The following is a 576,716-nucleotide window of genomic DNA, read 5'->3' as shown; positions in this document are numbered from 1 at the left end:
TTTCAGACATTAAAAATGCCAATTACACAATTGTTAGATATCACTGGACAAGACTATATAACATCACAGTAATTAAAGTAGGAAACCAAGGTACCATACCTTGCCTCTTAGCTGTGTGTTGTTGCATTCAATTGCAAAGTCAAGCATTAGATTTTAACTTTCATATCAGAGATCTATTACTAAGCCTGCATATCTGCCGGTTTCCTTGATCTCGAGAGGTTTCTGACTCGGGTTGTATACACACTTCTGTTTATTCTGCATCCAGTGTGCTCCTACTGCTGGTTTGCGAAGTGATGCACATACGATAATAGCCAAGATCCATATCTATCCTGTCATTTCAGAGAATATACTGCATTTTGGTCATTTTCTCACAAACCAGTTTTGATCCAAATTGAGAAAACAGAATGTCCTAGCAGCATTTTAAGCCATAACATGTGCACAGCCTTAGACAATGAGCAGCAGTCTTCTGATGTACTCTGTGTTCTCTATCACAATTTTATTCCTATATTAAAATCACTTCATAGTGCAGATGAGGGGGGACTTGATTAGGTAAGTTTGCATTTAAAGCTGAATCTACCTAATTCAAACTTTTCAAAACAAAATGAAAACCGAAACATATCAGTCCTTTGAAATTCCTACCACTCTGAATTTTGCAATGCAGTTCTCCAGCTGAATAAATTTATTTCACGGAATTTATATACCACATGAGTGTAGTAAAACCTCTAAGTAGTTCACAAGAAACATTAAAATTATCAATAGAAACCATTTCAAAACATCAAAAAAATGATTAAAATTAAGAAGAAGAAGAAGAGTTTGGATTTGATATCCCGCCTTTCACTCCCTTTAAGGAGTCTCAAAGCGGCTAACATTCTCCTTTCCCTTCCTCCCCCCAAACAAACACTCTGTGAGGTGAGTGGGGCTGAGAGACTTCAGAGAAGCGTGACTGGCCCAAGGACACCCAGCAGCTGCAAGTGGAGGAGCGGGGAATCGAACCCAGTTCACCAGATTACGAATCTACCGCTCTTAACCACTACACCACACTGGCTGTAAAAGAGATTAAAACACCACTACATCTATGTGTCTAGATAGACTTGCCTAAACAAAAACGTAGAAAAATGCATACGGTACAGCAAAATGTGTATCTATTGATGAAACTAGCATACAGAAATACATTATATTGGGGAAAATTGCTTTAGGGAATAACAAAATTAAGTGAAGCTGCTATCCTTCCACAGTGGAGTTTACTTCTTAAAAAACATGCACAGGGGATTCCAGAAAACTCCCTATTTATCTAGGGATGAGAAAAAGATCAAGTCAGGGCAAGGGGCAAAGTTTGAATTCTTCCTATAATATGGAAAAATACCCACATGCTCCACAATAGAAAGGAAGGCCCACACAGTTATCAGTAGTGACGTCACAGTGCAGAAAGTTTTGAAAGGCATCTTAACCATACAGGTTGGGAGCCAGGCAACAAAAGAAAACTGGAAGACAAATTGAACTGAATCATCTTTTTCATAAAGCTACTTGTGAAAGGCTCCCTGTTCATATTTCAGAGCAACGATTGAAAGCTTAAATGGCAACTCTCACAGGCCTAATACGACATTCAAAAAGCTGTACTTAAGCACTTGATACCATTAATCTACAGTGCCAAAATATTGTTTCTTCTATCCCCTACACACCCTCAACATCTTTTCTCTTTTCTTTTTTCACTTCTGTGCTCTGACAGCACAAATGCTTCATTGCAGGATATAAGTGCCCGTACTTAGAAGAACATAAGACAGGAGCCGCATATCAAACGGCAAATTGCAACAGTACAAAATGAAGTTCAAATAAGCTGAAGTAGGTCATAGTTTTTCTCTCAGAATTCTACCCACCACAAACCAGCGCTTAATATATATATATTGTGGTGGGGAAACCTCACTTAATATTACCTGGATCAATTTCTTTATTCCTATTGTCACAGACTAGACTTTTTTTTTCAGCCGGAACTTACCAGAACTCAATTCCAGCACCTCTCAGGTGGGCACCATTGCCGTTCTAAGAGAACAAGGGAGGCATTCATGATGAGTTCCAGCACCTATTTTTCTAGGGAAAATAGCACTGGTCACAGACAAAATTTATGATCCTTGCCTGTGATCCCTTTGCACCACAACAATCTTGCTGCTACTTCACCTCTTCCCTTTTACCTTTCAGTACTGCTCCCCCCAACTGTGCTCTTCAGATAAGGTATTTATTGCTTGTACCAAACAATAAATAGGTTGCATTTGGTTTATTAGGCCAAACAAAGCAGGCTCGATCTTCAAACTGCACATATTCTGCACTAAAAAATTAGTCTTGCACATCAGGCTCCTCAAACATGTAGACTTTTAGAGGGTTAACTTCATTAAAATCCACCCCTTGCTATATGTTTCTTGAGCAGTTGCATGTATTTCCTGCCCCTGGTCTGATTTCACACAAGCAAGTGTCTGTTTCACTGACTTTCTACGTGGTAAAAAGGAATGTAAACATAACAGGCAAACATGCTAAAGCTGATGAAGTGGCTGTTAATTCTTTAGATCTGCAATACCGAGTGGACAGTAGTTCTGTTGAAAAGACTCATTCAGAATAACGTTCCTTATGATGTACACAAATTTCAATTGCATTCATCATTAAGGCAACATGATGCTTAAGCAAGAGAAAAGTGCAATCTTTACTTTTCAAAAATCCAACATAAAAGTTTGCCTTACTTTAAGGATGAAAGGTTTGGCGTGGCAAGGTCCCAAACCCTCCTGAGATGTTAAGGAATAAAGACACATGAGACCAGTATTTTAGGTTAATGGGCTAAAAAGGCCACAACTTTATTGGTTACAGAATGTGAGTGGTATTGGCTTAGGGCCTTAGGCACTGGAAACTAACTGACTATATCTAACTCCTGCCCATCTGCAGGAAGTCTCATAAGGGTTAACCACCAGTAGGCGGAGCCCTGCTAATGCACATCAACTAGGAACTCCCCCAGGGTCACTGCTAGGGGTCGTGCCATTGCCCTAGCCCCCACCTGGGCTTCGGACGGGGCTACATCCCTCGGATTCCTTTAACGGAATACCTTTGAATTAGGAGGGGTAGTGTCAGGGAACTGCCATCGGAGAGTCAGGTGGTGCAAGGGCTCAAGGAGGCTAGGAGACCCTCAGATGCTGAGGAAGGAACCAGCAGGGGGAGAGAGAGAGCTCCCGCAGAAACTCAGTCGGAGGGATGGCTCCAAGATACTTCCAGTGAGAACAGCGGAGAGGTTTCAGGACCTCCGCTGGGGACACCCACTCCGCGCAGGAAACTGTCACACAGAAAATCCAGAAGGAGGGTTTCCGTTAAGGAACTCTCATGTTGGCGTAAATTCCGGAAGCGCCCACTGACGGATTCTGCCAGCGATTGAGGTAGCCATGCACCCATGGCTCCGTGGACTGGGAGAGTTTAGAAACTGATTGCATGAGTTGAGAACTCAACCATGTACGCACAAGCAGCCCCTTAACCCATCACAGGTAGGTACTAGCCACTATCTGCCCTCACCTCCAACTGACTACTCCAATGCCTAACCGCCAAACCTTACAAAGTTACAAAGTCATTAAGGCAACATGATGATTAAGCAAGGGAAAAGTGCAATCTTTACTTTTAAAAAATCCAACATAAAAGTTTGCCTTACTTTAAGGATGAGAGGTTTTGTAAATTTTCTTAACTTTTAACAGTGCTGAGAGAAGATATGTGTTTAAATTCCAGTGCACCAACCTGACAGTTTGATTCATTTTAAACATTATTTCAGGATGCTTGCATTTTATGCATCTTAATGGTAATTATTAATGGCAATTATTATTATTTTAAAAGCTGTTCTATAGCTGACAGCCTGTCTATATTCAGCACACTGTGAATAGTTGTTTTGTGATGAACCATTAGTTTTCAGAAATGCCAGTCATGTAAAAGCCTTCATTATCTTACTGTAATATGTTGCCATTTTGCAAATTGTATCCTATGTTACATTCAGATGTGCTTGTAAAGAGCATGGCAGCAATAACTTTCTGGCGGTAAGAGCTGCTTGACAGTGGAACCGACTCCTTCAAAAGGTGGTAGACTCTCCTTCATTGGAGGTTTTTAAGCAGAGATTGGATGGTCATCTGTCATGGATGCTTTAGTTGAGATTCCTGCATTGCAATTGTTGGAATCTATGATTCTATGTATATAAAGTCTCTAAAACATGGTGTGTGGTGGTTGCAACCTGCTTTTGGGGATAAAATAAGCCGATGCTCATTGTGATTATTGATATTTCTCTGCCTCGTTGATTGAAATGGCCTCGGTACAGTATATCTGAAGGAGTGTCTCCACCCTCATCGTTCTACTCGGACACTGAGGTCCAGCGCCGAGGGCCTTCTGACGGTTCCCTCACTGCAAGAAGCCAGGTTACAGGGCACCAGGCAGAGGGCCTTCTCGGTAGTGGCGCCCGCCCTGTGGAATGCCCTCCCACCAGATGTCAAAGAGAACAACAACTACCAGACTTTTAGAAGACATCTGAAGGCAGCCCTGTTTAGGGAAGCTTTTAATGTTTGATGCATTACTGTATTTTAATATTTTGCTGGAAGCTGCCCAGAGTGGCTGGGGTATTATTATTATTATTATTATTATTATGCCACCCTGGAGGTGGAAATACCTGCTTGCCTACTCAAACAAATAATAAATCAATGTGTAGACTGAACTCTGTTCCCCTGAATTAGTCTACCTACTAGCCATTTATAGCATATCAGCAGGTCTAGTCTAGACAGCTACGCAGGGACTATATTATAGACTAAACCCACACCTGTATTTTCAGGTACTTTAGGACTCAGTCAAGAACTTTCCTCTGCTTCAGTTAAAATGTATGATTACCACTGTTGACAAATTATGCTTTAAATGTCACCAAGTTAGTTAGAGGGATAAGGTACAAGACACCCACCCACTTGCCTATGCTGGATGCTGCCCATTGGAAAGATTTGTATACATTCCCATCATTGTGTGGAAGTTAACATGCACACAGAAAAACATAATCTTCAGGACCCATTTCTGATGTAAGATCACTGTCTCAAAGCACCTAGAAAAAGGCAGAGACAGATAGAGAGCTGTCAGCAAAAAGTTATCTTGAGAATGCAAAAGCGTCTCCCTGGAGATCTGATGTGATGTTGGATAGCAGGTTTGCTGCATTCAAGGAGGGCAGCTTGCTGTTTGATTTTACCTATGCTCTCCTTTCCCTGCAGCCCCCAATCTGTTCTAGGTTCCCCCCCACAAACCCTCTGGAGCAGATTTTTTTTTGGCGGGGGGGGGGCACAGCATGCTCAGGAAGAGGAGAAGGAAATGGAAGAGGAAAGCACGAGTCCTTGACTGAATGGGGCAACTTGGTTGGAAATAAATATTATTAAGTAAGTATCTCTCCTCTAAAAGGAAGCCAAACCTGGGTATCACTGGTCATGTTACCTCTCACCAGCTGCAGGAGTGGGAAGCATATAACAAATTATGCTTGCAACATTTAAGAGATCCGAGCATGTGAAGGATAGAGAACAGCAGGGATCATTCATAAGATATTCACATGCCCAACACTAGACCGGATTCTGGGGTACCCATCTAAGGTGAGGGAAGGAACATTCTCCAGCATATTCATGAGAAGAAAAGAGTTAACTGCCCATCATTATTAGAATGGCAAAACAAATTCTGCAAGTTCATAGAAATGGCAAAATTGACGGCAATTATTAGAGGCCACTCAAATCAGAGAATAATCAAAGAGTGGGATGGAGTGAAGGAATACATGGAAGAATATGATTTTGGAATTGAAATATTAATAGATAATGAGTATGTAGGGGTAAGCAAGAAAATAACAATAGAATCAATTGAATAATTATTATATTATAACAACACAACAAGATGGCAGAAGTAAAATATTGAGATCACACATGGGTGAAGGGGAGTGGGGGGCATGCGGGAATCTATCATATCTATAATATAAATTTCCTAACTGCATTGTATTTACATACAGCAAAGGGAAGCCTAGAGTAATTATGTATATTTTAATTTAGGTAATCTATGTAATAGGCTTGGGACGCGGGTGGCGCTGTGGGTTAAACCACAGAGCCTAGGACTTGCTGGTCAGAAGGTCGGCGATTCGAATCCCCGCAACGGGGTGAGCTCCCGTTGCTCGGTCCCTGCTCCTGCCAACCTAGCAGTTCGAAAGCACGTCAAAATGCAAGTAGATAAATAGGTACCGCTCCGGTGGGAAGGTAAACGGCGTTTCCGTGTGCTGCTCTGGTTCGCCAGAAGCAGCTTAGTCATGCTGGCCACATGACTTGGAAGCTGTACCCCGGCTCCCTTGGCCAATAAAGCGAGATGAGCACCGCAACCCCAGTCAGCCACAACTGGACCTAATGGTCAGGGGTCCCTTTACCTTTACCTTTATGTAATAGGCTTATGTTAGAAAACAAATATGGATTTTGAATTTGATGCTTGTAATTTTTTTCTTTTTTGGTTTTGAAATAAAAATTATTGAATATGAAAAGAAAGAAAGAAAAGAGTTAACTGAAAACAGGAAAATGGGAGATCTGTCTCGAGAAATGCCACCATAAATGAAACACGATCTATTGAACCCTATCAGCATTGACTGTCTGTTACCAGCCACGTATCTGCAGAAAGACAGCAGAGCAGGAAGGAAATGAACAAGTATCTGGAAAGAGCATTAGGAGCTGGTTAGCCATGAAAACAGATACAGTAAGGGAGACGTTGAGTACATTTTATTATATTAAAACAGAATACAAGGGCGACTGAACTTTGGATGAGCATATTGTGACTATACTGAAATAAAATTAGACAGCCCTGAAAGTCTAAGACAGACAGTTTTGCTGCCAAGAAAGCTATTAACTGCATCTTATATGCTTAACAGTAGCAAAAGTTGTTGATTGCCTCACCGTGCTTTTAAATCTTTTATTTGTCTGCTGCAGTTTGCATATTTATAGAAAAACCTATGTGAAATTTGTAGCCCTAAAAAGACCATATTGAAAACAGCTGTTTTCAAACATTTATTTAGAATTCAAGAAGGAATGTGAAATTTGAAAGCACAACTATTTGTGTCTTCTGGCTTAAGCAAATACACTACATTTCACCAAGTGATAATTCATGGAGGCGAAGGCTATCAGTGACTACTAGGCATGATGGCTATGCTCTCCCCTCCATGGGTAGAGGCAGTAATGCTTATGAATACTGGTTGCTGGAAAACACAGGAAGGGAGAGTCCTCTTGTGTTCAGGTTCTAGTTGGCCACTGTGAGAACAGGATGTTAAACTAGTTGGGCCATTGGCCTGATCCAGCAGGCTCTTCTTGCGGAATAACCAGCCTCATATAACCAACACACTCAACTCTAATTGATGCATGAAGGAGTTAAGACCATAGACTTAGCTGTCCTGCCAAGCCTACCTAGGTCACTCTCTCTCACCTTAGCAGGAAGGGTTATCAAGCTTTCCCGTCTCTCATTCCACCATATGAACCTTATGAGTAAGAAGGGCTAACCTGAATGCCATCTCTGTGTTTCTATACAAATAATGTGGAAACGGTTACCATTTCACTGCATGTGTTATTCTGAATGCTGTATGGGAAATCACATGAATCTGACCTTTGAAGAGTTTGTAAGTAAACCATTTTTAATTTACCAACCGTAGTCTTTTTCTGTGCTATGCGAAAAGGGGAACTTTGGAAGCAACTAAGAATAGGATAAAGGTCTAATTGCTTGTATTTCCACACTTTACAGTACTTTGCTGCATATTTTGTGATTTTACGATCTCTGCTGGGATTCTCTTACCAAAGCATACTTGCCCTCAAACCTGAATCTAGGTATCTAAAGAATTTTTTTATTATACCAGAAATGTTTTTATTTTAATTAAACACAAAAACCAACACTTCTTATGTTCTTTATTCCCAAATATTGATATTTTATATAGGTGTTGCTTGAAGTTATTTCTCATGATAAGAAGTAGTTAAAAATTAAAGTTGTCCTCCTTCATTTGCTTTGCCCATGCAAATTACTCTGTTTGCCTATATATGTCTAGTTTGTGAAACTATGCAGAAAACATTTTTTAAAATAGTTTTGAGTTCAGAGTCTTCTTGTGCCACATACATGGGATTAGCCATCCCACAAGTAGAAAAGCCAGCAAAACCAAACCAAACAAATACCTTTAAATTGCACTGACAATCTTAGGGTTCCCCCCTCCTTTCCAAATGGTGCTTTTAAAAAGGCTCTTCTGGGAACAGGGCCATGGCATGATGCCTACAATTATTCAGATCTGCATTGCCATACTGCATTGCCTTGTATCTCTCTCCTGCACTCCTAGGATTTTGTAAAAAATATATGTCTAGGGCTTTTATTTACTTACTTATTTTACATCCGAGGACATGACTGGCATCCTATTGCTTATTAACCACTGCCCACAGCTGTGAACTCATCAGAGCCTAGGTAATGCTAACTTCTGCAAAACATTTTCCTTTTTTAAAAATGTGCATGTTCCCCCTCTGCTTCTGCTTCTCTACTGTGAGCTGGCAAGACGTGTGACGACAAGGCCAGGCCAGGCTCCGGGGCCCAGAGACTCACAGCAGCAGGCAGGGCAGGGATCCTTGCATGGGGGTGCCTGACTTGCACCCCCTCAAAATCATGCACTTGGGGCTACGGTCCCCCTGGCCCTCCCCACCTCTGGTTCTGAGATGACAAGTGTTAGCAATGGGTCTCACCCAGTTTGTTGTGAGCCTTGGCTGTTTCTTGTTTGCATAAAGTGTCCTTTCACCAGTTGTGGGCTCTATGGAAATTATGACAGAGTGAGGTGCTTCCATACAGATTCCTTATAAGCTCCATTCCTTCGTCTCTATCTGCTATTGGGCCCTTAAATTAGTTGTGCTCCACCAATGCAGTAGCATTCTGCCCATGCAGCAATGTTGGAGCAAAAGTCTTCCCCCAGTCTAGGGGCTCAATAAACTGATTACCTGTTTATAGAGCACTCATCAGGATTTATGTTAAGTTGTGTGTGAACATATCAGACGACACAGTGATTCTTCAAACAGCTCTTGTATATTCACAGGCCAGAGCAGAACTGAATTGAAGGGTTCAGCCAGCCTGTTTATATAGAGCTCCACTAGAACGCAACAGTAACCATTTTCTGTAACTATCCAATCACTGAACGTCACTTTTGATCCCTTATTTGCATATGTGGACCTGAACTATCTACAGTATCCCCCTGCTGGCCCAGGGTGAGAACTTCAGTACATAACTATTTGCTTGCATAGGTTAGAGGCAGAGGTTAGATTGAATGTTGAAGACTGGAGACGTTCTCATTTGTTTGCGGGGAGGCTATATGACAATGAGCATCCATCGTGATTTGTTTGCACTGTGTTTCTATGTCTTCCTGTTAATCATGTGTCCTCCTCACACTTCCCAGTGCCTTTCACTGTCACTTTCCTATCAGCAAAATGCCCTTTAAAATTATTTGTTGCAAAAGGGCAACACAGCACTATAATCTGCCCATTAGGGATTATTTTGTGAGCAAATATGGGCTAAAAATGAATGCAGATGATAGGTTGTTTGACTTGCCAACATATATTTATATAGATGCTCTATGTGCCAGTAAAAGGGAAACACTTCCTATCATTGCTTTGCTTTGTGCTATCAACCTTTGAAAATAACATCTGATTAGCTCCCATATTGTACAAATTAAAGCTTGGGTGATGGGAAAGTTCCCAGCACATAATATTTATCATCCCAGCTGCCATCCAAACAACCTTATGGAATACAATGTCACTTTTCATTAAATTGTATCGTTTATATGCCATGAAAGACTAGGATGAAATGTATAAATCTAGAAGCTCTTTTGTACTTATCCCTAGGTGTCCCTCCCACCATCTAAATTACACAGAGGCACCTTTCCCAATGTTTTGGAACAGAGCTTAATCCTCTGATATGAAACTAGTTTCACAGAAATAGCTGGAATAGTGCTGATCTATATCGGCGAACGATGAGCTCTTTAAAAGGAAGAGCTACGAGGTGGTCTCTTTATATTACAAAGGTTGTAATAAGAAGTGGGAGTATATAATAAAAAATAATCTCTCCTTACCACAGTATTTACTGTGTCTAATAAGAATATATACTGTCACTCCATCCATATTATCCCCAGTAGCGGCACACCTCTGTTCCAATTAAGCCTGGTGTTTATGTTTCTAGAAAGTTGCTCGCACAGGAAATTAGAAAACTCAAAGTATATTAAATATTCCATATACCTTAAGTAATTTTGCACGCACGCCAACATTTGGTGATATGCTTTGGTTTCCATGCAACCAGTTTATGAATACAATTGTTATTTATTTATTTATTGGCTCCTTGAACAGATACATATATAGTGCTTCACAACAGTTATAATTTGAAAGGTTGTGTTTACTCTCTTTTTATTGTTTTCTTCAGAGTGGCTTCAAGCTGGCTGCACGCTAATTGAATTTATTTCTAATTTTTATGTGTGTGTTTTTTAATGCAGCAGTCCATAATAAGTAGTTTCTGGAGAACATTCAAAATCTAATTTTCAAAACTCAAAACCATTTAGTTCAGATTTCATAAATTGCATGGTATTGATGGGTACCAAAATTGACTTTTTACAATGTTTATAATTAAGAGGAGCTTGAAGGCCATGTTCCCCGAAACAATAATATTTGTACTTGAATTGGTTTAGGTTTTAGCTGGAATTGAGTTGGGATGTGTGTGGGTACCTGTTCACAGTATCTTATTTGCTAATTCCTATGCCAATCATGCACATAGTACATGATTCCTATGCACTGATGTCTAGATGTACATTGCCAATTTTATTGGGAGATTACTCATGACATGAGTAGATCTGCTAATTCTGCTTGTAATCTCCCACTGCACATCCAGGCTTGGTAAAGTCATGGGCAGTGACGTGGGGAAGCTGCCATAAACACAGGACAAGCACTTGGGATTTAAACAAGCCAGAACTTTATTGATTACAGATGTCAGCAGGATTTGGCGCAGACATTGAGTGTGTATCCTGAACCAACCAAACCATCTGCTGGTAGATTATTTGGCAGGGTTAACCAAGGTTAAGGATCACTCTATAACTGACATGTCTAACTTCCAAGAGACTGCAATCTACTCCCACTAAAAAAAATTGGCAGTGATCTACCCATTGTTTTGACCAAAGTTGTTGAGCCTTTTTGGGGGAGATTTGACCAGTTGTTCAGCTTTTTGGGGTGGAGGAAGACCTAAAGTTGTTGAGCCTTTTTTGTGGGCAAACCAGGATTGACCAGGGATGTCCTACGATCGACTGGTAGATTGCGATAGACCAGTTGGACAGCACTGCTCTATAACATATATTGTATTGTGGCAAGATCACCATTTGGGGGTGTGCTATGGCCCATCAGCCCCCATTTGAGTGTCCAGACAGAAACACTTCTCTCCTGGATTCCTTTAACAGGATCCCCTGATTCCTTAGACCGGCGGTGGTGGGTCTCCTGACTTGCCACCACCTAGACCTAGAATAAGGATCCAACCCAATGCCTTACCCACCATGCGAGTCAGCCCCTCTGCCAACTCACCGCCAAACCAGTCACATCTGCAACCCAATGCCCAATGCCATTGCACATGATGAGTAACCAGACTTAATTGCCCACTGGCAAAAAATACACCCCACACATTGTCAAATCTGAACAGAGAGAGTATGCTGGTGCAATTGAACTAGGCCTTGTTGTTTGAGATACAAGAAATATTTGTGCTCCTCTATGTGACGTGCTCACTGGAAGGACAGATCATGAACCTGAGGCTCCAATACTTTGGCCACCTCATGAGAAGAGAAGACTCCCTGGAAAAGACCCTGATGTTGGGAAAGATGGAGGGCACAAGGAGAAGGGGACGACAGAGGACAAGATGGTTGGATAGTGTTCTCGAAGCTACCAGCATGATTTTGACCAAACTGCAGGAGGCAGTGGAAGACAGAAGTGCCTAGCGTGCTCTGGTCCATGGGGTCATGAAGAGTCGGACACGACTAAATGACTAAACAACAACAATGTGACATCCTCTCTCAAGAACTATCAATCACAAAATGGTGCAAACCACCATTAAAGACATTCTCAGACCCTCCAAGTGTCCCTATTTTCCAGGAACAATCCTGAATTTACAAAAGCCATCCCAGTTTCTGATTTGGTCCCTGTTTTCATTGGAGAATGTTGGAGGATATGCATTCTCATCTCGCATTTGTGAGTCAGTGCCCTGATCTTTTGGATGGAGAGAGGCTTCACTTTGTTTCAGATGTGCTAGCATTTGCGCTTCCTGTTCATTCCACAATGCTGTCGTGTATGAACCTGCTCACAAGATGAAGAGACAGGTGGAAATTGCCTTCCAACCTGACTGCACCTTTTTGCTCATATGGACGGTTCAGTCAGTTGAGCATGACCTTTTCTTATTGTGTAGGAGGATGACAATTTATGGAAACAGAACTTGCCCAGTGAATTTTATAAAAAGCAAACTTATCTTTGGGAGCATATTGAGGAAATGAATTTCAGAAAGCCTTTCCCCAGTCGCATTACATTTTGAAAAGGCAGGCAAAGGGGCATTAAAGAGTGCAGAATGACCCTGTTGGTATTTTAGTCTAGATTGCCTTTTCATTGCTATTGCATACACTGACAAAATACCTGTTCTGCCAGTCATAATATTTGGCCTCATATCTTTACAATATCTATTTTCTTTGTTTCTTTAAAAAATGCATTTAATATGACGTGTTTCCATTAAAAAGCATATTGTTGTTACCAAAAGGCTTAGACAAGCTGAGTGCATCACATTAATATTTTCCGGTAATACGTTCTGCATTTTTGTATTTCAGGTGATGAAAAAAGCTTGATGCAGATTCCAGGGATTCCAATGGATGACAAAAGTGTACTTGGAAGGGATTAGATGGGATGGCACCACTTATGCATATATAGAATGCCAACCAGCATTTCACATACTAGAAACAGTAATACTGTAGAAGGCTGGCTGGGTGGGACCTGTGGCTCTCTACTTGTTATTGGAATCCAACACGCATCAAATATGAAAGTGTCCCTATATTCCAGGGACATCCCTGATTTAGATAAGCCATTCCAGTTTCCTGGAATGTCCCACTTTGCTTAGGATATCCCTACTTTCACTGGAAAAATGTTGGAGGGTAGGGAGTTATCCGACCCCTAAGCCGTCCAAAGGCAATCCTGTATAGGGAAGTGTTTTTTTTCTAATGTTTCATGTTTTATTATGTTTATTTATATGTTGGAAGCTGCCCAGAGTAGCTGGGGCAACCCAGTAAGATGTGTCGGGCATGAATAGTAGAATTATCACTATGGAATGGGATATCCCTATTTTCACTGGAGAAATGTTAAGGGGTATGCTATTGACCATACTGACTGGGGCTGTCGATGGAGTCAGCAACATATGGTGGAAATCCAACATCAAGCAATGGGTTCATGCAGTAAATGCACAAACTTTTCATTTGTCACAGCCGTGTCAGACTGCGTAATTAAGATGGCTTGATTCTAAATGCTGGGCAGTAATGATAAACCATGCTCTTTGAAAACTCACAAATTAATAATAATAATAGTAATAGTAACAACAACAACAACAACAGTATGGGTAAATGGATGTTCTTTTTTTAGCAATCAAACTAACCAATCCTCCACTTTAGGAAAAATATATTTTTTTTATTTAACATATTTTGAGCCTCCAGCACAAGTTATTGTCCCAGCCCTTGGTATACAGCAGCCATGAACGGAGTCCCCTCGCCACTACTGATGTTCTCAGAAAACAGACGGCATTCAGATGGCATTTTGTTCCATTTTCTCAACATTTCCTTGACTGATAATTTCTGTGTTTCATGTGACCATTCACATGATATAAAAGCCGATTTTAGAAATCTCGTAGACTCTGCCAGAAGTTTAGCACCCACTTCAGAAAACAACAACAACATTTACAACCCTGCTAACTTTGAATATTGTGGGAGTTTGTGCTTTAATTCCACCCCCCCCCCACCATTTTTATGGATAATGTCAGGTGACAACATTTGGGATGGTATTCCGGCATACAGTTATTTCCTGCCATTTCCATGGGTGAATCATGTAGGAACAAAAGCATGCACGTACATAAAAGGTGCCTTTTTGTTCCAGATAATATGACGTGTGAGGTTAAAAAAAATGACGAAACATGATAGGGGAACAGCCTTAATGCTATGGCCTGAATAGAGTCCACAGATAAGAGCTCTGTAAAATTTTTTGTTTATAAATAGCCCAATAAGTCTGATAATTCCTTCCCAGTCATACGTTTAAATTACTTCGTTCTTTAAAGTAAAAACAAAACGGGGGGGGGGGGGTGTTGAGGATCACAGAATAAGATTCTGTGTAATTCACCCTGCCATTGGACATAAAATAATGGCTTCAATTTATTTTAAACTACTCTGCCCCGGAAATATGGGATCGTTTTCTCCCACTATAATCTCCACTATGTAACACATCATTATTAAATGCAAGCAGAATCATTATTATTGAGAACTCCCTGTTGTGTTTGGTATTTATCAGCTGCAAAGCTGGCTTAATATAAGAAACAGGACGTTTTGTGTGTCTCCTTAATGAAAAGTTGAATATATTGTTAAGATGCTTCCTGTTGTTTGGGTCTGTCAATAAAGCTGCAGAACATGTAATCAGAAGGAGCCAGGCACTATAAATTTAAATATAAAACCAAAAACTCTTCTAGAAGCTCTCTAAAATGGGCAAAGGGATAATTCTAAAAGACCACTTTCTCCCAAGTATAATTCCGGAATAATATATTGTTTAAAGACATCGGTAGGCATATCACCTGTTTATCGTAATATGTGACTTATTCCCAGCATATGTGACTTATTCCCAGCATAAGACTTATTCCCAGCATATGTGACTTATTCCAAGCATAAGCCAAATCTGAGTTTACTCCAAAGATTTCAAACTAGCCTGTGTGTGTTATTTCCAGCTTCTGTTGCTCAAACGTTTGACTAACCATGTTCAACAGATGTTGTTGGACTACAACTCACACCATCTCTGGCTTAGAGGCTGGGACTGATGGGAATCGGAGACCAAAACATCTGGAGGGTGCCAGGTTGAGGAAGATGAATGTGCCTACAAGTCCCTTGCCACTAGTCACTACTACACACATATGGTATCCAAACACAATCCATCCTACAACTATGGCAAAACTGGAATGTGGTATGTGTCTCCCTCCTCCCTCCCTCTGGACTATGAGCAGATCATAGACGCCAGCTCCTAGAGGCCAAGGCAGTTTCAGCCACGCCCCCTCAATGTTCAGAGGGAGTTTGGCTCCGCCCCCTGGTTCCTCATGACCTCACACACATGATGTCAGGACGTTGTATCGGACCACCCCAGTCAACTAGAGAAGATGGTGTCTCTGGAGCATGTACCTTCAGAAAGTTAATCAAACCACACATATGTATTATATGATCAAGGAATTAAATATGTAGACAACTTTCCAGAGAAGAAGAAGAGCTGCCAGTGCAGGTAGACAATACCATTAGATGGACCAGTGTAAGACAGCTGTCTGTATCCTACACTGGGGGCACTATATAAATCAAACAAAACAAAACAAAAAGTAACTCAGTGCAGTATCTGAATTCAGACAGATTAATTGCCAGACCATTATTTTAGAAGTCGGAATACTAAATAGTTTATAAAGAGATGAAAATCAGCCTTAGCAGTTAGATACATATGAATAAAGATTATGTCTTAATGACTTAAAAGTATGGAAAACAAATGTAAGGTAAAGTGAAAAGGCTGACAGAAAAAGGTTCTGTGTTTCAACTGAACTTTCAACTGAAATTTTACATTACTGTAGTATTATTTTTAATTACAGGAAAAGCTGTACCTTATCAGTATCTTGTTATACCCCATATCCTTGGAGAAACTCAAGAGAACAGTTAGAAAGCCCACGTAGCCCAGAGCGAAGAAAAAACCTGAGCATTCGTCGTAGGTTACAAGTGGCAGGAATGACAATTCTTTGTTCGGGTGAATGACAAGTTTAATTCCTCTGCCCACCACACTGAAAAAAAATGTTCATACTTCTAATTCACTGGGAATAGCAAACATTATTTTTCAGAACAGATTTCTGTGGCACTCCCACTGAACAGCCAGATATTGGAGCAAAGGGAATTGCATGGCATTTGTGGTTACGCTGTTCTCTTCTGGTAATGCCTCAGGGCATTGCTGAACAACTTTGAGATTGGGCAAAAAACAAAAATGCACCAAGTACAAAGCAAACAAATTTATTTTCAACTTTTCTTTTAAAACACACTTCTCATTGCTGGGTCATTATTGCCAACAGCTGCTTCCCATCAGGAGCTCAAACATTCTCACTAGGCATCAGAACTCATTTAAAGACATCCAATATTTGAAGTGCAGCACATTCAAGACCCCCTAGCTATTTCACCATAGGCAAGCTAAGGGCTTGTTCAGGTTTGTCAATGGCTGCTGTAGCCCTGTATTACTGAAATATAATAATGAACAGGAAGCAAGGCAAGAAAGTTCCCTAGGAAAGAGATGGTGCCATAAGAGAGAGAGATAGAAGCTAGCATGGGGTGTTTGTGTCAGATTTCCTGCTTTGTACTATGCCACAAATCCCATTCTCCAGTCTGCTTTCTGGACTTTGCCATTGGTTAAAATGGAGACTGGCACATTCCCTGTGTCCCTTGAAAATATCAGATGCACAAATTCTTCAGTATTCATTATAAAACCCACCAAGTTTCCATCTGGTCAGTGTTGCAGGAGGTCTGCTGGTGGAGTTCAAAAGGAGAATTGGCAGGCTGGAGGTGCCCAAAGTGTGTACAATGACCACTCACCAGTCCCGACGATGGGTGGTGTTTGCAACCTGGCATGGGCTTCCCAGGCCTCCGGAGACACGCCATAGCCAGCTGGCCATTGCTCTGTCCCGTGGGTTGGCTGCCGAGGCTGCAGGGCTCCCGCCTGGCCCTGGTTCAAATCAGCCAATCAGCTGCGGCCTGGGGGCAGAGCAGGGGCCAGGTAAGGAGGTTTACATCGACCCAGGCCATGTCAGGAGTTCAGCCTACACTTGAGTAGGACCCTGGCAGAGACATATGCCCTACTGGCATATTCTCTCCCTCCTGGTCTTTCGTTCGGGAGCTTCATAAGCAAAAACATAAATACAAGCATCCTGTCTCCGTCACTTCCCACACTGTGGAGTCAAAACATATCACGTCATGTGAAAAACAACAATACCGTGAATGCAATCACAGAGCAGGAATTCTAGCAGGCCATTCAGTCATTGGGTGGCAGTTTTAGGCCTTGAGCAGAATCCTTTAGTCTGTCAACAGAATGGAAGGGTAGCATGGTAACGCACCCCTCACATGGCGGCCTTAGCAGGGACCTGTTAGAGGGGTTTATGGTGGGAGTCACTGACCATGAGCACTCGGTGTATGGTCAAACTCCCAGAACTGCAGGGGTGGAGGGCAGGCTGCGTAAACACACGTTTTGCAGTGTCCCCCATAATTCCTGTCTGCCCCTGCTTAGCCTCAGACCCCAGCTGAGAGGGATGGCTAGATGAAGAAGAAGAAGAGTTTGGATTTTATATCCCACTTTATCCCTACCCGAAGGAGTCTCAAAGTGGCTAACATTCTCCTTTCCCTTCCTCCCCCACAACAAACACTCTGTGAGGTGAGTGGGGCTGAGAGACTTCATAGAAGTGTGACTAGCCCAAGGTCACCCAGCAGCTGCATGTGGAGGAGCGGAGACACGAACCCGGTTCACCAGATTATGGGTCTACCGCTCTTAACCACTTCACCACACTAGCTCTCTATGCCCAATGCCTAAGCTAAGGTTTCCTATATCTGAAGTTAACAAAGTTGTGGTCTTTTTTAATCCCATAATTACGCTGTGTTTGTGTCTTATTTATCTGGGCCTGGATCCCGGGGACGAGGGGTCTGTGCCTGGGCACGCAAATGTTGAAGGCATCTAAATAATTGTTCTCGGCGGCTGCTCCCTGGCAGCAAGCCTAATATATTAGGCTGATTTGGGTTTGATAACAATCTGACATGACAGTGTATGCATTGTAGGAGGCCATCATTGCATCACTGTCTAAGTATTGGTAACTACAGTATCACTGCACTATGCAAATTATAGCCATGGCCTGATTTTTCTTATGCATTTGAATCTTATTTTGAATCTTAAAAGCCTGTCTCTGAACTAAAGTTTAGCCCATTATGGCAATATAATCAAGCCCAAGTAAACTCTTGTCTGAAGACGCTTCCATTTTCCCAGACCTTCTTTCACATTCATATTTCCGTTGCCCGCTCCTCTCGTTTGCTTTCTGCAGTTTCCATGTTTAATACTACATCTACATATAGCATAAGGTGCTTCAAGGGAGCCAATTTTTTCCGGTCTTCAATTCACTTTCATTTTTCTGTTTCACACCATTTGCATCTTTACACAGATGCTGTAATTCTTCTTTTGGGGGCATCCCAAGTTGTGGTAAGTGCTCCGATTGCTCTGCCTAAGATGTGTTCAATTGCACAAGTCATTACAAGAGTCCTGATGGTTCTTTGTGGAGCTGTCATTAAAACTGCAAAAACTCTGTGCGGAAGCTCTCTCGACTCTGGCAACTATTGTCATCAAGAACATTTATGTAATTATCTCGGAAAGGGAAATATCAAAACTGACAGTAATTTGATAATAGGCTGTAATCTCTCTCTCTCTCTCATTTCTCTCTCATAGCACTTGGATGCCAATTAAAATTTAACTATACCTAACAGCTCATTCACTTCATGAGCAGAACTGTTCAGTAGGGATGGTGGGCCTCTAGAGTGAATACCACAGATGTTTTAAGTGGTAGCACATATATACTGCTATTTGCTTAGTACTGGTGGTACAAGAGCACCTAGGAGAATGCCTATTAGTTAAATGTCCACCTGCCCAGGCTCTAAAGTGAGGCAAGGGGACATCTGTGACCTTCTAGATGTTGTTGGACTCCAACTCCCATCAGCCCTAGCAAGTGAGAACTGCAGTCCAGCCACATATTCCCCATTCCTGACCTAAGGTCATCTGCTGACGACCTTCCTTATGCACCTTCTCTGCTTGAACTGAAGTAGTTTGTTGGTTTCTTGGTTTTGCTACAATGCCCTGGTTATGGAATGCCCTTCCCAGAGAGGCTTGTCAGGGGCTGAATGTTTACTTTCTTTTGGGCATCAGACAAAATCCTTCTTATGTGATCTGGCTTTTAAAAGCTTCTGGACTGGAAGGTATGCAAATACTAACCCTCTCGTCTTCTCACCTCTGACATGTATTTGAGAGTTTTCATGGAGAAGCACAATCTTGGCAAGAGTTTGAAGTGGGACTGGAGAAGAAGAGGCACACTTATTTATTTAAAATATTTATATCCCACCTTTCCCCATATAATCAAAGGCAGCATACAAAAAACTCAGTAAACTACACACAGTTGCTCACACCAGCATAATTTCAATTTGTTTCTGCTTGTGTACACACCAGAGGACATGAACAGGGCACGCCACTTTTTGGGCACAGTTGCATTTGTTGTTGTTTAGCCATTTAGTCATGTCCAACTCTTCGTGACCCCATGGGCCAGAGCACGCCAGGCACTCCTGTCTTCCACTGCCTCCTGCAGTTTGGTCAAACTCATATTGGTAGCTTCAAGAACATCTCGTCCTCTGTCGTCCCCTTCTCCTTGTGCCCTCCATCTTTCCCAACATCAGGGTCTTTTCCAGGGAGTCTTCTCTTCTCATGAGGTGGCCAAAGTATTGGAGCCTCAGCTTCACGATCTGTCCTTCCAGTGAGCACTCAGGGCTGATTTCCTTAAGTATGGATAGGTTTGATCTTCTTGCAGTCCATGGGACTCTCAAGAGTCTCCTCCAGCACCATAATTCAAAAGCATCACTTCTTTGGCGACCAGCCTTCTTTATGGTCCAGCTCTCACTTCCATACATCACTACTGGGAAAACCATAACTTTAACTATACGGACCTTTGTTGGCAAGGTGATGTCTCTGCTTTTTAAGATGCTGTCTAGGTTTGTCATTGCTTTTCTCCCAAGAAGCAGGTGTCTTTTAATTTCGTGACTGCTGTCACCATCTGCAGTGATCATGAAACCCAAGAAAGTAAAATATCTCACTGCCTCCATTTCTTCCCCTTCTTTTTGCCAGGAGGTGATGGGACCAGTGGCCATGATCTTAGTTTTTTTGATGTTGAGCTTCACACCATATTATGCAATCTCCTCTTTCACCCTCATTAAAAGGTTCTTTAATTCCTCCTCACTTGTTGAATTAGGAATTGCTTAAGGAGTCCAATCAGCTAGAAGCTGATTTGAGAAACAACACTCCCGATTCAAACCTCCCGATTGTCTTCTTCCTATATGCATCTGCTGTAGCTAGGGAGGAATTTGATTCAGGTCTCAATTAAAGGGGAAATTGGCAAATGCAATTTCCAAAACAATATGAGAACCGAGATACAGCCATCCATCAAACCTTGCACTTACATGCATTTTGTGACGCAGCCCATGTTACCAGTTTCTCTGCAATAATATCATGTAATTTTGTTAGGTAACTTTGTGCCGAGCCCTAGTTTCAGAGGCAAAATAGCATTGGTAGTATTTACATAGGAAGCTATCTCACATCAAGTCAAATCACTTGTCTATCCAGCTCAATATTGTCTGAACTGATTGGCAGCTGCCTCCAGGTTTTTCAGTCACAGATTTATCTGCCAGTCGTACCTGGAGATGCTGAGCCTTGTCCTAGCACTAAGCTACATACCTTCTGATAACCGCACCTACACCACCAAACCAAGGTAAAGGTAAAGGGACCCCTGACCATTAGGTCCAGTTGTGGCCAACTCTGGGGTTGCAGCGCTCATCTCGCTTTATTGGCCGAGGGAGCCGGCGTACAGCTTCCAGGTCATGTGGCCAGCATCACTAAGCCGCTTCTGGTGAACCAGAGCAGCGCACGGAAACGCCGTTTACCTTCCCGCCGGAGCGGTACCTATTTATCTACTTGCACTTTGATGTACGACTTTCAAACTGCTAGGTTGGCAGGAGCAGGGACCGAGCAACAGGAGCTCAACTCGTCGCGGGGATTCGAACCACCGACCTTCTGATCAGCAAGTCCTAGGCTCTGTGGTTTAACCCACAGCGCCACCTGCCAAACTACCTGTAGTAATGATAAATAAAGTCTTTTCAGAGCTGCTCCACTTAGGGCTGTTCTTCTTCAAAAACAATTCCTCTGGCAGTTTTAGAGAGGCATCCAGGTAGGCACATCACACAGTTTACATCTGAGACGTCATATTACAAACGGTGGCAATCAAAAAGCTTTTTTACCTGCAGGATATTGAATATGCATACGAAACTGCTCCCCTGGAGGTGTGACTCATTAGCTCATTTCCCAATTAAATCAGTTTCAGCTACAAAACACGCTCATAAAAAAGAGTAAAACTCGCTGACCGTGGGAGGGGGAGCATTAATTGTGTACAGGAAACAGCTTTAAGTATGACAGCTATATCTTTGGGGAAATGCATTTTAGAGCAATGATAGCCCATCTTAAATATATAAGCAGTCATTAGAGTTCTGCTATTATTGACACAAGGACAATAATTTGATAGGAAGGTACTGTGACATAGACATATCTTAGCAATAGTCGCATTAAGTATTTCTCAGCTATCATTTCGACTGTCATTACAGTAGGGATTATGAACGCAATATAAACTCTGTGATCTGCTTCCTAATGCCTTGAATCATGGTCTATTATGACGCCAAAGAACAAAAGTTCAGATGTGTCTCTCCTCTGCTTTCTTCACCATTGCCTTTATTATTATATAGACACTCCGGGAACTCTTACACGCTTAATGCTAAAGAATAAAACTTTACTGTGGAGCATTAATCCCCGAACATGGATTGCCCATAAAAATATATCATGCAGGAAAAGAAAATTGGTTTAACTTCACACAGTCATCACAACATGGGTGAAAAACAAAATTGTATAAGAGGGATAGAGTCTGAACTCATCCTATCATTTGGACAGTTAAATAGTGGGTAGACATAGCAGACGATGCAGCGATTTCTCCAAAGCAGCTCTTTATTTGTAAGCTGGAACAGAACTGAACAGCAAATACCTCAGCTGGCCTGTTTTTATAGGCAGCCGGCTGTCAACATTGTAGCAACAACAACCCAGGGTTTCCCACCTAAAGTATCGGTAACTGACGTGGACCTGAGTGAAAACTATATACACGACACTCCTGGTGGCCAGGGTGAGAACTTCAATACATAACATGGACAGTACAAAACTAATGTTGCAACCCAACGATACCAGACATACGCATGCAGTGATGGCATGGCCCTAACCTAACAAACAGATGGTCAGTGTTAACACCAGTCACCTGTTTGGGAAGGGGTCAGAGCCCGAATGCAATATTTCTGTACCCCATGTCACGAAAGGAGGAGCTGGACCCCAGTCTTCCCAGCTCCCTCAAGTAAATGACTCATGCTAAAAATATCTTCTAGTGTCACCTAATTGTTTTATGTAGGCTAACCAGTCTGACATAGCCACAATGCATGTCTAGTTAATGCATGAAGGGGTTAATGCCATAGAGTAAGCTGTCCTGTCTGGCTTAGCTCATATCACTTGCCCTTATCTTGGGAGGAAATGAGCAACTAAGCTCATGTAAATTCGGTATGTGAAGAGGTCTGAGCTGCTTCCTCCAGCCACATGGTTTTAACCAGCCTCTTTTGTTTCAGACAATAATGGAGTCTGAAACTAGTGTTTTTGTGTACCAGTAGTTTAGGAACTTTTACCTTCCTGTAAGCAAACAATGTTTTACCACCTATGCAACTTTTTCTGACTGCTACATGGAAAAGCACAAGAATGACATTTGAAGGGTTTTGTAAGTAAACCGTTTTAGTGTAATGAGTGGTCCATACAGAATACAGTGATTTTTAGGGCTTTTTTTCAGCTGGAACTCACCGGAACTTTGTTCCAGCACCTCTCAGGTGGGTGCCATTGCCATTATAAGAGAACAAGGGAGGCGTTCACCCGGCATCCCTCTCTTTCTAGAAAAATAGCACTGGTGATTTTCAAATTTTTATTGTTGTTGTTATCTGATGAATATGGGTACATACTTTACCAAGTGCTGCTATTTGAAAATGCAGCCAAGAAAATCTGAATGAGTACTTTGAATCACAGGGCATTAGACTGTAAAGGCAATTCATTAATTTGAGTAAGCTGAAGTTAAGTGTAACTCCAGAATGCTTCAAGAGTTTGCTCTTATCTTAAAGAGGAAGTATATTTTCTCATGATTTATGTTTGCAATGGCCTATGGCTACAAGCAATAAGCATTTACAGTGGTACCTTGGTTTGCATACGTCTTGGTTTGCATACGTTTTGGATTACAAACACGTCAAACATGGAAGTGCGTGTCCTGGTTTGCAACCTTTTTTTGGATTGCAAACAAAAAAAAATTGGAGGCCCCATTGGCGAAAGCGCGCCTTGAGTTACAACCTGTTTTGGTTTACAAACGGACCTACGGAACGGATTATGGATGTAAACCAAGGTACCACTCTATCATATTATATTGTCTCTAAAAGGAAGTCATGGATATTGACCACACATATTACATTTCAGTGGTTATAAAGGGTCTGAAGCATCATTTGAAGAAGAAAAAAAGCAGTGGGGAAAATTAAATACAATTACCCTGACCAAATGGCTACTTCATTTTATTTCTAAATTATCAGGCACTATGTTATCAAAATATATGATGGGTATATCTTATTATGTATTCTATCCTTGAAAAGAGTCTAGATCAAATGGTAAATCTTTCTGTCTGGTAATGTCTCCAATGAGTGATTCCTATATCTAGCCTGCCATAAAATCAAAATGTACGGTTCAATGCATATTATAGGAAAAAATGTTGCATGCATTCCAAATATATTTTCATGGGTTCTTAGACTCTGAAATTATTTATGGTGGGTCCTGAAAACTGGTAAAATCTAAAATGTTAATAAGCGGCCCTCATACATTAACATAGGCTGGCGCAAACGCACAGAGTTTTATAGTGACACTTATCTTCCAAATATTTAAACTCGGGTCCTGCAGAGATTTGGCTCAGATCTCCTTTTTGAACTGTCAACTTCCATTTTAACTCTATTCAGTATTTGTAGAGCCAATGGTAACCCTGCCCTGGCCTAAATCAAGTAAATGAAGCACTGAAATTAATATAAGAATGTATATGAGAAAGAAGCTACAATATCATGCGCCCTTCAGCAAATCCACTGAATAGGAAGTAATCCTTATTAGAGTTGCATAATCTTTGTGAGTGTTTAAGGAAACTAAACAGCATTTGTATTGAGGAGCATTACAGAACAATCCTACACATGTCTGCTTAGAAATAAATCCTATGGACCTGAATAGAATGTACTCACAGGTAAGTTTCCAAAAGATTGCAACGTTTATGTATGTTTTAAATCAAAGTCTAAAGCTGCAGTCCCATGGACGCTTACCTGGGAGTAAGCCCCATTGAACATAATGTGAGTTTCCTCCAAGTAAACAGGCAGCAATCCTAAACATACTGTATTTACCAAGGGATAGGTCTCATCACATAATGAATAAACATGCATAAGTTTGTGCTGCACAGAATACATGTTATCAATACATTTTTAGGTTGTAAATATGTATGTAACCTCTCAGGCACTTTGCTTCAAATTGTGCTTGTAATCGGCAACATCTAGCCAGTGCTGGACTTGGGCTCTCGAACCTCAGTGGTGCCTGCTAAAATTTGGTCCTCCCCCGCCTCTCGCGCTCCATTCTACAGCATTGTTGTGGCGCCCCCTGCAGGGCGGCGCCCAGTGCAGCAGAACCAGTCACGCTACCCTAAAACCATCTCTGATATATCAGCAGTGACTTGGCCCAGGGTCTCATGAGAACGGGGCATCACTAGATGAAGGTGGACAGGCTACCTTAGACAAGGAGTTAGGAATATCTGGACCTCCAAATGGTCTGAATTACAACTCCCATCACCTTGGAAGACTGACTACGCCGGCGGGGGCTGATGGGAGCTGGTGTCCCGTAACATCTTCTCAACCCTGCCTTAAACCAGTTTTATAAGTAATAAGGGTCTAAAGGGGATGGGGAAAGGAAAACTCAAAGATTTTACCTCAGAATACGTGAAACAGCACTGTTGCTCTATGAACGCTTGCCTCTCCTCGTTGCGGAAAAGGCAGCAGCTGTCTAAGTGGTTTTTCTGTAATCCTCCGTCGAGATAATACACTCTTAATCCCACCCTTTAACGTTTTGATTCCTGAAAAAAAGAACACTATGTCCACTTTCTTATTATTGCATTTTCTAGTAGCTCTAAAAGAGGTGAAACCTTTCTTTCGTGCCTCATCGTGACTCCCTTGGCACGGAATAAGCCTCACACTGATGGAGCTGATCTCATTTTTACAAATGTGCACATATGTTTTAAAAGAGAGTCAAGTGTGCTGTGTACTCTCACGCAATGCTCAATTTGAAAAATAAAAAGCATTTGAAGTGATACTTGTCAGGAAGTGACATCCTTGGTTCTGGTGTGTGTTGCAGCTGTCTGTGATTACTTATGGAGAACACCACACACATATTCAGCTGCATGGGTTTCTGCTAAGGCTAAGCCTTAACAATGAAGATGGATTCTGAGGGGGAAACCTGGCAAGCAAGCTCTGACTCAAACTAAGCCTGGTTTATATAGCACGGTACAGTAGTCTATATAGACCCTAAGGCGGTAGGGTTTACACCCCCAGAAGCTGAGCATGCCCTCAATTGCTTATTTCTAAAACAAAGCAGATTTATCATGGAACAATTTATCTTTCTCTCTCTATCTTTCTTTTCAGTGGGATATTAAAATGCTTGAAAACATATACTCCAGGGAATTTGTGGACATCTTTCCATAAATATAGATATTGCTTTTGGTAATGATGTGCTTGTCTTCTGAGTTCTGTTGATTATAGTATTGTTTTCTGTTCCTGCCCTGCATTTTATTGATTTTATGTGTTACTGATCTGAATATGTCTCTTCGTTAGCTGTAGAAGCAGAAAAGCAGGATGTCAATGATTGGAAATAAATAAAATATAGTATTTATTTCCGCTACTAAGGTATTTCCGCTACTATAGTATTTATTTCCGCTACTAAGGTACCAATGTGCATCGAGGTATCTAATGGCTATTCATATACAGAGGCATCTGTCATATTGCTAACTATTCCACAGCATAGCTTTTCCACTTCTTTTTCCTACCTGAAAACAAAGTAAATCAACCTTTCAGGAAGGAGTGGAACCACTGTTACTTTATGCTCATGGACAATGTGCTTGAGTGTGTGGTCATGGTGGCCTCTGAGATTTAGGTTTCTCTGGACCAAATGGGTTTCAAGTTGTTCAACGATTGATTCCTTAGGCTGTTGAATGACCAAGGCTGGGAAGTAGACTGTAATGAGTGTGTCAGCTACATTAGTAAAGAAACAGCGATTTGGATGTGCTATAAAAATGCAACACCAGATGGCACCAGAGAGCAGGAAATTTTTAAATGCAATTTTCCATAGAGATTTTTTTCTTTTGCTCTAATTTACACACTTATAGCATGTTTTCCACTCTGTGTCTAGATCCACCCCTTGCTGTTTCTTCTTCGTCTCTCAGAGGCTTTTAGTCCTATCAAACACAGTATCCTTCTGGCCTGCTTGGGTGTGATGTAAAAGCGGCGCCTGAGATTGCCTAGAAATCATTCCATAAAGTGGAACATGATTTGTTTGTTTGTTTTTAAAAATCCACTGTTTTAAATTCCTTGAAAAGAATATCCACCACTCTTATTATCCAGTCAGCAAGCAGTCTACGCCTGACAGCTTGTAGAAGTCAAGAAGGATAAGTGCATGAGTGGCAGGTCTCACCTCTTTGAGAATACTGCCCATATCCTTGAGCAGAACAAATGGACAGGTTTCTATTGTTACACTCCAACCATTCTCTGAGCAGTGCGAAATTCCAGGGGTTCCAGCTGCTGACCCATGGTTTGTGTTTCCTTTGGAAATGAGGCACAGTGGAGACTGTGGTGTCTTTATGGGCTATAATTTCCATTATTCCTGACTGGCCATGGTGGCTGGAGATGATGGCAGATGTATCCCATTAGTAGCCAGAGAGCCATAGGTCTCCCACTCTGGTCTAAGGCATATTTTTAGAAATTTCATTTAAATTTACTTCCGCCAACTGTGTGTAATCAAAGGACCAATAAGTACTGTGTAACCATAATGTATTTTAAAGATGCGTTCAAACTATTTTAGGAATATTTTTTATTTAAAAAACCAAACTGAACTTCCTCCTTTCCCCTTGAAACAAAATCAACAGAGGGGAAAGAGTGCTTTTCTTTATCAGTACATGTCAGAGAGTGAGACTGTTTGCATAATAATTACAATGCAATGAGTTGGTACTATAATTAAGTGCTGCTATTTTTATTTTTATGTATTGATGAGATACACAAGCACTTTCTTAAATGCTTGATGACTAGAAAATACAGGATTTCAATGGTATATTAAAACCCAGAAGAGCTAATAATAGAAGCAACAGCTGGAGCAGAGAGATAGTTTCAAAAGGGAACAATTGCTTTAAAAACTGGATGATATATCATCATATGAAGCCCTACCCACAGCATGTTTATAAGAGGGGAATGCAAGACAGATTTAAATATAAAATTGAACCCCCCCCCCCCCAGTTTTTAAGAGCCAGTTGCCACTGACACAAATGGTCAAAACACAGGTGACATTTTGGACTGTTATTTGCCTTGATTATGGATTATTATATTCCTCCTTGCCTGAATTATGATATCCCTCTTTGTCTTGCAAGAAATATTTCATCTTACTATGTTGAAAGAAGTAGTTTGAATATTTTGTTATCCAAATGTTTTGTGTACAATAAAATATTGGTTTGTTTGTTTGTTTTTATAGTTCCAAAGCTTATATTTTGTTGAAGGTTGCAGACACCCCTGCTATTCACCTTAAAAGTTCTCTTATAACTGAGCTAGGAAAAAACCTTTTCTGAGAGTCAGCTCCAGTTGGGATAGATTGTACAATTGTCAGTTAGTATGCAGCGATGGGGGGAAGATACATCATGCGGTGATGTGGACAAGGGCCTTTGTGGTTGTGGCACCCTTGTGTATGGAAGGCTCTACTCTGTGATGTATGGCTTACTTTTTCACACCTGAAGGAAATGTATCTCTTTGCCAAAAAGTTAATCAGGTCAGAGAGAAGAGCATAAACAAGAGTGATACAACAGAGAAGACATTTTTCATTCTCTCCTTAAAGTATTATTATAATTATATTATTACTATTTTCCATTATAAAATCAATATATTGTTTTCAAACAATTGGGATTCTAATAACTGAGTCATGTGAAACTCCGCAGGAGAATATGATGATTTATACAGTGTTTTATGTGTTTTGAAGGAAGATACATTACAATAGGCAATGACAAACCTAGACAGCATCCTAAAAAGCAGAGACATCACCTTGCCAACAAAGGTCCATATAGTTAAAGCTATGGTTTTCCCAGTAGTGTTGTATGGAAGTGAGAGCTGGACCATAAAGAAGGCTGATCGCCGAAGAATTGATGGTTTTGAATTATGGTGCTGGAGGAGACTCTTGAGAGTCCCATGGACTGCAAGAAGATCAAACCTATCCATTCTTAAGGAAATCAGCCCTGAGTGCTCACTGGAAGGACAGATCCTGAAGCTGAGGCTCCAATACTTTGGCCACCTCAAAGACCCTGGAAAAGACCCTGATATTGGGAAAGATGGAGGGCACAAGGAGAAGGGGACGACAGAGGACGAGATGGTTGGACAGTGTTCTCGAAGCTACCAGCATGAGTTTGACCAAACTGCGGGAGGCAGTGGAAGAAGACAGGAGTGCCTGTCTTGCTTATGGTCCATGGGGTCACGAAGAGTCGGACACGACTAAACGGCTAAACAACAACAACACATTAAAATAGAATAGATCAGTGGTTCCTAGTTAGCTAAGTGCTGCAGTTTTTCCAAAGCCAAGCCACACTCCCTCTACTTTTGAAAATGTCGATATCTCTCTGGTAGTTTTTGTTATGTGAATGGTGCCACTATAGCCTGTAATATCCCAGTACAAAACTGGAATGGGTGTCTTCTGGGCTCCCGCACGACTCACATAACCTGTGCGAGAGCACAGCCCCCCAAATGGGGTCTCCTGGACAGTTGACAGTATGTGCCATGGACCCTCTGGGTGGGTTATACGGATCCGCTGGGGTGTGTGGACCACCAATTGGGATTCACTGGAATACAAGATACAGTCTTTACTGCATAATACAGTAGCTTTTAATGTTAAAGTCAGTATTGGTTACTGTCTGCTTCTTAGAAGATGAAAATAGAACCTGCTTATTCTTGGAACTCCTTAAACTGGTTTATTTCTCCAAAAGTACACACATCCATCTTGAAGAAGCTAGGCTTTAGCTGTGCAAGTAGTATAATGAAAATGAGCAATACTTGTCAAGCAGATGTGAGGTGTGCTCATCAGATGTTCTAAGCTCCTTATGTTAGCACAAAACTGAGCATTCAGTCTCCAAGCAACAGAGTGAACACTGATACAGAATATTGCTCATCTTAAAGATGACATTCAGGCATTTGAGAATCCTCCACTGTGAGGGTTACATTTCATAAAACATACGCACAAGGCTAAACGAAGTGGTGCTCTGACTTATCTAGAAGAACTCAAATAATAAATGAACTGAACTGATGTCATCTTTAAATGGGTCCTTGACAACACAGCTGCAGAAGTCTGGAGGATCTAAGGATGTCTAAACATGCTTGTTAAGTATGAAACATAGAGCAGCAAAAAGCCAGGATCTACCATACATATGAGCAGTAAATGAAAAGTGGAAGAGAGTGTTTAGCAGACATGACGATGGAGTCAAGGAAGAGGTTAGAAGCAAGAAGCCTCTTCAGAATTTTCCTTCCGAAAAGGGAAGTCTTGGGGCAATAAGGAGAACAAAAAATAACACCAACTGTGGAAAAGAAATGCAAGCAGAAAATAAGGGATGCAAAAAAGAAATTTGAAGAGCACATTGCTAAAAGCATTTGTTGTTGTTTAGCCATTTAGTCGTGTCCGACTCTTCGTGACCCCATGGAGCAGAGCACGCCAGGCACTCCTGTCTTCCACTGCCTCCCGCAGTTTGGTCAAACTCATGCTGGTAGCTTCGAGAACACTGTCCAACCACCTCGTCCTCTGTCATCCCCTTCTCCTTGTGCCCTCCATCTTTCCCAACATCAGGGTCTTTTCCAGGGAGTCTTCTCTTCTCATGAGGTGGCCAAAGTATTGGAGCCTCAGCTTCAGGATCTGTCCTTCCAGTGAGCACTCAGGGCTGATTTCCTTAAGAATGGAGAGGTGTGATCTTCTTGCAGTCCATGGGACTCTCAAGAGTAAAAGCATAGAGGCCAACAACAACCTTAACAAAGCATCTAAATACAGAAGCAACACGTTGCCAACATAGCTGTTATCCCCGATTTCCCACCAGAGGACGTGAAATCCTCTTGGTTCCAGCATTTACCGGTTCCTGGATTTTAAATGGCCGGAGTTTTTCATGCCATTGTTTGCTATGCTGAATTGTTACTGTTTCAAATTGCATTTATTTTATTGTAAGCTGCTCCATGAAGACTTTCTTGCTGTGAAAAGTGGTGGGTAAGTACCAAATAAAAAAGAAGTACCGAGTAAATAAGAAGTCCCCCCCCCCCCCGGGATTCACCACTTGCCCTTCCCTGCTTTTGAGGAGTCTACTTGGCAAAAGGAAGAACAAACTGGGTTGTACTGACCTCTAGTGGCAACAGAAAAATCTGCTGCGGAAAGTGCTTTGCATTTTGAGCAAAACAATGTAAGTGTAACTAACAAGTTATGAACAGGGGAATGCATGGCAATTGCCGACCTCTGACCACCCCCCACTCCTCATCTGGGTGATATTTTACTATTTATTTTATTGCAATGTCGTCTTCATTTATTTATTAATGTATCTATAACCCTTTATGAGGGACATGGGTGGCGCTGTGGGTTAAACCACAGAGCCTAGGACTTGCAGATCAGAAGGTCGGTGGTTTGAATCCCTGCGACAGGGTGAGCTACCGTCGCTCGGTCCCTGCTCCTGCCAACCTAGCAGTTCGAAAGCACATCAAAGTGCAAGTACATAAATAGGTACCATTCCGGTGGGAAGGTAAACGGCGTTTCCATGCGCTGTTCTGGTTCGCCAGAAGCAGCTTAGTCAGGCTGGCCACATGACCCGGAAGCTGTACGCCGGCTCCCTCGGCCAATAAAGCGAGATGAGCGCCGCAACCCCAGAGTCGGTCACGACTGGACCTAATGGTCAGGGGTCCCTTTACCTTTAACGCTTTATTTAGCTTGATCTCAAGGTGGGGTGCATAATTCATTTAAAGCAATTAATCATGTCAAACAGCACTTTTTAAAACACACACAGGCACACCCCCCCAAGCAAAGCATAATATTTGGCAGGCAGCTTAACAGAACGCAGATGGCTGAGTGAAAAACAAGTCACTAAGATGAGTCCAGAGTTGATACCAGGCAGAGGGGCAGCTTTTCCATAGCCAAGGCCCTCTCCCACATCTCCCCATAATGCACCCATGTGGAGCCTGTGACCCTCCAAATATTGCTGGACTCCAACTCCCATCAGCCCCCATGAACATAGTCAATGGTCAGGGGTGATGTCACTGAGCAACATCTGGGGGGCAACAGGTGAGCCACACACACCCTTGCCCCAATATGTAGCTTCTAACAGGAGACACGGAAAGATTCTTGCAGCAAATCACAAAGCTCAGACACAGAGGAGAGATGTGTTATGTACTGAAGTTCTCACCCTGGGCCAGCAGGGTGATACTGTAGATAGTTTTCACTCAGGTCCACATATGCAAATAAGGGATTGAAAGTGACGTTCAGTGATTGGGTAGTTACAGAAAATGGTTACTGTTGCATTCTAGTGGAGCTCTATATAAGCAGGCTGGCTGAACCCTTCAATTCAATTTTGTTCTGGCCTGTGAATAAACAAGACCTGTTTGAAGAATTGCTGTGTCATCTGATATGTTCACCCACAACTTAACAAGACGCTTTTGTTATCACTTGCCCCTTGAAACCTGGATCAGCAACAAATTGGCAGCCAGCACGATTCCTTTTGAAACTAGTGTTATATGGCTACTGCAAGCTGTTCCGCTGAGCAGCGTATCTCCCACGTTCTGCCCTAGTTACAGCCATTGCGTCAGCTTCTACAACAGCCCCATATAGAGCACTTTACAGCGATCTAATTTTGAAGTTACCAGAGCATGCATTCCAGTGGGGAGGCAGACCCTGTCCAGGAACAGCCATAACTGGCAGACCAGCCAAAGTTACTTTGAGTGACTGATGGCACTTAAGCCTCAAGCTGCAAGGCTAGATCTAAGAGTACGGCCAAACTACATGCTTGCTGCTTCAGGAATATAGCACAGTCCTGTTTAGATCAGCTTATCTACCTGGATAAAGGTAAAGGGAAACCTGACCGTTAGGTCCAGTTGTGGCCGACTCTGGAGTTGTGGCGCTCATCTCACTTTATTGGCCGAGGGAGCCGGCGTACAGCTTCCGGGTCATATGGCCAGCATGACTAAGTCGCTTCTGGTGAACCAAAGCAGCGCACGGAAACGCCATTTACCTTCCTGCTGGAGCGGTACCTATTTTTCTACTTGCACTTTTGACGTGCTTTCGAACTGCTAGGTTGGCAGGAGCAGGGACCGAGCAATGGGAGCTCACCCCGTCGCAGGGATTCGAACCGCCGACCTTTAACCCACAGTGCCACCCGCGTCCCTGGATAGCCACGTCTACCTGGATAGCCACATATAAAAAGGCACAGTAGGACAATGACATACTTTCATTAGGACCAAACAGAATGTCAAAAACAAGGCCAGATTAAGACCTTTTAGAGGTCCAAAGCACTTAAAAGATTCTGGTGCCCCCATAAATATATCTATATCTATATCTAATCTATATCTATATATCTAATTCAAAATATAAACAATAATAAACCATAAAATAAAATTTTATTTTTCAGAATGAAACAAAACCTGGAAAATAATGTTTATTTTTGTATACTTTCACTTTATTTATATTTGGGGGGAAATTCTACTACTGGTGCACCATATGGTTCATGGTAAATCCGGCAATCAAAAATTTCTGTGGTGGCCCCCCTTCCCCGATGCCCTAACTACGTGCTTATTTTGCTTAATGTTTCATCCCACCCTGGTCATATAAAAGGAAGAGCTTGTTTTGTGAAGAAATGTTAGCAAAGTCTCTTCTTAAAGTGTCTGGCTGAAAAACATATATCATATTAAAGATATTCTCATAGAGTTGGTCCCACTGACTGTAATATGACTTATTTCCTAAATCAAGGTACTTCTAATAATAGCCTCAACAGTTGTGGGTGGGTTTTTTGGGGGGGAGGGGAGTTTCACAATAATATTGTTACAAAAGTGGGGTGCCTCCCCCTCTCTTTGCCAACCAATAGCAAGAATCTATGACGCTCCAGGCACTTATTCAGGGTCTGTGTTCCTTTGGAGACTACAGACACAAAGGAGGCTGTTGTAGCTTTAAGAAATATGGTTTCTTCACCTACTTACACCTTCAGTCTGCATGGGGGATTCCAGATATTACAACATGGTCTTTTCAAGAGGGGCTTGTCCCCCACAGCTGTGCAGCCAGCCTGCTCAAGATGGCTCCCAGTCTCTCTTCTTTATTCTTCTTCCCAGAACACCCGACTAAAAGTTCTTTATCCCCTGTCACCTCACACCCAGTTATGCTGGCAACATCTGTCATCCCAGGCCAAAGGATTCCTGTCATGTTAACTGATCTGCTCTCCACTAGGTCAGCCAGGCTGGTTTGCATAAACCAGCCCAGGGATTCTGTATCTGGCACAGTTTATACTTTCATCCCTATCCCAATTAATCAAAATCCTACAATTTATTAATTTCTAGGATTTAGGGCCACCCCCAAAAAAACCATCCATAACAATATTATCCACAAGGCGGTGCTAGTGTGTTGTTTTCTGGGTACTGTAATTGCTTGCATTCACCAAAGGAAAATAAGAAAGAAATAAGTAATGACTAACATTAAGGTGCGCGAGCATTGAACTCGCACATTCACGGCATCTGACCCTTGGGGCAATGGATCCTGACTCATGCCTAGGGACTGATTCAGTTTGCATTTAAAGGTGAATTTATCGTAACTGCACGTTCTTTTTCTTTTTTTATTGGGTTTTATAAACAGGAATAATGTTATATGGATAAGTATACCAAGTTTTCTCACGTCATTTGTATATCACAAAAATAGCATAATAAATGTGTAAAAATATCTACAACATATGTTTCATTATTAGTGATCAATATATAGATTATTGGTTTATGAATTGGTTTAAACAAATAGGAAGAAGAAGAAGAAGAAGAAGAGGGAAGAGGGGGAGTGGGAGTTGCAAGTGGGGTGGTTATGCTTCTATTATTCTACAGTGGTACCTCGGGTTACAAACATCTCGGGTTATAAACACTTTGGGTTACAGACTCCGCTAACCCAAAAATAGTACCTCATGTTAAGAACTTTGCCTCAGGATGAGAACAGAAATCATGCACTGGCGGCACAGCGGCAGCGGGAGGCCCCATTAGCTAAAGTGGTGCTTCAGGTTAAGAACGGTTTCAAGTTAAGAACGGACCTCTGGAACAAATTAAGTTCGTAACAGGGGTACCGCTGTACTTAGTGTGTGAGAGGGGTTGTGTCAGCGTTACTTGTATGGGTTCTCTTACTATTCACTTGTTGCATTTTCTTGGTGGTGAGAGAGATTGGGTGTGGCTTAGGATGTGGTTGGTTGCCTTTGGTTGGCTGTAGTGAGAATTGTTTTTGTCTGTGAGCAGGGTGTGTATGTGTATTTTTGGATCAGGTTAGCCAGATTTATTCCTCCACAAATTAGACCTCCACAACTACAAAGCGTGTTCTCCTTCAGGGACAGCACGTGTTGCGGTGGGGTCTACTGAGCCACCCCTTTGTTGCTGGGTAAGTTCTCCAAGATGGCCAGGGGGAATTGATTGGATTGCCGAGTTGCTGGGGCAAAAGTTATGTTGCAATTTTGGTGGGAGGGGTAAAAGGTTTAAATACTCTGCACGCAGCCTTGTACTTTCTCTTTTGCTGCGTGCAACGGATCAACGGATCATTGTGGTGACAAATCAACAAAGACCTGAAGAGACGGAACAATACCAACTTTGCTCTCTCAGACAAAATAGCCATGACCAAAATGATCACCCCACCCCCACAAAAATTAACCTACCTATTCCAAACCCTCCCAATCTGGATTCCCGTAGCTGCACTTTCTGATGCAAACCAAAGCTCAGCCATCCTGTGGCATTCACATTTCCACAGATTTTGGAATGCAGTTCCCCCAGCTAAATAATGTGTACAAAAAGGCATGTGCATTTGTGAAGTGCACAAATACAAACATATTAGTGAAAATTACCTGGAAACAATGTATTCTATAGTAGAAGGGGTACAACTGTTGGTGGCAATACAATTTGCAGTAATGTGTATATTAGGCAAGTTTGCATACAACAATGTGTATATCGGGGGAGGGGGGATGCACCATAAAGATGGTGAATTTTCATTTGAACTTTTATTTGAAAAAGAAATAAATCACAAGCTTATGCAGAAATGTGGAGAATTGATGCTAAGATTGGGGAAAAATTAGAAACTGACAGAATATGAAACTGACAGGTTCAAGCATTCCTTATCTAGGGAAGTAGACAGTTACTACACTCTCACATTCTTAAAATATTATATGTACTTATAATGGTGCTGTTGCAAGAGGTTATGAAAACATTTACCCTTCTTTTTGGAGTTGTTCCCTTAGGAAAGTTTCTGGCTTAAAAAACCCCCCAAACCCTTGCCTTTCTTTTAAACATTTGAAATCCTCTACTGCATTGCTTTTAAGCCCTTGAAGCCACATAGTGTGTGTGTTGCTATAAATTATCCACACATGTTTCGATGTGTGTACAATTATGCACACATTTCCAAGGTGTGAATTCTGTTGGTACCCAGGCTAAAGGCTTTTCCTACCAGCTGCTACCAATCAGTGCGGAAAATACTGTGGCTTCCCATGTTTCGGAAACGCAACTCTAACCATGAGACTCTATTGCTCAAGGCAGTGCCTTCTCTGCTACTTGGCTGTGTACACACTGATCAATTTAAAGCAACTCTCCCAAAGAATCCAGGGAACTGTAGTGGGTGCTGGCAATTATAGCTCTGTGAGGAGTAAACAACAGTTCCCATATTATTATTGGGCTTTAAATGTATGGTGTGTATGCAGCCACGCATCACAGACTATGAATACAGATGATGGCCATTTTAGCAAGTAATGTGCAGGAAAGCATCACCGCTTGATAAGCTCCACCCCCAAAACTTAACCACACACAGAATTTATGGCGGAAAGTATAATACCATATTATCATTAATATAGATGTCCAAACAAAACTTACCATTTGGCCAGCTGCTCATGTAGTTTACTGTCCTATGTGAATGCAGGGTGGGCACAAAACCAAGTTGAAATTGTCCAGCATCTCTGGAGCATGCCTGCGAAAAGAGGCTCTATAAGGCAATGTTGCTGTTTTACGATGAATATACCAAGGCAGAAGGCTGAGGAAGGGAAAGCTGATCAAGTGATAAGTTGAAGGTCTTGCATTCAATAAACAAGCTAATCCCATAAAAGAGAGAGAGAGAAATACAAGCCGTGGGGGCTGCAGCTACTTTGAGTTTTGACATTTTCAAGTAATAGTGGCCTTATTACTTGACAAGAGCAAAACTATGTTGGAGTTTCTGTGACCTGGGCTTGGCCCTACATTCATAAAATCATTCAGTTTGTATCCTGCCCTTGCTCCCAAAAGAGCTGAGAGCAACAAACACATCAATAAATAAAATAATGATAATAATAATGATAATGATTTAAGCATTGTAAAATCTAGGACTGAGTACTGGGTTCAGCTGTGGGCCAAGGCAAATTGGGCATATTTTGAGGGAGTTGGGTATAGGACACATGGATCATTGCAAGCTCAGTCTACATGTGTTGTAATGTGCAGGCAGCTTAGGCTTGCCATACTTCAGGGAAATTCCTGACATGTCCTGTTTTTCAGGTGTAAAAATGGCGTCAGGGGGGAATTTTGCAGAATCGGCAAAATGTCAGGGAAAACCTGGGTGCATGGCAATGCGATGGAAAAAGCACTGGAAACAGGTCAAAAACTTAAAAATCACAGTTTTGGGGTTAGGTCCCCCCCCCAGAAAGCTTAACAATTTTGGTGGGTTTCCTAAAAAGAAGGTCAACTTTGCGAGTGTTAGGAATTTTACTTTTTGAAATATGGCAACCCTAATTCAGCTGAGTCAAATGCTACTCGGATACCTCTGTCCCCTTATTTCCTTTCTTTTTTCCCTGTGGGAATCACATTGATTCCCATCCTGTTGCTGAGGAAGAGTGCCAGGATTTAACTCCTGACATGCTGAAATCAATGTGGTTGACTAGAAATGCTTCCCTTCCGCTCTCTAAAATCATGAATATGGTTTTGCTTATATAAGGTGATGCTTGGTGATAGCTGTGTGTTTTAAAATCTTTATAAAAGATGTTTCTAACTATATTCTCTCTCTCTTTCTCTCTTTTTAATGTGGCATAAAACTTCCCATGTCCAGGCACGTCCCATGAGTATTGTTAGCAAGATTTCTCCCTTGTGAAAGTTTTGAAAATGTACACTGCGTCCCTTTCTTTTTATAGGACAAGCTCGATATTCATACACACTTTCATTACGGAGACATTTGTTTACGATCCATGCCTGCTAGTTTTTTTTAAAAAACCTTTCCTTATCCAACTGTTTAAATTGGTGTTTATGGAATAAGGGATTTTTAAAGTTGTCCTGGGACATCTGTGCTTTATCATGCCTGCGGCTCAAAGCAGTGCTATTACTGGCATTAAAAACCCCACTTTTCACAAACACCGCGAGTAAAATTCTGCTTGAGATTTTATAGGCATGCAAGCCCACTGAATCAGATTTTTGTCTTCAAACGTGTGGAGATTTTAGTGGTAAACAGAGATGGTTCATGTATGATGATTACGACTCCCTCCTTCATTATCCATAGCATGCAGACCTTCTGGTTTTTGTTTTTGTTTTATTAAGCACTTTATCGAGAAAACACTTTGTGATAAGCACTGCACAGCATATGTTTACATTACTGTACAAACACTGTATGCTTATGCACCAAACTCAAGAGTTTGTAGGGTTTTTCCTAGTTACATGTCACCTTGCACCTGACAATGGTTCAGACAGCAAAGGTGAGCAAGACGGGCCATTAATTCTATACTAGTTTTAACTCACAGTTTATTATAGCTTATTAAACATCATTAAGTTCAGAAGAGGAACAGATACTTCCACAGTAAAAGGAGAACACCACAGCCCTGGTGTGTGCTTATACTGTTACTGCTTGACTAATTAATTGCTACCTGCAGGACCCTGCACATTGTAACTCAGAAATAGCTGCTTCTGATTGAGCCCTCTGCACAATAGTTCCAGGGCTTATTTCTCTTGGGATTCAATCTATTCTATGTTGAACTTTAAGAATTAGAATAACTACTGTTTCTACAAAGTGACAGGCTGGTGTGTATTCAAGTGTGCTATTTATTTATTTACCGGTTTGGGTTCTTTTTCTTCTTCTTTTTTAGAAACAACATCCAACATTGATCCACCAAAATAATAATAATAATAACAATATCTTCTACATGGTATATACGCTCATAGAAACACCTACATAGACACAGTCAAATGCAGAAGAAACTAATGCACTGCTAAATCCGGGGGGGGGGGGGGGGGGCAGGGAAAAGGAAAGGGAGGGAGAGAGAAAACATTAAAGCAAAGAAAAGAGAGATATTGTCCATTTACTGCTCTGAAATGCTGCAAATAAAACACAACACAGTTATATGTTGTTCATTAATCAGCCTTCTGTAACCACTTAAAAACCATATGCCTCAAGTAAACGTGTGTGTGTGTGTGTGTGTGTGTGTGTACACACACTGTTTATATATTTAATTCAGATAAGTTTGCAGTGTTCCATATCCTACCATACGCAAAAATCAGTAATGCCAGTTTTCTTCCGGTTTGCTGCTATCCACATTTTTGCAGCAATGGATAAAGAAAATTTGCGGCCACTTCAGGATTAGTATCACTAATGAAGTTCTTAAGATAACGCAAATTTGCACCACACTAAAGTTATCATCTTGGAACCTCTCTGCACAGTCTTAAGAGGTGTGTTAGAAATACAAAATACCAAAGAAAAACTGATGAGCTATGCGGAGATGGCGAAGCTGACACACAGACTTCGGGAAAAGGACAAAAGGGATTTTGAAAAAGAGTGGGAACCTTTTATATTATATTTGCAGAAACAAAGAAAGACTACTGACCTGATGGTAGGATTTAAATAAACACTCACAACTTTTTGGATAGGGAATAGATATTGTAATAAAAGGGAAAATATGATATTTGTAGAAAACAGCAGAATATACTAATGAGGTTAATAAATCAGAAATGGAAGTTGAGGGAAGTCCAAAAGGGTGGAGGGAGAGATGTTTATGTAAGCTGTATGTTATAAGTACATTTGTAAGGAGAGAAAAGAAAATTAAAAAGGGGGGAAAAAATACAAAATACTGTACAGGTAAGATGTTGCCTTTCACTGGTTTTCAAAAGGCACAATAGCAAACACCTTGATATATTCTGTGTGTTCCAAAAATACAAGATGCTCTCTTATGTACAGTACTCTGTATTTTTTACTTTATTTAATTCAACAGGATTTGTCTCATGCTTCATCATCCATAACCTCTCAACTTTTCAGCTAACATCTTATACACCAAGAGACGATTATAGTTTTGCCTAATTGATATGGGACGCTTTTTCTTGCAACTGCAGATGACATTGCAAACAAGAAAAATAAGTTTTAGTAAACTATTTCTGGATGATTAGGCTATAGAGAACCACAAAGTACCTTTGGGTTATGCAATAACGTACATAGTGAAAACCTTTGCCATTTTATATACAAAATTTTAATCAGGTAACATCTGTGCTGGGATCTGAAGATGATCCCATATTACATGTTAACTGGGAAGAATGTGAAGTATTGAGATTATTTTTGAGACCGCCTTCAGGAAAAGGGACAACTACAGTGGTACCTCAGGTTACATACGCTTCAGGTTACATATGCTTCAGGTTACAGACTTTGCTAACCCAAAAATATTACCTCGGGTTAAGTACTTTGCTTCAGGATGAGAACAGAAATCGTGCTCCAGAGGTGCAGCAGCAGCAGGAGGCCCCATTAGCTAAAGTGGTGCTTCAGGTTAAGAACAGTTTCAGGTTAAGAACACACCTCCGGAACGAATTAAGTACTTAACCCGAGGTACCACTGTACTTTGAATCTAAAGGCTAGTGAGCTTCATTAGTAGATAGAGATGAAAGTTGGGAAGAACACTCCCTTCTTCTTCTTCCATACCACTTATACATCAAAATGGCTGCAAACCCATGACAGAAAGAATGCATCTAACCTCTTTGTTGAACATCCATTCTAATTTGTTTGCATGGAGGTTAGACATCACTGGCTATTTAATGAGCATTCATCATGATTTATCTGCTTGGAATATGACCTTGCATTAAAGTGCCGTATTTTTCTGTCTATAAGACACCCCCATGTATAAGACGCCCCCTATTTTTGGAGGCTCAGATTTAAGAAAATGGGGAGAGATGGCCCAGAGTATAAGACGCCCCCTAATTTTTGACATTATTTTTTAGGAGAAAAACCTAGTCTTATACACAGTAAGTGTTACCACACATTTTCCGGTGCATTTTCTCATCACTTTTCTTATAAAGGTCTGATCTTTTCAAGAAGTGGGTCTGTTGCGCAAGACCTGGTGTAACTCTCTTTTCCGGAGTTGGAATAGCACTTAAACAGCTTCCTAAGACCACTCAGCCAACGTACCTGAAGCAAAGGGTTGCACCGTGTTATTTCAGAGGGTGATTAGTTTCAGTAGTTTAGTTGTCTCTATTGTCCTTCTGCCTTTGCTGTGCTTTTTTATTTTTACTGCTCTTTTTTATGCTCTAGTGTTTTATGATTTTCTTTATTGTATTGTTTTCAGAGTGCTGTAAAGCAACCTTATGTATCTGACTCGAGTGGAAAGGCCGGATATAAATGTTTCTACTAACTAAATCATAAATATCTCCATAATGAGAGTCAATTAAACGAGCGAGCTGACGTTATGATGTGAGAACCGCTGCTTCTGAACATGAGGTGTTGTGAAATGCCCTGGAACCCTGAGGAGAAAGCTGCAATATGGAGATTAATTCCATTGCTCTGCTGTGGTAAAAGGTTTAGAAAAGAGCTCATCTGTCAAGTAGTGGATAAGTGAAATGCCATGTCACGTAATGAGACGTCACATATTATCAAAGCCAGTTTTGGCAGAGGCAATATATCTCACAAAGGGTTTGTGACAAATGAGTGCAAAAGACTATAGACACTTTAAAAAGGTCCATGAAGTGATCACTTATGATTTAGAGTATCACTGTGAGGAACCATCAAACACAATATATGGCCATGTGGCTCCTACTCCCACAGGTCACAGGGAGCAGACACATTGGCACAGTCTTTGTTGGTGGGCGAACAGGGCAGAGAAACCAAAGCAGCAGCTGCAAGGGCTGAGGGGGGTTTGTGGTGTACCTGTTGATGTGGCAGCAAGTGGAGGCCACACTCTGGGTTCTTAGGCACCAGGGATGCAGCCAAATTCTTAGCTCTTTTTTTTTAAAGCCAGAGGCTTACCACAGTATTGAGGAACTGCCAAGGATGAAATGCCTCCAAAGCTGGATCTAGAAACATCAAAGAAGCGTTCCAGCTAAATGTAAACAGGGAAATCAGGTAGGGAAAAACGGGACTCCACAATGCCATCTGGTGGCACAGTGTTATATTGCAAATACAACACATATAAATGAGTCCATATTCTTCTCTGTGAGCAGAAGGGGCAGGGCAGGGCCATAAGAGAAGGAGTTGGGTGGCATTAAACTCTTTCCCCTCCAACGACTGAAGCAGCCATAAGAGGGGAGCTCTATCTCTCTCCCCCCTCCATTCCAGAAGGGGGCACTGAAGGAGCTGACCAGGGCCCCTTCCAGGCTGGTGTTTTATTGAGAAAGTATTCTGCAAAATGTTCCTGATGCAATAACAGTGCATTAGTGGTGGATGTATTCTGCTTTATTAGTTCTGTGAGGCTTCTCCAGCGCGACATTATTGCTGCCTGGAGGGCCTACAGTGCCACAAAAGTGGGACAAAAATCCCAGAACATTTGTGGTATGAAAAGGTCTAGGATTTCAGCAGGAAGTTATGGGCTGTACATTCATTGGAAACGAAGCACTATTAAGACCCAGCATGCGTTTCTCAAAAAGAGGTCATGCAAGATGAATCTCATTTCTTTCTTTTTCTAATAGTGCTACAGGCTTGGTGGATCGGGGGAATGCTGTAAATGTAGCCTACCCAATGAGAAGATGCTCTCCCATCTTCTCACTGGGCCAGATGTGATAGAATTATAGAATTCCATCTTGTCAGATTCTGACATCTTCACCCTAAAGCAGGAAAGGGCAGATACACAGCTTGCAGCTCTCATTTGTTTTGCTAGCTGCTGAACTAGTTGCTGCTTGCCAGGATCGAAACACAGAAAGAGAAAGTTGAAACACTGCAGAAAAATAATATGCTGGATACAGAGCTATTAGCGCATTGCATTTGAACAAGGCACCATTCTGCGGCAAAGACTGGCGGTACCTGCCTGAGGAAACAGCAAATGATATGCACACAAGCAATCTGTCAGCACTATTTATTTATTTATTTCAGCAAATATGAGGTTTTCCTCTCCACTTGAGGATGGTAGCATTGAAATGATGATGATGCTAGCATTGAAATGATGTTTAAAAAAATTAGGAACAAGAACATTAAAAAACCAGTTAAAGAACAGAGAGCAGTAGATAAATACCAGAAATACTCTGCCGGAAATTATGTTAAGTTGTTCTGGCTTTGTTTTATTTGCAAGGTCTCCACTGAGGCATTTTTTGAAGTCACTTGTCATTCTCAGGATTGCTGAGATAAGAATTGCTGCTTCTGAAAAGAAGCACCAGCTGTGGGTTGTAAAGAAAAGTTAGGTTTCCCCTTCCCCATCTTCACATTTTACTTCTTCGTTTTATGAGAGGACTTTAAGTGGAAGAGCATTCAAAGCCATTTAGTTAGCCAAATAATCCAGCGCGAGCTGTTTGCTGCCTTCCTCAGTCTGGTGCCCTCCATATGTTTGGGACCACAACTGTGGCACATCTGTGGGGCTGATGATGGTCAAAATATACTGAGGAGACACCAGGTTAGAAAAAGGTGACCTATTACCTCATGAAGTGATTGGACCAGCAGCAAGCAGGGTCACACAAGTCCCCTGACTCTTTTTGGTGATCCTAGGCCTAGGGGAAACCTACAATTTGGTTAGTGTTGAACCTCCACTGAAAAACAGTTTGCTGCCTTCCTGGGATCCTATATTTTCTCCCAATTTAAGAAACATTGCTCTAAAGGCAGCCAATATGATGAAAGACTAAGAGAACTACATGTGTTTAAAAGATAAATATTGTACAATACTGATGAGCACACACCAATCAGGGATAAAGGTTAAAGGAGTCTTAGGATATACTGTTTTATTTACACATTATACAGCCTGAGTGTAAGATGGAAGATATCAGGTTTCCAAGGAGGACACCAAAGTCATAGCATTACTTTTGGCACAGAAAAGCAAAACTCTCCACCTCCAGCCTCAGCCCTCCTCACACACAGATTTTCAGTAGAAGATAGGACAAGAAGTAATGAATTGAATTGACATAAATGCTGACAGGGATGAAATATTAGGAATACACATAAAAATATATTGCAGCACTATAAAATTATATGTTAAAATGCTGCAGAATTGTTTTGATTATTTTCAGTAAAGAGGTACTAAGAGATGTTTCGTAAATGTGACTTAAAGCCTTCCTTTAGCATTAGGCTGACTAAATGATGTGCTATCTCTTCTGAATCAAAGACGATACAGTAAATCAAAATTTCATCTGTTTAGTGAATAATATAAGCCACAGCATACACATTTCCAGCTGCATAAAATGTAAAACCAGCAAATCACGTTCAGAAATCAGTGGCCACACTTTCAAGTGATGAGTTGTATTTGCAAAACAGCCAACAAAGAACTTTTACCACAGACTTATCACCTCAAGCACAGTCTCTCCAGCACAATACTTTTCAGGGGTTTTATTCATTTATTCAACCCCCCCCCCTTTTAAAATAAAAACCACTCTCTCCAGCCAGAAAAAGCTTCTGAGAGACAAATAATTAGTCTCTGGTGTTTTTTTAAAAAAAAAAGTGTGCAGAACTGTGCATGTGAAGCCAGTCCACAACCACAAAGATGATTGTCTAAGTGCCTCTTGAATCCTCAGACGCTTTCACATTGCCAATCTCCTCAGTTGTTTGGCAGGTTGACTGTTGGGAAAAGGACGATAGCTGCCATAAATCTGAACACCCTTTCTTCTAAAAATAATGAGTAGTTTCAGTTCAAATATAGTGAGGTGTGTTCTGAAATTCAGGTCTCCCTGAAACTAGGGTCAAAATTATTCTAAAATTTCAGGGGGCATACAATTCATTCTACAATGGATCTTCCTTCTTTTCCTTCTTCCTTCCGCCAATAGAACAAGGCAGAACTTCTCTTAAGAGATCAACAGCTAGGAGTTGCCATTTTTCACCCACAGAATCTTCTATCATTTCAGGGCATTTTGGAGGGGGATGCCATTGACTGTGGCAGACACCCTTTTTGTCCCAGAATGCAATGCGTCCCCCCTACCTTTCGGAATGATGATGGCTTCAGAGGATGGGAGAAGCAGGTGCCTAAGATGGCTCCTTCGCTGAGGTAGCAGAGCTGATTGCCATACAATTAAAGGACAGGATAGAAAGAACAGAAGCCTCTCCCACAACAATTACCCTGTGAAAATACCTCAGCGCCTGTTCTAGCTGGGGCTTACATGCACACCCCCACTGACAGGGCCATCTACCACCAACTGATAACTTGTTCTGTTTTTATATTGTTTATAGTACTGTAATTTTCTCAAAGTATTTCAATGTTACTTGTAAGTTGCCTTGGAAAGGATTTGAATCCTGAAAGGATTCCCAAAACACATTTAGGGGGATACGTGGAGAGAGGAGCGGAAGTCCCACTGTAGTCTCTGTGCTAGTGGAGCTATTTTGCTGCATACCACTCATGGCTACTTTAAACAGCCTTTCCTTGCTGTTGCATCACATCCCTGCAGCCCACAATGGTATCAAATTGTATTACTGGCTGTTCTGAAAATGGAAACTCCCCTCTTTGTGCCTACATTTTAACTCCCATCTGTTTTACATGGCAGTATGACATTCAGTCAGAAAAAAACCTATAAATCCAAATGCTGAGGTCATAGTGGTAATTCCTTGAAGGAATATATGAATAGATAAATGATATAGATAGATGATAGATAGATGATAGATAGATAGATAGATAGATGATAGAAAGATAGATGATAGATATGATTAGATATAGATGGAACCTCTGAATACAGAAGGAATACTCTAAAAACCAAATTAAATGAAGATCCTGTAATACACCCATATCTGGGACATAGGCAATTTAATATATATGTCCCAGAGGTACCTTAAAAAAAACCCCACTAACCCTCTCTGGTTAGTTATTTCAAAGAAATTACAAGCAATGCAAAAGGACAACAGAAGTAGCACGACATAATCATGGACGTCACAAGCTGTACATTAAGGGCAAACAAGGTTTAACAAGCTGTAAATTAAGGCCAAACAAATTATAACAGCTCAATCGAGCTAGAAGAGAGAAAAAGCATTGCTGATTGTTGCATATATGTCTATAATTCATAGTAGGAGAGTCTCTGCTGGGGTGATAATCTGATATGCTCCAAGTCAGGACAAGGAAACGGAAATAAAATGAAACCATCCTTTTCATTTGAGTGTTCACGTATATCACTAGAAAAATGACGCAGCTCCACTGCATTCCATAGCAGTGTAGTAATGTGAGAAAATACCACAAAAGTCAGAGTTAGACTTTTAATCCTGCACCGTTCCTTGAAAACGTCATTTTATTTTTTTCTTTCTGTAAATTATTTTCAACCTTGTGCCGCAGAGCATTCTTAGAATGGTGCATGCTTGGAAATTTGTACAAAGTCATTGCTGGGATATTATGTTTTAAAACCAACCAGAAGCAATTTTGGGGAAGACAACATATGGTGCTACCATAGATAATAAAATTAAATGAAAAGAAATGCACAGTGAGATAATTACATAGGCAGTGGTATTGCTGAGAAAGGCCTGGGGTTTGTTTTGTGATCCACTAACTAAATATAAGCCAGCAGAGTGATTTTGTTGCAAAGGCAGGGCATATTGCTTTTCTGCTCTTACAAACAGAAGATGTAGCGAGAACCAATAAACAACAAATTAACAAAAATCACTTGATATAAAGATGGCTTGTGACATATGGTACACTGGGTGGATTATGGTAATTTTTTACAGATTATGAAATCCAAGGATGGCATTCAACTAAACCAGAACAGAGCCACTGAAATGAATGAATGTGACTAAGTTGTCTATTGATTTCAACACGTCTACCCAGAGTCAAACTTAGCTGAACAGTCCCACCTGATAATAATTCAATCTTCCAGGCCTCAGCTGCTTTCCTAAATAAAACTGTGTTCCACACTAAAATCTAAAAAAAGGGATCAGAGGGCACCGCCATCTTATGAGTGCCTTCAAGCCAACTACATGATCAGGCCCTTTTATCAGGCCCTCTGAATGGACTACCTGTGTATAGTCTGTTCAGGGGTGCAAGAAGCAAATCAGCATTAGCAACGTTGACTTGAAACTTTTTGAAGAAGATATTGCCATTCTTTTGTGGACCCTGTTGCCATTTTGAGTTCTTTAAGAACATTTCCAAAGCCCATTATAAGCAAGGATTGAATCCTACACACACCTACACACACCCACACAGAGCGCCTATAGGCTTCTTGAAAGAGAAGGAATTCTGATGCTCACAGTGGATGCAATACACGCAACCGTTTCCCAGTACACACCCTATATTACCACTCTTTCCCCGTCTCACCACTACAAAGTGTTTCCCCTGACACTTCACTAAATGAGAAAGCATGTATTAGCTGGAGGTTCCATGTGCATCCGATTGTATCATCTAGAAAATTCCAATTCACTTAGATCTCATTGTTTCCCACAGGATTTGGGTAAAAAGGCAGCCATAGATTTAGTCTACACTTAGTCAAATGTCCTTACTTTTGTGGGGCTACACTGGCATAGTATCAGGATGTTCCTCAACCAAGAACTATTAATCTTGTCTACAGATTTCCAGTTCAGGACTTCACTTGCATTGTTTTGCAAATGCTACCATTCAACGGCACCAACCATGAAGCTATACCTAATGCACCAACATTGCAGTCCTGTGCTCAGGTTACATATGTCAGGCTCACTTGTTTCTCTGAGAGCTACATGTAAACAGTGCCCAGGACTGCATTCCAGCTGAGGATCTAGGCAATTATTTTGACTGTTTTGAAGTACCAACTGCATTTACAGTTACATTGCATTAATTTGTACTAATTGAGTCTGAGAACAAACAAACAAACAAACAAACAAACAAACAAACAAACGTGAAGTTAATACTGCAGCTTTGTAGAAAAATATTTACACGCATTACTGTTTCCCTTCTTTTTCATTGAACATGTATATATTCCCATACTTTTTAATAGATTGATTTACAAACTTTATTTACATTGATGCAAAACCATCATATTTGGGTTGTTGTTGTTGTTTTCAAAAAAGTTACTCTCATCTTGTTCGTTCATGGGTCACATGGTAACGAATGGCTAAAGTGCTAAAAGTGCTGTTCTGGAACGCAATGGGACGCCAGTTTTTAAATATACTCTTCAGGAGGTAATGGGGATGGACCTAATGGACTGTGCTAAATCTGGAGATTTTCTGCACATGTCCAAACTGTTTGTCGGGCTTCTGTTGTTGGTGAAAGTAGTATGTCTTCTGCTGATGCTCTCGGAATCTTCTTTATTCAGCCTCTGCCCAGTTTTGTGACAGCACAGGAGGCTTCGTATGAAGTCGTGCAGGAGGTGCCCACTAAAGAACATGTAGATCCATGGGTTGCAGCAACTGTTCAAGCAGGCCAAAAGGGCAGTGACAGTAATTAAAATGTCTTCTGACTCTGTCAATACAAAGCAGAGAATTACTTAGCATATATCTGTGCCATTAACCCATTGCTTCTGTGATTTTTTTAAAAAAAGCTTAATATTTTTATATGTAGATAATGACACAAGGCCAATGCATTGCCTTGTTTTATTCCTTCAAATGAAACAGAAAACTTCCATTTCATATTTCATATACCATACCAAGACTAGCTGATTCAGTGGTTAACCATTTCATTAACAGAGAAAATCACTAAATAAGACTGGATATGAAGATGCTCACCATAGCAGATGAATACACATTATGTTCTTCAACTGTAGCTCCTTGTTTATGCATTTATTCTGTTTCATAAAGATATATCCTGCATAGATACTATGGGATTAGGCTGCTCTGATTTATTGTAATAAATATTCTTACAAATATAATTAGTTTTTTACATGCATGATGCCTATCTGAGGCTCTTTTGAGACACTGTGAAGTTTGTGTAATTTAGGGAGTTATATAAATAATATTAAACAACAAGAATGCTCCTTTCACAAGCTCCTTTTGTTAAAAGGATTTTTCCCTGATTATAGAACATATAAACACACACACACACAGTGCCCTTCAATTAAAAATGTACAAGGCAGTTTGCCATCAATGTAATTTAAATCCAGGGGTGGATCTACACACGGGGGGGGGGGGGGGGCGGCGGCGAAACCAATATAAATAAGTCCAAAATTAAATTGTTATAACTTAAGAAGAAGAAAAACACTATGGAAAATCCTAAAGAAATTTTGTTTTGTTCTCCAGCACCATCTGGTGTTGCATTTTTATAATACATTCAAAACACTGTTTTTTGACTAATGTAGCCTAGTCCCAGGATTAACTTGCTAAAGCAAACTAGGCACTGCATAGCAATAAAAAGTATTATACATGCTTAAAATAAAGGAATGTAAAATTATCTAGAATGCAACTCCTTCAAAATGGAAGGTGTGTGATCATGGTATCTCTCCTGCCAGGAAAGTATTAGTATAATGCACCCCCCTCTCTCATGCAAACGTGAGATGCTGGTTAACTACATCTAACACTGCTGGCTGCTCATGATGTTGCAGAGGCAACCCAGCCTGATTCACCAGTAAGGTGTTCCCAGTTGACCCTCAACACCAGTTTGGTCCCACAGGTCAGCAATGTTTTTACTAACACAACCATTATTACACACCAGCCTGAAAACTTACTTGCTGGAACAGAGGCTCTGGTGCTTTGTTAAATGCCTCTTAAAATCTTGTTTGTACAGTATATTCTCTGTCTCTACTTAATCCAGACAGCTACTTGTAAACTCAATTCTGCTTTAGTTATACTCTGGTACAAACAACCTCAAACATTCTGCAGTGGACTGAACACACAGCTCATTAATTCCTTGTAATGCCATCCCTACGCTTAGGCTGTGGACATTAAGAGAAATTTTGTTCAAGGGTCGTATTTTGTCTTTTTCTACAAATAACTAATTATGCACCTGTCCCCAAAAGAGTATGTCTGCAACTGTGACACAGATATAAACTTGGTAAGGACTTGGCGCAGAGTCAGTTAACTGGTGGGTCCCAACATTTTTGAAAAGAACAGGGATATCCTCCTAGTCTCACTCTGGTATTATTTTACCACAGTTTCATGGAGCCCACTCCAATTGCTCTACAGAGGCCAGGTGTAAAAGACACCAGACTCCTGCACCTTTAATCAGTGGTGGAGGAAGCCATTCGGGCACCTGGGATGGCGCACCCAGGGGCGGGGCAAGCCACCCATAGGAGCAGGGTGCACTACGGGGCCTCTGGAGTCTGCCTGCCTCCTCCCACTCAGCTGCCGTACAGAGTGTTTGGGCAGCGTGCAGCCTGCAAGACCCTAAGCCACTGTGTTTCTCCCAGGAGAGACGTGTGACTTGGGCATGCTGAAGGCCCCACAGTGAGTGCTACCTGGCATTTTGTCACACACCCCCAGTGGTGACGCCCGGGCCGGCCGCACTCCCCTTCCTCTGCCCCTGCCTTTAATAGCTGTGCAGAAGGGGGGCGGATTTCAGCAGGTGTGGTTTACCTGCAAGCTATTACCTACTGAAATTCCTCTTCTACCCAACTATTAAAGACACAGGACTCCATCAGCTATTGCATCTTCCCAACACAAATTGCCTTCAGATAAAAGATAATTTCATGATACCGATAACAGATTTTGTGCATGTGCAATCGTCTTTTCCTCACAGTGCATTTTCTTCTTATGAATTTTTATAAACTTGGTTCGCATTTATGCACCAGCAGTTCAGAATATATATCTGGTAGACCCATGAACTCCAGCATTTAATCAGTGTGGCTCCTATTTAAAAATTTCCAGTAATTCAGAAACCCTCAAATTAAGGAGAAATTCAGCAGTATAATATTTACACCTAGAGTAGCTGATGAGATGCCCTGCAGAGGTTCTCTGACTATATATCCCACCATCCCTGTCCTTTGGACATACTGGCTGGAACTAATAGGAGCTGTAGTCCTACAACTTCAGATCATTCTATTGGCTAGCCTTGATATATGCAAATAATACAACCCCTTTGATCTCCCACCTATATGCATTACATTTAAAAAAATGTAACTTATTTTAGTGCTTGATCTCCTTAATGTTAATATGGGGGGCATATCTGTGATGACAAGTCTTTTCTTTTATGATTTATTGGTTTTCATAAGATCTGGTTTTATGATGGATTTTTCTTGTTTATTGTATTGTCTTGGTACATTGTGATTATGCAAATGTTTCCTTAAGCGTCACTGCAGGTAAATGAGGTATAAATTCTCAACACAATTTAAAATTAAAATCAACCTTGCGGTGTACTTTGCTATATAAAGTGTGTTCGGACATAGCAACTGTCGTTTTAAAAGGGCAACAATCTATTTTAGGAGCCAGCAGGACAAAGCAAGTGGTCTTATTTGATATGCATGCGTGTATTTCCTTCGTTTAATCTGGAAGCAAGTTTGTTCGTTATAATCAGGCTGCTTCTTCCCTCCCTGAAGCCACTAAAATTTCATTTGCCTCTGATTCTATTGAAATGGTGTCAAATGGTGACCTTCCGGTGATTTCAAATCAACCTTTATTAGCACAGGCAATGGAAACCTCTCAGAAAATCCTCTTCAGGGGTTTTCTGACAAGCCCTGCCTCCAGCAACCTCTCATCAGCCTCACCCATTGACCTGATATTGCACAAAAATAAAATTATGGAGCTGAGGCTATTCAGGATCCCATATTACATATGGCAGAAGCCATATTGAACTGTTTGCAACAGCCTGAATCAAAGGACTTCAGATTATGGGTGGTGGTGTTGTTGTTTTTGAAAAGCTCTGCTTGGTAGAAGAAGAAGAAGAAGAAGAAGAAGAAGAAGAAGAAGAAGAAGAAGAAGAGTTTGGATTTGATATCCCACCTTTCACTCCCTTTAAGGAGTCCCAAAGCAGCTAACATTCTCCTTTCCCTTCCTCCCCCACAACAAACACTCTGTGAGGTGAGTGGGGTTGAGAGACTTCAAAGAAGTGTGACTGGCCAAGGTCACCCAGCAGCTGCATGTGGAGAAGCGGGGAAGCGAACCTGGTTCCCCAGATTACGAGACTACCGCTCTTAACCACTACACCACACTGGTACTGCTCAACCAAGAAGTGAGGAAAGAAAACTGCCTAAGGAAATCTGAAATCTGTATTCTTTTATGTTTTGAATTTCAGGTGATCTGATTTAACAGTCATTAACACACACACACATCTATCTATCTGTCACACATACCTGTTACTGGATTTAAACATGCTGTGCTTACCTGTGCTGAAATTTTGGGGTGTCCTGGTTTTTTACTTTTTGAAATATGGCAAACCTAGGTTAATATGGCTCATTGGGGCACTGCAATGTCCAATGAGCAGAAAGCAAGGTATTGTTCCCATAACTGCTATTTGTGTATGTAAGTATAGGTTTGCATGTATTGTTAACCTGAAACGAATATCAAAATAGGAGGTTGGTAAAAAAAAATAATACTCTTCTTTAAAAAAAATATTTTATTGAGTTTTCATTTTTCTACATTTCAAAATAAACATTTTGCAAGCTTGTTTTAAAAAAAACTCTTCTTGGTCATGAGTGTCTCACACAATCTGACAAGTTAATGGCCTTATCGTGGTTCTAATGGATAAGGCTTAAATTTTATGCATTATTCTTTTCAATATGTATGCAATAGCAAACATGGCTTAGGAGAACCTTTTGGACAGCTTCTAGAGGTATGATTACAAATTCATCCATTATAACTGTCTGGTGCTATACTTTGATATTTAGCTTCTGCAAAAGGAAACAAAACTCTGCAGATACATTTTGAGTCCCTTGTGAAGTTAAGTGCAAAGTTTGGCTTGTGTTGTCTGTTGTTCATCAGACCAATTAACCGCAAACAACCCTAGCTATCACAGAGCCTTAAAAAAAAATTAGAGAAAGCTGCGGGGCTTAGAGATCATGAACGTATCAAATGATTATTTACATAATTATGTGATTTTAAAATTACATTGCAAGCAAGATTTCCCCCTAAATATTTTACGTTCTGTACTTTCCACTAGAACCGGACGTTATTTGTGTTTACTTCAGACTCTTTTAAACATTTTTTTTTATAATGTAGCAGACAAACCGTCATCAACTCCTCACAGCTGCACAAAAGAAAATAAAGGCAGAGAAGACCAAATCACATAACCAATGTTTTAAAGAACCTCTTCAAGCCTATGATTGATGGGGAAGTCCTGTGTGGAACAGTTGACTTGACACAAGCAAATGAATTGTTATAGCTATGTCAGGTCATACCAATAGAATAAGCTCAATAATCACATGATACGATCTAATTAATCATCACTCAGCCATTAAGCTCACTACACTGATTGTTCTCTGTAAGTCTAAACTACCTCATAGTGACTTGGGGGAGGGGGGGCATAACCTGCAGAGAATGATTTAAAAAAATAGTAATATTTTACTTTGGTGGACCTTCAGACACGCCTTTAGAATAAATGCAATTGAAATATGTTGCCTTAGGCTTGGGGTGCAAAGCTGAGAAACGGGTTCAGAGATTGCTGCCAAAGCAAAATTCAACTCTGATCGCTTAGAGAAAGCAACAGGTTGTGTGCCTAGAAGCCAGCAGCAACGCTAGTAGAGTGGGAATCCGGAGTCACTCTGGATTCCTACTAGAGGAGGAAGACTCCAGGGACAAGGATGGAGAGGGAGAGAGAGACTCAGCGCAGCAGGTAGTACCTACCATGCCAATTGGAGTGGTCTTCCCAGACGGAGCGCATCTGGACGGTGAAGAAAGGCGCCCAGCAGACGATGTAAGCCGAGACGATCACGAAGGTCATTTTGACCGTGCGGATCTTGGCGCGGGAGACGTTCTTGATGCTGCTGACACAGGGCGTGAGGAGCAGCCCCTTGCGCAGGGCGCCCCCTCGCGGAGGAGCCGCCTCCCGCCTCTGCCGCCGTCGGGTCTTGTCGCGGACGTTGCTCCAGATGTGGTAGCAGATGAAGCCGTAGCAGGTGACCAGGATGACGACGGGCGCCACGAAGATGCTGCCGGTGATCCAGGTGATGTAGGCGCGCGGCCCCCAGGGCATGACGAACTGCGCCCAGCAGTCGTAGACCTGCGAGCCGCTCTCCACCTCGCGCAGCGAGAAGATGAAGTACTGCGGCAGGCTGAGCACGAAGCTGAGCGCCCAGGCGGCCGCGATCATGCAGCGGGAGCGCTTGCTGGGCTGCTGCAGCGTCTTGAGCGGGTGGCACACGGCGATGTAGCGGTCGGCCGTCATCACCACCAGCATGTAGGCCGACGCGAACATGCCGAAGACCTGCAGGTGCTTCACCACGCGGCACAGCCCGTCGGGCCCGTGGAAGCGGTGCGTCACGTCCCAGCACAGCTGCGGCAGGATCTGGAAGAAAGCCACCGCCAGGTCGGCCAGGCTCAGGTGGCGGATGAAGAGGTGCATGCGCGACGCCTTCTGGCGAGGGGTCCGGTGCAGCGCCAGCAGCACGAAGGAGTTGCCCAGAACCGCCAAGGCGAACGTCAAGGCCAGCACGGCCACCTCCAGCTTGGCCAGCTCCTCGTCCCGCCCGTAGCGGTTGCTGCTGCTCCCGTTGGCGCCGCCGCCGGATCGGGGAGGCTCTGCGCTGCCGCCCGGTTCCTCCGCCTCGCTCGCGTTCCAGGCGGACGACGGCGCTCCCCAGGCGGGGGAACCGCCGGCACCTTCTCCGAAGTGCATGGCGACGCTTCCCGCTCGCGCTCTCTCAGCTTTCCCGCCTTTCCGACGCGCTCCTTTCCCGCTCACTTTTTCCTTCTGGAGGCAGTCAGAGAGGAGCTGCGAGAAGGGTGGCGCCTCTTTCTCCAGCACGGTTGCCGTCGGTCAAGCGCGCCAAGTTGCCAGCCTCTTTCGCCTGCTCCTCGCGCTCCTTTTCCCCTGAGTTCCCGCTCGGGACGCCTCGCTTGCAGACCTGCCGCGCGCTTCTGCTTCCCCGCTTGCCGCTCTCCAAGCTTTTCCTTCGCGCTCCTCTGGAATTAGCCCTAACTCCGCCCCCTCGCTGTCCCTGCGCGCCCCCTTGCTCTCCCGTCGAAGTTAGCCCGTCCGTAGCTTTGGCGCCCAGCCCGGCCGCCTGGGACTCCCGTCTGGACCTCGCTCTGCGGACGCAGGCCACGAACTCGTTCCGTTTGACGCCGTCACACTGGGTGTTTGTTTCTTTTCAAACCTTTTTCTTTGTGTGTATACGATTATAGGAGCCCACCCCTCGGGGCTGCGGTCTTTTCGGGCAGCCCCCCTCCCCAGTAGATGGCCAATCAACTAGTGGGCGTGCACGACATCTTCTCGATTACGCAGGGTGGGGCTTATCTGCCCCCCACCCCCGTCAATATTCCAAGTTGGCACCCCTGCTGTGAGCTCTGACAAAGGCAGCTCCCCATCTTAAAACCTCGCTGTGTGTACTCATCGCTCTAAATGTTGAAATGCCCCTTCCATTGAAAAGCCCCACTACACGTGAAAGTTGCTACCACCTGCTGCTGAGAATGGATGGGGGGGGGGTCCCCCCTACCCTCTTTCCTCACTATGCAGGGCTACTTCCTTTGGGTAGAAAGGTTTCTATATCTTCTAACTGCAAAAAACTCAGCTCCACTGCTTTATCTGTTGAACTTCATGCACCTATTAAAAACATAGGAGCCCTGGCAGTGAGTGAAGGCTGGCAGCAGGGATGTTAACTTGAATAAAATACTGAAGGGACCCAGGTAAGCCCCACCCTATATAACTGATCACAAGACACAGTGCATACACAGTATTTGAATGGCAATGCCCATCAACTGGGGGGTGGTACAAATATTTTATTGGGGGCCTGAAGGGACCTCAGCCCCTAGGAGTTGGCTCCTATGGCTGGCAATCTTAATGCTCCTCCTATCTTCCACTTGGATCCCAACTTTGTGCATCTCTTTCCACCAGCCTTTTTATAGTTTTTAGAACAGAGCTGTTTCCGTAGAAGTGAAAGCAGGGTTCTTGTCAAGCTTTGAATGGCGGGGGGGGGGGGGGAGAGAGAGAGAGAATGTATATCTGAATATGCTGTATACACATTACCAGTTTAAAACATAGCTAGATCCATTCTTTTTCTCAATTCGATTCAAAGCTGGTTTTGGGAGGAAATGCATCAAAATGCAGAATTTCCTAAGAAACAACGGGATAGATATGGATGGTGTGTGGCTCACATTGCATGCTCCTCAGACCAGCGGTGGAAGAGAACCGGATGCAGTGTAAAAGAAAGTGTGTACATGGCTGTAGAGATAGAGGAAGATGGCGGCCAATACTTGAAGGAAGGATTGAAAGGAAGAAGAGAATAAACAAGGTAGAAGAAAGCAGGATGGACTTGCCTTGGTTTTGGGGGCCATGAGCATTTGGAGATCAAAGGTAAGTGACAATGACACTCATTTCCTCAGACGCCTACTGGCTCAAATAATTTACATAATAAGGACCATTGTCAAGTTCTGCAGTCATCCTCCTCAACATGAATTTGAAACAGCTCATTACACAGAAACAGAAATGGTAAGGATGAGGAAAACCGGTAACTCTGTGGTTACCTGGATTAAGCCTCATTGAACACTGAGGTGTGGGATTTTATTAATTGTTAAAATCATGGAAAGCGCATTGTAGTGAGACTTTAAATACAGTAATCTGATATTAGAAACTAACGAGAGCTCTATACTATAACATTTCTACTTCTATAGTTTTGCGACGTTGCGTTAAATAGTCTGGTTCATCTAAGCTGGAATCCCCTAGAACCACATTTGGCACATATTTGCACAGTGATTAACTGCATTCTCTGTCTTCAGATCACATCAAAAGTTGCATACAAATTAAAACAAAAACAATATAAAATCATAGTTCATGAAGCATCTTTTTTTTTTTTTTTTTTTGCAGAGATGTAAATATTACACATGTATTGTCAGGGAAATATTTTGCTTCTGACAAAATACACAGTGTAAAAAATGCATTTAAGAAATGCCAACACTCTGGATCCAGTACAGGGTTTAGACATATCCACATTTGGCCACAGATAAATATAGAGCACAACAAGAACCACAGATGGTGAATTAAGTGCCCTGTTCATTTTAAACAGGTTGCATCCCCATTTTTGAATCCCTCTGTGTGTTAATATATGCAGTTTCAAAAATCCATAGAGCCCGCTTTTAATGCAAGCAAGCTGTCTAAATGCGCTGCAGAACATCTAATAAAATTCAGATTCAGTGCCTAATTTAGGAAGCTATTAGGACTTTGTATTTACTACCAAAATGGCTTCAGCAAAGGTGTATTTTAAGTTTCCTCTAGTTTGCCTATCAAGATTTTTTCCATATGCGTTCCAGAGCACATGAAGGACACGACAATACTGTACTATGGATTGTAAAGAATTTGTATGTTTTCCATTCCAATAGACTGCAAAAAGACCATATCCTTTTACTCTGTTACAGACTAGACCTTTCTTTCTCACAGGAAAAACTCTCTTGGGGTGCTGCTGCTGACCAAACCTGATGGCCAATTTAGATGAAAGGGACATTTAATAAAAAACAGAGTGTGGTGCAAGGGTGATTGAATCCTTTTTCCATCTTTTCTTCCCACCTCATTTTTAAGTGCCTCTTTGGTAATCTCCCAGCACACTGGTCCTGATGCAATTCACACACATACACTGCCACAGCACAGTCCTATACCTGACTATTAAAAAGTAAGTCCTGTTGGGTTCATTGGGTAATACGACTACAGCCTTAAAAAGACAGGAGAACTGACCTGAGATTTCCAAAATCTCATAAAGTTTGACTTTGAGATTCAGTTTATGTAATTTGTACTCAATGTCTCTGTGTACAAAAATACTGTTGACATGTTTGGCGCTTTTGAAAACAAAGGTCTTTTTGTTACATACATTAATTCATATAACTATGTGCTAATACTGTTTTTAATACTTTCATGTGTAAGGCTATACTTTCTAGTCTAGATTTAATTCTAGGAATGAGCAATTTATTTTTTTAATGTCTTAATATTCTATCTTGAGTTGGATAGTTTTTTTGGGATTACCTTGGACCCAAAGTCCCCATTTTAGAAGCTTTATCCCCACCCCCCTTAAAACTGATAAATATCCAAATTACTTCTAATGTGTATTATTCTAACTGAGATACAGATTTTGGTCTGTTGGCTTTTGTGACCTCTTTTCATTAATACAGCAATTTAGACTGTTGCCTAATGATGAGATTACATATTAGAATCAGTTGAATTTAACAGAACACACAAAATCCATTATAAGACAAATAAGTCAATTTCCACACCAGAAAGTCATTATTATATATCTATCACAATATAATGACAGTAATAAGGGGTTCTAGAGAAAAAAATACATTTTGTCTGGTTGTATTAAAGAAAATTTTGTTTCGGTGGGTTAGCTAACAATGTTAGCTATACGTGTGTAGTCAGAAATAAGTAGGATACATTACGGAGGTTACTCAGATAAATTGATTTAGGATTGTAGCCTCATTGATTAAATCATTGTACATTTGTATAGGGGTAAAAATAACAGTTCTGAAGCGCATACACCCACCCACAAAAGCCCCACACCAACAACCAGCCAGGAAGAAGAAAAACTATGAACCCCAGGATTTTCTGATGATGCAATGGAAGCTTAAAAGCATCAATCACTGCCTTGAACGCAGAGATCAATATGTTTTAATTTCTCTTGGCACAATCCGTTGATACATGCTGACCTCCCATTTCTCCTAGCATCTGGCTTTGTGGTCTGCCAATATGCCCATAGACACGCATGGGCAGAGAAGGTTGTAAAACCAGAACCCTATGGAATCCAATCACCATCTTTCATGCATCGGTACTGTTCTCCAGGGCAAATGGATTTTGCCCATTGTGAGGCATAAAGGCTAATAGCCTTAATTCATGCTTCAAGCTCCAAGCCTCAAGTATTATAGCATTCTGCAATGGATGCTTGCTGAGTTTCCTCTGGTGAGCTAAATCAACGTTAATGAGTATCTTTTCAGAGATAATGACATATGTATTGACCCTGGTTGAACCTGGCTAGCTTACTTGAATTAATCCTAAAGATTCGAGATTTTGGAAAGTTTTGATCTAGATTCAATCAAGAAATTTAACAACATAATTTTGTTGAAGGTGCTTCTCTCTCAGATGAAGATAATAGTAATTTTGGAACTGGAACATCAAGATCAGCCTTGCACTTGCTCTACCAAATTCATCCCAGTTAAAGAGAGAGGCTATCTGATCAATTATCAAGAGTGTCCTCAGTGTGCTCTACTGCAAACAGAAACCTGTCCTGGTAAGAGAGAATAACTTTTTTATTAGCAAGCAGAAAACATATATAAGAATTGGAGCACTTTCAATAAAGCTGTTTGCAGAAGTTGGATAGCTTTACTGCAGATTTATTATTACATGTTTGTCTTTGCATGGATCAGGCTGCAGTCACACAACAGTCATAGGTGCCGACTCCATGGGGCCTGAGGGGGCCCGAGCCCCCTCAAAAATTCGTTTGGGGGGGCTCTGCCCCCCCAATAATTTAAGAAAATTATTAGTTATATTATGCTTTGTAAAATCACAAAATTATGTTGGTATTTTTTATTTTCCTTGTTTGACGATAGTTACCTTTTAAAATACATTCAGTAATGAGTTAAAACAAAGCCACTCCCGATCTAGAGAGGGGGTGGGGTTGCGGGCTCTCGACCAATCAACAATCTCGCGGGGCTGGCCTCAGCCCCGTGTGAAGCGGGGATTCCCCCTAGCTCATTAATATTCACCGCCCACGGCGGCAGCCAATCGTTTCATTCCCCCAGCAGCAGCGGTTTGGAGGTCTTGGGCCCCCCCAATATTTTTTATAAGTCGGTATGGGCCCCCGCCCCCCCAATATTTTTTATAAGTCGGCGCCCCTGACAACAGTTTATTCCATTTAACTGGTGTTTCCTTAACTGTTATTTTCCACAATACAGCACCAAACAGCACCAAACACTAAAAACTTCCCTGAACAGGGCTGCCTTCAGAGGGGGTTTTTTGTGACCAGATAGTAGCTGTCAAGTACCTCAGGGTCCAAGGACTTCTTTAGGAAGTTCTTTAGGCTGAACTACCATTTCCTTCTGAGTGCCAAGAATCCCTTTGTTGTTTAGTCGTTTAGCCGTGTCCAGCTCTTTGTGACCCCATGGACCAGAGCACACCAGGCACTCCTGTCTTCCACTGCCTCCCGGAGTTTGGTCAAACTCATGTTGGTAGCTTCGAGAACACTGTCCAACCATCTCGTCCTCTGTCGCCCCCTTCTCCTTGTGCCCTTAATCTTTCCCAACATCAGGGTCTTTTCCGGGGAGTCTTCTCTTCTCATGAGGTGACCAAAGTATTGGAGCCTCAGCTTCAGGATCTGACCTTCCAGGGCTGATTTCCTTCAGAATGGATAGATCTGATCTTCTTGCAGTCCATGGGACTCTCAAGAGTCTCCTCCAGCACAATTATTCAAAAGCATCAATTCTTCGGTGATCAGGCATCTTTATGGTCCAGCTCTCACTTTCATACATCACTACTGGGAAAACCATAGCTTTAACTATAAATATTCATTATCCACTCCCTGGACCCAATCTGGCCACTCCCCCTTGGCTAGCTTGAAGAAGCTGTAAAAGTCAAGAGAGCATGTTGTGGACTGAACCACTGCAAGCCCCTAGTCTACATCCTTAGGCCTCATCAAGGGAAACCAATCTCACAAGTTAGGGCAAGATGTGTCGGAAACCTCACCTGGCCCCATAGTAACAGAAGCATCCAACTCAACATGGAGATGAGTTGTTTTATCTTCAAATTGCCTGGCAAACGTGTTACAGCAGGTCTCCAGCGCTATGTCTCAGACTGAGACATGTGTCAACACTTCTCTCAACCACATGGGATAGCTCTGCCTCCGTTACATACTCAAGGATGTAATGGAGGTAGCAAAGTCAACGAATTTTGCTGCCTTCACCACCACACAACAGGCATGTCTATGTGCTGCAGATCATGTCTTATCAACTTCATATCAAGCCTCACCCTGCTCATACTCTAGCCTTCATGCAACCTACTTCATCGCTTGGAGTTCCCTGGAAAACCAGGGAACCTTTTGTGCTTCACAGTGTCAGAGAGAGATATCCACACACAAAACAATGCAATGTAATGGGCTCACAATTATGTCATTTACGTAGCTTCACCATATAAACTGGGGGAACAAAATACAGTTTCAGGCTAAACTGTATGCATGGAAACAACCTGAATTACAAACAAAGATTTTGGCAATTCACATAGCTTAATAAAATCAAAACCTATGAAAATGATTAGCTGACCACTGCACTGCAGTATTGCAGCTATTAAAGGAATAATCTAGTCCCACTTTTGATCCTAAACCTAGATTACTTTTCCTGAAGCATTCCCAATAAATGCTTGTCCAATTTGCCTTTTTTTCCTTCCAGTGAATGATACTGGCAGCTTGTTTCCTTGCTAAAACTTTTCTTAATGTTTTAACTGAAATCTACGCTCCTCTGCACTCCTCCAAAACACATTGCTGCTTCTTGTGCTTCCTTACATGGAAAAATGTTATAAAATGATTTATTCTGCTTTGCAACTTAGGAAATATTTCAAAATGGCCAACAATCCCTCAGTTACAGTTCAGCTCTGTACTCAGAAGGAAGTCTCATTAAATTCAAGGAGACTTGCTCCCAAGTAGTTCTTTATCAGATTAGAGACTTGATTATCTTTTCTGTATGTGTAACACAACTCTTACTCCAGCCTTTCTTCTTTAAAACTCCTGTCCTTTAAAGACCTCTTCTTTTGATCCTTTGAGTTTACCATCACGGAACTGTGGTGTTTCAGACACCCGATACCATTTTCTTCATCTAAGTATAAATACATTATTGCTTACCCAAGTCTTGGAAAGAACATAGCAGTTATTATCACCAAAAATGGCAGTAGTGTTTTGTGCTACAGCATCACAGCAACACTGCCAAGGATATTTGCTGAAAGAAACAAGAAAACAATCAGGTAAATCATGGGGTTGAATTTACTCCAACAGTTTAATGGCATAGCTGAAATATTTTCTGAAGTGAATTAATAGAGGATAGACATCCATTCCGCAGCTGCCTTTGCAGCACCCAGTCCCATTGATAACAGGCTATATCTGCCTTGTGTTAATACCGAGACTCTGTTTATCCTCGTCACCCTGCTGTTAGAATCCCACCAGGATCTGACATTTCCTGAATATCTGCCTGTATTTGTTCATGTACAATTTTATACAAGAAGAAATCAATTTCACACTAGCAACTCGTTTAGGTATGAACACCATGGCAAGTAGATTAAGACTAATGGGAACTGAAACAATCTGTTGCAGTGTCTCCTGTATCCTAGGGAACACCTGTTCAGAGTTCCACCCAAGAGATTCTGCAGATCTGGAATTTTATTTATGTTTCTTTTCTTGTACTCCTGCAAACCTGATAGATCTTTCTTATTTCTCTTATTTTTCAGGGGAAAGTAGTTGTAAGTTAACATTTTGGGGGGGGGGGAGCATTCATAGTATGCATAGTATTTTTTAAAACAAACCACTTTGAAACAAGTCAGCTCAATCCCCATGTAATGGGTAATATCATAGTACAAAATCATAATATATTATTTGCTAGTTGGTTTGTTTCTTGTGATCTGCTTTCTGGCCAGAGACACCACTGAGCCTGTTACAGAATTTGCATGTGGCTACCCCTGCCCCCCCCCCAAAGTATTTATTTGAGAACTAATTGCACACACAACTTTTAAAAATAAAAAACACCCTTCAAATTTTATACCACACTTCAACAATCTGATTAGCCTTAGCTAGATTTCAGAAATCTCTCAATATCACTTACTAAGCATTATTTCAATATAATTGAACTGAAACAATACGATCTATTCTCTAAATAAATATTTACTGTCATGTAAGCCACATAAAAGCTATAATATATGGAAATAGTTTGTATCAATAAGGAATTGTGCAGAAACACACGTGTTGTTCAGGATAAATCTTCACAATGCACATTATTCAACCAGTCTGCAGTTTTATTGAATAATGTCTAGTTGGAATGTGTATAATAAGAAAAGTTATTTATAATGAATGACCCTGTGATACAATGGAACCCTGGAAACGCTTTTCCCCTTATTAGAATGAAAGGAGGTACTGTAAGTATGAATGGGGGTACATTTACTTCTTTAAGAATAACTTTGAGTCTGGTCACCACTTCTAGCGCAGAAGCCAATCAATCAAGAGCTCGTTCCAAATATTTCAAATGAGTTTTGTAAGATTTCAAAGCCTATTGGACTACTTCATTATCTGCCCACATCACATGGATTGCAGATGGATTACACTTTAACACAAGACTTAAAGATACCACGTCAATCTCAATATTACGTTAATTATTTGAACACATCTGTTCAGTGCTGTCTCTGTGCTCATTTACATTTTGGTGGTCATTAAAACACATTTCGAATGCCTTTTAATTGTGAGTGCTGTTTCATTTACCTTAAATACTTTTAAATGGAGTGATCAGCCTTAGTAATTCCTGTAATAAAATAGATTACAGAAAAGTCACAAACAGGACGCCCAAATATCTGCAACCCAATCAAATGTGTGTATACTGAGAGTTAACTCCTACTCCATCCCAGTTGTTCAAGAGGAATGACTTACAAGCAAATTATAAATTACTGTACTGGTTAGCAGAGGAAGAAATGGGAAATTGGCAAGAGCTGGTAGAATGGATTCCTTCAATGTCAAAGAAGAATCTTATGCGCTTACTAATGCACTCTAAGGAACATGACGCCATTCGCCAACAGTGGACGAAAATGAACCAAGGAGACAATATTTCACATGGTGCTCATGTTGACTGCCACTGTAGTCTGGGGAAAACAGTATGTACACAAAATGAGCAGACTGAATTGTATGGGAAGGGACTTCTCTTTTTCAACCATTATAGATTAAATGGCAGCTAGTTGCCCATACAGATGGGTGGGCAAGTCTAATTCACAATGTAATCCTATTCGTGACTTTTCAGAAGTAAGTTCCATAAGTTTAGTTGGATTTATTTCCAGGTTCATAGAACTGCAGTTCAAACTGATTAAACCACAGAAAGGAAAACGACCATGAAGCATGGCTAGTATTTACATTTTGTTCATGTGTTTATTCAGCAAGATGTATATACTGAGAGACAGAAGAATATAGATGTTTAAAAAATATATAGAATCTAAGCTATATGAAACGTTTAAAAACATCTTCCATTCATAGGTGGAAGAATTTGTGAAGGAGTATTTTTATTCACTCTATGGTTAGTCCCCCCCCCCCCAGAAGCTTGACATGAAAAGTCAAATAAAACATATAACTTAAGCACTAATTAAACCTTTGAAAAATCTTGGGAGAGTGGAGCCAATAGCTGGCAAAACATCATAAAAGGAGAATGCATGGTTCCAGTAAATGTAAAAGTCAGAAGATAAAAGATGCATTTAACAGCAGTCCACGTTTCAGAAGCCCCATTAATATAAAAAAGCAGCTGTGAAGAGAAAAGGAAAAGAAGGATTCAAATTTGTTTTAGCTATTCCAACTCTTTGTTTTGATTTTAACCTGCTAGGGCTGCTTACTTTTCAGAGATGTATAACTTAGGGACTTTGCCAGAAGTTATAAATTTTACTTGATTAGAAATGTGGATAGTTTGCCAGGACACAACTCGGAGATTGCATCTGTTTCTGTGTTAGCTTTTCAGATGCAAAAAGAGGATGCAGCACATGGCTTCTCTGCCCCCCCCCCCTTCTACCTACTATAAAATACAGGACACTTGAGTTACCCCAGAACACTTGGGAAAGGTGTACTTGCACACACCAGGACATGGAAAGAGTAAATAAGAAGGCATGGTTTCACCTTCTTCCCCCATAGCTTCACATCTGTTAAAGAAACAACTTGGGGGGAGAAAACAACACAAGCACCTTTGGGTCTCCCATCCATACTAAGAGAAGCTTCAGGGATACAATTTGCATTGGGGAATTGTGGCAAAATGTTAAAATCACCCCATGATGTCCCCAAGGTCTCCTTACTAGGCCTAAGCCCCTAGAGGTCATTTGGAAAGTCATTCAGCTTATCCACTAGCACTGAGTCTTTACTATTCAATAAAATAACCTGCTGTTTGTTGCCACCACCTACTGATATACAGGGGTGGTGCTGTGGGTTAAACCACAGAGCCTAGGACTTGCCGATCAGAAGGTCGGCGGTTCGAATCCCCGCGACAGGGTGAGCTCCTGTTGCTCGGTCCCTGCTCCTGCCAACCTAGCAGTTCGAAAGCACGTCAGGGGTCCCTTTACCTTTACTGATATACAGAGAGCAGTAGAACTCTCATCTTATTTATTTTGCTGTGAAATTCAAAGCCAGCACATGGGGAGGAATCTTGCTAACCTACAACCCCTCGGACCAGAACACATTTAAAAACCAGTGCACATGCATAGTTAATGGAAAATAACTAGAGCAAGTAGTCATTTGGAAAGAAGAACAAATAATAATTTTGGCATCGAGCCTCAGCATACCTAACTCCCTTCTTTAATAGCTATCCTAATTCCCTGCTTCTTATTTCCATCCTCATTCTCTCTGATTCCTCTTGTTCTTTCCTTTCAAGTCTTCTCTCTGACATGACAGCGTGATCCGTGCACTTCCAGGCAAGTGGAGTTAAGATTAAAGTCTAATTTTCTCCAATTATCTAACCTTCTAGGCCTCCTTCTCAGCCAACTCTTTCCACCTTTCCTACACTCTTGACTCCACTTAATATTATGACAGAATTCCCCACTGTCAGTCATTCTTCCACTCATTATTTGGTTACTGTCTCCTATTCCTGTGCTGTGTCCCACATTCAAATTGTGGGGAGGATCGTGCCTAGTTATTTGAAAAGGAAAAGGACAAGGGGAAATCTAACAGTTGTCTAGTTTAGCTTTGAATCAGTAGGATTTAAGCCCATGGGCACATTTGCAAACAGAGAAACTGTTATGGGCAAAACACACACACACACTGCAACCAAGCATACCCCACAACCTATTCTACTGCAGCTTTCAAGCCTAATTTCAGTGGTGAATGGTTTGGGTAGCGAGGGTGCCCTGAGGGTGCCAGGAAAGACGTCTGAGAGTGCATGTCTGAGAGAGCCAGTGTGGTGTAGTGGTTAAGAGCGGTAGTCTCGTAATCTGGTGAACTGGGTTCGCTTCCCCGCTCCTCCACATGCAGCTGCTGGGTCACCTTGGGCTAGTCACACTTCTCTGAAGTCTCTCAGCCTCACCTCACAGAGTGTTTGTTGTTGGGGAGGAAGGGAAAGGAGATTGTTAGCCGCTTTGAGACACTTTAAGGGGAGTGAAAGGCAGGATATCAAGTCCAAACTCCTCCTCCTCCATGTTCTCCCACGGCACCACATTGGAGATCCTTGTGACTAATAGTACTAGAGGGCGTGGGATTTGGGGGTCACACTGGGTCACACAAATTTATCTACAAGGAAATAATATTCAGTCAACAATAAGATAATGGAATCATTGTGATTCTTATTGTTATTCTTTCCATTTGTATCTCACCCTTCCTCCAAGAGGAGCCCAGGGCAGCTGGTAAAATTAGTTTACCCTTAAAAAAAATTACGTTCACTTTTCACCACAACCTATCGTCCAGGAATATGCTGATATGAGGCACCACCAGCTGCTTAGAAAAGAAGAGCTCTTCCTCCAAAAGCTAGTATTTGTGTCCAGATGATACATTATGGGAGGTTTCTTTAGTTTCGCACACCTTTGAAGACATCTAGGAGCATGGCCTCTTTTAATGAGGCGTTTGCTACCTCCTGGTAGTCATGGGGCCTCAGCAAGGTGTTATAAGCCAAGAAGGGCAAGGATCAAATAGATGGAAGGTCATACTGTAAGGTCTGCATTTCTGCATCAGGAAGCAGAAAAGGAATTTAAACTGAAGGTTACTCGAAAAAGCATAAACATGCATTTTGAATAAATCCCTACCAAGAATGCTTATATTTTATATTGTTATAAGAATTCTAAGGTCTCAAATATAAAATAAATGTACAAGGCAAACACATACATAAGTATATAAACCGCGTGTCTGAAATAGTACAGGAGAGCAATCCTGAAGCCATTTTGACTCTCCCAAATTGACCGCAAATATTTCTCTGCAAGGAGGAAGGAAATGGGAAAAGCTTTCCAATTGTCTTTGGACCATAGGGGCTTACACCTCCCTTTTCAAATACAGTCTGGCAAGTATCTGTTAAGCTGAGCAACCAAGTAAGGCATTATCAGGTATCCTGGCAGACAGGAGAGAAGCAACACTCTCAAATTTCTGCTGGAGACCGCCTCCTTCTGTGATGAATGTATGATTTTTTTGGGGGGGGGTGGTCTTGGGCTACAGGGTGGGCAATTTCAAAAGTCTATATAGGGGCTTGTGCACCATTGTTTGGGGTTCTCCCTCATACCTGTGGTGAGTGGGGACCCTGTTGCCACAGTTCCTTGAATAAAGATCAGGCTTACTAGCCGCCTTGCTTCTCAATATACTCTGGTTGGCCTCTGTTATTTTCTCCTACTGATAGGGAACCCATTTAAGGACTCTATACAGGCTCTGGAATATCCCATAAGGGAAAGGGAACAGTTTTTCTTATAACAATATGCAGCACACAATGCACACATTTCCCAAACCCTCAACTTATTACTTTTAGAGTATTTGATGGCAATCTGCATAGAGAATTGATGAATGATGAGCTATTGGGTTTATTGGAGTTGCACATTAGCCTCTCACTCCCACTTCCAGATTAATATTTCCAGATAATTCCCCAAATATATTGCATGTCTCCTGTACCACAATGTACTGATAAGGAAGTGAAACCACGGCTGCAAAACATTCTGTTTTAACCCGCTCCCAGGCTTACCGTAGTTCTTATTTCATTAAAGATAGTTACATTGTGTTTTTGTAAGTTATGCAGCATTTACTAGCCTAAGTGTTTTATAAGATGATGTAGTGGGAAGCATAGAAAAGTGTGGAGTAGAGTTCAGACAGGTGTATTTGCAGCTTTGACCAAAGGAGGCAACTTCTGACCAAAATGAGAACCAGTGATTGGGTATTTTAATAGCCAGGTGCTATTTGAAGATTGTGGGACGCGTGTGGCGCTGTGGGTTAAACCACAGAGCCTAGGACTTGCCAATCAGAAAGTCGGCAGTTTGAATCCCCGTGATGGGGTGAGCTCCCACTGCTCGGTCCCTGCTTCTGCCATCCTAGCAGCTCGAAAGCACGTCAAAGTGCAAGTAGATAAAGTAGATACCTTCCAGTGGGAAGGTAAACGGCGTTTCCATGTGCTGCTTGCTCTGGTTCGCAAGAAGCGTCTTAGTCATGCTGGCCACATGACCCGGAAGCTGTCTGCGGACAAACGTTGGCTCCCTCAGCCAATAAAAAGAGATGAGCGCCGCAACCCCAGAGTCGGTCATGACTGGACCTAATGGTCAGGGGTCCCTTTAGCTTTTACTATTTGAAGATTGAAACTGGGTCCCATTGAAACCAGGGTGGCTCCTTAGTCCCATTGATTTAAATAGGAGTCAAGTTCACCTAGCTTAGTTTGGATCCAAATCATGACCTAGGTTTTTAATATTTGAGATTTTGCAACGTGAAAGGCTTCAGTCCTAAGTGGCAGGCTTAGAAGGAAATAAGCCCCACTAAGCTCATGTCTGAGAAAGCAGTGCAACACACAATCCCAAATAGATAAATCTTGAGCTCAGTCATGCTCTCTGCCCTGGAAACTCAGAACCACAAACATACATTTGGGTATTTAAAATGATAATTCTAAGAGGCTAGAAGGCAAAAGCAGAAGGCAAAGTCCCCTCGTGCTACGAAAATAATTGTAGCTGTTGATGTCAGACCAGCGCAAGTCATTATAGCATGTTGAGATTATACAGTAGTTGTTTATTCTGACCTTTCAGTAAGATCATCTAATAGGGAGCTCAGAAAATTGGGGACATGCTATGTTACCTAGTATAATTATCATTATTGCTGGCAGGACACGGTTATCTTCAGAAGTATTTCCAGAATGCTCTTCAAGGATGCTAAGTATAGCACCTCATCGCCAGAGTGATCGTTTTAAAGACCTTTTTATTTAAAATGAGGCACAGTGTTGGGTTAAACCACAGAGCCTAGGACTTGCTGATCAGGAGGTCGGCGATTCGGATCCCTGTGACGGGGTGCGCTCCCGTTGCTCGGTCCCAGCTCCTGCCAACCTAGCAGTTCAAAAGCACGTCAAAGTGCAAGTAGATAAATAGGTACCACTCCGGTGGGAAGGTAAATGGCGTTTCCGTGCGCTGCTCTGGTTCACCAGAAGCGGCTTAGTCATGCTGGCCACATGACCCGGAAGCTGTACGCCGGCTCCCTTCGCCAATAAAGCGAAATGAGCGCCGCGACCTCTGAGTCGGCCACGACTGGAGCTAATGGTCAGGGGTCCCTTTACCTTTACCTTTACAGGTTTCACTGTGCCTTGTAACAAGGAGTGATAGGAGGCCTCGTTGTGAACATGAGGAGTGAGGGCCAGAAGGAAACGAAGAATAAATATGTCCTGATTCATTGGCCCAGCCTATGACTCACGCCTGGGAATCTGTCAATTTCAGTATTTCTCCATTTCCTATTTCCCCCTCCTTAAGTGAAGTTCTCCACAATTCCACATCAGCTCCAGTGGTGTGTTTTTTTTAAGTCTGCATGAAAATGCACCAGCATTTTAGTGCACTTTTCTACCAATGTACACATGTTTCTGAGTGAACAGAGTGCTGCCTCACCAACCCCACTCTGCTGAAATTGTGCTAACTCTGGAAAGGAGGTCCGTGTTCTTTCAGAACTGGAACAACAGCTAGGCAACTTTATTTTGAACTAGTGGCAGTTTCACGGTACCAAAACGTGGATGGTTGTGATTTCCTATCTCTCCTTTCTTGTTAATCTTAATGACTCATCCTATTGCTGATGAACATATGACTGTGAGTTCCTATCTCTCCTTTCTTGTTAATCTTAATGACTCATCCTATTGCTGATGAACATATGACTCTTGCTCAGTGTGGTATCACAACAATTTCTCCACTTCTGTGCTAAGACTTACATTGGCTCCAGTACATTTCCGAGCACAGTTCAAAGTGTTGGTGCTGACCTTTAAAACCCTAAACGGCCTCGGTCCAGTATACCTGAAGGAGCGTCTCCACCTCCATCGTTCTGCCTGGACACTGAGGTCCAGCGCCGAGGGCCTTCTGGTGGTTCCCTCACTGCGAGGAGCCAAGTTACAGGGAACCAGACAGAGGGCCTTCTCGACAGTGGCACCCGCCCTGTGGAACGCCCTCCCACCAGATGCCAAAGAAAAAAATAACTACCAAACCTTTAGAAGACATCTGCAGGCAGCGCTTTTTAGGGAAGCTTTTAATGTTTAATAGGTTATTGTATTTTAGTGTTCTGTTGGAAGCCGCCTAGAGTGGCTGGGGAAACCCAGCCAGATGGGCAGGGTATAAATATTATTATTATTATTATTATTATTATTATTATTATTATTATTTGTGCACTGGTTTGCGATAATAGTACTAGGTTTAGTAAGCAGGACTAGGAGCCTAGATTCACACCTATCCTCTCTTACAAGTGCTCTGGTTCCTTCACCTTTTTCTTTCTTTCTTTCTTTCTTTTTTAAAAAAAGACTGTTCTAGTTTACATTCTATTATTCTGGCTTTAAGCGGGTCTTTAAGGTGGCTTATAATAAAAACCCGCAAAGACACAATTAAAGCATAAAAGCCACCCCCATTTCAAACAATAAAAATATCAAAACAAATAGTCTGCCGGACAAATGTTTTTGGAGCCACTGCCGTGCGTGTCAAGGCGCATTGTTTGGCATGTTACACATTGCTCTTTCATTCCATTTCTTCCCTGGGCTAGTTTTATAGCCTGTGTGCCTGCTACTAGTCTATTGACACTGACATTTAAGGCTGGTGAGTGGTAAACAGAAGAACAGCCTTTCTGGATCCTACCAAGGCTCCATCTGGCTCAGTATCCTGTTTCCAACTGCAGCCAGCAGGATGTTTCTCAGAAACCCATAGCAAGGCATGGAGTCAGTAGTCCTGCCCTATCGCTTGTCTCTTCGTAACCAGTAATCAGGGCAATGCCATCTTTGAACCTAACGGGTTTTGTTTTGCTGTCACATCTAATACCAGGTCCTCTATGGGTCCAGTCCTCAGTCTATAACATGGCCTGGTCCTCTTCTGCAGCTACCTGAAGATGTAAACAGGGAGGTTAGAAGGAAATGAACATACAGACAATTACATTAAAGCTTCAAATAAGGCATTCAAATAGCAGCTCAAGGCATAAAGAGTGTAGGGGGCATGGGTACAAACATGCTGCCCCCATCTCCAGTGTCCCCTTCCCTGTCTGCATTGAGCAGGAAGGTCTGAAGGGGACTTGTAGGCACATTCAACTGAATAGGCGTACAAGTGTCCTCACAATGGGGTACACACTGCATTATCAGGTCTCACTTGTAGAGTAGCTATCAGAATACATGGTACCTTGGGTTAAGAACTTAATTCGTTCTGGAGGTCCGTTCTTAACCTGAAACTGTTCTTAACCTGAGGTACCACTTTAGCTAATGGGGCCTCCCACTGCCATCGCGCCGCAGCCACACGATTTCTGTTCTCATTCTGAAGCAAAGTTCTTAACCCAAGGTACTATTTTGGGGTTAGTGGAGTCTGTAACCTGAAGCATCTGTAACCTGAAGCGTCTGTAACCCGAGGTACCACTGTACTGAATACTGGAACTGGTATTTATCATCTGTAGAAGATGAGTTTCATCTCAGTCTCTCAAGTTTTCCCATTATGAGAAAAAAACTAGTTCCATTAGTATTGCATGGTATAGGAAAAACATCTCCCATCCAGAGAATACAGATATGAGTGGAACTGACAGCTCCAATAATCTGTCCAGTTACTGAATTGCTCAACAATAAGTAGACTTCATTTGACTTCACCCCCCCACCCCCACCAATCTTGTAGAACAGGTATGGGAAGGGAAGTGCCTTCGAAGGGCAGCAGGAAAATGGCAGTGCCTGTTCTATTGGGACTTCAATCTCACATATCTATTTTCATTGCAAATGCATAGATGGAATGTTATGAGTACATAACATACAGCAGCCACCTTTAAGCAAAGCTCACTCAATAACGCACTTTTGAAACAGCACCATTAAGGTGGCTTAACAACCCTAATATGATTATACCAATAGTGGTACTGAAGTGACTTGGTCACAAATCAGAATAAGCCTGAACAAGTCTAGATTAAATCATCTACCATTACAACACGTGATCATCTGTTAAGGTGGAGAATAGAAGACACCTAACTAATGCAATCAACCCTAAACTATTATGCACACCTGTATTATTTACATTGCATATGTGTGGGATGTTTCTTGGGGGTGGGGGGGTCTATAGGGACTGCTTCTTGTATATATTTTCATATATTCTTTTAAAACTGACTTTTCCCCCTCAAAGCTCCTGACAAGGTGCACTTCTCTTAAGGGTAATTTCCATGCACTCTGGTGAATGTAAGTAACCTCTTGTTAATCTCTGCCATGCAGTGTGAGATTTCCAGTGGTCTTGGCACTTAACCAGAGTTTGTATAGGGACACAGTGTTTTTATGAAATATGGATTATTTACACATATTTACACCTGAGTCTGGATGGAGAGAGCGTTCTGAGCATCACATCCCAAGAGGAGCTTGCTCCCCACAGCATCACAGCAATGGATTCAAAAGCAGTCAAAACACCATCTTTATGTCTCCTCTACACAACTTGTCAATCCGTCAGCCTACATGGCATCTGCCCCCATCCTCCTCCTCCTCCTCCTCCTCCTCCTCCTTCTTCTTCCCAACCTCCTTGTTAAAACACAACCCAAGTCTTGTGCACAAAGGGCATTCCCCCCTCCCCCGGTCGTGACATCACGCCCCTGTAACCCTGGTAACTGCCCCCTCCCAACTCTGCTGTTGTCTTTTGTTAAGTAACACACAGCTGGGGTAGAGACCCAACCCCCTTCTTTTCTGACAGTGAATATCCCACCTTTTGTCAGCGTAATGACACTGACATCACCTGTTTTGTTTTTCAATGGCACCTCTTTCAGACAATCGACTGAGAGAGCTGGTTTGTCTTATCTTTTGGGGGCGTTGCTAAATCCCCACATGCAGTGGCGTAGCGTGGGGGGTGCAGGGGGGCCGGCCGCACCGGGCGTAACTTCTGGGGGTTAGGGTTAGGGGGCGCAAATTCATGGGTTAGGGGGCGCAAATTACTTGCCTTGCCCTGGGTGCTGACAACCCACACTACGCCACTGCCCACATTTACTAATTTCAGGAAGTATTGGGAAAACCTAGCACCCAGGAATGTTGGAGGATCCTTGCCCCCTGCAAATCCATAATAATACTATTGTTTCCACAGGTGCTGGGGTTTGAGATCTTATCTATAGAGAGCAACTGCAAGAAATCAATATGTGGCTAAACGGGGGCTTTCAGAGCTCATGAAGTTCCCCAGTAATTAATTGTCCAGGCTCGTGCCAACATACTGGATAATGGGAGACAGGTAATATTATTTATGTGTCCTTTTTTAATTTCAAATTAGACATAAAAGCTTTGGCAAGAGTTGAAAGTACATTTCCCTTTTGAGCATGATGATTGATAAGACTCAGTATTACTCCCTATTCTCTCCTACCCCTGAAAATTGGGCAGTTTACCCAACATTTAATTAAAAAGCTTAAACAAATAGCTTAAATCTTAATCTAATTATTTAAAAGTGAACTAACAAGAATGGCTTTTGCTTGGGCTATTAGGCATTAAGCCACTGGGCCACTGGCTTTTATCTTATGGTCATAGCTATGCAGGAACAGCTGGAATTCCTGATTCAGAGAGCATAAGTGGATGTGCACAAGGCCATTTTCGGGCCAAAAGGACTACTTCAAGGGGCGTTCTTAAAATCCTTTTGTTATAGCCGCCATTAGTGAAGGCACTGCATTTGCCCTGACTTGTTGCTTGTGGATAACTATTAATTGATTAATAATAATAAATACTTTAATTCCACTTTTCCAAAAACTCAAAGCATTGTACAACCAATCGCTGCTCCCACCTCCCCACCAAAAATAAAAATTAAAGTATGTTTAAAAATTGCTCAGAAAAACAAGCTTTCACTCAAAGTTTAACAAACCCCTAGGAATGAGCAATTAGGGATGGGAAAATCTGTCTATTTTGGTTTGTCTCAGTTTCTCATTTTTCCTGCCTTAAATTCAGTTATTTGCCACATCACTTAGCAATATTTTTTTTAAGTCCTCATATAAATGTATCAGCATTTTAGGACAATTTTCTCCTAACATACATTTTTTGTATGTAATTTTGCCTAATATACACATTCTTGTATAGTATCTGGAAGTATCATAAGGGAATCTGGATTGGTGACCTTCTGAGTGATAAATTACTCTGGATGAATTTGTACATATTTTTCAGCAGGAAGTTTTCCAGGCACTTAAAAAAAAATAAAAGATTCTACATTTAAAAGCCCTTTAGTGCCTACAGCTATCTTCTTATATGATGGTACTTAATCAAATTGCTTTTATTTCATTCATTGATCAGATTGAGCTCATTAAGCCTCTCTAATTTATTTTGGCTCTTTCCTGCAAAACCTTGTTTTTCAGACATAATTTTTTCCTGGGAACCAGAAGACAGAATGAATCATTGTGGCGAACAGAGGTAAAATCAGTTCCATCCTTCATTTTACACAAGATATCTGTGTATTCAGCATCCAGTTCAAATCTCATTTTGTTCTGGGGTGCAGGACTTCAAAGATGGAAAAACAGAATTTTCCACCAGTTAACACAGTTCAATCTAATAGACGTTTACTTGGAAGTATATCTCAATGAGTTGAATGGAATTTATTCCCAAGTAAGCATACACAGGATCTCAAGTTTAAGAGAAATAGTACTTGATGATCCTTTGGAAATTTTTATGGTGGTTATGAAGATAACCACCTTGCAAAAAAAAAAAAAAAGGATTGCAAGGATGAACATGATATTAAAATGATGGCTGTTCATCATGTTTATCTCCACCTTTGCATAACTAATGTTAGCACTACAGAAGGTAAGTGAGGCTTCCGTGGAGGTGGCACCTTCCCATTTCGCCTCTGGCGGCAGAACAGGCTGGGCTGCCCCTGGTGTTTGCTCATTGGGTACATCCCTGTGTGCAAGCTTATATCTGATTTATCGCAAGAGACTGAAAATGGACTCCAGAGGGACATGAATAAGTGATTGGATGCTGATCTTCCCCAGTCAAAGGATAACGTTGCAAAGTTCCTGCAGACCAGATACCGCTAAACAACTAAAGCAATACAATCAAGGCTACAGCAGAAAAATAACTTCTTCTGTACATCTACATCAGTGTGAATAATTTTTACTGTCGGTGGCCACACTCCAGGACACACCCAAATAGTCTGCATGTACCCAGTGGAACTTTTCACATTTGAGGTCCCCTCAACCTGTTAAATAGCAAAAGTATTTTAGGAATTCCTTCATCCTTCATGCAGAGTGACATGTCACAGGTTGTTTGAAAGTGTTAAAACCCTACTGACTCAGTGGGTGGCATTAGTTACATGGGTTTCTAAATTTTAGTTGATATTTCCAAAATAGCTCTTGGCACAAGATATTTGCCTTCCTCATAAAGCACTGCAAAAGTCAGCGGTAGAAGATGTAAGCAACGGAGGGATGTGTGCTGTAAATCTCATTCTTCTCTAATCGCATCTGTCCTCACTTCATCATTTCCCGTTTCTTACCTCATGTCTCCTTCTAGATCGCATAATGTCTTTCTCAATCTCCTGTGTCAATCTCCTAACAAATTCCATAATGCTATATAAAAACAACTATCAGTAAAACACCCCACAAATCCTTATTATTTAAGAGCCATGGCTCCGTCACTACATCACTTTACTTAGTAACTGTGGGATTTATGGGATTTATGGGAGGCTCATAAAACAGGGGCACATCTTTACTCTGGAAGGTAACAGAGTGGTCAGTATCTTGCCCTTAAAATGAACTTCAAATCTACTTTGCTGGGGATGTCCTCTGCATGTGAAGATGCCTGTGCGTGAATTTGTTTTATTGATCCAGAAAGGCTGCTGTTTCTGAGACACGGTCTTCCTTTGTTTGTGGCTAGGACAGACAAGGTAGAGCTGGTGGCAATTCACACTGTGATGGCCATCTTTCTAACTCCCCAAATGTGTCAAACCTCCACCTGATGAACCTGCTGTGAACTGTGATTGGCAGGAAACAGCCAGCTGTCAATTAGTTTCCACCCGAGTCCCCCTTAAAAGTGGACTGCTGCAAAATGGTCCCTTGTCCCTCACAGTGCTCCCAAGTTCATCAACATTGCCCAATTGACCATTCATGCATCTTTACTTTTGAGGAAACCAGAAGCCAGAAGTTTGTAAGTAGCTAAGAATTAGTGGACTTGAACTAAAAGGTTATTCGACTTCATTGAATCGCCCTTCTAACTCTTCCCTTTGTCCCCTTCTTTCTTTCTAAAATCCTTAATAAACTTTTAAATAGAATTGGCTGTTGTGATTTTGTGCTGGACTCTCAGGGAATTTCAACCCTCCTCTCACCTAATCACTCAGTTCATGTTACATGTATGACTAAGTGGGGCTGGACAGAAAAAAGATGGCTTTGCCCGTCTCTGGCAAGAGACAGGTAGGTTGGATAATCTCTCTGCTCCCCCTCATAAGTTGAGTGGTACTGGCCAGAGAAAGGCCAACCATGCTGATTCCTAGGGATGGATAAGTGAGTTGGATGCCATCTTGACTTCCATTTTAATAATCTGCTTTGCACGCCCAAAAACCACTCCTTCCTGCAGGTAGAGGGTGCTAAGGGCAGGTGTAGTCTTGGACATGACTGGCCCACCTTGAGAGGCAATTGTGGAAGGAAGGGAGCAAAAAGATCCTTTACCTTTCCTTCTCTTGTAGGCACTATGGTGGAGAGAGATACCCAAGAATGTGTGTGTAGGACTGAGGCCTTCCAGCACCATCCTATGCAAAATTATAGAGAAGTTCAAATGCCTTCAGTAGGGCTTGCTCCTTTGGATTGCAACTTGAAATAACACCACAGAGGAACTTTGCTGAATGGCAAAAAGTTCTCTAACAAACACTGCTGGATAATATAGTGCTGTTGTATGCCGTGTGGCATCTCCATTTTAAATTTTGTGTGCAGCTAATTGTAGGAAGCGAAAAAACAATGGTTCAGCATCAGTCAATGCTCAAGTGCAGAGGTAACTTAATGGGACTATATAGAAAAGAAATACTCTCCTTTGCCTCCAGGCAGAGATATAAGTAGCATCTTCTGGAGCCCAGAATGCAAAAGGAAGAACTTCCAATTGTTCTGCCGGCTTTCCTCAGCACACACATTGGTTAGTAAAACATTTATTCTAGCTTTATCTCTCGCAACAGCTTCATTAAATCACTCCAGAAGGAAAAGTTCTGTCACTGAAAGCCACTGTTAGGAATTTTAACATTTTGCAAAAAGTGTTTTTTTTTTTTTTCTGGCTTCCACAATCTTTTACAGGATTTCTCTCTGATGCTCATTCCTAGATGATGGCTTTGTGCTCTGAATCAGATTCAGATTGTTTTATGTTCTTTCTGGGAGATTAGAGAACATCATCTGGAAAATAGTAAGATAAAAACCATATATAGTTCAAGATTGCCTTCCCAGTTCCCACTGAGAATTTTTTTTAAAGGTGTTTAAAAAAGCTTAAACTAAAAACAATAAATACATCTGGTTCTGCTTGTATATATAAAAAAAGGTGTCGTTGTTTTAAATCTTTAGATATGTAAAAAAGAAACATACACTCCATCTGGAGCACATCTGATGACATCTATTTTTTTCTTAACTGATTTCTTACTCCTTGTAAATCTTTTGATATTCTGAGAACTCAAATCTACCTGACTCTTATCAACTGTTAGCAATCCTGTTAAATTGAAAATGTTAAGCAATAGTCATGCCTTTGGAGTGGAAGAAAATACATGGGCCTTGATCAAATTGTAATATTCTTTTCGAAATTAGGTTGTGCACAGAATATTTTTTTCTGTTTCTTGTACATGATACATTATTGTCACTCAGCAAATAGTTAGTGCTCAGCTGTTTAAATATGGAGGTTTCCTTATTTTAGCCCTACCATTAAGCAGAGTGGGGGAAACTGCCTCAGGCGGCAGATATTGAGGGGAAGAAAGTAATGCTGAGGGAGATTGAGGACAGAGCTATATGTCCTGTACTGTACTCTGTCTTGTGTCCCTTTTGCACCCCAGGCCCCTGCTGGTATGGTACAGGATGCTGATCAGACATCTGATTCAACTGTCCCTAGTTGGCTTCTGGTTGCTGACAAGATGGGTAGATGGCCCTTCGTCTCAGGCACCAAAATATCTTGGGCCATCACTACAAAAAGGTCACATTATATAAAAGATGTTATTCAGCTACAGACATTTAACAGGAGAGAGAAATGGATAATGAGTAAACAAACATATGCACCTTTCTTTTCTTTTTTCTTGAAAGCAGATAGCTTGCCTGAAGTCTGAGGTGCAGGACAAGTCTGATGGCAGAACCAGCATTCGTCTGCCATTTTGAACGTTATGTCATATAAGCTACAAAGCCAAGCTCGCACCATGGGTAAAGATCCCACTATTACCGCTGTTCAAAAACTGTGTATACTATAAGAGTTCAGTTTTGCTAGACTGGGCATCATGGTCTTGAATTCAGCAATGGCTCCTCCTGCAACTCCTGCAAGCCCCTTCAAAGGCCAAACCTGAAATGAGTTTTGTGAGATTTTGATGTTGTTATCTGGGATGGCTTTTAATGGACATGGTAAAATGGCAGCATGCAATTTGTTATTATTTTTCCACAGAATAAAATTTCAATAATGCTATTTATCACCACAACACTACTATAAAAGCAAAGTGTCATTCCTCTTGGTAGTTTGTGTGCCACTGCAGTACAATTCAAATCAAACTGTAAGAAGAGACTATTCATAATCCAAGGAGACAAATCAAGCAGGTGTGTTACTCACAACAGAAGTGTTTTAGCATCTCTCTGTATCCTGGCTTCCACTTTCTGAACTCTCATCTTGGTTGTTAGGTTTAAAGGTTTTATCCCAGAAACCAACACAGCATCCCAACATATGGCAGGTTACAAGGTTCTAAGGCACAAGAGCTCTGCAATATATCACAAGGAATAAGCTAACATGTTGTTCCAACAATTGACATGTCCTCTGGGCTCTCCTTTCGAAGAGCGAGGTGGACACATTCATGTGGTTGGCAAGAAAGTAAGCACTCTTCTGAGTAGGCCGAGGATGTAGCATCTGTTCATGCCAGTGCTGTCAGCTTCGCATACTTGGAGACAGGAGTGGAGCCAATTGAGCCTGCTCACTGCCAGATCTTTCCTTAAGGGCTTCCTCTGATGAGGATAGCTCTTGTGGACAGTGAGCAGCACTGGAGGTGGAGCAGGCATCGTGTCTGTCAGCTGAAAGGCAGAACTTGAGAGTATCTGATGGAGCTGAAGAGGGCCATTCTTCTAATGAGTAGCTCAGCTTTGCCCCAGGTCCAACTCTCAACCTGCTGGGCTGTTCCCTGTGGTCAGAGTCCTCCTGTGGATCTTGAGCACTGCCTCCCAGCCTGCTGGGACCCTCCCTTGAACTCTCCCAGCTCACTCTTCCCCCTCATCTGATGAATTCCACCAAGGTATCTCCATGGGACTCATGACGCTCTGCTCCCACCAATGGAGAAAGGCAGTTTTATGTTACCCTCTAAACAAGCACACGGTCAACTTGTTGAGTTAATGTCATTACAGATAATGATATAAGGAAACCATACAGCATTTCAAAGCACAGTTAGACAAATCTATTAGCAAAGAGCAGTGTATTGAATTATAATTAATGACACCACATGGGCTGATTTTTATTTGTCTTGGAATAATGGTTGGCAACACAACCTAACGAACAGCTATTAATTAATAACTTCCTTCCAACTCACTTCATCGCTCCTGGCTTATTTGATGTCGAAAGTGTTCTTTAATGGGAATAAAAAGAACAACCACTTCATTTTTGTTTGCCCTGTGCTGTAATTAATGTGTCAGTATTCGAATTGATTAAGAGCTGCACAGACGTAATCACATAATCTGCCCACTGAGTAAGCTGAATCCATGCAATAGGCCTCTGTGCACCCAAAAAATAGGCAACTCAGAGTCATTATTATTTTTGACAATGATGAATGTTATTCTTGATAAGGATAAAACACTTTTTGAAATCTACTACACTCAGCCAAGATACCTAAACAGGTGAAGTTTGGGACACTCACTTTATATACTGAGATTTTAAAGAAAGGAACAGTTTTTTAAATCATCCGTGTCAATGAATATGATATCACATGCTTCCAAAACGAATCAAAGTATAATTTCATACCCTGATTTTTTCTGTCAGTTTGGAACAAACATATAACTCTCTGTGCAATCCTTCTCTTTACTGTCATAGTTATGGGATAGTTGCTGTTGTCATCACATTCCCTCCCCCAGTCTGTAAGTACTGTTAACATTCATTTTCATCATAAACATCGTGAAAACAATGGCTTGATTTTGCAGTAGTCCTTTGTACAATTAGGTTAAGGAGGTAATAAGTCTGCTGCGGGTGGGAGGTGCAAGAAGCCCTTCTGTCCCCAGCATCTCTAGTTAAAGGGCCTCAGGTAGCTGGGATGGGGAAGATGTCTCTGCCACTCAGAGTAGATTGAAAACTGGGCATCTAACCCAGTTCTGGGATAAATTGTCTGACTCATCATAGGAGAGCTGTGTATGTTCAGAGACAGAAAATATTCGGAAGTATCAGTAAAATGCTTTTGTTCTGAGAACCTTAAGGGAGATTATCTATATCTATATCTATAGCTATAGCTATAAAGTGTGTCCTTGTTTCTCAATTTGATCCTTTTACATGTTTTTTAAGCTTTGTGGTATTTTATGCATTGTGACTTGTCGTTTTTATTGTTTATAGTTTAGTAATTCTTTATTGCAATTGTTAAGAGTAAACTCTCTAATTATTATTTGCTTATATTTAATTTCACTATTTATCATTACTCTAATGGATTGTTGAATATTGCTTTATTTGATAGAAGTTGTTTATTTTAGAGTTATGTTTTTATTATGACTTTTTTGTATTGGATCAGACTGTTATTAGTGTGTGATCTTTGCTGTCTATTTTGTTGTTCCTTTGGCTTGCAAACCGCCTTGTGTTTAGTAATATAGAAAGGCGGTATGCAAATTAAAAGTGAAACGAAATGAAATGAAACCTGAGGATCTCATACTTCTTGGGTTAGTGATGGAAGCTTTTTCTTGGCTCTACTTTTGCTCAACCTCCTGTGACTAAGAAGAAGCAGCTGGTTGGATTTTGGACCTTCTATCACCTTTTCATCCAGGTTTTCCCCTGACATTTTGCTGATTCGGCAAAATTCCTCCCTGATGCCATTTTTGCACCTGAAACCGGGACAGGTCAGCATTTTCCTGACATACGGCAAGCCGATTTTTACACCTGTTTTACAAAAGGTTGCTTGCATTTCCCCAGATATGCTTGCCTTTTTTCACTCCTGGAAGAATATGGGAGATTTACGGTAATTAAATAACAATCTCATGCTCTTCCACACTCCAGGTCAACAGCTGAGTCTCCTGCAGAATCCCTGAACTTCATTCCAGTTTTGAGTTGCCTTCCATCTTATGGTCACATGACTTCCAGTTGATGCTCCTCAGCTGCTGCTCCCCCACTCACAAATCATGCTTTGTAAAATATGCCGCAGGAGCATAGGAAGCTGATTTATGCAGAGTTAGACCAGCTATCCCTCTACTTTACTATTGTCTACACCAGTGTTTCCCAAGCTTGGGTCTCCAGCTGCTTTTGGACTACAGTTCCCATCATCTCTAACTACTGGTCTTGCTAGCTAGGGATGATGGGAGTTGTAGTCCAAAACACAGCTGGACATCCAAGTTTGGGAAACCCTGGTTTACACTGACTGGCAGGGTTTCAGATGGGGGACCCTCCCAGACCTGTCTGGCAATGTCAGTGACAGAACCTGGGACCTTCTGCCTCAAAGCAGATACTCTACCATTACCACTGAGCTATAGCCATTCCCAAATGTCATATAGCATTAAGGATAAGCTCAGCTCAGCTATAACTTCTTGCTTGAGAAATTTATACAACCTTCTTTTCTTCCTTTCCCAGTGTTATTGCTTATGAAAATAATTTTGATTCTCCATGAAATAGGAAGTGAAAATGGGATCTTTAACTTGTCCCTCTATTATTCAAGATGAATGTTAATGATTACAGTTCTATAGTCGTTGGTTTCACGAATTCATTCTCTGACAAAGGAGGCCAGCAATATAGTGATTCATTTAATATTCTGGGGGCTTCATTCCCCCCTTCTGTACCTTTTAGATGATAAAACTGCTTTCATCACTGGAAATAATGCTTTTCAAATTAGAAGCATGACAGCTGAGAACTAGGAAATATAGTGATTGTAAATGAATTGATTGAACCTTACAGCTTTGGATTCTTAACAGACTGCAGAACCAAGAAAGCCATTTTGCAATGTGTTATAAGTTACATTACACAATGTGATCAAAGCTAATATTACAGCAGTTTTCACAAATGCGTTTAAGAGCTGGCCGTCCATTTGTCTCTGATGTTGACAAAAGAGTTCCATAAAATATTCAAGTTGAGCACAAGTTGAGCATTGATCTATCCTTCATATCCATCTTGAAAGTGCTGAACTCTTTCCCCCTGATATATTAGATGCTGTGATCAGAATACATTTGCCTGCTCAATCTGAGCAACATGTAGGAGTCCGGCTACTATGGCTAAAAACGAAACTGAGAACCCTATTGAATAGGAAGGTTCTGAGCAGAGACCTTTAAAGACAAGTTTAAGAGCCAAAGCAAAAGTCATGAAGGAATTGTGAGGCCGACAAGGATTTTGACCTGGCAATCCTGCTCTAAATATGAGCAAAACACACTTATTTTATACAAGCAAATAACCACTACCCAGTGGTTGTGGCTTGAACTCATGAAAATATCCAGCACTTCACTTAACTGCTAGAGATTTTGGGGGTGCCCATTGAACCTTATCTATTAAATTCAGGTTCCATGCAGGTAGCAATAAGTAAACAGATTTGTTAGCAGGGTTCTATAAAATTGACCCATAATGCTGTCCCACAGGAAGGAGAAATGAGAGTCTGTAGGCTGGCTTGTACTGAAAAGAACATTAATTCACTCTGCCAGAATACAACACAAAACTTGTGTATAGTCAGCGCCTTCTTATCTTCCCCAGTTCTGGTGCTGAAAAGCTGCAGTGAGACAATTATGAATAGAAAAGGAAAGGGATGTTCATGTCAAACCAGTATGAAAAGAACTATCCCAAAGTATTGCACAGAATAGAAGAGACATCAGGTTGACATTGCAGACTAACCTCGTGATGCCAGAAAAAACCACCACTTTAAGAGTAGAGGGACACGGGTGGCGCTGTGGGTTAAACCACAGAGCCTAGGACTTGCCGATCAGAAGGTCGGCGGTTCAAATCCCCGCAACGGGGTGAGCTCCTGTTGCTTGGTCCCTGCTCCTGCCAACCTAGCAGTTCGAAAGCACGTCAAAGTGCAAGTAGATAAATAGGTACTGCTCCGGCAGGAAGGTAAACGGCGTTGCCGTGCGCTGCTCTGGTTCGCCAGAAGCGGCTTAGTCATGCTGGCCACATGACCCGGAAGCTGTACGCCGGCTCCCTCGGCTAATAAAGCGAGATGAGCGCCGCAACCCCAGAGTCAGCCACGACTGGACCTAATGGTCAGGGGTCCCTTTACCTTTATAACAAGAGTAACACCAAACAGGGCAGCACCGGTTACCAGGATTTGAAGTTTGCTTTATTCTATCGTGACACTACGGCATTCATATGATACCCCCACCACCTTATCATTGAATTTGTGATAGGTAACCTTGCCACTCCCTGCCCATGCCAATATGCTCACTTGCCATGCTCCTATCAGCCACACATTGGGTGTTAGTGAGAAAAACTCTTTACACCTAGGACACGACTGCCAGGGGATGTACCTAGCAGGTGCAATGGTGTGTGACAAACACAACCAGCAGACACAGTCACACTGTCCCTGGGACATCTCAGTTGGCAGGGCATGAAACTCTCAATTTTAGAGTTTTGTGTTTGAGCACCACACTGGGAAAACAATTCATGCATTGAATTAGATGACCCTCGTGGTCCCTTCCAACTCTACAATTCTATGATTCTATATTCGCAGAATGGAGAATGAAATGTGTATGAATGTTAGTTTCTGTTTCTCACTGTGCAGCTGCTGCGAGTCACAGGACTCTGTTTACATTCCAGAGACAGTCCAGACTCTTGGAAGTCTCACGGGAAGGGAGACGGGGTGTGACGTTAGTGGTTTCCTCTGTTCCTTTGTTCAGTTGCTCTCTGCTTTCATAGAGAGAGGATGTCTTTTCTGTTCTGCGTAGTTTACAATGTAGCCAAACCTCTCATCTCTTCCGTGTGTTGGGGACCCTGCTGGATAGAATGTGCTTGAGGCCTTATCAAAGGCTCAGGTCATTAAACACGTAGGAGACGATTTCAAAGGCTCGGCTCGGAAAAAGATGAGGCCTTATCGGCTTAGCTGAGCGGAGTTCCGACAATGAATACCTCTATAGCTACAGCCAAGCCAAGTTCTACGAAGATTTGCAACAGGGGCAGCAGAATAGGAGAGCCAGTGTGGAGAAGGGGTGAGAGTGTTCAGTTGGGACCTTGGAGACCAGAGTTCAAATCCCCACTCTGCCATAAGGCTCACTAGGTTGACTTGAGGGCTGCCACTCTCTTCCCAGCCTAACCTACCTCACAGGGTAGTTTTGAGGATAAAATGGGGAGGGGTGGAAATAATGTATGCCAACTTAAGATCTTTGGAGTAAACATGGGATATATGTTCATTTATTTTACAAAATTTCTGTTCTGCTTGATTGTAGTAAAACCTCTAAGCAGTTTACAAGAAACACAAGAGAGAGAGAGAAGAAAAGAGACACACCTGTAAAGTAGTATTAGATGTGTCTATTGGACGTGGGTGGTGCTGTGCTCTAAACCACTGAGCCTCTTAGGCTTGCTGATTGGAAGTTCGGCAGTTTGAATCCCCGTGATGGGGTGAACTCCCATTGCTCTGTTCTGGCTCCTGCCAATCTAGCAGTTCAAAAGCATACCAGTGCAAGTAGATAAATAGGTACCACCGAGGCAGAAAGGTAAACGGCGTTTCCGTGTGCTCTGGTTTCCATCACAGTGTTTCATTGCTCCAGAAGCAGTTTAGTCATGCTGGCCACATGACCCGGAAAGCTGTCTGTGGACAAACACCGTCTTCCTCGGCCTGAAAGCGAGATGAGTGCCACAACCCCATAGTCACCTTTGACTGGACTTAACCATCCAGGTTATTTACCTTATTCATTCATTTCTTTATCAGACAGGTCTAGTTTCTTGAAACAAGTTTGTTCTGCTTGAGATGTTAAGCCAACAAGAATTAATCTCCATTTTCAATGTTTTATTTGCTTTTGGCATGGCTGCACAAGTTTGAAATTCTGCATGAACAGAGAGCTGGAAGAATAATGTTTACCCTGCCTTGTTTTGTATTAGAAAAATACGCTCTCTGTTTAATGTCTACTCTCTGTCTCACACACCCCACACATTTTGTAAGTGGTAGGCAACACAAATATCCAGGTCGCTTTCAAAATAATAGTCCAAAACAAATGATAAACACTAAAGTTGGTAATTTTAAACACACCCACTCACTTAACAGGGGAAAGGGGCATAAAAACTACTTTAGTAGACTGCACTATTTGAACAGCAACAAACACAGCTGTCAGCCAAATGGCTCTTAAACTTTTAAAGTCCTGTATATAGTTACGCAGCTATTTCATAGCTTTTAAGATGTAGTTTATAGTCCTCTACACATGTTAGTGAAAGCTCAGCTGGCTTAAGTTCAGGTAACAACGTGGGGTAAGTTAAGGCCACAAAGAGAATCCGGCAGCTCCCAACAGAACCATGGCAAAGTCAAGTGATATATAGATGCTGTATCTGCATAGCAAGAAGCATGGGGAGAGAATCTTAGGGTTGATCCATATATATTTGCTAGTCGCAGGACTATTCCAGCAAGTGGTCTCCATACCTCAGAATACAGTATATGAAAAACTAATGCAATATAAGTGTTACATGCATGAGACCAAATTGTTCAGATCATTAGAAATTTATCTGTATAAGTGGAATATTGGCATGGATCTTCTGGAATCTTCACCACCAGAACATATACATAAAATGATTTCCTCACCAAATATAGTTGTGATTTTATTAAATGCATTGGGCAACGCAATGAACTTTAATTGATGCTTATTTAAGGTTATCACATTTTTAATTTTGTTTGTTTTGTCAATACAGTGGTACCTCGGGTTACATACGCTTCAGGTTACATAAGCTTCAGGTTACAGACTCCGCTAACCCAGAAATAATACCTCAGGTTAAGAACTTTGCTTCAGGATGAGAACAGAAATTGTGCTCCGGCGGCGCGGCAGCAGCAGGAGGCCCCAATAGTGGTGCTTCAGGTTAAGAACAGTTTCAGGTTAAGAACGGACCTCCGGAACGAATTAAGTACTTAACCCGAGGTGCCACTGTACACCATATTGACTTATCCCAAGGAGTCACCAGCCTTTTTAGGCCCATGGGAACGTTTGGATTTTTGAGCAAGCGCTGTGGGCTCCAAACCCTCTGGTCTCATCAAATGGAATAGTTGTGGGAACTCCATGGACATTTGGCGGGATTTTGTGTGTGTAATAGTGTTGGTCCTTTACTCTCTCTGTGAACTAATTTCCAGCTATATCACCAATAGCTTATAATTCAACTGGACTACATGTGAAAGTTTTAAAATCAGTTTGTGGCTACACATAGTGGTGGGTATGGCTATTTTTCAAAATGCTTAAGCATACCAAAAGGAGTTTCTCTTGGTTTGCCTTCCCTACTCTAGCACCAGGGCTGGCCAAAGGTATTTTGCTGCTTTGGTCAAAGGACAAGATTTACCTCCATCACCCGATTTCATGAACATAAACTGACTGGACTGCCAGTTGATTCAACAATGCATAACATCTTCCAGTGTACCTGAAGGCAGCAGGTGAGTTTAGGGGTGTGTGGGTGTGGCACATATAGCTCTGATCTCCAACAGAGGAAGACAGCCAGGTGCTTCAGGAGGAAAAGTCTGCCAGAGGTTGGGCTACAACCCAAGGTTACAGACACTTCAGGTTACAGACTCCGTTAACCCAGATATAGTACCTCAGGTTAAGAACTTTGCTTCAGGATGAGAACAGAAATCATGTGGTGGCGCGGCGGCAGCGGGAGGCCCCATTAGCTAAAGTGGTACCTCAGGCTAAGAACAGTTTCAGGTGAAGAATGGACCTCCGGAACGAATTAAGTTCTCAACCTGAGGTACCACTGTAATAAAATGGCTGAGAATGTTGTGTGCCCTCTTACTGACACCACTGAGATTACCTCCAGTTACTTCTCAATTGGTGAATTGTATTGGATAGTTGCAAAAAAAATAAATAAATGTGTAAGTGACTTACAGCACTTGGAAGCTAAGCCTTGGAAGGTCTATTTCATTGCAGATGACTTGGTATTAACACTTCAGGAACCAGTCTCCAGTACTAAAAGAGTGTTAGAATTAATTTCTGACTTTGGTCGGGTGGCGGGGTTTAAGTTAAATAAGCAAAAAACCAAGGTTTTAGCAAAAAATTTGATAGTTACAGAAACAGATGAGTTCTCTAAAGAAACGGAGTTGAATGTGGTTAAAAAAGTAAAATACCTAGGGGTGTACCTGACCTCCAAAAATTTGAATTTGTTTAAAGATAACTATGAGAAATGTTGGTCAGAAATCAAAAGAGATTTGGAAACATGGTCAAGATTGAAACTTTCCTTGTTAGGCCGAATAGCTGCTGTAAAGATGAATGTACTGCCGAAAATGTTATTTTTGTTTCAGGCCCCACAGATCGTGGACAAGGTGGAATGTTTTGGAAAGTGGCAGAAGGATATTTCTAAGTTTGTTTGGCAGGGCAAAAAGCCCCGAATAAAGTTTAAAATATTAACTGATGCGAAAGAAAGAGGGGGATTTGCCCTGCCAGACTTGAGGTTATATTATGAATCTGCAGCCTTCTGCTGGTTGAAAGATTGGATTTTATTGGAGAACACTGACGTCCTAGATCTGGAAGGGTTTGACAATGCGTTTGGGTGGCATGCATATTTGTGGTATGACAAGGTTAAAGTGCACAAATTGTTTAAAAACCATATTGTCAGAAGAGCAATTTGGAGGGTCTGGACAAAATATAAAGACTTATTGGAGAGTAAGACTCCGAGGTGGCTCTCACCGGTGGAGGCCAAGGCACGTAAGAGACTTAACATGGAGGCCCATTGGCCTAAATATTGGGAAATAATTGAAAAAATTGGAGACAATTGGAGGTTGCTAAGCTTGGAGAAATTGAAAACTAAGGTACGAGACTGGCTGCACTATGCGCAAATTCAAGAGGTATTTAAAATAGATAAAAAGGTTGGATTCCAGGTGGAAAAATCGAAACTAGAGACTGAATTGTTAGAGCCAAAAAGTAAACTACTTTCGAGAATGTATAACTTGCTGCTTAAGTGGAATACACAGGACGAGACAGTCAAATCCGCTATGATAAAATGGGCTCAGGATGTGGGGCATAACATTATGTTTGTAGACTGGGAAAGGTTATGGAACACCGGTTTGAAATTTACGGCATGCACTGCCTTGAAGGAAAATATTATGAAAATGGTATACCGGTGGTACATGACCCCAGTCAAGCTAGCTAAGATATATCATCTGTCTGACAATAAATGTTGGAAATGTGGAGAGGCGGAAGGGACATTCTTTCATCTCTGGTGGACCTGCCCGAAAGTGAAGGCCTTCTGGGAAATGATCCATAATGAACTAAAAAAGGTACTGAGATTTACCTTACCTAAGAAACCAGAGGCCTTCCTTCTGGGCATGGTGGACCAGAGAGTGCTTAAGAAGGACAGAACCTTTTTCATGTATGCTACCACAGCAGCAAGGATCCTGATTGCAAAATATTGGAAGACACAAGATTTACCCACGCTGGAGGAATGGCAATCGCAGTTGATGGACTATATGGAATTGGCTGAAATGACTGGCAGAATCCGAGACGTGGGAGAAGAAACAATTGAGGAGGACTGGGAAAAGTTTAAGGACTATTTGAAAAAACACTATAAGCTGTATGAATGTTAAAAAAATGCACCTTTCAGGAAACTCTAGCTTCAGCAAATGTAAGTTAATGAAATGAAAATTAAGACACAAGAATTTAGAGGTAAAATAATGAAACAACTTTATTGTGTTTAATACAAAGCATATAAGAATTGGGTTACAGTAAAATTGAAATTAGGGAACATGATAAAATGGAAGATACAATAAGTTTTGAAATAAGTTAACAAATTGCTGATGCCTTATAAGACAGGGAACGTAGGGTTTGGAGGATGTGGGGAAGTCCTTTAGATTGGATGGAAAAAGAACATGGAAATTTGTTATTCTTCTATTCTATTTTCTTATAACTATTCTTTATTCTTTTTTCTGTATTTCTCAAAAGCAATAAAAATATTTTTTTTTAAAAAAAAAGAAATGTGCCCCCCCCCCCAAAAAAAGGAAGGTCTATTTCAAAATACAATTTTAAAGCACTGGGAGCTTCTTCGGAGAGCATGCTTCGTGGTAATTTCAAACAATGAAGCAGTTCTGACTGCAATAAAACTAATAGTAGGGAAGATGTGATACGCATCATTTTTTTCTTTCACGGCACAGCATTTATTTAATTCTGGTAATGATGTTCCTTCTATTCTCCCTTTTATGCAAAAAGTCAAACTTGAGACCCGACACTTCAGACGTCTCATGACTAATGAGCAGAATAGCAGACTCTACTGAAGCAACTCTAAATACGCACTTCATGTGTCTTTTCTCCTCACCCAAAGAATATATTATCCATATCTAAAAGACATCATGAGGAAGAGAAGATAGTGATGGCCAACATGAAAACACCCTCTAGCCAGGATGGGGAATGAGGAATGAGACAGATTTCTCTGTTCATTGTTTGTTCAGCGTTGTCATGCTCACTATCTGTTGCTCAGCCATGTGCCCTATATTGCGGCATTAGATAGCCTTCCATTGCAAAGTATGACTCTGATACTACAAATAATACTACAAATGCTGCACTAAAAAGCCCATCTTGGATAGACTTGTGCTTAACCCTCTAGCCCAGTGGAGGCCAACATGGTGACCCCTAAATGTAAGGGCAACCCAAACATCCTAGACCAGAACAGGCTATGTGAAAGATCTCACCCTTATAAGTAGAATGTATTCTGCACCATAAGCAGGTCTTAGCCATATAGGACATCTGCTGATGCACAGAAAACTGATAGGAACAGATGAAATTATCCATGCAAAGTTGTTTTTAAGAAAGAGGAAGAAACTGGCAGTAATCAGCTTAGAAGCGGAAGATTGCTAACACACCAGATTACTATCAATTTATTGCCATTTGACAAAAGGGTTGTTTTAGACCCTTGAGACTCTTGTTTTGCTCCACAGTTCCACAAAAGACAAATTGAAGACCTTTTCGATAAATCAGGAACCTTAAGAAATGAGTTCTAAAAATATAACTTTCAGGAGGGCATGCAAACAAAATTACACTGTGTACTGCTACTTGATAGAAAAAGAATCAGAAACTTAAGAAACAGAACTGTGTTGCTTGATTACAGCTTAAATGGTGGAAGTTTGCAGTCTTTCCCAGCAGTCCTATTTCAATGGGCCTGTAATAGGACAAGAAGCAAAACTCAACAGATTTATCCTGTATCCCTGTATCTCTCACTGCTGTGTTTCCAAGCATTTTCTCCTTGTGGAAACAAGGATTTGATTTATACAATGTGACAAGAGTGGATGTCCTTGCACCTCATTTGAATCTTTGTGACATTAGACTTGGAACTCATCAGTACTGTCAACTATTTTGATCATGCTTAAGCCACTAGAGCATAGAAAATTACTGAATCACATATTTGGCAGTTATCTGAAGGATTCAAATCAGGAGCTTTGTAGCCCCAGGATATCCTGGAGGGCCCCAAACTTTACTGTCCACACAGAAGATTCTATTCCCATCATATGGTGGATTCACATGTAATGGGTAGATGGGTATTGAGGGAAGTCAGGAAGAGGCCCACTCTTCAGGTTCTTGTGATCAAGGTATGGCCTGATAGGAAAGTCGTCTCCTCCATTTTCTTCTTCTTCTTCTTCTTCTTCTTCTTCTTCTTCTTCTTCTTCTTCTTCTTCTTCTTCTTCTTCTTCCCCTTCTCCTCCTCCTCATTGAAAAATATCATTTCTCCATCTTATATGGTCTTCAGACACATGATCCTTCTCCTCTTGTTTTCTGCATAGTTTGAAGAGATGGTAGACTATATTTCTGTTTGGACATTATCCTTACCCAGCCTGCCCCAATCATTTAAGTGTTGGGGGTAGGGACATCTGTACAGAGGAACCTGCTCTGTGCATGTTGGCTTCTCCTCATGATGTGGAATGCTGATTGTGCATGGTTCTGAATCACAGAAGATATCTTATGCACATAGAACAGGAAGCCCTCTGTTCAGGCCCACCCAATGCAATGCCCATTGGGGGAATCCAGTGCCTACGGCTCTGCTCTATTTCTCCACATAAGATCATATGAAGGATAATGCCCCAACAGGACTTTAGGGCCACTCCTAAACTGCCTCTGAGTACTAAAATTATCTGCTTGCTCCTATACCACCTCACTCATTTCATTGGGAGGGAATTGCAGTTGAAAATAAATTTGTACGCTTGAAGCTCTACAGAAACGAATAATAATAATTTGGCAGATGTTCAGATCATAATGATTTTACAGTGGTACCTCGGGTTACATACGCTTCAGGTTACAGACTCCACTAACCCAGAAATATTACCTCAGGTTAAGAACTTTGCTTCAGGATAAGAACAGAAATCGTGCTCCGGCAGCACGGCAGCAGCAGGAGGCCCCATTAGCTAAAGTGGTGCTTCAGGTTAAGAACAGTGTCAGGTTAAGAAAGGACCTTCGGAACGAATGAAGTACTTAGCCCGAGGTACCACTGTACTGTTGCCCAATCATCTCCCAGTGCAATTTTCTTTTGCTCAGTATTATTCCGTCATGTCTTTGAACCTGAAGTAATGCATGATTTCTCACAACCGTTTCCACTTTAGGATGTTTTCTTTAAAAAACAAACAAACCTGTACCAAGACATGCAAAGTATTATTTTAGATTCATAACTAAGCCAAACTATTCTGGACTTTGCTTTGGGCACAGCCTAATCTACCTCACTGCTAAGTGAGTGGAGTCGCTGCCAATGCAATGTTGGGCCAGCGGTGGAGATGGTTGGGTTGGAGTGCCTGGCCTTTGCCAAGGGAGAACTTGTTTGTGTGTGGACCTCCCTTGTGTGTGCAGAACCCTGCTCCCCACTGTTGGAAGGGATCAGCGTTGGAGCAATAGACTTCAGAAAGGACACAATATTCATACATGCCAAAGGGGGCGCTGAGGGGAGAGGAGGTTCCCTCCATGTTTACCTGTGTTGGCTGCTCCATCCTGGCACTCCTCCAGTGGCATTGGGTGTTTGTGTTTGTAGTCCCAATGAAAATAGGGACATCCTATCTGTACCCTCCAACATCTCTTTGATTAAAATAGAGGTGGCTAATGCTATTTTTCTAGAAAAGGAGGTGCCAGTACTCACCTTTCTTGTTTTCTTAGAATGGTAAAGGTGCCAGAGATGAGTTCTGGTGAGTTCCAGCTGGGGGGGGGAGCTTCAGGGATGTCCTATTCCATACCCTTCAACATTTCTCCAATGAAAATAGGGATGTCCTAATGAAAAGCGGGACATTCCAGGATCAAACCAGAAACCAGGATGGCTTCTGTAAATCTGGGACTGTCCCTGGAAAATAGGGGCACTTGGAGAGTCTGCATTAGGGTGGTAGACAAAGAAGTGTTGGCCATGAGCTCAAGATCCCACATATGTTGTGAAGCCAGGCTGTTATGTGTGAAGTGCCCCTTTCATGTGTAAAGTTCTCTTTCTCCTCAAAACAAAATAAAAAAATTCCTTCCAGGAGCACCTTGGAGACCAACTAAGTTTGTTATTGGTATGAGCTTCTGTGTGCATGCACACTTCTTCAGATAACGTGCATGCACACGAAAGCTCAAACCAATAACAAACTTAGTTGGTCTCTAAGGTGCTACTGGAAGGAATTTTTTTTATTTTGTTTCGACTACGGCAGACCAACACGGCTACCTACCTCTTTCTCCTGTTTCCCATCACCCTTTGTGAACTGCGAGTGTGGACAACATGAGGCCAGGGCAAAAGAACCCCAAGCCGAATACCCTGTTATATGGCTTCTGGTACTCATTTGTGGGTTGATAAACCTGTGGTGCTCTGCTGCAATTGGGTGCTAGGCTATACCATATGCTATGCCTTACCATCACAATGTGGGCATTACAGAAGGTGGGGACAGCTGTTTTTTTGTAATTAAAAAAAATTAAGACAATTTAAGGCAGCTGGGGAGCAGGGCTCTTTCACCAAGCCTAGGACTGGTGTAATATTCCATCAATGGGTGTGCATTGAAGGGGTATAGGATTTGGCATGGCTGTACACTTCCCTACCCACCCCAATATTGCCTAAATAATGACAGCACATCTCAAGGTCCACCAGCATAGCAGACCATCTGTTAGATGCAAGAGACCTCCAGCCAAGATCTTCTCCATAGGTTTGCACCCGAATGGCACATTTCTTTTGCAAATTACTCCTTTAAGATTGTCAATAAACAAAAAAGAATTGGATTTAGTCTTGTTATTTTAGAAGAATATTAGCCTGCAATGAAGCTTCCCATGGAACACACAGGTACAATCACAGCTATACGCCCTTTCAAAACATCCCCAATAAGAATATTATTAAGATAAAAAGAAGGTCACATAAACCAATTTAAAGGCATTGCACTTTAAGACTCTGAAACAACATTCCCCGGGGTGCAACCAAAACCCAGTTATTTCTGAAGGCAAATGATAGATTGTTCTTTGCTGAACACTATCCAGAGTAGTAATAACAATTAGGTTGTTTCTCTCTGTGTGTGTGTGTGTTTATGGCAGATTCAAATGTGAGAAAAATATTAATCTGACCATGAGTCATTAAAAGAAGATTCAGTGGGATGGGAATAACATCTTCCTTGGGGTTTTTTTCCACATTTTTTTTTAAAAAGAAGCAGGCAGCTAAAGCTTTGCATTTGCTATTCCTTCTTTGTGAGAGCCATAAGCACCTCTGTGTCTCTTTTGGGATATTATATATAACAAGTGTGCTATTTTAAATTCCTTTTCATTTTCCCTGGATAGTGAGGCTGCAGTTGCTTGAAACACATCAGCTTCATTGAATATGAATAAATTGACCCTGCATATATCAGAGGGTCTTTTTGTGTGCGTGTTTCCCCTGTGCTTTGTAAGTGCGGACATATTTGGCATTTTGGTGCCTGGAATAAACAAAGTTCCATCTCTCTGTGTTCTTTCATGGTCTTGAAGGAACTCTGGGTGGAATGCCTTGAGACAGTGAGATGTTGCGCAATTTCCTCCATAAATTTCCCCATCTACTTCAACCAAAAATATGACTTGTTTTGGCTACCATCTTTTACCAGGTTTTTGTAGAATGACACCTGGTGATTTGTCAGGTGGGAGCAGAATCAGACCCTTCCAGTAAGGGGAAGATAGAGGTAAAGAAAAGGATTGCGGGGTATCATCCTGGCTTCTGGAGGAACAGCTAGGAATCTGGAATACAGAAATGTGACTGATTGTTTGGAATGAGACTAGCTGATGGCCCCTCTTTTTTATTGTGCGTTCATGATTATGTGTTCATGATGGTTTTGGGGTGGCTATATGTGAACCCACTTTCAATATAACTGATAAAGCTTTGGGATGGACTTACTGCTTCGTTTCAAATTCATGCATGTTCTTGGAAGTAGGAATGCAATGGACCATTCTGGAAGAGGATTTCTCTGGCAGGCTGGAATCCTCTGCACTGTAGTATTTTGTTGCAGGTCCCATTTCCCCCCCCCTGAATGAATTTTTAGTCTTCATATTCTGGCAAAAACTGAGAAATAGAAACATTCTGGTCATGAAGATACGTGGGTCATTTCTGTAACACAAATCACACTGACATAACATATCCAAAGCACCGAACACTCAAAAGCACTATATAAATGAAAAGTTTTGCTTTTTAAGTGAAAATGAAAGTACCGATAATAGTAATAACAACAGAAGCATTCTCTTTTGCATTTTGTATCTCCATAATTCAAGAAAGGGAATTATCATTTGAGGCCTAATGTTTCAGATAAATAACATCTGCATATGGTAATCATATAGCCTGCAGTGGTAACAGCTTGACTATACTGTATTGCTTAATGTGCCGAATTAGGTAATTCATCAAGTTCCTTGCACTGAACAATTAGAATGAAATATTATATTCAAAGGGGACTTGCCCTGAGTAAGTGTGTACTGGATTGCAGACTTAAGTAACTTTCAACCCATTACCTCTTTACCTTGAATATCATATCTGCCCATTTACAGTGGTACCTCGGGTTAAGGACTTAATTCGTTCCGGAGGTCCGTACTTAACCTGAAACTGTTCTTAACCTGAAGCACCACTTTAGCTAATGGGGCTTCCTGCTGCTGTATCATCCTGAAGCAAAGTTCTTAACCTGAACAGCAACAGCAACACCCACAAGCTATCCTTAACTACAGTGGTACCTCGGGTTACATACGCTTCAGGTTACATACACTTCAGGTTACATACGCTTCAGGTTACAGACTCCGCTAACTCAGAAATAGTGCTTCAGGTTAAGAACTTTGCTTCAGGATGAGAACAGAAATCGTGCTCCAGCGGCGCGGCAGCAGCAGGAGGCCCCATTAGCTAAAGTGGTGCTTCAGGTTAAGAACAGTTTCAGGTTAAGTACGGACCTCCGGAATGAATTAAGTACTTAACCCGAGGTACCACTGTATCTGGATTCCCTGCACAAATGGAGTTAACAAATTATGGCTATAGTGGAGGGAAACCGCTAAAGCAATAGGGCTGGCTCCAGATTTCACAGTCCCTCAGCAAAGTACCACATTGCTACCACTCGATAGGTATCTCCTTACCAGTTTTACCCACCAATTCGATTTCACAGTCCCTCAGCAAAGTACCACATTGCTACCACTCGATAGGTATCTCCTTACCAGTTTTACCCACCAGTTCAAAACAATCAGCCATGGGCCTCCACTGATATTATAGTCTGGTTTATTATTATAATGATCAATACATTGCCTCACAAAGCACTTGAAACTTCTTCCAATATATCTTTGCCTGACATTGTGCTGCTTTCTGCTTATAACATATTGATTTTTCTCCCCACTTATATTTGCCCACAGGGAAAGGCAGAATTAAAAAGAAATAAATGCATAACAGCTTAAAAGCCTATTTGCTTATTTACTTAATGGATGTAAAAATTTACTTAATTTCCATAGTGGTCTTTTGAACAGAAATGTATAATTGACTAAAAAATAAAAATAAAGCCTAAGGACAACCCAAAACCATTTGAAAAACTTTATATCCTTGCAGGTACATCCAATATCCACAAACTACCATCTCAACAAGCCTGAACCTATGTTTCAGTTTGCCTACACTCCTACACTCAATGAAGGTGAAGCCTGCAAGGCACTTAGGCTTCTCTCCAGACTCTATATTGACAAAAATATTGCTTCCTTTACTGGGGTTTATGGCTCCACTAGTATATGTGTAATGATTTTGGGTCCAATAATAAATATTACAGAAGGAAGACTGGCATAAAGCACAACTTTTAATCTGCAAAGTTAACAGCTTTGCATTGTAGCCTCAGGATCTTTCTCTGCTCACACAACTCTGTAAATTCACAGGATTATTCAGGGGAAGCATGTTCCGTGGATATAACCTATAGATACACAGCCAAACATTGCACAAGCGTTCACATCACATATTATTGTCATGCAGATGTAAGAAAGTACAGTGGTACCTCGGGTTAAGTACTTAATTCGTTCCGGAGGTCCGTTCTTAACCTGAAACTGTTCTTAACCTGAAGCACCACTTTAGCTAATGGGGCCTCCCACTGCCACTGCACCGCCGGAGCACGATTTCTGTTCTTATCCTGAAGCAAAGTTCTTAACCCGAGGTATTATTTCTGGGTTAGCGGAGTCTGTAACCTGAAGCGTATGTAACCTGAAGCGTATGTAACCTGAAGCGTATGTAACCCGAGGTACCACTGTAATAGGATATTAGTCTCTACTGATTATCTGCTTACCTATCTTTGTCATCATGAGGAACAAGAAAACAGAGGCTTAATCCCAGGTCTCAGAAACCAGTGGGGGGGGAAACAGACCTTGGAACCTACCACCCACTATTTAAAATGCTCCCAAATCAAGTAGGAGCAATGTGGAAGTAACCCTGGTCCTAGAGCAAACCAAGAAAGGCGACTTGCTGTTCTGCTTACTTTAGGCCAAGGGTCAGCAACCTAAGGCCCATGGGCCGGAAGCAGCCCATGTAGGTCGTTTGACCGGCCCATGAGCCGTCCCCGAACCGAGTTGCCCGCTTGCGAGCTGCACTAAACCAGCACGGCACAGTGTGGTGCGGGGACACAGTTCCATGGCGCCGGAAATCGCGTCTGTGCAGACTCAGATGACGGAAATCGTAGGCAATCATGCGATCCGGCCCACAGAGGGATCTCTGCGGGACCGATCTGGCCCAGGCAAGATAAACCTTGCTGACCCCTGCTTAAGCCTAAGCAAAGGAAGATGGGGAAGTAGCTACTCATTCCAAGATGGTGCTTACTTCTCTCTCAAAAACTCCTCAGTCCTTAGAGCCCCTCAGTGTGCCCCTCAGTATGCAAGGTTTTATGGCACACTTCCAACAGCTCATTGCAGCACTCACAGAAAAATGGGACAAGCCTTTCAAACCCTTGAAATAACAACAACAAAATGTTTATTTAATCTCCGCAGTCGATGACATAGCTAAAACTGCTGTGAATCCAGGACTAAGACTTATTGCTAAAATATGAGCACTTATTGCTGGGGAAGAGTCACAGTTTGGTGGAAGATACTGCACTGATGAAAAATTGGCTAGAATAGTTTTTAATCACTAAACCTGATACAGATATTGAACAACTAGATTGCATTGCTTAATGTAGGCTGTAAATTTTTGGCTGCCTTTTATAGTTGATAGGCTTACAATTTTCATTCCTCAATATATTGATCAAGATCAGTCCAGCCTTCTGCTAGGTAGAACCAGTGCTTTTTAAAAAAAATGTGTTTAGGGGTACTCTCATTTTCTTATTCATATTGAAATACTGCCCCTCAATGAGGCCAAACTTAGATTCACAAAATGTTTAGGGGTATGCATACCCCTGCATACCCCCAGGGGGGAAAAACCACTGGGTAGAACTATTGCAGCTCCAGTTAGATTACATTTATTTTAAATGTAATCCCCCACCACAAGGAACAAGGAGTATCCCTTGGTATCAGGGTTGTTGTTTTTTAGCCGGAACTTGCCAGAACACAGTTCTGTCAGGTAGGCGCCATTGCCATTATAAGAGAACAAGGGAGGTGTTCATGGTGAGTTCTGGCACCTCTTTCTCTAGAAAAATAGCTCTGCTTGGAATTTTATCCCTAGGTGCCTTAAGGCCTTTGTATGGAATGGAGATTTCTTTTGCAGATTACTAACCTAAATCTAGGCACCAAACTGCCCCATGCTATCCAACCCACATATCAACTCTCCACATCATTAATCAGAATTAATGGCTATGGCTCTAATCCTATTATCATATCCCAAGGGAGAAACAGGGATGTACCCTATTCCCCGTATTATTTGTTTTGGCCTTAGAGCTGCTTTCCATGGTGATAACATGAAAGAGTTTGCGATAAATGGAAAATAACACCTAATAAATCTCTTCTTCACAGACAACATGGCCGCCATGCCATCAGACCTTTTAACCGACACTTCCCATCTGCAACATGAATTTGAGAAAAAAGAAAATGTTGCAGGCCTTGAAATTAAAAAAAAAACTCCAAATGCAGCATAATGATGTTTAATCTCAATCCTAAATTTCAAAGTGTAAGTAAAAATGATATAAGATTCCTATCAGATGCCAAGCACTTCTGTTATTTAGGAGTTAATGTAGCAAAGAACATAAACAAACCATTGTTTTCCTTTAAAAAAACAAACCCTGACATAATGGAATAGATTTAACTTCTCATTACTTGGGGAAATGGTGGCTGTGGAAATGTTAAGTCTGGCGTGCCTTCTCTTTTATCATTATTCTACATTTAGCCAACCTCTAATCCATCTAAAATATTACCACCCTCACAAAAATGAGTTTTCTGGGGCTGAGCTCAATTAAGAAATAATTATTTATATAGAACTAAAAGGGGACAGTGGTTGGGGTATCCCAACTATCTGGCTACATTGTTGTGACAGACCAGCTGTCCAAAATGCTCCTGATATTTAAACAGGATGGCACAAAAATTGGGTCAGTATTGAAAAGGAGTCATGGCTGCTTTGTTCCTTGAGAAGAGCCTAAAAAATATGGATTGGGTGTACAGCGAATTTCGGGGGGGGGGGACCCTTTCTATCCCACCCTTCTTCCCAAAGGAACCTTCAGACTTTTTCACCCATTTTTTAAAAAAGTAAAAGCAGGTCAGTAAGCTTCTTGAATTGCTCAGCTAAGGGACTCAGTGACTTTTACATTCATGGACTGTAATGAAGCGGCATGTTATAGTGAGTGTGGGCCATAACTGTTTAGATATTAAGCACATTATGATAATGAAGGACCACATAGTACAGCAAGCAAAAGGGGGTCTTTTGTTGTTGTTGTGAACTGCCCTGAGATCTACAGTTGAGGGTGGTATACAGATTTAATAAATAATAACTGCTTTTCAGTGCTTGTTTTTAACATTTTATGCAAATACCAGGGGACAGATAGCTCAACTGAACAAAATACAGTGGTACCTCGGGTTACATATGCTTCAGGTTACATACGCTTCAGGTTACAGACTCCGCTAACCCAGAAATAGTACCTCGGGTTAAGAACTTTGCTTCAGGATGAGAACAGAAATCGTGCTCCGGCGGCAGCAGGAGGCCCCATTAGCTAAAGTGGTGCTTCAGCTTAACCACAGTTTCAGGTTAAGAACAGAGCTCTGGACCGAATTAGGTACTTAAACCGAGGTACCAATGTACACCATATCATCCAGTCAGTGACTGGATCAACTTATCCCAAGGAGTCACCAGCCTTTTTAGGCCCATGGGAACGTTTGGATTTTTGAGCAAGTGCTGTGGGCTCCAAACCCTCTGGTCTCATCAAATGGAATAGTTGTGGGAACTCCATAGAACAGACCTCCAGAACGAATTAAGTACTTAACCTGAGGTACCACTGTATTAGCTGGACTGGAATTAGGTGACCTGTATGGTCTATAAGCCTGTTGGGAAAACTATTTACAAGAGGAAAATCTGGTCCACAATGTCAGCAGATCCAGTCTCAGCCCGATTAAGGAATCAATGTTACAAATTGTGTTTAGGTGGTAAAGCTATTGTACACCAACAAACAAAAAACCTCTCCCTTCTCTGCTGGAGATGCAAAAAAGCAAAAATCACCTACTTCCATCTCTAATGGGACTGCACGATTTTGGGAAGTTGCATTTGTTGGAATTAAACAGATTGCAAAACGAAATTTAGTACCAGTTGCCAAGTTTATCTTTTTTGGGTATATGAGATGAACCAAACAAGGATGGTACCAGCCACAACCTAACAAAACACTTGCTCAACTACTGCAGTAATTATCATTACAAGATTTTGGAAACACATAGAGAGAGTAACAAAAGAAAGATGGTAAATAAAATATCGTCCATTGAAAAGCAAAACAAAAAACCAACCTGACTAAAATACCTATGTTTACACAGAGACCAAATGAAGAAATATATATGTATATATTTAGACATGGCAATACATTGTTTTTCTACATAAATATCAAAAGCAGCACACATTCAGCTCTTCATTTTCTTAGCAATGTGTGAACTGTTAAAATATAACCCCAAACTGCCCCCCAGTTCCCTATAGAAATAAAACGGGAATGAGTAATAAATAATTACTACCTCTCTGGCGGTACGCTATTTTCAGTTATCATTAATATGATCCGTTCAGATTATCATTGTTTATACTCAGAATTTGTTTTTCATTTGTTTCAAATGTGAAGTGAAAAATAACTGTGTATTTTGTTGTGTTTCCTTTAATAAAAAAACATTGAAATAAAAAAGCTATCTGTATAGGAGTGTGTGAATGAGAGGGCACCATAATTAAGGATCAGCAACACTCAGCATCCTATAGCAACATGCTCCTAGACCAGAGTGATTCAACATGCTGCCTGAGGGCCGTGTGTGTCCCTTGGCAACATTTGATGCAGACATACACACCCACACTCACACTGCCTTCCCAAAGTCAGGTAAGTGAGGTGCTGGGCTTTGGGGGAGGAGGTGTGAGGGTCAAAAGTAGTGTGCAACCCACAGGACTTTTCACACTTGGTATGAAAAGTTGGGCCACCCTGTGAACTTGGACTGAAGCTGTTGTTGTTGTTTAGTCATTTAGTCATGTCCGACTCTTCGTGACCCCATGGACCAGAGCACGCCAGGAACTCCTGTCTTCCACTGCCTTCCACAGTTTGGTCAAACTCATGTTGGTAGCTTCAAGAACACTGTCCAACCATCTCGTTCTCTGTTGTCCCCTTCTCCTTGTGCCCCCCATCTTTCCCAAAATCAGGGTCTTTTCCAGGGAGTCTTCTCTTCTCATGAGGTGGCCAAAGTATTGGAGCCTCAGCTTCAGGATCTGTCCTTCCAGTGAGCACTCAGGGCTGATTTCCTTAAGAATGGATAGGTTTGGTCTTCTTGCAGTCCATGGGACTCTCAAGAGTCTCCTCCAGCACCATAATTCAAAAGCATCAATTCTTTGGCGATCAGCCTTCTTGTTATACACATATGTACTGTAGAATGGGCATCAAGTAGGGAAAGAGTGTGTGGCAGTTGAAAAGACGCCTTGGGGTGCTGCCAGTATGTCAATATTTTGCAGGAGAAATTCAAGTGCATACAGGAGTTTTAGGTTTCTGCAGGATTAGTGTGGATTAATGGGCTCTGTTGCCCAAGTGCAACAAATGCACTTTTTAAAAAACGATAAAGACTATTTGTGGTTTAGAAATGAATCAAAAAGTGTGGGAAGGAACAAATGATTAATGGGAAAATACAGTGCATTTTTTTCTTTAAAAATGTTTAGGGGTATTCTCATTCTGTCTGAGACTCGGGAAACACTGTGACAGGAAATGAGGCCGCCATCAGGGGTAGCAACGGAACTGATGATTTGCCATGCTATTCAATGGAACTAGCGATTCACCCTGCTAGAGAAGAAACGTATTTTGTTGGTTTTTTGTTTTTGATTTTTTAAATTAGTTTCTTCTCCTATTAGATTCACAAAATGTTTAGGGGTATGAGTACTCATGCATTTCTCCAGAAAAAAAGCACTGGGAAAATATATAGACACCCTGCAAGCAATTCACGATGAATATTCATTGCCATGTAACCTCCCCACAGGCAAAACTTAATAAATGGTCAATAAAGACCTGATATATCTCCACACAATTTTTCTGCAAGCAAATCAGGATTGTTGCTCAACAAACAGGTTGTCTGGATGAGCCCCACCAAGTGTTCCCACCCTGAAAAGGTCTTTTCATTGGTGGCTTTTTGATTTTGGAATGTCCTTTGCAAAGAGGCTCATCTGATGCCTCCTTTAATATCTTTCTGCACCAGGAAAACACCTTTTCATTTCCCCAGGCCTCTTAAATGAAGTTACAGATTTATACTGGTTTAGCTCTGTCAATTGTATTCCTCTGCCCTCAGTTTTAAACCAGTTTGTTGGTGCAAACTTACTGGTTTAATGCAACTTGTGATTTTATATTTTCCTTTCTTGTTACTGTGTTTTAATCCCTGTAAACCACTGAAAGCCAGAGAACTTTGATGATAGGGAAACCTAAACAGAGACACAGAGAGAGAAATTATTTCAGGAAAATGCCAATCATGGATAGCAGGAGAAGTAGCAATTGTCTTAATAACAAGGGGATGCATTCCTATAGTATATTGTAATAATGGGCTTAACTAGAAATGGCAAATCACTGAGTTTACTCAATGGTGCACTGAATATTATATCTATTTTTATGTGTAATGCAGTAAAGTAACCAAATGTAGTTGTCGAAAGCCAGCACAATTAGCAGGAATTGAAGATTTGCAAGCCAGATAGCCATGCCCAGAATGTTGATTTGTGGAAACTTGAATCCAATTACAGTCAAATTGTGTTAGACTAAAAATTATAAAGATGGCAGATAGGCAATTATTTCAGCACAAGAAATTCCATAGCTACATAATGCGGTTTGCTATATTTAACCTAGCAGTGCAGCTGCAGGAAAAATTGCCATGAAAGAAATCCATTGGTACATGTATTTTTTTTCAGAAAGCTAGGCATTCTCTCTGTTGCCAGTATGGGAATATCAAAGCCACTGCAACTTTTGTAGAAAAAGAGTTGCTGGAACGCACCATGAATGCTTCCGCTGTTCTCTTATACAGTGGTACCTTGGTTTACAACCACAATCCGTTCCGGAGGTCCGTTTGTAAACCCTAACAGGTTGTAACCCAAGGCGCGCTTTCACCAATGGGGCCTCCCAAAATTTTTTTTCGTAATCCCTCCCCCCCAAAAAAGGGTTGTAATCCAAAAAAAATGTTGCAAACTGGGACATGCACTTCCGGGTTTAACATGTTTGTGATCCAAAACGTATGCAAACCAAGACGTATGCAAACCAAGGTACCACTGTAATGGCAATAGCACCCACCTGAGTTCCAGCAAGTTCCAGCTCAAAAAAAGCCCTGATCAAAACCATGTTTATTTATTTTTAAATGCAAGATTGCACTTAAAATTACTATTAAGATACTAAGATGCTTCAGCCTGGAGATGTACCTGGGTAGATGTACTGTATATGGGTTAGTGGAGTATGTAACCTGAATCGTTTGTAACCCGAAGCGTTTGTAACCCACTGTACCCAGGTACCACTGTACAATGCTAATGTCAGTTCAGCAAGAAGTTTTTGACCAGGCATAGGCAAACTCGGCCCTCCAGATGTTTTGGGACTACAACTTCCATGATCCCTAGCTAACAGGGCAAGTGGTCAGGGGTGATGGGAATTGTAGTCCTAAAACATCTGGAGGGCCGAGTTTGCCTATGCCTGTTTTTGACATGAACATTAAAGGGGCAGATTCAGGAGGGAAGGTCTTACAAGGTCAAGAATTTAAAGATCAGTGGTTCTCCTTGCTGAATAACTTTACCACATCATCTAGCCAGACCTCAGAAAACTGTCCATTTGGATATTGGTAATAGCTACTTTCCTTAATTAAAGGAAGTCACTGACAGCAATACACATTTCTGTTTTGGAAGGTAACACTGACAGAATATGGTCAATTTCCAAATAGATCTCTTATTTTCTGACAGCCGTGTGCTGTTTCTTTCTTTCTTTTCTGAAGGAGTGAGGTTGATGAGAGGTAACATAACTGTGCATTTGAGCCAATTTTCCAGGTGTTCAGAAAATGCTCATAAAATTGGCTCAAAACATTCAATGGCATCTCCCCCCCCCCCTTTTGTCACAAAGAGACAATTTTATATTTTCATTTACCTTACAAATTGCTTGGGAACAAGAACGCTATTCAGAAGGCATTCACTGACAAAAACTTAATGCTTTCTGTTAGATAGACAATGCGCAATTTGGGGAGAGATAATAATAATTTATACCACAGTTTGAGCCCCCTTCCCACAAGGATCTTGGAATGTCTTCCATGAGATTTTCCTATTTTGTCTTCACAAGCCCTTTGTAGGTTCCCCTCCCCTGGAGTGGAAGATACCCCAGCTGTGAGCTTATGTTTAGGACTGTGAGCTATGTAACCCTAACAAACCTGAGGTAATCTAAGCACCTGTGTGGTGAGGACTGAATCAGTAGTCAAAGGTTCAACAAGTCACACAGTATCCTAGAAAGTGAAGTAGGATTCTCATGGTAAGAACAGACTGTTGAATTTTGCTGTCTGTAACATTCAAAATCTGGTTATCCATTCATTAGAAATACAGTCTGTTTTATTGGCCAGTTGCGCTTTGAGCCACAACCCTTAATTATATTATTGTGCTTGTTGCCTACAAGAAGAATTTGGCTTACAGGGTTTATGGTGGTTGCTTTTCTTGCTTCCCACCTAAACTGATTTTATAAATTATTGTAAGGTGAAACTGCAGTTACAATGAAACACCTAGAGAATTTTTCGATTTACTTGCAGCATTTTAGATACACGGTGCAAACTCTCCATTAATTTGTGAATCTTGTTGTTCTAATGGAGGAAGGACAACCCGAGACTACCAGTCAGTTGAAAACTTTAGTTATTATCCAAAACAGATGGAAAATAGCAAAGGGGAAAAGTTAGCTCTTTAAGAGTTAACTTTCTTGCCATAAGCAGGCTATTGTGATTTAATTAGATTATTAACAATATTGAACTACGAAATCATAATTTCAAGTAGCAATTTGTAGAAAAGGATAACATTCTGTGAAAGGCTGACAAAAAGTTACTTGTGACACCATGTTAAGAGCTTATATTCAGCTTTTTCCTAATGTGCTATTGTGTGAAAATGCAACTTTGGTTCATTGCAGTTATACAGTCCACCCATTGACCTGAAATAAAGGCCATTGGGTAAAGCCCAGTGGAAAGTCTTGGATGTTCTGTTTTCCATAATTCACCTTTGGGTGGTGTTGACCTTTAAAGCCCTAAATGGCCTTGGCCCTGTATACCTGAAGGAGTGTCCCCACCCCCATTGTTCAGTCCAGACACTGAGTTCCACCTCCAAGGGCCTTCGGGTGGCTCTCTCACTGCAGGGAATCAGGCAGAGAGCCTTCATGGTAGTGGCACCGTTCCTGTGGAACACCCTCCCATCACATGTCAAGGAGATTAAAAACTACAAGTTCTAGAAGACATCTGAAGGCAGCCCTGTACAGGGAAGTTTTAAATGCTTGGTGTTTTATTATGTTTGTGTATGTGTTGGAAGCCACCCAGAGGCTGGGGCAACCCAATCGGATGGGCGGGGAACAACAACAACACTTACTGAGGAAAAAACAGCTTCCAACTCTGAAAGCCAGTGTGCTATCAGATCTGGGTTTGGATCCCAGCTCATCCACAAAGTTTACTGAGTAACTTTGGGCCAGTCATTTATCTGTCAACCTAAACTACCTCACAGAATTGTTGTGAGCATAAAGGGGGATCATATATAACAGGGGTAGGCAACCTAAGGCCTTCTCAGTCCAGCCTGCAGACGGTCCGGGAATCAGCATGTTTTTACATGAGTAGAATGTGCCCTTTTATTTAAAATGCATCTCTGGGTTATTTGTGGGGCCTGCCTGGTGTCTTTACATGAGTAGAATGTGTGCTTTTATTTGAAATGCATTTCTGGGTTATTTGTGGGGCATAGGAATTCATTCATATATATTTTTCAAAATACAGTCCAGCCCACCACATGGTCTGAGGGACGGACCAGCCCACAGCTGAAAAAGGTTGCTGACTCCTGATATATAACAACAACAACAACAACAACAACAACAACAACAACAACAACAACAACAACATTTGTGCCCTGCCCATCTGAGTGGGCCGCCCCAGCCACTCTGGTCAGCTTCCAACAAATATAAAAGCACAATAAAGCATCAAACATTAAAAACTTCCTTATATAGGGCAAGCTGGGGCAAAAGAGGTCATCTACTGTTCACCAAACTTTGCAGAACTACCTTGGGATATTCCATAACTATTCAGGAAGTGGAGTCTCTGATATGAATCATCTTGAGTAAGCTGACCTTCTGCACTCTGCTATAGTTTATTGCAGTCCCAACTGGGGAATAGAATTCCTTAAGTCTCTAGGATGGCATTGGGGTCAGATGTGATACTGCATTTTCTTCAGGATGTTCTGAAGTCCACTTCCTTTGCGGTACACTCTCCTAGGGGAGATTTACATTCTGTTCTGCTGTTAGGTATATGGCTAGAACAATCAAGATATAACAACGGCAGGGTTGGGAAATGAGTTTCTAAAATTATGCAGGCATCAGTAGGATGAGGTACATTCAGTTCTGATAACTTGTGTCCTTAACTACTACAGAGGTACCTCGGGTTGCATATGCTTCAGGTTACAGACTCCACTAACCCAGAAATAGTACCTCGAGTTAAGAACTTTGCTTCAGGATGAGAACAGAAATTGTGTGGCGGCAGCGGGAGGCTGTATTAGCTAAAGTGGTGCTTCAGGTTAAGTACAGTTTCAGGTTAAGAATGGACCTCCGGAACGAATTAAGTACTTAACCCGAGGTACCACTGTAGTTTGAATGATGATGCTCAGTCTATGGTTGATGTTTACAAAATCCTGTTTTAATACTCTCCCGTGCCAAATAGAGCAAAATAAGTACAACCTTTTTATACCCGGTGAACAAGGCATTTGCAGAATGACAACCCTCACCTTAAAATGGGTAAGTCCATTCCAGGCAAGGAACATGCTACCAAAAAAACCCATTTTCTTTACATAAATATTAGTGCATACATTAATACTTTTCTTATTGCCTGAAATCACATTTTCACACATAGGTTGCTCAGTAAGCGATTTTTGATTGCTACATAATATCATGTTGCTCTAAAATTACAAAATTCATAATGTTTTAAATGTGGGGACATGCAGCAGCATGCTCTTGGTGGTGGCACTTTGTTTATGTAAACACCCCCCCCCCCCCGTGCCAGGCAGCATCCAGTCTTTCCCCTGCAGTTGAAATTTTCAAGCAAAGGTTAAAGCCATTGCTATGTATCCAGGCGTTTGTCTCATGAAGTGTATTGTTTTCTTGCGTGTGGCCCTACAAATATTTATCGCTAGTGTTTTGTTTTTTGTTTTTTTGCATTTGTACTGTAATTCTGCAAGTTTAATTGTGGCTTCCTCTTTTGTATGGTTGTTTGATTGATCTTGCATAGCCTGTGGAATCTGGAATATTGGGCAAAGGCTTCTGGAGTTTTGATTCTGAAATGCTGAATCATTTTTGGTCATATTGAATGCTGAGTCGTATTAGACTTCTCTGTTTTGCACATACACTGGAGAGACAGCTCACCCCACGTCCAGGCTTTTAGGGTAAAGGATATTGCCACGAGTCTTGAAGAAGCATATGAAGGAACTGCAAGCTGGGCAATGATAAGTCACCCCTTCTTTTTAGAAAATTTCTGGAAGAACTTTGACTACATCTTTTTTATTCCTTTTGTCAAACTACCAGACAGTTCTTTATGAGTGTACCAGGTTTTACAACCAGCAAATTTAGAGATAATGTGCATGGTCAATAGTTAAATAAATCAACTCATACATTTTTTCAATAATGCACCAGGGTGTGGTCATGCATAAATAACACAACTTGCAATTACTCAGAAGCTTGCACTGAGTGGAACAGAAATAGTATCTTTTTTTACCAAAATGAAAGCTATTCAAGCTTTGCATAATAAGCAAGGCATCATTAGGAAATGTCAATCAGAATAGAAACAGCTCAGTTTGGTCCTTCCGGAAAAATGGATTGCACAGGTGTTCTAGATAAATACTAAATATGATTATGACTCGCTCCATTGCCACATATTGAGAACAAGGGAGGGACTGCAATTATAGAAACATTAGCAAGTCTGAGGCACACCTGCAGTCAGTGTGGTGTTTTGGCTAGTTGCTATAGAAAAATAAATGTAAAAACCGTTTCTAGTGTATTTAACTGAGACAACTGACATTACTGCAAAGGGGGAAGGGGACCTCTCCTGTTCTGGGGCTGAGCTACCAGCTACATCAAAAGTGTTTCCTTTCCAAGCGTAGGCGTAGCACAGAGAATAGCTCATTCTTCTTGGGGAGCTTGTACTTCCCCTACAACCTACAGAAAAGTGTGCAGGTTGTTAAGTTGTGGATGAACATTTCAGACGACACAGCGATTCTTCAAACAGCTCTTATTTATTCACAGGCCAGAACTGAACTGAAGGGTTCAGCCAGCCTGCTTATATAGAGCTCCACTAAGACGCAACAGTAACCATTTTCTGTAACTATCCAATCACTGAACGTCACTTTCAATCCCTTATTTGCATATGTGGACCTGAGTGAAAACTATCTACAGCATCCCCCTGCTGGCCCAGGGTGGGAACTTCAGTACATAACACAGGTGAGTACATAAGAACAGCTTGCCGGGTCAGGTCAATGTTCATCATCCTGTTCTCACAGTGGCCTACCAGATGCCTGTGGGAAATCTTAAGCAGGAGTCAAGCACTCTCTCCTCCTATGGCTACCAGCAATGGTTATTCAGAAGCACTTCTGTCTCTGGCCCTGGAAGTAGAGCATAGACATCATGGCAGGAAACCACAGATAGCCTTATCCGGCATGAATCTGGCCTATCCTCTTTTAAAGCCATCCAAGTCGGTGACCATCCCAGTCTCCTGTGGGAGTTTAAACTATGTGCTGCATGAAGAAATCCTTTCTTTTATCTGCCCTGAATCTTCCCACATTCAATTTCTTTGGAAGCCCACGAGTTGTGGAGTTTTAAGAGGGGGGGGGGAACCTTTCTTCTATTCACTTTCTCCATGCCATGCATGATAATTTTGTAAACTTCTATAATGTCACCTCTTATTCGCTTTTTCTCTATACTAAAAAGTCCTGCAACTTTTCTTTCCCCTTGTACTCCTGCAATCCTCACTTGCTCTGGTTTTGGCTACATCTGCCACTATCACAGGAAGACAACTGAAACAGAGGGAATTATAATGACGATGATAGTTTTACCAGGTCTGTGGCTGTATAATAATAACATGTTGATTTCATTTTATGATAAGAGTCTTGCTTGTTCACTCTGATTGCATTTTCACACATGCAAGCTATCATTAGAAGCAATGTGTAAATGTATACCTATTATAGATCATTTTTGCTAACTGAGAGCACTTTAATTGCCCAGTGGTTTCAGAAAGGTTAGGCTCATAACATGACGCTGATAAATAGGATGATCATTAGCAGTGTCTGCTGAGAAAGTAAGAAAAGAAACATACCTTACAACCATGATTCTCAGATCATGTCCGCTGTATTCTATTATACCATGAGCAAGTCTTTTTCAAAACAGTTATTTGCTCTTGCAGTACTCATCAAGACTACTGTGGGAAGAACTTGCACTCTATTCATTTATCCAAATACGCATATGACAGTGTTCTGTATGCTGGTGTCACAAACTACTACTTCTTCTTCTTCTTCTTCTTCTTCTTCATCATCATCATCATCATCACTTGTAAACAAGTAAGACTATCTTCCATAAACATGGTTTTAAAAATGAGTCTGCAGAGTCTTTCAAAAATTGACTGTGGAGGCCAATTCTGGATCCACACGTCCTTCCATAGTGGGGACATAGTGGGGACTCACAGGCCAGTGTTTCCCAGTTGTCAGAGTTTATACTACATTTTTTTAGATTTGCCTTGAAGAGAATCTTTGAACCTCTTTTGTTGACCACCAGAATTACGCTTACCATTTTTAAGTTCGGAGTAGAGTAGTTGCTTTGGAAGATGATAATCAGGCACAACATGACCAGTCCAACAAAGTTGATGTTGAAGAATCAATGTTCATTTATCCAGATATGCATATGCCAGTGTTCTGTATGCTGGTGTCACAAATATACAGTATGGTTGTGAACAGGTGCTTTCTTGGCAACCCTTTTTATTGTAAGAATAACGTGACAGAGTAAAGAAAGTTGCTTTAAAATGCTAGCTTAATAAGATCATGTGTCTAAAAAAGAAACATTTCTTTTTATATTCAGATGTGCACATAAGTTAATTTTGGTTGGAAAGCTTATACTAAATATATACCTTCTGTTTTGTGTGGCATTCCATTCTGGGTGACCTTGGGTCCATCACTCTCTTTCTCTCAGCCTAACCTACTTCAAAGGATTGTTGTGAGAAGAAAAAGTGAGTCAGGGAAGAACCATGAATACCATTACAAGTTCCTTGGAGAAAGGGTAGGCTATAAGTATAAATAAACAAATCCTAATGCAAGGGGGAGGGGGAGATCAAGCAATGTGGAAAATATAGGGGGGTTATCATTTTTTTCCAGTTCTCCTTTTGGCATATCTGCTTATAAAATCATCTTTGTAGTGCAACTTGTATGGCGTTGCTTATTTTTGTGACTCAACTGCCTTTTTTGTATCTGTGGGCCGAAACTTTACGTGAAAATGATTTTATTGCCATTTGCAATCCAATTTCATTACAGGTACCCTTGAAATTACTTTTAGCTACTGAAAGATATTACCTGAAGAACTTTGTATCACTGGTTCCTGCAATTTGACATTTCTGATTGTAGTCTGGCCACTTGAGATTTCTTTCAACTCCAAAATGGTTACCACTTGATCATCTAATCTAGAAGTGTGAGATGACATTTTCCCAAATATACATCTGAGAGGTGAGAGGGTGAGAACTTAGATATTATCAGCTTAAATCTCACCTCAGCATGGGCATAGCCAGGATTTTTGCTGGGGGGTGGGCAGGCATTTGTTGGGGGGGCAGGCTTTTGTTAAGGGGCAGAACCTCAGTTTTGTATTGATTTTTATTGGTTTTTATTGATTTGGGGGGCAGCTGCCCCCCTTGGCTACATCCATGCACCTAAAACTCAAATTGATAGGCAGCCCTAGACAAGTCACCTTCTATCCTTCATAGGGCTATCTTACCTGGTGCTTGTGAAGATTAGTGTGTGTGTGTGTGTGTGTGTGTGTGTGTAGGTTTCTGAATGCTGTGTTAACAGTGGTGCTATACAAATGCTAAGCAGTATGATTCATAAGGCTCTGTGTCCCATCTGTTACGTTAATAGTCACTGGAAAGCCAGGGCCAAAGCAGATATTAACAGTGTGATTAACAACTACACCTGGCTTTTTAAATAACAACAACAATAAATGAATTAATGCTAGGTAGAGGAAGGCTTGATTATCCTCAGGACCACAGCATGCAAAGAAATGAGATTTTACCCTTCCCTTGCCAGTCATGATCCAAAACTTACCCACAACTTTGGGTGGGGGGAAGCTTTTACAACTGGGAGCTTTTACCCCTTCTAATTGCAGCACAGGAAGCGGGGGGGGGGGGATCTTTGGAATTCATGGCTGGTGAGGGAAGGTTTAAATCTCCACTCTTTGAACACTGGGGTCCAAATTGGGGGACGGGGATGACAACTGGTGACCTGTGTGTGGTATTTAACTTGGGGGGACGACTATGCCAGCTATTTCCCCAAGACAGAAACAGACAAATAAAAAAAGCCCTCCATGATGAAGCAGTATAACTAATGTCAGATGCTCTTTAGCCCTAAAACCGTTGTTGCTGGCAGAAAAGGGAAAGGATGTTGTGTGGAGGTCATGTCAACATGTTTCCATGGCAACACTTAAACCCACCCCGCTGGTTTTCTATTTCAGTCCTTTCTCCCACTGAGCTAGCAGGTGGTTTGTTGTGTTGCTCCCTGTGAGGTTTCCTGTTGTGATATTCTGCTCTTCCTTGTGTGTGTGTGTGTGTGTGTGTGAGAGAGAGAGAGAGAGAGAGACTCTCTCTTGCAAAAAGTCTCGTTCTTATCACATCTTTGGGCCAATAGTCCCAGCAAATCACTTCCTGGAACTTAAGATATTTATCTGAAGTCCTTCTCCAGATTCCTCATCTAGTGAACCAAGGTGAATGATGACTAGAGAAATGGCCTCCTCGGTGGTGGCACCCAGTCTTGCAGCTTCCTTTGGAGAAGTTCACCTGGTGCCTCTGTTAGGATCTTTCAGGTGGAGACCCTTGGAGTTAGCAACTGAATACTCCTGGGTGCTGTGCAATGATAGTCTGCACTAGCAAGGGAGCTTTGATCAATGCTGCCATCTTTGTGTCTGGGATCATCCAGCCATTGCTCTACATTGAATGATGCTTCCTTAAAATGGGAGGTATAACTGGTGCATAGGATCATGATTCGTTTCTTCTTTGAATGGCCAATGGGGATGCATAATTAAGGAGGGACTTCATGTTTGCTCACAAGGGATGCTGTGGGCATGCCTGTTGGTGTTGCAAAAACTTGCATTTGGTTCCACAGCTGTTGATAATAATAATAATAATAATAATAATAATAATAATAAAATAATAATAATAATAATAATAATAATAATAATAATAATAATAATTTTTAAAATGGGCAGCTCGCAACAGAATATTAAAAACACGATAAAACATCAAACATTAAAAACTTCCCTAAACAGGACTGCCTTCAGATGTCTTCTAAAAGTCAGATAGTTGTTTATTTCCTCTGATGGGAGGGCGTTCCACAGGGTGGGTGCCACTACCAAGAAGGCCCTCTGTGAGCTGGATCTAGAACTTGCCTCAACTGACAGATGCCTTCTGATGAAATTTGAGTACACTAAAGTTAGGGGAAAGAATGGAAAACAGTCCTGGAAATGGTTATTTTTTAAGTGTAAAATATGGTAGATATTGGTACATTAGCACTTGCAACTAGTAGAGATGGGGAAAAAATTAGAAGAAGAAATAATAGTTTAGCACAGATGTAGAATGCAGAAAGTTGTATTAAATTATATTCTAGATGCTTAAATGACATATGTGTTAATAATGGGAAATAATTTGAAGTGTTAAAGGTAAAGGTAAAGGGACCCCTGACCATTAGGTCCAGTCGTGGCCAACACTGGGGTTGTGGCGCTCATCTCGCTTCATTGGCCAAGGGAGCCGGCGTACAGCTTCTGGGTCATGTGGCCAGCATGACTAAGCCGCTTCTGGTGAACCAGAGCAGCGCACGGAAACACCGTTTACTTTCCCGCCGGAACAGTATCTATTTATCTACTTGCACTTTTTGGTGTGCTTTCGAACTGCTAGGTTGGCAGGAGCAGGGACCAAGCAATGGGAGCTCACTCCGTCACGGAGATTCGAACTGCTGACCTTCCAATCAACAAGTCTAGTAAGTTTTAATTAAAGGTAAAGGTAAAGGACCCTTGACAGTTAAGTCCAGTTGCAGATGATTCTGGGGTTGCGGCACTCATTTCGCTTTACAGGCTGAGGGAGCCGGCGTTTGTCCACAGGCAGTTTTTCCGGGTCATGTGGCCAGCATGACTAAGCCACTTCTGGCACAACAGAACACCAAAACCAGAGAAGCGCACAGAAGCACATTTACCTTCCCGCCACAGCAGTACTTATTTACTTGCATGCTTTCGGATTGCTAGGTTGGCAGGAGCTCAGACTGAGCGATAGGAGCTCACCCCATCACGGGGATTCAAACTGCTGACCTTCTGATCGGCAAGCCCAAGAGACTCAGTGGTTTAGACCACATCGCCACCTGTGTGTAACCTCTAATTAACTATGTGTAATTAGAAAATTGGGTAAATGGATATGGAAATGTAAGAGAATTTTGTTAATATAAAGAACCAGAAGAGGGGATGGAGGGAAGTCCAGAGATTCTTGGAATCTCGAAGAAAAGGTTTTGAAAATATATTGCTACACATGGGGATTGGGGAGTAAAAATGTTCTTTTTTATTGGTGTTAATGTGGAATTGTGAAAAACAATAAAAATATATTTAACCAAAAAGGAAAGAGAAGGCCCTCTGCCTGGTTCCCTGTAACCTCACTTCTCACGGTGAGGGAACCGCCAGAAGGCCCTCAGCGCTGGAGCTCAGTGTCCAGGCAGAACGATAGGGGTGGAGACGCTCCTTCAGGTACACTGGGCCAAGGCCATTTAGGGCTTTATCAATGATGCTGTACTGCAACTGCTGCCAGTGGACCATTAGGTTCATAGCTCTTTATGCCAGCATTAATCCCAGTGTAGCAACTGACTGGCATAGTGGGATCACAATATCACTCATTATAATTAATCTTACCATATTGTAAAACACACACACACACACCAAAAAAAAACAATTTACAAATTGCACACAATATTATCACATAACCAGACTCCAAGCATAAGAATGCCCCTTTTTATTTACCAACGTAAAAATAAACATGGTGTTCATTTTATCAATTCAAGACAAATTACAGGTAATTAAAACAGGGGCAAACACCTGGAAGTGTTTGGACTGATAATGCGGAAGGCATCACTGTTTAAACAAAATAATTAACAACAGATGTCACACATTAAGGTCAAAGAATCTACTTGCTGGGTCCTAGTATATGTTGCTTGAATCCACTGGGAAATTCTTTAGGAAATTTCATTTATTACCTATATAGCCGTGAATGTATGATGGAGGAACGTTTCAATAGAGCCTCGTTAGCTCACATGATGGAAAAGCAGAGCACAATTGAGAAAATAAGATTTTAAGCAATACTCTTAATTCCTTAGCACAAGCTGTAGATTGTTGGACTCCAACTCCCATCAGCCCTAGGATAAGGCCAGCAATAGGGAATGATGGGAGCTGAAGTCTGACAACATCTGAAGCACTATAGGCTTCCCATCCCAGCTTTAGCACATTGACTTCAAAGTAGGTAACTCACCTATAATATCCTGTTACAACAGGATTCCCAGGTTTCCCAGTGAGCATGGATGTGTAGTAAAGTTCTCACCACCAGTTGGTGGGATCATGCTACAAGTTGAGACGTACCTGCTTACACGCAAACTGCGATGATACACCAAATTGCATTCCCCGTGCTTGAAAGAAATACACCTGTAATGACAATGACACAGTAAGGTAACACCTTGGTTCCAAATTCAAGGCTCAGGACACGTCTGAAATTTCAAATCCTATTTTTTAGTCCTTTCGCCCATATTGGCCAATACTTTTTCATGATCTAACAGAATCAAAATAGATTTTCTTCATCATCCTTTCGACTGCTAAAATTAAGGGTTTCTCATTTCAAGTGCAGGTTTCAGATTCTGACTCCTGGACCTGAGGTCACCAACATTGTACCCATGGATGCAATGATGCCCTTGAGGATTGTCCTTGGTGCCTGCTAAACCTCTGACTTCCCACTCAACCCTTTGTCATGAGGAGGCAAGGATGGTTACCTACTCCACCCAGAAAAAGTTTGGGTAAATATGTCATGAGCCCCATGGAAACATCCTTGTAAAGGTAAAGGTAAAGGTAAAGGGAGCCCTGACCATTAGGTCCAGTCGTGACTGACTCTGGGGTTGCGGCACTCATCTGGCTGTTCTGGCCGAGGGAGCCAGCGTACAGCTTCCAGGTCATGTGGCCAGCATGACTAAGCCGCTTCTGGCATACCAGAGCAGCTCAGGGAAACACCATTTACCTTCCCGCCAGAGCGGTACCTATTTATCTACTTGCACTTTGACGTGCTTTCGAACTGCTAGGTTGGCAGGAGCTGGGACTGAGCAATGGGAGCTCACCCCGTCGTGGGGATTCGAACCACCGACCTTCTGATCTGCAAGTCCTAGGTTCTGTGGTTTAACCCACAGCGCCACCTGCGTCCTGGAAACATCCTTGAGGAATGGTCAAATCAGGAAGAAGGGTGGGGGGTGCTCAAATAGTTGGACTTTGATGATCCAGGGAGGCATCTAACAGCCCGACCCACTCGAAGGAGTGCCTGCTTGCTTGCCCAGTCCAAAGGTATTTCTTGCTTGCTACGCTAAAGCTCTGCCCACCCTGTTCCTTTAAAGCAGAAGTCCAGGGGACATGCCATGCACATCTCCTGCTTTGCCTCTAGCCCTTGCTTATGTACTGTACAGATTTGTGCATTAAAGTTCTTGGCAGAAACTGTAATCCAAGTTCCAGTTCTTCATCCAGAGAGAACCAGGACAGGAGTAGCCAACATGATGCCTTCATATGTCGGAATCTAGGTCCTATCAACCACAGCTAGCATGGCTTATGGTCAGGAATGATGGAATTGTAGTCCAACAACACCTAAAGTTTCACCAAACTGGCTACCAATTCCTTTCAATAGTCAGATGACTTGCAGTTTGTGTTGGAAATGTAATAGCAGAAATCTATGTAACAGAAAGGGACGCGGGTGGCGCTGTGGGTTAAACCACAGAGCCCAGGACTTGCCGATCAGAAGGTCGGCATTTCGAACCCCGCGACAGGGTGAGCTCCCGTTGCTCGGTCCCTGCTCCTGCCAACCTAGCAGTTTGAAAGCATGTCAAAGTGCAAGTAGATAAATAGGTACCGCTCTAGTGGGAAGGTAAACAGCGTCTCCGTGTGCTGTTCTGATTCATTCTGGCCACATGACCCGGAAGCTGTCTGCGGACAAACGCCTATAGAGTGAGATGAGCGCACAACCCCAGAGTCAGTCATGACTGGACCTAAGGGTCAGGGGTACCTTTACCTTTATGTAACAGAAAACCTTCTGCAGTGATCAAATTGTTTGCTTATGGGTAATATGAAAAAGCAGAAACCCAATGTAGTCTCTCCTGATTTTTGCCTGCAGTTCAAAGAAAGAATCTTTATTAGACAAAGAGGATGCTTTATTTACTCTGCTTGTCTCCCATAGATTACATTAAATTCTGCACACCCACAACTTGTCAGTCTCTACAGCAGGACCCTGTCTTGGGGAGGGAAGAATGTTCTGGTTTTTCATGCCAAGTACTTGACAGGGAGATGAAATCTCTAGGGGCTGCATTTAAGAAGGCAGATAGCACAGTACTATCTTCCTAGGAGGAGGCCCTTGTCGTAGAGATTATACAAAGTTTACAAAAGCAGGTGTTGATCATTTTAAAAATGTGTCTACTAGTTTTGTTTTAAAAAGAAATGGCAACCATGGTTTTATCTTCTAAACAATGTAATACTTTGCAATGTAATATGCATTACCAGTGACCCATTCTTATTCAGTCTTGAAGTACTTCATAATTGCTGAAATCCGTGGCCAGTAACAAATTGTGCACTATCGGATCATAATCCAATAAAAATGACTTTGCGGAATAGAGGGAAGACGTGGTTAAGACAGATATTAAATGAAAATATCTTAGGAAATGAAGAGGTAATCAAGAAATGTTCACAAATACTAAATGAATAATTCCAGTACAATCTAAACAATGAGACAGATTTAAAGACAGTCTGGGACGCAAGACGGTAGTAAGAGGCTTCTTCATACAACAGAATGTATACCACGGGGGCAGGGGGGGAGAGAAGAAGGGGAAAGAAAATTAATGGAAGAAATGTTTATGTATGAAAATAAACTTATTGATAAACCAGTGGATTCAACAATTGAAAAACAATTGAAAGTCCTACAAACACAGTTCTTTCTGATAATGCAGGATGAGGTACAGCAAAAACTTAGATCACTGAAACAGAAACAATTTGAATGGGCAAACAAACCTGGGAAATTACAGGCAGGGCAATTGAAAATAGGAAGAAAACCAAATACCTTAAACAAAATTGCAGTGGAAGATAGAATAATCTCTAATCCCAATGACATTTGTAAAGAATTCCAAAAGTACTCAAGTAAACTCTATGAAAAAGGAAAAGAAGATGAAGAGAAAATGGACACATACCGTATTTTTTGCTGCATAAGACGCACCTAGTTTTTAGAGGAGGAAAACAAGAAAAAAGATATTCTGAACGAGACAGTGGATGTCTGATTTTTGTGGTTCATGCTCTGGCCACAGACATGATAACCACGTTTTTGCGCCATTGTGGCCCCACGAAACAGTGGGTGTATGATTTTTGTGGTTCATGCTGTGGCCACAGACATAATATGTGATTTGACGGTGAGTTCGGGGTAGCCCAGTGCTTTGTAACCACGTTTTTGCACCATTGCGGCCCCACAAAAAAATGGATGCAGTTTTGGTTGTTGTTTTTGGTGCAGGCTGTAGCCATGGACATGCTATGTGATCTGATGGAGAATTTGGGGTGACCCAGTGCACAACTCACCAGCACCCAAGCCTCCCTTTTTACATATATAATAATTTTTATTTGATTTTACAAATATAGAATTATAACAATCCAAATTACATATCCCTATTTAGAGATTTATCCAAATCTCTGGACTTCCCACCTTCCCCTCCATGGATCCTATTCTCCACCTTCTCAACTGCGTATTATTTCCTAGTCCATATTTTATATCTTTCCATATTATCCATAATATTCGCTACATTACAAGTGTTATTAAAATCCTGCTAAGGTTTTCATCTGCTTCCAGTGATCTCCTAGATAAATTATCATTTTTTCCCATTCTTCGTTGAAGTTTTGGTCTTCTTGGTTCCTGAGCCTTCCGGTCAGTTTTGTCATTTCGGCATAGTCCAACAGCTTGGTTTGCCATTCCTCTCTGGTAGGGACCTTGTCTTCTTTCCATCTCTGGGCTAGTAGCATCCGCATTGCTGTTGTCACATACATGAAAAGTCTTTTCTGTTCCTTTGGAATGTTGGTACCTACAGTTCCTAATAAAAGGCTTCTGGGTTTGTTTGTTTTTACAAAAGTTATTTTAAACATTTTTTTCAATTCATTATACAGTACATTACAGAGAGTGACCTACCTCGGCTAACAAATTACCTCAATGAACCAATATCAATGGAAGAAATAACTATTGCCATACAACAAGCAAAAATAGGAAAATCGCCAGGACAAGATGGACTCTCATCTATTTAATATAAAACTTTTCAAGAAAGAAGTAATGAATGGAGCTCTAAAAAGGCCATGGTCTACCTGAAACTTGGAAGAAGGTGTTTATAACACTAATCCCCAAATCTGAGAAAGATATACTAAATCCCAAAGACTTTAGGCCCATCTCCCGCTGGGGGTGCCAGTGCCACCCACCAATTGTGGCCGGGCGTATTTGTGCGATCAGTGGACGGATTTTCACGACAGTAATTTTCACAACGACGGTCAGGCCAATCACGAAAATCCACCCGCTGCAATTGCATCCCCGGTGGACGGTTTTATGCGATTGGCAGCCGGATTTTCATGGGTGGCGGGCAGCACTGGCACCCCCCAAAATTGCAATGTGGGGGGGGAGTGACAAAAAGTTTTTCACATTGGGTACCACCTGGCTTTGCTACACCTCTGCTCATGATAGGAAACAACTAGATATGTCTTACGGTTGTAATAGATAATTACTATTACCATTAGATGTATCAGTTGTTGTTGTATCGAAAGAGCTAATAGAATATTATGGTGAAATAAACGAATGTTTATAACAGCAAATGCAAAAAAGCAAAAAAAAAAAAAATCATCCACGAATGCTATGTGTGCCACAGAGAGAGAGAGAGGGAGAGAGAGAGAAACACACAGAGAGAGAACCTAGTCATACTCCTATATGGGTTCCTTTTTTCTGAATATATTTTTGGTGGAATGCTGGGTCACAAATATGCCAATGGAGCAGCTACTGCCAGGCTACTTCCTAGGGCTGTTGAACAGGCATAATAGGTCTGCTGCACCTTATTTCGTTCAGCTGGGTATCTGCAGACAAATATCTGTCAGGCTGTCTTTTTAATAAAAGTATTCTGCTGAGCTGCTATTTCTTGGGGTTTTATTTACTGTGATTCCATTATATATTTCCTATGTATTAAAGCTCACGTAGCATAAAGGAGCCTTGCCTTTCATTTCTGTATAGTTTTAATAAATCCTGAATAATTGATTCTTCTGCATGGCTGCAAAAGCATTGCCTCTGAAAAACTTAAAACACACATACTTCATAAATGGGGTATCATTGCTCGCTATTCTCAATCACAAAAATCAATGACAACACTTTAAAATCAATTAAAAAAAAAATTCCCCTGTCCCTTATTTCAAGAAATACAGTCATCGACAGAGTTATAATTTAGTGCTTACTTGTTGTTCTCTAACTTATTTTTAAACCACTCCCAAGTGACGATATTTATTTCACCATTCCTCCCACCTGCTCATTTTAAAAGGAAAAATATTTTGTTCCATCTAAAATAAACATCTTTCACCCTCCAACAATCGGCAAGGGATTTGTGGAATTACATACACAGATACTTTGGAAAACTTTAAATATGTGGTGTTCTTTTAGTCTAAAAAGATTTCCAAATAACTTTTATCAAAGGTATCATATCTTGAAATTCCATCAGTGAATACATTATTCTCAGCATAATTGAAACCATGTATCAACACAACACAATGACCAATTACTTTGGCCTTAAGAAACTTAAAACAGTAAACAGCAGATAAAGAGGCTATCCAACAGCAAAGGACAGCATGCATAAATTTGGAAGCCTTACCATGATTGTTTTTGCTGCAAAGTGGAAAAGAAAAGAAAAGAATCTGCAAAAGTAGATTTTCAACTAAAGGGCTTAATAAATTCAAGGCAACAACCATAAACCAACTGCAAAGTTCTAGACTAAGAATAATCCCTTATCTACTCTGTTCTAGATACTGACTTTATACTACTCCCAAAAGTTTACTCCAAAGAAATTAATTCCCATAATTATAAAGCAACTGCTGTCAGTCATCTGTGCTTCAACCCTGGAGCCCCAGATGATCTTGAACCAAAACGCCCATCATCCCTAGCCAGCGTAGCCAGGACAGTACTCAAGGATGATGGGAATTGTAGTCAAACATCTGGCTGAATAACATTTGAATAGAGGCTCATCTTGGATTGCAGGTGGCATTTAGAAGAAGAAGAGTTTGGATTTGATATCCCACTTTATTCCTACCCTAAGGAGTCTCAAAGCGGCTAACATTCTCCTTTCCCTTCCTCCCCCACAACAAACACTCTGTGAGGTGAGTGGGGCTGAGAGACTTCAAAGAAGTGTGACTAGCCCAAGGTGACCCAGCAGCTGCATGTGGAGGAGCAGGGAAGCGAACCTGGTTCACCACATTACAAGTCCACCACTCTGAACCACTAGACCACACCTGTCACTCAATACTGGGGAACACATACAATCACAAATCCAAAAATCAAGGTGGGAGCAAACCACACTCTTTACTTCTCTGCAACAGGCCTAAATTGTTGATGACAAGCCTAAATGGTTATGCCTAGGCATACCTACACTAGACTAGTTTGGGGAAAATAATTGTAACAAAACATTGCAATGAGGACACAGTCAGTTTGATTAGAGAATTGGAGGAGGATCTGAGAGACCAGAGTTCAAAATCCACACTCAACCATGAAGATCTCTGGGTGACCCTGGCAAATTATCGTCTCTCAGTCAGAGCTACCTCACAGGGTTGTTATAAGGATAAAAGGGGTAAGAACCATGTGCTCCACCCATTGGAGGAAATGTGGGATATAAATGGAATAAACAAACGAAGCAGATAGGATAGTGCTGTCCAAGAAGGGAGTTCCATTCCCATCTCTTGTTTTGAGCACCTCCCAAAATCAGCCTTCCTTAAACTGTTGTTCTGCAGAGAGAAGTCTGTCAAATTTGAGTCTAACCTATAGGCCAGGATCTAGTCATGCAGGCAGGGTGACAACAAGGAAGAGAAATGTGGATACAAAAGTACCTCAGCTTCAGATGGTCAAGAGGAAAACTGATGGCATGGATATGATTAATCAAGGATGTCCAAAATGAAAAGAGCTGTTTTATATCAAGTTGCCCCATCGAGTCCAGTGCAGTGTTACAGCAAAGGTTTTCAAAATATGATTCACAGGCTTTATTTACGTCACCTGCCAGAAAGCTGTGAAGCAATCAAGAATATCTGTACAGTTTTCAGACCTGCATTTGATTAACTTTTGGGAGGCCGGTCACATTTTGATTAGGGCCAGATCTTTAAGCTAACAAGTATCTCACCTGGTGCCTGTGATGTTTATAATAGAGTACAGTGCTGATGTAGTCCAGTATTTTTTACTGTATCTTTGAAATTAAAAGGACTCTTCTCAGCAAGCTGGCTTAGGTCCTGATATTTCAATTGGGCCCTCACTTTGATTATGATGAAGGCACTGAAGGAGTGGGGGGAGATAGGACTGAGTGATATGTGCTTTGACTTGTACAACCTCCTCAAAGTTTACCTTCCACCCCACTCAGGCAGAGGTCTGCGCTTTAGCTGGATGCTTTAGCTGAGATTCCTGCATTGCAGGGGGTTGGACTAGATGACCCTTGGGGTACCTTCTAACTCTGCAATTCTATGATTCACTGTCTGAGTGTTGTTGGTTTTTTGCCTCAAGCTTTCCCCCTGAAAACCTGCTCTATAAAGCTGAGTTGGAGCAAACGTCAATTCGGGTTTTCTGCAAACTGACATTTGCTCTGATTAAGCTGCAAAGAGGTTTTCGCAGGGAAAGCTCCATAGCAAAAAAGGGTGTGTGTGGAGGGGCACTTGGACATAAAGCTTTTAATCACAGACTGTGCCTGGAAAAAGCAGAGGAAAGTGTGGATGTGCCCTAAATTTATTAAGAGTGCTGCTGTGACCCTAGAGAATCTTCTAGTGGTTCGCGGGGAAAATTTTGAGAACCACTGGTCTCCAAGTGTCCCTATTTTCCAGGGACAATCCCAGATTTACAGAAGCCGTTCTGGTTTCTGATTTGATCCCGGAATGTCCTCCCTATTTTCACTGGAGAAATGTTGGAGGGTATGGAGCTATGCACCCCGAAGGAGATAAATAGCCATACAACCTTTAGAAGGTACAGGGAAATGGTTTTTTTTTAATGTTTAATGTTTCGTTATGCTTTTATATATGTTGGAAGCTGTTAAGAGTGGCTGGGGCAAACCAGTCAGATGTGTGGGGTATAAATAATATTGTTGCTGCTGCTGCTGCCATGGAAGTCATGGGGGCCGGATGTGGCCCAATCGCCTTCTCAATCCAGCCCGCGGACAGCATGGGAATCAGCGTGTTTTTACATGAGTAGAATGTGTGCTTTTATTTAAAATGCATCTCTGGGTTATTTGTGGGGCACAGGAATTTGTTAATTCCCTCCCCCGCAAAAAATATAGTTCGCCCCCCCCCCCCAGTGTCTGAGGGACAGTGGAACGGCCCTCTGCTGAAAAAGTTTGCTGACCCTGGAATAAGATGTCCCTATTTTCATTGGGGAAATGTTGGAGGGTATGTGCTGCATGTGCATACATTCAAAGCACACCCACCTCAGGGGGGAAAAGAAAACTCTGGGAACGATAGTTTCTTAAGGGTGCTGGAAATTGTAGTTTTGTGATGGCTAAACTGCAGGTTCCTGGGTGGGTGTGCTTTGAATCATGGGTGTGGGCAGGTTTTTTGTTGGGAACCTCAGATTTGCATTCATTTTGATTGATTTAGGGGCGGCTGCTGCCCAACCCCCCCCCCGGCTACGCCCATGTTTTGGATGTATGCTGCGTAATGCATGCAGCCTGTGGCAATAAAGGTTCTTCTGGATTTTTTTGGAAGTGTTTTCCCCAGCCCTATCTGAAGACGCTGCGGACTGAAACCACGCACGGAGGATGAGACCCTCGCCTTCTCCGGGAGGGTTGCGCAAACAGGCAGGCTCCGCTCCCTGGTTTTGTTGCTGTCGAGACTCCCCGGGAGAACCAGCCCAAAGCCAAGCGCGCGTGACCCACGGAGCCCCCCTGGATCCGTCCGGGGCGCGCGTGTCCCGAATCCTCCGGGCGCACTCGCCCGCCTCTCTCTCCGCCCGTCTCTTGGCGGGCAGGCGAGGGCAGCAAAGCCTCCCTCAGCGCGTCACTTCCCGGGCAAGATGGCGGCGCCCGCGGGGCCGTGAAAGATGCGGCTCACTCGGAAGCGGCTGTGCTCCGCGCTGCTGGCCGCTTACTTGCTCTTCTCCCTCTACGCGGCTTACAGCGTCTTCCTGAAGCCCCGCCGCCCGGCCGCCTCGCGAGCTGCCGCCCCGAGGGAGAAGCAGGGGCGAGGTAAAGAGGACTCCCTTCCTTCCTTCCTTCCCAACAACACCGCCGCCGCCGCCTCCTCTAATTCTGCCGCCCCACCGCCTGCCCTGTTGCTCTCTGTGTGACAAGCATCCCCACAGTCATTTATTACTGTATTATTATTAGTATTTAGTTTTAGGTGTGTATAGCATTGCAGTCTTGGCTCCTTGAGAGACTGACTCTCTGCACTCCCCGTTACAGCAGGATTTGCATTTAGAGTTTATGGGGAAATGCAATGTTGCAAGATAGGACAGGCACATACAAGTCCTATTCTGTTCCTATATGGTGCTTCAAGTGATGTATCCAGGGGACTGGCCAACATTGGGGGCAGACTTCTAGGGGCAGAGCTTACCCGTTTTCCCACCCCCATTATTTTATTCATGTTGGCACCCCTGCTGGCTAGATTCTGAGAGTCCACAGTCTTGTACCATCAGGCGCTTCCCAAGAACTCCAAAGTGCTTTTAAGAAGAGAAAGGGATAGGTATATATTGTTGTAGAGGTTAGCAAAGGCTGGTGTAGACCAGGCATAGTCAAACTCAGCCCTCCAGATGTTTTGGGACTACAATTCCCATCATCTCTGACCACTGGTCCTGTTAGCTAGGGATGATGGGAGTTGTAGTCCCAAAACATCTGGAGGGCCGAGTTTGCCTGTATCTGGTGTAGACTATGTATTAGGCCCTAGAACAAGAATTTTACAAGAACAAGAAGGAAGAAAGTGGTGTAGATTGTCTATCATATTTTGTGTTATTGTTAGTATTACTTTGTATTGCTTGGAAACAGTTGGTACTGAATTGCAGGTTGAGTAAACCAGGGGTTCCCAAAGTGTGGTCCACGGACCTCCAGTGATCTGTGAGCTTCAACTCTCTGGTGGCAGCTCTGTGGAGCAGTGGAGCTATGTGTGAAGAATGCTTTGTGAGTAAGCACAGTGGCTGCTCTGTCTTTCTTTGAACCCAGAAGTCTGCCTGGAAGATGAGGGGCCAGAAATGATGAGGGGCAGAGAGGCTCTGACTTCCTCACAGGAATAAATTCAGGGCTGGCATCAAAACAAAGGAAGAACCCAAATGGGGAAAAGAGACAGATAAGGCACTGAAGAGGAATGGAGAGTTAATACATATGGAAATGGAAACAGTAAGAAATAAATTCGTTTAGCACAACAGACATATCCATCACACTGAAATAGTCATATTGATTTTAACCGTATTTTTTTTATAACGTCTTTTATTGTATTTTATTGCGTTGAAATTTGAAGTCCAAAATACTTTAGCACCTAGTGCAGAAAATTCATTAAGTGGTCTGCCAAACCCTTTGCAATTTTCAAGTGGTCGAAGCGGGGCAGAGTTTGAAAATTACAGCTTTGTAATAAAAGTTGGGCCTTTTCCCCCTGAATCCTAGCCAATCACTCCAGTTTTCTCCAAGCTCCTATTATGTGTGGCAACCAAAATGAAGGACAAGACAAGACTGTGGAGAGGGTCCCTACAGTTTGTGAAACAACCAAGATTTGCAGGAAAATTCTTCCAAACTCCTAAAAGCACTTTAGGTAGGATCAGTCTAAATGTGCACCTGAGCACAGGTGTAATTTATTAGCAATTTTTTGCTTTCCTTTGGATGCGTACTCTGTTGAAAGAAGTGCAAAGAAACAATCCTTTCTTCACTCATCCAATATAGGCTCGCAGTTCCTACACAAGCCCATCTGCCCTCTGGTGTGCATAGGTACGAATAACACTGCTTAGTGAAACAGCTGTCTAGTTTGAATGTCTGTTTCTGAGTTCCTGCTTCAGCCAAGCCAGAGCCACAAGGCCTACTAATATTGAGCAAACACCTCAACTGTGTGTTTCTAACATGGTTGAAGCTTACAATAGTTCTCTCCTGCTTCGTAAGATTAGTGTGTGCATGGTGAAGGAAACTCTCACATGCATGTTGCCATAGTGTACTTTGGGATTTAGTTTCTCTAATGTAAGATTGGCACATTTTACGTTCTTCCATTATCTTGTGTGTGTAAAGTGGAAGAAGGAAAGAACTTCAGGTTTAAACTGTGTTGGCCTATTGGGTATCCATTACCACTACCCCAGTAAAACTGCTCATCATATTTTCTTGGGTGGTATAGCTTTTCCATGGCTCAGTCTTTTAAGGAAGGCAGTTTGCATGCCCCGTAAAGTAGCCAGGCAGGCATGCAATGGGTGATTTATTACATTCTCCATAATAATGTAAGTAGCTACCTGAGAGAATCTCTCCCTTCTCCAAAATTCAAGAGGGGTTAAAACTAATAGGTTAGCTGTTGTGACTTTACTGAGCTCTTGTATATGCTGCTGTTACGTAATGATTCTATGAAGTTAAATGACAAAAATGTAAACACACTTTCATAAAGAAGGTAGAAAAGCCAACGAGAGGCAGCCTTACCAGCTGAGCCAAGTGAAACTCCCTCCTGGAAGAACTGCTCACCACAATTAGGATGGAGGAAAGGGGAAATGAATGGGCAAGCCTGGTGGGGATGGGGGGTTGGAGAGGAGTGGGACAGTACACACTTAAGGTTCACACCTGTGTCTCATCAAGAGTTCAAGGCATACAGAGCACCTGCAGGACCTTGGAGAGCTCCCAGAGTTCTGACATGATAGCTTTGTGAACTGTTTTCTTGACAAGTATCTGCACGCCAGCCTGTTAAATGGCTCTTACCTTATTCTGCCATTTTTTGCTCCTGTGGAACTGAGGAGGCAAGGGCACCATGCACGAGTCATTTGAACCAAAGGAGGTGGCAATACCGTGCCCCGTAGTTGGGAGGGTCCTGAAGATGGTCCTGACAGTTGTGTGTCTGTGAGTCATGAGAGGCAGCACTGAAAGAAGCACATCACAAAGAGTTATAACTGACTCCTTGGTAGCTGCCTTATGCCAAGTTAGACCATTGGTCTATCTAGCTCAACATTATATGCATTGACCAGCAGAGGATCTCCAGTGTTTCAGACAGAAATCTTTTGCAGCCAGGGTTAGAAGCTGGGACCATGTATTGTTCTGGTTTCACAAAGGAGCCCACAGAATAATTTCAGCACCGTGGAAAGCTCCTAGTAAGCCACTTGTTCTAAACAAGGGTTGGAAGTGAACTGAGGCCTTTTGAGTCTCTGCCTCCAATCCACATTTCCCAGGCTCTTCCCCCTTTGGGAGAAATAGTCTCTTAAAGGGTCAACCCTGTGGCATGAGGATGGACATTTCTACTGTATTCCATGACCTATTGAACTGGCTGGGTACTATTGGGACCCTTGATTCAAGTGAAAGTATCTCCAAGGATCCTGGCTCCAATCTATGGGCTCTGATGCTGTGGCATTTGGTTCAGTGGCTCCTTCCTGCCTGTTTTGGATTCAGTGGTCCCCTGATTACCAGCATTAGGATCACTGTCAGGAACAAAATCTGGCTTCTTAACCAGTGATGTTGTAGCCTTCTGCTTGGTCTCCTGATCATTGCTGGACTTTGGGGTCATGACAGACTATTTGCATAGAAAGCATATGCTGAGCTATGTTTCCATGGTGTTTTTTATTATATAAAAAAGTATTTATGCACTTCAGATGTCACAGTTTTAGTATATCTACAGCACCGGCCTGTAACAACACATTCAACAAAGTTCTGGTGTAATGGTTGTCTACATTTTTTATTCTTAGAACATGCTGTTTTGAGAACTGAAGAATGGAATCCTTGGGAAGTTGATGAGAAAAACGATTTGCAGCGGAAGTCTGCAAATAGTCTTCAACTGTTAAAAAAGATGCAAGTGCAACAGGAACAAACAGACCTGAGGGTACAAATTTGGGGGAAAGCTGCTATTGGTAAGTGCTTGTCATTAACAATGTGATTGCTGTTTCTAAATAATACTGCTCCACTCCTTTGGTTCGATCCTTAACATTTCATTACTGAACTATTGCATTCAGTGGACTTACTTCCTCGTAACTGAGTTTAGGATTATAATGTTAGGCAGGATTCCAAGCCCACTTGGCTGATAGCAAGCCTTGTTAACTTCCATTGGACTAGCTTCCTAGTAGATATTATTAGGATCATATCTTGTAAAATGGAGCATAACATTTCCTGCCCAGTGATTAAAAAATTAATTTGACTACAGATGTTAAAAGTTTCTGAACGTACAGGGGCAGATGGGGCTCATCAACCTAGGAAGGTAGCCCATTGGAGAAGGAAAACCCTGATCCTAAAGCTCCGCTGCCTTGCGGCTATACTCATTCATCATGAGAAAGGCTTTGGGAGTAAACCCCAAGGAAAAGTCCATTCCTGCTACCTTGCTGAGGCTCCTCCTTCAGCTCTGGCTCCTGCCTTGTGGAAGGCACAAACCTCCATAAATCTCTCCCCCCTTCTGCTGGATTAGCCTTTGGCCCCATTTCTTTTTCCACCCTTTCCTTGGAGCCCTGCCAGTCCCTGACACCTTTCCTATTTTTCTGTATTCCTCTCATTGATTTCACATTGATGGTATAAAGCCCTTTGCAGTGGTAAATGGACGGACACTCTCTATGATGCTTCTAAGGTCTCTGAGGGTGTCTTTCTTCAATACTGAACAGGGTGGAATGTTAGTTTGAGAGTGGGATCTGTCAAAGGCAGCTCTGCTATCAGCTTTTCCTCCTAGTGGGCCAGGGCTTCTCTCCATGCCAAATATCCCAAAGCCTTATATCACCTTGCAGATATAAGTGCACCTTGCATGCATCAGCACTCCTGTAGGTTTCCTGCTTTCTCGTCTGCTTAGATCCCCTCTCTAAAGCACCCTTCATTGCTCTTATTTATTGCAGACTTTTATTTACCTTGCCAAGTTGTGTTGCTTTATTGGAGTTGGCCTGCTTTGCTTCTTTTTGTCTTCATTTCTCGTTAAGGTATCTAGGAGTTCAGATGCGTCCCATATTGTTCAAACTATAAATCATGTTTTCATAGGCCTTTACCTGTGGCAGCATATCTTTGAAGGTCTTCTTGAGCCTGCTGATGTGTCAGCCCAGTGGAGAGAAGGAAGCGTCACAGCAGGGAAATCATTCTTCAGGTACCAATTGTTTGATACCTCTTTTAAGTTTAGTTGTGGCAGTATTTCTTAGCCCAGTGAACATATTTAACGTAATTTTATGCATTAGTTAGTGAAATTGTTCAAACAGAATGTTTATTCAACAATGAATAATGTGATACTTGCCTGCACATTGGTTGGTACATCTTTGTGTGTGTGTGTGTGTGTGTGTGTGAGAGAGAGAGAGAGAGAGAGAGAGAATATATATATATGTATTGCTGGTACAACAAGCCTTGGGGTCAGGCCATGAAGAGTTGGCAGCAACAGACAGTGCAGGACAAAGCCTTATGGTGATCTTAATTTCTTGGGAGAAATTGCACAGTTCCTCTTCATTCCATTACAAAAACGATAGAGCAAAATCCTTTGAGCATCAGTGGTAACTATTATTTAAAATGTCCATCTGGTGTGTTATATTGCATTATTTGTAATACCTATAAACCTTGCAATGCCTGTGCTTTGTCATTCACAGCTTCATTACGGGTCCAGCTGTAGTCCCCGGCTACTTCTCAGTAGAAGCTGACAATGTGGTTCTAGTGCTGAATGGCCGAGAGGAAGGAAAGATCTCCTATGCCACTCAGTGGCTGCATTATGCACAAACATTAGTACAAACTCACAAGCTGCAGCATGTTGCTGTTGTGTTGCTTGGAAGTGAACAATGCAGAAATGAATGGATTTCCCCCTACTTAAAAAGATATGGAGGGTTTGTGGCCCTGCTCTTCGTAATATACGACAGCCCCTTAGTGAACGAAAAAGATATTTTCCACTGGCCTTTGGGAGTTGCTACGTAAGTCCTGAATACATTCAGGAAAATATTTTTAATTTTGCATATGCCTAAAAATGTCCTATGTATTTACATGTATAACAGTTAATTAAGATGGGATATACGTTGAATACATAATGCTTTGTAGAATAGCTACATTAAGCAAAAAATAGCATTTTCCTATTGTTGATAGTGCTAGTTTTCACTTTTGGATTAGGATTATTGTGTTTAAGAATCAGAAATGATTTGTTGATTAAACTACAGTTTTAAGTGGGTGGGAATTCAATTGTGAACACAGTTCCTTGGAAGAAAACTCCACTGGGCACATTGGCCCTTCCTTCTGAGTCAACTTGTAAATAACAACAACAACAATACTGTAATAATTAACTGTAATACTTTACCCCGCCCATCTGGCTGGGTCTCCCCAGCCACTCTAGGCAGCTCCCAACAGAATATTAAAAACACGATAAAATATCAGTCCTTAAAAACTTCCCTATACAGGGCTGCATTCAGATGTCTTCTAAAAATCAGAGAGTTGTTTATTTCCTTGACATCTGGTGGGAGGGCATTCCACAGGTCGGGCACCACTACCGAGAAGGCCTTCTGCCTGGTTCCCTGTAACCTTACTTCTCGCTGGGAGGGACCCACCAGAAGGCCCTCGGAGCTGGACCTGCTGAACGATGGGGGTGGAGACGCTCCTCCTTCAGGTATACTGAGCCAATTGCTGTGACGTCTTCACAGGTTGCATTCTTTCAGCTAATATATACCAGCATTTACATTGAGACTCTTTTTTTAAAAAGTTAGGATTGTATTTAAATTAAAGAGGTCTGATTTTATATTTGTATACTACTTTTTCTCACTGAGGGGTAGTTGCATAACTATATCGGTGATATAGTGGATCTGAACACAACAGAATTGAATGAAACATGATTTTGCAGGTATTTGGGCCCCCCAGACCGCACTCTTGGTGGGATGGAAATAACTATAGCATGTGCCACTGTCCTGTTGCTCCATTAAGGTTAGCAGATTTGGGGCAAGAAGAGGGGCTCCTCCCATCACCGGTATATCCTATGGGAGATGCTTATAAAAGAGTTTCACCATGGGGTCTTCCCTTGATGCCTAAATCTTAGAATGAAATGGAATAACTTGTCAAATGGATAATAATAAGAAGAAGTTTTGGATTGTGAATGCATTGCTGGTCCATTTGTTCAGGAGCTCAGTAGATTGTGCTGTGTTAAAAATTGGCTAAAGCAGGAATAGTGATCCTATGGCCTCCAGATGTTGTGGGGCTCAGCTATCCACATCCACAACCAGCACGGTCAGTGGCCATAGACAGTCATCCAGTAACATCTGGGGGAATCACAGGCTGTCCTTCCTTGGATCAAAGATTGATAAAAATATCACAGAGACAAAAAAAGCAAGGAGAGTTCTTGCGTGCGAAGGTTGTACTTGGGGAGTTGTACTCCACTGCTGTAAATGTGGTCGTGAATGCTGTACTAAGATGGAAAGAGGGGAAAGGACATACCTTTCACTTTTGTGAATGGCTGACATAGAAATGAAAGAATGAAGCCAAATGACAGAGCCTTTGAATTGATGCACCATTTATTAGGGGGGAAAGAACGGCACTTTACATTCTGCATCTTCTCAACTGGCTCATGTAACCAAATAAACCATTAGGAGTGTCAATTTTAAAGAAGCCAGTCACTTCTGCTGGCAAGAAAGTAGATGTAGATCAGGAATAGAAAGTTCTGAATAAAATGAAGGGGCAGACTAGCATGGAAAAGGCTGTGAGCAGAGTTGAAGACAGATAGATAAGTTTGACTGCTAAACAGATTCCTATGCATGTCTACTCTGAATGTAATGAGACTTCCTCCAAGGAAAGCATGCGTAGGATTACAGTCTGAAGTAGGCATAATGAAATGTGATTTACAGTCCCGTAAGTACGCTGTGGATTGCAACCTTCCTAAACGAATAGTTCCAAATCCTTGCATTCATGGTTCCCCCCCCCCCCGACAACTGCTTCATACACAGAGACATGTTTTATTTTGATTACAGCTACAGATACTTTCCTGTAGTTGAACCGAGTTGGTCAATGCTGCACACGCCAAGACCGTACCAGTGTAATTTCTTAGGAACCGTTTATAAGAATTCAACAAGAGAGATCCTAGTGGACGTCCTGAAGCAAAATGGACTCGATAAGCTTTGTTGGATTTCAGCCAGAGAAGAGTAAGAACTATAGTCTATAACAGCAAAAATATTAACAGTTAAAAATACCAATGTTTTATGTTGACTGCATCAGGATTTTGATACAATTTGCAATAATTGCCCGCATGGAGTGTGTGTGTGTGTGTTTTGAAATGCCAAAATTGTTGGATGATGGCTTTATGATAAGGGTTCAAATACCATACCAGCACTTTATAAAACTGCTATATGCATTGTGATGTGCAGGTAGAGTTCCAAGAAGATGATGATGATCCGCCCATCTGGCAACAGAACACTAAAAACAGAATAAAACTTCAAACATTAAAAACTTCCCTAAACAGGGCTGCTTTCAGCTGTCTTCTAAAAGTCAGATAGTTGTTTATTTCCTTGACATCTGGTGGGAGGCCGTTCCACAGGGCAAGCGTCACTACCGAGGAGGCCCTCTGCCTGGTTCCTTGTAACCTTACTTCTCGCAGGGAGGGAACTGCCAGAAGGCCCTCGGAGCTGGACCTGTGTCCGGGCTGAACAATGGGGGTGGAAACGCTGCTTCAGATATACAGGGCTGAGGCCGTTTAGGGCAGGCACAGGCAAACTCAGCCCTCCAGATGTTTTTAGACTACAACTCCCATTATCCCTGCCCACTTTCTATTTTTGAGCTGTGTGTATGAATGCATAGAATTTGAATGGAAATTCTTTAGAAATAGTTTGAGATGTGCAGCACTCAAGGTCAAAGCACTGTTGTTCATTCTCTTGACTATTCCAGTTTGTTATTTTATAAATCGTTTAAAATATGCACTCTTTCTTTCTGATCAACCTCACAAATAAGTGAAAATCAACATAATGACTTGGGTCTGTTCCATCTGTGTGTGTGTCCCAAAAGCCCCCTTTGCCCCCTAATAGTCTCCTGAACAATGTGGGATGAGAGTCAGGAGGCTACTGAGATGGAGGAGACGACAGGAAACATTCCTTCTGTGAACTTCCTTACGTTAACTTATCTTGGGATCCAAGCCATTAAGCTCTTTAAAACAAGGCAGTAATGATTGATGAAGGCAATGGGGAAACAGTGATGGAAACTATCCACTCCCCAGTTCTTAGATATTATTGTTGTGGCTGTGGCTGCTACACCGAACGGCTGCACTAAAAATGTGGTGTGAATCTTTTGTTTTCCGCAAAAGTTGTTGTTGACGAAGTATGCACTTTCAGCATCCTTTTGTCTTTCTTTTCTAGGTGGTGGCCTCAGGAAACAAACGAGAGCCTTCAAAACTACCACGACGCATTGCTACAGAGTGATCTCACGTTATGCCCAGTGGGAGTAAATACAGAATGCTACAGGGTTTATGAGGCATGCTCATTTGGCTCTGTTCCTGTTGTAGAAGATGTAATGACACCAGGCAATTGTGGAAATTCATCTGTGTCCCACAGTGCCCCACTGCAATTACTAAAGACCACGGGAGCTCCCTTTATCTTTATTAAAAACTGGAGAGAACTTCCTGCCGTTTTAGAAAAAGAGCAAAATATGACTTTGCAACAAAAGATTCAGAGGAGGAAACAGCTTATGGAATGGTATCGGCAATTCAAAGCACAAATGAGACAAAAATTTATTAGCACACTGGAAAATTCATTTTTAGCTAAGGACGGAGGAGGTTAATTCTTACTCTGATAGGCTATAGTGTAATGCGGATCACTGGAAGTCAGAGCTGCTTCCCAAATTGGTTTTTCCCCAACAAAATAAAAATGTAAACATAAATGCATGTCCATAATATAAGGATCCTGCATGAATACCAGCTGTCAGTGTTGAGGAAATGGATTCGCAGGCCACCTTGCAGTCTCATCCACTATGGGACTCTCTGAGCAGATTTGGTGGGAGACTGCAGGGAGAAAAAGAGGAAAGGACGTTGTTTTGCATGAGCAGAAGGCTGCTTGTATAGTGTTAGATGTTGCCCAATGGCCTGAAAATTAATTAAGAACTCAGTTTACAAAAAAAAGGAAAGTCTTGTCACTGAAGAATCTGCCTCAAATCACGTCAATAAGTTTATTTGTTTATTTTCAATATTTAGTTACCACCCAATAACTAAAGTTCCTTGAGCTAAAGTTCCGTCAGTAAAAATTAAAACCATAGAACACATAATGAAATGTATGTTAAATCTAAGCAACGACAAAACCAGCCGCAAAATAACACCGGCAAAAAAGATAATCAATGCAACAGGATGGACAAGCTTAGGAAAACGATGGAGGTATTTCATTGTTTTCCTGACTTTCTGAAAATAGGATTAAAAACACAGTGGGGTTTTAATTAGCTTGTTTGAGTGTGGAATAAAACAGGTTCAGTGAGCAGAATAAAATTATCCAAACTAATCTTTTTCCAGCAAAGAGAATTAATAAAACTCTGTAAGCTGCTGGTGGGCAGGAAGTTTCAGTCTATTTCTTCCACAGCAGATGAGCTCTTGTCTCCCCACAAACAAGATACTTTACCACTGCTATCTGAACGTGGGGTTCGAAACAGGAATTCACCACTTTTGACATAGAGACAGGTGTGTGGTGACTTTCAGATGGGAGTACCGTATTGCAATCTATGTAGAGCTGCATTTGAATATGGTTCAGGAGCTTCTGCTAGTGTGAAACGTTTCCGCTTGGCTGTTGACATGTACAAGTAGACACCATCCTGTAATAGCTCTTTTGAGACTCCTGCATCGGCTACCAATCTGTTTCCCTGGAGAGCTCAGGTCTGATTGCCTCTCTTCTAGTATGAAAAATACAGGAATCTCCCGCTGCCTCCCATCAGCATTAAAAAATGACATGCTTCTGCTTTTTTTGAAGGTCATATTGGCCTCTGCACACTAAACTGGCCTTCCCTGTTTGTAACCTCATAGTTTGGAATTTGATCTTCCATGGGCGAGCCGTGTTGACTTCTTCCCTGTTATCTTTTGGGAGGCAAGTTAAGACTTCTTTCTTGCTGTTGATTTGAGGGTCTTTGTTCTGCTGACTAGCTGTTTTATTCTTGTATTTCAATTTTTCTTACAACTTGTTTTATGGTTGTGTGTTAAAAGACTTTCTGTGTTCATAAAGTGGTATACAAATTACTTAAACACAGTATCAAAATCAAGGTCATAGCAAAGCCCAATTCATGCAAACTACTACTAATAATAATTTTATTATTTGTACCCCGCCCATCAGACTGGGTTGCCATCCACTCTGAGTGGTAATTTTGCAGTAATAGCTATGGGGAGTGGGGGTGGGGACAACCACCACAACTACATAATGACTATGGAGTCCAGATGCCATTTGTATGAAGTGTATTCCAGGGAGGGTCTCTTCTTTTTTAATGTTGAGAATGCATACTCATTTGTTGTTGTTGTTTAGTCATTTAGTCGTGTCCGACTCTTTGTGACCCCATGGACCAGAGCACGCCAGGCACTCCTGTCTTCCACTGCCTCCCGCAGTTTGGTCAAACTCATGCTGGTAGCTTCGAGAACACTGTCCAACCATCTCGTCCTCTGTCATCCCCTTCTTTTTGTGCCCTCAATCTTTCCCAACATCAGGGTCTTTTCCAGGGAGTCTTCTCTTCTCATGAGGTGCATACTCATAGGATGGTTAAAAATCATTGCCAATGCATGGGGGAATCACTTCAGCCAAACAACTTGCTGCAAGGAGCAGCCTGTATGTGATTGCATTTTTGGCTGCCATGTCACCAATCCCATATATATGAATGGGGCTAATGTCTTGCAGGTCTGGGTGGAAGGGCACTCATATATGTGTAGGCAGGTGTTTGCACACTCCACATTACTAAGGATTCTACGGAGTACATGCAGTTTAAAATCAATCTATTTTTTAAAAGATGAACTTAAAGTATTAAAAAGAAAAGTTGTGTTGCAATTGTATACACACTTTCCCCTACAAGTAAGTTGAATATAGTCCAGTTTATTTCTTTTTTTAAAAAAAATATTGATTAAAGATTTTCCTTGTTTACAAAAGAACATGCATTGTCTCTTTCTTCAGGTTGTGTTTTCTACGCATCAGTTACATTTGTTGTGAGACATTGGTGTTATATGTAGTGTAGGGTTGGGAAGAAAAGAGGTGGAGAGAAGGGAGAGGGGGTAGGGTGGTAAAGCTTATGTTCTTTTACTTAGTCTGAGGCTTTGTGTGGTTTCAGATTTTTGAGGACCATATCTATTTCCTCCAGGGTGATAGGACTGTCCATTAATTCTTGCTCTTCAGCGGTTAAGGTTAGCATGGTCAGTCCTGCTAGAAATTTTCTGATTTCCTTCTCAGATGAGTTGTGGGAGTATTTTATTATTATTATTTGCAAATTCTGAGGTTATTTCTTTGGAGGAGAATGTTTTGCTACCATCATTTTTGGTGATGCAATGTATTCTTGTTTTGAGTGATTTCCCCCCCCCCCCACACACACACCTGTTTGCTAATAGTCTGGAGTTTTTCCCTCCTTACTCATAGAAGTGTTTTTTTGAATATAGGATGTTGATCGTTGTTTTGTTGATTTCTAGTGAGTCTATTTCCCTTCTTTTTTGTCCTATAAGTTTAAGGAGTCTTTTAGCTCCTGTTTGTATCATGATGAGAGGGCTGTGATGTCTTGTTCTATTTTGCTAATTTTTGAGGAGGTTTGTTTTTTAAGGGATGCTTTCTCTTTTATGCAGGCTCCTCTGGTGGACTGCTTTCATTGTGTCCCAAAGGAGCGAAGTTGGAATATTGTCTGCGTCATTTTCTTTGAAGTACAGTGGTGCCTCGCAAGACGAAATTAATTCGTTTCACGAGTCTTTTCGTCTTGCGATGTTTTTCATCTTGCGAAGCACGGTCCGTCGCAACTGCGCCTCTTCAAGCGGCTTTAGGAAAAAAGCGAACAAACTCGCAAGACGTTTTTGTCTTACGAAGCAAGCCCATAGGGAAGTTCGTCTTGCGAAGCGACACAAAAAACGAAAAATCCTTTCGTCTTGCGCGTTTTTCGTTTTGCTAGGCATTCGTCTTGCGGGGCACCACTGTAGTTCTGGAAAGTTTTCTTGAGACTGTCCGATTAATTTGTTTGTGCTTAGGATGGGACTGAAAGACCAAGTTGGGGTGGTTCGTGTTTCATCTCTTATTTTAAGGGTAGCTTCTACGGGGGTGTGGTCTGTGATTTTGATGTTACCTATGTTCATTGACTCAAACAAGGGGGCTAAGCCTTCTCTGAGCAGTATGCTATCCAGTCTGGTCATTGTGCCATGGAGTCTAGTTTATTTCTGAGTTGAAAGGGTTGTATCCAATGCTACTCATATTCAGAGCAGTCCAATGAAATTAATGGACTTGACTATCATAGGTGCATTAATTTCAGTGTGTTTACTCTGAGCAGAACTTAGTTGGATACAACCCTAAATCATACTTCCTTATGCTCCTTGGTGCTGTACCTCTTGTTTCCCCCAGAGTTCTCTTTGTTTTTCATGGTTTCTGAGCATAGCTGTTTCCACACATTCCCTGAATACCATCTTCAATCCCAAGTTTTTCATAACAAGGATTTTTCATCTTCTAATAAATTTTTCCATCCACCCATAGCAATATGGAACAAGCAAAAAAACCCAAACAACCCCAAACCATTAATGAATGAAAAAGTGGGAGTCTGACGAAATAAAACATTGCATATGGCCTCTTCTTTATTGGCTTTTGCAGAAAGCTAGCCACAAGACAGCTGTTTTATTTTAAAAGGAGGCAGCTGGTACGTGCATAGCTGTACAACATAGCCTAGCACAGTTGGTATTCAGGGAGGTCCCCTGAATTTGGGGGGCATTTATTATTATCTGTCCAAAATGCTGGGAATGCCCAGCATTGAACTGCAAATAATATTTCCCCAGAAAACAAAATACAGCGTTTAGAAATTTAACAAAAGGTTCTGCATATAGTACAATATGCAACTCAGTCAACTGGGTGCAAAACCACTCCCAATGTACTCTACATTGGCCCACCAACACTGTAAAGTGAAATTAGATGCAGCTAAACCCCACTTGAAAGTCATGCTCTTGCCAGTCAAGAGTTGCCTGGAGATCACAAGAAGATTAATCGTGAAGGAATCGTAAGAAATACTAGATCAGGAACGGAGGAGGTGGGTGCTGGTCTTGGTTCCCCACCCCCTCTTACTACCACAATACAGTAGAACGCTTTGTCAATTTATTTTTTACAATAGCAGGTTCATTTTCAACATTTTCATTATCTGATGGATGCAAGCTTTTCCCTTGGTTTCTGTTTTTTGTTACCAAGGAAACGGCTTCAGCTAATGAAATGCATTTAAATAGTGTGTTCGTTTTGCTGTACAATGTTTATTCACTGAATTCCTGACCTGTTTTAAAGTTGCTGCTTTCAAAATATTTATTCTACTCATGCCTTCGTACATTTCCATTTACTACATGACAGCAGTGGCTTAGGGTTCCCAAGGTTTCTTCCCCATCTGGGCTCAACAGGTCTTCCAGTTGCACAAGGAAAACAACAGATTAAGCTGTTGCCCATCACTGCATGTACATGCAGGGGGAAATGTCGCATGCTGAATTTTGGCCTGTCTCAAATGTTAAAAGCAGTCAATAAAGAAACATTTAAATAGGCAACCATATGGAAGCTTTGTTTTCTTTAATTTCTTGGACAGAGACACTTGTTTCATACACAATGGAAAGCTGTATATCCAAGACAGGCAAGTATCAGGTTTAATGCTACATGAAAATGAACAAACAAAAATGTTGGGGCATAAGGACAAAAATAGGACCTTTGTTCTCTGCCTGTCCTTTAAATACTGCCCAGTGGCTGGTTCATTGTGTTGTCTCCGTACAGCAATAAGATGGCAGATCATTTCCAAGTGGTCTTCATGTCTCTTGAAGGTACCTGCTCTTTCACATATCAAGGATGAAAATATAGTGGTTGCTGATAGTTGTGTTTGTATTTTTTTTACCTTTGTAGAATGATTCCCACAAGGCAGCTTTAAATATCAAATGATGTTATGCTTTCCCTGTGGATGAGTGCAGCACATGCCTTGAAACTTCTTCTGCCTGCAGCCATTCATGCTTGTTTGTTCCAGTGATTTCTCTCTACTAATTACATTTAGTAACGTAAAGTCCTAAGTCTCTAATCAGGTCTCTTGGGTTTTGAGTACTTGGGCTTGTAAGCAATTTCCATCATCTTTCCTCTAGCCTAAGACATTTCATAGAGGTTTCAGCTGTAAATAGTAATTTATTTATATATATATATTTATTCTTTTAAATAATAATAATAATAATATTGCAGGCCTGATATGGAATATAACTTACAAGGTGAGTTTAAAAAGTAGTTCTTAAAATTGTACGAGTGGTGTTTTAGGCATAATTTTCTTCCTATAATAAAGATGTCTCCTACGGGAGACATCATCAAAATGGATTCAGAGGGAAGGGAGGTTTGATTTTTTTCCCCACAGCAAAACAGTGGTAGAAAAATCTATGTATAGGAAGATATCACAAGCCCAAGTCCCAGGGACACCATCTGTGATTTGTGAAGTACAGTGGTGCCCCGCAAGACGAATGCCTCGCAAGACGAAAAACCCGCTAGACGAAAGCGTTTTCCGTTTTTGGATGCGCTTCGCAAGACGAATTTCCCTATGGGCTTGCTTCGCAAGACGAAAACGTCTTGCGAGTCTTGTGGTTTTTTCCGCTCCCCCCCCCTTTTTCTAAGCCGCTAAGCCGCTAATAGCCTTTTAGCCACTAAGCTGCTAAGCCTTTAATAGCACTAATCTGCTAATAGGGTTGCTTTGCAAGACGAAAAAACCGCTAGACGAAGAGACTCGCGGAACGGATTATTTTCGTCTTGCGAGGCACCACTGTACACAACACTATGTCATATGCCGGTCAAGCCAAGCCAAACCAAGCCTATTTACCTGATGAGATAGAGGTGGAAGTTTTATGGTCACATTAATCCTATCAAATGGAAAGCGCAGTCATTTTTTTTAAAAAAAAAACAAAAATACCAGCAAAGCCTTTTGTTGGCATCCGTATGTGTGGGGCTTTTTCACCTCTTATAACATTAAGACACACAGTATGTGGAGGCAAATGGGGTATCTAGCTGAGCTGGTTTGTCGTGTGTGTGTGTGTGTGTTGTGAGAACAGGGACCAACAAAACAGGCAATTTGAGATATAACACAATATAGCCATTAGCTCTGCATTTTTTCCTAATTTTGAGCTGTTCCTAATTCATAATAAATTGTGAGTGCTCAGAAACCTGCATATGAAGAGGGGCTTTGTCTTACATACCTCATCGCAACCCATAAACACCTCTCTCTCTCTCTCTTTTTCAAACCAAGGCTTCTGGAAGGTAAAATTGTCCTCTGGGACTCTCATACTGATCAGACTTGAGAGTCAGAGCTTAGTGACCACTTGCAAATTTGGACCAGGCCTTCCTGGTTGAAGATGGGTGAGATCAAGAAAATATAACTATCAGGATGTAGATCTTCCTTGGCTATCACCAGTTACCAGAGATTGATCAGTTGATACTTTAGAAAGAACGTTATAGCAAAGTCACTGAAGTTCATCATATCCTGATTTGTAATATGAATTTGTTCATTTCTTCCATGAGTCCTACCCTGGCTGAGGACTCAAAGCAAAGTTGTGCATGTTTGAGGTCAGCATTCAGGCTGACCTGGCTGCTCTACAGATGAGTGCACCAAAGATCTTCCTGTTGACAGCCTTTCTCATGATTAAATTCTGGCTGATTGCTGAGAACCACATGACCAGAACACACAACCCAACAGCAATCTTGTGAATATCTTCTCTCTGTTTCAGTCCATTATTTCAGTTGTCCCTTCCAAATAGATTTTGTGGTTGCAGTTGCTCTCCCCACCATATCTAAAACTCCCTGCTTATTCCACTGCCACCCTCCTGCAAGTCTTTGTGGCGGCTGTGAGGCGTGGTGGCGGCTGACAACTACAACACAGAACCAGGAGACAATTTTCAAATTATCTTTGCTGAGAAATCAAATAAATCTTACCTCCACAGTAACTTGAGTTGAAGAATGAGTTTGCTCCAACCTGGTTTGCTACAATCATAAGGGATGTGAGACAGTACCCCTGGGGAAGCCTCTTGCTGTTTCCTGGAATGTGATTTCCACGAGGGCAGGATGATGTAATCTTGGTTAGTCTGAATTTAAAGAAAGCTAGGGTACTTATGGACGTGGGTGGCACTGTGGTCTAAACCACAGAGCCTAGGGCTTGCCGATCAGAAGGTCGGCGGTTCGAATCCCCATGACGGGGTGAGTTCCTTTTGTTCGGTCCCTGTTCCTGCCCACCTAGCAGTTCGAAAGCACATCAAGTGCAAGTAGATAAATAGGTACCGCTCCGGTGGGAAGGTAAACGGCATTTCCGTGCGCTGCTCTGGTTCTCCAGAAGTGGCTTAGTCATGCTGGCCACAGGACCCAGAAGCTGTCTGTGGACAAACGCTGGCTCCCTTGGCCTATAGAGCGAGATGAGCGCCGCAACCTCAGAGTCGTCCGCGACTTGACCTAATGGTCAGGGGTACCTTTACCTTTACCTAGGGTACTACAGTGGTAGCCAAAAGACACACACACACACACACACACACACACACACACACACACACACACACTATATACTGTATATATATGCAATTTGCTAATATGGCTAGGGTGCTGTCACTTATCATTTAGATTGTAAATTGCCACACACACCAACAACACAAAAGTATGAAAGGGCAAGTTGCTGCCCCAAAGAGTTTACAATCTAAAATTTGACACAGATGATTTCAACATAAAACAATTCTGTTATCCCCGCTGTTGCAATCACATGGGTTAATGTTGACTATATGATTGACAGAGCTAACATTTTACTGAACTTCGCATTATGATTTCAAGCTCCTTTTTCCTGATTGGTTACAGACAAATAACCTAGAGCTGAATGAGTGAACTTGGAATTTTTGGCCGAGCTTGGACTCCCATTAGCTATTTTGCTGCCATGCTAGGGTTGCCATATTTCAAAAAGCTTTTTTAGGAAGACCCCAAAACTGATGACTTGCCTAAGATCCAGGACAAAGCACCATTTTTCGGAAGTCCCCACCGGACATCAATTCTGCCTTTGAAATTCCATTAGTGTCTGGGATAATTCGGGTGTATGCCAGCCCTATGCTGTGCTTTTCTATTAAACAAGCGCTCCTCAAATTATAATTTTCTGCACTCCTTCAAGGATTACATCCACCAATCAGAGATTATGCCTCCTCTGACACTGCCCATCAGCTTTTCAGACTCCATGTGGAGTCTGGAGTCAGTCCCTCTGATCAGAGAATGTCAGCACTAAAAAGTCTGCTGATAATCTCTTTGGTGGTGCAATAAATGCCCAGTTCTTTCCCCTTAATAAACTAAAGGATAATTATCATGATTTGCTGTGTTTCTTTTTTGAGGGGGAAATTATTATTGCTCCAAGGTTACGTTATTGCTCCCATGGCATGCATATTATCACATCCTACAAGAGGCATATGGGATTATGTTAGCACAGCTGTACATCAAAAGAAACAGGAAAGACTTTGGTTTTCATGCTGGAGGGAAGACATGATTTTCATTTGTGTTTAACAGGCCACTTCAGCTTCATAAATCCACAGATGGTGTTTTGGATGTGCATATCCTTATAGCTGCTTTTTGACAGGTCGGAGAAGCATGGATTAATGTATTTATCTGGAAGAAGTTATTTCCTCCCTCCTTAGTTAAATATGGCCCAATTAATTTTGCCACCACTCCATATAATGCTTCCATGTATCTGGGTATGTTTCAGCAAGCCCAAATGGGTTTTGTTTGTTCCTTCGTTAGTGCTAGTTACTAACATGTTCTGTAAACGAAAAGGTGGAGAGATTTTCACTGAGCAGCTTACAGATTTTCAAAGTCAATTCTCGCTCAGCAGGGCTTCTGAGAGACTTGAGGGTAGAGAGGAAGGAGAAATCAATCAACTTCTAAGGCACTATTATAACCGAAGTGTATCCTTGTTTAGCTAAAGAAAGACCCCATCTGCCATGATGCTTAAAAACAAGTAAGGATCAGCTATTTAAACATTCCGAATGTGTCAATCACATCCATCACTCTGCAGCTGAAGTTGTGTCTGGGCCAAGGTGAACTTGTCTTCAAACCTAGCGTGGCCCATGATTAGTTTTCTGGCCCAGCCTCTCCAATAGGCCTAGATATAGCTCCAGCTGCCTCTTCCTGCTTCTTTAGTTGCTCCTTTATTACCTTATATTCACCGGACCCAACTAGGATGGCTGTTTATTCTAGTTTACAGAGTACAGTCCACTGATTGAAATAATCCTCCATCTGAAGGGCTGTCCAGTCCAAGCCTAGTTTAAAGAGAAAGTACCGTAAGAGACTCTTGAGAGTCCCATGGACTGCAAGAAGACCAAACCTATCCATTCTTAAGGAAATCAGCCCTGAGTGCTCACTGGAAGGACAGATTGTGAAGCTGAGGCTCCAATACTTTGGCCACCTCATGAGAAGAGAAGACTCCCTGTTGGGAAAGATGGAGGGCACAAGGAGAAGGGGACGGCAGAGGACGAGATGGTTGGACAGTGTTCTCAAAGCTACCAGCATGAGTTTGACCAAACTGCAGGAGGCAGTGGAAGACAGGAGTGCCTGGCGTGCTCTGGTCCATGGGGTCACGAAGAGTCAGACACAACTAAATGACTAAACAACAACAACAACCATAAGAGAGAAGAGCAGGGGTCTTGGAGTTGCACACAAACAGTTAGTACCTGGACAGCAGACTGAGAAGGCTCACATACAGTCTTCCCTACCATGTTGTGATATATTCCTGGTTAAATGATGATAATAATTTCCAAATATGCTCTGTGGAGAAAGCAGATAATCAGGGCCAGACTGGTACATGTGAAAAATCTTCTGTAGGACAGATACAGAAGAGAAAATGACAGGCCACCAGTGGTTGTCACTTAAGCTCCCAGTTAATGTAACTTCAATAATCTGGACGGACAATAATGCTTCCCTCTCCCAGGTCTTGAGTTGTAATATACCTTCTAACATTTCTCTGATGAAAATAGGGATGTCCTGTTCCATAATGATAATTTTACTATTTACCAGTATACCCCACACATCTTATTGGGTTGCCTCAGCACTCTGGGCAGCTTCCAATATATATAAAAACATAATAAAAGATTAAACATACAACCTAAGACAGGTATTCATCAGAGTCAACAGGTCACACAATAAATATACAGTGATACCTCGGGTTACATGCGCTTCAGGTTACAAACGCTTCAGGTTACAGACTCCGCTAACCCAGAAATAGTACCTCGGGTTAAGAACTTTGCTTCAGGATGAGAACAGAAATTGTGTTCCTGCGGCGTGGCAGCAGTGGGAGGCCCCATTAGCTAAAGTGGTGCTTCAGGTTAAGAACAGTTTCAGGTTAAGAACGGACCTCCGGAACGAATTAAGTACTTAACCCGAGGTACCACTGTACAGACATAGAGACTAGATCCTGTGGCAGACCCAGATGTGAACTCTGTCCCCAGGTCTACTCTGGCAAGACTATTGTAGGACTTTATAATGCCATCCACAACAACAGGGTTCGTTCATCTGCTCATCTTCTACTGCGATATATGGCACCATCTATCTATTGCAATATTTCTTCCTTCTTCATTGCTAATTAGTTTGTTTAGGCATAGAAGCGTAATCTATACTTCTAGTAGACTTAGGATTCAATCCAAAGCCCTGGCTGGCAGTGGCGAGGGCTTGATGGAATGGTATATCCACCAATGCTTCCATGGTCCTGCCCCTCACACTGGTCAGGGGTGGAACAAGGAAGGGAAGACTCATTTGTTGTACTACCTCCTAGGCTGGCATAGCAAAGAGGCCCAGAGTGTGCTCATTGCTTTTACGTGACAGCAACAAGGTGGGCACAGGATCCATCAAATCCTGTGCCGGAATAGCCCACTCCCTCAAAATGCCTCCTCACTGGTTACCACTGCTTCTGCCTGCCCACAAATTGGTTGGTTGGGTGCACTGGGGTGCTCCTCACGAATGAGATTTCCTTGCTGACTGTGGAACTCCCTCAGTAGCAAAGGCCAACAGATCTGGCCAGGGCTGGGTAACAGGTCATCTCTGCCCCATCCGGACCCCCTCCAGCATGGTGAATCAGGTGTTTCAGTTGTTCTGTACAGGATTTATAGATTGCCTTGAAATCAACCATGTAACGTTTTACCATCACCTGCCTTCTCAATGAAACGCTGTATGTGTTCATATTTCATACAACATATGAGAGGATGAAGTAAGTGAAATATCAAATATTCATGATAGCAAATTCTTTTGATGTGTGTTTTAGGTGAAAGCGTCTTTGAGGCCTTGTTTGTTTTAACTGACTATAACAGAGTTCGTCTGCATAATGCAGCCTCAGGCAGTCCTGGGCTTCTGTGGTTTTTAGAATCCCCTCCTGCCCTTTAACAAGTTATCATCATGAAGTTTTGAAATACCCCTTCATTTTGAGAAAATTACAGAGTGCAAAGCACTAACTACGCCTCGCAATGTTGTATAACTGCTTTGTCAGCAGTACTGGAAGCAAAGCTGTAACCCTGTAATTTTTAAAAATTAGCATACCTTTTCCCTTTCTAGAAAAATAGTATATCCTGGCTTCCTTTTTCAACTCATGTTTCATTGCAGTCATGCCATATTAAATTTGATTATTTAAACAATTAAAGATGTTCTAAGTCTCATTACACATATTTCTAAGCATCACAATACCATATCATAATTTCCCGCATTGGCCCGAATATAAGCCAAAAGGTTGAGAATATAAGCCACACTTTAACTTTTCATGGTCGGAATTTGGGGGGAAAGTGAGGCTTATATTCAGGCCAATATAGGATATAGCACTTTACAGTCAATCATCAGAAAAAAATATATTGTAAGAAGCCTTTATTTCCTATAGTTTTCTGAGTCTTTAGTATAGAAACATTTCACAACTCCATAAATATATGGAGAAATGAGAAATCTATGTCCTTCTAGATATTGATGATCTCCAATTCCCAGGAGCCCCAGCAGCCTGCACAAAATGTTAACCTACAAACGTCACCCACCAAAACCTATGAAATAACCCATGGTGGGGGAATTAAATATCACATTTATTCTTCAGTGCAGCATCCATTCATTTAAGTGGCACACAGACATGGAATGCTCACAAGTGCACTGAACCTGAAGTGAATAAGGGACATAATTATTATGGCCACTTTGGATGCGCTGTGCAGGAGATTCTGTTGAATCTGCAAGTTCTAGCTATGAAATGCCTATGAAGAGTCTCCCCACGATTTTCAATATTGAACTTGGTGTCGTGTTTTCATGTTAAGTAGGCAGGGGTGGCCCGGCCCATTTTGCCACCTGAGGCAAAATAGGAAGTTGCTGCCTCCCCATCCCTTTCCCCACAGAATTCGGGGTCCTGTTGCTGCCACCTCTTCTTGCTTTCTGGCAGGAGGAGAGGTGTCTGCAGAACTTGGGAGCCATCGCTGGAAAGGGAGGCGAGCCACCAGCAGCAAGAGCTCACGGGACATGGCTGCTGCTGCTTCTCCTCACTTCTCCCGCAAGAGTCGGAATGGGTGGCCTCAGCGGCAGGCAGGCACACTAGCGGGATTTTCCACCTCTAGGTCCCGGTGGGATTCAATTGCCTGAGGCAATCACCTCAGCATGCCTAATGGTGATGCCAGCTCTGTATATTAACTCGCCTACAGATCAGTTACTACCTTAACAGAAAGTTGACACGTGCTTTTTTATTTTGGTATGATGCGGGTGGCGCAGTGGGTTAAACCACAGAGCCTAGGACGTGCCGATCAGAAGGTCGGTGGTTCGAATCCCCACGACGAGGTGAGCTCCCGTTGCTCAGTCCCTGCTCCTGCCAACCTAGCAGTTTGAAAGCACGTCAAAGTGCAAGTAGATAAATAGGTACCGCTCCAGTGGGAAGGTAAACAGCATTTCCGTGCGCTGCTCTGGTTCGTCAGAAGCAGCTTAGTCATGCTGGCCACATGACCCGGAAGCTGTATGCCAGCTCCCTCGGCCAATAAAGCGAGATCAGTGCCGCAACCCCAGAGTCGGTCACGACTGGACCTAATGGTCAGGGGTCCCTTTACCTTTACCTAATTGTACTCTGCCAGGTTTGACTAATTTAGCTCAAATCCCTTTTGTGACCTCTTTGTGTGAGAAGAGAAGGTATGTTTGTGAAAGACACTCCTGCAGCTTCAGACCTCTTCATGGGCCTTGAGGTATCTGCTGGAAACATTGCTTTAGGCACAGAAGAAGAGGGCTTGGACACACTTTTCACTGTGGTTTTGAAAAGGACTGAAAATAAAAGGTCCTTGCACCTTTCAACCTGATATCATACCACTGTTATCTTACCCAGTGAAACTTGAAAAGGTTGACTGATGACGAGATAGCAGCTTTTCTTGCTACATATACCACAAAGTGTTTTAAAGTATAGTATTTGAAATGGTTGAGAGCGCCTGTTGCCACATGGAATTGTCTCCTCTCCTTGAGAGTCAGCTCCACCTATTCATGAAATTACTTTCCTTCAAATTCACTTGTTAAAGATTTGATCATCACAGGGTGAAGTAAAGGGTGCAGTTTGCTGAAAAAGGCACTATACGCGTAAATGCCTGATAGGAAGGTTTTTCATACCACACATTTAAAGCACAAACCCCACAAGAATCCTGGGAACTGTAGTTTGGCCCTCAGAGAGCTACAATACCCAAAATCCTTAATAAATTACAATTCCCAGGAATTTTTGGCAGGGCTGGGGAAAGCTTGCTTTAAATGTGTAGTTTATATACATATACAGTTTAGCATAGTTTAGCCTCACACATCTCCAGGGCCTAAATGAAGAGCTTTTCTACATATCTGTAGCCTTGTCTGAATAGGTATCTGAAGTTGAGACCAAAACCAACATCAGGTAATATTGCTGCATTAGCGTACATGTGTGAAATGTAGATGAGTGTTTATAAACTGTGAGACAAGTAAGGAATGCGGTGAGATAAAATGAGGGCACAGCAGGAAACATGGATAGGAAAGCAAGAAAATAACATAGGGCAGTGTAGAATTAGAAGTCATGCTGATTTACAGATGTTGATGATCTGAAACCTGTGTTTCGTTCTAGCCCATCCTAGTTGCCCTAGTCCTCTCATCTTGGCTCGGTCATTTTGTCCCAGTCCTCTCATCTCAAGGGGTAAGCTGGTTACCTCCTGGAATTCAAAATGCTGATGCCTCAGTGCAGCATGAAGAAATAAGCCTATGTGTCAGCAATGTGAGATGGGTTCGTGGACACAGTGAAGGACATAAGCTGATATTTCTCCTAAATACGCCAAATGATATAAAAGCCCAGCGGGAGAGGAGCAGACTTGACAACTAGTCTGAAGAACAAACAAAAGATGTCAGTAACGAAGACCTCCTCTGATGATGTCAGCAGATGGACGAAGGCAGCTTCTCAGGTAACCCTTGTCACTTGTTATTGTCTCTTAAAATATACATTTAACGGTTGGGTGTGCGGGAATATGCAGAGAGATTTATTTATTTATTTATTTTACACTTTTCTGATAATCAGAAAGGGCATCTCTCTTTCTGCGAGCCACATGAGGGAGCTGTGGTATCTGAAAATGCAGATAAGTGAATTAAGGGGTGCCTTCTTCCAGTGAGAATTAAGCGCTTTGATTTAGATGGCAGAGACACTTGCTTGAAATCAACAAAACTTATAAAAAGCTGGAGATGTGTATCTGTTTACACTGTATCAAAAGTGGCATATTTTTACAGACCCTGGTCCTTGTCCATATGCTGTGATCATGCCATGGTGAGGCCTGTCTGTCACTTTAGAATATCTTCATCTGGGCCACAAGAATGGCTTCTCCAAGCCATGAGCCTTCTCAAGTCACGCCCTAGGAGGCCTCTCAAATACACTGGGAAAGAAAGGACCTCCCCTCTGATTTACACCTTCTAAAACTGCCTCCATGGTCTAAGCAAGGTGCTAACCGGTGTTATCTCTCTGCATAAGTTGTACCTGGCAAGCTCTGGGACCCAAACTGTTTGGATGCCTTCTCCCCACCCAAATGTTCATTCAGCATAAAATGAAGTTTTCCCATTATGTCTCTCAAGAATCATCAAAAGATTATTGAGTTCCTTGCGTCTAGCAAGTCTGATGCTGTGTAATTACTAGTCTCTCTAAAGATAAGAGATCAGAAATGTTCGTTTGCATTGTTTGCCACCTCTGTTTAATCCATGGTCTGTTACTGATCTTAAATAAACCTTTCAATTTATAATTTGAACTCTAGTGGCCGTGAATTTTTACTTAAACCATGGATCTGCCCTATTCATGAACTACAACAGCTTGTCTCTCCTACCGGTTTGGAAGGACAAGTAAGTAAATAAGTTGCAGATTGAGTCCTTCTTGCAGAGACAAGGAGGCCTGCCCATTTCCCTACTTTCAGTCCTCACTAGGCTGCTTCCCTCAAGCCTGTTAATACCTCACCTCCTTTAGGTGGGTGGTACAATTAGCTGTCTAAGAATCTACACCTGGAGAATGGATCTGCTATTAGTAATATTTAAAGGTTTTATGATGGTCATTAAATTTTTGTGATGCAAATAGATTTAGTTATCTATGCCAGTAAATTGATTTGCACTCTTTTAAATAGTCAAATTAAATAGTCAAAGTGCAAGTAAATAGGTACCGCTCCGGTGGGAAGGTAAACGGTGTTTCCGTGCGCTGCTCTGGTTCGCCAGAAGTGGCTTAGTCATGCTGGCCACATGACCCGGAAGCTGTATGCAGGCTCCCTCGGCCAATAAAGCGAGATGAGTGCCGCAACCCCAGAGTCATCTGCGACTGGACCTAACGGTCAGGGGTCCCTTTACCTTTACCTAAATAGAACATAGGAGGTTCAGTAATTTTGAAGTTCTAGAAGCATTAAGACCAATATGCTGGAAACAAGAGAAAAAACTACTAACACAATAATTTCCATTTTCCTCCCAGCATGTTAAAGGTAAAGGTAAAGGGACCCCTGACCATTAGGTCCAGTTGCAGATGACTCTGGGGTTGTGGGACTCATCTCGCTCTATAGGCCAAGGGAGCCGGTGTTTGTCCGCAGACAGCTTCCGGATATTGGTATTTAAAAGTTAGCACTACATGGTAGTATATTGTTCAAAAAGCCACCATCCCATTACTCAATATGTACTGCCGTGTAAAAGGAACATCAGAAATTGGGACAGGAGGGGTAGCATTATAACCAGTAAAACTAACATAATAAACCCCACGTTTGAATGGAGTCATCTAGGGAACCTGTGCTGGAAAATGCAGCCAGTGGTGTTTGCCCATTATAACAATACAACCATAGGTTGCAAGCATGCATCTTCCATTCAAACAGTAATGTGTTCACTGGTTGGCTTACTAAAAATGCACTTAGCCCTCAGTAGCATGAAGTAATTCATTTTTCATATAGACTTTTGTCTTATTAATAGTTAATAAGAATATGGATTCAAGCTACTGTTCTAAAAACACTCAATGAGTAAGATAGATGGGCTTTCCATTTTTATTCTGAAAGCCCACTTCAGATTAAAACAGGGCTCTAGATAGTGATTTCTGAAAGATTCCCCCTGCCAAAATGACCAGTTCTTTTCCGTGTACTTCCTCTATAGTCACACAAGTATAGAGGGGAGATGAAAGAAAACGAGATTTTAAAAGATTTCTAGGTGCATTAATCAGATTTGCTGTACACACTGAAAAAAACTATCAAGTCAGAATTTAGCGATGTGGCATTATTATTTACTTACACCCAAATCTTTCAGCTTTTCTTTTGGTAACTGTGAGATTTATGCACAGTGGAACAGCAACTGCAACAAAGAATGCACTTGTACATTAAGTAACACCTTTTAAATAAATAGCCACGCTCTAAAGATACAATACATCTATCAATGTTGTTGGCATTGCACATGGGATTCATCTCATAACGCTGACAATTATTGGATTCCTCTTATTTGATATACTAATAAAAGGTCTTGCTTTTTAAAAGAGGAAGAGTGTTTTATGCAGGCTACATACAGCCAGCAGATAATTTATTAAAGATTTTCACAAGGCTTAATGAATTTATTGCTGTCATCTGCCCATTCCTTGAAAAATTAGTGTCTGGCTTTCTCATTCAAGGAGGCTGATAGGATTCATTATGCTGGATGCTTCGTCTCTCAGTGATATTCCAGGAAAAGCACTCAGCTAGTGGGTGTCTTTTTATAAGTAGAATCGGTGATCAACTATTCCAACAATTAATGAGAACATATATTAGTGTTAAGTACCATCGGGATGTTATTCTTTTGCATATATGTATAAAATATATATGTTTAAACTCAAGTCATTGCATTGAAACACTCCCAAATCTAGGTGCCCTCAGATAATAAATGCTACATATATCCACAACACAGCGGTACCAAGTACCCTTTGTGTATGTGCTGAGTATTTCAAACCACTAACAAATCCTTTGCTATTGTTATTGCAAAACCCATTCTGCCTTGTACAGTGTAATCCAAATTACTCAAAAGTAAGTCCCATGGAGTTCAGCTAGGGATAGGACTGCAGTCTCGATTATCTTTCCTTTTTACTGTGCTATCTAAATAGCTAACCATTAAGACTCCACAGTAATTTACTGCCTAGCCATAAGCCATACTGTGCCAGCCCACAAGTAGTTGGAAACTAGACACAAGATTACACTGATATTACAACAATATACAAGTATATGTTGGCAAAAATGTCACTAAGTACCAGTCTTACAAATACTACTACAGTATTCATATTTAACATATATTTACATACTGACAACCATATCCCAATACGAGTGTTAACTTCAAAAGGGTGAAGTTAATCACAACAGATCTATTTCTTAGATTGGGTAAGTTGTGCTACATGTGATGCCACAAAAATGTAGAAGAAATAAGTTATCTCTGGGTACCGAGTATTGCATCTTAGAAAATAAGCTTCTGTTTGGTTTCTATTCTTTTTATACGGCAGAAAGGTTTAATAAGTAAATGAACCACTATATACTATGTTCTATATTCTGAACAGGATACAGCATGTATAAAGAAAGACTGCAGTTAGTAAAAAGGAAACTAGCCCATGAGATGTGACAGACTGTGACACTTACTCTAGGAGGAAACTTAAGAAGTCCTGCTGTCCAGTTTTAGATAATTATTGCCTCATTATCTCTTGCAGCCTCATTCATTCCCATTATGGTGTGTTTATGTGATTTGCATCAATGACTAGGCACAGACTATCCTGCTCTAGATTTTGCCTGCTGGCAGATGGACTTCCCTTTGTTACTTGTTAAGTAAGCAGGATTCGGGGCAAATGAAGAGATTTGCATTGTCTGATGCTGGACCAAAAATGCTATCAAAAAACAAAGTTTAACTAGTGAGGCTTCAAGACCAACTTGGGTGTGGGTGGAACCAAAACACAACAATATTCTGTCTCTTGGTGTGTTTAAATGAAAGCATTAATGAAGTCCCTTCCTGAGCCAGTGTATGTAAAAATAGATTTTCTGCAATAATCTTGCATGCGTCCTTAGAAGTTCTTCCCATCTTTGCCTCTGGTATTTAAAAGCCTAAATGCTCCTGGGACTTACTCTCTGTGATCCAAGCCACCGCAATGTGATTGCGTGGCATGTAAGTCAGAGACGACTTTAGTCTGAAGCCCTGAGCTTATTGACTCCTTCAAACATCTTGGAAGAAGATTACACCAATGTAATAATGTACAATCCTTCTGCAATCCTTAAGAGAGGGGAGGGAAATGGTTACTGTGGTTAATTCAGCCAAGCTGCCCTAGAGTCCAGATATAATCCAGAAACTAACATTTATCTCTGTTGCTCAAAGAAAGCTTCGACCTCTGGCATGTTCCCAAGCCTACTGTGAAACATGAATGTATACGTCACCCTAATGGCCATATATGGAACGTGGCTTCCGCTGTAACACATGTGGAACTCTGCTGAAAGTACAGTACTGCACAGTTAAGTAGCCATCAGGCAGGAAAGCAAGCAAGAGATCCCAGAATGGCTGTCAAATTTCTGTTGTCATAGACAATTTGGCACTTTGAAATGTTTTTTTTAAAAAATAATTTTTATTTGGTTTTACAAGTACAAAGTTATATACAAAAAAGAAAAGAAAAACATACCCATATAAAGAGATTCCTCCAAATTTCAGGACTTTCTCCCACCTCCTCCATGGAGTCCTATTTTTAACATTTATTACTGCATATTCTTCCATACTGGGATGCGGGTGGCGCTGTGGGTTAAACCACAGAGCCTAGGACTTGCTGATCAGAAGGTGGTTCGAATCCCCACGACGACGGGGTGAGCTCCCGTTGCTCCGTCCCAGCTCCTGCCAACCTAGCAGTCTGAAAGCACCTCAAAGTGCAAGTAGATAAATAGGTACCGGTCCGGTGGGAAGGTAAACGGCATTTCCGTGTGCTGCTCTGGTCCGCCAGAAGCGGCTTAGTCATGCTGGCCACATGACCCGGAAGCTGTATGCCGGCTCCCTTGGCCAGTAAAGTGAGATGAGTGCCACAACCCCAGAGTCGGCCACGACTGGACCTAATGGTCAGGGGTCCCTTTACCTTTTATTCTTCCATAGTCCGATTTTTATGTCAAACCATATTATCCATGGTAATTGTTACACTATAAGTGAGATCAAAATCCTGCTAATGTTTCCATCTGCTTACAGTGTTCTCCTAAGTAACTTAGAAATTTTCCCCTTTTTTTTATAAAGTTATTATCCTCTTGATTTCTGAGTTTTCCATTCAGTTTTGCAGTCTCGACATAGTCCATTAGCTTGGTTTGCCACTCCTCTCTGGTAGGGATGGAACTTTGAAATAAATAAATGAATCTTCTTCTGCTTTAAATCATTGGTTCTCAATTAGCCAAGTATTGCAGACCCACTGCTTTTTTAGGGTCAAGCTGTGGACTCAGTGGTGAAGCTGCATGCTCCGCTACGGGGGGGGTGTATAGGGGGGTGTATAGGGTGTATAGGTGGGGGCGTGATGCGCATCCCGGGGGCGTGGTACGCCTCCCGTGAGGGCATGGCGTGCCACTCGCAGGGGTGTGGTGCATGTTCTGGGGCGTGGCATTCTGCCTGTGGGGGCATGGTGCACGGCGCACAGCGAGTGTGGGGGGGGGGCTGCCGCGATAGCACCCTACCGGAATAGTGGTGCCGGGGCAGTCTACTCCCTCTGCACTCCCGTTCCTCCACCAGTGTGTAGACTGCTTACTTTTTAGGAAATGTTATGTCTATGCTAGTTTTTGTTATGTGAATGGTGCACACCCCCCCTAGGTGAGTTACGTTGACCCCTGGGGTCCGTGGACCACTGATTGGGAACCACTGCTTTAAATTATATGGACCAGGGGGAGGTGACTCAAAGCATGAGATGGGCTTCCTGGTGGAAGCACCAGGCAAAGCTCACTCCTAACTTCTCTGAACCCAGATTTCTTCCCACCACTGAGGCCTCTGGGATGGGAGGTGGTGGCAGCCATGACCGACGGAGGAAGAGGAGAAGGCAGGTGCAGCGTTTTTTGTTTTGCTTGAAATGACAATACAGTGGTACCTTGGGTTAAGTACTTAATTTGTTCCGGAGGTTCGTTCTTAACCTGAAACTGTTCTTAACCTGAAGCACCACTTTAGCTAATGGGGCCTCCCACTGCCGCCGGAGCACGATTTCTGTTCTCATCCTGAAGCAAAGTTCTTAACCCGAGGTATTATTTCTGGGTTATCTGAGTCTGTAACCTGAAGCGTATGTAACCTGAAGTGTATGTAACCTGAGGTACCACTGTACGTCCTGGGCTGGCCCATATCTGACTCCTAAACTTTCTATGGAATTACAATGCTTTGTTTATAATAGGGAACCCTTGAGGTCTAGTAAATTAAGAGTGTCAGACTAGCAGACCTGGGTCCACTTCCCCACTCAGCTCACTGACCTTGGGCGAGTTGCTATATCTCTCAGTCTAACCAAGGGCTGTTGTGAGAATAAAAGAGAGGGGGAGGCAAATGTCTGCCCTTGGAAGCTGCTTGGAGCAAATGCAGGATAAAAATGAAATACAAAAATACATAGTGAGAGAAAAACTAAAAAATACTCCTCCCCCCTGCAAAAAAAGAACAATTATTGACCTGATGTTCAGTCACTGCCAGAGCCAGCCTGAATAAAAATGTTATGAAAGGCTCGGTTGATTTTGCTTCATACTGAGCAACAATAGCAAAATCCCAGCTGCCTTATGTTGGTCCGTGCTGCTTAAAATACACACTTTTGAGATCCACAGGCAAGAAGGACCTCGCCTCCTATTCAGATTTCAGTCTACAGAGACTGTGTGTGTGTGTTTGTGTGCGTCCCCTCCACAAAGATGGGTGTGGTCACTTCGCATCGAGACTGTGGTCACATCAGAAGGGAAGCTGCCCGCATCTCAGGTTATACAGAGGGAGCGAAGCTGGGCGGGTGCGATTAACCCTTGAGCCCCGCTATCGCCTTCTAGCAGTTTCAACGAAACGTCTTGGTGGCAAGCGATGCAAGCAGCAAGCAGCAGCCTGAGGAACTGGGGCTTCCAAGCCAATACTGTAGAACAGAAACAATGCTCCGGCGGTGGCGCGACAAGGTTGCAAAAGCGTGATCCCCAAACTAAGCAGCCTTCCCCCCTCCCACTTCCAGCCAGACAGCGGCGGGTTTAACTTTCCACGCCAGGATGAAGGGCTCTTGCAACACCTTATCCCTGCCTCGCACCCCTTTTCCCTAGCAAAGCCCCGCTCACCATATGCTCCTGGGGCGAGAAACCGGGAGGAGGAGAACCCCCAACCCCACCCCTCCTCCTCCTCCCGCCCCGCCGCTTCCCCTTTGGCAGCTGCTAGCAATAACCCTCCCTTCTTCTTCCTAGCGGCATCTCGCCCGGCAAAGCGGGCTCTTTAGGCGCGAGCCTGGGCAGGGTCCGCTCCTCGCTCACCCCGGGAGGCATCCGGGCAGCCTGGCCCGCTAAGCCCCGCCCTCCGCCCTCCTGTCATTGGGCAGCGGCCGAGGCGGCGCGGCCCCCATTGGCTGCGAGGGGTGTCGGCTCGGCGCAGGGGAGGGGCGGCAGAAGGAGAACCCGCGAGGCGCTTGGAAGCTCCCGGGCTGGCGGCTTAGTCTCTTGCCTGTGCGCGGCGGCTTCGGGTGGGCTGCGCGCCTTCGCCTGCATTCTCAGGCCGGCAGCTGCCGATAAGAGGAGGCGGAGAGGGCGGCTGAGGCGGCGAAGGCGTGGTAGCGGCGGCGGCGGCGGCGCGAGGGGCTTGGCTCCGGAGAGAGCGGGAAGGCGGAGAAGCCATTAGGGGGGGAGCGAGAACTTTTGTTTCGGAGCTCTGAGGCGCCCCCTGCCCGAGTCCCGCCTGCTTGGCTCTCGCCGCGCTCGCAACCGCAGGCGAAATTTCTGTCCCGCAGGCGAAATTTCGCCGCCTCGGTCCCGCGATGCTGCGGGCGGCCATTCCGGCTCTGGAGCGGACTGAGTGAAAGGCAGCGGCCGCAGGAAGAAAAGAGCGAGGGATTTGCCGAGCCTCGAGGGGAAGGGCTGGTCCCGGCCGCTTCGACGCCCAGCCTTTGGTTGCTGCTGCCGCGCCCCCGAGATGGTGCCTGCTCCGGGATTAGCCTAAAAGTCCCCTCTTTCTCTCTCTCGCCTTTCCAGCTACGATCGCCGGAAGATCTAGCTTGGGACGCGCCGCGAAGTCCTTCCCACCTCGAGGAAGATCTCTGCTGTAAGCGAAGCAATTACAAATTGTGCCGCGCGAAACTCTGCCAAGTGTTTCCCTACCCTCTCTCTGAAAGAAGAACCGGGCGGATAATATGTCAACCCCGAGCAGATTCAAGAAGGACAAGGAGATCGTGGCCGAATATGAAAGTCAAGTGAAAGGTAAGAAGTCCGAGGTGGCCGTCGGGGTGGGACAGGGAAGCCGCCGCCTCCTCGTTTCTGACGCTCCTCTTGGTTTTTACCCTCCCTTAACTCCAGTGCAAGGAGGAGAGCGCACATCTTTCCAATCCCAGTAATTACCACCCCCCCAAAAAAACCTGGCATCCTCAGATTATAATCCTCAGGTTATAATCCTGGCTAAATCCGACCCCCCCCCCCCGCGCGCCCCAATCGAAAGGGGTTTGAAAGGGTGGGGGAAAATCCACCTTTGTACTTGCTCAGGCCACTCGCTGATTTGAGAGTGTGATAAATTGGTTGGCGAGTGTGTGTCATGGGGGATAAGCTTAAACCATTTTAGGTGATAAGTGCCCCAGCTTCCAGCTGAAGACTCATCACAGAGTCATCTGGTTAATAGAGTCACAGTATCCAGTGTGGAAAGGGCAAGGGGCTTGCATAGCAAGAGGGGAGCTGGGAGACCCGTTCTTTCAATAGCCTTCTCCAGCCCCTCTCTTTTCCAGCCACAGTTAAACTAGAAGTGAGGACTCTCTTCTTGTTTTTCTTTTTAAAAATACTGCTTGATTGCACAGTTTTAACAGCGTAGATTGCAATTGCTACACTTAATTTGCTTCCAGGATGCCCTTTGATTTGGCAAAGGGAGGGTTGTAACTGATTGACAGCTCCCGTGTATCTGGAATGGCTGGCTTAGACCGTGCACCTTCTATTTAATCAGTTACAAATGTTCCGTAGCTTTTTAAAAAGCAGTTTTTTAACAGAGGAAGCAATGCTACAACATCCTCCCTGCCTGTATTGTACATCAGTTCTGTTTCTCCGTGATTTTTAATGTCACAGCGGAAGACGGTGTTTATACAATCATACATAATATTTTAAGAGTTTCACTTTCCTGTTCTGTAGCTTCATTATATCTGCAGCTTCTGTTTTCTAGCACTTGGCAGCTTTTGAATAAAATGTCTCTTGGAAACAAACAATATCTTCCTTCTAGAAATATGCTAGTTCACGTTCCTTGTATGTGTTGATTTAAGTTCTTCGCTTCATTGGTCGAAAACTAATGTGGGCTATATTGGAGCATACAGATTAATTTGCTCCGGCGTGCGTACATAATAAAAGTTTATATTGCAATTTTGAGTTTGTCCATAGTAATGAAATACCCTTTGCATATGCAAATCCAACATGTGATGTCATCAGGAACTCGGTTTCACATAGTGTCCTGTTGGCTTTGGTAGAACTCTGTTCAACCAGGGTTTCCCAAAAGGGTCTCCAGCTCTTTTTGGACTACAATTCCCATCATCCCTGACCACAGGTCCTGCTAGCTAGGGATGATGGGAGTTGTAGTCCAAAAAATAGCTGGAGACCCAAGTTTGGGAAACCTTGATCTCAACACTAAGGGTTCCCAGACAAGCAACTGGGTACCTATGGCTATAGTTCCACCCTACTAGCTTTTTAATGTGGAGCAGCAGCCAGAAAAAGACCAGGCATGCATTGTCTACTGTACAGTCACACAGTGGCTTTGAAATGTATGACTGGCCTTCCAATTCTTTGCCAGAACTGTCTCAGAATCTTATGTGACTGTGTTCAGCTTGAAGGATGAGTGCCTAGCTGGTGCCTCCAGAGTATGGGGGTATGAAAACCGCACTTTCTTCAGATATGCAATTGCTGCACAGATTACCGAATCAGATTTCGAAGGAAAGCCTTCTTAAAAAGTTTCAATACGTGGCTAAATATCGCAATGCTAGGAGCCTATCTAGTTTCAGCTGGTAATTGAATCGAGGCCACTTCCACACTATGTATTTAAAACACTATCATATTGCTTCAGCAGTCGCCTTTCCCCCAAAGAACTCTGGTACTGTAGTTTAAGGATGCTCAGAGTTGTTAGGATACTGTTCTACCCATTGCAGAATGGTTTAACCATCAATCTCTTTTCCTAGGGAACTCTGTAACACAAACTGCCTGGGAGTTCTTGTACAAGCCAAGTGCACCTCTGGGACATAATTATACTATCAGCTGTGTGCCATCTGAGGAATTCAGTTGCTCGGCAGGGATATATGGGACAACTATCAGAACACAGATACAAAGTAGCAGTAGTACTAGAATATAAATAATTTAAATTGTTGTGTGTATTGTGTTGAAAACAAAGTAAAAATTTAGTGGGGAAAGTATACGTTATTCAGATGAAACAAACTTATGTACAGTTTAATGGGTTTTGTTTTTGCATTTGCTAAACATGGGAAAGAAGAAAACACTACAGAGGTACTAAATTCTCTGACAACTAGTAACAACACCAAACTACCTATACCACCAAATGATTTTTGGCTTGTGGATTCTGTGAGCATACTAGATTGAACAGATCATTGGGCAGTTTTTTAAAAGAAAATATTCTGTTATGAGCAATACCAGACTTGATGTTGACTTGGCACATAAAGTCCTACAAAACTTGGGTCCCAAGTACTTGATAGAGCACCTCTCCCAGCATCTGAGCTCCTAAGATCTGCAGGGGAGCCCTATCTGTGCTCCTATCAGTGGTCATGATTTGTTTATGATGATGAGAAACTGGACCTTCTCTGTTGTGGAACTCTCATTGTGGAACTCCTTTCCATTGAAGGCATAGTTGTGTTATCACTTCCAGGCTTGTGAAGTCAGAAGATGATATTTCTTCCCCTGCAGGCTTATGGGGAGAGTTTGACCCAAGGGCTGTTGGTCTGTGGTTGACAATTTTGTATTAGAATGGTTTTAATATGTTACGAATTTTATTGGAAATATTGTGTGTTGCCTTGGGCCAAGGGGTGGTCTAGGAATGTATGCATATATTTAATACATTAATATACCAACCTTTCTCCCAAAGTAGGAATAAATAATAATAAAATAACCATACAAGGAAGAGGATTTGGGCTGTCATGTTTTTAGATAACTGGCTATATCGTTGAATTCAGGAATAAGAAACATGGTAAATAAATTTGGCCAATTAAGTGGTTGCTGGGGCTGTTCTTTGCAGTACACTTTTAATAAACAACAACAGTCTCAAATGTGTAGTTTATCCCAGTAGAAATAATTATCCTATTTTTCCTCAGTTATTTTCCTTACAAAACACATGAAGAATAAGCTTCACTCACATGGCTGTGGCATGTCAACATGGCAATCTAGTTTACTTTTTCTTAAATCTGGCCACAAGAAAATAGATGTGCTACTCACTCTAGTGCACATAGACTGTTTTCGTCACAAAATGAAGTGTTCAGTTTGCAGAAATAGCCTTTGTTAATAAAGGACTATGATGTTGAATGCCATATCTGGCAAGTGAGATGTGTACAGGAATATGTTTCTGTGCCTTCAACTAAGGCAGGTGGAAATGTGTATCGTAATCCATGGTTGCACTTGCCCTTGTTGGACCAGTTAGATATGTAGGGGTGTGCTTTGGGGATGGATGCCCACATCCTGGAGCTGTTGATTGTCTTTGGCTAGATGTGCATGACTGTAGCTGGGTCTAAGCCAAAGTATACAAGGCTGCCGTTGTATGCAGAATTAGATGTGGCATGCTGAACTCTGCATCCAAATGGGCGATGAGACTGGTAGTTTACCAAGTTCATTTTGCCACTCTGCTTCAAGTCAGTCATCTTTGTTTTTCCATGTCCTGGTAAAACTTGGAAGAATACTTCAAGAAGAACAGCATGGAACCATTGTTAACATGTAACAATTTAATGATATTTAACCTTAATAATATATAAACAGAGTTCAAAGTCAGTCATTGTGTATGAGATCTACTAGTATTAGAATATGTAAAAGATTATCTGTGTTCCACAGTGTTCTACAGGGGCTGCTAGAGCTTGACTTCGTTCAAGTCTTGTATTTTGACTTATTGAAGAAACACCAAAATAATTAGTATGACACGTTGAGAGAATGTGCCTTGCATTCCATTAAAACTAGTTGGATAATTTGGTGAGATGCTTCAGTTGGAGGACTGAGTACAAGGAAATGCCATAGGTCACTGGTGTTTTATTAGTATTTTTTTAAAAAATCTTAGGCTTTAACTGCAGATTGAGGCCTAGCCTAACCTATGGAGTACAAACCTTTATCTATTAATCTTTACAGGAACCCAGCAATTAGACATCTGAAGGCCAATTTATGCATTACAGCTGCCATTTGAAAGACGTTTCAGATTACTCCATGTGGCAGCTGTTGGCATATAACAAGCTCTATTTATTCAGTAATTCGAGGTGCTGATTTGGCAGTCTTCTCCAGGTCACTGCAAACTTCCTGAAAAAGAAAGGTTTGTAATGAATATTGTTAAGTCTACATGGTGAAATGCTGTATTTTGCATTTGGTAACTGCTGTTCAAGGCAGTATCGGTGTGGGTGACCATATAATGTACAAAACATCCCAAGATTATAATACTGCTTCTGCATAGCAGTTTCCTGTACTTCCTGAAGAAACAGGAATTATCTGGAAGAAACAGGAGCAGTGTAGTTTAGAAATACTTTTCTGACCATGCAGTCTGTACTTGCCATTGTAACCCATTCCAGTCACAGTTCAGATGGTACAGGAGGCAGTGTAGACTCAACACAACATGGACCGGGAGGGATGGAACATTATCATTATTGTTGTTTAGTCGTGTCCGACTCTTCGTGACCCCATAGACCAGAGCATGCCAGGCACTTCCCCTGCCTCCCGCAGTTTGGTCAAACTCATGTTGATAGCTTCCCAACATCAGGGTCTTTCCCAGGGAGTCTTCTCTTCTCATGAGGTGGCCAAAGTATTGGAGCCTCAGCTTCAGGATCTGTCCTTCCAGTGAGCACTCAGGGCTGATTTCCTTTGATCTTTTTGCAGTCCATTGGACTCTCAAGAGTCTCCTCCAGCACCATAATTCAAAAGCATCAATTCTTCGGCGATCAGCCTTCTTTATGGTCCAGCTCTCATTTCCATACATCACAACTGGGAAAACCATAGCTTTAACTATACGGACCTTTGTTGGCAAGGTGATGTCTCTGCTTTTTAAGATGCTGTCTAGGTTTGTCATTGCTTTTCTCCCAAGAAGCAGGCATCTTTTAATTTCGTGACCACTGTCACCATCTGCAGTGATCATGGAGCCTAAGAAATAATGCATATTATCATATGCACCATTAAATGAATTTGTTTAAATAGCTGGAGTTAGTCTAACAACAATGGCCAGGTTCTTAGGTCAGAGGTGTGCGGTGCAGATGTTTCTTTTTCTGGATTTTCTCCAGATAAGTTGCTTTTAATTGTGTCATCATTGCCAGGCCACTTCATGATATAGTGTTGTGAAACAAGAGAGATAGTGATTTGCCCATTTTGTCACCCGATGAATTGCTGGGCATTGATTTGAACAGACTTGAGCTTCTCACATACAAACCTAATATTCTAGTCATTGCACCATGATAGTTCTCTCAAACACAAAACACCTACTTCTAAATGATAAAATCCAAAAGCTGCATTGCATAATTATGAAAATTATGGAAGTGACATTAAAGTATATTGCTTTTTCTGATCTTGGAACATTTAGTATTTGCCTAAGCCTCAGTGTAATAATTAATATTTACTTGAATCTTCCATGCCCTACTTTTAAAAAGATTTTGTATTAGCAGCAGCTGTATAGGAAAGAAGTTTTAGCAGAACAAAGTAAACAAAATCCATGCTATGTAACTGTCTTCTTCCAAGAATCTCAAAGTAGATGAAAACTTGTTTAAACTAGAAGAGAGCTATCATTTTTTCAGGGAAGAAAATAAAATTGTGGTACAGTTAAATTTGGCCAAATGTAGCATGTGTGAGAAGGCAGAAAAAAATCCACTTAAGTTTGCAATGGACAGTTTCACATGCAGCCTGGAGAAAACCTGCAAATTTTCTCTATTCAATGAGGTGCAGGAGTTTGTTTCTGTTTGTTCCGCTGAATTGTATTAAGTAATGTGCCCATTCATTTAGGCTCCAAAAGAGGTTTGTGTGCCGCATTTCAAAATAGCACATTGGCTTTGTTCTTCTGTGATGCTAAACCATGGTTTGACACTACATGCATGACTAAGAAGAAGCCCAACCAAAGCCTTGGGTCTGCATACTCCTCCTTACAACCCCCATGTGGCCAGCAGAAGGACGTCACCAGTTCTTAGCTTCCATAGTTGTGGTGCTATATGATTTGGAAACCATGGTTTGAACCAAACTAGTTTGTTAAGCAAAGCAAGCCATGTAACCCATCGTTCTGAGTCAGTTTTAAACAATGATCTGTGGTTCATAGGACACACCAAGCCAGAATTTGTGGAAAGTGAAATTAAATGTGAGCAAAGTCCTCCTCCTGGCTGTGCAGCAGAAGACTCAGAGGTGGGAATGGGAATGAGAGCCTGAATTTTTGCTTAGGGGTCCGTTCTGCTCATGCATGTTACACTATACAGTGGTACCTTGGTTCCAGAACTTAATCCGTTCTGGGAGTCTGTTCTACGCCCAAAACCATTTAAAAACCAAGGCACGGCTTCAGATTGGCTGCAGAAGCTCCCTGCACTCAAGCGGAAGCCGCGCCAGATGTTCGGCTTCCGAAAAACGTTTGCAAACCGGAACACGTACTTCCGGGTTTGTGGCCTTTGGGAGCTGATTTGTTTGACAACTAAGCCGTTCGAGAACCAAGGTACCACTGTACAATTATTTAGTGTTTTGTGTGCAGCCACAGCCACTGGTCAGACATCAAACACAGAAGCTATCTTTCCCTATTCTTACTTTTGATTGTTTAAAAGGCAGTGCTGATATTTCACACTTGCTTTATATTATACTTCTTAAGCTTGCTTCTCAGAAGTAAACACATATTGTAGGGAGAACATTTGCTAACACTTATTGCAGAAGTGTGAAAGGGAGAGCTGTGAATTCCTTTATGGCTGTGTTTGGGTGAGAGACACAGCTGCTGTCTCAGACGTCCAGAGTCTCTGGCTTTTTTGCAGCAATAAAATTGTGCTTTATGTTTACAGATAAATTTGTCCCAATATATTTAGGATCTCTAGGTGACAGTTTTGGTTTGGCACAAAATTGTAACCAAGAATAACCAACTTGATTCTGTGGGTAGTATTGTGGCAAGAAATATGAATGAGGACAAATCTTTCCTTAATTATTTGTAAGATGAAAATGAATGGCATCTTCACAAATGATGAAGCAAAACTTACATTTTAATAATATTCCCCTTTTTTTGGAAGGGAAGGTAATTATTTTAACTTCTGGAGCACCGCAAGATAAAATTAGCATTTGGCTATCATGCTAGCATTTTGCCACATAAACCACAGTAGACCCATTTGAATCACGCATTACATGACCAATCTACATTGTCCCTGAGTCTCCTAGTTGTTATTCATGCCATAGTGAAAGAGAGTGGGAAAATGTTATTATATTCACACGTAGTGGATATAATGGTGTCATATGGTTGAGAAATACTGGGGAAGCAGTGGATATGCTGTGCAGCTCTGGAAAAATCTGGGTGATGCTGCTATCACCCAGCCATACTGATCCATCATGTTTCGCAATAAGCAGTTGAACTGCCATCTACATGTAGAATGTGGCCAGTTTGGTGTATAAAAAGAGCGCTTGGTTCCAGTTTAGATATTTCCGGTTGAACAAGTCACAGTGCGCCAAGGCTCACATGTTCAATCTTCCACTCTCTTCCTCTTTCAGAAGCAACAGGTCCTCTGTGACATCCAGACTTGGGAAACTGTGTAAATTACCATTTGAGAACAAGCCAGTATCTGAATCAATGATTCCATATCCTGAACTGTTCTTGGACTGCACTTAAAGTGCAGTTTCCTAACTTTAAAACAGAAAGTGGATGCTTCCATCCTGGGTGTGCAAGAGAAGATGGGAAGTTTGAGCACCCAAGTCTTGCCATAGTTTATTCAGAAGGTAGGAAGTCATGTTTCCCCATTAAATCTGAATTGGGCCTCTATTTCCTCACTGTAGCTGACACACATCACACTTTAAAGACGTATTAATGAGAATTTTGGAAGTAAGTTACGATGCATGCTATTCCTGTTTCTAGCTGGCGGGATCCTTTGCTTTTGCCCACAAACATTGCTAACTGCAATTGCATGCACTTTATCTTGTGGGTGGATAGAGAAGAAGCGGTGCTACTGAGCGCAGTGATTAAAAGAGAATTTAAAGATGCCCTCTATAAAATTGTTGCAGGGAAGGCAGAAGTAGTAGTTTACAAGAAGAGTGCTGTAATTGAACTCTTTATGATGTGGCAGTTCTTGTAAACCACGTTTGGAATTACTACAAACACCGTCGGATTTGCCAGAAGATGATTTCCATGAAGTAATAATTGTAACTCTTTACATTTGGCCACAGTGGGGAAATAAGGGGAGTACAGTAGATCCATGAATATTGTGTCTCCGGGCTCTTAAGCAGATGCAGTCTTTCTTCTAAAGCACTCCATATAATTTCTATTAGCAGAGAGCATTGAGTTGGGAGTCTTGCTATTTTGACAGCATGTATATATGCTTCCAAATCACTGTTCACCAAAGATAATGCCATATATATGGGCTGTGGCTTAATACATATTTATTACATTTTCTCTCTCATACCTGGATCCTAAACACAATGTTTTAGAAGTTTATCTATTGGCTTCACCATAAATTACTCTTGTAATTTAATAATGCAGGTTCTATATTGTAAGCATTGCACAAACCAAGAGATACAGATAGGTAGCCGTGTTGGTCTGCCATAGTCAAAACAAAAAAAAAATCCTTCCAGTAGCATGTATCTGAAGAAGTGTGCATGCACACGAAAGCTCATACCAAGAACTAACTTAGTTGGTCTTTAAGGTGCTACTGGAAGGTATTTTTTTTGTTTTGACAAACCAAGAGAGTAAGCCCTGCCTATGTGCTACTATGTAAACATTTCCAAATAAGTTTCTCTTGGAACTTGCGTTTCATACACCTCAACCCTGTTTCAGCATTCTTTGCTCCCATGTCGAGCTATGCAGGTTCATGAACAGCCCCGCCCCTGTTGTTGTGCATTCCTTCCTTGACATCTGTGAGTATCCCTGAGTATGGATATTGCAGGCTCCTCCCTTGGTATTTGGACAAGCATATGTACCAGGGACACCTTCATGTATATGGTTATGCATGCAAAGGCCTTCAGGGAATCTGCAACCCTTCTTAAAAACACATTGTTAGAAAGGGTATAAGATAGAACAGGCTTTACCAACCTGGTGCCCTCAAAAGGCTTCTTTTGGGCTGTGACTCCTGCCAGCCTCAGCCAGTGCATTGTGGGAAGTCGTGTCTAGATACATATACCAGAGCATTAGAAATACTGTATGATTATAATGGCAGCTTGTTTGGGAAAGAGTTATAGGAACATCAGGTTCCACAGGAGATGTGCAGCTAGCTGAACTATAGCAGCATTCGAGTGTTTCAGAATGTAGATAATGGGCACTCTAGAGCCTATACTAAAATTGTCTTGCATTTTCCCTCTGTTTCCTTCTTAATTTGAGATTTGACACACTTTCAAAAGACTGCTGTCACACACTTGTGGTTTAACAGATCGAGAAAGCTTATATTTTTATGCTATGTGAGCAAGAGCATTAGAGATGATAAAGAAATGATACATTTCGAACCCAGAGTGTCTCCCAGTGGAGCAATGCACACGCACACACATATAAATATATATTTCTTGTGTGGCATTAGCTTTGAATTTCTGCCTAGCAGAAACTGGCTGAGCCAGTACATGCTGACGTTTCATCATGAATGATTATTAGCCTGAAAGCCTGTGAATTAACAAGCTTAAATTCCCTTTCACTTACCAATGTCTTTATTATATATTAAGTTCCTGCAGCTCATCAAGAAATGTGTTTACATACTCTTTCAAGCTGATCACATTTGTATTTATGTATTGCATAGCTTACAGAAAGCTACCACAGTTCAAACACCATTTTTTTTAGCACAGCTGTTCTGCTAATTAAAGAGCTGGTTATCTAGCACAGCATGTGTGTAGCTGAGTGTCCTGACTTCAGCTACCCAGTGTAGGGTAGCTTCTGCCCTGTACAAAGAGGGAACTTGCTCTCCGAGACCTTTTGCCCTTGCAATTGATTTTAATAATGTTAATGGGTCATTGTAGCCACAGTGGGTCAAAAGGTTAAAGCCAGTGAAACATTTGGTAAACGAGAATTCTCTAAATCTTTAATTCCCTTATGGACTGTGAAGCAGAATGCTAATAAGATAGTTCCAGAACGGCTTGGGGGAGATTAGTGACGGGACATGGAATATATAGGCTAAAGGCTGCCAACTAGAGTCTTGCTTAGGTCGGTAATAGATCAGAGGCTCACTGTATCACAGGATTTCACAGTTGTATTTTACAGGTTTATGGTTTTGCACTGGCTTTCATAGTCGTCTCTTTCTGCGCTCCAGTATCCCAGGCAAGTTTTTATCATTCACAGTGCCCATATGTACATTGCTATGGTAGAATAATGATCCATCCCTCTGGCTGGATGAGTAGAGGGTTATGCATTCATGTATATACTTGCAAAGCAAGTATATTGAGAACAGAAGGCTTATGAACCAAGTGGATAATGGGCTTCTCTTTGTAGATACATCTGTAAATTTGTGTTCCAGATACAAAGATGGGATAACAAAGACTGGTTTACGGTTAGAAATGGATTGATCAGTCATTATCACTTCTGCATATTTTCTTCTTAAGTCTGTTCTGTCCTATTCCTATGTTTAAGAAAAATAGTTAAAATAAGCTGTTCTGGGAGGCATGTTTAAATGCTAATCTCAAAACACACTTATTTTTATACGTTATTTGAATGTAGGTGTCATGAACTACCGACTATTGCTCCATGTGGGAAAGTTATCAGGAAAGAACATTTGGATCATGACCTGACTGTTTCTGGGCAGGCAGGAAAACACAAGTACTTTCTTTTTTCAACTGAGCCTTGCTCAAGCTCCAGTGAAGAGTGGAGAACCTCTGCTGCATGGGTCAAGCTGGGCCTACCATGTCTCCCCATTTATCCCACCAGGCTATTTTCTCTAAATCACACACAGCTGCCCCACACTTGATACCATATGTGATGTCAGGTATGGGGCAGGTACCAATGTGGCTACAAAGGAAAGCTCCTGATTGTTCCTATGCTAGTAAGGCATGCTTCTGCTGCCCATCAGCTGATGGGTGTTGAAAGTGCATCTTACTTCTATAGACCTGTGGTTTCCATTGTTCCTTCTAATCAGAATTGCTTTTCGGTTCCGAGCTGTCTCATGGCTCTTCACTCACCTAGGCTGGCAGTTAAGAGAACTGTGAATAGCTGGTGGTTAACAAGTCCTGGTTCTTACATTAAATTAATCAGAACAGCCCTTCAATTACCTTGCCAAAAAGCCACCCATGAATTAAGTGGGATTTACAGCTCTCACTCGCAGCGATTGGGCAATTATTCCAGAGGCTTGAGGCAATTGCAATTGAGGCCTGGCCCCTAAAAGCAGACTTATTTAAACTCATGTAACAAAGATATACAGAGCATGTCCTCATCAAATTATCGTAATGTGTCGGGAGAGATTGTATCTAAGGAATGTTGTATGCAGGCTATGGATTGCTTTAAAAGGGTAAAAACATGCACCTTGAATTGGGCCCAGAAGTTCACATCACAGTCAACTAGTGCAGCTGCTACACAGGTGACAGAATAAATAATCTCCTTCCAGTATGTGAGATTTAGCATTCTGTACCACCCAGAGATTGTAAGTCATCTTCAAGGGGAGCCTTATGTCAAGAATACAGTATTGCTGTATTCGGTCCTTGATGTTACAGTAGCATGGATAAGATCAGTGTGTCAAGATCTATGTTGGTCACACAAATGCAAGTGGTAAAAGGTGCCCCAAAACCATAGCCACTCTGATCTGAGCAGGATTCAGGAGCCATCCCCAAGTTCCACACTATATATAGTCAGATGGGGCGATTACTACCACCTCATTTCAAACACTAGACAATAATATTTTCTTTCTGAGCATTGGAATTGCCCATCAGCGTTGCCTCCATCTTAATGATCCCATTTCAGTTTAACTTCATCCGCTGATCTAGATTTGTCATTTGTTCCTGAATGCTTATTTAATGAAAAGCACAGAAGCAAGTTTCATCCAGACTTTGATGGCATTTCACTCAATGCTTCAGATTATCTTAGTGGCTTCATAGAGATGCTAAATAACATCTTGCTGAATCTTCCAGAATATTGCATAATCTGTTCCCATAGACCTGTTTTCACAATATTTAAACAGCATTTACTATCACGCGGAGGCAAAGGCCCTGCTCAGTCCTACAGTCTGTTCTCTTTTGCCATTTTGCACCCATAAGAGATTGTGGGTTACGTCTCAGTTCTGCTGCTATTGCAGCATACAGGTATGAACGTTCTACTTTCATATGTCTGTGCAAACAAGTTTCTAGTCTGTAGGCTTGCTACTATGTTCTTCACAAGATCACAGCTGTCAAACTGTTCTCAGCCACCTGTGGTCTCTGCTCTTGGGCCTAAGAACCACAACTCATCAGGTAGGATTGAGCACAGCCTATCCCTGCGAGATGAGCGCCCCGACCCCAGAGTTGGTCACGACTGGACCTAATGGTCAGGGGTCCCTTTACCTTTACCTTTATCCCTTCTAAACACCCGTTAGCCATTCTCACACTCTTAACTTCGTTAATCCTTTCTTCTCTCTTCAGTTTGCCTAGTGATTTCTTTGCTGCATATAAACAGCCCCTCCCATGTCTCTATATTCTTCCACCCTCACACTCCTTCAGCACACCTGGACTTCATTCCAAACAGCTAGCGTGGGCAAGAAGCCAAACTGCTTTGCTGTCATCTCCAGCTATATCATACTTGCGCGCATATATATATATGCCTGAAAGTTTACAGATGTTTCCTCATGAAGTGGCGTAAGCAGTCTTCCAGTGGAAGGAGGTGACACCACTGAGAACATCACGGGCCAAGACCTTGAAGATAAAGAAGGCATTCCCCATGACCAAACAGGCTGATCTCTGCTGGCAAGATGCTGGAAGATATCCGCACCCTCTCTGACTACAACATCCAGATGGAATCTGCCTTGTGCCTGCTTCTTCGTTTGAGAGGAGACATTTAAATTTGCTGCTTGCCACCCCAGTAAACTTCATTGCCTTAATTCCATACATGCACCTATGTAGAGTATAATTCCTTACATAATTTTTTGGGTTTTTGTGCTCATCCTCTTGACAAGGGGAATCAATTGCAAATTTCAGTCGCATATTTCATGTGATTCTACACAAGATATATAAGGCGCAGAATATGCGTTGTCCTTTCTAACCCAGCCTTCCTGACCTCAGAAGGAGGCTCAAGAAGACTTGTTGCACAGGTCCAGGGACCATGAGGCCACACAGGCTTCCCAGTGTTCACGTTCTGCCTCACAACCCTCTGCTTACCTACCACCAATGCCATCTGGTTGGGTTTCCCACATCAGGCCGTTTGCCTCAAGAAGCCGTTTGCCTCAAGATCCAGCTTTGCTTTTCCGCTTTCTTTCCTTCTCAAGAAACATGGTTGTACCTACACACACCAACCAGTGCTGTTCTTTCCCCCCTAGCCATGGAAATCCCATTCAGCCTCCTATAGTAAAACACTACAAAGCAATTGTGCGATTTCCGTATTGGCTGAAGCATGGTGTTCCGTTGAAATGTGTCATGTTACATTTTGTGACTTTTAATGAAATACTAAATAGAGCAAAAGATTTCTGTGACAAGTTTTTAAACTGAACTGCAGTAAGGAAGATGAAACGTAGGAAAACCATTTTGCTTATCTGCACATAACTGTACGTATAAAATGCAAACCTACGACCCAACCAAAAAAGGCTGACATCTTGACATTTTAATCTTTTAAAACCTATGTAACATCAAGAGACCTACTTTTGCATTTACTGGAAGGTTTTTCACTGCTTCAAGAACAGCACTATAAAATGGTTACAGATAAAAGCTTAAACTGCATGGAGCATAGTGGTTTGTTACATAAACAAACACATGGCCATTCCTTTCCAGCTGCTGTCGGCAAATGTTAACAACATTCTGTCAGCTGCGTTGACTGTCTTTATTGCATAATCGGAATGCTTATGGCTCAATTAACACATGAAATGTCAATATGGCCAGAACAAAAATGTGCAACAATGAATGTGGTGCAGAAAAGTTTTATGAAACAAAAAGGACAAATAAGGAAATTTAAAAATGTGTCATGCTCATTAATGGAAATATATCAGTGACTTCATATAGCTAATCAGTGCATTATATGACTGCAGATATTGTCAAAGCAGTCCATGGTGGTATATATTTGGGGAAGGGCTGAAGCTCAGTGGTGGAAGAATTGCTATGCAGGCAGAATATCCCCCATTCAATTCTCGGCATTTCTCAGTAGGACTGAAAAAAAACAAACTCCTATCTGAAACCCTTGAGAGCTGCTACCAGCCAGTGTAGACAGTATTGGGTTAGATCAGGGTTTCCCAAATGTTTGTCTCTAGCTGTTTTTGGACTACAACTCCCATCATTCCTAGCAGGGTTGCCAACTTGAATAAAATATTGTGGGGGCCCAGGTAAGCCCCACCCTGCATAATCGACCACATGACACAGTGCACACACATCATTTGAATGGGAATGCCCACAAATGTTGTGGGGCCCAGCCCCCTCAAATATTTTATTGGCACTGACATCCCCTAGGAGTTGGCTCCTATGAATTCTAGCTAGCAGGACCAGTAGTCAGGGTTGATCAGAATTGTAGTCCAAAAACAACTGGAGATCCATGTTTGGGAAACCCCGGACCAATGGTCTCATTCTCTGTACATAAGATTTGGAATCTGTTCTGTTTCCACATATTTGATACTCAATCTTAACCCCTTGAACTGGGCTATCCGTCTTTGATGCCATAATTCCTTGGGTATTGTTGGTATAGTGCCATAATTTGGAAATAATAATAATAATAATTATTATTATTATTATTATTATTATTATTATTATTATTATTATTATTTAATATGGTGATAAGAGACAGGTTAGGTTCCACAATGCTAGAAATGTTTCATTTTGGCAAGGAAGTCAGCAATGAGCTCTTTGATAAAATGTATTTAGCTTATAGATTACTGTGTCAACTAAACAACAGAAGTTTAGTTAGCCTTTTCTTGATTCAGGTGCCTCAGGAAAGTCTTGATCATGTCCTGCAAAATGCTTGCATTTTGTCTAAAGGTTGGGAATTGTGGTTTTCACTTTCCCAAAAGCCAGCAACCCATTGGTACATTTTTCTCCACTGTAGAAATTTCATAAATAACCAGCTAATGAATTAAACAACCCTTTCCATTCAGTTTTCTTGATGTTAATGGCACTGGTTTTAATGTCATTTACCTGAGATGGGTAAACAAGTATACTGTAATCTTCAATTCCTTTTTTTAACGTGCAGGGGATGTACCTTTTCCATCACTGTATTTCACTGGGTTGGGCACTATAGCCAGAGGTTTAGTACAGATTGACAGAAAGAGTTAAGGCACTTAGAACTGCAAATTCACTCATGCACTAAAAAGTATGGAAATTGTAAGATAACCAAGCTTAACTTTCATTTTATGTTAGCAGCAGGCATATTCTTAAATTGCTCTATTTTCTCACTTACAACATAGTCTCCCCACACTTCCTGGATCTTTCAGCCCCAATATTTTTCCACCTTGAAAGCTCAGAACGCTATTGAGAAAGTGGCCATCCTCTGCTTTGGATTAGCAATGATATTGGGATAGAGTCAAGATTAGTAGCTCCATGGAGAAATGGTTCCCAAAATTTCCCCCCACTTGACGAAGGGTCTTCACAGACCACCTAATGATTTTTCTGCCTGTTGTAGCAATTGTAATGTGCTGTGCTATGACTTTTAAGTATATTTTTATTGCTTCTATTATTTATTATCTTTTATTATTGAATTGTAGTTTGCATTCCATGCAATTTAAGAAATAAGGAAGCAATAAAAATACAATTAAGTGGCAATATGGAATATTTAATGCAGACATGCCACGAACCACCTGAATAAAGCTCACAGACCACTGCTGGTTCATGGACCACAGTTTGGGAGCTCCTGCTTTAGAGGGCATCAGGTTTAGGGTTAAAAGAGCACTGGTGTGTCATCATGAGATGATGCACGTCAGCAAGTGAAAGGAGATGAGTAAGCCCCTTTATGACTAAACATGCATGGGATCAGCTTTTGCAGTAACTTGGTTCTGATTTATTTTAAAATGAATATTTTAGAAGCCCAGACAAGTACAGTGGTACCTCAGGTTACATATTCTTCAGGTTACAGACTTCGCTAACCCAGAATTAGTACCTCAGGTTAAGAACTTTGCTTCAGGATGAGAACAGAAATTGTGCTCCAGCGGCAGCAGGAGGCCCCATTAGTTAAAGTGGTGCTTCAGGTTAAGAACAGTTTCAGGTTAAGAACGGACCTCCAGAACGAATTAAGTACTTAACCCGAGGTACCACTGTACAGGAAGTCTGCACATTTGAGGTCCTAAACTTGAATACAGTGGTACCTTGGTTCTCGCACTTAATCCATTCCGGAAGTCCGTTCGACTCCCGAAAAAGTTCAAAAACCAAGGTGCAACTTCCGATTGGCTGCAGGAGCTTCCTGCACTCAAGCAGAAGCCGCGTCGTACATTTGGCTTCCAAAAAACGTTTGCAAACCGGAACACTTACTTCCGGGTTTGCGGCTTTAGGGAGCCAATTTGTTCGACAACTAAGTCATTCGAGAACCAAGATACCACTGTAGTTACTTTGCTAGATTTTATTATGGTGAAACATGCACAAGAATCTGTAACTTAAAATAAGGGTTTTTTCCATGAGATTGGTTGTCTAAACTAAATGTATACAGTGGTACCTCGGGTTAAGTACTTAATTCATTCTGGAGGTCCATTCTTAACCTGAAACTGTTCTTAACCTGAAGCACCACTTTATAGCTAATGGGGCCTGCTGCTGCTGCCGCCGCGCTGCCGGAGCACGAGTTTTGTTCTCACCCTGAAGCAAAGTTCTTAACCCGAGGTACTATTTCTGGGTTAGCAGAGTCTGTAACCTGAAGCGAATGTAACCTGAAGTGTATGTAACCCGAGGTACCACTGTAATGCCAGCAGACATAGGCTAAATTCACACAGCAGTTTATTCTGTTTTCCTGAGGTTTCCCTAGCCATTAATCTTTGCATTATATTTGAGCTTTCACATATAATAAAAACCCCTTCCAGAAATACAGTGGAATATCATGCACATTTAAGAGTAATTTTCATTTAAGAGTAATTTCAACAGTTTTTTTTTCTGGAAGCAAATAACACAGAAATGAACACTAAACTTGAACTATATTCCACTATTATATATATATATATATATATATATATATATATATATATATATATATATATATATGCTTTCGTAGATTTTCACGGGTACAGGAATGCAGGTTTTGGTGTCCTCGGGTGTCTTCCCGTGTAAAAGTTGGGGTGTCTAGGCGACGTTTCGACGAGGTCTCACTCGTCATCTTCAGGCTGGTGCTTTCGGCTTCTTGTTACTGGAACAGAGCGGGATCTCAATGTTTGAGTTCCTATAAATACTGTGCAACAATACCACACCCCCTCTACAGTATTTATAGGAACTCAAACATTGAGATCCCGCTCTGTTCCAGTAACAAGAAGCCGAAAGCACCAGCCTGAAGATGACGAGTGAGACCTCGTCGAAACGTCGCCTAGACACCCCAACTTTTACACGGGAAGACACCCGAGGACACCAAAACCTGCATATATATATATATATATATATATATATATATATATTTCTGTATCTGTTGCTTTTGTGTGGTTATATTTTTTTACTTTTTTATTTGTGTTTCTTTTTTTTTTTTTTGCAGTATTGAAATATAAAGGCAGGGTATGAATCTTCTACATTTAATATGACATTTAACTGTTTAAAGTATAACTCTCCATCCTACGACTATCACTCTAAAAGAGTAACTAAAGATACCGACTTTGCAAAGTTTGGGAATTCAAAAGATTCCGTAGGCTAGTTTGTTCACAATCAAATCTATAATGAAATGCTCTGCATAAAAATTATACAATTTTCTGTAATCTGGTAGCATAAATAAAAGCTAAGTTGAAACTTTTGTGTATTCTGTTAAGACTTGCACATGTGAGACAGGCAAACAGGATGGAACCAGAGATTGTACAAATCTGTCTGGAGATGAAAGTTAGTAAAGACTAACATCTGCCATGCTGTTACAATGCTGTCTGCTGTTGCTTAAATTCAGGGTCAGGCTTGATGAGCCCCTCTCTCTTTTATGTCCTGAATATATCTGTTTTCTTTACATTTTCAAAGGGCCTGAAAGTCTCAGCAGGAAAGAATGTGGTGGCATTGAATTCAAATTTATTATAGAAGCTGCAAGAATATATTCTGGAGTCACAGATGGTCCCAGCAATTGTCCCCCCCACCCAGCTTGCTACCAAAACTGCCATTCAAGTAAAACAAAACCTATGACAGGAAAGGATATTTATTTGACCTAAAATTGGAACAAGTCTATTTGTGCCGTGTAGCCAACATTGTTAAAGACTTTGTGCCTGGGGAAAATGGCTTTTTGACAAATGCATGCTTATTTCTAAATGCAGAGTTCCTCCTGAGGTGAATAATACTTTCTGACTAAGTGTGCAGTGGCTGTGTGGCCGTCTTTCTCATTCAGAGCAGAGATGACTGTTATACTAAGATATGTCTGGCTAAGATGTGTTTCTTTCATAGCTTAAAACAGAATGTATATCTGTTCTTGAAAACTCATCAAAGGAAAACTTTTCATGAGATATACGTTTACAGTTGTTCGGGTTCTTCGTCATGCACGTCTTGTTATTTGAATGATTATTTCAAATAGTGACTAAACTTGCATCATTATGTATTTTTTTATTGGCATTTAATGAAGCCTTACATGATATTGTGTGGGCTCAGGACAGTTAGTACATTAACAGCACCAAAATTAACAGCATAAAACCAAAGTACAGTCATACCTCATGTTGCATCTGCTTCAGGTTGAGTTTTTTTGGGTTGCGGACTGCCGAAACCTGGAAGTACCAGAATGGGTTACTTCCGGGTTTTGGCTGTTGCGCATGCACAGAAGTGCTAAATTGCGCTTTGCACATGTGCAGAAGCGCCAGATTGCAGCCCGCGTGTGCGCAGATGCGGGTTGCAAACGTGCATCCTGCACGGATCACGTTCGCAACCCGAGCGTCCACTGTATTTTAAAACAGCTGTACCCCAAAATGGCTACATGTAAGTCAGTAAAGAATCTGTAACTGGGATATATGCTGGTGTGGATCCCGTGAAGGCTGATTTGCACATGCGTTGGTTTTGGCTGGATATGAAAGCTGATTGAACCGTAAACCATTTTTCTTTTAAGTGAGATGAGAGAATATGAAAGTTCTGTTAGTGGCCTTTGACCTGTGATGACTCATTCACACGTGCAATTCAAGTGGTGAACATGCATATGTATGTGAACTGGTTTTATGAATGGCAAAGGCATCCAGAGTAGCTAACCATCACAACAGAGAGAGGCTGTGATAGAAACAATTCCTTCAGTACTAATCCTTATTACAGGTTTCCAAGTTCAAGATGGACTTCTTGCAAAGTCAGTCTGCCAGGTATTTGCAAGTACTGTAAGTGGTTTGGTCAGTAGCCAGTGTGCTGTTTCTGCAGCGTTTTGATAATTTTCTTTAACTGTTTACTTAAGAAAAGCTTCCAGTGACTATGGGGTTGTTGTTTTTTGGTGCTAACTGGATACCAAGTGAGGTAGAGAGTCATTTTCTTTCAACAAATGCATTTTTATTTTTCTCTGCACTTGCACAAAAGCTCTTCTGACGGTAGCCATAAACAAAACAGTGCCAAAATATTGTTTTAGTTTATCTGCACAGGAGGCTTCATCTGTGACTTTTTGGGAGTAATCATGCTGCAGTAGAAGGTGGAAGGTCTTTAATGGCTACAGAATTTTTGTTCAGGCCTTCTCTTTCCAGGAGAAGGAAGACGTATTTTCCCACAGAGATTGAACCTTATTTTCACTGTGTTTGTAAATTTCCCTTCCTGTTTCTCAGCTCACTGATGACCGCCTGTCACTATTTCTTTCTAAATGCTACTGTGTCTTAGATTTGGATCCTTCTTCTGCATACCATTGACTACTCTGTTTTAATGGTTTTTTTCTGGATATGGCTTGATGGGAAGGGGGGATTCAGAAGACACAAAGGCACCCCAAAACTGGTGCCTAAGCTCTATGAAAAGAGGTATTCAGCAACGTGAGGCTATATTGTGTCTTGCATCCTCTGCACAGCTGCTTTGCAATGATAAGGAGGCAGTGATGTATTCATGCTGACCTTGTATCCAAAGAAGCCCTGTTCTGGAACTACTGAAAATAAGGAATAATTTCCTGTGACATGCTACTAATGTGGGCGTTTAAAGGGGAATAGAATGAAAACCCGGTGCATGACACATACTGTGTCTAACTACACAGGATTTCCTGTGCTGGAAGGGAAGCTTTGTGGAAGTCACATTTTTCTTTTCCTCCTCTTAATTCATTCAGAAAAGCAGAGGTCAGCAGCATGAATGGATGTGGCTACTGTTGCTACTAAAAGCTTAATTCATCAATTGCTAATAGATGCAATGTGACACCAGCAGGAATGCAAGAGAGTATTGTTATATACCGGTGTGTGTGTGTGTGTGTATTTATATAATAGAGCTGCTGCAATTTGCATTATTACTGCTTTTCTAAAAGAACCAAACCCAAAACTTTTTGTAAAGGAATACTCTCTGTTGGGCTGAGGACTGTAAATATATTTTGTAGATGAATAGAGGTAGATAACTTGTAAAATTTGTTCAGCTGTGTTGCTTCATGTCTGTCCTGTGGAAAAGGCTGCGCAGAAATGCCATTTGTAATGCAAATCTTGGGTGTGTTCGTTCAGGGTGCACCTGTGGTCAGCAAAGAAACAAACACCCTATTGTGTATCAAAAGCTGTATAGATTTCTGCATGTCTTACATGCAGTGCTACAGAGCTGAATCCTTGATACTGCCTGGAAACTAAAAATCATTTGTGACTTCCTCCTCCTAACATTTATAGCAGGGCTGGGTAACCTTTTTGGAGAGGCAGAGCACATACATTGGTGGGTCAGGGGGCTGCACAAACACAAATACACACACCCTTTCCCCTGTATCACAAAGAGAGAGAAAGAGAGATGTTTTCCATACTGTTAACAAGATCACTGTCCTTTCTCTACTCAACAGCAGGGAACAGCAATACCCCCAATCTGTGATTTTATATCATGAAAGGGTAGTAAATTTGAATTAAATTAAGGGAACCATTTTTTTTATTAGGCAAGCATGATTAATTTTGTGTTTGGAAGACTACTGTAATCTGCAACTTTTTCATACTTTGGCAGTCCATCTAACTTGGAAGAGCAAGAGAGAGAGCTTTATAACCATATGGGCAGAGTTTTAAAAGCAAATAACTAAGAGCCTTCACTGATTAAATTATTTTCCTGGCTTGGTAAAAGCTTTCCATTCCATCTTTCGTCCTAGCATTATTTAGTAGCACTAGCCATAGCAAGTCAATGGTGAACTTGAGAGAGAGGATCTTGATTAGGAATCCTAACTGTATACCAGTCTCTGGTCCCTTTGCGACCTCCCAATCCACCCTGACCTAGAAGGGGGACTCCAATTAACGTGGACTTCCTAGCCCTCTCTCGTTGGTGCAGGCATCCCCAAACTCCAGCTGTTTTAGGACTACAATTCCCATCATCCCTGACCACTGGTTCTAGTAGCTAGGGATGATGGGAGTTGTAGTCCCAAAACAGCTGGAGGGCCTGCTCTGGCATTTGTCTTGAGTCAGACCATTGGTCCAGCCAATGGTTTTGGATGGCTCTCTTGGGTTTTAGAAGGGACATTGTCAGTCCAACTTAGAGATGCTGGAGATGTTCTTCCACTGAGAATACAACACATTCCCCAGCTCTCAAGTGGAAGGCAGCTTGCATAAAAAGTATTTTCTTTGCTCTCCTCCCCATCTGCAGCATCCCATGCCTTTGGGCCAGAAAACATTGTGGGCTGTGTCCTACGGGGCTGCTGTGGGAGCGGGGATTACCTGACTGTTGTGGGGAGGGATATTACACTCTGGTGGTGCAAGATCTCTCTGTCTAACTTCAGGGGTTTCCCACTACAGCTCCATAAGACACATTCACTGGCTGGGTGTGGTAGCTGTGGCGCTGTGCTCTAAAGAAGAGGAGGAGGAGGAGTTTGGACTTGATATCTCGCCTTTCACTCCCCTTATGGACTCTCAAAGCAGCTCACAATCAATCTCCTTTCCCTTCCTCCCCCACAACAAACAGTGAGGCTGAGAGATTTCAGAGAAGTGTGACTAGCCGAAGGTCACCCAGCAGCTGCATGCGGAGGAGCGGGGAAGCGAACCTGGTTCACCAGATTACAAGTCCACCACTCTTAACCACTACACCACACTGGCTCTAAACCACTAGGCCTCTTGGGCTTGCCAATCAGAAGTTCGGTGGTTCAAACCTCTGCGACTTGTCCCATTGCTCTGTCCCAGCTCCTGCCAACCTAGCCTTTTGAAAGCACAGCAGTGCAAGTAGATAAATAGGTACCACTGTGGTGGGAAGGTAAACTGTGTTTCCGTGTGCTCTGGTTTGCGTCACGGTGTTTTGTTGTGCCAGTAGTGGAAAGCTGACTGTGAACAAACGCTGGCTCCCTCGGCCTGAAAGCGAGATGAGCACCACAACCCCATAGACGCCTTTGACTGGACTTAACTGTCCAGGGGTCCTTTACCTTTTACCTTTTAGTAGCTGTGAAAGTGTATTCCTCCCCGACCCAAGTGATGCTTTGTTGGGTGATGTTTCCTAGATGGTTTGGGGATACTTGTGTGGCACTTCTTAAAGATGTGCTTTTAAACAAAGCAATTATTCATTCACTGTTTTCTCCCTGACCTTTTCCTTAATAATTAATTCTGGAGGGGGGGGACTGCTTAGTGTTTACTTGTTTTGAAAACAATAGAAAGAAATGATTTGCTAGCACCAAAGGGGGAAGTAGACCTAGTAGCCTTTGTTTGTTCCCCTTTATAGGCTTGTTTAAAAATAGGAAAATCACATTAGTTATGGAGATGCTTTCTGTGCAGCAAATAGTGAAAGAAACACTTTGAAATGAGTGGTAGAGGAAGCACAAAAGATTCCTTAAAGGAAGCTTAAGCATTTTTCCCCCTGTTTGACAGCTCAAATGAAAGACAGGCAAGAGGGCGAGGACTGTTTTCTATCAAGGCACAAGAATGATATCCTTGAACAAACTTTACGACTCATCTACCTTGTCAAAAATGGGGAAATGACATGGTTTGGTTCTTCTTTGACACAACTGTATTTAATACAAGCCCTGCTATAGTTTAATTAAGTCTCTGGGTATTTTCCCTCTTCTTCGTGTTCTTAGGGAAACAGATCTTGGCATAAACAGGGAGGGCTTGGGTGGAGGTTGGAATCCTTTATTCTAGTGAAATGGGGAATTCATTTTCCCCTCTGACTCCCTTGCATGGTCTGTAGTAAGGGGCTTGTGTACAGCCTAGTCTATAATCTTAATCCCCCCTCCCACATTTGGGGGCTTTACATGATAGTAAAGCAACATTTAAATTAAAGCCCCATTTTTGTTTCTCATAAATTCAGTATCACCTGGCATCCTTTCAAGCCCTATTTTTCAGGAGGTTAAAAAAGGAGGTTACAGTGTGGAACGACAGAGCTTAGTATTCCTTTACCTCTTTTGCCCTGTGCAGCCTTTGGCTTGCTGATCCTATTCAAATAACCACAGAGTAATTCAACTTTCCCTAGCACTTAGTCTGTTTCAATCAAGGGAAATTCCTTAATCCAGATACAAACATATGAGCATCGACAGCTTGACACACAAATGGTTGTCTGTTTAGACTCTTTATTGCAGTTCCGTGAAAAATCTGTGAAAACCCAAGCTATGTTTGTGTTCCGAATGAATGCTTTCATTTCAGATATCATTTGAGAGACAAAACTGGCTAACTTTGACAAAATTGAGTTTGTTTTTTGCTACCTGCATGTCCATCTGAAATTCAATTTAAATTTTGAGTGTGGTTTTATGAACGCTTGTTTGGGGGTCAGTCCCATTAAAATAAACAGGACTTGCACCCAAATTTTAGGATTGGGCTGTACTATTTATTTTGGACAAAATGCTTGTTTCCTTGCTGAGCCTTCCTGCATTTAAAAATAATAATAGTGTCCCCCGTTTGAAAGTACAGTCCCTTCCCCTTTTTTAGGTGTTTCGGGTTCTAAACTCTCAGGCATTGGCAGCTGTTGCTTCTGTTTACCAATAGGTATATACTTTTATTTAGTATATTTCAACCCTCCTAACAGTTAATGGTTAATAGTTATTAGAACTAAAGTCAAACAAATTCTACATATCAGGGCTTCAGTTTCTGAGGGGTGATAGTTATCAAGTGATAACTGCAACTTTCACACAAAAGCTTGATTGTGTGAAATAGGTATCACAGATACCTATCTCGAATAGGTATCCTAATTTGACTATCAATGGAGAAACTATTTTATCTAAGTGATGATCACCTATCACTTGAACAACTCCTGTCCCACATGTTTGAGAATCTGCCCTGAGAACAATGAAGGTTCAAGAGGCTGATGTTGGTGTGGAACTAGTTTCAACAAGTTAACTGAAATAAATAATCCCATCGGGTTCTATGGGATTAAGATCAGGAATTTTGATGGGTAGTCTTGACAAGCACACAAACTAATCCCGAGCTTGTGTAAACGCCTTCAGTTTCAGCAGTGCAAGGTGGCTGTATATGATGAATCAGACCTATAAATCAGACAGTAAATCAGAATGTTTTTACAGAATGCATTGGAAACAAATAAGAGTTTTAACAGCCATGTTGAAATATTGGCACAAATTCAGCTTCCTGGTGCTAAATCTAATGAAAAACACAAGAATTATGTGATTTATTTTCCGGACAGCAGCATTGTAGGGGGTGAGGCTTGAGGTTGTCCTGCAGGACAGCTACGGTCTGAGCACTGAAAGTGATCTTAGCAACTATTGCCAGGGAAACAAATGAGACTGCAAAAATGCAAAGGCCTGGCAAGAACAATGAGAGAAATTCCATCTTCTTTGTATTGCCTCAAGATCTATCAGTCTTTTCAGGACAGGATTGCTGAAATAGGGCACAATCCTCGTAGAAAAGAATTGCTGACCGAGAGTCTTAGTTCTGGTAATGCCAATGGAACTTGAGATATGCAGCTGGCATGACAGATCATAGAATTGTAGGGTTGGAAGGGACCCTGAGGATCATCTAGTCCAACCCCCTGAAATGCGGGAATATGCAGCTGTCCCATACCGGGATTGAACCTGCAACCTTGGCGTTATCAGCACCATGCTCTTACCAACCGAGCTAGATGCAGCCATGGAAGTCCCACAGCATATTCTGCAAGACTCCACTGGTGGACCCATTCCTGCCAGTGAATGTAGTTGGTAGACCGAATGGGGAGATTTGATGGGCTCTGGGGCAGTGGCCTCTCCTCTCTCCTTGCTTAGGTTCCCGGGATGTTGAAGGGTGCAGGCCTCTCTGGGTATGCGAGAGGCATGGGTGCTGCTGTCATAGAGAATGAGGCAGTTGGTTGACGTGAGGGGGGAGAAGGAGGGACAAAGAGGCATAGGGCAGGCATTTAGGTCTGTTGGGGTGCTTCTTGGCAGCACTGGCTTATTGAGAAGCTTGAGAGGTTTGCCAAAGGAAGCTGTGAGCCCAAAGCACTGGCTGGTCCATGCAGGGACCAAGCAATTTGTCCTCGCAGTACTCTTTATTGGCCCAGATATATCTGCGTAACCGGGGCCTTCTCTCTGATGGGAGTTTCTACCCTGTATTCTGATCAGGGTGCCCCTGCATGTGAAACATGGCCTGTTTACTTGGCTGGGGCTCCTTCCGGTGCTGCTGGCATTTATGAGTTCCTCTGGGATGGGGAAAGGCCCATGATGTGTCCGATAGCTGTCTGCTGCTGTGGTTGGCTTGCAATGTGGGGTTTGCGTCCCAGGAGCTCCCTCTCTTTTGGAAAAGGTTTGTGTGGCTAAATTTCTCTCTACCCTTTGCCCTTGTAAGGTGTGAACATCCATTCCCTACTTCGCAACCATGTGCTGTGTGGCTTGAATAGACGCAGAGTTAGACAGCACAACTGGTTCCCCCACACTGGATGACAAGCCGAGTGGGTTGCACCGGGGCATTGCAACTATGATGTGTGCACCACTGAGATTTGAAGGACTATAGTCCACAGCTGCTTGAGCCAATGGAGTCTGCTGGTGCTGCTTCTCTCTCTCTCTCTCTCTCTCTCTCTCTCTCTCTCTCTCTCTCTGGCCACCCTTGTTTCTTGTCCTGTTGCCCCCTCCCTTGTCTGTTTGGCAAAAAGATCTTTTTCTTCCAGGGTCAGTCTTGAACCTTGTCGTCCATCACCCCCTCCCCATAGGGCTGTGTGTGAACACTGTGCCCAGGAAACAATGTGGGTGTTGTGTTGTTTGTCTTCCCAGTCCTTCCCTTGGGGTGTGGTATCATGGCACTTGAACCCTTTGGAGGAATTCCTGACGCCTGGCTTAGCCAGTGCAGCTGGCAGAGTTGTGGTTCTCTGGCATTGTTGTGTGTGTCGTAATGCAAGGGGCTGCTGTGTCATGAGTTCATTGGTTGCTTCCGCGTGGGGGTGGTATTTGGGGGTGGCATCACTAGTGCAGATTCTGATTGGTGTGCTGTGGAAGTGTTTGCAGGGATGTTTTGAGTGTGCCCCTCATTTCTCTGCCCTTTGGTGAGTGCATTTTGCTGGGCTGAGCACACGTTGAATTTGGTTGCCCTCCACTAAGATAGCAGTGGGGCTTATTCAGATATGGCATAATGCAAGTATAGGGTTGTGCATCCTCAGAATAATTCCTACAAAAATTGAAAACCGGGTGTCTGCCTTCAAAGCAAGAAATTAAGTTAGATTTAAATACAGTGGTACCTTGGTTTGCATACGTTTTGGTTTGCTTATGTTTTGGATTACGAACTCATAAAACCTGGAAGTGCGTGTCCCGGTTTGCAACCTTTTTTTGGATTACAACCCATTTTTTTTTTATTACAAACAGGTTTTTTTTTGGGAGGCCCCATTGGTGAAAGCGCACCTTGGGTTACAACCTGTTTTGGTTTACAAACGGACCTCAAGAACAGATTATGGTTGTAAACCAAGGTACCAGTGTATACAAACATAATTTCAACAATTGGAAAATGTTTTATACAGTTTTGTTTCTTTGTAGACAAAAGATGATCAGTGCATATGCTTTTCCTGGATATTTAAGCCCCTTAATAAAGTTACGTGCCATCTATTATAATAGGTCAGGGTCCCTTTATCTTTACTAAATTGAACTATCAAGTGCAGCATTCATACTAATCTGCATACTTATATAATGCATGTATGGAATTATGTTGGAGATTATTATTTTACATACCAGACAAGATGAGGACTTTGCATAGTAATGCTGAGTTAGCATGCTAATTAGTCAGTCAAAATAAACAATACAAACAGATGAATGTTCACAGCTCTTTCATTTGACCTTGGTTATGTGGCAGATGCTATAAAAATAAATGCTTGTGAATTCTTAAATCTTAATGTTTAGCTGATTGCAGGCTATCAAATCCTCCCACGGTTCTCATGCTGCGACTGGCATGTCTAACAAATCTTTCCATTCTTGCGCTTTTGATAATCTCCTTTGACTGCCCACCCATAGCCCTATTGCCTTGGCCCTGGCAGAAATAGCCCAGCCCTCTTCTCTCATTTCTCCACTGAGTCTACAAAAAGCACAATATCTCTGGCCTTTCTGTCACCCCGATGTCATTCCAACAGAATTGGTGCACAGCGCCTGATCTCCTCTTCAGTCATCTTTTGCTCACATTGGAATAATAGCATGATGTGTTAGGGATGTTGCTTTTTTAAGGGGGAAAAATGAAAAGTGTGTCAGTCACGGTGCTCAGGTTAGCTTTGAATGCTGCTGCTGCTGCTGCTGCTGCTGCTGTAGGTGTTCTGCTAGTTTCTGGACTTCGAAATAAGAGTGAGCCAAAGAGAGGTTCAGGTCCATGGACACACTTACTTCCTTTTAAGACAGAGATGGGGAACTTGTGACATCATCTCTGACGAATGGTCATGTGGACTGGGCCTGATGAAGTCCAGCCACATGTCTGGTAGAGCTACCATTCATCCCTGCCTTAGAGGTAGTGAAGTTATTTGGGGCCAGGGAGAGCAGCTCCTGATTAAGGATGGGTGGCATATATGTGTGTCATGAGAAAAGTCCTAGAAGGAAACAGCATGGTATAAATCAGGCATGGGCAAACTCTGCCCTCCAGATGTTCTGGGACTACATCTCCCATCATCCCTAGCTAACAGGACCAGTGGTCAGGGCTGATGGGAGTTGTAGTCTCAAAACATCTGGAGGGCCGAGTTTGCCTATGCCTGGTATAAATTGTGTAACATATACTTTATATGTATTTAGTTATTACATTTATATACCACTTTTATCTTCCAAAGATCTCAAAGTGCTGTATCCTTCCCCCCATTTCACGCTCACAACAACCTGGAGAGGCAGGTTAGGCTAAGAGATGGTCACTGGCCCAAGATCGCCCAGTGAGCTTCACAGCTGAGTGAGGACTTGAACTCTGCTTTCTCAGATCCTAGACCAACACATTAACCATTGTGCCATTCTTTCACCACTGAGCTTCTTATACCTACCACCCTTACCCTCAAAAGAACCAAAGCATGGTAGGTTGAGCTTAGTGACTGGCTCAAGGTCATTCGGTGAACTTCATGTGCAGAAGTTGGATGGCCATCTGTCATGGATGCTTTAGTTGAGATTCCTGCATTGCAGGGGGTTAAACTAGATCACCCATTGGGGTCCTTTCCAACTCTACAATTGTATGATTCTATATCTTACGTATCAACACTCTGTTAAGCCACGTTGACTTCCTCTCATTTTCCTTACCCTCATTATCACAGGTGCTTTCCTGAATCTCAACATGGGTAGGTACCTGTGTTTTAGAAATGTGCATATCTGCCACAGCTGGTGTAGCCATACCCATTTAGATATACCTGCACCGTTATATGACCTGATTTGGATTTCTGCATCAGTGTATTAAGAGGATGGTCATAGTTGTCCCATTATATTTTTTTATAAAACATCCTGCTGTTGAGCTGTTTCTTTTGAAGGAAATATTGGAGCTTAATTTGCAAGTGCTTTTGCTCCATCTAAGTCAGCCTTTGCCAACCCAGTGTCCTTGTGAAGGCTGATACTCGTTTGGTATTCTAGAGCTGAGTTCTATAGCATTATGACTCATTGGATTATTGTTCTTCTCCTAAATTTATAGGATTTGTGGCATGTTTAAAGACTTCGTATCATGTCATTTATCAGTTTTTATTTGCCAGGAAATGTTATGTAGAAAGGCTTCCATTACCTCACCTTGTTCTTATGATAATCCTTTAAAGTTAGCTGCTTATTTTACAAATTTGCATGTATCACAGGGCTTTTACTCAGTCCAGATTTAATGTGTTGCCTTCTCTCCATGGATAATGCTGGCGTTCCTGTCTCCTTGAGGGTCTGTCCTTGTAACTCCAGGAACTGGAATCTGTGGGATATGTTCATTTGTTTTGTAATTCTTTACACTACAGCTTGTCAGCAAATGATTGCCCCTTAGCCAAGCTACCACAAAGGTCCTCTTCCTCCTATGTTAAATATTTGCTGGGAGATAAAATCCCATGGGTGTCATTAGTAGCAGCCAAATTTTATCAGTGGAAGTGAGAACAAGGAGGCAGTTAAGCATCTCGAACTGGAAGGATCATTTTGGGAAGCTCCTTAGGGGCATTTGCTATCTTGCATCTATGTCGACTTAAGCCAAAGGCATTTATGTTGATACCTTGCTTTTTTACTTTGCCCTGTACTTCTTAGAATCATGATACAGTTTTGGTTCTTTATTCTGGTCTGTTGAACATAATAACTTGATAACAATGATGGATGGCTCAGTGAGTGGTGCTGATAATGCCAAGTTTGCAGGTTCGATCCCCAAATGGGAGGGATGCATATTCCTGCATTGCAGGGAGTTGAACTAGATGATCCTCAGGGCCCAACTCTAGAATTCTGTGATTTTATAATGACTTCTATTGTTGTTGTTGTTTAGTCGTTTAGTCGTGTCCGACTCTTTGTGACCCCATGGACCAGAGCACGCCAGGCACTCCTGTCTTCCACTGCCTCCTGCAGTTTGGTCAAACTCATGTTGGTAGCTTCAAGAACACTCAAATGACTTCTATTACTTCCCATCATACTATTTCAGAGAATGTGGCAGTTTAGCTTTAACTTACATTAAAGTTTAAGCTTAACCAAGTCCCATATTTCATTCCATACCTAGTCCCCAAACACTTAACACATTGCGCAACCGTTTTAAGGCAATTACAGTTTTTGCCAGTTACCCACAATGCAGCAGGAAACATACCTATTTTTGTTATAATCTCGTGGGTAAAGTGTATTATAAACCACATCCACAATGTGGCTTATTCTGTGGTTGTGCTTTGAATAATGCATACGTGAAAATTAATTCCTGTTACCCAATAGTTTTGCTTCCTTTGTATATACAGAAGACCATATTCTTGTCTTTTAAGCATCCAATTGACCTTTGTTTTAGAGTTTCCATGCAGAAGCAGGTGGGTAGAATTCTTGTGTGCCCTATTTTAGTCTTCGGGTCAGGGGTGCATTTTTATGTTAAAAGGATTCATGAGGACATTGCATGTATGACATCTTACCTGCAGCATGTGGTGGTCTGCATCTGAATTTTACTTCCTCAAGTCTGCCACACCCAGTTCTGCATAATGTATGCAAACAATACACGTAGAGCAGATTCTGCTATCATAGCGGCAGGTTCTGAACCCTACTGTGTGTTGATTCACATCTGCAGAGCATCTACACATGTTGCAGACATGTAAAAGAACATGCATATGGGATGAAGCCTCTGCCTGCCCAGAGTATTGTATTTAGTAGATGAAGGAGCACCAGTAACATCTGTAGAGGTCTATTTTATCAGAGGTCATAAACAAGCTCCCTTGTCAATTGATGTGAACAGAGAAGCCTTCCTAAGTGAAGAATTGTGCTCATATGTGTTTTGTCTTCTGAGACGGTTACATATATCTTCTGGAACTAATATATATCTATTCAGCTATATTCCTCCAGAGGCCTGATGCAACATCACACTGGGACTCATAACACATTATGAGCTTCAGCAATATGAAAACACATAGTGTGTGTTTTATGGCTAAAAGGATCAAGCTTGTATTACAAATTTATGTCCAAAGGCAAGAAGCAATCTTCTTTTAGCTTCGTTAATGACATACCTCTTAGAGCAAACTGTTTCTATCATTTCCAATAAAAGGACATAAGTAATCATTAAAATAAGCCATTCAAGGAAAAGAAAACTTTAACCACATGGAGCTGGACTACAACGTACCAAAATCCCATGGAACTTATAAAATGCTAATGGAAGTGAGACAGGAATTTAATGAGGCAATCATACAACTTGGATTGTACCGCTGGTGAGTCACCAAGGCATCAAGTAATGAGTTGATAATAACATTGAAACGATATTGGCATAGCAGTTTAAAGAGTGAGAGAAAAATCCAAACAGGAAGTTAGGTTACAGAAGTGTAAATTATTCCTCTGATTGAAGGAGGAATAGAATTAAGGTTATCTGGGGCTATACTTTGCCTAGAGCATGGAAGTTATTGCAACTCAGAGTGGCTTTGCCATTAATTTAGCTCTTTTCTTTGCATGAAACTTTCACTAGCTAAAAGTAGCCCCACAGCTGTTGTCTATGGGTACAATGTAAAATGTGTTTTGGTTAAAGATAGATACCGTCTGCCATTTCTTATAAGCTTATCTCTGTAAGGTAGCAAACTGTGTGTGTGAAAAGCTAAGACTTGCAAGTGGGCTATGCTCAGAAAGGTGAAAGCTCTTTTTTTTATTAACCTGAAACAATTGGTATAATCTTGGGAGGGTTTTTCCACTGCAGTGCTCTTTAGGGCAGAGATTCCCAAAATCTTTACCAGCTATGAGTTGCAAAGCTTGGTGAGAAGAGTTCCAGCTGATAATGGATTTATTCACAGTTATGCAGTTTTACTTCTAATATTCCCAGTTTTTCAGGCACTAAATTGGAAGAATAAAATGAATATTCATTGACCTCAAGGCAATATTTGAGGATGAATACCAACCTCTGTCTTTACTGATGTTGCTGTGAAAAGCAATTTTCACTTTCATTTTTTTATCAACTGTGGCTTGTTGTGTGATCAGAACCTTCTAAACTGTTGTCAGTCTTAACTATGATTTGTTTCAAATAATGAAACATAAAACCATGGATTGATATTGTTGGCCCATCATGATAAACTGCAGTTAACCTTAAGTTTGAGAGGTTTACCATGAGTGCATCAGTCTTGTTCCTCCCTGTTAGCATGAAAAGGAAATAAAGTACAATCACTTGCTTTAGGATTATGTCTGAACTGGGGTTGGTGAATTGCTTCACTCCCAACACCAGAGTCTGTAACCAAGGTTTGTTTCTGGATTACTGGTTATGGTTTGTTAGACAAAAGAAATCACATACCCCTGTTTGGCCATAACACACTGCCAGGGATCATGGTTTCTTTCTTTCATGCTTTAGCAGACCCAAGAGCAAGAGAACCCAGATTGGCTTGTTTAATGTATAAAACACTGTGGAATTCTGATTTGCTGTTGTTGTAAACAATATCTGTCTTTCTTCCTTTATGGGGGTATCCAAGAGCCCTTAAGTGGGTTCCCTACCGGTAGGAGAAAATAACAGAGGCCAACCAAAGAATATTGAGAAGCAAAGCAGCTAGTAAGCCTGAACTTTATTAAAGCTGTTGCAACAGGGTGCTCACCTCACACGCAGGAGGAGGACCCAGAACAAAGGTGTGCCTGCCCTTATATAGACATTTTAAATTCCCTGCCCTGGAGCTCAAGACCACCCCTCCATACATCATACATACATCACAGAAGGGGTATAACCCAGGACCACCCCCCACAAACATCATACCTACATCACAGAAAAGGCATTCTACAACAGAAATTTGAACGTTGTTTTTCCTGTCTGCCAGGTTATCTGATAATGCCTTACCTGATTGCCTTTCCTGGTAGTCTGCCCATTCCTTTGAGATGGTGATTACCCAATTCCTGAGACACTGGGAAGGTTCCCTCACTTGCTCCCTCCTTGCAGAGAAAACATTTGGTCAGTTTGGGAGTCAAAATAGTTTCAGAACAGTCTTCCTGTGCTGCTCCAGACATGTGGTCCACATATCTATGTACGTGCTTGGTTGGTACATTTATGAACATTATAATATGTATATATAAGACCTTAATTTTTTTATTATACTGTGATGTGTGAACTGGGCTGTTATGAAGCTGCAATGTTTCAACAAGCCACCGTTTGGTGTTGTGTATGTAATGCTAAATATGGTTAATAAAAAAATGGAAATGAAAGCTTCCAATCTTCATGTTTGCAATGAAGGAGGGAAAGGAAGGGGGACCATGCAAGCCCAAGACTCCCACAGTCTCATTCTCATCCCCATAATGGTTTATCATGATGTCTGATTGTCGACTCTTGTCTAATACTTCATAATGAACACATAAGAGAATAAAAATGAAGTTTGCAATATGTTATATTCTTATTTTGCTACTCCCTCTCTTACCCCACCCCCTTTCATTATCCTTCCTGATGGTACATAAGCTTGTTTTGTTTTTGTTTTGTTTTTTTTGGTTAAGGACAATTCTGTTTCCTTTTGACTCATGGACCATTTTGTTTTCAGTTGCAAAATACCCTGGCCTAAATCTAACACTTAAGTTAAGCTTGCTTAAGCACATTGAAATGTAGGCACTTAACTCCCCCCCCCCCCAATCCATTTGTTTATGCAGAGCAGAGTAATGGACATAATTGTTTGGTAGAACACGGTTTAGTGAGCAGAGAGCGAAAATAGAACATAGGAATCTGGCTTCTCGTGAGTCAGACCATTGGCCCATCTGTAGCTCAGTATTTTTGTCTACCTCTAGCATCAAACAGATCCTCCAGACCAAACCTTAATTTCTGTGTGGCTACTCCTGAGCGCCCTTTCTCATTAGCTCATACAGTGGTACCTTGCAAGACGAATGCCTCGCAAGACAAAAACGCGCAAGACGAAAGGGTTTTTCGTTTTTTGCGTTGCTTTGCAAGACGATTTTCCCTATGGGCTTGCTTCGCAAGACGAAAATGTCTTGCAAGTTTGCTTCCTTTTTCTTAAAGCCGTTAATACCCAGCGAATCCGCGCTCCGCAAGACGAAAAAATCGCAAGACGACACAACTTGCGGAACGAATTTATTTCGTCTTGCGAGGCACCACTGTACTTCGTTCAAAGTCTCCTCAAGCCTCCATTGACTATGCTTTCGAACTGGCTTCCTTAACTTTAGAGATGACTTGATTTACCTTTTTAAAAATAAATAAAATAAAATCGAATGCATCCAATAGGCAAATTGGACTGCTGGTGTATTAGTTTAATGGCCTACATGGGTGACTTGATAGTATAACTTGAGGATCAGTACATCTGTGTAGTATTTAGGAGGCTACAGTTTAATGGAATTGTATTTTTGTGGCATGTAATTAACAGTGGCGTGTCTTTCGTAGCACAGTGAATGTTTTTAAAGGGTGCTTCCTTAAGACAGCATCTGGTGTAACCTATGAATTATGCACATTCAGCATATGGTGAATAGCAAGAGTATGGAGGGAATGATTAGACCTGTTATCATAGCAGTAGTTATATATTGCTTTTACATGTCTAGATAAAGAAGCTTCGCCATAGATCAAGACTGATGGTAGCCTCCAAATGCATAGCTAATATTTCATATGAATATTTAATGTCTGAAAGATTAGGTAGTGTTTTTTTAATATCCTTTAGCGTTGAGCACAGTTCATGAAAAGGTTGGGATGCGTTTTTGAAGATTAAACATTGCATTTTTTAAAAGTTGCAGCGTTAAAAATATTTTTTGTTCTATTGTTTTCCTGATTTTGGGGGGGCGGGTTATTTTCAATCTGTGTTAAAGCCTATAGTTATAATCTAACTAAAACTGCAATCCAGATGGGGAGCTTTTAATCATGCAAGTTTTCATTTGCTGATTATTGTTAGGAATGGCCTTTTTAAATGAAGAACTAAATGTCCTTAAATCAAGTTTTCACTTTTTAATAAAATGTTTATTTATCTGTAATCCTGAAATATTGGAATAAGTTTGTTTATGTAGGTTTTATAGCCCTGGAGAATAATAGTTTGCACTGTTCATTTCATAATGGGTGATTACATATTTGTAATGTGTGCATTCTTGTCTTTGTTATTAAATGCAACAACTCATTTACCCAGTTTAATTGTTTTTGTTTTATGTATTGTTTTAAAATTAGTTCTGAAATTCTAGTGCAGCTGAGCTTCTGAAATACCTCTATAGTCCTGAGAGTGTGGGTTTTCCTAATGTGACACTGTGGAAGAAGATAAGAATATTTTCAGCGTTGAATTAATACTAAAATTCCCAAATGTATTCCAGTTTAGAGGGTTTTCTCTTTCTATTAATATGGCTATTCTTATTGCTGAACTCTGAGGAACTGGAAGCAAATAAGGAATGGGGAAAGATAGAATATATGAAAAGTATATGAATAATTATTAATCCCAAAAATGTTTTGAGCCCAAACACGATTGTATTCATTCGTATGAATATAGGTCCAGTTACCAAACAATGATTGGTTGAGTAGTCAGTTCTGCTTGTCCATGTTCAAAGCATAGGTCATTGCAGCTACTTCTATTTGTCACGGTGGTTATGTTTTATACAGTAAACGTATGCAAGGACAGTGGTGACTTGAAGGAATGAGTGCTGTTTCCTCTGCTCCAGTTTGAGATATACAAGTTTCTGATGTGGGGTGAGTTGGACGGGCCATCAAATATGTGATTGTCACACCAGGTGCCTGACTTTTAGCAATTCTGCTCTGCGTTCAGCATTGAGATTTTCACTTCCAAAGCCCTCTTCTTTCCCCTTTGCTGCCTAAGAACTTCCTTGTGCAGATCCACAAAGCGAATTCTTTTATAGCATCACACTTTTCACATGTTGAATATGGCAGTTGGAAATAAAGAGCAACTGGGGAAAAGGAAAAGTTTTCTGCAAACCGTTCAAAATGTTCCAACAAGGACAACCAGAATTGGGTAGCATCTGTGTCAGCACAAATTTGGTGCAGATTCGTAGTAGCTCAGATTAGTATGATTTTTGGAATGAAACATGTACAAAGGCAAATAGTGTTGGGTATTTCTGTTGACTGGGGGGTTTTGGGAGGGGGAGCCGTAATCATTATGGGAATTAGTGTTGACCTGAGATATGAGGCAAACACAGCCATCTGATGAAGCAGATGAGGATTTGTGAAAATGCGTTGGAATGTGATAAAAAGGTAGTTAACTTGTATATTCCATAGGATTTAAAAGCCTATGCACAATCTATCAAGAAGCTTTCCTGTGCAAGGGGAATAAATAAGGGGGAACAGACGCCTAGGCAGTTTGTTTTTCAGGATGAGAACGCACATATGCATATAAGATGCAGGTGGGGATCAGAAGCTCTATGTCGTCATTCTTTTCCAAGTATTTAGTCATCGTGTGGAAGGGCAGCAAGATCATGGCTGTCCCCGACTTCTTCCTCCACAGGATTTCCTGTCATAAATATAGAGTTTACAATTGCACAGCCTTTTCTCCCCTTTGTCCTAATGTGTGTTTAGAAGTTGGTGGCAAGTCCAGCCATGATTCCGTAGCATTTTGAATACCTATCAGCCTTTGAAAGCTCCAAACGTTTTGACCAAATTTGTGGAGAACATCTTTTAACTAGGTTAAAAATGTGTTTGCATTGAGATGCACATTTGGCTACAAAGGAGGGGAAGTAACATGTGGCCTTCCAGATGTTCCTAGACAACAGCTGCCACCAGACCTGACCATTGGTCATGCTGGAATGGGCGGGTGAGAATTGGAGTCCAGCAACATATGGAGGGTCATAAAGCACCAATTCAAGCCTTGTTAGCACTGCATTCACTTCCCTTATCTTGTGTTACAGGATAAACATCAACTCTTCATCAGGTTAGAAACCACCGTTTCTGGCTTGAAGTCAGTAACATTGAAAATGCAAAGTTATGTGGAAATTATTCAGCATCTTGATATAATAATCGCAAATAGATTTTTAAAATCGAGATCTCTGGGTGACAATTTGGGGAACAAATGTTATTTACAAAAAAAAAAAAAACAGCTGTAGACAGTTCTTAAAATGAGCCTATACATATTTTATTGAGTTGCTTTATTTTCAAACAAGCAACAAAATCATTTTACAGACCATCCAACATTAGCTGTACTCAAAGTAGACCCACTGCAGTGAATGAACCTTATTAACTTAGGTACATTAAGTTCAGTGGGTCTGCTCCAAGAAGGACATGATTGGATGCAGCCCTATACATGTGTCCAGAATGACTCTCTTGATATTTAAAGCAGCCTTCCTTTATTTCTGTTCACAACAGACACTCTTGTTCTTTGTAATAACCTTAGTTCCACCACATCATCTCAGTTGTTGAGAGTGCAGTTTCTGAATGTGCAGGTGTAGACAGCTGCCAGAAACTCCTGCCTTTTAAAGTTTAGACAACGCAGCTCTCAAGAGCCAGGAGATGTTTGTTGTTTGTTAAACTAAAGGAAGCATCGAGGACAGTTTTCATCTGTCCCTGTGACAGTCAATTTGAGTGCATAAGCGGAAAGGCTTCCCGTGTTCACTCTTGAAAGGGAAGAACAATGTAAACAGGTAACGCTAGATCTTGAAAATGTGTTTGTAGAACAGTAGAAGCACTTGAAAATGTGTTTTGCGGATCACTTACCCTATCTTTTGTTTTCTAAGTATTGAACTATGGCTCAATCAGTAGTACTATTTCTTGTGACTGTGCTGTATTTTGGAATGTATGTGTTAAAAAATATGTAAGAGGGCATGTTGCTTTTGAGGAGGCATCCAGTAAATGGGCATCTACTCAATCTTCAACCCTGGGTGGTATCTAAAGGACGTTCAAATCAATACTTCTCCAAAACAAGGGCATGGCATGGATGCCTGTGTAGTTGGTTCTTCTCACAGATACCATTTTTAGAAAGAAGACAGGCCATGACCTAGCTAAAGTTAAGCACCTCTTTGTACCCTATATTTCAGTGGCAGAGACTCTGTTCACATTTAATGTCAGTGTCTGAAAAAGAAAAGGTTCTGACTTCCTTTGTCTCCTCAGCCTGGTCCTCGGACCCTTGTCAGCATAAAAGAGTCCACAAGAAGAGTGTCCTTGCAGAGTACTTTCTGCTTTTATTCCTAAAAGTCTTTATCTGCAAAGTGACCGACCAACTGCACACACATCAACACTACCAGCTTTCACTAACCAACCAACCCACCACCGCACCAACATTGACCACTCTATATAAAGGTAAAGGGACCCCTGACCATTAGGTCCAGTCGTGGCCGACTCTGCGGTTGTGGTGCTCATCTCGCTTTATTGGCCGAGGGAGCTGGCGTACAGCTTCCGGGTCATGTGGCCAGCATGACTAAGCTGCTTCTGGTGAACCAGAGCAGCACACGGAAATGCCGTTTATCTTCCCGCTGGAGCGGTACCTATTTATCTACTTGCACTATGATGGGCTTTCAAACTGCTAGGTTGGCAGGAGCAGGGACTGAGCAACGGCAGCTCATCCTGTCGTGGAGATTCAACCTGCCGACCTTCTGATCGGCAAGTCCTAGGCTCTGTGGTTTAACCCACAGCGCCACCCGCGTCCCTCAGACCACTATATATACAGGTACAATTAGGTGAAAAGTTGCATGAGTCATTGTAGGCCGCTGATTCATGCTGACTTAGTTCTTTTAGCATTAAAGAAACAGTGGCCAGTTTTTAGCCATGACATTTAATGTGCGTACTTGAGTGAGACAGGACGTGGGTGGTGCTGTGGTCTAAACCACAGAGCTTAGGGCTTGCCAATCAGAAGGTCAGCAGTTCGAATCCCAGTGACGGGGTGAGCTCCTGTTGCTCGGTCCCTGCTCCTGCCAACCTAGCAGTTCGAAAGTGTGTCAAAGTGCAAGTAGATAAATAGGTACCACTCCGGTGGGAAGATATACGGTGTTTCCGTGCGCTGCTCTAGTTCGCCCGAAGCAGCTTAGTCATGCTGGCCACATGACCTGGAAGCTGTCTGTGAACAAACGGTGGCTCACTCGGCCTATAGAGCAAGATGAGCGTCGCAACTCCAGAGTCTGCCACGACTGGATCTAATGGTCAGGGGTACCTTTACCTTTTACTTGAGTGAGACAGTCTGAACACTCACTTTTCCTCTCATTCCCTTATCCGCATATGTGCTTTGAGTCCCTCCCTGACTTACTATGGAGTGCAAGCCATAGTTTTCTGTTGCATCTGAATTAAGAAAAAGTGGTTTGCCCTTTTAGCCACAACTGGAAACCACAAATCAAAATGTGTTTTCCAGTTCTGGGTTGGTGACCATAATTTGCCTGTTCAAGAGTAAAGACAGTGGTTTCTGCTAAACAGGAAGCTAGGCAGAAAGCAATGCAGAAGCACAAACAGTGGTTTGGCGTTACATATGAATAGAGACAGAATTTAGCTTGTGCTTAATACTCATTGAAACAAATAGGTCTTCAAAGTGCATAACTGTGGTTGGACTTTGCCCAAGCATATTAATACATATTTTACACTTCATTTATTTCTGCCTATGAATGCCTAGTTTGATTCCCTATTGCTTTTGCTCTCCCTATTATATTTTGTTGTAAATTAGACACTTTTTTAAAAAAGAAAGAAAACCCTTTCCCTCAATGACTCATAATTCAGCGGATTACTATTATTTACTCCTCTTCCTAACACAAGAAGAGAGAAATCAAATGTGACCATGCCTCTTCCTTCCTTACAGTGGTGCTGGGGTTTTTTGCGTTTGCTTTTTACAGCTTTCCCCCCCCTCCATATGATTGTGCTTTTCCTCAGTACTTAATCCCAATGACAGCTGCTGGGCCTCTCTGCGGGTTGTTTTCTAGCAGCACAAGACAAAACATTTTTTACAGAGACGCTTATTTCTTTGCACCTTAAAAAAAAATTGATACAGGAGGCACATACACTGTGTGATAGCTTGCTCAGCAACATACCACTGAAAATAAAAGTGGGGAAGTTTGTTCTGTAGAAAATTGAGCAACACAAAGAAGACTCTGCACAATCAGGATCTGATACCTATTGTGACAATGAATCGTTTTATTTTACTGTGCAGCGTTCACTTTAACCTCCAATTTTAGTGGGATTCAGGGCATTGGAACTCTAATTTCAGCTCTACAGAACCTGCTTAGTGCCTTCTTCAGTCAGTAGAGCATGAGACTCATAATCTCAAGGCTGTGGGTTCAAGCCCCACAGATTCCTGCATTGGAGGGGATTGGATTAGATCAGGCATCCCCAACCTGCAACCCTCCAGATGTTTTGGCCTACAACTCCCATGATCCCTAGCTAACAGGACCAGTGGTTAGGGATGATGGGAATTGTAGTCCAAAACATCTGGAGGGCCGAAGGTTGGGGATGCCTGGACTAGATGATCCTTGTGGTCACTTCCAACTCTACAATTCTATTATTCTTCCTCTCTTTCCTACCCCAACTAGCCATCCTATTAGCCTCCAAGAACAGCAGCTAGATCTGTCTTAACCATTTATTGTCTCAGCTTCTGCTTTCTGATGCTTATCCTCAAGAAATGTTGCACCGGTTTCAAAGAAAATGGGACAGTGAATTGCAGCAGTCCTTAAGGGCTGGCTAGAATTTGGGGTTTTTGAAAGACCCCTTTGGTTCACCAACCAGACTCAAATGCGGAATCGTGGCTTATGGGGGTGGGGACACTTAAAGAACAGGATGCACATCTGCAGCCTAGGAATTTGGTAATCAGAAACTCTTGCAAATCAACAGCCCAAAACCCAGTAGATCCCAGTCTACCCAAACAGTGATGCATTTAATTTCTTTTTCCTGTTACTGAAATTATGAATATTTGACGCCGCCATATACCAAATTAGACCTATAGCCTAGGTCTAATTATCCATGCCTCAGTTACATGGCCTGGTGCAATTCTTCCTCACCAAGGCAAATAGGTGAATGGCGAATTATGAGAAGTATTCAAGCAGAAATAATTCGTTCTGGAGGTCTGTTCTTAACCTGAGGTACCACTTTAGCTAATGGGGCCTCCCGCTGCCACCGCACTATTTCTGTTCTCATCCTGAAGCAATGTTCTTTCTGGGTTAGTGGAGTCTGTAACCTGAAGCGTCTGTAACCTGAGGTACCACTGTATTCAGCTTGCATCCTTGTTTCTGATTCGCCAGTGTGCGTACAGTATGTGTAGATTAACTGCTTATAGCTATGGTGAAAAATCAGCTCTGAAACTTCTGATTTGTAGTTTCTTTTCTTCTGCCTAATTCACACCTAACCCTTTTTTTCTTGCAGTCTCTTCAGGCAAGAAATAGATTTAACCTCTCATTCATTTCCAAGTGTCGTATCTCCTTTCATAAATAATAACCCGTTTTCCCCAGGAAACAACCTACCAACATTCCAGACATTACAAAGCCAGCATTACATCTGTCTTGTTCCAGTTACTATACAGTAGTTTGTTTTTGCAAAATGAGTAAAGAAATGCCTCGTATTGAAACAACATCCATAGCAATTCATTTTGAAGCTACAGATAAAAATACCACACTTGGGCAAGGCATTATTATGGTCCCATGACACGAGGCTGCTGCTAAGCTCTGCTGAATATGGACTAGATCAGGACAGTATTCAAAGCAGTACCCTCCATACATTGTGGACTACAATTCCCTTTGACCTTGGCCAGCATGGACACTGGGCACGAAAGCTGTAGTTTTTAACAACTGGCACATCCGGCATGTTTCTCATTGGCTACATCCTGCATACTCCCAGCCACAAAGTAGGTGGCAAAATGAAACCTTTTTAAAGAAGAAATGACATATTAACACAGACACTGACAAATGCTCAATTACAATGTTGTTCATGGAGAAACTTAATGAAAAACAAAACACAGCCCCGTGATGTGATCCAACGCCGTACGCAAACAAAACACAACTTAGTAGGCACAAAGGTACCACAAGTACATATGACAATGGCAGAGTCCGCAGGAGCCCACAGCTGACAACGCCCAGTCCCTAACAGACAAGAGTTTAATTTTCTGGGGAGCATAACCAGAAGAAAGCATATGACTGGCAAACACAAAGGGTAGGAAGAGCAGTTGTTCCTGTAGCCCTACACTATCGAGAGACAGGCTGCATGGAGAACTTACGAGAGTTCAAGTTTGGCTAGGGAAACAAATACTGTTGCATGGATATTAAAAGATACAGCGTTTTTATGAGAGGTTTTTTGGTGTGTGTTTTAGGAAGGAGGAAGCCTAGCTGCATAAGCTATCCAGTTCCACGAGGGCTTAAGGCTTCGTGTCCAGTGAAGCCAGGGCAGGTCACAGTCAGAGGGCAGACAAGAGCAGAACCTTGGACAGTTCCAAGGGTTCTCTGCTGGCTGAAACGTTCTCTTTCTAAGACAGCTGCATGAAGATGTTGTCTCTGCAGAGAGTTATGGAAGTTGCCAAGGAGTGTGGTAGGATCTGCCTCTCAGGGAAATCTGGTCGGGTGGTTAAAGGGATCCCAGAAACATGCAGGAAAATCATATTAGGAGGCATCTGGTAGTTCATAGGAACATAGGAAGCTGCCTTGTGCTGAGTCAGACCATTGGTCCATCTATCTTAATATTGTCCATGCTGACTGGCACCAGCTCTCCAGGGTTTCGGCAAGGGGACATTCCCAGTCCAACTTGCAGATTAAACATGGGACCTTCATCATACCAAGCAGATGCTCTACCACTGAACTATGGAGCCCTGTTGAAAGTTTGGTAGGAAAGAGAACTGGAAGGGGAAACGGGAAGATTGTTCAAGTGAAGAAACACTGAGATCAGCAGCAATTCGGGCGACCTCTGTGGCTTGATTTTTCTGTTCACCTAGTGACCAAGCCCCAGCCATCTTCAAATGTCACATGTATAATGCAGCAAGCTTGTTTACAATGCTCTAGAGCAGTTATTTTCAACCAGTGTGCTGTGGCACCCTGCAGTGTCTTGAATGATAGTCAAGGGTGCCACGGGCAATACTGGCAGCTGTCCTTCCCTTCCCTCCCTACTGTTTTGCGGGGGCGGGGGATATGTCCCAGTTTATTTTGATTATACACCAAGTAACCAATTACAGTCATACCTCGGGTTGAATGCGCTTCGGGTTGAGCGCATTCAAGTTGCGCTCTGCGGCAACCCAGAAGTAACAGAGCGCGTTACTTCTGGGTTTCGCCGCTTGCACATGTGCAGATGCTCAAAATTACGTCATACACAGAAGTGGTGAAAAGCAGCGTGTGTGTGCAGACGTGCCATCACTAGTTACGTTTGCTTCTAGATACGAACGGGGCTCCGGAACGGATCCCGTTCATATCCAGAGGTACCACTGTACATATTTTCTGATTGGATAGGAAAGATGATTTTGAGAAGCAGAAACACACATCTTTATACATAATATTAATTGAAATGACAAAGTTAAATTCGAATATTACAAATTCCCACTGCAGGCCTCTCTGGTACATTTCTGTGACAGAAAAATAAATAAAAGCAAACTGGAATTGTCATATAACTGTTGCATACAAGTAAAGTATTGTATATGATTGTTTTAAAAAGCTTTCTGGGTTTTGTGGCCCCCCCCCAAGAATCTTTGGGCCCTCATGCACTGCAGGCCTTGGCTTTCAGCCTGAATAATGTAATACATGCCCCTTATCGCTTTGTGGCATTTTAAATAAGTACATTACCTAAGCAAATGGCTCTTACGGTAATCCAGATGAAACGTGACCGTGGGTGAATTACAACCAGCAAGTGAACAGAAATTTGGCATTCTAACTAAGCAGCTGCCAAGCTGTGTTCTCTCTCACACACTTAAAAGGAAGAACAAGTGCAAATACTCAGGCTTTAGTGCCTGAGATATGGCAGAGCACTTTGGAATGATTAAACACAGGGTGAATGACAGTTCGAAAAACAAGGGGGTGGTTTCCTTCGTTCTGTGAAACAAATCATTCGACTTAAAAAAAATGCAGATGGAAAAGATCAAGAAATGGCTAGGAGCAGTGACAGGTTTATAAGCACTCTCTGCACCGAGCACTAAAATGACTGCCTCTTTAAGGAGGTCTCCTCACTCGGCTTAATAGTTACATGTCTTGGCTTGCTGTTTGTAGCATTGAATTTTAGATAATGAAAATTCAACGAGGTCTATATTGGGCAATCAGCCAGTCTAAGTGCTTTTCTAAGTAATTGCTGATTATTTTAGTCTGTTAAAATTAAAGTATTTCAAAATGGGTGATATTGTGAGGATATTTTATGAGGGTACTGGTCGCCCCCCGCCCATGGCAGCTAGGTAGTAAAGACTGTTAGTGGTTTGGGAAATTGCTTGCAACAGATTCAATAAAATCCATGGTTTTAAAAATGTGTAAAATCATGATTTTTCATTGATGAACCAATCACACTGGTTAATGTGGGTTTTTTATCCCAGAAATGATTCCATGTGTTTTTTGGAACATGATGCTGAAGATGTCTAAATGGTGACTGCATGAGGGTAAAGACATGGCAATAAGCAAACTGATTCACAACCTCCCACTTTTAATTGTACTCTGAAACCTGCTGCTTGCAGTGGGCAACCTCCCCTTCCTCATATACAAGGGTAAACTTTAGAACTGCGTACACATTTCCGAACCCCTACATGCTCACTGAATGTATGGAGGGGGAAGTGGGCCACACATATTACATCTCCACATTTTAGTGTCCATGTAAAAGGGACTGTGGCATTTGCCTCCTAGGTGGGTCATAAGGAAAGGGTTAAAATGAGTGTGATGTGATTGGCCAGTGGAAACTGATAGGAGGAGTTAGGGTTAGAGTGGGTGTTGTGTGAAAGTCAGTTGAGAGTTGGGAGTTGGAGAAGGAAGAGGGAGGAATAGTCTGTGGGTTGGTCGAGTTGTGTTGTGAGAGAGTGAGAGGAATTGTTAGGTGGAGTCAGATAGTTAGTTGGGATAATCAGTTTGAAGTTGTTAGGAACATTGGGTCAGTAAAGGAACTAAGATTAAGAAACTGACAAGATAAATTTACTGATACCATAAGCTTGTCCATGCCTATAAAAAGAAACTTGATTATTTGTTAATGTTAGCAACTGTCTAGACTCTGTGTGTACCCGTGAGAAACGGGTTGGTGGCAGTAAAGAAAGCAATTACAGTGGTGTCATAGGTCAATAGACTGTCAAACATCTGGGGACCCTGTGTGAACGCCACAGGGACCTACTACATACATGCATACATGTGCAATTGGAGGAGCCCAACACACAACTACTTGTGTAGGACCTTTTCAATCTAATGCTAAATGCATAGGCGTTGGAGATGGGGTCATATGGCTTCTTGCTGTTTCCACACACATTTTTCTTTTTTATTTGTGTGTGTGTGTGTGTGTGTGTGTGCGCGCGCGCACACACACACACACACACACACAAACACACTTAGCCCTCCTTTGAACCTTTGATGCTTTCTCTCTTGTCAGTGGAGAAGCTGACAGATATTAGCAGGACAGAAATATATTCTTCTTTTCTCATCTCATTGTCCATCTCCTATCCCTGGCTTAAAGAAAGGTGTATGCAGTCAATGTTCATTGCATTTTACGCTTGGATAATCTAAATCCCCTTCAAAGGCACGTTTTATTTTTAACATTCAGTAGAAGAATTTTAGCTGTGCAGGTTTCCAATAATTTATGAGGATATGAGTTGCACGTAACCTGAAACAGAGTCTGCATCACAAAATATGTCTGTGTGCTATGCAAGGTTGGAAATGACAGGGAGCAGAACGATCCTTCTGGCTAGGCGATCTCTCCGGGAGTAGTCAGAATACCAAGGACACCTTCAATAAAGATGCCTGTTTCAGCTCATACATGCTCATAGGCGCACTTTAATTATAAATGCAGGGTGCCTGCAAATCAGAATTCACATCGATTGCATCAGTCTTGAGGAAGGTGACTTGGAAATTTAACAGTCATTTAATAAAGAATAAAGAGCGCATGGTGTGGCTAAGGGCCCATTCACACAAGCACCTGAGGTGATACAATTTTATGATAAACTTGCCTTTGATTAAGGAGTATTGCATATGACAAGTCTTGCTTTCATTCAGCACCTGACAGACAGGGAAATATGTTGTCCTTTATCAATCTGGCTTCTAATGCAGGGTGAGAGTGTGTTAACCTTTCTCATGTCCAATTCTTTGTCGAATATAATGTCTCTTGCTTGAATAATCCAGTTGTTGCATATGTGGGAGGAATGGCACTCCAACCAGCTGCACATGCAAATAAAACCAAGCGTGCTACTGCTTTTCTATTCATTTCTGCATTGTTTTATTGTTCCTTAGGTTGCGAATGGTGACTTTTGTATCTCTCTCTAGGTATAAAATAAATTTTAAATGTTTTAATAAAGCAAAACGAAGAGTGTCACTATGTAGCACCTTACGTTTAAAAAAAATCCACCACAGTGTCATATGTTAACAGGGACAGGAGTGATTTATATTGTTCCAACTTGGACTCGGTGCTTTCATATATTCTGTGCTGTGTCCTTTCGTATGGAGGCTGAACAGGGCTGCCATTTCAAGAAAAGAATTCAGGTTGGCAATTACCTACCTAGTAAAGAAAGTTGGACGGTTAGTGCAGTATGCCTCTTTGAAGAAAAAGATGTGATGTGTGTGAGATGATTGAGGTTCAGTTTACTCCTCTTAATATCCCATTAGTTTTGCATTGACGTTTAACATCTTTTAGTTGATTCTTTAAAAAAATATTCTTGCAAACTACACATGAACAATACCTTATTTAGGTCACTGGTATGAGAGAAGAAGGGGGCAGCCTGTTGACCTCTACTTCGGGCACCCAGTGTCATAAAAACTTAAGCTCTGGATACAAAATCTTTCTTTTCCTGTGTATCCCATTAACTCCAGCACCCAAGGGGGACATCCTCTCCTTCCTTTATAACAATGAAAGCTACATTTAATTAAATAGGCTCCTCAATCCAATTTAAGCTCCCTAGCAGTGGGAAGCTGGAATTAAGCACCTTCCCAACAATAATCAAAAGTGTTTCATCCTCTCACCAGCTCCTTTATCCTCTCAGCAGCCATTTTTGGACTGTCCAAACCTACCCTTCATGTTTCATTTTAGACTCTAAATGAGTTCAGAACCTGACTTTCTGACTCAGAAACCACTCAAGTCTTGCAACATCTTTATTAAGTTAATAAAAGTACAGTATTTTATAATTCTGAAAGCATGGCAGATTTGTCAGCCCTAAATATTTAAAATAATTAGAGAAGGGCATGGTTTTATGCTGATTTCTTCCTAAGCAAATCTCACTACAGTTACTGGGATTTCTGAGGAAGGGATTTGTGAGGAAGTTTAAAATAAAATACGTCTCAATTGCAGTTAGGTTTGTTATTGCCTTCTAAATGTGTGCTGCAGTTCAGTTGTGCTTTCAAACATATTACAGGGGTTTTTTTATTTTTTAAAAACAACACTACAGTTCTCATAAACAGCAATGAGCATCTAGAAGCCACTAGTTTCTGTTGTAACGTGGCTCCTATACTTGTACTGTATTATCCAAATTGTCTACAGCTTTCTGCTTTGTTGGGGCAGAACTTATTATTAGTTTCCTAGGAAGCAGTTACATTGTGGTTTTTTGTTTTATTTTAACTTGGTTACATATCTCCAGTCCCCAAAACATTTCTAAAAGATTCTGATTTCTTCCATGAGGTGAACTTAATTGTTCTCCTGCCCAGGGGTAGAGGAAGTGGGGGCGGGTCTCCCCGGGTGTCACCACTGAGGGGGGTGACAAAATGGCCACAGTGTGCCTGAGCCATGCGTCTCTCCTGGGAGTGATGCGGTGGCTTGGGCGCCCGCAGGCTTCACACTGCCCCAAACAGTCTGCCTGCCACCTCTCCCTCAGCTTTAGGGTGGCTGAGTAGGAGGAGGCAGGCAGACTCCTTGGAGGCCCCACGGAGCGTTCTGCCCCAGCTGGCCCCGCCCCATTGGCGGCTGGCCCCACCCCATGTCACAGGGCACGCACACTGCCCCAGGTGCCCGATCGGCTTGCTCCGCCACTGCTCCTGCCGCAGGCTTTTAAAATGCAAACCTGGTGGTATGCACAACTATAATGAGGTCAGCTCAATGATTGAGTCCCCCAGTTCTCGTGTGTTTGAAAACAACAAGAGACTTTTGTGGCACATCGAAGACCCAACAAATTTCTTGGGGCACAAATGTTTATGGGCTGAAGTCCACTTCATCAGATGCGTGGAGTGCTACCCTAAGTGGCAGGTATGTTTGCGCATGGGTGGGCATGTGGGGGAACTGTAAGCAGTAGAGTCAGTGAAAAAAGTACAGAGACAATTACATTAGAGCTTGACAGTGACCATTCACAGACATTGGTAAACTAATTATCACATGTAGCGAGTAAACCTGTTCTCCTGATTCAAACCACAGTCAGTAGAATTAAACTTCGTGATAAATTGTAAATCAGCAGTTTCACAATGCAGTCTCCCTTTGAAGTTCTTTTGTTCTGGGATGTCCATCTTACGGTCACTAGCAGAGCATCCTGGGTGGTTGAAATGCTGCCCTACTAGTTTTTGAATATTGCTGCTTCTGATGTTGGATTTGTGTCTGTAAGATAATCATAGGGGGAAGTCTGTAACAGTGTGTCTGGCGGAGCCATTTGCAAGTGCTTTAGGCTAGGAGATAGTCATCCCATGATAAAAGAAACCTTTAATCCAACATACCCATCCATGTGTGCATGGAGTTCAGTATGCATTTCTGCATATTTGAAAGTTTAGTCCAAGTCCCATGTCCTGGGAAAAACATAATTTGAACAAGAAGGAATTGGGGAGGTAGATAAGATGCACAAGTCCAACCCAATACAAAAGCTATACTTTTGGATTAATGAGATAGAGATGGTGCATTAAATTGTTTTGTTTTATTTATCTTAATGCTGTGTTTTAATGCTGCATCCCACGCTGGGACCTTAGGCTGTAGCAACAGAAACAAACCAATTAATACAATCTTTCCCCTATGAAACATCAGATGTCTGCCTTCATCACTGTCCCAGATCCTGGCAATGAAGCAATCCTGCATCATGTTCAAGAGCTATCTTGCTTCTTTCATATCAAAGGATTCATGAAACCTCAAAAATACCTATGACTGTTGATGGATCCTCATTCTTCTGCGCCTTAGATATTGTTTCTTGCCAGAGAAGGCTTTTCCCTCAAGGGAGAATGTCCCTCTGTATCTTGTGGCTTTTCAAGAAATACTCCTCTTTGACGCACTTCCCCTCAAACCAGCTTCCATCTGATTTGAAAATGGAAGCCGTGATTCTGTTGTGATGTGAACAGCGCTTGTGCAGATGAAAGCTTTACTCAGAAGAAATCACTGGGTGAAGGCATCTCTGCTCCCGTTATGATGTGGCAGGAGAAAAAGCAACTTGGAAACTCACCACCTTGCAGAGTTTCAAGCTACTAGTGTGAACAAAACCCGATACATTATTCTGCCTTATGGTCCACAAAGAGTAGCTTTTCTAGCAAATAGGTTGACATTCCATGCTGAACTTAAAGAAATCTGATGATAACAGCACCATGTTTCAGATACCAGTTAGGCTGGCCTTATAGCTCATGTCTAACACTGGCCCTATACCCCCTCCAAAGCCACTCTTGGAGATTCTCTAGAATATTATGGGATGTGGTGGAGGCACTGCAGGTAGGGGGAGGCAATTGAAACTGCCCCCCCCCCCATATTGTAAAGCCTCAGAGCAGCTCGCTCATAGAATTGATTGGCATTCATCCCAGGTAAGCATGCTTAGTATTGCTGCCTTAGGCTCCTGATTAAAAAAAAGATCATGACCCTAAACACATTTTACTTGGAAGCTGGTCCCACAGGTTGTGGTTAAAGGTTGCAGTCTGATAATCCAACACGAGGTGCAAGTCCCACTGTGTTTAATTGGGCTTTAAGGCTGCATAGGCTTGCCACCTCAAGCACTGATTAAAACAACCCTGACTGAAGTGCTTAGGGAAGTTTTGCAAATTTGGTCTCACTGGTGCTTTATAGTGACTTTAATAATTTCTTAGCTTCCCTGATAATTTATTTTATACCTAGTGTCATTGCTCTGTCATTAAGACTGCTTTATGCAGTATGGTTTGTCTCGTCTCTTTGCCATTATTTACCCTTTTTATTTTAATTGTCTTTGGCAGTGTGCCTCAAATGCAGAGGATTTAGTATCTATCCCTTGGAGAGAATAGAACCAGCAGCAAAATATGTTAAATATTTTAATAAATGTAAATCAATCTTACGGCACACCACTGCAGAGGAGTGGAAGATTGTCCTCCAAAATGCTCTTGTCAAAAGATTTCCAAGTGCTTGGTATTTTTAACAGTGCTACAAAAAAAGGAGGGGGGGCGAAGAGTCATTTGAAGGAGAGTTATTGAAGTAATTTTCTCTCCTGCTTTTAGAACTCTCAGAGCATAAGGGGGGTGATAGATAGATAGATATTAATTCTAAAGCACCTCACAACTGAAAGCAGATTGTCAAGTACATTTTGACTGCTCTCCTGTGTTTGCTAGGCATCTATTGCAATTCAGCCAAGTTAGCTGTAGGCAGAGGTTTCTACAGGAATTTGATTATAATACTGTAGTAGCTCTGCTTTTTCAGCTTTCCTTCCAACAGTTGTCAAGAGTTCTGATAGTTCTGACCTTGACGGGAGCCTAAGATATCTCCGGAGGATTGTGCTCTTATGTGTTCGTCATATCCAAAAGTATATCTTCACTAGACAAAACAGGAGGGTACATTCTAGTCCACTACGTCTCTGAACATTGCTGATAGTGCACTATATCGTACCTACCTGAGTGCATTGAAGCCATTGTGAGATTAAGGAGGGAACAGAGTTTGTTAACTGGCATGGAAGCAGTGACTATGAAAGGGTCTCTCCATGCAGCATTATTCCATCTCACCTACTCCAGTTTCATTTCCAGTGTGAATGCAAGAGAGCAAAAACGTTGCTCTTTATTGATACCCAAGCTCTTACCTCAAGCTGAAAATTTGAAGATAAATATGAAAGGATATTAGAATGCATCTCTGCTTTGTTTGGGCAGTGACACTTTGAAATCAAGACAGTGCAAGAGAAGACTGTTCCTTCCCTTGATTTGACCTCAAGTTCCCAGACCCCACCAGCCAGAGAGCAGAAAACAGACTTTTCTGTGTGATCAACATGAAGGACAGATGTAATGCCAGCACTTAATTGCTGGCACAGATGGCCAGTTTCTGCAGGGGTGGTGGTTCCCAAATTGTAACTCAGCATAGCTGCTGTGATGTTTCAGGCCTACCAACTTGTGGGCAGGCAGCGTGCCATCAATTCAGATGCCTCTGGGTGTCGGCAGCCAAATGACTATCAGCTGTAATTATGAATAGCCAAGAACAACAACAATAAAAAACCCCCAAAGGTTCCTGCAGCTACATGGAGCATTTTGGCACTCCTAATATACCTTAGTGAGTAGCATCTAAATATAGTCTAGGCAACCATTTTGGATTTTGTGTGCCAGGATCCAGTTGGTTTTGTGGGATACAAGATCCATATTTAATTCAGAAGAGTAGCTGCATTTGTCTGCAGCAACAAAAATGAAAGTAGACATCCAGCGACTGACTGATTTACTTGGGCAAGTCCTTTCATAGGCCATGGCCGACTCTACATAATAGATGCATGAAATGGGTTGAGAAGATAAGTATGTGTATGGTGGTACAGTATATATAACTCAACCTCATATTTCAGCACACACCTGGTAGCCCAAGGCGACAAGAAACTGCATGCAGGTGAGTGAGTGAGCTGGCAGAGAAGGGATGGGTCACTGTGTTCGCCTCTGGGCACAGCATAGAAACCAAGTGGGCTACCAGAGGAGGGAAGCCCTCCCCATGCCCAGAATAGAAATGCAAGGAGCTGCTGCATTGAGCAATGAAGTTGTCCATTCCTTCTTTTGCAGCCTCCAGCAGGACAATACTTCCTCCTCCTTCTCTGCCTTCTTTTCTTTTTTGCAGGCTAGTAACTTTTGTGGCCTTATTAGGCCAATGTAAATATGGGTTGAAAACCAAGTTATCAAAATTAGAAAGAAAGATAATGTAGCAGTCTGTTTCAGGAGTACTAAGCACAGTAGCTGTACCACATTCAGCTAAGAAACTTTTTGAAGCGAGAAAGCCACCAATAATCCTTATACAGCCCCTCAGAAATGGTGTCTGACTTGTTAGTGCTTACAGGCCCTGAAGTTTCCTGGGCCATTTATTATAAAGGCAAGTTTGATGGTTGCTGGATCCAAACCCAGGACAAGAATTTGAATCTTTGCCACAAGGTGAAGTTGGTTAATACAACTACTAGCTGCGGCCTGAAGATGTAGGCCACAACAGTCCTAGAGACAAAGTAGGTCTTCAAACAACCAAGACCAGCAGGAAAGTGGTTCAGCCTTCCCGAAACTGGTGTCTTCTAGATGTTTAGGAGCTAGCAATCTGGTGCTATAACATCTGGAGGGCACCAGGTTGGGAAACTCCATGCCTAGAATACTCCATGCTTAGTTTGTGTGCTGACTGCTTTCAGACCATCGAACATGATAACCATCTTTGCCTCAGAATTATCAAGTCTGATTGACTTCCAGCAGTCCCTATTCCATATGTGTAATTCATTGCAGGACTGAAGCCACTTGTATTTAAATAGATGTGTAAGCTAATATTATGCTAATAAGTTTTAGTTTTTGCCACCACATGAGACAATCTGGCAAATGAATGTAACAGAATTTAATCAACACACACACACACACACACACACACACACACACACACACTAACCATGCATTTCTGTTCATGTTTACTCAGGGGTGATGCCCATTGTGTTCAGTGTCACTCCCAGATTAAGTGTCTATAAGTGTGTATAGGGTTGCAGCATAAATATTAAGGTCCTAGAGGCAGAATGTGTGCCAGGCTAGACTGGACTGAGCTTGTATGTACGATGAATGAGCAAGCACACTTTACTGCTGCTTACCAGATGCCAAATGACTCTGCTATTACAAAATCTTTTGACAGATCCATTGGGGTAGCACAATAAAAGGAGATTCAGGTGCATCACACAGCTCTTGGAGAGCACCTAGTCATAGATGATAATTACTATGTAAACAACCACTCACAGCAAGCTTCTGTTGCTTTCAGGCTCTTAGAGGGTAGGAATACTCATAGGATTTTGTTTTGCTGGTAAGTGGAATGGTTGATGGGAATACAGTCGTCTTGGTGGAGTTAAACATAATTCTGGGTCCATAAAATCCCCATAGTAATTAGCAGTAATTTGGTGTTTACCGTTAGTAATGACAGGGCTCTCTAGTTTGCTTTTTGTTGTGTCAGCATTTAAAGAAAAACAGGTGGTCAGACCCCACCCCACCCCAAAAAAAGTCACGTTATTTCAGCTGGTATATGTTTTTGTAAGCTAGTTTAACATTCTGCAACCATTTCTTTTTATTTTTATTTCATTACATTTATACTCCATCTTCCCTGCAAGGACCTGAAGGTGGCATGCAGTACATGGTTATTTCCTTCCTCATTTTATCCTCACAACAACCCTGTGAGGTAGGTTAGGCGGAGAGACAATGAGTGGTCTCCAACTAATTTTACTCAAGTACAACCCTTGAAATTAATGTGCATGGTTAAGTTAGCTCTGTTAAATTCAGTAGGTCTAAGTAAAACTTAGTTGACTGCCACCCGGTGAACTTCATGGCAGAATGGGGATTTTTGGACACTGGTCTCCCAGTTCCTAGTGCAATAGGGAATATAAGAGAAGAGAAACCAAGGGAATGCTGTAATACTCCCATAGGAATGTCTTTCTCCAGGTGCACTGCAGGTTATAAACAATGCTTTCAGCACCTGCTGAGCAACCAGTCTGCTCAAATAACCTAAAACGAGAGTGCTGAAGGAGCTGCCTGAGCGAAATTCTGACTTAAGATTCAGAAAGCCAAAGATAAATCAGAACAATAAGGATACACGGGAGACACGCAAGACAGGCATGCAGTGTTGAAAGCTGAGAGTAGGCAGAAGTATCAAGGGCAGGTGCCAAGCTAGGGATAAGCAGGGGAGGAGCTGGATCTGTTTCTGCGCACGCTGTTGATTAATACATTAATGAGTGTTACTCCATGTTTCATCACTAAGTGACTTACAGCTGAATTGTGTCAGCTGCCTCCACAGAGAAATATTGTGCTTCAGGTGATGGCAGGTGATATGGGAAAGCTCTCTAGACTTTGGAACTACAAGCTGCTTTGCTCCTGGAAGTGTGACTGCTTGGTGTTTCAGTCATTGCAATATGCACATCTCAATTCACTCTAATCCCAGTTCACTCAATTCACTGAGGGCCTTCTGGTGGTTCCCTCACTGTGAGAAGTGAGATTACAGGGAACCAGGCAGAGGGCCTTCTTGGTAGTGGTGCCCACCCTATGGAACACCCTCCCTTCAGATGTCAAGGAAATAAAACAACTATCTGACTTTTAGAAGACATCTGAAGCCAGTCCTGTTTAGGGAAGTTTTTAACGTTCGATGTTTTATCGTGTTTTTAATATTCTGTTGGGAGCCGCCCAGAGTGGCTGGGGAAACCCAGCCAGATGGGTTGGCTATGTATTTGTGTGTGTGTGTGTGTGTGTGTGTGTGTGTATATATATATAAACGTCGCCTAGACACCCCAACTTTTACACGGGAAGACACCCGAGGACACCAAAACCTGCATATATATATATATATATATATATATATATATATGCAGGTTTTGGTGTCCTCGGGTGTCTTCCCGTGTAAAAGTTGGGGTGTCTAGGCGACGTTTCGACGAGGTCTCACTCGTCATCTTCAGTGAGACCTCGTCGAAACGTCGCCTAGACACCCCAACTTTTACACGGGAAGACACCCGAGGACACCAAAACCTGCATTCCTGTACCCGTGAAAATCTACGAAAGCAAATATATATATATATATATATATATATAAATTATACACATATAATTAAGTTTGGACCAATGAGGCCAGTATCCACAGAGCTTGACAGCAGTAGAGGGGGGGGAGATGGAGGGAAATGATTTGAGTCTTTAGTTTTATAATTTCTCCTCTACCCTGTTGGGTGTTTCAATTGTGTTTGAAAAGAAATGAAAAATAAAATATGTTTTATGGCAACAGCATTCCTAATGGTTTAATTTTAGGTGGTCTCGGGTAATCAAAGACATACTTAGCACTCGGTTGCTACAGAAATATGAGTGCTAAATAAAGGATCCCAGATGCTAATGTGTGTTTGTGTGCCAGATTGCAGGATGAAACTGTAGTGGGAAATGCAAAGCACGTGTTTGTTTTTCCCCCTTTCCAGTCTGCATAAAGGGGATAAATCCATCACTGTATATGTATTTCATGCACTTCCAGGCCAAACTAGATTGGGGCTGCCACCCGCTTTGTGTCTTGTTTCTCTTACTTCCTTGTACGTACAGTGGTACCTCGGTTTAAGTACTTCATTCGTTCCGGAGGTCTGTTCTTAACCTGAAACTGTTCTTAACCTGAAGCACCACTTTAGCTAATGGGGCCTCCTGCTGCCACCGCGCCTCTGGAGCACAATTTTTGTTCTCATCATGAAGCAAAGTTCTTAACCCGAGGTACTATTTCTGGGTTAGCGGAGTCTGTAACCTGAAGCGTATGTAACCTGAAGCCTGAGGTACCACTGTAATTACAAACAGCATGTGACATTCATTGCACTATGCATTCCTCTGCCCTCCTCTGCAAATGATATGAGGAAAGGAACCATGCAGTGCAATGGCATGTCACATGTTGTTTGTGTTAGATGCTATAAAGAAGTGAGGAAAAAGAGATGTGGAGCTCTGTGTCTTTCAAAACATCTAGTTGGCACTTGTTTGCACTTCTTCAGTGCCAACCCATTTTTCTTAAGACCATAAGCCACTCACCGTTTGTTTATTTTCATTTTAACCTGGTTTTTTTCCATGATAGGACTCAAAAGGTGTAACTCAAACGCACTAAAAACTACATAAAAACAGAATTTTAAATTTCCTTTGAAAGCTGACAAAGAAAAAATAATAACAACCATAATCCCCCCATCAAAAGTAAGAGATTTCCACACCTATTAAAACATGAATAAAGCTTGAGAACTGAACTCACTTGAAACCATTCTAGAATGAAACCAGTCCTGTCTCCTGTGGGATAAAAATAAGAGTAAGCTCAACAAAATCCTCTGGAAGGGCTCTCCACAAATTGGGAGAACAAATTCTACTCCTAGCCACCAAACAAACTTCATTGGATCTGGTACTCAAAACAGGACTTTTGGGGATGACCAGAACACACAAGGGAATTTATGTTCATTTAAAAGATGTTCCTTAAAGTTTAAAACCAGCACTTTTAATCATGCCTGGGAACTAACTGGGAACCAGTGATGTCTTTCTAACACAAATGCAACATGTTTCCTATGACCAGCCCCAGTTAACTTCTTGGGGGGGGGGGGCATATTCTGGACAGGCTGAGTGTGCTAGCATATTGTAATGTGATTCTTGCTCAATGGTGTAATGTACAGTGTGGTAAAAGTATAATGCAGTGCCTTCATGATTTTATAAAATATTATTTGCAGGGAGGGTTGTTGCGTTAATACTTAATTTGTCACCTTCTGTGTGTTTCTTTCCAGAGATTCGAGCTCAGCTAATAGAGCAACAGAAATGTCTGGAGCAGCAGACGGAGATGAGGGTGCAACTTCTTCAAGACCTGCAAGATTTCTTTCGCAAAAAAGCGGAAATAGAGACTGAATATTCTCGCAATTTAGAAAAATTAGCAGAAAGGTTCATGGCGAAAACAAGAAGTACTAAGGACCATCAACAATACAAGTGAGCCAAGAAACCTTATACACTCAGTAGTCTAGTTCAGCTATTGTAATCTTAGTCTGATAAGCCATGGTTCATTGGAGTAGGAACAAGCTATGTGCCTGCCCACCTGGCTTTGGCAAATATATCCTGGTTTCCTTAAAAAAAAAGTCAGTTTCTTATGATGTCATAGAATTGTAGAGTTGGAAAGGACCCAGAGGATCCTCTAGTCCAGCCCCTTGCAATACAGGAATCATAACTAAATACAGTGGTGCCCCGCAAGACGAATGCCTCGCAAGACGAAAAACCCGCTAGACGAAAGGGTTTTCCGTTTTTCGAGGCGCTTCACAAGACGAATTTCTCTATGGGCTTGCTTCACAAGACGAAAACGTCTCGCGAGTCTTGCGATTTTTTTCGCTTTCCCCCCTTTTTTCTAAGCCGCTAATAGCCGCTAAGCCGCTAATAGCGCTAAGCCGCTAATAGGGTTGCTTCGCAAGACGAAAAAACCGCAAGACGAAGAGACTCGCAGAACGGATTCTTTTCGTCTTGCGAGGCACCACTGTAATCTCCGACCATCTGACCAAATAATCTCTGGTGGCCATCTAACCTCTGTTTAAAAACCTTAAGTGAAGGAGAGGACACCACTATGTGAGGTAGTTGTTTGTTCTATTACCAAACAGCTCTTGCTGTCAAAAAGTTCTTCCTAATGTTTAGTTGGAATCTCCAAATGAGGAAACTGTTTTAAGGGCTCCTTTCAATGTGAAACAAAGACTGTATTCTGGTTACATGTCCTAGCTTGGAGGGATACTTTAAACCAAGAACTATTGGGTAAAACCAGGCAGGCAAGGAGGAAGTGTGCAGGCATGTGACTTATTCCTAGTCCAATTGGATCAAGACCATGATATTTCAATGTACAGATAGGTAGCCGTGTTGGTCTGCCATAGTCAAAACAAACAAAAAAATCCTTCCAGTAGCACCTTAAAGACCAACTAAGTCAGTTCTTGGTATGAGCTTTCGTATCTGAAGAAGTGTGCATGCACACGAAAGCTCATACCAAGAACTGACTTAGTTGGTCTTTAAGGTGCTACTGGAAGGAATTTTTTTTTTTATTTCAATGTAGTTTAAGTGCTTTTTTCTTAAAATGAAATTACTTGGGGATCAGTTGTTGTTTTTTGCTGGGGGGAGGAATCAGTTTTATATAGTATTAAAAACAGCAGTGTGCATTTATTTGTATTCTAATTTTTAACGTGAGTGATTACCACAGAATTTGTTGGTCCTCCTGATAACTCTGGGAGGTATCTGTGATTGTCATTTGAGAGAAGGAGATATGAGGTAGAAAGATAGTGACTGATGCCGTTCTGTGTGAGCCAGAGCAGCACACGGAAATGCCGTTTACCTTCCCACTAGTAAGCAGTCTCTATTTATCTACTTGCACCCGGGGGTGCTTTCGAACTGCTAGGTTGGCAGGCGCTGGGACCGAGCAACGGGAGCGCACCCCGCCGCGGGGATTCGAACCGCCGACCATGCGATCGGCAAGTCCTAGGCGCTGAGGTTTTACCCACAGCGCCACCCGCGTCCCTAACGGGTGGCAAATAGAGTGTCATTTAAATGGTTATATCTTTAAAAATGCATACTTTTGTTTTATTACTAATGTAATAGACAACCCCTATCAAGTAAATCTGAGATTCTTAACATATCCTGGTTGAGGATAACCATGAAAGATTAAAATCTCCATCACCCTTAAATATGCATTGTAATAATCCCTTTTGCAATCCTGCAGTTGCCCTGATGTTCACTGTCAGTGGTTGCTTAAAGAGTGTTAAGAAATTATTACTGCATATAGTAATACAATTCTGGATATGTTTCCTTAAGTTTCTTAATGTACTTAATGTACTTATACAGATAAAGTGTTGTGGTCATGTTCTTATTGATACTGGTAGCAAATACAAATGATGTAAATATCTGCTGTACTCAACAGGAAAGACCAGAATCTGCTGTCTCCAGTAAATTGCTGGTATTTGCTCCTCAACCAAGTGAGACGGGAAAGCAAAGATCATGCAACCTTGAGTGATATCTACCTGAACAACGTCATCATGCGATTTATGCAGATAAGTGAAGATTCCACAAGGATGTTCAAGAAGGTATTGTATTTTGATCGTTCGGGTTTTATCTTGAAATCATAGAAGTGTAAAGTTGGAAGGGAACCCGAGGATCATCCAGTCCAACCCCCTACAATGCAGGAATATGCAGCTGTCCCTTCGAATCTGTAACCTTGGTGTTGTCAGCAGCACGCTGTAACCAACTGAGCTATCCAGGTAGTTTATGAGAGCAATCCTGGCCCCTAGATCCCAGCTGGAGGGAATCAGCATGGGGTGGAGCCTGTGAGTAGCTGGGTGTTTCTATTCTAGAGGCCACATTTACACCCATTGAAAGAAAGCTCCACAGGCACAGATCAATAATAATAATAATATTTTATTAATACTTCGCCCTCCCAAGCCAAGACCAGGCTCAGGGCGGCTAACACCAGGTAAAACCAATTGATTAAAATACAACTTAAAAACAAGATTAAGTACAACATTAAAATGCAGCCTCATTTCAGTAGAAACTCAAATCAAAAACTATTTGGGGATGGAAACGTCAAATCTTCACCAAGGCCCACTATCCAGACTGGTCCTATGTGGGCCAGAAAAAAGCCAGGGAAGTCTGCTATTAGTTTATCCAAACCTCCTTCTCTCCCTGCAAAGCCCAACTTGAATCTACCATAATTTTTTAAAAACCCACTGCAAAAAGATAGGCAAAACTGACTGTCTAAAAAAGAAATGTGTGGCTGGTGTTAGCTGACAGGGCTTAGGAAACCATCTACTACTTCACTCTCCCCCCAATTTAAGAGTGCTGTGCCCTAAAGCAATTCTATAGATGTTTCCTCAAAAGTAAGCCCTTGTGAGTTGAGTGAGACTTAATCCTAGGTACACGTGTGTGGGATTGCAGCCTAAAATAAATAATTTTTCAATGAATACTCTGCAGGAGGATGTAATATCCTCCATTAGGGTATTACTGTCTCACTGACAGCATTTCTTACTGTAAATGTAGACCATAAAGTGCTTTTCGTGATGAAGGTTTTTCTTAAATACAGGAAGGGTTAAAAATAAGCCCTACACTTTGTTATTAAGAGACGTATTTGTCGTCTTCACAATAGGGAGGGAAGTTCATAGATTCAACCTACCAAAGTAGAATAATACTCTATTCTTCTTAAACTACTTGAAAGAGATTCCATTTGTAGAGAATTGAGAAAAAACTAGTTGAAGCAAGAAACCTCCATGCTGTGCTATAAGCTTACTGCCTGAGGCAACCCAGTCAGATGGGCGGGTGCAAATTATTACTACTACTACTACTACTACTACTACTACTACTACTACTAATACAAACTTCAGCTGCTCTTTATTGTCCAGATGACAATATATTAAACTATTATGGGTTTTCTACAGTCTGTATATGTTGTCCTCAGGGCCAGACCACATGTGCTTATAGTTGGTATTTACACATTTTCTGATCTGATTATAAAATGGGTTGAGGGTGTGTGTGTCCATTTTTCACTAAATGGACCATGTGGTGGATGGGTGTGAACTCTCTCTTATGTCAACATAATCCTGCTGCTTGAAGAATGTACCCCCTCCCTCATTGCCGAGAGCCACTTTGGGAGACAATACTAGTCTGAAAAGAGGGATAAAAATATAATAAAATTATGTGGCAGAGTGAAATGCCTGAGGCAAAGAGAATGAATTGCTCTAAAATGGGGATCTTCAGTTCTGTGCTCCATTGCAGCTACACAACATAGTGAAGTACAACACTCTTCTTTGTATTCCAAAGAAAGAAGAAGAAGAAACATATGTGCCCAGCCTCTCTGAATTGGGGCATTTTATTTTATTTTATTTCTGTGTTATAATTAGGAGATACGGTAGTTAGCTATTAATTGTGTTTATTGCAAAACTTGCAGCAAGGTCAGAGAAACCTCTGTTCACCATATCACAAGCTTAGATGCCTTCCAGCATGTTGCCTTTTATATTATTCTGTTTTCTCTGCAAACTAAAGAAGTATTTTTAGATGATGGCATGTCCATCAGCCATATAACTATAGCCTAGTTTTTGAAGATATTTTTGGCTTTCCATTTTTATACAGAAGAGATGGCAGAGCAAGCACTGATTGGGCATTTCCAGTGGGCTTTCCAGCTGTCAGAAGATCAGCCTTTTAAAAATCCACCCTGCTTCTCCCTTCAGCTACATGTAAATTACTCCATAGCTGAAAGTCAGACTTACATTGCATGCGCCATCTGTCTGTACTCCACGTTTCTTGCCTTCCTGATTACGGTTTCCTAACAGCATTTGGAATATGTAATCCAATGCAAAATAATATTTACATGTCAAGGGCTGCAGTACTAGGCATTATACATCAGGGCACTCAGTGGGATTTACTTCTGAGTAAGCATGCATAGGATTGTGGTATAAATCAGACAAAAAGTTGCATTGCAGAATAGCTTTTAGTTCACACTTAATGCTGCTTATTTGCCTGTTAAGGCATCTAATGTTGTTCCTTGGCATGGAAGATAAAACAGCTATATAATCACTTCACATTTAATTTAATTAGAATAAGCTCTCCTTTCAATTAAGATGTTTACCACAGTTGCACTATTAATTCTATGTCAGTGATAAACATTTCTCTCTCTTTTTTTTAAAGGATTAATTAGATTAAATCTGTCTCTACTCTCTGATTAGGATCAGGGGGAAGAGACGTTCGTTCCATTTGCTGTCTTGCCAGGAATGCTGTGAGGTGTACAGTGGCTATTGGATCCAGTTAGCTGGAAACACTGGCCTTTGTTTTTCATCATGAATGCCAAGTAGGTATTTGTGAAAGCTTTTTAGGCCATCTAAAAGTCAATAAAACTTTTTTTTTTAAACTCAATTTCTCCTTCAGCTTTTAGGTCATGGACAAGCTCAAGGAGATCTTAACTCAAAGGCAGTGTTACAGTACAATGCATGTGATCTTTTGAATCTATGCTGTGGGTAGTGTTTAAGATGACTGGGCCCAGGAACTTGCTTTCATTGGTTAGAATTGAAATACACCTGCAAAAAGAAAAGCAGAGAAGGAAAAGGGTAGATGATGCTCAGAGTTAAAACTGTCTTGTCAGCAGGGCACAGGATCAGTGGTGCATTTTCTGATATGCCAGACTTAAAGATAGGTGCTGTTCAGAGTCGTATTCAGAGAACTTGTATCTGTATTGAAGATGCTGTAAAAAAACACCCAAGAATAGCTTTTACTGTTTAGGTCAGGCATAGGCAAACTCGGCCCTCCAGATGTTTTGGGACTACAACTCCCATCATCCCTAGCTAACAGGACCAGTTTCTCAGCCTCACTCACCTCACAGAGTGTTTGTTGTGGGGGAGGAAGGTAAAGGAAAATGTTAGCTGCTTTGAGACTCCTTAGGGTAGTGATAAAGCGGGATATCAAATTCAAACTCTTCTAGTCTCAAAACATCTGGAGGGTTGCCTATGCCTGGTTTAGGTCACAGTGGCCTAGAAATCCACTATGTGCAATCTTTTTTTCTACTGTCACAGACAGGAGAAAATCTTCCAATATTAGACGCCTGGATTCCCAGATTTCCCATTTTGCTGTACTAGTGCCTTTGAATTGAAGTGACTCTCCAGAGTTTAGATATACTCAGCAACAGCTAGTGAATTGGGGGCACAATATGGTCTTAGCTGCTACCACTTGCTTTGCTCACTAGGGTGACCAGGGTGTTGGAAGACACTGGGAGTGGGTCACTGTGCAGGTGGCATGGCTGCTGCCTGGTGCCCTTGTTCGAAAGAGGCAGGGAGGCAGAGCGTCAGAAAGGAACACATAAACATTACTTTGCATCTCAGGCTTCTTCTCTTCTCACATGCAAGCTGGGGACAGCCATTTCATCAGACTGCTTCCGTAGGAGAAATGGGAAGCAGGGCTCCCTCCATCTGATTGGCTGAAAGACCAGCTCCATCAGGCTCCACCCATCCCTGAAATGGGTCAGCCGGTTATTCTAGTATTATAATGACAGAAGATCTTAGACTGCAGTCCTACCCCACTTACCTGTTGAATTTTTATAGGACTTACTTCTGACTAGACATGATTAAGAAGCAATGTCATTCCACTTAATTTACCAAGTATCAGTTTGCACTCAAACTCCTCAGTGCATTAATAAACGAAGCCAGTTACTTTTTTGACAGGAAATGTGTATTTTTTTATTACTAGGTATTTTTTAAAAGAAATACATTATTAAAACAGATTAATAAAATAGTGTAAACTCTGGGAAAATTAATTAGGAAGAATATAGTGGCCTTAATTTAATACAAGAAGATTGGTTCAATCTGCTTCAATGAAGTTTTAATATGAGTCATCTCTGTTAAATCCTTAAATGTATTCATTAGTGAAATTATCAATACAAGTAGACATTCTCTATCAGCAAGGTTTTTCTTTCTTTCTAAAAACACACTGAGTACCTCATAGAGTTTTGTCACATATTTGCCAAAGGAAAACAGTCGTTTCCTTACATGCACACATCCTGCAGGGAGCTGTAGCCAACAGCCCTATGGACTATGGCACACCAATAAAATATAACACCAAATCCTACAATTTCAGCACAAATGTACGTCACCATAGTTCCTACAAGTATGTATTCGTCTACTAAGCACTTTTTCTGGTGTTTGAACTATTTTGATCAGCAGACTTTTAGTGGCCTTGAACAAAAATGTCAGAGGGCTGGGTGTTCTCCACATATGCACAATGGAACTATTTAATAATTGGATTCTGCCCATTTCTGTTTTTTAAAAAACAGGACCAAGTTTAATGTAAAATCAGTTGGCTTGCCTGTGGGAAGTACTAAAAGGTATAGGTGCAGGTTTCTGGGGTACAGGTACAAAAACGCAAAGTTAGGACAAAAAGTAATGAAAGCTAAAAAAAAGGAGAGAATTACACTGAAAGTCAGGATAATGCAGAAGGCTTCTTTTGGCCCCCTCTTTGTATGCTTTGGCACTGGTTTCAAGCCAGGCTTCTCTGCAACCTTTCTAACCTTTGTACATGCTGCAAGTCTGTAAATAGAGAAACCCACACAATCAAAGATGTAATCATTAATTTGATTGCACATGCAAATGAGAATTGCTTGTTTCCAAAAGATTGAGTGGAGATAATGAAGAGGGAGAAATTGTTTAATTCTTTATAAGGTGACATCTGGGTCTCCAATTAATAGCACAAAAAATGTAGTGTTTATAAGCTAGTCCCTCCATGTTGAATTGACTTGAAACTGCCTGTACGGATGGAAAAGCAGTTCTATGCAGTGTGGTGGAGGGGCACAGCAACAAGTCTAGAGAGTGGAGAGTGTGAGAGGATTGTAAAGCAGCTAAGATCATGGAAAGCCAGTTTTAGGAACAATGTTGAAGAATTGTGTATTTTCAGGCAGCAGCAGAGTGTCCTAGGAGATTTAAATGCCCTTCCACTGATTCCAGGACACTCTCAGAACACTCTGCTGCTGACCTGAAAGTCAGCATTCTTCGGCGAAAGAACTTAAGCACTTTGTGCAACTTGCTAAACTAGAAGTCATCAGCAAGTTTGTTTAAATTTTCAGGCATTTGCCTGAACACATAAATGCTTTGTGTGTGGACAGGGGCAGGATTGCACATGTAAGCCTCACCCCCAACATCCTTGTGAATGTCATGCTACGAAGCACAGTGAAAATCTGCAGGGGACTTCCATTTGTCTTCACCTGAATGCAGGTAGACTCCCCTGTGTGCTCAGGGACCTGGCTTTATTTGTGCTTTCCAGCAGATGCAAATAGCAGCTGCCTGTAGGTCTTCCTTGAGCAACACAGAGACTATGGGGAGTATGCTGTGCACAGGGTTGTTGGGGGCAGTGCGTGCATATGTGCCCCTGCTGCCACCCACATGTCAAAAACCTCAAGTATGCAAGGTTGCACATTTTTATCATAAATAACACTACGTTCTTGAAAGCATTACATGTATTACTTTAGGCCTTAATATGAAGATGGGACGCGGGTGGCACTGTGGTCTAAACCACTGAGCTTCTTGGGCTTGCCAATGAGAAGGTCGGCGGTTCAAATCCCCACGACGGGGTGAGCTCCCATTGCTCGGTCCCTGCTCCTGCCAACCTAGCAGTTCGAAGGCACCCCAGTGCAAGTAGATAAACAGATACCGCTGCGGCGGGAAAGTAAATAGCATATCTGTGTGCTCTGGTTTCCGTCATGGTGTTCTGTTGCGCCAGAAGTGGTTTAGTCATGCTGGTCATATGACCTGGAAAGCTGTCTGTGGCAAACGCCAGTTCCCTCATCCAGAAGCAGTTTAGTCATGCTGGTCATATGACCTGGAAAGCTGTCTGTGGACAAACGCCAGTTCCCTCAGCCTGAAAGCGAGATGAGCGCCGCAACCCCATAGTCACCTTTGACTGGACTTCACCGTCCAGGGGTCCTTTACCTTAATATGAAGATGGTTAGAAAGTAGACCAGGGTCCACTAGTGGAGCACTGGCCAGTTTCTAGTTGACTACACAACTCTGAGAGTCTTGTTAAAGATGCCAGGCTTGGTAGGCCTTGGTTTGGTCCATCAAGGTATCTCTGTGTTCTTAGGCAAGAGTGACTTCTCAGGATCACATAACACAGAATGGTTAATTCAGACTGATAAGAGATCCTGAGGCTGATGGAACACAAGCAGTCTAGGTTTTGCCCTTATTTTAAGTAGCTCACACAAAACTGCAGTGAGCCCACTACCGTCTTAGTAGATAGTGTGTGAGTTCCATTGGCTAACATTTAGTACTACTCATAGATAAAAGCAGGTTTGAATATAAAATGGCATCGCCTGTGAATCTGTTAGATGCACAATCATTCTGTCTAATACAGCATATTTTTAATTTTCAAAAGGCTTATTACATCCTGAACTTTAGCCCTTCAGTTTGGCCCCTGTCTTCTAATTATGCTGTTCAGCTGTGTGAGAGCATTTTTTCTCCAGCTGTTGTCTGCCAATGCATCACTGAATCATTAATATTTGGAATAGTGAAATGCTGTCAAGAGAAAATGCCAAGCTCTCCACTGCACAGCCCTTCAGATAATATGAGTGAATGGTATAAAAAGGCACAACAGCAAATTTTGGTTGGGTTTGAAGTATGGCTGCACCCGGTGCTTTTTTTTTTCTAGAAAGGTGTCGGTACTGAGTGCCACACTTAAGTAACCCCTGGGGGGAAAAGCACTGCCTGCACCACGTTTTCATCCTGAAACATTTCCAACAAAAATTTAAAAATATATTTTTTTGGGGGGGGCAGCATCTTCTCCCTTGCTATGACTGTTTACAGCTCTTCTCAGCTACTGATTCCTCTCTGGGCTGCTGCTTAGTTTTTTCTCCAGTGTTCCTGGCTCCCCTGAGCGATTGCAGCCTTTTTAGAGATTGCTTAGAGATGTAATGGTATCACAGTGCCACATAGGCAATCAGGTTTAGTCTACAGGGTGATGTCACCAGGGGCCAAACAAAGCCTCAATGCCTTCACCCTGAATCAGCTTCAGGAAAAAGAAACGGCAGCCCATTGTTGAGCCAGTGCTGCCAACACTGGGCTGTTTTGCAGGGCTGTATGCAGTAGATTTATTTGCTTCAGAGTAGCAAAATGAAGACTGTTGGCTCAGTTGTCTTTCTAGCCGGCATGTATTCTCTTCCCTTATACCTGCCTGAATAACAACTTCACTTCCTTTCTCAAGAAGGCATAAAAGGTTGTGTGTGTGTGTGTGTGTGTGTGTGTGTTTGCTCAAATTTTGTTCCCTGCAAAACTTCAGTAAAAAAAGTACCTTCCCAACCCTCTTGATTCAGTTCTAGTTTTAAGTGATTCTTCCTAATAATTTATTTTTAATTACAGAGCAAAGAGATTGCATTCCAGCTTCATGAGGATTTAATGAGGGTTCTTAATGAGCTTTATACGGTAAGCATATTGATTTGGCTTTGCATGAAAGAATTGTTCATCGAAAATCCATTTTAACATGTTTGAATGTTTTTAATTGAGCTGACACGTCGTAGAAGAATACGGTGTGTTTCATTTGGTGACATCTTGACAAATAAGGCTGTTGAGGTGGTCTCAAAAGAGACATTCTTATGGGAGTCTAATCACCTTCAAGACTCGCTGTTCCTTTGAAATCTGCCATATGCTTAACTGGACTTTGGATGGTGTCTTGAGTTCCCTAGGTATGCTTAGTGCACTTAGGTGGTTCATTGTAATTTCACCTTTCCAGCAATGTCATGAACCATGGTTTCTAAGTGTTCCTGGACTTAACCTCACGTCTCCTCCCACCTGAAACAGTGCTATGTCAGTCGGAGCTTTTCACTGACATACATGGATGCATAATGTGGTTGCCTCTGTCCTCCTTGCATGGGAGCAAATTCCTTTATTGTCCTCACCCCAGTTACTACTCTTGAGAAGGAGCTTTTTGATATGAAGAGCTAAGCTTAAGCCTCTGAGGTTGGTGTACTCTTGCTCACTGGCTTCTAATTATTGTATGCCCTAATCTCTCATGGAAAAAACAGAGCACTTTACAGTAAATGTAGTACATGAATCTGTATGGAAATTCTGAGCAAGACCCATGTTCAACAAATGAAAAAAATAAAATGCATGCCATTGTTGGGGGTGCTGCTTCACTTGTGGTCTCATAGATGCTCGTTGTCCTAAGCCTTGCTCACTCCAGACATAGGAAGCTGCCTTATACAGAGTCAGACCTTTTTGGGGCCCATCTAGCTCAGGATTGTCTACCCTGCCTGGCCATGGCTCTCCAGGTTCTCTGGAGATGCTGAGATTTGAACCTGGGGCCATTTGCATGCAAGGCAGGAGCTCTACCTCTAAGCTATGGGCCACCCCATGTCTCATAACAATCCCCCCTCCTTAAATAGTTCAAAAGAAAAGTTGTAAACAGTTTATAAATAAAATTGTGTTATTTCAACAGGAAAAGGTAATTTGATGTTTTGTTCCATAAAGCATATTATATTAGCTCTTTAGTAGAGTTCAGAGTAATTAGATGCTGCAGCACCTTTAGATAATTTAGTATTGACTCCCCTTTTTATTGTTTTTATAATGTAAATAAGAATGTTTGTAAACACTGCAAAATCAAGGTTAGCTGTGTAATTTGGAGTGGCTTCTGTGGTTTGTGGGTTACAGGTATAATGAAATACAAGTCGAAATAAAAGCCTGCCATTATTTGCAGCTGAGTAGTTCAAAAGCACATCAAAAGTGCAAGTAGATAAATAGGTACCGCTCCGGCGGGAAGGTAAACAGCATTTCCGTGCGCTGCTCTGGTCCACCAGAAGCGGCTTAGTCATGCTGGCCACATGACCCGGAAGCTGTACACTGGCTCCCTCGGCCAATAAAGCGAGATGAGCACTGCAACCCCAGAGTCGGCCACGACTGGACCTAATGGTCAGGGGTCCCTTTACCTTTTAAAACAGAGAAAAAGATTAACTAATTGCATACTAAAATTCTATATTTGCCCTAACATAAACCTCTAAGTAGGTAGGTCTGATGTTCTTTCAAGTTTTGCCACCACCACCACCATTTGGGCAGGTAAAGGAGATTGCCCACCTGTCTACCAGGTAGGACAGCAGAGTTTGCTATTCCATCAGTGGTCCGAAACAGCAAAGCAACAAGTGGGTGCTTCTAGAATACCCATGCCTAAAACACCACTCTTCCTTCGCCTAGAAATTTAAGTGTTGGAGCCCAGAGATGGGATCCTTTTGACAATGCATTTTATTTTTAACTGGTTTTACTTTACTTTAAATATGTAAATATGTTTTACCTCGTCTGAACATTTGGAGGCAAATTGATGTAAAGCTAAAATGAACAGTAAAATAAAACTCTAGCAGCTATTAATTTGTGCGTTTTGAGACATTCTGTGTAGGCATATATCCTACCAAGCAGTGTCTGTTGTTGATAAAGGGTTGTATCCAACTAAGTTCTACTTGGACTAGACACATTGAAGTGAATGAACCTAAGTCACATCCATTAATTCCAGTGAGTCTACTCTCCAGTATGCCTAGCATTGGCTACAGCCCATGGATATTGGTAACAAAAGCCAGAAAACACTCAGAGCCCTGTTGGCACAGTGCCTTCATAGAAATAGAAATTTGTTTCAAGTAAATGAAAGGTGAATATCTGTTTCTGCAGTACGTGGCCCCAGTGGTTTGCCCAGTTTCTTGTACTTGTTTGATGAAATGAACAGTTCCCAAAAGGACCTATTTTAAAATTTAAATGACTGGTTCCTGATTAGCATTCAGGTGTGCCATAGAACTGTGGAGTCACTTGGTGGAAAAAAAGGATTAAAGTTTTAAATCTACTGCAACAGACTGAGGAGGAGAGATTTTTAATCTCAGTGCTGCCACAGTATAGTGGATTATTTTGTTCAAAGGTATCTGTAAAAGTAAGCATTTCTATGACATTAAAAAGTTACTCCACTTGAAAGTAGATGATAATAATAATAATAATAATAATAATAATAATAATAATAATAATAATAATTTATTTATACCCTGCCCTCCCCAGCCAAGGCTGGGCTCAGAGCGGCTTACAAGCAATAATAAAAACAAGATGAATGGTTACAACTTAAAAACAAAAATAAAATACATTAAAATAATGGAACATTAAAATATTAAAATGTAGCCTCATCGCAGGAGGAGAAGGAAAAGAAAGGGGGGAAAAAAGAGAGAGAGGGAGGGAATCAAATTGGCTCCAAGCCAAAGGCCAGGCGGAACAACTCTGTCTTACAGGCCCTGCGGAAAGAAATCAGATCCTGCAGGGTCCTGGTCTCATGAGGCAGAGCGTTCCACCAGGCCGGAGCCAGAGTTGAAAAGGCCCTGGCTCTGGTTGAAGCCAATCTAACTTCTTTAGGGCCTGGGACCACTAGGGTGTTGTTATTTATGGACCTTGAGGCTCTCCGTGTGGCATACCGGGAGAGGCGGTCCCGTAGGTACGAGGGTCCTAGGCCGTGAAGGGCTTTAAAGGTCAAAAGCAGCACCTTAAATCTGACCCTGTACTCCCCCGGGAGCCAGTGCAGCTTGAAAAGCACTGGGTGAATATGCTCCCATGGCAGAGACCCCGTGAGGAGCCTCGCTGCAGCATTCTGTACCCGCTGGAGTTTCTGGGACAACTTCAAGGGCAGCCCCGCATAAAGCGAATTACAGTAGTCAAGCCTGGAGATGACCGTCGCATGGATCACTGTGGCCAGGTCGGGGCGGGAAAGGTAAGGGACCAATTGCTTGATGCGGCGAAGGTGGAAAAATGTCGCCTTGGCTGTTGCTGTAACTTGCGCCTCCATGGAAAGGGAGGCATCAAGGATTACACCCAAACTCTTAACGGAAGGCAATGGCACTAATTGGGCCCCCGCAAGAGAAGGGAGTTGGTCCCTCATCCCCATGCCATCCCGACCTAGCCATAGGACCTCTGTCTTCGAAGGATTTAGTTTCAAGAATATACCAATTTGAAATAGGAATATATTTATGGGAGGGCAAACTGGGGCAGTTGCCCAGAATGGCAAATCTGAGGAGGGAACAAGCTGATTTGCTATCACATAAATACCATATTTACTCAAATGTAATGTGCACCTTTTTTTGGCCAAATTACGTTCCAAAAATTAGGATGTGCATTAGATTTGATGGCACATTAGAGTTGCCTAAATACGGTACATCTGTGGCTGGGGGTTCCCTCTTCACACAACCAGGAGCAGGGGATAAAGTCTTCCAAGGCTTAGCATCACTCAACCCAGAATTGCACCTCGGCCATTATTGTTCACCTGGCTCAACCATACCAATGCATCAGAGCTGCATGGACTCTTCTGGAGCTTCTGGAGAACAGGACAATGATGGGTGGCCACGCCATCACCTTGAGGTCTGTTTGTTACCTATGCAGTGGCCTTACCAAGAGAGAGAGGAAGAAGCCTGGGGAGCGGATGGCAGAGCATCAAAAATCAGCACTGACTGACCTCTTGTGGTCGCAAGCCTGCTGGCATGATTGGCATCCTTCCTCCACCTCCTGCTTGGTGGTTGTTTGGGCACAAGTCATGCCCACCCTCCTTTCTTTCCAGGCAGCCCTGTGGAGTCCACTGTAACATAACTGTGTGTGTGGTTGGAGTTAAGTCAAGAGACCCTGCACATTTTGAAGAGCTGGGATCTGGAAGAAGGAGTGGACAAATGGAAGCAGCAAATTTCTTCTGCCCCTGGGCAGCAGACACCATTATGCACCACTATTTGGAAAGCAAATTACAAGGGGACTTAAAATTTGAAGAGAAGTCAGGCCAGCGTGTGGATAAAATAGCTTGTAAGAGTCTTGATTGAATTATTTAATGGGGACCAAATTAGCAAAATGGATTCTCTCAGATAGATGCATATTGTGTGGATTTCAGCTTAAACACAAGCAGTGTCCATATTTCAGTCTAATACTTACTAGTTGAATTTCACTACTACCTATAGAGATCTACATTTTAGTATTTAGTGCAGCTCATTCGAATCCTGTTAATTTGTGGCACAGTGTTATATTGCAAGTGGTACTAATTGCTTCATGCTCCACTTCTTGTTGCTATTTGGACTATTAACAACTCACTGCTTTAAAAAATGCACTATGTTCTTTAGACTGTATGCATTTCCCTTTATGCCAGGTTTTTTTTTTTCCATTTTCAAAGACACAAGGCAGAGGCAGCTGGAAAACAAATCAAACTTTTGAGAATCAAGTCATAGTTGGTTAGTTTGTCTGTGGGACAACAACTCATAGTAGCTTCATGAACAAAACATGGCTTAGTGACATTTGTGAACCAGTCCATTTGTCCATCTGCGGAATATGAGAATATTGCTAACAATATGACTTCAGAATTTATAAATCAAACAAAAGCTTCCGCCCACCACACCCAAAAAAGGTCAATAGGCAATATTATTAAATTGGTAAGGGAAGTGAGAAGTGAAGGGGGGAGAAATCATTTTTAAAATAAATCCTGATTGGCTGGCTATCGGCTTGACCGATCACAAGTGGGTAAGGAGGCAGTCCACCAGGGCCTAACACTTTTTGCCACGTGCGTTTTCTTGCAACAGTTTCTGATGGGAGAGGGCGATTGCTGAGGCTCATGTTTTGACCAGTTGAGCCTGCGATCCCCCAGGTCAGGAAAGTGCAGTGGTGGGATGGAATGGGTAGGGCTGGGCGAGCCGTAGCTGGCTGTTGCTGCCACCAGTGCTGGGCCCAGGGGCAGCCTGAGCCAGACTTTGCAAGGCTCAGAGTGCAATCCACCCCAGCGCCTAGTGGATCAGGGTCTTCGGATGTTGCCGAGCAGCGCAGGGCCCATTGGCAGCATTGGCCCAGCTCTGCAAGGCATGGAATGAAATCCACCCCAGGCCTAGCCGAGTGGGGTCATCTGGTGCTGCTGACTTGCATCTGGCAAATAACTACCGTATTTTTCGCTCTATAACACGCATCCGACCATAACACGCACGTAGTTTTTAGAGGAGGAAAATCCGTAGGCATGCCACCCGTAGGCATTCCCTCCATAACACACACAGACATTTCCCCTTACTTTTTAGGAGGAAAAAAGTGAGTGTTATGGTGCAAAAAATATGGTAAATGTCTACTCAGAAGAAAGCCGCACTGAGTTCAGTGGGCCTTACTCCCAGGTAAGGATGCGTGGGGCTATAATATTTTATCTAGGCAGCCAGGAATCCTCTGGATGACAAGATCTTTTTGCACCAGGTCAGTAAGGACTGCTTGCTTTTTAAAATTCTCACATATATATGGAACTCCCTGTGCACCTTTTGGACTGCTTCTGTAGCTTTCCCCCTCTGCATCAGATAACTGGGGTCAAATAAGTGTTTACTTTTTATAATACATGGAAGATGGATCTCCCTTGGGAGTTCTGGACTCTCCTTCCTTGGAGATTTTTAAGCAGAGGCTGAATGACCATCTGTCATAGATGCTTTAGCTGAGTTTCCTACATTGCAGGGGGTTGCACTAGAAAGATGACCCTTGAGGTCCCTTCCAGCTCTGTGATTCTATGTTCTTCTGATTCAACAATATTTCATTATGCTCTTATTATTTTATGTATTTGTATTTTGTATAAATTGTATAAGTTATAGATAAAACATGTTCCATTTAAAAACAAATCATTTAAATAGCTACCATTCTGCTGGTAGAAAGGGGCGTATGGACATAGCCGGGATTTTTGTTAGGGCAGCAGGCTTTTTGTTTGGGGGGGTCAGAACCTCAGATTTGTATTGATTTTTGCTTACTGGGGGGCAGCTGCCCCTCTTGGCTACACCCATGGGGGGCGCCACAGGAAGGAAACAAGGTCGGAAGGGGATCACAGTCAGGAAAAGGTTGGGAATCACTGATGTAAGGTATAATATGAAGATTCTTTTCAGCCCTGAGTGATTTCTAATCAAGTAACTTCCAGAATATATACGATTAACTGCAGTGCCTTTATTGGCAATAGACAAAATACATAGTGTAGTGTTGAGGATCACATTCTTACCTGTAAGTATACTGATTTCTGTAATTACTTGTTTCCAAGATTTTGTTTCCAAGACATTGGCACAACTGCACACATGACAGTGAGATCCATGCCCTCCACAGTCCCACCGGCACAATGGTGATACTGACAGCTGCCTTATAGTTCTCCTTGCCTCAGTGCAGACTGAAAGTTGAAGAAAAGCCATTTTAATGGGTCATGCGTTGACTACTTCCCCATGCCAGCAGCTCATTTTTAGCCACCTCATTATTAGATAATGAATTGTCATATCACTGACATGAGAATTTAGTCACACACTTGTAGTCAGTAGATAATGGATGTCATATGTTTAAGAAAAAAAGAACAGGTTAAAAGAGACGAGGTCACTGGAGTCTGGTGTGTTTCCCACCTCCTGTAGACATGGTTTTGGAGCATGAAAAGCCTTTTTGATTTTGAAAAGTATCTCCCTTTTGCTGAAGGGTTCTTTACGCAGTTGAAAGTCTTGCGTCTCTCTGAAGCTCAAAAACCCCATCCTTTGAGATGGACTACAAAGTGATCTTGCAGCATGTTCAGTACAAAAGTAAAAAGCTAAATAGCATGTGAAGCATGCAAATGGAATGAAAAGTATCTCCAAAATCCACCTCTTCCTAAGAATATTTTTAAAAACTGCAAAAGGCCCACAGGCCTTTTGCAGGATTTTAATATTCTAAAAAGTGAACTGTGTCCCTTGGCACAATTGATCTGAAAGGCTACTCTGTTTATATCTGTGTTCAAGCATACACTCTGATATGCATGTTCTTCAAGTCCATCTCTTGCTTATTCATTCAATAGGAATGAATTTCTGAAACACTTCAGTTTGGGAGCTTTATTTGAACTTGTGAAAGCAGAGCTACAACATGAAGCCAAGCACAGTGCATAGTAACTATGCAAGACGTATTTCAATGGATTTTATTTTCATTTAAATGCATTTAGTTTCACTGCTTTGACCTATGATCAGGCTTGAGACAGTGAACAAACAGCAGCAAATAAGCCTGGCCTGTAGCAGTTACACAAAAGGCCATGTGGTTTTGGGGGATGGGGAAAACCAATCCAGAAAGCAACCATGGCTTCCTCTAGGAGCAAACTCATGTGTTGGGAGCAGACAGAAAATGGAGCCAGGATGGGACCACTGCAAAAATAATAGGGATAAATCAACATACTTAGGAGACCTCCAAGATATGCAGAACTACTACTACTACTACTCATATTAATGTGGCAGAACATGCACAAAAAAAACCCTGCCCAATGTGGATTGATCATGCTGAGTAGCTACAGAATGGTTGACCGTTAATTGGAAAAGAAAAACAGATAACTGGAGGGCAATGGAAAGAGATGTTGTATTTTGTAGTTGGTCTCCTTTTGCTTACAATACTTGCAGGTGGGCATGCGTGGTTGCAGAAACCCTGAATAAGAACACTCCTGCTAGGAGGTATGGAGACCCTGCAGGATTTTGTTGGAAGTCTCATTTGTTAAAATTGTATTTATCACCCAAGGTCTGGAAACGATGCAACTGCTTTTCCTGAATAAATCATGCCCATAAATGTACTGGAGTGTATTTTATAGACTTTCTTTTTATCTTTTAAAGTAAGCCCTTGCATTTCCACGCGTTTGATGTAGCCGTTCCTACTTTTAAGGTTTCAAAACATTTTCTGAAAAGGATAAAATGTTGAATTTTATTGTATAATTAACAAATTAAATACAGCAGGTACTTTCATTTCCTTTCACTGTGCTCCTTATCTGTCAGTTTTTTTGTTTTTTTTAATGTTGTCTCTACCAGCTGCCTTATTTTACTTATTTACACAGTTATGTCTCTCTTCAGCCAAAAAGCTCCCAGAGGCAATTTTCATAAGTGTAATTTTGTAAGGGCTATTATACTTGCCTGGGCACTTCGAATTAAGGGGCAAAGTGCCCTTCTTATTTAAGCAGTCTGAGGTAATGATTCTCTACTAGAAGGGAACAACATAATGTTCAGGAGGGGAGGGAAAACTACTCACCTCTGTAAACTTAGAAAAATACTAGCTTCAGAGTTACAGACGTGAATGGCATGTAACTCATCTCTGTTAACCTGGTCATAGCTATGCAGTTCTTGCGATCAACCATGTGTGCCTTGCTTATCAAGGTAGATAGTGAAGATACATAGGGAATTATTCTCTGAGCCCCACCATTATTAGTTTATTTCTTCATAAGCTGCTCAGGTGTTTGAGCTGGTGCCCATTTAGAGGTTTTATTTATCACTTGGATTTTTTTAAAAAAATCTATAGCCTGCCCAGAGTCCAAAGACTAAAACAGGTAATAATTCATTTTCTCTAAGCTCACCTTTAACTTCTTCTGTCATAGGTCATGAAAACCTACCATATGTATCATACAGAAAGCATCAGTGCAGAAAGCAAACTAAAGGAAGCTGAAAAACAGGAAGAGAAGCAAATTGGGAGGTCCGGAGATCCTGTTTTTCACATTCGGCTGGAGGACAGACACCAGAGACGCAGCTCTGTGAAGAAAATTGAAAAGATGAAGGAAAAAGTACATTTATCCATTAATACCACTTAATCATTTGAAGTTAGTGAATTGTAGTTCTAATATTCTTCTGAGATGGGGGCATAGATCTGTTGTAAAGATGGCCAGTCAACAGGAGGTTGACTTGAAAGGGGATTGGAACTCCCATTACTGCTTTTGTTGTTTTATATTATGATTAGATCTTAAATCTAAGGCAGAATGAAGCTAGGCATACACAATGGAGACTTGAAAATAGCAACATAAAAGGATATTTTGGAAAGCAGCAGCAGTTTAATACATACTGACCATGTAGTCATTTTGCTGTTACTTTTTGAACAACAGTCATTCGTTTAGAATTTGCTAAGTGAGATAACTGGTGCATTTTTACCATATTTTAATGCTATTCTTTCCCCCTCAGCGTCAAGCAAAATATTCTGAAAACAAGCTGAAATCCATTAAAGCCAGAAATGAATATCTTCTAACCCTTGAAGCAACAAACGGCACTGTGTTCAAGTATTACATTCATGACCTTTCAGATCTGATTGATGTAAGTAGCTGGTATTCATGCAATTCTTACATGAAGGGGTCACAAAGCCTCTGAGCCCCCTACTCAGTGCCCCCTTGGCCTTGACATGGTTAGGGTGGGTCACATTAGGGTAAAGCTCACATTAATTCTGCTGGATCTAACTTGAACTCAGATCCCTTGAAAACAGTTGTGTACGTGTGTGTGCATGTACTTTCTCTTTTTCTGTCCCTCTGGGGCAGGGCTAATCTAGGAGAGAGTGAAGTGACCAGTGGAGGCAGCTACTGTTCAAAAATCCAGGTGTGCCCATGGGCCTAAAAAATTGTTTGACGCTAAAGTATCCTGCTCTGATTAGAGCCAGGAGTTTGGAAGGACCTAAGACTGTGGCCTGATTCACACATCACTTTAAAGCAGAGCTACACTAAATTACAGGGACGCAGGTGGCACTGTGGGTTAAACCACAGAGCCTAGGACTTGCCGATCAGAAGGTCAGCGGTTCGAATCCCCGCAATGACGGGGTGCGCTCCCGTTGCTCGGTCCCAGCTCCTGCCAACCTAGCAGTTTGAAAGCACGTCAAAGTGCAAGTAGATAAATAGGTACCGCTCCGGCGGGAAGGTAAACGGCGTTTCGTGCGCTGCTCTGGTTCACCAGAGTCATGCTGGCCACATGACCCGGAAGCTGTACACCGGCTCCCTCGGTCAATAAAGCGAGATGAGCGCCGCAACCCCAGAGTCTGTCACGACTGGACCTAATGGTCAGGGGTCCCTTTACCTTTACACTAAATTACAGTTTAAATGTGAACACACAGCATGTGGGTGCACACTGCTGAAAATGCAGGTGCTTCTTTTCTTCATGCTGTGTTGGGAAGCAAGCCATTTTTTTGGAGAAGCAGTTGTTTGTTGCTGAAGGGCATCCCTTAACATCCGGACAAACTAATACTAACTAAAGTTCCATTAGATTATTATCGAGACCTACATTGGCTCCCAGTATGTTTCCAAGCACAAGTCAGAGTGTTGGTGCCGACCTCAGTAGCGCATGCCCTGTGAAACGCCCTCCCATCAGATGTCAAAGAAATAAACAACTATCTGACTTTTAGAAGACATCTGAAGGCAACCCTGTTTAGGGAAGTTTTTAATGTTTGATCTTTTATTGTGTTTTTAATATTCTGTTGAGAGTCGGCCAGATGGGCTGGATATAAATAAATTATTATTATTATTATTATTATTATTATTATTATTATTATTATTATTATTATTAAATATTACCATTTGTGTGGGAAACACACAGTGTTTTGTAAACATTTCCCTTACGCACAGGCACTGCAGGTCTATATGCTATATGTTATGATTAGGTTGACCATATCTCTTAAAGTTTTTCTTGTGATAATAGGCATGCATTATACAATGGATAGCCCATTTTCATTAAATATTCTCATTCCTTATACAAGAATTGTGTTTTGTTAAATTAAAAAAAACTGTTTAGAAGCATAAGATAAATTTGGAATAATGTAATGATCAAATAAACAAACAATTGTAGTGCACAGTTCCATGTGATCCAACTTTTCTGTCTTCAAAATGGTATAATAAATTGTACTATGGTAAAGATTAAATAACATTTTGTCAGGCCCATTGAAAGATAAATATTTTTACTATGGATGGTTTCTCTTATTAAGTGCTTGTTTGTTCATTAGATAGTACTGCTGAAATTTGCTTTCTGCTTTTTTAAAAAACACAACTTCTTCTCCTTCATATTCTGTTAGTGTTGCGATCTTGGATATCATGCAAGCCTGAACAGAGCCTTAAGAACATATCTCTCTGCAGAGTATAACCTTGAAACCTCTCGACACGAGGGTCTGGACATCATTGAAAATGCTGTTGACAATTTGGAACCACGAAGTGACAAGCAGAGATTCATGGAAATGTATCCGACAGCCTTTTGCCCTCCAATGAGATTTGAGTTCCAGCCCCATATGGGTGACGAGGTCAGTAGCTGTTGACTTTTCATAGACAGAAAAGGATAAAAATCCAAACAAATTTTTTGTTTGTGCCTGGATGAGCACTTCCCTCTGTTGTGAACTTTGATTTCCTTTTTGTTCATGTCTAGCTTTTATCTACTCAAATAAAGGGTCTAGCTAGGGTAAAACGAGAGCCAACATTATTCATACAGACGCAAGAAGATCAGCAAACAAACTACACCAAGAGAATGTTTTGTGTAGAACTTAATTTGCCAGCTGCTCTAAACAAATCCCATGCCAAATGAACCCTTCATTACTGCGCATTGAAATCTGCCACAACATGGGTAAACTCTCTGCAGCTTGGCCAAGTAGCTTTCGGCATACAAACAGAGCAAGAGGAAAGTTGTTTTTATAGCATTCTTATGCTGCTCGTGTTTCTCTAGAGCATCCCTGAGCATCTTCAAAAGTATGGTGAGACACTGGCTATTAACATACAACTTTTTGGAAACTTGGAGACGGTATTAGAACCATCTTCCTACAGTACACATGTTCATTTTTTGTGTCTTCCCATGGCCTTTAGTCAGACTCTATACCTGCAAATTTCCATGCCACGTCAAGCGATGCTGGGAAAAAGATGAAACCAATATCCAGAACTTTATCCTGATTTCTGTAATAGATGTGTAAATATGTGGCTCTGTTGGGTGTTGTCTATGTGTCCATGGTGATTATTACTGTTAACTCCCCATCTGTGCCTCAAATACACATGCCTAAAACAGTTCCATTTTACACATCCATATGATTGCTGTCATTCCCGCTATTTCTTTTTCTTATATGGCTATCTCATAAATGTATGTACAAACTAACACATAAACACACAGTAACAACCATACATCCCAGCGGGAGCCACTCTGCTGAGAGTCTGAGGGCATACTTTGCTGCCTCCATTGCATCCTCATTATGATGTCCGGCAGAGCTTTTCCTGGTTGTACGGGGCCTTTTACAGGCTGGCCCAAAGGAGGTGGTAGAACCAACAGTAGCTCGCTGTGACTTGTTTGCAAAGCATTTTGAGGATAAAATTGCTTGCATCCACCAAACCTTGACTTGACTCTGCTGTAATAGCAGATGAATCTTATGGGGTGTCCAGAGCACAGTCTGGTCCTGTTGTGTTGGATGAGTTTCAGTTGGTAAGGCTTGAGGATGTGGACACAGTGCTCAAATCCGTCAGTGCGACCACTTGTGCTCTAGATCCTTGCTGATAAAAACTAGCATGGAGTGAACAGCTGGCTGGTCCTGGGAGATGATCAATGCCTCTTTACGAGAGGGGGTGGTCCCTGCCTGCTTGAAGGAGGCAGTGGTAAAACCACTCCTTAAGAAACCTTCCCTGGATTTGGAAAACCTAACTACCTACTGATCAGTTGCTAATCTCCCTTTCCAGAGCAAGGTTCTGGAGTGAGCGGTCGCAGACCAGATCCAGGTGCTTTTGGAAGAATCTGATTTTCTAGATCCATTTCAGTTGGGGTTTAGGCCCAGTTTTGGCACAGAAACTCCTTTGGTCGTCCTGTATGATGACCTTTTGTCAAGAGACCTTTGTCCCTGACAAGAGAAACATGTCCCTGTTAATTCTTCACAACCTTTCAGCGGCTTTTGATACCATCAGCGATGGTATCCTTCTGGAGCGACTGTCTGAACTAGGGGTGGTTGGCACCGCTTTGCAGTGGTTCCAATTCTACTTGGATGGTTGTTCCCAGAGGGTGTTGCTTGGGGAATACTTTTCAGCCCCATGGAACCTTCAATGTGGGGTTCCACACGGCTCAATCCTATACCCTATGTTGTTTTACATCTACATGAAACCGCTGGGTGGGGTTATCTGGAGGTTTGAAGTACGTTGTCTACAGTATGCTGATGATACGTAGCTCTATTTCTCCTGTACATCTGCAGGTGAGGCAGTGGAAGTGCTGGACCAGTGTCTTGCCTCAGTAATGGACTGGATGAGAGCCAACAAACAAACTCAATCCAGATAAGACTGGGGCACAGTTAGTGGGTGGTTCCCTAGACCAGATGGGTGGGAGGTTGCCTGCTCTTGATGGGTTACACTTCCTCTGAAGGAGCAGGTTCATAACTTGGGGGTACTCCTGGATCCTTTGCTGTCGCTGAAGGCTCAGGTGGCCTCAGTGGCCCAGAGTGCCTTCCATCAGCTTTGGCTGGTGGCCCAGCTACACCCCTATCTGGACAGGGATAGCCTGACTACTGTTTTCTATGCTCTGGTAACCTCAAGGTTAGATTACTGCAATGTGTTATATGTAGGGCTGCCTCTGGAGATGGTTCAGAAACTTCAGCTAGTGCAGAATTCAGGGGCCAGGTTGCTCACCAGAGCAAGATGGTTTGAGCATATTACACCTATCCTGGTCCGACAACACTGGCTACCAATTCATGTCAGGGCCCAATTCAAAGTGCTGGTTTTGACCTATAAAGCCTTAAGTGGCTCAGGACTGCAATACCTCAAGGACTGCCTCCTTCCATATGAACCTACCCAGACTCAGATCATCTTCTGAGGCCCTTATTCATGTGCCTCCTCCTCAAGAGGTCTGGAGGGTGGCAACACGAGAACTTCTCTGTAATGGCTCCCCGTCTATAGAATACTCTCCCAAGGCAAGTTCACATGGCACCTTCATTATACACCTTTAGGTGCCAGGCAAAAACGTTCCTTTTTAACCAGGTGTTTGGTTGATTTGATTGACATCCTATGCCCTTTTAAAACGTGCGGGGGTTTTTTGGGGGGGGGAGATATTGGGTTGTTGGTTTTCTTTTGATTATGTATTTTGTGGTTTTATATTTTGATTTTATTCTGTGAACCTCCCTGAGACCTCCAGGTATAGGGCAGTATATAAATTCAATAAATAATAATAAATAATAATAATATATGGAACAAAACCACTGACTGGACAGAACAACCCAGTGAAGACTGAGCATGCTCAGTGCTGACTGACTGCTGAGGGAGTAAAGAAACACCAGGTGGGAAATGGAATGCAGTGGCTGGAATCCTGAACAGGGAGAACTTCACACTGCAACATTATGTTGCAGGTTCCATTAGTTTGGTTTGAATATTTATTGCCTTTAAGTAAGGCAGCATAATTTGCATCACTTATTTTATCCTTTGTCCTGACAATTGCTGAAGTGATCCATTGAATACAAGCAGAATCATAGATACATGTGTTGGTGAACTCCCCCCCCCCCCCCCGCCCCCCAAATTTTTTACCTAATCTCTTTGTTTGATATTTCATATTCAGGTTTCTCAGGTCAGTGTCCAGCAGCCAGTCCAAGGGGAACTCATGCTTAGGTATCAGCAGCTTCAGTCACGACTGGCCACATTGAAAATTGAAAATGAGGAGGTAAGATGGACTGCAGCTCGTCAGGCGTAGTGTTGGCACTCCACATAGTGTCTGACAAATATCAGGGCCTACTAGCCATGACCCCAAGATTTTTGAAAATATTCTATTTGGCACCAAAAAGGAGAACATATATAGAGAAGCAGACCGTTGTTCCATATAGCTCAGTACTCCCTGCTCTGACTGGCAGTGGCTCTCCAGGGTTTAAGGCAAGGGACCTCCCCAGCCTTACCTGGAGCTGCCAGGATCGAACCTGAGACCTTCCGCGTGCAAAGGGGATGTTCGTCCATTGAGCCACTGTCCTTCCCGGGAGGAGACAAAACAAAACACCGGCATGGAAGGTTGAAGCGATTTTAGTGTCGTGCTCAAAACATGCTTTGTTGGGGGCCAGATGCCATTGGAGGAAAGAAAATGAAGGTGGCATGTCCACTTCACCACAGGGGGAATAAAGTAACACTCACTTAGGCAAGGCTACTGCCCAGGCTGGCATGACCTTTTTCTTTCAAGGAAACAGCCCTGAAAGGGGATGCGCTGGATCAGGTGGCTCTGAATCAGCTTTTGTTTCAGCAGATTGCTGCTTGCCCTGCTACCCAGAACACGCAAAGAGAGGCTGCTGTAGCCCTGAGATAGGCCAGATTGCCTGGCAGGCCCAGTTGGGCCCTTCAGAGAACCTGGCCCTGCACTTCTCCTTTCAGGGCCAGTTTTTTTAAAAAGGGGGGTGGACCAGCGCTGTTTCCCTTCCCTCCTTTTCATAGGATCCAGAGCGAAAAGGAGAAGCGCTTGGCAGCTCCATAGTAGGCCTCTCCTTCTGCTTCTTCCTTCAACAGCCTTCCCAGAAAGCTCACGGGCAAGGAGGGCCAGACCACCAGGGAGATACACGGAGGAGGTGCTGCCAGGGTGGCTTGGAGAGTCTCAAAGGGGAAATCGCACAGGGCCTACTGAGCACAGGCATATACAGTGGTACCTCGGGTTACATACGCTTCAGGCTACATACGCTTCAGGTTACAGCCTCCACTTACCCAGAAATAGTGCTTCAGGTTAAGAACTTTGCTTCAGGATAAGAACAGAAATCGTGCTCCGGCGGCATGGCAGCAGCAGGAGGCCCCATTAGCTAAAGTGGTGCTTCAGGTTAAGAACAGTTTCAGGTTATGTACAGACCTCCAGAACGAATTAAGCACTTAACCCGAGGTACCACTGTAAGGGCTGTCAGGAACTAGTTTGTTTAGTTTTTGCACTTATCTCATAAAATGCATTTAACTACTTGATTGCAAAGGGGAAAAGCCTCACGAAAAAAATCCCAACACAATAATATTATCAATAAAAACAGTTGAAAGCAGCTGTTTAAAACATTCAATAAAAATAATTAAAATCGACGGTAAGCTAAAAAGGAGAATAAAACACATGTCGGCAATCTAAATCTCCTGGTGAAGGCATCTGCCTGGTGTCAATAGGCATTCTATGTTTTGGCACTGCCATAGTAAAATATGGATTTCTTACTAATGCAAAACAAGTATTATGTAGCACCTGTAACAAGTACACTCAGCAGCTCCCTTGGAACATACTTGGTCTGTTTTCCTGCTTGATAATATGAAGTGCAACTTTTTAACTCCAGGTTAAGAAGACGACTGAAGCTACTTTACAGACAATACAAGATATGGTCACCATTGAGGACTACGACGTTTCTGAATGTTTCCAGCACAGTCGCTCAACAGAGTCTGTGAAGTCAACAGTTTCTGAGACCTACTTGAGCAAGCCTAGCATTGCGAAGAGAAGAGCGAACCAGCAGGAGACGGAACAGTTCTATTTCATGGTGTGTTGCCTGCTTTCCATGGGATACGCTCTCCCCACCCCCCAACGTTCTTGAAATGTAGATAGCACCTCTTCAGATGCGAAATGCATTGATCTGTGTCTTTGCAGAAATTCAGAGAGTATCTGGAGGGAAGTAATCTCATCACAAAGCTCCAAGCAAAGCATGATTTACTGCAGCGAACACTTGGAGAAGGTAAATGAATCGGAATAAACCTCAGAATAAATCTGCTAAAATATTTACAATGCATATATTTAAATCCCTGGTTCAGATGTAGCCAGAAGCCACGATTTTAAGCTATGTGAATGATCATGAGGCTCGCATACTCCCTGCCCCTCTTCCTCTTTAGCAAATATGGAAAAGAGATTGAATGCATCCGCTTCCTTTTTTTTAAACTAACGACAGGTCCCCATGATATCTAAACTCAGGAAACTATGTCTTGTTTAAACTACAGTTAGTATAAACATGCCAGAATCAAAAGATGGTTTCAGAACCTGGCTTGTCCTGAAACCATAGTAGATTAATCACAGAATCTATACTTCTGTTAGGAAATATTCTGGTTCGTTTTCCAATAAACAAAAGCAAAGCAAAATATAAAACCCCACACAGAGACCTGAAAGCCAGTTTATTTTATGTACTGGATTGTCTCAATTTGGCTTGTATTTTTGGTGGGTTGGGGGAGTACATGGCATTGTTTCAAAAAAAAAAAAAAGAAACAAAAAACCCAGGCAGGGTGAATAGAACAGAAAATGGAGAAATCTTTCTTTGGCAGAATTAGACAGCCCACTGTGCAAGGTCATATGTGACCTATTTTGTGTGTGAAACATTCTAAATTATAACTCCTAAGAGTCTGGGTATCTCTGTCTCTTAATAGCATTACCTTGCATCTTCTGCTGCCGAATTTATTAACTACTTCCCTGTAGGCTGAAATAGTGCCTCATTATGAACAGAATGCATTATAAACTTTCTATGCACCAGCATGGTATTATCAGTTTGTTCATTATATTATTGAGAAAATGTGCCTTGCATTTTAAAATGTACTCCTTGTAGAGTAATTCTTGTAACAGTGGGATTTCCTGTATTATCATGAATCACAGAAAATCTCTCTTTCATACTTTTCAGTGGGATTAATAATCAGGCTGTTGCAGGCTTGCAAAAACAAGTTTATAAATATCTGCTACCCACAGAATGTAATACGTGCCTGCCTATATTTTCTGCCCTCTGCATAGTCATATCCTCTGGCTTTCTCCGTAGCAGAGCTCAGGATCAAGCTGTAAGAATCACAAATATATATTAGCAGCTTTTAAGACCAACCCCTTTGCTTGGTTCTGTGCTTTATTTTCCTCTCCCGCCAACCTTGCAGATAATACCGCGCTTATGAGAAAGTGGTGACAATTTCCCTTTATGTGAAATCATAAATGTTATGAAACAGGCTGGATACTTGTTTCTGAGCCCAATTAGCAACTTTGCACGCTAATGGAAGCCTTTATTTCAAAAGTGGGTCGAGCGGAGTTTTAGTGCAACTAGAACCATCCCATCCCTCAAAAGCACAGATAGATTTCTGTTTTCAAATCACCGTTTCATAACACATGTGCTAAACTTTTTCTGGCAGAAACTGCAGCAAATGCAAGAGTGAAAATTGATACTTTAAATGTTCTGCCACCCACATGCCTTGATTGTGCTTGTTGAGAATAATATAGAACTAGCATCTGTTTGGTAAAGGAGAACGCATTGAACTACAGATCTGTTTTATGCATGTGTGATTGAACTTCCTGTCCTAGGGGCAAGCCAACATTTTCTTCTGCTGTGCATCCTCCATTTGTTTCATGAGTGGTAGTGCTGCGGAACTGCTGTGCTGCGGCCCCTGAAATGCATGAAGGAGCATAGTAACCGTGTTGGGCAGATGTGCACCAGGTGTTTATATTACATAATATGCAGTTAAGCATTCTTATGCAGCACACATTTAAATATTTACTCTCATAACTACATCTACTTCTAAGGACGATGCATTTTTAAACTCTACGGCCTTTGGCAATATGCCTTCCAGCCTTGCCAGCCCTTTCTCTTTATGTAAACTTTGACTAGCTCATTAAAATATGCAAGCCTTCAAGATTGCTTGAAATTTTGTTCCGTTTTACTTGCAAGCAAGCAAGCAAACAAACAAACAAACTCTTTACTCCCATAAGACAGAAGCTTTAGTACAGCAGCTTCACATACCAGCTTTGCTTTTCGAACATTTTAACGCTGGAAGTGGGAAAACAGTTCCCTTGGCATGCAAGTATAACTCTTGCGCAGTTAAAAATAATTGAAGATTGAAGAGGAACTAGATGGTATATGTATAGTTTCATAGAAAATCCACTTTTAGTTCCATTCGTTTTCAGGTTATTGTCCCCTTATCTTTTAGGTCATAGAGCAGAATATATGACTACAAGGTAAGACAGTGAAACTTTTTTATACGTGGTTTGTATTACAAAAAGCTGTAATGATAATAACGTTCACAAGCAGGGGAAATAAATGTTGCGGATGATGAGTGCAATGTTGTTCCATACGTTTTCAAAAAATATATATGCACTATTAATGTTAGCACCTTTGTTGCATTCTTGTTACACCCACCATGAATATTAATATGCAAATCTTATTGAATTCCTTAACATCCTCTCAGATTTTGTGCTTTGTTACTATTTATCTTTTGCTTAATAAATATATTCCCTTCTCTCAGACCACAAAGTCTTCCTTCTAAATCTCAGAAATACAATTTGTTTAATGGTGATTTGGGATCATTCACCTTGCTCGCTGAGCAACTTATTTCAATACCTTGCCATAATGGCCATGGTCTGTTATACTATGCTGAGACAGATGTCCTGGGGGTCTTATTTCCTAGCTGCTCAGTATAATGCTTCTTGGAGTCAGGACAAATATACCCACAATACATACACAGTGATGAAGGAATACCAGAATTCTGAGGATGATTAGCATTTTCAGTCTATTAAAATAAGGTAAAAAATTTTTGTTGGTATGCAACATTTTCTGATTAATGTGTTGCTCAGATTGACTTAAAAGACTATGTTACAATATGCTGGTTCTGAAAACCCAATGCTTATATTGTTTTCAGGAATTCCTTATGCTACTGTTCTGTTTATTTTTTGACTGCTGTATTTACATCTTCATCCTGTGTGTCCCCCCCCCCCCCGTTCTGATAACGCTTATAGCCGAGGGCGAAGGAACTCCCACACAAGGCATCAGGTACTATTAAATTGAACATTACCATCTCTTGATTATTGGGGACTGTCTGCATTAAAAAATGAGAGGGGCATGTCACACTTTCCTGGTGTTTTTCTAGTGGATCTCTAAATTAGAGAAATTAGCTATCCCTAATGTCTTGATGGAATCCACTTTATGCAATAAAAGGTGAAACCTCCCAGATCCATAGTACCTCTTTCGCAGGTGTGCAGGAAGTTGACAGATGCAGGCTGGCTTTTGTTACCATTTCCTAAATGCCAGAACTGCCTACCTGTCCCCACAGCACAGCACGTAACTTGCTTTTTAAACCCAGTAAAGACTTACAAACAGCTTGTAGGATCACATAAAGCACTGTTACTTAGAAGAAGCAAACAAAGGCCATGCTTTGTATACGGATCTTCTCGCAATTTATAAAATAAGCTATATATTTTTAACCATAAGTCATTCACAGCTGCGATTGGATCCAGGGTATGCATTTACTATGTGCTTTCTGGCCCGTGTGTTCTTTTTATCCCTTTGTCATGGCAGCATGATGGACAAATGGGAGGTCATCTTTCCAAATAATATGGGATCCTTTTGAAATAAATGCATACCCTGTTGAACTTTTAAGATCCATTGCTCTCAGTAGGATTTTAAGGTACTGAACGTGACCATAGCCGTTCTTCCAATCAGTTTTGTGGCTCATCAGCATGCCACATACACCTGTCATTCACACGGGGGCTGTACTGATTTCTTAACCAACTAATGCTAGTCCAAACAAGCTGGCAGGATCAGAAGGCATCATGCAAAAACTTGTGATGGCATCTCCAAAGTAGTTTGCTCCTTCCTAGTGTCACTTCTCTTATTTCCAGTTTGGTTCTATTCATCTGCTAGTTGTAGCACCTGGAAGTGTCTGTAAATGAGCCTGTGTTCATTAATTACTCTGAGTGATTTGGCCTCTGTTTACAAAGACCCTAGGATTAATGTGCAGCGTTTCTTTTCACACAGAGATTCATTGTCTGCTCCCTTTGGGGTCCGTACAAGGTACAGGCACCCTATCAACATGCTAGCCATCAGAATCATAGAATTGGAAGAGACCCTGAGGGTCATCTAGTCCGACCCCCTGCAATGCAGGAATTTCAACTAAAGCATAGACGGAAGCATAATAGCAGGCACATGACTAGTCTCTAATACCCAGGAGGTAAAATTATCCTGGCCTTCTTGTACTAAAGTCAAAATCCAAACATTGTAAAAAACATTAGGAGACAATGGATGCGAAAACTATTAATCAGAAAGAGAGAGAGGATAATTGCTTTCCCCCATAGAGCTAGTGACAGAACACAGATATGCCTTCAGAATACTAACTATGTAGTTTTCATAGCAGCGGCAGGAGAACAGCTGTAGTAATACTCTGACAAATTGAGGCCAAATTATGTCTAGGCAGACCCTCCTGCATCTTGTTTGCTTCTTTGCTTGGATAACAAAATCGGCTGTGGGAGGCTGAAATTTGGGGTGAACTCATAGTGATTGGGGCAGGGGGTGATGCTTAGTACTTCCTGGCATTTGCCCATTAAAAAAGCACACCGGGCTTTCCAGGGGTGGTGGGAAAACCCCAGGGATCATCTGTGAGAACATTTTTCTCATTAACAAAATGGTAAATGCATTATTTCAGTTCATGTCATCCCATAGTAACCTTTGAGTAATGGATTCCTTCTTGTAGTTATTTCCTGTAAAGGGACTGAAAAAAATCTATGACAGCTTTTGTGATTGCATTGAATTAGGTAAATGTGAAATTTTAGCAAACCATTTCATAATGCCATGGAAATGCATTTAACGATCCATTCATTTTAATTTTGAAATTTCTTACTGCAAACAATACCCTTGGGGTTGCTTTACATTCCTTGCATATTTCAGCTTTGCAAAGGTGAATGTGGTTTATATAAATTTCCTCCCTCCCTCTCTCTCTCTCTATATATATATGCATTTATTAATTTTGTAAAACTATACCCTTGCTGTTGATTTCCCTTGAATAGCTTAATGAAAATGCTCTTAGGACTGCAAGGATGTTGAAGCGAGGGCAGCCCTAGGCTACAGGGGCCCAGTGGCCAAAGCAGTTGCTTAATTAATTACGAGTAAATTTTTCTGTTATTATTTATTTGGGCCATATGTCATAGCAGTATAGCATCATCATAAATTATACTAAGGCATAAAACTAATACAAGGCATAAGTCACTACATTTGTAATCTAATACATAGGATGAGTTCAAGTGTAATAACCTAATAAACTATGGTTCACAGTCGTACCTTGGATCCAGAATGCCTTAGCATTCGGACATTTTGGCTCCTGAACACCGCAACCCTGGAAGTGAGTATTCTGACTTGTGAACGTTCTTTGGAACCCGAACGTCCGATGGGGCTTCAGCAGCTTCTGGTTGGTGGCAGGAGCTTCCTGCAGCCAATCAGAAGCCACGCTTTGGTTTCCGAACGTTTTGGAAGTCGAATAGACTTCCGGAACGGATTCCATTCGACTTCCAAGGTACGACTGTATTAGGCTGAGTGGTGGCGCTGTGGGTTAAACCACAGAGCCTAGGACTTGCCGATCAGAAGGTCGGTGGTTCGAATCCCCGCAACGGGGTGAGCTCCCTTTGCTCGGTCCCTGTTCCTGCCAGCCTAGCAGTTCAAAAGAACATCAAAGTGCAAGTAGATAAATAGGTACTGCTCCGGCGGAAGGTAAACGGCGTTTCTATGCGCTGCTCTGGTTCGCCAGAAGCGGCTTAGTCATGCTGGCCACATGACCCGGAAGCTGTACGCCGGCTCCCTTGGCGATAAAGCGAGATGAGCGCCGCAACCCCAGAGTCGGCCACGACTGGACCTAATGGTCAGGGGTCCCTTTATCTTTACTAGTGCCTACATACTCTTCATCTTTGAAGATTCCATACATCTTTCTTGCTCCTGGTTTTATATTCTGATTAATAAACAGGGGTCAAGCCACAGTTTCCCAGCTCAGGTGTAACAGGAAACTGTGGTTCTTAAACTGTGGTTTAAGAAACCCTAGAAATACACAAGCAAAAGAAGAAAGAAAAAGGAGGAACACAGAAGCACATTAATTCTTGGTAAGATTTATTAGATCAAGGTTGTTACATCTGAACTGGAGTTCTGAAAAAGATGCTGACAACTCTTCATGCTCCCAAGTCAGGATTCTCTATTTTCAATTTGGTTTCCTTGTCAGTTAGCAAAGAGTCCAGTTTTTTTAAAGTACTTGCTATCACATTTGGTCAGCTGCCTTCAAGAAAAACATACAGAATGCATACTTATAAAGGCTGTGCATTACTTTCTGCTCCCGACAAACTGAGGAAGATAATTCAGTTTGGAAAGATTTTATTTTTTTTAAGATAAAGCCTTTGATTCTCAAATGCATTACTGGAACAAGTATGGTTCTAGTGAGGTTTGTGTTTAAAGTTTGAGGCTGATTCCTAATAGTGATAATTCCTATTTGCAGAGATAATCTATCTTATATTATTTGTGGTATATTTTGGGTGATTTTTCTTCCTTCATAGGACTCTGGGCAAGTAATTCCCCTCATTGTAGAAAGCTGCATCCGGTTTATTAACTTGTATGGTGAGTTCCAAAATTCAATTTTACTTAATCCTAGTTGTGGTTTCTTCAGAATATTGTGCTTATTAATAATTATGCTTTTTTCTGATGTTGAAGTCACTTTCTAATTACAGCTAGGGAGGTCGTAAAGCTTTAATCCAGCATTAGGGAGGCTCACAGTATGGCAGTGTGAGGAGCTCTAGAATAAAGCCTAGTGTGGAACAACACATTCATAAAACAACAGGGACAGTGAGGCTGTGGAAAGGCAGCAAAAATAATGGAATTATGAATGGAATGTACACAATATAATGGCAGAAGCGAAGAATGGGCAGGGAAAAAGGGTCAGGAGCAAGCTAAGAGAGGAGGTCAGGAGAGAGGAGGAAGATACAGCTGCAGTCCTAACTCCACTTTCTGAATTCAATAGGACTTACTTCTCAGTAGACATGGTGAGAATTGTGGCATTAGAAGTCAGAATTGTGTTTCAAAATGGTGTAAACTGCTTTAAAAAAAGAAAGAAACAAAACAGGTTATATGTCTAATAAATCAGTAACAAGTCAGTATTTCCTCCTGATTTGAAATAACTTGGTACCCAATTTAATGACGCATATTTCTTTCTTGCTCTTGTTTTTCAGGTCTCCAGCACCAGGGCATTTTCAGAGTATCTGGCTCCCAGGTGGAAGTCAATGATATTAAAAATTCATTTGAGAGAGGTAATTATATTTTCTGCCATGCATACATAATTGTATTTTGTTCCATTTCGGTAACGTGAGAGCCAGCGTTCTAAACCTTTTAACCACACAGAAATGCTTCCCTTCCTTGAAACTTAATCGTTATTGCCCACAGTGGTGTGTCCTGATAAGCAAATATGTCGGGCGGCAGCCCGTTTGACAGATTCTGCATCTCTGTCCTTGTGTGGGGCTGTTTCAGCAATACGGATACTGTAATACCTTAGGGTAACGTGCAGATTACTGCAGAAGGAGCGTAAGCAATTCATGGGTGCAACACATTCAGGTGGCAGCAGTTTAGCATACTGGTTCAGCAGATCCAAAGCCAGCCATGGGCAAGCTATGGACTTTCTCTTAATGTCTTTCACACTCTGCTTAGGACTAGGGTTAAGTCCCACAAAGGGGCTTTCCAAGACATGACTTTTACTAGAATAAAAAAATGACCCCATTCATAAATTCAGCATATCGTACACTCTTCCTAGGACTTAGCCAGAACTTCTCCAGCTTTTCAGGAACAAGGAGCTTTCAACAATAGCGAGAGGGGCTTCAGGCGTTTTATCTCCCATACGTATGCATACTGAAATGATAATATCGATTGTGAAAGTCAACATGGAAATTTAAGTGTGTGACCCCGTCAGGATTTGAACCTTTGGGCTCCAGCAATTATCTTAGATACTGACAGAACTGTGAAAGTTACTTAAAAGTATAATAACTTGTGCCCTCTTAGGGAAAATGGCTGCACACATTTTAATTTACAGCCAGACACTTACAGATTGTTTTTTCATTCAAGTAGATCCATGGAGAAAAGTCAGTCCTTTAAATAAAATGAAGGGGTGTGGGGAGAATCAGTTCAGGTCTCCAAATCAGGAGTACACAAGAATTAAATCATGCTGAAGCACTTATTTGTGGATTGTTTTTGCGCAACCATTTTTTTAAAATTAATGAATTTGGCTAAGCCCTCCTTATTATTAAGGGTTATATGAAATTAAGTTGTCCCACTTGCACAAGGACTTCCCGCTTTTTCAGTGGAACTTAAACTGCCTCTCCTTCCTCTCTCCATTCCCCAAATCTTTCTTCAGAGTCCCCAAATAGATTCAGGAAATAGGCAGCAAGAAGGGGGGGGGGGCTTCCATCGTGCAAGTGGAAGTCCTTGTACAAACTGTACATTTTAAATTATTACTATGTCATGTGAGCAGCCAAAGACTTTAGTAATAATCGCTTCCAGTACCTTACATGTTAAGCGGCATGGGTAAATCTCTGTAAAATTGTCACCCACAAAACCTTACTTGTGTTGTAGCTTCCATGCCACTTCTTTCCTACGCAGTTCTTCTTTTGCACATTAATATTAATGCCACTTTATTCTTTTCACTTCTAGCTACTCTCTCCTTTCATGCACGTATGACTCTTTTTCACTGCTGAAGCTTCAGGTCATGCACTCATCTGCTCACTTAAGGCAGCTACTTTTCCCCCCCAGCCAAAGCAAGTGACCGCCTTCGTTTCTTATTCGAACAGTTCCCACTGAAACATTCTGTGTTAAAAGGATCATTAGGAAAGAGATCAGGGACGCAGGTGGCGCTGTGGGTTAAACCACAGAGCCTAGCACTTGCTGATCAGAAGGTCGGTGGTTCGAATCTCCGCGACAGGGTGAGCTCCCATTGCTCTGTCCCTGCTCCTACCCACCTAGCAGTTTGAAAGCACGTCAAAGTGCAAGTAGATAAATAGGTACCGCTCTGGCGGGAAGGTAAAGGGCGTTTCCGTGCACTCCTCTGGTTTGCCAGAAACGGCTTAGTCATGCTGGCCACATGACCTGGAAGCTGTACGCCGGCTCCCTCGGCCAATAAAGCGAGATGAGCGCCGCAACCCCAGAGCCGTCCACGACTGGACCTAATGGTCAGGGGTCCCTTTACCTTAGGAAAGAGATCAGAAACAAAACTGCTCGTGTCGTAGCATTGCAAACACTCTTGGAGAAACTATGCTCAATTCCTGTTGCCTCGCCTCAAAAGTATATATTGTAGAGCTCGAAAAGATACAGAAAAGGAGCAACAAAAAAGATCAAGGGAGTGAAGGAGCTTACGTGTTTTTATTTATTTAATCGAACAAAACTTTAGATGTTTACTCTAGTGAAATGCATATGCCGCTTAACCAAGAAATAAAACCACCATGTGGTTTGCAGATAATACAAAATATACGTTGGCTCTAAATTGTCAATAAAAAACAAAATTAAAATACGGAAAAACAGCGGTTTAAAAATATACATAATAGATTGAAATTACAGGTTAAAATATTTGTCAACTTTATTTACATATCTGGGGCAGGCTTGCTGAAACAGAACAGTTTTTAGCAGGTGCCTCAAAGAATACACATAAGGCACCTACCTATGAGGAAATATTACAGCGTTTGTCGCTTTTAAAAAAATGTCTAGGTATTAAATCAATATAAATTGTTAACTTTCTCAAATATCAGCTGCAGTGAAGTGCTAAGCATCTTGCTTTAGTTTTTAAAGCTAATTAAACTGAAAACAGTTACCCAGCCAACAACCTTTCAACTACTAGCATCCCCCTTTTAAACACATTTTACAGTCTGAAATCTCGATTTTTTCCACTGGGGGATGGCATTTAGAATCCATTTTTCTCATCACAATACACAGCAGTCCGCATGTTCTTGAAATCTCTTTAATTACTTTCTTCGGCGCTAAGAAAGATGTGCACCTTGAAGACATCTATATTTGCTTGGTATGTGACTTGACTGAACAAATGGTTGCAAAGACTTACTTGACGCATGCTGCAATCCTCAGACCATTTTTCTCAAGTGTATTAGATCTTTATTTCAGTGAGACTAGTTTTGAGTAGGTGCATTAGTCCATAAATAGACCATATAGATTGAGTATTGCATCTCTGACCCAATAAACTTTTATTCTCAGCTAATGACTCAAGCCTAGCCTATGGAATTAAGAGGAATGTTTATTTTACTCTCTTACATTCACTTTAATCGAAGATTGGACTTAACTAAACCAGTCATTATTTATTTAATACAGCTCAGGATCCTACTAGGTAGTAAAATGCTGTTCAGCTAGAATGCCTATATTAAGTATTTAACTTGATTTATTTTTGCAGGTGAAAATCCTTTGGCAGATGACCAAAGTAATCATGACATCAACTCAGTTGCTGGAGTACTGAAGCTCTATTTCCGAGGGCTGGAGAACCCTGTCTTTCCTAAGGAAAGATTTAATGATCTTATTTCTTGTGTCAGTAAGTTAAACTTGTTTTAACAGCTTGTAAAGTTACTTACTAATAAATGCACTGGCACCTCAGAAGTCCCGCCAACCAATTTCCGTAAGACAGTTTGCTATCCTCTGCAGTTAATATATGTGTGTTCACACATATTTCTGGATCTGCTCTCAATGTACCGTTGACCTTATTGTAGCAGGCACACTGCCTTTCCGGAACACAGGAGATAAAGTGAAATTCAGTGCTGCCCTGCTACAAACGTTTTGTCCGTGCAACTTTTTCCGCTTGCCCAATGGAAAAATTTCCCCTCGTCTCTCCCTGCATGCATCCTGACTCCCCCACAAGCCAATGGAGGGCATGTGAGGGTAGGAACTGGACCAGATATAAGGTGAATAAATCATCTTAACAGGCTTGTAAGTGACCATAGCCAAGGTGTTTGAGAATCCTATGTACCTGCAGAAAAAGGGAATGATGGTTCCTTTGAGTGACAAGATGTTCTGGTCAGAAGGGAAGCAGAGTTTATTCCCCCAGTTTAGACTTATTCCAGCTATGGGCAAAATACGCTAAAGAGTTTAATTGGCCATTTGCTATCAGCTGGAGCTTGATGAGATCAGCAATATTACAGTGGTACCTCAGGTTACATACGCTTCAGGTTACATATGCTTCAGGTTACAGACTCCGCTAACCCAGAAAATAGTACCTCGGGTTAAGAACTTTGCTTCAGGATGAGAACAGAAATCGTGCTCTGGCGGCAGCAGGAGGCCCATTAGCTAAAGTGGTCTTCAGGTTAAGAACAGTTTCAGGTTAAGAACGGACCTCTATAACGAATTAAGTACGTAACCAGAGGTACCACTGTAGTAGGAAAAGTTAGAAATGATGCCCTAGAAATGAGCCAGTGTGGTGTAGTGGTTAAGAGCGGTGGACTCGTAATCTGGGGAACCGGGTTCGCGTCTCTGCTCCTCCACATGCAGCTGCTGGGTGACCTTGGGCTAGCCACACTTCTCTGAAGTCTCTCACCTCACAGAGTGTTTGTTGTGGGGGAGGAAGGGAAAGGAGAATGTTAGCCGCTTTGAGACTCCTTAGGGTAGTGATAAAGCGGGATATCAAATCCAAACTCCTCCTCCTCCTCCTCCTCTTCTTCTTCTTCTTCTTCTTCTTCTTCTTCTTCTTCTTCTTCTTCTTCATAGTGCTGTATATTCTTCATAGTGTGTGTACCGTCACATAGCCAATGATTTTACTTGTATGTTGTCTATTTGTATGTTGCAGGAATAGAAAATCTCTATGAGAGAGCTCTTCACATACGAAAACTCCTCCTGACTTTGCCCAGATCAGTCCTTATAGTGCTAAGATATCTTTTTGCTTTCCTCAATCAGTAAGTACATTAACTTCCGATCACAAGCACTCTATTGATCTTTAATTCTCCTTCATTTTAACAGAGGAGAATATTTCAGTTGGCAGCAAAGCCATGAATTCCAAACAAACTGGAATAATTTTTACCCTGAACTGAGAGATCTCTAATAGGAATGACTTGAATGCAGCAGTTGTGCAAATGTAAAATGAACTGCCCAAAATATTTGCATAATTGAGGAGAAGAAGAATAATTATTTGAAGCTTCAGTTGTAATAAACGCTCAAGTTATCCTCAACAGCTGTTTTAGGATGATATAGCAATATATGAATTCTCATTTCCATCCCTATAGAAAGGAGATTGAAAACTGAAAGTTTGAAATAGCCCTTGAGAGTGTCAGGCTATATTTACATGAACAAAATGTAGTTTGGTTTCAATGCAGTTTTGGTTCAACTCCTGTGTCCTTGACAGCACCAGGTGCAAGGTTTTCAGGGTTAGAAAACCTGTTGCGCCTGTTACATTTCTGCAAGTTTTATCTTCGAGCTGTAACTGTTCAGATACTGTTGAGTTGCAGCTCCTATCACCTCTCAGCATTGGGCATCCCATCTGATGATCTCTGCTTTAGATCTGCTGCCCCAGTGTAGAGTTACCCATGCATCTTCTCACCAATTATTCTCAGTCATTCAAGTAACCCATATATCTTCATGTCAGCCTGTCACAAAAAGATATTTTAATTAAATTGCTTTTACGGCGTTCCAGTGCAAGATTAAGCAACCCATAGCTGTCAACCGTCCCTTATTTGGTGGGAAAGTCCCTTATCCCAGTGCTGTGTCCCTCTGCTGTCCCTTATTGATTATGTACCTTAAATTTCCCGGGTTTCAAAGGAAGCAGCTCCTCTCCCTCCCTGTCGGCCAGGGAGGGAGGCTCCAACTGTGTTGCTTGGCTCCGTTGCTCACCCAATAAGGTGTCTAAGAACGACTGGAGGGTGGAGCTTGCATGCCTTGTGCTGATCAAATCGGCCACGTTGCCTGGGCACTCGCCTTTGCTCAGCGCTTCCCAGCGGAGAGTTGATGGTAGTTTTCCTTGCTGCATCCCCTTTGCCGGGTTGCTGCGCTGTGGGAACCACTGCTTGAGACTTCATTTGGCTGCTGGCTGGGCTTTCTGCCTTTGGCTTGGAGGGGCTCAGAAATTGAACATACCTGTGCTTGGAAAATCCCTTATTTTGGCTGCTGATCCCTTATTTTCGAGGCTACTGGTCCCTTATTTTCAAACTTGTAAGTTGACAGCTATGAAGCAACCCGCTTGTGGCGGGTGGGTTGAATAATATTGTGTATGCAGCTTAAGCTTGCATTTTTGTTTCAGAAGGTCTCATAATGATCCCAGAACCCTCTTCTTCTTCTTTCCCCTTTTTTAAAACAGCCTTTCACAGTACAGCGATGAAAATATGATGGATCCATATAACCTGGCCATTTGTTTTGGCCCAACGTTGATGCCTGTTCCAGACATTCAAGAGCAAGTGTCGTGTCAGGCTCACGTGAACGAAATAATCAAAACTATCATCATTCACCACGAAACAATTTTTCCAGATTCTAAGGAGCTGGATGGTCCCGTTTATGAGAAATGTATGGCTGGTGACGAATACTGGTAAGCTCTTCATTCTTCTGCCCAGGTCGGATTGCTTCAGTTTGGTATGAACGACTTTTAGTTTGTGAAAAGTTTCATTTTTTGAAAAAGCTATAGATACCTGTAACTCTGGGCCAAACGATATGTGATGCCAGTCACTTGTTTAACCAGCTCAGGGCCCATACCAGTCTTTTACTGAAATTTGCCCCCTGTCTGGCTCCAGATTCCTCCTTTTTTGCAGTAAACAGTACTTCCAGGGGCAACAAGCAGTCAGGAGGAAACAAGTGATAATGTGCTTTTCTTTTACTTTTTAAGAATTTTATCTGGATAGGATTTTTGTTGCTCAAATGGATATTGTGCTGCGTTGTATATTTATGGTATACTTAAGTCAAAAGGAAATCCAAGTACATAAATATACAACACAGTTATCAAGTATTTGCATGCCTGTATATTATTTACTTTTTTATGTGGGAACTACTTCAAGATCTATTGATAGTAAGCTGTCTTAAAAGTAAGCGGTTTTTGTGAACTGTGTGGAGGCTTTTGACAACCAGGCAGTATATGAATTTTATGAAATAAATAAATTAATTTTTTTAAAAGGTTTAAATAAAAATAAACCATATTTTTCAGCAGAAAACTGGCATTGGGGTCCAGACCTAAAACATATTCTGACTTGACGACCCACAGCTGTTTTTTTTCTCTAAAATAAAACTTGTCAGGTTGAGCAAGTCTGCTTGTGGCCCACGTGTTTTCCAGTCTGTCAGCTACGTGGAATTATGCCTAATATCATTATAGTGGCTTTAAAAGCCAGTTGATTAAGGTCTACTTGACAGGGAAATGGTTCAGCATAAATGGCCATGTTACATAAAAGCAGATGTTTGTGCCTTTACTAAAAGCATGCCAGTTTGGTCAAGTTTTGTGCTTTCCAGGAAGTCATTTTGAAGCAAACTCCCTTGCTATCTCTTCCTTAGTTTTAGCACCATTTCATTATTTTTTTAAAAAAAATAGTGCTTATGCTGCTCTTATTCTGTCTTTAATTATTTTATTGCAAGCTGCATTGAGGACCAATTTGTGGTGTCCTTTAGGACTGAACAGATTTAGCATGATTGTTATTTGCATTAAAAATAAGTAAGATCTTTTGGCTGGTTTTATTGAACATCAGCTACTCCCAGTTGGCCTATCTAGTGATAGTTAAAATAAAATTTCTCCCATCTATCTTACAACAATTAGTAAGTTTTTAGTGTACTTCGTTTTCAAGACGCAATCTCTGAAACGGCAAAACATCATCAATTCATTCTTTTCCTGAAAAATTCAGACAGCTAACCCTATCCCTGTCGCTTAAAGACCTGTCACTTAAAACAAGGTGGTGGGCTTTAAAATGAGAATAGCTAAAAATACATCAAATAAGAGTAATACTTTGTGACCCATACTATTTCCATATTGGAGCTTTTTCTGGTGCAGTTGGCCTTGCACGTTTTTAAAGTGTCATCAGTTCATCCCTTGTGGGTTTGAACATGAAATTGATGCCACAGAGCAAAATTGATTCTTTTTCCATTGTGATTTTCTGTCACTGAAGAGTGTTGAGATCAGGACACCAGGCGCCAGTATTCAGGGTCAAACTAGATGTTACACACAGATGCTTGTAACATTATCTTGACAGTCTTTTCTTAAAAAATAAAAAATAAATCTATAGTATATTGAGGAAGGAGAGTTCAGAAACAGCTGTTTTGGAGTAGGGAAATGACCATCAGGGAACGGATTAAAATCACTTTGCTTCCTCCTTTCCCTACAACCTCTTTTCTGCTCCCAGTTGCCTTCTTGGGAGACTGCTTTTGGATTTTAAACCCAGACTAATATTACACAGGTTTGCCTGTAACTAGAAGGACTTCTAGTTTGTCTCTTTAGGCAGCATTCCATTAAGGCAACCTTTTGACCCCCCCCCTTCATATGGGTAAAACACTGTCCAGGTTACATAAAACTATCCAATTTAAAAAGAAGAAGATGTTGAGAGAGAGAGAGAGAAAAAAATAATACTAAGGAGATTATCTGACATCTAGATTAAAAAAGAAAAGAGGTAATAAAAGTGTTTTAAGATTCTAGGAGTGCTTTGTCTTAACTGAATATGTTAAGTAGTGTTTGCAGGAGCAGGATGCTAATAATACGGCAGCTTAATTGATTTTTTAATGATTAATGTGTCCATTCATAAGGTATTAATCCATATGGTACTGTCTCCACAGTGATAGTCCTTATAGTGAACATGGTACCTTAGAAGAAGTGGACCTAGATGCTAGTACAGGACCGCACACCAGTGAAGATGGTAGGCCCCGTGTATTGTTTGCCTTTCCCCCCTCCCTATATGTAATTGATGAAGGAAATGCTGTTTTCCTCATCACCTCTCCTTTTAAATGAAGAATCTCTGGCACAGTGTCTCCTTTCTTTTTTTGTGTATTTCTTGTTTTTGTTGTTAACACTGATCTGCCTGTCATTGGCCAGCTGTTTCCTTGCTTCTTTCCTGCGTAACACAGTTAGAAGGAAGGTCAAGTGAAAGAATTCTGCATTTCAGCACAAATTTCTGGCTCAGTGTCACGTTCTAAGTGCCATTTTAAACTCTTTTGTGCACAGTGCTGTGGTTTGCGTTGCTGCTTTTAAGTAAATGCGGAGCGGGGGGGGAGGAAGAAGAAGAAGAAGAAGAGTTTGGATTTGATATCCCGCCTTTCACTCCCTTTAAGGAGTCTCAAAGCGGCTAACATTCTCCTTTCCCTTCCTCCCCCACAACAAACACTCTGTGAGGTGAGTGGGGCTGAGAGACTTCAAGGAAGTGTGACTGGCCCAAGGTCACCCAGCAGCTGCAGGTGGAGGAGCAGAGACGCGAACCCGGTTACCCAGGATTACGAGACTACCGCTCTTAACCACTACACCACACTGGGAGGAAGTCAGCAAGGTCTCTAGAGGCCTGTTTCCTCCAGTATTAGCACACCTGGCTCCAGGTGTGCATGAGCACTCAGGCCTTGGCTTGCTCCATCGTGCCATGGACCCAGACCTTTGCACTCATCTTCCTGCCCCTCCACTATTTACAGAAAAACCATTTAAAAAAGGTAAAGGTAAAGGACCCCTGAAGGTAAAGGACCCCTGACAGTTAAGTCCAGCCACAGACAACTCTGGGGTTGCGGCACACATCTCACTTTACTGGCCGAGGGAGCCGACGTTTGTCCACAGACAGTTTTTCCGGGTCATGTGGCCAGCATGACTAAGCCGCTTCTGGCAAACCAGAGCAGTGCACGGAACACACTGTTTACCTTCCCATCACAGTGGTACCTATTTATCTACTTGCACTGGCATGCTTTTGAACTGCTAGGTTGGCAGGAGCTGGGACCGAGCAATGGGAGCTCACCCCGTCGTCATGGGAATTCAAACCGCCGACCTTCTGAACGGCAAGCCCAGTGGTTTAGACCACAGCACCACCCACATCCCAGCAGTAGAAAGACCATTAATCTTAGTTAACTCACAGGCCATACAGAGAACTTGACTTGAAGTCTTCCCTCTGGTCAGGGTTATTTTCACCTCAGTTTCCTTACTGGATTTACTGTGGGGTTTACCCAAAGCTGTCTTTCTGGTCAGGGACTCACCTCTTTTTGAGCCATCAATTGAAAGCCTGTCTTCAGATTCTTGGGGGGTGGGTTGCTGTTGAAAATCCCCCTTCGCAGCTAGTATTAGTTCTGGGAAGGAAGGTGCCATTTGTGCATTTTGCTTTGGCTTAATAGCAGCTGGGAGGGGGGTTAGCTGGACCCCTCAAACCCCCCCCCCCCAGAATCTGTTGTGGGCACCACTCACACATCACAAGATTTAGCTTTATTCTATCGGCTGCAAAAGAGTGCTTTTTTCAAGCCTCATTTCAGCAGGGGGAAGGGTTGGGAGAGGGGACCCAGTGGGTACCAGGGAGGTCCTCTGCAAGCACATCAGTCTCCATACTGGCAGCCTCCAAACTAGATATAAATATATATTTCATCAGCAATATCTGAGGCATTGTAGAATTTATTTTGCTCTAATTCACATCGAATAGAATAGTTTACAGTATCCGTTTCCAGAGGAAATCTGAGAGAATTTCCTGAGGAAGCCCAAAACAGATGGATCATGGCTGATGTAGAATTCACACAAAAGAAATGCAATGTTTTTGTTGGAATACCATGCTATCTCCTCTGTATTTATAGATAGGTGAAGGAAATAAAAAGCGGGTCAAGGAAGTAGTTCTGTCATTGTAATTTCAAAGGAGCTGCAAAGGTGGAACTATTTTGTTCCTTGGTATAACTGTATTCACACTGACTGAAGCTCACAAGACCTATTTTATCAAATCTCTGTAAAAGAGTTTTGTAACTTGTGTTTGTATTTTTCGTAAACATAGCTTACTCTATGGTCTTAACCCCTTCATGCTTTAATTAGAGTTAAGGGTATTGGCTACATGAGGCTGATTCATCATAGAATCATTATCCCACAACTTGATGACAGTATTATCTGGATCTGAAGTTGTTTTCTAAAACGGCTTCTTCCAGGGAATCAAAACTCTGAAGGCAGCCCATAAAAGTCTCATGCAGGATTGTTGGCGTCATTGTAAACAACTGATAGAAAATTGCACTTGTTCCTTCTGCGACTGACCATTCCAAAAATCTTAAGTTTCTTACAGATCGCAAGTCTTCTCTTTGTCCCTGTCACTTGAAATATTGTAAGGGCAAGAAAAAGAGCTCCACAAATTATTTTCTTGATCAACAGTATGTCATTTCTGGATAAAAGTCTTTCTTCACCTTTGCTTGCATCCATTATGTGTTCCTTATGAGCAATTCTTCCTCCCGAGTACTGTCCCCACCCCGGTCTAATACATCATTCTTCATCTTTCCTCCGCAGAATGTGAACCAATAGAAGCTATTGCCAAGTTTGACTACGTTGGAAGATCTGCACGAGAGCTGTCTTTTAAAAAAGGGGCCTCCCTGCTCTTATATCATCGAGCTTCTGATGACTGGTGGGAAGGAAGACACAATGGAATTGATGGCCTTGTACCTCACCAATACATAGTGGTTCAAGATATGTAAGGAACAGCTAAGTGGTGCAAAGTATCCTAGAAGTTGTCATATGCCAGATCAGACCAGTCTAGTCAAGTACCGATGGTTGATTGGTAGACATTATGCAGGCCCTATAAACCAAAGCTGTGGGACAGAGCCCCTGGAGTGGGGTTCCAGATAGGGGGCAGGAGTGCATGTGGAAGCTGGGACCCTAGGGCAATTTCCTGCTGCAAAGAGCCAATCAGTGTTTGAGCATCATTTCCTCCTTTATGTCTTCATTCTCTCCCTCTCCCCTCTGGTAGCATATAGTGATATATTTTACTGTAATTTCTTATTGTGAACCGTCCTGGACAGTGCTTTTTTGTTGTTGCTGGTACTCATAAATTAATCAAAGTGCTGTAGCTGGCTGCATAAAATGGCCACCATAGGCAGCAAAAAAAGAGGAATGACTGTTCCTCTTACTGGTGAATATCATCACACACAAAAAGCACTAAATATCGTGAAGTATATTTATATGAAGAGCAGTATAGAAATAACTTAAATAAGCAGAAACACTGCTTACAGCAGCTGTAATAATGGAAGAGGGCTGCCAAATCCACTATGGTGAGAATTCTTAGTCTTAAACTGAAACCATCCTCACTTTTCAAGATCAAATTCTATGTCATTTGTAGCCCACAGGTTTTTTGTATATGATTGCACTTTTCCTCTTTCTCTGCCTTTTTCAGAATTCTGTTTGAATAAAAATACAGCTCCCTCTTTGAAAAAGCATGCTTTCCATCTCCTAAAAGTATCAACACTGTTGTTAGGCTAATTGGAAGATACATTGCTTGCTTCCTTATTATGATACTGTCTCAGTTGCCATTTGGAAGGCAAAATGTCACTTAGGAGCATGTACAAAGCTGAAGCTAGAAGACAAATTATAAAGAGAAGCTCAGCGGGGGATATTCTGGCCCCGCAGAGCTTCCTAATTTTTCAATTGCATTCCTGCTATTGGCCGACGTTTGATTATATATCTACCCAATGCCTTTGAATATAATGGTTATAGTGGTTGTTAACGAGAATGAGATGACTGAAAATGGAGAGGGGGGAGATCATGAACCACTCTTACTCTTTCCACCCAATAATATTGGTTTCTCAAGAATTGTCACCTGTTTTTTCTGCTCAGGGATGATACATTTTCAGACACACTGAGCCAGAAAGCAGATAGTGAAGCCAGCAGTGGACCAGTAACAGAGGAAAAGTCCTCCTCTAAGGATATGAACTCACCCACAGATCGTCAACCCGAAATATATTCCGGAAGGTAAATTGAACTGAGCACTCAGCATTAACTAAATACGTGGCGTTTATATTGCATTTGAGAACGTTAAAAGCACACCAGGTGTATTATTTTGGCAATCCGTGAAACAACTGTGTAGATTTTTCGTTCATGGGGGTTTGAGGCATAAAATATAGCGTCTTGACAAAGATCATTTAGACCACAGGTTCCCAGACTTATTTGGCCTACCGCCCCCTTTTCAGAAAAAAAAATTACTCAGGGCCCCCCTGCGACTCAGTCCAATCTGCCCCAGGGGTAGGGGCAGTGCCACAGCCCGCCTGCCATTGGCCAAATAGGTAGGCAAGCTGTGATCCACTTCCTGGGACTGGGTGCAGCTGAAAAGTGTTCACCCAAACCCAGGAAAGCCCCCCACCTCCAACATGACCGCCAGATCCAGGGGGAGGCAATACCGCCATCCCGCAACAGTGCCTGACCTAGTGGCCAGTGTCATAACACAACAGATGAAACCTATACAAATGGTTTTTCAAAATTTTATTAGCTTCTTTCTTTATGCTTCCACTGTCCCTTTATTATTATTCAACGCTCCACCCCAATTGCACCTGAGGCTACTACCAGATCGATCCAGCACCCTCCAGGGGGCAGTATCGCCCACTCTGGGAAACACTGATCTAGACCTTCATAGGTGAGATAATATTTGAACTGGTGGACTTGCTACACAGCTCACACTCATCACACCAACACATTTTGTCGGGCAACATGTATTGACAGGTATGATTCGTACGTTCTTCGTTTCATTTCCTGTGTCTTCACTTTGCCTCTCTGTGCAGGCAGCAGCGCAAGAGATCTGAACTCTCGCTTCCCAGCAGACGCCCTGGCAGAACCAGCGATGGACACTGCCCAGTTCATCAACCGCACAGCCTTGCCAATTCATCGCTGGAGTTGGGCTCCCCCAGTATGACAAGCCACAGCGCTTCTCGTGCTGCCCTTCAAAACCGCAGTCTCAATACAGATAGCCCAGAAAGGAGACGAAGACCTGGTCATGGCAGCCTCACCAATATTAGTAGGCATGAATCCCTGAAGAAAATTGACAGCCCACCCATTAGAAGATCAACATCATCTGGCCAATACCCAGTTTTCAATGATCACAAACCACTTGACCCAGAGGCAATTGCTCAGGTGCGTCTTGTGAGTTAACATAGGAGTTGTTGCTTTCTCTACTACAGGGAATGCTAGTGTGAACTTTTGAGATAAACAAGCCTATAACCTCAATCTGGTGTCCTGGTGGCTGTGCTATTAGTGTTTATTCTAGTTCCTTGATTGTGTTGTGTTCATATCAGCTTGGTAATGTGTGCAGGTACACAAAAAGCGATGCCTCACCTCTAAGTTAATTCTGTGCTTTACATGATCGCTGGATATATTTAATGATAAAGGTGAGCAAGATAGAAGTTAGCACTGAGACTCTTACTAATTATCTTATTTTAGCCATACTTGATTACTTCAGTGCCTTTTTTGTTGGAATTCCTAAATTTCATCTTAAACTACAGATATCTGTTCTTCACTCTGCATTTCATCTAATCTTCCTTGCCCATAATATGATCTTTGCACTACCTTTCCTTTTATTGTCATATTAATGTTAACTTCATGCTGTTTGCACCTTATATTTGGAACTCGGGAGATACTCACGTGGTCCAGTCTCTTCCACTCCTTAAAAATCAACTACAAAACATACATGTTTTCACATCTCTTTTTGAACCTTGGGGATTCTATTCAGCTAAGTCCTATTTGGAATAGACCCAATGAACCTAAGTTTTTCATGTTTATTAACTTCAATGGGTGTACTCATGAATAGGCTCAGCATTGAATTCCAGCCGGTTTGCCTTCATGGCGAAGAGCATTTATATAATATCAGTTACAGATAGGTAGCCGTGTTGGTCTGCCATAGTCAAAACAAAAAAAATTCCTTCCAGTAGCACCTTAAAGACCAACTAAGTTAGTTCTTGGTATGAGCTTTCGTGTGCATGCACACTTCTTCAGATATCTGAAGAAGTGTATCTGAAGAAGTGTGCATGCACACAAAAGCTCATACCAAGAACTAACTTAGTTGGTCTTTAAGGTGCTACTGGAAGGAATTTTTTTATATAATATCAGTATTTCTTAAACCATTTTTTAAAGTTTGAGGAGTAGCAAGTCTGCACAGCAAATCCCAAATGACGCATGTTTCTTGCAGCGTGTCCACTTCTCTGTTGCCCAGGAGAAGCACTGTAGCACTCATTCATCTAGCCCCAAGTATAGTACTAAGGATAAAAACATGAGTATTTTTTATTATCTGAAAAATAGGTATTGTGCTTCAGATAAGCAGGAAACACCTGGTATTGTTCTTGCTTGCACCTTGCTGTGACTGAATAGTTCTACACATGGTGTTCTTGGTATTTTATAAACATGTAGTTATCTATTAAGGCATTCCTGCGCCTCAGTACTACTGGTGCTTGGTTAATATGTTCACTCTCACACAAGAGAGAAAGAGATTTGGTTTCCACCATAATGTAGGGAGGAGGCACAAAGCAATCCCCCGTGCCATCTTTGGTGTTCGGTATTTCATTAATCTTTAGCAAACTTGCTTCTTCCTTTGGAACAGGATATTGAAGAAACAATGAACACAGCTCTGAATGAACTCCGGGAACTGGAACGTCAAAGCTCTGCAAAACATGCCCCAGATGTAGTGCTGGATACCTTGGAACAAATGAAAAACTCCCCCTCCAGCACCGCCTCCACGGAATCCCTGAGCCCTCTTCACAGCGTCCTCTTGAGAAGCACCGAGCCTCAGATCCGGCGTAGCACCAGCTCTTCCAGTGATACTATGAGTACCTTCAAGCCCATGGTCGCACCCAGGATGGGGGTGCAACTGAAACCGCCTGCCCTTAGGCCAAAGCCCATCATTCTTCCAAAAACAAACCCAACCGTGGGCCCTTCCTCTCCTTCCCAAGGTCCAGCAGACAAGTCTTGCACAATGTGAAAACCAAGTAGTTTGTGTGGCAAGCGTGGAGTGAACTACCAAAAGGATGGAGCGCTGATCAATGTCTTGTGTTCCATCACACCATTCGTTTCTAATTTATAACGGGAGAGGTTTCGTTTTTTAAAAAACTTTTTTTTTTTAGTGTAATGTCTCCAAGCTACCTACGTTAACATGGGTCCAATTTTTAAACTGGACAGTTAATTGTGTGTCGTTTTAAAACAACAGGAATACATGCTTTTACTTGAAAACTCCACGCTGCACCTTTTCTAATAAAAGCATCACAGGTCACAGCCAGCATCCCGTGAGGTTCAATAAGTTACACTTACTCTAGTTTTTAGACTTATGAGTGGTCATTTGAAAGGGATTAGTTAATGGATTTGTTTACTTCTATATTGTAATTGGCTCCAGTATAGATCAGATTTTTTTATATGGGCTAAAAGTTTGTATCTTGAGAATTATTAAGAAGTGAATCAGGAAAGACATTTCCTTCAAAATACTTTGTATGTGTGTTGGTAGGATTAGTACTGCATATGGAGAATGTATTTGCATCTCACACCGACGTAGATGGCAGCTCTCTAAATCAAAGTTAAAGCCTGTTGTCAGAAATGCTATATAGAATAGTTTCTAATGGTTGCACTCAGGCTTGCTGCACTGCAATAAAGGTAGATTTTTAGCCACCAGTTCTTTCAGACAACTGTTCACAGAAACAAATCACTACAAAAAATATGTTTACATTCCTATGAGCCGATGGTTTAGATGTCTCTGCAGATAGTCTTAGCTAATCAAATTATTTGTAACAAAACATTCCTCGAAAACCTACACTTTAAAGCTGCTGTATCCTTATGATTATGAAACACATTGGCCTGCACGTCACAGTAAGACATGGCTTATTGCTTTGTGTGAACAAGCAGTGTGCTAGCTCCTAGAAGAAACAAACCACAAGGCTTGACTTGAGCAACAAACAAACCATGAGTGGTAAGCCAGGAACAAGTGGTAGCTAGTTCTTGCAATTTGTTTGTAGCTTGCCACTAGCTGTTTGTTTGCAAGAAACAAACCAGTCGCGGGTTCATAAGTAAGACAAAGCCAAGTTTTGTGGTTTGTTACTCCTGGCTCCGAGAAGAGTAGGACAGATTGAACACCATGCACTGGTACAAGGCTCGTTCATAGTAAGCCATGGTTTTATTGCTCCTTGTGGCATGCGAAAGGGGCTACTGTGTACAAAAGAGTGTGCTGTTTCTCGAGTGTATTTATTCAGGTGAATTTTGATTTCTAAACTGGAATAACTCCTCTTGAGGCGAGAGGTTGTTCACAGGGCAAAGATCTCACTTTCTACTCTAGAAACTGAACAAAATGTATCAGAACCACTCCCCCCCCCCTAATTAACATGTCATTACTTTTTTCATGTGTGTTTATGTGTGGGTGAAGCTATCAACCTGCATAGTGCTTCATCTTTGTTGTTATTGTTACATATGAACTAACAAGTGTTTTGCACAAACTTAACAGTAAGCTATATCATTTCCGTGAATCTTTTTACAAGGTCACCACCTCACTCCACAGGAGAATTTATCACATGTTACTAATCAGGCAAACACTTAACTAAAAACCATGTAAGTACTAGGCTGGAGTTGGGGGAAGGAATTGATTCAGCTGATACTTGTCTACATATGCAAAACTTGATCAAAATAAGGGGTTTCTTTTGTCATAGAACTTGTCACATTAGGAACTTGTCATTCTTCAAAATGAATGTTTTCATTTGGGTCCTTCGCACTATGCAGACTCAAACAAGAGGAGACTTGCAGACTCAAACAAGAGGAGACTTGTTAGGCAGAAAGAATTGCCTAAGGACATTGTAGCTACCACTGTTGTTTGGGACTGATTTAGTCCCATTGCAGTTTGTTTACTAATTATATTTAGCTGAATGGGATTGCCAAATCACATGTAGCATGGACGTGGCAAAGACGTAAGTAGCTTTGCAAACAAGTTGCCCACATGAACATCTGTGAGCCAACCCTGCTCACACATCTTCTGTTAGTTATTTGTGCCCAAAAATGGGGGAGAGACAAACATTTTCATCTCAGCTGATGAAGCTGGGGGCTATTTACAAACCTAAATTGGAAAACAGATCTGGGTGGAATTCATAAATCTGAAAAACAAGATGAAAAAGAATTCACTTGGCGCTACAGTATATATAATGATTTTGTTTGCCACAGTAGACCATGGGAAATGTTACATTCACCAAAGCTGCCAGTATCTAGAAAGGAACTCGATCCCATATCCCTAGACTGCACCCTGGAAGCTTAACTAAGATCCTGGACTCTGCAGTGAGCTTTTAGCTAATGCTAATCATAGTGAAGTGTTGCCGTGGCCCCTGCAAGGCTAGGAATTATTTTTGTAACGAGCCCAAATCTAGGACCTATGGGACAAACGGAAGCGTTGCCGTTCCTTTAAGTGCATTATAGCCTAGTGACTTCGTATTCTTATTAATAGGTTGTGTGGCAAAACTTAAGGTGGGTGCCTGTATCATGAAATTGCATAGGGAAACTCTGTACGTCTGAATAACTGTACCAGCCTCCATACTGCTTATATTAGAGATTGTTTAGTGGAGAAGGGGAAAAATATTAGAAACAGTGCATCCAGTGATTGCTTCTGCTTAGAACATTCACGCGAGTTAAATGTGTGTAGTTTGATGGTTTGTTATAGCTACTTGAAGTATAGTGAATGGATATTTAAGAGGAAAGACTGATACAGCTACAGGCTGTATAGTAAAAGGGTAACCGCCTGTGTACCTAATCGAATCAGTATTGTCCTTGACTGTCAGTTTGATAGATTGCAGTGCTGGTAGCTTCCTGCTTGTTGACTGTTACCTAATTGTGTCAATGTACATCTGTAGTATGTACATGTGAAAGTGCCTTTACATTTTTAGAGGAGCTTTAACTTTGCTCTTGTATTGTTGCAGTTCCATTTCATGTTCTGCTGCATTCCCATTGCATTCCTTCCATTCTCAGACAACAGGAGAGTTACAATTGCACAGTTTTAAAAGAAGAAAACGTACTGTTAAGCTGTTGTGACAATGCACTTTTATGTATAGTACTGTACATTTTGGCATGTACCATTACAGGCTTCAATATACATTCAGATTTGTTTCTCATAGTGTAACTTTATATAATAAATAAGGGTAGTTTTGTCTGTGTTTGTTTTGTTTTAATGATGTCTAATTATCAACATATTTCTACGTGTGCGTATCCTTGCGTATGCCTTTTCTAGGCTCAGTGTTAATGAGGCCCAATTCCCTAAGTTCCAAGACACCTTTACAGGGTCATATTTACCTTTAGTGGAGGCAGCCTGGGAGTCTTATGGTGCTCGGAAATATCTCATTTATTTACAAGTGTACAAGCTGAGCAGGTAAGCAAGCAGTCATTCATGAAGGTAGTGCTGTTCCCAAAACCAACAGCAAACCCAGACAGCCACAAAGTACAAAGATCACTTCTACCAGCCATTTTAAAAAAGGCTCAGAACTCGTTTTTTTCCTTGTCCAGATTCAAAGCAAACAAACTCTCCTCTTTCAGTTCCAGCTCATGAAAGCAACTGTATCACATTCAAGGGTGCATAGTGGAAATGGTAGACAAAGAACACAGATGACTCCATATACCAGTGGCGTAGCGTGGGTTGTCAGCACCCAGGGCAAGACAAGTAATTTGCGCCCCCTAACCCGTGGATTTGCGCCCCCTAACCCTAACCCCCAGATGTTGCGCCCGGAGCGGCCGCCCCCCCCCCTGCACCCCCCACGCTACGCCACTGCCATATACATTTATCTAAGTGAGGAGTCTCTTGCACTGCCCAGGTATTTTTTAGAAAGCAAAAAATACTATGGTTTCTAAATAGTGTGATTTGTGAGTCAGGGCTTGCCATGCTAAATATCATGTGAAGTAACACCAAAGTGATGTCTAACATCTTGATTCAAAACAACACCTGGCATCCTAACAGTGATCAAATATGCTCCACCTCAGGAACCCCTGTTTGATGACCATTTTCAATAGCTGGCAAACCTATGCCAAAAAAAAGGGTGAAGTCACACCAGAGTCATGTTTTGGTCCACCATCTTGATTCAAAAGGGCAGCTAGAGCCCCAAGATTCCCAAAGAGGGCTGCCTCCACTATGGAAACTCTTGTGCCAAGCTTGGCAACACTCTCTGAAGAGGCAGCCAAAACTACAGAGAACAAATGAATGAGCCATTTTCCAAAATGTGCAGTAGATTCATTTACTTACATACTGCTTAATAACACAACTTCTGATCGGTTCACAAAAATAACAAAGAACTATAATAAAGAATGAAACTGAAAAACTGCAATATAAAACCATAACAAACCCAAAACATTAAGATAGCAGCACATTTAAAAAATAAGGAACCCCTTCCCTTCTCACCTCTCGTCTAAGGCACATTCTTTTACATCTACACAAACCATACAATACCCAGTAGTCATCCGATATCACTTGCACAATTCTATTTGCACACATTCACTCCAACTCTAGCACCATTTTTGTTCTACAAAAAACGAGCTGCAAATGGCGGGAGACTAAACATTCACTGGCAGAACCATAAAAATATATAAACAAATTCCTACCCATGGATCACACAGATTACTGTCTATAACACTAGCACATCTGGCTCTCACACAAGCTATGTGCCATCCAAGACCCTCACCCAAGGAGGGGTGGAGCTGCAAGGAGTGCCTTTGAGGTGTCGACCACACACAAAAGGCACTCCACAAAAAATCCCATTTGAAGGTTATTTTTCCCTTCAAAACAGCTATGAGCCAATAATTTTCTGACTTTCACTGGAATATTAAGGGGGAAATCATACCTTCTAGGGGCCCTGCAAACATCCTTTTTATTCTGCGTTCATTATGATTTGTGTTCATGATGCTATAGGGTGGTTACACACAATCCCACTTTCAATACTGTTTGTGACAGCAAGTTTCGGAGTGGTTCCACTGTGTCAATCACAGCATATCCTGTAACTTCATGCTGAAATCCCGTAACTTTTTTTTTATAGCACAAATGTCCTGGTTTATTTTGTCCTGCTTTGGTTGAGCCATAGCCCCTCAGGACAGCAATAATGTGGTATCATTGGAGAAGCAGCACAGTACAAACTCAAGCAGAATAAATCCATATACATCCATATAGCAGAATAAAACCACTAACTAAAGCACTATTATTGTGTCAAGAACATGTCGCAGAATGCAGCTGCAATAAAATGCCAGTATGAAGGGGCCAATAAGAACTGAACAGAGATATACCAAGTTTGAATTACTTGCATCTTCTGGAAGGAATTAATGCAGGAAAACTATATGCATGAAGCAGATACGGAATGCTAAGGGAGAAAACTCCATGCACTGCATTGCATTCCTTGCATTTCTTTTTATGTAACATTGATGCCAAATCATGCATTTTGCATGGAGCTGTGTCTCCAGAATTAGCCTTTTCAGCACGACAGAGTTACAAAGGGAGGCAGCTGCATATCCACCCTACTTTTACCAGTGGTAAATCTTGATGTCACAAAGACACAACCCTTTTATCTCCTGCCTGTCTTGTTTTATCTCCATCACATCCCTTTTTGTACCTTAACAAGAAACCTGCTTCAATATTTAACTAATACAAATGTTCCTTATTATGGATGCAACAGCGTCAGGAAAATGTTAGGTAGGGTATGAATAAGGAATCCCTCTGAAGTGGTTTTGTTAAAGGAAAATATATCCCTGCTCAGCTGATTTACATCTACTTAACTTGGAGCAAACTTTGGAAAGTCTGCTTGGGATATCTTGCCATCACAAATAACACGGCACATGCCAACTGACTCATTCTATGGAGATGATAAGCTGAGGCCTGAGAAGCTTCTTCAGTTGTCTAAGGTAGTGAGGATTCAGCATATAACTGCCATGACCTGGGGTCAAATCCTGGTTAAGGGAGAGAGGAGTGATGCTTTGACCTGATTTCTCCCTTCTTGGAGGTACCACAATCCTGTCATCCAAGAAGCTGGGCCACAAAAAAACGAGAAGCCATGGTGATCATAAAATCTCCATGGTGATCATAAAATTGTAGAATTGTCACAGTTCTTAAGGGCTATCACGTGGAAGAGGTAGAAAGCTTGTTTTCTCCTGCTCTGGATGGTAGGACTTGAAGCAATGGCTTCAAGTTACAAGAAAGGAGATCCCGAATAAACTTTTGGGGGAAAACCTGTGACAGTTCCTTGGAGGTTTTTAAGCAGAGCTTGGATGGCCATCTGTCATGGATGCTTTAACTGAGACTCCTACATTGCAGGGGGTTGCACTAGTGACCTCTCAGGGATGCAAGCCTCTGCAGTGCGTATGGAGGTCCTAGGTTACCCAGACGACAAGACCTCCCTCTCTGCCCTGCTGATGTGGTCCAAAGGAAAGCAGAGCAATATATCTGGCACCAGAGCTTGGCTGCAGGAGTTACTGGAAGGAGGTATACAAAGCACCATCCAACCTTCTTGGGGACTCCACTCCAGATCTGTGTAAGGTATACTCCTTAGCTTTCGCTTCTCACAAAGATATATTGCAAGGCAGCAGGAGCATTAGATACATTTGAAACTTTGGAACAATGCTTTCTCATAGGAGTCTGTGCTCCGGGGAGTGGGATGGGAAGGGGAAACGTAATGTCATGCCAGTGGCGTAGCATGGGGGGTGCAGGGGGGGCTGGCCGCACCGGGCACAACATCTGGGTGTTAGGGTTAGGGGGCGCAAATCCACGGGTTAGGGGGCACAAATTACTTGCCTTGCCCCGGGTGCTGACAACCCACGCTACGCCACTGTGTCATGCTCTTTTACAAAACAAATTTTAAAAATTTGATTTCAAAAAATAGAATTAGTGGGCTCCATCTACTGCTGCCCCCACCCCAGTCCCAACAGGCACTAGTGAAGATGAATGAATATTTTAGACAAAGGGACAGGGAGGAGGAGTTGAATTTTCACAAAATTGTGCGGCGAGGTGGGGGGGGGAACACCCATATTTAGCAACTATGTAAATGTGGAGTGCCAAGAAGTGTTGAATTTCTCTCTGGGGTCCCTCCATTTCTTTGTGCAATTGGTACATATCTACATTTTATCCCAAGACTACCTATGGCATATTTGATTACACTGAAAAATTGGCCGCCGTTTGCTGCCTTCAAATAAGTTGATAAATAGATATATATACAGTACTTGCGCACCATGGCAACTAGTGCATCATTACCATAGTAACCAATTGAATATCATTACCTTCTACAGCAAGTACTGGTTGAGTGATACCGTAAGAAAAAAATCCTGAACAGACCAGCTCTCTGAAAGTGAGCATTCATAATTTCCCCATTTACTATGGCGGTCCAATATTTCTGATTAACAACAGTAACTCTTCAGTAGGAAGATTGCTTTCTTGATCTATCCCTGTGTCAAGACCAGGCTGACAGAAGAGGACCTACTTCGCGGTTTGGATTCTGTCCTCGATAAATCAGCCCATGGAATTATTAAGTGTGATCCATAAGCTGTTGAGCCTTACATTGAGGGAGGGAGACCAGGACACCTCAGAAACCTTGAAGAGTTGGGCGCTTTGAGGACAAAAATCAGTCATCTCCACTGCAAGCAAGATGCCACGATCGATGCCGTCTTGAGTGAGCTTTCTAATGCCCCATCAAGCCATGCTTTGTAGGACCAGCTTCAGCTTTGCAGCCTGGTGGCATTGACAAGAGTATTTGTGAATTTCCACCCAATAACATGGCGCTTGGATGCTCGACCTTCATGGCTGATTAAAGGTAGCCATAGCTACCTTTAGCAAGACTGGGTGGGTTCAGGGTGTGGTGAATGAGTCTTCGCATGAGTGGGTGGCTCTAACTACCTTGGAAGATGTGACAGTGTGGCCACGTCTGGGGGAAAAACCACCTTGGACCTAATAGTATTTAGCAACTACCACCCTGTCACCAACTCCCCAGCCTGGGCTTACACAAATGACGATGGGCTAAAACAGCCTTGGGCGGCTTGTGATTTGTTCTTGAAACAATCTGGCGGGTTAACTCTGCAATGTAATTTCCCTGATGTAAATCAATTCCCTCCCTTATCTTAAGTAACTATTAAATTCCACCTACATGAGGAAAAACACCTTGGTTCAGCAACTTGCCTTTTTTTTATTCTCATCAGGGCTAAAAGCAGAGTGCAGAAATGACAATCAGAAAGCCCAAAATAACTGTGTAATATATATATGATTCTTGTAACAGCTATGTTATATGCAACTTATGTAATCTAGACTGTATATATGTATAATCAATGGAAAACCAATAAAAATTTATATGGGGGGAAAAAGAAAGAAATGACAATCCGGAAGGGAGTACAGACAGGAGGCTTAAGGACTCCTCTCCCAACACCTCTACTCTGATCAGCACCAGAATCTAACTTTCCTTGCCTCCATCCCACCAGGTTGCTTTAAAAGAGAGGGAATGGACACACACCCCTTTAAATCTTTTACTTAATTCAAAAATGGAGAGGGGGGAATACTATATCCATTGTGTACATCCCCAAAGCTATTTAGAGTTTCCCCATCAGTCCAGGCATACTTGCATGCAGTGACAATGTGTGTCATCACATGGATCAACCTTATTCATGAGAAGAGCTTCCTTCACGACAGTGTCATACTGCATTCTGGGCTTTTATAGCGAGAGCTAGACAGTGTGGTGTGCCTCAAAACTGGATGCATTGTGATCTTTTTAAGGTTTCTAATCCAGAATCTCCCCCTAGTGGCTTGCTTTCATTCACACAGTCAGCCCAGTGCTGAGCATTCTTTAAAACGCATACACCCTTGGATTTGTCCCATCCAGCCATAAACTATATTCTCTGGGGCTCCCCAACACAGATCCAATAATCTGCTCCACAGGTGAACATGCAGGAATCCTTACACAAAGTCATACAGCTGCAGCCTGGGAGTAGTAAAGCTACACTGGAATTAGGAGAGGAAGAAGTGGTACCTGCAACAAAATGTTGCAGCATAGAATGTTCTCCAGGATCCCAGTCTCTCCATTCTGTTCTGCCCTCTGCCAGCTTTCCATTCCCCACGCCAACCCTCACCCACCATTCTAGGTCCTTACTGGACTCTGTTTTTAGGGGGACATTACCCTGAGGCTTCCCCCCCCCCCCAAAGGTACTTCTGCAAGCATGCTGATACCTGCATGGGTGGAGATTAGGTTTTTCAGCCAAGGAATGCAGTGGTTAAAATGTTGTACTTAAGACCTGGGTTCAGATCCTAGTTCACTGGGTGGCTTTGGGCAAGTCATTGCCTCCCAGCCTAACATAAGTGTTGAAACAATAAAATTGGGAGGCAGAAAACAATGTACACCACCCTAAGCTCATTACCGTAAAGAAAGTGAATGGGGAAAACTTATGCAGACACAAATGACATTGAAAGTGGGATCATGTATAACCACCCTGATACCACCCTGAGCACAAATAATGAGCCCTAAAGAAGTCATTTAAAATGATGTCTGGAGGGGCTCATGGTGTGAAGAAATTTGCCATCTGAGAGAATATGATAGGCAGGGGTCAGCAAACATTTTCAGCAGGGGGCCGGTCCACTGTCCCTCAAACCTTGGGGCAGGGGACTATATTTTGGAATAAAAAATAAATGAGTTCTCATGCCCCACAAAAAACCCAGAGAAGTGTTTTAAATAAAAGCACACATTCTACTCATGTAAAATAAACGCGGACCAGATTTCGAAGACGATTGGGCTGGATCCAACCCCCGGGCCTTAGTTTGCCTACCCATGTGGTAGAGCATATTCTTTGCCTGTAGAAAGCCTTGGTACTTGGTCTCTCTAGCTTTAAAAAAGGACCAGGTAGCAGGTAATGAGAAAAACCCATCTGAGACCCTAGAGCGACTGACGGACAGAGTAGACAATACCAGGGCAGGTGGACAAATAATCTGATCCGCTATAAGGAATTCAGCTCTAGAAGAGAGTCTGTAAAGCAGGGAGCCCCAACCTTTGGGGGCCAGTGATCACATGTGGAATTCTGATATAGGGCAGTGGGGGTGTCGCCTATCACAAAATGGCTGCCACAGGGGTGTGGCATAATGGCTTCAAAGTAGGCGTGGCTGAGCCAGTTTAAAGAACTGAGCAGGAAGAGCAATCAGCCTTTCATGCATTGTGGATTTTTTAAGCGGATGTTTAATGCCACCTTTCATGAGTGCCAAAGGAGGTACTGGCAGGCACACTGGTGCCCATGGGTGCCACACTGGTAAGGCAAAGCAAGTAACAAGAGGACTCCAATCTGCTTTATCAATCTCTTTCCTGTGGGTGGCAGCACAGAAACCGCTGCCAGTAAAATACAGTCTGTTGACAATCAAAGGGCATGAATTTTAGTCTCTCTACCAGGATAGGGAATCTGTGGTACTGCAAATGTTGTGGAGCTTGATTAGCTCTAGCCAGCATGGCCAATGTGCTGGTCGCAAGGAAAAAATAGGTATAAAAGGAGAAGTCTCTGCCTGCCAAGATTCAGGTTTAATACAGGTACTCTTTGGTGAGAGAACCCCAGCAGAGGTTTAAAATCGCAAAATATGCAGCAAAGGAAAGAATAGAAATATAGATTAAGACATTAAAAATGTTCAAGGAAGTAGCCCTTCTTCCCCCAGCATTGGAGAAGCCACATTTCATAAGTTTAAAATGGTTGACTTACAAACTCTCCAGCTAAGTTAGATTCATGTCCTTTTCCATGCAGTCTTCAGAAAAAGCAGCACAAGAAATAAAACTTGGCTAAGTTACAGTGCTGAAAGTTCCTAAATTATTAGTACAGGAACTCAAGTGGCTTGTGAAAGCCATGGGGTTATGCTGGAGCAACAAGCTTAGCCTCTTCATACACTGAGCTTCTTAGGCAGACTGGAGGAAAACAAAGACTTGATTACCTACTCCTTCCCAAGACGAGTTAAACCTGGCAAGACTGCTTACTCTGTGACAGGCATCCCCAAACTTGGCCCTCCTGATGTTTTTGGGACTACAACTCCCATCATCCCTGGCTAACAGGACCAGTGGGCAGGGATGATGGGAATTGTAGTCCCAAAAACATCTGGAGGGCCAAGTTTGGGGGTGCCTGCTCTATGATCTTAACCCCTTCATGCATTAATTAAACTTAAGCATGTTGGTTATAGGAGGCTGGTTATCCCACACAGTGGTTATAGATAACAAAGGTTTTCAGTCCAACAACATCTGAACATTTTGACATTTAGCTAGCAGGTTATGTAATGAAGTCAGATGACTCTGTGTCACTTTTATCTGCTACTTCTTATAAACAGCTCAAATATTTAATTGACTTTTTTTTCTGTAAACAGTGCAGTTATTTTTCATGCTGCATGGAAAATCCTCAGTACTTCATGAGCAAATGGTGCACTCAGCATAGTGTCAAAAATTTAGCACCATTAAATATTTTATTTCTGCAGCCCTGAGCCACAGAAGAAGTGCAGATAGGCTGCACTTTCAAAATGCTAATTTGGGACAAAATAGTTTCAGCCTAAATGATAGAGAATAGCTAACTGATCCAAAAAAATTCCAGAAAAAAATTAGTTGTTGGACCAAGGATTTCCTAGCTAAGATTTGAATAAAATTGTTTGTAAAATCTTGGGTCCATTTTAAAGTGTTACAGTTGGGGACTGTAGGTAAGTCTTAGCTCAAGCTTCATGGCCTTCAAATATATGTAGGATTCATTAGCAATTCACTTAAAATTAGGTTCTCAGCTCTCAAATTAAAGCACACATGCTCAACGTGATATCCACTCTGACTGTAGTTTTGCTTATTGCATTGTATAGAAATCTGCAAGTCAGGGGTGAGGAACTTCTGGCCTGTGGGTCAAATATGGCCCAGCTGAAGCACCAGTTTGGCATGGAAAACCAAGCCCACCTGCTCCACACCTGACAGTAGGTGTGGGCAGGTACTGGCATGAGTTCAAAGGAACAACCAGGAGCTTAAAGTGAGCTCCCAGTCGTTGCTTTGCTGCAGCAAGGCAGCCACCCACTGACAGATGATAGGAGTGTGTCTTGCTCCAGGAACTTGAAGTACCTGATACAAACAGGAAGTAGTTTGTATCAACAAGAGTGCTAAAATTAAATATGGAGGAAACTCCTATTTGAAGGTGTGCTGGAAATGTATCTTCAAAGAGTCTCATCACCTGTCACAGAGAGTGTCCTGGAAGGCCCCATTTGGCCCCCAAGGCTGAGGCTCTTCATCCCATACTAGATATTGCCCTGGTGCCCACCACTTGCTGAAGCCTCTTATCAAACGTTTGGAAAGTAGCATTTCTGATCCTTTCTACCCCAAATTCAACATGGGCCATCGTCCAACCTACCTTCCCTGCACCGCCAAGTTTCAAATCAGCCAACTGAACCATTGTCTAACTATAAGCCATAAAACCAGTTCTTCCTCCACCAGATATCTCATTATAGTGGTGGAATGGGGTTCAGACTCATCTCAACAGAGGGCCATGACTGTGACTCTATAACACGGCGTGCTTAACAAACGTTCCTAAAGCACACTGTGTATCATATATTTGCTGCTCAACTTTCAGAACTTTATGTTTTCAAAGTTGGGGCAGTGATGTGTGTGTGTTTTAAGGGGAAAACACTGAAAGTGAGAAGAGTATTAAAAATGTAAGAGTTGCAAGTGTACTTCTGGTAGAAAAATCTACTCCATCTTGAAGGCAGGCCTTTAACTAAAGTGACAAGATTATGGAATTTGAAACGTGAAAAGCTTTTAGGTTGCTATTCTGAGCAACTGAAGTGATTATAGAGCAGGTCGGAGCTTTATATATAGATATAGGGAGCTGGCTTGGACCTGTCAGCCCAGTGATCCATCCTATCAATGAATCATCAGTTTTAGAGGGCTTCTCTAGCCTGTCTCCCAGATATTTTTAACTAGAGCCACCAAAGTCTGGGACTGTGATACAGAGGGCAATGGTTCTTGAATGTCAAAACTGCAAAGGTTGCACTTTTTCCAGACTAAGCCAGTTCTCTCCCCCCCCCCCCCCCAACTATGTATTGACTAATTCTCTTATTAAACCAACACCCGGGTAGATACATAGGTAGGTTTAGATAGATACATAGATACGGTGGAGATTTAAGTGCTGGTTTTGATCTTCACGGCCTAGGACCCTCGTACCAACGGGACCACCTCTCCTGGTATGCCCCGCAGAGGACCTGAAGGTCCATAAATAGCAACACCCTAGAGGTCCCGGGCCCTAAGGAAGTTAGATTAGCCTCAAGCAGAGCCAGGGCCTTCTCAACACTGGCTCCAGCCTGGTGGAACGCTCTTGTCTCATGAGACCAGGGCCCTGCGGCATCTGATTTCTTTCCTCAGGGCCTATAAGACAGAGTTGTTCCGCCTGGCCTTTGGCTTAGAATCAGTTTGATTCCCTCCCCCTCTTTCTTTCTCCTTTCTCCTCCGGTGAAGAGGCTGCATCCTAATGTTTTAATGTCATATTTTAATATTGTTTTTTAAATTGTATTTTAATCAACTTGTTTTTCGGTCTTGGCTGGGGAGGGCGGGGTATGTATAAATAAATAAATAATAAATTTTATTATTATTATTATTGGTAGGTGTGGCCTGGCCATCCTAGGTGGAGAAAGTGGATGGGGGGGAAGCCCCCTAGCACACCCTGCTCTCTTAATACTAGAACTGAAGCTGAATGTTGGACGATTCAGGACAAAAAAAATGATAAATTATGGAATTCACTCCTACAAGATGTAGTGATGGTCACCAGATTTTGAAGAGCAACAAGGCCAGTTGTACTCAGGTGCTGCTTGTCGGCTTCCCACAGGCATCTAATTGGCCACAGGGAGAAAAGGGTGCTGTGCTAGGTTTTGGCCTGATCCAACAGGACTTTTTATACTCTCATGACAACTGGCAGATTTCTTCCAGATTGTAATGTGTTTTAGTAGACGTTGTTCTGCCTTGCCTGATAAACCTGCCTTTCTGCTGCATTATCCTTTCTAAGCTGCTGCGCTCAAAATGTCATCAGATGCACAAACTTTGAAGATCGATGGCATCTCATCACTGCTGGTCACTGCACTACATCAAGAACGGCTGTCACTTTGAGGCAGCACAAATGCACTTTTGTTGCCTGAAAACCCTTCATTATTTTCCTGATATCAAAATCAAGGCACTGACCAAAAACGCCTTGGATCAGTGTATGTTAGGGTCAAGCCTTAAGATCTTTTCCAAAACCAAACAAGTGGTAACTTCTATTTCGATAGCTGGACTCTTCTAGCTTCCATTCCAGCTAAGTACTTTTGCTTTCTCACAAGAATTTGAAGGAGTGGGACTACATACGCATTCTGCAGAATTCTGAAGAGGAATTCTAGTTAATATACAGGTTTATTCCCAGTCGGAATGTCGTATTTGCTTTTAGTTTTCTGTGAGGTTCAGTGGCTTATTTATAAGATACAAAACAGAAAAGTGTGTATTGATGAAAACATATCTAGGAGGCAGGACCTGAGCATGTTGCTATGAGACAAAGGTTTTATTGCTTCACTATCCAGTTGTACAGACATTGGATCTAAATGCTTCGAAAATATAGCATACCCAGTGCTTTTTTTCTAGACAAAAAGGTGCTGGAACAGACCTCCCTCAGAAGATCCATCCCAGAGCAGAAAGAGGATCTATTTCGGGGTTGTGGAGGGTGTCTCTTCACTAGCCAGAGGCTTGTTGAGGCTGCTCAGTTGAGGCAAGAAAGGGGAGCCTTCCAAACCTCAGCTGAGCAGCTTAACAAGTACAAATGCACACTCTGCTGTCAGGGGCTGGACTGAGGAGGAATGGTGGGGACTGCCTTCCTCCTCCTGGCCCTTCCTGAGAACAGGGGGACAGTATAGATTTAGATCAGTGGTTTGCAGAAGGGCATAGTTCAGAGGCTGCAGAGGGCAGAAGCTGGGAAGTATTGGAACAGCAGGAAGAAGCACCAGGGGAGAGATAGCTGACAGACTGTGTCCTTGGAAAGCATTCCTGACCCTGCTTCTCCCAGGACTAGACGGGCGTTGAGACTAGAACAGAGCGCTCAGCAGTAGAAGGCTCAGATTAGCGGGCGCAGCACTGACATAGATTAGGGGAGAACAATGTCATCATTGCAGACTACATCTTTTTACTCTCTGTGAATACTGAATAAATTACATGGTAAGGTGTTATCTACTTTTTCTTGGCTGCCACTGGGGGAGGGATAGTAGTCCCTGAGCCTTGACACCTGCACACCTCTCAGCTGGGAGCTTGCTCAGTTGAAGTGCTGCCTTCCTCTGCGTCAGCTATTAGCTGGGAAGATGACCAGCCTCAGCAAAGCCCCACTGTGCACCCAGCTTGTGAAGAGACCGTAGAGGGTGTCCTTTGGGCTTTGGGGAGGGTCCCTCATGAGCCGGATATTTAGCAGGGCTTTGCTGAGGCTGGTCAGGTCTCACCCACCCACCCCCCACTTCCAGAGCCAGCCAAGAAGTGCAGAAAAGTTCCAGGTGACAAAAAGCCCTGAGCATACCTGATGTGCATTTAACTGCACTTCAGACCGTCAGTGCAATCGTCTCAAAAGCAATGTCAAAGTGCTTAAAATTAATGCAGCTGAATTGCACCTAGTGACACAACCAAAAGTAGTTATTTCGGTAATAAACATTACCACAGTTCTTTTGCCCTTGTAAAGTTGTAAATAAAAGTATGTGATGCTTTTTAATGAAGCTCCCAAGTCACTCAAACCAAAATTATTTTTAAACCCATTTTAAACCCAAAGTGTACACAGGTGTACTTTCAACTGCTCTTTTGAAAACGGACAGTGATTTTAAATGCCAGCGCAAGGTCTGACTATTACGGTACTTTAACCTTCCGTTTACAGTATATTGTTCTAAAGGCTATTGCTAATGCCATCAGTGTAATATGCGTAGCTGTAACAGCGAGTAAAGAGTTGGACGTCACAACACTTAAACCATACCTGTCACGGTCCAGTTCACGGGTGGTAGAAGTCCCGGCTGAGGACGTTGGGGCCGGGGGCAAGATGGCAGGGTGGGAGCAGGGCTGGGGGTCCAGAAGCCAGGAATCAGCAGCCAAGAGTCCGAGGGTCAGAGAGCTGGAGTCAAGAAGCCAAGGGTCTGAGGGTCAGGAAGCAAGGAGTCAAGAAGTCAAGAGTCCCAGGATCAAGAAGCAGGGAGTCAAGAAGCTGAGGTTCAAGGATCAGGAAGCAAGAAGCCAAACACAGCAAGGCAGGAAGCGTGTTGTTGTAGCAAAGAGCCAAAGGGAAATGCTGACCTTCTATCCCTTCCCAGCTCTTGCCACCAGGTGCTGTGAGTTACCAATCGGCCTCACATGTGAGGCTATGCCTTGCCTCTTCAGAACAAACTTAGGAAGGCCCCAGTCCTGAAAAGTCCTATTGGTCACGGGGCTTGTCTCCTGCACACACACCTGACAATACCTGCACACTATATTCTCCAGTCCCTAAGGATCTTCCCAGACAACCAGTTTTTCAAAGAACAAAAGTAGCACAGCTGATGTTCATTTGTTCTGCAGGACGCAACTGTCTTTCCTTCAAGAAAGGGCTTCTGTTCAGGATATTGAATTATTGCAGCACTCAGCTGCAATATATCACCATTGGGAAAATGCAATTAAATCCACAGCCAGTGAGGCTTTTGCAATTTGAGGTGGTTGCAGGAGTGTCATAGAAACCTACCGATAGATCCCATGGTATCAATAACAAAATTCCCCCTCTAGTCATACCGTGTCTTTATTTTATTGTTAATTTTCTCTGAAAGATATATGCTCTTTCTTCCCATACTGGAACATTTATGTTTTCCTGGCACTGTTGCGTTGCAAAAAATGAATGAATGTACTTCCATCTCAACCAAAGGAGATTGCAGAGTTGAATGCATTGCTTTTGTCTTCACAGCAGAGGGTGTAAGGCAGATCCCTTTCACAGAAAATGAGTTTTGAGGAACTCAGGCAAATGGTGGTGACAAGAGACAACATCCTAGGCCTTACTGACATTAAAACTGGCAAAACACTGGGTCTGGATAGCACCCAACCATACAAAATGGCTCATCTTCTAAGAAAAAAAGAAAAGTAACTTGTCCCTAAAATCTCCCTCCATACCCAAATATTCCAAAGTGGCCAACAGAGCCATGCCAGTGGTTTGCACAGTGTGATTATCTCTTCACGAGAGAGAAGTATGACTAACCTCTCCAAAGAGAAGAAAATAAGAAAGCCATGCATTAGTCAGGGCTTTTCCACACTTGCCATGTATGGTGCTATAGCTGTGGTTGGATCCATTTTTAAGTGCATCTGGAGCTGATATTCTACACCTTTTGTCACATGGTTGCTGTTATTACAAAGCGAGTGCCTTTCCCCCCCTCCCACACTAATGACAGGTTGCACCCAAACTGAGAAAAGTTCTGTGGTTGTAGTCACACCCGTCCTTACGCTCCCTTGTGTCCTGCCAGCCAGTAAATGTAGGATTTCTAGGCACATGCAAGTTTTCTTTGGATTTTTTGATATATAATACCTTGTATTCTGGAATTCTAACCAATCATAAAGGGTTAGACAAGAGGAACTCTCTGTGTCTGCCTGAGCTACAGCTGATCCCTGAATTCCCTTCATGTTTCTGAATAGTTCACAAACTGACAGCTTGCACTGGTCAGAGGGAGTGGCATGAAGCAGCTATCTCCAAAACCACCCCACACAAGCCCCCACCCACCCCACAGAAAGTGGGGTGGTGCCACACAAATGACAATACTGAGGATCCATTCTGAATCTTTTGCAAATGTCAGGATCTTTTAATTTCTAGAAGGAAAAAAACAACATTTTGAGTACATTGTTCTGGAATAGTAGCTGAAGGATGGCAGCATGTGGCAGCATGCCAGAAAAGAAAAACCAGTTAACAATACCTCTATAAAAGCTAAGGTCCTTGGTTAGGTACATAGCTGACTTGGAAAGGAAGTTAAAGAAATTTGCATATCCTTAAATGCCCCAAGGCTGATTAATTTTTATTTCACGGCAGAATTGTTGCTTCCTGGTGACGTTTTAATGCTGTCATGTATCTGTATTAGCTTGATGGTTTAAATTGCTGTATTTGAGTTTAGATCCAAGGTTGTAAAAGCTGAGTTCTGCAAGTACAATAGGACTTATTCCTTTTGTCCCCCCTTGAAATGTACTCCTCTGCCCTGGCACTCTCCCTGAACCTGCTCTGGAGCCCCCAAACCTTCCAGAGCTGATGTAGGTGGCGCGACTGGATACAAACCATGAGCTATTTTTACTATTAGCCACCTTGAGCTCTTTCAAGGAAAGATATGGGATATAATTTTTAAAAAAGAAATAATAACAAGTATATACAGCTTCCTATAGCATAACTAAGCATAAGACTTAGAGAGAAAGGGATCTGTAAAGACACTACCACAAGATGACGAAATGGGGCCTTATATGTGGGTTATGGAATTCCAGACCAAGGTTTTACAGAGTTGAGAAAGAAAGGAATTTTTTCCATTATGCATTTAATTTATTGCAATTATTTGCTTCAAGTTCTAACATTTTCCAGTGAATATGACCAAAGAATACTTTTAATATAAGCAATTGCTTTTGGTGGTGGGATTCACACTCCGTATTCCTATTCAAATCTGTTTCCAGCAAATGCTAAGTGACAGACCAGCAGCAGATAAAGTGCATTTAGGTAAAGGCAAACAAGTGTCATAGACTTAAAAAAAATACAGCAGTTGAGCAAAACACCATCCTGATAGTTTTAGTGCACTACATTTGAGGAGTTTGCCACCTTCCAATTCAATTTTATATCATTCAACCTATTCATTCCAAAAATGCTGAATATTAATATTAAACATTAAATACTTAATATTAAAATAGCTTCCATATTTTTTAAAAAAATGACCAACATACACAAACAGGCATTTCTAGAAGCCTTAAAAGCCAGTTTCCTTGCAGCCCAATAAACAATTTTAATAGCAAATCCTTTTATCCTTTGGATCCAGGCTTCAGACTTGCAAATGCTTTTGAGTTCTTAAGGGAATAGGAAGTTTCATTGAGAAAAGAGATAAAATGAGAGTCTCTCTCAGACTTCTTGGATTCAAAAATAACTACAATGGTAAAATGAGGTTCGGGGCGAGTCAAAAAGTATGTGCTTTGAACTTTGTCATCATAGAAATGGACCACCTTTTCCAAACTGTTGAGGTCAGAAGCCTTGTCAGACATAATCATGATGACATTGGGCCAGTGCATAACAGGCCTGTCACTGGGCAGAGATACTACTGCAGGATACTGATCAACACCTTTGGGGGCTTCTCTGTAGGAATGGGGATGATGATAACCATGTCCCTGAAAGCTCTCCGATCCACGGTTGTCAAAAATTAAGGAAACGTTAACAGCATCGTATTTCCTGATAAAGCTGGAAATTTTCCCAAAATAATCAGGATTGGCTTTTGCAGTCAATGTCTTCATTTCAGATGGTGTCGTCTGCCGACTAAGTGCCTCATGAAAGTAAAAGCTAAATTTGGCAAGGAGGATATTCCTGAGTTTCATGAGCCACAGGAAAAGGTGTGGCGGTTGCACAGCCTTCTGAGACTGGCCGCCAAACAGGTGTTTCTTGGTTTCTCGTTGCTTCTCGAAAATCTGTCCCCAGGTCTGCAGCTTTGTGTGAGCATTGTGCAAATGCACCAAGGATGGGAGGAATTTCCACTCTGAGATCTGTTCCTGAGCCTTCAAAAGATGGGTAAGCACATCCGCTTCTAACTGGAAGCTACTTTCCAGAGGACTAAGGATTGGATGATGAAATCTAGAGAAGGGAAGACATTTCGAGATGCATGAGACGCATTGCACAGAAAAGCTATTCTCTCAATCAGCCAGGAATCCAGAGAGAGAGTGTACAGTTCTAGAGCATGCTTGCCAAATGCTGTCCTTCCCAGAAACAACACCATGGTACAAAACAGAATGGAAGAGCTTTGTCACTACTTCTAATAGGATTGTAAGATCTTGGCAACTCTGCATGTTACAATCATGTACCAGGTACACTGAATAAGCAATTCACCCATGTTCCACTCACCAATGTATCCAAGTTGAGTAATTTCTATGCTTGTCTCCAAGGGGCACAACAGCCACATTCACACATCACAAGAAGCCATCATCCATAGTAAATCATGCCTGCTTCACTCCTCTTGGATCATAGTGGCAGAAAGCAAAAGATAATCCCCAGCTAGGCATTGTATTTGAACAAGGAACCATGGTTTGTTTCGCTCCTAACAAACCATAATCTTAGCCAAGGTTTATTCTTGGCTTACTGATTATGGTTGTTGGGAGCAAAACAAAGCAGAGTTCAGAACATTAAGCCAGAGATCATGGTTTGTTTCCTCCACACAGTAGTGGAGAGGACATAAACACACCAGAAATGTATGTTCAAGGTAAACCATTAATTATAGCATACATGTGAAGTGGGCCAATACTTCCAAGTGTTGGATAATATATGATTTATTCCCAAATTCTGCAAAAAAAAAAACAACAAAAAACAAAGCCCCTCCAACTCACCATAGAATGCTTCACATTTGGATGCAGCATAAAACTTTGGTCAGAATAAGTTATACTAATTAAATTATATAAACATCCACTTGAAAGTGACCCACTACTCATTTCTACAAAATTTCAGCTCCAGTTGGTTCCAACGACCAGGTCAACAGTCATTTTATTGTTACTGCAAACTAGATAACAAAGAAAAAGCACAGACCAGTGCTCAAATTGTTTCCTAATGAGAGGAACATTCCTGATATTGTGTCTGAAAAAATGTTGCCTACTTGGAGACAATGTGCCTTCAGTCCACCATATAAGACTCTCAGCTAACCACGTTTAAATGAAGCAGAATTTAAACTGAATGCAAGCCTTGTCGGAGACATCTAGTGAAAAACTGTAATTCCAGAAAATTGCCAACTGAATGATGATGATGAAGAAGGCGGCTAAATGACAAAACCTACACTGTCTCAGAAATGTGTACTAATTAAAAGCCTTACCACAGACACCATTACAAAGTCGTTTCCACACCTGCTTTCTACACACACAAAAATGTCTACTCCTGACACTGACAATTAAGAAATACAGATATGAAACCATATTTTTTAAAAAAATTAAATTATGGGGAACTATTTAAAATTAATTAGTGGATGTTGCAGTTTAGAAAAATCATGATGATAAGGCTGAGAGGATACAATTTTGTACCAACCCTAAATCTGTGATTGTTCTTAAATTTAGACACTATGTATAAATTTGCAGGCTTCCTGAGCCCATCAAAAAAAAATTAAGGGGTAGGGGAAGATGAAAGTTAATGAAATTGTTGGATAGCAAACATGATAGAAACTGCCAGATCCCTGTTCCAACAGCTGGTCATATAAAACACTGGGGCTGGGGGGAATTGCAGACACTTTGTTGGCATTGTTCATATATTTTAAACTCCTTTTTTGCTAATATGTAAAATGGTATAAAGACTAAACCATTTGGATTCCGGACTGCTTTTACATTGACAAAGCTATAATGCAAATTTTCAATCCTTCTGCTTAAAATAAAGACATCAATGACATTAAAAGTACACACTGACCTTGAGCTGTATTTTTTAAGGATGGATTCCAAGATGTTGACCAGTTCCTCGGAGTTGATAAACTTTTGGGTGCTAAGGCTATACATTTTTTCATAGAAATCAGCAATTTCCATTCGAGCCTGAACGAAGTAACAGAGCTGCTCAGACAGGTGAGAAAGCAGTTCTTCTAGGTGAGGGGCTGTTCCCCCCAATGCATTCCGACCCGTTGCCACCACCTTCTTCAGTTCATTATGCAGAGATGTATATATGGTTCGTATAGAGTCTTTTCGGCTGAAGAATGACTGTCCACCTGTATTTTTTTTTGAAAAGAAGTATATATTACCCATACTATGGATGAAAAATGCACAAGGCGAAACAATATGCCTCCGTAGTTAATTAGCAATTACGTAATAGAAGATTGCATTTCAGCAAGTTTAACCTCTAAAGGTAAAGGGACCCCTGACCATTAGGTCCAGTTGTGACTGACTCTGGGGTTGCGGCGCTCATCTCGCTTTATTGGCTGAGGGAGCCGGCGTACAGCTTCCGGGTCATGTGGCCAGCATGACTAAGCCGCTTCTGGCGAACCAGCGCAGCGCACAGAAACGTCGTTTACCCTCCTGCCGGAGCGGTACCTATTTATCTACTTGCACTTTGATATGCTTTTGAACTGCTAGGTTGGCAGGAGCAGGGACCGAGCAACGGGAGCTCACCCCGTCGCAGGGATTCGAACCGCCGACCTTTTGATTGGCAGGCCCTAGGCTCTGTGGTTTAACCCACAGCGCCACCTGCGTCCCAGTTTAACCTCTACTTGTTCCAAATTAATTTTTCATCAGGGGCCTTCTGCCACATTGCTTCACTGTTCATGCCTTGTTTTCAGAAAGGTCTAAATATTACTTCTAAGTTTGCTGGGAAGAATATACTCAACCTAGAAGTAACCTCTTCTCTAAGGATTTTACACAGCATAACCATCATTAAATGTTAATAACTCATGTTGCTATTAATAGCTAGACTTTTGAATGTGTTTTTGACCAAACAACACGAAACACTTTTAAGTTTTTTAAACCCTGAAATGTGAAACGTACAGTCATGAATATACCAACATTCTAACTGCAAATCAGAACTCAAAGAAAACAGATGAACTCAAAGACCTGCTCATTAGTCCTTAAAAGCACACAAGCAAGTACATTTTAAATTATTTAAGATTAAGAAAGCTTAGGCATGTATTTTCCCAAGAGCCACATCACACCTCAAGGGAGTCACAAGACCCATTAAGGGAAGGAAGCAGAGTTAAGTAATCAAATGCAAAGAACATAGTGCATGAGAGTAATATACAGTAATTCTTATTTGTAACCAGCTGTGATTTTGAAAGCAAGGACTAAAAATCCCTCCAAGATTCTTTAACTCTTTTCATGCTTTTATTTTTCCCACTCCAGCAAGTGCAAAGTTCCTCTGCAACTCTTCTCTCCTTTTGTCTCACGGCTTTTTTCAGAATATGAAACTTCAGGAAGGACTTATGCTTTTCTGTTTTTGGACACTGCCTATTGGGTGATTTTATTAAACTGGTGTTGCTGACAGTTCCATGTGACAACCTAGATCTGCAAACATGAGCATTAGAAGAACCAGAAAGCCCTAACAGGTTACTGATATCAGCACATTACCTGGACTACCAGTGCCATGTCAAAGAATGCTGTTTTAGAGTAGCTTTATAAATCTGAACAAACGTTTAAGTTGCTCAATGATTTGAAAGTTAATCTGCAGCCTGTACGATGAAGGACCCATTCACCACCCTTTCCTTCCAAAGTCTATTAACTGGGACTCTTTCTATCACATTTAAATGGCCATTCCAGCACCCAAAATGATTGCTGCCTATTAGTTTCCATTCGGCAACAGACTGCCTTGCATGAATCAGATTTCTGTTCTAGCTAGCTCAGTAGTATTGCCTAAAAAAAGCTCACCAACTTAAAAAAAGCTCACCAACTTTGGTTGGTCCTTTGGCCAGCTCTCATGGCCCTTCACTTCATCAAATCTGGCCCTCTTTGAAAAAAGTTTGGACACCACTGGCCTACATTAACTAGCAACATCTCCACACCAGTGTTTCCAACTGAACCTCAGATCTAACTGCATGCAAAGCAGTTGTTCCAGCACTTGCTTTCACTATCAGGCTGCATCAGAACAAAAAGTCGATGTTTTGTGTTAAAAAAGGGGGCCCTCAATATTGTTATTATTGAATTCAGTTTCTGCCGGGCAAGAAATGGGAACTATAAAGGCAGGATGACAGGATGTATTGCTTGTGATGAACATTGGGAGTCTGAAGCAACTCTTCCATGAAACACGTGCACCTTTGCCTGCAAATATACCTTTGAGCTGTCCCTAGCTTTTGTTTGTTCTGCTGAACATCTCAAGGCTGTCGTGGATATGGATGTCTGGAAAGGTGTGGGGGGTGAGTGAAGTGCAGAAGGGGGATGACATGGGCCCAACCCCTCAGCATAGGAGCCAACTCCTAGGGGCCGAGGTCCCTTTGCCCCCCCCCCAAATAAAATACCTGAGGGGCGGGGGGGCAGCCAAAATTGATGGGTGTTGCCATTCAAATGAGGTGCATGCGCCTCACCTTGTTTATGTGGGGATCATAGCTGTCAACCTTCCCTTTTTTTACGGGAAATTCCCTTATTCCAGCGCCATTTCCCACTGCTTCCCGCTGCTATCCTGGATTGTTAGATATCCGGTAGACTGTCCCTGGGGACAGGTGAAGCTGCTGATCCCTTATTTTCAAGGCTGCTGATCCCTTATTCTCAAATCTGAAAGTTGACAGCTATGGCAGGGATGCGGCTTATTATTCTTATGGGTTAAACCAGAGAGCCTAGGACTTGCCGATCAGAAAGTCGGCGGTTTGAATCCCCGCGACGGGGTGAGCTCCCGTTGCTCGGTCCCTGCTCCTGCCAACCTGGCAGTTTGAAAGCCCGTCAAAGTGCAAGTAGATAAATAGGTACAGCTTCAGCGGGAAGGTAAACGGCGTTTCCATGCGCTGCTCTGGTTCGCCAGAAGCGGCTGAGTCATGCTGGCCACATCACCCGGAAGCTGTACACCGGCTCCCTCGGCCAATAAAGCGAGATGAGCGCCACAACCCGAGTCGGCCACGACTGGACCTAATGGTCAAGGGTCCCTTTACCTTTACCTATAGCTGGGGGTCCTCAGGGCAGGTCACATAATATCTGCCCCCCCACCCCGATATTTTATTCAAGTTGGCACCCCTGCCCTCACTCAACATCTACACCTCGGGACCAACTTCTGGCGGGCCTGAGAAGAAGGTCCGCACATCAAGGAAGAACTGCCCTTCTCTGTCAAGGGGAGACCTGCGCCTCAGTTGAATGGGGCGGCGGAGGAGGGGGGAGGAGAGAAGAAAAGCGGCCCCAAAGCAGCAGCCGCGGCCCGGTCGGTACCTAGTTTCTGGCCCAGGAAGGTCATGCTGTGATAGGCCTTCTCGGCCGCGGCCAGGTGGGCCAAGCCGGCCAGCAGCGAGAGCCAGCTGGCGCCCGCGCTCTTGTTGGCCTCGCGCTCCTTCTCCACATTGTCCTTGGCCTTGTCGTAGGAGAAGATGCCCAGGTGCGAGAAGAAGGTCTCCAGCACCGCCTGCTCCACCGGCACCGGCGCGCCCAGAGGGGTAGACTCCCCCATTCGCCCGCCGCCGCCGCCACGCGCACGGCAGCCACTTCTCCCGCGCCCCAACGCGGAGACATCCACAAACACACGCGCGCGCGCAGGCATATACACCTACATGACAAGTCACGTGATCCGGAGGGCGGCCATCATAACCCCTGCCCCTTCCCTATTCAAGAGCCAATCGGGCTGTAGGGAAGGCGCAGCGCCACGTGATCTATCAGGGAAGCCAAAGGGCGGGGGAACCCGAGTGAGGCTGGTGAGGGGCGGGGACGAGGAATCAGGGGAATGAATCCTATTGGTTATTGAATCCAACAATCGGCGGGGCGGGGACAAATTTATTTCCATAGGAGCGCAGCGAGGATAGAAGGGCTCAAGTCCTAGAGCGGCGGCCCGAAGGCTGCAGTCGCCAACATTGTACAGCTGCATGTTCAGGCACATCGACGATGGGGTTGAAACTCGTTCCTTCTCTACTGATCCTTCATCCACTGATAATGGCCAGGTTTGGGGCCCAGTCAGGCTGGGGATTGGCCACCGATGCCCAAGACTGTATCAGGCTTCCTTTTTCCATGCTACACACTTACACAACTCAGCACCCAATTCTTTACCAAAAGACATGCTACCAGTCTGTTTTGCACTTTCTTATTCGTCCTATATTTTTCTGTTAATATCAAGATTATTGGTCAATTTGTCCTTGCTTCCTGTGTTTGGATTCTGAGAAAGAACCAAGAAGAAAGACATAGAGCCCTTGACCCCAGGTTTTGTTTTTTAAACTCTGGAGAAATTTTCCAAACTTAAAAGTAGAAACATCAGGCGAAAGATGACTATCATGGTATCAGCATTGCCTGTCCGGTTGCCTTTAAGTCAGTCAGCTGTAACGCCACCTGCCCCGTATCTGGCATTTTGTGTAGCATCAGCCAAAGGTTCTCCACACCCGCTATAGCCACAACTTTTGTGCCTCACATTACCCTTCCCAGTTTTCAACTATTTTTATAGTGAGTCTGTCAAGTCAAAATACAGTGGTACCTTGGGTTAAGAACTTAATTCATTCTGGAGGTCTGTTCTTAACTTGAAACTGTTCTTAACCTGAAGCACCACTTTAGCTAATGGGGCCTCCCGCTGTGCCACCACTGCACAATTTCTGTTCTCATCCTGAAGCAAAGTTCTTAACCTGAGGTAGTATTTCTGGGTTGGCGGAGTCTGTAACCTGAAGCATAGGTACCACTGTATTCAACTCAGTCATAGGCCACACAAACTCTGGTGCAAATATGCAGGGACACTTTCAGCACCTGGCATAGTGGACAATTTGGGGAGGCCTCTATGTCCTGGCAGGATCCACTAAGCCTGGCATTCCACCCACCTACTTGCAGCCAACTGGTACCTCCAGCCTCTGTACCTCATCTGCTGTTCCTAAGAACAAGGCAAGACTGCTTTTCTTTGTACACAGTTTACACATTGGAGCAATAAATATGTGTAGGCTACACCAACCTAGCATTTTCCTGTCTTCATAATGGAAGTATTGTGTGTTCTTCTTTGCTAGTTTTGTTGAATTGGAGTCTGTTTACATGTTAAGGAAAGTGACAGGTATAATAAAAAGTACAAAATATAACTTTCTATATGTAGTTTCTGTATCTGCCAGAGTCGTGTGCCAGGCAATTTAAGGTAGCAAATGACTACTTGTGGCAATAACAATTACCTGTTCCTCAGCAACCTGAGAAACTTTGCTCTTCTCTTTTCTAAACTTAAAAGCAAGGCTCTTTGTGATAAGGTGACGAAGCCAGTCTGTGTATGGGTCTATCAGAGAGCATCCTGTTCTGTGAATGATACTCTAGATCCATCAGCTCCCTTGTCCTTCCACAGATGCACAGCAGAGAGGTGGGAAGAGGATGACAGGCAGATGTGCAATTTCTCTCGACATTGTATTTGCAAAGTTAGGACAATTATGTTCCAGACCTAACAAAAATAATCAGAAGTTCAAAAAGAACTTTATTGAAACTCAGAGCAAATGAACCAAGTCTGCATTTAGAAGAACGTGTTTGGTCTCTTGGTGGTGAAGCGTGGCTTATGTTGACGACGCAGAACTCTATGTGGCAGAGGGAACTTGATTTTGGAATCCTGTAGGAAAACAAAGCATTAGTAAATGTTCATTAGACATTAACTAGTAAAATTAATTCATGGCTACTATGTTTTAATAATTGACATTACTGCACAAGAAAAATAGAGTTAGTAAAAATAAATTAACATCTTGGATGTTAATAGCAACAGGGATGCACCTTTCTAATCCCCACGCACATGTAATAAAGGCAGCATCCCAAAGCTGCTAAAAAGTCACTAGTGCCTTTTAGGTGTCCTTCAAGATCAGATACGTTTCAAGCTCCATACCTTTTCTGATGGGACTACAAAAATATATAAATCTATTTTCCCCAGTAATATCATGGTACCACTTACATATCTGCACCAGAATCTGCATTGTGGTAAAAAAACAGCTGGGGGACACACTGCACTGCACTAAAATTATATGATTTTTTTTATAATAAGCCAAAACCAAACAAACATCTGTATGTTTTAATCAGCAAAGAAGAAACAAAGACTGAATTCTTAGAGGACATTTTGCAAATGAACATTTTTAAAGAACAAAACAAGGTGTGTATACATAATACTATAAATTTGAAACTAAGCAGCAAGAGGAGAAATAGGTTTCTCTTATTAAATAAAAGCATGTTGTTTCAGGTTATATAACACAAAAGTATTTTTACAGTAAAAGAAAATGGGTTCATGCATGAGTATAATGCGTTTTCCCTCCCTCATCTACAATCTGCACCCCCTCTTGTCCCAGAAATTGCTCTAGGAGGATTGGGGATTCTCTTGAGTGAAGATCTGCTCATGCAGACCCAGTATAGGCAATGTTACATGATTGAAATATGATTTGGTTTAGTACTGTAGTTTTTTATTGATATCACTTTGATGAAGACTGTTCCATTCTTAACTTTGTAGAGATGTCAAAAATACGCATTTAATCTACTTACATGGAACTGCTTGACAGCTGGTCTGCGGCACTTGTTAGCAGCGATCTCTTCAACTTTCATGATCTGAATTGAGTGAGCACGAGCTCTATGACGGGCTCCCATATCGCGATCTGTAATATGCCAGACAATTATGAACTATTCTAATAACATAAACAAGGTTGAGCCCTGTAACTATCTATACATACACAAATACACAATCTTTCTGTATTTATTTGTAGGACCTTCAATTTCACTTTCAAAGGCACAGCAGCTCTTGAAAGGCGACAAGGTACATTTAATATCTGCACACACGGCAAGAACATTTTATTATAAACAATGCTCTTTGGGTTTGTATGCAGTTTTAAATTTCAACACCAGTAACAATTTGTGGCTCTTCCATCATGTAATCTGTACATGTGGATAGTCCTAAAGGACAGCCAAAGTTCCCAGTTGACAAAAAAGTTAAAAGTAATTTTCACACAACAAATCACATGAATTAGGTGGCAGAGTACAGTTTATACAGTGTTTCTCAAACTTTGGTCCCCGGCTGTTGTTGGACTACAACTCCCATCATCCCTGATCACTGGTCCTGGAGCTAGGGGTGATGGGAGTTGTAGTCCGACAACAGCAGGTTGGTTTTGAGCCATGCTAACCTTTTCGTTGACCCAAACTAGGTCAAGATAAGTCTGGCTATGAACAGATTAAAAGAATGAAACTTATCTTGACCTGGCTTGGGTCAATGAAAAGAATGCCAGACACATTATCCATAACTAAGACCCATCAAGAACAATGGAATGTGCATCAGTCCCAAACTTGTTTATGACTAGAGCACACAAAGCTGCAACTTATTTTTCAAAAAACCTTAAGAGTTGTATCCAACACTGCATGAACAAAATTCCACTTGTGCGGGACTTGTTTATTCTCCCCCCAGTGCACACCCCCAAAAAAAATCAGCTCTGAGCGGGGGTCCCCTAACCATGAGGAGATAATTTTGAGGGAACAGGAGGTGCTGGGAGGGTCAGGAGATAAAGTTCTGTTGCACACATATAAGTCTGTGGTAGGGCATTTGTTGTTTAACCTTTAATGTTAAAGAATCTGCATGGGTGGATCAAAACTACCACCACAACTCTTAAGTCACAGAAATATAGGTTGCAGCCAACTATAACCTGGCTTCATATAAAATGCTTAGTCAATTTAGGTTGCATAACTAATCAAAATAAATGCAATGGATGACAAGATAAAAACTTTGAATTATTTCCTCTTTTTCATTATCTTTCAATAGTGGTATCGAAAGGAAACCAAACATTCCAAAGGGTCTCTACTTACAGCACTGTGTAACAGCTCCAGCAGTTGTCAAATCCCTGTACTCCCTGTACATGTTATGAGTTCCACTACGAGAATCATAGCGCAGCCAGATACCGAAATTTTTCACCTTCAACGGAGACTTCTCAAAAACCTATGATTGCATTAATAACATTGTCAGAAAAATCACATTACAGACTACCAGTGCTTTATATAAGAAGTGAAAGAATCAACAACTGGATCAGAATGGAGAGATTTCATTGCTGTTAAATTTATATGGCAGGAATAGGGAACCTATTAACTTCCAGATGTTTTAGACTACAACTCCCATCAGCCATCATGGCCAATGTTCCAGGATGATAAACTGTTCAAAACTCCCATTGTTCTAGGCACATTTTGTGGCAGGAAATTTCAATAGTGCGAGCAGTTTCTGAGCTCTGGGAGCAGTACGGCGCCTAAGATTTCAGATTAAAACTGCAGAGTGGAAACAAAGGAGGACATTTTTCTGACTCCCATTTTCCAGCTACTCTGTGAAGATTGGAGAAGAGACCCTCTTAAGAATATTAGGTGGTGGGAGGGGAAGGACTAGACCATGTAAAAAATGAACATAATATTTTAGCTGTTCATTCATTTTCAGCACTGTACTGTTATTAAAGGAGCATGCCTAGACATTCCGCTGATGTACTCATAACCGAGGTTTAAGGTGCCATTTAGCTCCCAGCTTTCATATCTGTGTTTCTAACACTGGGATGATGGGAGTTTTATTTCAGCAACATCTGGAGGGCTACAGATTCCTCATCTCTGTTATATGGTATATATGGCTTTTATTACTACAAAATGCTGCTGAGTACAAAGTACTGCTTTAAGTACTGTATGTGGATCATGCCTGGAACTAATATGCAGGCATCACAAAACAACCTGGTAAGAATGTAAAATTTCCTTGGTACAGCAAACCAATGTCCATCTGCAGCAGGATAGACTAATCTGTGGCCCGTCAACTGCTATGGACTCCATCTCTCATCAGTCCTATCAAGCATTGTCAAATGCTGATGAGAGATGCAGTTCTGAAATCCAGATGACACCAGTTTCGGAGATCCTGGTGTAATCCTATGCATGTTTTTTCAGAAGCCCCACTATATTCAAAAGGGCTTATATCGTAAGTGTGCTTATGACTGCAGAATTAATCTAAAAACAACTGTGGACAGAATGCCACAAGATGCTTTCAGAAGCTCAAAATAGTATATAAATATGAAGGTTAGTATCTGATTTTCAGAAGTATACTGCCTTGTAGCATAAAAGATTCATTTAGTAATCAACCATTTAATGCAACTATGCTAGCGGCCATCAACACATCTTGTGGTGGTAAATTAGCTGCAGATTAAGTGTTAACTTTCACTTTCTTTCATTTGACTCCAGCTTATTGCCAATAAGCTCTACTGGGTGAACTCAAATTATAGTACTTTAAGAAAGAAATCTCTCCATGCGAATTAGAATTTTATAACCAATTTTCAATCTCAACCCTTCCAGGCCAATTTGGATTCTTTTAAATGAGACACAATCTCTAGACTAGGCTTTCTCAACCTTGGGTTCCCAGATGATGTTGGATAAGGAATATTTTTCTATGTCCTTGTCCTATGTCTACCCCTTTTAAAAACTGTAAAATGCCCAAAACATTACAGTAATACAGAATATCCTGCCAAATCCACACGCTACACCAATTAGATTCTTCAAAGAAGTAGTAGCATTTTACAGAGAAACACAGCAACATTAATTTTAAGTGTTTTCAAAATGGAGGGAAAGCATTTCAAGCTGCAATCCTAACTCCCACCTACCTGGAAGTAAGCCCTACTGCATTCAATAGGAGTTACTTCTGAGCAAGCATGATTAGGATTGCACTGGCAATGTGCAGCGAAATACTCAGCAAAATTTTTGAGCCAACCTACAGCACTTAAATACTTTTGACGAAGCCAAAAAAGATAGACCAGACATTCTGAAAATTATTAATAAAGCATTGGTCAAATATATGTATGCGGAACCTTTGGCCCTCCAAATGCTGCTGAACTAGCATGGCCAATTGACAAGGATGGTAGGAGTTGTAATGCAGCAACATCTGGAGGGACAGAAGTTTCCCACAGGTGATATATACAAGCTAGGTACCTGGGAATGTTGGGTTAAGCAAATAAGCAAGCATTCCAACCACAAAATTAAACAGGTCTTTAAGATTTAAGTTTGTTCGTGGTCTTACCTGTCCACAGTACACAATTTCCCCAGAAGATTTCTTCATCTTCTTCAGCTGAGACACAAAGTACCAGAAACGGGACTTTGCAACAACATGATTAGGAGCAAAGATGCGCATACGATAGAGAGGTGGGGTTGGGCACTTAGGAGTGGGGAGGCATCTCCCAACAACTTTGTACTCCCTCAGCTGAAAGAAAAAGAGAGAGAAAACAAACATGAAAAATCCATACTGCTTTTAGAGCCAGGGTGTTTTTACCTGCAAGATGATTGTAAAAAATGAATTACTTGTGCAACGGTAAAGGTAAAGAGATCCCTGACCATTAATTCCAGTCGTGACCGACTCTGGGGTTGCAGTGCTCATCTCGCTTTATTGGCCGAGGGAGCCGGTGTACAGCTTCCGGGTCATGTGGCCAGCACGGAAACACCATTTACCTTCCCGCTGGAGCGGTACCTATTTATCTACTTGCACTTTGATGTGCTTTATAACTGCTAGACTGGCAGGAGCAGGGACCGAGCAACGGGAGCTCACCCCATTGCGGAGATTTGAACTGCCGACCTTCTGATCAGCAAGTCCTAGGCTCTGTGGTTTAACCCACAGCGCCACCTGTGCAACGGTATCTTGACGTTAATCATACTGAGCTCTGTACATTGTGCGCACACACATCGGCCCATCCCTGACATACAGGGAAAGTATATTTCAACCATCAGTAGTTTGCCCAGTTCAAAAGATGCAGGAAGACCAGCCCCGACTGGAAACTGCATGTTCCCATGAGGGTGGAATGGAGGCGAGAGGAGTGGGCCTGATATAAAGGGGAAGCCTCCCCATTCCACGGCCTTGGAGTTGGGGGGGAACCATCCGCCTTAGGCGGGGCTTCTCAGCCAAGCGCGTCTCCCGGAGGCTCCACGCTGCCAGGAGCTGACGGCGCCAGGGCCGCCATATTGGGCGCTCGCTCGTGGCCTGAGCCAGACAAGGCCGAGGAAAGACCCACGGAGAGCCGCCTCCTCCCTGGGCCGCCGCCGCCACCCTCAGCCGCTTCCCCCCACCCCCGCCCGCTTTGCCTTATTAGAAGCGTCTGCTCGAGACGCCCGCAAGCCCGCGAGACCGGCGCTTCGCTTACGGTGCCCGACGCCTTCATGGTGCTGCCTCTCTCGCTGCCACCCAGAAAAGGAAGGCCCGCATGCGCGAACACCCGCACGTCACCAACCCGAGGCGACGCCCCGCCTTTCCGGGGGAGCTGCCGCCCGCTATTGGTTTCACGCGGAAAGCCTTCTGAATGGGCGCGAGAAACGTCCGTCTCGAGACGGAACACGTCGCTTATTAGTCAGTTTTCCAACGGAATTGACGTGAACGGCCTCAAGGGGGGGGGGTGTATAGCTTGTGGTTCGCGGCGCGACAAAATCTACGTGAATGGCGTAGGTCTCTCATAGGCATGTCACTGCAAATAAGGCAGCTGAAAGTTTAAATTCGGATGCTTCTGTCATCCTGAAAGGATAAAATGATGGCGTTGCTATGCTTAGCAAATTCACAGTCCACCATTTGCCTGTGTTCAAGGCAGGACAGCTGCCACTCATGCCATAATCTGTAAGTGATGGCATGAGAAAAGCATCAATTATGATGCTAGATAATCTTCCCCCTCCACTCCAGCCAGCAACAGTCACACGTTTCAGAGAGGAGGATGCCATAGGTCTTGTATTCCCAGAGATCTTTTGAGGATCGTCCCATGATGGAGCAGAAAATTATTATCATTATCCTGCACCCAGCAGGAATCAACAACCACCTCATTAGAGATTGGCCTAGTAAAAATGCATTCTCAGTCCTCCATCAACAAAATTCAGAGTGATATACTTCTTGACTTAGAACTCATTGAAACATAATTTCCCCTTTTCCTGGATTAGAGATGTTATAATCTCTACGCAGTCCAAATTACAAGGCACTTTGCACCTCCCACCTTCAATCATTTGAAATGTATATGCTCAATTGGATTTGACTTTAATCCTGTGGCGCTTTTCCTGAATTTTCACTACTTACTGGGAAGATGTTAGCATAGGGTAATCACTGCTATCGAAAATGCAACTGCCTGGCTTGCAGGTGTTACCATGAATATGCTTCTCTACATTTTAAGGCTTAATCTGGCCAAGAATTAACAGCCATCATAAATACATAGAGAGTCCAAAAGGGGTGGGTATGAAGGGACAGGATACCCAAATCCTGTCTGTGAAATCACTCCAGGCCTCAAAACTGTCCAGAATTCCTTTTGTCTTCTAAAAATCCAAAACAGCTTTTCTCTGCTCTCCTCTGCTCTATCACAAGATGCTGTGCATAGGCAAAATGTTACTTTTAAAGGCTAATGAATAGCCTCTGTCAATGCCAAGAATACTCAGGCCTGAGAAACGAATCTTATCTCATTCGGTTGCAACATCTTGGACATGCTGAACCACCAGGGCTCCTCGACCCACCCCCTCGGCTTCTCATTCCCCTTTCCTGGGAAGGATGCCAAGAGTCCACAATAGTCCCAAGGCAGCTTTCTGTTCATGCTCAGAGGAACTCATGGGCAGGACTCTGGAAGAAGGAGGAGAAAAGGGGAGGGAACTGGAAGGGTATATATGCTCTGTGCATATGACTGTGAACTCGTGCATGCTTTTTGTGAGTTATCACACTTGCTCCTTCTACCAGTTCATGGATGGTAGAAATAAAAGCTTTTTCTCCGAAACTATTCCTTGAGTGTCTGTGGACTCCCACTTCCCTTTCCCGGGCGCAATATTTTTCCCGCCCAAGGGCAAAGCCTCATAAGGCTACAGGTAAAAGGTAAGTAAATCCATTGTTTGGATTAGCAGTAACTGATCAACACAGGCATTAGCAATGTGACAGCATGTCTTTCATAAACCCAGATACTCAGAAACAGTAACAACAACAGTAAACCCTCTGGATTACCCTGCAGTGAACTCTCCCATTAATATTTGCCCCAACTTTTCATTCCTTTGCTTTCCAACCACAGTCCAGAGAAGAATCCGCTTTTATACTAGTTTTAAGATTAAAACAGTGTTTAGCTGAGGATCTTCAGAATGTACTGTATTACAGTAAATGAATCTCATTTACAGAACTACAGTTCCCAGCGTCCCTTTGGGGGAAGCCATGATAGCTAAACAGAAATGTGTGCAGCGCTGGCATACCCCGAGAGCGTCCCCGGTTGTCAGCTCGCATGCGGTCGAGAGGAAGTAATGCAACCGGAGAGGCTTAAGGGGGGTGGTAGTCTGCTTAAATGACTTGTGGATCTCACACACGAAGCCAAAATAGCCACTGATCCCAGTCGGAGTTTCAGGTTATTTGTGGCGATGACTGTCTCTTTTACGGACAAAAAAACCAGCCGAAAACCTACAGGACATGCGGCGCTCTCGATCTCTGCGCGATGACTACAAGTCCCAGCATGCACTGCGCCCCGGAGAAAGCACTCCCCGCCCCGCCCCGGCCTACCGCCCTGATTGGTAGGAGCCAAAGCAAGCGTCGGGAAAAACCTGTTCCTGGGTTCAGGGCTTTTCCTTGCTCTGGGTTATTACAGGGCGCACCGCGTGCCTGTTCAAAGGGTTTGCCGCGGGGCAGGCTGGGAGCTGTAGTCTCGCTGGGCTTGTGGCAGTTTCCCGGGCGGAAAGGGGGAGGTGGGCTACGCGGCGTCTCCCCGCAACCCAGCCAAGGCGCGCAAGTGGCTCCGCGGCGGCGGACCTCGCACACTCTGCAGAGGGCGGCTCTTCCTCTGCCCGGCTCCCCTGCGGTTGTGGCGGCCTCTCGGGAGTGCGGGACGACGACGACGCCACCCCTCCCTGATGGAATAGCTGGGAAGGTAACGAAAGGGGGCGCGGGGCGCGTGCTCGTTCCCGCGTGGCCCACCTGGTGGCCCCCGCGGGGCTGGGGGGGGCGCCCTACTGGGGTGGGCCAGCAAAGGGGTGCGCTTGGCCCCGGCAGGCCCCTCGGTGGGCGGTGGCGGGGTCGACCCATCGGGCAGGTTCGGGGGCCGCGCTGCTGCTCTTCCCTCGGGGGCGAAAGTAGCTGGGATCCCGCTTGAGGGATCCCTGCGGGTCCCACTCCTCGCCCTCGGGGTGGGGGATCCGGCTCTCGCAAATCCCCACTTGGCCAATGATCGTGCCTACTAGGGAACGTGTTGCGGGGGGGCGGGCTAATCTCTTTTTAGCATGCAGGGGAGAGGATGGTTTAAATAAGAAATAAAAGCAGTTCTGCACCCGAAGGCCTCTTGCACTTGAACCCGTTGCACCCGTTGCGCAGCAGCTGCTGGGTTGGTACGGAGTGGGGCTCGGGCCGGTTTCTTAGCCCGATCGACTGGTTGGTAGCTAGTGAGAAGCATCAAGGGCAGGAATCGTTTTTGGTTGTTTTTTTTTTTAAAGGGGGTAATTAATTTGCATTAAGAATCGGTTCACACATGCCTGCATCCGTCGCTTGATGTTTCATCACTTTACAGCCATCCAAAAGCAATACTTCAGCTGACGCCAAACTTTCCCCCCCTTTGTTGTGCATCATAACGTGCGAGTCATTGCGTGATGGTGCAGTTGAGCTGTGAATGTGCTCGTAGGGATGGGAGTCAGTCAAGTGGGCTGCAGTGGATTCAAATTAAAAAAACTGCAGTACACTGAACAGTACACCTAAGATAAGCCTGTTAGCGTTCAGAACACACCCTTAAAACGCCTCTTTGCTCACTGATAGCCCTAAATTAGTAATATTTGCATGTGTAAGAATCACCATAGATAGAAGCTCCATATCTCCTTGACTACAGTAGTTTATAGTGGTGACAGTTCACACCTACACGCACCCACCCTGATCAAGTGTTGAAAGTGATGTCACATTACATAGGAGTATGTGTGACATTAATTCATCATCCCTTAAAATAGCTACCTTGGGAAAGCTGAATACTGTAGTAATGAATGACAGCATTTTTACTTTTTAAATGATTCATTTATTTCTAGTCTAATCCATGATGTTGTAAATAAATAATGCAGAGGGAAAGGCTGTGAGTTTGGTTGTTTGGATAATAACAGCAAACAGGACCCAAAAAACACTAATACTGTAGCAGGAAGCAGCAACCAGATGTAGGCTGACATTTTCCCCCACTCTCCAATCCCAAATACAGTTGCTACTGTGTAAGCCCCATTGACTACAGGAGGAATATAATAATAACAATTTATTATTTATGCCCCGTCCATCTGGAATTACTTCTAATGAAACAAGTACAGGATTGTGCTGTCAGTCTGATTGTGAACAATCCTTTAGGCTTTTGGTTCACTGTTTCTTTTCTTTTTCCCTAGGTCAGTTTAAATAAAGGGGAAATTAAAATTTGTTGCTTGGGACTCTTTCTGTATGACGGTTAAAGTTGCTTCAGGGCAGGGGGTGACAGCTGTTTTGGGCCCTTGAGTACATCTGCAATTAGGAGAAACCCACACAGACACCACACACTCACCCCAACCAAGCACACATTGAACCTATTCTATTGGCTAGGGTATACTGCTTCTTTCAAGCCTTTTTCCAGTGAGAGAAGGGGGCCATGTAAGTGACTGAGAAGATCTCAGTGGGCACATGTTGGCAATCCTCGCTTTTAATGGAAGGTCTTGTGTCCCGCTTTATTTATCTGTGTGGGAACAGATAAATTTGATGTTGTTTGCACAGATTCGCTCCTGAAACAAAATAACTATGTCTTGACTCTGTCTAAAATAGATGTTTTTGTACTGTGTTTTTAAAAGGGGGTGTCACTTATGAGTCCAGGAGTTAAAAGTTTCTTGTTTTTCACTAGAAATATTTGAACTTTTTTGTATAAATAAGGTGGATAATTTACACTTCTACTGAGGTGCATGTTCAAATTATTCAATCCTTTGAGGTCTTGTAGTCTTTACCAGAGCTTTGTATGGAGTAGGGCTCTTTCCTCCCCTTAAGTCTGTAGAGGGAGTAAAATTACATATTGCATAAAATCCTGTGTGCTGCAAGAATTTCAGCACAGTGTCATACTGTCTTTTGCAAACATTAGATGCCCCAGGAGGTAGAGACCAGTGTTCCTTCTTTCCTACAACAACATGGGGAGGCCTAGTTCTTGCACCATTCAACTTCAGTGTACTTACTCAAGGAACATTCTAGCACTAAAATGAAAATGTGTCTTCTTTCACTAGTCATGTCAGACTGCTGGTTCCTTTCGGTCCCAGGTAGCACAGCCAATGGATAGGGATGATAGGAATTGTAGCTAGCAGCTGAAGGACTAAAGGTTTCCCAGCCCCGCTCCAGAGGGTGGAAATCCATCAGATCAAATACTAACTCCAGTACAGGATACTGGGTCACTATATCTTCTACAAAAATGGAATGGAAATGAAAACAACTTGGAATGCAACTCCATACCCATTTACTTGCTGAACTGAATCAAACTTCTGGATAAACATGTAGAGGAATACACTGCTCATTTTGTGGAATCTCTATGAAGGGCAGAAAGCTTTCTTGTGATAAATCTTTATCTCCGGATGGCTAACCTGTGGAATTCTTTGATGCTGTTGGATTACTATTCCAGTTATTCCTGACCGCTGGTCATACTGACTGGTACTTGATGGGCAGGGGCCCACACAATGTAAGGATTTAAAACAGATGTCAACATCACAAAATCCAAAAGATGTAGGTCAAGTGTGTTTTATATTGGGGAGCAATGAGTAGTTTCTAATGCAGTGGTATAAACGTCTAATGAAATTGTGAACAACTAGATTGCTTTGTTACATTCCAAATAAAACCGCAAAAAATGTCTTGCTCACGTGGGTATCCAGATTTTGGCACATTGAAGTATATGTTTTTGCAAGCTGAAATGGGTTGGTATAATGATTTCACTTTTTGGAAACATTCCCAAATTTTTATATGCAGCCTGAAGTATCTCACCTGCATGCAGTGCTTGATGTAGACCAGGTTGCAATTCCAGGCACACACTTGTAGTTCAGCTTCTGAGCTCTGGTGACTTCCCCTATTTCCCCATTTGAGCCTCAAAGAATCTGGCCCCAGGATGCCACAGACCTAGCAAGTAGCAGGACTTGTTTTAAATGATCATCTCTGTGACACTTCAAATGAACATTAAAGGCCATCCCACTCTAAATATAACTTTTCCAAAGCCCGTAAACCAGCACCAAGCAAGGGTGTGACTAACAATTGTTCTTAGGCTTGCTGCCTTGGCACCAGAGTGTCCTTTAGGAAACCTGATGAGTTGGTTGAAGATCCTGCAGCAGTGGAACAATGAACTGCTCCCCAGATAACACAAACCTTTGATTCATCTCTGCACCTTTCAGTTCATATGTACTGCACAGACAAACCACACAGCCCATTGTTACCTTAGTAGAAATCTGAACCTGGCAGCCAGGCCATACCTTCATTTTTATTTTTTATTTTTTATTTTATTTTATTTTATTTTATTCAGGAAGAGAATTGTACAAGGAGGTTTGGTAACCCTTTAAAGATTTCTGTGGCAACTTTATGGCAGCAAGTCTTCATTCTTTATTCTTTCTGGACTAAACTGCATACAGTCGTACCTTGGAAGTCAAACAGCTTAGTTCCCAAACGTTTTGACTCCCGAAAGTCACTCTTCTGGTTTGCAAACTATTTTTGGAAGCCAAACGCCCGACAGCCAATCAGAAGCCACGCTTTGGTTTTCAAACGTTTGGAAGTCGAATGGAATTCTGGAACGGATTCCATTCGACTTCCAAGGTACAACTGTATTATTTGATGTAGAACACAGTTGCTGTGTTTATGACCTCTAACCACCCATCTTGCCCCAGAGCCTTCTCCTCCCCTATCGTTCTGCCCGGACACTGAGGTCCAGCTCCGAGGGCCTTCTGGCGGTTCCCTCACTGCGAGAGGCCAAGTTACAGGGAACCAGGCAGAGGGCCTTCTCGGTAGTGGCGCCCGCCTGTGGAACGCCCTCCCATCAGATGTCAAAGCGATAAACATCTACCTGACATTCAGAAGACATCTGAAGGCAGCCCTGTTTAGGGAAGTTTTTAATATATGACATTTCAGTGTATCTTTTATCTTTGTTGGAAGCCGCCCAGAGTGGCTGGGGAAACCCAACCAGATGGGTGGGGTACAAATAATAAATTATTATTATTATTATTCATCTCTCCCATTGTAGTTCAAGCTTTCATTTGGTTGTTGAGTTTATATACAAGAAGTTCTACAACAGGAGTGGGGATCCTGTGGCCCTGTGGATGTTGCTGGATTTCAGTTCCCATCGCCCTGGATCATTGGCCATGGTGGTGAGGACTAATCAGAGTTGGTGTTCAACAGCATCGGGAGAGCCACAGGTCCCTCTCCCCTGTTTCAATAAACAGGACAGTTGCATTTCACATGGTTAGGCTTCAGCACCTGATACGAGAAAATAAGTAATTGTATTGATCGGCGCCAGTGATTCACACTCCTTGTTTTCTTGATTTGTTTTCTCTGCAGATGTATGCAGCTTCTGCTGTGCGTGAATGGGATAATCCTGTTAAAAATAGGGAAGCTGGAGCATAGCAGAAATGGATGAACAAGCTCTTCTGGGATTAAACCCGAATGCTGACTTAGACTTCAGGCAACGAGTAAGTTTAATTATACTTTTTTCTCATAATCTATGTGACAACAGGTAGCTCACTGGACATGAACAAGATGTTGATTTCAGCTTAGAGTAAATAGTTCAGACCCACAGTCGAAGATTCCACTGGTTTGAAAGTGTATGAGATGTTTTTTGAGGCTTCCACTCTTTGTTGGTACCTAGTGTTTTTTTTTTGAGAAGCATTGTCCATGTTATCACAGGTGTGGGCAGATTCCAGGTGTCCAGGATCCACTTTGTTCTAGACATCTGAGGTTCACCAACTGGGCTTGGGTGCAAAATAGTGACTTGGGATATATAGCCAGATGTAGATTAGTGTTCAGAAGATGGAATCAGCTACCTGCTGCACCTCATGAGCCATACACTGGGATAACCTGCATATATAAGAACAAATACATATCCACATTAACTGTCAACCAGGGATCCTAACAGACCAATTGTGTGTGAGTGTAACCTTTTTGTTGCTGCTGTTATTAAGCTGCTGGAACTCAGAATCCCTTGCCAATCTATGCAGTTCATCCAGTGATCAGCTAGTAGACCCCAGTCTTATTTTCTGTTCAACAGTGTACTATCCCTCTTCCTTTTCTTGGCTCCTTATTTATCTTGTAACCTAGGCCTTGGCCACCCCAATTCATTTTTCTCAGTGGCTTCCTCCTCTCATCCTTCCCTCCAATTCCTTTTTCTTAGTAGTTGTCCCCTTTGTTTCCCTTTCCATCGGCAACCCTGTACTTGCAAAACTGGCATAATGTCGACACTATTTTTCTCCTCCCCCGCACCCCACCTTGCTTGATTTAAAGTTACAGAGAAATTATGTATTCAGGGTTGTGTCCAGGAAAGTTGTCCCATGCCCAGTGCACAGAATTACCTGTGCAACAAGACTTCTCTCCCTCTCATCTCCTCACGTGCCCCCCGCATTCCACTTCATCTGCTCCAGAGGACTCTCCCACCCCAGATTGGGGTAGGAGGGGGGGGGGGGGAGAGAGAGAGAGAGAGAGAGAGAGAGAGAGAGAGAGAGAGAGTGTCTTATAGTCCATGCACTAATGGAAAGACTTCATTGAGTGCAACCCCATATGTTTACATTATTTTGGAGAAGATTCCTCAAGTGGCTACTCTAGCAACTTTCTTTACAGTTTCTGGAAACTTTACAGTATAAAGGAATTTATTTATTCATTCGTTCATTCATTTTAGGCATTGGCCTATTTTGAACAGCTGAAGATCTCTCCAGATGCTTGGCAAGTGTGTGCTGAAGCTTTAGCCCAAAGAATCTACAGGTAGATAATAAATAGTTTTGTTTTTTACATTTAATCTGAGAATGTTCTGAAGTTATATCACTTTGACATAAGATTTATTTATTTTTTTTGATGATTCACATGTCTCTGTTTAAAGAACCAATCAATTTCAGGGAGGTCACTAGACCAGATGAATTTGATGGGTGGCTTGTTGCTCCACCTTAACGACTAGAGCTAGACCCACCACAAAATATGCACAGCTGATAGCTAACAGCAGAACTATCAGGTATCAGCTTCCAGTTTCCACATGCCCAGCTCCCCTAGACTTCATACAACTTGCAGCTCTCTAAAAAGGAATGGTTTTGTAAGTGAAAGCGCAGGTGCTCAGGATGCTAAATACTGAATTTTAGGTTTGTTCAGTGTAGCCCTAGAATACACAGCCCACTGAAACTGGAATCACTGTGTCCCCACCCCAAGGGTTTAGTTTTCTGCCATGATACCAAATGGAATCTAGCCACAAAACCTTGGTGCTTGTATCCAGTTTTCAGAATGCACCTTTCACGCCGAGTGACTGTTACATACATTGTTTGATTGTGCATTGATTGTACCGTTCTTCTTTGTTTCAGCGACGATCACATCAAGTTCTTCTGCTTTCAAGTCCTGGAACATCAAATTAAATACAAGTGAGGTGGCATCTTTACATTTATAGAATTGCAGCAGACGGAAAGTAAACATAGAGCAATTATAACTGCTTGCATTTCTAGTAGTTCATGTGTGTCGTTTATTTTCTTCCTTGAATGTTGAAACCCCTGATTTAATGCATTTATTTCACTCTCAGTTGTGTAATTTAGCTGCACTGGAACGGCCAAAGGTTCACTCTGTGCCACCCAAAGCACTACTGAGGTTTTGTGCTGGACAGTTGGATGAAAAACCTTTGGGGCTCCCTGACAATTGGGGTGGTTCCTGATGCCTGCATATTTTCCTGGAGGGTGTAAATTAACCCTTGTGTGGTTTCTTAGCACATGGTACATCGCACTAACTAAACATGAGCCAGCACACAACAGTTACGGTACAGATCATGCTGATGGGCTGCAGGTTCCAGGGTTTAAAATATACATATGCAAGTTGAATGTTGTTTTGTCCTGTGTTTCAGGTATTCCCAGTTGACTGAGGTACAACATCAGCTAATTAGGGAAACACTCATAGCATGGCTACAGGCCCAGGTGGGTTTCTTCACAATTTGGTTATTAATATTGTATGCAAATATCTGCTTGCCGCTGTTCCCCAAAATGTTTCCAATATATTCTTGCATATTTTGAACCTACTGCATCTTGAAATGTTACTATAAAATGCTGGTTCCTTTCAGATGGTGAATTCTCAATCGGAGAAAACATTTATACGGAACAAAGCCGCACAAGTCTTTGCGTTGCTGTTTGTCACTGAATATCTCACGAAATGGCCCAAGTTTTTCTTTGATATCCTGTCTGTGGTAGGTCTCAATCCTCGAGGTGTGGACTTGTACCTTAGAATCCTTATGGCAGTCGATGCCGAACTGGTCGATAGGGATGTTGTTCATACATCAGAGGTAAGTTCCCTTCTTGCAATTCAAATGTACACTGTTCTATAGGTCCTGTTTTCCTAACTTGCCTTGCCTGTGAAAAGCATTTCTAAAAAAATGATTTCTGCTCTCATGGTGTTTTCTGTTCTGAAGTTTCTGTCTGCAGTTTAAGTAAACTCACAGTGCAATCTTACACATGTCTAGTCAGAATTAAGTCCTACTGAGTTCAATAGGACAGTCCCAGCTACAGCCTGACTCCTTTTGCTCCTCTTCAAACACAGAGGCCTTCTGATGAGACACTTTTGGTGGTCCCGCATGCCCCTGAGGGCCAGCTGGCCTTTACCAGGGGCCAAGCCTTCAGTGTGGCAGGTCTTGTGGAATGCCTCGCCAATTGAGTTTTCAAGCAGAAGTCATGGCTGCTTGTTTTTAGACACCTTCTAAAAACTGTGTTATTTAGACAGACATTTCAAAGCAGAGATTCTTTGCCAGCCAGCTTTCCCACTTAACACTTTTTTAAAACAACCTTTTGGCATTCTTGCAGCCACTACCTCCATTTTTTGGTGTATAAGAAAGCAGTGAGGGTGTTACCCCCAAAGTTGGCATTTGATATTCCTTTTTAAAATCTTAAATGTTAGTGTTTAGACTGGCACCAGCATTTTCCCTTCCAAGACTGACAAACTTATTACATTTACAGGAAGCCCGCCGAAATACCTTATTAAAAGATGCTATGAGGGAGCAATGCATTCCAAGTTTGGTGGAATCATGGTACCAAATTTTACAAACTTATCAGTACACAAATTCAGAGTTGACGTGTCAGTGCCTTGAAGTAGTTGGAGCTTATGTCTCTTGGATAGAATTGAGCCTGATCGCCAATGAAAGGTAACGTTTCTTTTGAATTAGGAACGCACAGACTAAACTCAATTTCTTAAATAAAATTTGGTTTTAAAAAACCAAACACAATTCCAGAAGCAACAGTCTTGAAGTTCTTTGGGCATTATAGCTGGGTTATATTATTTCCTGTCCAAAACAATCAATAGCAAATTGGTAAATGTAACTCAGATGCTTGCATCTACCGAGTAAAACTTTTGTGTATCCCTTTTAGATTTATAAACATGCTGCTAGGTCACATGTCTGTAGAGGTTCTACGGGAAGAAGCGTGTGACTGCTTGTTTGAAATTGTAAATAAAGGAATGGACCCAATTGATAAAACGAAACTGGTGGAGACGTTGTGTCAGGTGTTACAGTCGGCTGGCCTCTTCAGTGTTGACCAGGTGAGTTGCCTTCCGTAAAGAGAGAGAAAAAGCTTGTGTTGATAGGCCTGTGTCGTGATAGTGTCAGCAGCTGCTGTGTGCATAAGAAATAGGTAACATATATTTCTTTGCCAATGCCATCAGAAGTTTAGTATGCTGCTGATGGTTCTTCCCCTTATGCCAGTATAATTTGCTTCTCTTCCCTCCCATCCCAAACTCTTACTTCTGTCTTGTTTCTGAACTGATTCTCACCACCCCAATCGCACCTACTCATGTAGAGACTGGCAATTATATCAAATGCCAGTCATATAAATATGCTAGCAAATGTGCACAGAGGGTGAGACAGAAAGTCCTACCGGGTTGGTAGTTTCAGGGCTTCTGTGCAAACTGTGTTAAGTTGCTTGCATCATTAGCTGAGCTCCAGCTGCTGCAGGGCTGAATAGGATGCTTCCATCTGGCATGAACATAAGGAAAGCCCTGCTAGACAAGACCAAAGGCCTCCCTAGCATCCTGTTTCCCAGAGCAGCCACCAAGATGTCTATGGTAGGTCCACAAGCAGGAAGTGAGGACAATAGTCTCCTGCCATCGTTCCCCGGCAAGTGATATGTAGGGATATTCTGCCTCTGACCCTCAGGAAACATGTTTGGCATTTTCTGATAGCTTCCCTGCACATAATTGCTCAGAAATCCCATTAAGCTCAATAGAGCTAGTGTGTTTAGGATTGCAGCATAAGTAAATATAATAAATGCAATTATAAGTCTATCATAACTGTATCCATGTGTATGCCATTTTGGTTGATGTCATTAGAGGTTCAGGTGGATCAGTTGCTTTGGTGACGTAACCTAAAATTTTAATAATAATTTGATTAACCAACTTGACAGGAAGAAGATGTGGACTTTCTAGCCAGGTTCTCCAAACTGGTGAATGGGATGGGACAAGCACTGATAGCTAGTTGGACTAAACTTGTGAAAATTGGAGATATGAAGAATGCCCAGGATACTCTGCAAGCTATTGAAACAAAAGTGGCCCTAATGTTGCAGCTTCTAGTTCATGAGGATGATGATATTTCTTCTAATATTATTGGGTTTTGCTACGACTATCTGCATATACTGAAGCAGGTAAATTGCTCTTCTTGCATGAAAGCTAACAGTAGAGCTTCATTTTGAAGGAAATGCAGCCTGGTGAAATCTTGGACTCTGAAATATCTAATTTTTTAAAAACCAAACAGATCTCCATGCTTTGTTTCTAAAACCAATGACCAGTGTTAATATGCAGAAAAGGCCTCAGCCCAATATACCCCATCATTCAGCCCAGACACTGAGGTCCAGCGCCAAGGGCCTTGTGGCGGTTCCCTCACTGCGAGAAGCGAAGTTACAGGGAACCAGGCAGAGGGCCTTCTCGGTAGTGGCGCCCACCCTATGGAACACCCTGCCATCAGATGTCAAGGAAATAATTACCAGACTTTTAGAAGACATCTGAAGGCAGCCTTGTTTAGGGAAGCTTTTAATATCTGAAGGACTATTGTATTTTAATACTTTGTTGGAAGCCGCCCAGAGTGGCTGGGGAAACCCAGCCAGAGGGGTGGGGTATAAATAATAATATGATAGTAATAAGAGTAATAATAAATTGCTTGAGACACTTCAAAAGTAAAGTTTGTTCTTTCTTTTTGCAGCTTCCTATGCTTTCAGAGCAGCAGAAAGCTAATGTAGAGGTAAGAGTGATTAAAATATTTTTTCCCCAGAGCTTGTAACTGAAAAGAAAGATCTCTTTTGTCTTCTATCCCCCAAAACCTCATTATGACTAAAATGTATTGGGCTCTATCCAGTGACGTCATCCTGCTGCTGCAAGGACTTCTGCCTGCACAACAGCACCTCCTCTCCCCACCATGCTCCTTGTATCCCTCTATATTTCTGTTCTGGACGTTCCCCATACCCTGTGAAGCAGATTTTGGAGAGAGTAGACAGGGAGAGGAAGTTTTGTTGCATAGGTGGAAGGAAGTCCTTGCATTAATGGGATTGCTTCGTTGGACACAACCCTTTGAATTGACTTTGCTTTTTAAAAGAGATGATGCAATGCATACTTCTTTTTTTAAGTCGAGAGTTTGATGCTAGCTGATCAACTGTTTTCCATTACTACAGGCAATTATGTTGGCTGTTATGAAGAAACTAACCTACGATGAAGAATACAACTTTGAAAATGAGGTTAGCTGTCACATTTGGCAGGTTTTTGCTTTTCATGGTTTAGCTTTTCGAGAAGTGGTTCAATAATGTCTTGGTAACGCTTGAGGAATTGTTTTAGTATTCAAATACGTGCCAATGTAAACATTCCATATAGGACAGGGAGAAGGGGACACTTTAGTTTCTAGGGACCACAGTGCCAAGCAGCAAACATGGACGTGTGTTCTTAAATGCATGTGTTTGAAGCTCTCTGCATGCGTCCTCATTGCATGTGAAGCAGAAATCTTATTTTTATCAAACGCTGGTAGAAATGAGGAATGGGTGAGCTTTTTGTTGTTGTTCTCCTTGTGTCAGGCAGGCATAAGAAGCCAAAGCAGTGAGGAAGGGCCTTTGTCCATTCTAAGGCATAGCTCTTTTCTTTGTACAAATGCCTTCTTGAGTAGATTCAGTTGAAGTGAAACTCCTACCTTTATGGAGCCACACTTTCCCCTAATACTATGCTAACCCCCTGAAGAAACTTGAGGATAAACAGCTACTTCCTTTCTTTATGTTGAGAAGGCCCATCCAGTTTCGTGGTCTTCACAAAGACCAAAAGCAGCGTGAAACCAAATAAGGGCTCTTGGGATTTTTCAGTGGGGCGATGGTTCAAAGACTTAACTTCTGGTTAGTTTCCATGTGACCACTTGACGGTGGTGTGTGCAGCTTGACAAAAGTACTAACTCATCTCTTGCAAACCTCCATGATTAGGAATGAATGACTCTTGCCAGTGTGAGAGAATATCATCACAAGTTAGTTAGCTAAACACTTCATTGTTACGCAAAGAAATTTTACGTCCCTGCAGTCAAAAAGATCAGACGTATGTTTGTGTTTTATCTGTTCTTATTTCAAAGAATAAAAAGTAACACCTTTGGTCCTGTTCATGCCAATACACACGTTGACAGGGTGAAGATGAAGCAATGTTTGTAGAATATCGGAAGCAACTTAAACTATTGTTGGACAGACTTGCGCAGGTTTCGCCTGAATTACTCCTGGTTTCCGTACGGAGGGTTTTTAACACTACATTGCAGTAAGTTTTGTGTTAGCTTTGTTAAGTGTTTTTCCCTAGTCCATCCTGGTCATTTGTTGCTGCTTCTTTTTTTAAGCATCAAAAAATTATGTTGACATTTAAGAATCCCAGAGATTACTTGTCTCGTCCACATTAAATGATACAGAGAAAATACTTGAATCTTTGTATGCTCCTTTGGAGCTTCTAGTCTCTGGTATCCAATATAATCTTATTAACACCTGGTAAGTCAGGATTCATTCGTTGGTGCTTAATTTGGCCATTGTGTGTTTCTTATCAGTCTGTTCCAATCTGCGTGGGATGAATAAGTCATTCACTGTAAGATTGATTGTGGCTATTTTGGGGTCTTTTTAAGTGTGTGTGTGTGTGTGTGTGTGTGCATGCATATGCCTTACTTGGGCCTATTCTATTCTGTTTTATAGGAATTGGCAAACTAAGCCATTTATGGAAGTGGAAGTCGCAATCAGGCTACTGTATATGCTGGCTGAAGCTCTTCCAGTATCTCACGGGGCTCACTTTTCAGGTGATACAAAAGCCGGGGCTCTGCAGGACATGATGCGGACTGTAAGTACAAAACGAACTCAAGACAGTTTTCCTTTTCAGCAAGCTTTCTTCAGTTAAGGTGACTCCTCCTTTCCCCTCTCTTGCAGCTGGTTACATCGGGTATTAGCACCTATCAGCATACATCAGTAACCCTGGAATTCTTTGAGACTGTGGTCAGATATGAAAAGTTTTTCTCCATTGAACCTCAGCACATTCCAAATGTTTTAGTAAGTCCATAGTAATTGCTTCCTTTTATTTTTTTTATGTGCGTTGGTTATCAGTAATGCTTCTACATCCCCAGACAGTTTTTTGTAAAAGGAGTTTGGGAAACAGTTTTACCTCTTTTCCCAATTTATTACCCTTTTCCATCATGCAATGTGGCTTAAAGCAATCAAACTCTTTCTGTCTTCAATTGCAGATGGCCTTCTTGGATCACAGAGGTCTTCGCCATAGTAATCCAAAAGTGCGAAGCAGAGCAGCTTATCTTTTCTCCAGATTTGTCAAATCCCTCAAGTAAGTTGCTTGAAACCTAGAGACTTAACGAGAATATTTTCAGAAATAAAAGCGCTATTTCCCGCGCCCCCCCCCCCCCGGAAAATGAAGCTTCATAATCATCATCATTCTTTACAGTGGTACCTCGGTTTAAGAACAGTCTGGTTTAAGAACAATTTGGTTTACAAACTCTGCAAAACCAGAAATAGTGTCTTGGTTTGAGAACTTTACCTCGGTCTAAGAATGGAATCCAAACAGTGGAAGGGCACCGGCGGCGGGAGGCCTCATTAGGGAAAGCGTGCCTCGGTTTAAGAACGGTTTTGGTTTAAGAATAGAGTTCCGGAATGGAATAAGTTCATAAACCGAGGTACCGCTGTATTTGCAAACCACTTTTCCATGGCCAGCCATGCTCAAGGCAGCTCACAACATCAAAAAGTTTACATAAGTTAATTCGCTAGCAATGCCTATATGTTTTCCGTAAATGTGTTTCTATTAGGTTACAGGTTTAATTCTAAATAAACAAATTAAGGGTTTTTGGCTTAAGATTGCATTTACTGATGAACAACTCATTCCAATAAATAGAGAAGATTCGGGTACTTCCCCCCCCCCCTTTGTACTCTTGCAGTACAAGATGTTATAACTTCTAAATTGATGAAAAATACTGTTTGACTGTACAATTCAACACATCCATTACTGTAAAATGTTTGTAAGCATATTTGACTCCTGTGTTTCAGCAAACAAATGAACCCTTTTATTGAAGATGTGCTGAACAGAATACAAGATCTCCTAGAACTTTCTCCACCTGTAAGTATTTCCTTTTGTCTTCAATAGAAAGGTCAAAGAGGCTGGGCCCATAATAGCGGGGAGGAAGGCAGGACAACGTTATACATTCTGAATTGCTGTCAATATATAGGAGATAATGCAAATGTACACATGCTGCTTGCATGATTGTCAGGTAGTCATGTTGCTTATAGTCTGCAACTTACCAATGTATGCCTCATTTGGGTTGTTCTTTAAACGATCTTAAAAACCTAAGTCGGAAGCTTCCTGGGGCACTCCATAGATACAATGTCAGATTATAGACTGGGTGTTATGGCTGTTCATGACCCGGGTTTCTAGAACCCTGGAGCTGCTTAAACCTTCTGAGCAATCCTTTGTTTACCAATACCCTTCTTATCATATAGCATAGTACTACCTATGGAGACTATTTCCCCACCTCCATTTTCCCAGGTTTTTGCCCCCCCCCCCCCAGCATTCACATCTTTAACTGCTTATTGTTTTGATACAGATTCCCTAAATACAGTGGCGTAGCGTGGGGGGTGCAGGGGGGTTGGCCGCACCGGGCGCAACATCTGGGGGTTAGGGTTAGGGGGCGCAAATTACTTGCCTTGCCCTGGGTGCTGACAACCCTCGCTACGCCACTGCCTAAATAGGATACAATGTGCATTATTCAACTAACATGCAGAGATTTCAACTTGTGTGGTGGGACTTCTCCTCTTCCCTCCCGTGGCTTCCCCATATCTGCTCCAGAAAATTTGGGGAACCCCTAGAACAGATTTTTTTGGGGGGAGTCCAATTGTGCAAGTGGAAATTCTTGTGCTGATGGGAATCATTACTCAGCACTATTTTATATGCAATCCATGGAACTTGAGCAGCTAAACAATTGTTTCTTCATTTAACAAGAAGTCCTTCAGAATGTAAATCTCTCATTGGTTCCTGGACCCATTTAGTATCTCTTACATTGGGAACTTCCAGTGCAGACCAGAGTGAATGTTGCATTCCAGACCCATAGGCAGTCCCATAAGCGTTTGAGACTTTTGAGATAAACTTCACATTGTTGTTGTGGCATGCAAAGTAGGTGGAATATACTAACGGAAGTGATTATTTCCAAATAAGTAGCATCCATAGTGGTAACCCAGCCTCATGAAAGATTTGAGCAGTTTGGGGTAAGGTAGCGTGGAGTGTTGCTGTACAAATAGGTTGTTTTGTGTTTGATTTTTTTTTTTTAAAAAAAGCTAATCTAGATTTCTGCAAGTAGAATTTAACAGGAAATATCTGAACATAAAGCTCTCCTTTGTTTTCTGGTTCCAGGAAAATGGCTACCAGGCTTTTTTAAGCAGTGATGACCAACTGTTCATTTATGAGACTGCTGGAGTACTAATAGTGAACAGTGACTACTCTGCAGAACGGAAGCAGGCTTTAATGAGAAATCTTTTGACTCCTCTAATGGAGAAGTTTAAAGTGCTGTTAGAAAAACTTATGATGGCACAAGATGAGGATAGACAAATGGCATTAGCTGATTGTCTGAATCATGCTGTTGGCTTTGCAAGGTGGGAACAATATATAGTTTATTCAACATGCATACAGAGGTATAAGTTTAAAGAAGAGGGTTGCGGACGGCTGTTTGCAAACTCCAATATTAGCAGAGGTTCACATGTTTGCTAAAGTCTTAAGCTTGGGGGGGGGGGTTCCCCCTCCTGATATTGCTTAATTTCCTACCCTGTTATGGGAATAAAGCTTGGGAATCTGATTTGGTGGTGGAAGGAAGTCTCTTAAAAGTACATCCCTCTGTGACTAGAAATACTGAGAGCTACAAAAATAAAAAGGCCTTGTGGAAACTGAATTCTGTTGCTCCCAAATCTGGAAAAAAATACTTATGACTAAATGTGTTGTTAATAAATATTTATCTATCAGTGCCTTCAAATAGTGTAGGATGTAGCCCAAAGAGCCTACTGGGCATAGATTTACAAAATTTCTTCAGAAAAGTCCCTGTAAATTCAAAGTGCAATTAAGTAACTAAAACATGGCAACGATGATAAAAATGTTTTAGCTGTTGCATCAGATTTGCTTTTAGTACTGGTCTGATTTGAGAATAGCATAGCTGAAATATTTTTAAATGGCTCAACCTAAGGGTCTGCCTGCTTTTGTATGGCAAAAACCTTGACGACTTCTTCTTTTGCACAGCCGTACTAGCAAAGCTTTCAGCAACAAGCAGACAGTAAAACAATGTGGCTGCTCTGAAGTGTATCTGGACTGCCTGCAAACCTTTTTACCGGCTCTCAGCTGCCCCTTGCAGAAGGAAGTTCTCCGAAGCGGTGTCCGCACCTTCCTTCACCGAATGATTATTTGCTTAGAGGAGGAAGTTCTTCCGTTTATCCCTTCAGCCTCTGAACATATGCTCAAGGATTGTGAGGCAAAAGACCTTCAAGAGTTCATCCCTCTCATAAACCAGATCACAGCTAAGTTCAAGGTAGGCATCTCCCTTGATATAAAAGGTGAGGAACTAAACTAAGTGTCTCTTGAGCCGGCCTACGAAGTGAGATCATCACCGGAGGCATTGCTCTGAGTGTTCTCACCATTTGAAGTTAGGTGGATGATGGCAGTCAGAAGGGCCTTCTTGGTGGTGGTGCCCCAATTGTGGAATGCCTGGCACCTCCTTCAGTGTGCTTTCAGTGCCAAATACCCTTTTTTTGTTTTTCCAGGCCCTTAACAAATTTTATCGGTCTAGTGCCTGAATTTATCATTCATTTAGTGTCATTTGTTTTTTACCTGTTGGTTGTATTTGCAAGCTGCCCTGGAAATATTTTGTATTGATAGGCAGCAGTTACCCTTTAGAAACAAGATGTTTGAAACGATACCTTCCGAAGCAGGATGTCTAACTGCAGAGAAGCCCGATTTTCTTTTCTTTTTAATCCCTCTGTTAGAAAGTGGATTTTTTGGAAAAGGAATTTGAAAAAGAGACTGTATTCAAGTGAGGGTATTCATGTGTTAGTGGTAGATGCAGAATTCTAATATAATAGCTACAGTCAGTGATGCTGTGCAGTTGAGCCTTCAGCATTTTTAAAAACCTTGCTTCCTTCTTATAATGAGATTCTCTCCCTTGCTTGTGCAAACTGTAATTTGCTCCAAAATAGGGGACTGAAGCCCATTTCAGATCATATTTTAGTCCCCAGGTTGTGGGCAAACCATACATTACCCAGTTTGGTTTCAACAGCAAGCTATGAATTTAGTCAAACCAAGGGAAGGAAAGAGATGGGGTTCTCAACGGACCAGCCCAATGGGTTGGCTGCTGTTAATTCTCTGTAAAACAGGAGTAGACCTGCATCATCCAATTAATTGCATGGTTCAAAGGGAAGGAATGTAAAGCAGTTTCCATAGGCTTCTCAACACTATTTTTAATATAATGCCTTGTGAACATAAAGCAATAAATTATCTTGTGTGGCTTGTTTGGCTGGCTGAAAGTGCCATTCCACATGGGTAATTATAACTAAATTAACTAACTTAAAACTAAGACTTGAGAATCGTTTGGCCATCATCATGGTGTCATCCAAAATAGCACCCTGTGTACTGCAGAAATCCATTCAAGCCCCAAATGTCTTTTATGTGAAAGTGCAGTTTTTGTATTTCAACTCCTGGAATCCCTGCTAAAAAGGCAGAGGAAGTTCTTAATATAGATGCTCTCTGTTATCACAAAATTTGGATTTATCTTGGGAAGTTTGCATTGATCTAATAAGTTTGAGTTGAGAGAAATAAGCAATGTTAATCATTGTACATTTAGATATATAGACTTACCGTTAGAACTTTGTATCTTTAATATGGAAGTATAATAAACTAAAGACAAGTTGCTTGCCTTTTAGTTTATGGTATGTTTTGCTCTTGCTCATCCATAAATTTAATTTTGTCAACTTATATATTCCCTGTCCCAATAGAACCAGGTCTCCCCATTTCTCCAACAAATGTTTATGCCTCTGCTGCGTGCTATTTTTGAAGTCCTGCACCGCCCAGCTGAAGAAAATGACCAATCCGCTTCATTAGAAAAGCAGATGTTACGAAGAAGTTACTTTGCCTTTTTGCAAACCGTCACTGGTAGTGGAATGAGCGAAGTCATAGCCAATCAGGGTAAGGCATGGCTCATGATGGGAGACTGGTTTCATAGCCATATAATTCTTCTAGTATGGAAGTGTGGTTCTTTAGCAGTGAAAGAACTGTGTAGTTCAGAAGTTCAGTTCTAGAATGTTCTTAAAGTGCTTTGCTTAGATAAAATGCATATGGGTTGTATCTAACCAAGTCCATTTATTTCAGTAGATCTTTTCTGAGTACACCTTAGGTCAGCTATAACCCTGTACAATTATTATGTGTGTATTCCTTGGAAGGGAAATGCTTTGTAACACATGATTTATATATGGAAAACAAATTGGCCGGCTTCGCACTTTGCTCTTGACAGACCAGAACAGGTTGTTATTTATTGCCACTTCATTGGTTTGAATAAGATTTAATTGAGATTTCCTTCCTCTAGGTGCAGAGAATGTAGAACATGTGTTGTTCACCATCATCCAAGGAGCAGTTGATTACCCAGATCCTATTTCTCAGAAGACATGCTTTATTATTCTTTCAAAATTAGTGGAACTCTGGGGTAAGGTTGCCTTCATACCATAATGACTTAAGTTTGATACCCACAAAAAAATGATTTTCAGTTTTTTGTGTTCCGCCTTCAAATGTTGTCGTAGTCACTGTGGGGATGTGTCCTTTTCTTCATACTGTGTGGTGCTTACCAGTGGCGTAGCGTGGGTTGTCAGCACCTGGGGCAAGGCAAGTAATTTGCACCCCCTAACCTGTGGATTTGCGCCCCCTAACCCGTGGATTTTCGCCCCCTAACCCCCAGATCTTGTGCCCCGTGCGGCCCCCCCTGCACCCCCCCCGCTACGCCACTGGTGCTTACCCTTGATGATGAGAACCAGAGAAAAGTCTGAATATTCTTGTTTGCCTTTTTTAGGAGGCAAAGATGGACCTGTGGGTTTTGCTGACTTTGTCTACAAACACATTGTTCCTGCATGTTTCTTAGCACCTTTAAAGCAAACCTTTGACTTAGCAGATGCACAGACAGTATTGGTATGTATTCCGAAGCCTGACAACATTGGGAAGTGAATGGCTAAATGTCCTGTAGGCACACCAAATTGGGCGGTGGGTGGCTCTCCTCAGGTCTTCTAAGATGCAGGAGCTCAGAGGAATCTGGAAAGCCTGCTCACAGAATATGGAAACCTTTGGGGCTTTTTAAAAGAACTCCTATACATAAGAGGCAGTTGGAGCCATGTGGCTTCTTGGTAAATCATGTCTCCATGGCTGATACCCTGAATGCCGACATACACAAGTAGTAGAATTCAGGGCCTCCGCTGGGTTCAGTCTGCCAAATGTAGATTGTTTAGAGCTCCTGATAAACTCCACAAGAGAATTCAGCAATCCTGAAATCTGGCAGCAGATTCCATCTGGCTTAGAATTCTGGCATTGGTAGAAATAGTTAGCCACTCTAGTAAGCTTAAAGCTCTCTTAAAGAATGTGCAAAGCTCTGGCTTTATTTTGAAGCCTTTCTGCTGCTAACAAAGGTTACTTTTACAATGAACTATTAGCCCCAGAAAGTGTAAATGTAGCATGTAATTCAAACTACCGAAATTCCAATACTCAAATGTTTGTGCTGAAGTATTTTTGTTTCGTTTTTATAAGGCTTTATCCGAGTGTGCAGTGACACTAAAAACAATTCATCTCAAAAGGGTAAGGCTTTTGGAAATAGTGACTATTATATTAATAGCCTTTTTTTATCTTGTCAAAAACACTGTTTCAGTTCACAATTTGCAGGTTGTAGAAGGGAGGCTCTGTGGAGGGTGGATTTCCTGTTTTGCTTGTGTTTTCTCCCTAGTCTGTATTGGCTTCGTCATACTCCTGTATGAAATCCAGGAAGAAAATTCTGCAAGTGAACTTCGTGAATGTTGCTTTTAAAAATAAGTCACAGGAACAGGGTACTTGCACATTTCAGCTGAGTTTGCATTCCTTCTGGCTGCAAAAATACTGAGCCTCCTGATTAGTTAAAAATGTTTTGCCATTCTTGCAGCCTGTTTTTCCCAAAATGGTCATATGTCAGAGTTACGACAGTCTGTATATGCAAAGTGATAGGAGGGGTGTGGTGTTATCTAACATAGGAACTTACACAGTTACGGTTTTTTTAAAATGTTTGCTTTTCTTTAGCCTGTGTGGTGCCTTTTTGAATGTAGAAGTGATACAGCCCCACTTCAGACAATCATATTTTGATTCAATAAGCTGAGATATGAACAAGCTTTTTGCCCTCACATGCAGCCCCTTTGCTCAAGCCATGCTTAAACTATGAAGTTTCTAATTAGCCATTGTTTCCTGTTTAATCTGAAATAGAAAACTATAGTTCCCAGCTTTGGAACAAGTCGGGATCTTAAATCAATTTGGTTTAAGATCCCCCTCTTCCAGTTTTTGGCTACACTGGCCAAAGCCAATCTATGATTTTATTAACTGGATAAAAACCTGTAATGTGGAACAGGTTCAAATGATAAAATACCTAACTGCAAAAACACTGCTTGGATGTTCCTTTTCGTAGGGCCTTGAATGTATTCAGTATCTCCAACAAGAATATCTACCTTCGCTGCAGGTAGCTCCTGAAATAATACAGGTAAAACTTATTATTTGGCTGATGCATAGGATTGGATCTAACAGGACTAGTGAAGGTTACATCCCATCTTCCTGGCAGCTCCACAGTTCCCCTGAGGGCGGTGGGATCCTGTTGAATGAGGTAGCATGCTAAGCTGAGGGGAAAGGTGGAGATCCCAAAAATCCTTTTAGCTAATCCAGTTCGGGTTTTCCTGTGGGTAACGACGTTTGTTATTTTCAAGCAAAACATACTGTAGTATGATTGCAAGTTATAGCAAGAGAGTTTGATGATTTTGCTGGATCAGATTCTTAATCTGGTGCTCAAGGCGCACAGCGCATCTAATAGTTGAGGTAAAAGCGCATGACTGTTCTTGTCATTAGTCTATTTATCCTAAGCAGTAAGTGTCATTTACTTTCTAAAAGATGACTGAGAACTAACTTGTATCTGCAAGGTGTATTTTATATGCACTAGAGAAGATACTTCTGCACACAGATTGTCTTGCTATATGAGAACTGTGCTTGTAGAAGGTTTTGTGCAGGGAGAAACAAAGCCACCACGAGAATTTAAGGTTTCACAGAGATAACACAGTTATCCTTGTGGTGACAGAGAAATCATTGCATGCAGGAGCCCAAACACACATAGTCACCTGCCTCCTCGCACACAGATCTATAGATAGATCCCATTTCTAAATGGTTACATTTTCATTAGGATTGGAAACAATTTCCAGGTACAATGGAAACAGTTTCCACATACAGCATTTTTATTGTTGAATCTTTCATTATTCTTATTCTTATTCTTATTTTGAAAGGAACACATTCGTAGTTGCTGAAAAAAATAACCATGTTACTTCAACACAACAGTGCAAACTATTTGCTCATTATTATGGTGCTTTTCTTGTTTTTCTTGTAGGAATTTTGTCAAGCACTTCAGCAGCCTGATGCTAAAGTTTTTAAAAATTACTTAAAGGTAGGTTAAATTTGCATCAGTATTCCATCTTTCACGGGTGAAGGCATTTTGTCATGGATTAAATAGGTCTTGCATGTATCTGCTTGCATTTACCATAAACTCTGAATTAAGGGCGGGGGCCTGCAGCCCTCCAGATGTTCTTCAGCTCCCATCTTCCCTGACCTTACTGGCTGGGGCTGGTGGGAGTCCCAACATCTGGGAGGCTATAGATTTTCCAAACCAGTATTAACTCTGAACAATACTGCTTGCTACAGAAAGCTATTATTATACCAACATAGAAACCACCTTCATGCGTTAATAATGTGAAGGGAATCCATGTAAGGGGAAATGAGCCACATCCTTGAACAGATCTGGGCTGAGGTTGTAGCTTTTCACCCCTTTCCATTTTACTCATCTTTTGAATATTTTAGGTGTGTGTTTTCAATTGATAGTTTTAATGTTTCTTTTCGCTCGGAGGTTTTCTTAGTCAAGCAGTATGTAAGCTTCATTAAATAACGTTTTAGGTGGCGTTGGTTGAATTACTAATTTCATATGCAGCTTACAGTATTTTATATGACTTTTCAATTTAACTATGGCCAAGATAGCTGTGTTGATGACTTGCCTTAAAAATAGCATGTGAAAAGTTGCTGAAGCATTTTATCAACTTATCTTGGAGGGTTGAAACCACCCTTAAGGCAAATAGCACACAATATAAGCATCACATCTATTTCCTATCCTGGTGGGAGACTCGGTTGCCAACTTACTTACTGCTCTTCATGGTGTCTAAGAAATGAGTCCCATAAGCGGAAGCTTGCTCAAGGACTTCCACTAGCACAATGGGGCTTTCCTCCCCCCACATACCCCCAAAATGGTTCTGGGAGGTTGGGGGGTACTTCCCAGTTCATGTGGGAATGAGGGGGGAGATGGCCTCGTCTGGCAAGCTGCAATACTTTTCACATTTCTGTAGCGCTACGCTGAATTCCTCCCAGAGATTTGATAGTCTCTTTGTTAGCTGCAAATGGTCCTGTTTAAACCTGATTTCTGCCACTGGCAATGTACTTTTATTCTTAGCCTAGTGGTAATGTTCTTCTGTGCTTTCTTCTTCTCTAAAACGATATTTACTTTCTTTTAAAAACAGGTATTCTTTCAAAGAGCAAAGCCCTAAGAGATCTACTGAAACCTTTGACTGTTTCCCCCAATCAGGATCTCCAGATATTAATTTGTATGAATGCAAACTCCTGTGCCATTCAGGCTTACTTTTTCTTTTGGAAGACATTGCTCTGTGCTTCAATCAGTATGTGTATTAGCCTTTTGGTGTAAAAGTGCAAATGCAATGCCCTACATTGTGTTGGTTGATGCACATGCGGCACGTGGGCAACACGTCTTGCCTGCCTGCCTACTCAGAAACACTCTGATAATTGTGTGCTGTAATTAGTACAGCAAAAAGAAAAATCCTTTTTTTTATTTTGAAATTTAAAAAAAATGTATAAATTCCTTCCAAGCCCATAGGAATGGTTATAAATTGTGTACATTTTTAAATACTGAGTAAGATATTTGCATATTAGAAATGAAATTCGTTTGTTCATGCACGGTGATATAAAATAAAGCAATCAAACTTGGTTTTGTAGATAGATGTTTCATTGGAGCGGTCTTAATGCTGAAGTGTATGCTACAAAACAGTTATTAATGGATCAGATTTACAAGAAGATCTGGTTCTACATTTTTATACAGAAAAATAAATTTTATTCAATGAAATCCACAAGTTCTCATGAGTCATTGGTTGTTTTCTTGGCATTTGTGGTTAAATAATGGAAGGCTGTGTCTGTGCTATACACACTACATAGAATGGTCTTTTTGGGGGGTCTTAACCCTCCCCCCAAAAAATCATGGCTGAGCAGATATTTGGTGGTGTTTACAAGTTTCTTGTACCCCTGGGGAAGTCTCAGTATAGGGCTCAATGGAGTTTTCTTCCATTATCCTTGACAATCCCTTGACCACACACAAGTATAGGCGCTGCAGTAACTTCTAGGGGGAAGTGGTCTTGCTGAGATAGGTATATGATAAGCTATGGCTGGTGAACTGCACTGTGCCACATGCTTATCTCCATAAAATCCCATCTTGTGATTCTTAGAGGACAAACCACAGGATATGAGTGTAGTAGTCCTCTTCCCCTTGAGTTGCCATCAAGATCTTCAGAGGCACACCATCTCTGATAACGGATGTACCATAATAGTCACCATGCCTAAAAGCCACGTCGTAATGTCGTAGTAGGTCATGGGTAGGCAAACTAAGGCCCGGGGGCCGGATCTGGCCCAATCACCTTCTAAATCCGGCCCGCAGATGGTACAGGAATCAGCGTGTTTTTACATGAGTAGAATGTGTGCGTTTATTTAAAATGCATCTCTGGGTTATTTGTGGGTCACAAGAATTTGTTCATATCTTTTCCCCAAAAATATGGTTCAGCACCCCACAAGGTCTAAGGGACAGTGGACTGGCCCCCTGCTGAAAAAGTTTGCTGATCCCTGTCGGTGGTGATTACAAAATAAAGTTGCTTTGGTCATCACACTTTTTGTATCTTCATCATTGAGCTGCCCTTTTGAGACCCGATCAGTAGTTAGCATTGAACTGAGATTCCAGTGTTTTGTGTTGTATCTGCCCGTGTTTCAGAACTTTGAAACAGCAGGGACAAGTGCATTAATACACTCCAGCGCTAGGTTTAATTTCAGCACTATTTAAAAGGTTGGGCAAAAGTTTCCTGCATTCCAGAGAGTTGGACAAGATGACCTTCGTGGTCCCTTCCAATTGTATTGATTCTACGTTTTGCTTGCCTTTCCACAAAACAAGTCCGTAAGCTCATTCCACATGCACACAGATGCTGCCTAAGTTTTCGTCAGGCAGGTGAATTTGCTGAAATCTACGATTGCCTTCTTCGAGAAGGGTAAATAGTTCTGTTCCTGCTCATTTACTGGCAGTTTCTTTCATTTTAAAACAATTGGAAATGTTGTTTGGGGATGCCTGTCACTTGCATCCACCTGTATATCTGGTCTTTGCAAAACTTGCTCACAACACCTGCACTTTATGTCCTTCCACCCTGGCCAGCCCCTTCTATTTCTCCTTTAGGCACAATTCCGTTTTGAACTGTGCCCTGCAGTTTTCAAGCTACGGCAACTGCAGGCCTAACTTGCAGGCTTATCCGTATAAGACATTGTTTTGGCAAGAACCCTGAGTTGTTATCTCCTGCCCTTAAGCCTCCAAGGAACTCAGCACGGCATCTGTGAGGCCTCCTTTTTCCTCACAACAGCCCTATGAGGTAGGTTAGGCTGAGAGCATAGGAGCCAACTCGTAGGGGCCAAGGTCCCTTCAGAAGAAGAAGAAAAGAGTTTGGACTTGATATTCCACCTTTCACTACCCTTTAAGGAGTCTCAAAGTGGCTAACAATCTCCTTTCCCTTCCTCCCCCACAACAACTCTGTGAGGTGTGTGTGGCTGAGAGACTTCAGAGAAGTGTGACTAGCCCAAGGTCACCCAGCAGCTGCATGTGGTGGAGCGGGGAAGCGAACCCGGTTCACCAGATTACGAGTCTAGCGCTCTTAACCACTACACCACACTGGTTCTCTTCACTCCTCCCCTCCCCCCCCAAAAAAATTGAGGGGGCTGGGGGGGCACCAAGTGGGCAGTGGCGTAGCGTGGGGGTGCAGGGGGGGCCGGCCACACCGGGCGCAACATCTGGGGGTTAGGGTTGGGTGCGCAAATCAACGGGTTAGGGGGCGCAAATCCATGGGTTAGGGGGCGCCAATTACTTGCCTTGCCCCGGGTGCTGACAACCCACGCTACGCCACTGCAAGTGGATGGGCATTGCCATTCAAATGGTTTGTGTACACCATGTCTTGTGATCGGTTGTGCAAAGGAAGAATGGATACAAAAACTTAATATGCAGAAATGGCGAAACTTACCGGAAGAATAAGGAATCAAAATAACAACGTTTTGTAAAAGAACGGAAACAGTTTACGTATTGAATATTTACAGATAAATTGTAAACAAGCTAAAAACATTGGCATGAACATTGTAATAACCTGCAGCTTCATAAGAGTACATATTTAAAGAAGATGAATAAATGAAGAAAAATATTTTGGATATGCAGAAGATATTAAAAATAAATGTAAGGAACCACACAAAGAGGGGGGAGGAAGTCAAGTTTGGAAATGTTAAAATTATGGTAAAATCAGTTAAATGTATAAATATTTTTTTTTTAAAAAAAAGATTAGGCAGGGCTGCCCCTACCCCGTTTTTTGAATTGAAGTTGGCTGGCCCCAGGATGCACCGCCGAGAGCCAACATTTATGAAAATGTCTCCGCTTCCCATTGATGCCTTTGGGCCTGTCCTATTTACATGAAGGCTGCAGCAGGGGCTGGGCGCGCCTTACTCCCGAGTAAACCTGCTTCCTGCCTCTCCCGGCAGCAAGCAGGCAGGCAGGCAAGCAAGCGCGTGAGCCCCGGGACCTTCCCGCCTCGCCCGGGTCCTTTCGCACGGAGCTGCCCCGCCTCCGAAGCGTCAGGAAGCCGGAAGCAGGCGAGCGGGAGCCGGACGAGGGAGGCTGCTCGGCGGGCAGCGCCGATTGCGAGGAGAGCGGGGCTGCTTCGGCCGGGGGCTGCTTCCCGCGCCCGCCGTCGGAAGGGGCCTGTCGAGGGGATCCAGGTGAGGCGGCGCGGGGGGAGGGGAGGGGCGCGCGCAGGGAAGAGGGGAAGCCGGCGGGGAACGTGGCTGCCTGGCTTTCGTTTTCGCCCAGACGAGCGAGTGACGAGGCTCCGGCCAGCCTTTCTGCAGGCCCGACGGCAGCGGGGATTTCCCGGCACTGCCCTGCTCTGGTGCAACCCTCCGGAGAGGGGCGCTTCAAAACAGAGGCGACCCCGCGCAACGCACAGCGACCCGGGAGCCGGGTTCGAATCCTGAGCCTCCCCTCGTTGCAGCTGCCCGGCGGCTTTGCTCCTTTGCCTTCTAAACATTTCGCCCTCCGAGCTGCGCAGTCTTCTCGACGTGCCCAGCGAGGAGCGAGGCCCGATGTGTGCATATCTAAAAGATCCAGGAGCCCAAATTTATAATTTGGCAGAATATTCGGACTAGATGATATGTATTTGTATAATTTGGAATATTTAATGTGATTGGATTGGATTGTTAAAATGGAAAATAAAATAATATAAAAGATCCAGGAGCCTCTGTTGGGCATCTAGCCGGCCCTCCTTGACTATTCGGGGACTCGGTGGCACTGCTGCCACCTTCCTCTTGTTCTCCTCCACCCATCACCCCGCTGACATTTTCTTTAGATGGCAGGTGTCACATTGTAGCTCAATCGGTAGAGCATCAGACTCTTCATCTTAGGGCAGTGGGTTCGAGCCCCACGTTGGGCAAGAATTCTTCCTGCATCGCCGGGGGTTGGGCTAGATGACCCTTGGGACCCCTTCCAACTGTACAATTCCGTGATTCCTTCCTCCAGCTCTTAACCGAGCACCCCAGATCCTGTCCTCCTGCCCCTCGTGACCTAGCACTTACTTACTAGGTGTATTCACAGGATCGCTTGTGTGCAGCAGCATTCGCCATGGATCAATCACCAGAAAGGTTTTCTGCTTCCTGGAATGCAAACATAATATTTGACAGTGGAGATCCCCCTATGGGCTCAACTATGAGATGTGTGATTTGCATATTTCTAATGGAAGAGCTTGTGTACAGAGAAGCGGCTTTCTCTGATTGCGCATGGAAGCGGAAGTTTCCTGTTGCCCAAATGCAATCATAACATTTTATGGGCTCAGCTGTGGAGCATTGGGTGATTTGCAGATCTGTGGCCAGCGTTCCATAGTTCCATGACAGGTTTGTTGCCTTAGATTCAGCTTTCACCCTCTCACAAATAGACTTAGGCCACTCAATGTTAACTTTTCTTTTGTATATCTTAATGAAATAATCTAGAACCTGGTGTTGCTGCAGGACTCTTATCTCCCATTGTTCCAGATCATTGCCTGGCACTGATGAGTTGTTGTTGTTGTTGTTGTTTATTCAGCTTGTATACTGGCCTATACTTGCAGGTCTCAGGGTGGTTCACAATGTAAATTCGCAATATAAAATCACAAAACAGCTGGAGTGATGCAGGTCCCCCCCCCCTTGTGTCAGGGGGGCTGGTGTCAAAGACTTAAATCCTGTTTTTCCTTACTTGAGAGTAAGCCCCATGTGAATTCACCTGGGGTTCAAAATAAAAATGCATATGATTGTGCTGATAGGCTCATTGGGTAGTCATGAGAATTAGCTAATGTTCCATGAAAAGGTAAATATGATGACTTTGCTTCATCAGCTGGCTACTGAATGGGGAAGGAAGAATAAGGCTGTGATAATGTACATATGTATGTATACATGCATGCATGTTTATGTGAAATTTCTTTCTCATCTTTCCTTCGGGGAGCTCAAGGTAATGCATATTGTGTGCTCACCAAGCCCCATTTTATCTTCCTTGTTGTGGGATAAATGAATGAAAATGAGTTTTATTCTTAAGGAAGGTATGGTGAGGATGGCCATGCCTGCCTTAAGACCGATTCTGTGAACAAAGAGGTTCAAAGGAGCCCCAAGGAGGCCCCCTTTGCAGAACTGTGTATCAGCTTGTTTTACAACCTGAGTTGTAAATATCATACAGATTTATAGTTCAGAGGTGAGCCGAGATAACAAGGAGAAATAGTAGATGATAGTTTAAGCACTAGTACGCATACTCAAATGCTTCATTGATATTATAAAACACACCCCTATTGTAAAAACCTGCTAATTTGAATGGACATAGGATATATGTTATTGTTGGGGATATCTGTTTTACATGTTCACTTTAGGAGCAGACATGATGTAGGCGGATCGGGAAGCCTGTAAACTGCAATTGCTTAACCAATAGGAATTGTAGTAGGGATATTGAACGGTCTTAGGGTATAAATTATCTGTGATGTGAACTGGAATGTGCAATCCACTCTTTCCAGCAGGAGCTGCTGGAGGGGGGGGGGGGGAGTTCTTTTCCCACAGTACTGTCGACCCACAATAAATCTGCTTATGTTTGATCGTGGTGTAGACTCCTTCTTTCAGAGAGAAATTTGAATCCCTCTGGGAAAGATCCCTGGGACAGATTTGTCCAACACTTGTGAGGTAGGCTAGGTTGGTAGATTGCAACTCGTCAGCTGGAAATTCTTTGAAGGAGAAAGTGTGATTTGAAGGTACATTGTGTATTCAGCGATGGTCTGATACTCTTAACTTCTATACCAAGCTGGGTCTACGATGTCAAGGGGCATGCTTCTGAGCACATCTGCGTAGAATTTCACCATATAGATTGTAAAGTTCTGTGCAAGTGGGCAGTAGTATAGTGGTGATTATTTATAGTAACAATACGCTAACCCTTCTATTATGTCAACTTTGATGAAGAAGGAAGTGCATCTTGAAAATCGATAAAATACATTTTAAAAAGGAGGAGGAGGTGTATCATAATGAACCACAATTGTTCCTAAGCTATTTCAAATTGAAGCCGCATAAGAAGGGGAAAAACCCTTTTTGGATTTATAAATCTCTGTAAATGCTTTTTAAAAAAGAAATCTGCAAGCTGCATTGCTAGAGACAGATGGTTGCAAGGACAAGGCCTGCCTGTCTCCAGCAGGAGATTGCATGCAAAGCTTTAGATCAAGAAAGGGCTGAAAAGTCTGTGGCCGCTTTTACAGGAGAATAGAAAGAGCAATCAATCAAAGTTCTACATGTTGCACCTCTTTTCCCTGTTGGAGTTTGGTAAATATATTGCGGCATGCTGGCAGAAAGAAATAGTCTTGTAAAACCTTTGGGCTGAAGCGATAAAGAAAACATAAGATTTATTACTCAGGGTAAATGTTAGCTCACACTTCAACTGACTTGAATTACGTAAATAAACTTGGAGGAGAACCATTAAGCTACCTAAACAGGACAGGTGGGGAGAAGCAAGCCAATCTACCCAAACATGGGTAGATTTTTTAATCTTATCTCAGGGGTCAGCAACCTTTTCCAGCCGTCGGCCGGTCCACTGTCCCTCAGACTGTGTGGGGGGCCGGAGTATATTTTTTGGGGGAGGGAATGAACGAATTCCTATGCCCCACAAATAACCCAGAGATGCATTTTAAATAAAAGGACACATTCTACTCATGTAAAACACGCTGATTCCCGGACCATCCATGGGCCAGATTGAGAAGGTGATTGGGCCGCATCTGGCCCCTGGGCCTTAGGTTGCCTACCCCTGACTTATCTCAATTGCTGATTCAGTGGTAACCATTCTTAAGACTTTCAGAGGCAGGCTGGGCTGTGACTGTTCGATTAGCTAGCTTCAGCTGCCAGAACCACTGCCAATTCTCTTGTGTGTTTCTTAATTCAGGGAGAAGGATCCATGTTGGAATTGCCTTGTCCCCATTCTCACTTTTGATAGGTTTCTGCAAGTGTTAAATCTCTATAAGCATCCCACTCTGCTACTTGACAGCTTGCAAATAATAAGTGTGCCGCTCTTGGCGCATATAAGACAAAATGGGCAGAAAGCTGGAAAAGAAAATCAGAAGTGATAGAAATAAAAGGAGCACTAGCATGGAAGGCTAGTTGTGAATATATCACAGAAAATGAATTAAGCTGGTAAGAAAGCGGAAGAAAGGATCAGAATGGAGTTAATATGAATGTAGTCTTTTTTTTTAAAAGATATTTATTAAAGATTTTCTTAATACAATAGAAAAAACAAACAAAATAACATATAATTTTACAATAACCATATTTTCTTCACTTCTTTGGACTTCCTCGCATCTCTCGTTCCTGCGTTCCAAGTTTTTCGAGCTTTACCCAGCAATTTATCACCTTGTTTCAATTCTTATATTATAATTTTCCAATATTGTGTCCCTAATTTTAGATAATTTTACCCAAACCTTAAAAGCTTGATTTTAGCATAATATTTATCCAAAATTTATCTTTTCTTATATTTTCATTTATCTTCATATTCCTTTTAACTAGCTTAATGGTGCCATATTGTTAATAATCTTACATCTTTCTTAACACTCATACAATTTACAATATTTTTGTAAATAGCCCTTAAATTTCTTCCAGTCCTCCTCCACAGCCTCTTCTCCCAGGTCTCGGATTCTGCCAGTCATTTCTGCTAGCTCCATATAGTCTATCAGTTGCATCTGCCATTCTTCCAGTGTGGGAATATGAATGTAGTCTGGCTTTGAATTTTACATGGGCAGTTACTTTTACAAGCTGATATTGTGAAGCAATATTGTGATAATGTTTTGGATTGTGGATCCCTTTGGTAACATAATTTCCATGGTCACCTGTACAGTTGTATCATCTTTTTGCAGACTTTACACTTAAACGTGAACAACTTGACTAATTTTGAAAACAAGTGTAGAAAATGATAAAAATGACTAAATTTGAAAACAAATGTAGAAAATGATAAAAATCCTATGAGGACTGAAAACAACGCATAGAGTTCTGTTATTGGCCTCCATTTTATTCTGCATCCATATTCAGAAGTCAGAAATAAACCTTTCAAACTCCATTTCCATTAATAGGTTTGAACTAGAATTACTTCATCCTGTGGTTTCCAGGATTTCAGTGAAAAGGAATTTCTGAAACTATTCAGGCTAATCTTCCTAGGGTACTTCCCTTAGGTTTTGAATAAAACATGAAACTTTTGTCTACTGTCACATGCACTGTGGCAATTAACTCTGGAGTATCTATTTCCCTATTCAGATCAAACAAGAATTGCCCAATCAGGAGCAAAAATGCAAAGCACTTCGAATTATCTCTGGCTTCTCTCGGACATTCTGGGACAGGGAGCTACTGCAAATGTTTTTCGTGGACGACACAAGGTTTGTATAGAGACGGAAGTTCTAGCTGTCTGCTGGAAAGGCTTTTATACAATCTTAAAGTAGTCTCTGTTGTCATTGTAAAATTAAATGGGATGGGTTTTTTTCTCTTATGAAATGAATATACAATGAGCAGTGCAAATTATTGGAAATACAGGAGGCATGACTAAGAGGGTCTAATTATAATACCCTTTTCCCATGTAACTGCTTGGCTCATGAAATATAAAATATTTATCATACTGTAGAGTATAAGAAAATCTTACTGGAGATAACTGAAATCACATCCCTTCTTAATCTGAAGATAAAGTGCTAGTTAGTAATTAGCAAGTTATTCACACTGGAACCTTTAGAAAATGACATTTATTTCCTTTTTTTGTTTGGGTATTGAAGTAACAGTGTTCAATCCAACATGGAATGGATTTTCTTTCCTCCCACTGTAAACCCCTGCACTACCAAGTCTGCTCTGGAAGGGCCCCAAATCCTTCAGATTTTGGGGAATAGGCAAGGGAAATCCCATTCTGCAAGTGGAAATTTTATTCACTCATGTATGGACACCCTTGGATTCAACACATGCATTTTGAAGTTTTCTGTCATCTTTCATATTTACCAAGTATTTAAAAACAAGCACAACCAAACTTCCTTTCCCCACTTCTCTCTCTTTCCCTTCCCACATGCCCCCCCCCCAAATCTTCTCTGGGTTTTTGCCCAATCCTCCTGAGGAAAGGGGATGTGGGTGGTGCTGTGGGTTAAACCACAGAGCCTGGGACTTGCCAATCAGAAGGTTGGCGGTTCGAATCCCCGCGATGGGGTGAGCTCCCGTTGCTCGGTCCCTGCTCCTGCCAACCTAGCAGTTTGAAAGCATGTCAAGTGCAAGTAGATAAATAGGTATTGCTCCGGCAGGAAGGTAAACGGCGTTTCCGTGCACTGCTCTGGTTCGCCAGAAGCGGCTTAGTCATGCTGGCCACATGACCTGGAAGCTGTACGCTGGCTCCCTCAGCCAATAAAGCGAGATGAGCGTTGCAACCCCGGAGTCGGTCACGACGGGACCTAATAGTCAGGGGTCCCTTTACCTTTACTTGAGGAAAGAGAGCAGAGGTTCCATTGTGGCCACAGAAATTGTTCCATGTGTGCATTGAGTTTGTTGAATACAACTCAAAGTGTAAACCCCTCCCAACATTATTTTTAAAGCAAACTCACATACATGTTTATTCAGAAGTAAATCCCACTGTGTTGAGGGTTTTTATTTTATTTTATTCATATGCATAGTATATTTCTATACAGATAGGTAGCCGTGTTGGTCTGCCATAGTCAAAACAAAAAAAATTCCTTCCAGTAGCACCTTAAAGACCAACTAAGTCAGTTCTTGGTATGAGCTTTCGTGTGCATGCACACTTCTTCAGATACACTGAAACAGAAGTTTCCAGACCCTTCTATATAGTGAGAAGGTGATGAGCCTTTGACAAAGCCATTTTTCACCTTTTCACCCCTTGCTTCTTCCTGTAAGACCTATTGCAGTGTTAAGAGTCGTCAACAGGCTCATCACAGCTATCTGCCAATCGCCCATTCCCACCAGCCTTCTGAGTAATACCCCTCCCCACCTTCTCACTATATAGAAGGGTCTGGAAACTTCTGTTTCAGTGTATCTGAAGAAGTGTGCATGCACACGAAAGCTCATACCAAGAACTGACTTAGTTGGTCTTTAAGGTGCTACTGGAAGGATTTTTTTTTTTTAATATTTTTATAGTTTTGTAATGAATGCAGGAACAAGGTTTTCATTCCCTAGTCAATTGTGTGAAATGCTTTTTCTTTTTTTTTTAAATAGTCTCTATTTGTTTTACAGAAAACAGGAGACTTGTATGCCGTAAAAGTGTTCAATAACTTTAGCTTCCTTCGACCCGTGGATGTTCAGATGAGAGAGTTTGAAGTGTTGAAGAAATTGAATCATAAGAACATTGTCAAATTATTTGCCATAGAAGAAGAGGTATTTTTTAAAAACTCTATTGTTCTGGTCATCTACTGAGCATTGTTTTATTATTTTATTTCGGGTTCCAGTGATCAGAATGCCTTTTCTTTGATTTGAAGTTCACGGGGACAGTGTATGATTTCTGATACGTTTGTGAACATTTATGAATGTGCCTTAGAACAGGCTGCATTGCATTATTGCATATGATGTATATAATTATGAAACACCTTAACGACTTCAGTACAGAATAGAATTGCTTTCAAATAATGCTTCCACATAATGGTGTGGCAGACACACATAGATGACTCCATCCTTGAAGCTTTCCTTCTTAGAATTGCTCGTTATTCCTAATATCTGATGGCAATAACTAACATCAATTTCAGAAAAATGTGCATAGTCTCATTTGCTTTCTATGGGGAATCAAGTATATTCTGGGCAGCCAAAAAGACTGAACTTTTGAGTGGTGGAGAAAAGAATGGACAAAAATCCTTGTTAGCAGTTTTCCATTTCTTTGATTTTTAAAGAACATGAGTTGTAAATTACATTGATTTTATCACTGCTCAAGATAAATTTTATTTGCTTTTCTTTCTTAACCCATAGGAAAGGAACTTAGATCTTTCTTCTTGACTAACTGTGGGTCTGGCTAAACTTTTTGGCAGTGAAGCTTTTTTGCTTTCTTTCGGGCACTGGGACTTGTTGCATGTTAACTTGCAAACCTTTCTTGTTTTTCTTTTCTAGACAACATCTAGACATAAAGTCCTTGTTATGGAATTTTGCCCATGTGGCAGTTTATATACAGTTTTAGAAGAGCCAGCTAATGCCTACGGGTTGCCAGAAGCAGAATTCTTAATTGTATTGAGAGATGTTGGTAGGTGGAAGTTGATTCCTTATGTACTTTAATGTCACATAATGGGCTTACCGTATTTTTCGCTCTATAAGACACACTTTCCTCCCTCCTAAAAAGTAAGGGGAAATGTGTGTGTCTTATGGAGTGAATGCAGGCAGGAGGCTCTGCTCAACGCTCCCTTTAAAGAGCCGCGTGGAGCGTGTGTGCAGCTCTTGGGAGCTTTTCCCCGAGGAGGGAGAAGGGCTGCCTTTCTCCCTCTTTGGGGAAAAGCCCGCAAGAGCCGCACACATGCTCCATGCGGCTCTTTAAAGGGAGCGCAGCTCTTAGGGGAGCCTTCCTCCTGCTGCCCGGGAGAGGCTGCGAGTGGCTATCCCATAAGCCAGGACAGCAAGAGGGATCCCTCTTGCTGTTCTGGCTTCTGGGATTCAGAATTTTTTTTTCTTGTTTTCCTCCTCCAAAAAACTAGGTGCGTCTTATGGTCTGGTGCGTCTTATGGAGCGAAAAATATGGTTCTTTGTTTATGGCACTGTCTTCGAATGCTTAGCCTAGTTTGAATGTGTTTGCATGCAGATATGGAACCATAGGATGGATGCAATCTCATTTAAGTTTGGTTTTGATGCATGCAGGTGTACTAAGCTACATAGGGGTAACTTTTGCTGTTAAATGTACAGTGGTGCCCCGCAAGACGGATGCCTCGCAAGACGGAAAACCCGCTAGACGAAAGGGTTTTCCGTTTTGGAGGTGCTTCGCAAAACGAATTTCCTATGGGCTTGCTTCGCAAGACGATAATGTCTTGCAAGTTCCTGTGGGGTTTTTTTCCTTTCCCCCCCTTTTTCCCAAGCCGCTAAGCCGCTTAACAGCTGATCTGCTAAGCCGCTTATCAGCTGATCCGCTAAGCCGCTTAACAGCTGATCTGCTAAGCCGCTTATCAGCTGATCCGCTAAGCCGCTAATAGCGCTAATCCGCTAAGCCGCTAATGGGCTTGCTTCGCAAGACGAAGAGACTCGCGGAACGGATTCTTTTTGTCTTGCGAGGCACCACTGTACACATGCCACTCCCATCTATTAGACTGTGGAGTGGATAAGCTAACAGGAGGTGGTCCTTCAAGAGTGCTCACGATTCCTTCCCTTAAGGAAGGCTGGTGTGCCAGTCGCATCCTTCTTGGAGAAAACAGACTGGACCACAGTGACACATATCTTAGTTACATCACGACTGGGCTACTGCAGTGCACTCTGCATGGTGCTCCTTTAATAATAATAATGATAATAATTTATTCCCCGCCCATCTGGCTGGGTTTCCCCAGCCACTCTGTGCAGCTTCCAACAGAATATTAAAATACAATAGTCTATTAAACATTAAAAGCTTCCCTGAACAGGGCTGCCTTCAGATGTCTTCTTAAAGTCTGGTAGTTTTTCTCTTTGACATCTGGTGGGAGGGCATTCCACAGGGTGGGTGCCACTACCGAGAAGGCCCTCTGCCAGGTTCCTTGTAACGTGGCTTCTCGCAGCAAGGGAACTGCCAGAAGGCCCTCAGCACTGGACCTCAGTGTCCGGGCAGAACAATGGAGGTGGAGACGCTCCTTCAGGTATCCTGGACTGAGGCCATTTAGGGCTTTAAAGGTCAGCACCAACACTTTGAATTATGCTCGGAAACGTGCTTTTGATCCATGTTTGGAATCTAAAGCTGGTCCGAATGGGGCAGTTGGAACATTGACTATAGAACCAGCTATCAGCATCCTGCTATTCAATTGGTGTAATTGTTTCATTGACTTTTGGTCTGATTCTATGCCCTATTCAAAGTTGCTGGTTATCACCTTGGAAGCCCTAAGCAGGCCTCCTTCCATTCATGCTGGGATGCAGCAGAAGCTCTCACTGGAGAGGAGGAGTAGGGTGGTATTTTTTGCTAATTTCTCTTATCCCCATGTGCCAGCCTGCTTGCTGTTCCCAAGCTTTCCCCAACCTTATGGGGCAGATTTCCAATGGACTTCAGGGCAAAGGTGGGAAGGGAATTGGAAGAAATCACTGTCTCCTCCCCTGCTGCTTCTGGGAAGTGAATGCCAAAAGTGGAACTCTCTCCAGTGGAACGCTCCTTTCAGTGGAAACTCATTTAGAATTTCAGCCGGGATATTTGCATGCTTTCTTTCAGTGCTTATAAATACAGATTTAGAGGAATAAATCCAATAAAAATATAACTGTCTTTTAAAATTTACATATATTTCTCTTCGTTCCCTGTGCATTTAAGTGGCTGGCATGAACCATCTTCGTGAGAATGGCATAGTGCACCGCGACATCAAGCCCGGCAATATCATGCGAGTTATAGGTGAAGATGGTCAATCTGTTTATAAACTGACAGATTTCGGGGCTGCTAGGGAGCTGGATGATGATGAACAATTTGTTTCCCTCTACGGTACAGAAGAATACTTGGTAAACCTACACACTTTATTTTTTCTTTGTGTAATCTGTAATCTGTTGATACTTGGGGCAAACATCTTAGGAACAGCCTGCATGGCTGCTAGCAGAATCTGAGTTGTGAATTCATTGATCAGCAACATATTGCGATGAAGATGCGAGTGGGCATCGGAGGAGGGAGGGAACAAAAGAGGGACAGAGGCCAGTTTTGTCATGGCGCACATTCAAAGGCACATTCAAGGGTAATTTCAACCTTTATTGAATGTAGCAATTGGAAAGTTTGGACACGTAGTATATTGTGCCGCTTGCTGATGAAGCAATTTATTCTAATATTGCTTCTCTTCGTCCCTTACTCCTTTAGCATCCTGATATGTACGAACGAGCAGTATTGAGAAAAGAACATCAGAAAAAATACGGGGCAACAGTTGATTTGTGGAGCATAGGGGTGACATTTTACCACGCTGCAACTGGAAGTTTACCCTTTCGACCTTTCGAAGGCCCTCGCAGAAACAAGGAAGTGATGTAGGTAATTTAGAGGAAATGCTTTATCCACAAATTGTGCTATCAAATAAAAATAGAAAACAAATACGTAAGAATTGAGGGAATAAAAATCTTGTGTGATTTGGGTAAACTCTTGAACACCTAACACTGGCTTTACATGTACTGCCACTTCCTCATTCTTTACCAGCTGTAGTGAATTTGTTAAATTATTGTCAAATTACTTTGTTTTTTTGCAAGCATGTAGAACTGGGTTTTTTTTATTCTAGTTGTGTTGAGAGCAGATTTGATTTGGCATCTTCATCAAAGCATGAGAACTGTGTTTGGAATATATGTGTTAATACCCTGTAGGAAATAACTTGCTAGAAGCCACATGGGCAACGTAGAGAGTGCTCTTGTGCTTCAGCCCTGCTTGTCGGTTTTCCACAGTCATTTGGTTGGCCACTGTGAGAACAGGATGCTAGACTGAATAGGCCATTGGCCTGATCCAGCAGGCAAGCTCTCCTTATTTTCTTACCTGGTTTCCAAAGTTGTGGCCATCAATTAAAAGAAGGCAACTTAGGGCAGATCCACTTAGTAGCATCCCAAGTGGTAGTAGTTCCTGGCTTGGTGCAGACTGTTGCAGAAGAGATAGCAGGAGACTTTGTAAAACATGGATATAGCACAAGTGTGTCTCCTGAGATGCTATATTAGACCTTGTTGCAAACGTAAGCGCAGCAAGGATTTCAGTTCTCTTTTGTCCCATAATCTTCCACCAACTTGTGGGTTGGGCCTTCCCCTCACCCCTAGATCCAACCCATACATTCAGCTTCCAGATGAAAACTTCCAAAAAGTGTCACTCATGGCAGCAACTCACATGGCAACCTTAATATAATTTAAAGCCCTGCAGGATTTTCACATCAGCAGTGCCTGTCATTCAGAATCTGGGAGTGACATTTATGCAGTAGTCATGCCACTGAATTACCGTATTTCTTGCTCTATAAGACTCACTTTTTCCCTCCTAAAAAGTAAGGGGAAATGTGTGTGCGTCTTATGGAGCAAATGCAGGCTGCACAGCTATCACAGAAGCCAGAACAGCAAGAGGGATCGCTGCGCAGTGATCCCTCTTGCTGTTCTGGCTTCTGGGATTCAGAATATTTTTCTTCTTGTTTTCCTCCTCCAAAAACTAGGTGTGTCTTATGGTCTGGTGCGTCTTATAGAGCGAAAAATACGGTGCGCATTATCGTGTCTTTTAGTATGAGATAGAATATGGTAAATCATTAGCCATATCTGCAAATTGAACTGCTTTGAGTTCCAACTCTCTTTAGCAAGTTAGAGAAAGCAAACCAATGGATTGGAGCCAGAGTTCTGCTTAGAGGAACTCGGCTTAAGGGATGCTCCTGTTGGAGTATGCTTTTCTTGCTGAGTCTTCCTTCCTTATGTACCACCCAATAAGCTGCTCCAAAGGGTTAGAGGGCTCTCTGGAAAAGTGAGGGAGGTGTCATTAGGGACTGCCTGGGGAAGAAGGACCTTGCAAAAATTTATCAGGAAAGACACAAGCTTTCTTCATCCACAATTTTTAATGAAATACTTCTGTTTGTTTTACACAGATACTATACCTCTAGTCCAATAATCATGTATCATCATTATTATTTAAATGCTAATGATTGATTGCTGTTTCTAATAACTAATAGTTCTGGTTCTGGAGGCATGTTCTATTACTCCCTCCCCCCCCCCCCAAATATGAATTTGTCTCAGATCTTTATACAACATAAGTTACTTCACATTCCTGAGAAAAGATTCTGGAAAACTCTTGTGTGTTGGAAATTTGCCTGTTAACACAGTGTTAACTGAGCAGTAATCTGGTCCAAGGTCACAAACAGATAATTCCTATTAAGATTATGATTAAGCTTTTAAAGAAATTCTTATGTTTTCAAATGACTGCACTTTACCTTTTAATATCCCAAAGGTATAAAATTATAACTGGAAAGCTTTCCGGTGCAATATCTGGAGTACAAAAAGCAGAAAATGGCCCCATTGAATGGAGTCGTGACATGCCTGTTTCCTGCAGTCTTTCAAAGTAAGTTCATCAAATTGCTGACTCACTTAAGTAATTGGATGCTGATTGTATTTTCTCCCTCTGCTTTCCTTAGCGGATATCAGACGTATTTCACTTCATTTGTGTTGGTATTGGAAACCATTTTTGTGCATATAGAACGTTTGCTTTCCCACACATGCTATTTTATTGCCACTGTTTTATTGCCCAAGGTTGTTATTTAGAAAGGTACCATGATCACTGCAGATGGAGAAAAGCAGTGACAAACCTAGACAGCATCTTAAAAAGCAGAGACATCACCTTGCCAACAAAAGTCCGTATAGTAAAAGCTATGGTTTTCCCAGTAGTGATGTATGGAAGTGAAAACTGGACCATAAAGAAGGCTGATCTATCCATTCTGAAGGAAATCAGCCCTGAGTGCTCACTGGAAGGACAGATCTTGAAGCTGAGGCTCCAATACTTTGGCCACCTCATGAGAAGAGAAGACTCCCTGGAAAAGACCCTGATGTTGGGAAAGATGGAGGGCACAAGGAGAAGGGGATGACAGAGGATGAGATGGTTGGATAGTGTTCTCGAAGCTACCATCATGAGCTTGACCAAACTGTGGGAGGCAGTGGAAGACAGGAGTGCCTGGCGTGCTCTGGTCCATGGGGTCACGAAGAGTCGGACACGACTAAACAACTAAACAACAAAATTAGAGCTCAGACAAATTGGTGTAGGTGAAACATAGATGTAAAGAAGAAGAGGAGTTTGGATTTTATACCCAGCTTTATCACTACCCTAAGGGGTTTCAAAGAAGATGCTAGCACTGAGCAAGGGGTTTGGACTAGGTCACCTCCAATAACTCTTTCAACTTCATGATCCTGATACCATATCTCTCTTTCATGTTGCTGCTAAGGATGCTAAGAAACAACTTCTTCTTGGAAACCTAAGGTTTTGGGGCTTTTTGTTCATTATGCTTCAGTTGTTGATGATATATCACTGCCCCAACTTGGAGCATGGTTAGACTCAATATGTCTGGCAGTAACCATGGTTCATTGCTTTAATCCTGGTTAAGATCCTAACTAGTGAAGCCAAGGTTCTGTTTGTACAGCTGAAGTCTCTTTTTTCTAGCTTAGGAGCTGGGGAAACAGCTGTAACCATCTGTGCCTTGTAAGGTACAGATGAAATGCTTAAATCAGCACAAACTGTGGCTTGCAAACCATAGTTTCACATCCTGGCTTGTGGCCCATCCTCATCCATGGTCCAGCTATTTAGTTGCAACACTTAACCAGGAAAGCAAAATGTATGGTCCACGTAGAGTTTTATTTGGAAGCTACACCCATGAATTTCAAAAGAACTTTCTGTCAAATAAGTGCCCTAAGGTTTGCTGCCTTAGAATTATAGTTTGTTCTCACATTTGAATCTGCTGGTGGATTTCCTTTTCTTTTCTGCCTTTGGGTTGTCGCTGCATATTCTGCAGTACATTGCTCCCCCTATTAAATTACTATGAGAAAATCCAGAAATGATGTACAGTGGTGCCCCGCAAGACGAATGCCTCGCAAGACTGAAAACCCGCTAGACGAAAGGGTTTTCCGTTTTGGAGGTGCTTCGCAAAACGAATTTCCTATGGGCTTGCTTCGCAAGACGAAAATGTCTTGCGAGTTCCTGCGAGGTTTTTTCCCTCCCCCCCTTTTTCCCAAGCCGCTAAGCTGCTTATCAGTTGATCCGCTAAGCCGCTTATCAGCTGATCCGCTAAGCCGCTAATAGCACTAAGCCGCTAATGGGCTTGCTTCGCAAGACGAAAAAACCGCAAGACGAAGAGACTCGCGGAACGGATTCTTTTCGTCTTGCGAGGCACCACTGTACCCAAGTGAAGAACATTCTCTTGCAATATAGGTGCAAATGCATTTCATGCATGAATCCTGCAATATAACATAGTGTGATGGGCATGTGTTCATCAAACGTCTCTCTTGTTGCTTCCACCAGCTGTCCCACCACTAACAGAAAAATAGTTGACACCCTTCACACTGTACAAAATACTGATTAATTAGATGATCTTTACCTAGCAAGCGTTGAGGAAATATCTCAGTGGGTAATGTCTTCCCTGCTTCATAGAGGATATGAGTAATCATTGACCAGTCGGAACCTAGGCAAGGCAGCCTAGAGAGTTTTATGCTGTTGGCAGTGCCGATATACATACACAAAAACCAGCAGATTCAAGAGTGGGCAGAAGGAATGTCGTACTTACTCAGAATTAAAAACAAATGTGTTTATTTTTCTATTTTAGGGGCCTGCAAGTACTACTCACACCCGTTCTTGCAAATATTCTTGAAGCGGATCAAGAGAAGTGTTGGGGATTTGATCAGTTTTTTGCAGAGACGAGCGATATACTCCACCGAATAATTATTCATGTTTTCTCTCTGCAACAAATGACTGCACACAAAATTTATATTCACATCCATAATAAGTAAGTATTTCAACATTTTCATATCTTTATTCTTACGTGACATTTCAAACTGATAGGATCAGGTTACCTCTGAATAGAACAGTTTTGCTTATTAACTCTGAATTCTTTCACCTTCACTCTGTCTTTATTACTGCATTAGGAGCCATTTTAAAAATGTATTTCTTCTTCTTCTTTTTAAACAGTGCTGCCATGTTTCATGATTTGGTCTACAAACAGACAAAAATAGCTTCAGTTAATCAAGAACTGATATATGAAGGCCGGCGTTTAGTCCTAGAGCCCAGCAGATTGGCACAATCTTTCCCCAGAACCACTGAAGAAAATCCCATAATCATCGTCAGCAGGGAGCCTGTGAAAATCGCAGGATTACTCTATGACGAAAGTATGATGGAGTCTCTTGTTTTTCTCTTCTCTTTTTTAATGGCCGACTTATTCAAACTGAATTGTTATTACTTGATTCTATTATTATTATTTTAAACACGTTACTTTGTTGGATCCTGTTTCGAACATCAGCCCCCTATGTGACCAAATAAGTTACTTTTTTAAAAACTGTGAGCAAGTAATTGGTTTGCTATCCTGGAAAATCATGTGAGGAAGGGTGGAATAGAAATTGTAAGAAATAAAGCAATCCTAATCATAATTTTTCTTTTATATTCTGAATTTGTTTGAGTACTATTTGCTTATTTTTTAAAAAATACTTCTGTTCTAGTTCTGCTTCCAAAGGTCCATCAACGTTATGACTTAGATACTGATGCAAGCATGGCAAAAGTGAGTATCTCTTCATAATTGTGTCATGGGACCATTTCCTAGAAGGGAAATACATGTATTGGTACTGGACTAGGATATGGCAGAACACCCGATAAGCCCCTGTTCTAGATGGAGTCTCCCCTTCAGCCCAAATATTCTATCCCAACTTTAATATACAGTATCCTGCCTACCAGGTAGTATCTTGAGTTCCTTGCTGCCTTTGTCCCAGCCCAATATCCCAAAATCTCTAAAGTGTATGTGCTCCTTTTACACCTCACAGATGTCTAGGAAGTCCAGACTGTAAAACTAAAGTTTAGAAACCTCAAACTTTAATTCTGTCTTGGTGATAAGTGTGTTGCTCAGTATTCCCACCTGACTCAACGTACAACCTTTTCATGATTTAGCTTCCTAAAAATATGCTTCTTTTACTCCTACAGTTTTTATCGCAGTCTGTTTGCTTGTGACAAACTGTAGTGTATGCTGCTCACACCTTTCTTTGGTCTTCCAGGCGGTTACAGGGGTCGTTTGTTACGCCTGCAGAGTTGCCCATGCTTTACTGCTCTACCAGGAACTGATGCGGAAGGGAATCAGATGGTTAATGTGAGTGGCGCTGTGATTTGCTTGTTGGGGCAGAGTGAATCATTTCTCTGGCACTTACTGACCCCAGGTATTCCAAGTGCCAGTTACAAAGGTGGAAAGCCCCAGAGAGATCTCTGCCCAACAACTGCCATGCACATCCAGCTATAGACAAACCTAAGCTGGAATAGAATTACCGCTCTATAAGATGCACCTGACCATAAGACGCACCTTGTTTTTAGAGGAGGAAAGCCCCTTTTTTGAGGATCATCTCAAAGTGGTTAAGCTTACTTTGCAATGGGGAAAAATCCTGTTGTTATGGGGTTCAACTCACAGTTCTGCAGCTTCTTTAGGAAAGGAAAGGGAGCCGTTTCTACAGTTTCCAGACAGATAATCTAATCAGCCAGTCACATGTCGCTGGGGAAACAAATAGCAGAACATTCAACAATGGAGTCCTGGGCAAGGGGGCAGGGCCAGAAAGGGAGCCAGTGATCGACCACACATTCGCTCCATAAGATGCACAGACATTTCCTCTTATTTTTTAGGAGGAAAAAAGTGCGTCTTATGGAGCGAAAAATACGGTGTATCCTTTGGTGCTGCATAGGAGGTAGTTACAGCGTTACAGGCTTTCCTGTTCCTTGCAGTAAACTATTAACTTAAGTTTCTGTTAATCATCAAATTCCATCTACAAATGCAATTCTTGTATGCAGGATGATGGCGTTCTAAGCTTGTTTACTCAGAAGAAGACTATCGCCCGATTAAAAGTACTTAGAATTGTGGCCTTTGTTTACATGCAGCTGCCATTTTGCATGGAGGTTGCGTTCCCGGCTCCCCTGCATTCCAGCAGACCATGCCCTGCCCCATTATGCCCCATTCTGTCTCCGTTCTGCCCTCTCCTGGGTCCAGAAGGACCTGCAGGTCGGCAATCGGGCCAAAAATGGTCACCATGTGTTCTTAGAATATAGTACCTTTTCAGGAAGAAGTTGATGTTCATTACTTATCACTTACTTCATTTATGAATCATTTCCTATGAGGCATACTGAAATGATTTACAGTATACAGGGGTACCTCAGTTTTCAAACGTAATCCATTCTGGAAGACCGTTTGACTTCCGAAACATTCAAAAACTGAGGCACAAAGGGCAGCCTGCAAATTCAATAGAGAAAATTGAAAAAAACTCAGCGGAAGCCGTTTGATTTCCGAGGCGCGTTTGAAAATGGAAGCATTTACTTCCGGGTTTTCGGCGTTCGAAACATAGCACTGTAATACCATATAAAAACAGTTAAGACAACCAACAAGAAGTTGAACGATGCATATTTATTTTCCATGGGTTGGTGGGAGTGTGTCAATTTTTATATAGAGCAGACGTTTTCTATTGTAGCACGTGGATAGCATATCCGGTATTTTTCATATCTGTGCTGACACAGTTGGTCTTCATTCTAGCGAAATAATCAAAGAGGACTACAATGAAACGTTACACAAAAAGACAGAGGTGGTTATCAAGCTGGAATTTTGCAACAGAAACATAGAAAAAGCTGGGGAAATGTGAGTATATAAATGCTCTTTTTTAGAACAAATGCTGCATGCTGGGAAGGTCTGCATTTCTCATGTCATTGGATAATATCCAGTCTTAGTCTTGTTGAACAATGATGGGTATTTGCTACAGGATACCTCCACCCTGTAGGGACGCGGTTGGCACTGTGGTTTAAACCACAGAGCCTAGGGCTTGCCGATCAGAAGGTCAGCGGTTCGAATCCCCGCGATGGGGTGAGCTCCCGTTGCTTGGTCCCTGCTCCTGTCCACCTAGCAGTTCAAAAGCACGTCAAAGTGCAAGTAGATAAATAGGTTCCGCTCCTGCAGAAAGGTAAACGGCGTTTCCGTGCGCTGCTCTGGTTCGCCAGAAGCGGCTTAGTCATGCTGGCCACATGACCCAGAAGCTGTACGCCGGCTCCATCGGCCAATAAAGCGAGATGAGGGCCGCAACCCCAGAGTCGGTCACGACTGGACCTAACGGTCAGGGGTCCCTTTACCTTTACCTCCACTCTGCAGGAAGCTCACTGGCTGATTTTGGACAGTCTCTTAATCTATCCTACCTTGCAAGGTTGTTGTAGGGATATGGGGGGGGCAGGCAAAGCATGTATGCCAGCTTGAGCTTCTTGGAAGAAAGGTGGGGTATAAATATAAAACAGAAATAAAATAATTTTTGTTGCCCTAAAATGTAGGTTAACTACATAACCTACTTTTAACTAGCCTTCAGCAAAACCACTTTCAAGGTCTACAGAAATATCTCCATGCACATTTAGTGCTCAATTGTATACCCAGGTCTCCCTATTTCAGGTGTTTGTGGATGTACTGTTCTGTTGGATCCAGAATAATTGTTTTCATTTTATTTTGGCATATCACCAAATAGGGTTTTTTATTTTTAACAATTATTTGATCATGCTAAACAGATCTGTGGGCCATTTTACGTAAGTTGACTTTGTGTGTCTTGTCTTCTGGCGAACAGATATCAAAATATGTATCAAAACAACCTGGCACCGTCAGAAGTGGATGAAATTTCAGACATACACTCCAAGCTGTTACGGGTAAGCATATTAACATTGCAGCATTACAGTACTTGAAATAAGGGTGTTTCTTGCAAATTCCTGGTATGTTAAGTGTTTTCCTGTAAAGGAAAACCATTTATTTTTTTTAGCATGTTTGTTGAGCATGTTCATTAGCTTATGGTATTTTCTTCATATGAATCTATTTAGTGTATGTTTTATTTCTTTCCAATTTGGATGTGGAGAGATGTGAATAGTCGTGGGAAAATCGCTCAAATTTCTGGCTTGATATTTGTGTGTGTGTGTGTGTGTGTGTGTGTGTATAGAAGTGGCATATGGCATAATTCTTGTGGGGAAAATAGCGAGCCATGCTTTTTTCACATGCATGGATGTTCGCAAGAAGAAACACGTCCCCAAAATGTGATGCTGAAGCAGTTTCACAACAGCACTGCAGGGAGATCAAACTAATACAGGTGTTGAGCATTAATGTGCTGGTGAAATATTCCAGAAAATTTTATCGCACACCCTAAAAGCAAAAATAAAAAGATCTCTTTCAATGTAGATGACTTTCTATTTTTGTGTCAGTGGTGTTTTGTGTATATGTGCAGTGACAGCAATGTAGGGATGTTGCCTGTAAGCACAGATTCTTGGCAGCCAGTAGAAAGTCTCTCTTTCCTCCAATGCAAGGATGCTTAAAGTTATGTTAAGGTGGACGTCTGTAAATTCTAGGAAATGTGGCTTGGCTTGCTGCTATTATGAGGTGTTGCAGGTTTCTGGCCAATTTTCTGTCATTGAGACATTTTCAGCTATTCTAAAGTAACCAGGGTTACTTTCTTTCTATATATACAGCCATACCTCAGGTTGCGATCGCTGTGGGTTGCGCGTTTTCGGGTTAAGGACGCGCCGAACCCAGAAGTACCAGAATGGGTTACTTCCGGGTTTCGGTGCTTGTGCATGCGTAGAAGTGCCAAATTGCATCATGCGCTTGTGCAGACGCAGCGCTGCGGGTTGCAAATGTGCCTCCCGCATAGATCACGTTTGCAACCCAAGGTTCCACTATAATTTTTATTTATTTTCCATTTAATTATATACATTCACATCATTATTATCCACTTTACTGCCCTGGCTCTTTAGAGCCTATTGCCTTCCTTCCCTCCTGCCTCATGGCTTTCAAAATTAACCTTTATTTCATTGCATTTTGTATGTTTTCCAATTCTAATTGCACTCATTACAAAATGACTCAAAATTTAAATAAAGGTAGAAAATTTCTCATTACAAGTCTTCAGACAACCCTGCTAGTAATGTTAATTGCTTGCAATAATCTTTCAAATATCGTATAAATTTACTCCAGTCCTTTTGGAATAGTTGATCATGCTGGTTTCGGATTTTTCCTGCCAGCTTTGCCAGTTCTGCAAAGTCCATCATCTTCATCTGCCACTCTTCTTTCGTTGGTACTTCTTGTTGTTTCCATTTTTGGGCTAAAAGAATTCTTGCCGCAGTTGTTACATACATAAACAATCTTTTATCTTATATTTATAAAAGATAAAAAGGTTTCTTTCTATATATGTTCCAAAACTCAGCTTTCAGCAAATTTATGCTGGGTAAAGCTGAATTTCTTTCATTCGTTCAGCTTTCAAGTTCGCGGGGAACAATAGAGAGCAGTCTTCAGGACATCAAAAGCAAGCTCTGTCCGAATGGCCTGCTGTCTGATGGCTGGACCAACCAGGAAGGCACGCACCCAAAAGACAGAAAGTGAGTGGCATTTCCACGTAAAGTTCTTACTGTGCTTCGTTTTCAAGTTCAGACATACTGGCATGTGTTAAATGATTTATATCTTTACTTTTTCTCTCCTAGCCCAGAAAGGTTGCAAGTCCTACTGAGTTCCATTACAGAAATTTATTACCAGTTCAAAAAAGACAAAGCAGAACGCCGTGAGTAATTTTAGTTTATATTTAGTTGAGTTAAGTTATGAGGTACTGCAGATTTGCCTCTTTACCACCTGAGGTGTATATTTTTAAGACCCTCCCTATATTTTGTGACTGTAAGTTGTGATTGTAAACTGTTTTTAATGTTGCGTTTATTTTAAATTGTCATACTTTAGGCTTAGGGTGAAGGGTGGGTAATAAATTAAAATAATAGTAATAATAAGTAATAGTAATAACCAGTGCTTTTTTCCTGGGGGGCCACATGGTTACACATACCCCTAAACATTTCGTGAATCTAAGTTTGGCCTCATTGAAGGGCAGTATTTCAATATGAGTAGGAAAATGAGAGTACCCTTAAACATTATTATTTTTTAGAAAAAAGCCCTGGTAATAATAATGTTCAAAGTTAAAATGATCATGGCTAAGTATATGTGTACAGTCGTACCTTGGAAGTCGAACAGAATCTGTCCCGGAAGTCTCTTTGACTTCCAAAATGTTCAGGAACAAAAGCGCTGCTTCTCATTGGCTGCAGGAAGCTCCTGCATCCAATTGGAAGCCCCGTCAGACATTTGGGTTCCAAAGAATGTTCGCAAACCGGAACACTCACTTCTGGGTTTGTGGCATTTGGGATCCAAGGTACGACTGTATTTGACTTGATGGGGGGTCATCGATTATAAAATCAATTTGTGTTTCAAACGGTGAGTAGAGAAAGCAATTCTGATCTGCCACTGTGCTGCCCAGAAGCTCATTTGTTCCCATGCAGGTCCTCCCTGTTTCTCACTGGGTCTCCTTCCCTCCCCCCCCACTGACGTTTGGCTTGAAATAATCATTCTTCTGTAGGCAGTAGGATTCATTGGGGTCCTTGTGTCCACACACAGACAGCTTCTCCAGTTTGCCCGTGTGCCCTAGAACCCAAAAAGCTTCACAACCCCCTGAGCATTACTTTTGCTATCCGATTTCATTTTATTCATTTATTTTCTTTAGGACTTCCATATAACGAGGAACAAATCCACAAATTCGACAAGTAAGTCTCTTTTTAAAATTCTATAAATATTTTGGGTGAGGTCCAGCATCCCACCAGTGGACACAAAATGACAAAATAAAAAAACAGTGTGTGATTTTCTATATGTGGGATTCCTCTACTATAATTATTATTATTTATTTATTTATTTATTTATTTATTTATACTCCGCCCATTTGGCTGGGTTTCCTCAGCCACTCTGGGTGGCTCCCAACAGAATATTAAAAACATCAAACATTGAAAATTTCCCTAAATAGGGCTGCCTTCAAATGTCTTCTAAAAGTCAGATAGTTGTTAATTTCCTTGACATCTGATGGGAGGCGTTCCACAGGGCAGGTGCCACTACCAAGAAGGCCCTCTGCCTGGTTCCCTGTAACCTCACTTCTCGCAGTGAGGGAACCACCAGAAGGCCCTTGGAGCCGGACCTCAGTGTCTGGGCAGAACAATGGGGTGGAGACACTCCTTCAGGTACACTGGACCAAGGCCATTTAGGGCTTTAAAGGTCAGCACCAACATTTTGAATTGTGTGCTCTACGGTGTACTCTTTCTACAATGTTCTCCCTCTTTGGAGTGCAGAGATACTGTTTTTAAGGTCCAGGATTGTGAGGAATGGAATATTTGGGAGCAATATGACAGTATGGTTCTTATTTCTGTGCTGCAGGCAGAAGCTTTTTCTACATGCTACAAAAGCCATGACCTTGTTCAAGGAAGAATGCGTCACCAAGTACGAAGTTTTCTTTGACAAGGCAGAGGACTGGATGAGGCAAGATTCTTCATTTTGCGTATCATTGGACTCTCTCTACAAGAGCAAGTCATAGTGACACAAAAACATGATTTTAAAACTGGTTTTCCTTTTCAGGAAGATGCTTCTTTTAAGAAAGCAGCTAATGAATCTCAGAAAACTCTGCTTCGATATTGAGGAAGAGGTGTCGAAATATCAGGACTATGTAAATGACGTAAGTGTTCTCCTTAATTACAGTCATACCTTGGTTTTCAAACAGTTTAGTTCTCAAACGTTTTGGCTCCCGAATGCCGCAAACCCGGAAGTTACTTCCTGTTTGGAAACTATTTTTGGAAGCCAAATGTCCGACGGGGCTTCCGTGGCTTCTGATTGGCTGCAGGAGCTTCCTGCAGCCAATCAGAAGCCGCGCTTTGGTTTCCAAACATTATGAAAGTTGAATGGACTTCGGGAATGGATTCCGTTTGACTTCCAAGATAAGACTGTATCAGTATTTTAAAGAGGGATAGTCAAAAGAGGAATAAGTGCTTTGCAGAAATTCATAATAACCTGCACAGATTTTCCCCTTAAATTTTATTGCATACACAAAGTCTCCCAACATTGCTCCATTAACACTGTAATCCTATGCACGCTTATTCAGAATTAGCCCTATGGAGTAGAGTGGAGCTTGCTCCCGGGTAAGTGTGCATAGGATTGCAATATAAAATTACTAGAGCTCAGTGGTTGTCTTACTGTGAGAAATGTATTAAGGAAGAGAACAATTATCATAAACATTTCAATTTAGAAAAGATTGACTCCATTCCAGATGTACCAAGCAATTTCTGCTGCCAGCTTTGATCATCTGTGGACAGGGGGAAGATTGCTTGGAGTTCATTGAAATTAGGCTCTAGGGCAGCGGTTCTCAACCTGTGGGTCCCCAGATGTTGTTGGATTACAACTCCCATCGTCCCTGAACTCTGACCTTGCTAGCTAGGGGTGATGGGAGTTGTAATTCAACAACATGTGGGGACCCACAGGTTGAGAAAGGCTGCTCTAGGGCCACAGGCCTCCCATCCCTAACATATAAGATCTCTTTCCAAAAAAACATTGTCCCTCCCCCCCCTTTTATTAAGTCCACCAGTGGAGCATTGAAAAGCTAGACAGGATTTATTTGCCGCAGAATCCAGAACAATTCACTCTCTTTGATAACCAGAATGCCCAAAACTTCCCAATTCTTTAGATCTTTAAAAAAGCTTTGAGAACAAGAGGAAAATTAACATTGTATAGGTAATCCTTATGATATGTTATTTTTGTGCCTAAATACCTTCCCAGTTTAGATAAACAGCTAATAGAACTCATTTTTAGTGCAGTCTTCACAGTTCCATAAATTCTGTTTTGTTAACATTAGACTTACTGTACATCTGGAAAACTTACTAAATAGAGTTATGCAACTACAGACTTCAGGAATTGACTAATGAGGGTCCTGCAGTGCTGTCAGGGTAGCACTGCTAGTCAAGGTGGGGTGAAGGGGGAGGCGCTGTTGGTCTTCTTAAGTCTCTTGGGAGCAAGAGTTCATGCTCTTTTCAACTCTTGGGTACCAAATGTCATCCCTTGAATCCAGTGAGTATTTATTAGAAATATGTCTCCTGTTTTTTTCTTATTAAGATGGGCTTTGTGTATTTTATTACAGTTACAAGAAAATTTGCCCCATAAGATGTTTGCGGCTTCCGGTGGGATCAAACATACAATTAACCCAGTTTATCCAAGTTCAAACACTTTGGTAGAAATGACACTTGGGTAAGAATTTCTCACCTGGATGAATGCAATGCTTTTCAACCTGCTTTTCACAGAACTACTTTAAAATGCCAAGCTTTTGTTAAGATTGTTATTTTTTTATTATTTGAACCCCACCCATATGACTGGATTGCCCCAGCCACTCTGGGCATAGTCACATCTGGAAGTTGACATCAAGCTTTATTAGTTGTTTGTTTAACCCAGGGGTGGCTAATCTGTGCCCTTCCAGATGTTGTAGTGCAACTCCCATCACTGTTGGCTCTTTGCAGTTTAGCTGCGCTGCGGAAAGCTTGCTGGGGAGACCACGCATTACAAGGAACTCAAAAATAACTTTAACAAGGTTTTAATAACAAAAACAAAAACTCCTTTTACATTAAATATATCAACAAGCATGACCCAACCACCAACCCATCCCCCGGGGTACTGAGAGAGCTAGGTGCTGCTCTTTATATATTATACCCAGTTGCTGACACAGCTTAATTAACATAACTTAGCAGCACCTGCTATACTGTTTCACAGCTGTAAAACTGGGTCTCGTTATTGGAACATTATTGTGCAACAATAATGAACCTTCACATTTAAAGAAACCATTCAACATGCACATGCTGGCTGAGGCTGAAGGTACTAGTGGACAAGCAACATCTGGAGGACCAAGATGGCATGGTTCTAGAAACAGCATTGCCACGCAACATTTGTGTTTCTTATTCTTGTATCAGCTGTTCTTATGGTGCTGCCATCACTAGCCCTGTTTGGTGTTTTTACAAAAATCCTTCATGGAGTAAGAATCGCATAAAGGAGAGTAAGGACAATAATTCCTTCCTCTCCCTCTTCTGCAAACATCTGCCATGGGGAGCCTTTCCTACTCATGTAAGCAGTGTTGGAAAACGCCCCGGGGCCGCCTGCAAGCCCATGGAATTCCAAGCGTCCTCTGATGTGTGCAGCACTGGAAAAGGCATCTCCCTCCTTCTCCAGGGCGCTCCAGCAACATATATCAGCTTGATATATGCACACTAATCTTCTGGCATAACACAGTAAGAAGAGTGAGACATCGTAGATCTACTATTTATTTACATGCTATATACAGACTGCAGCATAATGGTATCTGTTCTCTCCAGTTCCGAGAGAACGACAAAAATGAAAGTACATTACAAAGTACATACAAAGGAAAAGAGATAAGGCTGTCTTCCGTTCCCACAGTCTTCTCAGACAGGCGTGTTATTCACACCAGTTACATCTGCAGCATCGGCTGCATGAAATACAGTTGGCAGGGTGGATTTGATTTAAATCATTTTTTTAACAGAAAGACCCATTCTTGCTGGTATGATATTAATATTTACAACCAGATGAAGGTTTTATTTTTGTAATAATAAATTTCCAGAGTAGTTTTTTCAGTTATATCAAAAATTACTGATTTGGTTATACAATTAGAAATACATATAGACAGATAATTATGGAAATATTGTGAGGTTTAATAAGTTAACTGTTTATATTTGGACAACTTTTCTGCTGTACTTTATTGGAAGGAGGAAAATAATCATTTCCTTAATAACAATAACATTATAGCATATATATCCATGTTTGTTAACTGATGTGGTTAAACAATTAAAAAAAAATTTAGACTGAGTTTTAACACACATTAAAAACTTAAAACAAATCCTTATTTCCTGATGAATAGCCTTTGGACTATAATGTAACTTAAATAGAAAACTATCTTTACAAAGATTTTCCCTCCAAAAGCATTTTATTTTAAAAATCCAATTTAAATTTTAAAAAATTGAATTATTTATTTTTTAAACCACTTTAAAAATCATTGATTTTTATCCTCCCTGCATGTAGGCTCCTCATGTGATTTAGAACCCTGGAAGAGCCTAGTATTCAGTGAGCCGAGCTGAAAGTTCCTCTTTAAATAGTCATTATACACAGTTTGGGTGTCTTTTTGAAAAATCTGTTTCACTTCCAGTTTCCTTACATTAAAGAAATAGCCAGTAGTTTTATAAAGATTTTTAACTGAGAATTAAGCATGTTATGGTGCATTTCTTTTCTTTCTTTCTTTTAAACTTTCAGCATGAAGAAACTGAAAGAAGAAATGGAAGGTGTCGTTAAAGAATTAGCCGAGAATAATCACCTTTTGGAAAGGTAAGGGGACGTTTTAAGGAACTTAGTTTGGCAGCAAGCATATACGGTGAACACGTAGCTGGCATCTCTTTTGAGAATTTCTTGTGCACCTGAAGAGGGTTGGCCCACGGCTTGCAGGAGGTCCATGCTTTGAAGTGGCGTCTTGTGTGCAACCAGAAGCAAAGGAGCCACTTCTGCAGGGTGCTTTCCCACCCTGCAGAGGCGCATGTGTGAATTCTGTGCAGAGACGCTGGTCGCTTGAGTGTTTCCCATGTAATTGGCATCCCACCAGGAAGGAGAGTTAGGAATGACCGGCACAGTGGACCCTTCCACTGCACTCACACAAATGCACTCCTTGTGGTGAAAGGCAACGTGGGTGGTGCTGTGGTCTAAACCACTAAGCCTCTTGGGCTTGCCAGTTCAAATCCCCACAACAGGGTAAGCTCCTGTTGCTTGGTCCCAGCTCCTGCCAACCTAGCAGTTCGAAAGCACACCAGCGCAAGTAGATAAATAGGTACTGCTGTGGCAGGAAGGTAAACGGTGTTTCTGTGCACTCTGGTTTCCGTCACAGTGTTCCATTGCACCAGAAGCTGTTTAGTCATGCTGGCCACATGACCTGGAAAGCTGTCTGTGGACAAACCCTCGGCCTGAAAGCAAGATGAGCGCCGCAACCCCATAGTCGCCTTTGACTGGACTTAACCATCCAGGGGTCCTTTACCTTTTTTTAAAAAAAACTCATTTTGTACTTCCAGATGCACTCTTTGTGGTGCATCTTAAAGACTTGTTCGATTCAAGCCAGTGGGCTTGATCCAGCTAAGTCAGTTGAACTCTGATCCCATAGAAATCAACAGAATGAGTTCATTCCACTGCACTGCAGCACAATCACTCAATTCTGTGTACCAGAGACAGCATTAAATGCTATGATTGTGTTTTTTTGTTTAGGTTTGGTGCTTTGACGATGGATGGTGGCCCAAGGAATGTGGATTGTATTTAGCTGGACAATTTACCACAACACAATCTGAATTTGCACAGAAAGAGCGTATATCCATTGAAAGAGTTTTCTGAACTTGGCATTCCCCCTCAGTATTTAATAAAAGCATGTAAATATGTACATAATGTATATAATAGAAAGTATATTTCTTTTGGTAATGTTACAAGTGGTCTTAACATTTGGAGTAACATCAGAACTTTCCCCCGTGTGAAATAATGAAGGCTGCATATTGTGGTGAGCACATCGACGCAATGCATTTGCTTCAAATGCTGTCCTTGCCTGTTTACTTGTGAATGTTGCTAGAGAAACTGGTCTTGGAAAAACCCTACTTCATTTTTGTCAAGGAAATTGGGCTTCCCCTTAAGTCACCTGAATGCACAGTACCTCGTTTATGAACCTCTGAAATTGTTTCCTGCTGTCTTTCATTGTGAGCAGATGTCTCTTACAAAGTACAAAAAAAGAGACAGGGAAAAGTATGATTACCTCTTGAAAAAGTATCTCTCTTAACTAATGGTGAAGGAAATATTTTTGAGTTTGTAATCATGTTCAGTTTGAGTATGTATAATCTGCCAGTTTGGAATTTAAAAGCACATACAAATTGAATCTTCTATTTGCTAAATCAACAGGTGACGGAAAAGCTGTAGCATGTTCGCTAGCATAGAGTGTGTCTCAAAATCAGTGAACCTTGTTTTTAATTCTTACTGGCATTTAAAAAAAAAACCCCAAACACCATACAATTTCAAAAGTAGCATTTACTTTCTTACATGCTAAACATTGAGCCTGGTGTGGACCATATATTGGTTTCTAATCTTTGTCAGTTCTACTAAAGTAGGAGAACTCTTTCCTTTTTTTATTAAAGCTATTGTGAAGCGTTTGACACTGAGGTAAAACATTGGCACAGTTGTTTACGCAGTTGCCTTGGAAAAGGGGATCCCTGAAGAGTTGGCACTTTCCTCACTCACTGAAAGTGCCTTGGCCCAGTTTTGGGGAATCTTCCTTACAGCTCATCAACCTCATTCAGCACAGAGGCCCAAAATTTAGTTCAGCATTTGATAAGCTATCATGGGGAGGAGGTAGTAGAGAAGTGAGCTTCTGCTAGCTTCCTTACACTGTGTTTTAAATATTTTTAATTCAACATACATGCACACATACAAAAACAATCTAATTCAGTCTTACTGACTTTAGTGGAACTTATTTTCCAACGTGTCTAGAAAGTAAGTAAGGCTGTTGTTCAGTATTCTGGATAAGTTCTAGGAGAGACCCAATTGATCTGAGACTATTCTAGATTTCTGTGCATTGAGGCCTTCGTTTCTTTTAATCAAATTTCTAATCAACTCTACCTTCTGTCTCCTCCATTCTGACATGCCAAAATGCAAATAAAAATCATCCGTCTCTACATAGTCTCAAATGGATAAAGAAATATTATTTCACTGTCGCAGCTCTTATTTTCATTACCAAGTTTCCAATAACCTAGTTGGAAGGACTACGGAAATCATAGGTAGTAAATCTATGTGAAATTTTGCTGCCTTATTGTATGTAAATGTCTATTCTGAAATGTTGAGATTATATTTCTGTAACGTGTTTACTTTATGCTATCGTTTTCTGTTTTACAGAATCATCATTTTGCATAATCCTGTTTACTCTATAACATAATTTTTGAAGGGAGGAAATGGAAAAGGGTCAATTTTTCTTCAATATACTGAAACCAGTTTTAAACGAATAGTGTAAATCATGGATGACAGCCTTTTATGTTGCTGAAGGCACTTTTGCCACATTCTCCCATCCCTTCAGAGTTCCTTCCTTTCTATTAGTTTCATTTTATTTTATTTTTAAGGATTTTGCTGTCTTTCTATGAAGTTTCAGAATAACGGGGAGGGGCAGTGTTTTATTTGATTAAAATACTTTTTAAAGCTTTTCTTCTGGGCTTTTTTTTTGGGGGGGGGGTTCCCTCAGCTGCCCAAGAACAAATTGATAGCTTTCTATCATATATGTTAATAATAATAATAATAATAATAATAATAATAATAATAATAATAATAATAATAAATTTTATTTATATCCCGCCCTCCCCAGCCGAAGCCGGGCTCAGGGTGGCTAACAACAATCAAATAATCAAACAGTCAAATAATCACACATTCTAAAAATATTTCATTATAAAAATTAATTCAAATCAAATTGATGGCAACTGATTAAGCAAAATTCTGTGCAGGTTGCCAGAGGAGGGAGTCAGGCTGCGCCCTGACCAAAGGCCTGGTGGAATAACTCTGTCTTGCAGGCCCTGCGGAAAGATGTCAGGTCCCGCAGGGCCCTAGTCTCTTGTGACAGAGCGTTCCACCAGATTGGAGCCGCAGCCGAGAAGGCCCTGGCTCTAGTTGAGGCCAGCCTAACCTCTCTGAGGCCTGGGACCTTGAGGATGTTATTATTTGCAGACCGTAGGTTTCTCTGTGGGACATACCAGGAGAGGCAGTCCCGTAGGTACGAGGGTCCTGGGCCGTATAGGGCTTTAAAGGTTAAAACCAGCACCTTAAACCTGATCCTGTACTCCACCGGGAGCCAGTGCAGCTGGTATAGCACCGGATAAATGTGATCTCGCAGCGAAGACCCCATAAGGAGTCTCGCCGCGGCATTCTGCACCCACTGGAGTTTCTGGGTCAGTCTCAAGGGCAGCCCCACGTAGAGCGAGTTACAATAATCCAATCTGGAGGTGACCGTCGCATGGATCACAGTGGCTAGGTCAGGGCGAGAGAGATAAGGGGCCAACTACTTAGCTTAGCGGAGATGAAAAAATGCTGCCTTTGTTATAGCTGTAATCTGCGCCTCCATAGAGAGGGAGGTATCGAAGATTACACCCAAACTCTTAACGGACGGTGCTGGCATAATTGCACCCCCGCATACGGCACACTAAAATAAGAAAGGAATTACTTTTACTTGCTTTTCAAATTACCTATATTAGTCTCCTATACTAAAATAAAAAAAATTATATATGTATTTGAGAGGAACCCCCAAATAACCCAGAGGGGCTTTATAGGACTGAGAATTCTAATCCGTGTTAGCCATGGTGAAAAATGAAGCAGTACAGTCTATTCTGGATTAATCTCCATTGCTTTTGTCTCTGCCCCTGCTTACAGCCCCCAACAGATTACATTACAGGGTACGCAGCACTCAAGAGAAAAAAGGTCCTGTTCCCCCTTCCTCCATGTAAATTATTAAGATAAGTTGTAAACAATATGACATATACCAGCTTGCTTTTTTGTAGTGTTCAATATTTTGCATTGTGTTTTCATATTAATTTGTAGAGGGAACTCTACCATTCTTAGTCTGTATAGTAACTCTATCGGCAGCGGCTGTGGGTCTTGCGAAAATTCTCTTCAAATCAATGTACCACAAGTTAGGCAGCAGCATGAGAAATAAATCTCTTTTCACACTTCTAATTCATTGTCCTTGATATGATGAATTGCTGATCTTGGTATCTGAAGAAGTGTGCATGCACACGAAAGCTCATACCAAGAACTAACTTAGTTGGTCTTTAAGGTGCTACTGGAAGGAATTTTTTTTGTTTTGACTATGGCAGACCAACACAGCTACCTATCTGTAACTGATCTTTGTACGTAAGCAATGTACATCATTGGACTTCAAGACTGGATACTCACAGTGTTATAGAACATTGTTAAGAGTGTGTGAAAGATAATGGGTTGAAAGAAATAATTAAAAAAACAACAGGGTATGAGCAGGCCGCTGAAGTTGGTTGCTAGTTCCCAGTTCCTTATTTGGTTGAAAGTTTGAAACACTGAAAAAAGAAGAAAAGTTAATATGTTCTGAACTCTGAAGTAAAGTATGTCTCTGAATTGCAAAATAATATTTGGGATACCCTACATGATATATAGGGATGCAAGTGGCGCTGTGGTCTAAACCACAGAGCCTAGGGCTTGCTGATCAGAAGGTCAGCGGTTCAAATTTCTGCGACGCCTGAGCTCCCGCTGCTCGGTCCCTGCTCCTGCCCACCTAGCAGTTTGAAAGCACGTCAAAGTGCAAGTAGATAAATAGGTACCGCTCTGGCGTGAAGGTAAACGGCGTTTCCGTGCGCTGTTCTGGTTCGCCAGAAGCGGCTTAGTCATGCTGGCTACATGACCCAGAAGTTGTACGCCGGCTCCCTCGACCAATAAAGCAAGATGAGCGCCGCAACCCCAGAGTCGTCCGCGACTGGACCTAATGGTCAGGAGTCCCTTTACCTTTACCTTTTACATGATATATATCTCCATGATCAGAGGACACACTCCTTTGAGCCCAACAGTAATTTTCTTCAGTCAACAACATGCTTGTGAAATGCTCATAAATATGTGATTACATCATGCAACCATTTTTTTTAAAAAAACAGGTAACTGGAGGTGGCCACTGCAAAATATGGCTATTTCCACCACAAATCATACACCGATACAACCATGAAAATGTCCTCTACAAGATGCCATTGAAATACTCTTGGATGCAGTTCATCTGGCCCTGGAGACTTGAATACATCTAAACTAGCCAAGTATTCTTGTACTATCTCCTTAGTTATTCTGGGCTGTGTTTCCTCTGCTGAATCATTTGCTCCAAATTCTTCAGGTCGGGCATTGTTTTCTTTATCGGAGAAAACTGAGGCAAAGAAGGCATTGAGGAGTTCAGCCCTTTCTGTTTCCCCTGTTTGCATTTCACCATCTTCTCCTCTGAGTGACCCCACTGTTTCTTTGTTCTTCCTTTTGCTACGAACATACCCATAAAAGCCTTTTTTGTTGCTTTTAACCTCTCTAGCAGGCCTGAGTTCATTCTGTGCTTTAGCTTTTCTGACTTTGTGTCTACACGTGCTGGCTATTTGTTTGAAATCCTCTTTGGTGGTTTCCCCCCTTTTCCATTTTTTTGTACACATCTTTTTTTAATTTTAACTCAGTTAAAAGTTCTTTAGATAGCCACCCTGGCTTCTTTAGGCACCTTCCATGTTTCTGTCTCATTGGTATTGCCTGAAGTTGTGCTTTTACTATCTCCCTCTTAACAAACTCCCAGCCACCATGAACTCCCTTTCCTTTTAGTATTACTGTCCATGGGATCTCACCCAGCACTTCTCTAAGTTTTATGAAGTCGGCTTTCTTAAAGTCAAGAAATTGAGTCCTAATATGCTTGGCTGCTCCTTTCCGCTGTATAGTAAACTTCAGAAGAGCATGATCCCTCGCGCCTAATGATATGGGACATACTCAGCATCTTAAATCATGATGGGATTCTAATAAGTTTAATAAACAATCTAGCTGTTGAGATACAAAACACCCTAACTTTTATTATGTTTTCAGTGGTCCTTGGCTTCCCAGTTGCATTAAAATACTTTGCTCCGACATTCCTTCTGGCTTCCATGCAATATAGTGAAAACTAGAAAACAGTATTTCTGTTGGATATCTGTCTCTTATATTCAAACAGACACAGACAAAAGAATATCTGTGGAAATGTTTGCTTTATCTTCTAGGGCACATTGACGCAGGAAATACAATCTATCAAGATTCAGACTGGAAAAAGGCAGTAAGTTAAAAATATCTGAAAGTGGGGGTTTAAATAACTTACATGTTTTAGTATGGAGGAGTGAAACATAAATATCTCCTGAAACATCAGTACTATGCACTGTATTACACAAATGTTTTTAAGTCATTTTACAATTTTGATGCAACATCTTTGTTCCTATAACGTTTTGTGTGCTGTTGTGTCTGGATTTAGCCAAGAAAATGTCAACTTAAACGAGATAGCTGGAGGCAATAAACTCTAAACAGCAGCAAATGTAAAAAATATGGGCATCCTTTTCAACTGGACACTGTTTTGTTTAATGAGAATAGTGTAATTATCTAAAAGCACAATGAAAATATAAGCATCACCGTTGCACAGATTCATCATTCTTATCTATATATAAAAGCATGTCATTTATTTATAGACTTTCATTTTGAGGTGCCAAAAGTAAGCCACTATATATTTTATTCATTTGTTGGATTTCAGTGTCAGCAAAAGTGATATGTTAGAGACTGAGCCTAAGACTGCATATTGGGAACTTTAGCATAGATATCAGCGGTACAGTTTAGAATCAGAAAAGGATTTATTTTCAAATAAACATGTTAGTAACAGAGCACCTCATTCTAAATAGTAACAATATCAAGGTATCTTTATAATTCATCACCCTCTTCATAAGATTGTGGGAGGAATGCTCTATTGATTTGATTATCGAATTTCTGTAAGGAAAACACCTGTTTAATGTTGGGATCATATATAACCTGAGAAAAATACTACAGGAAATGGTTTTTTAAACAGCATTTTTGTAAAGATACTGATGAATTCCTCTCACTGTACTACCATACAGTTTGGTTATAGTAATGTGACTGTATATAAAGATAGAGATCTCTAGTTTACTAAATGTAGATGAGAGGATTTAGGACCAACAGGTGGCCTTGAGACATGCTGGCTGAGGTTCTATTCACGGCGATCTTATGGGGTTGTGGGTATTTGAGGCTTTTTCCTTCCTTCCTGCACTTCTGTGCAGTTACCTCAAGAGCAGTCGGCTGGCTTTAGCTATGGCAATAAGAAACGACTTCAACAAAACAATTAGAAGGATAGCACAGTTTTTTTATTGGTTCCCCAAATCACTGGGTAGCCCAAGGAGGAGAAAAATCAAGCTTCTTTGCACATCTTCTGGTAAGTTTATCTTTTCCTCTTCTCTGCATTGAACTTAAATTGAGAAGTTATGTATTCTTAACAAAACTAAAACCTTTTCTCCTGCAGTTTTGTGATGAGTGTTGCAGCAGAAAGAAATTAGTCTGTGTCAAGTTGCTTGAAGCACATCTAACGGTCTGAGCAGGCCTACTAAGATTTTTACTCTTCGAACCAGCACGTTTCCATTGATAGATAGATAATAAACAGCTTAATTTTTTTTTAAAATCTAAGCAGTGTACAACATGAACACCGTAACAATTTCATTAAAACAAAAATACAGCAGTAAAGCTATAGCATGAAAGCATATTAAAAAAACGGGTTCAGTAAATTTATACAGAGAAAAATGGACTGATCTTACGTATTAGGGAAAGCCTGAGCAAAAAGATATACTTATTTACAAGATGTCTGAAGTTGCTGCTTCACATATGGTAGAGAGAGAGAAAGCGAAGAGCTCCTCATTGAGTTTGAATGGAGACTTGAAAGCTGTTCTTTAGGGAACACTTGTCCCAAGCAGCAGTGGGTACATGGGCTCATCGTGCTCCTGTCTGAATTCTGATCATATGCATTATTTTGAGATATATTCTTAGAATATTGCTTTGGTGGATTAAGGCCATCTGCTCTAGCATTCAGCTTCACATGGCAGCCAGCAAGATTCTTCTGGAAGCTAATATCGAAGGAAGGAAGGAAGGAAGGAAGGAAGGAAGGAAGGAAGGAAGGAAGATATCTTCCAGCATCTTGGAACCAGGGATACGTTGCTTCTACAAGCAATGGCCATTCCCGAGTTTGCCTAATCCTTTACTTGATCCATCTAAGTTTATGGCTACCACCACATCTTTTGTGAGTCAATATCATTCATTATGCATTTGGTCAACATAGCCTGTCCTGAACCTACCGCCAGGTGACCCCAGGTGCTATCATGAGAGAAGGAGAGAAATGCTTTCCTCACCATGTTTTACACATTGTTAATAATTTTAGAAAACCCATTTATTTATGTATTAAACGTATATCAAGCCTTTCCTCCCAAAGGAGCCCAGAGTGGGAAACACATCAGCATTAAAGCAAGAACAATTAAAAATAACACAGCGATGTATTCAAAACATTCACAAACGACAACGTACTTTCACAGCTAGTAATTTCAAGGTTGCAGGAGCAGAAAGGCTCAGTCATCAAATGCCTGGGTAAACAAGAATGTTTTCTAATTCTTTCTGACAGTTCATAACGGAAAGTACAGATGCCCTTCACCGAGGGGGGCATGATTCCAAAAATGGGTAGCAGCCACCAAGAAGGCCCTGTCTTGGGTCAATGCTAACGAAGGGACACCACCAGCAGTAGCACCAAAGGGCCTCCCATGGCAGTCGTAGACCCTGAGATGGTTGATATTGGGGAAGGCACTCTTTTAGGGTCTCAAGCCATTTAAGGCTTTGCATGCTAGTAATAACACTTTGTGGTAGCTCCCTGGCAGCCACTGCTTTCAGGACCAGTGATACATGCTTCTATCAGGCTGATCCACTTATTTGTCTAGCAGCTACATTGTGTGCTAGCTCCAGCCTCTGGACCATCTTAAAGGGCAGCCCCAGGGAGATCACATTGCAGCAATCCAGGCAGGGGGTCACCAGAGCACAGACAACTGAGGCCAGGCTATCCTAGTCCAGGAACGGCAAAATATTCCTAGCCACAGAAGCCGCTTGAGACTCCAGTGACAAGTTAGAATCCAGGACTACTCCCAAACTACAAACCTATTCCTTCAGCAACCTCTCCCAGAACAGGTCCACTTAATTCCTGGACATGGGAACAACCCATTCACAGCACAACCCATTCACAGCACCTCCATTTTATCAGGATTCAGCCTCAGTGTCTTGGCCCCTGTCCAGCCCATCACTTCTTCCAGACAGTGATCCAACACTTGCTCAGCCTCTCCTGATTCTGATGGAATGGAAAAACCAAGTTGTTTGTCACCAGAGTTTAAGAATTTACTGGATTCACATCTTCTCCCCTCCTGCCCACAGTGTCAAGCAATTTCTCCCGCTATGAAATGGCACTGCATGTATGAAGTATTATGCCACACCCTAAGTTTATGATGATGATGATGATGATGATGATGATGATGACTGGGCTGCCCCAACCACTCTTGGTGGCTCCCAACAAAATATTAAAATCGCAGTAAAACATTAAAAAATTCCCTGAACAGGGCTGGCTTCAGGTGTCTTCTAAAAGTCAAATAGTTATCTCTTCAACATCTGCTGGGAGGGCGTTCCACAGGGCAGGCGTCATTATCGAGAAGGCTCTCTGACCGATTCCCTGTAACTTCACACCTCACAGCGAGGGGAGGCCCTCAGAGCTGGACCTCAGTATCCGGGCAGGACGATGGAGGTGGAGCCTCATGGCTCAGGACCATGGCACACCCAGTCCAGCGTCCTGTTCTCACAGTGGCCAATGAGACAACATCCATTTCTGACAGTGCTTCTGAAAAGCACGCCACTGTGGCGCAGTCCCAGAGCTCTTTTCCACTAAGAAACCCAACTAGAAATGTGTTAATTGCCACCTTTCAGAGAGAAAATCTGAAGTGTCAAAGTGCGAGGCTACCTTCGGTGTGTGATTCTCTCCCTAAGCAGACATGAACATTTTTCCAAGACTGCGCCGATGCAGTATTTTTCTATCTAGCTTTTCTGTTTGTTGCTCTGAACACAGTCAACGCAAGTGGGACCTGCAATGTTACAGTGTCTACCCCATCCAATGGATCATAGAATCATAGAATCATAGAGTTGGAAGAGACCACAAGGGCCATCAAGTCCAACCCCCTGCCAAGCTATCCAGAATATATCTGGATATTCTTGTTCCAGATAGCTGCAAGCCTTGAAGTGCTGTTCAGGAGGGCAGGGAGATATTGAGGCGAGGGGGGAAAGTGCACCCTCTTTTTCTTTCCCAGCTCTGAGCCCTTTCCCTGTTTTGCTATCTAGAGATATAGTGTCAGAGGACTCAGGTTTGGGGCTGGCTGACAGTTCTGAACCTGGACCTTTTAATCACTATTGTGTGTCTGTGTTTGCCCTTGCAACTTATTTTGTTTATAGGAATGCTGCAAGTTTCACAGAGACCATTGGGGTTTTATATCTCCTAAGAGTCACATGGGAAAGAAATTATTTTAGCAAACCTGTTAAATCCGATTGCCAGTCTAAGATGTGCTTCAGACCCATTTTAATAAACAGAATTAAGCAAGGAATGCTGTTTTGTTGTTGTGATGCTGTACACTCAGCACTAGGGGTCAGTGAATAATCACTGAAGTAAATATACTAAAACCCACAGCAGTGATATCTGAGACAATCCAAAATGTGCCAAGCTTTCAAAACCTATTTGACCATAACTTCACCACAACTCTGATTCAAGCACATACAGGGAAATATGGAGCAGTGAGAATTCTTCCTTAATTTGACAACTCCCATTTGACAAAATGGCCTGTTCAATGCTTTCGACTTCATGCAAGATGTATAAACATTATTGAATTTGTGATAGAAAATGAAAGTGATATAAGGCTCTATTTCACCAGCTCACTCTTAGAGTGGGGTAAACAGCAGTTTACTGATGCCTGTTTTCCAATCTTATCCCCTTCTCCCTGTCAAGAAATTACATACTTGCAAGATTCATTAGTTTTCTTTATTGGACATTTTCTGTGTTTTGCTCCCCTAAAGACGTAGAAAAGGGAGGTGTCTGCAGCTATGGAATAAGTCAGTGACACAACAGTACTGGGATAAAACTCCACATAGCAAATTTGAAACGTTTTCCCCATTCCTACTGGAATATCCTACTGGTAACACAGCATGTTATTGTTGCTGTTGTTACCATCATCATCATTAGTCATTTATTGAATTTATACGCTGCAGCTTATAAAGGAGCACAGCATGGAGTAAGAAATGTAAAAAACAGGGGTGGTAGAGATTATGTAGGCAAAAACAGTATCAGATAGTATTATTGGGTAATGTCGTCAAGCCCTGGCCTACCTGGCGGCAAGTCAGTTTGTCAGGTCCCCAGTCCAGGGTCAATCCAAAGCCCAAAGCACAGTCCATAATGGTCCGGGAGCATCCAAGCTGAGGTCCATCAACATGGGCAGTTAAGCAGACACAGCATCTCATCTCTGCTTCCTTTTGGTACTTCGCATGCAGATTGCAGCATCTGGTCTTGATGAGGCAGGTGTCCCTCACCTGCCCTGAGTGTTCAGCTGAGGAATCACACACCTCCTCCCAGAGCTAGTGGCCAGCTAGGGAGCTGGGTTGTGGACCCTTGCCTGCCCTAGCCTCCTAAAGCTTCTGTTCCACTGCTCCCTACGCCTCAGAGCATGCCATGTTTGTGGAGACCCCTCTGGTGGTGGGTCCTGCTGCTCTGGTTCCTGTCCACTAGACCCCCATCTCCTTGTCATCCTCCATCGCCCGTGAGTACTTCCTACACCCAGTGGCGTAGCGTGGGTTGTCAGCACCTGGGGCAAGGCAAGTAATTTGCGCCCCCTGACCCGTGGATTTGCGCCCCCTAACCCTAACCCCCAGATGTTGCGCCCGGTGTGGCCCCCCCGCACCCCCCCACGCTATGCCACTGCCTACACCAACCTCTCCTTCCCCATTCCCAGCTTGTGTCCCTGTGTGTCCCAGTCCCGGCTACACTGCACACTGGGATGCTCTTCCTCCTCCCTGTTGTCCTGCCAGTTTATCACAGGTAAATTTCAAATCATTAAAAAGATGAGATATTCTAGAATCCATATCCTAAAGAGACATTCTGTATTCTAAATAGATATTTAAAAATCCCCCCCAAATAGAAAACTGTATACATTCATATGCAAATACGTTTTTCCCAATGGAATTTTATAATCTCACTTTACTTTTTCTAACCAGAAAAAAATGTATGCATCTTAACCTGAAGGCATTCCTATACAGTGGTACCTCGGGTTAAGTACTTAATTCGTTCCGGAGGTCCATACTTAACCTGAAACTGTTCTTAACCTGAAGCACCACTTTAGCTAATGGGGTCTCCTGCTGCTGCCGCGCCACCAGAGCCCAATTTCTATTCTTATCCTGAAGCAAAGTTCTTAACCTGAAGCACTATTTCTGTTTTAGTGGAGTGTGTAACCTGAAGCATATGTAACTGAAGCGTATGTAACCTGAGGTACCACTGTACTGTAGAAAATGAAAGCTGGCATAATAGATTATTTTGTGATTCTCAATGTCGTCATCTCCTCTGAGTTTTCTTGAGAGAAAAGTTCCATTCAAGGCTGCAGTGCTATCTTCACTTGCCTGAAAATTTGCCCCATTGACACAGTGGGCCTTCTGACTAAGCATGTATAGGGTTGCATTGTAAGGCTGCAACCAATGCATGCATGTGTGTGTAAGTAAATCTTACTGACATCAATGGGAATTGCTTCTGAGTAAATGTGCAGAGGTTCAGACTGCACATTTCAAATACAGGTGCCTTGATCATACTTCTAGACTGGATCCTGAGCATGCAAGATGATGGTTTGAGGGCCACTCACAAAGGGTCAGTGTGTGTGGGTCATTGGCACCACACTCACACTACCAAACTGCCTGCATTGCCAAATATGATTGATGCTGTCACCTCTCCACTGTAAAATATGTGACTGAATCTAGGCACCCCTTTTTGTCTGCTCCAACCAGTGACAAGCCTAGCCAGAAATTACAGCACCAGTCACGTTTCATGAAGGTGGCAAAGCCTTCCATGATTGTTGGGGCACAGAGTTGTCTAGCTGAGCAGCAGATATAACATGGCTTGGTGCCCCCCCAGCCCCCTCAAATATTTTTTTTGGGTGGGGGAGGAGTGAAGAGAGCCAGTGTGGTGTAGTGGTTAAGAGCGGTAGTCTCGTAATCTGGGGAACCGGGTTCGCGTCTCCGCTCCTCCACATGCAGCTGCTGGGTGACCTTGGGCCAGTCACACTTCTCTGAAGTCTCTCAGCCCCACTCACCTCACAGAGTGTTTGTTGTGGGGGAGGAAGGGAAAGGAGAATGTTAGCCACTTTGAGACTCCTTAAAGGGAGTGAAAGGCGGGATATCAAATCCAAACTCTTCCTCTTCTTCTTCTTCTTCTTCTTCTTCTTCATCAGATGAAATGTTATTCAAGAGAGATATAAGAAAGGGGCACTGCCTAAACCAAATCCAATGTGCTTGTCCCTGTTTTGGTTCTGTTCAGACTTTAGCCTCCATTTACAAATGTTTATTTGAAAGTCAAATCAGCTAATTCAAATCAAGGTTTCGGCATGTAGGGCTACAAAGGCTGAAAAATAAGTCTGGCAGAATATGGAAACTTCTCTTGAGCAGCAGCAGCCTGGTTGTTTTATGAGATCCAGCACAGCTCAATTATCTGCGTCTGCTTGTAGAGCATCTGTTGATCTGCTTGCCTACGCAGCCTTGTAGATGCTCTGTGATGGGAACAGCCATATACAAACTATCCAGCAAAATCAAGCTTGAGGTGAAGAAAAAGCAGAGAGCTGGTAGGTGGCAACTTAACACCGTAACAGGATCACACTGTTCCTCCAGGCAGAATATAAGGAACTACCATGAACGCAAGTAATTTGTATGTTTTTCAGCTGCAAGTTATGCTAGTTCTCCTTGGATTCTAATTTCTATATATATAAATAAGACAAATTTAATTTGCCCTAGGGCAGAATCGAAAGTAATGTTTTGTCATGCAGCCCTTCATCGTTTGAAAATGGAAAGCTTAAAATATTGTTTTGTATCTATTTCTCATGTATTTTTCAGATGTGTTTTTAGAAACAAGCCAATACTGTAAATAAACAGCAAACTGATTTGTTATGTGCAGCACCAGCTGAATGGCTGAGGGAAAACTTCAATCTGATCAGAATGCCTTTATAAATACTTGGTAAAATTTAAGTGACAGCAGCATGAGCCTGTGCTATCCTCCAGATCAGCATCTTTCAGATGTTATCAGGAAAAGAAGAATGAGAAATTAAGACTGGACAAAGCTTGATTTCAAACGCAAATAATTTTTGTATTAGATTGATAAGTACTCTAGGAGTGGGCAGAATAATTCTTTAAAGGCTTTCACACACAGCTATCTTTTTCTCAGCTTTATGGTCTCTGTGGTTCTAGTACAGGCCTATACAAAAGTAGGTCCTGCAATGTGTATTTTGTTCACTCTCTGCCTTCTTATAGCTTCATCAAATACACTTTGCTGCCTTTCTTCATCCTTGCAAAAACACTGTAGACTTGCTCAAGCTCCTAACAAATGGGAATGGGGGTAGAAGAATACCTGCATCACTAACTGTGCATTGTTCCCACTCTCAGGGCCCAGCTGCAATTGCCAGGCAAGCAGCAGCAGAGGGTGGGGTGGGGGTTATTGGGACTGCAAAGACTCTTAATGTAGCTCCCAGTTCAACCCTGATTGCTCCCCACTTTCTATTTAAAATGGAAATAAATAGTAGCAAACAATACCACACAATGAATTTAATGGTTTGGCCCTTATTTGATTCAGAGGCATATGGTAGAACTTCTCCAGCCTGTCGTAGCCATTTTTGTGGCCCACCTGTATCTAAGATTTCCATCACTGGTGTGAATTTGTTTGACAGAGAAAATTTTGTTGCCAGTAAACACAGTGGAAAACAACTACTGAAACTTCGAACACAAAGCATAAATTGGATTTATACAAGTTGGGTGTTTTTTTAAAGTTGTGTTTCTAAGGTGTTTTTTATGACAGCAGTCATAAGGAGTACTGGCTTTGCTATTTTTGCCACCCATGGCAGCCATTTTGTACTGGCTGCCACAGACCTTTTATCAGTATATGATTATCAGCACCTCATTTCCCCCCCCCCCCAAAAGCACAGTGCTCTTTAATAGGAAGAAATTATTAGCTTCTTATGTGAACAACTTCAAAGATACTCAGGTTGAGACTGATGGTGAGAATAAAAACAGCCATAGCAACACTAGTTTCCTAATGTGATTAGAATGACAGCTACCCTGTCTTTGCATATTGTATATTGTTTAACCAAATCACAGCTTTCTAATTTGACTTCCCAAAACATGTCAGCTCAAATGATAAAAATAAATGAATACAAAATAAATGGGATGCCTTACAATGGTTATTCACAATCTCCAGCTATCATTACAGTGTTTGTGATCTTGCTCTGCCTGAGGCAGCAATGAAGACCACATGAAAAGGCTGGTGTATTTCTACTATTTCAAAAAGTCACTGTCCTAAAGGGCTTTTCTTTTCCTCAGGTTGGGCAGCCTCAGCATGATTTTCAGTTTCCACATGACTGTGAGCTTCAGTTTGGTTGTGGCCTAGTCTATATTCTTCTTGCCATACTATTTTTTAAAAAACCAGTTCCGTTGAGCCAAATGTCCATGCCTCAAACCTCTCGGTATTTTCCTTACAAAATGCCTTGAAACCTTCAAGGCTGCCTCTAGCTACCTTTATTGTTCCTATTCCCTCCCAGCAACTTCAGATCACAAGAAACTTTTATTGGTAACTGACACATTGCCTGCAAGAATGGCGTCTGGGCCCCCCACAATAATTTATTTACAGGCACAAGCCTCTGGAAAGACCCCAGTTTTTTGTCAAACTACAGTAACTGTAATCATAAGGTTGCATTATTGTCCTATCCTGACCTTAACAAGAGGACCATGGGGCGCAAGATAGACTGGTCCTTTCAGCACCATAGAAAGCTCCAAGTGAGCTAAGTGTTCCCACACAGTCTAGGACTGGACTAAATACTTTTATGCCTCCAGAACCAGTTCTATGCCTCTTCCTTGAGGAGCAGAAGGCCTTAAAGGGGCAGGTCTCTGACTTGGAGCCTAAAATTCCTCCTCGTCTTAGACTACTCCCTCCAAACTTATCACCTATGCTGACCAGACAACATGAGGCTGTCCATAGCATGAAGAGAGCTGGTTCTTCAAGGGATGCGGACTCTAAGGATGCAGACCCAATTCAAGGGTTTCTGGATCAAGGGTCCCCAATCTAATAGGATTTGGCACTGGCTTAATTATGATGCTGGGGCCTAGACTGGTTAAGGCTGTTCTGTGTCCAGTGTTGCTGGTCCAACATAATTGGCTGCCCCTCACTCTTCAGAATCAGAACACAGGGTGCTGTTCAGGATAGGAATCTTGACAATTCTATGAATTCAAAGCAACATGAACAGCACTGATATGTTTTCTAAATCGTGTCATGCCTTTTATGTTTCAGATTGCAAATACACATGCCATTCTCACTGTCAAGACTTGGTATATCTGGACTATACACAGAATGGAAAACTGATGGAATGCGGCTCCGTACATAACACTGATGATGGGCAGGTAATGAATTTTATTCTCATATCATAAAGGGCACCTGCCTTCAAATCAAGCAGTGCTTCTGTAAGGGAGTCACAGGGACCCACGGTTTAGAGTTTGTGTTCTTAGGTGAATACAGATGATCATGTGTCAACAAATTGGGCATTAATACCTTAAATAAAACATTTAAGATAAATATGACACAGATAGAAGTCAACCTGTTTCCCAGAGAACAGAGAAAAGTTGACCCAGCTGATAAAGGGAAAGCTAGAAACTTACCAGTCATGTTTGATTTTCTTGCGCAGAGGGGTAGAGGTGCATTTGTGATTTTTCAAACTCTGCTACTTGTACCTAACTACAAAGGACAAAGGGACACAGGTGGTGCTGTGGGTTAAACCACAGAGCCTAGGACTTGCTGATCAGAAGGTTGGTGGTTCGAATCCCCGTGACGGGGTGAGCTCCCGTTGCTCGGTCCCAGCTCCTGCCAACCTAGCAGTTCGAAAGCAAGTCAAAGTGCAATTAGATAAATAGGTACCACTCCGGCGGGAAGGTAAATGGCGTTTCTGTGCATTGCTCTGCTTTGCCAGAAGCGGCTTAGTCATGCTGGCCACATGACCCGGAAGCTATACGCCGGCTCCCTCAGGCAATAAAGCGAGATGAGCGCCGCAGCCCCAGAGTGGGCCACGACTGGACCTAATGGTCAGGGGTCCCTTTACCTTTACAAAGGACAAATCGTCAGTGTTTTGTTTGGTTTTGTTTTTTGCAAAAATCACAAGACACTTTCAAATATCAATTTCAAAATATTTCACCACTATATAACCACGATTAGTTGTATTTCCCCAAATCAACGGGTATGTTATCCTTTTTAAAAACTTTTAAACAGATCTTGTCTCAACTGCAACTCAACTCAACTCAACTCAAGAACCATTCATCTTTGTGCAGTTTTTTCATTTTGTATCCAACCTGGGCCAACTTTCTAATATATTAAAAATATAATATTGCAGATCTTCTAATGAACTCCCAACCAGGCTACTCACAAAAGCCATAGTTGCTTCCCTTCAGTCACTAGAGCAGCATTAAGTGCCCCAAAATCTCCTGAGTTTTATGCTGGGGTGTGTATTGTTTATATTTCTTGTTATGCAAAACCAAGCAAATCAATATGCTAAAATGTTCAGATGAACTTCTAATATTGCATGAACTATGACTGGTCGCCAGACAAGCATGGCACAGTCCTAGAGCTATGCTGGCTAAATTCATTATAAATTCAGCTTGTATTTACATTCCAAATTTCCCACTACCATCATTCAAAGGTTTTATTTATAATACGTGTGGGGTTTCCCCCACATGAAAATGCTAAAGGGTGTGAGCTGTGCACAATGCACAAATGCTACATTTCATGTCGTTTGGCCTTGTTCTGTGGCGGGTGAAAGCCGTCTCTCTCTTCTGTCCCTGCTCTGGCTTGTATGCACTAAATAGAGCCATTAACAGCTGGGAATAAACTGGCTTCCGGGTCGGCGCCATCGCCGAATGGCGGGCTCCCTCCGAGCTCCGGAGGGAGCCGGCTTGGCAGGGGCTGGGTCCTACCGCACCGGCGATGCGGGGACCCTTAAAAACCACGGCCAGATTGAGGCCGTGGACATGGAGACTCGGCTGGCACCGTTAGCGCCCTCCCGACTCGTGAAGGAGCCTTTTTAAAGGCTACGGATCGGGTGCCGGGGAGAAGCGTGGTGCTTTGAGTCCTCTGCTATCCCTGCCGAGCGCAGCCGCATGCCATCCGGCGGAGAGCGCTGACTTCTTCTATTGAAAATTCGGCTCTAAAGAAGAACCCGTGAGTAATTGGAATATGGACTAAAAAAAAGGGGGATAAATTTTTTAAAATTCGGAGCGAACGGGGGAGGTGGAAAAAAGGAAGTCAGCCTACCCCTAAATTGTAGAAGAGCCAAAACAAAGGACTGGACAACTAAGATCGAGTGTAACCTTATCTTGCCGAATCAGCAACTTCGCGAGGGAAAATTATAAGATTGAGCTGGAGGAGAAAAGTGGAATTGTTTTAAAAGCAACCCCCCCGGAATCCCTGGAGCGATTTGTGAAACTGCCTGGAGAAAAGTGATGGAGGTTTTGACAGCTGTCAAAGAGCTGTCAAAAAGGAAGATTAAAATAGAGACTTTGTTACGAGGACTTTGCCGGTTATATTTGTTATAAATTGAATACAAATTGTTTTAAATATTGGTCAACAAGCTACTTGGTCTGGTGGATGTGATTCTGGAAGGGAACTTTGTTACTGCAATCCACCTAGAGGAGCCGCGGGACATTGCATGTGTTTTTCACAGGAAATGTGAACAGTTGAATGGAACTTTCAATCTCCTGGGAAACTGCAGGAATGGAACACTATTTTGTCTACAGAGGTCTACACACTACAGGAAACAATGGAACTATTTGTTGGAAAATGAAAGGAACATGATGTAATGCTTTGCTTCATGAATAACAAACCTCTGCAGAGACACTAGAAACTTTTGGAAAAAGAACATTTCTGTGGGGAACAGAGAAATTAAAAGGAGGAGAATGATTGATAAGAACAAGGAAACAACAAGAACTGGACAGAACTGGGGGAACATTTGGGATATTCAGGTTTGACAAGCTTATGGATATAAAATTGGAGTTTTTACTCCTGGATATAAAAACCTGGATAGAAGAAATGGGCCCTTATTTGATAGTCTCCTTCTACGATTGGACATCCGTAATTAAAGACTGGCAAAGAACCGGAGGGACATAGTGTAATGTGGGAACTCCAGGAAAATATTAGAAGTGGAGGGATAAGTGAAACGCAAAGGGGAAAGAGGGGAGGGAAAACTGGAATCCAAAGGCTGTAAAATTATTATTTATATTTATTTTATTTTCATCTGTATTATGTTTGAAAGGGGGAAACCCGTGGAAGGGTATAGATCGATCTTAGGGAATGAGAATTTGGATAAATTGGGTTATTGACGAAGAGTGTAATTTGGGGATAAGAATTTGTTGAATTTAATTGCTTATTTGGAAGATTTGGAATACAAGAGGGGGTAGGGAGGGGAAGTCCTAGTTATTGGCAATAGATTGGATTTAATTTGTTATGATTTGTTCTAATTTGGAAAACCTTAATAAAAATTATTATAAAAAAAAAAAAAAACAGCTGGGAATAAACTTATGGGCATGGCTTTGGGTAGAGCTGGAATGCTGTCAAATTATTAGGGTGAATTGTGCCATACAAATGGAAGGCCTTTCTTATTAACTTACCAAATAATAATGTCTTATTAAAACGTGCCACACTGGCCTCTAAGGAATTACTAATGCATTTTTTTTTAAAAGAAAAGCTTCTTACACTTTTGTCATGCATTCTTATTATGTATCATTTAGCATGAAACTGCAGCTAAAATATGTAGTTGTCATTGAGTAATTGAAACTGAAGAATACCAATGATATGTTCCATGAAGATATCCATATTTTTTGGCCTTAGATGTATAATATGAATATTCTGTACATGGTCTATGTATGTATAGACAATGTATCTGGCTATTATAAGCTTTCCTGGTGCATCTTAAAATAGCTTATTGCATAGTTCTCTCCTTCAGCTGCTTTTTCCTTTGCAAAACCCACCCTTCTAAAGTTCTCCTTTCACATGAATATACATTTCAAAGGCACCCACACTCATCCCCTGCTGAAAAAAGGTTCAGGTTTCCTATAAGAGTCAGTTAGAAGTTTTGACATGGCAGGTGCAATTTTTGTGCCTCTGTAGAATGGACTCAGGTGACTGTACACCGTCTGCAATGATGGCATGACAGTATGGTATTACCATAGCATAAGTATGGTATTACCATAGCATAAGAACAATGGTGTGTCTTCCTGATCATCCATCATGGATAGACCTCAAGCGTCATTGTACAAAATGGATTTCTAGGACACTTAGAATGGACACAATCTGGGCATTTCATTAGCAAACAGCTGTCAATGAAAGGCAAGATGACACCATTCTGGACACCTCCAGAGAGCCTTTTCGTTTTGCATTCTTGATTATTTGTGCTCATGATGGTATCACAATCCAGTTTTCTGTACTGTTTGTGCCTGCAAAAGTTATGGGGTAGGAATATTGCTTCATTTCTCTAATTGGTGTATGTCCCCTAGTTTCTTGCTGAAACCCAAATCCTTCCATACCACAAAAAATGTTCCAGTGAGGTTTCGTTCCACAATAATGCAGGTAACGTTGGGGAAACATCATGGAACAACTAACAGAATGGAATGACGTATGTATGGCCAGTCCAGTATAAATCCACAACTGATGCACTATTATTGTGTCAAGGACATGTTGGAGAATATGCCTGCAGAAAACCACCGGTCTGGAGGGCCTTTATAATCAACAAGGATTAACTTGTTGAAGCTATGCTAAAGAACTGTTTTCTTGAGAAGGTTTTGGTGTTTATGAACTATTTTAGAGTAAGAACGGAGTCTGAACGTGTGCCAAGGGACCCCCATTTTGACTCATTTGAAATGTTCACATTAAAGTATTATAAATAGGGGAGATGACTTTCACCCACAGAATGAGCTGGAGCACCTTAAAATATAGATAGATAGATAGATAGATAGATAGATAGATAGATAGATAGACAGACAGACAGACAGACAGATAGATAGATGATAGATAGCTAGCTAGCTAGATATAGATAGATGATTGATAGATGATAGATAGATAGATAGATGATAGATAGATAGATAGATAGATAGATATAGATAGATAGATAGATAGATAGATAGATGATAGATAGATATAGATAGATGATAGATAGATAGATAGATAGATAGATAGATAGATAGATAGATAGATGATAGATGATAGATAGATAGATAGACACATAGATAGACACATAGATAGATGATAGATAGATATTGCTTGCTGAAAAGCATGATTTGTGGGAAATTAACATTTTGCTCTGTGCTGAGGTCATTGTTTGGATACTGCGCTTGTCAGCTTAGCAGCTGTTGGGAACCCGTTAGGGAAAGTTTGCCAATGGTTTTTTTTTGACCCACTGTAACAGGTGCTGATCATTCATTCCACACTAGATACAAGGAAAGGGAGTGGGAATATGGAAGATGCCTTTTTCTTTCACAATACATTTTTGGAGCCCAAGGTATTAGGGCTGACTTGCTTGGAGAAAAAACTCTGTATATGTGAGCTCTCGCAGATAGTGCTGAAGTAGGTCTGGATAATCCTCATACATACCCCAAAACATACTCCTCATACGACTTTGTTTCTTCACTTTACAATCTCAAATTTGGTTGCTCTTTGAAAACCTCTTTTTTTTTAATTCCTTCTTTCTTGAAACCAAAAGGACACACAGTTCTACTTTCCCCCACCGCTTAGGATGATTTAGAAGTAAGTAAGGGATGCGGGTGGTGCTGTGGGTTAAACCACAGAGCCTAGGACTTGTTGATCAGAAGGTCAGCGGTTCAAATCCCCGTGATGGGGTGAGCTCCCGTTGCTCGGTCCCAGCTCCTGCTAACCTAGCAGTTTGAAAGCATGTCAATAAATAGGTACCGCTCCGGCGGGAAGGTAAACGGCGTTTCCGTGCGCTGCTCTGCTTCGCCAGAAGTGGCTTAGTCATGCTGGCCACATGACCCGGAAGCTGCACGCCGGCTCCCTTGGCCAATAAAGCGAGATGAGCGCCGCAACCCCAGAGTAGGTCACAACGGGACCTAATGGTCAGGGGTCCCTTTACCTTTATCTTTAAGTTGCTATGAGGGTCCCTGGACTGAAAAGCAGGATATAAATGCTTTAATAGGTAATAAAAATGTCATCTCTTAAGCGAAACATCTATTGTAGCCAGAATTTGGAGATGGATGCTTTCCTCTCATGTTGACAGGCAGCATTCTGAAAGCAGATCTTGCTTTCCTTTCCATACCCAGAAGGATGGGTTTGCTGACAGCTGGCCTGGATGATTTGGAGAAAGTTGAGCTTGGCTCTCCATGCCCCATTGAAGCCTTAAGAATTGTTGGCATCTGCCCATCCCATTGTCAGCATTTTATGGAAAGAGTCTAATAGGTTAGGTTACAGCAGCTTGTGCAAAAGGAACGTTTCCTGATAATTCCCCACTCTGTGTTGCACTTGCATTTCCCTTAACACGTCTGCAGTTCTTGCTAGAATCTTAACTACTGTACTGTGTTTCAAAAATAAATAGAAAATCTCTCCAGCTACAGCCACGTGTGTCCTGTCCAGTATGAAGATAAATCTGCAATCCTATGACCTGAGAGTAAGCCCCACTGAATATTGCTGCTGAGTAAATACTACAGTCGTACCTCAGAAGTCGAACACCTTGCGAGTTGAACGTTTGGCTCCTGAGTGCCACAAACCCGGAAGTGAGTGTTCCGGTTTGTGAACGTTCTTTGGAACCCAAATGTCCAACGTGGGTTCCGCAGCTTCCGATTGGCTGCAGGAGCTTCCTGCTGCCAATGAGAAGCCACGCCTTAGTTTCCAAATGTTTTGAAAGTTGAAAGCACTTCTGGAACGGATTCTGTTCAGCTTCTGAGGTACAACTGTACATGCATTCTTGTACTTAAATCAAACAAATAAATCAAGGATTATTTATGGAGAAATGGTTGAAGGGCCCCCCTGATCCCTTCTGGGATATTTAAAAGAAATGCTTTTTAATTATCATCATAATCTAGGTCTGTTTCCTGAGTATTCTGCTTTAATATTTAAATATTTCCTAACCCTTGCACCTATTTTAAAACAAATGTACATATAAAATAACATGTCTGGGTATCCTTGCCTAAAGAAAAAAGATTTTAGCAGGTGCTGGGGGGGCAGGATACGGCAAAAGCAGGCTGCAGTATTATGTTTAATTTCTCAGTAATTGATAACTCTGCTTACTTCTGGATGGTAAGTGCAAATGGCACTGAAATGTGGTGGTAAGTTTTGGGAGCGAGAGGGCTAATAACAAACGTGTAAATCAAATGCTGAAAAACCGGAACCTAAATACAAGTAGCAATAATGATTAGACCACATTACTATATGAAGTACATTACACATTTTAAAATAAATGCCTACTCCTTGAAAAACAAGATGTCTGACTATGGGCCAGTCCAATTGCTATCAGATACACGGATTCATTGTCCCTGAAATCGGTTCTGCAGGCAGTGATTGTTTCCCACCACAAGATGGCTGTCGTTTTGGGGTTTATCAAATCCCAAAGGTTGGCAAAAGAAAGGAACTGTTTTTAGCAACAGCTCTTTATAGTTAGATCTGGCATGTTCATTATAGCTGCTACTTCCAGCAATTATCTCCCTGTGACACTCTTTCTCCAATTGCCCTTTTTGTGAAAATGCCCTACTCATATTTTGTTTTGGAAATTTATTCTTTTGCAGACTGCTTTGCATCACTAAACTTAAATGTGCTGCAATGACAGAATCTCCTCGGACCTTTGCATGGCTGTTCCATGTTGGAGATTATTCATAGTTTGTAAAATAGATGTGTTTGCCTACTGTTCTGGGGGTTCTCCAAAGCTGATTTGGGGGAGGCATTGGGGTGGAAAGAGGGGAGAAGCCCCGTTACACTAGTGTGAGTTTTTGTTCTGGCTTCCACTAGTGCACCAGGGTAAGGTAAAAGGTAAAAGGACCCTGGACGGTTAAGTCCAGTCAAAGGCGACTATGGGGTGCAGTGCTCATCTTGCTTTCAGGCCCAGGGAGCCGGCGTTTGTCCACAGACAGCTTTCCGGGTCATGTGGCCAGCATGACTAAACTGCTTCTGGCACAACGGGACACTGTGATGGAAGCCAGAGTGCACGGAAACGCCATTTATCTTCCCGCCGCAGCAGTACCTGTTTATCTATTTGTACTGGCGTGCTTTTGAACTGCTAGGTTGGCAGAAGCTGGGACAGAGCAACAGGAGCTCACTCCGCCGCAGGGATTTGAACTGGCAACCTTCTGATCGGCAAGGCCAAGAGGCTCAGTGGTTTAGACCACAGCGCCACCCATGTCCCAGGGTAACTGAATGTGGCCCACGGACATTAAATTTGGTTATTTCAACTGTATGGTAACGAGCAGAAGAGATCCTGAAGCAGAAGTTCAAAACAAAGTAGCTTTGGCAGTGCACAGTTTGCGTTCTACCTGCTGTGATTGTGACAAGCCTCTGCAAAGTTAATGGAGTAAAATATGGGTGAAAAGGATAGCCCTGAAGAGAGTGTAAACAAGCTTAACTTACATGCTTCTCAAGCTACAGGCATTGACCCTGAGCTTTGTTGATTTGGTCTGATCCAAACCATCTGCACTCAAAACAATTAAAAGCCTCCACATCTAAAAGTTTCCTTCCTCTTTTTAGAACATGTGCTGCATGTTGAAACACAGAGTGGCTATTAGTTAATATATTCCAGAATGGTACAGTAGTTGTGTCAGTCTGTAGCAGTAATGGCAGCAATGGGTTTTGTGGCAATTTCAGGGTGAATGCATTATTGTGGTGGACGTATTTGTGGTCTAGAACTCAATTTATCCATCTGACAAGTGTTATATGCGTGCACACACACACACGGCAAAATGTAAACAGTGAGGCTATATAAAATTATAAAGATAGTAGTAGATCTGTGACATTTCCTAGTGTGACCAGTTCTATTTCCTCCCAGAGGAATGCACAGTAGTACCACCTAAGAGAACAGCCTGAGGAGCACTGAGCAGTTTTGTTCCAGCCATCAAATCCACAGCCCTGACACTGCACCTGACACAGCAGAAGGTGGAGAGGCAGTACTGTAAATCCACTTTTTTTTTTTGCTGTGCCAGCTCCAAGCTCCTTAATAAATGCCTGCTTTTTCTTTTCATCACTTGCCAAGTAGTTATCCCTTGCAGCATGAAACTGACATGTTTGATTTTATCAAAAAAGGTAAATTCGTTGTAAGACTTGTAGGCGTATTTAGCCAGCTGCTTCAGTTTCCAGTATAGCATATCTGCCCTGTATTTACAGTACATTTCCATTTTCTTCTTAGCTGTTCAACACACTTCAAATGTGCAGTTCAAATGGAGTACATCCATGACCAAGTTTGGGAAAAATACTGGATAACAATGTTGGCAAAGGTATCTGAAGAAGTGTGCATGCACATGAAAGCTTGTACCCAGAACAAACTTGGTTGGTCTCCAAGGTGCTACAGGACAATTTTTTAATGTTGACAAATGTGAGCTGAGAAACACCTTCAGAGTATTTTGTTTTGACTGCTGAGGTTCTCACGCAGACACATACATCCCTGCTGAAAATAAGCACTTGAAAGGAGGATTACAAACTGATTCTTTTTCCGCACTTGGCTCTTGAAGCTTTCTCTTTTGAAGATGCTCTTTGCTTGTATTGATTTTCCATTTGATGGCTATCTTTTCAGCCTTTTTGTTCTCTGCCCCTCATCCTTTTATGGGAGTAAAGTAGGAATCTGAAACATGTGTTCCAACCCGCCAACAGTTAGCATATTCATTATCTGTTCAGTTTATTGACTTATTCACAGTATTTATATACCACTTTCAGGTGGGTTTTAAAAGTTGTTTACTTAAGATTATTAGAACAATAAACATCAATATATATTTTTTAAAGTCACCACAGAATAAAAACACAATTTGTTTATTTAAAAAACTCTGTTACCGCTTCTTCTCCACTCTCTTTGGAAAAAGATGGTCCTTCAGTTGCCTCTGAGGTGAAAGTTGGGTGGGGAGGGTCCAATTTAGGTATTTGTGATGATGGCCACACCATTGGATTGTCGCGGATATTTTTTTCAAACATTACATCTCAATCTTTTGTAATTACATATTTTACATTCCAATATTATAAATTGGGGGGCAGGGGCAGTAATAGCCAATCTTGCTGACATTTTTTGACATTCACGCAAGCTTGAACAGGAAAAAGAATGGAGCTTCCCTCTTTCATGGAAACCTTACTGGTCTGATTTTCTGATGACTCCCTCTTCATGTCAAGTCGCTTGTTTCAAGACAGATGCTGGGAATCAAATTGCAATTGCAGTGCAATAACAGGCTGGAATTCTCTTGCTCCTTGCAGGCGTGCTGAGATTCCACGTTTGGGGTGCTATATTTAAACCACAAAGTATTATAGTTGTGTCTTTATTGCTGCAAGTCTTTTTATTTTATTTTACATGCCATTAGTGAGTGGGGCGGGAGATGGAAAGTCCCCTTTAAGTTCACCCCACTACCAAATAAAGTTCACTAGAATAGAATTTATTATAGAGAGGTTTATGGATTTGTACTATGGAAAGAAGGAAGCTAAGGAAGGATGCATTTTTTACCACTAAATAATCCCATTCTTCCTGCCATGGAATAGAACTAACAATTGAGGAAAAGCTCTTGGCACATTCTCAAGGTGCTCTGCCAACACAAGCTCTTTTGGAAGACGTAGAAGATTTTACATTCGAACATGCCTGTTTTTATTGACTTTATTATTTATTAAAATAAGTATGCCCTGCCATTTTATGCAAAAGCTCCTCGCCGTGACCCAATGAGTAAGAGCAAAGCACTAGGTATTCTTGGGCACCATTTAAAGAGGGGGGCAGCACCCCTCCCTGTTGGTGCTGACCTTTAAAGCCCTAAATGGCTTCGGTCCAGTATACCTGAAGGAGCGTCTCCACCCCCATCATTCTGCCCGGACGCTGAGGTCCAGCGCCGAGGGCCTTCTGGCGGTTCCCTCATTGCGAGAAGCAAAGCTACAGGGTACCAGGCAGAGGGCCTTCTCGGTAGTGGCGCCCGCCCTGTGGAACGCCCTTCCAGCAGATGTCAAAGCGATAAACAACTACCTGACATTCAGAAGAAATCTTAAGGCAGCCCTGTTCAGGGAAGTTTTTAATGTGTGATTTTACTGTATTTTTGGTTTCTATGGGAGCCGCCCAGAGTGGCTGGGGAGGCCCAGCCAGATGGGCGGGGTATAAATAATAAATAAATTATTATTATTATTATTATTATTATTATTATTATTATTATTATTATCCTTGTATTGTGCTCAGCACTAATGTCTCATAGCAAATGTAACTGATCTGTAGAAAAGACTTTACAACCTGAAAAAAGAGACAACGAGCATACTTTTGTAAACCAAGAAAATCTTTAATAAAAATTATTTTTTAAAGAGGGGGGAGGCAGCAGTGATACTAATGTAGAATAGAATGTCCCTATTTTCATCTGAGGATTGTTGGAGGGTATGTAGTTAAACATAAATATATGTGACATGTTTAAGTCAGATTGGTTCCAGCAGAACAGACCAGTATTCTATAGGAAGGGAGGTTCTAGCTTCATGCATTCTTTTCTGTGTGCGCCAATCACAGAGGAAGACTATTTTCATGCCTGTTGCTATCTGTCTTAATGCAAAGAGATTGCTGAATATAAAATTAGGCTATCTATTTTCATCTAACAGATGTCAGAGGCTATGGAAAGACTTGATGATTGTCTCTCAGGTCAAAAGTGGTCCCAGTTCGTAGATGATTGAAAGAATTATCTCAAGGCGAGGACAAACCAACAGACAGGGTCGAGTCAGCAGTTGCTAGGATAGATTCCCCTGACAGAGGAAGGGCATTGCTTATCTGAGGTAGCCAGCTGCTATGACTAGGAGCTAAGCCATCTATGATTGTACCTTGAGTCAGTGAGCAGGTTTCCTTTAAGCGTCATATGTGTATATTTCTAAGTTAGAGCCATGATCTTTTTACGAACAAAATTAATTATTGTGAAACTTGAGGGCTGTTTTTAACCATGTAAGTAAATCTCCTAGAGATGCTGTGTATCATGCAACAAACAAACAAACAAACGTTACATAATTATGTATTTTTACGTCCATCTCGCTACGTAAATGTTTGCATTTCACAGGAACTCTCACAGTATGAAACATCTTGAATCATATGATTGATTTCTTCAGATTCATTGCTCTAATCTACTTTCCTAATTTGGCAGTGTGAAGGGAAGGTAAAGGTCAAGGGGACCCATGACCATTAGATCCAGTCATGACCGACTCTGGGGTTGTGGCGCTCATCTCGCTTTATTGGCCAAGGGAGCCGGCGTACAGCTTCCGGGTCATATGGCCAGCATGACTAAGCCGCTTCTGGCAAACCAGAGCAATGCACGGAAACGCCGTTTACCTTACCTACTTATCTACTTGCACTTTGACGTGCTTTTGAACTGTTAGGTTGGCAGGAGCAGGGACCGAGCAACGGGAGCTCACTCGGTCGTGGGGATTTGAACCACCAACCTTCTGATCGGCAAGTCCTAGATTCTGTGGTTTACCCCACAGTGCCACCCGTGAAGGGAAGAGTTAAACATAAATACGCAAGGAAAGGAAGATTGCATATCAATGCACAGCCTATATAGTGGCTACTTTCTAACCCCAAGTGTAAGAAGCAAGACAATTACAACAGGCCTAGAGTAAGTCAATTTTGTTCCAACTTCCAATGTTTTTCAAGGCTCAATTCAGGTTTCTTGGCTTAGGCCTTCAAAGCCTGGGCCACGGTTTCTGAGGAAGCATCATCCTCTGGCATATGAATCTCTTTGAAATTTGTATTCAGTTTTGAGGGAGTGTTCATCATCTCTTCATTCTTTATTTTATCAAGCATTTTTATTCGGTGTCTATGATTATAGTTTCAAGGTTGTGGTTTGCTAATATGCTTTTCTGATGCTCTTTTATATTACTATTGTTTTATATTTAGGATGGTTTTAATTTGTTGTGACATATATTTCTAAGCCACCTTGAGTATGATTTATCATAGAAAGGCTGGTATAAAAGTCAAAATAAATGGCAGGGGGAGATGTTATTTCAAAGGTGTTTGTATCCTCACAGATCTTACACAAGGAAGTAGACTCCATTTAATAGAGAGAAGTTGTCAAACCTGTTTCTGTTTGTTTTCATGCGTTTTTATGACTCGGATGACCTTGTTCAGCACACTACTGCTGAATTCAAACTCCATTGCTAACGTGTAATACTAGATATGCATTTACTGATATCTACTGATTCAGGAAGGGATTAAGCAGAGATTACTGCAATTTCAAAAACAGAAACATTGTTTTTATATCAGTTTGATGGTTAGATGCGGTAATGTGAAGTTCAGTTTAAACATCATTGCAACCTTATCTATTATCTGTAAAACTGAAAACTTTGGTTACAACCTTGTCAGAGATACATTAGATTTTCCAGGGCTATCACAAATATTTTTTAAAAATAATATTGCTGATCCACGTTACAAATAATGTGAATGTCGCAGGTGGGAGAATTGAACACAGAGGTAGGCATGCTTAAGTACATTGAAATCAATTGGCTTAAGCATGCCTCTGTGTTGGATGGAGGATGTTCCAAATAATTAGGATCAGGGATTTTAGAGCAAGTGAGTGTCAGGATTTGACACAGGAGCCTGAGGGTGTTGTCAAGTGTCACAAAATTGCTTGTGTCTTGGAAGTCCTTCTACCAGCTTTGTGACTATCTACTGTGTTATGTACTGAATTGAATAGGATCCAAACTGCAGCAGTCTGATTGGTCCTAGAACAATAGGATCCAAAAGGCAGCAGTCTGATTGGTCCTAGAACAATAGGATTGAGAATGCAGCAGTCTGATTGGTCCTAGAACAATGCAGCAGTATGATTGGTTGGCAGGAACCACCCAATCATGCTCCAGATAGAAGTGAATCCGCAACCTGATTGGCTTACAGTAGAATTCTGGAATTAGCCAATCATGTGCAGCCCATTGTATAAATAATGTATATAAAGCAGATACTTTGAGGGGACTTTCATTCATTCCTCCTCACCACTATGAGCTGAATAAAGAGCATAAAATCACTTTGCGACTCTGAGTATATCTCATACTGATAAGTAATCACAAGGAAATGCAGTTTAATCCTTAAATATGAGACTAAAAGGATGCAAAGGTTGAGTAATCAGCATTCTAAAAAAAGTAAACAGCTTTGTTTTCTTTGCAATCTTCCACTAACTGATACGGTTATTGGAATAAATACTTCCTTTGGGTAATGGAAAATGATTTAGGACTTAATACAGAGGTCTGCAGCCAGACGTTTACTATTGATATATTTTTAAAACGTGTTTGTCTTACCCAAATCTTCTGCCAGAAAGTACTCAGAGTGGCTTACAGGAATTTAAAATATGCAGTGAATACATTGTAATCAAGCTTACAAATAGAACCAAAACAGTGCAACAAAACAATTAAGACTTCCATAAGAAAACCTCTTTCAGGGAGGCAGGGAATCTAAAACTCAGACTTGCCAGCATTGTGATGCCAGCAAAAGGTTTCAAACACTAATGAGCATACCCAGTAAGCTCTGGACACTGGGAATATGGCTGCAGTAACCATGGGAACCAGAAAACAAGGAGGGAGAGGCCAAGTAAAGCATAACCTAGGTTGATTTGCTGTAAGCTGCCAGAGATCTCCGCCTGCAAGACAGGAAAAAGGAGTTGCGGCAAACAAGATCAACACAGTAATCGGGAACTGTTACCTAGGAGTGCCAAAATCCAATTTGAGTGAGAGAAGCACAAGGCCTGGGAACTGACTGGGAACAAAAGGAAGTCTTGAAGCTTAGAAAGAATGTGTCTCTCAAGGCTTCCCAGTAGTGCAGGGAAGAGGATATCACTGTATCCTCTGATGCGGGCAAGCATCATCTTCTTGGGTGCTAAGGTTGCCAATAATAACAATAACAACAACAACAACTTTTCTCGCCTTCTGTGCTTCCCCGTGACTCATGAAATTAACTCTGGGAGATTAAGGAGAACCCCAAAAACAGTTCAGGAGGCATAGGAGGACTGGAAGGGGGTCATTGAAGCTGGGAAGCTGATATGCTTGTGCAGACAGCATGCTTATAATACAGTGGAATCTTGGTTCTCGAACGGCTTAGTTGACCAACAAATCGGCTCCTGAATGCCGAAAACCCGGAAGTAAGTGTTCTGGTTTTTGAACATTTTTCGGAAGCCGAACGTCCGAAGTGGCTTCCGCTTGAGTGCAGGAAGCTGCTGCAGCCAATTGGAAGTTGCGCCTTGGTTTTTGAACGTTTCAGAAGTTGAATGGACTTCTGGAACGGATTGCATTCAAAAACCAAGGTGCCACTGTAGTACAATGTTGAATTCCACCCACTGCTACACACACTCCATTCTCTGAGTGACGAAAGACTTCAGCTGGTCCAACGCCTACCTCAGGTTTGGTTTCTCTGGGGTGAAGGTCTCTGGGCACTGTGGTGTCTTTTTGAAATATTGTCTTAATTACACATATATACAAAGACTTCTTACAGCATTAACACTCCAACAGATTTTGCTTTTCTGTTAGGTTCTTTAGGAGAATCCTCAAAAGCATAGGTTTGGCCTATTGTTTCCCTGTTTCTAGGATGGCTGGCCTCCAGCCAGGTGGGGGGGGGGAGAGACCTGCCTCCTCCTAGAAGAATTGCTAGGTAGTTGCTTTTATGACAACACACCTTTATTTCACCTTTACACATGTAAAAAATATGCTTAACAGGCTTGGCTTGGGCCATTAACTTAACAGAGACTGGTTTGACCACTTTAGCCCTTCCTTCTATCACACACTCCCAGCTTACAGATATAAAACCAGAGGCTTAGAGAGGACCCAAAATATATCAAACCAGCCTCCCACCTCTTAATCTGAGCATCTTGAATTGGGCCTGGAGTGAACTGACAATTAATGCTGCTATTTTAAAATTTGGGTTCTGTGAGTTCTAAATGGAAACCCAGCCAGTATTCTGGCTGCCATATTTTGGGATAGTTGAGGGTTCTGGGTCTTCTTCAAGGATAGCCTCATGCACAGTGTGGATGGGAGGAAACCACCCATTTCTCCATTCACTGCAATTCCTCAATCCTTTCTGGAAATTTCAGTAATTAGTCTTGACTTCTCAGGTGGAGATTATTTCAAAATTCATAACTTTTGCACCTCCAGGATGCCTTAGTGCTCTTTGTATGAAAAATTAAGCAAGTTTGCTTTTGTCAGATTGAATCCACTTTGCTGCCCTTCTCTCAAAATTGTTTCCCATTTATTTACCTAAACAATAGCTGTTTAGTTTCAAAGTGAACACTTCAAAGTCAACCCTGTTCACCATATTTGCAACTCTTCAACCTGACAATTAAGTTATAGATCCTGTTACATATATTCTGCTACCCTTCAAGGTCTTTGAAACCTGCCGACATCAAGGTTTATACTATCTTGAATAAACTTATATTTTACTGCAAGTTAAAGCCTGTGATGTCCATGCTAAACAGTATATGTTTAAGAGAGAGAGGAAGAGAAAGGTATTCAGTTTCATGTGGTTCCTGGCGATGTTAGAAGTAGATGTAGAAAATCATGTGCTTACATGCTGACTTGCTGGTGATAGTAAATACAAATTTAAATAGTTATAATTGCTTAGTTATCAGTTAGAATTGTCACACATAATCCATATACCTTTGGAAGGCACTGGCTCATTTTTGCACTCTTGCCAAGCCAGCTGATTTGTATCTTAAAACACCAGATGCTATGGTTAGTCATTTTTCCTAGACGGATAATTATCCTTCTACTTCCTTCCCTCAAACATTCACAGTATTAACTAAAACTTCTTGAAACATTTACAGTTCAAAGTGATTCATCAGGACTAAATACAGAGCACTGCTGGATGACTAAGGGTGTGTTTTAAATTCCCATTTTTGCCATGTTATTTGTCTTCTGATACAACATTTCATTAATTTTTTGCATTAAAAAACTGGCTTTTGATTGGCTATCTGTAAAAACATAGAGGAATCTTTATTCTAAGATGAAATGTGATTCTAAAGGTTCGGATCAGGTCCACTTATAAGTGGATGGGCAGAACAATCCTAACTGGGACAAGGAAAGAGAGGAGCATCTGAGTCACCACAACACATGAAGTTTGATCAGAAAAGAAAGTGGAGAGGCAGTTTTTAGCCATATCTGGCATAGCTGAGGGGTCTGAGGAGCCATGTTTTGGATCCTACGAGTCCAAACCCTCAAGCCACTGAAACAATAGAGGAGACCCACCAGTGATGTTTCCCACCTGCAAGGGAGTAATTTGGGTGTCTGCTTCTTATCATTGGCAGAGAGACAGTGCTACATCTTACCTCTCCCCAGCCAACAACATTGGGGGCGGGGGGCGGGTTAGGATTACTACCTTAGATAAAATTTAAAACGTTGCATCAAAGAAATTGGTAGGAATGATTCAGTAAGTGCACAGGGAGAAAGGGAAGTTCCCAGATTTAATTTGAGGCTTTGGAAATAAATAGGCAAGAGGAAGTTGAAAATTCAATACATGTTACCCTTTCAAATAACTTTGCAGTAGCCGTTAGTTCAAATGCTGCTTTACTGTATGCCTGAGTTGCAGTTGTGGAAAATTAACCTAGGTCTGAAATAAAATGACATACAACTGTCTTGCATTTCCTAAAAACCTCCTTACAAAAAGGAGCCTCTCCTTACAAAAGAAATTCATAGCACAAATGAACGGCTATTTACATTCCTGATACTTTACTAAAGGACCCATCAATTTTAGGTGTAAGAAAGCTACTTTTCTTCTTTTGTAATGCGATTTTGCCATTGTCTTATAGAGCAAGAGGCTCAAGGAATAACAAGTAGCAATTCTGTTATGGTCTTTGTCCAAAAGCAGAGCATAAGGCCCCTGTGAAGTATATTGTCTGTCTCACACACTATAATTCAAAGTCCAATTAAAATTTTACAGCCAGCAGGCCAAACTCCATTTGCATGCCTGCCCCATAATTTATAAAGAGCATGCTTTGGAACTCAATGGTGGATAGAAAAAAGTGCTATGCTGTCCACCTGAAAAGTACTTACGCATAACTTGTACTATGAGGACAGAGGATGATATTCTCTGCTTTACTGTGAAATTTAGCAGAAAGCTAACACAAAGCATTGATTCGTATATGCTCATTCCTTTGTTGATGCAGTTAAGTATTTTGCCAGTAGCTTTAAAAAATGCAAATACAGACACTAAAGCAATATAACTTCAGGCATCTTAGCATGGTATTAGTTGTTACAAACCAGACAGTACAGTGTTCATATAACAACTGTTTTTGTTCTTTCTCCTTCCTTTTCATCCTGACAACATGCAATTAGATATTCAGAGTTATGGAAACACTGACTATGGAACTTTATTCGCAACTCAACTTTAGAACATATTCATACTTGCTTTGGCTTTGTGGAATTAATAACTGAGCATTTTTAAAATGCCTACCATGTTTGTGCTATCTTTTTTTTAAGACTCAGAGTATATTACTTTGCTGTATTATTTCAGCATTGTGTTTTTAACCATGTTCAAAATGTGCTAGGGAATGTACAGGTGGCAAACTCCTCATTTAAGGCTGCAGGAAACCTAGACTAAAAGACCAGTAAAGAGTCAGATTCACTTCAGCATAACCATGCTTAGGATCAGGGTATTCTGTGGAAATCTTCTAACAGTTCAGAATTATGATTTGGCCACTTGACAAAAAATATCTACAGAAGTATTGTCTTTTATCTGAAGAGAGATTTGCTTCCCGCCACCCCATAAGGCACTCCCATGTCCACAACTTTACTAATTGTCCGTCTTGTGGGATAACCTGGTTTTAAAAACTGCTTGCACAAATGGACGGAACCTGTTCTGCCCCACTGTTTAGTTTTGTTGTCTATAGTGTCTTTTACATTAGAATATGCGTACTTATAATTGATTTTTTTTGGATTTCTAACCTGCCTTTCACCATCTACTCCCAGTTTGTGTACTAAAATCTCACCTAGTGTGAAGCCTGGGGTGTTTTTTTTTTTTTTCTTTTTTGCATGTTTACTTGGAAGTCTGCATGGGGCTTACTCCAAAATGAGCCTGGGATTGCAGTCTTGATTGCTCCAGCTCCATGATATATCACCTTTTAAAATGGAAAGGTGTCACCCGCTTTGCTGACACCTGTGTGGTCCTTTGAGGCTCTGACACCAGTATTCTTCTGTGTGCTTTTGATACTTGTCAAGGCTTGGTGCCATTCAGAAAACCAGAGGTGCGTCGGACCAGATTTAAGTGACACCCGTCGTGTTCTCTTAAAAAAGAGTATCTGAAGAAGTGTGCTTGCGCACGAAAGCTCATACCAATAAAAAACTTAGTTGGTCTCTAAGGTGCAACTAGAAGGATTTTTTTTTTATTTTGTTTCTTAAGAGAGATGAGCTCTTCTGGAACTAAGGAGGTGCCCTTGACAATGAGGGCCGTTTGCCAACCCTTGAAGCGCTTTTGCATGAATGCGCGCCTATCAACACTCGCTATCTCCGACGGATATTAGCTCATTCCAGCCGGCCTGGGCCGAAACTTTGGCGGCGAGGTGCCCAGGAGCCAAACGGCGCTTGGGGAGGAGCACTAACTTATCTCCGCAGGAAGAAGCGCGGCCTCGCCTTTCCCGGCTCACCTGTTGCAAGGCGAGAGGGCGCAGTCCCCGCGCGCGAGGCGGCCAAGTTCCTGAGGGGAAAGGGAGGCGAGCCAGAAGCTCCCGCCCAGCTTCAAGGCAGGTGGCGGCTCAGGAAAGCTGCCCAGTCGCGGCCACTCGGGGGAAGGGAGGAGGAGGGAGGAAGGCCCGGCTAGCTGGCTGGCTGGCTGGGCGGGAGGCGGCGCTGCTTCCGCGGAAGCGCGTCCGAGAGGAGAGCCGGTCTCAGTGCGCCGCCGGCCAGGCTGCGGCGCGCAGCGACCACGGGACTTGTCCGCCGCCGAGCTCCGGCCGGGCGGGTCTCCATGCGGCGGCAGGGACGTCCGGGCCCCCCTGCTGCTGCTGCTGCTGCACGGAGGGCGCGCCACGGGGATTAGCAGCATGAGCAGCGGCTACAGCAGCTGGGAAGAGTCCGAGTCGGAGGAGTTCTTCTTCACCGCCCGCACCTCCTTCTTCAGGAGCTGCCCCGCCAAAGCCAAGCCGAGTCTGCAAGTAAGCGAGCCGCCATCTCCCTCCTTCCGCCGGGCGGGAATTCTCCCTGTCCTGAGCAGGAGCGCCTTTGCCCTGGCCTGACCCGCAGCAGGCCGCGCCTTCCGCTGCAACCCCACGTGCTCTTTTCAGGCTCTCTCCCTGTCCCCGCGCCCCACGCCAAACCAAGTCCTAAGTTTCTGGGGAGCTCCTCGTGGCGCTTCCCCGCTTACTTCCCCAAGTCCCAGCGGGATCTGGAGGGTGCCGGGTGCCGCTTCCGGATGATTGCAGAGGGAGCAGAGTCCAGGCAGCAGAAGCGTGGGGGTGGGGGGGCTGGAACCCCAAGGTTTCTCTCCGCAAACCCGCGCCAGCCTTTCGGTGAAACTGCACGTGTGGATTCCCCCGTTGGGCTAGCTCGAGCAGCGTTGCTGCGACCTTTGATGATGAAAAGCGTGCTTTTTCAGTAGATCAACTTCCTCCTGAGCCAGAACTTCTCCCGGCGGAAAAAAAAAAAGATCTCCCATGATGCGACCGGGGAAAAAAGAAGTCTGATTGCTCATGCGTTATTCCTCAAACCGCATGGTCTTGCAGCCGCCACTCTCGTGCAAACCGTTGTAGGATTTCTGGGAAAGCGCATAAATAGGAAAAAGTTATAATTCCCTGGGAGGTAACGGATTTTTTGCCTCGTCTTCTCAGCCCCACCCTGTCAATCATAATCATTAGAACTGTTTTTAACACACTAACGAAGCCTTAATTGGGATATAATCTTCCCTTCATAATGATGTGGAGGTTGTCTGTATCTGCTCCTAAGTGGTTTTCAATATCCAGGGATTTTTAATAGTTAGAAAGTACTGTACAAATAGTTTTTTAAATTGCTGCACTTTATTTCAATAACACCATATGCACCTGACACAGGTAGTTGTATTTAAATGGGAATTTATGTGTAAAAGGCCTTCAACTAACCAAAGCATTTTAAAACACATGTCAGTTGTGTGGATCACCTGCATGAGCAATATACAGCAGTGTTGCATTTAAATTTGGACATCATAAACTCCAGGGTTCTTTTTAGGGTCATCATGTGCAGGTTATTTTTTTCTCCTTCTCAAAATAATTTCAAAAATGCATGTCATGATTTAAAATGCAGTGGTGACAATGTGGTATTCTAGATGCTTTGATATTCTGTTAATACTGTAGACATTAATATTTTGCTATTAATTTCTTAAAGCTGTTAAACTAAGCTGAGTTGGCTGTGATCTTGTTAGAATTGCGGGGTTGCCATCTGACTCTCAGGGTGCCAGAGCTTTTGCATAGTGGAATGATAATGGAATAAGGTTCTGCCAAACTTTGAGTTAAAGTTATGAAACAGCAGCTTCAGAGAGAATCAGGGTGATAGCAGTGGTTAAGAATTCAGGTAGTATTAATTAATTCCTGGGCTTTATATATCCTAAGGTAAGGATAACCTTGTCATTTCAATATGTAGATTGGCTTTGGCTATTCCCAAGTGGTTTTCAATATTTAGAGACTCTTAATAGTTGCTAGGAGATGACTGCAGGCAACATTATGCAGCAGTCCTTAATGATGTCAACAGGGCAGTGTTCAGCCTCCACTCCTGGCACTGATTCAGAAACAGTCAGTGATTAAAAAGTGGGCAGGAATAGGCAGATAAAGGAGTATGAGCAACACACTGCATTTAAGTTGTATGTGTCCTGAGTGTACATAGTGTTCTATAGAGTAACATAAGCAAGAGTGGTCCATCCTCCGAAGTAGCTCACATTCTGAATTTACCCTAGAGGACAGAAAGAAAGTTAGGAGGTTGGTAGGAAGAAGCAAGGGTAACAAAGTAATGCAGTGTAGAAAAAGCAAAGAGGAAGAATAGCTGAGGATGAATGCTAGCAATTGCAATTATGGGGTTCATTTATGCTGGGGATGAGGACTAAAGAATTAAGGCTAAGGTTTTGAAGATGAGAGGGACGCAGGTGGCGCTGTGGGTTAAAGCCTCAGCGCCTAGGACTTGCCGATCGAAAGGTCGGCGGTTCGAATCCCTGCGGCGGGGTGCGCTCCCGCTGCTCGGTCCCAGCGCCTGCCAACCTAGCAGTTCGAAAGCACCTCCGGGTGCAAGTAGATAAATAGGGACCGCTTACCAGCGGGAAGGTAAATGGCGTTTCCGTGTGCGGCTCTGGCTCGCCAGAGCAGCGATGTCACGCTGGCCACGTGACCCGGAAGTGTCTCCGGACAGCGCTGGCCCCTGGCCTCTTGAGTGAGATGGGCGCACAACCCCAGAGTCTGTCAAGACTGGCCCGTACGGGCAGGGGTACCTTTACCTTTTACCTTTTTGAAGACGAGAGCAGGCTGTGAGCTGTGATTTGGAAGAGAAAAGTAACACCAAGCAGATTTGCTTGGAGGAAGCTCCAGGCATAAGACAAACTTTGGGCTACAATGGGTAGAATCACCGAAGAGGACAACAGGTGTTGTTGAGGGTGCCCAAGTTGGAGGAAAGAAAGATCAGGGGCAGAGACGCAGCGGAAGCACAAGGAGTTTATGGGTGTGGAAGCTTTGTGAACTAGCAACACAGAATTCTGGTGAAACATAGAAATATGAGAGGGACAAAGTGGATTTTACCAAAGATTATTTCTCTTTTAAAGAATTGTGCACTAAGCTGATCATTTCCTATTCCTCTAAACTTGGCATTTGATGCACCTGTGGGAGAGAGTTCTGTGTCAATCGCTGGAACTCCCACTTTGACTAAAACATGTTGATACTCCACTAGTCATGCAGAGAAAGTACAGTGGCCTTTAGTATTGTGTGGTTTGTTATAAAATCTTCAAAGCTGAGGATTTTGGTTTTATATTATACTTCTCAGGTTAGAAGCCTCTCTTGAGTGTCTAATGTGGCGGAAAAAGTAAAAACAATAACAAGAATAAACATGATGACCACATAAAACAATGTGAAATACTAGGAACAGAAAATACGGTACTATAAAACAGATTAAACCCATATGTAGCATTTAGAATCTAAAAGACCTAGGCCTCCAAAATGACAGAATGAGCTTTTCAGAGTGAGCTATGCTGATATTCTATACTTTCTTTGGTGCCTGACCTGAGTGATAAGGAGATTAGTGTCCTATCTTTAGTGTGGTACCATATTGGAAGTGCTCTGAGCTCTTGCAAAACTGCTTTATAAATATCTATTAAGCCCTACAGTTAGTATTTGGCACAGATTGTTCATGTGGTCAGGAACTGGGGTCTAATAAACTGAGTAACTTAGAATCTGTGAGCATAATAAAGGTAAAGGGACCCTTGACCGTTAGGTCCAGTCACGGACGACTCTGGGGTTGTGGTGCTCATATCGCCCTATAGGCCGAGGGAGCCGGTGTATGTCCGCAGACAGCTTCCGGGTCATGTGGCCAGCATGACTAAGCCGCTTCTGGAGAACCAAAGCAGTGCACGAAAACGCCGTTTACCTTCCCGCCGGAGCAGTACCTATTTATCTACTTGCACTTTGATGTGCTTTCGAACTGCTAGGTTGGCAGGAGCAGGGACCGAGCAACAGGAGCTCACCCCGACACGGGGATTCGAACCGCCTACCTTCTGATCAGCAAGCCCTAGGCTCTGTGGTTTAGACCACAGCGCCACCCGCATCCCTTATGAGCATAATACATCTCCTTACATATGTTGAGACCAGTGGAACCGTCTGCTTCCTCATTACTTTTATAACCCCTCTTTTTTGTTTAGGGAAGTTTTAAAATGTTTAATGCTGTGTTGTGTTTTTAATATTCAGTTGGGAGCTGCCCAGAGTGGCTGGGGAAACCCAGCCAGATGGGCAGGGTATAAATAAATTATTATTGTTATTGTTATTATTATTAATACTATTCCTCTGTGGAGCTTAAGGGAGCATACATGGTTTCCGTTCTCCTCTTCCCCATTTTATCCTCACAACTACCCTGTAAGGTAGGTAGGTTAGGCCTAAGTGACAGTAACTGGTCACCAAGTTCACCCAGTTGCTTCATGGCTGGGTGGGGTTTTGAAACCTGGCTTTCCAGGTCTTGGCCCAACATTTTAACCTCTAAACCACACTATTTCCTAACACTGATTCTACAACAAATATTTGAGGTTCAGTTTCTGAAAATCTGGAGTGGAGTTTTTTGTCGACTTTTTTTTTTTAAAAAAAGTTTTTTTTTTCTATTGATTTCCTCATTTAGAAAGCTGATTAGTTTCCTGGTAAGGGTCAATACTATGGTTGGAATTGCTTGTGTATTGCCTCTCCTTCCTGTTATAGGCTCTTTTTCAGTTAGCTACTTTTGCTTTCATAGAAATCATAGGTCGTCTCAAATCACCAAGCTGTGAATTGTGCATCCCCTCGAAACCACAGTTTGATTTCAGTTTGGAGGGGATTGTGGAAACCACAACTTGTGGGTTTGGGTGTAATGGCAAAGGGCTTTCCATGGGATTTTTTTTTTTTTTTTAAATGTGTGTACAAGGGGAGAAAGAAAGCAGAAGTATGTACAGTGTAGAAGTCGATTGATCCAGTGCTAAACTCTGGATTGGCACTTGTGTATTTGTGAAGCAACCCAAAGTATCTCATCTATGCCCTCATTAGATTTGAAAGCCGCTTACAAAAGCACACACCTTTGCGTTTGTTTGGTAACTAGCGTTTATAATTAAAGACTTGGTTTGTTCTCACCCGATCAGGTGTATGGCTACTTGACCCATACCTATTGAGCCAGTCACATAATAGGTCATGTTCAACACACCAGTGCAAAATCTGTTGAAGGGGGATTGGCAGGGGGCATCTAGGGTGAACAGTGGCAGCAGCGCACATTGAATCATTCGGAGCATGTTGCCAAGTGAAAAGACCTTTGAGTCAAAATAGGCTCTGAGCCCCTCACCTACCCAGGAGAGCAGCAGCAGCAGCAGCAGCAAACTTAGTTTGTGGATTGTTAGTTTCATGGGGGGGGGGGGGAATCGCCTTGTTTTGAGTACATACAATGAATTGTTTTTGTATTGCTTAAGGTACACAGAAGGCAGGGAGTTGTAGGGGCTCATATGTTCTTAGTAAATAAGCAAGCATGCCTTGCTCCTGCAGTTTGCGTGCCTGCATTTTCCCTTTGGAGAAGGGGAGGGGCACATGGGCAATGAGGTCAAAGGAAGCAGCAAATATAAGTCTCTCCACCCATCTGCTAGCACTTTAGTCGTACTTGCAGAGTTGGCACTGCATATGGTTGGCATGTTTCCTTCTGTTTTATTTCCTGAGGCATCTCCCTTTTTCCTTCTCTTGGTCTTCTGAAGTTAAAACAAAGATAATTCTCAATTTAAAGCAGCTTGAGACTGGTATATTTTTCAGATTTGACCAAAAAAGAGAGGCTCTCTGTGTCTTGAGCGTAGGAATGCTGTCATAATGGCTATGCTCCCATTTCACATTCATTTGGGCTTTATGCTTTCAGCATGTCAACATGCTATCCTTATATACTGCGTGGGTTCACATTTAATAATATGGTATCCCACAGTTGAAGCAACCCAGTGTGCTTGTCCAAGTTATGGGTGTTTTTACTAATTGAAATTGTATCTTTGTCCAAGAATTGTGTCAGATTTCCTGGTATGGACATTTAGTGCAGGATTGCATTGTGTGTATCCCTTTGGGGAGTTGGTTGCTGTGATGGCCTGGGACTCCGGCTCGAACTCGGACTCAGAACCGGAGGAGTCTCGGTCCGCACCGGTTCCTCTGCCTCAGGCGGCATCTGAACCGAGTCTGGGGCCTAATTCTGAAGAGCCCCAGTCTGCACAGGTTCCCCTGCAACAAGCACCAGCTGAGCCGAGTCAGGGGCCTGAGCCTGCCCTGGCTCCAGATGTGGGGATTACCTCGTTTCCCTCTGCTGGGCAATTATGTGTAGCTGCTTCACTACCAATTGGGTCAGGAGAGGCTGAGGCGGCCTCTGGGTCTAGTAACCCACCGACATCTCCCAAGCTGCAGAGAGAGACTCAGGTCTGAGAGAAGGAGAGACCTGAGTACTCGCAGGAGGAGTGCCCGCCTTTCAGGCGAGACAGGGAGGTGAGTCACCGGGGGATCAGGACCGACCAAAGGCTGCTGGACCCCACCTCAGGTTGCAGGAGCAACATTGCTGCTTGCTGGAACCTGCCTGACCTAGCCTGTTTTCCTGCCTTGGCCCTGTTAGACTGACTCCTTGTGGAATCCTTGGATTTGGGACCAGACCTGGACCGCGTTGCTCGGGTTAACCCTCGGGCCCAGCACAGTTATGATGGATAAGTTTAAATATTTAAGCATAGCATCTTGGCCAGGGGTAGACAACCTAAGGTCCATGGGTTACACCTATGGGGTTTTTAACTGATAATTTCTCTTCAAGGGCCCAAATTTGGCCCCGGAGCCTCCCCCTGCTGTTACGTAACCATATCTTAGCTTGAATACCTCATTTCTGTTGTGGATTTTTCACTATGGCAATTGATTGCACTGCATGCTTTTTCATCTTTCTTAGCTCTATTTGAATCCGGGTTTCAGATAAGATCACGAAAGTTTTGGTATCCCAGTGGAGCTCATTGCATTGCATATGAATAGGCAAGTTACAGCAGACACCTCTACTGGCAAGGCAGCATGCCTCTAAATACCAAATTGCTGGGAATCATGTGTTCTGTTTGTGGGCATCTGGTTGGCCATGGTGAGAACAGGTTCCTGGACTAGAATAGGCCTTTGACCTATAAGATCCAGCGGAGATCTTATGTTCTTAACACCTTGATTTGTTCAGACAATTAAAATGCAATGCCGGTGTCTTTAAAAAGCTGCTTATCAGAGATTTTGGAATTCAGGCATCTGAAGAAATAATTTAAGGTTTCTGTTCCATGTGCAGTTGTTGACTTGGAATGGCAGATCGCCGCACCATATCACAAAACTGCTGTTGAGAATGTCTGAGTTTGCAACGCTGCCTGGGGCTCATTTGTATTGAGAAACAAAAGGTCCGATTTCAAAAGGAAGTCATAGAAGGGAAAGTGAAGTTGCTGAAGGGTGCATATAATATTCTGCTAGAAAGGGAAACAAAAGATGAGGAGGTGAAATCGGTCATGATTAAATGGGCACAAAATATAGGTCATAACATACTATTTGAAGATTGGGAAAAATTGTGGAAAACAGATCTAAAATTTACAGATTGCTCTCTTTTGAAAGAAAATTATATGAAAATGATGTATAGATGGTATATAACATGAGTACAGATTGCAAGAATGTATAAAACTGGGTCAAATATATGCTGGAAATGCAAAGAAAAAGAAGGGACGTTTTATCATATGTGGTGGGAATGTAGAGAAATTTAAACATTCTGGGAAATAATATATACTGAGTTGAAGAAAATGTTTAAACTAACATTTGTAAAAAACAACAACCCAGAAGCATTCTTGTTAGGGATTGTAGGAAAATACCTGCCAAGGAAATTAAAGAACTTATTTATGTATGCGACAATGGCAGCAAAAGTCTTGATAGCATAAGGATGTAAGAATGAAGAAATCCCGACAAAAGAACAGTGGCAAGGGAAATTGATGGGCTATGCGGAACTGGTGAAATTGACATTCAAACTGCGAAACGAGGATAACTGTGGCTTTAAAGAAGAATGGGAACTTTTTACAAATTACTTTAAAAAAACTCCAAAATGACTTGGATTCCTTGGCAGGTTTTGAATAAACATACACAAATTTATTATTGTTAACATAATAGATAGACAATTTAAGGATTTTTACAATTTTATAATATGCAGAGAATAATATGTGTTGAAAAACCGGAGAGAGGAGCTGAGGGAAGTCTGGGGTGGGGGTGGAAAAAAATGGGGGGGGATGAAGACGAAATGTTTTTGATAATTTATGATGTTGAAATTCTTAATAAAAACTATTTAAAAAGAGAGAAACAAAAGCTCCAATACTCGGTATACATGCAGAACTAGTTGTGTGACAGTTGTGGATCTTGACTTGGCCTGTGGGAGTAGTAGTAATAATTTCATTTTTTAAAGTGGAATTATACTTAATAACAGTGCGGGTGGCACTTCGAGGGACACAGGTGGTGCTGCGGGTTAAACCACAGAGCCTAGGACTTGCCGATCAGAAGGTCGGCGGTTCGAATCCCTGCGATGGGGTGAGCTCGGTCCCTGCTCCTGCCCACCTAGTAGTTCAAAAGCACATCAAAGTGCAAGTAGATAAATAGGTACCGCTCTGGCGGGAAGGTAAACAGCATTTCCGTGCGCTGCTCTGGTTCGCCAGAAGCGGCTTAGTCATGCTGGCCACATGACCCGGAAGCTGTACACCAGCTCCCTCGGCCAATAAAGCGAGATGAGCGCCGCAACCCCGGAGTCGGCCACAACTGGACCTTTACCTTATACAAATAATACATTTTAGAGCTGCTGTATGTTATCAGTCAGTTTTAAATGGTTATGTTTGTAGCGCAGGGGGTAGTTCTGTTCCTAAAAGGAAGGGTGTGTGTGTGTGTGTGTGTGTGTGTGTGTGTGTGTGTGTGTGTCTGTGTGTGTACCCTGAGTTCAGCAGTTCACAATTTTTGTCTACAGACAGACACTGCAGTATTATTTCGGGATGGATAAAGCATACCATTTTAAAATAAAAAAGGAGAGAACAGGATCACAGGATCCTGGACTAGAATAGGCCTTTGGCCTATAAGAAGTTTTCAGGAGAATAACTTTGTATGCTTGATGTTGGTATAAATGCTAAAATTACTATCACTAGTGCTTCTACATATTTCCACTCTGAGATATCCACAGTACCTTAATTGATTTAAGCTTGGCAGAATACTGTTTACATTCTATTTGCTCTTGCAGCACTTTTTCTGTGTTTTGATTAAAAATGCATTTTTTCTCTATACATAATCCCTTTTCTGATTGTATATCTGTTCTTTTAAAGCTGTAATCCCTGGTGTGTATTAGAACCTAATAGTACAACTAAATCTGAAGATGTTTTACTGCTCAGAAATAATGTTATCAATGAGATTGCTCCATTATCAGTAGGCAAGTGCAGGGTTCAAAATGCCCATTGTTCTAATCTAGGCGCATTTTGCGACAGCGAATTTCCTTAGTGCTAGCAGTTTCTGAGCTCTGGGCGTAGTACTGCGTCTAAGATTTCAGTTTAAAACTGCAGAGTGGAAGTTGTCAGGGTCGATCCTGGCACGCAGGCATCTTTACTTGGTCGCAAGTGGTTGATAGTGGTTGACTAATTTCAAACACTGGCATGGTCATTGGTCCAAGACGCTTGAAATTGTAGCCTGACACATCTGGAGAGTACCTGGTTGTGGAAGGTTAGTTTAGGGGGTGTTGGTGATGAGACAGAAGGATGACATTGTGTTTGGTAGTAGTATAAAACAGGCACCGGCAACTCGGCCCTCCAGATGTTTTGGGATTACAACTCCCATCATCCCTAGCTAACAGGACCAGTGGTCAGGGATGATGGGAGTTGTAGTCCCAAAACATCTGGAGGGCCGAGTTTGCCTATGCCTGGTATAGAACAATCTTCTTGTGTTACCATTGCAGGAGTGAATGTGAACTTCTACATGGGTTCCCCTCCCTTCAGATGGATAAACTGAATGTGGAAATTAATCGATAGTCCTTGGGGGTATAAAAAAGAGTTGTGTGTAATGTTTTCTGGGTGCTTCTGTCCCAAGACCTTAAAATTCCAACAGCATACTTTGTATTCTGATTTCTCAGTAGATTACACAGTATTTTTGAAATCACATTATGATTTTGAGGTGCTGTTGAATAATACGAAGTGAGCACACAGGGCTTGATGAATGGAATTCTCAGCTGATCAGCTAAGAATGGTCACACACTTCCTGACATGCTCGGAATTTTTTGCTAAAAATGGAACCCTCTCAAGGTACAGAGTCAAGATCCATGGCCGGTAGAGAGAAAATGTTAATGCTGTGCTGAAATTAACCACAGTTAGCAGATTGAACTTCGTAGTGCAAAAGTTTTCACTAGTGGCAATGTATGCAATGGAATGCTAGATCAGATGGAACAGAACTATCTCACCTGGGGCTCAGCCAGCTGAGCTGAGACAAGGGTAAGTCCCCAGAGAGGGAGGGGGGCGGGACTTAGGCTGGATGCTAAGCCTAAGTCATGTGACCTGATGACCTGGCATATAACACTACAGTGGTACCTCCTGTTGCAGACTGGATCCGTTCCGGAGCTCTAGTCGGATCCTGAGGTTTTTGCAACCAGAGGTGCCTGTTCTGTGCGCGGTGGGGTATATATTGTTGAGAACTGATTATTTTGATTGGTGGAAAGAATATTCTTGTTTTATCAAATCTTGATAAATGGTTATTGGTTGGTTGTTGTTTTTTTTTTTTTAAAAAAAGGACTTCTTTTATTTTTTCAATTCAAAATCCTTTATTAGGCATAACACACCACACATAAATAACATAATACAATATAATATAAAATAATAATACAACGCAACATCATCACCTACCATTAACAACCACTAAGTCCCCTTATCTTCTTTTATTATTTCACTCAAGGCAGAATAGTGTTGTGCTATTGTGAGCTTTATGGCATTTTTACCTTGAAATCTTAAAAATTGTCTTAAAGGATGGGTGGAGCAGCAAATGTCCCTGTGACTGTGATTTCCTGAGCTTACAAACAGGGAAGCTGCTGTTCAAAAAGGAAGAAAGTGTTTGAACCTTGAATTACAAAGTCAACGCACATTATTCCCTGCACTCTTAAGAACAAAGCCACTCTCGCTGTGCTTCCTGATGGCCTCTTTCCGGAGCTAGTAGAATAACTTGTTTATTTACAATCTGTTCCAGTGGCTTGTGTCCAAAAAGCAATGTGTGTGCATGCGCATGTGTGGTTTTGTTTTTCTTCCAGTGTAGTTCAAAGAGCATCCTTTTTCGTTCAAGGTGAGTTAAATGCATCCAATTGCTGCTTATTTGGCAATGCAGGTTTCATTCCTGCTGGTGCCTGTAAATACTATTTAAAGCTGATATTTTAACACCCCCCCAATTTATTTAAAAGTATTTCTAATCCTCCTTGCATTGCAGAGGGGACCCCAAGGTTGGCAGCAAGGTGGGGGCTAAGTAATGCAGCCCTTGGGTGGTGGGTGACCCAGACACCACATGGTTGGTACCAGAGCAGATACAGGGAGAAGATTACTAGAAATCAGAATCCCAGGTAAATGAGGCAGGAATCACACACAACGATTTCAGCTCAGGATTGGTGCATTGTTCTCACTGTGCACGATGACTTGAGCAGAGGTAGCGTTTTTCAGCCCCTTTTGTATTTTCCAAAATACAGTGGTACCTCAGGTTAAGCACTTAATTCGTTCCAGAGGTCAGTTCTTAACCTGAAACTGTTCTTAATCTGAAGCACCACTTTAGCTAATGGGGCTTCCTGCTGCTGCTGCGCTGCCAGAGCACGTTTTCTGTTCTCATCCTGAAGCAAAGTTCTTAACCAGAGGTACTATTTCTGGGTTAGCAGAGTCTGTAACCTGAAGCATATGTAATACAGGTACCACCTCTGGTTCCATATGCTTCAGGTTCCATACGCTTCAGGTTACAGACTCTGCTAACCCAGAAATAGTACCTCTGGTTAAGAACTTTGATTCAGGATAAGAACAGAAATCGCGCGGCTGCAACCCGAGGCCCCATTAGCTAAAGTGGTGCTTCAGATTAAGAACAGTTTCAGGTTAAGAACGGACCTCCGGAACGAATTAAGTACGTAACCAGAGGTACCACTGTAGAATACAATTTAGAGCACGTTGACATAGTCATAGTTGCATAACAACGGTATGCAGAGAAGAAAAGCTTGTATCAGGATCTGTGCATGATAACAGGGATTGTTTCAGATGAGCACTGTTGTTTTCAGGATGGTAGTCTGAGTAAACATGGGACTCTCAAGAGGGGAGGTTGATGATCTTGCTTAGAGATGCGCCATGTATGGTTTTGTAAGAAACAGGTGAGTGTGCAGGGCTGGGCGATACCTGGTTTTCAGTGTTGCGATATATCTCCAGCTTAAACATCTTGATATGCCGATATATCACGTCTGAAATAAGGGTGGAGCTATGCGGAGGCATTGGCCGGCTTCACGGTTTTCCCTGCATTGTGATTTTTTTCATAGCGCATGCACACCTACCCATGATTTGCAATATATGGCCAGGTCAAAAACTATGAAACCGATATCACGATATGGACTTCAAGCAATATACTGTATCGATATATCACCCAGCCCTATTAGTGTGCTACGGAAGTGTTAGTAGGGTGTCTCATTGAATAACATAGAAGAACATCTGGCCCTGCTGCAGTCAGACTGGATCCCCTCTCTTCCTGTGGTGGGAAGGAAAGATGTTGGCTATTCTGTTTTGCGGGCATTTGGCTCCTGGTGTATCTTCTGTGCTTCATAAATGTTAGTTGCTTTGAGGACTCTGGTAAAAAAGCAGGATGTGAATGTACTAAGTCAGTAAACATCCTTGTGAAAGTCTCAAGTGTTGGGCTGCACCTCAGCCAATGTGGTTTAGTGGATAGTGTTGGGGGATTCATTGCTTCGTTTGCGGGGGTCAGGTCTCTCTCAGACACCGCTATCGTAAAATGTCTGCTACTCTGAATCTTAGTAAAATGTGATGAAAACACTTTCAGAGTTCTAGTCCAGGTTCATTCTCTCTCTCTCTTTCCCAGTAACAAAATACCAACTGGTAAATTATTTCTTTACATACCAAGTTCCAAGTTTTCTCATTCTTTTTACAAAATGACACAAGGTCACATGGGCCTGTATGAAAAGTATATTTCATCAAAACAAAACCCTTTATTCCATTGTAAATGGATGGGTAACCTGCTGTGCCTTTTGCTGTAAATCAAGTGCCAGGAATCTAAATGCTATTCTTGCTGCTTCAAACTTTAAACAACCTACTCTGTTTAGAACTGGGTTGTGTGCCAGCAGTTAAAGCACAACCATATAGGGTATGGCAGAACTTGTGGTTTTGGAGCGAGAGCATGATAAACGTGATCAGTTACTTTAGTATCGCAAGTACATATAAGTCTCTCGTATTCATACTCTCTCACATACACATGCACACACAAATAAATTGTGTTATACTTTTGGCTCTTTTTATGGTTTAGTTTTCTGCAGTAGCAGAAACTTGCAAGCTAGTTTGCACAAAAGAAGAGGAGCAATAGCAGCCGACTGGCCTTCCCACAGAGTCACAAAAGTAGCTTGCACATAAATAGGTTTTGATAACTGGTGTGTGTGTGTGTGTGCGTGCTGCCGGAGCATGATTTCTGTTCTTATCCTGAAGCAAAGTTCTTAACCTGAAGCACTATTTTTGGGTTAGCAGAGTCTGTAACCTGAAGTGTATGTAACCTGAAGCGTATGTAACCTGAGGTACCACTGAATGTTACGCCCTTATTTGTCAATTGCTAGATAAGCAGAGCTTTTGGTATTCTCAGTATTTCATGTCCCTAATGCTTTTGGAGGGGCACAGGTGGCGCTGTGGGTTAAACCACAGAGCCTAGAATGTGCCGATCAGAAGGTCGTGGTTTGAATCCCCGCAACGGGGTGAGCTCCCATTGCTCGGTCCCTGCTCCTGCCAACCTAGCAGTTCGAAAGCACGTCAAAGTGCAAGTAGATAAATAGGTACCACTCCGACGGGAAGGTAAACAACGTTTCCGTGCGCTGCTCTGGTTCGCCAGAAGCAGCTTAGTCATGCTTACTCATGCTGGCCACATGACCCAGAAGCTGTACTCCAGCTCCCTCGGCCAATAAAGCGAGACGAGCACCGCAATCCCAAGAGTCTGTCATGACTGGACCTAATGGTCAAGGGTCCCTTTACATTTTAATGCTTTTTAGATCAACCTGCTCAGTTGGTTAGAGCATGCCAAGGTTGCAGCTTTGATCCCTCTATAGGACAGCTGCATGTTCCTGCATTGCTGGGGTTTGGACTAGATGACCCTCCACAATTCTATGATTCTTTGATAGGGTCTTGATACACACCCAGCAGCTTAAGTGGAAGCTTTCTGTTTGGGGGAGTAAAGGCCTAGTAACCATTCCTGGGTATCTTCTGAGTATTTTGATCCTGTGTTAGATACGCCTGATGAGACGACTTTCAAGTGAAGGCAATTAAATAGACGTTTCAGTTCACTAAAGTTGAGAGCTGCAATAATTTCAGGCTATATATGGTGTGTTCGTGCAAATAATGGAAGTGTATTAATAGCACCAGTTTTCCATATGGATTGAGAGCAAATGTCCTTTGAAAGATATCCTGCGCTTAAGGAACATATTTGTATTGGACTGTAAAAATCAATATGCCACTTGGAGAAAGCTGTTTTGGGATAATAACTTGTTGTTTTTTTACAACAAGGTTAAAACTAACCAATGGAAATCTAGTAAGGCCTAAGCTTCTCTCCCCATTAAATAGTAGCTCTTCACATTGCTTTTGGGTTATTTGTTGGCCATGGTCAAATTGGGGTGAGGAAAATATACCCTTCCTCGTTTAAGGATTAATCTTCATTTCAAGAATGGTTCAGTTGGGGTGCTTGTCTGTTAAAGGTTTTTCCCCCTGTCAATTCCTTGAGAATCATTTTTTTAACGTCTTCAGTTTGTGTCCAAGGAACTTAGGGGCATTTTACTCTCACGCCAAGTTTGAGCAGGTTTGCTCGCCCTGTGAGCTTTATAGCTAAACGGGGATTAGAACTGGGCATTAGGAATTCTGTCTCTTCTTCTCCCTGCCCCCCAATTTCCAGTTACCATACTTCTGTACCACATTAGCTCTCTGCCTAACAGCTGTCACCCAACGTTAAATGATTCAAAGTAAATCACATGCTCAAACTCTGCATGGCTTTGGAGAGACGTATCATGAAATAAGATACCCCAGCAATATATATATATTTTTTGCATGCAAATAGCGGACAAGTGAACACAATTGCATTTGGGCATGCTTTGTTTCAAAGTGGTTCTCTTAAGTGCACCACTTTTGCTGGTGCTTTGTAGTCTATGTGAATATTGCAGTACATTGATTTCAGATTTCTTTGGACGAGACAGAAGAGTCTCTCCTTACCAATTCTGCATCTTGTCCAAAGCCCATAAATTCATTTTCTAGTCTGGTAGGGAGTCAGACAACATGGAAACATGATGATTAGATACGTGAGTGACTTGTTATTCCACTTTCTGGGTAGGAATCCATTTGGTGTCCATGGGTTTGTGATTCATTTGGATGCTTCCTTTTAACCAACTAGCAAGGGAGGCATATTTTGCTGATTTCTCTCTGCAGGAAATCTCAGGAGCTGATTTTCAGAGATGCTAGGGAATTCAGGGGAGTGAAGGAATCTGCAGAACGCCTGCTACATGGTCCTTTTGTGAGCATAAGGGCATCAATCCGATTCCACTTGCTGCCTGCTCCTAAGCCATTCATTGAAAGCGAAAGGTTGATTCCACTATATACATTGGTAGTGTGTGGAATGTGACAGTCGCATCCACACCAGACCTTCAAAGCGCTACTATACCATTTTAAGAGCTACAGACAATTTTGGCAACTGTAGTCTACTAATCTCATAGAACTACAAATCCCAGCACCCATCAGAAACTACCACTTCCAACAATTCTCTATGGCTCTTACAATGACACAATAGTGCTTTAAATGCATGGTGGATATGTGACCTAATATGGAACACATAGGTAAAGGTAAAGGTACCCCTGCCCGTACGGGCCAGTCTTGACAGACTCTGGGGTTGTGTGCCCATCTCACTTAAGAGGCCAGGGGCCAGCACTGTCCGGAGACAGTTCCGGGTCACGTGGCCAGCGTGACATCGCTGCTCTGGCGAGCCAGAGCCGCACACGGAAACGCCGTTTACCTTCCCGCTGGTAAGCGGTCCCTATTTATCTACTTGCACCCGGAGGTGCTTTCGAACTGCTAGGTTGGCAGGCGCTGGGACCGAGCAGCGGGAGCGCACCCCGCCGCAGGGATTCGAACCGCCGACCTTTCGATCGGCAAGTCCTAGGCGCTGAGTTTAACCCACAGCGCCACCTGCGTCCCCAATGGAACACATACATTCACATTAAAACTTTTGTACATCAGCTTTCGTTTTTAAAACCTCTAGTTCAGTAGCTAGAAATGCTCAATAAATATTAAGTAGTAGTATACAGTATATATTTTTGATATCTTTAAAACCGTCAAATCTCTTTTGCTTTAGGATGTTCAGAAAGAGCGAGAAGCTCACACGTATCTCACCAAAGAAGCAATAAAGGAAAAAGTCCAGACGTACAATTCAGATGTCACTGACAAGCTAAAGATGACATTGGTAAGACTTTGTGTAATTTTTTTTTTAGTTTTGGTAGTTTAAAGGGGTGCATGGCGGCAACATCAAATCACCACTGTATGCTTTGAGTATATGGGCTTAGACAAAAATACTTATTATCATATTACTTATTTCATTTTTTTCACATTCTGTGTATCTGTACTTAAAATATTCCTAAACACTATATAGCAGAATGGTGCTACCTTATTGGTTTGCAGTCAAAGAGAGGAAAACAAGCAAATTCAGCATATGCCTTTGTTAAATCCAGCAGTGTCATGGGACTACCTTTGAAGGATCTTCAAAAGTTCCAGTTGATTTAGTATGCAGGAGCAAGGATGGTAGTGGGTACTTGCCCTTGGGATCATGTGAGACCTGTTTTGCAAGAGCTGCACATTGCCAGTTTGTTTCTGGGCACAAGTCAATGTTTTGAAAATTAACCCTCTAAAGCCCTACAACAGGGGCAGAGAATGGGATCTGGCTGGCAGGCCAAATCCTGAGCTCCCCTACCCTTCTCAGGGCCATTTTGACAGGCCCTAACAATCAAGGTAGGGACGCAGAGCCTAGGACTTGCCGATCAGAAGGTCGGCAGTTCGAATCCCCGTGACGGGGTGAGCTCCCGTTGCTCAGTCCCTGCTCCTGCCAACCTAGCAGTTCGAAAACACGTCAAAGTGCAAGTAGATAAATAGGTACCGCTCTGGCGGGAAGGTAAATGGCATTTCTGTGCACTGCTGTGGTTCGCCAGAAGCGGCTTAGTCATGCTGGCCACAAGACCCGGAAGCTCCCTCAGCCAATAAAGCGAGATGAGCGCCGCAACCCCAGAGTCGGCCACGACTGGACCTAATGGTCAGGGGTCCCTTTACCTTTAACAATCAAGGTGACCCAGCAAGCCATACTTTGAGAGCAATCTCTGCTTTGTGCAGCAGATCTCAGCAGGCCTTGCTGTAGGCTCCAGTCAGCTGATCGGCATTCACGGCAAGCTCACTCGCAGAGGAAGATCTTTTGTATTGCCAGCTTGAATTCAATGGAGGAATCTGGGGTGTGCTTCAGATTTCTCTTCGTTTTAGCTGTGGCTTGAAATTCCCCTGTGCTTGACATCATAGATGCTATCATAGACCTAATTTGATCTGCGGCCTGGCAGTTCCCCACCTTTGCCCTAAAAGGCTTGTGCCCAGCTTACCTAAAGAGCACGCTGCCTTAACATCTGGTGGAGGGGCCTTCTCTACGTTTCATCTATGATGGAAGCAAATTTGAGTGTGACTTTCAATAGCCACATTCCATTTTATATCCGCTTGCCCCACAAAACCTGGGTGGCTCCCTTTCTTGCTGGGTAGTAAAGACTTAGAAAGAAATTATATGCCAGACTTTTGCCATACGTGGCAGGATGGCAGACAAGTCTCCCCCAGCCCCTCTGAGTTGGTTTTCATGTTATCATAGAATAATCATAGAATTGGAAGGCACCCTGAGGGTTTTCCAGCACAACTCCCTGCAGTACAGGAATATACAACTGTCCCACATGGGGATCAAACTTGCAACTCAAACTCAGCACTGTGCTCTAGCCAACTGAGCTATGTCTGCATCCGTTTGTGTTGTGTTGGGGTTTTTATGTTGATTTTGTTGAGACATTGTGATGTGGAAGCATTAGAAAAGTGGGGGGGGGGGAGAGAGAGCAAAAATGGAAGTACGGAACTGTATCTGCTCCTTGAGCTTCTGGTTATTTTGAAAGAACTAATCCTATAGTTTTTGTGTGTATTCTAGCACTCCAGCGGAGTATACACCGGCTTCATCAAGGTTCAGATGGAACTGTGCAGGCCCATCACGGTACGGGCTCCTGTGAGTCCCGGGAATCATGTCAACAACAACTCGGAGACAGCTTTTTGCTTGCCAAACGGCTACACAAATACCCTTCACATCAGCAGCACTAACACTGTTCGTGAAGTTATTGAAGCTTTGCTCAAGAAGTTCATGGTGGCTGATAACCCTGCCAAGTTTGCGCTTTATAAACGTTGTCACAAAGAAGATCAAGGTATGCTTCTAAATCTTCTGAATGATCAGGGAGGGTGAGTGAGAAAGAAAGAAAGAAAGAAAGAAAGAGGTTCTGTTGCATATAGTCACTCTGTACTCTTAAGACTTGGGGGGGAGGGCTCCCCGGTTTGAAGTCCCATCTAGCAGAGGGTTTCAACCATTTTGGGTCCACGGCTCCCTTGACCAACTACATTCTTTCTGCGGCACCCCTGTGGGGCTCAGGAGCCCAGTTATGTCACCCCTCAGCCCTTTTCAAACACACTCCCTTGTGGAGTGTTCCCTCAGCCTTGTCTCTTCTCCGCTCACCTGAGGAGTCGTCTGGGCAGCTGCAGCTGCCAGCCCTGGTCCCTGAGCTGCCCCTCCTCTGCCCCAAAGAGAGGTGCCTCCTCCCACTGCCCCACAGGGGCCTGGGAAGCACCCCCTGGCCAGCCCTAGAAGCACCATTCACCTGTGGAACTTGTAGCCAGGGCTGCTGCAGCAAACAGCTGTGCCAAGCCTTTGGGAGGCAGAGATGAGAGAGGGCATCAGAGGAGGGAGGGAAGGAAAGCGGGACAGAGTTGCCTGTGGCGTCCCTGACCATCATTCAAGGCACCCCAGGAGGCCATGGCTCACTGGTTGAAAACCACTGCCATATAGTGATAACGGTTTCATAATTTCTGACTACCCAATATATTGTGAATCCTTACGTGCGTGTGCGTGTGCGGGCACGCTATGCAAAAATCGCAGTGTGGGAAAAACCATGAAGCCAACCCATGCCTGATGCCTCTACAAAACTCCATCCTTATTTCAGACATTGTGATATATCAGTTTATCACAATGTTTAGCTGGTGATATACCACAATGTTGAAAACCAAGTATCATCCGGCCCCATTGAGGACACTAGAGTGTGTTGGAAAATACTTAGATTTATTCAGCTTGATGGATTTTACTTCAGAGGGCTGTAGTAGATAAGAAGTCACAGCAAAAAGGTGAGTGCTTTCTACTAAGGCAAAATCGTCATTAGATACACAACCCATAGATTCACTCCAAACACTGTTTAGATCCAGCCACATTGCACTACTGTATAGGCCGACCTGTTTACATCTAAATACTAGGCCTACTAAACACAACCTGCACTTGTATCATGTTTTGAAAATACAGTACCATCTTTCTGTTTAGGTGGTGTACGAATTGAAAAAGCACATAAATAATATTGTCTAATAAAATTGCATACATTTGCTACAAGACTCTTTAACAAGCAAGCAAGGGTGCCATAAACCAGAACCATAAAAGGTATAAAGAACTGAGTGCTAGTTTAAGTCAGCCTTTCTTATCTTCCTTCTGAAACTGCATAAATGTTCTTGTTTTTGAAAAAGGCTCTGGAAACGGTTCATGCTACCCTTGCTGTTGGGCCACCACTGAGAAGGCTATCTTCTCTGAATGCTAAATTGCTTCACATGCCAAACAGAAGGAGCAAGATTTCATTCCAGTGCTTAGGAAGGTTCATCTGGCAAAAGTGGTCCCTTAGATATACTTGAGTCTTGGCTGTAAAATGAAGAGGTTGTGGGTTTTTTTAACCACAAGTTGCAGGAAACTAATTGCATATACACTTGTCAGTTTTGTGTATTCTGAATATGTTTAAGTTTGGGTGATTTGCTTAGTGTTTCCTTTTTTGCTTTAGCAGTTGTCATTGTTGCTGTGCCTCACGTAATGAACTTTGCTCATAATTCTCAGTTTGTGCAGCAACATTTGAGGTGGGGGGCAGGTCTTTTGTGTGTATGTTGATCTAGTTCTAGTCCTAGTTCAGCAGAAATTCTGTATGCATATTTACTCCCCACCCCTTTAATCTCACTCTTTTTTCAGTGTATATGTGCAAGCTCTCAGAAATAGAACATCCCCTTTATTTGCGGTTGGTGGCAGGCCCAAGGACAGACATGCTGAGTTTTGTTCTGCGCGAGCATGAAACTGGAGAGTTTTTGGTAAGTTGGCAGCTCTGTTTATAGCATCAAACAGCTTGGAGGGGTTCTTGAGGGTTTTCAAGTCCTACTTTTTTCCATTGCCAGGATTTTGGGCTATTTCCCAATTGATGTTTGTCAAGTGTACTACTCTCAGGCTCTTTTGTAGACCAGAGAAGGACCTGTTGTGATACCAGTTAAAGACCTGTCTGTAATTTTAAGATTTTTTAATCATCTACATACTTTTGTTATCCCCCTTCCCCTCCACAGTGGGAAGCATTTAGTGTTCCTGAACTACAGAACTTCTTGCGTATACTGGACAAGGAAGAAGATGAGCAGCTGCAAATCTTACAAAGACGCTACGCAGCATACAGAGACAAACTTGAAGAAGCCCTTGGTGGAGTCTGGAAACCAGGTTAAAATGGGGCCGAAGAACACTCAGGAAAAATACAAATTACCAAATATTGCATAGCATGCCAACCCCCAGAGCAAGAGCAAGAGGACCTGTGTCATTAAAACATATGACCTTTTTTGTGTTATCATAGAGGTGGTTCTGTAAATTTGACATACTTTTACATCTTGCAGGTAGCAGCAAAGGGAATTTGCAATATTTGCAGACCTGTGTTGTGTGCCTACTTCACGAGTCTTTTCAAGATCACATCATGCTAACTGTGATTGTATGATGAATCTGTTTTCAAAGACCCCGTGAAACATGAGACATTATGTGCTTTAATTATAATTTGTAGCTTTTAAAACTTAAAAGGGGTGTGCAAGTTAGATTTTATTATAAATCTCAGCTCAGTTTAGAATAAGGATTATCACACTATTTGATACCAAAATTGATTTTTGCACTACCTTTCTTCTGATATTTTTGAAATACGTATTATTTTTATTTGTAGAAGGGATGAACAGGTGTGTCCCAAATGTTATGCAGAAGGTGTTGAAGTAGTCTGAGCTGGAGAAGGTAGAGGGGAAGTAGAAAAGAAGGTGAGAGAGGAGAGAAGTGAGAATGTTGGAACAGGAGAAAAGTTGGTTAGTGTGTTGTAAAGACAGTTGAGTGTTTATGCTGATTAGTATTACTGAAATTAATATATTCAGATGCTATTATTGAGAGAGAATTTACTAAATATAGTAAAAGCTGAATTGCATAGAGGCTGTGTGCGACCAGCAACACACTTTAGTCACAGTCTTGCATGTGCTGTTAAAATACACTCAGATTCTTGGTTGAGGTTTTCATGAGTAAAAACAGCTTTTAAGCAATTAATCCACAACTGTTGCAATGCTGAAAGGTGCAGTTGCCTTGATCTCACCACAAAACTTTGTACCTTTGCGTAGAAAGAGGCAAAGTAGTGCCATTCTCCTGGTTTTATTTAAAAACTCAAGGAAGAAAGAAAACCTTTCTGAATTAAGTAGGCTAGGAGGGAAAGTAGCTTTGCGCTGTGAGAAACTTGAGCTATCTCTGGTTTGGTTTCTGTGTTTAAACTATACAAGTTTTGAAAAACTGGCTAGGATTCTGTATGCTGCTGAACCATGGTAAATAATTGGAAGAGGAAGAATTTTGTATTTTGACTGTAACTGCATTTCCCCCCAGAACTATTTTTATCTAAAGTATGTAAGGTGTAAATGAAATCAAAGAAATGGGTGTGCAATTCAAACCTTTATATAAATGTATCAAAAGACTTTCAAGTTTATATTTGCGGCCACCCAGGGGGGAAAAAGATATTGGTTTGGAGTAATCATTTATATAATTTAAGGAATCGTGAGCAGCAACCATCCCCCCTCCTTTGAATTATTTGGGCATTAATTTTGAAATTTCTGAGTAATATCTGCCAGTTGCTGACACCTGGTGGGAATTATATGCAACTCCAAGACATATGTTCTCTTGGGAAAGTGTGCCTTTTATTGTTTTTAAAACTTTGGCTGCTTATTGCCCTCAAAATATTGAGGTTTGAGGGAGAGGTTCTAATCTCAGACTTGCCAAGACAATCTTGATATATTAAATGGTTAGCAATAACTTAAAAGTAGAATTAGGTATCAATCAAAGGCATATCTTGTTGGAGTTTTTATTATTATTTCATGTGTAATACTGTAGTGCTTTGTGTGTGTCTTACTGTTTTTTACCGGAGACCTAATCAAGAGTCACATAGGGTAGTGGGTGCAGGTTATGCATTGAACATCAGTTTTGGAATTATTTTTCTACAAAGGCTATGTGTCACATTATCGGAAAGGTTTAGGTGTTAACTGCTTCTATGTGCCAGCCACCCAGAAGCCTTTGCCCTTTGTTGAGGGAAATGTTAGCATTTAAATGCTTCTTATAGCACGCATGTTGGCCTGTCGTGTGCAAGGGTATATACCCCGTCAGGGACACACCTTTAACTGGCAGAGAGTGTACACTTTGCAAGAGGCATCAAACATGGCTTCTGCATAAAGCATTGTCACAGAAAGAGATTTTTCACTAGAGCAGAGCCGAAAGTTAATCACTGAGCCCTTTCTGCCAAAATTAGGGGTGCAGAGGGTAGCGCCACCCCACAAAAAACAACGGTGGTGACCCCCCCACCTCACTTTTTTTTGTTCCTTCCACTGCATTTTCATTTATTTTTCCCATTTCTGAGTGCTGTTGCTTTGTTTCAAAATGGCAGCTTTTTTTTTACAGTGGTTCTCAACCTGTGGGTCCCCAGATGTTGTTGGACTACAACTCCCATCATCCCTGAGCTCTGGCCTTGCTAGCTAGGGGTGATGGGAGTTGTAGTTCAACCTCTGGGGACCCACAGGTTGGGAAAGGCTCCATCTGCCTTGAAGCCAGATGGGAGTGAAGGCAGGAGGGCCCTGCTTCCTGCTTCCACTCTGGTTGTCTTCCTGGGTTAAGAAGTCAGTGGAGTAAGGGAAGAAAGCTCCATTTCCCACCCCCGTTTTGGCCTCAGAATGGACACCATCAGAGCTAGGAAGCAGAATATCCTGTATGCAGTGGAAGAAATGCCATCGGCAAGTCAGGAGAAAACCCCACCCTTGTTTGTGTTCGTATTCTCATGTGCACAGTTCCAAAATGGCTGCCCAACTTGGATGTGGTAAACTGGGGAAGAGGAGTGCATTTTGGCTTAGCTCTTTGCTCATGCCTTGCATCTGGGAGCAGCTGAATTCTAAACTGGCCTTCGGAGTCACTTAATTCTATTGAAACTCATAAAAAGTTGATGTTTGGAATTTTAATATTAATCAGGTTGCGCGAAATTTAAATACTGTATTTCAGTCTAGAAATGACAATCTACAAGTATGTGAATCTTAATTATTATTATTTTTACTTGAACTTTGTGTTTTCCTTACCCCTACATCTTTTCTTGGTGTGTTTTATGAACTGCAGGAATAACAGAATTTATATTCCAAGCAGTCTCAAGCTGAAAACACACTGGTTACTACAGGTGTTTTGTTTTTGTTTTTTGTTTTAAAAACCCAAAGCTTCAAAGAATAGGTCAACATTGATCCAAAGGTAGGGTTTTTTTGGAAGGCTTTAATTTTGTTTTCTTGTCAGGTTCTCAATCTGTCAAAGATGCATTGCAAACTGTTTTATGTTTTGACTTTGGTAGTAGCTGACTGGAGGGTAATGTGGAAAACACTGAAAAAACGTTTTCTTTTTTTAAAAAACAAACTTGTACTATTTATTTTGATTTTTTTTAATAGGGAAGCCTTAATGATTCCCTCTGAAGTTGTTATAGCAAGTTGCAATTCCATCATTAAAGCTGAAGTTGACACCGATATGGATGCTTTCCTTGTTTAATTATTGGCTTAAGTTTATAGTACTTCCAACTACAAGTTAATGGCAACAATCTTGGCTAACTTGATGGGACTTCGCAACAGCAGTATCCTGAATCAGCACCAGGCATCTGACACCAGCTAAATTTCCCTCAATATCTCCAAGGGTGAGGGGTACAATATTTACATTATTTTTGTTGTTTTTACTGTTATACTTCCACATGCCAGAGATGGATAGTGACTTTCCCAGGACACGAAATTCTGCTATGTTCAAGGATAAGAAAAAGCAAACCATTTGTTCATGTTCCAGCAATCAGGAAAATTCCTTACAAATTCAAATCACGCATGCTAGTAAAGACATAACCAAGCCTGCAGCAAGTATTCTTCAGCTTAGGGATGGCAGGTGCTTAACACATTAAGCAGCTATGGCCCATTAGAATCTGAGAGAGTTGTCATATTGTAGACATTGCCTATTATCACAACCCTTTATACTTTGAAAAACTGCAGGGCCTGCATTTATCCAAAATTGTTTTTCAGGGCTCTAACATGATGCTATAACATCTAACGAAAACTTAACCACAGACCTCCTTCATTGGTTATAAAAGATTCATCATTGCTGCTGGAGTCTTTAGAGCTTTATTAATGAGAGCAACCCAACCGAAGCTGGAGTTCTGTTACAAAAGCGAAGCAAGTGAATGATAAACAAAATTAAACCATGCTGAAAAATAGGTTGGTGTGCTGTAAAGTGATTTCTCGTAGAAATCATCATGAAAAAGAACACATGACATTCTGTATAGTTTTATTCAAATCTCACTTCAGAAACCACGGAGCAGGCCCAGAATTTTCAGTAGCTTGGGATCCCTCTCTGCATTAAATGTTACAATAGTAAGATAATTTGTAGTGCTAATTTGGTTTTTTCCTGAGGTTTCTTTATAGGTAAAGCAACCAACTTCCACTGGGGTGGTCATGGGTGTTGGGGTTCCCCCTACCCTATTTAACAAAGACATTTATTGAAGTGTTTATGCTATTTATTATGCATAGCTATTCATGCCCTGGTTACAACCACATTAGACTACTATCACGTGCGCTAAATGTTGTCTTTTAAGGATGATCTGGAAGCTTTAACTCGGGGGTCAGCAAACTTTTTCAGCAGGGGGCCAGACTATATTTTGAAGAAGAAAAAAGAACGAATTCCTTTGCCCCACAAATAACCCAGCGATACATTTTAAATAAATGCACACATTCTACTCATGTAAAAACATGCCAATTCCCAGACTGTCCGCTGGCCGGATTTAGAAGGCGATTGGGCTGGATCCGGCCCCCAGGCCTTGGTTGCCTACCCATGCTTTAACTCATAGAAAACAGCTGCTGAGTTACATGTGCAGGCTAAACAATACCTTTTTCAGAGGAACATACAGGACATATTCTGCACCACCTCTTCTGCTTTCAAAGAGCCAATGAAAGTGTTGGTTGTTCCCTTTAAAGCCTTAAATAAGACCAGGTTATCAGGAGGAGGCGGCCCCATTAGCTAAAGTGCTGCTTCAGGTTAAGAACAGTTTCAGGTTAAGAACGGACCTCCGGAACGAATGAAGTACTTAACCCAAGGTACCACTATAGAACATAAGGCCCATTAAAACAGATGAAGTGTTAATTGTGCTTGTTTTTTTGGAAGGTGCTTAAAAGCACTACAAAGGGAGTCGCAACTGTGCCAATGGCCACAGAGCGCAGCACTTGTGTAATTTCAACACGCAGTGGTCTTGTGTAGTGGGGTGTCCTGCCTCTTGCTGCCAAGCGGTGTGTACACTTCAGAACATTATGTGGATGCAGGATGTGGTGTTTTTTTACAGATTTTTAAGCTGTTCCTCACAAAGCTAAATCAATGTGTCATGATCACCAAACAGATACGTCACTCAACAATTCAGATGTGTGTGCCTTTAATTTCAGTTCATCACAAACAATTATTTTTGTTGTACATAAATTTAATTACTGAAAAGTGCAGCAATAATACAGGGTCCTTCAAAGGGCACTTTCTAAAAAAATTACTATGATTCATGAGTAAGAAAACTAGCATACATAGTTGTCATACAGCAACACTTAAAGGAAAACTGGACAGAAAATGCCATGGTTTTGAGCAGCATTACAAACAACATTTTACTGGGGGTTTTTTGTTTTTGTTTTGTACTGATCAGGATGGATTTGGTGGTGTGGGACCTAAGTACAAAAAAAGACCTACCTGGTACAAGCACTTGTAAAACCCTAGCAATTACATGCAGGACTGTCTATTTGGTGAGTTACATATGAACAGACAGCCTTCCAGAATAACTTGCGCCTTTTAAAAGAACTTGCATTTTGGCCAAGAGTTGTTTTTTAGCAGAAACTTCTGAGATGATAGGGCAGTGCTGTGAAACGTTAACGAGCCCTGAAAAAAATTGATAGGATTTGTTAATTGAGCTAGAAGTTGTTTTTTTCTCTGCACAAGAGAGGTGAGCTGTGGGAAAAAAAATCTAATTAAAACTCCACAAGTCAACTCTGGGCTCCTGCTCACAATATATAGCAGCTATGCAATGTCATGAGTAACTGCGTGCAAATTGGCTTGCCAGGCAGATTCATTTTCTACTGCATAGTTTGCTCCCACGTCACTGCCAAGCAGCCCTCAGTTTAGCAATGTGAATGTTACCGTCACGTTTTCTTTAAAACTAATACTGTGTAAGGCCTCTGTTGGTATCCAACAGTTGGAGGACAGCATCTTCATAGTAAAGTGCAAACAGACAATAGCTAGAATCTTACAGAAAGAAGTGATTAGATCTGTGTGTGGGGCTGTGTGTTTCTTTTAGGTAAATGCTTAGACGCAAAGACTGGTTAAAAGTAGGTTTCTAGTGGTCCTTTCATTCTTACGATTCCACTTGGCATCAAGTTCAAAGCAGCCTGTTTTTCCCATGCCAACATTGTGCATTGAGACATGATTGGACTTCCTCTCCCTGACACCCCCAGAGCTCCCCCAATCTCCACACAGAGCAAATTTTGGGGTTGTATAGGGATCGGCAGGTGGAGGAAAAGCGAAAGTCCTGTTTGCGTGAACTAAAATCAAGCACAAGTTGTGGTTTGTTTGTTTAACAGAAGATATGCAGCTTTGGATAGGATAGTTAGAAGTTATCACATTTAAGACATTTTGAGATGCAAGCTCACTGTTCTGAAATAAAATAATAGTAAGAACCTAAAGAAATAACAAAACAAGTAAAATCTTTCCATTCTGTGTTTTACAAGATCCCAAGTTTCTTCCTGAATTGGTATTGTATATTACCTGGTTCATAAGTGCCTTGTGAAGAATCAACTGGTGGATTTCATAGTATTTAAATATACCAAACTACTACTAAGTTGTTCCACTCATTCTGTATGGTTAGTTTTGATAGCATGAACATTGTTTAAGACATGCAGCACAGAATCTTTTGCTCAGACCAAGTAAAACACCTTAACTCTTAAATGTTTATCTTAAAGTCAGGGGTGGCAAACTGGTGGCCTGCCAGATACCACTGAACTTCCATCATTCCAGACTGATGAATGTGATTGGCTGGGACTGATGGCAATTGGGAATCCAACAACCTCCAGGTGATTACAGGCTCCCACCCCCTACTCTCAAGTCCACACAAACAGAGTATTACAAATGAATATATTAGAAGTTAACCTTAATATGGTATAGGAGCTTGCTACTAAAATATGTTGGAACTCATTCTGATCCACTCTAGCTAGAGGTATTAAATGCAGACTGGGAGACAAGAGTAATCTTTCTCAAGGTTATGTATGACAAACAGAAAATAAAAACACATAATCTATTTAACTGCAGTAGAACTGACATGTTTCTAGCTCTGATTTAAATCACTGAAGTTGACGAGCAATGCCCGCCCTGCTGGTTTTCAGAGGTGTTTAAATTGGCTGGAGCCTAAATCTCTGAAGCAATTTCCTTTCATGCTCTCTCCCCATTTCCAGGATGACTCAAACCACCTTCTCACCTTAGTGCTCCTTGACCCTGCTGCTCTTTATGTGACCTCAGCCTTTATCATCTGACACAGCATATGTCCAAATAGGCCATTCCTATAAAAGAGGTCCATTTATATTTGTTGCTCCTATCTATTGTTAAGTGGATACGACTGGGACAAAACTGTTTGGGGGCGTTGTGTTGCCCAAGTGTTTAAGGAGATATGCCCTTTGGGTGATAAGTCAGCCAATTGAAGAGAACTGGTCTGGTATTCAAGCAAATGTTGATAACAGCTAGCAAAATAGTCTGATCGGCTTAATATTAAATAAAAATAGGACCAAATGTTCAGCAAGTACTAACAATATATTTCACAGGCATAGGGCAATCGAGAATAAGAAGCGTCAATTCTGGGCATCAAATAAATACGACTTGCAGTTTTCTGGCATAAAGGGCTAATACAGTAAGCATTATATCTTAAAGCAACTTTCTCAGATGAGGCACTGGAAATACTCTCCTCTGTATATACTGCTACATTGGGACGTCAGATTCTATTGTACTTTTGAGAATGCACATTTTCCAATTAAAATATCACTCTTAAATAAGTGGCTCCCATACAAAATAAATGGCACATTCAGCGCATTTTCTATCTTTTTTTTTTGGGGGGGGGGGTTGTCTCTCCATTTAGTGGTTTACTTGGTTCTGATCTGAAAAGAGTTGATTAATACATATTGAGACAATCTAACAGGCACATACATTCTAATCAGCAATTCCAGACAAGTCCTGAAAGGCTGAGAAGAAAGACAATGGCAATCTCCCTGGTTAAAACTTGATTATACTAGACTTCTAAACAAAACCCAGAAGAATGAAGCATCTTCTTAAAAAGCTTAGCTGGTAGTGCTGTAGGGAGGTGATCTATAGCCTCTGCCTACAGGGTAGGCCCAGGTTGACCCTGCTCCCCCCGAAAAAAACTTGCGTCAGGACCAGCTCTCAAAGGTAAGTAGTTAACACAGTTTCCACCTGAGGTCTTTCACATAACACCAAACAAATTGAGATTCCTGGCCGCAAGTCAACATTGTACTTCAGGATGCCATTTTCAGATTGATGTGGTAATCAGATTTTGAGGGAACTAGACCAATCGTGTCTGTTAGCACGTATTGCACAAAACAACCAGCTGGGGAGGTTATCTTCTCCAAACCGAGTCCGCCAATCATGCCTTTCAGATGTAGTCATAGTGGATTCAGCAGATATTCTGCAGTCACTTTGAAGAAATGTTAACAAAACAGGCTAGTCACTGCAGCTACAGGGACCGTGTAAAAAGTCTGCGAGCCTGAGTCCCATGATTGCTGAACATCAGGTGTGGGTTGAACTTGTATCTGCAGGGAAAAGGGTGAGTTTGGGAGAAGAGGAGGGAAAAACAAGTGCTTTCAAGTCAAGTCTGGTATTTACAGTTTTTAAAAATATCAGCATTCTATGTGTGTTACAGAATCTCTCGCTGATCTTTTCCTCGAGAGAAACCTCTGCTGTATTACTTACATCACATTCATGCAAGAACCCTGTGCTCCGTTAAAATGAATGGCGGCTATACAGATGCTGTGTTTCGTTGAATACAGTATTTTCAAAGCAGCAACTGTTTCCGTTGTTTAGTTCCAAGCTCAAAAGTGTTTGAAGCAGCTGCTAACAAGCAAGCTGCAGGAAGGGGTTTGTTATATATAAGCTTTAAAGACTTCATGCTTAGGGTCCAGATAAGCGGTTTCTTTTAAAGCCTGTGGCTTGGACCAAGGAAAACCTCCTTCCCCCGCAACCCCCCACCCAATCCTCTCTAGAGAATCAGGTTGGGTGCAAGTAAGGGGAGGAAAAATGAGAAACCTTTTATTCAAGATAAATGATCTTAGTATTGAGGTCTCAGGGGTGTGTGTGTGTGTGTGTGTGTGTGTCTATATATAATTTCTTTACCGCTTTATATTTTTAATAAAAATCTCAAAGTGGTTTAAGGTAAAAGTAAAGGGAACCCTGACCATTAGGTCCAGTCGTGACCGACTTGGGTTGTGGCGGTCATCTTGTTTTACTAGCCGAGGGAGCCGGCGTATAGCTTCTGGGTCATGTGGCCAGCATGACTAAGCCGCTTCTGGAGAACCAGAGCAGTGCACGGAAACGCCGTTTACCTTCCCACCGGAGCGGTACCTATTTATCTACTTGCACTTTTGACATGCTTTCAAACTGCTAGGTTGGCAGGAGCAGGGACTGAGCAACGGGAGCTCACCCCATCGCGGGGATTTGAACCACCAACCTTCAGATCAGCAAGTCCTAGGCTCTGTGGATTAACCCACAGGCAAAGTGGTTTACAGCATATTAAATCAATAAGGCATTAGTCGGGCGATGTTCCTCCAGCCTCATGAGGAGCCTCTTTAGTGGAACTGGTGAGTATGGGCCATGCCCCCTAGCCCAACTGAAAAGGGCCTTTCGGGGAGCAGCCTTCACGCCTCACTGCAGGGCGATGTTCCTTTGTTGGATATCCTTCACTATTAAAAGGACTTGCCTCACTTGCAAGAATTCCGATTTAAAACCTTGTAACTGAATTTTACTTACAGTAACTCAAAAGACCAAGAGGGAAGGTCTATGTGCCTGAACTGTTCAAAAACAGTTGCAAAGCCATATAATGACTGAAATAGGTCAACAAGTGCAGGCTTACCCTGGATCAAAGACCCCTGGTGTGCGGCAAGTTGCTCCAGAACAGGACTGCAACATCATTAGCCGATAGTTCATCTTTTCTAAAATTTCTTGATCTATTGTTTTTGCGATGTTGGTAATCTGGTGTGGGTCTGCAGTCAAATTGTAAACTTCGACAAACACCTGCATAAAAAAAAAAAAAAGGACAGGCTAGATAATATGGAACTGAGGATTTATAGCCAGAGATACTACGATGAAGATTGCTATTACATCTTAACATGGTCTATTACAGTGGTACCTTGGGTTACAGATGCTTCAGGTTACAGACTCTGCGAATCTAGAAATAGTACCTCGCGTTAAGAACTTTGCTTCAGGATGAGAACGGAAATCGCGTGGCAGCGGGAGGCCCCATTAGCTAAAGTGGTGCTTCAGGTTAAGAACAGTTTCAGGTTAAGAACGGACCTGCAGAATGAATTAAGTTCTTATCCCGAGGTACCACTGTAGATGCCACATGGATAAATCCATTTGTCGATCCCACCCTGTAGCTCCTTTTGTGGAGTAATACATCTGAACTTCAGCTTGGTTTGTGGGACAGTAAGCAGAAACCAAATCTCTTTCTCATCGTCTTCTAGTTTCACCACTCATAGTGGATCACCCTCACGATAACCTGGAGGCGCTGTCAAGTGAGATGGCCGCCCTCTTCCACCGAGCGCGCAAGCTTAGGGTGGGAGGGGGACACCTGCCTAGCCTGCCAGGTCAGCTGAATCAACCCTGATGATCTATGGGGTGACAGATGTCGCTTCATGAGCAAGTGTCCATGCAGCCAACATCTTACTAATGGGATTTAAATTTCGCTTCTAAAGGGAGAGGTAGGTCACTAAAATCCTCTCAAAGCCAATTGTCCCGGATCTTTTTACAGACCTGTGTTCCCTCCTCAGTGTTCAAGCTGCCTGCCTCGTTTCAATTTACGGTGCTACCGGTTCATCAAACCTTAAGTTTTACATTCGTCAATAACAACTACTGTTAGAGCCGCACCTGTTGGAATAAGAACCATACTCTGATGCTCGGCCCCAGCCTTGTTTTTCGTACATCCCTTGCGGCATGTAGCAAACAGCACCTTACCCACTGTTTGCTCACTCCAGCAGTGAAATATAGCTGAGTGTACAATCCACAGCAAGCTATGCATGCAGGTCTCTTTTCTCCTAGTATTAAAATTACTGCCTCTTTAAAGCCAAACAGAGCAGTATTCACTACCAATGCAGGTAAGGAGTAATGTGCCAAAAACCCATTTCTACCCATTACACAGTTACCTGGTGTGTGATTGCTCTGCACAAAAGGAAATACTAAACTTCTGAACCAATGTTATAGGAACTACTTATACTAAAAGCAACAGAAAATATAGCCATGTCCCCTAGGATGCGGGGTATATATATATCATGGGTTGAGAAATAAGAAAGGAAAGTCTTCCCTCTGAAGAATCTAACTAGAAACTGAGAGTGACAGTCAGAAGAGGGAATAAGGTATTGATTGCTGTAGAAGTGTAGGAAGAGAACTACTTTCATAATGACAACACAGAATAATAGTATTCTATTAAAACTGATATTCTCTTAAGCTGTGACCTGTTGTCAAGATGGCAATTCTCTGTCATGCAGTGCTGTCATATTCCTTACACATCTATCTACCGGCTTCATTTGGCTAAACTCACACAGCTTTCTCTACATATTTTTTCATTGCAAGATTCTGCTTGCAAAAGAAAACTTTCAGATTTCTTGAGCCGACACTGAGTTTACTTCAGAAGACAGAAGGTAAGTGCTGGACTAGTAAGATTATAGGTAAAAGTAAAAAAAAGGTAAAGGACCCCTGGATGGTTAAGTCCAGTCAAAGGCAACTGGGGTTGTGGCTCTCATCTCGCTTTCAGGGCAAGGGAGCCGGCATTTGCCCACAGACAGCTTTCCGGGTCATGTGGCCAGCATAACTAAATTGCTTCTAGCGCTGTGACGGAAACCAGAGCGCATGGAAACGCCGTTTACTTTCCCACCACAGCAGTACCTATTTATCTACTTGCACTGGTGTGCTTTCGAACTGTTAGGTTGGCAGGATCCAGAACAAAGCAACCGGAGCTCACCCTGTCACAGGGATTCGAACTGCAAAATTATATACCCCTACTAAAGGTTGCTTCCTGCATTGCATTTTACTGACACAGGGATAAATTCTTACAGGAGTGGGTCGTTGTTCCCTTTGTCAAAGTTCACTTAAGTATTTAACGAGTTAGAATTGTCGTTTGGGGTCAGAAGCAGCCCCGGGAGTCTTGCTAACTGCATAACGGAAATGAAAGTTACAAACCCAAAACGAACAGGATGATTAAATATAGATATCTGAACCAGCTGTCTGGTGAGGGAGCTTTCGGGTCAAATGGGAAATAGCTGATCACACTAAATTTAACCTACTTGGTTAACCAGGTTCTGGGGTTTGCATAAATAACTCCTAGAACTGTTATTCCCATTTGCACAGAATAAATACATCAGGAGTTGAAGTTAACATGGTACGGTAAAAAAACAACAACCTAAAAAAAGAACAATTACCTCACGATCATCGAATTCACAGTACTGCAGATCCCATGAAGAAGAGAGTGTTCTTACACATGCATATGTATTGTTGTATGCATCTTCACAAACACAATCTGGAAAACAATGCTATAAAAACAAAAGTTCTGTTACAATGCGGCAGCACACATCCATTGTTAAACATGAACAATACAGAGCACCGACAGTGGACAGCGACGTAGGTTAAGACCCAGTCCACAGACTGTCCTAGACGCAACTGCAAATTTGCTTTTAAACGCTTCCTTTTTGGGGGCCCATGTACAAGTTGCCACTCCTAATCTTTCCACACAAACCCTCAGCGACCCCATGCTTCTCAACATTCTTCAGACAAGGATTCTAAAAGCAAATGGAAGAAAACAGAACTACGTACGGTGACACCAGGTCCAAGGGCAGGGCAGGTAGGATCACTACTGTTGTGTCCTTCTCCTTGGTACTCAACCAAAACATCTGATCTCCAGGTCACATTTGCATCTCCTCTCTAAAATAAAGCAAATGTCAACAACTGTGTGGGTCAGACCGAGTAGAATGGAAGCTTCATAAAACAAAAAGAGCTTTTAGCCTTCAGAACTGTGGAGACTAAGCCTAAAACTTGTGGTAGCAGCAGCAGAGACTTAAGTATAAACACGAAGAAAGCCCCAGTCCTTGCACGCTATAGTTTCATGACTGAAAGCGGACGTCATCTTCAGTATCTGATGTTAGAGATAGAAGAACTGCTGAGAAACAATTTATATGAAGTTTCACACTGCTAAAGTGTCCCTTAAATGCACTAGGTGCTCTCCACCAGATTCACAATAAAAATGCCACAAATGTTTGAGGTACAACTACAAAGCTCAGAGATGCTATGCCAGGCACAGGTAAACTCGACCCTTCAGTTGTTTTTGGCCTACAACTCCCATCATCCCTGGCTAACAGGACCAGTGGTCAAGGATGATGGGAATTGTAGTCCCAAAAATATCTGGAGGGCCGAGTTTGCCTATGCCTGTGCTATGGTAAGTTTGCATATTATAAGCATGTACCGTTCCTTTCTTTTAGCTCCTCTGGAACTTATCACAAGGCATTTTGCTTCATTTTCCTTTTTTTGCTACCAGAAACAACCTTATACTGTATACAACAATGTTTCACATCAAATACAAATGATCTGCAGAAAGGACTTTATGATATGAAAATAGAGATGATGTGTGCAATTTGTAACCCAAGAAAATAAAGACAATTTATTTAAAAAAAGATACAGGCAAGCTGCATCAGTACTCAAATTATTTCACAATATTATTTAATCAGTAAATTGAGTTGTGTTCAATAAATATACACTGTGATTTGCTTTACACCAGGTTGTATTATTTTTTTGGTCCATCTAGCTCAGTATTAGCTATTCTATGCCTCTCAGACACTGTTCTTTCACATCACATGCTGCCTGATCCTTCCCTTTTAGTGGGTGTCTGCATACAGAAGATCCCGGGTTCAAATTCTGTGCTCTACCACTGAAGCTATCACTCCTACCAATACCAACAGCAAGGGCTGTGTGAAAATACCTACAAGGTATAGGAGATTATGACTGCTGAACATCATAATCTAGATTGGAAGAACAATCACTGAAGAACAATGTTTAGAGCAGTTACCAGAATACCTAATAATAATAATAACCCCACCAATGTACTTACCAGTAGTGGTAGTAGTGACATCCCATCCATCTGTGTTTTATTTAGATCATAGCCTGCAATATCTAAAATAGTAGGACCCAAATCAACATTTGCCACAAGCATCTAGAAGACAGGAAACATAAAATAATTATGGATTTTCCTATTATGGTCCAAGTGGAAACATACACATTTTCAGGGTCCAAGCATATTGGTCTAAGCATGTTAGTCTACACTTGCTTCTGTCACATAAACAGGCTTCCACTGTGCTCTGAAAAGCTGGGGGAACATATTGCTAAAGCTCTGGGGAAGCAGTTTAAACAGTACTTGCCATTTCCTCCTGCCAGCTTTTTGCATGCACTGACTGAGCTGCGAACTCAACACATCTTCCATTTAAAGCTAGGACTATGGTTGATACCTGCCTTCTGCTATTAAATGGCAATTACTTGTTATTAACATTTGCTTTACAATAAAAAGGGTGCAAGAAAATACAATGGTCATTGCTGTGCAATAACTAAATTCTTATCCGAGCCATCCCTCGTATTCTCTCCTCTAATCTTGCATGAGAACTTCTAAGAACTTCCATCCCACTGCATTCCATAAGCAAGACAAAAGAGCAAAAAGGAAGACAGAGGGAAAAACATGAAAGGTGTCCACATTCTAATATATACACCTTGACTATTATTTTTATTAATGTGTCACCTTATGGCCAACTGTGCTAATCTATGATTTGGGACCAGTTATTTAATGTGAACACATGTTTTAAAGGGTGTCCGCAGAAGCAATGAAGCGTCATCTCTAGTGTGAGTCCTGGTCCATCTTCCAATTTTCTAGATGTCATTAGAATATTTTTCACACCCTCTATGTAGTTGCAACATAGTTGATGCTACCACTAATGACACCATTATTGTGAAGTGGTGGCCATAGAGGTAATCATGCAACTTCTTTACTCCAGCCACGACCGCCATGACCTCCCTGTCAACGATCCCTATCTTTAAGTCTGAACAAAATGCTTGTTTAACTTGGAGGTAGGCTGTCTGAATTGTGCATTGCTTTGTTAACGATTTGTTGGGTCTCTGGACCATAATAAATAAAGATTGATTGATTGAGTTGCAACAAAATATTTAGAGAAGGTCAGTTATCAACCAAATTTATCCAGTCCCTCGTGTGGCTAAGAACAACTGCCAGTGCCTAGGCAAGAAGCTTTTTAACAATTCAACACACACACAATATTAAATCACACAGGCTTGTAGCTGCTGTTGCTTCTTTGCAAGGCTGATTCAGAAGGAGTAACTTCTTCGTAGGTTTTTGACTATTCCATTCTACACAACTGCAGGCTTTACCACTCACTTCTCTTTGCATATTCTGTTTCCGCTTCTCAATATTTTCTCTCTCTTCCCAATGTCACTCATTCTTCATTCTTTTCCCAGTTCAAACAACGAATATTCTGGAACCAGGCTGCTTTCAAACAACATGGTCGCAGGTATTTGCACTTATTGTAAGTGTAACTTTACCTTGTTCGTTTGGTTGGGTTTGATTCCTGGTCCTCGCACCAACAGTGGAACTTTAATGTCAAACTCGTAGAGCTGTCGTTTGTCAATAGGCAATGAAAACTGACCTAAGAAACATGCAGAACAGAAATTCTATATATTGCATTGACAGCTTTTGTTATTTTATCCCAGGGAGGGGCTAACCTTTGGCCTTCTAGATGTTGATAGAGTACAACTCCCACCTTCTCTGACTATTGACCATGCTGGCTGAGGCTGATAAGAGCTTGAGTCTAATAATATTTGGTGGGTCACAGTTTAGTCACTTCTGCTTTATCCCTCTTGTTGTTTGTTCACTCCCCAACTGGTCTGCATTTATTCATTAGGGAAACACTTTATTTTCAGTCACTCCTACTTATCTGAAGCCGTTTCAAATGCATGCATAAAAGTTTACAGCCTTTCAATATATATATATATATATATATATATATATATATATATAACTAAAATACATTCACCTGTATGAAAGCCATTGTCTGAAGTGTAAAAAATGTATGTATTATCCAACTCTTCATGAGATTCCAGCCTCTTCACCAGTTTTTCAATCAGATCATCCACCGACAGAAGTGTCTGCCATCTGCAAGCGAACAGGAAAGTTTAAGTGTGTTAAATGTATGAGGGTATGTGCATGCAAATGTGAAGTGGAGTGTGAGTTTCATAACTCAAAGAAGACTTTCTTATATATTTTTAAATTTTTGAGCCCTGCTGTTTTCTATTCTAAAAGGTCCTGTATCTATCAATACCTTGATCTGGTTTGTTTGATAATGAGAACCACCATTTTCATGGGATGCAAATTCAAGCAAGTGTTTGAAAATTCTGCAAGACTCACAACTTTGGGAGGGGTGTAAAAGCATCAGCTGGGTACTTAGGTACTATTTAACAGCTCACTGCAAGTTTGGCTTATTCCAGAGGCAGCTGGTTGCAATGGGCAGAAAAGGAAGCAACCCCTTAAGAGCCAGAGAGAGAAAGCAGTTTTTTTGTCTCTCCGTCTGTGCACATAACTAATTCACTACCTCTTTTTCTGCCCCCTGTTCTCTGAAATCTATTCTGGCCAACAGAAAGTGAAACCTGATGTGCTGTGCATGCATTTTGCCCCAGGTGGCACCCTCTGCAGAAAAAGATATATTAAAAGCACTACCCATTGAAAAGATAACCTTCAGTAAGGCTAATATAAACTAATGATTCCTCTCTTAGCCTCCTTTTTGGATGACTTTCAATACCTAGCCAATCACAGCCCTCCAAAACAGTAATCTGCATGAAAGTTAAGTATCCATAACCATCATTCACAACCAACCCACTTGTAGCAGCGTCTTAACATTCTTTGACCATCGAGCCATTGCCTGGCTGCACAGGTGGACCCACAAGACTCACTCTCAGGCACGCATGTGAAGAAGATCAGAAGTGACCACAGGGAGCCGCTGAGAGAGGCCTTAGCAAGGGAGAAATCCCTTCTCTGCTCGGGGCTTTTACTTAAGGCCCTCTTGACTCACAAGCGCTGCAGCCATTTAGAGGAGCAATGCCCACAAGCACAGCTCCCACCCCCAACAAGGGAAGGTGTTGATTGTGGATCTGTGGCACAAAGGACTTTACATATAGGGGACTATTCCTGATCCCAGCTGCTCACTCACTAATGGTTAAGAAGTGGCTATGCCTTCTTAACTGTGCTATGTCATAGGAACTTCATCTCTCAACACACAGCAGAGAAACATTCCTATCTGCTCATGGGGAAAGGAAACTTTCTCCCCACTCTGCCTTTAATAAATAATAATAATAATAATAATAATAATAATAATTTTTTATTTATATCCCGCCCTCCCCAGCCAAAGCTGGGCTTAGGGTGGCTAACAACAATAAAATAATGCAACATTCTAAAATTATTTCATTATAAAATTAATTCAAATCAAATTAATGGCAACCATTGGGCTGTGAAGATTGCCAAAGGAGGGAGTCAGGCTGCGCCCTGACCAAAGGCCTGGTAGAACAGCTCTGTCTTGCAGGCCCTGTGGAAATATGTCAAGTCCTGCAGGGCCCTAGTCTCTTGTGACAGAGCGTTCCACCAGATCAGAGCCTCTGATTACTGTGCTAAGCAATGAGATAGGGGTTTCCTTTATCGCAAAGCATAATAATAATAATAATAATAATAATAATAATAATAATAATACTCCTACTCCACCCATCTGGCTGGGTTTCCTCAGCCACTCAGGGCAGCTTCCAGCACATGTAAAAACCATAATAAAACATCAAACATTAGAAACAATTTCTTCCTTCCCGGGCGGTCTTTCTTCCTCCCTCCCTTTGATCACATGTGTTTGAGAAATATACGAGAGAGAGAGTAGAGGGTAAGAGTCGAGTGTATGTGAGTGCATGCCAGCAACAAGAGAGAAGGGCTGAGTGCATGCCAGTGCAACATGAGAGCATATTTCCGCGTCAGGTGAGATTAGCCAGGTTTGCATGTGCCTTTGTTCCATGTCTTTAAGCTATTTCTCTCTCTCTCTCTGCTTCGCCACCTTCAATGGTCACCAGTCACTTCTGCTTATCCCTTTCAGCAGCTACTTAAAAGCAACAGCTGTTCTCTGGTACAGAAGGTATGTAAAGACACCAGCTGTTTAAAGGAATCTTTGGTGAGGAAAAGGTGGAGAGGCAGATGTGACATTCGTGTAACCAAACTTTCTTCGACCAACTGCAGTTTATTTCATAACCGAAAGAAAGGATATATCGTGTAGATTTTCAAAGCTAACTATAGATATATGTTTGTGCTCCGTTTCAGTTTTGCAAGAAATCCCATTTAAAAAAAAATAGTATATGTTTCCTACCTTTTCCTAAAAGCGTCATCTAGAAATTGTATTGATGAATTAGTCATTGGCGTCTTTGCTTGCCTGATGAGCCAATGCTTGTCCTATAAAACATATTATCAACATTTGTTACTTTAGATTTAGGCCTCATGCCTAAGAACAATTTAAAGCATATAAAAAAGGGAACAAACTAAGATTAAGTTTAAAAGCCAACAATGATATTGTTTTATCTTGATTGCCTTTTGATAGGATGGACTAAGGTTGGGTTTAACCGACATAATTTTCAGTTTGTGATCAACATTTTACCCACCTCAAGCCACTGGGATTTGGAATGAAAGACACAAAAAACCCAAACTATTCCAGTTCAGATAACATGTGCAATCCTATCCATGTCTACTCTGAAGTAAATCCCATTGAGTTCAATGGCGCTTACTCATCGATAAGTGGATATAGGATTGTAGTCTTATAAGTTGGAACTATTTCCCTTTAGCTTTCTTGGTGTCATAAATTAATTTCAGGAACTTTTGTCTTATATAGAATGATGCTGTCATATTTGGCATTTGATCAGGCTCACTGGTTAATTATTTTGTAATAATTTCGTTAGAAACCAATATAACGTTAGCAGCACAATTTTCCAAAATGATACGGGATATAATCCAATTGGTGCCTTTGTGCTCATAGAAAGATTTTTGATCGATTGGATAGGTCTGCTAACAGAAGAGAATGGAAAGTGATTTTTGTCAATTAATCCTTCCCCGTGCAGCCAGATACCACCTTTCACCCTGTTCTGGAGGGTTCACCAATTTTCTGGAGCCAATTTTCAAGGTGCGCTGGGGCAGCAGGGAGAGGGGGAAATTGGCAAACATAGCCTCTTATCCTCTTCCATTAACAGATGACTCTATTCATGGACTCTGCAGTCAGTTTCTCCTAAAATGGAATCTAACAAGGTTTTGCTTTAATGAAAGCATACTGCAAGAACCCAAGATGCTCTTGGGCCACAAGGAGGAACAAGAACGTTTGAGAGATTGTTCAGACTTTAAAAAACAAACAGGACCTTGAACTGGAGAAGTAGAAAAACAGACAACAATAAGCGCTGATGAAATCTCCTTCATAAGTCTCATCCGATGAGGCTGAGAGCTGCATGGCCTTCACCTTTATTCAGAAACAGCACAAATAGCTCCAGTCTAATCTGGGTTGACAACGTGAATGACTATTTTTTGAAAAGAACTGTGCGTCATTGCTTGCCTAACCACGTTCCAATGCATTTTACTATACAGTAGAACACAGCCTGTTCAAGATAGGAGCCTATGCAGCAACAGCAACCGAAGGACAAATAGTTTTAAGGCTCTTTGATGAGTAATGTAACCTAAGTGGGAGTAGAATCTTAGCTGCATTAGATCAGTGCTGACTATACATTCACCACTGTGAACACAGTACTCCTAGGCACCATTTTATTGATATAAATTCCTGAGACCACTACTTAGCAATCTTCAAGCCACAGATGCAACAACGTCAGATTCTGAAGATCTAGATGCCCAAATTTCCTCCCTCCCTCCCTCTCTGTGTGTGTAGGCTGATTAGTCACTAAAGCACTCTCTGAAGCTGCATCAGAAATGACAACTATTCTGGCAGAGTTTCATTATAAGTTAGAAAGGCAAATAGGGGATGCTTGAATACTTTCATCTTGAGTCAGAAGACTGAAAAGGACCTATTGATTTTAAATAGTGCCAACCCTATAGACACTTGTTAAAACAACAACAACAACTAAGCTCATTTCCAAAGAACAGACAATTAATCCCAAGAGTACAATTCACACATTTAGAGGCAATATAAGGGCTGCACATATTGAAGGATACAAACAGGAAACTAAACAAAATTATGAACGGCAGAGGAGCTGACTTAGCCTAAACACTCTCATCACACTCGCCAGAAATTTCTGCATTTTGTAGAGAAATCAAGTCCACCCCCTGTAGACCCGCAACTTTCACCTGCATACTTTGATGCCTTGATCACATGGCAGGTTCTCATGACAGATTCCCATGGTGATCAGCTGTTTTAAAAGCTCAAATGAAGATTAATTCATTATATCTAGTAATCGCTAATTAACACATTTGTAATAGATAATCCATACCTTTCCATGGATATTGAAATTACTGTTTCTCGGAGCACTGACATTCTGAAAGCTTTTCTTGTACTGAGGAGCAGCTATCCAAGGTGAGTGGGGTGCAGGAGTTGCTATCATCATGAAGAATGGCTCGAAGTTGGATTTATATTCCAGAAAATCTAAGGACATGTTGGCCTGAAAACAAAACAAAAAATCAACTTAAAGCTAATTCTATTTTAATGCTGTCCAAGTAATCAGATACAGATTCTCTCAAGAGTCTCCAAAATTACAAATCCCTGTTGCACTGGAAGAGTTACATGTATTTCAACTGTTCCTTTCTTTTGTATTTTCCTTTGAGTAGAAGTTAAATTCTATGTGAGAGGCAGGGCATATTTATTTCTTATTTTATCAAAGTAAGTACCAGAGTTCTTTAGGTCTAACATGTGATGCCATGCTAGTGTCCAGACACAAAGAGGAGGAAAATCTGATAAAACACCATTGCTTCAAACTTGTGCTATCCCACTATGGGCAGCCATTCTTGACCAACAATGCATTGCTATTATTTTAGGAAATTGCCTTATACCAATGGTCAGACCACTGGTCCATGTTGGACTGCATTGCCTACTCTGCAGTCCTGCATTGCAGGGGACTAGACTAAATGAGCCTTGGAATCCCTTTCGACTCTACAATTCTATGATTCTATCACTGGCAGTAGTGATGTATGGAAGTGAAAGCTGGACCATCAAGAAGGCTGATCGCCGAAGAATTGATGCTTTTGAATTATGGTGCTGGAGGAGACTCTTGAGAGTCCCATGGACTGCAAGAAGATCAAACCTCTCCATTCTGAAGGAAATCAGCCCTGAGTGCTCACTGGAAGGACAGATCGTGAAGCTGAGGCTCCAATACTTTGGCCACCTCATGAGAAGAGAAGACTCCCTGGAAAAGACCCTGATGTTGGGAAAGATGGAGGGCACAAGGAGATGGGGACAACAGAAGACAAGATGGCTGGACAGTGTTCTTGAAGCTATCAACATGAGTTTGACCAAACTCCGGGAGGCAGTGGAAGACTGAAGTGCCTGGCGTGCTCTGGTCCATGGGGTCACGAAGAGTCGGACACGACAAAATGACTAAACAACAACAAATCACTGGCAGCAGCCCTCCGGGATTTCAGACGGGGATCTCTCCCAGCTACTACATGGAGATGCTGAATATTAAATATGGGATCTTTCCTATGTAAAATGTGCTCTGCAATGGAGCCACACCCCAATCCCAAGGACCGTAGCATGAAACACGAAGGGTTTGGTATTGTAAAAACATTTAGTGTACATGTTTTTGAGCACTGCTAAAAATAAAATCATCTTTGTAACACAGGTTGGTCATCCCGTTTAACTGTGACCTTTAATCTCATTATAATTTAATCTTATTATCACAGCTCTGCATTTTAACCTTCTCTTGCTTTTTCCAACTGTCATCCTGATAGCTATTAACAAACTGGTTCCTGCGGCATAACTAGTTTGAGGACTTATCCTGGGTTCAAAATGGTCGACCAAAATAACTGAATGACAATTAATCCTCACAAGGCTTACAATTTTTTATTTTGTAAAAATATATATAAAATTTTCTATTACCTCACGGTTATCAATTAAAAAAAAACAACCTGTGTTATGGCTGGGCAGTTTTGGTGCCTTTCTAGAAAGTACATTTAAGGTACATTTAAATGCTTTGTGCCGTAGGATACCCAGTGTTCATTTACACTCAGGATTTTACCTTTGCTTCAGAATTATACTAGGAGTTCGACCCGATATAGTCTTGGAAACAAGCAAGAATTCATTTTGCTAAACACCTAATTGCTGAGAAATCCTTACCAGTACATCTGTCAGGTAATCAACGCTGTAGTTCTCACCATGCCTCCGTGCTTTTCCATTTACTGAAAGTGTGTAATTATAATACTTGGAATTTTTTTCCTGTGGAAGAAAACAAAAGCCACTTTATATATTCAAAAGGAGACATCCAAGGGCTTTGCTGTTAGAATGTTACTTGTCCCCAGTCACAATGAGATAAATTTAAATCCCACTAAGACTTACCAAACTGACACACTGGTAATAAATAAATAAAGAATCATATGGTGCAGGGCTTAAAATGCTTCACATACCTTCTGACTAATCTTTGCAACGCTATACAACAGAACCAGGCCTATATTGCACATGAAGGGGCTGAGAGGGAAAATCATGGCATGCCTAAGGCTACCTGGTGAGTTTGTGGCTAACATGGCATTTGAGTTTTGAGAACTTTCTCTGTTAAACTCCCACTAGTGGCCACCATGCTACGACTCCTCTTCTGGGAATTCTACTGCAGTGATTGATCTGTTTACTTGTTTTGGGGTTAGTGTTTCTTCTTCTTCTTCTAAACTCCTTAATATTATGAAGTACAGGTCTGCAGATTGTCTGCTAGAATGATGGCAGGAATAAAAGGCCAATTTTAAAGGCTTCAAGGTTCCATGTTAATTATTTTTATTTCTGAAGGGCCCCCATCGTTTCAGTTTCAAGAATTAAGAGCTTGGCATATTATACGATGGTAAAACATATAAAGCAAACCGTAGATATTTAACAGACACTTACCAATGCATACCAAAAACTCCATCCAGGAGGAACATGACCAATTCCTCCTGCATCTTCTGCTCCATACTGAAAATGAAAGGAATCCAACATTAAGCAAGTCATTAGTATTATAATTATCCCAACCAGAAAGCCTTCATCTGACCCAGCCTTTTTCAACCTTGGGTCCCCAGAAGTTGTTGGACTACAACACCCATCATCCCTAGCTATCAGGATGAGGGGTCAGAGAAGATGGGAGTTGTAGTCCAGCAACATCTGTGGACTCAAGGTTGAGAAAGGCTGGTCTAACCTATGGATGGCGATTGCCTGAGGACTTGAGTAGGGTCCCAAATTCATCTTATCCTGGGAACCGTGCTGAGTTTTAAACAAGGGTATGGGAAGGGCTTGGTTACAGTTTCAGGTTCACTCATACAGAAAATGGATTGTGTCCCATTAGTATAAGGACTTCAGCCTGTGCGGCAAGACTTCCTTCTTGTTCCTTCATGCCAGGACAAAACTGCTCTAGACAGTTTGGTGGGGGCAAACAAGGAGTAAAGAGGGGGGAAGAAGTCTTGTGGCACCACAAGTGGCTAACGCAGCAACCCAGCCTTTGTTTAGTTGCAAGAGTGTCTTCAATTTATTACACTGTCTCTTGTAGATCTTATATATGATACACCAACTGTGCCTGATCACACCATGCTAGATGGCACCAGCTCTATCACAGAGCTTTACCACTAAAAGCAGATCTATTTGCTTGGAAAAAGGCAATTCTGGTGAAACAGCCACCTAAGAGTGCTTACATGTGGGAGCTGCAATGCAAGTGTTTCAGAGGAGACATCTGTATGCAATAAAAGTCAGCTTTATTATGCTTAACAAACTACTCCGGCTCACTACATATCCTAACCTCCCTTTCAGACAAACTGCTACTTTGGAGGTTTTTTTTTAGTAAAGTCTCGATACACGCACAAGCATTTTAAGACTGATCATTCATGCAAGATATATATGCACAGTACACACAAAACTGTACCTCGTTCAAGTATTTCCCAGCAAAGAACGTCTGGTAGCCGCACATGGACTTGAGGATGGCAGGGAAGGTAAATGGTTCCTGAATCTTCTGCCAGGATTGGCTACTGCAGTTTCCCTCCAGTGTGTTATTGACAACATGGTGGTTGTGTGGATATTTTCCTGTCAAGATGCTTGCTCTGCTGGGACAGCACAATGCACTGGGCACATACTGAAGAAGTTAAAAGGACACGGGGAGAAAATCAAGTTGCATGTTGTTAGAAATATCTACAATATAATTAATAACATTCAAGATTTCTGTCTATAAAATGTTTAGTATGCAAATCCCTTAAAATCTTTACACTATTCACCTGAAACTAACCTGCAAGCAAATTAGAAAGATCTGTATCTTATCGGCAGGGAGCAAATAAATGGTTACTTGCCTAGCTGTAAGAGCAACAAATTTCCTGCCTCTTCAACTTAATTTCTAAATTGCCCAAGGTAGCATACAGCAGCCTCATAAAAAGCAATAATTTGAATAGTTGATTGTTTCATCAGCCCTTTGGCCTCACTTACTGAGAAGGCTTTTCAAAGACAGTCCCATGTAGCGGGTGTTAGACTACCGTATCATTGATATATTTAAGACGGCAGTTTCTTGTAGATGTTATATAGCATAAGCTATAGGCATCAAGATGTCAAGTAGCAATCCACACACCCCTTTGCACTCGAAAGGGCGGGAACCACCAGAAATCTGCTTCCAAATCTCATACCTGCCTAACAGTTGAAAAGGATATCATGGTTGATGGTCACTGAGGAATCCGGCAAAATCAAAAGGGAGATACTTTTCAACGAGCTCCTGGGCAAATTTTCTACCAGGGTGATCAAAGCTATTTTAGTCCAGAAACCACATTATGAGTCAGACTGAAAGGGGCCCAGAAAAGCTTTGAATTAGGTTACCACCATGCACGCTGAAATATACTGCCCCAGAATGTGATGCTTCAAAGTGTAGTTGACTAGAATGGTAGGGCTTCTTCATAACAATCTCTTCCTTTAAACTCAGTGTCATTACACCTCTCCTAGGGAGATATTCAGTCTCTTCTATCCAGTCCACCCTAGGGCTGGCCACTTTAACCAGCCACGCAGCGCAAGGATCACAATGCAAGTAACTGACCCGACCTCTTCAGGGCTCCTGTGCACATCTTCAGGCTGCAAAAACTGAAAGTATTCTAAAGCTTACCAAGACTCAAATCAGATATCAACCTTTGTTTATAGTCAAAGTATCACCAGAGCCATTCCTGACAGCAGGAAGGGGGCTCTAGCATATAGACACAGGTTGTCCATCATTAAAGTAAAGATTATCAAGTAGACTTTGAAACAGATGGAAATCAGAGACCCTAACATGGCAATGCTGAATCCCAACTAGGAGCTGACAGAGCAAGTTGTTGCATTTCCAGCTAGAAAACAAACCGGGATTCTGGGAAACATTATGCTGTCCCTCTGGCTGAAAACAAAAGATGGAAAACATAGAGCAATACCAGAGAAGACTAAGGTGGCATCACCAGCCATTTTCTGTACTTTGTAGTACTCAGGTGGTAACCCTGTCTGAGAATGACTCTTCTTCATAAGAAAGATGCTCCAACTCCCAGTTGACTTAAAATTGCTATCTAAGAAACAGCAAAAGTCACCACCTGAATGCTATACCATGGAGAAACAGTGGAGCACCAAGGTAACAGTTTTGCCAGGTCTCTCTATGCCTTTAATAAACAATGTATTGATTCATCCCTTGGGTCCATTTCTTCTTCCCTTTTTAGGTTTTCTTGTGAGAATGATACAATAAACTCAGCGGTAAAAATGGCAGTATTTTCAACAGCACAGCCTGATTCGGTACTTACTGCATTTGAGAAGGTTATCCCCATCTCTGCAATAAGAGCATTGGTCTTTTTCAGCGGTGTCTGAAAGAAAGGAAAGACGTATAAAGACCTACAACTATAATATGACTCCACAGGAAGATTGAGGTGTTTATGTTGCAAACCTGAACACACAAGAAGGGAATAAGCCCCATTGAACACAGTAGGCCTTACTTTGACTAAATACACAGAGGACTGCACTTGTTACTTAATGGGGATTGTTACTTAAGTAAATAATTTCAATGCTGGACTTGCTACTTAAGTAACCAATTTCAATGATGGCTAACACCCAATACCAACTTTAAGAGCACCAAAACAGATTCTAGCTGTTAGTGTTTCATTTATTATTATACTAAAAGGAAACTTTCAGGCTTGCAACTTAAAAGGGAAACCAGCACTTATTGCTAAATACAGTATAAGCAATACTGTTCCTTATTTACTAAACACATCTCTGTCCAAATATCCAAGGCTACTTACAACAATGCATAAAAAATATAAAAACAAACAAATTAAATAACCTCAACAGTATTCTTTCCCCAAACGAAGCAAAACAAAGCACCACAGATGGGCATAGAATCACAGAACTGTTGAGTTAGAAGGGACCCAAGGGTCATCTAGTCCAACCCCCTGCAATGCAGGAATCTCAGCTAAAGCATCCATGACAGATGGCCATCCAACCTCTGCTTAAAAACCTCCAAGGAAGGAGAGACCATAACCTTCCGAGAGCAGATGATGAGCAAGTTTGTGGGTGCTGGAAAGTGAATAGGAACTTAAATGTCTTATCAGTTCTTTAAAAAGCCCCCGCCCCTTCATTCTAGAATCCAGCAATTGCTGTATTTTTCGCTCTATAAGACGCACTTTTCCCCTCCTAAAAAGTAAGGGGAAATGTGTGTGCGTCTTGTGGAGTGAATGCAGGCAGGAGGCTCTGCTCAGCGCTCCCTTTAAAGAGTCGCGTGGAGCATGTGTGCAGCTCTTGGGGGCTTTTCCCTGAGGAGGGAGAAGGGCTGCTGGCTTCTGGGATTCAGAATACTTTTTTTCTTGTTTTCCTCTTCCATAAAGTAAGTGCGTCTTATGGTCTGGTGCGTCTTATAGAGCGAAACATACGGTACTTCTACTAGCACATGATTCCATAGCTCATAGATACTCTCCCTCTTATTCTGAGGGGATTGCCTATGGTTGCCAGGTTTGTGGCCCGTGTGTGTGTATGTGTGGCTTCGTTTGTTTTTAATTGTAAATGGCCCACCTGTGAAGGGCCTTTTCCGAATGTGGGTGTGCTCATGTATGTTCTGTCTCTAAGAGAGCAATTCACGTAGGCAAAAATTTAGAAGTTTGTGGTCATGTGAAGTTTGTGGTCGTGAAGTACATGAGTCTGTGTGAGAGATTTAAGTGTTTGCGGGCTGTATGTGTGCAGTGAGTATGCAGTAGAGACAGTGGTGCGGCCATCTTGTGTATTTTTCCTGAACCTGGGGAATGGTCCCTATTATTAGATTAGCAAGAGCATTATTGTGAGTGTTGCGAGAGAGAAATCAATCACAACCAGCAGGGCACAGGTGACTTACTGCAGCAAGTATGAGGTTGTCTGAGGGGAGGAGAAGCAGAAATGGCCCCACCTCTATTTTGAGTTATGCTATGCCCCCCCCCCGAACCAACAGCAGAAATTTTGCTATGCCACAGCCACATGGCAGCCCTTTTGTGACTGGCACCCACAGCACTGTCTTAAAAGCCAAAATGTGCCTACTGGTCTGATGGGAAAAGCATCAGAAAAAGAAAACAACCATGGCCATTTTTGAGGCCTAGTCTAACAAAAAGTTAGCTTTGCCCATGTAGAAAAGGCCAAGGAGTGCATTGCTTCAGGTTCTTGCTGAATCCTTCTAACAAGGAAGAACATTCCTACACCCAGTGCTATTTCACTAATGGAAGTGATACGCTGTTGTAACCTGTTCAACACATTTCCATAATTGGAAACAAACAAACAAACAAACAAACCCCAGATCATGTCTCAAATGTACAAAATTCTGTTTCACTGAATAGGCTCGCAATGTGTTCTTATGCAACCTATGATAAATGCATTAGCTTAATTGGCATAGAGAAAGGTCAGTTTACACAACCTGGCCATAAGGAATGTGCAGGCAAAACTTGAACATGTCGATTCTCCGATGGAGATGATCCAGTTGTGTACTTCCACTGCCACACCCAACATTATCTTCTAGTAAACCGCCACATGCCCCTCTTTCTTGGCATTTGTGGGAGGGAAAACCAAAGGTTGACCATGCTGCACCACGTATCAGATGAAACGCAACCAATTCTCCCCAATTCTGGAGCCAAAAGACGCAACAGCCCTTTCCTGAACTACTTCACACCCAAGGGCCTTTCTGGCACACTTCCCCATTACAGAATAGTGGGGCTTCTTCTCTTTACAAGCATGAGAAAGCCAAGCTATATTGGCCTTCACGCCTCACTTAACCCTCCACCCCAGTGGATTCCAACTGCTCCTTGGGCATTCCAGCCTAGCCAATGCAATCCTATGACTCAATTTGTTCCCTGGAGCACACGATCACAGCCTTAGCCTGGCTTCTAATCGGATGGCACCAGGGCCGGATTTAGGTTTGATGAGGCCCTAAGCTACTGAAGGTAATGTGGCCCTCTATATGTCCAGCTGTCCTTTGTCAACAAAGAATTGTCGCTGCTTTTTGTGTTGAATATATGCTATAGTAATTTATGGACCTAATATGTCCACTCTCCCCAAGAGAGTGAGGCCCTATGCTATAGCTTGTTTAGCTTATACGTAAATCAGGCACTGGATGGCACCAAGAGGTTGAAAAAATATTTTTGGGGGGTGGGGTAAGACCCCAGGTAAGCCCCGCCCTGCACAACTGATCACATGATGCAGTGCATGCACACCACTTGAATGGCAATGCCCATCAACTTTGGAGGGGCCCGGCCCCCTCTTATATTTTACGGGGGGCGAAGGGGCCTCAGCTCCCTATGAGTTGGCTCCTCTGGTACCGAGGACACAAGCAGATTCCCCTCCAGGCACGTACGCTACGTGGAGGGTTGGGAGAAGGGCAAGCCCCCTCCTTCTCCAAAGGCGGCCGTAGCCATTTCCCTCCCGGGTCTCGGCTCTTGAGCCTCTTCTCTCCCATTGCTGAGACCCCTCTCTCCTCCCCATCTCTTTTCCGCGTGCGCAGGCCCCAAATCCACAAACAGCTCCCTCCCCTCCTCCGCCGCCGCCCACCACTTCCCAAGGGAGGCGCGGCGTTACCATTCCGCCCAGATAGGTGTCCTGGTCGTCGGTCAGGATCAGCACCACATTGGGCTTCCGCGCCCGGGCGGAGGCCAAAGCGAGGGCCGACGACAAAAGCAGGAAACGGAGAGTCCAGGCAGAAACAGCAGGGGCGCGCGCCATCCTTGCAGCCGAGCTGGAGCGCGGAGGGGGAGAGGCGAGCCGGGCTGGACTGTCACGAGAGAGAGAGGCGCGCGCGCTTCCCCGTTCCATTCTCCCCGCCCCCTTTTTTAAGTACGCCGAGAAGAGGCCGATGGAAGCGAAAGGAGCCCCGGCCACGTGACCCAGAGGCCTCCTGCGGCGCCGGCGGTGACGACAGGCCGCAAGCCCCGCCCACTGGCCATTTGCCGCTCCCGCTTCTTGGCCGCCGAGCTTGAGTCACAGAATGGCAGGGCTGTTAAGGGACCCCTTGCAACGCTGGAAGCAAAAGTCTCTCTTTTTATATAAATTAAATTAAATTAAATTAAATTAAATTAAATTAAATTAAATTAAATTAAATTAAATAATTCCTTCCAGTAGCACCTTATAGACCAACTAAGTTAGTTATTGGTATGAGCTTTCGTGTGCATGCACACTTCTTTTTATATATACAGTATACAGAGCAAGCAGATAAATAGATACCACTCCGGCGGGAAGGTAAATGGCGTTACCATGCGCTGCTCTGGTTTGCCAGAAGCGGCTTAGTCATGCTGGCCACGTGACCCAGAAGCTGTACGCTGGCTCCCTCGGCCAATAAAGCGAGATGAGCGCCACAACCCCAGAGTCAGTCACGACTGGACCTGATGGTCAGGGGTCCCTTTACCTTTTTTATACAGAGCTAGATAAATGGCAGCTGTGTGAAGATTAAAAAGTATGTTCCCCCACTCCCCGTGACTACAAAAGCACCATTACTGATTTCCAACAGTGCAATCCTATGGGTGACTACACAGAAATAAGCTCTACAGTACTTCAGTGGGGCTTTGGAGGTTGCTTCTGAGTAGACAGGGTTGGCTGTTGGTCATTAATTGATACTGCAAGCATTGAGAGATAGGTACGAAACAACACTTGGAAAGCGGCATTGTGCACGACTTACTAGAATAAGGCTAAATGAAAAAGGAATGGTTCAAAAAAGGTAAACACTGCAAATAGCTGCCTGCAGTGTTTCTGCTCATTTGGTGCATTTAGGGCAGCCATTTTGTCACACATAAACAGCACAATTATCTCTGACAGTCAGAAAGCTTAGCCAACACTTAATTTATTGTGCTCAGACTTGGCTGGAAGCTCCAGCTTCTGATCTTGACATTGCCCAAGCAATCCTTAAAATGTGCAGTGCTGGCTGTGGTTGAATTGAAGTTGTCTGAAGATGTTGAGGCGCCCTCTGCTGCCTGAAGAGTCAGCACCAAAATAAGATTTGGGAGGCTGCCAAGGTGAGACCGGCTGTTATCCTAAACACATTTTCTAGGGAGGGAGCTCTAGACATTGCTTACTTTGGATATGGTAGGACTTGCTTCAAAATAATTGTGCCACACATACTGGAAGGGGTGACACAGTAGAGGATTATCAAATTATGCCCTGGATGGAGAAAGTAGGTGGAACTAATTTTTCTCTTCCTTTAATACAAGGGTGGGGAACTACCGTAGATCCAGCCAAAAGGCTGAATACAGAACTGGCCTGTTCTCCATGGGGCACTTTGACACTTCACCATTACACCTAGTGTGCTCCTGATACTCCCTTTCCAGTTGCAACTCAGCACTTTCTGAATGTGGTATATTTTTCTGTCATCACAGAGGCAACAGAAAAGGTGCCGATTCAAAAAGCACTGGATTCTGCCAGAGGCTGCAAAGGAAGACTCAAGAGCACACCTAGAACATGATCCTAGTTCTTCCTTTTCAACTTGATGCTGCAGTTTAAGCTGTCCAGCATCTGCAGTCATATGATGGTCACATGGACATGTTGTTTAGTCGTTTAGTCGTGTTCGACTCTTCATGACCCCATGGACCAGAGCACACCAGGCACTTCTGCCTTCCACTGCCTCCCGCAGTTTGGTCAAACTCATGCTGGTAGCTTTGAGAACAGTATCCAACCATCTCTGTCATCCCCTTCTCTTTCCCAACATCAGGGTCTTTTCCAGGGAGTCTTCTCTTCTCATGAGGTGGCCAAAGTATTGGAGCCTCAGCTTCAGGATCTGTCCTTCCAGTGAGCACTCAGGGCTGATTTCCTTCAGAATGGATAGGTTTGATCTTCTTGTAGTCCATGGGACTCTCAAGAGTCTCCTCCAGCACCATAATTCAAAAGCATCAATTCTTCGGCGATCAGTCTTCTTTATGGTCCAGTTCTCACTTCCATACATCACTACTGGGAAAACCATAGCTTTAACTATACGGACCTTTGTTGGCAAGGTGATGTCTCTGCTTTTTAAGATGCTGTCTAGGTTTGTCATCGCTCTTCTCCCAAGAAGCAGGCATCTTTTAATTTCGTAGCTGCTGTCATAGTTTGAACCAAATCATGCCGCAGGCCAAGTGTACCGGCTTGATGGGTCTAATTTGGGTCAAAGGCTCACCTTCACTGCTATTATGCCAGAACTTGGGGGTCACCCAATAAAACAGTATTGGAGGATTCAGGATAAAAAAAGAGAGAGACTTTTTAACACAGTACATAATTTATGGAATTTGTTGCTACAAGGCAAGCCAATAGCCACCAACTTAGCTTTAAAAGGGTATTAGCCAAATCCATGGAGAATAAGGTAATCAATACAATACAAATCTTTATTACTGTCATAGATCAGCATATAGGTAAACAATAGCTTTTACTCATGACTGAATCTTCAGGTTCAGAGATAGCACTGAGCAACAGAGCTGTTGCCTTGAGGTCCTGTTTGTGGGATCCCAGAGGAACTGGTTAGCCTGGACAAGATGAAACATTTGTCTAATCCAGCAGGGCTCTCCCTATGTTTATAAGTGATTAGTATGTCATCCAGCTTGGCAAGGAAGGCTATTAATACTCCTATGCTGACGGAACTGAGGTGAAAAGAGATACCTTCAGTGTCACATGTGAATTAAGGATGCCAGGACATTTTAGCAGAAATCTGTCTTAATAACTCGCCCATACTCCCAAAAGAAACAGAGTTAAGATTCTTTGGGAATGGTCATGCAGGACAATATTCACCAGGCATAGCTTAAAAAAAAAAAAATCACTACAGCATTGTGATGGAGGAGCTGTGCTTGTGAAACTTCAGCATCACTGTTAACTTTTGAGAACGACAGCCTTACTCATCAGATACCTGAAATATTATTGTCAGTATTGTCAGGAGCAGTAACATGATCATCTTGGGTTTTGCTGTACTAATTTACTAATATTTCCAGGGATGCAAACTTGAATAAAATATGGGGGAGAGCAGGTAAGCCCATCCCAAATAATTGATCACACACAGACTTTGAATGGCAATGCCCAAAAACCTGGAGGGGGGAGCCCAGCCCTCTCAAATATTTTATTGGGTGGGACCTCAGCTCCTTGGATTTGGCTCCTATGCTTTGCTCTAAATTCCAGAAGAAAGACGGAGGCAGCCTGCTCCTGCCAACCTAGCAGTTCGAAAGCATGCCAGTTCAAGTAGATAAATAGGTACCTCTCCAGCGGGAAGGTAAACAGCATTTCTGTGCGCTGCTCTGGTTCGCCAGAAGCGGCTTAGTTATGTTGGCCACATGACCCAGAAGTTGTACGCCAGCTCCCTCGGCCAATAAAGTGAGATGAGCACCACAACCCCAGAGTCGTCCACAACTGGACCTAATGGTCAGGGATCCCTTTACCCTTCACCTAACCTTCTCTAAACGTATGTTCTTGTTCTCTTATTCTGTGTTAAGTCTGCAGTCTGCAAGCTGTGCATACAGTATTCCATCCGCTTAAGTTGCCATTCTTCTCTCGATTTCCATTTTTGGGCTAACAAAACAGGGGCCGCAGTGTACAGTATATAAATAACCTTGATAGCGCTTTCAAAACACGTGCTTGACTTCCAGCCACCTTGGTAGGATTTTGACCCTGAATGCTGGGATGCCAACACTGGCGACCCAACAAGAAACACAACCACAAAAACGGACTGTAACCCTAAACTGACAAAACCACCAAACTCGACGATCACTTCCTCCGTAAGCCATTTCTTTCCCTGGGAAGTTCGCGCCAGAGCGGTGATTTGGGGAGACCCCATTGGCTGGCGGCGGCAGGTGCACCGCACGGAGGAGCTTGGAAGCTACAGACCCGCCGAAGGCGCGTTCCATTCTCCAGGGGACACCGACGAATGTGACCTGCGCAAAGCCTCCTTTACAAAAGCGAGTTTCTTTTTCCCCTCCTCTTCCCTCCACCCCCCTCGCCTCGAGGACAATGGGCCAGACCCGGAACTCTGGCCCTGGGATTTGCCACGGGGCGCGCGCCACCCTCAGTCGCCTGGCAGAGGCGCGAGCGAGCGCAGTGAGGCTGCTCTAAGCTCTGGAGAGGGAATGGAGCTCGCCGAGGTGGACCTGGGCGACCCCGGGGAGCAGCCGGGCCGGGCCGGGGTGTGCAGCAGCGCGGACAGCCCGGCGGAGGAGGAGGAAGAAGGGGAGGAAAGCGAGGAGGCGCTGTCGCGCAGCCGCGCCTCCTCGCTGGTGAACGGCCTCCTGACCGAGCTGTACAGCGTGGGGCGCGCCCGCCATCGCGACAGCGTGGACAGTTCCACCGAGGCGTCCGCCGGCTCCGACGCCTTCCCCGGCGGCAGGGGCAGCAGCGCCGAGTCCCGCTTCCTGCAGGAGCTGCGGCGAAGGCCCGGCCAGCGGCACCAGAGGACGTACCTGGCGCAGAAAGGTAAAAGGGTCGGGGGTTTCCCACCTCCGGAGAAGGAGTTTCCTGCTTCTTCCTCCTGGCAGGCAGAAAGTCAACAGGTGAAGATGTCCTGCTCTGCATCTCCATGGTGCGGGCGCGGAATGCTGCACTGCACCGGTCGGCTTTCTGTTTATTTGTACGAGAGCACTGCCAGGAAAGTGAAGAGAGTTGGCAAACTTGTCCTTGCAGGATGACTTTGTTACTCATATATTCCAAGCAGTGCCATTTTTCTAGAAAAAGAGGTGCCGGTGCTCAGCGTGATCTTCTCCCTTGTTCTCTTGAAATGGCAATGGCGCCCACCTGAAAGGTGCCGGAGCACCTGTCAACTCCCGCTGAAAAAAAAGCATTGTCTGGGCTCTGAGTGTGCACCTGTTGCATTCATCCCCCATCCCTCTTCTTCGACTGAATTAGGACTTTGCTGCTCAAGACTTTCCTCTCTTCCTATTTGTCCTTAGGATTTTTCAGACTGTGCCTCAGATCTGCTTCCATGGCCCAATTTTTAAAATCCTGTTTACTTTCAGCTAAGCAAACAATCTTCTTTCTTCTTTTCTTTACTCATCATTCTTTTGGAGCCCTTTTTCGTGTTTGCTTTTCCCTAAAAACAACACTAGTGGGTGCACATTTCACAAACTTACCTTCCATGCAGGTTTATGACAGATTGTTAGCGGAAAAGGATACTGCCAGCTCATGTTTCCTGCTCCCTTTTCCGTTGTCAAGTCTTCCTGAAGTTATGCTGTTGTTGTATGCTAAAACTGGGATCTAAATTGGCGCTGCAGCCACTTTAGCTACTGTACATTCAATCAAGGATGACCACAGAATAGCCACGGATGATGAAGAAAGCAAAATAAGGGAAGTCTTAGTCAAAAAAGAACAGGGAGGAATCAACCTATCAATTGCTTTTCTTAATGTCCTGAATACTGATGTTAAGTAAGTAAACATTTACCAGCAGGGATGATCTTAAATTGGTATGGCATCATTGCTTGCAATTTTGGCATATTGTCATGGGTTGTTGAACTGAAACTTTTATAGCTCTTTGTGTCCATCTTTAGGTGTTTAGATGTTAATACTGGGTGTATATCATCACATTTTTTCTTACCTCAGCAGGTTACATACGTCTCTGCTTCACTGTCATCTCATACACTCACCTTCTATGTTTATACCTCTTACAGTCCCACATAAGCTCCCTAAGGTAAATTCCCAGCTTCTGTTTTTCAGCAGGGCAAAGTAGATCTATACTTAATCAGCAGCAGACTTGGCGCTTTTGTTAAGCTAGAGAAGCTAATACGCTAACACAGTTTACAGAGATTGCTAATACATATTTATGCTGACCTGAGACTCTAAAGGGACGCGAGTGGCACTGTGGGTTAAACCACAGAGCCTAGGACTTGCCAATCAGAAGGTCGGTGGTTCGAATCCCCGCGATGGGATGAGCTCCCGTTGCTCGGTCCCTGCTCCTGCCAACCTAGCAGTTCAAAAGCACGTCAAAGTGCAAGTAGATAAATAGGTACTGCTATGGCGGGAAGGTAAACGGCGTTTCCGTGTGTTGCTCTGGTTTGCCAGAAGCGGCTTAGTCATGCTGGCTACATGACCCAGAAGCTGTACGCCGGCTCCCTCGGCCAATAAAGCGAGATGAGTGCCGCAACCCCAGAGTCGGGCACGACTGGACCTAATGGTCAGGGATCCCTTTACTTTAAGACTCTAAAGGAGATAGTTTGAGGAGGGGGTAACCTCTGTTTCCTCTGCAACAGCAATTAAACAGGCCAATATAGTTTTCATAATTGTTTCCTAATTCGGCTAGATTCTGAGTCAGATGTTATGATGTACCATCTCTTTTGCTTTGGTCCTGAAGCACTAACTGTTTGTGGACTGTTAGCCATGGCTTCTGTTGTGCCGTCCCATCACTCTGAGGGAAGGGATTGAGAGAAGGGCTCAAGCCTGTCTTGGGCCTTTGCGCTAGGATTCCTAATTTAAGGCTTGGGAGCCCCCAACAGTCTCCATGGGGCATCTGAACCTGGCTCTTTTGCTCATTGGCTCAGATAGTTATACTGTGTGGTGTTAATAATGCCAAGGTTACGGATTCAATTGCTGTGAGAGCCATACAATTTTAAAAGAAGGGTAATATTTCAGTAGTAGTGGTCCAAGTTGAAAATGTGGCCTTTTAAAAGATACTGTGCAGCAAGGCCAGGAGACGAGGATTGCCTTGGAGAGATGCTACCAGTCAGAGTGGACAATACTGGGTTGGGTAGAGACACAGTCTGCCTCATATGCTGATATGACGCTGCCTCTGAGTAAGATCATATGTCACTCTAGCCTAGTATTGCTACTGTTAATAGCCTTATTATGGACAGTAGCTTCCTAAAAGCATATTTATTTTCTTGTCCTGCATGTTCATACCTATAACAGGAATTAATAGATTGCAGTTGGTCATTACCTTACAGATGTTTTGTCCTGATTACTGGTGATGTGTGGCACTCCTGGTTCATTTGTAGGCCCCTTAGAAAATACTGCCATGATAAGAGTTAATAACTAATGTCATCTACCAGCTACTATGACAACTAAATGTTGATCTGTTGAACTAATTTTATTTTAAAAATAAAAATTTTATTGGTCAAAGTAACATCTTTCTGCAACATGCCAAACTCTGATCCACAGATTCTCATCTTGCCTGCTTTCCCCTTCTCTCCACATAAGAAGCAGCTAGTGATCTACCTTTCCACTTGCTTAAAGCTTTCATCTCTTCCCTCCCTGCCTTGTCTTCATTTTATGTACTGTATTTTTAGATTTGTAAGTCTATCTATCAACCTTTCATAACCTGCTCATGGAGCCTTTTCAGCCGGAAAGAGTGGGATTCTAATATTCGATGGCTTTGTATTCTCAGCCTGCTGTATTTACAATATGGGCAGCATAATGGTGACCTATCTTATAGGCTCAACTGACCTACCTTATAGGCTCAACCTTATAGGCTCAACTCAACCAAGACAGCCTGTGTGAAACACTTTGAACACTGAAAAAGCATTATATAAATATTATTATCATTCTCTTAGTGGGTGTGTTCAATCAAGTTTTCCCATAGCACCTGAAATTCTACCTCTGGTTTTCCTTCTCTGGTCATCAGCACGTTGTGTAGGATAAGTACTCTTTTTAATAAGTCTCCTATCATTACATTGAAAGATATCCCAGTACTGAATTTTTAAAGGGCCATTTCAGTGAGGTCCATACTACAATGTCTGTTAACATCACAATACAGTTCCTACGTTCTGCATGCAGATAACACCCCTGTTGAATGCCATTCTCCCTGTTCTCTGCTGCGTTCTTTCTCAAAGGGTTAAGGGTTGTCCACTGTTACTGATTACAGATATAACCTTCTTTATTTGTTTTAGCTAATTTCATGAATGGCAAGCAGCTGTTAACTTAAATGCTGATTTCTTTTACCTGCTTTTGCCCACTAGAGGGTGCATGCTATGTAAATAAAATTGCTGTTTTAAAGATTACAATTTTATTTGCAGGTGAATTTATGTTCAAAGATCTCTAAACAATCTAAGAAGCTTAAGTTACCAGCAAACCCTATATATTAAATATTTGCAGCTAATGAAAAATACAGTATGGGCTTTTTACAAAGTCCTTATGATGCCAAATGAACCTGCAATGGGGAAAGAATGTTGTTGTTGTTTGGTCGTTTAGTCGTGTCCGACTCTTCGTGACCCCGTGGACCAGAGCACGCCAGGCACTCCTATCTTCCACTGCTTCCCGCAGTTTGGTCAGACTCATGTTTGTAGCTTCGAGAACACTGTCCAACCATCTCGTCCTCTGTCGTCCCCTTCTCCTTGTGCCCTCAATCTTTCCCAACATCAGGGTCTTTTCCAGGGAGTCTTCTCTTCTCATGAGGTGGCCAAAGTATTGGAGTCTCAGCTTCAGGATCTGTCCTTCCAGTGAGCACTCAGGGCTAATTTCCTTAAGAATGGATGCGTTTGATCTTCTTGCAGTTCATGGGACTCTCAAGAGTCTCCTCCAGCACCATAATTCAAACGCATCAATTCTTTGGCGATCAGCCTTCTTTATGGTCCAGCTCTCACTTCCATACATCACTACCGGGAAAACCATGGCTTTAACTATACGGACCTTTGTTGGCAAGGTGATGTCTCTGCTTTTTAAGATGCTGTCTAGGTTTGCCATCGCCTTTCTCCCAAGGAGCAGGTGTCTTTTAATTTCGTGACTGCTGTCACCGGGGAAAGAATAGGAAATGAAATATGCATGTATGTACAGTGGTACCTCAGGTTACATACACTTCAGGTTACAAACTCCGCTAACCCAGAAATATTACCTCGGGTTAAGAACTTTGCTTCAGGATGAGAAAAGAAATCATGCAGTGGTGGTGCGGTGGCAGCAGGAGCCCCCATTAGCTAAAGTAGTGCTTCAGGTTAAGAACAGTTTCAGGTTAAGAACAGACCTCCAGAACAAATTAAGTTCTTAACCCGAGGTACCACTGTATTACATTTATATCCCATCTGTCCCCTAAGGAGCTCAATGTGATTTACATGGTTCTTTTTCCTTCCAATTTTATACTCACAACAACCCTGTGAGGTAGGTTAGACTGAGAGTGAATGACTGGCTCAAGGTGAGCTTCATGGCTGAGTGAGGATTTGAATTTTGATCTCCCAGGTCTTAATCTAACTCTGTAAATGCTACACCAAACTGGCTTACTTGAGTCAAATGTTGCCAGTAGCTAAATGCTTCTGAAGGAGATACTTATAGTATACCAAGGAGCCTGAACAATTTAGTAAAATAATGGTAATAATTTGGAAAACATGTTATCAGGTTCATGGGTATATAAAACTGCAGATGAAATTCTCATGCAGTTGTGATTATTATCTCTTAATAATTCCATTATTTTACTGATTTCTGTTGCTTTAATTTGTGGATTTACTGCTATATATATTACCGTGGGAGTAGTCTTGAGCAAAGTATTGACCTAATAATAAATAACTTGTTATCCATCATTCACTGTAAACTTCTTAAGGTGTAACACAACATGAACTCTTTGAGTGTGGCAGGGAATTTTCCCAAGAATATGCATTTATAGCAGTGGCGAGGGAATTTTAGTGCCTCCTGATATTGCTGTACTCCAACAGCCATCTTCCCTGATTATCAGGTGCACAGGCTGAGGCTGATGGGAATTTGACTCCAAAAAAGGGCCACCGACTTTCCACCCCCAGTTTACAGGATAAGAACCTTTAGGGGCGAAACCCCTTGTGCTTTCCATAGGGAGAAATGTGTTCTCAAGTTACAGGTTTCAGCCAGCAGGCTAATTTTATTCTCTGTTTGTTGACAGATACCAATGAGTTGACAACTATAATACGCGAGCTGAATTACAGAATTTGTGTTCAGTCAGCAAAATTGCTTCGCCTTCTGAAACAAAAGGACAGGCTTTTGCACAAAGTGCAGAAGAACTGTGATATTGTAACAGCCTGTTTGCAAGCAGTTTCCCAGAAACGGCGTAAGTACCCTTGTGTGTTTGTGTGTTGTCATCTAGGCGCTCTGTAAGCTTATTTTGAAATGCCGTTTTACTGTTCTAGTATTTTGAAAATGCTGTTTAGCACAGGGGAAAAAATATTTTTGGTTACATAAACATATGTAAGGGAAGGAGACAGGCGAGTGCTATTCTAAAATGAAGGTTTTCTTCTATTTGTTTTTGCAGGCTCTGTAGTGTATTGTTTATAAAGGAACCAATGCTTGAACAGGAGTTTTTTTCATTTTCAGTTTTTAAAAAGGAATTTTAAAATTTAGGTCAGATTCTTATACTTGAGGACTTCTCGGGTCTGCATCCGAACCATACTTACTAGGAAGTAAATCCACTGAACGTAATGAGACATGCTTCCAAGTTAATATGCATAGGAGTACAGGGATCAGCAAACTTTTTCAGCAAGGGGCTGGTCCACCGTCCCTCAGACTATGTGGTGGGCTGGACTATATTTTTTTTGGGGAAATGAACAAATTCCTTTGCCCCACAAATAACCCAGAGATGCATTTTAAACAAAAGGGCACATTCTACTCATGTAGATTCCTGGACTGTCTGTCCACCGGATTTAGAAGGTGATTGGGCCGGATCCGGCCCCCAGGCCTTAGTTTGCCTATCCATAGAGTAGATTATAAGTTTTATTTTTTTAAAAGACATTTTGGCCCTGCCTTTCAAGATATAATTCTCAAGACAGCTTGTGCCATAATAGAAAAACCATGAATGATAAAAGAATGTAAACCAACTATATAAAACAACAACAAATTCAGCAATAGCAATATTTTCAAGGGCCTTTTAAAGTTTTTAACATTAATAGCCTAGGAAAGAAAAATATTGGCCCTGGTGTCCAAAAAAAAGGGAGGTATGCATTTAAAGGAGACACAGTCCAGTCATAAAGTGAATTTCACGTATAAGGTGAAATTCAGTAATGGTGAACCTTTCTTTGTCCAAGTGACATGCTGGCAAAGAGTTCAGGCTGTGCTTCAAAATCAGCAGGACAGAAATGATTTAATTGTGGCTATGTAGATTGTTCCCACACATAGTTCTGAGAGTTTCAGACATACGGCACCAAACTTTAAAAGGCCTGATGTACAGTACAACCATCCGACCTCAATTACGCAATTCCCTTATAAAAACTGAAAATGCAAAACCTCCTGTGCATTTGTTTTATGAATTCACGTACCATTTGGTGGACCTCACAAAGCAGTTTACAGAAGATCAGTAATCCTCAGATGTGTTACAGTAAGAACGAAGTTCTTTTGCTTCTCTGTTTCCCTCAGAGCAAAATGGATCTTCGGAAACTCCTGTAGTGGCAATTTAGGGAAGGAAGGGTCACCACTGGAAGCCACAGCTAGTATGCACACCCAATTAGCCTTTTTACATGTTTTAATTGAGCGGCATTGTGTATAAAATGTATCACAGGTTGTTCTTCAGAATTTTTCTAAAGCTAACTTTTTTTTTGTCTTGTATCTTTCTTTTATTAACATGCAGCATGGCAGTTTGTTATATTCAGGTACAGTAAATGAAATGGCATGAACACTGCACTAAAATGAGCTTTTAAGTGCATGCATTTTAAATATATATATATATATATATATATATAAAAGTGCTACAAGGGACTTGTCTTGTTTTGATGTATGCATCTTCATGTTCTGTCTCTCTGACTGAGTGGAGAGCCGGAGGAAGTTTTCTACATCCGAGTAAAGTAGCTGCTTAGATTCATGTGCAACATTCTCTCCCACTCAGGAAATGTTTTATGGGAAGGTGGTTCTGGTAGCTAAGTTAACACACCATGCACTGTTGTGCAATGCACACATGCACTGTTGGGTCAAGGGATGCAAGCCCACTTGTTCCATGGGTCTGCCTTTTCTCCATATAATAAAGACTGTGAAATGCTGCTGCTGGGGCTTTGAAGCTTGTGGCAGCTGTGTTCCCTCTATCCTTCTGTATTCCTAAGGCAGTAAGGATGAGGAGAAACTGCTTCTGCTAGGCTGCTATATCCAGGGATCTGCAGAAATATCAGTGGGACTTCTGTGTCTTCTCTCGTTTGTCCATAAGCCGGAAGCCACTGAGGCTGCTTATCCCAGGATTTCACAGAAGCAAGTAGCCTCATGGCATCAGTAACAACTACCACTGCATAGCCTGACCCCTAAGTCCACCTGCTTCCGCTATTGTGATACTATTGGGTTCTGAGACCCCTTAGGACTAGCAACCACATTTACCGTATTTTTCGCCCTATATGACGCACTTTTCCCCCTCCAAAAATGAAGGGGAAATGTGTGTGCATCCTATGGGGCGAATACAGGCTTTCGCTGAAGCCTGGAAAGTGAGAGGGGTTGGTGCGCACCGACCCCTCTCGCTCTCCAGGCTTCAGGAAGCTATCCACAAACCTTGGGAATCCCCGGGAGTTCCCACCAGGCTCCCACGGCTTGCGGAGAGCTGCCTGCACCCCAAAGCCTGGGCGCGCTGAGCAGTCGCGCCGGGGCTTCGGGTAGCTCTCCGCAAGCCGTGGGAGGGCTCCCACGGCTTGAAGAGAGCAGCCTGTTCTGGGTGCTGGGGTCGGGGGAAGCTCTAGCTTCCCCTGGCCCCAGCCCCGCGCCTGGGGGGAAAATATTTTTTTTCTTTATTTTCCCCCAAAAAAACTAGGTGCGTCCAATGGGCCGGTGCGCCCTATGGGGCGAAAAATACGGTAACTGGCTGACGACAGCTTGATGGGCAGGTGTTTTCAGTCTGAGAGCTAGATTCCATCAAGGTCAACCAGTGATGCAACTCTTACTTTTGTACAGTGGGCTTCCTTCCACCCATGCAAAAGTCAGAGGTTTCTACACCCTGAGAGAAACCAGAATTGGGAGATTCATCCATTTCTAGTCTCAAGGGCTGCATTTGGCCCCTGAGCCTGCGCTTTCTATCCCTACGCTAGAAGACTGAAGGAGTGACAGTGAAGATGAGCTGGTCAGCAGTATTAACAAGACTGATGAAATGTTTCCCAACTCTTAACATGGGTAACAATGTATTTTCCAAGGTGGAGGGAAGCCTTTCTCTATTTGAGCAGAAGATAGTGTGACATTGTGCAATAGGTACAAAACGGCCACCCGGTATACTTGGTCCCTGGTGTATTTGATAATGATTTGTGGAGCAAGTCAATTATGGACATTATATGCAAGTCGGTCATGACCTTTTGGAAGGCCTTCAGTGTCACTGTACTGAAGAGGTTTGCTAGCCCCTTGTTCAAGGGATTTCTGTGCCAGTGCTGAAGAGGTTGACAAAGCAGTACCTTGGACAATGTGACCTTAACCTTGAAACTGGAGTTATAAAGTCTGGCTAGAACCCAGAGAGCTAGTATTAGTATTCTTGGCTGGATGTGCAAGAGGGCTTGGCTGCGGCCAGTTGCATGTTTTGTTTTGAATGCTAGCTCTCCCTTTCCTGACCCATTCCATCATTTAAAATTCGCAAGCAGTTTGTATGAAAAACTAATTGTGTTTTCTTTGGCTCCTTCCCTCCCCTTTGAAGTAGATCCAGTGGTTCAAACATCTCCTGTTGCTTGCATATTACTTACAGTAGCTCGCTTTTATGACTTGCCACCCAACAGCTTGAACATTAAATTGGAGACAGTAGCTTTCTTTTCACAAATTTGGTTATGCAGTCTTTGTGTGTGGGCGAAACGAAGATTCCTACCCCTCCTACACAAATTCTGTAACTTGCACTCAGTTCATGTCACATTCTCCATCGTTCACAGCATGAGAACTATGAGGTGACCTAAATGGGAAGAAAAATATTTGAAAGACTGGTGGATCAAATGTATTAATTAAAAAATGCAGCACGAAGTGTGTATTTTTACACATGACGGCACCAAGACTGCTAGGAATTAGACAATCTGTTCTGTTTGAACTGGAACAATTTTGCTGTGATCGTTTTTGCCTCCTGCGATAAAGTTGTAGCATTGCTGTGTTTCCTTGATACGAGGCAGGGCTTTGGAGACAAAATATATATTTATTTATTTTATTTAACAATATGAATATGTCACTTAATCATCAAAAACTCTTAAGCTCTGATAAAAGGCGCATGGGGGAATTTCTGGGTAGAGAGGTCATAATTGGGGAGGGAAGGGCTAATCCTCTACCCCATGTCAAGAAAATGCCCTTCTCTCACAATGAGGCTTGGGGAACAACTTATTCCCTCCCATCAAGCCCAATAGCTGTTTCAACCATAGAGCTGCATTCCCTCTTGACAAATTCTTCAGGGGCAAGAATCTGTCAGTGATGGTGACCAAAGTAGGCATGATCAGCCACACAAATGTATCCATGAACTGCACACCGTGATAGTAGAAAGCATTTCCATTTGTGCAAAGCAACCAACCCCATTTTCTGTCATCCTCCCTAGCCGTTGCAGTCCTGTACGCCATACTCCAGATGTGGGGAACCTCTGACCGGCATGCCATTGTTGGCCCATAAGGTGCTACAATTCCTGAAACTTTGATTTTCAGCACTAAGGACATGAAATGTACTTTGCAGAGATGGAAAGCAACTTGCACAGTTCTTATATTAGATCTAATTATATCTTTTTCATGGACAGCACATAACACTGTTTTGTTTATTAGACTTGGATAGTAAACCTTTACTGCATCTGACATAGCTGTCTGGACTGATTACACTAGTTAATAGCATGCTAAAGTGCAGTTTTATATGAGCTGTTAAGCAAATAATTATATATAGGGAAGAGGGGGGAGGGAATCTTTCAAAGGTGGGATTAATAATGCATTGCATACTCTGCAGATAATGTGCTAAAACAATTTGCAAATAGGATATGTGGAAATAGAGATGATTTCTCCCCGCCCTCCTGCATACCATGCTCCTTCCCTGCCTGTGTTGAGTAGTTTTTCCTGAAAACAACCTGGATCTAATTGCTTAGAATAGCTTTTGAAAGCTAGCCAAAATACATTTCCTTTAACTAACCTAAGCTCCTGGGTTTCAGGGTAACAGAGCACTATTCAAGGTACGCACCCAAGACTGGTGCATACAACTTGAGAAGTAAACTGTCCAAATGACTGCTGGTCAACAATCAATTCTTAGGCCTGGTTTGCGTGTTATGATTGCTGTTGTGTAGAAAGAGCTTTTCACTGCTGTATGCACGGTGAACTGTTCATGCGCCGTAGCTTACACAAAGTTTTGACTCTTGACACTGTTGTAAGGAACAATTTAAGTGGTGTCTACATGGCGGCCATCCTATGTAGATGGGCATTTTGTTTGTGGAGAACAGAGTGAGAGAAGCATATGGGAGGCGCATGATTAATAGTCAACTTCTGCAGGGACTAATGTTGTGCTGTGCTTAGAAATCGTCACACCTGGGAGCAGAAAGGGGGCTTAAAAATGATATTTCCCCCCTCACATTTTATATCTTGCCTTTCCTTTGACATAGAAACTGCGGTGGCAAAGGTGTGGTTCCGTGGAGGCCACCCATCACAGCTGTCAAGTGTCCCTTATTTGAAGGGACAGTCCCTTATTCCAGCGCCATGTCCCGCTGCTGTCCCTTATTGATGGATGTCCCTTAAATGTCTCTTAAATGATGTCCCTTAAATTTCAAAGGAAGCAGCTCCTCTCCCTCCCTCCCTGCTGGCCAGGGAGGAGGAAGGCTCCAACTGTGTTGCTTGGCTGTGTTGCGCACCCAATAAGAAGTCTAAGAACGACTGGGAGGGGTGGAGCTTGCATGCCTTGTGTGTGGCTAGTTAATGCAAGCTGAGGGGGGTTTTGAATGCTGGACGCCATTTTGTTGCACGTGCTGCTGCAAACTTTGCAGTGCAAAGCCAGGCCGGGGAGCCATCTTAAGTTGAGGCTGCATAGGCCTTGTGGTGCATGTGATTCAGATTCTATTCAGTTGAACCTCTGGTTACAAAGTTGGTTGGACAGTGTTCTCGAAGCTACCCAGCATGAGTTTGACCAGACTGCAGGAGGACAGGAAGACTGGAGTGCCTGGAACAGGTGAGGCTGCAGGTCCCTTATTTTGGCTGCTTGCCCCTTATTTTCAAATCTGTAAGTTGACAGCTATGCCACCCATCCCAGCCACTGACTAGATCCAAATGGCGGCTTAGCTTCAGTAAGATGGTGGCTTTGTGCACCTTCAGACCATATTCTGAGACCATATCCCTACCAGCACTTCTAAAGAAACTTATTCTATTCTATCCCTTTCCTTGCCCTAGCAAGCTTACGTTCAGTCTTTTGCTCTTGTTTGCTGCTCTGGGCTGCTTTGAGAGAGCAGTATAAAAATCTTATAAATAGGCCAATATGGACTCTAGAACATTTAATTTGATTAGGGGCTCTGATGCTGGGCCCAGTAAACCAAACATATCTTTAGGCTTGATGCAAATTTATATATAAATCTGGAAAGGTGGGGGAGACCTGCTGGCTATATTTATCATCTGAATATCTTCAGTGTATGTTTTGAGGCTACAGTGGTATCTAGGGTTACATACACTTCAGGTTACATACGCTTCAGGTTACAGACTCCACTAACCTAGAAATATTACCTCGGGTTAAGAACTTTGCTTCAGGATGAGAACAGAAATTGTGCTCTGGTGGTACGGCAGCAGCAGGAGGCCCCATTAGCTAAAGTGGTGCTTCAGGTTAAGAACGGACCTCCGGAATGAATTAAGTACTTACCCGAGGTACCACTGTACTTTTGATCAATGACATCTTTTCTTGAAAGCCATTTCCAGTACTTTTAATGGGTGGCTATGATAGCAATTTCTTTTTTATTTTGTACAGTTTTGGGGCTAGTTCAAAGACTTCTGTAAAAAAACATGTAAAAGAAAGCAATCATTTATACTTGAGTTTTGGTCATCCTCTTATTAGAAGAATATATAGCTTTTGTAATCAAAATTAACAACGCGCTTACGTATGAATAGCAATGGGTGGCTTTTCAAGGAACAATCCCAGTCAAATCAAAAGCCACAATTAACTATATTCTATGTACATTTTATTATGTGTACAGTTGATTTATTTACAGATAGGTAGCCGTGTTGGTCTGTCATAGTCAAAACAAAAAAAAAAATTCCTTCCAGTAGCACCTTAAAGACCAACTAAGTCAGTTTTTGGTATGAGCTTTCGTGTGCATGCACACTTCTTCAGATACTTCTTCAGGTATCTGAAGAAGTGTGCATGCACACGAAAGCTCATACCAAGAACTGACTTAGTTGGTCTTTAAGGTGCTACTGGAAGGAATTTTTTTTGTTTGGAGTTGATTTATTGTTCAACTTGGTGTGATAGGACCTTTTATTTGTCTCATACAATATGATAGCATCATAAACATCTTGTACTGGGAAGCTTAGTTACTCATTTATTTTACAGGCTTGCAGAAAGTGTTGTGCCAGAGAATAAAGCTGCCATGGTGCTCTTTGGTGCATATGTGCTCTCTGTTTATGTAGGACAAAAAAGGGCAACCGTTTGCTGTACTTAATTACTACACCTGCTTTTTACCACGGTGAATGAATTGACTATCCTGCACAAGAAAAACAAATACTTGCTGTCGCTGAGGAATAGGGAGCAGTTGTGTTAATACAACAAAAAGCACCTGCTGCATTTCTGTTTGAAAGAGCCTAGCTAAAACCCTGTTAGAAAACGTAGCAATTAGGCAGTCTCTTTTGTTGTTGTTGTTGTTGAAAGGTTGAAATGAATTGTGTTGCTCCTTTCAGGTTAGGAGTATCACCTTGATATGACTGCCAGATCCGGTCTGGCATTCTGCAGCTTACTATGGTTATAATGAAAGAAAATGTTTTGAACCAGGGTTTGCAAATTGTTCAGTGTCAGTACACTGCACAGAAGAGAGGCTACGATGGATTCAGATAGGTAGCTACAGGCATGTAGAATGTGGTGGCGATTCATTTGAATGTTCTTGTCCCCCTGCGCCTATGACAGATAATGACTTACCAAGCAATAGAACATTTATCTTCAAACTTTTTCAGATCTGGAACACACTTTTATTATGCATGTATGTGGTGCGATGGCCACACCAGAAGTTCACCTTGGAGTTGTTGATTCACCATGTCAACTACCATCTCATGTGGTTTTCTGAATCCACATTAAGGAGTGCCTACAATACCAAGGAAAAACTCTATGTAAGCTTTGTGACTTTGCTCCAGTGAGCCATACTAGATTGAAGAAATTAAACTTTCACGAAGCTTTATATTTTTATTCAGTTTGGTACAAAGCAAGAATAAATGGTGTGTGGGGGGGTTATTTCCTCCCTTCCTCTTCTCCCCCTCCTTTTCCAATCAACATCCTTGTTAAGAAAAAACATTTCTCCAGGCATAGGCATATGTATATGTATGCCAGGTTTCTGTGTTATCAATAGAAAATGATATAAATGGATGCCATATTTCAGTAAAATTGCCTGAGTCCTGGGTGTTCATATGTTTAATCAACATATCAGGGCTATTGTCCATACCATTTTTCTCCGCTGTGAGGTGTAGATGGTCCAGATTTTTCCAGTTCTGTGCAATAAGTTGTCAGGCTGCTGCAAGCAGGAATGTTGCGAGTTCATTATGGTGCAAATCCTTCTGGTCCTTGGTAAACCCAACTGCGCTGAGCTTTGTATTGTTTCTGAAAGGAAAATAATGTACATATGCATATCAAACAGTGAGGTGGGTATGCACTGCAGCCCAAGGTTTCCTGCTTCAGCTCTGGCAGAAGTCTTGACCTTAAAGTGACTCTTGAATGTGTCCGACATTCCTTCAGTTATTACACGTTACTGCCGCAAATATAATTTAATATTGAAAATAGATGCCGATATGGTTCACTAGCACAGAGGATGGAATCGTGAAAGAGGGAAAAGAGGGGAATTTCTCTTTTCTATAGATTTCGTCTGCATATAATAGGTGCAAAGAGACTTCTGCTATAACGTATTCCATCCCATTGTGGCACATATGGTGCCTTCTGTGAAAAGGGGGTAACACAAGCCGCCTTATGTTCAGCAATTAAACTGAAACCTAAACTGGAAGTGCCCCCCCCCCCGCATTCCAATGTTTTGAAGGATGCTGCAAAGAAAAGCACAGCTCATCTTAATCAACAATGGGAGAGGCACGTTGTCATAGGAGCCAATGCACACCATTTGAATGGCAATGCTCATCATTTGGGTGGGGGGGTGGCCGCCTGAAATATTTTATTATTATGGTGTGCATTTGCTGCATCAGGTGATTATGTGGGTCAGGGCTCACCTGCCCCCCTGCCTGTAGTTATTCAAGTTGGCACTCCTTGTTGTTGTTGTTGTTGTGGGTGCCTAAGTAGATGCCCACCACTCTTCTGCAGCTCCCTCAGGACAGGCTGTACAAACCGGACGGATTGCAGCCTGCCTTAGTGTCATATATATATTTCTTAAAGACGCTCTATAGATGCTGCTGGCATCCCTTCCGACTCGCGTTTATTTTTAACCCGAGCTGCTTGCTAGCAGGCGGTGCCGGAGGAGGAACTGCCGCCCGGCTCCCCCCCCCCCCCCGCCCGTGATGCTGCTGCTGCTGCGCTTGTGGGCGGGAGCAGCCCTTTCTCTTCCTTCTCCCTCGCCTCGCCTTTGCCTTCTTCTCTGCACTGCAGATGCCCCCTCCAGCCGGGAGGGAAGCGCGCCGGCCGCCTCTCGCCCCCGCGGCGCCCTCCTCCTCCGTCCCCGCCATCATGCCTCCCCCACGCCTGGCCCTGCTCGCCGCCTGGCGCGTTTAAGGATCTCCCTCCCTCCCCCCCCCCCCCGGGCGCCCCGTCGACGAGAGACGGCGAGCCCGGCAGGCCCGGGCATTGCGTCACCGCGCGCGCCCCGCAGGCTGCTGAGCTGAGGCGAGCGCGGCGGATGGTTGGTCTGCGGCCCGGGGCCAGCCATGAGGCAGGACAGGCTGGCGAGCTCGCTGCGCCGGGGGGGACGCTGCCTCAAGCGCCAGAGCACCGGCGGGGGCGGCGGCGGCGGCGGGGTGGGCACTATCCTCAGCAACGTCTTGAAGAAGCGCAGCTGCATCTCGCGCACCGCGCCTCGTCTCCTCTGCACCTTGGAGCCGGGTAAGGGCTGCCTGCTTGTTTGGCGCGCCCTGGAGGCCCCCGCTTTTCCCGCCTTTGTTTGAAAAAGCGGTCGCCGCCGCGGGGAGGAGGGCATGTGGCGAGGCCTTGGAGCCGGGCTTAACCCGGGCAGGCTTTAATCGCTTAAGCTGCTGGGGGAAGGGGGGGGCGGCCACTGGCGACAGGGAGCTGCGTGCGAGGAGATGCCCGGCGCTGCTCCTTCCAGACGCTCCCCAGCGACGCCGGAGGGGCGCAGATGGAGCCCTCGGGTAGGAAGCGCGCCCTCCGTCGGGGGCAATGGGCTTTCGGGCTGGCTGGGGAGGCCGCGGAGCGTCGCCGTCCCCTCGGCCCGGAGGGCGAGGCTCTGGCGCCGCCTTGGGCGGGGAGCGCGGATGGCTGCGGCTTGAGGAGAGCTCCTCCGGGCCTGGCATTGGCAACTGCGCCTCTGAAGCTGCGAGGCAGCCTAGCAGGGGATCTCGTCGGGGCATCTCGGAGGGATGGGGGGCGCTTCAAGCTGTAGAGCCGTCCAGCCCAGAGAGGTCCCCTGTGAATGCCCTGTGAGCCAGGACGCCGGGTTGGTTGAAGGGTAGAGCGTCCCTTCGCTTCATCTGTTTTTCCACCTGACTCCAGCACACGTGACACTTTAGCAGAGTGTCTTTGTTCTGGAGGCAATTCTTAGGTATATGCCTGGAGTACCTATCCTGCACTTTGAAGACCAGAAGAATGGCTGAGGGCGAAGTGCCCTGATGCCCAGCCATCTGTGGTTCTTTAGGGTATGGAGAAATAACTAGAAAGGGGAGTATAGACAACCTCGGGAGGTATCCGAGAGGCATCCAATACCGACAGATAGAAGAAGACGACTAATCCTCTCTCTCGTGTGTATATTTATATAGAATCACAGAACTGTAGAGTTGGAAGAGACCCTGATGATTTTCTAGTCGAACTCCCTGAAATGCAGGAATATGTAGCTGTCCCATACTGGGATTGAACCTGCAACCTTGGCATTATCAGCACCCTGCTCTAACCAACTGAGCTATCCAGGTGCTTGGAAGCATTGCAGGCAGGACAGGGCTGCTGAAAGCAGCGATTTAATTATTCTTGGAAATTAAAATCTCAATATTCAGACAAACCCACCTTTGATGCCTGGCTGAAGCAAAGACACATTTCTGGAGGGTACAAGGAGCTTGATGCAGACGCGTCAACAACCTTGCATCAAATGCAAACAAATTCCCTAGTAGTGATGACCTCACTTGTAGGGCCTGTATTGGAAAGACTGCTAAAGCTTTAGGGCTCCTTTGGTTATATTATATTGAAGTAGCTGGCGCGTGCAACTCTATTTCTTTCCTAATTCAATATAGTTGTTTGAAATTTAGAAGGAATGGTTGTGTGATTGATTTGAGAAGTTGTCGTGTCTGGCCACCCTTTCATTTCTTAGTAATTGTCTTGTAACAGAAGCAAAGCCAGTATTTCCAAAAGTTGCAGTCTTTTTATATTTCCCCATGTCTAAGGTGTCACGAGTTTGTTGTTAGACCATCAGATGACATTTCAGCACCTTAGCTTTGGACAGCAGCACTCTACCATGTGGGGGAAGAGCCCTTTATAATGTACATACATATTATGCAACTTTTCTTAAAAAAAGAAAAGAATTGCACAGCTTGTGCACGAAACTAATTTCTTCTTGCACAAGGACTGCATAAAAGCAGATGGTCTATTGTCCTTAAGGCGAGTTTGACAAATCAGACTTCAATGAAGAAAGGGCATGAAACAATTCATTATGATCCGTATGATTCCTTGGAAGTGGATATTGATTAAATATGTAGCTAATTTGTTAATTGGCTACAACTGGATACCAAAGGAAAGCTAATTGTGAAAGGTCGGAAATTTCTTTGGATGTCAGTATTGTAAATGTAGATTACTAAAGGTATTTGTGAGATTTTTCAAAGTTTAATTATCCTAATTATATGTCTCCCCATTTTTTTAAAAGCTACGGATGCAGTTCTGTATGCACTTAATGGAGTAAGCTCCGTTGAACTTGATGAAAGTTTCTTTTGAGTAACGTGTATGGAATCGCACTGTACATGGCTGATTTGAATGAAAATGAGTATCTAAATATCTACTTTGTTTTATGAAATTTGGATATATTTTTAATGGCACTACTTGGAGAAGGCTGCAGATTGAACACGGTACCTTCTGCATGCAAAGCAGATGCTATGCTTCAGAGCTGTGGCTCTTCGTCTTCTCACCTTCCTATCTAGTCCTCCCTTCTGCTCTGTCAAGTTTCATTAGCTCCTGTGAATAAGGGAGCTAAACACAGACATCTTGATTGCCGAACTATCCTAAGGTCCTCATTGTTAATGGCAAAGTGGGGCTGGGGGTGGGGGAGGAAAGCTCCGTTGAACCCAAGGTGTTTCCCTCCATGTGTAGGTGCTGTACCCACCTATTTTTGCCTAATGTTTTACCTGTTCTCTAGAGTTGTCTCTGACCCAGAGTGAATACCCAGTTTTGTATGTGAAAATTTGTATCATTACCATACATTGATTTAGATATTTGGGGACATTCACATGTTTATGGTTATCTGATAATTTTCTTCTTTAATCCCTAAACCAATATTTTAGTAACTGGTTTCTTTGGTTTTTATTTTACTGCATAGGAGTTGACACCAAGTTGAAATTTACACTTGAGCCATCTTTAGGTCAGAATGGCTTTCAGCAGGTAATTTATTATTTTTATTCATCTATAAGTCACAAAAGGTCTTCTGAATGCATGGACAAATATTTATTTAAAATTTGCACTGGCCTGTGAAGTGGGAGTGTTATCCAAATGAGCCTATACAGTAATCACTTCCGTTGCAAATGTGCTTGTTACTAGTGGTGTTTTGATACCTCAACAGTTTCCTTTTCTGTGACAGCAGAAAGTTCCATATGGCTAAGAACCTAAAAGGATTAAAGTCCATTGCATTATTATTATTTTTGTAATTTCTAGAATATGAATGAATAATTAAGCAGCAGATTAGTTTTTCCTCTCCATGTTGATCATGTCTAATTGGGTAACTAGGTATTAAAATACTTGGTACTTAAGTTCATGGTAAATATATTAAATTGTGTTGCATGCCCAGTTATGTTTCTGAACTGGAATAATCTGTCTCAGTGGTTATTTTTTAGTGGCACGATGCTCTCAAAGCAGTGGCTAGGCTGCCAACAGGAATACCAAAGGAGTGGAGGAGAAAGGTGAGGAAAGCTCTAACCTTCTGTGTCCTGTGGATTTCAATGAGCATAACTTCCATTACTGGATAAACATCTACATGCTCCTTCTAGATTTAAGAATGAACATAGAGGTTTTCTTTGGTGACCAGATTCATCTGAAGTTTCTAGTGTAAATTAAAAAAAGAAAAAGAAAAAAAGAAACCCAATCTTTGTGCCAGTGCTCATAACTTTGTGCCAGTGCTCAAGCTTGGCACTGGTGAAGTTATCTCAGTTTCTGGTGACTGATAGCTGAATTAGGCCAGTTGCTTTGTGAAGAGATACTGCATGTAAAAGGAGTGGAGTCACTCTGCCTTCTTCTCCTTCAGGCTGCTGCTCAGCAAGTAAAGCCGATTCCTGGCCCCACTTTACATCCTATGGAACAGGGCCAGACTTAGTAATGCTTAGATTATACCCATTGAAATCAATGTAGCTTAAGTTAGTCAGGACTAAGTTAAGCCCCATTGATTTAAGCTGTTCTTAGCATGAGTAAGTGTGGATCCAACCCTATGCCTTTGTATATTTTGCTGCATGCACTGCGTAAAAACACACGATTTCCCAATCTTCTTCTTACGTCTGCGTTGTGGGAGAGAATTGCTCATATGAGCATGGTATGTTATGCAATATATAGGTGAGCTGTGCTACCATGAAATAATATGCAGTCTGCAGAGATGCAGTGGTTTTGTATAACTAAAAGGATTGCACTCACTGTCCAGGTGTTGGTCCAATAACTTTGAAAGCAGCACCTTAGCAATTGGCCTGGGGCGGAGCTTTTTTTTTTGTATAAGAACGCCCAAAGTTGCTGAACTGCATTGCCAGTACTGCCAACCAACTCCCGTGCCGCCCTGAAGCTCCAGTGCTGCCCTCCAATGCTCACCCCCAGTGACGCCATGCGGTCGCCTGCAGTGCCCAGGACAGCCTGTTCCTGTCTTGCTATGCTACTGTTTGAAAGCTTGCTTGCATAGTGCTTCAGACTGATATGAACTTGTTGATTAGCTTTACTTATTTATAAACTATTTAAAGGAGGGGTGACTCACAATTATTTTGTGGGGTGGGGAATCTCTTTTGGGCGTGGGGTATAAATAATAAAAATTTTATTTTTCATTATTTAAGGTCTGGCTCACCTTGGCAGATCATTACTTAAGGAGCATAGCAATTGACTGGGATAAAACAATGCGCTTCACTTTCAATGACAGAAGCAATCCCGACGATGATTCCATGGGTATTCAGATTGTAAAGGTACTTTAAGCAATTTTAATTAGTTTATTCTTCATGGCTGTATACGTCTCTGCTTGTTTTCCTGAAAGTTACGTTTATATTATCAACGTGCAAGGAAATTATTTCTTTGCCCATTGTTCAAATAGATCAATGGGAACTGGTAACAGCTAGGAAGATTAATGGAATAATGACCTGCTAAACTTTTAAAAATAAAACCGAGTTGTTCACTACTTCCAAAAGTAGGTTCTGTTTACCATGGAAGCTTCCAAAATGGCAAAAGGGAGCTCAGAATAAAGATTGGTCCTAAAATACTCCTTTATTAGCATTACTTTTTGAATTATTATGCTCATTGGCAAATTATCCCCCCCCCCCAGTGTATTTCTAGAAATATACTTGTCTTAGTTTTGTCAGTTCCAAATTTCAAGGCCACCTCCCACATGCAAAGTTGCCTATTATCATGTGTGAACCACTCCCTACCATGATGTTGTTCAAGGAAGCTTCTCGTATTATCTACCTGACCCCTGACCTTTTAAAAATACCGCAGCATGATCCGAATGTAGAATTGCTTCATGGGTATCAGGTAGACCTTGGTATGAATTCCACATTACAGGAGACAGTGTGGTGTAGTGATTAAATCGTTGGGCTACGAACTGGGAGGCCAAGGTTGCAATCCCCTCTCGGCCATTAAGCTTACTGGGTGGCCTAGGGTCAGTCGCTACCTCTCAGCCTAACCTACCTCACAGGGTTGTTGTTGGGGGGAATCAAATGAGGAATGTATGCCACCTCGAGCTCCTAAAGGTGGGGTTTAAATGCAATAAAGTAAAAATTACCACAGTGAACAATCTACAACTGTGGCGATCACACAGGGTCCCTGGATGTTTAACAATCTATTGATCCCTGTGCCACCACTGTGCTCGCTTCCCCGCTGCCACCAACCCGTTACTCTCGAGTAAAACACTGAGTCCAGACAGTTGTTAAAATTGAACCAAATAAACAAGTTTATTTTATAAGCATTAACAAGTTTACGGTTTCTCAGATAATATTCCTGTCAGTTTCTTAACTTTAGTTTCTTTACTGGCCTATACCTTCCTAATACAGTGGTGCCTCGGGTTAAGTACTTAATTCGTTCCGGAGGTCTGTTCTTAACCTGAAACTGTTCTTAACCTGAAGCACCACTTTAGCTAATGTGGCCTCCCGCTGCTGCCACGCTGCCGGAGCACGATTTCTGTTCTCATCCTGAAGCAAAGTTCTTAACCCAAGGTAATATTTCTGGGTTAGCGGAGTCTGTAACCTGAAGCGTATGTAACCCGAGGTTCCACTGTACCTTCTGACTGATTATCTCAACTGTTTGACTGACTCCTCTTAACAAACTCTCTCACTTCAGACTAGCCCAACCCACAGTCTTATCCTCTCTGTCTCTTCTAACTCCAGACTGACTTCCCAACCACCCTAACTCTAACTCTAACTCCTCCCCTTGGGTTCCCATTGGTTAGTCATTTTACAATTAGTTAACCCTTTCCTTATGAACCCAGTATGATGTCACACACCTAGGAGGGCAAACGCCACAACAACTATGCCTAAGTCTTTGTTCTCTATGAGTTGGCAAACTTGTGTTTGGCCTGGATCATTGAAACTGCAGGGGAAACCTGATGTGGAAGAATATAAGAGGTCAGGCAAGAACCTTTCTCCAAGACACTTTAGTTTTCTATGCGCAGGCATTTTATTTCTGTGGATGAGAATTCCATTATGTAAGGCCCAAAATGCAATTTGAGGTGGTATAGCCCAGAGTGGGAACAGGTAGAAATAAACCACCTTGATGAGAACTACAGCCAAGCTTTGTAATAGGAATAATAGAATTCTAGAGTTGGAAGGGACCCCAAGGATCATCTAGTCCAACCCCCTGCAACGCAGGAGTATTTTTGTCCAATGTGGGGCTTGAACCCACAGCCTTGAGTTTAGAGTATCATACTCTACCGATTGAGCTATCCCAGTGGGTCTTAGTAAGGTTATACAAATTTCTGAATGTTCTGTATGAAAATACTGATCCTAATTGGTAGGTATAAATTATAGAGCTTATTTGTACAGGGCCACATTAAAAATTAATAACATAACTGTTTTGTCTCTTGGTTACTAATGGTCTATAACCGCCAATACAATGTAACTCTTGGGAAACAAAGAAGTGTGTTTGTGTCTCTCTCTCTCCCCCTGCCCAATTTCTGTGTTCTGATAACTGTATTTCTTATTAATCTGCTTATATAAAATGGAACAGGGTTGCATCCAACTATGTTTTATTCAAAATAGACCCATGAAATTAATGGAACTAATTTAGTTTTGTCCATTAATTTCAACAAGTCTGAGTATAACTGACATTGAAAGCAAGCTATTGCAATGAATAAAAGCATCAACATCTGATCGTGCCAGCATCTGATCCTGTCTTAACAAATATGAAGAAAGAGTTGGTATAGTGACAAAAGTAACCTGCAACTCTACAGATCTTGTTGGACTACAGCGCCCATCATCCATGGCTGTCTGGCGCTGATGGGAGTTGAAGTCTAGCAACATTTGAAGGGCCACAGATTGCCCACCCTTGGTTAGAGTATTGGACCAGGTCCGAGGAGACCCAGGCTCAAATTTCCACTCATCCATGAAGTTCATTGGCTAACCTTGTGCCAGGCACTATGTCTCAGCCTTTCCTACCGCGCAAGGTTATTGTGAAGCTAAAAATGGGAGTGGGGAGAGAATCATGTCCACTCTCCAGATTTCCTTAGTGTAAGGGCAGCAGATAAGGCTGGTGACAGTGCTCTCTAAAGATCTCCCTTCAGGTGCCTTTCGACTGACAGGTTCTGAGTCAAGCCCACTGGTTCCAGAAGACAAAGATACCAAAGCACTAATTAGCAATAAATAGATTATGTATTAAATATTATAAGGGGGTGCAATTCTCGTGAACAGCATGAATACAAGATGGCATGAGGAAATGTGCAATTGGAGGTGAGGGAAAATCATTGCTAAAAAGAAAGGAAGCGATATATGCTTTATGCACATTCAAGGTCCTAGCAATAGGGCGCACCAATAAAAATTAAGAGAGGGAAGGGCTCCTGGGCAGAATGAAATAAAATGGAAGAATGTGCTGTGTAAGTTGATTATGCATTGAGTAACCTAAAGGATTCTAAGCAGTGAAGTCCTTGCTTATACCACCGTCTTGTGGTTGCCAATCAGTGGTGAGAAGGTATTTCTTCAGCAGCAATAAGCAGTTTGGAATAGTATCTGGAGGCTCTTGGGGAAGAGGCGGGGGGCGGGGAGGGGGAAGCACAAAGTGTAAACCAACGTTTGTATGTTTGGCACACAAACCAAAATTTGGGTTCTAAACAACAGCTAGCACACCCCTGCAGTGTAAAATAACAGTGGGGAGGGGGGCAATTGAGTGACACAACAGTCAGTTCCTATGTACAGTGTAACAAAGGAAAAACAACAATGACAAAAATGAGCATATAGGGTGGAATTCACACTAAGGCACAACAGAATATCCCCCCCCCTTCTCCTCCCCTATGTCTTTTGTAGAGGTTCTCCCACAGAGAGCACAGGGCAGGAGGAATGTCAGGGAAGCCCTGTTATTCAAGCAGAAGTCATTCCGGTCATGCAATTATATAGTGCAAGTCCGCATATTTTTCTAGAATTTTACATGTTGCTTTTGAAAGAGCAGCAGTGTCTACTCAACATGTGGGGTTGTTGTATCTAATGTTTGTCATACTCCGAGTAAACCCACTGAGTTTATTGGCCATGGCTCACTTAATTTTAGTGGGTCTGCACTGAGAAGAACTTTGTTAAATGCAAGGCATAACTTGTGTGCTCATGCGCATGGAGACTAGTGCACTGTACATGATCACTGGAACTTCTCCTCTGGTTCCAGAAAAAACCAAATTCTGTAATTTGAGTTTTCTGCATTTCATTCAAATAGTGAACTTTTAAAATTGCAGTAGTTTAACGTTTTGAATTGCCGCTTAACATCATCCACTTCAATCCGATTTTCATTCTGCTCTTTTATAAGCCTTTGTTTGATTTAAAGGCATGCTTTTAAAGAGACAGATGGGACTTTGCAAGCTATCTGAAACCTCCCTTTGAATGTTAAAATTTACAGCTTGCTTGATAAAATGCACCTGTTCAGTGTTTGTTTCAATATGGCTAGAAAGCGCATTGCCTTCTATCCCAGGGATGTCTTAATTTCTTAAAATTTTGTTACGAATGTTAGCTTCAGAATGCTGCTGCCTGTTGCCTTCACCCCCAGGATGGTATTTATTCCAATATACCAGCATGTTAACTTAGGAACTAGGAACAAGCTTTATATTGCTGTTGCTTCTGCCCAGTACGATATTAACTGCTGACAGCAGAAAAGGTGTTTCTAATTTTCCATTTAAGAAATAATCCACTTTCTGCACAATGATTATTTTGTTGCTATTTTATATTGACCGGTGGTAATTGTTTATTCAGTTAGCCTCCTTGAGCGTGTCAGTAGATAAAGGGTGTGGATATTGAATCTACTAAATTGGACATTTGCAGATTCCGTTCCATCGTGCAAAGTCAATTTAATTCAGGAAATAAAAACAGGGCTGACGTTAGAGTGTGTGCTTGAATTTAACAATGTAAAAGCCATAAAGGGAGCTTCTGCTGAGACCTTATTCCCTGTTTCCCCCCTCCACTTTCTTTAGGATCTTCATCGAACTGGATGCAGTTCTTACTGTGGCCAGGAGGCAGAGCAAGACAGAGTGGTATTAAAACGTGTTTTACTGGCCTACGCCAGGTGGAACAAATCTGTAGGATATTGTCAAGGCTTTAACATTCTGGCTGCCCTCATTCTTGAAGTAATGGAAGGCAACGAGGGAGATGCTTTAAAAGTGAGTAACGCTACTGAGCAAGGTGTTGTTTTTACCCGTATTTTGAATTTTTTCTATCAGAATGGTTCAGCAGTGGGGATAAAGTCCCCCGAAGCAGGGTGTGGGTATGGGTGTTGGTGTTTTTTACACAAGAATGCAGGGGATTTTGAGTTAAGTCCAGTCAAAGGCGACTATGGGGTTGCGGCGCACATCTCGCTTTCAGGCCGAGGTAGCCAACATTTGTCCACAGACAGTTTTCCGGGTCATGTGGCCAGCATGACGAAACCACTTTTGGCGCAATGGAATACTGTGACGGAAAACCAGAGTGCACAGAAGCGCCGTTTACCTTTCCGCTGCAGTGGTACCTATTTATCTACTTGCACTTTGTGGTGTGCTTTTAAACTGCTAAGTTGGCAGGAGCTGGGACAGAGCAACAGGAGCTAACCCCGTCACGGGGATTCGAACCACCGACCTTCTGATCGGCAAGCTCAAGAGGCTCAGTGGTTTAGACCACAGCACCACTGCTTACCTTTACCTTCAATACAAATAGATAGAGAATTGTATGGAAATAATTTGTATTCAACCACAGTGATTCCACAGGACCTTTACTAGCTGCTAGCCTTTTCTGCTTTGTTTTCAGATTATGATTTACTTAATAGATAAAGTGCTGCCTGACAGCTATTTTGTCAATAACCTCCGAGCTCTATCTGTCGACATGGCCGTGTTCCGAGACCTCCTGAGAATGAAACTTCCTGAGCTGTCACAGCATTTGGATACTCTTCAAAGAGCTGCCAACAAGGAAAGTGGAGGTAGATGCCTGCGCAGATGCCTTCCAATTGTTTTCTTTGTTAGTTTTCTGTTTCTTTGCTCCTATAACATTTCTTTGCCCTGGGAGCCTTTAGAACACATCTGATTACGAGGCTAAGAAATATATTAGCCTGTTTAAAACTTAACAAATGTTTGAGGTGAAACTAATTAATATTATTATTTATTAAATTTGTATACCTGTCCTTCATCTGAAGGTGGTCCACAACATAAAAATACATAACGAGGACACAAAATACATAATGAAAACAAGAACAAAACAAAACCAATAACGTTCCCCCGACAAACACATTTAAAATGACGTAGAATGTTAATCAGCCAAAAGTCTGGTTAAAGAGAGAAGTTTTTGCCTGGCGCATAGTGATATGTAATGAAGGTGCCAGGGGAGCCTCTCCGAAGAGAGCATTTTACATGTGGGGAGCCATCACATAAAAGGCCCTTTCTTCTGCTGCCATGCTCTGGGTCTCTCATGGACGAAGGACCTCAGATGATTATCACAGGGCCCTCATATATTTTTTTTGTATCAGATTTTTTAAAAAATAACAAACATGATCATAGTGAAAATATTAATAACTGTTCCAGTTGGGGTTACTGGTTTGAGAGAGAATCTGTTCTTTGCTGCTGTGTTAATTTACATTTTTAAGGTATCTCCTGTATTTTTTCTTAAATGCTAAATTATGACCGTGAACTGATTCGGAAAGACTTCTTGTCTTGAAAAGCAGCATAAGAAAGTTCAATAAATAATTGATCATCACCGCAGAGTTAAAAGATGCTAAGAGAGTAGTGGGGAATTGGACAAACCATTTCATTGAAAATTGGGATACTACGGGGTTTGACATGCAAATACTGGTACCTTATCCCACTTACTTGTTGTATTTGGGCGTTGCTTGCAGGCTTCCCATAAGCATCTAGTTGGCCACTGTGAGAACAGGATGCTGGACTTTGGTCGGATGAAGCAGGGCTATTTTTATGTAAAAGAGAGGAAGAGATGGGTTGATGGAAGTAGAAATGCAAATGTAACAGAGTTTATTGTTACACTCCTGATCCAATCACCTCCCACACCGCTGTTCAGTTTATGATACCAATTCAGAAGGCTTGAGGGTAAAAATCCTACCAGATTCCGACATTAGTAAAAGCTGAGCAGTTCCATAGAGGAATGTTACTAGCATATTATCAATTGTGTTTGTTTGGCTTCCTTGGATCTATGGCAAACCGAAAAATGAATGGAATGGAATCATTTGTTGTTCCTGCAATTCTGTATTTTTCTTCCTTATGGGTTGTGTTAAGATAAACACTTTCAGGGAATAGCTGTGGATCTGTTCTGTTTTCTTCTGTTTCAGGCGGTTACGAACCCCCACTCACGAACGTCTTCACTATGCAGTGGTTCCTGACCCTGTTTGCTACATGCCTTCCTAACCATACAGTTCTAAAAATCTGGGATTCTGTGTTCTTCGAAGGGTCGGAAATTATACTGAGAGTAGCGCTGGCTATTTGGGCAAAGCTGGGAGAGTAAGTATACTTTCAGCCTATACCTAAAGGAAATGATACTGAATAGTTGTTTGGAGGGTTGGAAGTACTATATGAAATGGTATCGAAGTTCTGACAATGGTGCCCATTCTTTTTTCCTTCTCCATCCCAGTTGACCCATATAGCGTGCTTTGCGATGCAGCTATGTTACATACAGTTCAGTTGTTTTGTGGGTTGGTGGTGGTGAGGCAGCAGCTGACATTGCTCCTAAAACATATCCCAGAAGTTGAATCGCCATCCTTAATGGGTTTGAGTGCAAGAGCACTCTCCTCGCTTTTGCTCCCCAGTAAGTAAGTGATAGGGACGCGGGTGCCGCTGTGGTCTAAACCACAGAGCTTAGGGCTTGCCGATCGGAAGGTCAGTGGTTTGAATCCCCGCGACGAGGTGAGCTCCCGTTGTTCAGTCCCAGCTCCTGCTCAACTAGCAGTTCGAAAGCACATCAAGTGCAAGTAGATAAATAGGTACCACTCCGGCGGGAAGGTAAACGCGTTTCCGTGCGCTGCTCTGGTTCGCCAGAAGCAGCTTAGTCATGCTGGCCACATGACCTGGAAAAACTGTCTGCAGACAAACGCCGGCTCCCTCAGCCAGTAAAGCGAGATGAGCGTGCAACCCCAGAGTCGTCTGTGACTGAACCTAATGGTCAGGGGTACCTTTATCTTTAATGGGAATACTGTATTATGGGGTTGGATCCAGACTTTGCTGCAGCCAGTGGAGAGGTATCTTTGCTAGTTGCAACCAGCACTACATCCGACACTGTTTGGCGGGGTGGGAGGGAGCCTTCTGTTGAATCAGAAGCCTTGCATAGAGGGAGGATTCCTGTCCACAAATGGCGGCCTGGATCCAACCCACAAAATTTACACAGGCTTTTTGTCCAGGAGAGGCGCCCTCTAACTGAGGAGGAGGGGTGCTCACTATTTGCCAGGTTCCCCTCCCTCAAATGCAACTCTTGGTGTCCTTCTCCCCAAAATCAGCTCCAGAGATTTGAGGGACCCTGCAGAAGAGGCAAGGGGGAATCGGCAACCGTTCCTTCCCCTCCTCTTCCATTAGCAGAGGTGTCTGCTGGATCAAAAGCCCTTTTGTTGAGTACAAGGGAGTTAATTGAATTCCACCCAGAGTGTTTGCAGCCCTTAATGAAAGTCTAAGAAACACCCTGGTAATTGAATAAACTAATTATATTCAAAGGATTATTTTTTTAAAAGAAGTGTGTTTATTTTGGGACAAGTTCTAACAAATATTCTAGTGGCTGTCAAGAACAGTTGATTAAAAAAGCTAATAGCAAGGGCTTTAGGAATCATTTCCATCTCTTGTGAAGAACTTGAAAAAGCTTTATGAAATAAAGTACTAAGACACATAAATTCAGATTTATGCTTTAAATAATAATAATAATAGTTGGAACAACTTATTTCTTTTCCCAGTTAGTTACATTCAAAGCAAAAAGACCCAGTCCTTTTGTGAACAAGTTTTTGTCACTCACTTCAAGGGTAATTGCAAGCAGAAGCCTGCTAGTTCAGCTGAAAAATGTTTTGCTGGATTGCATTATTGCTTCTGATCTCCTCTTCTGATGCCCACATATTTTGCTTTCCTGAAGAGCCAGTTTAGATGCAAAAGTTGTCCCTGAAATAAGACAAAAAAACTAATTAAGTGCTACTTTCTAAATGCAATTAACACTAATCATGATTTAATTTTTTTCCGTAATAGGCAGACAGTTTTCATTTTGACTTCGTCTTTCGAAGAACAATTAGATTTTATTTTATGTCTCATGAGCAGAATTTGCTCATGAGATATTCCTGTTGCTAGGGTAGGGTAGGCAATTATTGGTGATTTCCCAGTGCACCCCTGAAAGGATCAAGAATGGTGTGGGAGGTTTATGGAGGGCTGTAGAAGGGAGGGGACGTGAGTGGCACTGTGGGTTAAACCACTGAGCCTACGGCTTGCCGATCAGAAGGTCAGCGGTTTGAATCCCCGCGACGGGGTGAGCTCCAATTGCTTGGTCCCAGCTCCTGCCAACCTAGCAGTTCAAAAGCACAAAGTGCAAGTAGATAAATAGGTACTGCTCTGGTGGGAAGGTAAACAACGTTTTCGTGTGCTGCTCTTGTTCACCAGAAGTGGCTTAGTCATGCTGGCCACATGACCTGGAAGCTGTACACAGTGCAGGAAATGAATTATCCATTATTCTGCCTTATATTCTGGGAACCAGAGCATTGGGCTTGTTGCTGAGAAATAGGGGTTCATACCTCCACTCATTTATGGAGGCTCCCTTGGCCTGTAAAGTGAGATGAGCGCTGCAACTCCAGAGTCGTCCGCAACTAGACGGTCAGGGGTCCCTTTACTTTTACCTAGAAGGAAGGGGAAAGCTGTGAACATTGCTCTCTGACATCCCCTTACAGTTGTTAGAACCTCTGCTGGATACTGGATTAGACTTCCTTCTATACAAGAAAGGAGCCCTTTTCAAGGATGGGCAACTCAGAATCCAAGCCAAAGGCTACTTCTCCAGCTTGACATATATTGTTAAGACTCAAGAATAAACACTGAGCAGTGCAGTACAGCTGCAGTGAGGTGCCCACGAATGGTACCTATGTTAGGCATTACCATTATCTTCTCATACTTAAAGCATTTCTACCTTTCCCTACTTCCACCTTCTAGCCTGAAAGCAACTCTCAGTGGTAGCCAATTGGGAGAGATATTTGTTCAGAGACCCCAATGACCTCCATAACTGAGTGGAGGTATGAACCCATATTTCTCAGCAACAAGCTCAATGCTCTGGTTCCCAGAATATAAGGCAGAATAATGGATAATTCATTTCCTGCACTGTGGTGTTTGGAACCAAAAGGACACAGTTTCAGGCAGTGCATATTTGCAGAAAACTAAATGTCAGATAGTTTCAAAACCGTATAAGTTCTTTCTGATATTCTAGTGCACTGGTCTTTAGTGCACTGCTGAATTGCAACCCACTCTGAATGAATCCCTAGCTGGAATTAAGATTGCTGGGGAAAAAATCAACAACCTCAGATATGCAGATGACACAACACTGATGGCAGAAAGTGAGGAGGAATTAAAGAACCTTTTAATGAGGGTGAAAGAGGAGAGCGCAAAATATGGTTTGAAGCTCAACATCAAAAAAACGAAGATCATGGCCACTGGTCCCATCACCTCATGGCAAATAGATGGGGAAGGAATGGAGGCAGTGAGAGATTTTACTTTCTTGGGCTCCATGATCACTGCAGATGGTGACAGCCACCACGAAATTAAAAGACGCTTGCTTCTTGGGAGAAAAGCAATGACAAACCTAGACAGCATCTTAAAAAGCAGAGACATCACCTTCCCAACAAAGGTCTGTATAGTTAAAGCTATGGTTTTCCCAGTAGTGATGTATGGAAGTGAGAGCTGGACCATAAAGAAAGCTGATCGCTGAAGAATTGATGCTTTTGAATTATGGTGCTGGAGGAGACTCTTGAGAGTCCCGTGGACTGCAAGAAGATCAAACCTATCCATTCTGAAGGAAATCAGCCCTGAGTGCTCACTGGAAGGACAGATCCTGAAGCTGAGGCTCCAATACTTTGGCCACCTCACGAGAAGAGAAGACTCCCTGGAAAAGACCCTGATATTGGGAAAGATGGAGGGCACAAGGAGAAGGGGACGACAGAGGACGAGATGGTTGGACAGTGTTCTCGAAGCTACCAGCATGAGTTTGACCAAACTGCGGGAGGCAGTGGAAGACAGGAGTGCCTGGCTTGCTCTGTTCCATGGGGTCACGAAGAGGTGGACACGACTAAATGACTAAACAACAACAACAACAAAAGTAGGTCACAGCTTGATTCCAGGTGGATCACAACAGGTGTACCACCACCATTTACTTCTTAAGAGTATATGAAATATGATGTTGATCTGATGGTGCCACAGTTTCTTTTGCAGCTTCCTGGAGTTCAGAGTCTCTTGTTTCTGTTTATATAGATATTATTTAGTTTGTAACCCAGGGAGGTAACAGTATATTGAAAACATAGGACCAGACTATTGAACTGTTGTCTATGTTTTTATTCTTGAATATCTTTGGCTACTGAAATAGTTTTGCGTTGCTTCTAGAAAATACTCAGGTTTAGATCTGAGTGCTGAGGTGGAAAGGTTACATCCACCTCGGGTCCTCCTCTAAAACAAGGACACAAAGATAAATTATGATGATCAAAGCCAACCTGATATTTATTTCAAGTAGGTCTTTGTCAGAGTCTCTGTTTCTGTTGCTTATCTACAGAAGCTCATGGTGAGATTGCGGTTTTCAGAGTTAAACTGGCAATCTGAAATAGAAGATGCTGCATGAATTCTAAGTCATGATCATTTTCATTCCTTTGAGGCGCATGTACTGTTGTCTTGAATCACTATCTTGTTGTCCTTTCTTTGACCTCTCAAGAGCACCCTAAAGAGTTCAACTGTCTACAGATCAATCACATGCTCACTGAGAAAACACCACATTGAAGGGGGGAAATAATCATTCCTCTGTGTGGAAGTCGAAAGAAGGGCAGGAAAACTTCAAAAGAAGCTCTCATCAAACTGGAACTGTGCAAATATTAAACAACTATGTCTCTAAAGCGTTCTATCTAAATTTTATCTAGGATGTACATGTGTAGAGACAGCAGTCTAGCCTCTCCTTTAATGGAATGGTTACTACCCTTTCCTTTGGAAATTTCCCAGGAATGTTTTTGGGACCCATTTACCGGCCTGCTACTTAATAACAGATGGTTCTCTTGCTGATGTAGAGATTGAAAAACATTTCACAAAACACTGACAAGTTGCATAGAAACTGCAATAAGGAAATAACTGAATGGAAACAGGACTAGTCCTTTCCTTCCTACACTTAAGGTCGAAGTCCTATCAAACATTTGGTAACACTTCCCTCTCCTTTTCAGCACTCTGTGTGCTGAAATTGCTTCCTACTCTCAGCATAGTTAGTCCATGTGATCATAGTTCATCGTAGATGGCTGGCTTTTAAAGAGCGATTTCTCTCTTTCTAAACTACAAAATGGTTTGAATCATTTTCAGTTGGATTACTGAATTAGAATCATTTTCAGTTGGATTACTGAATTAGAATCTGCTTTTTCTTCTTCTTACCGTGTTAGTTCAAATTTTATAAGTGTTTTTTATGATTTTGATCTGCTTTGAGAAAAGTGGCGTAAGAAATAATGTAAATAAATAATTGCCACAGAGTAAATCACCCAAATAGGGTGCTTCGTTGGACGACTCATTCCCCTGAACACTGGGATACTTTCAAGTGTGACAAGGAAATAGTGTTGTATTTTCACTTTTTATGTTTGCATGATGCTGAAACACAAATCAATAGCCTGTTCTCTAATTAGAGCTATCTGTGGATATCTGTCTACTAATATCACTAGTGTTAAGCTGTTTATAGCTGTTTGTCTGTATCCCCCTCTCTTCAAATAACTGATTACGCACTCTATATTTACTCAGAAATATAACATGTTGTTTAGACAATGGAAATGTTTGTGTTGCGATGCAGGCAGATAGATTGTTGTGAAACTGCGGATGAATTCTATGGCACCATGGGAAAGTTAACCCAAGAGATGTTGGAAGGTGACCTGATTGATAGCAATGAACTCATGCAGGTTAGTAAGTATGAACTACATTAAGGTGAAACTAGGGTGGAATAATCTTGCTCTGGTTGGACAAAGCTCACGTTTTTTCAAGGTATTAAAAATATCCTAAAGGGACGCTGTAGCTCAATGGTAGAATATCTTCTCTGCATGCAGAGGTTTTCATATTCAGCCCCTGGCATCCCCTGTTAGGACTGAGAAAGACTCCTTTATATAGCTGCTGTCAGGAAGCAAATATAGTATTGAGCTGGAAGGTCTGACCCTGTATAATATGGCAGCTTACTGGGTTCCTATGTTCAGAAAAGGAAGGAAAAAACCAGTTCAAAAATTATAAAGTGTTCTCCGAAATCTAATTGAAGCAGAGTGTTCTATTACTGTTAATAACAAGTCAACCTTGTACAGTTTGCTTTTCATCCAACTTTGGCAAGAACTTTAAAGACAGGGAAGGAACCTTATGAATAAAGCAAATGTGCTGTACTTTTAAAATACAAAGCGGTGGCTGCCCACATAGCTCTTGAAATAGGTTTGTACAATACTGAGAAGAGTGCAATGAATGTCAGTATCAGACTGCTGCCTACTCTCTTATAAATTGCATTTCGGTGATTAGTTTGATGTGTGAATTCAAAATATGGGGCAATATTCAACTAAGTTTTACTCATGGCAGACTCGTTGAAATTATTGAGCTTATGTCAGCCATGTTCACCAATTTCAAGGGCTCTGCTCTGTGAAAAACTTAGTTGAACTGCATTTGTCATCATCATCATAATTTATTATCTGTACCCCGCCCATCTGGCTGGGTTTCCCCAGCCACTCTGGGCGGCTTTCACAAATACCAAAAATACACTAGTATGTCATACATTAAAAACTTCCCTGAACAGGGCTGCCTTAAGATGTCTTCTGAATGTCAGGTAGTTGTTTATCTCTTTGACATCTGATGGGAGGACGTTCCACAGGGCGGGCGCCACTACCAAGAAGGCCCTCTGCCTGGTTCCCTGTAGCTTTGCTTTTCGCAATGAGGGAACTGCCAGAAGGCCCTCAGCGCTGGACCTCAGCGTCCAAGCAGAACGATGGGGGTGGAGACGCTCCTTCAGGTATACTGGGCCGAGCCGTTTAGGGCTTTAAAGGTCAACACCAACTCTTTGAATTGTGCTTGGAAACATACTGGGAGCCAGTGTAGGTCTTTCAAGACCGGTGTTATGTGGTCTTGGCGGCCGCCCCCAATCACCAGTCTAGCTGCCGCATTCTGGATTAGTTGTAGTTTCTGGGTCACCTTCAAAGGTAGCTCCACGTAGAGCGCATTGCAGTAGTCCAAGTGGGAGATAATAAAGCTGTTCCAGTTCAGAGAGGTTCAGGGTTTACAAAAGTATGAGTCATTGTGGTATAGTGGTCAGAGTGCTGGAATTGAACCCAAGAGACCATGGTTTCAATCCCCACTCAGCCATAAAACTCTAGTGGGTGACCTTGGGCCAGTCTCACTCTCTCAGCCTACCTCACAAGGTTGTTCTGAGGATAAAGATGGAGAGAAGGAGAGCCATTGATACCACCTTGAGCTCCTTGGAAGAAAGATGGGATAGAAATGTAACAATAATAGGCAGATAGCATTGGGTATTAAAGGAACCCTGCCTTCGGCCATGTAAGATAGCCCACCAAGATGCTTAATAAATCACCTATTTTTTGCTGTTTTGGGGAGGATTTTTTTTAAAAAAGGAAGGTACAATATATGGCTGTAGTGTTATGTTCAGCTTGGTGGGCTATGAATATTGGTTCCCCCACCCACCCAGAAGTAGCCATATCAGTCTGTTGCAGCTAAAAGAGAAGGGGACAGGAACATGTACCATATTTTTCGTCCCATAGGACGCTCTGTCCCATAGGACGCACCTAGTTTTTTTGGGGGGAAATAAAGGGGGGGAAATTCCCCTTTATTTCCCCCCCAAAACCAGGCCGGGGAACAGCGGGATGGCGGGTCTGCGCCTCCCCGCTGTCCCCCGAGCTTGTGGGGCTGGCCAATGTCTGCCCGGCGTGTGGGGCGCTCTGCTTCAGGGTGTCATGCCTGCCCGCCGGCCTAGGGAGCCTAGGGAGCCCCGTGGGAACTCCCGCGGGCTCCACAGGCTTGCTGATAGCTTCCTGAAGCCTGGAGAGCGAGAGGGGTCGGTGCGCTCTCCAAGCTTCAGCGAACGCCTGTATTCACCCCATAGGACGCACAAAGATTTCCCCTTCATTTTTGGAGGGGGAAAAGTGCGTCCTATAGGGCGAAAAATACGGTAGTTCTGTAAACCTCTGGAAACTAGCAACATGCAGAAAAATAAAAATGGTACAATTTCATTCAGAGGTTCATGTGGATCAGATTTCTATTGACATAAAGGGTATAAATGATTTTCAGGTTCTGCTGCAGTTCTTCTCCCAAAGGATAGGATTGTAGGAATACAGTAACAAAGCAGGTAAAAGTGATCAAACTCCAATAAGGGGGGGAAGAGACGTGGGGGCTAGGTGCAGTTTTGTCTGTTCCTACGCTTGCCAGGTGTTGTGCGGACTCGCAAAATGGAAGAGGTGTTTTATGTTGGAGTTTTTGTGCACACTCCTGACTGAGGCCAAAGGAATCTCATCTGCAGAAGGGCTTAACATTTCATTGCTTGCACTACATCAGGGCAATGTGGTGTCCCGTTCCCGCCCCCTCACCTTCAGGCAAGAAGTATAGCATCAGTTTCTATGGTAGCTTTTGTGTATTAAGTACAGGCCAAGCAGACTCACTCATTCTTTATTCATTCAGAAACACGCCTTAATTGAGAGACTTTTGCCCTGCTCTAACACTCGCAGAGCGTTCGTATGGCAGCACTTCTTTTTTGGCAAAGCAAACGTTTGTGATTATTTCCACCCTTTGTTCACTTTCTTGCTTTTGTGACATGGTAGCAATAAAGAATGCTTCCAACATTTGTTAGTTCATAATTTCTGTTTGGAGTGGGTGCAGAGAGGACAGAAGTTGCAGTTTGGCAACATCTGCAGGACCATAGATTAACCACCCTTGCAGTAGAGATGGTTTAAATTTGCACACACTGCCTTGAAAACAAATGCCTTAGAATGCAGCAAATGCTTGCGTTTGCACGAGTTTTCCATGCATGTATGTCCTTGTTATCTTTTCTGCCTCATTCAAACAGTTCTCTTAACGTTTCCAGCGAGACAGTCGTCTTCTTTCCTGCAGGTAATGTATGTTCCATCACAAAAAACAAACCTTTCACCTTTCGTTTGAGGAAATATATTGCCTAATCCTGCAGCCATCCTTTATTTGAGTTATGGACAATTGCTTTGAAAGTTTAAAAGAAAAGGCACCGATTTTAAAAGCTTGTCTCTTTCTTTTCGCCCCCTAGACTGTTTATTCTATGGCCCAGTTCCCTTTCCCACAACTAGCAGAATTACGGGAGAAATATACATACAACATTACTCCTTTTCCTGCCTCAGTGAAATCAGCTTCAGGGTAAGTCTGTCCTCACCTCTTGCCAGTACCATATATTGTAATCCAGGCAGGATCTGTATATAAAAGGGACAAACGTAGATGATTATGTATCTTGAGCCTGGTGAACTGTTCAGTTTATTATACATGCATTTGCACGTCCAGGTCAGCAATGTGTCTGTGTGCTTTCCTTTTGCAGATGGCTGGGAAAAATTAGAGATAGTGATGAGGAGAACGACCTCGATGATGAAGATTCCATAGCTAATGTCATTGGTTGCCTTGGGCCATTCAGTGGGTTTCTAGCCCCAGAACTACAGAAGTATCAAAAGCAATTCAAAGGTAAAGAATGTAAATATTACAGCATCACCATAGGAGCCTCTTTCCCCCATGGGTTTATCTTGCAGTTCTGCTATAAAGTTTAGAGGCCTGCAGATTAGCATCCCTGGGCAGCAGCCCTTAATCAAATGCTTGAAGGACAAACCATGTCATTCCGTGGCCTATGAAAGGTGGGTATAGGAGCATTTGATTAATATGGCCCATTCCATCTTTATCTATATTGGGTTTAAAATGGTTTTTACATACCGCATTTTTCGCTCTATTGGACGCCGTTTTCCCCCTCCAAAAATTATGGGGAAATGTGTGTGCGTCCTATGGAGCGAATGCAGGCTTGTTCCATAGCTGGGTGCAACCCCACCGGCAGGGAGAGGCTGCACGGGGCTAAAGAGGAAGCCAAAGCAGCAAGTGGGATCCATCCCGCTGGCTGCCTTGGCTTGTTCCATAGCCGCGCGCAACCTCTCCGGCAGGGAGAGGCTGCACGGGGCTATGACTAAAGAGGAAGCCAAAGCAGCGAGCGGGATCTCCGGCAGGGAGAGGTTGTGCGCAGCCTGTATGCTGCTCTTTGGGGCTGGGGGGGGGGGAAGATTTTTTAAAATTGATTTCCCCCTCCAAAAATTATGGGGAAATGTGCGTGCGTCCTATGGAGCAAAAAATACGGTATGTTTTTATTACTGATTTTTTTAATCGTTGAGTCACATTAGGCTGTTTCATAGGAAGTGCTTCATAGGTGACACATAGCTGCCTCTTTGGTGCTGATTGCAGTAGAGTCAAACCTCGGCTCCCAAACGGCTCCATTTCCGAATGATCGGCTCCCGAACACCAAAAACCTGGAGGTAAATGCTCCGGTTTTTGAACATTTTTCAGAAGCCAAATGTCTGGCACGGCTTCTGCTGAGTGCAGGAAGTTCTTGCAACCAACCGGAAGCTGCGATTCAGTTGTCGAAAGTTTCAGAAGCCAAATGGGCTTCCGGAACAGATTATGTTCGACAACTGAGGTTTGACTGTACGATAGAATGGTGTTTTATCTCAGATACAATGTGATTGGGCCCACAACTGAGCAATTAGAGAGGAGCAGTGTATCCCTTCCTTAACTATGTTCTGTTCTCCACCCCCATGATGGCTTGCTGTGTACTTTTGAGAACAGCGTTGCCAAGTAATACTCAAAGTCACATCAAGATGAATATGGTAATTTTTTTGTTGGTAGTTCCTGAGGGTTTAAGTACAGGCTGGTAACAGTTTCATGTTGACTACTGCTGATCTTTTGAGATTTAAAATTTGCCAGCCTTTTAAATGCAAGTACAGACAATGCCAGGTTATTGAAATCTTCTGCTCATGTAAGGCAGGGATGGGGAACCTGTGCCCTCCAGGTGATTTTTGGATTGCGGCTACCTTCATCCCCAACCAGCATTGCCAGTGGTTAGGGGATAATGAGTGTTTATAGTCCAAACAGCATCTGGAGGGCTACAGTTTTCCCTCCCCCGATTTAAGGACGGTGGGGTTGCCATTATGTAATACATTCTGATGCGTTTCTCATGCTCTCTTCCTACTATGCATAGATCATAATGAAGAGCAGACTCTAGGTTCCAGCAATATTGCAGAGCTAAGCCCTGGAGCAATAGATGCTTGTCGGAGTGAATACCACGCCGCATTTAACAGTATGATGATGGAACGTATGACCACAGACATTAATGCGCTGAAAAGGCAGTATTCACGGATAAAGAAGAAACAGCAGCAACAGGTCCATCAGGTGTACATCAGAGCAGGTAAATCGCTTGTGTTTGGAAGTGCAAGTTAGCTTCAGCTATGTGCATGAGAAAGCAAATAATGTTTTTATGTATTCATTTATATATAGAAGAAGAAAAGAATGAAATAGTTGGAAGGATCTCATCTGACTAAAGAGCATGTCACTTATAAAGACGATGTTGATCTTTGTTTTTCTTTTGTTAGGGTCTGAAGATGATGACCCTGGGATTATGTTAGATCCCAGGGACCAGCCGAATAATGGTATTTAAAGATATCTATGCTAATCTTGGATACAATATTGGTTTCTCTGATTTTACTAACAGCTCTGGCATCCTTGGACTTGGGGTCACATGTTCTGAATTCCCAATTGGATGGACAGTGATTTGGCATCAGAACTATCAACAAATTACAAAATTATATATGAATTGGCTGGACTTAGACCAAATATGTTTCAACGCTGATTTAGCATAAAGTGCACATACAGTCGCTGCTGATCAGTAAATACCCTTTGTGACAGTATTATCTGTGGGATGAACCATTTGAAAACTGAACTTTCACTTTACTGCTAGAGATGGGTCGTACCTCCTAACAGTGGTGAGGAATCTTATCCCACATCTGACAGTATGGCCTTCCTGTCCCAGGCTGGATTTTCAGCTCTATATTTCATAGGAAATACCCCATGAAATGAAATTTTGAAAATCTAAGAAATATAGTATACACAGAACAGCCATGTGGCAAAACCAAATTGATGAAGGTTTTCATTTCCCAGGATTGCCAAAGCCCCTTTTCACTAACCTTAATCAATTGTTTTGTATATATCCTTTAGCACTCTCTCTCTCGTCTCTCTGTGACTGGATATTCTGCTGGGAAATGGTCTGTCTTGGTTACCATATTAAATTGCTGAATGTTCTTTCTATGAAATGGAGTATTTACCCAGCTGCTTGGTTATAGACACCTTTGTGTGGTCGTCAGGACAAGGCAGAGGCAGAAGGCAGAATCTAGCATGCTATTCACATAATTTAGTAGTTAAACTAAATCAGGCAATAGTATCTAATCCATCAATTTATTCATCTGTTGTGTATATGTATAGCTTCGTGATATATTTAATTTCACATTCTTTCTTTCTTTGGTCTTTATTGCCTTGAAAAGAAGGCTTGGGTTAGGATCTTCATTTTTATTTGCTTGGTATAGGTGTCAGAGAAATTTGTAGAGAGGATCACTGCTGCTCAGTTAAACATATCTGAACTGTAACTTCAGTAGTAGAGTCACATAATCCTGACTGAAACTCTGGAGAGACACTGCCAGTTTGTTTAAGTGCTGAACTAGATGAATCAGGAGCCTGATTTGGTATATGTAGCTTCTTATGTACCAGATGTTTTCCCTTTAAAAGTAAATAAGTCCTACTTACCGAATGGCTTTCTTAGTTCTGAATCAACATAAAATACATTTTCCTTGCTTTCTTCAGGCTGCTAGATGCTCTGTTTCTTGTTGCATTTCCCCCCTAGTCAACAGAAACAATGGAGCCTGCTATTAAGAAAGAGAGAGACATGAGAAGCACATGGTCAAATATCTGAGTCAGTTTTGGATTGGAAAATGCAGTGTATAGCAGGGATAGAAGGAACTTTGAACTTTTGTTCTCTTGACAAAAAAATTCCTTCCAGTAGCACCTTAAAGACCAACTAAGTTAGTTCTTGGTATGAGCTTTCGTGTGCATGCACACTTCTTCAGAAACCTTCAGATTCTTTTGTTCTCTTGGTTACTCATTTTTCTATTCTTAAATCACGTCCTCTACATTTCTGTAGCAATCTGATTCATGAAAACTGATTAACATTTTAAAGCAAATTTCTCCTAATGAACACATTTTGATAATCGGTTTTGACCAATGCACACATTTTTGCAAGACATTTTCCCTCATATAATGCATTTTATGTCATTTTCACTGATGCATATTAATGTTCATGTGCACTTTCCCCTAATGTAATGCATTTTTAAAATAAAGGTTGATTGGCGAACACCGCCGCAAAATTCAGATACATGCTAATTTTGAGGGATAGCTGTGTTTCTGTTCTCATATAATTTTCCTGAAAGTGCTAATTTGATAGACCTGCATTTAATTGCAAACTTAATTTAATTTCTCCCCCACCCGTATGTGTATGTGTGTGTGTTTGTGTATCAAACTGGTCAGGTTTGCTTTAATGTTTGATCATTTGCCTTGCCTCATTCAACAGCATGCTTCTTAAATGTTTGTTTTCTTCAGATAAAGGACCAGTTACTAGTCTTCTGCCCTCTCAAGTGAACCATTCTCCAGTGATCAACCACCTTCTGCTAGGAAAGAAGATAAAGCCAACTAACAGGTCTTCCAAAAATGCTATTATTCATGTTCCAAATCACGCAGGAGGCAAGATGTCCCCTAGTCCCCACGAAGATCTTAAAACAAAGCTCAACTCTCCTTGGCGCACTCACATTAGGGTGCATCGAAAGAATATAGCAAGAGCCAAAGGCCAGCTGGGCTATGGAGATACAATAGGGTTAATAGAAGAGCAGAATGAAGGTGTGAAAACCAGTAGCCCCAATGGGAAAGAAGAGGCTCCAAGCAAATCTGAATCTATGGAAATCGAAGGCAATGATTCAGATGCCCGGACTGCTGAAGGACAGTCTCCTGAACCAAGTTACAAAGATGCCAATGCCAACGTCAACGTATCAGCTGTTCAGCTGAAGCTCGAAGCTCTGGAACTTACCCAAAATGACAAAGATGATGTTGAATCAGTATCAACTTCGTTCTGTCAAACACCTCTATCCGAGTTCCCGAATTCGCCCAGTGACAGTGGGACAGTGGCAAAATCTCCCCAAGCTGCCACTACTAAAACACAAGTCTTCAGTCCTTTTCCCAGTGTCAAACCTCTCAGAAAATCAGCTGCGGCCAGGAACCTAGGATTGTATGGTCCAACCGAAAGAACCCCAACTGTACACTTCCCACAAATGAGCAGAAGCTTTAACAAGCCTGCAAGCGGTAACAGCGGGTCAAAAAAACGATGATGTATATATCGCTGGTGCATCAACATCATCTCAGTTTTTATTACGTGTGTGTTCGTTGTTCTGAAGGAGTTTCTGAATAATTTCATTTCTTAATTGAAATAAGGAAGATAAGTCGCAACTGGAACATAAACTGTATGATCAAAATCTGTCTTTTTTATATATATAACATGGAGTAGTGAAAGTACACAGTGCCACATACAGTTTTCACGTTCAAAAAATGAACATTGGCTTTCAGCAATGAGAAGCTGTAACACGGCATTCAGTAATGCAGTGGTAGGACAGTTTTCCCCCTGTCAGTTCATCTAGAAGACTACCACCTTTTATGGTTCAGTGGCTAATTAGCAGAGCCTTGTAGCTGCCTCTATGAAGTGCACTGAACTTCAAAATTTCAGGCAGATTAAAATATTTTTTTAAAAAACTGCTTCTGTATAATATATACAGAATATATTTGAGCAGCTGACACACTAGCTGTGTTTTAGCATTTTCCACTCAAATGCCACTGGTGTTACCGCCTTTAATTATTTTTGATATAATAATTATCACCTTAGGTCAGGTAAAAAGGGAAGTTGAAAATCTTTCTATGACTCGATCATGGCTCCCTAAATGATGATCTTCAGTGAGTCATGGGACTGTTGGAATATATATTTAAATCTGTTAGTTAATTTCTCACTAAAATTCCTAGAAGTATCTGGCATTAAAGACAAATCTTCCTTAGTCTTTTTGATAAGGTTAAGTCACTTTTCATGTTAACTGCTGGGCAGTGTTGTTCCACAGTGTATGTTAATTCCCTAATGTGTCAGCTTCCCGGCTGTGGAAAATTTATAGCTGTATCCTGATGATGTAAGAACGTCTTTAGTGTACTAAACTTTTTTCGGCCAGTGAAGGTTTTAGCAGTTTCCTGCAGATCTTGTCCCTTGCTTCTACATTTGAAGTGAAATGATCTATGCCTAACAAGCTTCAAGAGATTAGAGGTGGTTATCACTATGGAGTATTATGTAAGCAATTGTTAAAATTCCAAAACTTGACAGTCAGCATGGAGAATGGGATCTCCTGTTTCTCAGTCTCCAAAACACTGCAATCCCTCTCCCCCTTTAAAACATAGAATACTGCTGTGTAATAGTTTCAGTGTTCAGTGGGAATTAGTGAACAAACTACAGTGGTGCCTCGCAAGACGAAATTAATCTGTTCGCGAGTCTCTTCGTCTTGCGGTTTTTTCGTCTTGCGAAGCACGGCTATTAGCGGCTTAGCGGCTATTAGCGGCTTAGCGGCTTTAAGAAAAAGGAAAAAAACTCGCAATAACTTGCAAGACGTTTCGTCTTGCGAAGCAAGCCCATAGGGAAATTTGTCTAGCGAAGCGACGCAAAAACCGAAAAACCCTTTCGTCTTGCGCGTTTTTCGTTTTGTGAGGCATTCGTCTTGCGGGGCACCACTGTAACTGTGTAGGCTTGGGGAAATTACAAACTCTGAAACAGTTTTACTCTGAAAGAGCAGGAGCCTACCTCACAGGACAAATGTAAGGACTATAAGTGCTGTGCAAAGTTAAGTGCAATAAAAAATAGCACATGCTCCCATAACAACAAGAGTCATTTTAGGGTAATAGACAGAAGTCCATTATCTACAGAAGATGTTGTCTATATCTATCCTGTTCACAATAGGTGTGAGCATTAAGCCCAGGTGCATGAAGGAAGAGTACACTGATGATGAATCAATCCTACTTAAAATTTGTAGAGTTCTCTGTTTCAGAAGAGCTCCCTAGTCTACACAGTCTTCCATTATCCTTTAGTTGAAGTTCTCTGAATGGGTAGCATCTCATCCTACAATCCACAGTTGGTTCGGGAAATGGATACCCACACAGCACAACAAGAATCCTCCAGACGTCTCTAAGTACTAGCTCCAGTTGAACACAGTAGAACTTACTTCTGAATAGACATGCATGCGATTGTGCTGAATGTGTAACTCTTATGTTTTCAGCGAACAGATAAACCAGCACAGACAAATAAAGTATCAGTGCAGAATCTAAAGTATCATGCACCTAGTTTTGGTTTTCCCATGATTTCTGAGCAGCAGTCTACATGCTTCACAGCAAGCCAGTTATGAACCTGAGGAAGGCTCAAAAACAGTTTGTGATATGGCCCCAGGTGGGCAACCTTTTAAAAATAAAAATAAAAAATGCTACTGTGTCGGCTTGTCCAATGTACTTATTTGGGCATCAGCTGCTGATTCTCCAGTATCATACAAAAGGCATAGGATTTGGTCCTCAAAACACGCTCCCAAAACCAATTTGGATTCCAACTTTATTTTGGAAACCTCTGTAGTTTCCTACCCTGAAAGACAATTATGTCCTTCGCCGTGTGAATTTTTCAGAGCTAACATTTTGTCCACATTAAATATTTCTGTAAAAATGATTCCCCCCCCCATTCCTAAAGGAGTAATGAAAGCAGCTAAAAACTAAGCTAAAATTATATCCAAGGTTAGCAGTTTGCAAGCCCATAAAGCATTCTGAAATTGCTTGACACCCCATTTACTCCAATGGAAAGCACTAGAGGGAATCTTATTTGGGACCTACCCTGTGCATGCACACAAGACGTTTCAGAGCTGTCTGACGCTGAGGTCAGTGTCTTATGTGGAATTCTGCATGGGTACTAGAGCCCTCCCCTGTCCCTGCTCATCAATAGGAACAGCTAGTTTTGGCATGTTGTATCTACCTTTACATTATGATGACAGGTAGTTCTGGACCCATCACTGTTGCCACCTGAGTGATGCCAGTAATAAACTGAAATAACTTACTGGGTCTGCCTGCCTTTTGTGCGCTGTGATTTAAGATACTTTGGTGTTAAACTTTGTATCTTTGATGTATACAATGTACTATAGATATTGTAACATTATAAATATATACAGGATAATATATACAGGATGTATGAAATGGTGTCTTTGTCGGAGAAGTTTTATCTGTGTTTGTGTCTGAGTCTAATGGGTATAGTCGATGCCATTTTCTGTCTTGTAGATTAAATAGGACTTACCAATAATGCATTTTAAATATTAATAATAATGAGTTGCCTCCAATTTCTTGCAGTAAGGCAGGGTTTCCAAATCTCAAATATTTTTAACAAAACAAAAATGCACAGCCCATGATTATCCATGCTGTGTGCATGATCTGCAAATGATCTCTTGTAGATAAATATTTGAATCAGGATGCCTTTCTCTAGTATACAGAATACACTAGATGATATGATATTGTAAAAACAACAACAACACCCTAATTACTGTGCCTGTGATGAAAGAGAAACCAGTTCCTTTGCAATGCTCTCAACAACTTTAGAGTCTCATGAGCACATTATAAGAATGCATTGAAATGAATCATCTGTGCAACTTGTTCAGAGGCGATCCTTGTGAGCTGATAAGCTGCAGAAAAAAGTATCACTGTTGGTCAAAGCAAATGGTTGTGTACTGTTCCTTCCATTGTGTCAAAGAATGTCGTGTACAACAATATGATAAAATTCATACACACACACAGTTAATTAGAAGCACTTCAAATTAATCCAAATGGATGTTGTATGTTTACATGCAACTTGTGGCTCTAGCTGCCATAAGTGAAGCTATGCAGAGCATAGTTCCGCACAGTTAGTCATCACATTGCAGCCAATACTTCAGGATCCCCTTCCCCCCATTTCTGTGTTTTGTTTCTGTTCTTATATGTGTTGCAGATTTGCTTGTGTCTTGTATGTCATCCTTCGAGGTTTGTTTTAATTGTTATACTATTTGTGTGGTACAGGAATGCAGCAAATGATACACAAATACACCAGTCAGTTGATAAAATGTTCTATTTGGGGACTTCAATGTGATTCTTTGTTTTGAAGGGGAAAGTGTCTCATCTTTGAATTAGTACATTTGTTCACGCAATTATATTAATGGTCGTACATGTACACCAACTCTTGAGTGTTTAGTGCAGATAGTTGATAATAGTTTATGTATATACTAATCAATTGCCTTGTATCCAAAATTAGCTGCATGGTGTGAGCAGTCTGGGTGGAGGGCTTTGATAGGGCAAGGACCTGTCAAGGGTTTAGTGCATCTGAATGCATTCTGCATATTACACTCCTTTCTTCATTCCTGATCCACTGCTGCAAATCAACCCTGTTTTGACTACACCTTGCCTCTTAGGAAGTTGTGTTGTGGGACGTCTGGAAGCTATGCCTTGGCATGCATGTATTCTGGAATTTATTTATTGCTTTTTCAACTGAAGCTGCCAAGAGCACTATGACCATTGTCAGTAAAATCAAAGCCTGCAAAAATAATAAAAGTAGAGTTATAAAGCTAGCTTCTGAAAAAAGCACTGGAAAAAAATAGTGTTCCGTATGGACTTGGTACCTGGCAAACCATCATGGAGAAGCTGTTCGGAGCTGGAGTGTCATGACAGAGAAAGTCCTGTCTTAACCCACCTTGCTAATGGTAGCAACAGAACGAGAAGGCTTTCATTTGGAAGGTGTTCCATAACTTTTTCTGCTATGGCACCCCAACTCTGAATACTGTCCCCAGGATGGTTCGCCTGGGTTCAAGTCCGTTGTATTTTAGGCTTCAGAAGAAGATGGACCAGGAGCCAATGTAGTACAGTCGTACCTTGGAAATCGAATGGAATCCATTCTGGCAGTCCGTTCAATTTCCAAAATGTTCGGAAACCAAAACGCAGCTTCTGATCGGCTGCAGGAAGTTCCTGCAGCAAATTGGAAGCCCTGTCAGACCTTCGGCTTCCAAAAATAGTTTGCAAACTGGAACAGTCACTTCTGGCAATTGGGAGCCAAAATGTTCGAGAACTGAGCTGTTTGAAAACCAAGGTACAACTAGTTTTAAAACTGGTGTTTTGTGTTCTATTCTCTTGCTCCTAGTTAATAATTTTGCTTCTATATTTTAAATGAACTCCAGTTTTTAATTGTCCCAGTTAAATGGAGTTCATTCAAAATATTGCCACCCCTCTCCCGTTGCCTCTAGTGTATTATCAAGCAATTAACGTCAACTACCACATTTTCTCAGCTCAATTCATGACAGTCAGAGCTGTATAAGAAATCATCCAGAGCTTTATTGTGCATGCATTCAATATAGGAAGCGTGCTCTTCTGCTATTTCTAAATCAAATTGTCTATGCAGCCTGCATCTTTATAGACCTCCCCCCCAAAAAAAAGGTTTCCAAAGATACAGAGGTAAAGCAAAATTCTGTTGCTAAGGGGGCAGAAGCAATTGTTAGTGGGGGGAAAATCATTTCCCACTTGATCACTAGATGCCACTATTGGTCTACACACAAACCACTTTGCAGTTGCAGAATGCTGGTGTTTGTTCGCAGAGATATAATGGAAGCTCCAAGAACATTTTCTATATGAGTTTAATCTATCTCAGGTGTATTCATGTGCTACTATGAAAAGTGCTGGCTATCTTGAAAATTACCATACAGTGTTCATTCTTTCGTCTTTAATGGAAACAGTAAGGCGAGACATTCCTTTGTATTGGATTCAAATGTTTCGGAGTGAAGGTGTTGTCTTCACTGAACTGTTCATGCAAACTCTTAAAAGGAACTCACAAAATATTGGGGGGAATATGATTCTATTGAGGCTGCAGGTTGTGGTGTTGCATGCTAAACACTTGTGGAGGGTGTGTGCTACAATTTTTTTAAAACTGTTGTAGCTCCTGCAATGTTGTTCCTTAAACAAGAAAGAAGAAACTGTTATTGTTTACCCAAACTCCGAACATGCAATTAAAGTGCCTTCCACACTAGATTATTAGCTCCTAAAACAGGGTAGTAAATAACATTTTCACTTTGAGAAACCTGCTTAGGCTGGGTGACGAGCAGTATTAAGCAGCTCAAGCTGCTTCTGATAATAATTGTAGCAATGGAAAAAGCTTAACTTTCTCTTCCACTACATCCTTCTGCGTTAGATACTGCAGGCTTTCTGCCAGTTGACAGTACTCTGATGGGCTAAAGTAGATACCCTAAACACATTTAGTGGTGAGTAAGCCCCATTGCCATAATAGGGCATGTCAATGTAAATACACATAGGATTGTACTGTCAGTCTACGGTATTGTCCTTTAAAACCTTGTAGCATAATCCTAAACACGTTTACTCAGCTGTAAGCACTGAGATCAACAAGATTTTAACAATGTAATCCTAACACATGCTTCCTCTGAAGTAAATGCCACTGATATCTGAGAGTGGGAAACACAGACAGACCTGACTAATGGAATTTTTCTGCACTTTTTCAAGACTTGGAATCATAGAATTGCAGAGTTGGAAGGGACCATGGGTCATCTACTCCAACCCCCTGCATTCAATGGGGCTTATTCCCACGTAAGTATGCATAGGATTGCAAACTAAATTATAGAATGGCAGCTATAATCTAAGCCACATGGCCTAATAATACATATAATAATTCATCGTTTTATTATATATTCTGTCTTATCTGCAATGACACATGCAATATTTAAGAACGTTAAACTATTTTGACACACAAGAACCTAACTGATCCATTAATTTCAGTGAGTCTACTCTGTGCAACACTTGGCTGGATGCACAACCCAATTAAAAGCATCACCATAGCTCTGTAAGAAGCCACCAAATAAAAACCCCTTGCAGTTCTGCCTAGAAATGTTTCTGGGCTTGGCCCCCCATGGCTTTCTTAGGTAGGTGTTGCACAGCTGCAAAGCTCCTGCCAAGGGCCAGGTAGATGCCTTATTCACTTACCCACCCTGACAGATGGTGAAATCCTTTTTGGGATGGCTGTTCTGACATTAAGGAGCATAGGGTTGCCATATTTCAAAAAGTGAAAATCCGGACACAATAGTTGTTGAGGTTTTTTTTGCGGGGGGTGGGAGTGGTAAGCAGGCAAAGTTATCAAGCTTTTGTTTTTAAAGAGTTTTACGCTGTGGGTTAAACCACAGAGCCTAGGACTTGCCGATCAGAAGGTCGGCGGTTCAAATCCCTGTGACGGGGTGAGCTCCTGTTGTTCAGTCCCAGCTCCTGCCAACCTAGCAGTTCGAAAGCACATCAAATTGCAAGTAGATAAATAGGTACCGCTCCGGCAGGAAGGTAAACTGTGTTTCCATGTGCTGCTCTGGTTCGCCAGAAGCAGCTTAGTCATGTTGGCCACATGACCCGGAAGCTGTACGCCAGCTCCCTCGGCCAATAAAGCGAGATGAGCGCCGCAACCCCAGAGTCGGCCACGACTGGACCTAATGGTCAGGGGTCCCTTTACCTTTTTATAGCCTAGAGGTTAAGATCAGTAGCCTGAACAGGACCGGCACTAGACCATGGTGGTAAAGGATGCAAGAAATTGAGTGCAGGTTTGGACCTACACAACCTTGCAAAGACCCCTTATAGAAATGGATGAGAACTGGAAAACTGCCCACATTTTTTCCGTAACACAGAGGCAGTGGATTTCTACTGCAGAAAAAGCGCGAAAGTAGCAAAACAAAGGCCCTGCTTTCCTGCATGTGGTCTGCGTAAGTGAAGATATTTGAGAAAGCACCAGATAGTGAATTCAAGGAAACGGAATTTACTTCCATGTGTAATCATTCTCAGATTCTCTCTCCTGGTCTCCCCGCATCCCAAACCCCCCACCCCAGATGAGTCAGTATCTCTTTTAACATTCCCGAGTGCCTTGGTGAAACACAGTGTTTATCTAAGTTCCCAATCCAAATCGGGGGGCCTCCCCCGCCAAACCAGAATGGCTCAGCCACGGATGTGATCTGTTCTATAATAAATGAAATGTCGAGCTGACACACTTGCAGAAACCACACCAAGATGAGAAGTGACTTCTCGCCTACTCCACCCAATACAAAAATGTCCGACCTATTATTCTAGTATATTTTTACCATATGTATGTGTGCCTGTATCTTTCGCTGCTGCCTGTTATTGCCATCTGTGATTCAGGCTGAGAGCAATAATATGCACTCACTTATGTCAGTGGGTTGGTGGGAGCGTGGAAAAGAAATTAACATGTGGCCAGTTGCTATATCTAGAGACACGGGGACATATGTATTTGTGCCTCATTCCTTCTTTTGTCTTGCTCTGTGCCTGCGGACAGCCCTACCGTTAGGCAGAGTTGAGGCAGCCGCCTCAGGTGGCAGGTTTGGGGTATCATGAAAGGACAGTGCATTGTTAGTTAATGTGTTATCATTGTATTTTACATTGTTGCATTGCAGGGGAGAGACAGCTGTGCTTGTGGGATAGAGAGGTGACATGATAAAAGTAGGCATGGCGCAGAGAAAATGGATAGAGGGACGTTTTTCTCTTCTCTGACAACACTAGAACTTGCGAACACCTAATGAAGCTGAATGTTGGACCAACAAAAGAAAGTACTTCACTTAAATAAACTACAGAATTCACTCCCAGAAGAGGCAATGATGCCCACCAACATGGATGCTTTAAAAGAGAATTGGATAAATCCATGGAGCATAAGACTATCAATGCCTGCTAGCCATGATGGTTATTCTTCCTCCACTGTAGGGGCAATATGCTTTTGAATGCCAATTTCTGGGACTTAAGGGGAGAGTGCTCTTGTGCTTGGGTCCTTCTTGCAGACTTCCCATAGGCATCTGGTTGTCCACTGTGAGACCAGGATGCTGGACTAGATGGGCCACTGTAGTAATAATAATAGTCATAATAATCATAATGATAATCATAATTTATTATTTAACCTAGCCCATCTGGCTGGGTTTCCCCAGCCACTCTAGGCAGCTTCCAAGAAAACACTAAAATACAATAACCTATTAAACATTAAAAGCTTCTCTAAACAGGGCTGCCTTTAGATGTCTTCTAAAAGTTTGGTAGTTATTTTTCTCTTTGACATCTGGTGGGAGGGCGTTCCACAGGGCGGGTGCCACTACCGAGAAGGCCCTCTGCCTGGTTCACTGTAACTTGGCTTCTCGCAGTGAGGGAACCACCAGAAGGCCCTCAGTGCTGGACCTCAGTGTCCGGGCAGAATGATGGAGGTGGAGACGCTCCTTCAGGTATACTGGACCGAGGCCTGATCCGTCAGGTTCTTCTTAGTTTTTGCCTCAGGTGGCGAAATGTCTTAGGCTGGCCTTGTTGTCTATGCCTACATCACCACATGCCAAACAAAACAAAGCGTGCAATTTAAAATATGTTCCTTTGTATATGTATCCCCTCAAATTAAGCCCCCTTAATTTCAGGGGCCATTTAAAGTAGACAGTATAAACAAGCCCCTATTTATGCTCCCATAACAGTATTCTCAACATTGGAAAGACTGAGATAGCTGTTGTTACCACTAAATTGCTATTATGCTACTTGGACTTAATGTTTTTGATCCTGTCTCCTTTTTCACAGATGATCTTTGGATCCAGGGGCATGTGAGACAAGCAAAAACATCCTGCCCACATCCATGGGGGAGGAGCTGTAGCTAAGCATAAGAGCACATGCTTTTTACCTCCTTGTATATTCAGGCAGGGCTGTGAAATACTTTGTCCTGAAAGCTGAGAACGCCACTGCCAGCCAATCAATGAAATATTGTGTCTAGATTGCACACACACTATACCTTTAAAGCACATTATAAGCACACTATCTCCCCTCAAAGTATCCTGGACATTGCAATTTATCCCTCACAGAATTGCCATTCCTAGCATCCCTTAACAAACAACAGTGCCCAGAATTCTTTGAGGGGAGAAACGTGCCTCAAACGCGCTTTAAATGTACACAGCCCTAGGTGCGTACACAGCCCTAGGTGGTCTGACTTGGTGTAAAGGAACTTCCTGTGAACCTATAGAACCCACAGTTAAACAAACCCACCCAAAGGTTAAGTCGTTTTTGAGTTAGTGCTTCAGTTTTAAAATGTTAGTTGTGAGAGCTTCAAGCTAGAAAGTAGCATTGGGGTGGTTGCCTAAGCTCCAAGTGTCCCGATTTTCCAGGGACAGTCCCGGAATTTGGAAAGCCATCCTGGGTTCTGATTTGATCCTTGAACGGCCCTATTTCCTCCATCTGTGCTGCCGCCACGGAACTCGGGGAGGAGGATGAGATGGCGCTTGTCCCAATCGACGGCGATGGTTGCTGCAGTGTCTGTGAGGCAGCATCCTGTTGCCTCTCCATGGCCACCTCTACCGGCCTCCTCCCTTGGGCTGCTCATAGCTGCCCTTGGAGACTGGGTGATGAGAATGAGAGCCTGCCACACCCCTGAGGCCCAGTCCCAAGCGACACACTTGCTCTGAGTGAGGAGGGAGGGCAGGGGAGCCTTGGGCGCAAAAAAGGGGAGCAGAGCGCAAACCATCTTGATTATTAAAAAGAAAATGCTTTGTGCACCTGCGTCTAATTTTGCCTCTTTCTATGGGGAGTGTAAAGGTAGGTAAAAGTAAAGGGACCCTGACCATTAGGTCCAGTCGTGACCGACTCTGGGGTTGCGGCGCTCATCTCGCTTTATTGACCAAGGGTACAGCTTCCTGGTCATGTGGCCAGCATGACTAAGCCGCTTCTGGTGAACCAGAGCAGCGCACGGAAATGCAGTTTACCTTCCCACCAGAGCGGTAGTATTTATCTACTTGCACTTTGACGTGCTTTCGAACTGCTAGGTGGGCAGAAGCAGGGACCGAGCAACGGGAGCTCACCCCGTCGCGGGGATTCGAACCATGACCTTCTGATCGGCAAGCCCTAGGCTCTGTGGTTTAACCCACAGCGCCACCCGCGTCCCACTTGTAAATCTACCAAAGAATTTAAAAAATAAAACCAGGATTAAGGGGTTTTCTCAGGACATTGGAGGGTATGTGCGCTGTGTCCCATTGATGAAGTGGTGGCGGCACTCACCCTTCTTTTGATAGAAAATGCTCTGTTTGGGGGGGGACACACAAAAATGTGGGGAGGGTTGAGCAGAGTCATTGGATGAGGGATGAGAAATGTCCTGAGGAACTGTGGAGGGCCAAATGTCGTTGTGGTAATGCAGTGTGGGAAAAGTGCTCAGCAAATGTGGTTCTAGGGACACACATTTTGGATGCCCAAAAGGAATGAGCTCAGGAACGTAGCATGGTGGCATGTCATCTAGGCCTCCTAAGCTTCTGATGTTAGCCGCCTCTGGTTTAGATTACAGAATAGTTTTTTTCTGAGCCAGTTCACATTGTGGCAGAACCAACTGTACTTCCATTTCCATAAAGCTACGGGGAGAGAAGGCCTAGTTGCATACCGAAGAGCCATGAACTCGGAGGAAGTAAAGATTTAATGAGATGAATAGGGAATTGGCTGTGAAATACAAACAGGGGTTTTACCGGCCAGGTGTGTAATTCTCAGATCCAAAACTTCCCCTTGGAAAAGTAGCAATCATTAAAATGGCATGCTCTTGTGAGTAATTTAAAGATGATGAAAATTGCCAATGTACAAAGCTAAAAGCACAAAAAGGGAGGTGTGCGTGTCTGTGGGGAAGCCCTTTTATGTTATTTTCCTAGCACAATTCAAAGAGAGATTTAAAAAACTGCACACAGTGTTGATCTTGCTATATTAAACTTCATAGGGCATATAAAGAGGACACTTTTGAGTTGTAGTTTTTGATCAGAATATCAGACTCAGATGAAAAACAACAAGGCTGCATGTGAGATGGAGCATGAGATTAGGAGATGGTGCTCTATTTTTTCATGTCTAAAAGGAACTGCTTCTATTTGGCCCCATCTTTCCACCACAAACCATTGTGAAAGGAAATCGTCTTATGCCAACCACTTGCCATGACTTCAACACAAAACAATCTCATTTTCTTTTATGTACACATGCCTCTGGTATTCAGTGGATTATGCTTCTGACTAGAATCCAAGTATTTGTGCAGTTTAGTGCAAATTCCTGATGTGATTCAATATTTCACAATGGCATCAAAGGAAAATTCCCCAGTTAATGATTCCTCCCAATTAATAGGGAGATGGGAATTGCCCTAAAAGGCTACTGCAAATAATGGGCACCGAATAGACGGCAAAGATCAGATAGGCTTAAGACAGAGGAGGTAGCCTGATTCAAAGGCCTAGGGCAGGAAAAGGGGAATGAATTATAAACAAAGGCTACCACTGATTGTTAAAAGTAAAGGCTGTCGTTAACGAAAATTTTAAAAATTCCTTGTTATATGCTCCCCATGTAAGTGTGTTCTTCAGCTCCCCATGTAAGTGTGTTCTCCAGCTTCAATCCCTCTGTTTTAAAATTCCTTCCTCTTACACCTCAAGGTAAATACTCATACCCCCCCCCCCCAATTAATCAGTGGAACATCTTGCTGAATATCTTGCTGCTGCTTTCTACATTTCAGTTTATTTTCATCAATCTTGATTGCATTTCTGTTTGGGCATGTTGGCTACTTATTTTAATATACCGTATTTTTCGCTCTATAAGACGCACCAGAGGAAAACAAGAAAAAAAATATTCTGAATCTCTGAAGCCAGAACAGCAAGAGGGATCACTGCGCAGTGAAAGCAGCAATCCCTCTTGCTGTTCTGGCTTCTGGGATAGCTGCACAGCCTGCATTCACTCCATAAGACGCACACACATTTCCCTTTACTTTTTAGGAGGGAAAAAGTGAGTCTTATAGAGCAAAAAATATGGTATATGTTTATATAAGGACTGATGAACTATTCTTATTGTCAGTGTTGGCTGCTGTTGTTGTTTTCATTCAAAGAGAGAGAGGAACCAACCCCCTTATTAATATGGGTAAATGCTGTGAGGAGAACCCCTCCACTATATTGTAGGTGACTGAAATGGTGATCCTATGTACACTTGGGACTTACTTCTGAGTAGTCAGCGGTACCTGGAGATACACAGAACTGAATCTGGGATCTACTGCATTCAAAAGATACTCCGGAGCCATTGCCTTTTCCCTGTAGCAGAAACAAGTCCACCAAAGCTTATACCATAATGAATGTCCTAATCTTCAAAGTGCCAAAAGAATCTTATTTTTTTACTGCTCCCCATTGTTGGAAAAACCACAGCCCAGTTGTTGCTCATATGTATCCAATATATAACAGCAACACACACAGGTTCCTGGTTAGGTAGAGGAATAAAAAGAAACATGGGACACTATATATTAGCAAAGCTGCAGGTGAACTTTGGGTTGTATACTAAGTACAAGAATCGATAGAAGCCCAAAATGAAGAACCTATTGACAGCCAATAGTATAATGTCATCAGTGGTTAGAGGAGATGTAAGTCTGAACTCCCATTCCACATTGAGAACAATATACATATAAAAAAATAAAATGACCATTAACAGAAGAGCCAGTCACAACTGGGGAGATATTCAGGGGAATAATAGAATCATAGAATTCTAGAGTTGGAATGGGCCACAAGGTCTTCACGTCCAACCCCCTACAATGCAGAAGTCTTTCACCCCATGTGGGGCTCAAACCCACAACCTTAAGATTTAAGAGTCTCGTGTTCTACTGACTGAGAAAGGGATGGTTTTCTAACCAGATTTTGATAGACATGTTTTTACTCAGCTGAAATCCAAAAACACTGCGTTGGACTTTCTGAAAACTGAGAGTGATTCCACAACCTTGAAAGGAAGAAGATCAGCTTATTAGCCAGTACATGTAGTTGTCACATGTTTTCAGTTACGTTAAGCTCTAAGGGTAGCCGGGGCTCCTTCTTCCCCACATCAAAAGAGATCCTGTTTCATATTATGGAGACAAACCTGATATGGAATGATAGATCTAATGCGATTTCTCTCTCCCTCCCCCCCCAAGATAGTGAAAATGAATTCCTAGTAAGTTTCGCATTGTTCAAGTGCCACTCTTCGGCACTGCCGTGATGACAGGTGCAGCGACTTGAGGGAATCTCCGTTGGAATGATTAAGCCCAATGGCATTTGCCAAATTGTATGTGTGTCTTTTGAGGTTTTTTAACCCTTGCCTTGGTAGCTACTGTAAGCATACTGTTCACATACATAATTTCTTCCTGAGGCATGAAGCAAGCAGCAAAATATTCACTGTCGTCACCATAGGGTGGCTAGGGGCTAAAGAGGACCAGGCTCCTGGACCTTAAAAAAAAGGCCATCTTGTTAATTTTATAGTAAAAAAAATTCCAACAAAACCAGGAACATGTGTATATCAGTCACTTTAAGAAAAAAATTGTGTGATGACACGGCCAGATAACTGAATCGTTGAATTATAATACAGTCATACCTCAGGTTGAATGTGCTTCAGGTTGAACACTTTCGAGTTGTGCTCTGCAGCAACCCGGAAGTAATGGAGTGCGTTACTTCTGGGTTTCGCCGCTCGCGCATGCACAGACACTCAAAATGATGTCACATGCATGCGTGGAAGCGGCAAAACGTGACCTGCGCACGTGCAGACACGCTGTCGCGTCTTACGTTCTATTCAGGATGCAAATGGAGCTCTGGAACGGATCCTGTTCACATCCTGAGGTACCACTGTAATAATAATTTATTATTTATCCCCTGCCCATCTGGCTGGGTTTCCCCAGCCACTCTGGGTGGCTCCCAACAGAATAATAATAATAATAATAGAGCGACAAAATATCAAAAATTTATTGTTGTTTATTTCCTTGACATCTGATGGGAGGGAGTTCCACACAGCGGGCGCCACTATCGAGAAGGCCCTCTGCCTGCTTCCCTGCAAGTTCACTTCTCGCAGTGAGGGAACTGCCACAAGGCCCTCAGAGCTGGACCTCAGTGTCTGGGCTGAACGATGGGGTATACTGGGCTGAGGCCGTTTAGGATTAAGAGAGCTCGGACAGGAAACTGCCCTGATAACTATGCCTCCATCACGAAGAGTGCAGAAACCACCGTACCAGCACAGTCTCGCCAAATCCAGCCTGCTTGCTTGCTTGCCTAGTCCTGTGGCTCAGGATATCAACTGCGTGAATTACTATGCCTGTCCGGAGGTATGTAAGGCATTCGGACCGTGTCTTATCTTATGCCTAGCCAGCCATGTATCTGAGAACCTTGCTGTGACCGCTGCTTTGCATACCCTGCAAACCAGCTTACCTTTTATGGCACAGTAGAGAGTTCTGGAATAAGGCTTTCAACACCAAGAATTCGGATTCTGAGTCTGATAGTGGGAGCCAGGAAAACAAGTTAACCTACAAAAGTTTGCAGAGTGAAAGTTGCTCACAGCCTTGTCTGTCTTGCAGTCACCTGCGCTCCCTCCCTCTCTGGAGGGTCCATCCTGAAAAATATGAGGCAGGAAGGCAGGAAGGATAAATCCAGAATCAGACTTGGCTCCTAAGAGCGTTTAAGGCACTTCACCAAAGGCACATTTCTGGTCCTCTTCTCTCCCCAGCAGCCCCTCCCATCCTGCTGGGAAATTTTCTTTCCATAAACTTCCTCAAGTTAATTTAAAGTAGGTTTTAAACCTTGATGTTGATCCTGGATCACCCTGGGATAGAATTTTCCCCTTGGCAGAATTAGCATGCCACAATTTTGCCACAGTATTGGGAAAGGAAGTGAGAGCTTTATGAGAAGTAGCATCTGCTACTTCACTTAACATTTCCCACTCTTTAATAATATTTGGGCAATCCCGTATCACATGTCAATACTCATTTTTTCCCCCTGCATGCATCTCCACCATAAATCTCTTGCTATAATCTATCTCAGCCCTTTGTAGTTCAAGCAGCACCAAGACGATTCTTCTCACCACCATTAAAGCGGAAAATATTTCCGCTTGTGCCTTTTTGTTGCTAGTTCCGTTCCGCATAGCTGCAAATGTTTATCGCATTTCTTTCCTGCAGAATGTGGCCAGATTTTAATCCCAGCTGAATTTATGAGACTCCTCACCACCCTTAAAAGTAAAAAGGTCTGAACATTTTTATGATCTAAGAACAAACTTTTTTGCTCCGATTCATATAGCAGATGTGATATTTTTAACACTCCATTTCTTGGGTGTGCAGCAAATTTCCTGTTGGTGCCAATGGGCATCATATGAAAGAAGTACTTTCCACTGAGCTTTCATGGAGTTAGAAAAATATAAGAGGTCCCTCTGACAAATAGAGATAAACTTCCATACAGCCTATAGAAAGGTACGAATGTGTATAAACAAGTCATGAATTTCAATAGCTGGCATGGAAAGTTTACTCTACAGAGACAATAAACTGGTCAGATAGAAGAAATAAATTTTATTAATCCAGTTTATCATGAAACACTTCATCAGACTTACAACAAAACTGAACAAAAACGGTTCTAGTGCTCTTGAGTTTTGTTTTGTTTTTAGTGCCAAGCGACATTCCAATGTATTTGGGGGGAAATAAAATGTTCCAAAACCAAACCAAAGTGTAGAGTCAAAAGAAGTCTGCTTTCCTGGATCAGTTTTTGTTTGAAAATCAACATGGGGCATTTTTCTACTAATACATTAAGACTGGCCAGCACACACACGCACAAATGCACAGCGAAACTCAATAAATTTATTGAGGTAGGTTTATTTATTTATTTATTTATTTATTTATTTATTTATTTATTGATTGATTGATTGATTGATTGTCCCAGGCTCTTGCGGGTTCACAAAAACAACGCTCTATATATGTGCTTAAATTTGAATCACTGGTATGGATTTTCATGGGCTCCACCCCCTCACCCCCACCCCCGGTATATTAAGATGGGCTATGACAAAAAAGTATACCAATGACAAAGTCAATACACTTCTTGAGGTAAAACTATTTTAGTCCCAGGCACTTTCTGTAATTTTTTTCAGCTAGTGGTTGAAATTGGGGGACATTGTTGTTTACGTATTAATTACATTTATATCTCCCTCCCCCTTTCCTTTAAGGAGCTTGAAGTGGCATGCATGGTTATTCTCTTCCACATTTTCTCCTCATAACATCCCTATGATGTTAGAATGAGTGGTGGAAGACTGGCCCGAAGTCATCCAGTGAGTTTCATGGCTGAATAGGGATTTGAAACCCAATCTCCCTGGTTTATCTATTTATTTGGACATTTCATATACTGCTTATATTTAAACAACACACCCAGAAGTTTACAATATAGGTTAAAACATTTTAAACTTGAACAGCAAGTACAAAAAATACCAGGAATTTTCTGCTCCTGTACAGGCAAGAGCTAGAATAATTACACTGAAGGTCTATAATTCTATGTACTTACTTTATTTTATTAGGGTCATAGACCAACATAAGCAAAACATCTAAATAAATAGCATAACAGTATGAATCTAAGCGAATAATTATTAAATAAATAGGAGCAAGAACCAAACGTTGATTTAAACATATACATAGAATACTTAATTAAGCATAGATAATGTGTGAGTAAAAAGTTATAAGAAAAATTAAAAGATTGGTTAACACAGCTATATGGGCTTCAGAAGTGCGGATCTAACAATATGGGTCTTCAATTTAGGATTGAATTGTAGCATAGACCATTCTTCGTTGAATAGGATTCTATGTAAATTGTGCAGTGGAAAGTGCACTGGTGATATAATTTCACCTCAAAGTCTGAGTAAGGGTGTTTCATATATATAATGCAGAAGCCAAGCATAATTTTGATAAGCACCTGAAGCCTAGTTGACCAGTCAGATATACCAAAATATAAACCAACAGACAAAAAACCCCACTAACTAATAAATATAGAAATCTCCCACCGTTGCTCGTGTTAGCGAAGTCACTTAAAGAATGCAGACAGAGCCCAGAGACAAAAGAAATCCTGATATTTTACTGAGGAATCTGAACAAAAAAGTGTCTAATTGAGTGGAAAGTTAAATCAAGTATGAAAGTTTTTCATACTTTAGGTCGTGTGCATAGCAAGTATTCAACCAAACATACAGAGGAAAAACTCCCCCAGATTTACACAGCCAATCATAACACATGTAACGTCAGCCAAGATCATGTCACTCTGCCTGGTTGCTAAGCAACACCTCCACCGCCATGACCCCCATTTGGGTAGTTGACTGAAAACAGAATTAACCCTTTAAGTTACGCTTTCCACTTCTGCATTTTCAACAGCCCCAACCTCCTTAGCTAATACTCTGAAAACTGCACTAACCTGACCACATTGAACTGATGTATATGGCTGAAGTAGCATTCAGTGGCAACGTGCTATGTGAAAAATCCATTTGTTTATTAGAAGCAGAGTGGGACACAGAAAATGTTCCACATTACCTGTGTTTTGTACATGCTCCTACTTAAATTCTCATTTCTTCACGATCCATAGAACGTTTCCATCTGCAGAATGTCTTTTGGAATAATTCCCACAATTGCATACATTCTACAAGGGGAAATATTTTGTCAGAATGGGTCTGCAATGTAATTCGCTGAATGGTGATGATGATGATGCAACACTCATGGCCGTTTCTTTGAAGAAGCTGCATGGTGACAGATTCAGATGTTGACCCCTTACAGAAACGTTTAGTACCAAACCCTTTTACGCAGTAACGGCAGTGTTAAGTTGTGGGTGAACATATCAGACGACACAGCAATTCTTCAAGCAGCTCTTGTTTATTCACAGGCCAGGACAGAACTGAACTGAAGGGTTCAGTCAGCCTGTTTATATAGAGCTCCAGTACAACGGTACTGTAACAACTTTCTAAAACTATCCAATCACTGAACGTCACTTTCGAACCCTTATTTGCACAACTATCTACAGTATCCCCCCTGCTGGCCCAGGGTGAGAACTTCAGAACATAACAGGCAGAGTAGGGGGTCAAGGACAGTCCATGTAGCAGCAGAGGCGAATGGTTCTGGGGCTCAAGAGGAGCAGCCAAAAGCTTCTTCCTCCCCAGTAACTGACACCTAAGGCAGTTGCCTCACTCTGCCCAATGCCAGCCACTCTCAAGAATCTGCTTCACCTCAGGAGGCCATGCCAACTGTCTGCCTTGGGCTCACTCGGACTTCCTGCAGGGAATGGGAACTAGAAATTCCACTTAAAATTCCAGCCCGACTTGCCTCTGTGATTGACAACTCTGAGGCATTCCAGATGGCCCCGTCCACGCTTTTGAACAGATCGTTTGATCTCATTTGAATTTCCTCCTTGGTTCACCTGTTCCATGTTTATTGAATGGAGACCGGGCAGGTGGGCATATCAAGCTTCTTGCCATCGGGTTAAAATAGCTTACAGGAAATTGGTATACACAGCTGGAATAACTATAAATGGAATGATTCAGGATTTATGAGCGAGTGAAGTGATACGGAGTTTAATTACGCGAATTACAATGCAAAACAAAAAATAAAAAACCCACTCATGGCTGTTTGTAATGAAATTATCAACCCCCAAACAACCTTATTTATCTGCAATGTATATGTATTAAATATTTCATAAACTATGGAGTTTTACATGGCTACGTCCTTTGATCTAAAAAAACCTACCTTGTAATTCTTACAAAGACAGAAGAGTCAGTGCAACGTATTAGATTCCATCCACACCTATTTCTCATTAATACTGCTTTCTTTTCCCTGTTAAAGTTTTATGAAATCTGTCTTTTGGTTGTTCTCTGTAAACTCTGAGAAAAATAAGCACTTGATCACCTGGAAATTTGTTTTAAAAGGTTGCATCAAATCATACTGAAGAAACAATAGCAGAAAACCATGGAAGTGCACTTAAAACTTTATTATCCAGGCAACCACAAACCAAATCGGTGTTTTGAGCTCACTGGATGTCTGTCCAGCAGAACTTTTTTTAAATATACCAAAAACGCTTGATCAGTTGCCAATATTAGGCTGCAATCCTAACCCCATGTGCTGGAAAGCAAGCCCTAGTGACTTATTTCTGTCAGTTGCAAAGAAAAATAGGTATATGAAAAGGACAATTCCTGGATACGAAGACCCAAGTTTGGGAGCAAGTACTCAATGGTGACAGAGGGACGTGGGTGGCGCTGTGGTCTAAACCACAGAGCCTAGGGCTTGCCAATCAGAAGGTTGGTGGTTTGAATCCCCGCGACGGGGTGAGCTCCCGTTGCTTGGTCCCAGCTCTTGCCCACCTAGCAGTTTGAAAGCATGTCAAAGTGCAAGTAGATAAATAGGTACCACTCCAGCGGGAAGGTAAACGGCGTTTCCATGTGCTGCTCTGGTTCGCCAGAAGGGCTTAGTCATGCTGGCCACATGACCCGGAAGCTGTCTGCAGACAAACGCCGGCTCACTCGGCCTATAGAGCAAGATGAGCGTGCAACCCCAGAGTCATCTGCGACTGAATATAAAGGTACCTTTACCTTTATATTCATTGGTGAGAGCTCCCCAGCAGAGATTTAAAGTCACAAAATAGGCAGTAAACAGCAGTTTTGATTTACTCATTTGGAGCTAACCAGAAGGCTCTTAAGACAGCAGTCCTTTGGGACTCCACTGCAATGCAAAGAAGTTCATCAAGAGCAAAACTGCTGGGCAGCACCCATTCATTTCAGCCATGCTTGTTCTGAACTAGCTTACAATTGTGGTATGGGCTTTACCCTTTTACTACAATTTCTCCGTCTCCCTCTAAAGCATAATTGAACATATATTGGAGATGTGTCCCCCTACTGAGACTGCTAAAGTAAATTGTCTGAAATGTCAGCATCACTTAACCCTAGGAAAATAACAATAATAAGGGATCTTGAAATATAAGCAAACCACACGGCCGCATTTTGTTGTGTCAATTACTCTTTGCCAAACTGGGAGATGAGCATGTAGAACTGTCTGCTGCAGCTTTACATAAATGTAGACTTTCATTATCCTGCCCTCATCTGTCTAAATTCACTTTGTGGACTGTTTAGTCCACGAGTTATTTACAGAGCAACCTTATGCACATCTGCTTAGAAGTAAAGTCCCATTGACTTTTATGGGCCAAGGAAGTACTATAGGCCTTGTAATTTTATTTTAGGGCTCAATCCAACCAAGTCCCATTGACCTCAACCCCTAGGAGTTAGTGCCTTCACCCAAGGCACATACATAAGCCGGTTGGATTGGCAGTTGAATCTTACTCCAGTACCAATGAAAGTATATTTCACTGTACTTGAGGGAAGCCAGCTATTGTTGGGGTTACAGGGCAGGCTACATGGAACTCACAGCTCTGTCCCCTGCCCTCCCCTCAGCAACTACCACCTGAGGCAGCTGCTTCACTTCGGCTCATTGTAGGGCTGGGCCCGCCAGCCCCAAGGGAAAAGAAATGTCCCTGTTGCCCTTTAAGAGAGCTCTTAAAAATTTTTTTGTTTGGCCTGCTTTTAATTAATTGTCACATTTTGATTAATTGCTACTGTTTGTTTTAAAAGAGCCATAGCATGGTTTTAATCTGTGGTTTTATATATTATTGAAAGAGAGGCTGTTATAACTCTCTTGTATTCTATCATACACTGCTTTGTGAGGTCATTGTGCCCTGAAACACAGTTTTACAAACCCTCTTTAACAAAATAAATATAAACATATTTATTGAATGAAACCAGTCTTTTCCATAGCCCCCAACTCAACGCCCATTCCCTTCCATTTTTGGCAGGGTGATGATCCCTCACATCTGCTTTCGCACAAACCTTTAGGTGTTCTTCAGATTCCTTATCCACTGCAGCTGGAGGAAAATTTGCCTGCTCTTGGCCTTAGATGCCAAGTTGGTGCGCTGACAAAGTAGCTATAGAATTTCTGACTACAAAGTACTGTTAGCATCAGTTACTTGTGAAGGTGTCCCTAAAACATTGTTGTGTTTGCAGGCTCTAACAGCAACCCCAGACAGCTTATTTATTGAACATTCATCCTGATTGGCTTGTACAAAGTTCACATGGAGAGGTTTGATTAAGGCTGTGTACACAGCATACCTCTAAAATGCACATTCTTCCCTCAAAGAATTCTGGGCACTGTAGTTAACCCCTCACAGAGTTAAAAGTCATAGCAACCCTTAACAGATTTACTCTGCCTAGAATTCTCTGAGGGAAGAACTGTGCTTTGAATGTGCTTTAAAGGCAGCCTGTGTATTGTTGGCACCTCGAGAGACAATGGAGTGTGCCTCCGGGGGTGAAGTCAAACTGCTGCGTTAGCAGCACAGAAACAACCTCCCCAGGACGCAAGCCTAGGGCAGTATTTAGGGACAGCACTTGTCTCTTGGCCTTCCAAAGGAAAGCAGAGCAATACGTTTGGCACCAGCTTAGCTGCAGGAGTTGCTGGAAGGAGGCATGCAAGACACCAGCCAACCATCTTAAAAAGAGAATGTCTCAGACCTTGGTAGAAATGTATTTATTCACTCTTCCTTTGTGGAAGGCAGAGCAGGTGACTCCCATGCAGCCTGTTAAAGAGCCGCTTTGTTTTAGTAAGTCGGGTCCTCCGTCATCATAGCTGTCAACTTTTCCCTTTTCTTGCGAGGAATCCTATTCGGAATAAGGGAATTTCCCTTTAAAAAAGGGAAACGTTGACAGCTATGTCCATCATGGAGGGCACGTGTTGCGGTGAGATCACCAGAAACTGCCTCCTTGTTGTGGGGCGGGACTGTTCGGATGGCCGCAACACCCAATTGGTTGCCCCTCTGTTGCTGGGGCGGAAATTTGGACAGTTGGGTTGGCTTTTGGCTGCTGAGGGGCTACTTAAGCTGCTGCATGTCGCTGGAGAGTTTCACTTTCTTGCGACGTGCAGCGGATCACCCGCCCTCCTCTCCCTATATTTTGGGTGGTTCTTATGGCCTTGCTATGCCTGTCTAGGGGACGTCTGTTTTGGAGCAGGGGCCTGGTAGGAATTTTGCCATTTGGCTGATTGGCTGGTGCCACTTGGTTTTTGCCTACCATGTAGCAAATCGTCACAACTTTGTAAGGTTGGCGGTTAGGCATTTGGTTCAGTGATTTGGGGAGGGGACGTGGTTGGCTGTGCCTGCCCTCCATTGCTGCTGTTAGGAAATTCCATTAAAGGAATCCAGGGCTCACCTTGCTTTTGTCCGAACCCTGTCAAGGGGCTAGGGCCATGCCAGAGCCCCTGGGAGCATCTGGGGTGAGCTGTGAGATCAAAGGAGTTATCGCTCCCCCAGGATGCTTTCCCTTACTGACATACGGTGGTGCCCAGTGTCAGTCCTGTTCCTGCCACCGGGCAGGTTCAGGTAGTCTGGAACCAATGCCTAAGCAACCACTCACATGCTGTAATCAATAAAGTTGTGCCCAAAATTTAACGCCGAAAACCTTAAACTAAAATCTGTGTCTATTGTGACTTCATTTGGGGGTAGTTTTGGGGGTCTTCACACGCAATGTAATATAATCATGTGGTCATCCTTGGACCGTTTTTTTGGTTTGCAAATTTGCAGGATAAAACTTAGCTACAGAAAAAGTACCCGGAGCAAACTATTCCTTCCCTTCTTGCTTTCAAGCTGCATTCAAGCACTTGTGAAACTGCAGTTTCCATGCCAAAGGAATAGTTTGCCAAAGGAATTGCCTCAGCGTCCTGTCAAAATCGTAGTAATTCGGGCTTTTCTCTGTGCTCATTTTAATTAGCAACATAATTTTAGTCTTGGCAAGGAAGCCAGCATCTTCTATTTTCTCAGCAGAACTGCCTTCGCTCGTCCCACTCCCTGAATAAAATCTCCCGCACTTATTTCGATGTCAAGATAGAATACCGACTTCTGTCCTGAGTTTATCGCTGGCCTGTGCTTGGTCTGCCCTGGGCTGAAGTTTGATTGTAGCCGACCTGCTGCAGTGCCTGCCTTGGAAACATCTGGGGATAAGTATAAACAGTGCTGGAAAGGGTGTTTGCACAGTTCAAGGTGTCCCACTTTGAAGAGGGGCAGATGTTCCTGAGAACAGCTAACGAGGCACACAAATATTTAGAGATGGAAGTTCTGAGCTAATCCCATTGTTGGCGCTTGCGGCTTCCAGGCAGGGGCTGAGTTGCTTGCTCCACTCCTTCCACGGCCTTTATCTTTTCTGTCCTGGCCCAAGCTACAACTGTGTATATTGGGGGAGCTTATTTCCCAACTGCTTTGGGTGGGCTTCTTTCCTTTGTGCTCTTCCCCCCTCAACCGCTTGTGGCGGTGGGGAGAAAGGCCACTGAAAGAGCTTGAGGATATTGACATTATTTAGTTACTGAATTTATATCCCGCCCTTCCTCTCCAAAGACCCTGAGCATAGCTTTCTGAGTTAGATAAGCAGGGGTGTGAAACCTTGGATCCAATAGTTCAATATTTATTTTATTTCTTTATTAAATCTGTATACCACCCTTCAGCTGAAGATCACAGGGCAGTTGGCAATATAAATATGGCCCACCAGACCTCTGGCCCTCAGAATGCCCCCCAGGCCACTCCTCACATTGACCTTGCTTTGCACCCCAAGTGTTTCTCCCTTTAACTCTGGTAACGCCTCTCATCTGGATGGAGGGTGTGTGTGATAGTTAGTCTAGTGTACACTTTTACTTCTGCCCTTCCTGCCCACCTTAGCACATGGCCTCTGGAATGTTGCCACAAAGAGAGAGTAGCCCTCAGTCTCAGGATGTGCTGGCCCTGCATTTTGACATGTAAGTAGTATATAATTTATTATGACTACTATGCAAATCACTGAGATATCTACCACTAGATCCTGGTCCTTTTGTCCCTGACATAGCCCGGCCTACATTGCCTCTTCTACACAATTCTTTTTTTTTAAATGAAGTTTTATTAACACTTTTCACAATAGAATAAAAGGACAAGCTGATCTACACAAAGAATAATGAAAAGAAAGAAAATATAAAAAGAAAAGAGACAGAAGAGATGGAAGAATACAAGATCCTCTCTCACAAATATATCTTAACTTTTGTCCCATACAGAAAAATATGTGTCCTCCTGCCAGCTTTCACCTGAGGGCAGCCCTGTTTTCTCTCAGCCTCTCACACTAAGAGATGTCCCCTTCCCTGTCTCTCACACAGGGTCCTTCAGACCGTACATCACCTTCACCTGCATGTAATTCTTACCCAAATACAGCAAGAAACAATATTAAGAGAAATGATAATAGAATAACACCTCTTCTACGCAATTCTTAAAGGCATAGGAGTCCTGTCTGTTGCATCTATTCACCCTAGTAGCACTGAGACTGTTCTCTCTACAGTATAGTGGTTTTTTTACCCCCAAGAAATGCCAAATCCTTTGAGAAGAATGGGGAGAGCGGGCGATGCTATTTCATTAAAGGAAATCTTGATGGCTCCAAAACGATAACTTTAATTCGAGTCTGCCAAAAAGGCTATCATCTTAAACATTCCAGACATGTTTTGGGTTCTTATTCTGGGAAGGGTTCGGTTGATCTGAGTGGAAGAGAGCAATTACATTCCCCCACGGACTCCGCCAACCAACACTGTCATTAAAAAAAATGGGACAAAATTTTGTTTACCATCCGAGGCCACACTCAAAGCTTTGCAGCATATATTGTAGTAGATATCTATTTTTGTACTAAAATAAAAAAGCTCTTACCACAAAACGTGTTTTGACATTTTGTATATGACACCGTGACAGACTCCTAGTCTTCTTTATTTCACTATTTGCCCTGTCAAACCCAAGGAGGTTCAACTAAACAACAGCAGAGAAGAATGGAAGTTGGACTGAGGTAACTATATGATTTTTTTGCCATCTGATAAAAGTTCGCAAAACTACAAAGGTATACCCTCCAACATACCCTCTGATGAAAATAGGGACGTTCTACCAAACCCTCCAACATCTGAACAATTTTTTTCTCTTGGGACTTTTCTGAGCATATGCGGTGCTGAGTACCATACAGGAGATTCAGAACACAATTCTGTTTCCCCCCCCAGCAAAATTCTCCACCCAAAATATTCTTAATGGATAGATCACAAAGAGGGCTGGAGAAAACTTTGTTCTGTTCTCGTTCTTGCGCGCGCGCGCACACACACACACACACACACACACAGCCATAACATTCCTATCCAGGCAGAATAAATCCTTCAGCAGCATTCTTTATCCATGGTTGTTTGATGTAGTTCCAGCAACTTCAAACACAAGAACCATCCAGACTGCTTAAAGTCAAAATGGCTGAGATTCCACTGTCAAGGGAACCGGCAATTGCGACAATGCAGCCTGCCTGACTGTCATGAGTAAAGTTGGAAGGGAAATGCGTCCAGCACAAACTAGCTATAGAGGCTCCCTCCCTGGCCCTTCTGCTTTTCAGCGGGCCTTGAGGCATCGTTGGTAAATCTGTTACCAACTAAACAAGAGAAAAAGAAGGGCGCAGGGCGGTGGGGCAAAGGGGGAGGGGAGACACCCTGAATAGCTTTACCGCTGTGTGAAAAGCAACGTAATGGGAACAGGAGCTCAGTGCAAGACCCACAAGTAAACTTCAAGGAGGGTCTGAATGAGAGGCTGAAAACAACAGCACGGTTTTGTGGAGGGGGTTTGGCTGCACTGAAGGATTTCACAGCCCTCGTTTTCAGTGCTGGAACTGCCTCATGACTTCCATATGCCTGAAGGACTAACTAGTTCCTGAAGTAAACCTAAAGGCCAACTGCCCTCCAACATCTTGAGTCCCCAAACTGGGACGTGCAGCTTCCCACCGCGAGTCACATGACCCACGCGAGATCACGGAGCCCCAAAGACTTGGGGTTTTTTCTGGGCCATGCTCACACGGCACCCAAAAATGTGCATTTTGGGGTGTCACATGAGATTGCAGCCCTGGGGAAAAAGCTTTTTTTGGGGGGGAGAACACTTTTTGGGACGAGAACTTGGTGTGAAATTTCGCATGAGAAAATGGGTTGTTGTGGTCCCCCCCCACACTTTTGGGGTATGTTCCTCAGGCAATTTAGAGGCAGATCCCGTCATAAAAGCAACATTGTCCTGAAAACAAGACAAGGATCATTCATCTCTACATGACTTTCCTCTCTGAACCAACTCCCACAACCAGAGAGACAAACCACCGGGCACAGACCACCAGCTCCAGCCACTCTGGGCTTTGTAGTCCTCTGCACCTGTGAATGTACCACCTTGCTAAATTCTTGAGCATTTTTCCACACTGACAGTGTGCAGGCAAATCACTGAAGAAATGAAGGACAAACAAAAGGCTTGTGTGTGGCATAACCCTACTGCCAATTATTTCTCCTACAGCTGTGAATACCCACTGGAACTGGAGATTATGGCTTAAGTTGCATCTTTGGCATTATCATAATCGACAATGGAAAATACATAGTGTTTTTTCAAGTGTACCAAGATCTTCACATTACTTCAGTACAGCAGTTGTTGGCATCCATCAGTCTCAAGAGACAATGGCGTTTGCCTTTGGGGATGAAGTCAAACTGCACCAAAGTGACCTCCCCAGGGCGCAAGCCTGGGTAGTATGTATGGAGGTATTGGGTTGCTTAGGCAACAAGATCCCCCTCTCGGCCTCTCTGATGTGGTCCAAAGGAAAGCACATGCGTTGGGCACCAGCTTGGCTACAGAAGTTGCTGGAAGGAGGCGTATAATCTTCACATTTTAAAACTTCATATTTTATACAATGCAAAAGCCGCTTCTGGAAATCTAGCGGAATCTAGCTGAAACTTAGTGCTTATTGCTAGCTTAATTGTTTCCGGGGGGGGGGGGGGATCATCATTGGCAGCTCTGTTATCTCAATCACAGGAACTTTGAGTTGAAATTTCCCCAAGGTGTACACAAACACATCACTGCCACTCATGTGATGACATTTGGGGTGGCACATGGCTCTTTCATGCCACTGAAAATTTAGCATGCCATGGTAGGGATCGAATAGATACAGTTCCATCATGCAACAGGCACTGCTGCATGAAAGGAATGTTAGAAATCGGGACAGATGTGCTAGCATTATAACCAGGAAAACCAACGCAATAAACCCCACGCTTGGATTCCTAATCATAATCTAACCTCTGTGTAAGCCATGTGCAAGCAAATCAGCACGAATGCTTATTGGGACCCCCCAAAAAACGGAATAGCAAGAACTGGAGAAAGAGGAAAGATGACAAATCTCAGATAAACTTCTCAGCACCATCAGAGTTAGAAAATATCCAGTTTAAGACCTCGTTGAAAACTGAATAGGTTGTACTTATTACATGTGGTTGCACTGGTCCAATAATGTCAAAAAAGTGGCACGGCGTAGTGAATATATTGCAATACTCTCTGTTTTTGTTTGTGGTTTAGCCATCACACTTTCCAGGGTCTAGTTAAGTGATTTACTATACAGCTTAATGCCTTTCAGCTGTCAGTCAGATAAAAGAGATCCCCTGGAGCAAGCTGCCAATGAAGAAAAAAAAGCAAATATTTTTCCAAGCGCAGACTTAGGAGAACAGTGGAAAACCCAGTTTGGCAGAAGACATAAGAAGGATCACATTATGCTCTTCACGCCACACATAGTACACAGTACCGAAATGTGATTCAGTTTGCATTTAAAGACCTATTTAGCTTACGATTTCTGAACCAAAACTCAGGTATCCATTGAAGTGTGCAGTTCTCCAACCAAATAATGTGTACAACATGCATATATGGGGTTAAAATGCCCCTAAAATGCATATATTAGTGGAAATGCTGTAGCCGGTGGTAGGGCATCTCATCGGCTTGCCATGGAGTCACAATCGCCAGCATCTCCACATAGGGCTAGGAGATGCCCCTTGCCTGAAACCCTGGAGGGCTGCTGCCAGTCAGTGTAGACATTACTAAGCTAAAGTCAGAATTGTATGACTTGATAGAAAACAGCTTTCCGAGTTCTCTGTTCCCTATGAAACAACATATAAAGATGCATTATTTTAGGGGCAATTGCTCTGCAAATAATAATAATAATAATAAAATGCTTTGCACACCAACATGCGAATATCGGGACAAATTTGCACTCAAAGCAGTTGAACTTTCGCTATGATTTTTCTAAAAGATAGCAAATTGATGTGGAAACATGGACAGCTAAACTTAAGCTTGGGATAATTAGAAACAAAGAAAGATGGAAACTGACAGATCTGTCCATCCTTTTACCCCACCCTAGTCTTAACTGGTAATAACGGGTGGCGCTGTGGGTAAAACCTCAGCGCCTAGGACTTGCCGATCGAAAGGTCGGCGGTTCGAATCCCTGCAGCGGGGTGCGCTCCCGTTGCTCGGTCCCAGCGCCTGCCAACCTAGCAGTTCGAAAGCACCCCCGGGTGCAAGTAGATAAATAGGGACCGCTTACCAGTGGGAAGGTAAACGGCGTTTCCGTGTGCTGCTCTGGCTCGCCAGATGCAGCTTGTCACGCTGGCCACGTGACCCGGAAGTGTCTCCGGACAGCGCTGGCCCCCGGCCTCTTGAGTGAGATGGGCGCGCAACCCCAGAGTCGGACACGACTGGCCCGTACGGGCAGGGGTACCTTTACCTTTTTTTAGTCTTAACTGAAAGCAAGGAACTGGTGTTTGCGCTCATTCTGCATCCAACACTCAAGCCCAGACCAATAGGCGGAGGCCAGGATAGCGCCTCCTTGCATTTCAAATACAGAAACGGAAGAGACTGGCAGCTGAATCTGACTTCAGCACTGGCAGCGGGACAGCATCCTCCAGCACACCTGTGGGCAGCAGGCTACCTTAGGAGGTGCAGGGCAGGCTTGTGTGGCTCCCAGAGCTTTGTGCTCTTTGTTGCACAGAGTGACATCTGTTGGGATACTGCCAGGGAGACAGTGCAGCAAGTCTTTCTCTGTCTTCCTATAGTACGTATCCAGAGAACATATCCTATAGTATGTATCCAGAGAAAACTGCCCCACTGGTCCTCTCCTTTCCAACCAGTTTCCATTATGCTTGCTATATCCATGCTTTACTTTGAAACCAAGCACTTCCTGGCTCTGAGGTTTCTGCCATTAGCATATAAACACCTACAGACAGTGCTTCTTTCCTAAGGTCTCTTGCATGTTGTGCATATTGCCCTGTGGCGTCTTCAGCAAATGCCCACAAAAGCAAACAAAAAATTAAGCAGAGATGAATGTATCCAGCTATATCTTTTCCAAGACTGTTTCTCTAACAAAGTCCATGTTTCTCTGTTGGCATCCCTCACTTCAGTTTGGGGGGTGGGTGGGTCCGTTTGTGGTCTTCTCTCTGCTTTTTCCTCCTGTGCTCTCTACCTGACATTCAGAAGACATCTGAAGGCACCCCTGTTCAGGGAAGTTTTTAATATTTAACGCTGTACTGTTTTTAACGATTGGGAGCCGCCCAGAGTGGCTGGGGAAACTCAGCCAGATGGGTGGGATATAAATAATAAATCGTCATCATCATCATCATCATTATTATCACTTTCCCACTTTTTCTCTTCAAATGTTTCAGCCCTAGGACCTCCAAATATATCTGGAATCCCACCAGTCCCAGCCAGCTTGGTCAATCATGAGGGATGATGGGAGTTGTAGTCAAGCAGTGTCTGGAGGGCCCCAGGCTACTTAGGGGTACCATCTACTGAGTTCACTCAGTGACATTTCATTCCACACTCCAGTCTTGAATGCTTTTTCCTGACATGCTCACTGACAGCATCGTTCTTCCTGGCAGGTACAAGTCCTCCTTTTATACAGCATTTACACACTTGGCATTGAGTTACTGCACACCCGAGAATGTAAGGCCTAGTCAGGGTTTCCCAAACTTGGGTCTCCAGCTGTTGTTGGACTACAACTCCCATCATCCCTAGCTAGCAGGACCAGTGGTCAGGGCTGATGAGAATTGTAGTCCAAAAATTGTAGTTTGGTATACCCTGGCCTAGATGATAGCCTAGACAGCATCTTAAAAAGCAGAGACATCACCTTGCCAAGAAAGGTCCGTATAGTTAAAGCTATGGTTTTCCCAGTAGTGATGTATGGAAGTGAGAGCTGGACCATAAAGAAGGCTGATTGCCAAAGAATTGATGCTTTTGAATTATGGTGCTGGAGGAGACTCTTGAGAGTCCCATGGACTACAAGAAGATCAAACCTATCCATTCTGAAGGAAATCAGCCCTGAGTGCTCCCTGGAAGGACAGATCGTGAAGCTGAGACTCCAATACTTTGGCCACCTCATGAGAAGAGAAGACTCCCTGGAAAAGACCCTGATGTTGGGAAAGATGGAGGGCACAAGGAGAAGGGGACGACAGAGGACGAGATGGTTGGACAGTGTTCTCGAAGCTTCTAAAATGAGTTTGACCAAACTGCGGGAGGCAGTGGAAGACAGGAGTGCCTGGCATGCTCTGGTCCATGGGGTCACGAAGAGTCGGACACCACTAAACAACTAAACAACAACAGATGATAGCTCAGGTGATTCAAATAGTACATTACATTTAGTGAGAAGAATCATGAGCTGACAGTGCGGTCAGTTTCAGAGAATTAAGGAGATTTCTCCTTACCTCATGCCCTGATTCGTTCCCATATTGCCTTTTGCTGTTGCCTAGAATTCGGCAACAAGATGCTGACAGCATCTCTTTTTAGTTACATCCACGTCTTTGACTTTAATTATTTACCTCTGCTTTTGCTAATTAAAAAGAACCCCAGAGGGGCCGCATAAGGAACAAATAATGCTTTGTTACAAAAGCAAGGGCAATCAAAAACAAATGGCACGATGAGCTCTGATTAAAGTTTCCATTAGGATAGTGTGCCTCCCATTTGCTTTTCTGTTTTTGAAGATTCCTTTTTAAAAAGCCAAAACCTCTTGAAATGAGTAGGCAGAGTTCAGAGCTAAAATTTCAGTCTCTTCCTCGTGTTAAATGAGGATATTTCCTAGCCACTTAGCGAGTGAACATTTGTCCAAATATTTAATAAGCCATGTGCTCTGTCCTTGTCTTTTCTCTGCTTAATGCGTGTCTCCCTTTGATTTAGATGTTTGTTTTTTCATTTGCTGCCAGAGAAAATTGATTGGTCCTTCTCAAGCAAAACAGAACTGTCTGAGTGATCAAAAGGAGTTTCAGTCTAAATACACAGAAATAAACTGTTTTCGTATTTTTTCTCAAATCCTCAAGATACTGTGCAGGCTTAGCATAACTCATCTCTCTTGGTCTGTGGGTGGTCTCAAGAGATACTCCAACAAGTTTCGGTGGAAAGGAAAGACATCACCCGGAGAAAGACAGAGCAAAAGAATTTGTGACTCCAGTACTGAATGTGTTCCCTTAATGAGCTGCAAAGTCTTGGACTGAGTTCCCCCTCCGTAAACAGAAAAAAGCCTTTCCCGTGTTTCTTTAGAGTCTGTTCATGCACCTATCATGCCACTATCTAGTCATTTACTGAAGTCCCCCCTACACACACTTGTGTTAACAATAAGGTAAAGGTAAAGAGACCCCTGACCATTAGATCCAGTCGTGACCAACTCTGGGGTTGAGGCGCTCATCTCGCTTTATTGGCCGAGGGAGCCGGCGTACAGCTTCCGGGTCATGTGGCCAGCATGACTAAGCCGCTTCTGGCAAACCAGAGCAGCACACGGAAACGCTGTTTACCTTCCCGCTGGAGTGGTACCTATTTATCTACTTGTACTTGACGTGCTTTCGAACTGCTAGGTTGGCAGGAGCAGGGACCGAACAACGGGAGCTCACCCCGTCGCAGGGATTCAAACCGCCGACCTTCTGATTGGCAAGTCCTAGGCTCTGTGGTTTAACCCACAGAGCCACCCGCATCACTCTATGTGTTAACAATAGATTATGCAATATATAATACATATACAGTACTTTAAAAAGCAAACAAATGCAACTTCAAAAGCCTGCTGTCTCTGAAGTAAAGGAACAGTCTCTCTCTCTCTCTCTCTCTCTCTCTCTCTCTCTCTCTCTCTCTCTCTGTGTGTGTGTGTGTGTGTGTGAGAGAGAGAGAGAGACAGACAGACAGACAGACAGACAGACAGACAAACTGCCTGCAAGTGTGGTGGGTGTGTCCATGCTACCTGTGCAATGGCTTCTGAACTAGCAGAAGTGTCCACTAATCAAGCAGAAAGGGAAGATGGTTTTTGCCAGTTCCATGATCCTCCTGCACTCCATCTGTTCCAGGGGCCTGCCATAGTAGCGTGGATGGGGCGCAAGAGGCTGCAGCGGGGAAGGAGAACTGGCCAAAATGGCCTCTCCTTCTCTTATGTTACATGACGTCTCTGCTAGAACAGATATCACCCCTTAATGCACTCCACCTATTGACCCATTTACAACAGTAGCCACATTGAATGAACTATAGCACAAAATCTATGTTAGACCAGTGCCGTGTTTGTTATTTGTTTCATATAATTCGATAGATCTTGGTAAACTTACAAATTGTAATGCAGGAGTTTAAATATGTGCTGTTCCATAAAACCTCCCCACAATCTGCTGGAATCCTGCTACTGTGGACACAGATTTTTGGAATAGTTTGATGTCTAAGCCTAGCTGAGCAATGATTCCCCACTAGTGGCTAAGATCCCAGCAGTGGCTCATGGGAGCTTTGTGGCGAGATTACTCAACTGCCAGCGTTAGGAAGCCTAGAAATGAGGAAGCTTTTAGGCAAAAACATAGGACTGACTCACCGGCCTCAAACAAACCTAACAATTTGAGAGTTCATAGTATAGCAGTTTGGAAACCATTGACGCAGTCCACCAACGATGTTTGTTCCAGAGTACTCTGAGGAAGTGTTGTCAAGAACAGATGTGGTGTTGGCTGCAGAATTCGTGTTAATGGTTTAATTCTCTGATAGTGGAAGCGGAAACAAGAGGCTCAATAATGTGTTTTAGTGTGAGGTCATAAACCTCATGGCTTTTCAGTCATGGACCAGGGAGCATTTCTCCCTCCCCTTTTTCTATGACAGATAGTTAGTCTTTGGTGTATAGGTATCCATTGTCACTTGCGTGCCACTTCCTGTAACTACCAACACGTAGTCCTATCTATGAAAACCACAGGCACACACTGTGCAATAATGTGCATTCAGTGTTGGATGCCGGCACCGTTTGGGGGTGCCCTATGCACAGTGTCATCCCCAGTGTTGCCCCTGTCCCACACTGTTAACTGAAGTTCATTCTGCTGGGGGAATATAATACATTTTGTACCAAGAATGCACTTCTCAAGTACCTGTTGTTTACTTGCTTTCTCAGGCCACCTCCTACTCATGTTGCAGAGCTGTGCCACTGTATTTACCTTGCCTATAAATGAAATAGGCAAAATAGGAAGCGGTACGGTACAGTGGTGTAGTGTGGGTTGCCAGTGCCCGTGACCATACAGAGGGGAAGGAAATGGACAAGAGTATGTATACACATTCAACTCCACATTCCCCAGGATATCGCAGCTGCAGGGATAAGGAAAGAAGAGTCATTCCAATGTCTGGAGAGCTCACTTCCAGGTTTGCATGGAGAAGCCATTTTTAATGGAGCACAGCAACGGAAGCATGTAGCTGTATTCAGTGCTATTTTTCTAGAAAAAGAGGTGCTGGAACTCACCATGTGCACCTCCCCTGTTCTCTCAGAATGGCAATGGCACCCACCTGAGAGGTGCTAGAACTGAGCTCCAGTGGAAAAAAACCATGGCTGTATTGAGGCAGCACCAGGTGTTGAAATTTTGCACACCTAACAAATGTTCACCCAGGACAATCATCCCTGTGCCTGAATACACCTAAGAAGTTTTTAAAAACAGGGGGTCAATTGTAATAATGAACTACTCTGTTCCCCATTGATTATGACTAACTTGTTCCATTGGTTTCAGTGGACCACCTATGACTCTATACTATACAGGTATTCTTGGAAATATTCCCCAATTAGTTCAATTGGTCTTATTTCCTTGTAAGGCATTGGATCTCAGCCTTACTCAAGGCTAACTGGGAGCAGGAACCGCCATCTCAAAATACAGAAACAGGACGCATGGATGCCTTTATTGCACAGGTGTAAATGCTTTCCACATAACTTCAAAAACATAAGCCTTAACAAGGAGGGGGGGAATTGCCTTATGGTATGTGTTAGAAGCTCAGTCTGGCAGCTCATCAGTTATAAAAGAGAACAAGACATTAAAATAAACAGAAAAAGAGCTGCTGGATAATCATGACTCAGAACAAACCAGAGCACAAATCACTCATACAGTAGCCAAGATTGCTCCATAAAATGTGGCAGCCAACTCTCTGGGAAGGGAAAGGGATGCCAAGCCTCAGTTCCACCAGTGCCAAGTGTTAAGTAGCCATGTTAAGAACCACCATGTTAGAATGCAGAATGCCAGATGCAGAGCAGTGAATTCTGTGGCAAAAGTGATGCTCATCCTGTGAGGCTCAGTTCAAATATATGCAGGCAGATTGAGGTCCGGGTTTGTGGATTCCTCAGCAAAGTGCCCTGTGTTCAGCCCTAAACTGTTTAAACTGGCAACCCAATGGGTCTAACTGGTGGTAGTGGCAGAGGTCATAAGTACTTCAGTGGAGCTATCCTTTACATTTCTCACCACATAGCATCATTCCAGGGCATTGTGGGAAATAAAAATGGTGGATCATCCAGGGACCCAATGCAGAAAAACAAAACAACAAAAGTTTGAAGGAAAGCCCAAACAGGCATCAGTGATAAGTCCTACCAAGACACAAGGACCTTTGTTCAGGTATGATGCATGCCAATGTTGGGCCTATATCCATATTCACAGTCCAAGCCCCAATTTCATTTAAATCCACTCAACCTCTCACCAAAGCCGTGAGTTCACAAAATGGTTTTAGAGAAGTCACTGCCCTCTCTCCCAATACTGACTGCTATTTAGGAATAAAAATGCTGACCTGTTTTACAGGATGTTATTTGAATGTTCTTATGCGAAGTCTTTGGCCACATCTTCACCACACATTTTAAAAGCACTTTAACCGTCATGGTTTCCCCCAAATAATCCTGGGAACTGTAGTTTGTTAAGGCTGCTGAGAGTTGGTGGAGACCCCTATTCCCTTCGCAGAATTACAATTCTCAGAGCGGTTTACCAATCGATTCCCCTTTCCCTGGGAACTCTGGGAAATGCAGCTCTGTGAGGGGGAAAGGAGTTCCCCAAGAACCCAGAACAAGTGGCGGTTATCACTTATGACAGGATTAGGGAACCTCTACCCCGTGGCTCAAATGCAGCCCTCCAGGTTGCTCAGCCTAGTCCTGGGGAGGCTTCCCATACCATGCTCCTCAACAGCCTTACTCTGCTCTCTCCCCAAGAACTTTTGTTTTGTTTTGAAAGTTTTATTGAAGCCAACCCACCCAACTCCTTTCTTGATGTAGAAGTTCCTGAGCTACAGCATCCTCAGACAGTTATAAGATCAGTGCATCTCCTTCAGATAACATCTCAAGCATCTCAACACACACAAAACTAAAGCAGCATCTTTATTTCATACATAACAATCAGTATAAAAATGTTTATTACATAAGAGCTGTTTTGTGTACACAATATATTATATTGCTATAAGCCGATGCAAAGACTGCGCTCATACTTCATAGTTCCACTTTGTTTCCAATATATTATATTGTTTCAATGCCACAACTACACCGTATTCAATAGAGCATGCTGCAGAAATGGGAATTGGCTTTAAATTAAAAAAAGCTTTTGCCTTTATTAAACGGAACATGTAAGACTGCATCGTGCCAAAATAAAAAATAAAAATTTGTTTTTAAGGTATGTAGACACAAATCCAGGAAAAACTGTGGGTTCCAGGCCAGCGTTTTCAAAATCTCTCCCCAATTTTGGATAATCAATTTGTTCTGAGGAATTTCTTACAAGGAAAGGGGGGGGGGAAAACTCCAAGTCAATAAAGAATTGAAATATAGTACAAAAAAGAAACCGGTCCAAAAAGCACTGAAAACAAGAAGCCTATATAACTGTGCTAGAGAAGTAAAACTTAAAAGGAATAGTAAATATCAGCTCAGTGGTTTATAACGAAGCTAGTAAAATTCAGGCCAGTAATCTTAAAATGTAATGAACAGCGTTTTAACATTCAACACATGAAAGGTTAATGAAGGCTATGAACTTTGTGTAACATAAAACGTTTCAGATGTTGGAGTTCACCAGATATAATTGGATTCAGGGGGCGCTTGCTTCTCTTCGGCCCTTTTCGGTGAAGGCGTGTACTGCCTGTGCTTCGTGCCTGTGGGCCTCAGGCCATTTGTCAGGTTGGCTCCGTACCCTGAAAAAAGACCCAGTTCAAGAGCAAGGAAACTACAAATACAGCCCCCCCCCCTTTTCACTGTGAATGTTTCACATGGAAATTTCAATATGGACTTCGCGCCGGAATTCACACAGTACTACCATAAGACAAACATTTATTTCCGAAAGGCGATTTTTCTCGTTATATTTATGGATCTGCCTTGACATGTGTACCCTGCAGTAAGGTAAAGGTAAAGGGACCCCTGACCATTAGGTCCAGTCATGACCAACACTGGGGTTACGGCGCTCATCTCGCTTTATTGGCCGAGGGAGCTGGTGTACAGCTTCCCGGTCATGTGGCCAGCATGACTAAGCCGCTTCTGGTGAACCAGAGCAGTGCATGGGAACACAGTTTACCTTCCCGCCGGAGCGGTACCTATTTATCTACTTGCACTTTGATGTGCTTTTGAACTGCTAGGTTGGCAGGAGCAGGGACCGAGCAACGGGAGCTCACCCCGTTGCGGGGATTTGAACCGCCGACCTTCTGATTGGCAAGTCCTAGGCTCTGTGGTTTAACCCACAGCGCCACTCGCGTCCCTTCTGTACCCTGCAGTACTTGGTCACAAATCTACAGACAAGTAATCAAGAGGCAATTTGCTTGATTACCGTATTGGCCTGAATATAAGCCTCACTTTCCCCCCCAAATTCTGACTGTGAAAAGTTAAAGTGAGACTTATATTCATGACCTTACGGTATGGAGCCTGGAGCGTGGGGCAAACAGCGCCAGGAGTGCGGCAAAGCAGTGCCTGCCCCATGCGTAGGCCCCCATCCTCTCCCCCAAGGCTGGGAAGGGAGAGAGCGAAGAAGGGAAACGCGTCAGCAACGCAGCGCAGTCATCCCCCCCCCCCAGAGAGGAGCAGAGCAGAGAGGAATGGAGTGGCTGATATTTGTGTATTTTTCTTTTTTCTCCCCCCCCCCCCCAATTTTAAAGGTGCGGCTTATATTCGGGTGCGGCTTATATTTGGGACACTACAGTGTTCTACAGGGGTGGCAACTAGAATAAAATATTGGGGGACCCCAGGTCAGCCCCTCCCTGCATAATCAATCACATGATTGATTATCACTGCAATGTGCTCAAATGCACCTTTGAAGGTGACCCGGAAACTACAACTAATCCAGAATGCGGCAGCTTGACTGGTGACTGGGAGCGGCCGCCGAGACCACATAACACCGGTCTTGAAAGACCTACACTGGCTCCCAGTACGTTTCCAAGCACAATTCAAAGTGTTGGTGCTGACCTTTAAAGCCCTAAACGGCCTCAGCCCAGTATACCTGAAGGAGCGTCTCCACCCCCATCGTTCTACCCAGACACTGAGGTCCAGCTCCGAGGGCCTTCTTGCAGTTCCCTCACTGCGAGAAGCCACGTTACAGGGAACCAGGCAGAGGGCCATCTCGGTAGTGGCACCCACCCTGTGGAACGCCCTCCCACCAGATGTCAAAGAGAACAACAACTACCAGACTTTTAGAAGACATCTAAAGGCAGCCCTGTTTAGGGAAGCTTTTAATGTTTGATGCATTACTGCATTTTGATACTTTGTTGGAAGCCAGCTAGATAGGCGGGGTATAAATAATACATTAATATTATTATATTATTATGATGTGTCACCCCCACCCATTTGAATGGCAAAGTCCATCAACTTTGGGAGGCCCCAGCCCCCTCAGTTGGCTCCTTTCACTCCCTATAACAGTGGTAGCCATCTTTGTTATTGGGATTAACTCCCATCGCCCCTGAGCTTTGGCAGGGGCTGATGGGCGTCGGAGTCCAACAATGTCTGGAAGGTACCATGCAGGATATTCCTGATCTATATGGTGACACCAACACCAGCCGATTCCCTGAGTAAATTCTGGTAAAGTAAAGGAAGACGTAATCTTAAAGTTGGGCTTTGAATGGTGGAGGGGTACCTCCCTATGGCTGTTTAGCATGGCACAGGGAAAAAACAAAGAGATAATGAATTGCTCTTAACAGATGATCTCAGGAGACTAACGTTTAAACTATAGTTTATTTATTATATTTTTATCTTCTCCCACTCTATCCTCACAACCTGTGAGGTTAGTTAGCCAGAGAGAGAGGGGGGGGGGGGTCCGCTGCAAGCTCACATAAAAAGCCGAAATTATCAGGTAAGGAAATGGGTAGATTAAGTGCTGTCTAAACGCAGCCAGAGTCTGCTAAATCATCTTGGATCTGAGTACACAGTGCCTAGTAGCAACCCTGTGAGATGGGATTGGTGGGGAAAGGGTGTCAATAAACCCATACCATGCAGATTGCATATTTTATGGAGGCGAAGAGTCATATTTTGTCAATGCCACTTACTTTTATTGCAGTGCCTTCCATGCCAGCCTTCTCGACACTGGCATGTGTTAGGTTCGATACAGATCCCATATGATCCACAACCAGGTTCACATACGGCTGCAATAAGACACCTACAGTTAATATCTAAACCAAGTATTTCCTTTTGTTTTAGGATCTTCCACTGCGGCACACTAACGCATACCCACTGTTTAGCACGAACGTTACAAAATCCCGAATCTGCTGCAAAAGCTTTTTTTAGGAAAAGGTCGAGTTGATTGTGCACTTACGCTTTGAACAGAGATCTCCTTGGTAGCCTTTGGAACACTTGCATTTATTTTTACCAGTACATTTGCCTCCATTTCTACACGGCTGATGGCATTTGCCTAGAAATGATTAAAAAAAAAAGGATGATTGATTTTTTTTTTTTAAAAAAAAGGATGATAGCACTGCATTTATTGCCTTAAGTGAAATCCGGCCCAGCCCCACTAGAGTTGATTACAGATTTAACAGCAGTTATTACCTATGAGATGCGAATGGGACCACCCCCATGATCAACAAATACTGACATCGCCCACTCAGTAGACTTCGTACCCAGAATAGAGGCCTGGCTTGCACATTATATTTATACCACAGCTTAGCAGGAGTGTGAGGCCTCCAGGAAAAGAGATATTGGCTGCTTTGCTCTTCCCCAGGTCATTCAGCATCAATTTGCCCTTACCCCAAGACTTCTATATCCTTAATAAACACCCATCCACAAACCAGGCAGCCCAGTGTTGTGAAACCTAAAGCTCATTTTGGCTGCCTGTACCATCTTTTGGTACCTCAAGAAGAATCTTTTCGGTCTGCTGAAAAGGGCATAAAATTGGGACTCACTGATTTCACACTGATCCCCCTCAAGTCCTGCAGGACAAATACATTTTCCTGGATAAAAACATGTCCCTCCATTGAAGCAGGTCGTTGTGCAGTTTGCTGGGGAAGACAAAGCAAAAGTATGAGACAGGATATGTAGGCTTTCACCACCAGAAATGGATAGCTTTGGCAAGGTGCAACGAAGTTTGGGGGCTTTTCAAAAGCCAATCAAACCAAAGCCCCAAGAAAAGGGTAATATTCTGATTTAATGCACTCAAATGTGGATTCAGAGGTACAGTACAGCATCTCTTTTGCATGCAAGAGACTGCCATGTTTAATAAAAGGACAGCCTTGAATGAACTTTGCATGTTCATCAGAGCCACAGCTGTGATGGCAGGAAAATATAATTTTTGCTGCTAGGAGTGGTGCTCAGCCTTCGCTGAGACTGGAATCCTAAAGGGCAAACGACAAGAAAAATGAAATTGTCCCAGAATCATTGGGGCACATTCTAAGGTTAAGCTTTGCTGAGACTCGGGTAGGATGTGCTAATCAGTTCTGGTTTCTCTCCTTTTTTCATTTTTCCAACCTTAATTTCAGTTCTCCATGTTTCTCCATCAATATGAGATTAATATTTTTTTAAGTCCTCATGAAAATTCAGCAGGATTTTAATGTGAATTTCTCCTAATATACACATTTTTTATGCAATCTTGGTTCCCTACTACTTCATTTTTTGTATGCTATTTTCATGAACATATGCGTTTTAATGGACATTTTTTCTCAGTATATGCATTTTTTTTTCAGGCTAGAGAGCAGTATCGCGAAAATCAGAGAAGCACAGATTTCGAAAAATGGCCGTGTTTCCAGCTCACATATTGTTTCAGAAAGTGTGGGTTGGGCAGAGCTGCCTTTAAATGCTAACTGAATCAAATTCCTCCCCGTTCCTAGACTGTCAGATAGGCTGTGCTGTCTGTCCTTCACTTTTACTGCTCAAATTTTCTTGTTTGCAGTTCTCCCAATTAACTGGAGGTGATGGTGTGTTTTTTAAAAATCTGCTGTGAAAGCTTTGGTGGCTTAGCCTACTGAGTGAATGGTTAAAGCTCACAGGTCTCATTGTAACCCTTTTTTTAAAGCATACCTTTGTCGCAGTTGATGCCATAGAAACCAGGTGGGCAAATACACAACCCAGGCATGACGCAGAGTCCACCATTCATGCAGTGCGGAGTACACAGAGCTGAATGGAGGGAATCAACACTATAGTGAGATGTTGGCACTGATGCAGAGAGGCAAAACCTTCAAAGCGTAAAGCACATTTTATCTTGCAACTCATATGACTCCTTAAGATGAACTGTCTCTTCTGCAGGCAAAATGAATTCAGAAATAGTAGAAGGTGCCTGAAATCTGGTGTAATAAAACCCTTGAGCTTTGATTTTCAGACACCTGTCTCTGCAAATAACACACACACACACACACACACACACACACACAATTTGTATTGAAGATTTCTTAGTTTACAAAAATACACACATTGTCGCTTTTTTCACGTTGCATTTTCTACAGATCAGTTACGTTTGTTGTGAGACATTAGTGTTGCATGCAGAGTATTAGGTTGGGAAGAAAAGAGGGGGAAAGGGGAATGGTGACTGGGGTGGGGTGGCAATTCTTTTATTTTTCTACTTAGCGTATGTGTGGGGTTTTGTGTCAGTGTAACTTGTGTGGGTTCTCTTTCTATTCACTTGTTATATTTCCTTGGTGGTGAAACAGGTTGGGGGTGGCCTAGGGTGTGGTTGGTTGTCTTTGGTTGTCTGTAGTGAGATTTGTTTATGTGTGTGAGTGTGTGAGGAGGTAGCCATATTGATTTGTATGCTGTCATGCAAATAGCATTTTAGGCATCATTCTGCCATGGAAGAAAACTGTGGGCTATATCTAATGTTAGATGCTCTCTAACGCGATGGCTAACAGGTGAGTTTTAATGTCGCTCCACAGGGGAATCCAATGTAGCAAGTTTGCCAGCGGAAACTCATTGCTCAACAGATGGCACCGTTTACTATGCAACCAAGTTACCTGCTTGCGCATTTTATTGTGTGACTATGTCCTGCAGGCAGAAGAACAAGTATACCACTAATTGACTTTAACTTAGCACTGCATTGGATATAAACTGGTAATTTCATACTCTCCAACACCATGACAGCAAAATCTCATTTTCCTCGCCGGACATTTAGAGAGCCATGATTTTGCACCACAATTTGTTTTTTTGGGGGGGCACGGAGCCGCAAAACATGCGTTTTGGGTTGCCGCACGAGATCGCAGCCCACCCAAAAGCACTTTTCATGGGGGAAATTGCATGGTTAAATTGAGCAAGATCACAGCTCCCCCAATGGCTGCTGTTCCCTTGTGAGAAAAAAACAGGATGTCCCATCTGCGTGCCCCCCCCCCGACACTTGCGGGTTGTTTAAATTTGCTCATCCTTGTGCCTAAACACAACCACACCCAAATGGGAGAAGTGACTACCGGTCCCCAATGCATAGATACCAATGTGCTGTGAAGAGGAGACCTTTCTCATTATCATCACAAAGACCATCTATCTGGAATTTTTAGCTATGGATCCTCGGCCCCTTCCAACTCTACAGTTTGATTATTCCCTATAGTTGCTGGGAATTGTGGTCAGTGAGTGTGGGCAGGTTTGGGGCAAGTGTAGTAGGTGTGATTCTGCTTCCTCCTTCTGGCATGTAGATAATGTGTGAGGGAGTATGTGGGTCCAGCCAGGTTGCCCTGAGTCTATAGTGACATGGGCTTGGGCATGGTTAATCTTTTTATTTTCATTTCATTTACATATTTACACCCTGCTTACAGTCTCAGAGGCAAACCACTTCAACCTCTAATAACGATGGAAGAATAACTCTAGGTGCACGAGTGCTTCACCTAAAATAAATAAATATCGAGATACGCAGAAATGCCTGCCAAAAGCAAAACAGGGACAAATTACAGGCAGGGATTTACAAGGCACAGATCTGAGGAAATCTGAACTGATTCTGGCAAACAGGGCCCGCTGGAAAGGAGAAAAGGCTATTGCACTCTCTCTCCCAGGCAGGCTGTGCCTCCGCACAGATGGAGACGCTTTCATGATCAAATTGGGACATTCTCTTCAGTAACAATAGCTGAGTAAAATAACTGTGGTACTTTTACAGCTAGTGTTCATTAGCAACAGCCTTTTACTTAATGTTTTGCCAGATGGACGCTCATTCAGTTGTTGGTCAGTCCTGTTCCGTCCTTTAAACCATTCAGCGGAGACTTCTTTATCTTTTTGTGTAAACAATCTATGTTTTCTGAGAAGCCACAGCTCGTAAAATATTTTTCTTATGCGTTTAGATTTAATTTTTGGAAGCGGCCTAAGCCACATCTGAAAATCTCTACAAAACAATATTTTGAAAGGCAGCGACTGCTTGGCTGTTCTCGCAGTGTAAATAAAAGCGCATGAAATAATTGAAGCCTTTCGATTACCTTTTTCGCAGTGAGGACCATAAAATCCATCTGGACATTCGCATACATGCCTTTCATTGCAAAACCCGCCGTTCCTGCATCCTCCAGGACATTCAGCTTCAAAGAAGATGGTAATAATTATTGGATGAATTGAATATGTGTTGTGTGAACAGTCTGATTATAGTCTGAGGTAAGAGTATCATAGTCTACTGGAGATGGAACAGTGGGATATGCCCAGGAAGTTAATCCCAGTGTCCGAATGATGGACATTTTGGTAGTATACATTGACTGAGATGCTCAAATTAAATGTACAAGAAAACTAGATATTCACAGCCTCAGATCCTGAGGCAGCAATCTTCAGAGGAGAACTGAAGGCAAATGAGCTGCCACATCCAACACCCTGCTGGGCTCTCTGACAGGGTAGGAGTGAAAGGAAAGTAGTGTTATCAAAAAACCCCAATCCATTTCCCGGGCTTTTATTTTCCCTTTAATGATTCTCCTCACATTGGAATGCCCTGATCCATTCCCTTTGTGCCCCACCAATGTAGGAGCTCAGATATTGATGAGGCTAGGGCCAGTGGTGGGATTTCAAACTGTGTGAGACCAAAATTCGGGTGCCCCCTGCTTCTCATCTTCTGCTCTAAGTCATTGCTGTGGCACCTCCTGTGGCAACCCTCTCAGCTTGGTGCCCAGTGTGGGTGAACTGGTTGCACTTGCCTAAATTTGCCTCTGCTAGAGCTAGAGATGTTTCCATGGAATGGGATCTACAAAGTCAGATGACTCTCAAAGAGGGAGGTGTGATCTATTCTATTGCTCCGGCAGGGCCCACCTGCCCATGAGGTGAGCTGAGGCAGTGCCCCTGCTGCTCCACCATCTCCAGTGGTGAGGAGAAGTGGTAGCAGTGGTGGCAGCTTCTGGCGAGATTTCACCAAAATCTCACAAAATTTTGCTGGAACCCACCGCTGCCTTTGGGGGAGGGGTGGAGTGGAGGAACCTTCCTATGAAGCCTCTAGCTGCCCCGGACCTCCTGAGATGCCCTCCTAAAGACCGTAGAATTGTAGCACTGAGGAACTTTCCCCCTTTCCTCCCTCATCCCTGTAGCCCTCCCCCAAAAAACTCTCATCCTCATCTGTATTCATAGTAGAAATGGCGTCTCAGCTTGTTTCTGGTCTGACAAATGTGACCCGCTATTCCCCAGATGTGTGAGGACAATGACAAGACAGACAAACTTCCCTTCCAAGGGCAGGTTCTGGTTACCTTGCTGACAAGTCTTAAAGAAGATGGCGTTCTGTGGCGTTTGGAGTATAGTATTGCCTTCTGAATTCATGATAATGACCGTCACCTCAAATGCTGCCACACCATCTTGTTTCCCAAGGCAGGGAAATCCAACCTGGACAACTAAAAAAAAGGGAAGGGGAGAAAGTGTGAAGAAAATAAAAGACGGTCTTACTGATTATCTGTGAAATCCAAAAAAAAAAAGACATTCCACACCAATGATAATCTACCGATAAATAAGCAAAACAAGCACAGTACTATGATCATATTGCAAAAGTGCTACAGTAGGTGCTAATGATTCAATTATCCTGTCCAATGCACTGTGGTACCCTGGTGATTTTTGAGTCAAACAAGCTGCATCTACACAGTTCACGGAACTTCTGTCTCCGTCCATCCCCCAACTAATTGTGCCAAGGGATGTCAGTTATCAACAAGGCATGTGAGGGTAGTGGCACTGCTTTTAGGCAGTGTTTTTGTGGCACTTATGTGCTGCTTATGTACACCTAACCAGTGTCAGAAACAGGTATCGGTCTGATCAAGGAGAGCTTTCCTTGTGTTCTTATGACTGCCTTGTGCACCAGTGTGAGCAAACCTTGGAAGTTACAATCAATAGGGTAACCCTATAACTGGATAAATGGATTCTTGCTGCCCACCATTAAATTATTCTGAGTTCATATTCCCATTCTTAAAATAAAGAAATGGACCGGTCAAGTCTCCTTTTAAAAATAACATTTTCAACAACACTGACAAAATTCTTCACACTCTGCACTCATTGAGCGGATGATCTTAGCCTTCCATGTCGGGACATTTCCAATCTTGTTTGCAGCCGGGACTTTTCTTTGGCTGACAGATCATTTTCTTTTGTTCTGGGTGATGCTTAAAGAGAATTGGTCAGGGCTGCAACATAAGATCCCTCCTATGTCCCCGGATAAGCAGGCAGCTCTGTCACACGTGGATATAGATATTTTCTAAAGTACAGTCCTATACGTATCAGAAGAAAGTTCCATTGAGTTCAATGGAATATATTCCCATTGAAGTTTGCAACTTTAGTTTCTTCAGTGCAACCACGGCTGCAGGGCAATGGTTTGAAGATGCAGGATGAAGCCACTGGTGGAAGAAGAGGAGTGCGGGGGGAGCACACCGCCCCCGGCAGCACGATCCTGGTGGGGTGCCATTGCAGCTGGCCCCCGCAGACGGCATGCCACGCCCCTGCCTGCTCTCCACACCCCACCCCCCCACCCCCGGTACCGGAGCATGACGCTCTGCCACTGGATGCAGCAAACCTTGCTGAAACTAAGCAGGTCTGACCAGTCTGACACCAGGATGGTACACAGCCTAGAAATCCTTTGTATGATGCATCATGGAAAAATAAATAAATGCAGTAACATAATCCATACTTTGCTTTAAATGTAAATATCAATGTAACAAAAGCAATAATAATAATAACAACAATAAGGGGACGTGGGTGGAGCTGTGGGTTAAACCACAGAGCCTAGGACTTGCCGATCAGAAGGTCGCGGTTCGAATCCCCGCGACGGGGTGAGCTCCCGTTGCTCGGTCCCTGCTCCTGCCAACCTAGCAGTTCGAAAGCACGTCAAAGTGCAAGTAGATAAATAGGTACCGCTCCGGCAAGAAGGTAAACGGCATTTCCGTGCGCTGCTCTGGTTTGCCAGAAGTGGCTTAGTCATGCTGGCCGCATGACCCAGAAGCTGTACACCAGCTCCCTCGGCCGCATGAGCGTCGCAACCCCAGAGTCAGCCACGACTGGACCTAATGGTCAGGGGTCCCTTTACCTTTTTAATAATAACAACAATAATAATAACAATAAAATTTTTATTATTTATACCCTGCTCACTCTGGGCAGCTCCCAACAGAACACCAAAAACAGAATTAAACTTCAAATATTAAAAACTTCTCTAAACAGGACTGCCTTCAGATGCCTACTAAAAGTCAGATAGTTGTTTATTTCCTTGACATCTGATAGGGCGTTCCACAGGGTGGGCGCCACTACCGAGAAGGCCTTCTGCCTAGTCCCCTGTAACCTCACTTCTCTCAGTGAGGGAACTTCCATAATGTTAACAGAGAAGAAGCAGCAGTGAAGTCTAAATGTTTCTATTTGTACTCATATCTTTTAGCAAAAAAAATGGCTATGTTAAGCGATAGTTCTGTCATTTCCCCAAGGAATTGGAGAGAAAAACTATAAAAGATACCGGTTTAAACCAAAGGTGTTAAGTGTTCTAAATGCAACAAATAGATGGGGATGGCTACCTTTAATGCAAACTTTCTTTTAACTACAAAGAGCCAATGGAAGGCAGTAAATCTGGAGTATTTTAATGAGGAGAAAAGCCTGGTAACCCCAAAGCCTTGGAATGCTGTTTTGTGGTTGTTTCATTTGAACGCTGCTTGAGATTAATAGTGACATTTATCTGCTTTCTTTATGACCGGCTTCTCATTGATGCTTTTTGGAACTGCACCTATTAGTTCCCCTCCCTCCTTACAGCACATTTTGATGATTTTACTGCAAAATACTCTGCTAATAAAGATATTCTGCTAGTAAACACCAATCTATTTTTTTTGGGGGGGGCGGTGATCAGCTCACTGTTTCTGCAAACAAATACTAATCGCAAACAGACACAATAGCATCATCATACAAAACATAAACCGTTCTTCATTATAGATGCCATTGTCTATCAGTTCCATGTCATACTTTTATTTGGCTCAAAGGAGCCATGAAGTAAAGTGGTCATAGCTGTCAAATTCTTGGGTGTTTCTTTCCCACTCATAGGCAACAGAAACCTTATTTGCTGAGCTGCATTGTTTCAGAATAACCGGCTCCGCTGAGACCTGAATTACTAATGTGTCATGTCGATGCACACACATACATTTCAAACTCAGCTTACTGAATAATACTACTGCAAGCCATATGTATTAACTTAGCGGGGGCTTATTATGCAGCGCAGCCTGTAAGTATATTTGTATGTCTGCACATGCTGGCCATATGGAAACAAAGTCTACATCTCCAAAGCAGTCTTGGAACTCAAGTCACCAGAACTACAATTATAGCGAGCCTACTTTCATTCCATTCAGACCTCCCAAAAGGAGAGGAACAAGGAGCCCCTTTCCAAGACTGGACGAGGAAGAGAGCTGAGACTGAGCACCGGGCTTCAGCATTCCAAAATGGTCAGTTGCTGAAGCAACTTCAGAACACACAAAACCTGGTCCTTCCACAAGTCTTGCCCGATTTGCATGGGAAATCGTGTTTCACAGCTCCGTGATTTTGCTGCTCTGCAGGCCTGAAGCTCGCTCGCTCCTTCTTTCATCCCTTTCAGATGTGGAACATGAGATAACTTTGACAGCAAAAGTTCAAGAGCTTTTTGCGGTTACCAAGCTATCAGATCATCTGACACAGACAAGCTTGTGGGGGCAGATGCAGCAAGGGCAAACGACCTTTCCCATATGTATCTCTCTCGATTAACTTGCAATTTGGGGGAAAGCGTGCAGTCTACACAAACAAACCAGCACTGTATGGATGCATGCAATGGTCGCAAAGCCAAGTTAATGGCTTGCATGTGGGGAAAGGGCTCTGGCAGATCCGACACCAGACACAGACCTTTCCCAGAATCCCAGACAAAAGATTTGCAACTGGAGGCAGTTCCCACATTCAGCTGAGAGCCATTAAGTGATATAAATCATGGAGCGATGCAGTTTTAAGCGATAAACATGTATGTGTGAATCAGCCCTTGTGGGATGGCCACCAAGAGGGAATCTGCCAGATTCCTCCTGAGGGGCCAACAATTCTATGTAGCAGCTGCAACGTATGAGATTCGAGATATGGGTTGTCTCCATTGCAGATACACTTTTGGCCTCAGTGCAAGACGCATTGTAACCTATGTGCATGACAACTTCGCAGAAGCATAGCCAGTATTGCACTAGTGCAGTCTGCAGGTTATGTGCCTCACCAGTATTGCTGTTGCATTTTTGTATTTTGTTTTAGATCTTGTTGTGATTTATGTGGAAATTCTTCAATTTGGTTGTGTAATTTAAAAAAAAAATGTTTTATTCACTATTTATGACTGCTTTTGTTTTGTTGTAGTTACGTATTTTATTCATGTTCTAAGCCACCTTGAGCATGGTTTGAACCAGGGCCGGATTTAGGTTTGATGAGGCCCTAAGCTACTGAAAGTAATGGGGCCCTTTATATATCCAGCTGTCCTTTGTCAACAACAAATTGTCGCTGTTTTTTCTGTTGAATATGTGCTATATGGTAATTTATGGACCTAATGGGTACCTAAAGCCATTTGCACATAACAAATAGGAGCCTACACAACACAAAATACTGTTGCTGCATGTAGGTTTTTTATCTTATATTTTGGAAATGTACATCCAGGTTTTTTCCCCCTTTAATTTTTTGGGGGGCCCCAGGAGAGTGGGGCCCTAAGCTATAGCTTGTTTAGCTTATACGTAAATTTGGCACAGGTTTGAACTGGGGAAAGATGGCATGCAAATAAAATTATGTCTGTTTGTGTGTATTTCCCTTTATTCACCTCCTCTGCCTGTTGTTGTCAGTGTGATCATTTGTTTTTCTTACAAAAATACTATACAGTAAGAAAACTAAACTTTTCCCTTGAGCACTTCCCTCCCCCCCCCCCCCAGGCCCATGAAGAACCTTATTGGTTGCCAAAGTTTACTTGTTGCTGCCTTTTTAAAGTTTGAGGTCTTTGCCACCTGGCAATTAAATACTTAATCACTAATTTTGAAACACCCACACCCACACACCCTTTTCAGTCTGGTGCATCAGTAAAGTGGATAGAAACCACCTTGAAAACCATTTTGCTCCCGTCATCGTTCATGTCCGCTGACTGGAACCACCAACTGTTATTTGGCTACTGCTACGGAGATGCCGAAAGCTTATAATAGTAACGCCTTTGTAAGCATTGAGAGTAGGAGTCACATTTAACATACATATATTTTATGCTTTGCACTTTGGGCTGGCTTTTGCTAAACTGCACCCATTAGCAATACTAACAAGGTTAGCTTGTACGGAGAAAATACATAAAAGATGCTATTCATTAGCTATTTCAGAGGAGAAGTCACATTCTCTTGATCACATATTATTTATACAGAATAAATATTCAGCATTATGGCAAACCTTTCCCCTTACAGATCAGTTTGTACTATAATATTATTTTTTATTCATTATGAACCGTAAAATTACCATATTTACTCGAATGTAATGCACGCCTTTTTTGGCCAAATTAGGGTGCGCGTTAGATTTGATGGTGCATTAGATTTAAGTAAATATGGTATTTCCTTGCAACTCCCCCATCTTTGAACTCATAAATGCATACAGATCCACAAACCTGATGCCTGGTGAGGTATTGTCCCAAGCAGAGGGATGTTCACAGTTGGGTCAGCCATTATGCCTTTATCCAATGAGCGCAGGGACAGGAATTCATAAAAGTATTCAGCCTGCAAGAAAATGAATGTATAAGAGAGGTTAATTTTTATCACATCGGGCTATTTGTTCTTCATGTTGGTCTAAGGCGAACAATACAACTAATGCTTGCAATCGTATGTATCAGCGAGTAAGCTCCAATGAACATCGGAAGACTTACCTCTGTGTAATAGAATTGGAAATTGAACATGAGTAATAGAATTGGAGAGTGAACATTGGATTGGATTTTTGGTTATTTACAGATATTGTAATTTATTTATTTTTTTGCATTTCTACTGTATTTAAAAATAAAATCACACCATTTAAAGTAAGAGTACAAAGGAACAGAAGAACACTTATGCGAAGGAAACTACTTTGTTCATCACAAATTATATTCAGTCAAGTCCTTCCCAGACTAGACCCTTTGAAATCAACAAACCTAAGTTAGTCATGTTGGTCATGAATGTTTTGTTAAGTGAACTTGTAATGTCAGTGGAGATATCAATCCTCAGTTGTTGTTGTTTTTGGTAGATCTGAAACAGATACTTGAAGAGTCTTAAGAGACTGAGGGGTCCACCACTGCATCTGTAGCCCCATGCCAGCCGGGGCAGAAGGCAGGGACAGGTAAATCATTCAGGAGCTGTGCAACAGGGCCCAAATCGGGTCCCAAGCCATCCAATGATGCCAGTGGGGCCACCTCAGAATCCAGCAGATCCCAGGCAGACTCAACCCTCCCTATCCCCACCCCAGAATGTCATATTGCCATTCATATATTGAATAAAGTACTTCAAAATTTTAACGAGACATTTCCTTCATCAAAAAAATTTTTTTTCATTCACCCTTCATTGTTGTTATTTTGGTAGGGATCAAATAAGAAATCTGATAAGCTGACAACTGTCAGAGGCTGCAATCCAAATCCCTTGTGCTGGGCAGTAGCAGCACTAGAATAAAACGGGGTGGGGCACAGAAGGGGCAAAGTATATTTCTAAGCTAAATCTAAAAGTAGAGAACCCCTCGATGGTTAACTCCAGTCAAAGGCGACTATGGGGTTGCGGCGCTCATCTTGCTTTCAGGCCAAGGGAGCCGGCGTTTGTCCACAGATAGCTTTCTGGCTCATGTGGCCAGCATGACTAAACCGCTTCTGGCGCAACGGAACACCATGATGGAATCCAAAGCACACGGAAACACTGTTTACCTTCCCACCACAGTGGTATCTATTTATCTACCCATACTGGTGTGCTTTCAAACTGCTAGGTTGGCAGGAGCTGGGACAGAGCAACAGGAGCTCACCCCGTCATGGGGATTCGAACCACTGACCTTCTGATCGGCAAGCCCAAGAGGCTCAGTGGTTTAGACCACAGCGCCACTTGTGTCCCTATAGTATATTTCTAGGACCCAGGTGGTCGAGAAAGAAAACAAGGACAAATGTTAACAACAGGAGTTCAGACATGAGGGGGAAGCAGGGAAAGCTCATTGTTTGGTGTGGCACTCTGGTAAAGGAGAACTAGACAGGACAGGGGTGTCCCTCTGTGCAGCCCTGCAGGCTTCTACCCATGAAGCTACGCTGCCCCAGAGCTCCTATTCCACCCAATGTTGGGTGGGAAGAAATGCTTCTAATGGGGTCCCTGCTGCTGGCAATACACATCTAAACACGACATTTTGGGGGTTGGGGTGGGGATGGGGAAGGTTGAGTCTGCTTGAGGTCTGCTGGATTCTAAGCTGGCCCCACTGGCATCATTGGATGGCTTCGGACCCAATTTTGGCCCTGCTGCATAGCTCCCGACTGATTTACCCATCCCTGCCTTCTGCCCCAGCTGGCATGAGTCTACAGACACAATGGTGGACCCTCAGTCTCTTAAGCGCCTCTGCTTCCTGGCTGGTGGGTGGATTACTGTGAAAATGTCACTAGGTAAAGGTAAAGGGACCCCTGACCAGTAGGTCCAGTTGTGGCCAACTCTGGGGTTGCAGCACTCATCTCGCTTTATTGGCCAAGGGTGCGTACAGCTTCCGGGTCATGTGGCCAGCATGACTAAGCCGCTTCTGGCGAACCAGAGCAGCGCACGGAAACGCCGTTTACCTTCCCGCCGGAGCAGTACCTATTTATCTACTTGCACTTTGATGTGCTTTCGAACTGCTAGGTTGGCAGGAGCAGGGACTGAGCAACGGGAGCTCATCCCATCGTGGGGATTCAAACTGCCGACCTTCTGATTGGCAAGTCCTAGGCTCTGTGGTTTAACCCACAGCGCTACATGCCACCTATTAAGTACTGTTGAATTTCAACCATCAGATATTAAATACTGGGTGATGTTCCACTAAGTCATGCTCAGAATGGCTGAAGTCCACCGATTTCAATAGGTCTGCTCTAAGTATAATCATCATTTATTGAAATACCAGATATTCAATATCTGGTGAATAGTTGGCAAGCAAACTGCAGAGGGATTTAAAAAACTATACAGAAAAATTGGCACATGTTGAAGTGGAAAAGGGATATAGAAAAATAAAATCTGTCAATTGTCCCTCAGAAGATCTACTCTTTTGCCCCTCTGTGTAGCACTGAAGCCCTTAAACTTTTTGGTACTTGGTAAGCAAGTGAGAATTTGCCTAATGGAGGAATAATGCTCCACTCAATAAAGGACATTTGAGAGAAATACAGTGCAGAATAGGAAGGTAGCAAAACAGGAGATAAGAGGTGAAAACTACAGCTAAATTTAAGGGTAGGTTTTAATAAAAGGCATGCAGTTTTCCATGCAATGTGGAATAAGCAAACTATCCAAATGGTCTGTACAACTTTGTTTATGAACACTTGTTTTAAAAACAAAATAGTCTGCTCAGAAGAAAAATAATTGCTTTGTTTCCTGTCGATCCCTATGAAGCCATGGCATCAGAGCTACGGCCGTACTGTCTGTTTCTCATTGTTTCAGCTTTGATGTTTTAATTATATCAAAACCCAGGTTATAATGGGCTTTGTGATTAAAACAATGTGTTCTTCATCGTTTGAAAACAACAATTGGTGAGTCAAACCAGCAACTCTCTGCTCGCCTCTCCATCTTAGTGCTACTTTCCACTGTGTAATTCTGCCGTCGCATTTTGGAAGGTAGCTGGGAATCCCGACACAGAATAGGTGAAGATCCAGGCTGAGTCATTCTTAAGGGAAAGCCATGGGACTCATACTAAGTTGCCAAGCTTATCTGTACAACAACCCTGTGAGGTAGGTTACACTGAGAGCTAGGGTAAAAGGATGATGAGTTTCAAGGCTGAGTGGGGATCTGAACCCAGGTCTCTGTAGTCCTAGTAGTCCTAAGGGAATGCAGCCCTCAACAGAAAAAAAGTTTGCCCACCTCTGTAGCTTGGGCTAGGGGGTTAGCTCAGCAATTGCTTTATTCCACACTTGTGGCTATTGTTACCCAGCTGTAAGAGGAATGGTGCAAGGATCTTCTTGCTCCAGACTATGGCCAGTAGATTCTTTCCACCTGAGAGGCCTGTACTGCAAATCAGGAGATGCTGTTTTCTGCATATACCCACAGCCACTTGTTGTTCCTTTCAGGCCAATTGAGAGTGTACGCACTACAGATGTCTACAAGCAGGTTTGAGATGTTGTTGGGAATTAGTGCCATGCCTGCTGATATCACAGTAGTATTGAAGGCAGTAGTACTGAAGGCTGCCTCACAGAGTTTTCATTCTACACAATTCTTAAGATAGAGGAACATCGGAAGCTGCCTTATAATGAGTTAGACCATTAGCAAAGCAGCGTCTGCACTGACTGGTGGCATCTCTGGAGGGTTTCCCAACAGGATTTCCCCAAGTCCTACCTGGAGTTGCCGCGACTTGGACCTGAAATCTTCTGCTTGCAAAGCAGATTGTCAGTCCCGGAGCTATGGCCCTTGAAAAATACAGGAGTTGCCTCCTCCATCAAAGTTTGAAGGTTTCTCACACACAATTAAACTATCACTTCTTTTGCACATTCCAGATTTTCTTCCAACTAGGTGTGCCAATAAAACAGTAAAAGAGGGAAAGGCACACAGAACATTTTTTTTCTGGGAGCGTACCAAATTGCAGTTTTATTTTGAAGAATACACATAGAGATTTTATTCTGAAAGGCAAGAGAGATCATATTGGGGGATTGCAGCTGGGAAGTAGTTTATTACTAAACAAGCACATGCCTGTCTACTCAGATGTGAATCCCATTTATTACCACAGGGCTTACTCCCAGGCAAATATAGCCTTAAGGATTGTAGCCTTAAGCCAGCAATGTTACTTGAAGAAGATGATGTGCAAAACCCAAAAGATGGATTCTCACCTATTTATTTATACTTTTTCTCTGCTGCGGAGAAAAACAAATCATGTCAAGCCTGCTGCAATTTTCTTTTCATTTGCAAGATTAAAGGGAACGAGCCTTTGAGGCAAAATAAATAAACACGTCTTTAGAACCGTGTGTAAATATACAGGTTTCCGAGTGGCATCGCTGTAAATTAAAAATGTATACTTAAAGATTTTTGTCTGTCAGAGGCAGAAGTTTACCTGATGTGATGAGAGAAGAGTTCACAGCTGATGGAGAGGAGCCCCGACCCCTATGAATGGTAGGAAGCATGAATTGAACATGCAAGGTCATTTTGGCCATGCTTCAAACTAGGGAGGCCTTTGTTCTTAAGGCTCAGAAGACAGCTTTGAAGTTTGGGATAAAACTCCTCTAGCACACCATTACCAAAGAACAACCTTTGGATTATGATCTCATGAAAGTATAATCAATAACTTACATAAGTGAAAAGTGTGGCTAGAAGCAAAGGTTTTGTAATTGGACCTTTATTGGTTCCACGTGCTGCCCTACAGCTTGCTGTCTTGCACTGCTTTATAATAAATATCTACCTCCCAGACCCTGCAATTTTTCTTTTAAACTCTCTTTAAAATGATGAAACTTCAGCAGCTACTGTCAGCCTTGAACATATCCAGGCCATAAGTGCAAGGCGCTTTTTTTAGATGTCGAAATCTAACCTAGAATAGATAAATAAAAAGCAAAATGTGGGCACCGTATTTTTTGCTCTATAAGACTCACTTTTTCCCTCCTAAAAAGTAAGGGGAAATGTGTGTGCGTCTTATGGAGCGAATGCAGGCTGCGCAGCTATCCCAGAAGCCAGAACAGCAAGAGGGATCGCTGCTTTCACTGCGCAGCGATCCCTCTTGCTGTTCTGTCTTCTGAGATTCAGAATATTTTTCTTCTTGTTTTCCTCCTCCAAAAACTAGGTGCGTCTTGTGGTCTGGTGCGTCTTATAGAGCGAAAAATACGGTGTTTTCTTCCAAACATTGGCCATGTATTATGTCACTGAAGAGGTGCTCTTGTTTCGTGAACAGACATTTCGATAGATATTATGGGCATGATCCAGTCCACCATGAGCACAGCACGAATGCATGGAGGATCCTGTTGCCTCAGGAGAGCCTCCCTCTTCCCTTTCCTCCACCTACAGGTAGACAGACAGCATGGGGGGGGGTCATCCATCTAATAAGGAAGCAATGGCAGGTAGCTCAGTGGGGGGAGGAAGTGGCGGATGGAGCAGTGCAACATGGGAAATGGAGTCAAAAACATGAACCAAAGGTAAAGTAGTCTTGTAGGATGGAAAAGAGCAGAGAAAACAGGGAGATGAAGGACGATGGACCAGGGACACAAGGTGAGGGAGGCTGAAGAAAGGTAGCAAATCTTGAGGTACAGAGAGCTGCATGCTATTTTGCAACTGAGTTTCAAGCCTGCACCAAAATCAAAGGAGGCTGCATATGTGAGACTAGTGGAGAGGTTAAGAGCTATTTTTGAGAAGTTGTTCATCTCTTCCTTCTCTTTCAACACCTTTTCTTGACTGTGCCCTGTTTCGTTTTTCTTGTTTACAGTTGCTGCCATGGTCTTAGACAGCACTGATTCAATCCACACGGCCACTTGAGGTGGTAGCTGCTCTTGCTGTGATTTTAATCCTTCCCCAAGTAATAGGATTAATAAGCATCTCGCTTGATCAGCTCGCCTCTATTACTCTGAAAGCTAATGAGCAATAACCATTTCACACACCCAAACAACACCCTGAACTCAGCTAGCAATATTGTGAATCTGTCCAGCCACACAGGCAGAAGTGTCTTTCTTTCATGGGGACCTGCCCTTCTGCCTTACTTAATCTACACCTATGGTGCAATTCTGTGGTGACTTAAGAGGGTTTTCTCTAGGACTCAATGAGTATTTCTTTCATGATACTGACCAGTGCATCAGCACACAGCCACAATCTTCCCTGCACACTGCCATAGACTGCACTGACTAAACAACAAACGTGAATTCTGAATGGATGTCTTCCAGATAGGTGTTCATCAGTATGCAGATGATACCCAGCTCTACCTCTCTTTCAAATCAGAACCACTGAAGGCGGTGAAGGTCCTGTGTGAGTGTCTGGAGGGGTTGGAGGATGGATGGTGGCTAACAGACTGAGGTTGAATCCTGACAAGGCTGAAATACTGTTTTGGGGGGACAAGAGGCGGGCAGGTGTGGAGGACTCCCTGGTCCAGAATGGGGTAACTGTTGGTGCTGACCTTTAAAGCCCTAAACAGCTTTGGCCCAGTATACCTTAAGGAGCGTCTCCACCCCCATCGTTCAGCCCGGACACTGAGGTCCAGCTCCGAGGGCCTTCTGGCAGTTCCCTCACTGTGAGAAGCAAAGTTAAAGGGAACCAGGCAGGGGGCCTTCTCTGTTGTGGCACCCGCCCTGTGGAACGCCCTCCCACCAGATGTCAAGGAAATGAACAACTATCTGACTTTTAGAAGACATCTGAAGGCAGCCCTGTTTAGGAAAGTTTTTAATGACTGATGTTTTAATGTATTTTTAATCTTTTGTTGGAAACCGCCCAGAGTGGCTGGGGAAACCCAACCAGATGGGTGGGGTATAAATAATAAATTGTTGTTGCTGTTGTTGTTGTTGTGATTCGGTTTTTACAGACAGTGTTTCAGCCACCACACTGAAATTGAGGTAATCATCAATCAGCATCATTTACCACATAGTCTCAGTCATGCAAAGTATGATGCCACACACAGCCTCCGAAAGAATACTTTTGTCATAGTTTAAAAGACCAGCAAAGGAGGCTCTGTCATCACTGGAACACATCCAACTACATACAGGAGGATGAGGAGAAGCTGTCCACCACATTTTACAGGGCCCTTGTCCCCAAGAGTAACTGAGGGAACTCCACAATGTCCTTCTACATTCTACACAGGACAAATCTGACATCAGAAATCACAACATTCTTTCTCCAGTGGCGGAACATTTCAAGCTTCTCAAAGATTCTGCAAGTGACATTTAAGCGGCTGTCCTGGAACAAAGAAACTTCAAAAGGGAACTTCAAAATGAAACCACTGAATTACAATGCACACAGGGGTTCAGTGCTATCACTTGTAGAAAGAACTGAGGCAAAGGATTTTCAGCACATTGTATGTGTTAATTGTCTTACCAATGCCAGACTGTTTATGGCAGGCATGTCCAACAGATAGATTGTGATGCACTGGTAGATTTTGGGGTGTTACTGGTAGATCTTGGTATATCTTTGGCCCCTCAGTGATCTCCCCCCAAAAAGGGGGGGACCCACTGTGGCTTCCTTAAAAAAGCACAACAATTTTGCCTTTCCCCAAAATGCTCAACAACCTTGGTCCATCCAATGACAATGGGTAGATCACTGCCAGTTTTTTTATACTGTGAGTAGATCGCAGTCTATTGGGAGTTGGATGTCCCTGGTCTATGGCATCAATAACGGGTGGCGCTGTGGGTTAAACCACAGAGCCTAGGGCTTGCTGATCAGAAGGTCGATGGTTCGAATCCCCATGAGGGGGTGAGCTCCCGTTGCTCAGTCCCTGCTCCTGCCAACCTAGCAGTTCGAAAGCACGTCAAAGTGCAAGTAGATAAATAGGTACCACTCCAGCGGGAAGGTAAACAGCGTTTTCGTGCACTGCTCTGGTTCGCCAGAAGCAGCTTAGTCATGCTGGCCACATGACCCGGAAGCTGTACGCCGGCTCCTTCAGCCAATAAAGCGAAATGAGCGCCGCAACCCCAGAGTCGGTCATGACTGGACCTAATGGTCAGGGGTCCCTTTACCTTTAAGTATCTAATTATCACTGTTTGTACTACTGAGTATTTCATTTTCCTCTGTCACACCCTAACCATGCATGCATGTACAGTACCTGCAACTCAGAATAATGTTTCATACATCTGATAAAGAGGACAGTAATCCACAAAAGCTTGTGTCATAGCAAATGTGTTAAGACTTTAAGGTGTCACAATGCTCCTTGTTGTAGTCAGCACTCAACAAACATGATTGTGGGAAGTGGCTATTAGAGCAGAGATAGGCAACCAATTGTTGTTGATCTACAGCTCTCACCAGTGCCAGCCAGTATTGCCCAATGGTCAGGAATTAGAGCAGTTATAGCAGAGTAACATCTGGAGAGCCACATGTTCCCCATCCTTGCCTTCGAGGCAACAATCCCATAAGCCAGCCTTCCCCCCCCCTCCCACAGGCTAAATATAATAGTCAAATCCAGAAACAAGCTGCGTTTCAGCAAATGATCTCAAAGATGGAAAAAGCCTGTTTCTCAAGGTGAAAACTCCAGACATGGAGGAATGAATGTGCGTTTGAAAAGGAAGACCATTTATTTCGTGCCAAAAAACGAACTTTTGAAATATGCCAACTAGTCTGGATACTGCATGTTTCTGTCTGCTTGCGAGTCGGAAGAAAATTGAGGAGAGGATATGGTGACTCAAAATCCTTGCAAGCTCCTCAGCATTTCGTGAGACTTTAAAGAGCTTCTGATAGCACTAGAAGACTGAAAGGACCTGTGAGTAAATATGCACTGAAGTGTAATCCTTTTCATGAATGGCTAGATGAAAACCTGCCCTATTCTAGGATACTACATTCCATTCCCCTCCCTCCACCTTTGCCAGCTTTCTGGTCTCCCCCAACATTCAGCCAGCATCCCATGCCCCCTGAGCATCCTCACTGAACTATTTTGAGGTTTCCACCAAAGGGGGGCAGTTCTGAAGATGGCTTAATGGTAAAGGTAAAGGGACCCCTGACCATTAGGTCCAGTCGTGACCGACTCTGGGGTTGTGGTGCTCATCTCGCTTTATTGGCCGAGGGAGCCGGTGTACAGCTTCCGGGTCATGTGGCCAGCATGACTAAGCCACTTCTGGCGAACCAGAGCAGCACACGGAAACACCGTTTACCTTCCCGCCGGAGCGGTACCTTTTTATCTACTTGCACTTTGACGTGCTTTCGAACTGCTAGGTTGGCAGGAGTAGGGACTGAGCAACAGGAGCTCACCCCGCCATGGGGATTCGAACCGCTGACCTTCTGATCAGCAAGTCCTAGGCTCTGTGGTTTAACCCACAGCGCCACCCGCGTCCCTGAAGATGCCTTACTTTGGTGTTTTTCCAAGCCTGCTGGCGTTTCCATTCCCTTGTGCATGGATGTTGCCATTTTGGCTGCATAAGAATGGGCAGTTGGAGAACAGAGATCACAGTTAGTATATATTCTGGAGCAACCAACATGGTGCTCTCTGAATGTTGTGGGATTGCAACTCCCATCAGCCACAAGCTCACTTGACTGGAGGACAGCTGAGAGTGTTGAAAATGGAGTCAGACTGCAGAAATAAGTTGATGTTTATCTGAAGCCCCCTGCCCCATTTCCCCACCCTGCTGCTTGACTGATCTGGGAAAGGGCAGGTTTGTGGGCCATGAAAGATTGGACAGTGGGCCAGAAAAAGCCCAGGGAACAAAGACCATACCTTCTGAACAGGGAATAGAGAAAAGGCATTGAAATTGTGGAGTTCGAGGAAGGAACATGCAGGGATCGAATCTGCAACCTTGACGTTATCAACACTACACTTTTACCAAATATGCTATCCATGCAGGGCAGGTTTCTTAGTGACTATGCATAATGACTGGAGAATTTGCACATTGCCTGGAGAATTCAGCAGATATAGGTACATTCCCCTAGGTCTGCCAGAAGTTATGAATTTTCACCAGGAAATGTGCACAACTCCTTCTTTGTGGAAGGGTTTTTTGCACATTCTCTATGGTGAATGTGTACAATGGATACTTGTGATGCACATTATCCACCCAACTTGCATCCCCCCTAACTATATATATATAGTAACTATATATAGTAAGGGGTTTTTTATATATGCACATGTACACACAGTGGGAAATTTAAATATTGGGACCAAGAAGTCTTCCAGTTATTGCTATATTGAGTGTTCACTATCCTTCCCTTGTATATATTTGTGCTTTGCATAGAATTGCCAGGGAGGGAAGCTGTAAAGATTTAAGGAGGACATTATTATGAAGAGGTGTTTGGGGTTTTTTTTAAGCACTAAATAAACTATGCATTGGGAAAACAGCAAAAGTTCTATCCATTTGTCTTTGGTAAAGATAAAGGGACCCCTGACCATTAGGTCCAGTCGTGGCCGACTCTGGGGTTGCGGCGCTCATCTCGCTTTATTGGCTGAAGGAGCAGGCGTACAGCTTCCGGGTCATGTGGCCAGCATGACTAAGCCACTTCTGGCAAACCAGAGCTGCGCACGGAAACGCCGTTTACCTTCCCGCCAGAGCGGTACCTATTTATCTACTTGCACTTTGATGTGCTTTCGAACTGCTAGGTTGGCAGGAGCAGGGACCGAGCAATGGGAGCTCACCCCGTCGCAGGGATTCGAACTGCTGACCTTCTGATCGGCAAGTCCTAGGCTCTGTGGTTTAACCCACAGTGCCACCCGCGTCCCTTGTCCTCGATACGTTCATCATAAAAGCTACTTTATTATCATTCTTATAGACTATAGATATTTGCACACAAAAAGTCAGTTTAGGGTTCTCATAAACATCCAAATAACTAAAAACGTGTATCCAGCTACCATTTGACAAATCTACACGGATGGGGTTTTGTTTTTTAAATAGAACTATATTAATTCTCTGTTCATTTAAGATGATGAAACAGTGGTTCTTGTCTGACTCAAGCTTGGAGTTTTTGATGTATATACTTTCATCCATGTGGTATACATTCTGCAGATGAAATGTACAGGAGATCAAACTCCATTATCACAGCCCACGACTATGAGAGGGCAGGGGGATGAATTGTTAGGATTACTGGGTAGTAAACCATAAATTACCCCACTAAACCCATAGCAGAGGGGGTGGATTTTGAAATGACAACTGGACTGGCACTGCCTTTTCTCTCTCAGTACCTAGTCTTCAGAACTCTTTTGACAATAAGATAGTAGTCCTTAGTGCATTTTGGGATGCAAATTCAGGAGGGGCTTATGTAAATATGTTTAGGATTAATTGCTGGTATCCAAATTATAATATCCATCTTATGTGGCTCACACTATATTGCTTCTATTTAGTTTTTGCACTAACTGTGTGTTGTTAACTATAGTATAAGCTTCAATTGTGCTACAACTACTATTCATTTTCCATTGTGTGATTTGTAACATTCGCACACCTGCTATCAGAGGAAGTACTGCCACAGCAGAGTACAAATTTACAAAATGCTATTACAAACTATTTTTAAAATGGGTATATGCTGGGGAGGGGGGAATCATTTGAAAACTGAATGGATTTTTTCTCTCAAAAAACTTTGACAAATGAAGGGGAAAGAACCTACAATCACATAGAGAAAAACTGCAAAAAACAAAAACAAAAAACAAAGCAATCATTTGGCATTTAGTATTTCTAAGTGAGGTACATAAAAAATAAATCATTTGGAAAATGAAGCACTAAAACTGAACATAAACCAAAACACTATCATGAAATGCCTGCTGGAAAAAGAAAATATTTTCCTCATGCCTGAAATTCATCACAGATTAATATATAAATGAGCTGGAATGGGTTTGTGAATCAACACATTCAAAATTTACACAGAACAGAGGTAGACTGATCCTCCATCCCTACAGAAGTCACTTATGGTTGCCATGGCAGCTGCAAGCAGGTGACCTCCTATGTGTCACACAATGAGTACCACAAGAAGTCACCTCAGCAGGGTATCCTAATGGCCTCTTGGTACTTTGGAAAGTTGCATGTGCAATAATAATAATAATAATAATAATAATAATAATAATAATAATAATTTATTTATACCCTGCCCATCTGGCTGGGTTTCCCCAGCCACTCTGGGCGGCTTCCAACAAAACACTAAAATACAATAAAAGCTTCCCTAAACAGGGCTGCCTTCAGATGTCTTCTAAAAGTTTGGTAGTTATTTTTCTCTTTGACATCTGGTGGGAGGGTGTTCCATAGGGCGGGTGCCACTACTGAGAAGGCCCTCTGCCTGGTTCCCTGTAACTTGGCTTCTCGCAGCAAGGGAACCGCCAGAAGGCCCTCGGCGCTGGACCTCAGTGTCCGGGCTGAACGATGTGCTAATGCAATGATGCACCTTGGTCTGCCAATGGTATTAAAGAGGGAATTGCGTTTGTAGCATATGCAAAGCACAGGAGGCTGTGTTCAATGTGGCAGCCACACCACCTCTCACTTGCGCCGCTGCGGCTACCCCTCATACCATTTGCTCCCGTGGCTGCAAGCCTTGAAATCGAAATGTTGCCAAAACAAGAAAAGCAACTAAACCCTCCCCACCACCCGGTTTACAGCACTTTCCCCCATTGGTTTGGGAAATGCGCCCGCCAAAAAATGCCTAAATCTCACTGAAGCCAGTATTTGCCAAAAGGTTATGTTACCGTGAAGAGGAGGGTAATTCTGCAGTTTACAGATATGCCATGTAAATGACTGTGTGAACCAGATGTAGCTTACAAGGTACCTAGTAACTCATCTCTGCTGAGCAATAAAGCTTTTCTGGCAAAAGTTTGAGAAATTTACTGCTGTTTTCTGTCAGCAGCTACAACAGATGGCGGGCACATGCCTGCCTTGCTAAATGAAGTGGGATCTCTACAGCACGATGCTTTGATCTCCGGTGGCAGGTCCACAACACCGAGATGCAAAATACCACAGCAGAAGCAGAATCTAAATATTAGAGCTTCAGAGCTTCGCTTTTGATACAAAGACCCTCGTTTCTTTCTTCCCTTTTTAATTGTGTCCATAAGCATGTTCACATTCCACGTTGCCGCTCAAGTATGGAAGTCAGAAAAGATTTTATTTTTTTCTCCCTGTCTGGTGACAGGAAAGCGGTGAACATACCATTTAGGCACAACTGCCCCCGCCATAACTGTCTGTGTAGCTGCCTGAGTTGGCTGTTGGATAAACGGTGGCAGAAAAATGCAAGGAATAAATATGAAACATTGAGGGAAATGTTATGAACGAAAGGGTGGCTTCAGAAAGGAAGGACTCCTATGCCAAATCCACTCAAGGAAGAGGGTGGCTTATGTTCGTTCACACTTCCTTTGGAACAAATATTTGAACCGAAGCCCACTGCCACACTTTTGTTTAAATGTTAACAGCACCTTTGGATGAAATTTTCAAAAATGGAGAGGGGGGAACAACGGCCTCTTGCGCCAACCGTGCATTATAATAAACAATCCCTTTACCTTTGTGAGGGAGGCTAGGATAAAAGGAGTCAACCGTGGCAGTCAAAATTCCTTTCTTCTCCTCAAACTGATTTCTGATCTAAATAATATACACATCCATAGAAACTCAAGTAGGGCGACATTTGTTGAAAGAGTTGGGTTTGTTTAGCCTAGGTAAGAAAAGTTCGGTGGCAGGCATGATAGCTGCCTTCAAGTATCTGATGGGCTGTCAAGAAGAAGATGGAACAGATGTAGTCTCTGTTGCTTCAGAGGGCAGAACTGGAACCAATGGATGGAAATAGCAGAGAAGCAGATATTAATAGAAAGTCCTCATTTAGGGTGGAAGGATCTGTCCATTTTGGATCTCTCCTATAATTTTAAATATGCCTAAACTGACAAATGTCTCAACTGTGCTGTATTACCTTCAGTGGTGTGCTGTCAGTGGGCTAGGGGGATTAGGCCAGTCCCCTAAATATTCCTGGTAAATTAGAATATTAAAGTACTGTATTAAAGTCTGGCAGCTCCTTTTTTTTATTTATGTATGCCACTATTGTGGCCCGTGTTTTGTTAGCCCCAAAATGGAAAGCGAGCAAGGCCCCAACCAAAGAAGAATGGCAACTTAAGTTGACAGAATATGCACAGCTTGCAGACTTAACATATAGAATAAGAGAACAAGAAGAAGTTTAGAGAAGTTTAGAGAAGATTGGAAAACGTCTATTGAACATATGGGAAATAACTGTGTATAGCTGAAAAGGCTGGCAGCATTAAGATAAATTCCAACAGTGTAACTAAGTTTTGATGGATGTAACAATGGATTAGTGAATGGTATAGTTTTTGCAAAATATGCAGGGATTTATGATATGCAAAATGAACCATGGAAAGAGAAGAAGGGGAGTCATTGATATCTTAAGGATGTAAAAACGAGTACTTTAAATTGTAAAACAGAAAAATTAATAAAAATTATATATATATATACACACACACACACACACACACACACATATACATACACACACACACACACACATATGTGTGTGTGTGTGTGTGTGTGTATATATATATATATATATATATATATATATATATATTTGCTTTTATATATATATATAAGCTTCTGCCCTGCTTAGGGAGGGAGGCGCAATGCTAAGACTGAGCCCAAGAGCTCTCTTGTCACCTTCCCAAAGCCCGCCCTGCTTTGGGAAGCTGGCAGGAGGGCTCCTGCATTCTGTCAGAGACCTGGTGCCTCCTCCCCAAAACCTAGTTTAGGGAGGGCAGCACTATGCCCATGGATGTGCTGTTGGCTCCCCACATTTGCCCCTGGCCCTAACTGGCGCCTCTGGCCCTAATTGTTTCCCTACGAGAGATTTCACCGCATGCTAATGATTATCTTCCTTGGATGAAAAAGTGAGAGATGCTTTGCAGCAAAGAGAGCTTCATGCTCTTGACCCGGGAACAGGGAGCTCCCCAGGCTGGTAGGAACAGACGCCTGCAGGAGGCAGGGTACGCTCTTTTCCTCCCGGTACGGCTAAGCACAAGACAGTTCAAGCTTGAGTTGGGGCACCTGAGTGATGTTTGTGGTTGGGCAGTCAGACCAGTACCTCAAATATATACAGTGGTACCTCAGGTTAAGTACTTAATTGGTTCCAGAGGTCCGTACTTAACCTGAAACTGTTCTTAACCTGAAGCACCACTGGGTCAAGAGCTAATGGGGCCTCCCACTGCTGCCGTGTCACCGGAGCACAATTTCTGTTCTCATCCTGAAGCAATTTCTGAACAATTTCTGTTCTCATCCTGAACAATTTCTGTTCTCATCCTGAAGCAACGTTTTTAACCCGAGGTAATATTTCTGGGTTAGCGGGGTCTGTAACCTGAAGCGTATGTAACCTGAAGTGTATGTAACCCGAGGTACCACTGTAGTTGTTATGTACTGAGTTGAATAGGATTCAAACCATAGAATGAAAAAGTGAGAGAATGAAACTAGATCATTGGAATTAATTGGAAACTAGATCATTGGAATTAATTGAAAATTGGAAACTAGAATCATAGAATCGCAGTAGTCTGATTGGTCCTAGAACAACAGGAACCAAAAGGCAGCAGTCTGATTGGTCCTAGAACAATAGGATTCAGAATGCAGCAGTCTGATTGGTCCTAGAACAATGCAGCAGTATAATTGGTTGGCAGGAACCACCCAACCATGCTGCAGATAGAAGTGAATCCACAACCTGATTGGCTTACAGTAGAATTCCGGAATTAGCCAATCATGTGCAGCCCATTGTGTAAAGAATGTATATAAAGCAGATACTTTGAGGAGACATTCATTCATTCCTCCTCACCACTATGAGCTGAATAAAGAGCATGAAATCACTTTGCGACTCTATTTCAGTAGTCAAGAAGAGAGAGGTGTTCCATTCATCCCGCACACATATCTATCTCAGATGTTCATTTGATTAAGAGATGGGGAACCTCAGGCCTGGAGGCCAAATGTAGTCCTACAGGCCTCACTACCTGACCAGAGGAGCATCCCCTAGGCTGGGATATTTCCTTTGGGGACTCACCTGTCCAGCTCTGGATTCTCTTAAACCCACCGAACAAGAACACCGCAAATACTAGGACCCAGTGACAGAGAGAAGCTAGCAGCAGTAGGTCACACTTGAAGGAGGTATCATTATCTGTCTCTACAAGGAGAACTTCAGATCATATTTCTAACCATGTTTAATGGAACTCTTTGAAATAAACACCATCCCTGAAGTACCTCGGCCAATTATCTGCAATAAGGAAAATCATACATGAGAAAAACTATCATTCAAAATGCTTCAGAATTCTAAGAATAAGCAAGAATTGCAGCCAGTAAAATAGATGATTGAACTTGTGTACCTTCATAAGTGGGATCAAACAGTATATAGAGTCATAAAATCATAGAATTATAGATTTGGAAGGTACCCTGAGTGTCATCTAGCTCAATGCAGGAATATCAACTAAAGGCATCCAGTCTCTGCTTCAAAACGGAGTCCACCACCTTCTGAGGGAGTCCTTTCCACAGTTAAACACCTCTTACTGTCAGACATTTCTTCCTGAGGTTCAGTCGGAATCTCCTTTCTTGTAACTTGAATCCATTGGTTTGGGGATCCTACCCTCTGGAGAAGGAGAAAAAAAGCTTGCTCCATCTTCCATGTGACAGCCCTTTAGATATTTGATGATGGCTGTCATATCTCCTCTCAGTCTCCTTTATTCAGACTAAACATACCCAACTCCCTCATTAGGCTTGGTTTCCAGACTCTTTAGCATTTTGGTTGCCCCTCTCTGCACAAGCTGCTAAGGAGCCAATGTGAATACTAGCAAAATTGGAAACTAGAAAACTAAAAGTATCTTCTCAAAGATGAACTGAACATGTAACAGACTTCTAAACTTTCATGTGGGAACTTAAAGGAGGAGCAAAAGTAGAAACTAGTTCCATGAATCACATACAGAATATCAAAAATGGCACAAGAAATAGCACAACAATTTCAGTGATTCTACCATGATCTTTACTCATCACACAATCCTTCTGAAGCAGTAATTAATAGGTTTTTCACTGCAGTCTAGCTACCAAAATATAACCGTACCAGATTAACAATTCTAGAAGCTCCATTTAAAGAAGTTGATGTAATTAGAACCTCAAAACATGAGGACATGATAGCTTCACCACAGAATTTTACAATAAGTTTAAAGAGTAGTTAAAAACAAGTAGAATAAATAAATTACTTAACCTAAAAATCAAAAACAGACGCGTAGATAGTAGAAACGATTCACACTACCCTGCGCCTAACATCTAATACCACTCATCAACCAGGACTTTAAAATATGGACAATTATCACTGGAAAATTTAAAGAATAATATACCAATGTGAACTAAGACCAAGCATCTTTATTAAAAACAGAAAGACTTATAAATTGTATCGCGATAAGCCCATTTGCATCACGAGCAATTTCGGGTGACAAAAAAACCACACCTTTGATTAAGTGGAATGCAGTTTTTGATACAGAACCTAGGAATAATTTAATCATAGAATTGTAGAGTTGAAAAGGACCCCAAGGAATCACAGCTAAGGAATCCCTAAGAGATAGCCGTCCAACCTTTGCTTAAAATCCTGCAATGAAGAGGAGTCCACAAACCCACTGATGAAGCCTGTTCCGTTGCCAAACAGCTCTCACTGCCAAAAAGTTCTCCATCATTCTTAAGGCAGAATTTCCTGTCTTGAAATTTGAATTCTTTGGTTTGGGTCCTACGCTCTGCACCAGCAGAAAACAAAGTTGCTCCATCCTCCCTGTGACAGCCCTTCAGTTATTTGAAAATGGCTTGAATAATAATAATAATAATAATAATAATAATAATAATAATAATAATAATAATTTATTTATACCCCACCCATCTGAGATATCACATCTCATTCTTCTCTTCTTCAGGCTAAGCATACCCAACTCCGTCAACCATTCCTCATAAGGCTTCTTTTCCATATCCTTTAGAATCTTAGTCACTCTGCTCTGCACATGTTCCAGTTTGTCCATATCCTTATTTTAAACAGTGGTGCCCAGAACTAGACACAGTAACTCTGTTTTTAAGTTATCCCTCCCCAGTTCATTTCTCAAGCACCCTAATTATGTCAACATATCAAGCAATATTATATTGAAAGTATTTTGTAGTGCTTGTCTGATAGTATCAGAAAATGATTAACTGAACAACGCATTTCTATGCAGTCTCCATTGTAATAACGTTGTAATGTTACTCAGTCTCTTAATGTTATTTGCCTTTGAACTTAATAAAAATGGAAAATAGGACAATGGCATTTTAGGGGAAACTTCTCAAAGCTAATATAGAACAAGAACGGAATTGATTGCTCAATAATGTCCCATCAGCATTAATAATGACAAACCAGAGGAAAACTGTTTTAAAATATCTACCAGTGGCACCTCATTCTGTGTAAATGAAGCAAAATGTATCACTCAGCCTCAGATTTATGCTGGTGATGGCAAGCATCAAAGGCAGATTGCATGCCTATTTTTTGGACAAAATTTTTCAACAATTATACAAGAGGTTACAAGTTACCATTTTATACCCAGTCTCAAAGTGGCTCTTCTGTGTTATTTAAAGACCAAAATTTTACAAGCCTTTTGTGTTATGTTTAACCATTAGTAGCTATGGACAATATTAGAAAGCATGAGAGAATAATTAAAGAAAGTTTGGGAAACTGCTTTGTTAACAAAACCTCCATTCTTCTCCGTGGCCAAGTGAAACATATAAAATTCACAAGACAACAATTTGACTGAAGAAATGGTCTTTATTGTAAATTACTGGAACAACAAATTTCAGGACAATTTACAACCGTTTGTCTTTTCTTTCCTGTGTTTTGAATACCTTGCCTTTTACACAACTATTTCTCGTATTTCTCTGTGCTAGCATCAATCTGATCAGACTCACATGATCTCTGTGCCCAACATTTTCTATTTTCCATTACCAAACTCTCACTTTTAAAGAATTACTGTATTCATGTATGTGAGTATATTTTTCTGTTTCTACTGCTTACACTCTGAGATCCTGTAAATTTTCTGCATTTTTGAAATAATATAAAGATACTTAAAATTATTTATAAAAATAGAAAATAAAACCTACAAACTAAGACAACAAATTATAGCAACATTCAAACAGGCAGGGAGATTAAACTACTATCATTTAAGAGCTTGGGAAAACAGAAAATGTTTTGCACTGCTCCCGAAATTATAATCATGAGAGCATCGGGTTGGCATGGGAGACCCAAGGGATAACCCATAAACATTTTTGCAAACCGCTTGGAGGTTTTATTACAATTAACTGGTATGTAAATGGGATGCAGGTGGTGCTGTGGGTTAAACCACAGAGCCTAGGACTTGCCGATCAGAAGGTTGGCGGTTCGACTCCCTGCGACGGGGCGAGCTCCCGTTGCTCAGTCCCTGTTCCTGCCAACCTAGCAGTTTGAAAGCATGTCAAAGTGCAAGTAGATAAATAGGTACCGCTCTGGCGGGAAGGTAAAGGGTGTTTCTGTGTGCTGCTCTGGTTCGCCAGAAGCAGCTTAGTCATGCTGGCCACATGACCCGGAAGCTGTATGCCGGCTCTCTCGGCCAGTAAAGCGAGATGAGTGCCACAACCCCAGAGTCGGCCATGAATGGGCCTAATGGTCAGGGGTCCCTTTACCTTTACCTAAATGTTGTGAAATAAAGAAAGAGCACAAAGTAGGGCTCCTTCTCAACAGACTTCTAAGGGTCCTTACCAGATTGTGAAAATGAAGCAGAAAAATACTCATTCGTGGGAAACTTAGAAGTGTGATAGCAATGACCCTAGACAGCAGTCTCATTCAAAGATTAGGGGAGCAGCTTTAGTGCAGTGGTAAGAACATCTGCTTGGAATGTAGAATTCAATTCCCAGTATCTTGAGATAGGCTGGAAAGGACTCCTGCCTGCCACCCTGGAGAGCTGCTGCCAGTTATAGAATTGTAGAGTCGGAAGGGACCAGAGGATCATCAGCTCCAACATCTTGCAATGCAGGAAAATGTAGCTGTCCCATACGGGGATTGAACCTGCAGCCTTGGTGTTATTAGCACCATGCCCTACCCAACTGAGCTACCTCAATGTAGGATGTGCAGGCCATTTGGCCTCACTCCTGGCACTCTGTGTGCTAAGAGACCCTCTCCTGGCATTTGCATGGATAGCTGTGCATGCAAATAATTTCCCTGCAGACGTTTATGCTATGTGCACAGATGGCAGGGACATGGCTTCCCAGTATGCATGGCATGGGGAGGTAGCAGCTCAACACGGCATGGCTTCCATGTTGCACAAAACGCTAGATGGCAAAGGAGAAGGAAGATGGTGATGGGGAGAGCAATTACGTCTGCAATGAGTATTTGAAATTGCCAGAAATGGCTCGTGCTTTTCAACGCTCACAAAAAATGAACATGAATCGAGGCAGTCCCAAAATAAATGTGCTGTTCCTCAACCTAGCTAGTCTTCATCTCATGCTCTTGTGTGTCCAAGCCCACTGACATGTGAATCCACTGAATTAACTTGATGGACATTTGGCAAGGGATCCACATGAAAAAGTGGCCTTAGAGCAGAACATTAAAGAAGAACTATGTATGTCACACCCTGTTGAAATGGATGGTGATATCAGAATGCATGAAAGCTCACTGAGATGGTTGCTCATTTGCTTTAGAGGAATCATAAAAGCATGAGAGTGCTACAAAAGGAAGGAGATGAATTTCTTCATTAAGAAAAAAAAAAAGGATCAGCCAATCTTATCTGCATCCCATTTAAATAATGTCCTGCTTCTTGAGCCGATTCCCAATTAGCTCCAGATCCAAGTTGCAACCCTAAACACATTTAGGAAAGAGCAGATCTCACTGAACACAGTGAGGCTTACCTCTGAGTAAACGTGCATAAGATTATACTGCATGTTGGCCATGCTTTAGATGCACTTGAAATCAATGAGACTTCCATTAAGCACAACTAGCTTCCCCCATTAATATCAATAGATCAGAACGGTTACTAACTTAACATGGATTCAACCATTGCAAACAATGTGCTTATTAATTGTTTGGACGACGACTTCTTTTTTTGTTCCACCTAAAAAATACGTGTCTATTCCCAGAATTTTCCCCAATGCCCTTAAGGCTTTTATGCAGATTCACCATATGTTGTCATGATGTCAAACTGCACATGTGCGTGTTCATACCGGGCATTCCTACACAACTTGTAGAGGTTTGCTGGGTGTACAGATGCCAGTGCCCCAATCATTTGCAAATAGTGCTTTGCAAATTTGCCTGTGCAGAGTAGTTGTCTCATAGTACCTCCCTCGGTACAAACATATCAAACGCATAGTAAACGTTGAAGGTATTCGATTTATCTATGGGTGCCATATTGAAGCCACATGCGGACAGGTAACAGCACTGAAATCTAAGAGCTAGTGCAATGTAGTGAGTAAGGTCACAATTCTATCTGAAGACAGTGGGGCTTGCTTTCGATTTGTGGAACAGACTCCCACGAGTGGTGATAGATCCTCCTTCCTTGGAGGTTTTTAAGCAGAGGTTGGATGGCCATCTGTCATGGATGCTTTAGCTGAGATTCCTGCATTGCAGGCGGTTGGACCAGCTGACCCATCCGGGTCTAAGATTGTATGATTAAACATGCATGGGTAGATTGGTGCAGTATGAGACTGAAGCAGCAAGGGCTTCAAAGCTTGCCTCTGCCACTCGCTAGATAGCTTTAAGCAAGGCACTTTTTCTCAGCTCCAAGCTCAGATCTGTAATGGTGGGTAGCAATAGGCTTCATAAGTCAAATAATTAGCCAGTCTACTTCAGTAGCGTTTATCCTAACTGGCCACCTCTACCTGAAGCTGTGCAGTCTGCCGCCCATCCTGATTTATTACAGGCGACTTGCAAAGATGATTAATATTACTTACATGAAGGGCCAGTAGTGATGTATGGAAGTGAGAGCTGGACCATCAAGAAGGCTGATCACCGAAGAATTGATGCTTTTGAATTATGGTGTTGGAGGAGACTCTTGAGAGTCCCATGGACAGCAAGAAGATCAAACCTCTCCATTCTGAAGGAAATCAGCCCTGAGTGCTCACTGGAAGGACAGATCCTGAAGCTGAGGCTCCAATACTTTGGCCACCTCATGAGAAGAGACCTGGAAAAGACCCTGATGTTGGGAAAGATGGAGGGCACAAGGAGAAGGGGACAACAGAGGACAAGATGGTTGGACAGTGTTCTCGAAGCTACCAGCCTGAGTTTGACCAAACTGCAGGAGGCAGTGGAAGACGGGAGGGCCTGGCTTGCTCTGGTCCATGGGGTCACAAAGAGTTGGACACGACTAAATGACTAAACAACAACAACAACATGAAGGGCCTTGTGCACTGGAAAAGCACCTTATGAATGGCAAATGTAATTGTTAAATGCTTTCAAGAATGGAGTGTTATATAAAGCATAAGATCAGCTATCTTACAAAGCTCTGGGCCGCTGAGTATTTTGCCTGCTAAACATTCTAGTTGTGTGTGTGTGTGTCATGTTTTCAGCACCTTTCCATATACACCTGATAATTTCTGAATGAGATTGTGAGCTATTTTCCACTTTAGGAACAAAGTTTCATAGAAGATGGAGAGGAAGAGAGAGAGAGAGAGAGAGAGAGAGAGAGAGAGAGAGAGAGAGAGAACACTGTATGCTTGTGTGTGTCATAGATGTGATTTATTAATATTTCTTATGACAGGTGATTCAAGGAACCACTTTGTAGTGACTTTTTGGCACATCATTGAGATATTTTCCGCGAATATTTTCATAAACTAAATATTTGCTCCGGTTAAACATGCAGCTCTTCTCCCCTCACCGGTCAGAAGTTGTGCTGCTCTTTGCCAACTTTTCCCAATCCCAGACTGTACCTACCCTTCCAGTTGCTTGCCAGGTAAAATTCATAGAGTGAATATTGACCGGGATGGCAGGCATCCTTTGCTGGGCTTTTCTGAAATCGTGGGTGAAGGGGGCCATCTTCCCCTCAGAAACAATAAGAATATCCTCTTCAAAGCCTGTAAAACAAAACCAATTAACTCAAAACAGGTGGGAGATTAATCGTAATGGAGGATGAAAAGCAAATGTGTTTTTTTTCGCTGAAGCTTTCGCAGGCAGGCAAGACTCCCGGGGGGGGGGGTCGCTTCTGAAATTTCCTACATGGAAAGCACTTCTTTGGAGGGAAAAGGGGGCAAACCTTATGCAGATTGCCATGCGTGACAACAGATGCACACATATCTCCGCGTACACAGGCAAGGGAGCCACACTTGGCCACAGCACACTGACGCTCTGCAACAGGTCCATGTGAGTGGGAGCACCGTGACAATGCGTACATGTGGCTTTGATTATGAAAGCATGGGGCTGCTTTCGGTGCGGGGGGGGGGAGGAGATGCACTCCTGCAATCATCGCACATGATCTAGTTGCTCTCTCTCTCTCCCCCCCCCCCCCCCCCGTTTCTCCTTGAGCTGCACAGAAGTGCTTTACCGTGCAGAAAATTTGGCACAGATGAAGAGGCCCTGAGATTCCTCCCTCTTCTGCCCCTTCCTTTTTTTTTTCTTTCCAGGGCACATATAAGAACTGGAACAGTTAAAGAATTCGGCACAAGCTCGTGGGCTGTTTCTTCTCTCTCTCTCTCTCTCTCTCTCTCTCTCTCTCTCTCCCCCCCCCCCCCGCCAAGTCCTTAATGCTAATCCATTCAAACTGAAGGTCAACATCCTATGCACATTTATGGGGGAGTAAATCCCACTTAATACAGTGGAAATTAATCAGAACTACCAGACGGGCAGAGGGCAATTTAGCCCCCTTAGAACCAGACAGAGGGCCTTCTCGGTAGTGGCGCCTGCCCTGTGGAACGTCCTCCCTTCAGATGTGAAGGAAATAAGCAGCTATCTTCTCTTTAAAAGACATCTGAAGGCAGCCCTGTTTAGGGAATTTTTTTATATTTAATGCTGTATTGTTTTTAACACTTGATTGGGAGCTGCCCAGAGTGGCTGGGAAAACGCAGCCAGATGGGCGGGGTATAAATAATAAATTATTATTATATTATTATTTGTGATGGCTGCCTTAGCTTCATTTCCAGAACTTTATTTAGGAGAGACAGATTGGGCTAAACTTTGGAGGTGGGCGGGTGAATCAGGAGGGGACTGACAGGTTTCATTAAGGTCCCCCACCCACTTTCCCCTTCATCGTTCCAGGACTGCCTTGCTTCCAAGTAAACTGAGCATAGGATCGCTCTGCAAACAGACTTGGATGCCAAGTGGCGCTGGACAGACCTATGTCCAGCTTTAATGTGAACGGATGAAGCTGGCATCCAATTAGGCAGACTTACGACGCTTCCAGATGAGAGTGTTTATGGTGAGATCACAGAATGGTGGAGATGGGAGGAACTACCCCCAGGGTCATCTAATCCAGCCCCCTGCAATGCAGGAATCTTTTGCCCAATGCGGGATTCGAACCCACGACCCTGGTATTAAGAGTCTCACGCTCCACTGATGGAAGTGCAAGACCAACGCTCCTCCCCGCAGCCTCCGCACCAGGGGTGTGGCGGGGAGGGGGCAGGCAGGGGGACGGCTGCACTCCCCTAAACCAAGCAAATAAATAAAAATAATGTTTAAAGCAGAAATTGCAGAAAGGTATCGACAACTTTTTTCCTGAGCACTTTCAGTCAAAAGAAAGTAATCCAAAACAACTGTTGTGGAGGCCATTCATTCTGGATCTGCTAGACGGAGCCACGCAGAGGATGGGGGCAGGTGGGTTTCCGTCCGTCAGTCCGTCCCCCCTCCCAAACATAAATCCCGGCTACATCCATTCCTGCGTTTGGCGTTCATGTGAATGGATGAAACCGGCATCCGATCAAGCAGACTTTCGCAGCTTCCAGACTGTTTATGGCGAGATCACAGAACGAGAGAGTATGAAGAGACCCCACCGGGTCATCTAGCCTGACCCCGCTGCAACGCAGGAAAAACTCCGCTGCAATGCAGGAAAAAACTTTTTTTTTTTTTTTTTGCCCAACGCGGGGCTTGAAACCCACCACCCTGAGACGAAGAGTCTCACGCTATGCTTCTCCTCGCATGCCACGTCCTGGCACTCTAATGCCAGCCCCGCCCCCCAGGCTCTCATTTAACTTTCCCCCCCATGAAAAACCCCATGACTTTACTGGTGCTGCAAATGAACCCGATTGCCAAACAGCAGCAGCAGCAGCAGCAGCAGCAGCAGCAATAATAATAATAATAATAATAATTATTATTATTATTATTATTATTATTATTATTATTATTATTATTATTATTATTTATACCCCGCCCATCTGGCTGGGTTTCCCCAGCCACAACAACAACCTGATGTCTTTTCAGTTGCCACAAAACTGGGACCCCGTGGCTCTTTTGCCCCCCCCCCTCCTCCCGCCAGGCGCCTTACCTATGAGCACGCGGGCTTGGTGCGCGTCGATCCACAGGTAGAGCGTGTCCTCCTGGCGCGGGGCGGCGCGCGCAGGCGGCGGGCTCTCCAGGCACAGCCACAGCCAGAGCGCCCAGCACAAGGCGGCGCCGCCGCCGCCGCCTCCGCCGCTTCCCCTCCTTCCCCCGGCCATGCGGACGGGCAAAGTCCTCCTTCCAAGAGCTGCTGGCGCGCTGCTCGCTCCGTCCTTCTCCTTCCAGCACACGCTTCTCCCAGCGCCGAGGCGGGCTGCCTGCTTGCTTGCTTGCTTTCGCCTGCTGCTGCTGCTGCTGCTGCTGCCCGAGGTGGGTTTGCCTCTTGGCAGGCGCCGCAGTTGTGAGCGGGACTCCTCCGAGAGCGGGACATGCCCTTGTGGGGGAGAGCGAAGTGCGGGGGGGGGGGGGGACAGCGGATGGGAGCGGTGCTGCTCAGCTCCGCCAGGGGGCGCCGTGGAACCGAGGACGGAGAAGTGACTCTGGCCAGGGCGAGGTATAGAATCATAGAACGAGCCCCTTCAACAGGAAAATGTGACTCTTCGTGATCCCATGGACCAGAGCACGCCAGGCACTCCTGTCTTCCACTGCCTCCCGCAGTTTGGTCAAACTCATGCTGGTAGCTTCTAGAACACTGTCCAACCATCTCGTCCTCTGCCGTCCCCTTCTCCTTGTGCCCTCCATCTTTCCCAACATCAGGGTCTTTTCCAGGGAGTCTTCTCTTCTCATGAGGTGGCAAAAGTATTGGAGCCTCAGCTTCACGATCTGTCCTTCCAGTGAGCACTCAGGGCTGATTTCCTTCAGAATGGAGAGGTTTGATCTTCTTGCAGTCCATGGGACTCTCAAGAGCTCTGAGTTATGCCGTGCAGGGCCACCCAAGACAGACAGGTCATAGCCAAGAGCTTAGACTCAATGTGATCCACCTGGAGAAGGAACTGGCAAACCACTCCAGTATTCTGCCAAGAAAACTCCACGGACATAAAAAAGGAGAAGCTTTGAGAAGAAAGTGAGAGTTTCCAAGGCATGCTTTGGTTCATGGGGTCACGGAGAGTCGAACAGGACTAAGACAACTAAACAACAATTCCATCATCAGCATTTTTACTATTTACACCCCACCCATCTGACTGAGTTGCCCCAACCCATGGGTAGGCAAACTACGGCCCGGGAGCCAGATCCGGTCCAATCGTCTTCTAAATCCGGCCTGCGGACTGTCCAGGAATCAGCGTGTTTTTACATGAGTAGAATGTGTGCTTTTATTTAAAATGCATCTCTGGGTTATTTGTGGGGCCTGCCTGGTGTTTTTTACATGAGTAGAATGTATGCTTTTATTTAAAATGCATCTCTGGGTTACCTGTGAGGCAAAGGAATTTGTTCTTCTTCTTTCCCCAAAATATAGTCCTGCCCTCCACAAGGTCTGAGGGACAGTGGACTGGCCCCCTGCTGAAAAAGTTTGCTCACCCAGTGCTCTCTGGGCTCCTGCAGATTAAAAAAACACAACATTAAACATTTGAAAAACCCCAAAACTCCCCTATGCCTTCAGATGGCTATAGGGTCTGGTCTGTTAACTCCACGCCCTCCAAAATTTCTCCTATGAAAATAGGGATGTCCTAAGGAAAAGCGGGACATATCTGGGGCATGGACGTAGTTGGGGAGGGCAGGCCTAAAACAATACAAATCAGATGTTCTGCCCCCCCCCCAAGCCTGTCCCCTCCCCCAACAAAAATTCTGGCCATGCCCATGTTCCAAGATCAAATAAGAAACCGGGAGGGCTTCTGTAAATCCAGGACTGCCCCTGGGAAATAGGGGCACTTGGAGGGTCTGGAGAATTGTAGGCACCTCAGGGGCCATCTAGTGTCTCACAGCAATCCCTGGGTGAGCTCGAACCACCAACCTTCTGGGGTTAACAGCCAGGTGTACTGAGCCATTGTGCCCCTGGATAAATACAATATTATCATAATAAAGTTTCCTCGGGCCACAACGTAAAGACACCGTGCTTCCACCCCTCCTCCTCTTCCCGCAACACGTGCTTGCAGGCTTCTCTAAGTATTTCGTACTCTGAGACACAGACCCGTTGAAATCATTTTATTTCAATGGGTCGGGTCCGGAGTATCACATCTTCTCCACCACCCGGCAGTTTGGAAGGGGAGGGGGACACCTCGCGGACGCAACAGGGAGCTGGAGCTTCCACGATGAAGTTTAAAGCCGCTCTTGGCAGGTGTCAATCATCGGGGCCATTCCGCTCAGTCACCGGGGCTGCGGATTGTCCCTGGGCTTGGAGGGAGAGTTTGTCACTGCATCGTCCAGATTTTCAGGTGGTCTGCGAGCGCAAGCAATTTGGACTTTCCCTCCATCAACTCTCCTAAGTCTGCCCTGGAGGGCTGGAACCCCCAGAACAGATTTTAAGGAGGCGCAGAAAGCGCAGGGGAAGCAGAAAGACGAATCCCATTGCACAGCCCTAAGGCTGGATACCGACCTTGATTTTCCACATACATTAAGAAGTTGACAAATGGATACTCTGATACATGCCATTATTTAACAGGGGTTTATGCAGGCTTAACTGCTGTTGGTGTAACGTGGCCCTCTAGTGGTTTATATTCCTAAGAACACATTCTGAAGACAATTATTACAATCTTACGCACCTATTGAGGCTCAGCCACAATAAAATAAAGCTGTTTCATGACTGTGTTACTCATCAGTAGATATCTTGCCTTTCCCCCCGCTTAAGAATGCTGCAGACTTTTAAACATCTAACCATGGAGTTTTCTTTTTAGCATAGGATGCTGGCCTAGACTGAAAATCACTCTTGTTTATAAGGAAAGTCTCGTCTGAGCCAGCTACAGTTTGTAGCACTGAAAGGGGAGCATTTTTATGAACAAGTACAGCCACACCCCTAGAATTCTTAGAAGGACTACTATAATATATTTCTCTTGCTCAGTGTCTACATTTTCTGTCTTAATCATCTACTAAAATATGTGTCTCTTGCAATGGCGCCACATCAGCTTTTAAGTTTTTTTCGTTTAGAGAGCACCTGTTACCTTTTCCTAGGAGAAGCGATGCAACATTTAATGTAACAAAATTTAAAGTAATAATAAATCTATTACTGTAGCGATAAAGTATCTGTCAACTGCATGTGTAGAATATCTTTTTACAGTCACGCACCTCCACATTCTTAAAATCTCCTAATGCCCAGGCATATAACACAGCTGCTAAAAATCCATATAAATCATAAGTGAAAAGGCATGTAATTAGATACTTGTGGGCAGTCAACTAAACGGGGAGTGCTGCCCCAAAATTTATTTTGCACATGCACCCGCAATTAAGTGCTATTGGGTAGTCACGCTTGTGTTCTGCAAGAAAAACAACAGAGAGACCAGCTAGACTGGTAAAGAGAAAGCGATTTATATGCATTGTATGTGAGATACAACATTGCGCCACCAGATGGAGATGTAGAGTCTCATTTTTCCTCTACCTGTTTTCCCTGTTTAAATTTACAATGCTTTGAACTGAAACACTTCTTTGATGTGTCTAGGTCCAGCCAGGGTCTTCTGGCATCTTAACCTATTATTTGTTGCTTTTGATTTCTTTATCTATGAATGAACTTGTTAGCTGCTTGTTAGACAAAAGGTTTTCTGAACGACCTGCATCATATGTAAGAGAATAAGCATGAGTAAAAATATATTATAATAAAAGCATATTGATATAAAACATATATACGCCAAAACACATGCAATTCATGACACACACACACACGAAGCAGCCCCCGATCCCAGCAAAAAAAGGGTAAAGGTAAAGGACTCCTAGATGGTTAAGTCCAGTCAAAGGCGACTATGGAGTGCAACACTCATCTCACTTTCAGGCTGAGGGAGCAAACTGTGCTGGTCTCGTGGGGGTTACTGTGCGGCATGGTCTGAGTCCGGTCCTGGGTCAAGGGTCTGGAGGCTGTCTGTCAGGGGCGAAGCGGGGTCCAAGGCAAGGAGCCGGGCGTGGTCAGGAACTCCAGAAGAGCAGGTCAGGGTGCTGGCAGGAACAGGTTTCCAGCGATGTTGCTCCTGGAACCTGGGACTGGGCTGACTGGCCTTTATCTCCTCTGGGGCCTAGGGCAGTCCCGGCCCACAGGTGACTCGCCTCTCCTGGCCTTAAGGCGAGCACTCCTCCTGAGAGAACTTAGTTCCCTCCGCCTCTCTGCCCTGAGCCTCTGCAGCTCGGGAGAGGCTGGAGGGTTACTGGACCCAGAGGCAGCCTCACCTTCCCCTGACAGGGCTGGGAGAGGAGCACCTGCAGGCAATGGGTCCTCAATCACCCCTGGAGCCAGAGTGGATTCATCTGGTGTCTGCTCCTGAGGATCCGGCACAGGTGCAGGCCCTTCAGATTCAAGCCCTGGAGGCAGGGACTCCTGTGCAGGCTGGAATTCCTCCGGTTCAGCCTCTGAATCAGATTCCCAGGCCATCACAGAGCCAGTGTTTGTCCACAGACAGCTTTCTGGGTCATGTGGCCAGCATGAATAAACTACTTCTGGCACAATGGGACACTGTGACGGAAACCAGAGTGCACGGAAACACCATTTACCTTCCTGCCACAGTGGTAACTATTTATCTACTTGCACTGGTGTGCTTTTGAACTGCTAGGTTGGCAGGAGCTGGGTCAGAGCAACGGGAGCTCACCAGTCACAGGCATTTGAACCGCCAACCTTCTGCCCAAGAGGCACTAGCGGAGGAAGAGGAGTGGGGGGGGGGAGCGCACCGCCTCTGGCAGTGTGATCCTGGTGGGGTGCCATCGTGGCTGCCTCCCTGCCTGCACTGGGTGCCACGCCCCTGCAGGTGGCGTGCCCCACCCCCAGGACGCATGCCATGCCCCTGTGGGTGTCAGCTTCGCCTTTGAGCCGGTGCCAATGACTGGGCTCAACCTCTTCAGCCCTGACTGGGCCAGGCGAGCTGGGAAAGCACTTTCAGAGACCCTTCCACTGCAGGGAAGCAGGTCTAAGTGCAATGGTGGCACAACTTAGAGCTGTGAGCACCAAACTCAGTTCCAAAGTCAGCGGAGCACAGCAGAGTATGAACTACATGAACGACGGCTCTGAAGCATAACTTTATTCTTTTACAACTACTGCAAAACTAAAATAAACTAACTAAAAACTATCGGAGGCTACCGGACTGCATGAGTGTTACAGTTGCTTAAGCAGTCATCTTATCTCTACACAGATAACACTCAGACTCTTTTTGAGTCAGGCTGGAGCGGAACAAGCGATGAGCAGATTCTGCCCCCTCCTTTCTGGAAACATTGTCAGTAGATTCTTGCAATGGGAGGGGTGAAATATCCACAGCGGGTGGTGCGCCACGCCCCCGGGAAGTGTGCCAGCCTTACCCCAACTTGCTCTCCGCCACTGAAGCCCTGCCACTGCCAAGAGGCTCAGTGGTTTAGACTACAGTGCCACCCGCTCCCTGGTCCCAGCACAACCAAAAGGAAACATCATTGTTGCAGTCAATCAAAAGCTTGGAGCGGGGAGGGGGGAAACATTTTTTTTTTAACCTGCCACTCAAAAGACATCAGCAAAGGCCCCAGGTGAAGCTCTCTCACTCCACAGATGGGGAGCCAGAATTGCAAAGCCCACATCCTGGAACAGTTCAGTCACCAAAGCCCGAAACCAGTGGCGTAGCGTGGGTTGTCAGCACCCGGGGCAAGGCAAGTAATTTACGCCCCGTAACCCATGGATTTTAGTAGAGGCAGAGAGCTGCGAGTGCGAGCGCGCGCCCCCTCAGATGTTGCGCCCGGTGCGGCTGGCCCCCCCTGCACCCCCCACGCTACACCACTGCCCGAAACTCTTAATGTCAGAGTCATGGGCTTGAGCATCATGTTGGGCAAAATATTTCTGCATGGCAGGGGGTTGGACTAAATGCCTGTGTGGGCCTTTCTAACTCTGTGATTCTATGAGTGGATCCTTTGTCATTATCCTCCAAGCATCCTTCAAAGCAGGAATCCAGAGAATGCCTTCATTAAGATCTTATGGTCTAAGAAGGTTCATATAGGCCATGCGTAGGCTAATTAAGGCTCAGGGGCAGGATCCGGCTCAATCGCCTTCTAAATCCGGCCTGCGGACTGTCCAGGAATCAGCGTGTTTTTACATGATTAGAATGTGTGCTTTTATTTAAAATGCACCTCTGGGTTATTTGTGGGGCATAGGAATTCGTACATTCCCCCCCCCAATATAGTCCGGCCCCCCTCAAGGCCTGAGGGACAGTGGACTGGCCCCCTGCTGAAAATGTTTGCTGACCCCTGATATAGGCTAACAAATCTGTAAGCCTTTGAAGTGGCAAAGCACTCTTGGTTGTTTTCAGAAATCTTGTGTCCTACGAAGTTCTATCTTTGCAACAGCCCTGTGAGGTAGGTTAGATTGAGAGTCACCTAGGTTTCAAAACGTCACATGCTTGGAGAGTTTTCCGCCTGCTATTGTTGCTGTCAGCGTCACCCAATCAAAACGTATCACCACAAATCTGGTTTCCTCCTTCAACAACATGTGCACCTGAAAGTATGGTAGGTGGGGAGACAACCCCTCTCACCATTTTATGATAAATAGAGCAGTTATCTGGGTGGGTGAGTTCAGAGCGCTAGTAGACACCAGAGGAAGTCCTCAAAGGTGTTACTGCGCCACGCTGGCAACCCAACCTCTATCCACACATCACGTTCCTTCTTCAAAGACTTTTTGTTGCTAAGACACAGCAACTTGCCCAAGCTTTGATCGGAGCTTAGTTCAGATTGGTCGTATTTCTTGCCTGCTGCCGTTGCTTTTTAACGATGTTGTAAAATGTGTTCTGTGGGATGCGGGTGGTGCTGTGGGTTAAACCACAGAGCTTAGGACTTGCTGATCAGAAGGTCTGCGGTTCGAATCCCCGTGACGGGGTGAGCTCCCGTTGCTCAGTCCCTGCTCCTGCCAACCTAGCAGTTCGAAAGCACGCCCAAAAAGTGCAAGTAGATTAATAGGTACCGCTCTGGCGGGAAGGTAAACGGCGTTTCCGTGCGCTGCTCTGGTTTGCCAGAAGCGGCTTAGTCATGCTGGCCACATGACCCGGAAGCTGCATGCCGGCTCCCTTGGCCAATAAAGTGAGATGAGTGCCGCAACCCCAGAGTCGGCCACGAATGGACCTAATGGTCAGGGGTCCCTTTACCTTTAAAATGTGTTCAATCTCTATGTTTGTTTGTTTCTGAAGACCAAACACCAGAAGCACGAGAAAACAGTGCAATTGTGTGTTGTTCCAATTATGATGCCAGCCACTTGGAAACAGAGACTGAGAAGTGGGACATACATTATAAAGTAGTAAAATAAAAAAGATCTTCTCCGTTTCAGCTGTAAAAAAAAAGGTTGCTACTGGACTTGAGCTTCCCATGTAGCTGACATATGATTTCTACAAGCAGCTGCCTACAGGGATCGCAGCTGCAATCCAGATGTGGGTGTCAGCGAGTGTTTTCCCTGTCAGCATCCACAAGTGAAGTGCCTCGAGTGCACTGGACTTGTGACTTGGGTTTCAATCCCTTGCTTAGCTGTGTAGCTCACTTTGGGTAGCCTTGGATCAGCCCTATCCTCTCAGCCTAACCTACCTCACAGGGTCATTGTTAGGATAAAAATGGGAGAAGCCTACATATTTCACTCTGAACTCTTTTTGTGGAAGAGCAGTCTGAAAACCTAACAAATAAAATGTTCTCCCTAAACCCCCAAGCTGTTTCTGGATCGACTCCTTCCTTCCCCCTGGGTTGTTCTAACCCTGGTTTGCCTTCTGGGCTTAATCCGACCGATAGGCCAAACAGAGGCCCCCTGCTATCCCTGGAGCAACTAAAAAGGCCTTGAGAAAATATGCCGCCTCTGAGGGAAAAAATGAAAACAAAAAGGGTGGGAAGGGAGACTGAATTTGGTTTCTTGGTTCACCAATGTCTGCTGTCCTTCAAAACTTTGAGACTTCGCTTGCTAGGCATCATGACCAGTTAGAAGTGGATAGAGAAATGAGAGACACTGCTGCAATCATTTCCTTGACTGGGCCTGATGGTTCAATTCACTCACCGTGTTGATTTTTAATGGGTCCGTGCAAACAACAAAAGGTTCCTAAGATTCAGGGACAAACTAACAGCATCGGTTGCAATGGTTGACTTGTGAAAATGCTTTTTTTAAAAAAAAAAGAAGTTTTGAAAAATATGTCGAATTTGCCATCAGCTCACCATCGCCATCTAGTGTCACATTTGTTTAATGCACTTAAAACACGCTTAAAACGTTATATAGTATATGCAGCTGTATAGCTGAGTCCTTTCTGTGTTTGTCCTGTGCAGGGTCTCCAACTGTTTTAGGACCACAACTTCCACCATCTCTAGCTAGCAGGACCAGCATCAGGAATGATGGGAATTGTAGTCCAAATACAGCTGGAGACCCAAATTTGGGAAACCCTGCTCTGCTATACCATAAGGTGGTACATTGGCGCCCCCTGGTGAGGAAACAGCTAAGCATGGTAAGTGTATAGGAAAATTGGTTGTTGCACCAGCTCTGTTAGTCTGCTGCAGCAAAAACAGCCAAGTATCTCATGGCATCTTAAAGAATAATTTACCATGTTGCAAGAAACCACTCATCAGGAACAGAAAGTGTTATCCTCAGTTGACAGCTTTCATGCTAACAATGCAGTCAAGTGACACATTAAAATTTACATCTATGCACAATGACCATCCACAATTGTAATCATTGGTGGTAATGCAATACCTTAACACTAAGTTAATTACCATTAAGAAACGATTATCATAGCTGCTAGAACTGAACCTGATGACTGAGTTGCAATTTCACATTTTTCACACTGGAGTTTCTCTTTGAAGATTATTTTGTTCAAGTACAGCCATTTCCAGCAGCGGAACGGAAAACCTTCTGTTTCTGAAGCAAGGTTTGGGGTGGGATTTCATTCTGCCCAAGTCCCAAACTGTCTTCAGATCTCTGGGGAACAACCTGGCTGGCATCCAAGCGGAGAGGAGAGCCGGCTGCTGTGGACATAAGAGGCTTCTGTTCTCTCTCAACAAGCTGGGGGGGGGGCGGATTTCTGGCTTGTATTTTGCAACTGCTCTCTCTGCTCAACATTTCTCGTCTTTTCAGGGTGTTGGGGTTTATGGTGTAGGGCTACAAGCAAAGAATGCAAGTCACCCTGGGCTGAGGAAGGGTTTGTAGCTGTTTCTGAAAAACCTGCTATGGGGAACTTCAAGTTAGAGCCGTATTCTAGACAGGGTTATCAAATGCCATGATGATGGCTAAATTAAATGGCGTTTCCACATGTAGGGAGCCAGCGAAGCCCCAGATCTGCCAGGATCAACTGAGTTTGGAATAGACTGGATTGCTGGCTGAGTCTGAGCTCAGGCAGGCAAAGAGAGACATCCACCTGTTGCAAACTCTGCTCCGCTGCGTCATGTGACCTAGCAACCCAGTAGAAGTTACAAAAAGGCAGATGTAAGTCAAACTCCATTTTAAAGGGCTGTTTTCCCTCCAAAAAGCTGGGTGGCTGAATTAGCTGGCAGCAGCCACACTCCTGATAGGAGTTTGAAACAGGGGTAAGTTACACTGGCATAAATTGCCCTGGCGTAAGTTACACGGCTTCCTGCAGCTTAGATTGCTCTGCCCAGGGCAGTATATCTGCCACAGAGTATCTGGTGGCCAACAATTAAGAAGGATCTCCACAAGTGACTGGCTGCTGTGGAGCTGAGATGGACGTCTGCTCTGATCCATCAGAACTTCTCTTATATTCTTAAGGTAAAGGTAAAGGGACCCCTGACCATCAGGTCCAGTCGTGGGGTTGCGGCGCTCATCTCACTTTATTGGCCGAGGGAGCCGGCGTACAGCTTCCGGGTCATGTGGCCAGCATGACTAAGCCGCTTCTGGCAAACCAGAGCAGCGCACAGAAATGCCATTTACCTTCCTGCCAGAGTGGTACCTATTTATCTACTTGCACTTTGATGTGCTTTCAAACTGCTAGGTTGGCAGGAGCAGGGACTGAGCAACGGGAGCTCACCCCGCCGCGGGGATTCGAACCGCCGACCTTCTGATTGGCAAGTCCTAGGCTCTGTGGTTTAACCCACAGCGCCACCTGTGTCCCATGTGCCACCCATGTCCCATGCACCACCCATGTAGGCTCTCTAGTGGAATCCTCACTGCCTTCCAAAAGTGATCTTCCCCTTCACTTGCTCAACCCCCCTCACCTCCATCAGCTATGGGCCAGTGCAGGAGAGTCTTCTTCTTCTTTGGCGATCACTCGTAGCTGAGTAAGTTTGTCTTCCATGAACACAGTTTTAACAGTGAGTCCGTAAGTGACTGTGGAGGCCAGTTCTGGATCCACACTTCCTTCCACAGAGGGGACATAGCTTTCCGGGCAGGAGTTGATCGCGGTGAGGGTTTGCCAAGCGTGCCTTCCTCTTAGCACCTCTCTCCCATTCATCCTGAGTTCAAGCGTCTTCAAAGCCCACAACACCTTTGGTAAAGGCTGTTCTCCAATTGGAGCGCTCACAGGCCAGTGTTTCCCAGTTGTTGGTGTTAATACTATATGTTTTTAGATTTGCCTTGAGAGAGTCTTCCAACCTCTTTGTTGACCACCGGCATCACGCTTTTCATTTTTAAGTTTGGAATAGAGTAGTTGCATTGGACGATGATACTCAGCCATCCAAACAACATGACCAGTCCAACAAAGTTTATGTTGAAGAATCATTGCTTTTGAGACTGATGATCTTTGCTTCTTCCGCTACATTCTCGTGTCTTCCCAAGTGATGTGTTAAATTTTTCGGAGACACCGTTGATGGATCTTTTGAGGAGTTGATGTCCTTTATAAGTGGTCTGCAAGCTGCTGGGAGGAACGTAAGTGATGAAGAGGGGCACTGTGGGTTGCAGTGCCACTGCTTTACAGGGATGTTGCGGCTGCTGCCAGAGGTTGGGCTAGTGGCTTGAATGTTCTCTAGGCTACCTTTCCCAACCTTGAGCCCAAGTGTAGGTGAACTATGGCTCCTGTCAACTCCGGCAGCATGGCTAGTGGTCAGGGATAATGGACGTTGAAGTCCAAAGGCATCTGGGGACCAAGGCTTGGAGAAGGCTGCTCTATGCTCTGCTTGGTGGCTTGCCCTTTGACCTAAGGTGGGTTAGAACAGCAGCATAACAGCCACAGAAGTATATGGTAAACAAATTAAAGAGTCGGTCTCCAAATGCATGTGGGTCACGGGGTATGAAAAGGCTAAACACTGTTGCTTAAGCCATTGATGTGGTGTGATAAGGAATGTTGACCACCCACCCACCCACCAGGAAAGGATGAAATGCATGTGTCTGGGCTAGCTGCAAAGCCAAAGCTTATTCTGAACTTAATGCCTGTTGAGAGCCAGTGTGGTTTAGTGGTTACAGTGTCTGACCTGGGAGTGTCTGACCTAGGACCTGGGAGACCAGGGAGACCAGGGTTCATAATCCCCACTTGACCACAAAGCTCACTTTGTGACCTTGGGCCAGGCACTGCCTCTTGGTCTAACCTACCTCACAGAGTTTTTGTAGGGATTAAATTGGGGGGGGGGGAGAACCATGTATGCCACCTCAAGCTCGTTGGAGAGAAAGGTAGGATATAAAAGCAAGCAAGCAAGCAAACAAACAAACAAATAAATGCCACCAGCTGCATTTTCACATAATTTGTCTTATATATAAAAAAGGTAAATTATTTTAGAAATGGGACTTACAGCAAAACACTGCTGTGTGCAGTGCTTTTGTTTAGGCTACTCCATTACACACGGACGCACACAGAGTGAGTCAGCATCATTCCATGCGTGCTGAGTCTGCTGTTCTGGAGAATCTTTGCTCCCTTAGGGTTTTTTACTTGAGATTTCCACACCCATCTTTCTGCAGATCTTGAAGTCTCCTTGAGGCTGCTAGCACCTCCCTCTTGACACCTCCCATTTGGGTGACATTAGCCAAATTCATTGGAGATAATGGTTGGTATATATACATACAATTCAAGAACTTCCCAGAACCGTGACAGACATCCTCTTAGAAAAAAGCAAACATTTCTCTCAAATGTATTTTATTCATATGCAAATCTGTGGATTTAACTGATGGATGGATCAATTCCTGAATGAAAGCTCCTATGCTGAGCTAAGATTTCTGCAAACAGTGCCAGCCCAATATCTGTTATTAGCATTTTCAAAGCAGCACACAAATGCCCAAACCCAGACCTGCTTAGCTCCAGCAAGGTGGAAGCCTCATATACCTTCAGGAGATATCCTGAGACCTAGCAGCTAATATAGATTTATAAACAATGCATCCTATTCTTATTCCTTCTTGTGGCTGCTCTTTCTCAGATCAGGAAAACAGAAAGCTTTGCAGACATGGAATAATCTCCGATCACTGCATAACAGAGGACTATTCACAACTGTCATGTAACAACAGCATCATGGAACTGGATGACTTGTTTCTTGACAAGAGTGTTGATTCTTGGGTGCTGTGCATATTCTAAACTAGGAAACAAACAAACAAATTAGATTAAATATCTGGGCTGAGTAGGGTAGGAAGCTAACTTTGGTGGCTGCTGCATGTTGTGTAAAATAAATGTAGTGCATAATTTATATTTTCTCTTGCTAACCAAAGCTTGCTTGCCATCCTCCTCCTCCAACTGGCATGGGAGAGAGGCCTTAAAAATGGACTATGGAATGCAGTCTTTGTCCCTCCCATCAGGATCTATTCCATCCCTCATTTACCATCCTCACTGTTACTCATGAGTAAACTAAAAAGCCTTCTTGTAAGTAATTAGCATAGGGTTGGACAGAGTCACAGCAGTCCTCTTATTTTTAACCTGCTTTATCCATATGCCTTATTCCCCGCCTTCTCATTTTTAAAAAACAGTCACAGTCTCTGATCATGTGGATGCCTCCATTTCTGAATTTGGTTTCAACATCTTATCGGCATTTGCTATGTTCATTATTAAAAGGAATGTGGCAAAGTTCACCACTTCGAAGTAGGACATGGAGCCCATCCAAAATGACTGGAAATTATCTCAGGTGAACTGGAGGAACTCAATTTTGTATCATTGTGTCAAGCCCTAAGGAGCATTTTATCGCACTTTTAGGGGATGACCGAGTAGTTAAAGGCACACTGGGGTCACTTGGTATTTGGTAAGGTAAAGAAGCTGGTAGCATCAGCCACAGTGGTGAGAACAAATAGCATCTTGAAGCAAACCCATTTTTTGAGGGAGGTTTTGGATCTGGCTGCATTATGGTCACGCGAATAACGTTTTGAGCTGGGCATCCCACTGCAAAAGCTGTTACAGGATGAAGGATATGAAGCTGCTAAAAGTCTTTTACAGCTGTTCCTTTAAAGAACACAGAGAGAGCTCTTCAGTTCAGGACGTTAGGATTCCCCCTACACGTGTAGGGTGGCCCCAAAACTGAATTACAGCCTCTCTCCGTTTGGACTTCGTGCCCTTTGTACAGGAAGGGAGTGTTTGCTTATTAAGTTGCTATTCCAGCCACATGGAAGAAAAACGTCCCTAATAAGGAAGACACGCGTGTGTGTTGTGTGTGTGTAACACTGTGTGCTTTTACATGGCACGCATGGCATGCTTGTAACTTTGGGGTCGAGATGGGAGTTTGCAGTCTCTCTGTCCCAGAGAGAGAGAGAGATCTTGAATTTAGGAAGCCCACACAACCCGCCTCCCTCCCTGGCGGGCAGAGCGGCGCTTCCAGGGTGACGGGCGGGTCTAGGCCACAGTCTAGTGCGCACGCGTCAGTTCCGGCCGGCGGGGACCAAAGGGATAAAACAAAAACCCTGAAGCTTCCCACACCTATCGCTTCCTTGTTCTGATTAGACTTCCCCAAGCCAAACAAGTGCGGATTGCTACCTGGGCGAAGGAAGCTTTCAAATGATTCCCAGCACAGCTGCACACTGTGTGTGCAAATATACTGACGGCCGTACCCAAACAAGGAGCAATATTTAAATCTGCATCTCGCCCTTCCTGCCAAAGGAGCCCAGCAAGCGCACTTTCAGGTGGGCGTGTACAGGATCACAGCGCCAGAAGGATCCATGTTTGATACTTGAAGCACGAGGGTGAAACTGGCTGAAGTCCGCAGGGCTTTCACTGGGAAGCCTCGTGCCTTTCAAAGTTGTCAGCAGGCAGAAATTCCACAGGTGTGGATAATAAACGGAGGTGCGCTGTAAACTGTTAAACTTCTGGCTGTGCCACAGAAAGTAAACGCAGAATTTGATTCCATCAGATAAAGACCGTTTCCTACTTTGTGTGTGTGTGTGTGTGTGTGTGTGTGTGTGTGTGTAGAAAACGGCACACACCCGAAAGGTTCTCTAAAAAACCAGGTGAGGCACAGAAACGC

The 576,716-nt window shown here is 42.6% G+C and overlaps 11 protein-coding genes and 1 long non-coding RNA gene across 24 annotated transcripts; 6 read left to right on the top strand and 6 right to left on the bottom strand.

The window, feature by feature from the left end:
• Positions 1 to 44,590: 44,590 nt before the first annotated feature.
• AVPR1A (arginine vasopressin receptor 1A) lies at positions 44,591 to 55,274 on the bottom strand. The gene is made up of 2 exons (XM_083699416.1): positions 53,742 to 55,274; positions 44,591 to 48,495 (listed from the first exon to the last, which is right to left on the bottom strand). Exons 1-2 carry the CDS (start codon positions 54,730 to 54,732, stop codon positions 48,209 to 48,211), a joined length of 1,278 nt encoding a protein of 425 aa, XP_083555542.1. The 5' UTR covers positions 54,733 to 55,274; the 3' UTR covers positions 44,591 to 48,208.
• Positions 55,275 to 124,865: 69,591 nt separating this feature from the next.
• Positions 124,866 to 137,041, top strand: RXYLT1 (ribitol xylosyltransferase 1). The gene is made up of 7 exons (XM_083699618.1): positions 124,866 to 125,063; positions 128,723 to 128,884; positions 129,987 to 130,089; positions 130,577 to 130,891; positions 132,923 to 133,093; positions 134,297 to 136,414; positions 136,656 to 137,041. Exons 1-6 carry the CDS (start codon positions 124,919 to 124,921, stop codon positions 134,715 to 134,717), a joined length of 1,317 nt encoding a protein of 438 aa, XP_083555744.1. The 5' UTR covers positions 124,866 to 124,918; the 3' UTR covers positions 134,718 to 136,414; positions 136,656 to 137,041.
• A 20,115-nt stretch (positions 137,042 to 157,156) lies between these two features.
• SRGAP1 (SLIT-ROBO Rho GTPase activating protein 1) lies at positions 157,157 to 268,131 on the top strand. Of its 3 annotated transcripts, none has more exons than XM_083699055.1 (23): positions 157,170 to 157,244; positions 157,750 to 157,974; positions 214,960 to 215,155; positions 217,110 to 217,272; positions 225,064 to 225,126; positions 234,041 to 234,223; positions 234,615 to 234,743; positions 236,479 to 236,700; positions 239,961 to 240,062; positions 241,672 to 241,869; positions 241,977 to 242,061; positions 244,271 to 244,298; positions 245,076 to 245,109; positions 248,643 to 248,703; positions 249,312 to 249,389; positions 252,518 to 252,652; positions 253,898 to 254,003; positions 255,398 to 255,622; positions 257,839 to 257,918; positions 260,498 to 260,678; positions 261,818 to 261,952; positions 262,756 to 263,104; positions 264,564 to 268,131. In XM_083699055.1, exons 2-23 carry the CDS (start codon positions 157,908 to 157,910, stop codon positions 264,939 to 264,941), a joined length of 3,198 nt encoding a protein of 1,065 aa, XP_083555181.1. In that variant the 5' UTR covers positions 157,170 to 157,244; positions 157,750 to 157,907; the 3' UTR covers positions 264,942 to 268,131. The 3 variants fall into 3 exon arrangements, with proteins under 3 accessions (XP_083555179.1, XP_083555181.1, XP_083555180.1); XM_083699054.1 differs by having other exon boundaries at positions 157,190 to 157,308; positions 157,662 to 157,974; XM_083699053.1 differs by having other exon boundaries at positions 157,157 to 157,974.
• On the bottom strand, positions 232,611 to 275,709 carry LOC310825696. Of its 3 annotated transcripts, none has more exons than XR_014555453.1 (4): positions 275,654 to 275,709; positions 243,072 to 243,137; positions 234,056 to 234,191; positions 232,611 to 232,832 (listed from the first exon to the last, which is right to left on the bottom strand). It is a non-coding gene; the product is annotated as an uncharacterized lncRNA (long non-coding RNA). The 3 variants fall into 3 exon arrangements; XR_014555454.1 differs by lacking the exon at positions 275,654 to 275,709 and adding an exon at positions 268,911 to 268,955; XR_014555455.1 differs by lacking the exons at positions 243,072 to 243,137; positions 275,654 to 275,709 and adding an exon at positions 239,930 to 240,047.
• A 7,740-nt stretch (positions 275,710 to 283,449) lies between these two features.
• Positions 283,450 to 290,345, bottom strand: KICS2 (KICSTOR subunit 2). Its single transcript, XM_083699360.1, has 3 exons — positions 289,975 to 290,345; positions 286,559 to 286,847; positions 283,450 to 284,755 (listed from the first exon to the last, which is right to left on the bottom strand). Exons 1-3 carry the CDS (start codon positions 290,297 to 290,299, stop codon positions 283,939 to 283,941), a joined length of 1,431 nt encoding a protein of 476 aa, XP_083555486.1. The 5' UTR covers positions 290,300 to 290,345; the 3' UTR covers positions 283,450 to 283,938.
• A 1,812-nt stretch (positions 290,346 to 292,157) lies between these two features.
• Positions 292,158 to 297,996, bottom strand: RPL18A (ribosomal protein L18a). Its single transcript, XM_083699541.1, has 5 exons — positions 297,855 to 297,996; positions 296,744 to 296,923; positions 294,523 to 294,652; positions 293,218 to 293,327; positions 292,158 to 292,306 (listed from the first exon to the last, which is right to left on the bottom strand). Exons 1-5 carry the CDS (start codon positions 297,870 to 297,872, stop codon positions 292,214 to 292,216), a joined length of 531 nt encoding a protein of 176 aa, XP_083555667.1. The 5' UTR covers positions 297,873 to 297,996; the 3' UTR covers positions 292,158 to 292,213.
• A 1,907-nt stretch (positions 297,997 to 299,903) lies between these two features.
• On the top strand, positions 299,904 to 323,799 carry XPOT (exportin for tRNA). The gene is made up of 25 exons (XM_083699100.1): positions 299,904 to 300,572; positions 305,198 to 305,328; positions 306,528 to 306,610; positions 307,195 to 307,251; positions 307,722 to 307,791; positions 307,935 to 308,153; positions 308,821 to 309,005; positions 309,229 to 309,397; positions 310,258 to 310,494; positions 311,049 to 311,087; positions 311,515 to 311,577; positions 312,495 to 312,619; positions 313,039 to 313,180; positions 313,267 to 313,386; positions 313,578 to 313,672; positions 314,386 to 314,455; positions 315,743 to 315,981; positions 316,616 to 316,901; positions 318,361 to 318,550; positions 318,948 to 319,064; positions 319,425 to 319,540; positions 320,150 to 320,197; positions 321,048 to 321,119; positions 322,008 to 322,064; positions 323,182 to 323,799. The coding sequence occupies exons 2-25, from the start codon at positions 305,269 to 305,271 to the stop codon at positions 323,206 to 323,208; spliced, it is 2,886 nt and encodes a 961-aa protein (XP_083555226.1). The 5' UTR covers positions 299,904 to 300,572; positions 305,198 to 305,268; the 3' UTR covers positions 323,209 to 323,799.
• A 2,715-nt stretch (positions 323,800 to 326,514) lies between these two features.
• On the top strand, positions 326,515 to 356,462 carry TBK1 (TANK binding kinase 1). Its single transcript, XM_083699260.1, has 21 exons — positions 326,515 to 326,737; positions 331,805 to 331,923; positions 333,761 to 333,901; positions 334,622 to 334,751; positions 336,972 to 337,153; positions 337,500 to 337,660; positions 339,585 to 339,695; positions 341,941 to 342,120; positions 342,303 to 342,499; positions 342,827 to 342,885; positions 343,373 to 343,464; positions 344,884 to 344,985; positions 345,947 to 346,025; positions 347,614 to 347,735; positions 347,838 to 347,914; positions 348,893 to 348,932; positions 349,591 to 349,692; positions 349,789 to 349,885; positions 351,338 to 351,444; positions 353,506 to 353,577; positions 354,499 to 356,462. Exons 2-21 carry the CDS (start codon positions 331,837 to 331,839, stop codon positions 354,548 to 354,550), a joined length of 2,190 nt encoding a protein of 729 aa, XP_083555386.1. The 5' UTR covers positions 326,515 to 326,737; positions 331,805 to 331,836; the 3' UTR covers positions 354,551 to 356,462.
• A 4,561-nt stretch (positions 356,463 to 361,023) lies between these two features.
• On the top strand, positions 361,024 to 414,395 carry RASSF3 (Ras association domain family member 3). 4 transcript variants are annotated; one of them, XM_083699462.1, is made up of 6 exons: positions 361,024 to 361,243; positions 370,451 to 370,560; positions 406,588 to 406,695; positions 408,448 to 408,715; positions 410,557 to 410,672; positions 410,919 to 414,395. In XM_083699462.1, the coding sequence occupies exons 1-6, from the start codon at positions 361,039 to 361,041 to the stop codon at positions 411,066 to 411,068; spliced, it is 957 nt and encodes a 318-aa protein (XP_083555588.1). In that variant the 5' UTR covers positions 361,024 to 361,038; the 3' UTR covers positions 411,069 to 414,395. The 4 variants fall into 4 exon arrangements, 3 of the variants coding, with proteins under 3 accessions (XP_083555588.1, XP_083555589.1, XP_083555590.1); XM_083699463.1 differs by lacking the exon at positions 361,024 to 361,243 and adding an exon at positions 367,630 to 367,742; XR_014555367.1 differs by lacking the exons at positions 361,024 to 361,243; positions 370,451 to 370,560 and adding an exon at positions 390,128 to 390,444 and having other exon boundaries at positions 410,919 to 413,300; positions 413,420 to 414,395.
• A 1,914-nt stretch (positions 414,396 to 416,309) lies between these two features.
• Positions 416,310 to 440,810, bottom strand: GNS (glucosamine (N-acetyl)-6-sulfatase). Of its 2 annotated transcripts, none has more exons than XM_083699312.1 (14): positions 440,478 to 440,810; positions 437,201 to 437,260; positions 435,334 to 435,540; positions 434,331 to 434,396; positions 433,578 to 433,676; positions 431,740 to 431,907; positions 429,630 to 429,712; positions 427,275 to 427,393; positions 426,784 to 426,887; positions 425,294 to 425,395; positions 424,006 to 424,113; positions 423,615 to 423,725; positions 421,055 to 421,215; positions 416,310 to 419,738 (listed from the first exon to the last, which is right to left on the bottom strand). In XM_083699312.1, the coding sequence occupies exons 1-14, from the start codon at positions 440,709 to 440,711 to the stop codon at positions 419,663 to 419,665; spliced, it is 1,698 nt and encodes a 565-aa protein (XP_083555438.1). In that variant the 5' UTR covers positions 440,712 to 440,810; the 3' UTR covers positions 416,310 to 419,662. The 2 variants fall into 2 exon arrangements, with proteins under 2 accessions (XP_083555438.1, XP_083555439.1); XM_083699313.1 differs by having other exon boundaries at positions 437,201 to 438,046; positions 438,325 to 440,704.
• Positions 440,811 to 444,511: 3,701 nt separating this feature from the next.
• TBC1D30 (TBC1 domain family member 30) lies at positions 444,512 to 489,605 on the top strand. Of its 5 annotated transcripts, XM_083699159.1 has the most exons (15): positions 444,512 to 445,307; positions 450,655 to 450,819; positions 463,513 to 463,574; positions 464,024 to 464,089; positions 465,215 to 465,340; positions 470,023 to 470,208; positions 470,828 to 470,996; positions 472,353 to 472,521; positions 478,046 to 478,151; positions 481,502 to 481,608; positions 481,784 to 481,923; positions 483,476 to 483,682; positions 483,867 to 483,923; positions 485,920 to 487,857; positions 488,142 to 489,605. In XM_083699159.1, exons 1-14 carry the CDS (start codon positions 444,965 to 444,967, stop codon positions 486,696 to 486,698), a joined length of 2,682 nt encoding a protein of 893 aa, XP_083555285.1. In that variant the 5' UTR covers positions 444,512 to 444,964; the 3' UTR covers positions 486,699 to 487,857; positions 488,142 to 489,605. The 5 variants fall into 5 exon arrangements, with proteins under 5 accessions (XP_083555285.1, XP_083555284.1, XP_083555287.1 ...); XM_083699158.1 differs by lacking the exon at positions 483,867 to 483,923; XM_083699161.1 differs by lacking the exons at positions 444,512 to 445,307; positions 450,655 to 450,819; positions 483,867 to 483,923 and adding an exon at positions 460,372 to 460,865.
• Positions 489,606 to 522,707: 33,102 nt separating this feature from the next.
• On the bottom strand, positions 522,708 to 562,734 carry WIF1 (WNT inhibitory factor 1). Its single transcript, XM_083699423.1, has 10 exons — positions 562,354 to 562,734; positions 559,815 to 559,954; positions 536,789 to 536,897; positions 531,411 to 531,551; positions 530,175 to 530,270; positions 527,812 to 527,907; positions 526,701 to 526,796; positions 526,115 to 526,210; positions 525,849 to 525,944; positions 522,708 to 523,517 (listed from the first exon to the last, which is right to left on the bottom strand). The coding sequence occupies exons 1-10, from the start codon at positions 562,523 to 562,525 to the stop codon at positions 523,396 to 523,398; spliced, it is 1,164 nt and encodes a 387-aa protein (XP_083555549.1). The 5' UTR covers positions 562,526 to 562,734; the 3' UTR covers positions 522,708 to 523,395.
• Between the last annotated feature and the right edge of the window lie 13,982 nt (positions 562,735 to 576,716).

Source organism: Podarcis gaigeae (genome assembly GCF_964106915.1).
Source record: "Podarcis gaigeae genome assembly, chromosome: 10".
Lineage (NCBI taxonomy): Eukaryota > Metazoa > Chordata > Lepidosauria > Squamata > Lacertidae > Podarcis > Podarcis gaigeae.
The sequence above is the reverse complement of the archived record's forward strand: the minus strand, read 5'-3'. Positions and strand labels throughout refer to the sequence as shown.

Bases quoted from the DNA above. Each gene is read 5' to 3' on its own strand.
- AVPR1A (XM_083699416.1), bottom strand. From the start codon at position 54,732: ATGCACTTCGGAGAAGGTGCCGGCGGTTCCCCCGCCTGGGGAGCGCCG. The intron at 48,496-53,741 runs GTAGGTACTACC...TTGTATTGACAG, and splicing joins AGACCACTCCAATTGGCATG to AGTCAGAAGACATTTTAATT.
- RXYLT1 (XM_083699618.1), top strand. From the start codon at position 124,919: ATGCGGCTCACTCGGAAGCGGCTGTGCTCCGCGCTGCTGGCCGCTTAC. The intron at 125,064-128,722 runs GTAAAGAGGACT...TTTTATTCTTAG, and splicing joins GAGGGAGAAGCAGGGGCGAG to AACATGCTGTTTTGAGAACT. The intron at 128,885-129,986 runs GTAAGTGCTTGT...ATGTTTTCATAG, and splicing joins TTGGGGGAAAGCTGCTATTG to GCCTTTACCTGTGGCAGCAT.
- SRGAP1 (XM_083699053.1), top strand. From the start codon at position 157,908: ATGTCAACCCCGAGCAGATTCAAGAAGGACAAGGAGATCGTGGCCGAA. The intron at 215,156-217,109 runs GTGAGCCAAGAA...TGTACTCAACAG, and splicing joins AAGGACCATCAACAATACAA to GAAAGACCAGAATCTGCTGT. The intron at 236,701-239,960 runs GTCAGTAGCTGT...TTTCATATTCAG, and splicing joins AGCCCCATATGGGTGACGAG to GTTTCTCAGGTCAGTGTCCA.
- KICS2 (XM_083699360.1), bottom strand. From the start codon at position 290,299: ATGCCTGCGCGCGCGCGTGTGTTTGTGGATGTCTCCGCGTTGGGGCGC. The intron at 286,848-289,974 runs GTACCGACCGGG...AAAAAAATACAG, and splicing joins CTTCCTGGGCCAGAAACTAG to GTGGACAGTCATTCTTCAGC. The intron at 284,756-286,558 runs GTCAGTGTGTAC...TCCCTTCTCTAG, and splicing joins CTTAAAAAATACAGCTCAAG to ATTTCATCATCCAATCCTTA.
- RPL18A (XM_083699541.1), bottom strand. The intron at 294,653-296,743 runs GTAAGACCACGA...ATGCAATCATAG, and splicing joins AAATTGTGTACTGTGGACAG to GTTTTTGAGAAGTCTCCGTT. The intron at 293,328-294,522 runs GTAAGTAGAGAC...GGCATATTACAG, and splicing joins TGGAGCTGTTACACAGTGCT to ATCGCGATATGGGAGCCCGT.
- XPOT (XM_083699100.1), top strand. From the start codon at position 305,269: ATGGATGAACAAGCTCTTCTGGGATTAAACCCGAATGCTGACTTAGAC. The intron at 312,620-313,038 runs GTAAGTTTTGTG...TCTGTTTTATAG, and splicing joins GTTTTTAACACTACATTGCA to GAATTGGCAAACTAAGCCAT. The intron at 313,181-313,266 runs GTAAGTACAAAA...CCTCTCTTGCAG, and splicing joins TGCAGGACATGATGCGGACT to CTGGTTACATCGGGTATTAG.
- TBK1 (XM_083699260.1), top strand. From the start codon at position 331,837: ATGCAAAGCACTTCGAATTATCTCTGGCTTCTCTCGGACATTCTGGGA. The intron at 333,902-334,621 runs GTATTTTTTAAA...TTTCTTTTCTAG, and splicing joins TATTTGCCATAGAAGAAGAG to ACAACATCTAGACATAAAGT. The intron at 342,886-343,372 runs GTGAGTATCTCT...TTGGTCTTCCAG, and splicing joins CTGATGCAAGCATGGCAAAA to GCGGTTACAGGGGTCGTTTG.
- RASSF3 (XM_083699462.1), top strand. From the start codon at position 361,039: ATGGGGTTGTGGGTATTTGAGGCTTTTTCCTTCCTTCCTGCACTTCTG. The intron at 361,244-370,450 runs GTAAGTTTATCT...TTTATGTTTCAG, and splicing joins GCTTCTTTGCACATCTTCTG to ATTGCAAATACACATGCCAT. The intron at 408,716-410,556 runs GTATGCTTCTAA...CTCTTTTTTCAG, and splicing joins TTGTCACAAAGAAGATCAAG to TGTATATGTGCAAGCTCTCA.
- GNS (XM_083699312.1), bottom strand. From the start codon at position 440,711: ATGGAACGGGGAAGCGCGCGCGCCTCTCTCTCTCGTGACAGTCCAGCC. The intron at 435,541-437,200 runs GTAAGTACCGAA...TAACTTCTTCAG, and splicing joins GGATAACCTTCTCAAATGCA to TATGTGCCCAGTGCATTGTG. The intron at 433,677-434,330 runs GTAAGTGTCTGT...TTTCTTCCACAG, and splicing joins GGAGTTTTTGGTATGCATTG to GAAAAAAATTCCAAGTATTA.
- TBC1D30 (XM_083699159.1), top strand. From the start codon at position 444,965: ATGGAGCTCGCCGAGGTGGACCTGGGCGACCCCGGGGAGCAGCCGGGC. The intron at 481,609-481,783 runs GTAAGTCTGTCC...TTCCTTTTGCAG, and splicing joins TCAGTGAAATCAGCTTCAGG to ATGGCTGGGAAAAATTAGAG. The intron at 483,924-485,919 runs GTATTTAAAGAT...TGTTTTCTTCAG, and splicing joins CAGGGACCAGCCGAATAATG to ATAAAGGACCAGTTACTAGT.
- WIF1 (XM_083699423.1), bottom strand. From the start codon at position 562,525: ATGGCCGGGGGAAGGAGGGGAAGCGGCGGAGGCGGCGGCGGCGGCGCC. The intron at 530,271-531,410 runs GTAACCAGAACC...TCTTCTTTGAAG, and splicing joins CTTTAAGACTTGTCAGCAAG to CTGAATGTCCTGGAGGATGC. The intron at 525,945-526,114 runs GTAAGTGCACAA...GTCTTATTGCAG, and splicing joins AGGAGATCTCTGTTCAAAGC to CCGTATGTGAACCTGGTTGT.